At 41.2% G+C, this 457,671-nt stretch overlaps 1 protein-coding gene and 2 long non-coding RNA genes across 10 annotated transcripts; 2 read left to right on the top strand and 1 right to left on the bottom strand.

Annotated features, from left to right (window-relative positions):
- The first annotated feature begins 43,400 nt into the window (after positions 1–43,400).
- On the top strand, positions 43,401–182,458 carry LOC122460483. Its single transcript, XR_006281801.1, has 4 exons — positions 43,401–43,519; positions 148,451–148,557; positions 158,256–158,389; positions 182,238–182,458. It is a non-coding gene; the product is annotated as an uncharacterized LOC122460483 (long non-coding RNA).
- Positions 112,398–387,088, bottom strand: SHISAL1 (shisa like 1). 8 transcript variants are annotated; one of them, XM_043515568.1, is made up of 7 exons: positions 227,095–227,341; positions 221,460–221,464; positions 207,693–207,817; positions 186,827–186,926; positions 179,421–179,634; positions 165,220–165,513; positions 144,255–145,726 (listed from the first exon to the last, which is right to left on the bottom strand). In XM_043515568.1, the coding sequence occupies exons 4-7, from the start codon at positions 186,891–186,893 to the stop codon at positions 145,657–145,659; spliced, it is 645 nt and encodes a 214-aa protein (XP_043371503.1). In that variant the 5' UTR covers positions 186,894–186,926; positions 207,693–207,817; positions 221,460–221,464; positions 227,095–227,341; the 3' UTR covers positions 144,255–145,656. The 8 variants fall into 8 exon arrangements, with proteins under 8 accessions (XP_038243329.1, XP_043371503.1, XP_043371513.1 ...); XM_043515578.1 differs by lacking the exons at positions 207,693–207,817; positions 221,460–221,464; positions 227,095–227,341 and adding exons at positions 271,725–271,875; positions 386,975–387,088; XM_043515557.1 differs by lacking the exons at positions 221,460–221,464; positions 227,095–227,341 and adding an exon at positions 228,312–228,487.
- On the top strand, positions 228,481–355,813 carry LOC119849954. The gene is made up of 3 exons (XR_005290655.2): positions 228,481–228,808; positions 350,613–350,701; positions 352,644–355,813. It is a non-coding gene; the product is annotated as an uncharacterized LOC119849954 (long non-coding RNA).
- Positions 387,089–457,671: the final 70,583 nt, after the last annotated feature.

Raw genomic sequence — 457,671 nt, 5'->3', positions numbered from 1 at the left:
TCTGGCCCATCTCTAATTGAGAACCCATGTAAAACACATATCTTGTACTTTCCACAGAGCAGATGGTGCAACAGGCTTTACTGACTGCAGCCAATAAAATAACAGATTGTCTAGAAATTTTCTTCACTCTTGGCAGACAATTGAATCTAGAGTGCAGCATGTTGCTTAAGCTTATTATACATTTCAGCAAAAGTGGGCAGCCAGTGAAATTTTTGTCATCGGCTTTACTGAAAACTGCTTAAACTAAAAGATAGATGTTGGAAGTCGATTCATGTTAAATGATTTGGCCAACAGTTGGGTGTATGTGTTGTACCCCTTTTGGAGAAGACTTGTGGTACTGTGAATAGAAAAAGACATTTTTGTATGTGTAGGATTAATTTACTTGCCAGACTTTTTTTTTTTTTAAAAGTATAGTGGAAACCTCTTACGCCTAGTGTGTATCATTTCAAAAGTTAGTAAAACCATACTTTGTTTCCAATATTGCATATGAGAAAACTGAGCTTTTAAATGTATTAAAAGTTAGGTCATGTATACAAATTCTCTGTCACAATAGCTATTTTGATTCTTGGAAGGATAGCCAGGTAAGTGCAATTAAGTCTTGAGCCATGTCTATGCTGTGTGGCAAATTGGCACTACTATGATGGGTCACGTGCTTTCTCTTCTTGGGGGGGTTGGGGGGAAGTTCAGAGCACCGTTTCTTGCCCCTGAACTGGGGTATTAACTGCTCCACTAGTGTCCTAGAGGAGGGGAGTGGAGAGGGAGGGACCCGGGCCCGCCCTCTACTCCGGGTCCCAGCCCAGGGGCCCTAGGGATAGCAATAAACCACTAGAACTAGTGGTTCCTTCCCCTGGGCTACTTCCCTCTCCTGCCTTTCAGCTTCTGGGACTTCTTGTGTTCCCTCTGCACAAACCAGGTGTCCCTTTACCTAGGGTCTTGGTCTTCTTAGCCCACTGCAGAACTTCTCCAAACTCTCCTCTGCTTCCCTTCAAACTGCTCTCTGCTCCAACACCAATCCACTCTGCTTCAACTCCTCCAAATTGCTCTCTGCTCCAACACCAATCCACTCTGCTTCAACTCCTCCTCTTGCCTGATTGAAGCTGGGGGTTTCTATCATGTGACTGGCTTCAGGTGCTTTAATTGGCTTCAGGTGCTTTAATTAATTTATAGCAAACTTTCTTCCCTCTACAGGGAATAAGGCTCCCTTCTAACACTCTCCTGCTACCCTCTGGCCATGCTGTATTACAGCTGGCATAATTAGCTTTTTAAGTGCTTTCTGTTAAGAGCTACAATGGCAAGAAGTGAGTTGCTGTACACAACAAGTTTTATTGATCCTACATAACCTAGAAAGTGTGCTAATACTGTTGAGCACCATCTACTGTCACATTATCTGTCAAGTGACTCTTATGGAGACACTGGGGAAAGAGAGCGAGCCTGGTAGTTTGGTTTCCCAAATCCTAGGTGAATGCCCTAAGTTCAAGACCCTGCTTCAGTGGCTATGTATTTATATATAAAAAGTGGAAAAGCTTCAACAGGAGAGACTGAGAAAGCCCCACTCCAGAATACTCCCTAGTCTGGTGGCTAACCAACTCTCTTGCAATGTAGGTGACTGTAGCCAGGCGGGGCACTCACGGCTGCAGCGTCTCCTGCTCGTCAATTGGGAAATTAGCTCATCCAGCTCAGGAGAGCCTTATACCAATAAAATAAAAGCCAGAAGGATCTTATTAAAGGGGAAAAGGCAAAATGCCACATTTATTGTGAATACAGAAAGAATCATAGTAAGCAGTTAGTTATAGCTATAACATTCCATTCAATATCAAATTTATTAACACGCACACACACACACACACACACAGGTTCTGCAAAGTTGTTATCATAGTTACCAGCCTTAGAGTTGCTCATGCCAAGCCACTGGCCAGGTGGCCTGGACATGAGGAGGGAGCAGGGCCTTGTCAGATGCTCATCTGATGCTCCTGGAAGTCGGTTTGCAGAATCAGACCCCAAAGTTCTCACTTTCTAGAGTCCATTTTTATAGGAATTTCTTCCTATGCCAGTCTATGGGAATTGCTTCATCATGCTGTTGCTGAATCAATCAGCAGATGGCACATTCCTGACAGCTCCGTACTGCCAGATGTTATCTTGTTCTTTGGTTCTCCCGTTCTTGAGGCTGTTGGGTGGACTCCAGTCTGCCCTCCGGGGGTCCTCGGATTATTTCCACTTGATGCCTTCTTCAGCCGATGGACACTGGTTTCTTAGGCTGGCACCTCCCTGATCATTCAGTTATTATCCACATCAAGCATCCATCCACATACATCCTCTATTTCTATTTTAATCACAATTGTTAACAAAGCGAGATGTATACAACAAAAGGGCGGGGAGTCTCTGGGTGCTGTTTCTGTTGTTACAGAGTATTGCTTTGAGTCTCTCTCTCTGTGAATAGTTGTTACAAAGAATTGCTTTGAGAACAGACTCTGTCTTAGAATGTACTAACACAATTAGCTGCTTGCAAGTTTCACACATGGAGGGAGAAAGCCAGTACCAAAAATCAAGAGACCTCTTAATTAGTAATACCCTGGAATTTAAACTATGGGGAATCAAACTCATTTGTGATTTTAATACAGAACTTCTTTAATATGATCCAACACCCTCTTCTGGCTGGTTCCTCCCCTGCCCTTACCTGCCCCTCTATCTCCACCACTTCAGGCCTCGCATCCTCCCGGACTACGGTGCCCCTTACCTTGGGGTGTTGCCCCATGGCAGCATCCCCACACTCTGGGTCTCCCCAACTCCCTATACCCACCTTGCCTCAGTGGCTACTACCAGTCGTCATCTACCCCCTTCTCTCAGAGGCAAACTGCAGTCTGAAGTGGCCACCCATCACTGGCAAGGGGGTTGACCTGCTGCCTTTTCTTGCCCCGGCTGCCTCCCTGCAGCCCTAGTACCTTCCCTGGCCTTCACTCAGGTGGAATTGCAAACAGTCAATCAGCCTAGGCTCTGGTTCAGAGCAGGGCAGTAAACAAAGTCACCCAACTCCAACCTGCACTCAGGTGGGGCTGCAAACAAAGTCAGTTAACTCAGGCTTTCCTTCAGCTAGCCTGAGGGAGGGGGAGACTGCCACTCATTGGTTGGGTGGCAGTGGGGACGCAGGCCCTTCCACTCCACTGCATCCCAGCCCTGGCCCCTAAGGGTGGTGGAGTGCTCTGCCACTGCGTCAGCGGGGATCCTGACCTCTGCGGTCTGCGGGCCTGCTGACAACTCCCAGCACGAGTGCTCAGGGGATGCACCTGTCCCCTCCAGTGGCTGGGCCCCTACTGAGCTTCCGGGTCCCACCTTTATACTTCTGGCCCTGCCCCTTGGCTTTCGGGGGGTGAAGCTAGAGGGTAGGGCTTCACCTAGGAGGGGGTGGAGCCACCCTCTTTTTCTGTTTGGGGAGGGCCAGTCCACCTCACTACAGTGACCCATGTTCAAATTCCTTCTCACATAAAGAGCGGGGGGGAGCTGAATACGGGTTTCCTAGGACCATAACCATGGTGCTAAAGATTATAAGGAAGGGCCTCCTCCTCCTCCAATCATTCTTTACTTCTGTCAAAGTGCCTGAAAGTTTAGACTTGACCTGACTTTTTTTGACTTTTCTATTTGCCAAAATAAATTTTTTAAAAATTTAAATTTAAATTTAAAAAATTGTTTTCAGTTCAACTCAAAGTAAAAATAGTTTAAAATTTTTTTGGACTTGCCAGCAAACTGAAAAAGCCATTATCAGCACAGCTCGAGTTGACTCCCTGGTTAAAGTTGTGTCAGAAGTTTTCAGATTAATAGGATCTTTAAACCTTTATTTTGTAAAAATCTCATTGAAATGACAAAAACCAAAACATAGAATACAAACTTTGAGCATGACTCGAATTTTCATTGTGGGCTGATGAAAAATGAATGGATGGAGTGAAAATAATGTGAGTTAAAAATTTTGATGACAAATCTGCCGTGATGCAAACACCATCAGGAAAGAAAACGGAGAGTGATTGACTGACCCACTCCCCCAACTCTATAGCCTAGGGGGGAAGTTACTCGAGCTGGGAAAGAGGGGAGTAGGACTTCACATCTTAACTCTTCTCATTGCTGTTTACATTTCCATGCAATATGCTACCCTTATTTTGGCTGAGGCCATGAACCCCAAACTAGAAGATGCTCAGGAAAGAGCTGCCAAAAACTTCCCTCTACCATCCTCCATTTTTAATGTAAGTTAGCAGAGAGTTTATGCAAGGTCACTTCCATCGTCGAATCCAGTTCTCTAAAATGACAAACTCCAATATTATCCACCACACCCCACTGCCATTTTGAGATACCTGTTGAAAAACAGAAATTAAGGTGCATTCAGAAGGCTTGTTTTTGTGTTAATGATAGCACAAGGTGAAGGGGTTAGGCTAGAGCACATATTGAAATGTAGTTCAAACACTGTTTTGTCCTTTCTGTACCGGGTAAGCAAGCCATATTAGAAACCTTTCTTGATCTGGAAGCATAATGAATTAAAATCTAAACATGGTGCTGTGACAGAGGTCCCTGATCCAGTGTATTATCACTTGTACTGTAGTAGTGCCTAGAAAACCCAGCCAGGGGCCAGGACCCCATTGCACTTTAGGCACTGTATAAACACATGAACAAAAAATGGTCCCTGCCCCACAGAGCCTTAGCTGTCTAGACTATTGAAGCTGGTACAGCTTGTTGCAGGAACAACTAGCCTGAGCATCTGGAGATCCGAATTCTAGTCCCATCGCAGGTTTCTCTGTGTAAACAGATTTGTTTCTAAGCAGGAATGTTTGTTTACGGAGGAGTGTGATTAATCTGTGTTGGGTCTGCTTGTATAGAAAATGTCACACTCATCCCAGCATGTTGTGACATCTTCCTACACCAGAGGAATATGTAAACTGTTTCTCAAAGTTAAAATAAAAGTTTACAAGCTCAGTTGAAACAATCTTTTTTTAAAAATTGGTTCAAAGGACTTTCAAAGAATTTTGCATGTTTACAGCTCATCTGATCTTCCCCACCACCCACCCCAGTGAACACTGAGCTAAGGATGCTCGTTTAGAGCCATACCCTCCCCAACTTAGCACAGGTTTAGTTTCTTGGGCACAATTGCTGGAGTGCGACAAATAGCCTTATTTATAAATAGCTGGTTTCTGCCATATATTTTCTGGGTGCTCAGATAATCTGAGATAATCTGGGCTATATAAAGACTTTAAATAGCTAGAGGTGCTCTCTACAGGGCTCACATGCATATCCTTATACTTGCTGAGAAGCACGTTAAAGTAGGTTAAACTGCTTTAATGCACAGGTCCTGATCTCTTGATATCCCCTACGCTATTCAGTCATACAGTCATAGGACTTTTCACATCATATCTGACCAGTAGTCTCTACAGTCTTATACACTGCCACCAACAGTGGCTTAATACTAGATAATTCAGAAGATGGTGCAAGAAACCCTACAGTAGGCATTTATGGGATAACTGCCCCCAGGGAAAATTCCCTCCTAACCCCCAACAATTACAGGTTGGCTTGTGCCCTGAAGCTTGAGGGTTGCTATGTAGCTTCCAAAACTCTTGTTCATTTTTAATGCATGATTTTAACTATGGATATTTTTGTTATCCATATAAATGTCTATTTTTAAAAATTCTGCTGAGATCGTAGCCTCATTTAGTGGCAGTGAATTCCACAGGTTAATCATGCATTTTGTGGTCTGAGACCAGGCTTCTTTTTAGTCATGTCAGTTTAGAAAGTAGAAGCTATCTAAATGCTTTTTATATCTTAAGTAACTTTGTGTTGTAAGTTCTTTGCCACCACTTCTTCATAGCCTATTATCATCACTCTGTACTATTCAGTCTCCCAATTTCCTAAGGTGGTGTTGAACAAACATTGGATAACTTTTCAAAGTCTTGTAGGAAGTTACACTGATGTATGTTTCTATTGTTTGTCTATTAGAGATGAACTCAAAGAGAGAGCTGCTTGATAAGCACTTTACAAAACTTAGCTGAACTTTGCCTCAGCTCTGTTGGATATGCTAATCCTAATGAGCACTCCCATCACTGGAGTCAATCAAAGAGCATACAAAAATGACCTAAGTGGCCTGTAAACAAGAAATTAGAATGATCCAGCTTCATGTAATAAAGACAAATGGAAAGTTCTGTAGCCTGCTGAGATAAATGTTCTGAACCTTGGTGGATTCGTAAGGTGGAAACATTATGAAGTCTAAACAAACTGATTGATATAGTCAAGATATTATTAGGATTTTTTTTAAAGGTATAGCGAGCACACTTCCCAATTTTGTTCTGTTTTCAAAGATTCCAATGTTTTGAGATATATTCTCTACACTTAAAATGGGGAATACCACTAGAACTGGTATCATCTCTAGAAAAACAGAAGAAATCTTTAAAATGATAGTGACTATAAAACTAAAACTTTTTAAGGATTGCCTAAATATATAAGAAAAATATCAGATATGGGTCTAGCAGCAAATTATTCCGAGTTATTCCTAAGAGAAGTTTCCAGGTTCATTATGTGTCAAATATTATTTTAAATGATTTTAGTACCTTTGTTTAAAAAAAATAATCTGGAGTGCTGTTGAAAAATTACATACCCCCCAAAAATGATGTTGGCAATGCCTTTTTCTTTGCTTTTCTTCATTTTCTGCTCCAAGTTGTGTATCTCTTCTAAATCACAGACAGTAGTTTTGGATTTTACTTGATTTTACCTGAATCTGATCTTTGCCTATTCATCCTGTTCTATCTCAGCTGGTTCCTTCCTCTTGAAGAGAGGAGGAAGCTCTGTCTGGCAACTTGCCCTCACAACCCTTCCAGGCTTGTAATTTGACCTCAGATGGGCCAGGGAGGATCGAGAAGAATGATGGCCTAGTGATTAGGGCACTATGGAGACCTGGAGTCCAGCCCCTGTTCTGCTACAGACTTCCTATATGACCTTGGATAAGTCACTTAGATTCTCTGTGCCTCAGTGTCCCCATTTGTAAAATGTAAATGTGGATAATAGCACTTCCTTAGAGGTGAATTGTGAGGATAAATACACTAAACACTGTGAGGTGCTCAGACACTATAGTAATATGGGGTCATATAAGTGCCTGAGATAGGGACTCTGCTTGCCCAAGGAAAAGGTCACTGGTACATAACTTCACTCTGAAGCTGACAACATTTATCTTGAATATGTCAACAGACAATAGAATGGAGTGCCTCTTCTTTTTCCTCCCCATCCCTTTCTCTTTCTTCTACCAGTGTTTGTTTGAGAAATTGACTTGACAATACAGAAGGCTTTATAAATAACCTAAGAACATTTTAATCATCGCACAGTTAACATTTCAGTCACTTAAGAAAAGGGTTAAAAGAATAGATGGCTTTGTAATTGGCCATTTTTCTCTGAGCACCTAGATAAAGGGCAGAAGGTTAATATTGTGTGTAGTTATGGGGAAATTAAGCCTTAGACTGTGAAATAGAATGCCAAGTCATAGTACTGGCTTTGGGGAGTGAAGTAACATAAAAATAATCCTTAAACCATGACACATATTAAAGAATGTTTAATTAGTTCTTTGTAAGCTAACAGCCCAGCTTGATATATTCAATGAAACGGACAACTGCTATGTTTTACTTTGGTACAAGACTCAATGTAGTAATTCAAAGTTTCCAGTAACGCAGGACACCACAGAGTGCTACAGATGGCGGAGTTTTGGGATAAGAAGTGACCTGCAAAAGGTGAGAAAAGACTATTTGCGGGGGGTGGGGGGGTCTGACGTGAAAATAAAGTTACACTCCTCAACCTACACTACATAAAAGAATGTGATGGTACCATCTGAGTGGTAGTGATATCTGTGCTAAACAAAGTATGCAGTCTCAGGCTCTTAGTGTGGGCCTGAGCCATCCACACCTTTTGGGCTGCTGCTGACCTGTTCCCTTAAAGAGGTACTTTCATAATGTATCATCCAGGATGCGGACATTGTGACTCTCATTCGTCATCATGGATGAATGTAACATTCTTTGTCTAGGGTTATGTCTTAAATTAATCTGGAAATGGAAGTTAGTGCAGAATGGGCCAGCCCACGTGTTAAGCAAAGGGTCTCTTGATAAGCGCAGTGCTCTGTACTGACTGCCTGTGGGCTCCTTGGTAGAATTTAAAATATTGGTATGGACTTATAAAGTCCTAAATGCCCTAGGACCTTCATATATAAGGATATGTCTACACTTCCTGTTGTGACATATTTTGGACCAGTGCGGGAGCAAATTCCCATCAGAAATGCTAGGTATGTACTTGGGAGGCAAGCTCCTCCTGCTGCTCACTCTGCCACAGCTACACTTCTATCTTTAGTGTGCTAGTTCATTCAGAGATAGTGTGAGTATGTCTGCCCATGCTGAAAATTACTCCTTCAGCTTGAAGTGTAGACATACCCTAAAAAGTTCCTCTCATTTGCTTACCACAACCATGGTATTATGGAAGCAGAGGTGCTAGAACTGGAGTCCCATTAGTATAAAAGAGGGGACTACTGGCAGGGTGTTGTCTTACAGGGTCCATCCCCAGCCTTTGGAATTTGCTCCTGTGATGGTCCAAAATAGTCTGTGTTTTCTGACCAAAAGGGAACACCCAGCTCTTCCTCCTTGACTTTGAGGGAGGAGGGAGATTTGTGGGTTTTATAAGCAGGTCTGTTGGAAAGGGTTTAAGTTTCATGTTACTGAGAGGGTCTGTTAACTTAATGGGATTGTTCTCTATTTAAAGATTGTCAGAGGCACCCAGAGCCTGGGCGAAGAGTGCACTCTTTTCAATAGCTCTTTTGAAACAAACAATGAAATGTATATATTTGCCCACATATTTCTTTAAAAATTGGTCTTCCCATGTTAGCTAATTATTGCGAAAGCAATATGGATCTAGGGACTTGAAGTCAATGGGAATCTTTCCATTGATATCAATGGAAGTTAAACTAGGCCCGTAGAGCATACCTTACGAGTACTTCCCAGCCTGTCACTTCTCCTGGCCTCTTCGATCTTTTCAAATAAGTGAGAATGCTCTACGTAAATGTGCAAAAAGAAAAGGAGTACTTGTGGCACCTTAGAGACTAACAAATTTATTTGAGCATAAGCTTTCGTGAGTTACAGCTCACTTCATCGGATGCATCCGATGAAGTAAGCTGTAGCTCACGAAAGCTTATGCTCAAATAAATTTGTTAGTCTCTAAGGTACCACAAGTACTCCTTTTCTTTTTGCGAATACAGACTAACATGGCTGCTACTCTGAAACCTACGTAAATGTGATATCCCAATTCTGTCCAAAAGTGAAGTCTTCTTCAAAAAGGCCTTGTCATCACAGGAATGACATTCACAATATTGACACTCCCCCAAAAATACCAATCAACCAACCCCCCCCCCAAAAAAATTGTAATCTTGAAACTGATCAACCTTAAAAAAAATTAATTCCTGAAAAGGGAGACGTGCCAAAAGATTCCAGGAAGTCCACTAATAGCTTTGCGATTGACTTTACATGAAGGGTTGTCAGGTACTATAGTGATTGGTAGCAGAATAAAAACCCTGAGAGAGAGAGACAGATGAATGGATAAACACATGATTCTGGCTTCACTGCAGGATCAACCATGAGGAAATGCTGAAGACTCTTAGAGAGAGAGAGAGAGAGAGAGAGACTTCAGTACACACACTTCAACAGTGACAAAAAAGAATATGGAAAAATACTGGTTAAGTGTATGGCAAAATGAATATGGAAAGATACTGGCTAAGTATTTGCATAAATGTTCTGTTTTTTTTTTCAAATGTGCTCACTTATGAAAGTTCTCCCCACTCCCCTGTTAAAAGGATTATGTGGTTTTTATACAGTAGATTCCAGAGTGGCTGGCCTCAAGACAATTAATCAGTAGAATTTTTATTATCAAGGTTGTTTATACATTTGTATCTGCAGATGGTCCACATATAGCTTCCTAGTGGAGAATATCTCATAATTGTGCCAAAATATCATTCCTGAGATTGAGTTGAGGTTTCTGAATTATAAAATGAATGCTTTGCTGGAGGTTTGGTATGGAAGTGGACGTATCAGGAAAGAAAAGGAAGTTGCTATGTCAGTTAGTATAACAGTATTTTGAAATACTGGATGTGTAGACCTAAAATGCATCTCTCATTGGCTCTAGTTGGTACTGAAGAACAGTTATGTTTTGAATTAGTGATAAAGGGGATATCCATCTGGTGATTCTGATTGCATGTTAAACAGTTCTTGCAAGTCGTGTTTTCAGTCCACTCTATGTTACTTTTGCCCTCAAATTACATGAAAATGCCAACTAAGTCAGTAATGCTTCTGTTACAAAGACTGAAAGGTTGAAGCATACACCAACTTAGTTGAACATAACAAATTAAACTGTTATCACAAATAAATAAAGTGGCCACAAATCATTACAAAAGTGGAAACAATATTTGTATACAGAGGTGTGTCACAGGGACGTCCTGGCTCTTTAAAGGGCAGCCTGGTGAAAAATACCTATTTTCACTCACTTTCTTATTGTTTTCTAATTTTTTCCAGGTGGAAAATGGTAGAACAGTGTGAAAAGTGTTTCCAAATAACAAAATGTCATTTTAAGTCAAAAAGAAACAAGATTTTTCACTTTTTTAGGGAAAAAACTCTCAGAAACCCCCAAAATTTGGGGGTTAAAAATGTCTAAAGGAGACTTTTATGGGGGAAAATGTGGGATTTCTGATCAGCTTTAACGTGAAGTGAGAGACCTTCAGGGAGCAAGTAGATGTTTTCAGGCCTCTCCTCTGATCAGATCTGAAGGAGGAAGGACTGCTGCTGACTCTAGTAAGGAAGAATAAGAACACCAGTGATTTCTGGTAAGGGCTGTGAAAGGAGTTGGGTGGAGTGAAGATGGGTAGACCTTCTAGAGAAGATTGAAGGAAGAGCTTTGTTTGTATTTGTATTTGTGAACTGACCAGTCCAATCTGGTGGATCACTGCACTGTAGAATGGTACCTCAGAGAATAAGAACTGGAGGATTTGGCTTGTGTGAATTCTTTGTTTGCACTGGACTTTCATTGTCCTGGAGGGAAGGACTTCTGATTGGTTTGGCTGAAAGGGTGAACTATAACTAACTACCCATATAAGGAAACTGGCATGGAGGGGTGTGTGTGTGTAAACTGACATAGTGGTTGTATATGCCACTGAATGAAGTAAGCCCTACCGTTCAAAGAGGATTAAAAAGTATTCATGGTTTGGCATTGGGAAGAACTTGTGGTACTCAGGAATTGAAGGATTCTAGGAAAATAAGTGGCAGGTAAATTGGGTAGACATGGGCTGCATTGTGTCCTCATTTGCCATTGAGGAAACTGGAGCTTGAGCATGGGCAGCATGTGACTCCTGCCTTTGGAGAGGCTGGGCATGAGCTCTGGAAGCTCCCTAGAAGTGTGTGGGGGGGATTGGCATCTGGACTGTGGCCCTGCCCCCTGCTCTGCCTCAGGCCCACCCCTGCTCGCCCTTCTCCCCCTGAGGTCCCGTCCACTCTCCGCTCCCACTCTACCCCAGGCCTGGCCCAGCCTGCCCACTGCTTGTGCCTCTTCGCCCCCTCCTGCGAGACCCCCCTGCCTGATGCTCTTGCCTCTTTGCCCCCTCTCCTGAGGCCCCACCGCCCACAACTCGTGCCTCTTCATCCCCTCCCCACCTGCCGCTCGCACCTCTTCGTCCTGAGTGGCAGGCGGGGGATCCTTGGGGAGAAGAGGTGGAGCGACGGTGGAAGAGGAGCAGCATGGGTGGGGCCATGGGGGACAAGGATGAGCGGGAGTGCGGGCGGGAGTACAGCCTGGATGCCCTTTCGGCAGTGGAGTTGCCAAGGCGGTGGGCTGGCACGCCTCCGAGAAGAAGGTGTGCTGCATCCTGTTTGGGGAGTCTTCGTCTCCTCTGGACTCTTACGCCCGCTGCCCATGAGCTTGAACCTGCTGCAAGTTCTTAGATGATGTCTGTGTGGGCGGTGGGGGGAGGGTGATGCATAGATGAGAGACACGTTTTCTGAACTGTGCACATGTGTTGTGTAAGTGTTCAGGCAGCAACTGCATAGTATAGAGAATCTGCATGGCAGGGTGAGGTATTCCCCTCCTCCACTGGTGCCAGGATCCCCAAAGGGCTGTTTTGAAGATGGAGACTGGGTATGGGTGGGGCATTGGTGCTATACCCTCATCCATGATAAGGAAGCCAAGTACAGCAGCAGCCATTTTCTAGAAGAATCTATACTCCTCATTGACAAAGGGATATAGCTAGTTCTTCAGCTTTACCTGCCCGGGATGGAGGGTAGCTCCACACTCTCTCTCCTACTAATGACTCTCTCACTGCCTGATCCCCAAGTGAGACTGATCTTATCCTGAAACTCAGAGCCACCTCCTGATCTCAGTTGCACCGGTTTTACATTATTGTAACTCTATGGCTATTGGTGGAGTTACTCTTGATTTACACCAGTGTGACAGCTGTATCAAGCCCGCAGTGTCAGAAACATTGGATCTGTGTATATGTAGCAGCCAGGGAAGTGTATGAGATCTGCTTAAGACCTGGTATATTACAAAGTAAATGATCTTTGTCTGGAAATGATCATTCTTACTTGTAATTCTTTTTTTTTTTTTATTAAAGCCGAGCTTTAAGGTGCAGAATATCTTGAGAGAATTTGCTTTTATTAGCAAGGCATACAAGTGAACTATCAGAAAATCATGAACCTTCTAGAAAAATGTTAAAATCAGAGTACTGGCCCACTTGTTGTTTCAAAGCAAGAGACTGATGCAGGGAATGATTAATCAGGGCAGGCCACACAGGACAAAAACGCCATAACAAAAATTGGCAGCAGCTCAACTTAGGCTGAGGATGGTGGTTGACATGGACTAGAGCAGGGATCGGCAACCTTTGGCACGTGGCCCATCAAGTGGAAATCCACTTGTGGGTTGGGACAGTTTGTTTACCTGCAGCGTCTGCAGGTTCAGCCGATCACAGCTCCCACTGGCTGCGGTTCACATCCCTCGGTCTGTGCTGCTTCTCGCAGCGGATTTCCCTGACGGGCTGCGTGCCAAAGGTTGCCGATTCCTGGATGAGAATGATCACTTTATGTAAACAAGATGATAGTGCAGTCCAAGGAAGTGTAGCCTGACTTCTGATATCCCTGTTTATTTGCATTAGCTTCTCCCATGTTTGCCTAGTTTAGTGCCTTAAAGTGCAGCAGAAAATTCAAATTGAAACTGGGTCCTGAACTGATAGTCACACTGCAAATTCACTTGAGAAGGGACCCTGCAAGTGGCTCCTTAATTTGCAGCAAATAAAGAGCAAGGGAGGGTAAGCGATCCCCACCAGAAAATAACATAAGCAGTTCCGCTTATTTTTTTAAAAAAGATGCTGTGGGCAGTGATGAGCTGCCAAAATCTTAATAACGGGTTCCCTCCTCACCCCACGAGGGGTTTGTTGCCCACCCCCACCACCGGGACTCCTGCCCAACCCTCCTGCGTTCCTTGATGCCCCCCAGGAACCCTACCCCATCCACCCCCCTCCCCTGTCCCCTGACTGCCCCCAGAACCAGGCAGGAGGGTCTCGTGGGCCACCATAGTGGGTGCCCACCCCATCCCTAAGAGCTGGAGGCACCTTCCGGGGGGCAAGGGGGGAAGTCCCGGCAGTGCTTACCTGGGATAGCTCCCAGGAAGCATCCAGCAGGTCCGTCTGGCTCCTAGGGGTGGGGGAGCGTAGCTAAGGGGGAGCAGCAGGAGTGGCTGCTCCCCCACTGATCACATCAAAAGTGGTGCCTTAGGCGCCAACTCCCTGGGTGCTCTGGGGCTGAAGCACCCTCGGGGAAAATTTGGTGGGTGCAGAGCACCCACTGGCAGCTCCCCACCGTGCGCCCGGCCCCAGCTCACCTCCGCTCCGCCTCCTCCCCTGAACCCACTGCCCTGCTCTGCTTCTCCGCGCCCCCCTCCACTCCGGCTTCCCGTGAATCAGCTCTTCGGCAGGAAGCCGGGGAGGGCTGAGAAGCAGGCGGCGGCTTCACACTCAGGCCTAGGGTGGTGGAGGTGAGCTGGGGCAGGGAGTGGTTCCCCTGCGCGCCCCATCCCGGGTTACCTGCTGCGGCACGGGCGGCCCTCCTCGCTATCCCCCCCCGCCTTAGCTCACCTCCGCTCTGCCTCCCTGGGCCTGAGCGGGAAACCGCCGCCTGCTTCTCAGCCTGCCCCGGCTTCCCGCGCGAACAGCTGATTCGTGGGAAGCGGGGGGCGGGGCAGAGAAGCAGAGCGGGGCGGCGCGTTCAGGGGAGGAGGCGGAGCGGAGGTGAGCTGGGGCCAGGAGTGGGGTGGGGAGCTGCCGGTGGGAGCTCTGCACCCACCAAATTTTCCCCTTGGGTGCTCCAGGGGTGGAGCACCCATGGAGTCAGCGCTAAGGCGCCACTTTTGGCCGGTTAAATTTAGAAGCCCTTTTAGAACCGGTTGTCCCTTGTGGAACAATCAGTTCTAAAAGGGCTTCTAAATTTAACAACCGGTTCTAGCGAACTGGTGCAAACCAGCTCCAGCTTACCACTGGCTGTGGGCATACTTAACTTCCTGAGGCGCTGCTGGACCGGTGCGGCCCATCCCTATTGGGCCTTCACTCCTCTCCCACCTGGAAAGTGGGGAGGTATCTACCACCTGTAAGGCATCCTATTCCCTCTTTCTGGACCCAGCAGAGAGCTTTCTGCAAGTCCAAGGGTGTTGTACATTATCCTCCCTGCACCCAATGCAGAGTTCCCCATGGAAACTCAATACAGTCTAGGGTGGGACACATAATACTCCCATCAGTCAAGGCAGGCTTAAGGAACTTCTGTGGTCGCAATTAACCCCAACCCACCACATCAGTTTGTTCGGCCTGGGAGTGGGCCCTTAAAAGGGAGGCACTCAGCCCAGGAGCTGTGGCATTCTGAAAGAAGCAGAACTAGAGCCCACTTGATAAACTGCTTGAGAGTACTGCCAGCCTGAGCCCTCTGAGGAAGGAAGTGGGACCGGTTTTGTTTCTTTTGGAGGGGGAGGGATAGCTCAGTGGTTTGAGCATTGGCCTGGTAAACCCAGGGTTGTGAGTTCAATCCTTGAAGGGGCCATTTAGGGATCTGGGGCAGATATTGGGGATTGGTCCTGCTTTGAGCAGGGGGTTGGACTAGATGATCTCCTGAGGTCCCTTCCACCCCTGATATTCTATTCTATGACTAACTCTTGGCCTTCAACCAAGCAGAAGGGTAGGAAGCAAAACTTCCTGCAGAGCCTGAAAGACTGCCTCCCCTGCTTTGTGTGAGGAAGGGGACCTGGGTCTTGGGGCTATTTTCCTTTTGGTTTGAACTCTATTACCTGTGTGTGTGCATGCACACCCTCTGCCCCTGAAAGGCGTGGAGTTACTAAGAAGTACAGCCATAGTGTTATACCTCATAGCCCAAGACCAGATCACAAGACAGAGGTCATCCAGGAATGATGTATGTGGTAAGCAAGGCACCTACCTTCACTCCAAGACATAACCTTCAACACAGCCATAGTATATGTTATCCTTCTGCCACATGATGGAAATTGTCAGCTGCAAAGACCTGTGACATTTTGCTTTAATGAGCTGCTTGTTGGCATATACATTTTCCTCTTCTGTTTCAAGTGTGCTCATTTGCCTCCTTTTTTGATTTTTGTTCTCGGTACCCAGTCTATGAGCAGGGACTATTTGAACACAGAGGATTCCTTAGCATGGCTAATCAGTGCCCAGCTCTATATTTTCATCCATACTTGTTCAGTAGTTCTCAAATACAAATGTTATAAATGACAAAACATGTCCTGTGAGGATCCCAAAGTACTTTACAAACATGAATTAACTGAGCTTCACAATTCCCCTGTGAGGAAGTAAGTAGTATTATATCCATCGCTCATATGAGTAACCTGAGGCACATAGGGAAGTGACTTAAATGCTATATATTTGTTTACCTCTGCTTCTTCCTTCTCAGTGTACTTTCACTCATCTAGCACACTACTTAATTTCACTTAACACTTACACCCATCCTTCATTTTTTGGCCAACTTACACAAATCAGACAGTTTTTTGCACTTGTCACTTCTGACATCAGCCTGTTTAAAAGGCTGACCTGATGATGGAAGAAAGACCCTTTTTTGCACCCTGGCGTTACAAAAATTTTGTGTAGCACCTCGTCCTAAATGTCTCAAGCAGCTGGACATCTGCAGCGTCCCTTGGGAAGGGTATTCTGTTATCAAATACATTTTAAACCTGATATTTAGGGAAATTTTCCTTTGGCTCAATTTCATCCTATTACCCCAAGTTATAGTCCCCTCGGAGAAATACCATAAGCAATTTCTCTCCCTCCTTGATGCTTAGATACTTCTTGTGCACAGCTACCACATTCCCCTCTGGTCATCCTTTTACCAAGATTAACATATTTAGCTCTTTTAAACTTTCCTCATAAATCAGTCCCTCCAGGCCCTTCATCATTTTTTGTTGCTCTTCTCTGAATTCCCTCCAACTTGACTTATTAAACTTGGGTCATTTGGTTGCCTCATTTTCATTCCAACTTAGTTCAGTGAGATTTCGAAGTAACAAGAAGATATCAAATTTGTACCTTGAGAATATCCTGATAATGAAGGATAGATGGAAATTCTAAATTACAGCCCTCAAGAATAGCTAGAATTAGCAGATAGGGAAAGTCATCGGTAGCTTATTGCCATGTAGGTCTGATGGAGCTGTAAGTTACTTTATTGATATTCATGTATAATGCCCACTAATGCTCAGGAGAGTGATGCAGGTGAATAATGAGGAGAGAACAGATCCCTTAGTACACAAGCTGATAGGTAAGTAGGCTCTGCATGCTGAGATGACACTGTGTGAAAAATATCCAGCAGGAAATAAATTAGATTTCCCCCATGTGCGACCACCACCTGCCTACCAGTTGAGAAGTGCTAGTGATGTAAAATAGAGTTTTAGAAAGCTATTGAAGTTACACTGGACAAACATGGGAAAGGGTTAAGAAAATGAAACAGCCTAGGAGTGTTAAAAGGAGAAAAAGTGTTTCACTTTATTGCAATTCTGCGATTGAATATTTAATGATCAAATTAGAGTCTAGTTTTTCTGAAAGCCCGAGTTCAGAGTGAGTTGCTATAAATATTACCCTTTTGAAGCATTGCGTGAGAGGGAGAGAGAGAGAGGGAGAGGGAGAGAGCAGGCCTCAAAATGGCTGAACCCTTTAATCACATATCTCTGGCTTTGTAAATGGATATATGAAAATTCCAATGAATAAATATATTAAGTAGAAAAATCACATTGAGAGAAAAGCAGCAATGCACCTAGAATCACAGTTGCTTATTTGATGCTCCCATTGTATGTTAAACTGGAGATAAATTAAAGTTGAGTTAAGCATAATTCTTAAAATGAAGCTTCTGGTGCAAATGGAAATATCTTCCAAATTTGCTTAAAATTCACTGTTTCCACAAGCATTCCTAGACTAAAGTATTCACAGACAGGGAACATAAAAAGAGCCCAAATACAGACAAAGTCAGTTCATTTAGGAATCTGACCAAATATTCAATTCTCTCTCCCCCCAATATTTGCCCCATTCTGTTATGAAGATGTAATGTAAAACCTGGTCCAAAGCCCACTGAAGTTAATAGGGTCCTTCCATTGACTTCATCAGAAGTTACATCAAACCCAGGTCTGAGTTGTTTCTAGGTCTGTTGCTAAATTGCTGTAAAAGTCTCAGCCCCTCATTTATCTCAGTTTGCCCTTCTGTGAAATGAATGTACGAACACCTTCTTCACACTGGTTTTGGGAGGCTTAATTTACTTAATACTTGTACATTTCTTTGGGGCTCTGGGGGTAACAGGGCAAATTATTTACAATAGGACTGGGCTCTTGCCTCTCGCTGATCTTCCCATCCCATAATTTGTGCATATCCCAACAGCTTTTTTTTCTAATACTTGAGCCAAGATTGAATGGTGTCATAGGTGATCAACAAATACTGAATAAAAATAATAATCTTTAGCATTTTTATTTCTCCTTTTTCTGTATATTTAAATAAGAACATATACAACAAAAGCAAAACTTTGCATATTGAATTTTCAAATAATTTCCATCCGATATTATAAGAACGTTTCCAACTAGTTTGCATTTACTTAATTATAGTCCAGGGAAATCACTTCAGCAGCAAACGGCAAATTTCCAACTTGATACCCTGTATCATGCCTTAATGAGGGCTATCCTTAGAATGTTTTCTGAATATGTTGTCTTGTGAAATAAAGTATTTATAAACTCTCAGTAGTAATAATGCTGAGGCTCAACTCTCGATTCCAAGCTCCATTTTTTTGTACCAATGGCTTGAAAGGAGTAGCCAGTGTAACATTTTCAAAGCTGTGAACAACTATAGATAGATAGAACCTTGATATCTTTAGGCTGAAGGATCCCCTAGAACCACCGACAGGAGCTGGTTTTTAAAGAGCTGCCACGATCCCAGAGCTCTTACTTGGCTTCCGCGAATCAGTTGTGACTGCATCTGGGGGATGGGTTAGTCCCTTTATAAAGGTCCCTTTGACACCAGCAACAACAGTACCATCACTCTCAGGAGCCATGGCCAGGAAACACTCTAGGCAATGTGGTCTAGCGGGTAGAGCACAGGCCTGGGATTCAGGAGACTTGGGTTCTATTGCCAGTTCTACCACGGGTCTGCTGCATTATCCTGGCATGTCATTTCACTGCTCCTGTGCCTCAGTTTCCCCATTTGTAAAATGGAGATGAACCTTACCTGTCTTCATAAAGCGCTTTGAGAACTACAGATGAAACATGCTATATAGGAGCTAAGTAGTAGTATTATGGTGTGGCTTGCCCCTCTCTAGCGTTGTGTACAGTGTGGATTCCACCTATCGTCTCCAATTCCTCTCCTAGCTCCCTTTTCTATAAAGGGGAGACTCTCCTGGGATTGGGGTAAAATTAAGATTTTTCTTACACTTATCTGGGTTGGACTCACCTTTCCAACCAGAGTGGCATAACTCGGTTGGACACCTACCTTATGTATGGGAATGAAAGACTGATACTTGAAGGAAGGGGGTGGGTATTTTGTGGTACATTATTATTCTGTATAATTTGTATTACTGTAGTGCCAAGGAGCCCTAGTTATCGACCAGAACCCCATTGTACTAGATGGGATGTGCTGGAGGTCTCTGGCAAAGCCCTCTGTGTGCACAATCTTTTTACCGTTCATTTTAGTTTTTGTTATATTTTTAGTGGGAGTGGTTAACATGGCTGACAAGGTGGGGCAATGCTATTGCATGCTGGGTAGATGGACACTAGAAGGGGATTTGGCTGTGAGAATTTGAGACTCTCAATTCCTGTAGTATTGAGTAAAACAGGAAAAAGTTTGGTGTAAACTAAAATGAAGTGGTTTAGTATGGTATCCACTGGTTTTGCATTGTTACCTCAAACTTTAAAAAGCTATCAGTGAATAAGGATCCCAGTAATTGGTTCATGCTATGTAATACAAGACTGGTGATTGGCAAATTATCAATGATTGTTATTTAATAAAGCATAAGGGTCCTGACTTTGCATTCCTAACAGTTGGCTGGATGATGCTGCAGGGAGTATTTTTACCTTATTGGTTTTGATAGGGCATTGAATATGGCATGAACCTAAGTGGAATTGTAGAGGAGGAGGAATGTCTGCTATTCATCCAACCTGAAACAGAGGCGGTCAATACTCTGTACAGTGTATCCTTGTATCTGTGTCCTGGGATGGAATTAAGATGGTGTACAGCTCACCCACTTCTCCGCCCAGTGTAAGGGACAGGGGTGTTGATGGTCTGGTCTAGTGGTTACAGCTGGGCTGGTGTCTATACATTGAGGTAGTAGTCAGTGAACAGGGATCAGAGTAATCGCTAGTGCTGTGATCATTAGACAAGAGTCAGGCTGGGGTTGGAGACTGGAGAAAGATGAGGTCTGGAGTCACAGCAAGCCAGAAGTCTGTGTGGTTGCTCAGAGAATTTCCCTCCAGGTTTAAATACTGCACTTGGCCAATCAGAGGGTTGCATGGTGCTGTTGCTTTGAACCCTTCAGGTGGTTCTTCCTGTGGCATCTAATCTCCACAGTGCTGCTTGGATGTGGCTCTGCATGTCCTCCTGGTGGCAAAGTGGGAACATCAGCTGTCCAAGACGCTTGGGTTCTAGTTCCATGGGGCCTTACACACAGACTGCATGGGTTGTTGGGGTTCCTCAGTGTGTGGTGGCCTTGGCAACACCAAGGCAAAGAGTTCTCAATGACTGTAATAACCATGTCTCTGACAGTGTAGTGTCAATGACCATGCTTTTGGGAAGTTCATGGGTACCATGTTACTATCCTACATGGTTCAGCTTGTAAAGCTTGGCTACATTGTTGAGCTAGTTTTTGGGACATTGGACAATAGGAAATTCTACCCATATCATGGATTTATGGGATTTGAAGTTGTGGCACACCTCTCTTGTTCAGCTGGTCCATCCTCAAAAGTTAATTGGAATGGAGTGTTGCTGTGGGGCTCAGAGGGAGAATATTCTTTCTCTTGCACATTGTTCTAACTATGCTTTGATACACATTTATTGGGGTCCTTTGTCCTTTTTATAGTTATCCCTATATGCCCTTTTCCCTGGCTTTATCCTCAAGATCACATTGCCTTCTGGATGACCATCTTCAGTTGAAACAGGAGGAAGGATGGCTAAAAACTGGAATTGGAATTCTGTGCTGAAACAGGCAGAGACAAAGATATGTTGCATTCTTATGCCACAGGAAGCAAAGTATGGTTTCTTTTACCTCCACCGTAGTGTCAACTAAGTCTCAAGACTTCAAGAGGTAAATTTTAACCTATAAACAGAGCTGGACAGGAAAACATTTTCCTGATCCCCAAACATTTTTGAGATTTCAAAATTTTTCCTGTCCTGAATCAGGACCAAAAAAAAAGGTCAAAAATCACAAAAATTTTTGCAAACCAAAAATTTGAAAAAAAATTCAATTCAGTTCAATCAAAACTTTTTGTTTCTATAATTTCAAAATGTTTCATTTTGACTTTGAATTTTATGTTTTTACTATAATTAGCTTGAATTTTTAAACAGAATGGTTTCAACTGGAAAACCAGAATTGTTTGTTTTGAAAATGTCAAAATATTTAATTTTGACTATTTCAAATCTTTATTCTCAATTTTATTTTTAGTTGAGAAATTTATCATAAATAACCCTTCCCTCTAAAAAGTGTTGGTTTCAACAAATCAGCATTTTCTGACCAAAAAAAAAAAGTTATGACAGTTTCTCTAGTTCTACCTAAAAAATCCTAAATTACTTGGGACTGCCCTATTTGAAAAGATACCTCTTTCCCCCTGTAGACCAGACCTGTGGTAGGAAGGCATAAGTGCTTGCTTTGGAGCCCTCTCAATTTAAGAGAGATGTTAGTGCAAGTCCATCTCTTCCCCCAGGCTTTTAGGAGGCAGGAGTACACTGAGAGCGGGTCTTTGTAGATGAGGTTGGTATTTTGTTTTTTTTAATACCAGCTGGTAATTTTCTGGTGGTGTGAAATCTGTTGGATTTCACTCTTGTTGGTATCAGAATGAGCATGATTGTATGTTTAAAGGCCTCTATTGATCTGTATAGGCACTTTTTAATGTATCATATAACCCAGAATTATAGCTGGTTGGGAAATGTTGTTTTGTGTTGAAAAACTTCAACCAAAAACATTTTCATTTTTGTTGACATTTGTTTACTATTTTTGTATTTTTGGTTTTTCTGCAAATTTGCACCTCAGTAAATGAAATTTTTCAGTGTTTCATTTAATCCTACCTCCCCAAAATTTGTTGGCTAAAGACCATTTTCATTGAAAATACATTTCAAAAGAGAAGTTTCTACCAGCTATTCATTAAATAGATTTTTAAAATAAACAATTGACATTAATGACTTTACCTGTCTTACTGAATTTTGCAAATTAGTAAATAAGAGAATAGTCATCATTTAAAACCCCAGAAGGATAATGCAACACTTTATTCTTCTACCTGATCAGTTGAATTTTAATTATTTATAGGACTACTTTTATTGCATACTAGTAAATATTTAGATATTTTGTGAGAACACAGAAGTCTTATTAAAATCTGTCACATGGTAATATATGTGACAGATGTAGGTCACATGGCTTAATGCACTTCTGGAAAATGTGTAGGCCTTGTCTACACTGGCAAGTTTCTGCGCAGTAAAGCAGCTTTCTGAGGTGTAACTCCCGAGGTGTACACACTGCCAAGCCACTTAGTGTGCAGAAACTGCGCAGTTATAGTGCTGTAAAAAAACCACCTCCAGGACAGGTGTAGCTTTCTGCGCTGGGACTACAGTGCCGCAGTGCGAGTGAAGACACCAAGGTCGATTACAGCGCTGCAATTGGGAAGTGTCCCACAATGCCTGTCCCACAGTGTCCTCCAGGAAGTGTCCCACAATGCCTGTTCTCACCTCTCTGGTCATCGGTTTGAACTCTACTGCCCTGCCCTCAGGTGACCAACCATCAGCCCCACCCCTTAAATTCCTTGGGAATTTTGAAAGTCTCCTTCCTATTTGCTCGGTGACATGTGCAGTGGTCTCAGTGCATCTTTCCAGGTGACCATGCCTGCTCCACGCACCAGTGATCCCCAGCTTGGAGCAATGCGGAGCTGCTGGACCTCATCAGCATTTGGGGAGAGGAGGCTGTGCAGTCACAGCTGTGCTCCGGCCATAGGAATTATGATACCTACGGACAGATTTCACGATGCATGACAGAAAGGTGCCATGACCGGGACGCATTGCAGTGCAGAGTCAAAGTGAAGGATCTGCGGAACGCCTGCCACAAGGCGTGGGAGGCAAACCGCTGCGCCGGTGCTGCGCCCACGAGCTGCTGGTTCTACAAAGAGCTGGATGCAATATTCGGTGGCAACCCCACCTCCACTGCGAAAGCCACTGTGGATACTTTGTTGGCTCGCATGCCAGTCGAGAGTGGACTGAGCTAGGAGGAGGAAATCTTAGACAAGGATGTGGAGGGGGACCCAGAGGCAGAGGACGACTCGGAGGTCAGAGATGCATGCAGCCAGGAGCTTTTCTCTGCCCTGGAGGAGGCTAGCTAGTCACAGCTGTTGGAGCTTGGTGAAGCGCAAACAGGAGAGGAGGCCCCTGGTAAATGGCTTTGATTTTCGGAATCGCTAAAGCAAGTTGCTGGGGGCAGGACGGTTGCAGAAAGAAGGCTTGTGTCTGTATGATGTGTGTGCCACCACATGCCTAGGCTGAGCGGTGGAACAGGGTGTTGATTGACTCCCTCACTTCATCGGAATCTGCCTCAGAGATCTCCACAAAACTCTCATGGAGATACTGGGCAATCCACTGCCGCAGGTTCTTAGGCAGAGCTGCTTTGTTTCTTGCCCCATTAATGGTAATTTTCCCATGCTACTCTGCTGTCACTGGAGTCATAAAGGCCAGTGGAAGCCACAGTCTTGGAGAAGACCCTCCCTTGATTCCCTGCTCACCCTCAGCAGCGAGATATCTTCCATAATGAACACAGCCTGTGGAAAATGTGGGGATGGTAATGATTATAAGTCCCCCCTACAGTGATGATTCACCCCAAGAACCATGTGCCCAGTGCACAGTATGGTCCTGGAACACTGATTTCCCCTGCCCCTGCGGCTACTCACCATTTTGTGGGTCTTGTGGCTCATGTGTGCCTGCCTGGGGTCGGACAGTTAGTGACAGGTGTATGAATAGTGTCTGTGTTTTAAATCAGCGGTCTGCCTGTTGCAAACAATACTGCTTCTGTAAAATGTTGCATTTTGGCTTCACAGATGTGACCTTGGGAGCCCAGCCTCTCTCTTTGTTATTGCCAGCTGAACGGCTGCGCAGAATTAGAAAGAGGCCACAAAGAACTAAAGAGGACTTTCTGTGTGATGTCATAATGCACTCCAGGGCCGAAAAACAACAATTGAAGGAGTGGCAGGACAGCGAGAAGAGGGACTGAAAGGAGAACGCAGTGCACCAGAATGAAGCCACAGAGCAGCTCTTAAACATTATGGAGTACTAAGTGGACATGCTCCAGTCGATACTAGCACTGCAAACCAAGCAGCTTCGCGCCCGCCCTCCCCTGCAGCTGCTGTCGCAAAACTCTTTCCCATGAGCCCCCCCAGACGCCTCCAACACACTCTTATCAACCTCCTGGCTCCAGTCTGTACCTGCTACATCCCACTCCTGCCCCATCACAGTTCAGTCCTGCGAACTCCCAGTACCCACTGCACTCAGTACCCATCCCTCTGCAGTTTAGCCCTGCTGAAGTACAATACCTGCTGCACTGTACTCCAAAGGACAAGGTTGCATAGGATACCTGGACATACACAAATCTTTAACCATCCCAGGACCCCACCTCCTCCTGGGAACCCCCTCTCCCCCATAGTGCTGATGTGTTTTTTTGTTTGTGTGTCTCCTCCAGTTGTTGTTTTTTTAATCAAAAAATTCTTTAGTTTTGAAAGCAATCTGTATTCCATTAACTGAAAGCAAACAGAGCCCTGCAAAGCAACAGGCAATTTTCTTAAACCTTCACAGTGCATCATCTGCACCAATCACAATCACCTCCTAGCATTACAAGCACTGCAGTCCTAAGCATAGCAACAAATATTAGTGGCTTTCAGTTTCAAATTGCTGCCTCAAGGCATCCCTGATCCTTATGGCCCCATGCTGTGCCACTCTAATAGTCCTCGTCTCTGGCTGTTCAAACTCAGCTTCCAGGTGCTGAGCCTCAGCGGGTCAAGCCTTGAATGAAAGTTTTATTCTTCTCTTCACAAATATTACGGAGCATACAGCACACGGCTATAAGCATAGGAATATTGTCATCGGCCAGGTTCAGCCTCCCATATAGGTAGTGCCAGTGGGCCTTTAAACGGCCAAAAGCACACTCAACAGTCATTCTACACTTGCTCAGCCTGTTGTTGAACCGCTCCTTGCTGCTGTCAAGATTCCCCATGTATGGTTTCATAAGCCACAGGATTAAGGGGTAGGCAGGGTCTTCCAGGATCAAAATGGGCATTTTGTCTACGGTGATCTTCTGGTCCGGGAAGAAAGTCCCTGCTGCAGCTTCCTGAACAGGTCAGTGTTCTGAAAGATGCGTGCATCATGCACCTTTCGGACCAGCCTACATTAATGTTTATGAAATGCCCATGGTGATCCACAAGCACCTGGAGAACCATAGAGAAATACTCCTTCCGATTAATGAACTTGGTGGCTTGGTGGTCCAGTGCCAGAATTGGAATATACGTGCCATCTATCGCCCCTCCACAGTTAGGGAAGCCCATTTGTGCAAAGTCATCCACAATATCATGCACGTTGCCCAGAGTCATGGTCTTTCAGAGCAGGATGAGATTAATGGCCCTACACACTTCCATCAACACAAGTCCAACGGTCGACTTTCCCACTCCAAACTGGTTAGCTGCTGATCAGTAGCAGTCTGGAGTAGCCAGCTTCCACAGTGCAATCGCCACGTGCTTCTCCAACGGCAGGGCAGCTCTCATTCTCCTGTCCTTGTGCCACAGGGCTGGGGCGAGCTCTTCACACAGTCCTCAACCAAAAGTTCTGCAGCCACCACTCATCATCCCAGCCATGCATGACAATGTGATCCCACCACTCAGTGCTTGTTTCCTGAGCCCAAAAATGGAGTTCCGCTGTGGTCAGCACCTTCTTGAATGCCACAAGCAATCTCGTGTCATAGCTACTATGTGTGGCAAAATCAATGTCGCACTCCTCTTGCCTTTGTAGTTTAAGGAATAACTCCTCTGCCACTTCTGATGAGATAGTGAGAGCGAGCAGCATATTGGTTAGCAGTGCGGGATCCATTCCTGCCGACCAAAGAGGCAGGACGCGCAGTACACAAACTGTTGAACGATGGTGCCAAATACGGATGGAAGCACAGGGAATGCTGGAATGCAAAGTAATGCATCCCAGGGCATTGGGACAGGACCCAGGATGCCCCATGACCCCCACTGCCTTTCCATAGCTCTTAGTGGCAGAAGAGGAGGAGGTGCTCTGTGGGATAGCTGCCCAGAGTGCACCGCTCCGAATACCGATACAAGTGTGAACACGCTATTGTGCAGGCAGCTGACACTGTGAACACACAACAGTGGTTTCCCTTCAGCGCTCTCTGAGTGGCACTGTAACTGCCGGCGATGTAACTCTGCCAGTGTAGACATACCCTTAGGTACTACAGTGTTGAGGACAATATAAGAACCTATATCAATAGAATAGAATTAGTGAAATGAGAACACTCTACCACACTCTGCTATTCAGTCTTTGCTGTGATGTGGGGAGAGACATCTGTTTTTGTTTATTTGAATTATAGGGCGTGAAGATTAGTGATGTGCAAATGAGCAAGGTTCTATTATAAATCATTTTTACTTTCATCTGCTGCTATCATCTTATAATGCCAACATTCACTTAGACCATTTGGACATTATAAATGTATTAAAAATAAGTTAGAAATTGACTCATCTAAATTTATTTGCTAAAATGCATGTCCTACTTGTAATCCTGAGAATGATTTTGCTTCTGAGAGCTCAAATGCCACTTCTTCAGCAGTTTCCATCAGATAATGTTCACCATCGATGGCTTTATTTAAATTAGAGTGATTAATGCATATCCATGCTTTGTTTGGCTTTTCAGTTAGAGCTACAGAACTCTGTAAGTTGTCCCACCTATTCTCAGCTTTAACTTATTATCAGTTTCATCTTTTGCTTCATTGCTTAAGTCAAATGGTATTTTTCTTGGTGAATGGATCATCAATAAGGCTGCAAGTCTGTCATGGAGGTCATGGATTCCGTGACTTCTGCAGTGGCCAGTGCAGCTGGCCCGGGGGCTGCCCGAGCTGCTTGGGCAGTCTCTGGGCCAGCCACACCGGCTGCTTTTGGGGCAGTCTCAGGCCGCCCCCACCCCCGGCAGCAACGGGGGTCCTGGGCCACGTGCCACAGCCTGCCCCCTCCCAGTTCCAGGCCACTCATTGTCACCCCCCCAGAGCACCCAAGATTTAGTCAGGGGTATATAGTACAAGTCATGGACAGGTCACAGGCCGTGAATTCTTTTTAACTGCCCGTGACCTGTCCATGACTTTTACTAAAAATACCCAAGGCTGAAACATAGTCTTAATCATCAGAGTTACTGCTTTGTCCATCAGAATATGTTATTCTTTCAGCAAGCATCTTTGATCTTGGAACACTTCTGATAATTGCCCCCAGTTTTCTCTCTGTATGTATGCTCTCTCCTTCTCCCTCTTGCCATGATCGTGTTATTTATAGCAAACATCTTTTTCACTAATTTCTTTGCTAGGCAGGTTTCTAATCCTAACACAAGTAGTATGTCTGCATTTAGTAACTGGAAAATTATTAAGAGCCAGATTCTACTACCATTAATCAAGTTCAGTAGTACCGTACTCCTTTTGTAGTCCCATTAAAACCAATGATACTATTCATTGGAGTAAAATGCTACTCAATATAAGAGTGGCAACATCTGGCCCTTAATAATTACTGGTTTTTAAACATATAATAAAGTTGGCATTATACTATTTTTTTATACCCAAAATATGAAACAAGTTATATTTTAGCTTTCTGTAACCTTTCCTTAGCTATACTATTTTCTTTGAATGCCAATGCATTGTACTTTGGTAATTAGTTTAAAGGAAACAATTTTAGCACAAACATTTTTTGATATCTTCAATTTGAAATCAGTTTGTTTCTTTAGTCCCTGTACTTCCAAGGAGCTCTGCCTCACTGCTTTGCTGTTCTGTTTGATCCCTCTTTAGGTTAACAACTCTCAGGGGAGGAGGGGCATGATCAGAGTTCACATTGCACTCCCTGTGGGTACTCGGCCCGGGCTAGGAAAGCTAATCATCTGACCAACAGACCAAATGTGATGATGAATCCTGGTCACATGCCACCTTAGGCATGTTGCTCATAGGCTAAGAAGAGATGACTCATGATTTTTATCATGAATGTCACAATATTTTGTGTTTCTCTTTACAGCTGGGCAAATAGTTGATTGTTCAGTTTGGCCAGAAAACTGAAAAATCAGAAAAAAAAATAGCTTTGTTTCTGAAAATGTTTGGAATTTTTTGAGCAAATTGGAAAAGCCTAGTCCATTCCAGAAAACCACGTGTATCCATCCAACCATCCTCTTGCAGCCTTTAGCCCAGTGGTTAAGGTACTTGCCCGGGATGTAGGGGACCCCACTCTGGAGCAGAGACTTGATCTCAGATCTTCTGCCTCTGAGGTGGGTTGCTCTCAATAGCTCTTACTGAAGTTGTGCTACTTCTTTTTATAATTACTTAACTATTCATTGGAGGAGGAGCTAGAACCCAGGTGTCCCCTCTGCCAAGTGAGTGCTCTAACCCCCAGAGCACTACTGCTCTGAGCCTGCATCTCTCCTGAAGCTGTTCCGCTTTTTATAACTATGTAAATATTCATTTGACCAAGGAGAGTGAGAACGATTCGTTAGGCTGGTGATTGAGGCTTTCATGTGGGAGTAGGAGACGTGGATTAAAATTCCTCCTTTGAGTCAGGCAAAGAGAAGATTTCAATCCACATCAATATAGGGTTATGCGCTCTCTCTCTCTGTTTACAACATGGAACAGCTTCAACAGAAGCACCTGAAAGAAGACTAGCCTATAGCCTGGTGGTTAGGTGCCCTACCTAATAAACAGACAATTTGAGTTTAAGTCCTTGCCCCAGAGGGGGGATTCAAACATAAGTTTCCTACATCCCAGCCAAATGCCCTAACCAATAAGCACGGTATATTTGAAGCTGGCCCTGAAAAACTTCTTCCCAGACAAAACTAATGGGATCAAATTTGTGAATACTTTCAGGTTGACTGAAATGGCACTTTCAATGAATAAACTATTCATCCAAAAATTTCTTCCAGCTCTATTTCTCTTATATTCTCAGCTTCTGGAGCCATGTGATTACATGAGAATCTCAGCTCTCATTTTAAAAGTAGTAGAAAGTTCCTAGCCCTCATGCTGGTGAAGAAAAGCATGAAAAAGTAAACTGTAAAGGCTCAGAAACTAGAAAGCCAATAAAAGAACCCAACACTTATTAATTACATAACTCTCTTGTTTTTTGGGGGTCTAACTCATGATTCCCCCCCCCCAACACTTGGGCTTGGCAATAACATGCTTCATAATATCAAGGAATTCTGGAAGAGGGAATGTCAGAATGGAAGCTTTAAGGGAGTGGTTTAAAACGTGCTTCATTTAATGTTTGAGTGATTGGATGTTAGCTTTTAAATGACCCCAACTAAGCTTGAAGGTCACATTTCATTGAAACAAATAGGGAGAAGAAGAGGTGTGTTTCTTGCTACTGCTGTTCGTTAGAGGCAGGCTTTTCTACAAGGCTATTTTAAAAAGGCAGCAGTGTGCTAGCTTACATTTTGAAAGCTGCTATTGCAATAAAAAAAAGCTAGAAACACAATTGTTTTAAACACCATTAAAAAGCTAATTTAGGAATTTCAGATTGTACAAAATATACCTGGGAGAAACGACTCGTGACTGTGTGCTAATGCTCATTTTTCAAAGCCCTGTCTGGTCCAAATTAATCCCTGCTGTTAACTCCGTTGAAGACAATGGGTTGCACTAGGGATAAATTTGTCTCAATTTTAACACTGATATTCTTGGTATAGAGACAGTTCTCTAGCAGGATGTGAGTAAATGTCCTGATGAAAAATTAAACAAATTTGCCAGTCACCACAGGAAATGTTGCGGCCAGGAATTTAACACAATAAACCATGGCATATGCCTTCCTACACCCATGCCCTCTTATGGCAGCTTGGTCAATTTTGTCATTTTAAAAATAAATGACTAGGATCATGTCTGGACTAGGAAGAAAGATCATGTTTTAAATTGTGTTAGCTAACACATTGTAACATGATTCTAAACAGGATTTTGCACCTAGTCTATACAGGCCAAATCACAGCTTAAAATGCATTAGCTAGATGGATCACAACAAGGTAAAACACTTTTAAATATGCCTTGTCTTGTCTACACTAGGAGCAGAGCCCTGTTTGACATCATGTTAGTTTCAGTGTGTTGGTTTACATGTTTTAAAACTAGTCTCTATATCCCCAATCTAGACATGATCTAAATGGCCACAGAATATGCTACTAGTGTTGTTACAACATGATAAATAGGTTTGGGATGATGGCTGAAAATATAGAATTCATTTTACATTCTCATAACTTCTGGAATGAAGGGTGCTACATCTTTAAATTATCGGCAGAAAATGAATTAAAAATAAGAACATGCAAACTCCTTGCAATTCAGTGAAGCGTGTTCTACTTGGACAATTTGCTTCCTTTTGGGTTTCCCCTCCTCTGCACTTGGACAGCTAACCATTAACATATTGCATATTATCTCAAAATAGACAACAGCTGGCTGAAAAGCAAGAGAGACAAAATCAAATTGTTATCCAATTTCGTTTCTGCTGTGTTTTCAAGTTTAAATTGGCATCAGTTGAAAATTTTATTTTATTTTATTTTTTTTAAAAAGTCATATTCTTACTTAACTAATATACATCCGTGGAGTTTTCAGAGCTACGTCTGTTTGTTAGTGGCAAAAATAAATTCTTGCTACTTCTTATTTCTGTGAGCCCTGTAGAGCCAAGCTGGTAAGAGGGAGCGAGTTGTGTGCCAGATTACTTTTAATCTATACATAATTCATATTTGATATAGGGTAGAATTAATTCTAAGAATTATATAGTCTTTAAAAGCAGACTGACCAAACTTTAGGTTGTCACTTCCAGACAAAAGTATTAACAAGCAAAATCATGATTATTGAATAAGAATAAAGAACAGATAGCTTTTGGTTTTGGGGAGGTTTATCTGAATAATAAAATCCATAGGTGGATATTTAAATATGACCTATTTTTCTAGTCCAGGCACGACCATAGTTATTTAGTTTTTAAAATTACAAAATTGATGAGCTGCTGTATGAGGGACATGAGCATAGGCAGGCATATGCCATGATTCATTGTTTTTAATTCCTGGCAGCAACATTTCCTATGGTGACTGGCAGACTTGTTTAATTTTTCATCAGGTCATTTACTAACATCCTGCTAGAGAACTGTGGGTTGTTCAATACAATAACTTTCAACCTTTACAATAACTTTCAAAACTGTGTAGAAATAAAGAGAAACAAAACTGTTTGTTCAAAGCAAGAAATAAATCCAAACTGCACGGTGGAATCGTGCAATTTCCTAAGAAATGGCAATAACTCCACAGACAGGACACTTGTGTAAATTCCTGTGTGGGAGACACATGGTATTGTAAGGGGCAGTCTAACACCTGTCAGATCCAAAGGATCTATAACTGAGAGAACACAAACTGTTTAAGATAGAGGGAGGACACCTGAGAAGCCAAATGGGTCAGAGGGGAGAAAGGTGCATACTTGAGATTTCTTTGCTGTAATTATATGAATTAACTTTTGCTGATTGTGTCTCTGAGCAAGCTCCCATTGAAATCAGTGAGGGGTATTTCTATTAGGCTATGGTGATAGTTGGATCTGGCCCTATAATACACAAAATATATATTATGGAGACTGTTTATTTTGTTTTATTCTGATTTTTCTCTTCATAATCAATATTGTGTTTAATGAGGCCATTTGAGGCTTGACTTGTGTTGAGGTAAAGACACTGCAATAAACCCTTGAATGGGTTGCAACCTTCTGACCCCTTAAGGCAGAGAGGGAGAAAACAGCCTGGAGGAATTAACTGAAGCAACTCCCTAAGTAGTACTACCCCTAGTACCATGCCTAATATTGGCTGCAATGTGTAACGGGCTCTGAGGAACTCAAGTGACCAAAACAAGTGGCAGGAGCTTAGTTTTACCAGCAGTGCAATCCCAATGAAGAAGGTTGTACAGATTTAACTGGGGTTCACAATTTGCAGATTTTGAATGGTGATTGCACAGGTGAACATGAAGATATAATTCAGTCTATAGAACCTCTGTTTTAAGTGGTGATGAACAAGAAGGAAAGAGCTTAGGTTGAATTTCAGGTTCCAAGTTGAATCTGCAGGGATGGCCATTAGAAGAGGACATGTTTCTGTTGGCAAAATGAACACATTTTGATCTGGATGTCGCTGTGAGAGAATAAACATGGAACCTTACAATGCCATTTTCATAGGGTCATTGTTCAGAGTAAAACCACACTTGAAGGATTAACTGCTTCTTTTAAACTCTTGATGCTTAGCAGTAGTGAGCCCTTTGCTTCTATATCAGATGCATTTTTGCATTGACATTTAACACTGGGAAATCTGACTCAAGGTTTCAGACTGAAGGAGCTTGATAATATGTCTCAGGATCAGTGTCCTTGTACAACACATTTACTTACTGCACAGTGACATTGTAATCTGGCTGTATTTTAAAATCACTTACATAAGCAGGCTCCAATTTGCACCATTCCTTTCATGCAAACAGCACTTTCACCTCACACTAATTAGCACTAATTAATGTATCCAAAGTAATGCAGTATACATTCAGCCAATGCACAGGATGAAGCAGCCAAACACGCCTGTCGTAGTTTTAAATCCTTCGTATCAAACCAGTGTCAAAATATTATCCGGAGAAAACTGATTCCTAAATTGTAGCATATGTTTTTCTAAATTATGTCAATGGTGCAGTTGCTTTGCTCTGAGTACTCCCACAATCCTGCAGAAATTCTGTTTCATGAAACTGACTGTCTGAAATGCCCATGTAAATTTAATTGACACACAGCTCAGAAAAGATATATGTCACATGATTCCTTTCCTCCCTGCTTTTAGTGGGTTCAGAAGGTTGCAGACCTGTATGTGGTGTCTTCCTGCTTAGAGAGGTTTCTACATGCACTGTACAGCCAATCAGCACTTGAAGCTGTGGTTCTGCCTACTGGGGAAAGGGAAGAGAGTATATAGTAGTGGTCTCCAGTAACAAATAATAGTTAGCATTTATAGATCACTTTATGAAGCAAACTATAAGGCATTGGTTGGTGAGAAGGCATGGATTTTATTAACTGCATGAACACCCCGCTCAGGCTGATTCAAGTTGAGTTGCACCAGTTTAAGCCTCTGCTGAATTAGACCTCAAAGCACTGTACAAACATTACAGTTCAGGATTAGAAAAAAGTGAAATGTCTCAGATATATGATCAGCCTGCTAGAAGGGCTGCCTCTTGCCCTTATGCACTCATGGCAACTCAGATGGAGGGGTGCTTGGATGTCTGGACCATCCTAAGGTAAAATTATGAGAAGATGGCAGGCAGGACTTACCGTGACTTTGGAATAGACTTGTGGAGTGATTTGCATGAGAGATGAAGGCATTCAGAGCTTTTCAAAGGGGCTTTGATCCGCTCAGGATCAGAGCTCCTATACAATTTAAAACTGAAGACTGCTCCTGAGAGGTGTATACATTGGAGTTAACGGGGTGGGGGAATGAGGTAAAAGACACAGACGAATAATTTCATGAGACTTTAATAATCTGACAATAGAGAGAAAATGAGTGAACCTCTCCTTACACCAACTCTTAAAAACACAGCTACTGAATGTCTCCTTGCGGGGAAAAAGGGGACTGTTTCACAAGCAGGGAGAAAAACACTTTTTCCCCTCCTACCTGGTGCTATCAATAAGCATTCTGAGGAACATGGTTTTATATTTATATCTATCTATCTATATATTTAGTGCTATAGTTACAAACAGCATGTATCAGTTCACGCAGACAGAAATGAATATATGAATCTGATGTCCCATCTCAGTTTTCTGTCTGCATGAACTGATACATGCTGTTTGTAACTATAGCACTAAACCAACCCACATGGTTAAAGTATTGTATAGATGAACCTGCTATCAGAAGGTGGAATCTGTGCCCTGCTCTTTTTTCATGAAAAAAGCCCTCAGTCTCAATTGACATCTAGGAAGAAGCCTTATGATATTTTAGTTTCCTCAGAGTACATAATTTCTTTCAGGGTCATTTGGCAGACCCTTTTAAAACTGAATACCCTTTTATTTATTTCTTGCAGTACAAACACTGCAGCTGTTTGAAGGAGTGGATTATTTCAAAATTGCAAATAAAATCTTCCTTTTTTTTTGCATGCTAGAGATAGTGAAACATCTGTAAACATTGACCATATGTGTCAGTTTGTTTTAAAAATCAATAATACATGGCATATAACTTAAAATAGTACTAGTTATAGTCTGATATATTGCAGTTTGGTACAGAGGGCAGTTAATACTTTTATACAGTATGTGTACAATAAAGACTTTGCTAGGCCTTAAAATTTTAGGACCAGATAAGAGAAGAACCAATATGCAGCTAATAAAATAGGGCTCAATCCCATGAAGTGTGCTGACCCCTCCCCTCTTATTGTCTTCAGAACTGCTGCCTGTCAGCCTCGTGCAGAAACAAGTCCTTAGTTCTCATAAGTGCATTGTACAGAGAGTGTGTGTGTTAGAAGTGCAGAGACTTTTGCTGATGTCCTTAAAAGGGGGTGCAGCTGTAGGATACTATTTTGTGACTAATGCATGTGTGGTGTTCTGTTAAAATGTCTTGTATTAATGCAGTAATACATACTTACCAATGGAATCTGTTTAAGATGTCCTTTTAAAAATCCTACTTTATTTCTTTATGTGTGTATATATATATATATATATATATATATATATATATATATATATATATATAAATTTGGATGTCTTGCTGGTGAGAGATGTTATATTGACAGCTGAGGAAATGGAACTTTTTTCTGTTTCCCCACAGAACAGGGACAGCACAGGTAATAGGAGTAGTGCAAGCTTTCCCTGTTCCCCCTCATTGCCTCACTTCTGTGCTGGTGTTTTACTCAAGTTCATCCTTCTCCCCACCCCTGCCCCCGTTCAATCCGTGACCTCTCTGGTGAGACTTCCAAATTATGGTGATGGCAACTTTTGTGATGTGTATACTTGACTGTTAGGAAGAGGACTGATACCTTCAGCTAACTTCACAAAGACCAATGAACAGGCTGGTGTCACACGTGACCTGGGCACAATTTAAATAAATGAGGCCTAGAAATGAAAAGGTCCTTACATTCTCCCATAGTACTACCATAGTTTTTCGCACAGTCTGTTATTTTTATTCTAAACTATGTAAATTTAAGAGTTGGTAGCTCTGCCTATATTTAAGGTTGCCCATTATAAGATTGTTTTCAGTTGCTTATAACTTTGCCACACTGCAACCATTTGGGCACAAATTTCCAATGCCAGGTATGTGCCTCATAAGGAACTTGGTTTTTAAAGTTTCAGCAAAAATATGTCAAGCATTTCTGAAAATGAGGTTAGGGAAAATAGTGTTTATCCCACATTTAAATTTTTTTTTTACAATTGTTTAGTTGAGAAGATCTAGCATTTACATGTTTTGGAACTGGGACTTGACCTTTGGCTGCGGAATTGCCTTGGTGTGTTTTGCTGTTTCTGTTTAAAACCACCCACATTTGACCAAGTTGTAAGCCTCTTAAAAATTGCAGGTCATACATGCTTGTAAGAGTTTGGCAGCTAAATTCTCAGATTCTTCAGTGAATTCAATTCAGTGAACCTCTCTGCTTCCACCTTAAGATCATAGAATCATAGAATATCAGGGTTGGAAGGGACCCCAGAAGGTCATCTAGTCCAACCCCCTGCTCAAAGCAGGACCAAGTCCCAGTTAAATCATCCCAGCCAGGGCTTTGTCAAGCCTGACCTTAAAAACCTCTAAGGAAGGAGATTCTACCACCTCCCTAGGTAATGCATTCCAGTGTTTCACCACCCTCTTAGTGAAAAAGTTTTTCCTAATATCCAATCTAAACCTCCCCCATTGCAACTTGAGACCATTACTCCTCGTTCTGTCATCTGCTACCATTGAGAACAGTCTAGAGCCATCCTCTTTGAAACCCCTTTCAGGTAGTTGAAAGCAGCTATCAAATCCCCCCTCATTCTTCTCTTCTGCAGACTAAACAATCCCAGCTCCCTCAGCCTCTCCTCATAAGTCATGTGCTCTAGACCCCTAATCATTTTTGTTGCCCTTCGTTGTACTCTTTCCAATTTATCCACATCCTTCCTGTAGTGTGGGGCCCAAAACTGGACACAGTACTCCAGATGAGGCCTCACCAGTGTCGAATAGAGGGGAACGATCACGTCCCTCGATCTGCTCGCTATGCCCCTACTTATACATCCCAAAATGCCATTGGCCTTCTTGGCAACAAGGGCACACTGCTGACTCATATCCAGCTTCTCGTCCACTGTCACCCCTAGGTCCTTTTCCGCAGAACTGCTGCCGAGCCATTCGGTCCCTAGTCTGTAGCGGTGCATTGGATTCTTCCATCCTAAGTGCAGGACCCTGCACTTATCCTTATTGAACCTCATTAGATTTCTTTTGGCCCAATCCTCCAATTTGTCTAGGTCCTTCTGTATCCTATCCCTCCCCTCCAGCGTATCTACCACTCCTCCCAGTTTAGTATCATCCGCAAATTTGCTGAGAGTGCAATCCACACCATCCTCCAGATCATTTATGAAGATATTGAACAAAACGGGCCCCAGGACCGACCCCTGGGGCACTCCACTTGACACCGGCTGCCAACTAGACATGGAGCCATTGATCACTACCCGTTGAGCCCGACAATCTAGCCAGCTTTCTACCCACCTTATAGTGCATTCATCCAGCCCATACTTCCTTAACTTGCTGACAAGAATGCTGTGGGAGACCGTGTCAAAAGCTTTGCTAAAGTCAAGAAACAATACATCCACTGCTTTCCCTTCATCCACAGAACCAGTAATCTCATCATAAAAGGCGATTAGATTAGTCAGGCATGACCTTCCCTTGGTGAATCCATGCTGATGACTGATTGACTTCAATATTGATGTTCCTCAGTGGGACTATTTGTATGAGTTACTGATTGCCATTGTGAATAAGGGGTCCATAATCCAGCCCTTTGAGTTTAGCAATCTCAGCCCAATTAATGCACATCTCCAGAGGGCAAGTCTATGATGTCAGGCTATCTGCATACCATCCCTTGTCTTTCCTGTGCCAGGTTGCAATTTGTCTTTGAGTAGACAAAATGATCTATGATCTATGCAATGATCTATGCATTGTTTACCTCTACCAATTTCTGGGCTATTCATGTTGGCTAGTCCAAAACCTGCTCCATTTTTAAAATAAATTGACAGCCTGGTATCTTTCCCTGAAATATTGAGAACTGAATCCCCTCCAGCCTAGAATTAGTATGTAGCCTCTGGATGGCCTATCGCTATAAAGAGATATTTGCTGTATACAATGCATGAATTCACTAATATTCTTTTAGTGTTAATTTTTAATTTGTTTATAGATATGAGTCTAAACTGAATCTTTGTTATACTTCAGCTCTCATGTATGATGCCTTAGAAGTTAGAGAGGGAATTGAGGTGACCATGGCATTTTGATTGTGGAAGCTGTCTGTATTCTTTTGATGGTAATTTATTATACCATGTAGAGTGTGACTACACATATTTTCAAGCAAAGAAATTTGAAACAAGTGTTTTCTCTATTAAAAAAAAAAAAGAGGACAATGAATGTTGACCTTTTTAATACTACCCTGTCATCATTGCCTCTTTTAGTCATCTATTGTGTCTTTGAAGTGTTAGCTCTTGAAATTGTTACTTCTGCTGGCGAGGACAAGAAAAGTGCAAATAAATAAGATTCTCACAGATTTTGTTTTGAAAGGCACAGTTTGGAAAACTTGAATTATTAAGCTAAATTTTATTTATATATATGAGAGAGAGTGAGGTTTTTTTGAAAATGGTCAAATTCCTGCATGTCACATGCATACTATTCAGTGACACCAGCTCAGACCATGCACAGTTATTGTAGCCCACCACTAGCTAACACTAGATCTGTTCCATCCATGACTGTTTTCATAGTAGCAGCCGTGTTAGTCTGTATTCGCAAAAAGAAAAGGAGTACTTGTGGCACCTTAGAGACTAACAAATTTATTAGAGCATAAGCTTTCGTGAGCTACAGCATCTGATGAAGTGAGCTGTAGCTCACGAAAGCTTATGCTCTAATAAATTTGTTAGTCTCTAAGGTGCCACAAGTACTCCTTTTCTTTATCCATGACTGTGTATCTGATCTAGTTGGAGACAGACAGAAAAGACCTATGAAGTCGTCTTGCCCAAGATCCTCTTTCAGGGAAGGATTGTGTTGTTTTGTTCACTCAATATATCATGAAAATAAGAAACTAACATTGGGATTGAGGGCATCTATATATAAAAATCTAATACAAAATTTGGAAACAAGAAGGCCCGGTACCTATCATTTTCTTTACCTGCAAATTGCATCCCTTTCCACCAACTTCTGTTTGTCCTTTGTACTTTAAAGTCCTGATGCTGTCACTGGGGCTCTGTGAACTCCTCTGCTATTACCTTTCCTTGTAATTATGGGCTATATTGGTAGCTCAGTTGGAGAAGCTAGCCCATGGGCAAGCTCCAATAGTGGCCAGGAAAAAGATCACATCATGCCTAGCGCCATCAGTGGAAGCCCCAGTAGCCCCTCCCATCTTCATTTGCTTCAAATTGGTTCAAAAATCACAAATTGTACAATCATCTCTTTGGAGACCTGCAAGTAAGATTTCTGTGGAATCAAGGAGTGTGTGTGTTAGCTGGCTGGGAAATGGGTGTTGGACAGCAATAAATGGGAGAGGGGTTCCGAGCTTCCTGGAAACAGGAGGTTTAGGGATGAAGAAATCAGGTAAATAGCTAATTGAGATTAACTGTCAGTGTGACTAATTAGCACAAATATCTAGCCCTGCAATTACCACAGTGGGTGGCCAAGCAAACAGCTGATATTAGTGGATATATAGGTGCTATATGATGAATTAATCTGCAGAAGAGAAGAATGAGGGGGGATTTGATAGCAGCCTTCAACTGTCTGAAAGGGGGTTTCAAAGAAGAAGGATCTAGACTGTTCTCAGTGGTAGCAGATGACAGAACGAGGAGTAATGGTCTCAAGTTGCAGTGGGGGAGATTTAAGTTGGATATTAGGACAAACTTTTTCACTAGGAGGGGGTGAAGCACTGGAATGGGTGACCTAGGAGGTGGTGGAATCTCCTTCCTTTGAGGTTTTTAAGGTCAGGCTTGACGAAGCCCTGGCTGGAATGATTTAGTTGGGGATTAGGTCCTCTTTGAGCAGGGGTTTGGACTAGATGACCTCCTGAAGTTCCTTCCCACCCTGATATTCTATGATTCTATGAAGAAATCTCTTGAGAGAGAGGCTAATTATAAGTAAGGATACAATTTAGTCATTGAGATCAGGGAAGAAATGGATTTGCCCTCCCCACCCTACCAGTGGCTGGGGCTGAAGCATTATTCTCCCCTCCCCCACCCAGCAGCTTTGGCTAGGGCAGGTAGCCCATAGCTTTGGCTAGGGTTGGGGTTATGCATTCCTCCTGCCCATAGCTTGGGCTGGGGCTGTGTGACCCGCACCCCCATGGCTATGGTCAGGGTGGGAGCTGTGTGGACCCCACCCCTTCAGCCAGGGCTGGAGCTGGGGCTGTGCGCCCCTATGACTGGGGTTAGAGCCAGGTCTACATGCCCTTCTGGCTGTGGGGGCTGTGCACCCTGCCCCCCTGCTGCTTTGGCCGGGGGTGGGGCTTTGGCTGGAGCTGGAGCCGGAGCTGTGCCCCCTTCCGTGGCAATGAGGCTCTGGCCGTCAGTCCCCCTGACCCTCCCCGGTGGGGCTCCAGCTGTCACCCCCCCCCCACACTCCTCTTTTATTTTTGGTAAAAGTCACAGACAGGTCACAGGCTGCAGTGAATTTCTGTTTATTGCCTGCGACCTGTCTGTGACTTTTACTCAAAATTGACAAAATCTTACCCTTTTATATAAGCAATGAAGTGTGCAAAAGCCTCTGAGTGCTTAGAATACCTGAGAACCTGAGTCTGTTGTAATAGATCTAGCTGAACTCTCTCTGCTGGACGCTCTCCTGACTTCTGTGAGGGCATCGAAATGCTGAATCTCACGTGACCGTAGCTTGCTGGGATGGAGCAGAGTTTAGGCATTGTCCCTGGGTTTGGGACCTCATGTCTGACATCCCTCTTGGCAATGGGGATGTTGTGATCCAATTGCCTAGGTCCTAAACTAGTGCTGTCCCCCTCCAGCTTCCTCAGCAGCTCTTGCACGTTCCCTAGCATCTCACTGAGTTTGTGGGACTTCTGATTTACCATTTACCTCTTCAGGAGTATGCGATAGTGAAGACAAATAGACACCCAGACTTTGCATTGGATTTTAAAATGTAATTTACTATTTATTTAGCATGAGAGATGTACAGATTTAGACAAAATAATAACACAATTCTATGTACTTCCCCTGCCTCAGTTTCCTCTCAACTCTGGACAGTTCTTTGGGCATAGGACAGAGTCCTCTAAGGAGTCCAAGGTCCTTCCTCTGTCCAGGATTCGAATTCTGCCCTCCTACACATGGCTTCTCCATCCAGCAGAACTAGAACCTTTGGATCCACAGAACAAATGGCTGCAACTTGAGCTAAGACAGGAAATTAAAGCAAATGTAGGTTGTCACCCAGCTAGTGAGTGGGCCAGCTGGTATAGGAGGATGAGATGCACACTGCCATAGGGTTTGCAGATATTTGCTGAGAGCAGAGAGATGTTAAGACTCAGGAATCCTGGGTTGTATTCTAGGTAGTAAGGGCAGTGTTCTCTAGTGGTTAGATCCTTGTTCCCCCGGTCCCTTCAGTCTGCCCGTGTCCTGGTCTCCTCCTCCCACAATCTTCTCATCCCCATCCCTGCACCTTGATTACATGTCCAAGACCCCACTGGCTCTTCATCCAAATCCCCATTTTCCCCTCCACCCCCTTCAGCACCATGTCCCATTCTCCTCCCCTCAGTCAGCTCACACACCCCTTGACTCCTCATCCCAGTCTCCCCACCTGCCCTTTAAGTTCTGCATCCCAGTTTTCCCACCCAGTCTTCCCAGTCAGCACCCCTCCAGGCTTGACTATTCACTCCTATTCACTCCAGCCAGGCTGTTGTCTCCTTCCTCCTCCATGCTGCCTAGACCCCCAGCAGCAGAAGCATCAAGAGCACATAAGAGATGGTCTTGCTGCTGTCGGCTCCAGTGACCGTCACCACAGCAGCCCCCAGCTGTCAGAAGCAGCACTTGATGGGAAAGTGTGGCTCACAACCCTGTAGCCCCAGGGTGGCACATGCGATGTGTAGACAGAATCTTTGAAGACTTTAGCAGCCAAACCCTAACAAGTCTTTGCTGAGCATGTACAAACTGAGATTTTCAGAGGCTTATAACTTGGCCAAATTTGGGTAATTTCCCACCAGGATGGCAAAAGGCCTACCCCCATCCCTGCTACCAAGATGAGCCCCCTCCCCACCAATTTTCAAGTCCCTGCTCCAGAGCATGGAGGCTCTAGACCTTCTCAACAACATGATTGTGAGGATTTTTTTAACATGGGCAAAACAACATCCTTTCCCTTTGACACATTCTGAGAAACGGTTGAACTGTTTTGGCTAACATTTTCCAAAAAAACATTTTTCCTGAGGCAAACATGAAGCATGGGTAATTTCAGTCCAGATACTTAAAGTCTGGCAAATTTATAAGCAAATGGGTCTTATGATGGGAAGTGTTGGGCAACCTTAAGTAAAGGTGTCATCACCTGTGCAACCTATAATATGAAGTAAAAGTTTGGTTAAGAATTAATTTAACATCAAAGATGCTGGTTCAGGTAGCTAGCCCCATTAAGAAAATCATTTAAGCATGTGCTTAACTTTAGACACATTTTCAGGTATCAGTGACTTCAATGGGATGTGGGCAAAAGGTTAATCATGCACTTCTAAAAGCTTCGCTGCATAGGGATGGATTTAAGAACATACTTAAATGCTTTGCCGAATTCAGGATCAAAAGATTAAGCTTTCAACAGCTAAATGTATGTAATAATAAATATTATACATTGGTACGAGCCCAAGCAAATTAGTACATTTGAAGAGAGTTGAATTTTATGTAAGCTGCAGGAAAAGAAATAACGTCAGACTTTTTAGAAATCTGATCAGTTATTATTTCTTATGTATTATTTATTTCTCATAACATAGCATCATATGCAGACGTTATTGGAATGTATGGGCCCAACCTTGCAGTGTTTACTTCTGTGAGTAAGAGCAGATAGGGAAAATGATCTTGAAGTTAAGGCAGTAGATGGGCATTTAGGAAACATGGGTTCAATTCCTGTCTCTTCCAGTGACTTTCTGTGTGATATTGGGCTACATCTAGTAGAAAACAGAATCTTCAAAGAAAGATTTTGTTGAAAACATAGAAAGTTTCAACCAGCTGTAGGCCTGGCACTGAACTGGTCAATGCCCTGATTTTTCTCCTGTAAAATAAGAATTCTTCCTCCTACTTTTTAATCTAGTTAGACTGTAAATTCTTCAGGGCAGAGACTATCTTTGTGCCCGTGCAGTGCCAAAGCAAGGCCCAGACCTTGGTTGGGATTTCTGGGTGCTACAGTAATACAATACCTAATAATAATAAATTAATAATGTCCCATGTTGAACAATAATGCATTATGATCACATGTTAAAGGGAGCAATAATATATAATTCTTATGCCGTCAGCATGGAAAGTAAATTGTTTTCTCAGAAAGGAAACTGATTTGTACAACACCTTGAAGGCTGCAACCTAATGCCTTTTTAACAAAGACAGCATGTTGAATGGTGATGTACGATCACTATGAACACAGAGTTTAGTCCATCATTATTAATTCTTCTACACACTGTTACCTAAAATTTGCCTTTCAGTACTCCCTCATTTCAATATTGGAATAGCTTGTTTAATGCAGAGGCTTCCCCTGAAGGATCTAATATCTGTCTATGGTATTAAAACTTATTGCAACTAAAGTAGAAATAGAAAAATAATTAGACTAATCCCCCATCCTCTCTGAATCATAGAGGCCAGATCTAAAATCATAGTAATTAATAAAGACAGAAGAGAGCCAGATATCCATTAATCCCTTGAGTATTAGTTCAGCAGTTATGTATTTTTGCCCTACCCCATGTATTTACCTAACTGCCTTTCAAAACTTACCTAAAGTAGTTGCTTCCAGTGCAGCAAACTGTTCTACACAGTAGGTTAACTGATCTATGTAGAAAGTAATTCTGCTTATATTCCTTTAAGGTCTGACCCTTGTTTCAGTTCATGTCTCCTGCTTCCCTATTTGACACAAGTTCAAATAGCCAATAGACCAGACATGGCTAGCAAACCCTAAGATGTTAATGAAAAGGGCAATCACTCCCTCATCTGTGGCTGAATGGCTGGTTAGCAACAGCTGGGATAAAAAGCTGCAAGGCCAGCAGAGCTGGCTGGCTACTGGAGAAGCTGAGAGCTCCATAGCATTGGACTGAGAAAAGCCTCTCAGAGAGAGACAATTTCTTGGCAGAAGAGTTCAGGGAAGGTTACTGTACAGTAGATGTCTGCAAAGGACACGGGTAGGAAGCAGTCGAGAGGGGGGCAGTAGGAGACTTAACTGCCTATCAGAGGGCACTGGGGCTGGGAACCAGGTGTGTCTGGGTCCCCCTACCAGCACCCATGCCAAAGTGGGGAAGAGACTGCTGAAGCCCAGATTTGGGGTAGTGGTCCTAAAGTTTATCTGACCTTGCACAAAAACATTGGACTTTATTTTTGTCCCTGTTTTGACTTACTTTTTGTTCCTTCCCTGGTGAAGACAGGAGAAAGAGAGTTGGGGCCTATGACTAGCTACTGGAGGCCATCATGGGGCTTGTAGTACCTTGGGGACCCCCTTACTACTCCGAAAGGGGACAGACTCAAATTACTCATCCAAAGGGCTGGAGCTGTAAAGAGATTCCAAGCCCCACAGGCCAGGCTTCTGAACTGGGATAAAAAGTGAAACTGAGGTGAGAGCATTGTTATCAAGGGCTTGGTCACAAGGGGGCATACTGAAGGGTGGGAGGCTTGACCACATGGATCTGTGGGTTTAAACTAGGTCAGAGTGCACCCAAGTGCAGTCGAGCCTCCAATTAAGAAGACCAGTTGCAGAATTGATCCAAAAAAGGGTTTTGTTTTTGTTTCCTTCCCCTCTCCTGGTGAAAAACTTTGAGTTTCTGGCAAAAATAGAAAACAGAAGTAATTCTGCCAAAAACCAAAATACTCTAAATCAGACATGCTGTTGCATTGTCTTATGGGAGATGAAGCTTGGGTGCCTCATGCATCTATTCTCCTCTGTAGGCCCAACTCCACGGTCACACTACCTCTCCCTTAATACAGCACATTCTTCCCTCTTGGTGAGGGGAGGTGGTACGTCATGGCAGTCACATGGCTATGGTGCATAATGGAAGATGAAGCCCAAGTGGGGAGCCTAGCACATAGAGGAGAACGGGTGCCTCATGCTCCCAATCTATAATTCCATGAGGCACTGTGGCAGTATTTCAGAATCCAAAATATTTAAGATGTTGGCTGAAATAATCCAGTTTGCAATCTAAAACTAAAAACGTATTCAGTTATCAGATGTTCAGCTTTTTTCAATTTGAAATATTGAGGGTTTTTGGCAGAAAGCAGGTATTTTTTGGTTAAAATTTTGTTTAGTTGAAAATCCAATTTTCTGATTTAAAAATAGTTTTGACAGAAAATTTTCTATCCCCTCTAATAGGTAGCATTCCACCTGTGTGCACCACAGGGCATGCAGAACTAGCACTGTTATTTTGCTTGTGATGTACACATCACATGCAGCAAATATACTGCCATGATCAAATCAAAAGTGAGTGCCATCTCCATTTGATCATCATTTTACTCTGTTTTTGTGCAGGGTCAGAAAAACGTACTTAGCCTTGGGTTCAATACCTCTCTCTTTATATTCTAATATTTTGTTTGCTTTTTTTTGGTGCTTCTAAGTATTGTTCCAAAAAAGTCTGAATTTTGTCCCCCACTGATCCTCCTCTTGATTTGTTTTAAAGTATCTGATTGATAGACCTATCAATCATTCTTCTGCTTCAAAGCAGGTGCTTCTGCTATTTGAACTAAAGAATAATCTACTGAGTTAAAGTTAGAGGTGGACAAATACTGCAAGCCAGAGCTAGTTTAAAGTTTTCAAAATTTGATGATAATGCAGAATGAAAAATTGGATAAAATGTTTGGGTTTTTCCTCCACCTTTCCCTCTCCCCACCAGCTGCCTCAACTGCAAATAATCTGTTTATAATCACATGATTTATAATTAATTTGTTTTGCCATGTTTGTGTGCATTTTGTGTCCTCCTTTCCTTGAATATCTAGTGAACACGATTACTGGCAGGAATGGTAACAGAAACAGCACATTTTTAACAAATATTGGAAAATATTTGCAGATGGTGAATACTGAATTCCCTACATGTGACCAGTATTTACACTGGAAATATGGTTCTAATGGCCATGCACGTCCAGTTAGGGAAGACAAACGTGTTATCTTTGTGTCCAATCAAAACTAACTAATACACCTAAGAGTTAGAATACTCACTATGAACTGCTCATGCAAAATCTCCTGAACAAGAAGTAATCAGTGAATTAATTTTGAATAACAAATAAATTAAAGCAAACTTATAATGTCTTATAGGGCAGTTCAGAAACAGAAAGGTTTAAACAGATTGTGAGTAAACTACTTGCTCCAAATTATTTTCTTTGCTCTAGTTCTTGCACACACTCAAGCAGGCTGACATTCCATCCAGCAGAGAGTTGTTAATACACACACACATTAGCCTCTACATTACAAAGCCAACATCTGTCAGGGCTCTTAGTCTGCCCATGCTATTCGGAATTTGATTTCCCACTTCTATTATGCAGTGCTGATTGTCTAATATATCTCACTGTCTGTACAAAGAAAAGGAGTACCGGTGTCTGTACAGCACAGAATGTCCTTTGGTAGGATACCAAAGGTACAGCCTTTGTCCCTTATTGCATGTTTTTTCTTCTTGGTCATTGATACATGAACTGAGCTCTCTGTTAAATGTAGTAATGTTTATAGTCCCACTCTTCTTATTAACTTTTTTCGTACAGAAGTGTTTCCCCTAATGCTATTCAGTTTAATCCTCTAGGACATTTAATTGACCACCAAATCCCTATTTCATTCCTGCTGACCTTTTGCATTTTATCATTTTTGCGTGATACTCTATTGCAGTCTTTTTTAACATGGAGGTAAATTATGTCATTATTATTGGTATTACAGTAGTGTCTACCATTCTATTGGGTGTGACACTTCCTGTCCCAAGGAGGTTACCGTCTAAATAGATAAAACAAGCCAAAGGGTGGGAGGGAAGCTGGAGTCTTCAGCAAGGTGAAGTGGCTTGCCTAAGATCACAGAGCAGGCCAGTGGCCAACTGGGAAGAGAACCCAGATTTCCTGGTTCCTAGTCCAGTGCACTACGTATTAAGCTACACGTCTCAAATTCTCTTGGTTACCTCTCTGTATTGTTGCTTCAGAAATTCTGTCAGCTTTGTTCTGACATGATTTTGGTAAATTCATGCAGCACATCTTTATTCAAACTAAGTGTTCCAGTCAGGTATATCTAGTCTCTCTAATCAATATTTTCCCTTCTGATGGAGTCAGCCTTTCTGATCTGTATTTCCTTAATAGTCCCTGGATCCTTCTATCTGTTCTGTATGACTTTACTATATACACAGTGTGATGTTGCACTCTATATGTTTATGGAAATATGCTTATAAGTGTAAATATAACATAACTGGAATATGTTTTATGCTAGATATGTCATGTGATATCTTTGCAAAGGTTATAATCTACTGAATATATTCATCCTATTTGTATGCATGTATCATTTTTATATCTGAAGTTATGAGCGTTGGCTCTGTGCTTGTATTTAAAGTGTTTGCTGTAGGAAACACATAAGGGAGGTTTGGCCAACATATTGTGAAGGGGCTATTCAAGTAATTGGGAGTACTTAACTAACAATGGACTTTGGGAGACACCAATCCACATCTGAGTTTTCCTGGGAATGTTCAAACTAACATGTAAACCATGAAGAAAAGGAGTACTTGTGGCACCTTAGAGACTAACAAATTTATTAGAGCATAAGCTTTTTGTTAGTCTCTAAGGTGCCACAAGTACTCCTTTTCTTTTTGCGAATACAGACTAACACGGCTGCTACTCTGAAACATGTAAACCATGGCGTCAGCCTGCAAAATGCTGAATCGTTCATGGACATGTGACTTGCCCAGGTGGCTATAAATCTCCATCTTGTTGCTGTGATTTTGCACAGATGAACAAAGGGGTTTTTGCCCACAAGAGAGAATATAAAGGTCCTGAAAGCCTCTCCATTTTGTCATCAGCTGGCTCAAGAGATGGCCCCTCCACCCCAAAGAAATGCCTGAAAGAAATTGGAACAAAGGACTGTAACTATGGGGGTGTGAGTGATTGCTGGATCCAGGCTATAAACTACAACATTGGTCTAAAAAGGATTGTACCTGAGATAACATCTAGAGTGAGACATAGTATTTGTAACTAGATCCTTTAGTGTATTAAGTTAGTCTTGAGTATTTTGATTTATTTTACTTAGTAACTTACCTTGTTCTGTCTGTTACTTGAAACCACTTTAAATCCTACTTTTTATACTTGTGTTTATTAATTAACCCAAAGTAAGTGATTAATACCCGGGGAGCAAACAGCTGTGCATCTCTCTCTCTCTGTGTTATAGGGGGCGGACAATTTATGAGTTTACACTGTATAATCTTTAATGGATTTATTTAGGGGTTGGTGCCCATTGGGATCTGGCTGCTGGAGACAGGAGCACTTCTTAAGCTGTTTTCAGTTAAGTCTGCAGCTTTGGGGACATGGTTCAGACCCTGGGTCTGTGTTGCAGCAGGCTTGTGTGTCTGGCTCAACAAGGCAGGGTTCCAGAGTCCCAAACTGGCAGAGAAAACAGGCTCAGAGGTAGTCTCAGCACAACAGGTGACAGTCCCAAGGGGGGGTCTCTGTGACCCACACCATCACATGTAGTATATATTTTGGGTTCTGAGGTTATTCCCCAGATATAAATACCTCCACCCCAGCCTCTACAAATTTGTGCTGAAGTTTGAATAGCCCTGATGTCTTCAGTAATTCTGACTTCTTCGTTACCAGTTCTGGCTTATCCTTTCTTTAAAAAAAACAACTCCTTCTGTTTCATGGCATCAATTCCCCCTCATGGGACCACTGAAGCAAGAAATTCATTTACATTTTCTATTCTCTGCCTCTGTCACTGAATTGCCTGTGTCTCTGAGCCCTTACTGACTCTTTCAGTTGACCTCTTTCATCTTATATACTTGAAATAACATTTTATTATCCCTCATTGTGTGCAGTGCAGTCTTCATTGTGTTCTTTGCTTTAGCTCTATCTGAATTGCATTCACCTTCACTTCTCTGTAAATGTTCCCATTCACCTCCTACAAGGTACCCTGGCATTTTGTTCCTCTCTGAGGGCTTTTTTCCCCACTTAACATTGATTAATTTTTGCATTTCCTTGTTCCTCCGCTTTGGCAGTTTCTACTCCTGACTGTATTCATCACACAGTTAGCAGTAGAAAAGCAGATGGCAGACACAATGCCATGAAATACCTGTTTGAACATTTTGCATTTTCTTATCGCTTTTATCAGATCCTTCCCAGAGGTTCTGTCATTCTTTCTTTCAAAATGAATTCTGTTAAAAATTCAAAGTCCTATCTGAATAAAGGCCTCTTTTGGTATAGAGCAGCTACTCATTACAAACCTAATTAGGCCAGGCTCACTATTTGTTAGATGCTGTCTTCACTTTCACATCTAGTCATGTCAGCTGTATTGCAGAGAAGAACCAAGCTGAATACTTCCTGTTTCCATGCTGTGTAAGGAAGCAACCCCCAGCCAGATCTATACAGTTGTATAGATATACATATATAATAAAAATAACATATAATAAAAATTCTTTCTCATCCAGTTTTAGTATCTGCAAATGTGGCTGTATCGTGCTTGGAGTGCCACTGCTAGATGAGTGATAGTATGTAGTATGCCTGGAATTTTCAAAGACTAAGCACCCAAATCCCATTGACTTTCAATTGCAGTGCCTTAATTGGTGCCTTAATCCTTGTGACCCCTTTGAAAATATGAGCCTATGTGTGTAATTGTTCACAATATATTAGTGCCAGGGAACTTTAAAGCCCTCCTCTATTTGTGGCCCATTCATAGCTATCTTTCTACTAGGAAATATTTCCATCTGAACTGTGGTTAACTTGAAGCATAGTGGGAAAATTAATCCATGGATTACAGACAGTTTATAAAATGCATCAAAGCTGAAGAGCAGGTAGATAATTTTTTACAGAGTCACAAAAGATATAGAAATAGAGATGGAAACTACCTCCACATTTGCAGATGGGTCTAAAATGTAGAGGGGAAAAAAATCAAATATTTAATATTAGATTTAATATCAGGAAAACCTATTCTGACAGTGAGATTTTTTGGGTGTGGAATAGGCTGCCAATGTAAGTGGTGGAAACACCATCACCTGTAAAACTAGTCTAGACAGAAAACTGGTAAATACATAATAGGGAAGAGTCCTATACTGGCATGAAGCTAGGCTAGTTGATCTAAAGGGCCCCTTGTCATCATGGTCATCACCTTCACTTCTTACCTGTCTTTCTATGGAAATAATTCTCCTTTGATTTTATTTATAGTTCTTCTTTCCATCTCTTCCACCTGCCCCTTTTTCAGAGACCCCCCCCCACATTTATCCCTGGTGGAGTGCCATTAATTTCAACCAATGACATTTGGAGACCTTTGGGAAGAAGGGGGTATTTTGCACAACTGCCCTACTTTTAAACCAATGGCTGTTAGTAACTCTTAGAAGCCTTATTCTCTTAAAGCAATACATTTGGAAATTGATTAGCTAACACTTTGACATAATCCCACCTCATCCTTGGTTTACTGCAGGCAGGTTAGAAATTTGGGGGTATTTGAGAATACACTCATTGGTTGGGCTGCTCTCAGCAGCAGTCGTAAACAATAGCATGTAAATACATGTGAGATGGTCTCTTGTGTAATCTACTGTATCTTTCAGATGCACATAAAGAAAGACTATGCCTCGTGGTTTTTTTTAATTCTAGGATGGTAAACCTTTCATCTGAAAATCCCACTGTCCTCAGCTGCTTGTTATAATAATTCTGTTGAAACATAAAAGAAGTTAGATTTTTTTTTTGTCATCATGACTGGGATTTTTGCTGCTTTAAATTACTTGGTGGACTCTAATCTCATCAGAAAATAAAATAGTCTTAAACAGATTGTGGATATTGGCTTTCTATTTTTTAACCAGAGGTGGTTTTTTTGGCAAACATGCATCCAATGAAGTGAGCTGTAGCTCACGAAAGCTTTTGCTCTAATAAATTTGTTAGTCTCTAAGGTGCCACCAGTACTCCTTTTCTTTTTGTGAATACAGACTAACACGGCTGCTACTCTGAAACCTGTGATCTTCTGTTTTATTAATGATTACACAGGGCTTCTGTAGCTCAGCTACATCAAATGGAGGCTTTTGTGGTGGTGTTGAAGCTAAACCTTTCCCTGCTGGCCAGACCCAGGCTCCCCCTTCCAGTTTCTTTAGGGATTTTAGGCTATTACCTTGGCTACTGGGTAAAGCTAGTCTTTTGGGGAGAGATTCATTAAGTGGAAAGAGAACACTTTTCCCCCTCAAGTTCTTTAAGGGCTATTGAAACATCATGATTGAGACCCCCCCCCTTCTCACTGTCCACCCTGATTCTGATTGTGCTGCAGCCTCATCAGCTTGTTCACAGTGGAGTGTGAGGTTTTTTATCAGCAGCTGAACAGCTGCTTTTCTTTGATTTTTATTTATTTATTGGGGGTGGATTTAGTGCTGGTGAAAGATCTCAGACTGAGAGGAAAGACAGTCTTGCAATTAAGGCCCTCGGTAGCTCTGGGTTCAGTTCCCAGCCGTGCTACAGGTTGCCTGGAGGAATTTGGGCAAATCCCCTATCTCTCTGTGCCTTGCTTTTTCCATCTGTAAAATGAGGATGTTGTTACTTCCTTTCTCCCACCATTTTTGCATGTCTGTTTAGACTGCCAGCTGTTCAGACACAGAGTGCTCAGCACAAGGGAGATCTGATCTTAGCTGGTCCCTATATGTCCTCCTGTAATAAAAACTAGACTGTAGACTGGAATCTTACTTTTCAAAACAGCAAGGTTAGCAGGGGTACCGACAATACAAACTTTCTCACAATGTGACATATATTTTCTTTTTGAAGGAGTGAGAATCTGGTTGTTTTCATATCCATTTGTTCTTTGGTGTCCTCCCAGAGGACTGGCAAATTTAAGGGAGGTGGGTCCACCCTCAGCCGTGTCCCACTTAGCTCACCTCCCCAGGTGGAGAAAATGAAGAATATCCCACAGCAGGCAGGTCAAGTGGCTAAAATCAGTCCTTCTAGGGTATAGGTAAAACCGAAGCTGGTGGAGAGTCAAAGGGGAGAGGGCAGACTTCATGTAGGAAGCCCTGGGAGTTGCTGCTTGGTAGAGAGCAAAAAGACTCAAAGGAGCAGGAGAGCTGAATGAGCTGCTCTACACAGGTTTCAGAGTAGCAGCCATGTTAGTCTGTATTCGCAAAAAGAAAAGGAGTACTTGTGGCACCTTAGAGACTAACAAATTTATTAGAGCATAAGCTTTCGTGAGCTACAGCTCACTTCATCGGATGCATCTACACAGGGGGGCTCTCCCTAGTTCCCAGGCAGAGAGCTTGGGGATTGCAAGCCTGCAGGGAGCAGGAGCCAGCTAGGAAGGCTGGAGAGAAGAGAGGAAAGTCTAAGCAGGGATAGGACTAAGAGCCCTGCATGAAAGGTTGAGAGCCAGCTAGGAAGGATGGGTGGGAGTTCTTGTTTCCTTTGGAACTTCGTTAATAAATCCAGACCCCATGGAGGGATGTTACTTATCTTACAAAAGCCTACGTTGAAGCTATTGGGGGGGGGGGGGGCTGAAGAGGAGGAAACTGTGGCAGTGGCTAGCAAAAGCCAGAGAAGGTAGATGGTGCTGGGACAGGCTTCAGTGGTGAGAGTGTCGGCAAAGATGGTGGTTGTGGTGACTTTTATGATATAAACCTCTATCTTCTCTTATGTACTTCCGTGACACCCAATATTGTAGTAGCTGAGCACCTCATCTTTACTGTATTTATCCTCCCAACACACGTGTTTGGTAGGGCAGTGTGGTTATCCCCATTTTACTGAGGCAGAGAGCAACTAAGGGCTTGTCTACATGAACAATTAGTGCATAGCAAGTGGAGGGGTGAATCTGCCAAGGACTAACTGTCCACATGGACAGTGCTGAGGAACATTAGCAGTTTAATTCATTTTGCTCTAGTCCCCCTTTCAAATAGTACTAGATCAAAGTGCAATAATGAACTGCTAATGTGTGTCAGCAGAGTCCACACAACAGTTTGGTCTGCGTCAGGCCAGTATGGAGTAGATTCAAAACCCATTTTACCAAGAACTCACTGTTTGTGTAGACAGGGGCTTTGTGACCTGCCCCCGCTAACACAGGAAGTCTGTGTTGCAGCAGAAAATTGAACTTGGGTCTCCTAAGTACTGGATCAGCACTGTACCACTGGCTTTGTCTGCAATCTCTTCCCCTAGGAACTGAATTGGGACTGACTAACTGCTTTGGAAAGAAAACTAAAAAAGTGGCACTTTGTGAATTAATTAGTGATACCTATCCCAAATATCTATCATCTTAATCCAAAGTGTAAAATGCAGTTTGATGGATTGCAAGCAGAATTTAATCTTTAAGGAGTTTCTTCTCTGTGTTCATGGAGCACAATGAAATGTGATTCTTTTTTTATCATCATGGGTTCAGACAGAATGAAATGTTCAAAAAAAAAGGGGGGGGGAATCATTTGTGGACAGGTAGTTGAAAAGGAAAAATGAGGAATAGTAGAGAGTCTTATCACATTGATTATTTTACATAGAAAAGAATTTAAACAAACAAATCCACCAAAAATGGTAAAGGGAAAAAGCAGTTAGTGAAGAATTAGTTTCAGAGTAGCAGCCGTGTTAGTCTGTATTCGCAAAAAGAAAAGGAGTACTTGTGGCACCTTAGAGACTAACAAATTTATTAGAGCATAAGCTTTCGTGAGCTACAGCGAAGTGAGCTGTAGCTCACGAAAGCTTATGCTCTAATAAATTTGTTAGTCTCTAAGGTGCCACAAGTACTCCTTTTCTTTTTGAAGAATTAGTTTCACTGCATGCATCTCTGCCCACTTTCTTTCTGACCATACAGTTGACTTTTATCTTAACATCTAAAATGCTTGTCATAATTATAAATAATGTTAATAGCTGTAACAATTTATTATTCCAAGAAGTGTGAAGGTGCAAGGAGCTATTGGATTTGGAAATGCATTTTGCTTTGACTAATATTTTCCTCTGCTTTCCCCTAATGACACAGGCAGAGTGATTCATTCTTCTAGATAAGGGTGTTAATGCCTTTCACGAGTCACCTACAGACAAGAGATTTGCTAGAGGCATTTCCAGTCTCTGCTTCTGGGACTGACCAGGCTTCCTGTGCACCACTCTAGTTCCATGCCGTCCTGATAGACAGAGAATGGATCTTGCCACTACAACTAGGCAAATATTACAAAAATGTATTAATGAGTCCTGTTTGTTTACAACCCCCTTATGATTTTGTCTCAGAACTTCCATTCACTTTTTGTGAATATTTGTGCCAGGGGAAATTTTGTTTGTTAGAAGGTTTGCAGAAAGAGTTTGTGGCTCTCACTTGTGCAAAAATATATTCACAGGCAGATATTTGTGCAAATGATTATTTTGAAGGATATTCACACCAGAAGGACTCGCTAAGCCATTTGAAAGCTCTGTGTGGATTTGGGAGCAGAAATAATGCCTAGTGACTTAGGTGAGCAGCCATATAGCATGAATTGTGAATGATGCATGGAGAGAACTCCATACAAGCATCATGGTGACTAGTTCACAAACCAGCCCATAGGCTGAAATGTTTTCCATTTTCAAAATGCTTTTGAATAGCAAATGTATTTGTTTTAGAATAACATGAACAGGAAAAGAGGCTAAATTTATTAAATAACCATTTCACTGCAATTTTCAGCTCTCCTGAGCACCCAAATTATGCAGTTCCTATATAACAGCACGTTGCTGTGCCATTAAAGGCCATGTCACATCAAGGTACTTAAGCACATGTCTAACTTTAAGCATTTAAGTTGTCCCATTGAAGCCAATGGGGCTACTCATGTGCTTAAGAACCTTACTGAATTGGGGACTGTGGGGAAGGGTAAGCACATGCCCTTCCAATTTTGAAGTTCTAATTGAATTAGGATCAGATTTATAAAGGAATTTCAGCAGCTAAAGATGCTGATAGGTGCTTTTGAAAATCATACTAGGCACTAGGTGCCACATTGGATTCGAGTTAGGTGCCTAAATACCTTTACAAATCTGGCTCTGTGGTACTTTTCACAACCAAGCGAGAAACTGTAGCACAATATTTCCTTTTGGGCTCCAAGGACAAAACCCCAAATTCAGAGCTGCTGGAAGCATGTGCAACTCACACTAGATCCAGATATAGCTTATAATGACTCAGGCTCTATCTAAGCTACGCTTGATAGGCTAAAATGCAGTGCTTTGGTGCAGTTGTACGTGGAAAGACTTCTTCATGACTGACAAGAAGATACTGAAAAATTTGTTTGCAACATGTCCAATGATTTATACTGTGAATCCAGCTGAAGAAAAGGAAGGCAAATAGAATTTGGTCCTATCCATAAGGATACCTGCTATAAGTTTGTTCTGTTACTAAAATCCTCAGTGGATCAAAATGGTGCATGTGGGGAGACTAACACACTTTCACTAATAAGTTTAAGAATTAAATTTCCCTTTATCCTTGGCTCTGGGATTCAGGGATCTTGCTGAAATATTTTCTCATGAATTAAACATTACTAGAAGCACTGAATATTCTTTAGAATTTTCTCCCCCTTCCCTTGCTTTCTAGATTACAGTATTGCTAAAAGAGGAAGTAAAAATCAATGTCTATTTCTCTGCCTTTTGCATCTAATGGGTGTAGAATCCTCTTTTTTTCTTTAACAACTAATAGCAATTTGGCTGTTTTGTTGCTGATATGACAAGCAACATGCCAGCGATTTGATTGTTGATGTCAAGTTAAGACCTTTTTACCACTCACACTTGACTGCATCAGGAGATCTGGATTGGAGTCAATCTATCAGTCTGATGCTAAATTGGATGCTAATGAAGAGGGTTGGTGTCGGTGTATAGTTTTCAGTCATTTTCACCTCTTACTAATCTGATATTTTATAGCTAGAGCTGTTTAAGAAAAAATGAAAAGAATGAGGAGCTTAAGGAATGTTGTTGACGTTAAAGGAATACTTCAGAGTGTGTGTGTGTGTGTGTGTGTGTGTGTTAAGAAAAAGAAAATTGATCTTATAGCTAAAGAGTATCCAATTCCCATCTCATCTTTATTAAAGCAGCTGGCATGTAGCAGGTTGTGCAGATGGATCAGCAATGACTATATATAATATGCTGATCCATCAGCATATATATGATGTGTGACTGTTTGGGTGTCAGTTTATCAGATTAATCAGAAGACCAACTGTTTCATTCGTATTTGTTCTGCTTTGCTCCCAGACACCAGGCTTCAGTGTTCTGAGGCCTCAAGGCACTACTGTCCATCCTCAGAACAGCACAGTATGTGTTGAAATAGAGCCCCCAAAGTGTGTGGATCACAGAACTGTCATGCTAGGCAAGTTACATATTAAAAACCAACAACTTGGCACTTAACTATCACTTTCCATCCAAGAACCTTGCCGTGCTCCACAAAGGAGGGTGAGTATCTTCAGCCCCCATTTGGCATGCGGGAAGAAGCGAGGCACAGAAACACTGACTTGCCCAAGGAGGTACAATGAGTCCATGTCAGAGCTGGGAATAGAGTCCAGTTTGCATTGTATGTCACTTATATTTCTAAAAGTGCATTTTCTAGCTGATGTGCTTGGCGTCATCAAAGTGGGCCTGAGGGGCCTCTCTACCTCTCAAAAATGGCTGGTGGTACAAATACAAGCATGCAGAGACATCTTTATAAAGCCTCTGTGTGGGCAGTTTGAGATGTCTGAAACCTATGACTAAAACTGGAATGTTTCTGAACTTGTCTGAGGTATAACAGGAATACTTCTGATCACCCATATTAGCTGTTATGTTGTCTCTAATGGCTTGGAGCAGAAGAAAGAACCCTTATAAATTTCAGGATTCATGTTGTGTACATTTATATTTCAAATGTTCTACAAAGTTCATATTGTTTTCTGGCTAAGATCAGTAATGAAAAACATGCATGGAACCATATGCTACTTGTAACGGCAAAAACGCTGATGAAACAGTAGGCGCTCTCTGCTTGTATGGATTTGCCTGCCATGACTGGGTCCTGAGGATCCCCCTCACTGGTTTGCTGCTGTAAGGGGCCTGGGAGCCTCATTTAAAAACCCTGCACACAGGTCCTATGCAGCACTCATACAATCTAAGACACCTGAGAGGCATCCCCTTCTACATCTTGCCAGTATCACATTAAATTCAGCCTGCAGTGGAAAGAGCCATAGCAGTGTGCAGAACTTTCCTTCCCTTGCTGGCTCAGTCCATTAGAACCATTGTACTTCAAGGCTTATAATGAGATTTAATAATAATTCAGTGTTAGCAGCCTGAGCCAGCCATTGGGTTTCCACTACATATTCATAGATTCTAATAGATGCTTCGAATGAACTGACTTATAAAAATCACTAATAGCTTTGAGATACTTACCACTAGTGATAAGACCATGTAAGTGTTAAAAAAAAAAACAAAAAACAAAAAAAAAACCTCCTACACAATAGACCTGCTGTTAATAAAGTGACAGTGTATATTTAAAAATGCTCTGCATTGCACTACAAAGCAATCCAGCTCCTATTAAGTTGGCACAGAACGAATAACGCTGTGAAGTGTCTGCAGAGCACATGATGAAGACCGATAGGACAGCATTGTAGCGAAGATGCTGCTTTTAAGAACCATCTGCGTTTTTCTTGATTAGAATGAAATTCAAGGAATGAAAATTTTGCTGATAAATGTTGTGAATACGTGGGCAATTGCATGAAGTCATTAGATTTTTTTTATATTTATATTATATATATATATATATATATATATATATATATAGTAACTCATGAGAATAGAGATGGAAAATCCTACAGTAAGCATCTGCCTTATTTTGATTACACAAATATTTTATTTTCACTTTTAAATCCATATGAGGGAAAGCTGCTGAAATGAAGATCTAATTTTTTGCCAATAAAAGGTGACAAATCTGAAGAACTGTCCCATACTGAGGTGTCATTAGAGGAGGTTTTGGAACAAATTGATAAACTAAACAGTAATAAGTCACCAGGAACAGGTGGTATTCACACAAGAGTTCTGAAATTGCAGGACTACTAACTGTGGTCTATAACCTATCATTTAAATCAGCTTCTGTTCCAAATGACTGAAGGATAGCTAATGTAATGCCAATTTTTAAAAAGGTCTCCTGAGGTGATCCCAGCAATTACAGGCTGGTAAGCCTGACTTCAGTATTGGACAAACTGGTTGAAATGATAGTAAAGAACAAAATTGTCAGACACATAGATGAAGAGTTGGGGAAGAGTCAACGTGGATTTTTTGTAAAGGGAAATCATGTCTCACCATCTACTAGAATTCTTTGAGAGGGTTAACAAGTATGTGGACCAAGGGGATCCAGTGGATATAGTGTATTTAAATTTTCAGAAAGCCTTTGACAAGGTCCCTCACCAAAAGGCTCTTAAGCAAAGTAAGCTGGCATGGGATAAAAGGGAAGGTCCTCTTTTGGATTGGTAACTGGTTAAAAAATAAGAAACACAGAGTAGGGATAAATGGTCAGTTTTCAGAATGGGGAGAGGTAAAATCATGACAGGTGTGGAGAAAGTAAATAAGGAAATGTTATTTACTCATCCTCGTAACACCAGAACTAGGGATCACCAGATGAAATTAATAGGCAGCAGATTTAAAACAAACAAAAGGAAGTATTTTTTTCCCCACACAACGTACAGTCAACCTGTGGAACTCCTTGCCAGAGGATGTTATGAAGGCCAAGACTATAACAGGGTTAAAAAAAGAGCTAGATAAATTCGTGAAGGATAGGTCCATCAATGGCTATTAGCCAGGATGGACAAGGATAGTGTTCCTAGCCTCTGTTTGCCAGAAGCTGGGAATGGGTGGCAGGATGGATCACTTGATGATTATCTGTTCTGTTCATTCCCTATGGGGCACCTGGCATTTGGCCACTGTTGGAAAACAGGATACTGGGCTAGATGGACCTTTGGTCTGACCACGTATGGCAGCTCTTATGCAGGAAAGCTGCTGAAATGATCTAACTTTTTGCCAATAAATGCATTGGGGGGGTGTGAATAGGAGGAAAGGAATAGATCCTTACCTGAAGTCAATGGAGCTATGCCAATTTAAACCAGTGTAAGATCTCTCCCAAAAAATACAGTGACTTGAACTTTTTACGTTGCTGCTTAATAGAGCTGGTCAAACTTTTTTCCAACAGAGCGTGCGTGCGTGTGTGTGTGTGTGTGTGTGTGTATGTATGGATTTTTGTCAAAGATTTCAACAGGACATCACTGAAACATTTTGGTTGGTTTTGACCTTTATACACATTTTTTTATGTTCTAATTTCAACTATTTTACCATAGCATACCATAGTTGAATATTCTACATAAAAGTTGAAGCGATAGTCAAAAGAAATATTTTGTTTTGCAAAAATTCTGACGTTCTGATTTTTTTATTCAAATTCGGAACAAAACCAGATTTCCAAATGTTGGAATTTCCCATGGGACAAATTCAATTTTTCAACCAGTTATATTACTTAATATGTTATGCTCTGTTCAGGAACTGTACGCCACTTCTTGGTTTCCCCTTTGGGAGCATCTCAGGGCTTGTGGGTGGTATAAATCAGAAATTGTTTTAGTAAGTGCCATAAATCCCAGGAAAGTGCTGTTTTTACTGATATACCAAGATGTTTAAAAATATCCTATAATTTTTCTCTACTAAGATTATCAATAAATAATATTTTGAACTGTTCTAGCACATCTCACCCAGGAGCTCAAAGCATTTGTATAGTTAATTAAACCTGAGAGCAACCCTATGAAGTTCAACTGTGACCACTTCAGTGGCCACTCTTTTATTTATTTATTTATTTATTTTTGATTAGATGAAATTTATCTAGATGACAGTTCAGGAGTTTTTAGAATCTTTTTGTGAAAGATCAGTCATCTCATGATACTGCTACTTGGTGATCCTGTTAGTTATTGGACCAAATGACAATTTTGAGGAATTGGAATTTATCTTAATGGGAGATCCACACAACCTGAATATCATCATTGGGAGGTGAGGACACATCTGCAGAGTAGAGAAAAAAATCCTGAATGTAATTATAGCCCATTTGAGCTTCATGCTCTGACAGTCTCTCTCTCTTGCTATTAAAAGTCACTGGTAGTAACTATTACTAGTCTGTGCTGATGTAGTCCTCACGGGATACCTTTCTGGAAGAGGGAGAAGGGTAATGGGAGGGGGGGAAATGTAAGTTTTATTTTTTCGTCTTCTTTTATTCTCAGTAATAGGGGGAGTTGATGTGAAAACATATCAATGTTAACATTTTTTTTTGAGTCTGTAATAGGGACTTAACTACCTCATCTCTAAAATCCTGCAGTTCAGGGTAATATTTTTCATAGCCATGGGTAAACACTGTTACCTCAAAGGATTCATAAATTACAAGTCATTTTGTAGTCTTATATTTGCAGCAAGAAAAAAATGTATCATTAAAGATGTACGGTCATTCTTGTTTCAAACTGCGTTTCAAAAGTTTTAAATTGCTGCTTTGCATGCATGTCTGTGCAGAGTCCAAGAGTTACCTTGCTACTGAGTTATAGCCCAGAGCTGGGTGTGGCTGGAACGTGTCTCTGTAGGATATTCCACGCAGAAGGCAGTCAGAAAGGGCAGCTTGGGATTTATCAGCTTCAATTGTATAATATTTTCAGCACACTTATTAGCTGAATTATTCTACAAGAAAAATTAGACTTCTATTGCCGATGGTACGAAGTGCTATTTACAAATTGGATTTATGCATTTATGTCAATTCAGCTTATGTCAATTCAGCTAGTTATGTGGTAGACACCTGTAGAGCTAATTTTTTACACAAAGCTCTCTCAGAACTTGATTTAATTAAAACAGCAAATACACTTCTAGCATCAATTTTCTTACTTTTCTCCCTACTAAGCATTCAACATGGAGGCTGCACACTCACAATTTTTCACTGTATTCTTTAGTCCTCCTTTCCTCCCCACCCCATCTCGATCTGTAACCTAGGCTTTTGTAACCAGTACTCAGAATCCCCATACTTTACTCTACTGTTGAATCCCTGTATTTGGCCCCGGTGCATTGCTGGTGACTGCTTGTCAGTGCTGTCAACATTATCAACTACCACAGAGCTAGGGCTGCTCCAGACCCCATACTGAAAGAGCAGCCCCTGCTACCAGTGTGTGTTAGAGTGTGTACAGATGAATGGCAGGGAGCATGTGCTAACTCGGGCATTGGCAACCTGAGGTATGCGTACCAAAGGCGGCATGTGAGCTGATTTTTAGTGGCACTCTGCTGCCAGCCACTGGCCCTACTCAGCCCGCTGCTGGCCTGGATGGACAGAACCCCGGGCCAGCAGCGGGCTGAGCTGGGCTGGCAGCCGGGCCCCCGGCTGGCAGAGACTGGCGGATGGAACCCCAGACTGAGCGGCTCAACCTGCTGCCGGGGGTTCTGTCAGGGGTGGGGGGGGGGGGGAGCCTGTAAATGTATAATTTATTATGGGCACACACAACCTTAAATTAATGAAGACTTGGCATTTCTCAAAGGTTGCCAACCCTAATGCTAATTAATGAATAGTCAAGGACTTAGGGCCCACTCCTGTGAAGTGCTGTCTCCTGGGGGTGATACAGAGCGCTTTTGCTTTCCATTTACTCTAATGGGAACTGAGGGTGTTCAACATCTCATAGGCAATTAGGGCAGCTGACCAAAATACATTTACCCCAGCTTTAGGTGACCAGTGATAATTCACTACATATCTGTCCAGTTCCTCAGGACGGGTTTTCTAATGGGTTTTGTCTTTGTTCACACAAATAATTGCATCATTGTTGGTGAAGGCCTGAATTTCAGTTAGAAATGTGGTGTACTTGGTAATTCATTATTGTTGTTGGTTTTCACGTTCTAGTAATACTGTTGTAGAATTGTTTTATAGATTGACATAGAAGTTTTATAAAATGGCAAGGAAAGAGCAAATTACCTTTATAGCATTTTTGTCATGCAAATATGAGTCATTAGGATGTAGACTTAATTGGTAAACAATTACCAATAGCTCTTTTATATTTTCATGAAGGGTTAAATTTTCCGCTCATATTACTTGGCAAAGCTCTTCTGAAGTCAATAGCACATGGAAACATTGCACAGTAGAAACTGGCCCAAAGACACTAGATTTAAAGGAAGAAAATGAAGAATAAGAGTGGGAAAATGTAGAACTGTAGTGTGTGAGACCGCAGCAACGTGTAATAGAGTTCTTCGTAAGTTTCTGCAATTTTAGAGATGAATTACCAAGCACAAAACCAATTGTATTTGCTCATTATTGCTTCATTATGATACATATAGAAAGCATTACCTTTTTAAAAAAAGAGCTTGTATGTTTACTCTGGATATAGTGTGAGACAGATCCTCATCTAGTATAAATTGTTATAACATCACTGAAGTCAGTGATAATGGAACTCTGACAATTTATGCCAGCTGATGATCTGCTCCCAAGGCTTTAGGACAAACCCTTGACATTAAGGGCCTTTGAAAATCTCTAAAATTGCACCTGTGAACTTTGCATGTTCTAACAGTTGTGTAGCTAGCAGTCAAATTACACCATTTGTAAAAAATAGCTATTATGGCAGGCACAAATTTAGATGCCCTTTGAAAAATGTCCTTTAATGTCAGAAGAACACCACAAATTGCACTGTTTTCTTAACAGACTGAAACCAAGAGTTTAACTTGCTATGATAATCTTATAGGTTTGGGGTTTTTTTAGTACTTTTCTTCCTTAAGGATCCAAAACATCCTAACAGTTGAACAAACTGTATAAAGATCTTTTCATCCACTATTGAACAGACATGATATGTGGTCATTCTTGAGAAGCACAAACAGCCATGCGACATAAAATTTGGAACAGGGAGTGAAGAGGGGGGTTTGGGTAGGCAGAAGAGATGGGAACTATTCAAATTAGAATTTAGCCAGGATGCTGGACACTGCTACCTTTACAAAAATTCTCCTGGGATCTTTAATGGCCACAAGTGGTCAGGATCTTGGTATTCTGTCTTCTCTAAAAACCACACCTCTAGCACCAGTGCCCTTTAGTACCATAGGAATTATTATTTTCTTTATGATCATTGATCCAAGACCCGTTCTTGGAAATGTTGGCTGTTTCTGAAAGCATGTATACTGGTCCATCAACTCTAAGCAGCTTTGCATCACTCATACATGTACCCACCTGATTTTTTTAGCATTGACTGCTGGAGCTGGAGATTAATCCTGTACACTGAAAGCTGGCATTCCATTTGTTTTCACATGATATAAAGGCATTAATCTAGGTTTAGGAATTCTCAAAACAGTGGCTGCTACAATCATGTCTGATTTGAAAAGCAGGTGAGGAAATCATGGTGATAATTAGAATGACACATTGTTAAGGTCTAATATGTCTCAGTCTGACAGTTATGAAAGAATTCTTTGTACCATTGGGGAAGGTTGGTGGTTCAATTTTGCAGTAAGCCTTTTCTTTCCCCAGTGCTGATGTTTCATCAAATATCAGATCTTAAAACTGTCAATGGTTGCTCAGTCTAATAGTGTTGTTTTTGATGTTGATTTAGGACTGAATATATAATATCCCAGAATTTGGACCAGTCCAAATTTCAGTCCCTTTACCGAGAGACGTTGATTCATTGCTGATTCAGAGGGAAGAATATCACAAATTCATTAACACTAGAATTGGGCAAAAATTTTGTGGTGTGTATTTTATTTGCCAAAAAATGCAATCTTGACAAACTTTCATCTCAAAACTGTTTACAAATTTGTGCTGAATGAATGACTGTGAATAGTCCCTGGGCTAGGGAAAAGAGTGAGAATGACTTTACCTGGTAGGTAGGGCACTCACCTAGGATGTGGGAGACCCAAGTTCAGGTCCCTTTTCTAATGACTATTTAATGATTTATGCAAACTTGAACCGCTTCAGCAGAAGAGATTGAGAGCAACCCATACCATATTCTAATCCATAGCCCATGGCTATCGCACTGGCTTGCTGTGTGTGAGACGCTAGTTCAAATCCCTTTTCCGTATCAGGCTGAGCCGCGAATTGAACCTGCGTCCCTCACCTGCCAGCCTAACCACTGGCCTAAAAGTTTTAAGAGAGTTTCTGCCCTTCCCTCATTCTGTGAATCTAGTCCTCCTTTGCTTTTGTTAAAATGTCTGCAATTGAAACAAAAATTCAAGTCTTGGCAAACAAACGGTGCAGTTAGCTAGCAAAATGATAAAAAAACAAACAAAATGATTCACTTGCCCCATTAAAAAGGTTTTCCAGCTTTTCAATTTACTAAACATTTTGAAAAATTTTCATTTTATTTTCAGTCTGAAATGACTTTAATTGCCAGTGAACTGAAAAGTCCATTGCTTGTGAGGCTGCAAATAACACCCCTATTTTTGTAGCATCTGGGGATTATTTGAAAGTCTCCCATCCAAGGGCCAACCCCTTTTTAGCTTGTGAGATTTAACAAGATCACAGCAAAAGATTATTTTTATTTACTGCACACCAGATTTCTGCTAGTAACTCGGGAATCCAGTGAAAACATTTGTTGAAATATAGGTGTGAGAAAATATATTGCTTTTCTGGGTAAAGTCATCAGCTTTTAAAGTCAGTCCCATTTAATGGATACAGCACTGCACTGAAGAGGAAACTATTCATTACTGAACATTATGGGCCCGATGCTTAGCTGGTGTAGGCTGGACTGCTTCACATAAATTGCCAGCTGAGGATATGGCCCATTATCTAGTTCCACAATAGATCTTCATACTGCGCTTAAAAAGTCTGACTTCTATTCTTAAAATATGCCCTTTTGATTCCAAGGCCTGTTAATGAAAATGACAATTAAAAAAAAATCAGGTAGAGACATTTTTTTTTCTGTCAGCAGTACTGTCCTCCGCTAGCTAACTGCACCATTTGTCTTCCCAATCATAGCCAGCACTTCTTCACGTATGACAACGGCTATTGTCTTGGTGGAGTTCCATCCTTCAGCTTGACAGCATCTACAGTAGCAGCACTTCATTTCTGCAGTCTATTTTTGGTCCCAGGATGCAAAGTCATTTCATCCAAGTGATCTTCTGTCATAACTAGTTCACTAGAAAGTCATGCTCATAAATGTGTTTGCCCCTCCAGAATGACTCTGTCTTTAAGACTTTCATTCAAAGCCAATCCAGTGGTCTTGGCTATTATTGATGTTGTTTTTCCATGTTTCCTGAAAATGTTTACACCTGACCTTAACCAGCAGTGTAGTCACAGCCGTAGACTCAGCTGAACTACCATACGAATGATGATGCATTCATGCATGCTCATGGTGAACCATTTGAGGATATTTTCCCAAATGACCATTAGCAGTATCACACTGCTTCTCCCTCTACAAAAATAGTGTAAGTTACGCTGTTGTGTTCTAAATCACTGAAGTAAAATCTATCCCTGTCTTGTTTCACCTTGACCAAGTCATTGAACTGCTCTGTGCCTCAGTTTCCCCATCTGTAATACAGAGAAAGTCATACTTGCCTCTGTCCCTTCCAGGAGAGTTGTGAAACTTAATTAACATTTGTAAAGCAGTCAGAGTCCCTTGTGTGTGTTGTAGTCGTTCTCTATTCTTGACACATTCGTGCCTAGATGCCCTGCTCAGGACTCCATTGTGCTGTGCGCGCACACATAAGAAGACGGTCCCTGTCTCAAAGAGTTTACAATCTAAGTATGAGAGATGCTATAAAACTGTGTTCTTGTTTTTCATATCCTCCTATCCCATCCACTTCTGCATCTGTAAATGTATTCATTTAAGCCAAATAAGTAAAGGAAAATAATTCTGAAAAATGACCATGTTGCATATATCTGCTTTGATGATGCCAATAATGAAAACTCCAAGTATTCAAAAATCATGAATCAGATTGCCAAAAATCATGAGCTTAAATAAAAATAAAAAATTGAGGTTCTATTTGAGCTGATTTTTTTTTTTAACCTTTAGGGTGCACTTGGGTCATAATCTCAAGCTTTTCTCTGCAACCATGTGGGCTAGAAACATACTTTAAAAAAAAAGTTGAGATTCTCATGTGACTAAGTGCTTGACTTTGTTAAAATAACATTACAATAAAAAACGGAAATCTTAATTACACGTGTAATCCTGCTTTAAAACCAGTCCTTGCTTTTGAATTCACTCACTGTTGTATCTGCTGCAACCAATGCCGTGCTGAAGTGGCACTCTAGTGACTTCTCCTCACAGGGGATAGGACAAAATGATTAGAGGCTGGATCACATGATAAAATGCTCTGAGACTTGACAAGCGAAGTCTGTAATTAAATAGCACTTTCATTGACATTAAAGTCCTAGGTTTTCTGATGTATAGTGAGATTTTTGTTTTCATTTCATTAATATGGTAGAACTGTAGGACTAGGAGATGTAAAAGACCTTGTCAATTCATCCATTCCATCTCCATGCCAATGCGTGACTCTGTTTCCTTCAGTACATTTTACTAGTGCTTTGTCCTCTGCACATCTGCCTGGTACTTGAATATCTGAAGTTATTTTACTGAAATTACCTGTATACATTGCATAAATGTGTGTGATTTTTGTACGTGGCTATGTGATAGAGTGTAGTTCTGTTTCCAGGAGCTAGTTTACTTTCCCCCGACAAGTATCTGGGTCTAGTGCTTAGATCATTAGAATCCAGGAGCTCTTACTCACAGCCTATTCAAATTCCACTGCTGTCATGCTGTGTGAATGTAGGCATGATACTTACAGAACCTTTGAAAAGTGAATGTAATCACAGGACTGTGAGGGTTCCTTATAACTTCTGAGAGACTGAACTACTTTAGAAAGCCCATATTTTCGTTTTAGATACAGCCCAGTACCGAGGATGCAGTGGGTGACCAGCAACAACCAGAAAATAATATGTGCTCAAGTAAAAGGATGTTTCTAATAGTGAGCCTTGCAAACTTCCCCTGAAAACTAAGCTGTTGATGTTATGAATCAGAGCATCAGCAGAGTGTAATACAAATTCATCCTAGACTACATCTTGGCATACACATTAATTAGAAATTCTGCTGTTTTGTAGCACTTGTGTAGTCCTGTTCTAAAATGTCTAGAGATAGGCAGCCTCTAAGCATGCACAACAGATCAGGCCCTGCTTGCAACTTAGGCAGTTGAACATCTATCGTCCCTGTTTTGTGAATCGTGGTGCAGCTTAAGCAGGAGACAAGTGTCCATATGCCTAAATGATGGCAGCATTGCATGTGTTTAGAGGCAGAAATTTAGGCATTAAGGATATGTCTATACTGCAGTTAAACCCCTGTGACTGGCCCATGCAATCTGCCTCAGGCTCATGGGGCTCTGAGTGAAAGGCTGTTTAACAGCAGTGTAGACACTCTGGCTTTAGGACCCGGCACGGTGGAAGGGTCCCAGAGGTCAGGCTGCCTGAATGTCTACAGTCAATGAAACAGCCCCTTAGCCTGAGCTCCATAAGCCCAAGTCAGCTGGCCCCTAAAAGCCCCAGGTGTCTAATTGCTGTGCAGACGTACCCTCCGAGAACTTTTATTCTGAAAACTTAGGGGTCTAAACTCACTTAATGCCTACAGGGTTCAGTGGGAGTTTTGTGGATTGCACTGGAGCCTAAAACTGGGATTTAGGTACTTCTCTGTGGTTTAGGTGCTGAAGACCTTTGTGGATCTGGGTCTTAGCCTCTCCGTGTTTTCAGTTCCCCATTTGTAAAATGGGAGTAATAGTACTTCCCTACCTCACAGGGGTGTTATGAGGATAAACACGCTAAAGAGTGTAAGTACCATAGACAGATGGACTAGCTACCTTGATCTCAAAGTGCTTTACAAACTGTGAGCAATGAAATTCACATTACACTTGTGAGGTATTTTAGAGTTTGTTAAAGAGAGGCACAGAGACATGAAATGACTTAATCGAGGTCAAAGAGTGAGTCACTTGCAAAACTGACTAGGACGTAGGAGTTTTGATTCCTTAGTCCTGTGCCTGAACCACTAAACAATACATCAAGAAGGCGAGGACAACTGATAAACTACTGCTGTTTAACTAGGTATTTATGAACACTCAAATCATGATACTATCTGGATGCTCATAGCATCAAGAAAATAAAAAATTGCTCTTCAAAACATCCATGCTAAGTAGTAGTTGTAGCAGCAGGCAAATCCTAGGAGTGACTCAAACCTTTGGCTGGTTAATATTAATCATATCTTTATTTCTTCTTTTCTGGGGGCATTGATGTAATAGTGGTTAAAGTGCAATTTAAGTTTCCCTTATGGGAAACTTCATTATTATTAATACGACTTCAAAACAACTTTTAGGCTATCAGACCACTTAATTATGGGTTATAACCAAGCCTTTTGCTTTTCTGCCACCTTAGTGCAATTTTTCTGTATAGTCTATATCAATTTTTTTCCAGTGAGGGAATTTGCACATGTATGCCCATGCTCTCTGTCGTAAAGCAGAAATAATTGCTTTCACTGCAGAGGTGGCAGCTTCTGCTGGAACCTTTTTCATATTTAAACAAAGAGGTATTGTCATTTAATGAAGAACTGTTCTCATTAATGTGATTTCACCTATCTCTGGACATCTAATATTTGTGAGTAAACTCTAGTCTTCTCAGTTGCAAATGTTTTTCATTAGGTTATCAGAATCCTCCTTCCTAACATCTGGGCTCTGCATTCTTTGGCATGGTCACTTCAAATTTCTGTAGGATAAAATGAGACAGTAGAATAAATGGGAGTGCAAATTTATAGAGACAATGATATGTGATCCTGTTAACTCTCCGCTACTGAGTTAGTGCTATCTTGTATTTTCAGCCAATAGATTTGGCACTCTTTTCTGGAAGACTGTGGCCGAGTGCATAAGACTTGGGTCTGCTATATTAGAGGCCTGGTTTCTCCAATATGAACCTATTATGCGACTTCTCAGTCAACATATTTGTAAAATGGAAGACTTATCTGTCTGCCTCCCAGGGTTGAGATACAAAGCCTTACTCAATAGTAAAGGGTACAGGTGAAACTAGAACTTCTGATGTATAGACTCCTAGGTCAGTGCAGTTTGCCTAGGCTTTCAGGGTAATTCTTTCCACTTCTGCCTCTCTATGCAGAGCAATGTCCTTACTTGACATTGCAGGAGAACAGGCAGTTGGGGTCGGATGAGTATCTGGCAAAACAGAGACATTTAATCTCTGCTTTCAGAGTAGCAGCCGTGTTAGTCTGTATTCGCAAAAAGAAAAGGAGTACTTGTGGCACCTTAGAGACTAACAAATTTATTAGAGCATAAGCTTTCGTGAGCTACAGCTCACTTGCATCCGATGAAGTGAGCTGTAGCTCACGAAAGCTTAATCTCTGCTGTTGCCATTTGATGCTCTTGAATGAACGGTTTCAGAATAGCAGCCGTGTTAGTCTGTATCCGCAAAAAGAAAAGGAAGACTTGTGGAACCTTAGAGACTAACAAGTGAGCTGTATCTCACGAAAGCTTATGCTCAAATTTGTTTAATCTCTAAGGTGCCACAAGTCCTCCTTTTCTTTTTTCTTGAATGAGTAGCATTTCCTTTCTAGTATCAGATGTCACAAAGATGCTACATGTGATCCAGTTTTCTCTTTAAGGGTATTAGGTACAGAAACAAATGCTAACCATGTTAAGTAAAAGGTCATATATTGATGCTAAGAAACATTCAGCTTGGATTCTCTCATAGAAAAAACATACTGGTATTTTGTTTGCAAAACAGATAATCTGGCTTGGGGTAAAAGTCTGTTCTGATATAAGATGCTCTGCCCATTCTGCTTTTTACATGAATTGTTTTTCTTATGGAAAAGTTACTAATGCTAATGCAGCTTTGTCAATTTTTTTAAATAAACCATATTTATAACTCATTTGCCTTTTAATAATGTTCTTTCCCTCTTTTTATTTGAGATGCTAAGGTTAGAAATCATACATTTTAAAAAAATTGATGTTTCCTACCTCTGTTGCTAATAACACTTTTGATTATTATTGTGACAGATTGTGAATTCCGTTTTTGCTCGGTGACCCCCGTTTTGTTTCAGAGACTCTACTCTGTATTGTAACCTTCATTTTTGACAGGTTTCAGAGTAGCAGCTGTGTTAGTCTGTATTCGCAAAAAGAAAAGGAGTACTTGTGGCACCTTGGATCCGATGAAGTGAGCTGTAGCTCACAGAAGCTTATGCTGAAATAAATTTGTTAGTCTCTGAGGTGCCACGAGTCCTCCTTTTCTTTTTGTGAATACAGACCAACACGGCTGCTACTCAGAAATTTAGCTATGCCTGTATTCCTTGCTTGCCTGCCACATTGTTCCTGAAAAAGTTAATCAAAAGCTAGAACTCCTGTAGCCATGTGGATTCTGGGGAATGTGTCGAAGCAAGAGGTCGGGGGGAGTGGGGGCTTGGGAGGTCTGAGACAGCTGTTCTGAGATCTGGGTGGTTGGACTGTGAGGTCCTGCTGACCAAGAAGGGCATCAAACATAAGGTCTGCACCTGGGAGAGTGCCTGAGAGACCCAGAGCTCTAGAAACAGTGACCAGCCACTACCTGGACTCCGGGAGCTTACAGTTGTCAACTTTCATGTGATAAATAAGCACACCGACTTTCACAAGAAGCCAAAAATCAAGCTAATCCCATTTCAAAACAAGGCCAAAACAAGCCAATCCCTAAGAACCCCAACACTCCCATCTGACTAAATTTCTTCGCCCCGCCCCACCTGCATGCAGTCTGGGACTGTGGTGGGCCCGCTTGCCCCTGCTTGCCAGAAGCCAATAACAAACAAACAAACAAGCCAAACAAGCTACAAGCCAAAAAGTAGCCAGCAAGCAACTCTCAAGCCGAAAACAAACCCAATTTCTGTGTGTGTGTGTGTTTGTTTTTTTTTTCCCACCGGTTTGGCATGTCTGCTTACAGGCACACAGGGCCTAGGATTTGGATCCATGTACTGAAAACTGCCATCTATCCAGATGAAAGGACAGTGCCAATCTATGACAACTGAAAACAAAATCTAACTTTTTTTTTTTTTTTTTTTTTTACCATTTACGCTGCTCATTTACTAATGTTTCACACCTGGGGCAATGAAACGAAATTGTCTCTTGTTTATAGTTGGTGTCTCTCTCTGATTCTCATGCAGAATGCTGCAATGTTTGGGTTCCAAATACAGCAAGGAATAGTGAAATACAAACCAAACCTTGCGTTTGTGTATTTTTTTGTTTAAAATTCATGAAACATTTTTAGTAACTGTTTTCTGCAACCATATATATATTTTTTTTCTTAAGAGGAAACTTAATCCTGGGCCTGAGCTATCTGACAGCATTGCTTTAAATAACACTCTGACAAATGTAAAGTCTCGTTCATCCCAGGTACAGCTGGATGGAAATCGGGGGGTTGGAAATGTTAGCAAAAACTTTCATCAGAATTCCCCCCCTCCTCCCCTTTTTCATTAAAATGCTTAGGCAGAAATTTTCCAACCAGCTCTACACTCAGGATCTCAAATTTCTTTTTAAACATTAATTAAACCTCAAAGGAGCCCCGTGGTTTAGAAACCAAGAGGATACCTATTACATGTGATTTTTCTTGTGTCCCAAAAGCTGGTTCTGATTGGTTAACTGAGGATACCCTGGGCCAAATCCTTAGCTGGTGTAAATTGGTGTACCTCTATTGATTTCAATGAATTGACACCTCTTTATACCAGCTGAGGGCCTGGCCCAGTATTTTGTTCAACTGTGCATTAGAATGTAAAAATATTCAACACTGCACAGATGCATCCTTTCCAAGCTGTCAGTGGAACCATGCCCAGGGTATGCTAGTTTGCTGCTCCTGTTCAGTTTGTCCCAGCAGACACTGTCTTTGCATACAGACATAGTGGAGAAGATGCTTGAGAGAAGAGATCATTGCTTAGACCATGCTGACAGGAGAATTATTGCAGTTAATGAAAGCACAAGCCCTCTGAGTTTTTCCTTGACCACAACTGATGGATAATTAGCAAATCCTCCCGCTAGTTCATCTGTTGACTGTGTTTCTTGTTAGAGTCTTGATCATTTACTTCCAAAACACACCACTTGCAGCATTTTGCACTCCAGCTCTAAAATCAGCAGGAGTGGCAGAGAATATCTCTCTTCTGGGGATGTGAACAGTGCGTGACAATGTGAAATCTCTGTGCATTCCCGTGCCCAGGAACAGACACTGTTTGTAACAAATTGACAAGATCTCTTTCTGGTCTCTAGCATACAGTTGTCACAGGTCTTTGGGCTTCTCCAGTCTGAAGAATCTGTTCCCTGAGGCTTCCTGGAATAAAGTGTGTTTTAAATAATATATTGACTGTCTCTTACCTTCCTAAAGCAGAAACTGGGTGGGGTAGGGGTGGGGCAGCTGCTCACTTTCTGAATCGCTTGTTTTCCTAATTTAACCTTATTCCCTCCCTTTCTCTAGTTACTGTAGCTGTGTTCACAGTCACAGCATGCTCCTTAAAGTTGCTCTCAGTATTCCTTACTATATCTGCTTGGATGCTGAATCACCTCTGTACTTCTGTCCTCAAGACCTTTAGGGTATGCCACATGAAGTTCTTTATGTATGGGGAGTAGACTTGTCAAGGTACTATCAGAAGTTGTCCAGTTAGCTTAATATGGCTGAACTGTTTCTTCCTAGAGTTAAGATTGTGTTCTGTTTGGTACTTAAAGCAGCCTGACTGCTTTATAGCACAAACACACTGTACCTGTCCCATGTTTTCAGCACATAATCACTGAATAGGGCTTGAATTTTCTGAGGAGTTTGAAGAAAAAATTGTTTAACAAGTTCTAATCAATTAAAGATTGGGCCAAAAAAACACCTTATTCACCCAGACCTGAGTAAGCTTGGCTGTCCAGAACAGTGCAAAATGGACTGTAGGGGGAATGTTTGGTCTGCTTATGGATGTGGGGAATTTGGGAAAGAGGGTGCTGAAAAGCTGGCATCCCTATGGGATGGAGTTAAAATAGGGGTGTGTTTTCTGTATACATTGGTTATTACAGAGATAAGGTGGGTGTGCATGTCTGTCTGTCTCTCTCTCTCTCTCTCTCACTGGATGAGTAGAGGGTATGTACCATTAGATGTCTTAACTTTTCACTTCCTTGGTTTTGTGTTTTGGTATGTTATGTTATACATAATTCGTATATTGATAAAGCTGTCAGTGTCTATGCAGTACGTATAACTTGTTCCTTAATCCAAGAACCATATCCTGGAGTTGAAATATATCATGTGTCCCTTTACTGATCTCTGATTCGGGTAAAGGCTCTCAAGTTTAGCTTCACTAAATTGAGAATTTGTATTGGAGAAAGACCAAAACCCTGGATGCAGATGGCCTCAAACTAAGGGAGCTCAGATTTGATCTGAATGCTGCAGATGGCCCTTCTCTGTAATGGCCAAACCAAATCCCTGGCATGGAACGTGCACAGGCTTTGTGAAAATTCACATCTGGATCTGTAGTTTGGGATCTACACTCCTCTCTAATTTTAGATTGTTTATCTTGTAGATTTTAAAATAACTTGAATTCCAGGTAACTGCATATACCTGAAGGTGACTATTTTTTTGAACTGTCTGTAGAATGGATTAGTTCATAAATGGATTTCTTTGTGCTTTATAAAATTGACATAAAAGGACCCCTCTAAAATTACCTCCAGATGTGGTGATGTTCCTTGCTTTAGGATAGTCAGCAAGCTGAGTTCATGCAGGCCAGTATGTAGACTGATGCTGTGAGGTGAGGAGCTACAGGGTGGGGTGTGTGTGTGTGATCTTGAACAAATAATCCCTCTGATGTTTACAACACCTGAGCCCTGCCTCTTCTCTATGGTGAGGGACAGTTGATTTCTAAAAAGAGGGGTATGGCTAGACTGAGTAACAGACTCCAGTGCAGAGAGGGGTTGTGGAAGGGACAAAGCACAGCGTCTGTGGAAGGCCAGCACATCAAGGGCACAGTCTGGACTGTGACAGGATTTTCAAGCTGTTGCTAATATCCAGAACAATAGTAATTAGCTATTCATGACTTCTATATCTAGGGAGTAAAGAGAGGACTGTATTCTACACTCAGAAGAAGAAATTAGCTATGCATCCCATGGGCATCACCATAAAGTTAGCTGAATTTGGAAAGCTAATCCTGTAGTTCTAGTCAAGCTGTGCAAATGCTTTGAGCGTTTTAATAAATGGAAATTAAGTTAATGTTAAATCACTACCGCGTTTCTGGCTGTGAAAAAAGTGCAGTAAATATAAATAATCAAACCGGGGACACAGTAACACTAGAACAATTTAGCTGTAGGATCATGTGTATGAATCCCCCACCCCCAACTCCTCTTGAAATGGGATCATGACAACAGCTCAATTGTTCTTTAAGAAAAAGAAAATTAGTTTAAAAAATGCAAGCATTTAATAAATGTAAAATAGCGACATTATCAGGCTTCTCTTTCTGCTTCATCTCACAACATTCAGGCTCTTAACATTTCTGTAGCTTTACCATAAAAGCTTCATAAATTAGTTTTCTAAAAATAACCCACCAAACTGTACCCTGCATTTTTCTTTGGAAGTACTGGGCAATGTAAATCTAGCCCCAGACTGCTAATGCTGTGAAAAGCAAATATTATTCCTTCCTGGAGTCTATTCATTATTAATAGGGGTTGGGGGTTTTTTTTTAGTGCAGGAATTTCTGATGGGTTCAGCTTTGCAACAAGGGTTTTAATCTCAGACCCCCAAGCTCTTAGTGCATGCACGTAGACCTAAAACTGATGAATTATGACTGTACTCATGCCTCCAAAGCCTGGGAGGACAGAAATGGTGGTAGTATTTAATGACATTTATCTTGAGTCCCTAGAGCCTGGTGTGCTTTCTAGACAGTGTTGATGATCTATGCTCTATCGAAGGCAGAATGCTGTTAGCTTTTTATCAGGGCCTGTCCTTGCTTTCAGGTCTCTTTTACAAAGGTGACACTTATTTCACACTGACATTTTCACAAACTTTTAAGAGGGGAGGACAGAAGATGCATAAAATGATTCTTCTTTCTCTTTAGCGAAATGGCATCCACCCTAATAGGAATGACACTCATTTGCTTTGTTGAATGAGGAGCAAAATTTAAGACCAAACTCGCTAAAGAGAATTTTTCAAAGAAAGTACAGTATTCCTATCTTACGCTTTTGTTAGGGGAGCGAATTTCTGGAGTGTGTAAGTGCTATTGCAGCTCAAGGGCAGCAGTAGTTGAGGCAATGACATTGAAAAACCGCTTCATTGAAGAGATTTATTGTAGGTAGTTCTTGCTCTGAGTTTTAAAGGGGAAAAAAAAATTCTGAAAAGGAAAAAGCCTGGGATGGAAATTGCTTGAGTCACTGCTCAGGATTTTTTTTTAAAAAAGTGCAAAGTGGTAAAAGAATACATCCTGTTAAGTATCTCTCCACATTACTCAAGGGGACAGAGTATTGTCTAGAAATTGGAGAACAGAACTGGATGCTGGTAGTCTTGGTTTGTATTCCTAGCTTTGCTAATGATTTTCATGTATCCTTGAATCCAGTTGTTTATGGCCCAGTTTTACAATTGATAGAAACAGGATTGGGCCCTTGACTTGTGTGTACTTCTGTTTTACTAACTGAAAATTGGGGGTGATACCCCTTCTTTTCCTCTGAGGGATGTTGTTGAGACCTAATTAAAGAATGCTGCCAAAGCACTTTGCAATATTCACAGGGAAGGAGGTCCAGTAGAGAGTTAGACTGACCTAGAGGGCTTCATGGAACTTTTTTCAGGAGACCCCAAGATTTGGCAACTTTGCAGCTGGAAGATAAACCCGAGATTTCACTGAACTGTTGATCTGGGTCCTAGGCTCGCAAGAGGCTAACAAACGCTGGAGAAGACTCTGGTTAGGAGAAAAAGCTGTGGGCTGCCCTTGTTGCTTTTTAAAATTTTTTTTGCTTGCTACCATATTCTACATTACGAGCTGGTATGCACTGGTGTAACCAAATCAGGCCTGTTATTTTTAATGGGACAGGTGAGTTGCTGTTGGCACCCCCCAGCCCTTTTAAATTGAAGTTTGGAAGTTTGGAAAAGTTTATATCCCTTCTTAAAAATAACCCACTAGGCACAATTTGGGAAATCCACATGGAATGCCAAGTCTGCCAAAAGAGTAACTGTCTAGTTAACTTCATGCTCCTTTTGAAAGGAGCTAGAAATATTCCTTTGGGGTTATCTGGGTACCTGTGAAAGTTACAACTCTTTTTAGACCTATCATATGTAAGCGGGGGAATAGTTCCGCTATTGTGGGGAATTTTCCTGGCTTCTGCACTACCCCGGTGAAGTGGGCTAGCGAAAGGATCTGAGTCCTCGCTCCCACTTCCTTTACCCAGTGGCCTCCCTGCCCTTGAGGACTCTCCTTCCACTCTCCTGTCTGGCAGAGTCCTCGTAACCCCAACAAGGCTTGTCCCAGGATTCCTGGAGGGCTCGACCCCCAACCCTGCTGTGGTCACCTAGGACAGGGGCTAGGGTGTCCCCACTCCGGGGTACTCTTTCTGCACTGGGCACTTCTCTGACCCACTGACCATTACATACAAGTTAAAGCAAATGCAAGTTATTTAATCAACAATTAATTTTAAAAAGAATAAGGAAAAATGGGAAAGGTTAAAGGAAACGCATCAACCCGCTCTGTGGCAGGGAACATCACAAACAGTGTCTCTGGAATGTCAAGGCAGTTCACAGTCTGTTCCTTGTAAGTCCCAGGCCCCCTTCTCAGGCCCTGGCTGTGCTGCAGGGATGCTGTGGGTTGGACGCTTGCTCTGGCAGTGGCCACACGCTCTCAGGCTCTAAGTGGTAGGACCTTTCTTCCCAGTGTTGCCCCCGCCCTGTCGGGGTTACGATCCAAGCCTGGCCTGCAGAGCCTCTTGGCTGAGGCGTCTCCCTGTGCAGGGCCCACTGCCCAGGGTCCCCCACTGCTCACCGCACCTAGCTCCAGACTGCTCCAGCCCTAGCTCCACCACTCTCTCTCTGCGCTGCTGCTGCTGCTCTGCTCCAGCTCCCTGGGCTGCTGCTTTGGCCCCTCTGGCTCTGGTTGCTGCAGCTCTGCTCCCAGGACAGGTCTGCTCTGCAGGCTGCTTCTGTGACTCTGCTCCCAGCACAGACCTGCTTCGTGGGCTGCTTTTCTGGCTCCTCTGTCTCTGGTTGCTGCAGCTGTGCTCCCAGGGCAAGTCTGCTCTCTCTGGATCCGGCACAGCTCTGCTCCCCAGCTCAGCTTGGGTCCCTGCTTTCTCCTTAGCTCGGCCCCACTCTGTCTGACCCAGGCAAATCCAGTTCACACGGAGGACGGGACCTCCCGACTCCCTGATTAGCCTGCGCGCCCGGTCATTCAGGCTGACCTGGAGCATTGGCCTCTCCCCATTGTTCCTGGGGGCTGTCAGTCTCTGGGTCCTGATTCCCCATCCACCCTTCCCCCTTTTTAGTACTGGGAGCTAGCAACTAAACCACCCCCACTGAATGTTTGTAAGGGGGCAACAGTCCCCTTGCATCATAGAACCTTTCCGAATCATTTCAATGGACGAGAGACCAAATGCAATTGTGGGCTCTACTGTCTCTTTAAATCTAGCCTCAGGGGCAGCCTAGGAGTGCACATAAACTTCCTATTCCCCTTTTGCTCCTGGTGGGGGAAGTAATCTGCTACAAGTCCTGACCAGGCGTGAGTTCTCCCACACTGGTTCTGTGGTGCTGGTTGGTGCCCTGGGGACAGAGTCAAGTTCCTACCTCCTCCCTTTGCAGGGGAAATATGAACCTTGTTTTCCTCCCCAGGCCTGCAGTGGAGATTAGGGAAAATTTGTGCAGGGGTCTGTGGAACTCTTGGTACCAGATACAAATATTAATGAATCGACTCTAAAAGCAGCAAAGAAAATATATCATGAAATGCACTTTAGTCATTAATTTGGCAAATAGAATTCTATCTTAGTTATTAAAACGCCCAATTTGGCCACTGTTATGTGGAGTAAAGTAATATTGGGTGTTAAGTAAGGAATCTAGGACCGAGTTAGTGCTTTGTAGCACCGTGGTACAAATAATGGTCTGGCGAGTACCTGCTCTTACAATATGTTGTTGTTGTGTGGATACGTGCTATGACACTGCTGTTAAATTGTTCCTGAAAAGTGAGAGAGGCAGCTATGTGAATTAGTGTGCGGTGTGCTAAGTAAATATTTAGTAGTTATAACACTGGGTAGCTACCATGTTAGCACAAAGTGGCCTAGTGAATAGAGCAGTGGAGTGGGACTCAGAAGACCTGGGTTCTATCCCCAATTCTGCTAGTAGCTTGCTTGATGACCTTGGGAAGTAGTCACCTCTCTGTGCCTTCATTTCCTCATCTGATGATGGGGAATAATGACCCTGATCTTCTTTGTAAATCATTTTGAGATTTACTGATGAAATTGCTGTGTAAGACCGAGGAGGAGGAGTTGTTAACACAGAGCAATGATCTCAGATTGAGGCCTGCAGCAGTATTGCAATGGAAATAATTAAAAGGATCCCATTTCCATCAGGCAGTCAGGAGAGAAAACAATGGTGATATCCTCTCAAATGCTGGCTAAGTAGACTTTGCCAGATTTTAGCAATTCTAGATGGGGTGCCGTTGATTTCAGTGGGGCTTCGGATTGGGCCCTATGTGACTAATACATAAACACTATTGGTGTGCTGTGCCAGTTTACGTAACAATGGCTATAAAGGCAAATGAATAAAATCATCGCCTCATTTGACAGTTCTGACCCCTCCGCACTTAGGCACGCAGCCTGAGAAAAGCTGGGATGGGCAAACCCCCATTCACAGACAGCTGCTTTTGTCATAAACTCTTAAAATGCTTCCCAGCTAACTCACTCAAAAACCCTACTGCCAACCAACTGTCAAATCTAAAATAGACCCAATTCAAATCCAACCCCCCCCCTTCTTTTTCCAAACTGCTGTCTTGAGTGATCTTTCAGGATTATGCAAATTCTGCTTTCCTCACTTTCTATTGTCTCTTTGCTGCTACAAATACACATAATTATTCTCCCGTGTAGCAGCATTTGTCTGTTTGTTTCCCCCCTGTACAGTAGCAGTAACATGTCCATTTATCAGGCCAGGCGGCCATTTATTGTTTTGTGTATAACTCCTCAGTTGAACAATGTTTGATATGAAAAGTTTCATAGATTCAATGAAAACTATTTTAAAATAGTCAAGAGTCAATTGACCCAGGTTCTGGGACTCTGTGCCGCAGGTTTTCCTGCGCAGTGTAGACATACCCAAAGGGAATTGCTGATGGTCATGCACCCATACTGCTGGTAGAAAAATTTCTGAGGGCTTGTCTACACTGCAAAGTTGTTGACAAAACTTTTGTCTTTCATGGGAACTTTAAAAAGCTTCCCCCGAGAAAGACAAAAGTTTTGGTGACGCAAGTGGCAGTGTGAACGTGGCTTTGTCTGCAGGAGCACTCGTGGGGCTGGAAGTCTTTTGTTGGCAAAAGTGCCGACAAAGTACCAACAACGAGTGTTTACACACGCTGACTTTTAGCAACAAGGCTGTGTTGACACAGCCTTGTCGCTAAAAACTGCATGCTGTAGACAAGCCCTGACTGAACAGTTTGCCCTGCTAAAACAGGGGCAGGCAAACTTTTTGGTCTGAGGGCCGCATCGGGTTTCTGAAATTGTATGGCAGGCCGGTTAGGGGAGGCTGTGCCTCCCCAAACAGTCAGGCATGGCCCGGCTCCTGGCCCCTCGGGGACCCCTGTCTCATTCACCCCCCGCTCTCTGTCCCCTGACCGCCCCCAGACCCCTCGCCCCTAAATGCCCCCCAACATCCGGTCCAATCCCCCCCCACTCCTTCCTGACTGCCCCCTCCCTGGGACCCCTGCCCCATCCAACCTTCCCTTCTCCCTGACCTCCCCTGGACCTCCCGCCCCTAACTGCCCCTCACCACCCCATCCAACCCCCTTCGCCTTCCTGACTGCCCCCCACCCGGAATCCCTTCCCCATCCACCCCCCCACTCCCTGTCCCCCCAACTGCCCCTGGAACACCTGCCCCTAATTGCCCCCCGCCACCCCATCCAACCCCTCCTCTCCTTCCTGACTGTCCCCCGGGATCCTTGCCCCCATTCAAATACCCTCCTATTCCCCGCCCCGACCCCTATCCATACCCTGGTCCCTGACCAACCCCCTGAACTCCCCTGCCCTCTATCCAACCCCCCCGCCCCCTTACCGTGCAGCCTGGAGCATTGGTGGCTGGCGGCGCGGCTGCACCAGGTCAGGCTGGGCTCTGCAGCTGTGCTGCCCCAGGAGCTCACAGCCCAGAGCATTGCACTGGTGGCGCGGCGAGGTTAGGCTGCGGAGAGGGGGAACAGTGGGGGAGGGGCCGGGGGCGAGCCTCCCAGGCCAGGAGCTCAGGGGCTGGGCAGGACGGTCTCACGGGCTGGATGTGGCCCGTGGGCCATAGTTTGCCCACCTCGGTGCTAAAATGTAGTTGTTTAGGCTAAACTGCAATATTTCACACAAATGCATTGATTTTGACACAACTTTCAAAGTAAATTTACTGAAATGAATTGTTTTGACTATCATTTTTGTTTTATTTTTGACATATTATTATTATAATGTTTTGACATTATCAAAATGAAATGTTTTGATGTTTCCAAATAAAAATGTTTTGGAATTTCTGTTCTGTGAGAATTTTTTGGTTTTGACTTTTGTTCCTAACTGGAACACGCAGAACTTTTGCAGTGTTAGAATTTCCCGTGGGATGGAAATTCTGTTTTCTGACCAGCTCTACATACCAGTTCATTGTTAGACCTAGGAATGAGAACCCATGTCTTTTGCAACCCGACCCACTGCCCTGTCTACTGGATCACACTGTCTTTAAGATTTTAGATTTAAAACCATTGTTTTCTTATTACCTCTGACTTGATGCTATGTCAGTTGCTGTATTTTGGGGGCCAGACTATGATCACAGGTGTTCAAAAGGGGGCACTGCCTTTCAGTCCTCAGTGCAGTGGATCAGCACAATGGAATTCCTTGTGCTTAGGGAGGGCAAAGATTCTGTATGGCTAGTGTGGGATGGTTCTTAATAATAGGCACTTCAGTTGAGATTTTTAAAGTAACTAGCGGATTTAAACACGATTCCCATTTAAATTAATGGGGGTAGTGTGGCTAAACGCTAGCCAGCTTTGAAAATCTCAACCTGTCTACTACACCCTATTTGCCATGGCAGACAAAACTGTATGGAGATTTTCCAGGTTCCAAAGTTCATAGAATTCACTCCATGTGACTGGCAATGTAACTTTGTTCCCCACAGAGCCAACATTGCTATGGCAGAGTGAGCTGCATCATGTATCAGCAACAGTACTAGCAGCTATGTTGTGACTGCAGATTCACTACTGCTGTTGGGGAAAGGGATGAGGCAAGCTTGATTTTTCAGATCCCAGGTTGATTTTTGTACTGCTGACAACTAGAGAACCATCTCTTAGCTTCCACTGCAGTGTTCAAGGCAATGAGGCAGCACTGGTGCCATATGTTCAACGATACACTGGCTGCCTTTTGGCTCTTGGTTGGGGACCATCCCAGCTTACTTCTGAAGTTGTTCATCGGAGGCACTCAAGCTTACTTTGTTTATGTGAGTGGGAGCAGCTGGGAGGGTTCTCTCCTTGAGGGCCCCATGATTTTGGAATTCACTTTTCATCCCAGACTGAAATACTGCTGCAAAGCTCATGGTTTTGGACAGGACCTAGAAAGGGCTGAAGTAGTTGGGGCAGGGCTGGGTTTCTTTCTGGAGGTCTGGAGTTTTGGAACTCTATGCTTGCTGACTGAGTGGTGAGGGAGTTGCTGCTGGGTTGGTTTATTATGAATTACATATTGGGTGGATGGCAAGGGGCCTAGAGTCTGGAATAGGCCTCTTCTATGATGTTTAAACTGAATAAAATAAATATTGAGCCCCCCATGACATTTTTTTCAGCCTTTCTCCTGCCCAAGTATAACCACACTTTAAAGGATTGTGTGACATGAGGGCAAGTTGAAAATTTCCCCTTTCAGAAAAGGAGAAAGTACTTTTTGTCTATTTATATTTTTTTGTACAGATTGGGGCCAGATACATTCCTTTGATCATGAACTGCAGCTTATCTGTTACCAGCACTATTTCATACTTCATCTTTTCTCTGCTAGTTTCTTTTCTTTTTGATCTTTCTCTGTTACTCTTACAACTTGTGCTACGTGAGGAGAATAAGCAAATTTGAGACCTGCATTGGCACTAGAAAGGTAGATCTCTCCAGTTACTAAATTACTTTCGTTGGATGTCTTGGAAGCTTGTCTGCGTCCCAAAGTTTAGTGGTTCTGCTGGATAGTAAAACTAAAAAGTTTGTCTGGCGTGAATCTGACACCATCTGCATAGAATTTCTGTTGCACTTGGCTTGCCATGATTTGATGTTATAGTGCAAGTCAGTCTCACTATCATTCAGATTCTACGTCTTTAGGAGTAAACCTTAGAGATGATTGGAGAATTCAATGATTTTTCAGTCTGATCTCCAGGACTTATAGTTGCTTATAGTCTAAATTTCAGCACAATAGGACTAAATGTTCCCTTCCAATGGAAAAACCCCACAGAAGAGAAAAAATATATATGACAACCTAAATATATCATCTGTGCAGAGAAATCAACTATATTTCTTCTGAAGGCAGAAGAGTTTGCAGCTACCTGGAGGGGGAAGGAATTCTATCCTGAAAATCCCACACAACTTGCTGATCCATAGGGACATTGGGACCCAACATCATGGAACACAAAATACTCGTGTTGTGTCCCTGTCACATCAGATATTTTTTTTTTTCCCCTCCTATTGTCAGCATGGCTTACTCAAGAGTAGAGCTGGTCAGGAATTCTCCAACAAAACCCTGTTTTATTGGAAAATGCAGATATGTCAAACTCAAATGTTTTGTGGAAATATATCTGGTTTGATGAGCTGCAGGCAGAGTTCCAACGGAAACCTGCCTTGTTTGCTCCTAGCTCAGCTGGTGGGCTGCTGGGGACCCCTGGGAGCCCCACGCTGACTAGGGTTCAGCTCTGCTCCACAGCAGGGAGTCTGGAAGCCTTGAGAAGTGGCCCCCACAGTTTTTAGGCTTCCAGCTTCACAATTTTTGGAGCCTGTTAGCAGTCCTGTCCTCTCCTCCACATTCCCCAATCGGGGCATGGCAGGAATGGGCGGGGGATGGACATGTTCAGGTTCAGATTCAATAGGGCCCTATAAGTCTATTTAACTAAATCTAACTCAGCAAACAAACACCCATATATTTTCTCAAGTCTGAGACCCTCGCATACATAGATTAGAGATGCCAACTCTTATAATTTTATCACAAGTCTTGTATTATTTGGAGTTTTTATTGAAGCTCCAGTTCCTGCAATCATGTGATATGAGAATCTCAGCTTTCATTTTTTAAAAAGGAAACTTTCTAGCCCTCATGGTTACAAAGAAAAGCTTGAAAATGTGACCCAAGTTAGTGCCAAAGGCTCAAACTAGAACGTTTATATATAATCTCAATTTTTAAGCCAATCTCCTGACTTGTTGGAGACTGATTTATTTTTGAGAATGAGATTGGCAGTACTGAAATGATGTCTGAGACTGTCTTGACTTGGAAAAAGCATCCCATTAGAAAATGTGTTAACTACCATGTTGTAACTAGCATCATGTGAAATGCAATTTTGTTCTGAGTGTAGATGTGCTAGTTGATTATGGTTAAGCCTAACTGCAACCAGCTGGCATGTTTTTAAGTTCCTCTGTTAGCCCTGGGTGCTAAATTGAGTTTAGCATTGTATGAGTTAGAAAATGTGTCAATTAACACATTTTTGAATATAACCTAGATGAGGCCCTTGATTACAGCAAGATGACTGGATAACTCAGGGACTTAATAATGGGATGCTCTGCTTTTCATCTTTAAGACCCTGCATCAACTTTGACCCCAGGTGAGTAGTGAAGAAAAGTCGTTACAATCTGTCATCTGTTTGCTGGCTTATATTAAACAAAATGGTGGCATTTGGGTGCGATTTTTTTATTTTTGTTTTACTGATTAAAAAATTCTGTGGCTGAGTCAGGAATACCTCTTAGATCTCCCAATTCCGTCTTGCACTTTGGTCACAATTCCCCTTGAATTTTCATCTATATTGTTTATTTCTAGAACTGTTTATAAATCACTCTGAAATTAAGGTGTATGTGGATTTTATATTATTTATATAGTAGCTTCACAATTTTGTACCATCTTAGACTGATTACAAGTTTCTAGGTGGAGGGGATTTCTTACATCTCCATCTCTATCAATGGGGGTCAGGTCATAGTACATGCACCAGCTTCATCTGTCTGAAGCAGCACTAAGATATACCCCTGGCTTGAAGTGGTGTTTGGTTCAATGGCTCTGTGAACCCCCCTATAAAAATTGTTCCAACACCCCTGCCTACTGCCATCTTCTTGGATGCAATCCATCCATTGCATCTTTGCCTTTCCTTGGGGTCTCTCTCCATCCACCCTCTCCTGCCATGCTATTTTCACCAGGTCTCCTTCATTCATCCTCTGCATGTATCCAAACCAGCAAAGCTGTGCTTCCTGGATTTTGTCAGCCACACCATGGACTTTGACTTCCATCCTAATACTCTCATTCTGAAATCTGTCTCTTCATGTAATTCTTATTGCGCGGAGACATCTCATCTCAAACACTTGTAGGGGTTGAACCTGCCATCTCTTTATCACCCATGCTTCTGCCCCACACAGCGTTGTGGGTTGCACCATTGGTCTATACTGTCTCAGTGGCATCCACTTGTCACATGCTACCTCTGAGAGACTGTTCCACACTCTCTTCCAAACACTCCACAAACTGGACTGTATCTCATGTTCAAACTCACCATCTGCCGTGACCCAACAGCCAACATACTTGAACAGGTCCGTCTGGTTTAGTCTCACTCCATTAATCTGTGCAATTTCCTTATAGCACCTCTACCGATCCCCATAATGTCAGCCTTAGTCATGCACATTTTCATCCCATGCCAGCTTAGCTGGTCATACCACCGGTTTACGATTTCCTCTAGGGCTACTTTTGAGGATGCCCTTATTGTTATGTCATCTGCCTATAGCTGCTGCTTACCTTTTCCCATTAGGACCTTCCTGCTGACATGGTACATCAATATAATAAACAACAGTGAATTTAGGGCTCACCCCTCGTGCAGGCCAACTTTCACTTCAAAAGGATTTGTCATTCCCAAACATGTTTAGATGTGTTTAGGTGTGTTTAGGTGACCTGTATAGAGCATTTACCGTAGTTATTAAATCCTCAAATATGCCATATTTCCTCAACACTGATGTGAACATCTTTGTTGTTTTTGTTGTTTGTTGTATTTCTTTTCTAGGTCTATAAATGTCCAGAAGCTATCCTGCTGGTACTCTTAGATCACTGTCAGACTTTATTTTACCACTGATGGGCTCACTGTTGCACAGAATACTTGTCAAGCCATTTGTTTAATGTGGCTGTTAAGAAGATGCGATGCTCCCCGGGAGTACTCAAGGTTGTGTGGCACATCACTACCATCTGCCCTTAGCGTGAAGTAGTCTCAGCTGTGCCTGCAGTGGATCAACCCCCTGAAACCACCAGCCTCTGGCAATACAAGCACTGCCTTCCAGGCCTCTGTAGGCCTCCCTCACTTCGTACAGACAGGGATAGGCCCACATCAGGGAATGCTCCGAGTATTCGGGGGGTTGAAGTGTCCAGCTCCTATCCATGGAACACTCACTAAATTATCAGGCCTGCTGTTCCCAGAGCACTAGATATATCTATAATGAAAGAAGAAAAAGTTAATTATCAAAGAACAAAGATTCAAGTGATTGTAAGAATATTAAAAAACACATGGTTACATACACAACAAAATCATAATATATTTTCTAGAGATTAAACTGGACTAACTGGTTAACCGCCTGTCTAAAGAAATTTTATCTCACCCAGAGTTGTTCTCCAGCATTTTCAGCCAAGCCTGGTTGAGAGCCCACAGTCATGAAGCACACTTGCTGTCCCTTTACTGCTCAGGTGAGGGATGCCTCCCAAATGTAGAAGAGCAACCCTCTGAGGTGCACCTCAATATAAGGGTCTCTCCTTCCACTACTTTTTTCTTGGTTAGTTTCTTTCTGAAGTTCTTATCCTCCATTTACCATTCAATTCATACTGGTGATAGGAGAACCCTTGTGTGAGACGGTACTCAATTGACACGTAAATGGATACGTTTGACCGAAAACTTGTTTTTCACCTTTGCTGGTGACCAACCCCCAGACACAGACTTTCAGAATATATATTTATATATGAGTTATTTAGAACTCTTTACACAACATCAGTACATGTATTGCACAATGATATTGATGGCCAGTGCAACACCGGCTTTCGTTGGAGACCTCCCATGACATTCTTTGGTAAGCTAGAATATACATCCCAGACCCCAGATATTTCTATAACCTCTATGCACAGGGCAATGCTAGCATACTTATTTTTGGGGAAAGATGGGGCGAAGGGGTGGCAAAGACCATTATTGGGGCAGCAAAGATTTTGCTATACATACTTTATAGAACAGAGATAAATAATGTTGGTAACAATTTATTTACCTTCTTGAAACTGTCTACATCTGCTTTTGTCAGCAGCAGCATATCTGTCAACAACTGTCTTCAGATAAAGAGACTCTGACCACTTTTTTCTCCCCCCCCCCCATAGCCATGTGAACCAAGTGTTAGTTTGTCACTTATCATATAGTTTCTCAGGTAATCTTTCACCTATTGAAGGCATGAGAATGTTCTTTCACACTTTTTGACAGCACTTCATGGAGGAATACACACCAATCTCTCTCTCTCTCTCTCTCTCTAACTGAGGCATGTTTGTATTTATCCCCCCTACCCTCCCCCCCAAAAAAAATTGCAGCGGCCCCACAATATCAGTCTTGGACTTCTGCTCTTCTTCATACCATTCAGTTACTTTTGGCAAGTGTTTTACCTGCATCTCCACACTGTCTATATCACATCCATAGTGTTCTGCAAGTGGTTTTAATTTTAGAAAGTCATGAAAGTTCTCAAAGTCATACAAAGGAATTGACACCAACAAGAACAGATTTATTTTCAGAAAATCTTTTTTAAAGTTCTCCAGTTATTTGATCAAGCACTAGCCAAAAGGTATGTTTCCTGAAGTCTCCTTTATCTCAAAGGGGCTGTTTTTCAATTGACACTTCAGTCAAAATGTATTCCTGAAGCTTGTTAGGAAACTTTTGTACACAACTGTGTGTTCAACAGATTTCAGTTGGCTTTAACTCTCTTTGGAAGCTATGGTAATGACTTTACTCCTTATTTTATTGAACGCCTCTTCCAAATCACTCATGTTCAGAAATTCACTGATTTAGCACATTCACAGATAAGCATGCCTGAGACCAATCTTACTCAACTGCTTGCAAGTAGCCAGATATAACTTTAAGCAGTTGAACTTTGTGACTTATTTGCATGTTCAAAGTCTAATACTCGACTAAAATCTCGTGCATCCATTGCCCTATCAACTCTTGACACATCTCAAGATGGAACAGTGAGCATCACAAGAATGGATGAAATTGTCTTTTTCACAGAATTTCAACCAGAAACTTGACATGGCCATTAAATATTAGAGCTGCTTCAATTTCCAGACCTTTTTTGAATGACTATGAATGTAGCGTGTATAGCTGATCCAGACAGAAGTGTACAATTTCTGCAGGATAGTGGAAAAAATTCAGTGCATGCTTCTTTTCTTTTGCATACATCAATGATCACTTATATTTGAGCCTTTGACTGAAATAATGAATGTACAATGCTTGAGGTATCTCCTTCAGTAAAGAGCTTGCACACCATTAAGATTTTCCCTCATCACATTGGCACCATAATAGTTCTGGGCAATACAGTTCTGTGTGTCCATATCACACCTTGACCATGTGTTCTTTACATACTGAAGGAGAGACTTTGCATTAAGTGACTCGGTGGGATGAAAACCAAGCAATCTTTTGTATATAGTGTCATTCAAATATCTCAACACAACTGACACTTGTTCTACCTTGCTAATGTGCTTAGTTTTGTCAACCATTATAGAGAAAATATTAGCCTCTTTCACGTCTTGTCTTGTGCATTCAAGTGTCATTTCTGACTTCATGTGAATGATTTCATTTTGTATTGACAAATGGGTGTATTTTGCATTGCATGGTCCACATTCAGTTTTCTTTTACCATGTTGTTGTATTTGGCTATTAGTCAGGAGCTCCAGGAAGTTGCCCTTGTTGTCACTGCTTTCATTTTCATCTTTTCATCTTTGAGCACTCCCCCAAACTGCAGCAAGTTGCAGGACAACTGTCACAACTTCAATATACATGTGGTTCTCTTGCACTAAAGCAAAATATGCATCAGTAATTTGCCGCTGAACTGAAAGACTGTCACCCTTTGACTGAATATCCTTGAATGACACCCACACTACTTGACACCTCTTGTGTTTCTGTTTTTGTGCTGTCAGAATTCTGCATCCTTTGCTATAGCTTTTCCCCCCGAGTTTGTTGAAGTCATTATCAAATAAACAGATTTTTCTACAGTAATGGTTGTGGAAAAAATCTGCATCGGAAGCTGTAAGCTGCATTCGCTATTTCTCTTTGAACTGTTTACCACACTTCAATACAGAAGTTGTTTTGTGTACGGTTGCCTTCAGGTTTTCCATCCTGCAGGCTACCTTCCCTTTCTCTTATGATTGTGTAACATCAGTGTGGCATTGGTGGCAGCAGAAATTGCCTACCTAGAAAAGTAACATTAGGAAAGTGTTTAATGTATTGGAGCTGCAATTTAAAAGTTATAAATAAGAGAGAGGAACCAGGACCATGTGATCAGTCAACTCTCTCTGGACTGAAAGCAAATGCACAGCAGACCACCCCTTATCCTAAAACCATAGTCTGGGAAACTCTGTGCTATCCAGTTCATTGCAATACTTAGCATTTTAGATTCTATTTTCATCTTCCAAAGGCTAAGAATACATTAAATCATATCTTCCAGATGACTTATTCTAGACTTTCTGTGCCTTTAAGGAAGATGAGTCATAATTTGCCCTTTCTTCTATGTCTTTCCACTTCACAGCTGTCTTATTTTGCTGTAATAACAATTTGCAAAAAAAAAAACCCCACATCTTGCCCTTTAATGATTATTGATATGTAGAATGCCAGGTCTCTGCAGTGTAATAAGGACATGACGAACAGACAGCTCACCAAAAGAGCAGGCGCTCAGGCCTTAACAGGATAGCAAGAACAACACCGGCCATCTGTGAAGATATATTGGATTTCTGAAAATAGTACAGCAGTTGAATTGAGATTGTCTAATGTGAATTTATATTCCTGGAAAAGCCACACAATATTACATTTGCCGGCCGTTCAATTGATTTAACTGAATTTTTGCAAGTGTTATCAGTCTGGGCCTCTGAGAGGAAATCTTTTGTGCAGACTGAACTTTTTCATTTGTGTTTAGAGACAGGCTGATAGACATCACCGGACAGTTTTTTGTTCTGTTTGTACAACCAGGGGGATTAAAGCAAATAAGTGGCTAAGAAAAATCATATGTGGCAGAATTTTACTTCTAGGAAGCAGACTTTTAGCTGGTGGTTCTAAAGTATATTTAAATTGCATTTAACAAAAACAGTAAAGAAACAAAACCCGTGTATGAAGGCCATTCTTTGTCTCCAATTCCTAGTTAAGCTACTATATCATGATCTTGAGTAGAAGTGACACAATATGGGATCACAGAGTTGTAAAGAGAGCCCGATTTGGAAGACCGGGGGTCGGGGGGGGGGGTTTGCACAGGTATAAGTGATGAAAGAATATGAGGATAGTGGATGCACAGGTATCATCCAGGGCCAAATTTTCTTGGCAGGGACATTATGGCTAATGGTAAAGTGTGAAGCAGAAAGAACCCAGCTTTCTTTTCAGTTTGCAGCCAGAATTTCGTGGGTCCGGCAGGCTAAAAACAAACCAAAAAACAAAACAAAACATTTTTCTTGTAAACCTTAGCTCTGAAAATAATTGAGGCAATAAACAGCAAACCTTTTATTGCCATTTTTAATCACTTTTCAGAGCTGAACCACGCTTCCAGGTCCAACAATAAAACAAGGCAAATTATGAAACTCTGAAAGGAGCAGGTCCCTAAGTAATACTTGCCAGGTTGAATCAAAAAGAGACCAACTGCTCTCAGATTTATACCTTTACCTATTTGCAGTTGTGGATATCTTGTCCCTTCACCTGAAACAAACTATAGTATAAGCCTCCCAATGCAATCACCTTCTATTTATTTTCAAAGCTTTCATTTTTTATTCCAGGAGACCAGTTGATTTTATTTGCTTCCTGTTTGTTTTAGATTGTATGTTGGGATTTAATATCCAATATCAAAAAAAGCAATGATTTAAGATAGAGGCAATAAAAGGAATAAGTGAAGAGCTATTTGAGAGGCATGCTGTCCTCGGAATATACCTTGTATTCATACGATGTACATCAAAAATCCTGAAAAATTATTTTTTTTTCTCCTTTCCACATTCTAATGGCATGTAATGAATGCCCCTTGTCTATCATTGAGCTTTAACATTAGAGAGATGTTGGTGGCACTGGGGATAACGCTAGGTAACTCAGCAGGATGGAAGACCACGAGTGTCGATGAAGCCCTCCTTTTGACTTAGGCAAGCCAAAGCTCCTCCATAGTAAACCTTCTGCAACCCTGAGGTTATGCAATGGCAAACAAACTAACATAATTACACAAAAAAAGTGCTAGCCTAAACTGGTATCAGCCGGCTGCAAGAGTATGTGTCCGTAACCAGATACGGAAGGGGATGTTTAGCAATAGCCTCTGTGAGATAGTAACTTGGGTATGACCAAATAAGGTAAGGCTTGAACAATGCTGATGGAAAAGAGAAAAAAAATGTAACTGGCTGCTTTAGATGATTGGCTGCGCTATTATACGGGGCAACAGGTGATTGGGTGCATATGCTTATGTAGCTGAGTGAAAAATAGGTATAAATTGTATGATGTAATCTGCATTTGGCGCACAGGATTTGAGACAGTTCAGTCTCCCTGTGCCATATTTGAAGCTTCAGATAAACTCTCTGCTTCTCCACCCAGTTGTGATAATTGGTGCGATGCACACCGGGCAACGAATCCCACTGTTGCTTGCCTCGGGCACTCTGTGCCGGCAACAGAGCGGTTCATGATGTAGCTGGTATTCATGTTAAGATAATCTATGCATGTACAATAGATGAAGCAGGAACTCCAGATAACACTCCTGTGTTTTCTGATTTATTTGGATGCAAAGTTGTTAGAGTTTAATCCAGTTACAGTGCAAACTGAACTGGGGAAATAAGTCACTGTTGGGTGTATGTAATTAGTGTCTAACGCTAATGGAAAACAAAACCATTCTTTTTAGGTGAGCTTTTAGAAATGGGTGCTTGTACCTGTTTTGTGCACACTCATTACCCTTCTGCAGTGATATTTAAGCAATGTATAATTAGCCTAATGCTTTGATTCCTCTTCAAAATTTTAATTGACTTTTTAAAAAGTTGTGGAATATTGATGGAGTTACAACCTAGTAACTGAGAGAGTCAGAAAATACCTTAAAAGAAAAGGAGTACTTGTGGCTCCTTAGAGACTAACAAATTTATTTGAGCATAAGCTTTCGTGAGCTACAGCTTACTTCATCAGATGCATTCATGAATACATTCAAGAAAGCTTATGCTCAAATAAATTTGTTAGTCTCTAAGGTGCCACAAGTACTCCTTTTCTTTTTGCGGATTCAGACTAACATGGCTGCTACTCTGAAACCAAAAAATACTTTGTTGCACTGGTCTTTTCCTAATACTTCTATCTCAGCTTTATTTTCTTGAATGTTTGAAACCCTGCCTTAAAATCAGCCATGCTGAATATTCCCTGCAGTATGCTTTTTGGCATGTGGGATATAATGTTAAACGTAGAAACCCACTAACCAAACAAGAATGTGATGCAGACTTAAAAGTGAATAACGTAATGTATATTTTTTACTAATATAATCTAATAAAATAAACACATAGGTTTTAAAAGTAAAATAGAATGTCTGCCTGCTAACTAGGACTGGCCAAAAAGAGGAAGATATTTCACAAGAGTATCATTGAAAAATGTCTTCTGTGCATGTGTTGTTTTAGTAGCTTCAACTAGTCTAATGCTAACTTGGGCCCTAATCCTACAGGCTGATCCACACAAGTGGCTCCTTGCCTCTCCCCTTCCCCCCCCCCCAGGGCTCCATCTGCATGGATCAGCAGGACTGGGACCCTTGTATGTAAATATAGTGCATGAAATTATGAAGTTTTCAAAGATGGGTTCATCAACTTGGGCATCTCATGTGGTTTGGCTTTTCATAGGTGCTGAGCACCTCCAGGTCCTATTGACTTCAGTACAAATTGCAGATGCTCACTGCCTGAAAATTGGGTCATTTTATATAGATGCCTACATATGTTTTGAGGTACCTAATTTTAGGCAGCCATGTTAGTAAATTTTGGCAATGGTTGGGATAATATGCCCATATACACACACCCTGGTGAAGGTTTAAGTATACATAACCACGACTTCAAATATTTATAGTTCGTGCCTTTTCTCCAGGAAAAAATGGACTGTCAGGTTGCATTGCAGATTGCTCTTGAGGGCAGAGACTGTTTTCCTTTGTGTTTGTACAGTGGCTACACACTGGAGCCTTGTTCTTGAGTGGGGCTTTATTATTATTTATTTGGGGGTGTTTAGGCGCTAATGCTATACAAACAGGAATCTGTGCTAAATTGGTCTTGCTGCAGTGTATTTATACGTAACGAAAAGATTGTCCTTGCCCCAGAGAGATTCCATCTAAGATCCCAGTCCTGCAAAGATGTATGCATGTGCTTAACATTGCACATGTGAAGAGCTTAATTGAAGTCAACAGGACTGTTCATCTGCATAATGTTTAGGTAGAAGCATACATTTCTGCAGCACTGGGACCTGTGTAAGCTTTTGTGTTCGACCTCAATATAAATAACCTGTATCTCCACCACAGAATAGTAGCTTTCTTTCTGGGGTAGACGGCTGCACAATGATAGCGCAGAGAGTGGAGCATTGTGGCTGGGGCTAAAGATGAGACAGACACACTCCTTGCTGCAAGACTTGATGCTTGGTTAAATCACACAGATTGTCTTTGCATACCATGTAAATTAGGAGTAATTTCATGGAAGTCACGGGAGTTACATGGGAGCAAAACTAATGTGAGAGGAGAGTCAGGCCTATAGTCTTACAGTCGGACACCTTTGGTAGCCAGCTTTGTAGATGAAATGCCAGGCATATTTGTGTTCCAACTACTATCTAGTCATATCTGCTGCCTATTAACAGGTGCAATCAAGAATAGTTTATGGTTGCTTCTAAGCATGTACGGTACTGCTAGTACAGAGAAGCATATTCTGAAGCCCTTTCTTTCCCATGACATTCCTAGAATTTCTAGTTTAAACGCCAGTTCTGTATCTATAGTATAGTCTGAAAGGATGACATGTTTGCAGTTTGTCTGAAGATTTTTGGGGTTATAATTGGGTTTTCTTTTTAAAATTTTAGAAACTGGCATTTTCTAAATGAGGTTTTAATGAAAGAGAGAATAATGTAGTTCTATTACATTAGTGCTGTTGCAGCCTCAAGTATCAAGAAAGCTGCCCTTAAATGACTGATTTTGGTTGACAATTAGTAGGGCCATCAGAAAAGGGGGAAAAGACTATTTGGAGGCAACCTTTCCTTTTACTCATTTCCTTCTCCTGCACCTCCATGGAAGCAACAGACAGGGCTTAAGACTTGGCCTGTAGAGAGGCGGGGAGGGAGAGTAGAAAGGGGAGCAGCAGTGAGACACATACTGAAGGAATCTTCAGGAGATGGATGATTATTAGCCCTTAGCCATGTGGACTAAGCTTGTCACTGCTTCCCCAATAGGAGGTAGGAGGGAACTTGTACTGTGCTAAACTCTATCTGCACAAACCTGGAGACTTCATCCTATTCTATCCCTGAGAGGGGTGGCTGGCACAGAGTGAATGAGGAAGATGAAGAAGCAACAGAAGTTGGTGAGCAAAGAGCAAGGTCAGGGAAGACCATAGAATGAGTGAGGGAAAATAGTATGGTAGCAGGAGAGTTCTATGATTGGGGGAGCGAATGAGTGAATGGGAGGGGGCAGATGCATGGGGAAGGAGGTAGGGGAAGAGAATGTTATTGAGTGAGTGGAATTGAAGGGGATGGAGAAGAGGAGGCTGTGCAGGAGGGAAAAATTAGGGGTTAGGGAATAAACCAGAGGGGTCAGATTGAGAGGAATGAGCGAGATCATGCAGAGGGAGGGAGTGAACACAGGTAAAGAAACTGAAGAAAGGGGGAGAGCAGGAAATATGGAAAGAAAATAGTGAAGGGTAAAATAGAAGAAATGAGAAATTGAAGGAAGACAGAGAGGAAAAGGACAAAGAGTAAAATTTTCAAAATTACCTAAATTCCCTTAGTGACGTAGGGGCATGAGTCCCATTTTCAAAGGTGATTTAGGCACTAGTGTGTTTTATTGAAAGTCAATGGGGTTTAGGCTCCTAAGTGCTTGTGTTACTTTTGAAAATGGGACTTGTTTTCAAAAGCACCTAAGGGCTGGTCTACATTTTGTAGAGCTGTAGTGGCACAGCTGCATCGGTGTGCTGCTCTAGCATTTAGTGAAGACGCTACCTACGCTGACGGGAGACCTTCTCCCGTCAGTATAGGTGGTACTCCTCTGTTTGCCTCTCGGGGAGGTGAAGTTCTGCCATTGACATAGCACTGTCTACACCAGGAGTTAGACTTGTATAACTGCATGGCTTGGGCTGGATTTTCCGGGGCTGAGTGACTTAGGAGTCTTCTATCTCAAGTGCCTTTAAGAGACAGGAGACTAATTTGATCCCAGATTAAAAAGTGGACCTAAACATGGTAACATGTTAGAGAAAAATGAGACATAGCTTGTCTTCGCTATGCCACAGTGTGGACTACAGGGGTGTGAATTGTTGCCTACTAACTGTCCTGTTTGGATGCTGCTGGCATGAACTAAAAGGTACCTAGTTCATGCTAACGTAGTCCTGTTTGAAAGAGACTACAATGTGCACAAAGTACCTTTTAGTTCATGCCAGCAGCATCCATGTGGGCAGTTAGCATGCAGCACTTTGGCCTGCTCTGCAGTTCACAGGACAGCACATTTTAGTAACTATCCCCACTCACTCCCCAAAAAAACCTCACTACCCTCTGTCTATGGGCCTCTCATTCAACCTGGTTATTCTACAAATATAGTAAGCTGACAGTGTGAAAATTTTAGGGGAACACCTATCAATTAATGGGAGCACCGGATTGAACATCAGAGCATACCTACTGGGCTAACTGTTTCATGAACATACAGGAGTGTGAAGTTTATTCGTCAAGATAACAGAGTAAGACAGTGGCAAAGTCTGGATTTTGAACCCAGGCACCCTGACTCCCGTTTCCCTACTTCACAATACTGCTTTTCATAGATCATAGAATGTGGAAAAACAAAGTTGGTGAAATCCTCTACAAGACATCTGGGAAAAGTAGGATTGCTGGGGTGGGACATTTTAGCATAGTCTCTACCATCTTGGTTTAAGGAAGTTTTGTCTCTGAAAGACATGAGACTGTTTAAAATGCTTCATGGGGACACAATCTGTTGTACTGTATAGGAGCTCTGAGAACCGTGTTGGTAATTTGTTAGTCTCTGGAGTCGGGAGTAATATTGTGAGGAAGGTTGAAAAAGTTGAATCTTTAATGCACCAAAGTGCTGGTATAGGGATCTATATGGGCTATTCTTTGGTTTTAATGAAAAGAAGTCAAGGATTTGCCGACATGAAAAGAACAGCTACGTGCTATGGAGATTACTTTCTCTGTGTTGTATCCTCCTCTTCTAAAATGTGCTGCTCTGGCCAAATGAACATTCTTCCCTGCTCCAGATGAGTGTGGCAGAGACTTTTAATGAGCAAAGAAAGCAGAAGGCATAACTGGAATCTGAGATTAATGAATTTAGGGATGATGTGATTATATCACTTGTTCTAACATTTTTCTTTAATTCTCTGCTGTAATCTCATTGTTTACCATTTCTAGCTTTGCTGTCTTGCCCGTTAGTCCAGGCAGCCACTCTTTTTAAATTAATGAGTCTCTCTCTTCTTTTGTAATCTTTAAGGCAAGGGTGTTATCACTTGGTATATTATGGTTAATAACTTGTTTCCAAATGAAGTGTATAAATACACTGACACATGGGAAATACATTTCCTACTGAAGCTTTTTAAAATCATTCCCTCTGCAGACGTTTGCTTGGATGGGGTTAGAAGTACACCCTGACTTTACCGTTTAGGAACACACAATCAAATTACCAAATCTATTTGTTTTTAAAGGTCCTCTGATAATTTTTTTTTTTACATTTGGTGGGGGGAATTAATTCCATAGCTCCTGTGATATTTGAATTTCCCATCCCCTGTCAGCACTTACACCTCTTAAAAATAATTTTTGATCATCCTGAAGACTTTTCTTGGGGATTTTGACATTTAAAATGATACTTTCTATCTTAATCTTCTATATGAATTAATACACACAAACACCATGTTGTGTTTGTCCGTTAAGTCTGGCCTATACACAGACTCACAGAAGCAAGGCAATGAAAATCCTAATGTGACTGCTTCCATCTTGATCAACACACTGGAAATTGAATTGGAAACCTCCAAACCTACAAGCATAAGCTGCTCTAGCTTGAGCTGAAGAGCTAAGACTCTAGCTGGGGCTGCAACACTTATACCATCTCTGGATTGACCAGAGAAGGAGACCTGTCACATCCATTCAACAGTGGGTTACGTTTAACAGTACATACCCTCTACCCAGATGCACACCGCACTACTAGAACAACTACTACACATAAACAATACACCAGTGCTCTGGTAAACCTGCCAGCCTTCCAGTGCTCCCTTTCATAAACTCCCAACTATCAGCACACAGAAAATACTTACCCCCTATTATCATCTCTTCTGGAAAGCTGCACTCACTTGTGTTTGTATTCTCTCCCAAACTGTTGGAAAAAGCTTCCATATTATGCCAGAGAAGAGAAGTAACTGATGTAAACTGTGTTCTCTGCTGGCTAGCCACCGTGCCTAACTATAGGTTATGATGAATAATGCCTTTCAATGGGGGTTTCTTTTTGTTAATTAATAAAATATGCATGGAAAGACCTCACCGCTCTCCCTGAGCAAATATTTTTACTTTTTTGAAAGAGGGGGGTGACATTTACAATTACAAGTTTCTAAATTTAGAATCTTAAAGAAATGTCTGGTTTCAGAGTAGCAGCCGTGTTAGTCTGTATTCGCAAAAAGAAAAGGAGTACCGGTGGCACCTTAGAGACTAACAAATTTATTAGAGCATAAGCTTTCGTGAGCTACAGCTCACTTCATCGGATGCATTTGGTGGAAAAAACAGAGGAGAGATTTATATACACACACACAGAGAACATGAAACAATGGGTTTATCATTTATAAAGAAATGTCTGTCTCTTTTGGTTTCATTTCCCTTTCACTTTGCTTAGCTCAATAATACAAACCATATTAAAAAACTACTGTCATTGGATAACATCTAGCTTTGCTTATAAAGAGCCTAGTTTTGTGCTTACAAATCCAGACAGGTTGTACATAAACAATTATTATAACTGTAATTTTGGGAAAATTATGATCTTTAGCAGAAATGATAAAAATCTCCAAGGAAGTGTTTGGGGAACTTATAGAACAGGTCCGAATATACCCTGTAGATTCTGGTCAGAGTTGTCCTTTATTTTTTTTTCAGCAGTCATCTTAAATTTATTTATTTTTTAATCCCCCCCCCCAATCTGTTTTTCTGTGTATCACCTAGAGTTTACCTACCAAAAGCGAGCTGCTGCTACTCCACCCCTTTATTTATACAGCTTTGTTTTACTTTTTATAAAGTCTTATTTTAATCTGAGTTTAAGGAAACTAAAATACGCTTCCTTCTTTATGGTAGATCGCTCTTGCTTCTGGTCAGTCCGAGCGCAGATCCTGAGTCTTTGTTTTGTTTGTGGCTATCAGTCTGCCAACTGAATTTCCCCCCTCATCTTGCCCTCTCATTGGGATGTGATAGTTTTTTCTGCCACATGTAGCAGATGTGCTTGGTAATGCACAGAACTGTGAGCAAAATGATTTGAGTTCTTCTCCTGACTTTGCCACTGAGTTGCCATGTGAGCTTGGGTAAGTTAGTTCATTTCTCTCCTCTTCCATTTAGTAGGTAAAATATTATTATAGATGTAATGATTTGCAAAGTAGGTTGAGATCCTTGGATAGAAGACAGTATGGAAGTGGAGAATTATTCTTGTTCTCCTTGTTGTTTTTTATTGTTCCACATCAAGAATTTTCAGTTGGAGTTATTGCACCAAGGCTGTAGGATCTGAGCTTCCACTTCATGTTACAAGAAGACTTCCAGTTTGTTAGGAACTTCTCCCACCTCTCAGGAATTGATTGGTTTATATAGAATACCATGGATTTTTGAAGCCATACCTGGCAAGGTGGTAGAGGGGTTTTGGAACTCAACCAATTGTTCTTTTATTTCCATTATCTAATCTAATAGAAAGTGGGCTATATTCAGACCCAGTGTAAGCAGGTTCTGCAACCAGTGATATGCTTACATCAAATGTCAGTTTGGCCTATTACCTCAGTCTTGCATTCCAGGATTTCTGTGGTTGCCTGTATTCTATTTTTTCATCTAAGTGCCTCCAGACTGACAGGTTCCTCCTCCCACCCCCGTCCCTCTCCTGAGACGTACTTTCTCCTCCCCGTGTGTATGATCTCCATTATAGCATGCAGTCTGGGTTTGCCACAGGTCGGGATCAAAAATAAGGCTGTCCTTGTTTCTGCATGTTAGGCATTTTCAGATCATTAGACGCAATCAGGAATCTAGCACAAAGTATATTCTCCAACAGCCTCATTGTTCTTATGAGTGTAGCTGCTTCCCTCTATCACTTTTGATGCCAGAGCAGGGCTTCCTTGACATTATGGTGCTCTGAGTCCTGCCTGGTTCCAATCCCCTGTGCAAAGGGTATGTTGAAGAGCCAGTAGAGTTGTTGGAGGCGGGTGGGGGTGGGGGGAACATAGAGGGGGAAAAATGAGGAGCACTAAGGTCTGTTGGTCTAAAACCAACAGGGAACATTGAACTCTAATTTTGGTTCTACTACAGACTCCTGTGGGCTTGCCAATATGGTGATATAGCGTGTGGCAAGCTGGGATGTAAATATACAGCGTACTAGCCTGCTGTGCACTAAATGACTCTGTAGGCCCTGCTACCATTCACTGAAATTCCTGTAGTGCATGGTAGCAGGTCCATAGAGCCAGTTATGGTAGATTTACACCCCAGCTTGCAGCACAATAAATTGCCATATAGAAAAGCCCAGGGTGTGGCCTTCAGCAGTCAATTTATTTGGCCGCCACGTTGAATCAGTTTCTTTCCTTGTAAAAGGATGGCAATGCCTTATTGCCGATAGCTTACCTTATAGCTGTGAAAACGGAGGCCAGGGCTACACTATAAACTTACATCAGTATAACTGCAGTGCTCAGGGGTGTACCAATCTAACCCTCTGTGTAGATAAAGCTATGTCGATGGGAGGGCTTCTCTTGTGTCTCGCAGAGGTGGATTAACTACACTGATGGGAGAAGCTCTCCGAATGGCGTAGTAGCATCTTCACTGCAGCACTACGGTGGGGCAGATGTGCCGCTGCAGCATTTTAGGTGTACTACCATCAGTAGTTTGTTTGTAAAATACTTTGAAGATCTTAAATGCTCTCCAATATTTGTACTGTATCAATGCCTAGAAGCTCCCCAGATCAGAACCACATTGTGCTAGCTTTTGTACAAATATATAGTAAATGACAATCCCTGCCTCAGAGTTTACAGTTTAAGTGCTAAATATTAAAACCCTATTTTAATAAACCTAATTACATTCCCAATAGAGTAACAAATTTCAGGCATGAAAGCAAAATGTCCAACGGGGTCTTTGCAAAGCTGTAGATAGGGGAAGAGACTTATTCTGTGTAGCTATATCCTACAAAATAGAATAATTTCTAGCTATCTTAATCCTTTCAGAAGGAGGTGGATTTAAAAATGGTGATAAGATGTTCTTTCCAAGTGTCCCATATCCCCGGTTAAACTCAGACTTGCTAAAACAAATCTCCACATCCACAAGGCATCTGAATTGAATGAAGGATGAGCACATTGTGCAATTTTCTGGGCAGCATGTCAGTATAAAGAACATTCTGAAATGAAAAAATGTCTTCAAAATTTCAGTGACCATTCCTTCAACAAAAAGGTTAACACAGATTTATTATTATTATTTTTTTTACTATCCCTTTATGGGAAGGACAGCTAGTAGGGAATGAGGGAAATTGTTTTAGAATTTAGCCGAATGAATAGGATATGGAACAACTTAGCCCTGGAGTATTAGGGGGAAGGGAAGAGAAAAGAAAACAGAGCTGAGTAAATAATTCACTGTATGAGCTAAGCCTCTCTCTCTCTCTCTTCACAAATTGTCTGTGGGAAGCTCATGCTTTTCTTAAACATGTTGTTCTGAAATTAATTTGCCAGTTCTTGGTTTGTAGAATATGTGTAAATTGAGCTGTGGTAGTTCGTTTTAACTGTTGGGCACATAGTATTATCTCCATTCCCTGACTGGACTCGGTGTCGCTCTTAGGATCAGACTTGGCTGCTGAATACTTGCAGGGGCGCTGGAACAATTTTTATAGTGAGTGTGCTGAGATTCATTGAACCAAACTGTAAATCCCGTATATAATGGAAACCACTTCAGACCGGGGGATGCTGCAGCACCCTTAGTTCCAGCACCTATGAGTACTTGCCAATACAAGACCAAAAATTGCCTTCTGCAACTATTTGCTGATGTGGGAGCTCTCTTGGGCAGGGCTTGTCTTCCTGTTGGTTATGGATACAATACTGAGTGCAATGGGGCCCAGATCTGATTGGGATCCTTAAGTGCTACCACATTAGAAATAAGAAAAATAATTTTAACCTAAAATTTGCTCTTTTCATGAACATCCCTGCCATTAAACTTCTTCAGTAGGCTACTCATGGGAAGCCTACATAAAGGAGTGAACATGCCTTTAAAAAATCAGTGTTTTTATTCAAATGAATACATGCAGAAGTGTGCTTTTTTTTTTAATAAGGGTACAGTACTAGTATAAAGGTATAGTATGAGAGCATTTCTGTTAAGTTACCTTTGTGCCCTTCCATCAGACTTCCTTTTGGAGCACTGGAATAGGGAATTATTGTATACATCTTATTGACATATATTCATTGACATATTCATGTTCCTAGGATACTTTCAGCCTTTCTATCCTATGAGCTGTAGTAAAGATTTTGTAGTTTGTGTCCTTGCAGGATTATTTTAGGGGAGCTGAATGGGTTCCAGATTCTACGGGGAGCTAGTAATATGAGGTTAATTTGGCACTTGATGCTTGTGGCACAATAGGTATACTACTAAGCATGGAGTATCTGGATTTTGTTTGCTATAATGGGACATGCCTGCTAAATTCCTGTAGTGCAGAACACGTTCATGGCACCGGGGTTGGCCTGCTGGTTAAGGCACTGAACTGCAATGTGTGAGAACAGAGTCCTGGCTCTGCCACAGATATCCTGTGAGACTTTGGGCAAATCAGTTAATCTCTGTACCTCACTTCTTCATCTGTAGAATGGGGGTAACAATACTTCCTTAGTCTATTTAGACTGTAAAGTCTTTTGTGGAGGGAATGCTTCTTACTATGTGTTTGTACAGCACCTAGCACAATAGGATGTTGATTTTTAGTTGGAGGCATTTAGGTGCTACTGTAATACAAATAATAATTATATTTACCATATCTGCCTCTCCTTCTGTAACTCTAGCAAGTCATTAGACTTGCGGTACTCAATAAAATTCTTGTTTGATAATCTGATAGCTGTGACCTTTCCAAGCTCTCTTTGCTCTCTTTGCTCTCTTTGCCTTTGATCTTTATCCTACCGCATGTATTCCTGCAAGTACTGTAGACTGCCAAAACCAGCTGTATTTTCGTTTTGATTGTTTTCAGCTCCCTTCACATCTAGTGACTTTCGTACTCTGGTTAACTTCCAAAAGATATCATCCAAAAGGTGGCTGTAACTCAGAGCAATTCAATCTGTCTAGGGAAGGCAGTTTTCAAGTGTCCACTCATGACATTGCACACTGTAACAGATAAAATGCAAACTAATTGTGCCATAGTGCTTTAATGATTCATTACCTGTATAGTTTATTTTTGCAGTGATTTTGATGAATGCAAGGCTTGAAAAGTGAATGCAGCAGCACGTCTTCAGGGAGCTCCAAAGTAGAAAGTAAAATGGCAATTGTAGAGGGCATATCATTTACAGAGAAAATGTAATCATTCAACTTTATAAAGTGCTGGGGGAAAATATACATTATTCTAAAATATACATTATTCTGTAAAAGAGGCCTGGACAAAATGCACTCAAATAGATGCCTAAAATGATGGCTATTTGAGGAGGACACTGCTCCTTTCACATGGACTCTATTTGCTTCTATGGCCTCATTATAATTGTGTCTGCATGCCTTAAACATTTCTGAAATTTCCTCAGAACACCTCTCTAAGGTAGGGAAGTATTCTTATCCCCATTTTATAGATGGGAAACTGAGGCACAGAAACACTAAGTGACTTGCCCAAGATCACATAGGAGTCTGAAATACAAAAACAGATCACCGGAATCTCATGCAGCATCTTAACAGCAAAACCATCCTTCCTCAAGGCTGTAGAGGAATTTTGGAAAAATGGCACAGAAGAGGTTTGCATGATTTTGAGATGAATGCTTTATGACCTATTTTACAGGAATACCTGTTAAAAATAATAAATGCTACTGTGCTGTATTTTTACTCTTGCAGTAGTAAATTGTAAAAACAAACAGTAGGTGAAAAATAACCATTTCCCCCTGTCATTTTCTCTATTACATAAAATCAACTCACTGTGTTAAAGGTTTTGATGGAAAAACAGTGCAACTTAATTTTAGTTGAATCTATTGTATTTTTGGTCTTGCTAAATGCTGACAATTATTCCTCACCTTGTGACTGAAGATGCATTTCTCCATCTCCTGTAACAAGATGCTAGGATTATTATTGCTATGGATTGGTGTGTGGGAGAATAAGGGGGAAATGTTCCTTCACTTGACAGATAGCTTATGAAATTCTGGGAGGTCTTAATCATGAAAAACATTTAGTGGTAAGACAGGTTGATGTGACAGATATCTGAACACATGGCTACATTTCATCACCTACAATGAAGCTAGGAGCTAGATTTGCAAGCCAGCACTCTTTGAGAACTTTTCTCCTTATCTTAATAACTCCCACTTGAATGGGGCAACCATGTATCAATGCTACTGCAAGATAAGAGAACCTGTGCAATTAGGCATAAGCTCCCTGACACCAGGCTACTCTCTAATGCTTCATCCTGGCTCCTGTCGCAGAGAACTTTTTGATGTGGCCTCTTCACAATATTTCACAGGCAAACTTCAGTCCCACAATCCTGCTGGGGCCAGATGTCCTTGAGCCCCTTCATTTTAGCTGCACTTTTTGAATTGGAAACAATCAATCAGTAAGCAAAGGCAGTGCAAACTTATTGAATTCTACAGCTGAAAAATGAGATGGTTGCATCAAGTCTTGCCCACTGATTATTTATCATCATAATGAGAAATGATTTGAGCTCCACAGAGATTTTTTTTTTTAAAGACAAGCTCATAATGAAATTTCAGCTTTAATTTCACAGTATGCCTTTATCTCTTCTTTGTGCATTTCAGTTTGGAGGAAAAAATCTTTCCAATATGTGTTATTATTTCCTGAGGTTTATTAATGGGAAGAACATTGTTCATCAATCACCAGAAAGAAAAACAAGTCTTGTTATTAGCGAGTAATTTTGTTGTTGTGTTCTTGCATCTGATATTACTCTCTCTTGTAAGATGCCTTGATGGTTCTAACCAGACAGGTTTTTGTGATATCAGTAATTTGCTATTTTGCTTATTAAAACCAAAGCGCTCATAATTGAGTATGGCTTTGAGAATGAAGTAATGTCCCATTTATTGAGCTCTTATGTTTGGTAATAAAGGAGAACTTTCACAGTGGACACTGAGAATACATTAACAGTAATATTTCATTGGAAGCTCTGCTTTGGGCCTTGACTCTGCAGTTCTGATGCAGGCATAACTTGATTTGAAGTCAATGCAGAAATTCCATATATTAAGATAGCAGAACTGAGGCCTAGGTAGGAATACAGCAGTTAGACCTGAAAGGTCAGGACAGGGGATGTATTGAATATTAATACGATATACTTGCTCTTAATCTCCACCTGTGTACTTCCACCTCCCTGTAATTCATATCTGGAGCAGAGTAAGCCAAGTATTTTTTTAAAAAAATCTGTCATATAAATTGCAGCACCATATTTTGATGTATTGAATCTAATTTTTGCAAACTATATTTTTTTTTTCAAATTTTAGCCATTTTCATTACATTTCTCTGATCTTTAGAGTAGGATTCTTCATTGAAATCTATGAGTTGGGTTTTAAAATCGGTGACCCAGTAGAACACAGAGGTACATTTTGCTGGTGAAAAATCTGGATATTTGCTTGAAATGTAAACTCCTAGAATTGTTCAGGCAGAAAGTTTGCCTTTGTTTTATTTTTTAAAAAATGAAAACAAAAACTCCAAACCCTTTGCAACTCATCAATTTTTGCTATATGTTCAGATGTTTAATATGTATTTGATTTTTCATAACCACTGAACCATTGAATGCTAACCATTTCTAAGGCTCCCTTTTCCACAGCAATTCTAAATATTTGCCATATCACCTACATACATTTTGTCAGAAAACCAGACTTGACTTATATAACTGAGAAATGTAAATTGTTATATAGGCTCATTGAATTAAAGAGTTAATCACCAAGGTCTTGATTCAAAGCTACAGCTACTCTCACTGACCTCAACGAGCTTTGGATCTGCTCCCAAGGTCCCCAGTGCTGATTTCAGTGGTGGCAGAATGGCTCTTCAGAGCTGGAACCTCTTGCAGAATGCCTAAAACTGTGGGGGCCCGGATCTTAGATGAGACATCTGCATGCAAATGTACTACAAATAAGTAGTAGTAGTAGTAGTAGTAACTGTAGTAAGGAGGTTGGGTTTCATGGAAATCCAAAGGTGTCTCTTGGATTTCACAGTCTTGGGCACCCAAGCAATTTGGCCACATTTAAGGAAGGCATTCCTCATTTTCCTCTGCTCTTCTATTCTCTGTAGTTTAGCTGCAATATGAAAAGTATTAAATATTTAAAAAAATATTCACCCATTTCTGTAATAGCATAAAGTCAAAGCGGACCCTCTTGATGCCAATTGAATGTCAAGCAGTGAAGTCAGAGAGCATGTTCTATTGTTTAGCTTTGACAGGGCTGACAGCAGATACTTTCTGTGCTAAGTGTCTGTAATTTTTTTTAATGTTTACCTTGCATTAGTGCCTGGAGGCCTCAACCCGGTCAAGTTCTCATTGTCCTAGGTGCTGTACAAACAAGAAGTCTACAGCACTGCTGAGCCCAAGCATTCAAACACCAGGTTCCAAAAGATCTTTAAAATACATATTTTGGGAGTTTCTTTGAGGATTTTTGTGTCTTCTGGCTTTTGAGCCTTTAGCGATCACATTTCCAATCTTTTCTTCAAAATCATGAGGGATAGAAACTTTTTTTTTTTTAAATAAAATTGAGATTCTCATTGTTTCAGGAGCTGGGCTCAAAGGAAAAAACACCAAATAGCGGGAGACTCATGATTAAATCACAAGAGCTGCAGTAGTGGGTCTATAATCTTCAAATCTGTCTATAGAATCTAACCCTAGGCCTGCATCACAGTAGTGTCTGAGTTACGGGAAAGTTGCTGCATTTGGCTAATGGGGCTATTCTGATCTAATGTCACGAGCCTGGTGAAGCTCATGCATTGGTATCCCCCATTAAGGTACATTCCACGATATTGGTCAGACTTGGGCTCTTTGTTGATCCAGCCACATTGGTACTGGCTTTTGTTTGCCTTTTCTGTACACATCCCTGTAGCCAGGTTTTGTTTACACTAACATTTGGAGTGGGGGTTACTCTTATTCCTGCATGAATGTGTAAATTCCTGTGATATTGAGTGTATTCATACTGGAAGCTTTCACTCACCCAGCCTAAATATTCTGGGTTTGTGTTTTAGGGTGATGGTGTCAGGAAGCAGGAGGCGAATAGGAGTGTGAGGAATTCAGTGACTTTCCAATAAACCAAATAGTACAACAGAAAGATCACTTAGAGTGAGCAGCAATGAAGAGGGGAGGGGGCAATGCTAAATAACCCAAATGTTTCTTGTCTGGGGATATTTAGAAGAAGTTTCAGCCCCACGACATGGGGACAAAAGTGTCTCCAGTGTGACAGATATTGAGGCTGGGTGTTTGGCTGGACTGCCTTATGGAATATCCATTATGCATGGCACATGAACATACAGTCCTGTTAACATATTGGTGCCAACCAGCTGGAGGCTGAGGGCTGCAGAAAGGGGAAGAGGTTCCCAGCCTGGAAGAAGGGGGGACAGCAAGCACAACTGCAAATCCAGGAGGAAGAGGCTTTTGACAGCAGCAAGGTGGCTGTGGGCTGATCACTGAGTATGTTCATGTATTGGACTGGTAGGTGATTAAAGGCAGGGATGTACTTGCCAGGAGGAGGCCACGAATGGGAGAAAGCAGGAACGCGTAGTGGGTGAGCAACTCCTGCAGAGGAGCGGAAAGGTTTTGGCAGTGGATTTTAGATGGCATATAGCTAAACGCCAGCAGCAGGTGGAGGAAAATACAGAGTATCTGTAGGAATAGTGAATAGCAGCTCAAACTCTGCCCCAGAAAACCCAGAGCCCCCTGGCCAGAGCCCTAGAACTCAGGGAATTAAATGAGCCAAATAAAAGCTTGGTCTACATTCCATACCCCCAAGAAACGTAATTATAAGTTAGTAAAGTCCACACCACTAAGCAACACAGTTATACTGACCTGACACCCCCCCCACCCCCCGTGTAGACAGCGCTATGTCAATGGGAGTGCTGCTCTTGTTGACATAGCTGCTGCCTCTTGGGGATATGGAATACTTATGCCGACCAGAGAAGCTCTCCTGTTGGGAGCCCATCCATTTTTAAATCTGGGGGTGTCCACGTGGTTCTCCAAAAGAGGAAAGGAGAAGACTTAATTGTCCTTCATAATAGTCATGCTGTTCCTCTCTGGAGGAACAATTTAAAAGGTTATCCAATGAGGGAAGAGAAACCACACCATGTGACTCGAGTGACAATCAATTACACAACTCGCATAGCAAATTACCAGTACTGAAGATTCAAAGCAGTGCTTGTTACCAAGGTTATGCAATAGGCAATTTGCAAAAAATGGGACATAGTTAGTTTGCCATGAGGAGTTTGACCAGCTGTAATGTTAATCATTAGTGACCACTGTACCCAATTAGTGAGCACCATTGACAACCTCTGAAAGAAGTCTCTTCTAGTTTTCCCCTACCAAAGAAAGGCATTATAATATAGGCTCAAGGCCTTAAGGGACTAGGGGGACAGAATATGATAGGTACTCTCAAGAGGATCAGGCAAAACCCCCAACTGAGAAAGAAATACAGCTTTTGAAGGTATTTGTGCTATTTTTAGATTTTACATGAAAAAAGACACTTTGCTTTATAGTTACTGTTCAAAAGAAATCTACAGTAAAGTATACAAAACAAAAGCTAATCAGAAAGAGAGATGGATGAGAGGCTGCAAATTCAATTGGGTAATAAGCAAGTATTCCTAGAAATTACGCAGACCAGTCTTTTGCAGTTATTTTCAAAATCTGGAGTATAGACCTGAGCAATTCCTGGTGGTTCTCAGAGCTGCTGCTTCTCTCACAAATATAAAGCTTCTATCGGTGTTCAAACATTGTCACTGCCTGCTTGTTGATAGCCCAGTCTGAGCCTCTCCACAGTCCTTGACACAAACTCCTCTCTGCAGACAGTGTGGCTGTTTTGTGTCTGCATTTGTTGTGTGTTTCTTGGAACGGGGAACAAATTTGTGGAGGAATAGCAAACATAAGTATGACAGAATCAAACAGTAACATGATGATTAGAGCAGTGCAGGCTGGAAAACTAAAATTCTAGGTAAAATTCTATGCTTGGAGAATAAGAGAAATAAATTTGTAGTAGGGGGGAGGTAACTAATAAGTCACACCTATCCTATTAAGGCTAGTTTGTCATCTTAACAGAGCCCTCTTACTTTTTTTTATGTAATCAAGCCACAGGGGAAGTATAAAGAAAAGGCCTCACTGGGAAGATGAGTCCCTGAGAAGATCTATGCTTTGAAAAGTGTTCCACCATATGACTATCTCTAATACAATACAGTAATGAATCCTAGTGAGTTTCCAGTATTGCATCCTAGCTTGTTTTGAAAAAGGTTTTAAAAAATTGACTCCATCTGTCTGATGGTAAAAGGTTATGGTAAGGTTCTTGAAAAATAGATTATTTTTCCTCTCTTTAATTTTATTTTTAAATTTTTGCACTTTACTACCAAAACAACATTACATATAAATACTAATGATGAAGAGATTGCACATGATTAATGTTAAACTGAACATTTGTTAAAATAAAGACTGTTTCATATAGCATAAAACTGTTGAATTATCAAAACACAGAGTTAAAGTTTTGGTCCTTAGACTTAAGCATGACTATTTTATTTTCTTGGAAGTGGATCTGAAAGCTGAAATTCCTTTTATCTCTGTCCTGCAGTATTTGTGGCTTAATAAACCAATCAGAATAATCTTTCCTTTCTAGTAGAAATAAAAAGAACTCTCAATTAAAAGGCCCAACTTTCATGCTTTCATTTATTTATGATTTTAGGGATAATGAGTGGGTAGAGGCAGTTAGGTTTTACCAGTATAATTAATTTGTAAATCAGTAGCATTGCACTATTTTCAATAGGACACTTTAAGAAGCATTGTAAGACAATTTACTTCCTCTACATATATAGTACTTATTTAAAATCCCTAATGTTGACCACATCATCTTGAATATTCCTGGATTTTGCACTATCCTGAAAACAGTGGGGTTTGGGAAATATTAAGGCCACAACACACACAATGACTCTGATGAATTATGAGTAGCAGAGTCTCCTCATTGTCCTGGCCACATAGAAAGACAGATAAGTTGCTATGTGCTTGGTTTAATTAGGTCACAAATTTATTAACTTACCTGGGAATACCCAGCAATAAAGCATACGGTGCGGGCCATCCGTCTTTCTTTAATCATTTCCACCGACGTGGGAGGATTGCAGTCAGTCCTGGGCCTTCCCAACTTGGTCCCAGCCAGCCTGTTGCTGGGAACCTGCCACCATCCCCTCATATGGGGAGAGGGAGGCTGGAAGAAGGCGGGGGGGGGGTCCTTCCCCACTATACCAGATGTTAGGGGTGCCAACCAGCTTCCTCAGGAGAGGCCTTCCCTTAAGTAGCTTTCTAGCTCTGCGTTTTCAGGGAACCGGATCCCTTATAGAACAAGTATCTGCGCAGGACACCTGCCACAAAGAAGCACCAGCTCCTAGTCAGTGGTCAAAGAAGAGTCCGTCTGGAGCGTATAAACACAGACATGTGGTGTGCCTGGTATGTCTCTGCTCCCACCTGACAAGGGCTTCTGGCTCCCTCTTGCTCCACTCTGGTTTTGCCCCCTTGTAACCCAGAGCAGTGGGAACCCTTAAAGGGGCAACAACCCCTTTTGTTCTTGCCACCCAGACAAAGACTCACTGCATCCAGTTGTGGTGAGCAAATTCTGTTATTAAATTCTTTAGTGTAATAAATATTTTATCAGTTCCCATTTAAAGCCATTTCACACACTCTGAAATCCATAATGTTGACCACGTACGTTTGAATATAAATATTCTGTCATTTTGCACTATGCTGAAAACACTGGGGTTCAGTTAATAGTAAGGCCACACGCAATAATGACTCTGTTGAATTATCAGTAACAATGCTGCATCATTTGCCTTTTAAATTTTTCAGCTTTCAGAAATGCAAATGCACTTGTACTACAGAACCTGAGGTAAGGGGAATAGGGACTGCTTTGTCTTTCTAACACTTAGCATAATGGGATCTGGATGAAGCATCTAGGTACTACTGAAATACAAATAATAAACTAAGAAGTAAATGTCAAATATTAACAATTAAAATTGATCCTTTTATTTTTGAGATACTGCATACAGGTATGAAAGCGATAGGAAGGATCAGTGTTATGGGAAGAACACACATAATTGCAATAATTCCTCCTGTTCTCTTTAAAAATATAGCTTTCAGCTTTTACTATAGCATGTTGCCTGGTAGGTGTATTGCTGAAACATAGCATATAGGTCACTGTGTGAATATTTATTTTATACTGTATTCTACCTATTCTAAAGCATTTATATAGCATTGTAAACTTCTGATGCTTTATGGAGATAAGGCATACCGCCATACCGCCAGGAGTGTGCAAGCAACGTTAGACAAGAGACACCAGACAGGCCAATGGTGTGGGAGGGAGAGGGGAGAAAAAGGGAAGAGGAACAGCTTCCATTTGGCACATGTGGTGGTGAAAGGCATGAAACCCGCTGTAGATCTCCCCATGTTAGAATCCAGTGTTACAGTCAAGTCTTAGTCAAGCATTTGATAAAGTAGTAAATACATATTAGGAGTGGTCTTTTTGGGGGGAGGGTGTTAGATTTGTTTTGGTGGGACGGTGGGCTTTTTGGGGTGGAGGTTTGTTTTTGAAGAGATTGATCTGTTTCCTGGCCCCAGCTGCATGCTATGGGTCAATTGCAGATGGTTAACATCCCAATTTTATGACAGCTAACGATGTCCACTGACTTTACTAAATATTGTTAAATCTTCCCTCTTTGGGAAGGGAGAGGAAGGGGAAACTTCAAATAAAATCAAACCTATTAACTGAAAATAACAATCATTAACAAATTCAGCCAATTAACAAAACTTGCCCAAAGTGACATCTAGGGTGCAGGGGATGTTGGAAGCTGTCGGTGATAAGTTTCAGAGTAGCACAGAGTGTAAATCTGTATTTGCAAAAAAAGGAGGAGTACTTGTGGCACCTTAGAGACTAACAAATTTATTTGAGCATTAAGCTTTTGTGAGCTACAGCTCACTTCATCGGATGCATTCAGTGGAAAATACAGTGGGAAGATTTATATACATAGAGAACATGAAACAATGGGTATTACCATACACACTGTAACCAGAGTGATCACTTAAAGTGAGCTATTACCAGCAGGAGAGTGGGGGGGGGAACTTTTGTAGTGATAATCAAGGTGGGCCATTTCCAGCACTGGACAAGAACGTCTGAGGAAGAGCGGGGGTGGGGGAGGGGGATAAACATGGGGAAATAGTATTACTTTGTGTAATGACACATCCACTCCCAGTCTCTATTCAAGCCTAAGTTAATTGTATCCAGTTTGCAAATTAATTCCAATTCAGCAGTCTCTTGTTGGAGTCTGTATTTGAAGTTTTTTTGTTGAAGTATTGCCACTTTTAGGTCTGTAATCGAGTGACCAGAGAGATTGAAGTGTTCTCCGACTGGTTTTTGAATGTTATAATTCTTGACGTCATTTATTCTTTTACGTAGAGACTGTCCAGTTTGACCAATGTACATGGCAGAGGGGCATTGCTGGCACATGATGGCGTATATCACATTGGTAGATGTGAAGGTGAACGAGTCTCTGATAGTGTGGCTGATGTGATTAGGCCCTATGATGGTGTCCCCTGAATAGATATGTGGACAGATTTGGCAACGGGCTTTGTTGCAAGGATAGGTTCCTGGGTTAGTGGTTCTGTTGTGTGGTGTGTGGTTGCTGGTGAGTATTTGCTTCAGGTTGGGGAGCTGTCTGTAAGCAAGAACTGGCCTGTCTCTCAAGATCTGTGAGAGTGATGGGTCGTCCTTCAGGATAGGTTATAGATCCTTCATGATGCACTGGAGAGGTTTTAGTTGGGGGCTGAAGGTGATGGCTAGTGGCGTTCTGTTATTTTCTTTGCTGGGTCTGTCCTGTAGTAGGTGACTTCTGGGTACTCTTCTGGCTCTGTCAATCTGTTTCTTCACTTCAGCAGGTGGGTATTGTAGTTGGGAGGTAGGGCAGATGGGTTCAGAGTGTGTGTGGGGAGGCTCTGGGCCAGGGAAGTGGGTTAGGGTGCAGGGGGGGTGAGGGCTCCATCTGGGGGTGTAGGCTGTGGGGTGGGGCTGGGAATGAGGGGATTGGAGTACAGGAGGGGGTTCAGGGATGGGGCAGGGGTTTGGGGTGCAGGCTTACCTCTTGTGGCTCCCAGTCCATGGTGCAGCGCGGGGGCTAAGGCAGTCTTCCTACCTGTCCTGAGTCTGCGCTGCTCCCTGGATGCAGCCAGCACTGCAGGTTCAGATCCTAGGTGGAGGTACAGCAGGTGGCTCTTCGTGCTGTTCTTGCCCATGGGTACAGCCCTCACAGCTACTATTGGCTGTGGTTCTCGGCCAATGGGAGTGTGGAGCTGGTACTCGGGGTGGGGGTAGTGCGTGGAGCCCTGTGGCCCCCTGTGTAGAAGCCAGACCTGCTGGCTCTTCTGGGGTGCAGTGTAGAGCCAGGACAGGTAGGGACTAGCCTGCCTTAGCGCCGCAGAACCGCTGACCGGACTTTTAATGGCCCAGTCAGCAATGCTGACCAGAGCCACCAGGGTCCCTTTCCCACCAGGTATTCTGGTAAAAAAAAAAAAACAAAAAACCAGACATCTGGTCACCCTAGAAGTGCTGAGTGAATCAGGCTCTTAAGGTAAAAGTAAATGCAGAATTTGGTGTAATTTATTTTGTTTTTGCTGTAATCATTTTACACTGGCTAAAAGTAGAGAACTGTTGGAGCACAGCCTTATTTGATGATGGCTGATATATTACAGATATTGTTTATCTAGTCATTGCTTTTCGAAAACTTCAGAATACAAAAGATTGGGACAGTGCGGGAAAATTTACCCGTGATACGTGTGTTTGTTTTAGATTAAGGCTGAACTAATATTCATTTTAGTCAAGATCCAATATTTAAGTACAATATATATAGGCTATAAGCTGTTTTTTTTTTAACTGATGATAGATGAACTATTCTTCCTCTGTTATGAATCATAGAATATCAGGGTTGGAAGGGACCTCAGGAGGTCATCTAGTCCAACCTCTTGCTCAAAGTAGGACCAATCCCCAATTTTTGCCCCAGATCCCTAAATGGCCCCCTCAAGGATTGAACTCACAACTCTGGGTTTAGCAGGCTAATGCTCAAACCACTGAGCTATCCGTCCCCCTTAAGTCCACATGTGTAAATTTGTAGGTAATATGAAAACTTCAGCCAGTGAGTATCTACCTAATATCAATCTGTCTGTACAGAGATTTAAAAAAAAAAGCACATCAATTACAATGTGTACACATACCAGAAATAAAGCATAAAACTGCTCATTAATAACACACAATTCCCAAAGGGAAAAAACCCTTACAAAATACAGTAAGACACACAAACCAGTATCTAATACAAATTCCTTCATGAACATAAGCTTTTTACAAAGATCTCTATGGTGGCAATAACCTCACAATAAAAGTAGGTAGTTCTAAACAATACTTAGGAAGAGTTTGCTTGTCTTGTTTTGAAGGAGACCGTTTGAATGACTATGTACAGGAAACAATTCTGTTGATTGTAAAGTTGCTGAGTTGCAGAAAATATTCATTTATTTTAATGGATAATATTCTTGTGGGCCTGATTCTCACACTGTTGTAAGTCCAGAGTGACTCCATTGAAGTAAATGGAGTTACACTGGTGTAAAATGGTGCTCAAGATCAGAATCTAGCCCAGAGAATCCATTTTATGTTCTGCAAGGTTAAAATCAATCGGCTGAAGTCTGGAAACAGCTATTGGTATCTGACACATTGTTTCAGTATTATTAAAATTGAGACCTGAATGGACAAAACTCGAGACTTCTAAAATTAAAGGGACACCAAAAATCTGAAAACTATTAATTTAAGAAAAGTGAGTTCTAAAGCTCACTCACTCCTGCGTCCCTTTGCCAGCTTTTGTGCTTTTTTTGATCATATTCTTCTGTTCTTTAACAGTCTCACTCTCATTACTGCATGAAAGATCCACACAAATGAAAGGGGAAATTGCCTCTACAGGAGAAACAGAAAAACCGATTACATACAAAGGTCTGATCTACACTTAAAAATTAGGTTGACCTAGCGAAGTGGCTCAGGGGTCTGAAAAATCCATACCCTTGAGCAATCAAGTTAAGCCGACCTAACCCATGATGTAGACAGTGCTAGGTCGACAGAAGAATTCTTCCATCAACCTAGCTACTGCTTCTTGGGCAGATGGATTAACTCTGGCAGACAGGACGTCCCCTCCCGTCGAATTCGGTAGTGTCTACCCTGAAGAACTACAGTGGCACAGCTGCTGTAGTAGTTCAACAAGTTTAGAGAAGCCCAAAGTGCAGTCAAGCCTGTAAAGTAAACAAACTGGAAAAAATAGTGAAATAATTTTCTCTAAAAGAAAAGTAGTACTTGTGGCACCTTAGAGACTAACAAATTTATTTGAGCATAAGCTTTCGTGAGCTACAGCTCACTTTCATTGATAGTAAGCACACATGCTTCTTGTAGTAATATAGTAGTTAAAATATAATGGAGAAGTTTGATTTCTAAGTTGGCTTTAAAGTTTGATATTCCATCCTTAATTCAGCCTGTTGTGCGGAGATAGGCATCACACAGTGAACGATGCATAACAGAGTGTGCTGGTCTAAGAACCCTGCAATTCTCAGAGGATCAGCAGGCCTGATCCTTGGAAGTGCCAAGTGCGCCTCTTACTATTCCTGTTTTATAACAAATCGTTCCCAAACTTCTGTAGACTTGATCCTATGGTACCTTATGTATGTGTGTCAGATCCATAAACAGTGGAAATGCTATGTTACTGCTGTGATGGAGGGAAAGGAATAATAGTAGCAAAAAACTTGTGCAAGGAGACTCTGTGTGTTGTAGGTATAACCTCGGGGGGGGGGGGGGGGGAGGTTGGCCTTTGCAAGCAAAGGCAGATAGGAAAAGAAAAGGAGGCATGTTGGCCCACAGAGGCATGGCCAGTATCAGTGTTACTTCTGGCTACATGATTTTTCCGGCCTTTACTGGCAAGTTGGGAATGAGGCGTCATTTCACAGCTCCACTGTGTGTATTCTCCCTTCCATGCAAGCACAGCCCCTTAGCTCAGGCTAAATACTATTTTTGCAAAAACCCAATGCTGTATTTGTACCAGTATCTGAAAACACTCTATAATGCCCCTTTGATGGAGCTCTTATTGTTCCAGCTTCAACTAAAGTGCTTTGAATGGTATAATGAAATGCTATTTAGAAAACTAAAAGCTCTGTGGTTTAAAGTGAATTGAGAATTTAAAAAATATGGACTCCCTTTACTACATTTGCCACCATGTACAATACCACAGTACAACTTTAAAGGCTCTAGTATGGCTCTACAAACTGAATCACGTACGGGAAAGAAGGGGGGCGTCTGAGTCCCTTCATAAAGGGGATGCTGCAGGCATTCTGCGTGGAGCAGGAGCAAGTCCAATGGCTGCAAGGGTGCTGAGGGGGAGCATGCTTACCTGTGGCACTTGCTACACCTTTTCATTGGGTATAGCATGCCCTTTCCCCAGTGATACTTTGCATTGACATGTTGGCATGCAAGGAGGTAGGACATGGAGATGTCCCTGTCCTACTCAGGCAGGCCTCCTCTCAGAACTGAACTGCTGCAGGCAAGATTGGCTGGCTTCCCCTGCTTCTGCTCTCCAGAACGGACACCTCTCTGTGCCTTTTCCCTATCTAATGCACTTCTGCAAGGTAGCCATAACTTGGCCCAACGTGTCCAGTAATAATGTATCCCTTAGCTGTTCAGTAGAAGAAGAAAAATGCGCTCAATTCAAAGAAATGTTAACAGAAGACTTTGTGTTACTCAGTAGACCTGGAAAGCGTTCCTGCTATTGATGATGCTCTCAAATATATGCAACTAAGTCATAGTCAGATCATTTGGTGTTGGTTGGAATAATATTAGCCATCCTGAATTAGTTTGGCACTAATGTGGCTGTGTTGAGTGCTGTGATTCCAGAGGAATTCCTCTGTTTGTTTGTAGTCACCAGGTGCTCTGTATAAAACGACGTCTTGCTGCATGACTTAATTTCACAGGAATGATTGATATAAAATGGGTGGCCAAACTGTGGTTCGTGAGCCGCATGCGGCTCTTTTACAGCTAAAGTGCAGTTCACGGAGCCCTCCCTCCCCTGTTCTCCACCTACCAGACTGGGAGAGGGGAGCTCAGGGCTTCTGCCCTGTGGCAGGGTGATAGGGCTAGGGTCTTCTGCCTTGTGGAGAGGGGGATCTCTGGGCTCTAGTCTTGCTGGAGGTGTCTGCTGGGGCTCAGGGTTTCAGCCCTGCTCCTGCTGAAGCCCTGAGCTCCAGCAGGTGCTCCCAGCTCTCAAACTGAAGATTATTTTATGTGGCTCGGAGGGCCACTCTGATATAAAATATATTGTATGTCTTCAAATTAAATCCCTACAATAAAATAGAGTCAGGCTATTGCAACACACAGTGACTCAGCATCCCATTGCTGTTCTGGCTTGCAAAGCAATCCTCCCATTCCTGAGGGGGATAAATTATGAGACCAATCAATTGCTGAATAACTATCGCCCTGAGGGGATTGGATTATTGCCTTGTAAAACAGAGGAGTAGTGATGTTATTGCTATTGTAATCTGAGGGATTTTTCTTTTCATTTCCTATCAGGTTGAGGAAGGGGAGAGGTTGTCCTTTTTTAAATTTTTGTACCCTCCTCTGGAGGGCAAGTACAGTTGAGGCCACTTGTTGTGCTCAGGAATTTCATGATGTCATGCCAGTCTCATTGCTTTGAATAAAATGACCAGAATCGGGGACTGAAATGACTACTACCCTGCACTCTGATTGGATGACGGGTCCCTTTGTATTGTGAGGTGTGATGTTGAGGGAACAGTGACTGGGAATGTCAGCATCTACTCTATTGTGACATTCACCAGAGAACTTTGGAATAACTCACATTCATTATTCTGACACAGATTAGGCTCAAATGGCAATTGATGGGGATGGGGAGGCAAACAAAGTTGATCTGCCAAAGGTTTGTCTTGTTGTCCTTGTCCACCTTGGCTTAGATCTTGCAAGAACAACTTGCATTTCACTGTATTGAGCTTTCTATCAAATACGATGTCTCCTTTCAAAATACTAATCTTGACCTAAAATCAAAATATTGCTTACAGATGGTTTTCTGAACTCTTTCAACATTGTTTTTGTAAGTTGATAGGTGGTGATTCTTGTCAGATGTCTTGACCAAACTCCATCTTGCAGTGTCATCTTTGTTTGTTTGTCTGTCTGTCATTCACTTGGATAGTTCGCTCTTGAAAGCTGCTCGCTGCATTCTAAACTCACCTCTCCCATCTTGAGGCACATCATTACAGTTTTCTGAAAAATATAAGAATGTTTGCCTGTAAGTGTCAAGAAAACAGTGTAATGGGAAATAGCTTAACTGTAAACCTATATTGTCTCATTGTTTGTTTTAAAACAATCCCTTCTAAGTAGAGCTGAACAAATAATTGATATTTTTAGTTTGGTGGTTGAACTGAAAAATCTGGGGGTGAGGGAGTTTGTTTTGAACCGAAACTGAAATAAAAAAGTGGAGAAAAAAACAAAACAACCAAGTTGAGGTTGATTTCAAAATGACATTTTCAAAACTAATTGATTAGTTCAGGTGCCCTAGAAATGAACTTTTCAGTAAATTTACTATTTGCCCAATTTTTTTTGTTCAGCTCTTCTTATAAGGACCCTGATCTTGCAAATACTTTAGCACATGCTTAACTTATTCATTTAAGTAGTCCTATTGATGAGTTTGACTAATCAGCTGTGTAAGAGCTTGCTTAGTTGGAGTCTAAAACAGACACTAAAATTCGTTTCCTTCCCAAATTTCTCCTCCTCCATTGTGGATGACAATTGTCAATATTGATTGTCTTGTTGCCCAAGAACATGGCAAGGGGACAGCAGCCTTTTTGTTGTTTGTTGTTAATAAGAGCATGACATATTTGTCTTGAAACACAAAGGAAACAACACATGTAGCGTGAATTACTAGCAAGTTGAATTTTTTAAAAAAATCACTTTTTAAATAAAAAAATTGGATTTTCTTTATATTACATTTCCTTAAAAAAACTCTTTAAAAATTTAAAATTGAAATTGTAGTAAGTTTAGACCTTAACGCATGTCAATCTATGAAATAATTTTAAATTAAATTCCCAAAATAATATTAAGTGAATTTTAAACAATGTCAAATCACAGAATTTGAGGAAGGCAGTGGCTAAGCATCTGGAACCAGAGTTTGACAGCTAAACCAGCTTTTGACAGCAGTATCCTCTTCTGTAGGTGCAGAGAGAATTTCAGTTTATTAAACTAGTTCAGTTCAAAGACTACTTCATTCAAAATTAAGAAACCGGTTGGGAGTTGCAAAAACAGGAAAGCTTGTTCTCCTCTTCCAGTGTATGAATAAAAGCTTAGATGTGAAAGGATGAGATCTAAAATCTTGAAGGCCATAGTGACCACAAAGAATTTACTAACTAAGGATAATACTTCCTTGGTTTAATAAATCAGTTAATTTTTAATGCAAAACACATTGTGATAAATTTTTCTTTTATATCCAGAACACTTAAGGTAGCTTTATTGAATTTTAAAAAAGCAAAATGCTGCTTTTTGCATTTTTAATTGAACTTAAATGTCAATCCAAACACAGCTTGACACAAATCGTAAGTAAAAGATTAGCCATCTAGTAAATAGAAAATGCTGAATGATGCATTTCTCAATATAATAAAAATGTAAAATTAAGACTCTGAATGAATGTAAGTCAAGCTATATAATTGATTAAATAAATGTGTATAGATGCACTGTTTCCTCCTGGTTAGCAAAAAGAAGAACCAAACCTGTGTAAAGGTTATATTTAATTGCAAATCCATGTTTTAATAGTTACTAATCAATGAGGATCAACTTTGTTTAGGAAAATAATTAAGAAGTACAAATGCAAAACATAATTAAAATGGATTATTTAAATAAAAGCTTCCTGCTTACTGATTTTAAATCATGATGAAAATCAGTGATTTAAACCATTTTGATTTAAATCAATCCACCTGGGCTACTACAGTTGATCTAGTAAGTATTAATACTTGTAGAACACTCTCTAAAAATACCAAGTATGTGCACCTGTTTCTCTTGTGAGTTATATCACTTACCTGAACAGTCTCATTGGAGCCACTGGGTCAATTGGCCTGACCAAGTTTTACTCGTGTGAATAAAGGCTTAAAGATAAATCCCTATATAAGTGCTAAATAAATCTTATTCTTACTGATGTTGTTAATACCTTATGCATGGAGCACTGACTAGGAAACTAGTGTCCAATCCAGATACTCACTCTGCCACTGACTTAGTTTGTGGCCTTGAGAAATCACTTCATGTTTCTGAACAGCTATTAGGATATTTATTTACTTTGCTCACATAAGCCTTGAGAGGTTATTCAGTCTGACAATAACAAATGCTATAAATGTGCTAGGTGTCATCAAGTATACAGTCTTTGCAAATGACTATGGGCTTGATCCTGAGAGGTGCTGAGCACTTGCAAGTCATGTTGTTGATTATTTACTACAGACATAAAGTAAGAGGAACTGTCTGCCCCAAAGAGCTAAATGGACAAAGAATACGAAAGGTAGAGGAGAAAGAGGTGAAGTAACTTGATCCAGGTCACACAATACATCAGTAGCAGAGCTTAGAGAAGAACCTGGGCCTCCTGATTCCCAGCCCAGAGCCCTAGCTATTAGTCCATGCTGCCTAGGGGTTGGGAGTAATCAGTTCCTCTCTGGATGTGGCCAATGTCAAATGTTGCTCAGAACAATGACGTAGCATAAATACCTAGTCTAGATCAATACATAGGAAAATAATGTAGATTTCATTTTGGGATAGGCCAAGCTTAAAAATCTTCCAAGGAGCAAAATACACTTTATTATAGTTTGCCATTGCATATGTAGGCTGAGGCACAATATATATTGTTCTAACCCTAATAATACTCATTTACTTAACATAAGAACGGCCATACTGGGTCACACCAATGGTCGATCTAGCCCAGTATCCTGTCTTCTGACACTGGCCAGTGCCAGATGCTTTTGAGGGAATGAACAGAGCAGGGCAATTATCGAATGGTCCCAGCTTCTGGCAGTCAGATGTTTAGGGACACCCAGAGTAAGTGATTGCATCGCTGACCATTCTGGCTAATAGCCATTGATGAACCTATCCTCCGGGGACGTATCTTATACTTTTTATGAACCCAACTATACTTTTTGGCCTTCATACCATCCCCTGGCAATGGGCTCCATAGGTTGACTGTGTGGTGTGAAGACATAATTCCTTATGGTTGTTTTAAACCTGCTGAGTATTAATTTCATGAGGTGATCCCTGGTTATTATAGTGGTCACTTTCTCCACACCATTCAAGATTGTATAGACTTTTATCACAGCCCCTCTGTTGTCGTCTATCTTCTAAAATGAACAGTCCCAGTCTTCTTAATCTCTCCTCAAATAGAAACTGTTCCGTACCCCTAATAATTTTTGTTGCCATTCTCTGTACTTTTTCTAATTCTAATATAGCTTCTTTGAAATGGGGCGACCAGAACTGTGTGCAGTATTGAAGGTGTGGGCGTACCATGGATTTATATAGAGGTGTTGTTATATTTTCGACCTTATTATCTATCCCTTTCCTAATGGTTCTTAATGTTCTGTTCGCTTTTTGGACTGCTGCTGCACTTGGAGCAGATGTTTTCAGAGAACTATCCATGATAACTCGCAGATCTTTTTTGAGTGGTAACAGCTAATTTAAACCCCTCATTTTGTATGTATAGTTGGGAGTATGTTTTCTAATGTGCATCACTTTGCATTTATCAACATTGAATTTCATTGGCCATTTTATTGCCCAGTTTCCCAGTTTTGTGAAATCCCTTTGTAACTCAGACAAATCTGAAACAGACTGCAATATCTTGAGTAATTGGCAGTATCCTCTTTTCCACCTCACTGTTTTCCCCTTTTCCCAGATGATTTATGAATATGTTGAACAGCTCTGGTCCCAGTACAGATATTTGGGGACCCTCATATTTACCTCTCTCCACTGAGAAAACTGATAATTTATTCCTACCCTTTGTTTCCTGTCTTTTAACCAGTCACTGATCCATGAGAAGATCTTTCCTCTTATCCCATGACGGCTTATTTTGTTTGAGCCTTCAGTGAGATACCTTGTCAAAGGCTTTAGGAAAGTCGACAAACACTGTATCCAGAGGATCGCCCTTCTCAACATGTTTGTTGACATGCAACCTCAAAAATTTGAATAGATTGGTGAAGCATGATGTCCTTTTCTAAAATCTGTGTTGATTCTTCTCCAACATATCGTGTTCATCTACATGTCTTATAATTTTGTTCTTTGCTATAGTTTCAACCAATGTGCCTGGTACTGAAGTTATGTTTACCAGCCTGTAGTTGCTGGGGTCGCCTCTAGTGTGTTTTTTAAAAATTGGCATCACATTAGCTATCCTCCAGTCATTTGGTACAGGGTCTGATTTAAGTGATAGGTCACATACCACAGTTAGTAGTGCTGTAATTCCATATTTGAGCTCCATCAGATCTCTTGGGTAAATGCACTCTGATCCGAGTGACTTATTTCTGTTTAATTTATCAATTTGTTACCAAACCTCCTCTATTGACACCTCATCTGGGACAGTTCCTCAGATTTGTCACCTAAAAAGAATGGCTCTGGTGTGGGAATTTCTCTCCCATCCTCTAAAGTGAAGACTGATGTAGAGTTTAACTTCTCCTCAACAATCTTGTATTCTTTGAGTGCGGTAAATAAGCACCCTGACTTTCACAATAAGCCAAAAAACAAGCTAATCCCATTTCAAAACTAGGCCAAAACAAGCCAATCCCTAAGAACCTCAACACTCTATGTGACTAGATCCCCCATGCGTGCAGTCTGGGACTGTGGTGGACCTGCTGTGCACACCTAACTTTCTTCCCCCCTGCCCTTGTCCCTTCCCCCTGCTCTACCCTCCTCCCCTTGCCTCTGCTTGCTGGGAGCCGATCAAAAAACAAACAAACAAAAAAAGCTACAAGCCCAACCAGCTACAAGCCAAAAACTAGCCAACAAGCAACTCACACGCCAATTAAGCCAAAAACAAGCCCAATTTGTGCTTTTTTTTTTTTGGTGTGGGTTTGGCATGTCTGCCAATGGCCCCACAGATTGTTTGGCACACTTCCTGCTTTTAGGAAAAGCAATGCTGTTGGTTTTAGTGTCTTTTGCTAGTTACTCTTTAAATTTTTTTTGGCTTGCCTAATTATACTTTTACATTTGACCTACCAGAGTTTATGCTCCTTTCTATTTTCTTCAGTAGGATTTGACTTCCAATTTTTAAAGGATGTCTTTTTTTACTCTGTCTCTTTTACTCTGTTTAGCCATGGTTGGTCATCTTACAGTTCTGGGGTTTTTTATTGGTTTTGGGGGGTATATGTTTAGTCTGAGCCTCTATTATGGTATTTGTAAATACGTACCATACAGCTTGCAGGCATTTCACTCTTGTTACTAAACCTTTTAATTTCCATTTAACTAGCTTCCTCAGCTTTGTGTAGTTCCCCTTTTTGAAGATGAATGCTACCATGGTGGGATTCTCTGGTATTTCCCCCTTACAAGGAGGTTAAATTTAATTACATTATGGTCACTATTATTGAGTGGCTCAGATATATTCACCTCTTGGACCAGATCCTGTGCGCCCCTTAGGACTAAATCAAGAATTGCTTTTCTCATTATGAGTTCCAGGACTAGCTGCTCCAAGAAGCAGTCATTAGTGGTGTTTAGAAATTTCATCTCTGCATCCCCTCCTGAGGTGACGTGTACCCATCAATATGGGGTTAGTTGAAATCCTCCATTATTATTGGGTTTTCTGTTTTTGTAGCCTTTCTAATCTCCTTGAGCATTCCACAATCACTGTCACCGTCCTGGTGAGGTGATAGGTAGTAAATTCCTACTGCTATATTTCTTCCAACAGAAATTGGTAGTTCTTTACCTTTTGGGTATTCACAGGTCTAGGTGCTACATTATTCAGCTAACATTCCATTAATGCAGTGCAAAGAAATCTATGTTTATAGACGCAAAATATCTGTGGGAATCACTGTTTGCTCCTATCTAGTAGACTGCTACCTGTCAAATCAACTCAGAATATAGGGCTTGATTCACCTTTTGGTTACTCCATTTTTATGCCAGTGGTAATGCTATTGAAATCACAGTGATGAATCAGTCAGGATGTTTCTTTGTTTGCTGTATGATCTGGACCGTCTGCTTTCATGCATAATGAGCAATGGTGTCTTAGAATCTTGTGTAAAGTAATCCTGTGCGATATGCTTCATTTACCACGTGCCCTTTGAAGAGGTAAACTGTGGGTCCAGAACATCCACATGGTCGGAGTTCTGGGAGGGAGTGTAAACACAGCCTATGAGGGAGTCTGCAGTTCAGCACTGGGAACAAGGATGGGGCAGCTGGATGGTAAACTGAGGTTGGGAATGGGGGTGTGCTAGACAGAGGATCAGTGCTCCAAGAGTGTGTCTAAGGACCTCAAGCTAGCGGGCAGTGCCTGGACTCATTTCAGATGCCCAAGGCTTAAAGCATTTGAACCCACTCACAGGAGTCTGGTGAGTGGTCAAGAGGGGGCACTCTCCTAGATCCGTGACACCTCATAGGAACACAAGAATGGCCACACTAGATCAGACCAAAGGTCCATCTAGCCCAGTATCCTGTCTTCAGACAGTGACCAATGCCAGGTGCCCCAGAGGGAATGAACAGAACAGGTAATCAAGTGATCCATCCCCTGTCGCCCATTTCCCAGCTTCTGGCAAACAGAGGCTAGGGACACCATCCCGGCTAATAGCCATTGATGGACCTATCCTCCATGAATTTATCTAGTTCTTTTTTTAACCCTATTACAGTCTTGGCCTTCACAACATCCTCTGTCAAGGAGTTCCACAGGTTGACTGTGTGTTGTGTGAAGAAATATTTCCTTTTGTTTGTTTTAAACCTGCTGCCTATTAATTTCACTCCAGTGTCACTGAGTGCTCAAGATGGACAGTGTTCACTGAATGGGTAGCTTTAAAGATATTTTGTTTTGTCATTCTCCTTATGCATCAGCAATCTGAATTCTAGCATTTCCTACTTTTGAATGCTTAACTTTGCAATCTTAATATTCTTTTAATGTGGCTTTTTGGATGTAATTTCCAAAGTTTTGTAAAACCTTTTAAAAAAGAGAGGGATTAGGAATGTATTCAATTAAGAAACAAACCCAATGCTGCTTAAACAGGTTGTCAGTTGGAGGCACTCTTTGCACTGTGACTCACTTCATCCTGCATGTGGTCAGTACCTTCCCTTTTCTCATCCCTCAGGATGGGATTCTCATGTATAGCAGTTGAATGGGGCAGAGACTCACAGAGTTAAACAGCTAACTAAGCATTATAGGTGGGATTTCAAAAGCTGCTAAATTACTTAGCACTTGTGTACTATGGGGGAGTGATTTCTAAAGTTCACTATCATGTTGGGCATGAATAGGTGCATAGAGACCCAGCTGGTGTGCACTAAAGGTTCCCTATCTCTATGTTAAAGCACACTAGGAAACCTTTAGTGTGCACTAGGAGGGTCTACATGTACCAATTTAATGTGCAACATGTTAATACTTTAGAAATCACTCACCCCCCCCCTGCGTTGTGCACATTACCCCACCATGCAGGCACGCCCTTAGGTGCACAAGTCCCAATGACTTTCAGTAGAACTTCTACCTTAGCTGGCCATCTCACTACATCAAAGCCTGTGCAGGATTCTTCAGGTTTGGTACCCAAATGCAGATTCTGAGGGGTCCAAGTTATGAAAACTATGTATTTTTGGTACTTATATTGGTCTTTTGGGTACTTATATTACCGTAGTGCCTGATCATCTTACAATCTTTAAAGTATTTATCTCACAGCATTCCTGTGAGGTATGGATGTACTATTATGCTCATTTTACATTTTGGGGAAGTAAGGCAAAGAGACACTAAGGGCTTGTCTGTACAGACGTTTAGTTCATGGCAAGCTGGGGGTGTGAGCCCACCCCTCAGTAGTCTTCTGCAGACTTAGGGCAAGTCTGTGCTACAAAATTAAGTCAACCCAAGTTATGTTGATGTGCAGCCAACGTAGTAATTAAATTGCTTTTATATGGCCACATTACTCTCCTTGTATCAGTGGTGTGGGTCCTAACTGCCAGTGCTTGCATCAATACCATGGGTAGGTATCCCACTCTGCAACTAGCCACCATCTAGCACAGGCTGTTTTTTGGGAAGTGTTTGCAATGCCCCCTGGGGGCAAATGAGGCATGCAGGCATAGGCGCCGACTATGGAAAAAAAAATTAGCAGGTGCTTAGCACCCACCGGCAGCCAAGCTCCCCTCCAGTCCCATCCGCCGGCGGTCCCGCCAATCAACTCCTCCCCCTCCCTCCCAGCGCCTCCTGCACACTGCGGATCAGCTGTTTCGTGGCATGCAGGAGGCGCTGGGAGGGAGGGGGAGGAGTAGGGATGGGGCAGAAAGGGGTGGGGTTTGGGGAAGGGGTGGGGCTGGGGCTGGAGTGGGCGTGGAGGCTTGGTGGAAGGTTTGGAGTTTGGGCAGGGCCTGAGTTTGAGCACCCCTAGGAAAAATTAGAAGCTGGCACCTGTGCATGCAGAGGTGACTGGGAACATAATTTCAGTCTCCCATGATGCAATTTTCTCCATCTCGTAATGTTATCTGCACCTCATAACATTTCATGACTCTCTTTTCAGAAGCCCCACAAACCCGCATGTCCACGATCTTTGCGAGAAGCATGGATCCTGCCCAACTTTGTGCTACTGTGATGAGTGCTGCAAGCACAATGTGCCTGATCCTGTAGTATTTGCAGAGCTGCCAGAGGAGCAGTGGGGAATAGTAGCTTTCAGTGGGACATAGAAAGAAACCATTCTTTTCAAGGTGGTTGTTGGCATTCATGGAGCAGCTGCAGATGGTGGAGTGCTGGGCCTGAGAAATGAACACTGACTGGTGGGATCGGTTGTTATGCAGGTATGGGATGATGAACTGTGGCTGCGGAACTCCTGGAAGTGAAAGCTACATTCCTGGAAGCATGTGCAGAGTTCGCCCCAGCCCTCTGGCGCAGCCACATCGAAGTGAGAGCTGCTCTGACAGTGGAGAAGTGATTGGCGATCGCTGTGTGGAAGTTTGCAACGCCAGATTGCTACCGATCAGTCGTGAATCAATTTGGAGTAGGGAAATCCACTGTGGGGGCTGCTGTGATGCAAGTGTGCAGGGCCATTAATTGTGTCCTGCTACAAAGGACTGTGACTCTAGGCAATGTGCAGGGCATACTGGATGGTTTTGTGGCAATGAGGTTCCTGAACTGCGTTGGGGTGATAGCTGGCATGCATATCTCTATTTTGGCACCAGGCCATCTTGCCACACAGGACATCAACAGCAAGGGCTACTTTTCTGTGGTGTTGCGAGCCCTAGTGGATCACCAGCACATTTTACTGACATCAGTGTGGTCTGGTCAGGGAAGGGCATGATGCACACATCTTTAAGAACACAGGCCTGTTCAGAAATCTGCAAGCAGGGACTCTCTTTCCAGATCAGAGGATTACCACTGGGGATGTTGAAATGCCAATAGTGATTCTAGGAGACCCAGCTTACCCCTTACTCCCATGGCTCATGAAACCACACACTAGCCACCTCGATAGCAGCAAGGAGTGCTATGACTGCAGGCTAAGCAGGTGCAAGATGAAAGTTGAATGTGTCTTTGGGTGTTTGAAAGGCTGCTGGCACTATCTATGCAAAGATTAGACCTCAGTGAAAAAAATATTCCAATGGTTATAGCTGCCTGCTGTGTGCTTCATCATATGTGACACAAAGGGGGAAACGTTTCCAGTGGAGTGGAGGGTGGAGGTGGAATAGTTGGCTGCTGATTTGAGCAGCCAGATACAGGGCTAAAGAAGAACTCGGTGGAGAGCTATGTGGCTCAGGAAGGCTTTGAAAGGCTATTTTAATAGTGAGTCACAGTAATGTGTGCGCTGCCTGGCATGATTTTTTGTTTGTTTTTGTTTTTTTGCACCCCAGTATAAACCGTGTAATGTGTGCTGTGTATGTAGTAATGTAATGTTGCAAATGCACCTATTGCTATTAGCTATGAATGTCAACCCCAGCCAGCATATGATGTGAACTAATATGATTAAGTTTTCATAAATAGACTTTTATTCCAAACCACTGCAGACAGACATACAGGTAAGTGAATGAAACTTTATAAATACAGGGAAGAGAAACCTTGGAAGAGGAAAGAACAGTCATTTTTCTTTCATAAACAACACACTGACTTGTAAGAAACACGGTTGGTGTAAGTGTGGCTGTGATTGTCCGTACTCACCCCTGGGGTGAAGTGGTAGGGGTAATGCTGTGGCATCCAGGGCCATGGCATGTGGGGTGTATGTAGGGAGGTCCCAGAATGTAGTTCTCCATGGGCTACAGAGGGAGGTGAGCCATGGGTCAGAGCCTGAAGGTCAGCCGGAGTCTCCAGCATGTCTGTTTGTTGCTTGAGAAGGGCTAGCATCTCCTACTGCTTATGTCTCTCCTTTTCCTGTGCTTTTCTCTTCTCTGCTCTATCCCTGTCCATTCTGCCTGTTCTGTGCTTGGTAGAGGGGAGAGGGGAGGAATGTGTTAAAAGGACATTTGTTTGTTGGACTACCCCTCTTCCCTTCCCCCCCACAAAAAAACATGGGAAACTGAGGCCAAGGACACTGCCCAACACACCGTGGAGTTGGGTTGGCTTGGCTTATGATCACATATGTCTGAATACGGTTGTGATGTTTTTCCAAACTAATGCCTGATTCCCTTTCCTTTTTACTATACACAGACTCAGTGCTTGAGAGTGGGCAAGTATTGCCTCTTAGAGGCAGTTGGGATGCAGTTATATTTTCCCCCATTACAGGGTGGGGGCTCAAGCCAGTTCTGTGTTGTAATGTTAAGAGGAACCCCTAGATATTGAACTCTGCCCTTGTTGCTGCTGACTTCACCTGACAGAAGGGTTATACCATTGTATGTTGAGTCTAACCCTGAGAACCAGTTAAATAATGAGGACCAGGTCCTCAACTGCTGTTTATTGTTGATTTCATTCAGCTATGTGGATTTATACTGTTGAGGATCTGGCCCTCTGTATAGTTTTAATCACTTATGGTTGGCTCCTAATGGGTCTGGTCCAATTGAAGCCTCATGTTTGCTAATCCCTACGGTTAAAAATAGCTTTTGTATGAAGAATATTTTGTATCTGTTTCAGCAGCTTCTGTTTCTTATGAGATCAGTTGTTACTTTGTCACAAGCCCGCTGTAGGGACAGTGCAGCCATAGAATAGGCTAGGAAACAGATTATGACTTGGTCACAACTTGCCTGTAGCTATCTCCTGCTTGGAAAGGGGATGTACCCTGCACCAGCCCTGTAGCTGGCACAGCTTATGTCCCTGGTGCAGCTGCACTGGTTGGCATATTTGGAAGTGCAGGGCAGGTGTATGTAGGTGGGGACTCTGCCCCCAGGAGACTGGGTAGTCTACAGGATGGGTAGCTGGCAGAGGGCCGTAAAGTAACACCCCACATAGGCATGCAGGGAGGTCACTGATCTGGTCCTGTGTGGCTCATAATATTTGGCTCCTAATGTACTGAAATAAATTGAGTTTACTTAAAGCTCTCATGCTAATAGCTTGAGTAACACATTGACTTCTTCATTAGGAGGTAATTAGATTATGTCGGTACTTCCTTATGCTGCATAATTGAATCTATTGAGTCTACTGCAAGTGCTCTTTTAATATGCAGAAGATTCACGGGATCCAAATGAACTGTTTATAGCATTTGTATACAGTAGGTAATACCTTAAAGCTTTAGTCTTCTCTGAACATATTCATATAGATGCATAGATTCTAAGGTCAGAAGGGACTATTCTGATCATCTCCTGCACAGCGCAGGCCACAGAATCTCACCCACCTACTCCTACGAAAAACCTCACCTATGTCTGAGCTATTGAAGTCCTTAAATCATGGTTCAAAGACTTCAAGGAGCAGAGAAGCCTCCCTCAAGTCAACCATGCCCCATGCTACAGAGGAAGGCGAAAAACCTCCAGGGCCTCTCCAATCTGCCCTGGAGGAAAATTCCTTCCCAACCCCAAATATGGCAATCAGCTAAACCCTGAGCATATGGGCAAGATTCACCAGCCAGATACTACAGAAAATTCTTTCCTGGGTAACTCAGGATATATAACGCCCTTTACTATTAATGAAAATTATGGATGCATGTGAAGGGAGCGGATAATTCCCTTCAGTGACCAAAATTTGACTGGGTGACTAGACAGCTTTTTACACTGATATTTCATTATGTGTTTTTAAATGTGGACAGCTGATTCTGCAGTCCTCCATGTGCAAAAAAACTCCTACTGGTAAAAGCATAAGTTGCACAGTATAACTGATACATCTTTAATATAGTAGACCACATTTTGACCTGGCGTTAGCTAAGGATAAGTCAATTGTAAAAGAGAAAATAGGTTATCTCTGTAGTTTTGGAAATGGCTATATCTGCACCAATTAAGTACATCCCAGGGTCCCTCTAGCTGGAAAAAAATGAAACCACACAGAATGCAGTTTTCTATATTTACTTAATGAAGGGGCAGATTTTGCAGCCTTGTCATGCAATTAGTAGCAGTGAGAAGTCCATGGGACTACCAGCATGAATAAGTTACTCATTGTGAGCATGGGTTGCAGAATTGGGTCCTAAATTTTTGAAAGGCAAGTAGCTGTAAATTAATTTTAACTGGTATTCATCTGATAGTCCCTCATCTGGTTTGCAGCTGAGAGTTTTAGAAAGGAAATATATCCAAGTTCAGACTTCCCTTTCAGAACTTCGGAGACTTTAAAGAAATGTGAAATATGCAAACTTTAACAGAGGTGTATTGAACAGGGAAAAAGATGAAGGTGACTTATGGACATGACACATAATGCTAGAGTATTTTGCTGAAAAACCTAAAAATTCTCTGTGTGTGTTTCTTAGCTCACTGAATATATTACTTTTTTAATTATAAGAAATTCTCTTCTCTCCCCCATTAAAGTACATTATCAAGGAAAAAATGTTTAAAAATATTTCAGCTGAGATTTTTAAATCACATTTTTACTTTTGGATGGATCTGTATTGGAAATTTAATAAGAACTGGACACCCAAATCTCTTAGATGGCTTTGACAATCACATTCTTATAGTCCTGCCCAGGCTGCCCAAAGCAAGGCAATTCATTTTGGCTGAAACATTTGTCCTTAATTCATCTAGCTGTGTACGTCAAGAAATCATTGTACATTTTAATGTATAGTGGTCATAAAATAACTAACATGGCCATTTAATTCACAGGGGTCACAAGAAAAACTGGCTTGATCAGGTGTGGACGTTTGAATGTATAGCTCTGACAGCCTTAATTTAATGTGGTTGGTTTGTCAAACCTTGACAGAACTAGTATGCCAAACTGAATAGAGATAATATGTAATGAAGCCAGACCTCTTGCTCAGCTAAAGAAGGTTGTAGTTAATGTTTCATGTCTTCACAAAAAAAGTCAAGATACAAGGGAATTATCAAAGTCAGAATTGAGCTATTTTATTCATATTTCTGAAATGTAGTGAGATGACTCTCTGTAGGGTAGTTGAGTGGATCATTGTAATGTGTATGGAGAGCGTTCCTTCCCCCCACCCTCCCGGTCTTTAGTGTCTGGATCAGACAAGTTGTTCTGGAACTGAGCCTGAGGTGGTCTGGAATTTAAAATGCATAGGGCACCGAAACTACTTACAAACTATCAAAGTGATTAAAATCTACAAGTGCTATAATAAGCGAAGAGATTTTGGTGGAAGAATCCAGGAAAAAAAACTCTTCAGTAATTGAATGCCCTCACCTGCACCTAGCAATAGAAAGAAAAGATTAAGGTAGTTGGATTGCATAGTTTGCATAGATTGCATGTCAGCTTCAAACAGTCAGAGTTACTTGTGCAGTCCCAGAGGGGTATAGCTTTTCTACCAAATTCCTGAAGTTTAGTGGCACTAGAAGATGCCTCTCACAAGTATGAATATGGAGATGCTGTTTCAGAGAACTACTACACCTGAGGCAGTGTGGTCTGTCAGATAGGGCACGAGACTGAGACTTGGACTTGGTTTCCATTCTTGACTACCACTGAATTGCTGTGTAATCTGAGTCAGGCCCCTTCACCTCTAGATTCCCTCCCACTGTTTCTTGGCTATTTAGATTAAGCTCATCGGGCCAGGGATTGTGGCCCAGAGCCTCAAACCTATTTAGGTACCTAACTTCCCACTGGTTTCAAAACACCCTTGAGGATATGTGTCTCTCTTATTATGCGTTTGCACAATGTCTAGCACAATGGTCCCAATCTCATTACATATAATAGAAAATTGCAACAATGATATTTTAGACAGTTCTCCATTAGTGATGAAGACTGGATTTTCTGAATGTCTCCAACTTCAAATCATCCCAAACCCCCAAAAGCCTGTGTCTCAGATTTTGCAAATGTATTTCCACAAAAGGACTTTAAAATATATACAGTATATAAAATATACAGGTGTTCTTCATAATTGCAGAGCTATTTTATACTGGACTCAGAGTGTATATCTAAAAACTAAATTAGAAAGCTGCACACTGAAGAGTAGGGAAGGCTTTAAAAGAGCATGCTGTCCCAAGTAAAATTCAAATATGGGTGGGAGAAAAGGCCCTCTTTCTTACTCTCAGCTTGAATTTAATGGATTCTTATTCACTGAGATGCTACTTTGTTGTTGTCTCAAAGCCAACTTCAAAATTTAGCCAGTAAAATCTATTATGTGATGCAATCTTTCGCTGCCTGCTGTATTGCCAATCCCTGGTTACATACCCTCTCAGCAGTTTGTTCTTTGCAGTGTAGAATTTTTGAAAATGTAGATTTAAAAAAAATCTTCTGTTCAGTAACAGTTGATGCTTGATTCATGAAAAAGGTATTCTACAAAATATAGATACATTAAAAAAATTATAGTTCCTTCCTTTTCTCCGTTCATCCAGCCCTTATTGGCCAACATAGTACCGAAAGTAATTTATCTATTTGTCAATGAAGTGCATAATAATTGAAGTGAGTTCTGCAAATCCACTGATTTGAATATATAATCTATACATTATGTATTGTATTGATGCTGGGGTATCTTCAAGCACTAATTGACTCAGTCATGGTCTCTCCAAATTATAGGTATTATGGACCAAACACAGCCCTCATTCACTTCCTGAGCTGTGTCCTCTGTACACTGAAATCAATAGAGTTGCACAGGGAAAACAGACACACATTCCCCCCCCTGCCCCGCCATTTTTCTCTCTATATATATAATTAGAAACTGTGAGTAAGATCCTCTGTTGGTATGAATCTGTATAGGTCCAGTGAAGTCAATGGAGTATACCAACTTATACTGGCTCAGGATCTGGCCCTTTTGTAAATACAAGCAGATTCTAATTTGCCCCTTGAGTTTGCATCTGTCTCTTCACTGTCACGTTTTGAACATTTTAATGAAAATGGAATCGTCAAATGTCCATTTTTGGATCGCAACCTGAGCTTTTTGAGTTAGGGAGGCGGAAAGAGACTGACTTTTGCACTCTGTATGCTGGTGATTAGGGCACTAGCTTGAAATGTGGAAGACCCAGGTTCAAGTTTGTATTCTGCTGGATTCAGAGTGATCTGGGATGACAAACTCGGCTCTGAATTCTGATCCTAGAGCATTCTGACTCAGGCATAGCAGGGGCTTGAACTTTCTACCATCCAGGCAGTGCCCTAATCATCAGGCTCTAGAGTGAGTCTCTCCAGAAAGCCTTGGACCCAAAAATCACACCAACAAAGTTTTCATCAAAATGAATACATCTCAGGTCCAATGTTCTGGCTTTGGCAACAGTACCCTAACCATTGGGCTAAAAGTTCTGAGGGTGGTCCTCCTCTGCCCTGGCTGCTTTGGGTGAGCTTGCCTACAGGGACCTGCTCTGGGAGGTGAGCTCTTGGCATGCTTACTAGATCAATCCTCAAAGGCGAGTTGGGCAGAGGAATTCCTCTCTTCCCCCAGTTCATGCATTGTGGTCTGTCTGGTGCTTAGGCATCCAAATGCATAGAATCAGGCTGCAGTGTACATGCACAGAGGCATAAATATAAGCACCCAGGGAACTTCGACTGTAGATCTCAAGTGAGTTTAGGTGCCTGCAGGGTTCAGCAGCAGAATGGGGTTTTTGTGAATCCCAGGGTGCCTTTTTGCCTATCTTGGAACAATGTTTTGGGGTTTTTAAATCAAAGAGCCATTATTTTTGTGTTACTCCATTTCCATTTCAGTGTTAAGAGGAACATCATGTTACCCTTTTGCTCCAGAGATTGAGAGAAAATGTTAAGTGTAGTAATTGTTTGGGTGAGAGCTAGCTTTCAGTGTGTGAGATGCAGGATGAAACATTCATTGTTTGTCCTCTGACCATTTTTTAAAAATAAAACTCAATTAAATGTCAGCTTTTAGCAGGAAGAAACCTAAAACTAATCCTTTTAAAATAAATAATTGCATATCTTGTATTTGAGACTGCAAATCAATTTATTTTTCAATGTTGAAATTCACAGGACAACACCTAATAATTTTTTAAGTCAAGACTATTGCTGATGCAGACTTATCTGACCTGTGCACCCATTTCTATATGATCACATATGTTCTGTGTCTACTATAGTTTTGTTTGCATCTGTACTGCATATAGAATCACTTAGTTGTGTTTTGGTTTTGCCTTAAAATGTAGTGAGGGTCGGAAAGCAACTCTCTGTATACCTTTGTCAAGGTTCCTTCCCTACTCTGAACACTAGGATACAGATGTGGGGACCTGCATGAAAACCTCCTAAGCTTACTTTTACCAGCTTAGGTTAAAACTTCCCCAAAGTACAAACTATTTTACCCTTTGCCCTTGGACTTTCGCTGCCACCACCAAACGTCTAACACCGGTATTATTATGATTAGGAAAGAGTTTGTTTGGAAATTTCTTTCCCCCCCAAAATCCTCCCAAATCTTACCTCCTTTTTTCTGGGGAAGGTTTGATAAAAATCCTCACCAATTTGCATAGGTGACAACAGACCCAAACCCTTGAATCTTAAGAACAATGAAAAAAGCATTCAGTTTCTTAATAGAAGAAAAGTAAAAAAGAATCACCTCTGTAAAATCAGGATGGTAAATACCTTACAGGGCAATTAGATTCAAAACATAGAGAATCCCTCTAGGCAAAACCTTAAGTTACAAAAAGACACAAAAACAGAAATATCCATTCCATTCAGCACATCTTATTTTCTCAGCCATTTAAACAAACAGAATCTAACGCATATCTAGCTAGATTACTTACTAAGTTCTAAGACTCCATTCCTGTTCTGTCCCTGGCAAAAGCATCACACAGACAGACCCAGACCCTTTGTTTCTCCCCCCTCCAGCTTTGAAAGTATCTTGTCTCCTCATTGGTCATTGTGGTCAGGTGCCAGAGAAGTTATCCTAGCTTTTTAACCCTTTACAGGTGAAAGGGTTTTTCCTCTGGCCAGAAGGGATTTTAAAGGTGTTTACCCTTCCCTTTATATTTATGACAACCTTATTTCTCAATAGTTTTTATATCAACTTTGTAGTAGAGATGGATTTTAAAAGTGTTGTACAGGGCAATGACCAGAGATTTGGTGACAGCGTTGGTGTGAGGAGAGAGGAAAGAAAGGCTCTCAAAGTTGTGAGCTTGAGTGGCTAGAGGATAGTGGTGTTATGACTGGAGATAGCAGGAAGAAAAGTGGCAATGGAATAAGAGAGAGATGGAAGTTTAGTTTTAGCCCTGTATGGTTTCAGGAAGTGGTACCATACTTTTGGGGAGATACTGGAAAGAGTGTAGGAGAGGTGCACTTGTATACATGGGGGGGGGGGGTAGATGAAATAATATAGGGGTTGAGTGTTAATGCAATCGGAGAAGGAAAACAAGATTTTTCTGAGGTGACCTCAGTTGTAGTTGCTCTTTTTTTACAAAGAGTCCTCTTTGACTCCAGCAATGGAGCTGTGTTTATTTTAAAAACTGTTTCAGGGCCACATCTTAGTATTGATTTGTCCATGTGTAAAACTCCCTTTGGCTGGACTAGGATCTATGCATATGAATCAATGCATGGCATGGCCCCTGGTGAGCAGCTCTTTTTGAGTCACAATAGAAGTAGACACAAAATAAAAACAAGTTTTGTTGCAATATGTCACTCATTCAGCAGCATCTGGTTGAGGTGCTTTACTGAGTCTGGCTTGGTGTGAATGATGGTTTATGAAGTATGGAGATTTTGTTTTGAATGATTATAGCTGCCAGCTGGTGGTGGTTCCATGTTTGTTCTTGTTATTAGCAATTCACTTGTGTATCCGTTTTTCACATCAGGAATATTTATTTGTTGCAACTACACTGGGATGATTGACTGTTTCAGGTGTTGGCTTAATGTATGAGATGAGTTACAGAAAGGAAGTAAAAATTCTGAATGAATTCTGCAACACTCTACAAATATTACACACACGTGAGTGCGCACGCATACCCACACCCACTATATAATGAAGAATCCTGGTGTGCTATGTCTGTTTTTGTGTATTTTTTTAATCTATCTATACATACACACACACACACACACACTTAATGTATGAGAAAGAAACCCCACAAATCCAGATTTTTGTACATGCAGAATATTAGAAATGGGATTTGGCTGGTGGTGCTGAGAGCAGAATTTTCCCCTCTGTTTTCACGTTGATGCATTCTATAATCTGACTATGTAATCACTGCATACTCCCATTGACATCAGTTGCTATTATGCAGCAGCTGCATAACCAGCCACTCTGTGGGATGAGGTGGGGGGACATATGTTTGTCTCCTATGTTAAAAACATATTGTGGGGAACAAAAGAATCAGAAAGATTTTATAAGGTTTTGATGTGCAGCTGCTGATCCACATTCTCTCACATCTCTGCAGACCTGATATTGATGCCATGTGGGCAGGGCCAGAAAAAACTGAAGTGGCTGGGAATCTGCTGGAAACTCTATTCCACAACCCCACAGATCCCTAGCTAAATTAATAGGGATCAATATGATCATCTAGTCTGACCTCCTGCATAAGACAAACCACCATAGAACTCCACCTCGTGATTCTTGCATCAGCCCCACAGCATCTAGTTGAACTGTAGGATATCTGTGTGAGAACATCTTGATTTAAAGTTGAACATGCCAGAGAATCCACCAGGTCCATAAGTAAATTGTTCCAGTGGTTAATTACCCTTATAAAAACAACAACCACCTCATTTCTAATCTGAAATTGTATAGTGTCAGCTTCCAACCACTGGGTCCTGTTATACAGTTGTCTGCTACTTTAAACAGACCTAAAAACATCAAGAAACCTTCATTCCAAGTATACACTTATAGACTGTGATGAAGTCACCGCTTAACCTAAATTCATAACTTTTGTTGCTGTTTTCTGAACCATTTTCAATTTGACAGCATTGTTTGAAGTGTGGATACCAGAACTGGACATAGTAGTATTCCAATAATAATCTCACTAATGTCATAAACAGTGGTAATAACACCTCCCTACAACTACTTGATATTCTCCTCTTTATGCTTCCCAGGATCACATTTGCCCTCTTAGCCAACGTGTTGCAAAGGGCGCTTATGTTGAGTTGAGTAGTGTCTCTTTAAATAGTTTGTGAGCCCTCTAGTGGCCCTCACTCTCTTTTCATGTTCCAGAACCCTGCTGGAGAAGTGTGTATATATGTAGCTAACCCTTGCATATTGTATAGTTAGTGAACATGGTTATAGTACTTGGATCACACTGTACCTCTGTGTCCCTTTGTATTATGTTTGTACATGATTGTTGTGTGCCTTTTGCTCTTTACTCCATGATCATAATTACCCCCTGCATGTGTGCTTAATAGGGTTTGTCTGTTGGCTCCACAGCCCAGACCTTTACCACTTGAACTAAATGAATAACTGTTAGCCAGCAACAGTAGCAGTAGTAAGCTGTTCTCTTTTGTGGACCTTGAGGGTATGCAAAATACTGAATGATGGGTGTGTGTGGGGGGTGTGTGTGTGTGGAAAAGGGGGTGTTCCTAATTCCCACTGTCAAATAGTGATTTTTCCATTGCTTATAATTTAGCAAAATCCGAGTGGCCTTTTACAGGGACAGAAAAAGGCAACCTCTGTGATCCTAGGACCATCAGCCTATCTGATAGAGATGAAAGTTTGCCTAGTGTGTTACTGGGAAATTGGGAGACCTGCTTGCAAGTCTCTGCTCCACCACAGAGTTCCTTTGTGACCTTGGTCACTTAGCCTCTCTGGCCCAGATCCTCAATCGTATTTAGGCCCTAACTCATTGATTTCAGTGGGAATTAGGTGTCTAAATACCTTTGAGGATCTATTCGTCTGTGCTTACATGCTCCATCTGTAAAATGAGAATAAATAGCACTTTCCTACATCATGAGAATGTTGTGAGGTGCTCCAACAACAGTAATGGGGGGTAAAGGAGTACCTAATAGATCGCTTTAAAGTTCCTGCTCCACACTCTGTTGGTGCTAAAGCTGGAATAAAAAAGTAAGGAAAATAATTAACATTTGCAAAATCACCTGTTTCTCACTAACGTTGTTCTATAAAATGGCTGAACAATTTTTGGTCAAACTTTCCCAAAAAATCCAACCTGAAGCAGTGACCAAAGCTTCACAATTTCAGTCTGGGTAAAATTTGCCCAAGTTACATAAAGGCATTTATAATAGAAAGGGGTTGGGAACAGGTGTCACTACTACTCCAGCTATAATATGTCATATAGCACTTTTCACCTACAAAAAACTATGGCTTACATCACCTCTAGGTAAGTGTTTAGTATGATTAATGGACTCAGTCATAAACTGAGCAATACCTTACTCTGGAGTTGTCTCAGTGAACCCAGACTAAGAGCCCACCAGCCTTAGCGTGGTAGCAGAATTTGGGCCTAAGTGATTTTGTTTCAAACATCACCACAATTAGGTTGTATTTTCAGCTGAAGTCTTGTCAGTGATTTTATCTTGGCTCACTTGTTCACCGAAAATAGTAGGGTTCATTTAGTCATAACATAGTACTGCTGCAGAGCTTGAGAGAGATTATTCAGCAGTAACGTATTTTCTTATGCAATTTATTTGAAATGTCGTCTTGAAAATACCGCTAGACAAGCATTGTTCTAGGTGATTTCAGTCTTGTTGATCAGCAGTTTTGTTTATCTAATTCCAACAGATGAAGATAAATTTGAGACATTTTCAGCGACACCAAAGGCAAAGGCCTGACCATTTCAAAACAGGATCCCCTCAAGATGGACTTATTTTCAGTTAAGATTGGGCTGAGATCTACTATTATGATTCAAAGTGCAAAAATGGACCATATTCAACAAGTTTCCTTGTGACTCGCAACATCTTTGTTGCGAGATGAAAAGCTGAAGAAACAATAGAAAAGAACTCGTGTGCTCGGAGTCTGCTCAAAACGATTAAAACTGAAGAGAGAACAGGTGGGTGAAGTAATATCTTTTATGGGACCAGCTTCTGTTGGTGAAAGAGTCAAGCTTTCAAGCTTACACAGAGGTCTTCTTCAGAAGTTGGTCCCATAAAAGATGGTATCTCACCCACCTGGTGTTACTCAGATACTGGGACAAACACCAGCTCTGAGGACATTGCATAAAGCTGATATTGCTAAACCACGCTTACTAGAAATGTTTAGTGATTATTTAATTTGTTTAGTTTTTGATGAATCACAGATTTAATTACTATTTTAAATTGCCCTACATTATAGTAATGAATTTAAACAGCAATAAAACATGACTGTATTTTGGGCTTGTTTCTGCTCTCCCTTGCAGCACCACTCTGTTGACTGTGCAAGACGTCACTCTGTAGTTACTCCAATGCAAGCAAGAATAGAATCTGGCTCAGTAGTGTGCTTGAATGTTCCATTAGTACACATCTTTCAAATTACTTGTGTACAAACTTGTGCATCAACCCCTTGAGATGTGTGTTAAAGAAACATTGTTTCCATATCTGCAGATGGACCAGGGTCCTTTTCAAGAGACTGCTCTGAGGGCTTGATCTTATCGGGTGCTGAGCATAATAGACCAGATCCAGCAAAACCCTTACGCACATGAATAGATGTATTGATTACTTAATTTCACATGCATAAAAGTAAGTGTATGTTTAAGTTACATATGTGCATAAGTGCTTTACTGGATCAAGGACAAATGCACAGCACCTTGCAAGATCAAGCCCTAAAACATGACTGAAAAGGTGTTCTGTCATAATATGGCTCTTTGTTTAAATTTGGTTTCTAATTTTATATTTATTTTCCCAGTTTATGCAATATATCTTTCTATTATGATAAAGATCAAAGAAAGCTACAACAATCTTGTTGATAATTGTTTTGCTCTTTGCCTACTATTTTAAATGAAGGTTGATTATCTTTTGTAAATATATTTAACTCTTTCCCCCTCAGCCTTAGTTGGCCTCAACTTTTTCTGCAATCCCACTGCAAACATTCCATCTGCTCCTTTCAGTCAGCAGCCTTGCTGGTGTGTGTGTTCCCAAATGAGGGCCAATTTCTACTTTTCATTCTCATTTAAAAGATCTCTCGGGTAGGGTGTTTAGATAGAAAGTGTGAAAAATAGGGACAAGGGCATGGGGGGGGGTAATAGGTAATTTTGCCTGTATAAGACAAAATCCTGAATATTGGGACTGTCCCTATAAAATCGGGATATCTGGTGACCCTAATATCAGGAGCTGGGTCACACAATAACACATAGGGTTTAAGCTGTCTAATAGGAAAAGGAAAGTGAAAAGTGCTAGAAAAATTACTACAGAAATGGATGCTGAGCGCGAGCAGTCAGAATTAATTCAATCATCAGCACTGGTGTACCCCCCCCCGAGTAACTTCTCTCTCTTCAATGGAGTTACTCAGGGTTTAACACTTAGGTTAGAAAAATGAGAATCTGCCCACAGGGATATAAGATCAACTAGTTGATCTTTCGTGATTTTTGAGCTGTGACAAGGAGGTGGTTCAATGACAGTTTGGTTGTGCTTCAGTTGGGGATAGCTGATTTTTTTAAAAAACAAACCCACACTGAGCCCCCGCTAACTTCTGAGTCTTTCTGTTACCCTGATCTCTCACTGCATTTGGTAGGGCAGAAGAGCTAAGAGAAACTTCTGTCAAAACTTTTTTTGGAAAAACAAAATGGCTTTTACAAACAGTTTGCGAATGTGTCAATTTTGCTGAATAAAAATAAATCAAAGATTAAACATTTTCAAAATGTGAAACAAGATTTTTTTCAGTTCAAAATGATTTTTGTTTAGACATTTCCTTCATTTTTTATTTTAAAAATAAAATAGAAATGCATTTTGTTCAACTCAAAACAAAGCACTTTGAATTTTTGATTTGCCAAAATTAAAAAAAAAAATTCTTCAATGGTTTGGAATTCTCCGTGAACCAAAGAATCAGTTATTCACAAAGCTCTTTGTCACCCTCACTTGTCTCTGTTTTTAGAGTGCAGTCTCTTTAGGAGAGGGACTATCACTTAAGTCTACATTGCAACTGGGTTTGAACTTCCCAATGCATGAAGACCGCCACATGCTGATTCTGTTCAAGCTAGCACACTAAAAATAAGTGTGGCTGTGCTGGTACTGGTCACAGCTCTGATTAGCTGCCTGAGTATGTACCCAGGGAGTCCTGCGGGATTATAATTGGGCAGCTAGCTTGAGCTGGCACCTGGGTGCTGTGGCCACTGCTATTTATAGCATACGAGCTTGAACAGAGCTAGCAAATATCTACCCATGCTGAGAAGAACCCTTCCAGCTGCAGTATAGACTGTGCGTGTGTGTCACAATCGACCCTTATTTGGTCATCCAAACGCTGTCATAATAGACAAGATGTAAGTAGAGCTGGTCAGGAATATGGGGTTTTTCCTGTGAAATATTTTCACTTTGTTGAAAAAATTAAATACTCAATAACTGTAAATTTTTGCCTGAAAATTTTTAACTGTGAAAACAATTTTACATCAAAAACAGTTTTGATGGAAAAAGTTCAACCAGCTATTGTTAAGATTGCATCTGTGTGTGTGTATGTGTGTGTGCGCGTGCACATTTTTAACAATTTAACATTTTATTTACTGCTTGTGAGAAGCTCAGAACTGACGTTCCTGAGTGTTAGGATATAGATATTCAGGCCTGTCTGTAAAGGCCTATAATTTAGGTGTATTCTTATCACTTAGCTAGTTCTAGAGGTATAAAAGAGAGAATCAAAATCACTGTCTGCCGGTGTAAGAGCCTTCTCTTACTGTGACAGTCTGAGGCCCTGTTCTTAGGCTAAGGACTTTGGCTAAGAAGCCATAAGCTGGGAAGCGAACGGTCACATCTTTACATTCCAAACTAGTCTCATTGCAATAAGGTGCTATTGGGCTGTTAGGCATTATCAGGACAGACTGTATTCCTATCACCTCCAGAGAAAGGGAAGTGCCTAGAAAATGTAAAAGGAAATTTAGTTTGATAGCATCCTGTCTGGCAAGAACTCACTTATCAATAGCTGGGATGTGAAAACCTCATTTATGTGTTGTTCGATCATTATAGTCCCCATTTCCCTATTGTTTGTCTGTATAATCTCTGTCTGGTTAATTAATTTTGCTGGGTGTAAACTAATTAAGGTGGTGGGATAAAATTGGTTAAATAATCATGTTACAATATGTTAGGATTGGTTAGTTAAATTTCAAGAAAATGACTGGTTAAGGTATAGCTAAGCAGAACTCAAGTTTTACTATATAGTCTCAAAAAGAAAAGGAGTACTTATGGCATCTTAGAGACTAAAAAATTTATTTGAGCATAAGCTTTCGTGAGCTACAGCTCACTTCATCAGATGCATTCAGTGGAAAATACAGTGGGGAGATTTATATACATAGAGAACATGAAACAATGGGTGTTACCATACGCACTGTAATGAGAGTGATCACTTAAGGTGAGCTATTACCAGCAGGAGAGCGGGGGGGAAATCCTTTTGTAGTGATAATCAAGGTGGGCCATTTCCAGCAGTTGACAAGAACGTCTGAAGAACAGTGGGGGGTGGGAATAAACATGGGGAAATAGTTTTACTTTGTGTAATGACCCATCCACTCCCAGTCTCTATTCAAGCCTAAATTAATTGTATCCAGTTTGCAAATTAATTCCAATTCAGCAGTCTCTTATTGGAGTCTGTTTTTGAAGTTTTTGTTGTTGAAGAATTGCAACTTTTAGGTCTGTAATCGAGTGACCAAAGAGATTGAAGTGTTCGCCAACTGGTTTTTGAATGTTATAATTCTTGATGTCTGATTTGTGTCCATTTATTCTTTTACATAGAGACTGTCCAGTTGACCAATGTATGTGGCAGAGGGGCATTGCTGGATGCTCAAATAAATTTGTTAGTCTCTAAGGTGCCACAATCTCACTTTAAGTGATCACTCTCGTTACAGTGTGTATGGTAACACCCATTGTTTCATGTTCTCTATGTATATAGATCTCCCCACTGTATTTTCCACTGAATGCATCCAATGAAGTGAGCTGTAGCTCACAAAAGCTTATGCGCAAATAAATTGGTTAGTCTCTAAGGTGCCACAAGTACTCCTTTTCTTTTTGCGAATACAGACTAACGGCTGCTACACTGAAAACTATATAGTCTGCAGTCAATCAGGAAGTAAGGGGGAGAATGAGGGTGGGGAAATTGGAATCATGTTTTGCTAAGGAGGGGGAATGGGAACAGGGACACAGGTAAGGCTCTGTGATGTCAGAGATGGGAAGGGGGACACTAAGGAAGAAAACTAGAATCATGCTTGCTGAAAGTTCACCCCAATAAACATTGAATTGTTTGCACCTTTGGACTTTGGTTATTGTTGTTCTGTTCATGTGAGAAGGATCAGGGAAGTAAGTGTGTGAAGGAATAAGCCCCCTAACACTAGAGACGGAAGTACTCTGTTCGTAAAATGGGCATGCATTGGCAGCATAAGTGCAAAAATCTTCACGCAACTACCCCAGTGTCAGGAGGGGTCCACTTTAGAGGTGAGAAGTTGGTACAGTCTCTGTGTCTCTTCAGTCCTTGGCTTCTTTTGAGAATGTGAGTAAGGGTGTCCCCTGTAACAGCGGACATAGCTAAGGTTGCCCGCTGATTTAGCACTGGCCATCTAATATTATGCTGACAATAAGTTTTTGGTCACTGCTAATTTAGGTTAGATTTGATTCAGCAATTTGAGGCTACACAATCCAATGTAAATTCTGGGAGCAATCCAGTGCCTGAGTATTTCTCTTTGATGCTCTCGATGCACTCCAGCTCAATAGCACTTCAGAGGCAGCTAGTCTGATTTCCAGTTGAGTCTGTATTTACAAAAGCTAAATTGAGAGTGATTGTCAATGCCTGATTTTAGCTTTTTAAATGCAAAATGAACTTGAAATCAGCCAACCAAGACATCTTTGAAGTGCTATTGAGATCAATGGCCAAACTGAATGAGGTATGTGGGTCTTTTCTTTGAAGTTCAGTTGTTGCACTCAGCTGTACTTGAAGTGGCTGGGCTTGATTTCAAGTTTTACTGTGACATTTAAGCAGCAAAATCTGGAGTTTCAAACAGCTTCCAATTTTGTTAGGTCTCTTTGAAGTTCTGTTTCACATAGAATATGTGCCTCTAAAGAGCTGTTTAGTGTCTGGGTCCTAGCAAGATGCAAAAGGGTAGGAAAAGATACTAGCAACCTAACTACACTGACTGTTAGATGCACTGGTTGCTGCCACTCTTGGTATATTTCAAAGACAAATAGCTTATATCTAATGGAGATAGTGAGACATTTGGTGATGAAGTTAGTAATGACACACTCCTCATTCCTGTGTGGGTAATTAAACATGGATATGACATTACCAAAAAGACCCAACCACAATCCAGCTGTAGACTCAATTGGACTTGACTCTGATTTCACATTAATCAAACTCCAATTAATACAATAGCTACTTCTGGTTCATACCAGTGTATCCAAACTCACACTCAGGCCATAAGACACCTGCTGGGAATGCTATATAAAGTGTAAGTGAGGGTGGTGGTCAAATCCAATTTCCACTATATTTATTATCCCCCCCCCCAGTCTGCACAGGCAGGAACAGACTTTAATTGTTCTTTTAAAATATTTTAGTTGCTATTTTCTGACCATATTTCACAAGCAGATGGCTACATTGATATTTAGTTTAATCACAGAAGGCTTTTAATGCAAAGTAACAAATGGACCTGGCTGTGAGTGAAATGCTGCTGAATGCAGCAGTCCCAGTTTGATGGAGAGGCAAAGAGGGGAGTAAAACAAAGTACCATGCAGTTCACAGAACAAACCCCTACAGGCATCACCCATTAGACTTATGCTTCATAAGGCACTCCAGGCACACTGTGTTTTAAATACTTTGTACAGGGAAAATATTGTCCCCAAATACGCTTTATTTATTTAAAATCTTGACTCCTTTGTCGTCATGGTCAGACAACTTTTTTTAAATGTATATAAAGCAAACACTTAAGAAATACTGGCTTTGCTTTCTCTGACATTAGAAACTCTAGTTGCAAGGAAACAAGCTTGTTACATTAAGGGTGGTGAACATTCAGATCTGAATTTGCACTTCTTTTTAAGATACTTGAACTTGTAAAAATGAATCCCACGAGGTTGCAGCTTATTAGGTCTAGTGATTAAATACACAAACCCTCTCCCATTCATTTCTATGCCCATGACAGTTTTATAACTTATTTTTTTTATATATTTCCTCTTTCAAATTTGCAGGTTTCTTTAATATTAAGAGCCTGATTTTTTTTTCACTTACTCTAATTTTATGCCTGTTAATGCCAATGGGATGTTGGTCCCTCCCTCCAATCCCCACCTTACTTGTTTTGAGAAGTACCAGTGAATCTTAACTGTGCTCTGCCCTTGTTGGCCTAGTCAGGTGCAAAGTTCAAGTCTTGTAACCACTTAGGAACACAATTGTTTTTGTGTGCGCACTGGCCTGCCCCAATAGCAACCCTAATGCCCAAGTCTTCCCTCCCTGCTCTAAATTTGTATGGGCATGCTACAGTGCAGTTTCTCAAATAGTGGGCGAGCCTGACCCAAGGGACTCCAATCCCCTGTATGTCAGCTGTCTCAAAAGGCTTACCGGGATAGGACTCCTGGAAGCCATGGGCAGGGTGAATTTGCCTATAATTTATTGTGCTAGGCATATTACTTACAACATTCTCTAGGTACACCAAAATTTCAGAGCAGAACATTGAAAATTTACATTTTTATCAAATTGTACCTGTTTGATCTCATTTTAGGCCAGATTGTATGTGCTCCTTGCTCTACTGCACACCAGCAATCCCTGTGATCTGCTCACTGCCGCTTCCTTGATGGAGGCGGATACCGGGAATGGAATGGAGGCACAGTGTTAGCCTCACGTGTCTGCACCATCCCACTGGTAGGACCAGCATGCTAATCTGGTTCATCCTAATGGATGGATCAGATAATACACAGCACAACTCTGGATAGACCACGTGCCTAGGAGCAAGGCACAGTCTCTCACCTGCTCCTCCGGAGTTGGTAATCTTCAACAGATTTTAATAAATATGCACAAGGACGTGCAAGTACAGTTGGTCAATACTCATACATTTTTGATTCTGCCATTTAAATTACAGATCTCACTGCATTATATGTGTGGCCTGTATGTTGTTGCATAGTAGTAATGGTTTACCTGCTGCTGGTTGAAGTCTGATCTGTGTATTTTCAAAGAGCTTGCTTGCGGGGTAAACCCTGACTTCCACTAAAAGCAATAATAAGCGGCATGGGCAAGGTCTTGCCAATGTACATCAGTGCTGATCTGAAGGAGCCACCTTGAAGAGTGAAAGAGTAGTTTAGTCTCAGTCAGTCATTGACCTCTTTTCTGAGGCTGATGCCACGTGTGATGGTGTTGGTTTGTGTTGTGGATGTACGTCCACCAGGCCCTGTATTCAGACTGCTCAGGCCACTGAACGCCCCTCAGATGGTTTCCATACTAAAGAAAAAATCTCAATTAGTTGGCCTGTACAATCCACTCGCTGTTTGATGCAGTACCGTTATTCTAACTCAGATTTATTGTTTCTGAGATTTATGGTTTTCTTTCCTCTCCCTGCACAAAACTGCAACCCTATTACAGAGCAGGCAGCAGAACATGTAATGGATTCCAGACTCCTCTGGTTATAATAATATTATGACTATACATGGCCCTCTTTGTCTCAAGCAAATACCTAAGTGGTCTGCTATGACAAACAGTTTAAACATTTCTGGCCATCTCTACCCTTTATACAGTTCACCATGGTTTTGAGAAGGAAACTGGACAGACTTGTCCCTTTAAATACTTCAGTTTCTTAGTTGCAGGATCTGAAAACCACTGATCGAAATATTAAGAATAAGATTTACACAGAAGTTGAATTGGGGCAGGAAATAAATAGTTCTGTGCAGAGAAAGTTGTAACTTGCACATCATGCAGATGAATCCCAATCCACTTTACAGACTATGGTTTGGGGCCAATTTCTGAGACTAAGGTCTCTGGGACAGCTGCTGTCTCGAGGCAGAGCGGCTCTCTGAACTCCTGAGTATGCACAGATTTTAGGGCCCAATAGGATCACTTAGTCTGACCTCCTCCATGACACAAGCCATAGAATTTCACCCAGTGTTTGTGATTTCAAGCAAATAACTGCTGGTCGAGCTCTGCCAATCTTCTAAAAAGACATCCAGTCTTGATTTAAAGCATACTTACTGCATTCTGTATGATCAGCCAGCTCAGCTGACTAGAACAAGTGGGGGAAATGGCAACAAAAGGAGCAACATGTCTGTCTCCTCCCCACGAATTCCTGCCCATGCTGGGGTGATGGGTACCTTCGAGGAGTAGGAAACGAGAGACTAAGCTCATTGGGTAGCTGTTTTCTCCTCTCACTTACTCTGGTGTACCCTGGTACCTAGTAAACCATAGGGCCTGCAATTCTTATGTAAGCCACACATGGAGAAGAAGTTGGCTCCTTGCAGCCTCACACTCACATAATGGCCAACCAATAGCTGGCACATAGCCATCACTTTCCCCACAGCCATATTGCAGCCACCTCTGGGAAGGGCAGTCATTTAATTGCACCCTTAACAGTGTAGTACAAGAGCTGAACAATACCATCCAATAGAAGCTACAAGGGAAATCTAGGATGCACAATAACTAAAAGGTAACATTTCAGAGCAACCACAGGGGATGGTTGTCATCACCCGATTTTCCTTTCACATCAGTGTAACTCCCCTGGCTTCAGTAGGGTTACTCTGGATTTACACCAATTAACAATATGAGAGGAGACTCAGAACCCCAATAACATCAGCCAGAGCAGCATGCCCAGATTTTTAAGCAGCATCGGGAAATTTACAACAATAATCTTCTTAGCTAGAGTAGAAAAACATTCCAAGTTCTCTTTTCATATAATGAATATTTCATGAGACATTTCAACAAACAAGGTGTCAACCAAGATAATGGGCTTCATGGAGTAATTATGATATTGAACCTGCACCTCACTTTGTTCATTAATAACATAATAATTAAATTGGAGAAGACTTAATATTGAGATCATTCCCCAAATATGGGCTGTATCAGAGCTAGGGTGACCAGATAGCAAATGTGAAAAATTGGGACAGGGTGTGGGGGGTAATAGGTGCCTGTATAAGAAAAAGTCCCAAATATTGGGACTGTCCTTATAAAATCGGGACATCTGGTCACCCTATTCAAAGATGATTCTTATACTATACTTGATTCGAGCTACTATTATATCATGCAGTGTCTTACCTGCTGAAATAGGAGGGGAAAATTAGGATCAACTAAAGGAAGCACCTACTTATTTCTTCCAACTAAAGACACTAGGAGAAAAGGGAATAGCTTTGTGTGGGGATGAGGAAAACAAAAAGACAGGGAACACTGAGTGGGACTAACCACTGCCCATCTCCTGCAGTCACAGGAAACTGAGCATGTGGGATATGCTCACCTGATCCTAATGTATGATCTTCGTTTAATGCTTCAGGAAAAGGGGGGGGGGAGGTAAATCATTGAAAGTTTCTATAAAAGTTTAACAAGTTAAGACTGGAGTTCTTTTTATTAATAATTTTACAGTAAAACTGCTAACCATGTTACTGAGCCCTATATATTTAAAAAACCGAACAGCTATGCAATCACTGTATTAAGAGCTTTATATTTACATGGTATTATAGTTGGCTAATTACTGTGCAACTGCGGGCCCTAGTCTGTATTGGGACTACTACTGAAGTAAGTGAGAATTCAGTGTGCAGGAAGGCTGCCCAATTTGGAATATGAATCCTTATAAATGTAGTAAAAGGATTTGAGACCAAGATATATTTAAATTAAAAAGAAAGAACAACAGCCCTTCTCTAGACCAAATCAAGACAGCTGGCATTGAGTGTCATTATATTTACTTTATATCCCCAGAGTATTTTCTTTTACTCAATTTATCATGAAATCAAATATGGGAATTCAGTTGCAGAAGTTAACATCTACACTGTGCTGTGATATGATGTTTACTGTTTGTTTTTCATAGGAGAAGGTGTATAATTTAAAAGGCTATGATTTATATATGCCTAGAGAAGCAGACATATCCTGGAACTTTTGTGGAAATCCTCATTAAGAATGGATACAGCAACTGCAGTATGTAAACTATTGCTTTTAAGTTTCAGCTTTCATAACAAAGAAATTGTGGCACTTTAAACATTCTCTTTTACATTGTCCTGGTTGATTTATTATCATCAAAGATTTCTAAACAACATTGGTTTGAGCTGTTTTTCTTTTTTCAAAAGTGTCACTCACTGTATCCCTTCTATTCCCAAAATATGAGGGGGGGGGGGGGGGAAAGCTGCATATGCTGGAAATGCACGGGTGAAATAATTTGATGAAAATTTAATTCATAGATTCATAGATACTAAGGTCAGAAGGGACCATTATGATCATCTAGTCTGACCTCCTGCACAGCGCAGGCCACAGAATCTCACCCACCCACTCCTGTGAAAAACCTCTCACCTATGTCTGAGCTATTGAAGTCCTCAAATCATGGTTTAAAGACTTCAAGGAGCAGAGAATCCTCCAGCAAGTGACCCGTGACCAATGCTACAGAGGAAGGCGAAAAACCTCCAGCCTCTTCCAATCTGCCCTTCCCAAAATTCCTTCCCAACCCAAAATATGGTGATTGGCTAAACCCTGAGCATATGGGCAAGATTCACCAGCCAGATACTACAGAAAATTCTTTCCTGGGTAACTCAGATCCCATCCCATCACAGGCCATTAGGACTATTTACCATGAATATTTAAAGATCAATTAATTACCAAAATCATGTTATCCCATCATACCATCTCCTCCATAAACTTATCGAGTTTAATCTTAAAGCCAGATAGATCTTTTGCCCCCACTGCTTCCCTTGGAAGGCTATTCCAAAACGTCACTTTGATGGTTAGAAACCGTTGTCTAATTTCAAGTCTAAATTTCCCAATGACCAGTTTATATCCATTTGTTCTTGTGTCCACATTGGTACTGAGCTTAAATAATTCCTCTCCCTCTCTGATATATTTATAGAGAGCAATCATATCTCCCCTCAACCTTCTTTTAGTTAGGCTAAACAAGCCAAGCTCCTTGAGTTTCCTTTCATAAGACAAGTTTTCCATTCCTTGGATCATCCTAGTAGCCCTTCTCTGTACCTGCTCCAGTTTGAATTCATCCTTCTTAAACATGGGAGACCAGAACTGCACACAGTATTCCAGGTGAGGTCTCACCAGTGCCTTCTATAACGGTACTAAAACCTCCTTATCTCTACTGGAAATACCTCTCCTGATGCATCCCAAGACCGCATTAGCTTTTTTCATGGCCATATCACATTGGCGGCTCATAGTCATCCTCTGATCAACCAAAACTCCAAGGTCCTTCTCCTCCTCCGTTACTTCTAATTGATGCGTCCCCAGCTTATAACTAAAATTCTTGTTATTAATCCCTGAATGCATAACCTTACGCTTCTCACTATTAAATTTCATCCTATTATTATTACTCCAGTTTACAAGGTCATCCAGCTCCTCCTGTATGATATCCTGGTCCTTCTCTAAATTGGCAATATCTCCCAGCTTTGTATCATCCGCAAACTTTATTAGCGCACTCCCACTTTTTGTGCCAAGGTCAGTAATAAAAAGATTAAATAAGATTGGTCCCAAAACAGATCCTTGAGGAATTCCATTGGTAACCTCCCTCCAGCCTTTTAGTTCACCTTTTAGTAGGACCCGTTGCAGTCTCCCCTTTAACCAATTCCTTATCCACCTTTTGATGTTCATATTGATCCCCATCTTTTTCAATTTAACTAATAATTCCCCATGTGGCACGGTATCAAATGCCTTACTCAAATCTAGGTAAATTAGATCCACTGCGTTTCCTTTGTCTAAAAAATCTGTTACTTTCTCAAAGAAGGAGATTAGGTTGGTTTGGCACGATCTACCTTTTGTAAAACCATGTTGTATTTTGTCCCATTTACCATTGACTTCAATGTCCTTAACTACTTTCTCCTTCAAAATTTTTTCCAAGACCTTGCATACTACAGACGTCAAATTAACAGGCCTGTAGTTACCCGGATCACTTTTTTTCCCTTTCTTAAAAATAAGAACTATGTTAGCAATTCTCCAATCATACGGTACAACCCTGAGTTTACAGATTCGTTAAAAATTCTTGCTAATGGGCTTGCAATTTTGGGTGCATTTATGGAGTTCTTTTCATACTAAAGCACTACAGACAATTCCACAAAAGGTCAATGAAATTGACTGCTAGTTTGCAAAACATTTTCCATCATCAACACTGGTTTTGATATGCTCATAACTTCATGTAGATAAGCGCTTATAAAGATTTCTATAAAATTTCAGGAATTACAAAATTTAAAACTCTCTGAAAAGTTAAACCTTTGGGTCTGATTTTGTTCCATATTTGGTTTTGCCCAAAGGTGGATTTTATTTCATTCTTTGCTTTCGGAATTTTTAAGCAATAGACCTTGACCCATTTCTGAGTTAGGAGAAACTGGAAAAATACAGTGGTCTTGTTGTAACCATACATTAACCAAACTTTTCTGAACTGGGTGTACAGCAAAAATGGAAACTTAATGAGGGGCAGGTAGTTTAATAGGAGGATGGAGAGATGAATTAAAAATGAACAGAAGCTATGATTGGTTGAATGATACTTCCATGCACACTCTGTGGGTAAATACCCTAAAACTTTTTATAAGGTTTAATGAAGCCCTTTCTGACATCACTGCACATTCTCTCTGCCCACCCAACTAGCACAAAGGCTGCTTCTGGGACAATGTGCATGAGAGAGAGTTTGTGTCTTATGAAATACACACAGCAAAATTCTCAAAAATATCCTAACTTCAGGTAAGGAGAAAATCGAAGAAGGAACCCCACCCCCCACCAACCACATCTAATTTTAGGGTATCTGCAATTTTTGCCTCTGTTAGACCTCCTGAACAGAGATCCTGGTGTGAAGCAGGGGTGCTGAAGGACCAAAGCTCCTTCCTAAGGTGGCAGTGAAATCACGTGGCTTGCCCTGGAGGAAGAATGAGCCCCCCCAGGGCAGTGCTGGGCAAATGTTTGCAGTCACCGCCCTCCCCCCTTACCATTCATGGAATTTGTTGCAACCCTCCCTCTTCCATTACTTGTAATCTGAAGTAATCCCTTGCTTCCTCACTGCTGCTGGTGACGGCACTGCCTGCAGAACGGGCTGGCCGTAGAATGGAGGCTGCTGGGCATGGCTTGCATGTTGTTTGCAGCTCAGGAGGACTAATTTTTAATCCCACTCCCATCCTGCCTCACCGTACCCAGTCTATTTTTACCCCGCACCTGCTATTATGGCAGAGGGTCCCATGGGATCCCAATTTCTTTACGCCCCCTCACCCCAGAGAACCTCTTGCACACCCCCCCCCACTTCCCCAACTTTGCGCATTGCTGCCCTAGGAGTTCTGGCCCATGGAAGGGGTCCTCCCAGAGATTGTTCCAAAGCTGATGTCCTAGCACCGGTCCTGTGGATCTGTGACAGCTGCATAGTGAAAACAGGAGTAAAATGGTGTTTAAAAGCCTCTTTTTGCCATAAAGTCAACAAATCCAACACTAGATACATACAGGGCATAGATCTGCTGAGTGAGAAGGTGCCATATTTGTCTGGTTTTAGTTTTGGACAAAAGTTGAAATTTTCTGATCTCTACTGTTGCCAAGATACAATTTCCCCATTATATCTGTGTGCTACAGCCCTATTGACCCAACCTTGTAGAAGAGAGGCTAGGTGCAATGCCAATTCAGAGTAGCTGAGGATCTGATGCTATAGAATTTCTCTAGCCACACAATAGCAGCAGTAAAAGGAATGTATTTATCCCTCTTCACCCCATTCAGAGGAATGAATTTCAAAGTGTAATTGGGACTAACTATAATTATTTATTTCCAGTATCACCTGTAATGTGGTAGGCACTTTCCTAACAAAAGAGAGAGCAGGAATGTAATTATAATCTCATGGGAAACAAAGACAGAAGGAGTATATCATATCAATTGTTAGGGTACCGAGATTTATTTTAACATCTGAACTGAATTTAAAGGTCTATTTATTAAGCACATAATCCACCCCACTTGCTTTGTTTCCTTTAAAAAAAACCCCAGAAAAATACATTTAAAAGACTGGTTTCAGAGTAGCAGCCGTGTTAGTCTGTATACACAAAAAGAAAAGGAGGACTTGTGGCACCTTAGAGACTAACAAATCTATTTGAGCATAAGTTTTCGTGAGCTACAGCTCACTTCATCGGATGCATTCAGTGAAATCAGGGCATCCGATGAAGTGAGCTGTAGCTCACAAAAGCTTATGCTCAAATAAATTTGTTAGTCTCTAGGGTGCCACAAGTACTCCTTTTATTTAAAAGACCGTTAATCACTTTAATTTTTCTTTGTCATTTTAAGATGTTGCATTAAGTTTCCAACAGCAACTTCATTTCAGCCACTTTTCTATTCTATAGGTAACTAATGTATTACTCTTTGTCATAAGCTAGATACTGTAAAACAATCACCAGCACAGGAACCTTAACTTTAACATTTCTCAAGAGGGATTTATACTGTGCAACCTGAACATTGGAGCATTTTGCACAGGCTTACACTGGAATCACTTTTCCCAGCACTGAAATAGAACGAGCAGCTAATTGCACATAACAATTTAAAACAGCAAGCTAAGAATACAATGATATTGAATTGAAACTGCAGGAGAAATATAAAACACTCAACATAGGCGGAATAAAGTCTCATATTAGCTGCTCTTAATTTTATTTTTTCTAGTACTATACAAATGATGAAGAAAATCTGCTTGTTTACAAATATCAGGGTTCTATTCCCCTGATTTTAAACCAAGCCTGCCTTTCTAAAAAGAGAGTGCATCTGACATGAATTTTCAACCATGCTTTCAAAGAAAGCATCACACATCAATGGTTAGGTTTCAGAGTAGCAGCCGTGTTAGTCTGTTTTCGCAAAAAGAAAAGGAGTACTTGTGGCACCTTAGAGACTAACAAATTTATTAGAGCATAAGCTTTCGTGAGCTACAGCTCACTTCATCTGAGCTGTAGCTCACGAAAGCTTATGCTCTAATAAATTTGTTAGTCTCTAAGGTGCCACAAGTACTCCTTTTCTTTTTACATCAATGGTTAGAAACTGTTGAATGCTATGCTAGCCACAGCTTCTTTAGGTTACAGTGATAAAATTGTTAGAAGACAGAGTAGGCCTAAAGGGTTTTGTGGTGGGTTGAAAGGGTCCAACTAATGAAGTTGGACACAAGATTTGGATTTTGGATGCCTAAAACCTCAGGGATGTCTGGCACTGGAGTTTTCATGCAGCGTATTAGGAAGACAGAGACCACTTATCAAATTCAGATGGGAGTTGGTCTGGGGCACACACAGTTCTAGGATTTCAGAATTGGGAGTTTTATTTGGATCCATCTCTAGTGATGGGAGCAAGAAAAGTGAGTTGGCAGGGGTGCATCTGAAACAAGTCATAATGAGATTCAATATTTATAGCCAAGCACAAATAAGCTTCTCTCTCAAGTAGTTGCATAAAGGCTCTTTAACTGAAAGAGTAAGGCCTTGTCTACACTACAAAATTAAGTTGATCTATATTAGGCCGACCTACAGCCACTGCAGTAATTACTGTGGTTTTTTACATCCACACTGCCCTCTTTCTGTTGGTGGTGTGCGTCCTCACCAGGAGTACTGGCACCGACTTAACTGTGTGGGGACTTAGAGCTCAGGCTGTCAGTCTGGTACAGGGTTCACAGCTGGACGCCCTGGGGCTAACAGCCAGAGCTCACACTGAACACCTCCCTCTGATAGAGGTATATAAAATCATGAGTGGTGTGGAGAAAGTGAATAAATTATTCACTTGTTCCCATAATATAAGAATTAGGAGCCACCAAATGAAATTAATTGGCAGCAGGTTTAAAACAAATAAAAGGAAGTTCTTCTTCACACAGCGCACAGTCAACCTGTTGAACTCCTTGCCTGAGGAGGTTGTGAAGGCTAGGACTATAACAGGGTTTAAAAGAGAACTAGATAAATTCATGGAGGTTAAGTCCATTAGTGGCTAAGGAATGGTGTCCCTAACTTCTGTTTGTCAGAGGGTGGAGATGGATGGCAGGAGAAAGATCACTAGATCATTACCTGTTAGGTTCACTCCCTCTGGGGCACCTGGCATTGGCCACTGTCAGCAGACAGGCTACTGGGCTGGATGGACCTTTGGTCTGACCCAGTATGGCTATTCTTATGTTCTTGTTCTTAGGTTCCCCCCCGCGTGGGGCTCCAGCTGTGAGCCCTGCATGTGCCAGCAGGCAATGCAAGTTACACAGTGTCTACACAGACACTGTTGCCCTAACTATATCAACCTAAGCTCAGAAGTGCCTCTCATGGAAGTGATATTAGGTCGGTGTAGTGGGCATCTTACATCGATGGGCGCTACATTGTAGTGTAGATGCTTACAGAGTTAGGTCAACATAAGCTGCCTTATGTCGACCTAACTCTGTAGTGTAGACCAGGCCTAGAATTCATTGAGATACATAAGTAGAATCTGTACTGAATGCATCCAGCTCTGACTACAGTTCCAAGTGTGCTTGCTTCCACTGTTCCTAACTCTGGTTCAGATGTGAAGGTGAATGTGGATTATTAAAAAAAAATTGTGCTCTAGGATTCCTTTTATTAAATAAGTCAGGCAAAAGTAGTAATAATAGGACTACCAGTTTGTTATCTGTATTGCAGTAATACCCAAAGGTCTCACTCTGGGTCAGAGCCCCATTGTGTTAGTTACTGTACAAACACTGTCCTTGTTTGTTTGAAAAAATTAGAAAAAACCTACCACTGTGCCTTGATTTACAACTCAGTCTCCTGTAGCCTCCCTGATCCACTGGGGAGAACCAACTTCCTTTTTTGCCATTTCACCCATGTTGTTCTCCTACTCAGAGCTCTTAATTGGCTTTCTCTTTCTCCATATCAAAATAAACCACACATGCGCACCATCGAGATCCCCTCCCATTGTGCCTCTTAAAGCAGTCTTCAGTTTCTCCTGTTTGTGCCATGCTCTGTGCCTGCTCCTGAGGTCTGTCTCCCACTTGTGTCACTGTGTCCTCTTTGTATTATCTAACCTTAGAACAGCACTCCTCCCACCCCATCTCCCTCAACACTTGTTTCTAGAGCTGGCTAGAAAAAGGAAGTCCCTTTCCCCTGCATTTTTGACTTATCCCAATTTGGGACAGTGTTTTCAAAAACATTAAGTTGTCCCTCATTGGGATGACAAGTCAAAAATGCTCAATTTATTTGGAAAGGGATTTCCAGAAAAATTCTGTTTTGAGAAAACTGAAATGGAATTTTCCAGTTTGCTGGCTTTTACCCCGCACAAACCCAGCCCAGGGACTTCTACATGTTTCCCAAGATACACAAACAAAGGAACCTAGGCCCATCATTTATGGCAACAGCACTACGGAGGGAATATCATAGAGACCATCCTCAATCCATTCAGTACATAACCTACTTCATCCAGAAACTCTGCAACACTAACAACCTGCCTCAAAATACCATCCTTTCCACCAAGGATTTTGTCAGGGTTTCCTTCCTACCCTGGGGTACAGATGTGGGGACCTGCATGAAAGAACCCCCTAAGCTTGCTTCTACTAGCTTAGGTTAAAAACTTCTCCAAGGCACAAATTTCTTTCCTTGTCCTAGGATGGTATTGCTGCCACCACCAAGTAATTTAGACAAAAGTGCATGAAAGGGTCTCTTGTCCCTATTCCCCCAAAATATCCCCCCAAGCCCCTTCACCCCCTTTCCTGGGGAGGCTTAAGAATAATATACTAACCAATTGGTTACAATGTGAGCACAGACCAAACCCTTTGGTTTTTAGGACACTGAAAATCAATCAGGTTCTTAAAAGAAGAACTTTATTATAAAGAAAAAAGTAAAAGAAGCACTTTTGCAAAATCAGAATGGAAGGTAACTTTACAGGGTAATAAAAAAGATTTAAAACACAGAGGACTTCCCTCTGGACTTAGCTTCACAGTTCTAAGAAACAAAAATAAAACTACCTCTTAGCATAGGGAAAATTCACAAGCTAAAACAAAAGATAATTTAATGCATTCCCTTGCCTTACTTAAAATTTTTGTAATCTTAGATGGACAATTTCAGGTATGTTTTCAAGAGATGTTTTACCTGCCTGGTCTCTCTCTCCGTCTGGAGAGGGAACAAACAAAGAGAGCACAAACAAAACCTTCCCCTCCCCCAGATTTGAAAGTATCTTCTTTCCTTATTGGTCCTTCTGGTCAGGTGCCAACCAGGTTATTTGAGCTTCTTAACCGCTTACAGGTAAAGTGTTTCAGTACAGCTGCAAGGAGGGATTTTATGCTACCTTTATCTTTATGTTTATGACAGATGTCATCTCCCTATACACCAACATCTCTCAACATGAAGGCATTGCAGTCTGACAATGACAGCAGTCAGATATTCACCTCAAACACATCCTCACCCATAACAACTTTACATTTAACAACAAACACTTTGTTTAAACCACAGGAACTAGGATGGCTGCCCAATATGCCAATCTCTTCATGGGCCACCTCGAGGAATAATTGCTGGAAAACGACACCACAACAATCAATGAGATACCGGAGATACATTGATGATATTTTCATTCTCTGGACAGATGCCCTAAACTCCTTCATAGATTACCATCACAACTTCAGCAACCACCACTCATTCATCAAACACTCCCATATCAGCATCAACTTCCTGGACATCACAATCAGCTTCAACAATGTAATCCTACAGACTATATGCAAGAAACCAATGGATCACCACTCTTACCTCCACAGATCCCTTAACTACCCCAGACACACCATGAAACCTGTTTATCTACTGCCAGGCACTCAGATATCACAGAATATGCTCTGATGAGAAAGTCCGGGACATACAGTTCAACCCACTTAAATCACCAAACAAGGACACTCCATCAGAGAAGAAGATTGCATCACTGAACGGGCCAAATGCCCCGAGAGAGCATGCTTCAATACAGGAAAAAAAGAAACCCACTAACCACATATCTGTAGAGTCTATCTACACTTGGGAGTGTACATGGTTGCATGTGTGTTGTTGTGTTGCAACCCTTCCCCTGCCCCACCCCATTGTCCACATCTGAAACCCTGAAGCAAGTTCCTGAAAGACAGTCTAATGTGCTAAAGTTCAGCATGCATGAGGATGTGGGTATGTACACATCTCCGCTGTGGCATGGCCCCATACCCATTCTACAGTCCAGTGTGGACAGAGGCAAGGGGCATGTACCAGTTCATGGGGTATCGATAGTCCTCCAGAGCCATTCCCACAATGCACTCATCCCTTTGCTGCCTGCCCCTTACCCAAAATTACACAGGTCCCTGCCCTCCATTGCCAATGGTACTAGCAACCTGCCCTGAGCACATTCAGTTCTCCCATGAATGCTATTGATCAGCAACAGTCACTATGGAGCATTCCATGAGCTGCTATCTGGTCTCTGGAGAACATCTTGGTGCTGATCAATATGTGGTCAGTGTACACCATGCTCCATGACTTTGCCTGTAGCAGCAGGAACATATACATATGTCAGGAGAGTTCATGGAGGTGAGCGTTCACCAGACTTTGTTCCAGTGCCTGGAGTGCATGAAGCACCTCGGGTTCCTGGCACATGCCCCTGCTATGATGAGCTGGACCAGGTGCTCTCCACATCTCTTAGTACTGAGCCTGAAATTCAGTCATGACCCCCTCCTCAACCTTGCCATCCTCATTATACTGCAGGACACTGATGATGAGGGGCAGGATGAGGAGGCAGAAGGGACCTTGGAAGTCCTAGAGAAAAAGCCTGCCTAAGTACCCAGCAGACCCAGTTGAGAGAGCCCACATCAGGAGAACCACAGCAGGAACCGAGGCTGGTAAGGGACTATACACCCCCACATTCCCCAGAAATATTCCTGTTTTCTGCAGTAATAGATGCCTGAAACTGGCCCCCTCACTGCACTCCATCCATAGTCCAACCTGATGTGGTCCCTGTGACAGTCTACACTATTATGATCACCACTTTTACAAAATTATGATAAATCTTGTACAAAGTACGCCTTGTGATGTATCATTGGAAAAGCCATAATTTGCTGAATATCATTGTCCTGTTGAGTCACACATTTTAACGTTGTATATGGAGATATGAGATTTTGTTACATGTTTGTTACTGGAACATGTTGTTTTAACTCTGGCAAATGCCCACGTTCTAGCTCTTCAGAGGCAACAAAGGGGTGGCCAACATCCAGCCAGGTGCAAACAGACTATTGTCTTTTTAACTGGCCATTTACCAGCAGGGGAGTTGTAATCAAGAAATTTACAATTCACCTGAAGGATAGTCGGCAGCTCACATATTCCATGGAACTGCCTGATGCACCAAGAACTTTTTCCAGTAAAAGGATCAGGATATAAAAAGGGGATCAAGGGCCCCTGGCCACCTCTCTCCTCTCCCATCTCTACTGAAACAAGATTGCTTGAAAGACTTTGAACTGGGGAAATTGATCCCAGGCTGGGAAGGGAATTCAGCCTGTGTATTAAGAACTGTGAACTGCCTGCAACATCCAGAGAGGTAAGAAAAGTTGTTTGCTTCAAATCTTACACCTTGTCTGTACTACACAGTTTTGTTGACAAAAGTCATCTTTTGTCGACAAAACAGTGGAGGTGTACACACGGAAATGCTTCTCCCACTGATGTAACTCCCTTGCTATGTCAACATGGTAAAACTACCTTGACGAGTGACATAGGGCTTTTTGCGATGTAGTTAGAGTGAGGCAGCATCAGTGTAGACACAGCACTTGGTTATGTCACTCTCATCCTCCAGGAGGTGTCTCACAATGCCCATCCTGACCGCTCTTCTGAGCAGTTTGAACTCTGCTGCCCTGAAGGTGCACAGGTATGCACTCTTCCCTCTTTTAAAGGTCCAGGGATTTTTGAAATTCCTCTTCCTGTTTGCTCAGTGTGCACAGTTCAGACAGCATATTCCCAGCTGACAATGCTGGCTTTCTGCAATATATGTGCTCCCGCGTGAACACTGGTGCTGTTGGATCTGCTGGGTCTGTGGGAAGAGGAGGCTGTGCAGTTGCAGCTTTGCTCCAGCTGTAGGAACTTTGATACCTCTGGGCTGATTGCCAGTGGCATGCAGGAGAAGGGGCATGAAAGGGACACGCAGCGGTGCCGTGCTAAGATCAAGGAGCTGAGGTAGGTGTACCAGAAGGCAAAGGAAGCCACCCATTGCTCCAGTGCAGCGCTGAAGAGATGCTGCTTCTACAAAGAGCTGCATGCTATCTTTGGTGGCAACCCCACTTCCATTGCCAAGAGCCCACGGATACTTCGGGGGGACTGGAGGCAGCGGCCAGTAGACTCAACCCTGAGGACAAAGTGGTGGATGAAGAAGTGGAGTTGAAGGATGATGTGGCGCACACGGCAGAGTCTTCCGGTGGTGTGGTGAGTCAGGATCTCTTTTCTACTCCGGAGGGTTCTAGCCAGTCCCAGCACTCTAGCTCTGGTGCACGAGATGCAGGAGAGGTGAGCTCCTGTAAGTGTTCATTTTGCTTTGTTACTGCACGGTGAGAGGTGTGCTTTGTTATATGGTAGAGGAAAGAAGGAAGGATAAGAGACAGAAATTAACAACAGAGCCTGTGCATCTACACAGTTGGGTCACAGCAGAAAAGTTTGTTAATGTACACCGGGATGTCCTGGGAATCCTCCATAGAAATCTCTAGGAAACTTTCCTGCAGACACGCTGCAATCCCCTGCCGAAGGTTCCTTGAGAGAGCTGCCGTGTTTCTCCCTCCGCTGTAGTAAACTTTGCCACACCACCCACTAATTACTTCTGCAGGGACCAGAGTGGCACACAGGTAAGCAGCATATGGAGTTGGCCTGTAGCCATACGCATGCAAGAGAAGCACTGTTGCATCCTGGGTTACCCTTAGGAGTGAGAGATTGGGTTCAATTACCATAACCTGTGGAAAAGGGTGCCAATATTCAGAATAGTCTCCCTAGGCACTCGTAGTATCCACATTTGCAAACCACCCAGACCCTATGCTTTGAAAAAAACTGTTGCTGGCCAAGGACCATAATGAGAAAAAGACAATAATTAACAAAGACAGACATTTCCATAAAATTCTTAAGTGAGAATACACACACAAAGGAAACTAAACTTACTAAAGATATCTGACATTGACTGGTGCTCTAACAACTCCACCCTCTATTTTGTCTTGAAGTACAGCCCTGAACACCCTGGTGTCATGGACCTTTCCCATGTGTTTTGCATTCGTGTTCATGAACCGACTGCTTATGGCCTTGGAGAACCGTGAATCCTAAATGTCACAGTTCATTTCTTCACTGGTCCCTTTCAGTAGGCAAAGTATAGGTACATACATTCTGTTGATGTACCCCGCACAGTTTGGAAAACCCATCCTCTTGCTATAGTTTCAGGGAGTTGTGTTTTGACAACTCTCCATAGGTACGTCACAGTACTGATAGCCTGGCAAACCTGTGCAACCACCATTCCCACAGTTGACTTCTCAGCCCCAAACTGGTTGGTAACTGACAGGTGCTGTTAGCTTCCAAAGGGCAATAGCCACCTGCTTCTGCACTGGTATGGGTTTCGGAAAACAAGTGGTCTGGCACTGGTGGATTGGTGCAAGCTGCTTGCACAACTCATTGAAGATCTGCTTCCTCCTCCTTCAGTTCTTCAGCCACCGGTCATCATCCTAGGTTTCACAGATGATGTGGTCCCACCACACTGTGCTGGGTCTCCAGGACCAGAAGTGGCAGTCAACCCATGGGCATGCCATTGCAATCCCAGGATTCAACACATCTACTGCAGGGGACTCAAGTGAATTTTCAGTCCCCCCTCTGTGTCAGCTGTCTTTGTCGTCTGAAATCTCTCTGGACCAGTTCTGTCCAGTATCTGATACTGGATGGTTCTGTTCACATGAACATTTGTCCAGTGAGCAGTATCAGGAGCAGAACCACATCTTCATGGACTTGCTCTATGTATCCAACAAAGTTTGACAGAAGGGAGAGACGGCAGGGAGCTGCAGTCATCAAATGTGTGATGTGACATAGAGTTCCAGCAACATGTAGCAAAGCAATTCCTATGGCATCTCCTGTGATACAGGAGATGCAGTAGGATTGCCACCTTTTCCACAGACCAAAACTGGACATGCCGCGTCAGTTAAAGGATATATTACTCCTGAGGGAATTCTGAGCCACTGCACAATTCAGAATTTTGCCAAAGTTAAAGTTGTGCATGCAGAATTTCCTTTTCTGAACAGAAATGGGCTGCAGTGCAGCTTGCTATCATTAGGGATCACTGGCCCTGATAGATCCCAGCTCGCACATAGAAGACACTGCTGTGGGGAGAGAGGGGGAGCTAGAGGGTTCCTGACAGCTGCAGTTCCCAGCATGCCCTGAGGGAAGGAGACTGCAGTGTGCAGGAAACTCCATGCAAGCCTGGGACTGAGCATCAGGCTGTTTCTCCCTCTGGATCCCTGGGCTGTGGGGGAGAGGGGGCGGGTGTCTGGGCAAGGGGTGGGCCTGTGGCTGGGCTCTGGAAGGGAAGGGGTTGTGGATCCAGTCCTTCTGGCTGGATTGGGGGGAAGCAGAAAAACAGGTACTGGGTTGTCATAGGGATTTCTTTAACTCTCTACTTCTGGGGGAATTTTTGTGTGTGTCTGTATTGTTATGCACATACTTGCTGACAGATATTTTGAAATAAATTACCCAACTAATTGAAACTGGTGTTATTATGTAGTGTTATTTTGACAAATAAATGTTGCAGAATTTTTAATTTTTTGGCACAGAATTTTTATTTTTTGGTGCAGAATGTCCCCAGGAATAATATATATGTCAAAATGAGACAATAGAAAGTGCTAGGCTTAGCTACATGACATTTCAAGTTCAATGAATGAACAGCGCATATTTTCACATTTAACGTAAAATAACACTGAAACATAGAATGTATATTTCAGTACTAAACAACATATTGAAGTATTAAGGTTGTTGGCGTTGCTTATGCGTTTCACTTAAAACTGGACATCAGGACTTGTCAAATGGCACCTGGACAAAGAAGCCAAAAACCCGGATGAGTGGCAATCCTGGGACTCTGGGATACTGTCCTGACATGTTAGCACTAATGACGCACGCTGAAAGGGACAGTGTGGAAAGAAATCTTTCCCCAACCCCCATCTTCTGACAGCCTCCCTACCTTGCGAAGCTTACCATCAGAAGCAAGCTCCCCAAAGACTACCGCACACCAGCTCAAAGCACCTGCCAGAACAACAGATGCAAAGCCTGCAGGCATATCTCCATTGTTACAATAATCAATATCCTCACCCCCACAAATCACCTTTCAAGATATTTCCTATATATCCCAATCACAACATGTGGTATACCTCATCCAGTGCATCAAATGCCCCAACAACAACTTTCAGAGTAGCAGCTGTGTTAGTCTGTATTCGCAAAAACAAAAGGAGTACTTGTGGCACCTTAGAGACTAACAAATTTATTTGAGCATAAGCTTTCGTGAACTCCGATGAAGTGAGCTGTAGCTCACGAAAGCTTATGCTCAAATAAATTTTAGTCTCTAAGGTGCCACAAGTCCTCCTTTTGTTTTTCCAACAACAACTATGTGGGTGAAACCAAATAATCACTATACTCAAGAATGAACCTATGCAGAAAAATGATAAAGGACAAAAATGCCGTCACCCATAGGTGAACACACTTTCACAAAGCAATCACTCCATATCTGATCAGTCCTCATCCTCAAAGGACACTTGCATAATACCTTCAAAAGATGAGTCTGGGAACTTAATTCATAACTCTGATAGACACTAAACATCCTGGCTTCAACAGAGACACTGGGTTTTATGGCTCTTTACAACAATTTATAACCTACTAATTCTCCTTTGTCCTATGACTGTAGTGGTGTTAATTGCCCACTTCATTTCAAGGGGTTTCTTGCAACATGTGTTAACCCCTTATGCTTAACCATCTGTTCCATCTTGTATTCAGCTGTGACTCTCCGGTTACCTTTTCCGAACCTGACTCTGTGAAGCATGAAAGTTGTCTCTTCCACCAATTCTCCTACAATTTTTATCTCACCCACCTTGTCTCTCTCATACTTTGGGATCAACACACTACAAAGAACCTTTGAGGCAGGCTACTGAAGGCTGACTACCCTGACTCCCAGCCTTAAAACTTTTTGATTTTTTTTTTGTGATAATATTTTCCATCAGAAAATTCTCGACCAGCTCTACACATTTCTTTCAGTTAACTGTTCACACCAACCCTATTCCAATGCCTGACCATAAACTCTTCACAGGAAGCAAAACAAACCCAAAAATGATCTTTAATTTTTGCAACTCTTGATTGTTAACTTTTGTAACTCCCCTCCAGTACCACTGTCAGAATGTTGTGTACATTCTCTGTGTTATTCCTTTAGATTATAAACTCTTTGAGTTGGGGTCCTTCCTTCTTATTTTTCTGTAGAGCACCATATCCACCCATGACACCATATAAATAATAGATAATTTAGAAACATTAAGTGCTATAAAACTGTTGGTATTAAAACACATTTTGACATACATGTATACAACATGGCAGGAATAATAATAATAAAAAAACCCTAGGCTGTCACTTTTCCTTTTTAAATCTGTAGAATCATTTTCTCCCCACTGTAACTAACATACAGCTATATTTCTGTGGCTAAGCAAATAAGACATTAAGCTTGTTTTCACATTGTTTCTGTTCTCAGTGGATAGTATGGATTTCCCACATCTCTAATTAAAACTGTTTTCCACTTCTTAGTGTTTACATTGAACACTTGGAGTTAACGTGGTTTATTTAAAAACTGAAAACAGATTAATTGCTATACATGGCAAAACCTTGGGTACATTCAGAATTTTATTTGCACACTAGATTAATCATTAACTCTACAGTGGACACTGTAGAAGCAAAGATTGTAACCTTGTCTATATTTAGTTTGGCAGAATTCATTTTTTTATAATGTTGATGGATAATATCAATGTTTATTTTTAAGCTTTTTTATTTTTATTTATTTAAATTTTAACAGTATGCAGAAGTTATGGGAAGGCCAGACAATGGGGAATATCAGACAATAATTATTTAATGATAGTAGATATTGAGATTCAAAAAGTTAAAGTTTTATCACCATTAAAACACAAATTGTCAACATCATATGTCAAAATATACAAAGTAAATATTCTTAAATCAAACTCTAAGTTCTCAAGTACCATTTTTCTTACTTGGCTGATCTGTATATTTCGATTGTCAATGGAAATATATTTTTGTCGGTTTGTGTGTGTGTGTGTTTGTATACAGTGAAATTGACATTTAATGACATTTACAGATAAAAATCTAATCCTTCCAAACCTATTTATATTCACACAGTACTGTAAATTTACTTACCTCCATTATCTCCAGCACATATTTCTCTAGAGACAATCATATTTTTATCATAATTTTCTATGAAGCTGATGCATTTCTTCTGAGTGGTGATTCTGTAATGCAGTTCATATGGTAAAATTTATATGGTACAGATCCTCAGCTGATAACTTAAATGGAGCTATGCCAATATATACCAGCTGAGAATCTGGCGCATAATTGATAATGATGTTCCAAAAAGACAGATGACTGTTTATACCACAAAAGAATATGGTGCAAAAGTATCTGAACTTACCAGGCAGATGAACTCTGAAAAGACATCAATGGTGGGTTCAAAGCATCTCCTTTTAAAGTATGTACTGCCTGTGACATCTGAGGCTGAGGCTGAGTCTGTACTTGACTTGGATTCTGAGCAGGGTTAATCCATCGGCTCTGTGCCTGTGTCATCCACTTTCCCTGGATTCCCCATCTTGCCAGGTAAAATTTGCAAATATCGTAGTTCATTGATGAGTAATATAAAAGGTCCAGTACCAGCAAGATCACAACAAAAAAGCCATAGATCCACACTCCTAACAATGCACTGTAATTGCTGGGGAGGAGGGGGAAAAAAAGAAAACAACAAAGGAAATGATTTAACAGATCATTCACTGTCATCACTCTATTTATCAGGGTTTTTTGTTTGCTGGTTTGTTTGTTTTAAAAATAATCAGGATTTTCATCTAAAAGGAGCAGGTATTTTTGGTAGAGTAGGGTTAAGAGAGTGGTTACCCAAAATGCTACATTTCACTAGTATTAAGTACATCAAAACTCAACATTACAAAGACCAGTGATTTTATAATACTATTCATTCAATAAGTATAGAGGTGAAAACACATAGTAAGCTTACGTGTAAATGTTGGCATAGCTATAACATATATATGAGTGGTTTCAGAGTAGCAGCCGTGTTAGTCTGTATTTGCAAAAATAAAAGGAGTACTTGTGGCACCTTAGAGACTAACAAATTTGTTTTGAGCATAAGCTTTCATGAGCTATAGCTCACTTCTGTAGCTCACGAAAGCTTATGCTCAAATAAATTTGTTAAGTCTCTAAGGTGCCACAAGTACTCCTTTTATATATATGAGTAAGGATCAGGATGGTTTACCACCCTGTCATTGACTTATAAAAAAAAAAGTGCCTCAAAAAGCTTAATTGAATAAAGACAGAACAGAATGAGTAAAGATATCAAATAAAGTGAGAGAGAATAGTAGGGAGATAAAAGCAAAGGAGAGTGAAAACACTATTGAGACAGCAAGTTTAGCTGTTTTTTAAAAAACTGATTGTTAGGTCTATTGGCATTTGGTATGGGATACTGGGGATTGGGAAAGAATTAGGCTAGAACAAACGTGCAGGTTTTGAGGGAGAATTTAAAGTGGGAGAATGGAGGTTGTTAGGTGTATGAGGTAGGAAGGTTGTTCCAGACAAAAGGGCTGGTGTGATTGAAAAAACGCAGAGCGGAAGTGGGAAAAGAAAAGGAATAAAAAGGGGTATTAGATAGAGATGCAGAGTCTTGAAAACCACATAAAGAATTGCAATATGGCCCCCAAGTAATGCTTTAGGCATACATCATTTACGGGAATTACAAATTATATAAACCTGCCATTCAACCACCAGCACCCTGTTGAAAGCAGGGAAAGCAATGAATGTATTAAGCTACAGCTGGTGAGAGAAACTTCGACAGAACCACATTCCAACAGAATATGCAGTTCTGCTGAAATCTATGTGTTCTGTCAAATTGGGTTGATTTCCCCCAAATTTTGTTACGGAAGAAAAACCAGGAAAAATGCTAACAATGTTGAAATGTCCCATTCTGACAATTTCAGAAGAAACTATTTGGAATTCGTGTTTTGAAATGACTGTTTTGAATGGTTAAATACTTTGTATTAATGACATATAATGCAAAACAAAAAAGTTGAAGTTGAAACAAAATGCTTTGTTTCCAGAATTTTTCCTTCGTTAATAATTTTGAAATGTTTGGTTTTCGATCTGATTTGGGACAAAGCCAATTTCAAAAAAATCTCAAAAATCCTTTGCAAAAATGGTATGCCATCCTCAACCCAGCTCTATATTCAGTGATTTACTTCATTAAGCTATTCTGTGTTGGACGGGCGGAGTCTTTGTAAGCAGTTCAAGGCAGCATCTGACTTCTTTTTATATGTTTGTAAAACCTGGAGGGGGGAGGGGGCATCTATTGCACAATTGGCCTGACTCATCTCCCAATGTAGTCAATGGGGAGTCTTTCAAGGTGAATTTTGCCTATGTTAGGGTTCAGGCTCAGGCTCTTAAATGTAAAAAATATCTAAAGACTAAGCAGTGGTATGATTCAAAGCCCAAAACCACATGCTTGTGAACCAATGTAGTATGTTGTACCTGAGCTTTACTGTGCTAGCCTGAAAACGCAATGCTTTCCTCCTGTATTTCTGTCAACGCTTCCCCATCACATAATGAAACTGCATTATCAATTTTGTACATTTCTATGTTATTCTACACACACACACACACACACACACACACACACACACACACACACTGCTGTCCAGTGTGTCACACACATTATAGCTGGACACCACAATTTGCCTTAAAAGGCAATCAAAAAATGAAAGCATTTTGAAGGCAGATTTTGTTATCCAGGAAATAGGGGACAAAAGATTCAAGAACATGCTCATAAATTTAATTTTGTTTTAAATCTAAATTTCAGGTACGATTCCGAGTTCTTGTCACATCAAGATTTTAAGGGTCTAATTCGCCACTTGTTTATCACGGATTTACACTAATGTAACTTTAGTGACTTCAGGGAAGGTAACACTGGTATAAAGCAGGAGCTAAAGAGAGGAGGAACAGGCCCCTTAATGGATCCTATGAACATGTAGCTTTAAAATTACAAATAAACACTGGGTATTTAAGGCTGGGATTTCCAGTAGTGTTTAGTACTAAATCTTCAGTGGGAATAGAGGTAGACCAATGCTAGCAGATCGAGGGACGTGATCGTTCCCCTCTATTCGACACTGGTGAGGCCTCATCTGGAGTACTGTGTCCAGTTTTGGGCCCCACACTACAGGAAGGATGTGGATAAATTGGAAAGAGTACAACGAAGGGCAACGAAAATGATTAGGGGTCTAGAGCACATGACTTATGAGGAGAGACTGAGGGAGCTGGGATTGTTTAGTCTGCAGAAGAGAAGAATGAGGGGGGATTTGATAGCTGCTTTCAACTACCTGAAGGGGGGTTTCAAAGAGGATGGCTCTAGACTGTTCTCAATGGTAGCAGATGACAGAACGAGGAGTAATGGTCTCAAGTTGCAATGGGGGAGGTTTAGATTGGATATTAGGAAAAACTTTTTCACTAAGAGGGTGGTGAAACACTGGAATGCGTTACCTAGGGAGGTGGTAGAATCTCCTTCCTTGGAGGTTTTTAAGGTCAGGCTTGACAAAGCCCTGGCTGGGATGATTTAACTGGGACTTGGTCCTGCTTTGAGCAGGGGGTTGGACTAGATGACCTTCTGGGGTCCCTTCCAACCCTGATATTCTATGATTCTATGATTCTATGTGCTTAACTTTATGAACTATGAGTAGTCCCTGGTAATTTTTGTAAGTCTTTGCAGGACTGGAGCCTAAAATATAACCTGAGAGGTTTGGGCAAAGATTTTCAGTGGCATTGCTCCTGACTTTTCCGTGGATATACTCTTGTTTACACTGGTAAAACTCTGGAGTCACTCCATTAGAAAATGAAAGAGGAGTCAGGCGTGAAGTACTCAGGATGAGCTCCTCAAGGAGAAATCCTGTTAATTGAAACCATTGAATCTCAGTGAAGTCACCAGGACCACTTCTGGGAACAGAATTTGGCCCACAGTGGGAAGGACAATGTATTTTTGTTTCCCATAAAGTTAGAAATCATGTGATTTATATGCTAGCAAGAACTTGGAGGCAGGAACATTACCTTCTCTTCTAGTTGTTTCATATGGACGTTTTTATGGTTGTGTTTAGGCATTTGTTTTGTTCATTAAAAATCACTTAGTGAAAAATTAGGTCTATTTTGAGCACTGCAGTTTAAAGCACCAATTTATTAATCATGCTGTATGTGGGTTCTCCATCTGTTCCTTGTAAATAACAGCTGTTTCTGACAAGTACAAAAATGAAAGTGCATTATTTTAATTAAGATATAGTGGGACAACAGCATTGTTGAAGAAGCCTTGTGAAAATCATAGGCAATTAATAAATTATATGCGTTGTTCACGGGGAGAAACTCCATACATTAGTATGCTTTGTTAAATATTATGAGGGTGCAAAATATTAACTTTAATACACATAATATTGAAATTAAAGCTTTCACATGCATCAAGAAAAAATAATACTATGAAAAAATGTGAAGCCAGGTAAACAAGCCCTAAGTTTCACATTTCTAGTTAGTTTCACTACTCTCTAGTTCTCCTGTTCTCCACTTTCACATGGATGCATTATCTGGGTTGCAAGGAACTATTTTAATTTACATCAATATTCACATCCAGGTTTACATATGGATTTCAAATCTCAGTAAGATTCAGGGTTATTTTGATTCAGTCCATTACAGAAATTCCCTAGTCAAGCAATTCTGATGAGTGTTATTGTCCAGATTTGAAATCATGTTCTTTACCCTCGTTTCCCTGTGTCTTCCTAAGAAGTGTAAAGGTTTTCATTTTGAAGGTTCCTGTTCAGGCCCATCACTAATTTTAATAATACAGTACCTAAATCTGGACCATAAATTACCTGACAGTGTTCTTTTAACCCACTAACTAGAAGCAGGTTAACTCATTGGCCTATTAGGAAAGCTCAATGACCCAATACTTTGGCTTTCATTCTAATACAGTATAGGCTTGATCCAAAGTCCATTTGAGGTCAATGGAAAGACCTAGGCTATGGCTACACTAGAGACCTTTCAGCAGCACAGCTGCACTGATGCAGCTGTAAGCTCTCTAGTGTAGCCCTTCTAAGCCAGTGGGAGAGAGCTCTCCATCAACTTAATTAATCTGCCTCCAATGAGTGATGGTAGCTATGTCAGCAGGAGAATCTATCCCGCTGACATAGCGCTGTCCATGCTGGTGCTTAGGTCAGTGTAACTTCTGTTGCGCTGGGGAGTGGCTTAGTCACACCCCTGAGTGACATACGCTATATTGACATATAGCCTCAGAGGGTATGTCTACACCACAATTAAACACCCAGGACTGGCCCATGCCAGTTGGCTTGGTCTCGCAGGGCTCGGGCTAAGGGGCTGTTTAACTGTGGTGTAGATGTTCAGGTAGGAGGGTTCCAGAGTGTCTACAACAGAGTTAAACAGCCTATTAGCCTGAGCCCTGTGAGTCCAAGTCAGCTGGCATGGGAGGGGTCTAATTGCAGTGTAGACTTACCCTGTGTAATTTCAGTGGACTTTGAATCAGGACTTGTGAGAATGGGTAATACTTTTCTCCCTCATCTCCACCCCTTCCAATTGTAGAAGCCTACTTAGATTTTTACTTTGGGCCCTAGATGCAAAAGGGGCAGTCACTCTTGTTGTTCCTCCTTCCAAGATAATTTTGCACCAGGTCCCTAGATTCTTTAGTCAACTAGCAAGCACGATTGGACCAGAGCATTTAAAAAAAAATCAGAATCAGTAGCTTCTATTTGGCGTACATGAGCCTATGTGGAAAAATCAGGGAATCCACAATTCTGTCTTTTTTAAAAACACTTGCAAACAGCTCAATGCAGCTGTATAATTTATATGTAGGCAAACAGCCATGGAGAATGTTGTTTTCTGGACAGGGCTGATAATTACAGTAGCAATGCATTTCAAATTCTTTCTCTCAACCATACACAGATGGCTGATGATGGTTAGTCACCTATATAACTGAGGACACAAGTGAATATTTTGACGTGTGTACTTCTTATGTATGACCTTTCCTAATTATATTTATCATATAGGTTACAGAAAGAAAGGTCTCTAGAGCTACCTTTACATTTTCTAGAGAGCCCATCAGTGTGGTATCTAAAGGCTGAATCCATAAAGTGATTTAGGCACCTAACTACCACTGTAGGCTCCTGAGCCCAACATTTAGGCACCACTGAGATCCTCAAAACCGCTGATCTGCTGGTGGGCATGATCAAAACTGCCTAAATCCTAATGGTGCTGAGCTGCTTGGCACCCCAGCTCACACCTAAGCTTTGGCAGGATTTTCACCCTAGGTGTTCCCCCTCCTATCTCACCTATGGGGATAGGCCTGCTCAGAGCCCTGCACAAATGACAGCTGGGGTGACCAGGTCAGGAATTGTGTGTGTGCACGTGCATCCCAGAATACCCAATAGCCTAGTGGTTAGGACACTCACCTGGACTGTGGGAGAGCTGTTCTCAATCCCCACTCTGCCTGATTTGGAGAAGAGTCTTGAAACCCAGGTCTCCCGGATCCTGCTTCAGGAGAGTGCTCTAAGCTCCAGGCTCTAGGGTATTCTGCTGTGGATCTCTCTTGATCTCTTCTGTTGAAGATGTTCTACTTTGAATAAATAATTAAATGACCCGGAGAGTCATACCACCAAAAGTGTCAGTCACTTGGGATATGGGAAACCTCAGTTAAGTCTCTGCTCCAAATTCAGCAGAGTGGAGATTTAGAAACAGGTCTCCCACATCCCAGGTGAGTGTCTAACCACTGGGCTATTGGTTACAAAGGGTAGGTAGCCTCTCTCGCTCTCTGTCTCTCTTGTTCCCTTTCTCATGAAAAACAAGGCCGGGGGGTGGGGACTGACCTGGCTTAGGTGTCTAACTCCAGGAGAGGGTTAAAAGGTGTGAATCCCAAATGGAGATAGATGCCTAACTATCTTTGGGGCAGGGGCTTAAGCCCAGTTTATATGTATACAGTCTCCATTAGCTAGAGATCTTAAGGGACATCTAACAGCTTCACATGACTGTTTCCGAAAATTGGAGATGCTAGCTTAAGGGAAGTGGTTTGCTCAGAGCTTGAAGGCCAAGGACCACAGCAAATAGGAGTCTATAAGACAATCACAGGGGACGTAACTAAAACTTGGTGAACGGTGAGTTTTGGTTAATCGGAGTTGTCTGAAATTACAGGCACAGGCATGCCCATAGGTAAAGATCACTCAAACATTTCCCCTCCAAAGGGCTAGTTTCAGATGTCCGTCGCTTTGTCAGTCTCCCGTACCTTTCCCAAAGAAATTTTGCATTGTGTAGGTTCAGCCCACACACCCTATTTTCTTAAAGAAAAAAGACAGGGTGGGAATAATCTTGTGAAAACTTGACATATGTGATGGATTTCAGAAAACCAAATAACCAAACCAAGTCCATAATTTAATTGTCAAAAGTGTGTCCCTTTTGGCTGCTGCTGACACAGCACTCCAAGTGTATCCCTCTTCCCTTGAGCAGAAACTTTTGGGAAAAAGAAGTCAGCTGGTCTTTTGAAAACCTCACAGAATTCTTGCAGCATATTAAAAGAGAAGTAAAACTTTTTTTCATAAACCTGTGGAGCATAATTAAGTACATTTTCAGCACTACAGGGGCAAACTAATATAGAATCTCTGCATTCTCCCATTGAAGTTAACGAGCGCTTTGCCAGACAGACTTTAGCCTGTGTTCTCGATTATGCTGAGTTAAAATACTATTCATACAGTTTTGTAACAGTTATAACTCTCATATGGGTATGTGGGTTACAGTTGACTACAAGCTAACATCACCTCAAAAGTTCTCTGTATTGAAAGAATCACAGAGCACCAACTGGATATCCTTAGCAAAAGCCTTAACTTTTTTTAAACCGAGAAAAGAGATCCGATGATGTGAGTGATCTAAACTGTAATGTAACCAGGTTAGAGACCAGCATTCATTTGTCTAACAATTCTCAAGTTACTCTTCTGCAGACTAATTAAAACAGATGCAAACTAGAACATTAGTTGTAACAGTGTGTAATCTGTAGTTATCATGCCCTTCTAGTCCACAGGAACAGAACAGACACGTTCAGGTCTTGTGTAAGCACGTGTACAGCTCATTACATCAAGTTTGAATTTAGCTTATGTAGTCTACCTTAAGGGTCATGTACATACATTTTGAAACTAATTCACCATTTAAATAGTTGAGTTAATGAATAATGCAAAGCTGCTCCTTCAAGGACCTGAACCAAAGTTCATTGAAGTCAATAGGAATCTTTCCATTGTCTTCAAGAGGTTTTGGATGAAGCCTCAAGAGAGCAGAGATATTTATTGGAGCCAGATTCTGCCACTTACTCATGTTGGGTAATACCTTACTCCATGAACTGTGCCATATTCAAAATATATTGGATGAGGTACTATGTCCAGTATTGTATCCTCCCAAGCTAATTTTCTCAGGTAGGAGTAGATTAAGTTCAGGATCATTTATATTGATCACAGGGGTTTCCCCCTAAATTTTTGCCCAGTCTGTTTGAGAAAGGAATTCTTGTATTACTTTTTAGGTTATGGTGTAAATTATTACTCAGGATGAATAAGGCTGGTAGAATCTGGCTGCAAGTAATAACCCACAAGCTAGGAAGCATTTAAACAATAGGCTCTGAAGGAGATGCTGGATATATACTTTGTGTGCCCTTTGCATGTGTATATGTGCATGCACCCATTTATATTTTATGATTTTGATCTCTGATCTTACAATGAGACCAGAGGAAATGTATGTATTGAACACAGTACTATACATACCAAGAATGACTAATCTTAGCTCTGATTAATCCCTTGCAATAAAAGTATACTGTACTTAACATCTAATCTTGCAGACCCTATGTAGGCAAAACTTCCATTCAAACTTCTGTTTGCAGAAGGGTTGCAGGATCTTAGGAACAGTTATGGCTGCTTTATCAGGACACTTCCCAGGGAGCTGATTTAGCCTAATGACAGTAGCCTAGATTATCCCCTTGATTACGTAAAGTGGTGGAAACTAAACTGGCGGCAATTCTGTTATAATGTCTCAAAAACTGTCAGAGGAAAGAGAGCTGAGCCAGACTGGCATCATTACCTCTTTCACTGAACCGCTATGCTGCAAAAAAACCACATGCAGTCAGGAGAAGTGAATATAGGAACTGCCCAGTCAGAGGCATGAAGCCAGGGAACAGACATGTTACAAGTACTTAACTCCAACAAACCTGTGGCATTTCATGTTAAATTCCTAGAAGACAAAGGTACAAATTCTCTCCTGGGTATAAACTGGCACAGCACCACTGATTTCATTGGAGCTGTGCCAATTTACACCCCAGCACAGAATTTGGCCCTTAATGTTTTACCATTAGAGCTGGGTGACATTTTTTCAGTGAATAGATTTCTTTTTGCACCAACAATGCATTTTCCGATACTCCGAAACTATTCATGTATTAACTAATAGTTTCAGTTGGGGAAAAAATTTCAAAGTCAAAATGTTTTGAAACAAAATTTTTTCTTTTGACTTTTCATTTTAAAACAGTGTTTCGAATTCAAATTTGGCCAATTTTTTTTAAATGGAAAACACCTGAAAATGGCTGAATTGAAATGAAAAACTGAAAAAATATTTGTTTAGAGTTGACTGAAGTATTTTGGTCAACTTCAAACACGTCAAAAAACCAAAAAATTTCCCTTTGAGTCAACCTGAAATGTTTCTTTTTGATCTTTTGATTTGATGAAAATGTTTGAAAACATTGGTTTTCATTGGTCAAACTAGATTTTTTTTCTGTTCCACCCCTAAACGGAAAAATCCATTATTCACTGAGCTGTGATTAACACTTTGTGACTTTCTGCTCAGAATTGGGGAGAATGTTAATTGGTGACTAGGGAGGAGTATAAAAATATTGCTCGACAATGCAGGGATGTAATCAGGAAGGCCAAAGCACAAATGGAGTTGCAATAGCAAGGGATGTGAAGGATAACAAGAAGGGTTTCTACAGGTATGTTAGCAACAAGAAGGTGGTCAGGGAAAGTGTGGGACCCTTACTGAATGGGGGAGGCAACCTAGTGACAGATGATGTGGAAAAAGCTGAAGTACTCAATGCTTTTTTTGCCTCGGTCTTCACAGACAAGATCAACTCCCAGACTGCTGCACTGGATGCAAGTTTTAAGGTCACAGCTTTACAGAACTCTTACTCTAGTTTTCCCATTCATTCCAATATAATAGAGAGATAAAAGGACTAGATTCAGATCAAAATTAAGTTCAAACCCTCTCAAAGCTCTGAAATAGTAGAATACGAAGTTTAAGGGAACAAGGTGCCCAGTTCTCAATGAAATTCAGACCTCATTCTCTTAGGCTGTTTTGAAAACCACAGCCTAGGCCTACATTCCCAACAAAGCCTACATTGTTTGTACTTTTACTGCATTTTTCTTATTGTCCTCAAGGTACTGTATGCAAAAGCAAGAAAGCAAAACACGATGGGGTGGGAGGAGAAATTAGATCCATCTTCCCCTGTGTTTTTATGGCCACCATCACTGTAGTATCTGAGCACATCACATACATTAATGTTGTTTATACTCACAAAATCTATATGAAGTAGCAAAGTGCTATAATTCTCATATTACAAGTGGAGAAACTGAGGCACAGAGAAACCAGAGGGAGAAACAGAGGCACAGAGAAATGACTTGTCCAAGGAAGTCACAAAGGAAGTTTGCTGAACTGAAACCCACTCTCCTGGGTCCGAGTCTAGTCGCTTAACCATCCACACCACCCCCCTGCTGTACATTAAATAAGTGGAGTCCCAAAACTTTGGACTAAAGCATGTTCCTTTTTAGCTATAGCCCTCTGGCATCATTGTAACTGAACCATTGTCGCTGTTTTTAACCAATAATTAGGGTTTATATGCATACAATATAGCTGAATAAGAGTAATAAAATATATTTAGGTATCATTTTCTCTGGTATCTTGTACTCACAATTACATGGGGCCATTTGCAGTAACATCAATCCAAATCTGACCACATATATAACCCCACTGATGTTAGCATTGAAGTACTCAATGCTTTTTTTGCCTTGGTCTTCACAGACAAGATCACCTCCCAGACTGCTGCACTGGGCAGCACAGCATGGGGAGGAGGTGAGCAGCCCTTGGTGGTGAAAGACCAGGCTAAGGACTATTTAGAAAAGGTGGACATGCACAAGTCCATTGAACTGGATGCAGTGCATCCAAGGGTGCTGAGGGAGCTGGCTGATACGATTGCAGAGCCATTGGCCATTATCTTTGAAAACTCATGGCGATCGGGATGGGCGGGGAGTCCTGGACAATTGGAAAAAAGCAAATATAGTGCCCATCTTTAAAAAATGGAAGATGGAGAATCCGGGGAACTATAGAGCGGTCAGCCTAACCTCAGTCCCCGAAAAATCATGGAGCAAGTCCTTCAGCAATCCATTTTGAAGCACTTGGAGGAGAGGTAGGTAATCAGGAAAGGTTAACATGGATTCACCAAGGGCAAGTCATGTCTGACCAACCTGATTGCCTTCTATGGTGAGATAACTGGCTTTGTAGATATGGGGAAAGCAGTGGACATGATATACGTTGACTTTAGCAAAGCTTTTGATACGGTCTTCCACAGTATTCTTGCCAGCAAATTAAAGAGTATAGATTGGATGAATGGACTATAAGGTGGATAGAAAGCTAGCTAGATCGTCAGGCTAAACAGATAGTGATCAATGGCTCGATGTCTAGTTGGCAGCTGGAATCAAGTGGAGTGTGCCCCAGGGGTTGGTTCTGGGGCCGGTTTTGTTCAACATCTTCATTAATGATCTGGATGATGGAATGGATTGCACCCTCAGCAAGTTCGTGGGCTTTGGGTCAGGCTCTCTATATAGACTGGAGGGCAAAGCTGCACTAAAAAGTACTGAAGTTTCATGTGGATGGAGGAAGCAGCGATGCAGGATTCTCCTTCCCTTTCTACATAGCTGTCATTATTCTTTCCACAAAAAATGTACATGGCTGAAGCAGAAGTGGTGGGGATTGGGAAGAGCTGGAGAATTACAGCTATAAAGCAAGATGTTTCCTTTTTTTCCTATTTGGATTAATACCACATCAAAAAGAAAGGGTAGGGTGGGGTGGGAGGAGATTCATTAATGCAGTTTAACTACCCCTCCATGATCTGACCATGTGGGTGGGAACTGGATGTGTTATTTTTACCTGGGAGAACCGTCTGAGTGCATGACCAGGAAGTCTCAAAATTGTGGCCAGAGTTGCTCATAGATCTCTAGCTTCCACTCCTTTCCTGACCCTGACCCTGACCAATCCCTTCACAGTCCTGATAGTCCAGTAGGTTGCAAAGAGGGGAAGACTGGCTCAGTTGCAGCAATGCTAAAGTCATGGTCCTGGGACTTCTATTTTTTAATTCTCCTATTGTGCATGATTTTACACACATACGGTACAATTCACCCCTGTGCAGATGTGCAGCACAAACCTCATGCACCACTGAATCCCAGACAAACCTGAAAATAGGACTTCAGTGGCACATGGCCCTTTTGCTGGTTCTTGGTACAAGATGAATTTCACCCATAAGGAATATGGAAGTAAAACGTTCCCTGGCAAAGCTGAATGATTTGTTAATTATTATTGTTAGATATATAAACAGTGGTGTTTATCAAAGGCTCTAGGTACCACTCCTATAAGGTATGAAAACAAAATTGGATTGCCAACGGGGACCCCAAATTACCCTCTCTCCCATATGCTACCCATTTCTCTCTTTAGAATACTGTTCATAAATAAATTGCCTAAGTAATCCAAAATAAATTAAACAAATTTGAAGTTGGCGACATGAATAAACAACTCATGAATGAACCCCAAAAATGCTTTGAAAGTTTATCTCTAAAGGTGTAACAAACTTGGTGGTAGTGAACAGTTTTTGGTGTAAAAAGAAAAGGAGTACCCGTGGCACCTTAGAGACTAACAAATTTATTAGAGCATAAGCTTTCGTGAGCTACAGCTCACTTCATCGGATGCATTTGGTGGAAAAAGCAGAGGAGAGATTTATATATATATACACACACACACACACACACACACACACACAGAGAGAACATGAAACAATGGGTTTATCATACACACTGTAAGGAGAGTGATCACTTGAGATAAGCCATCACCAGCAGCAGGGGGGGGAAAGGAGGAAAACCTTTCATGGTGACAAGCAAGGTAGATTTTTGTAAAAATATAAGGCTAGATTCTGTCATGCATCCAAGGCCCAGACTATGGGCAGTTTTTATACTTGTATAGCTGTTTTGGTTAGAGAGGTGATTTTTTTTTTAACTGAGACATCTACTGTGGAGGCTCTTATACCGGTAATAAGGAGCTTTATACTGGCATAGCTTATTCCTCTTCCCATTTGGGAATAAGCTATACTGATATAAAGCATCTTACATACTGATATAACTGAGACCACACTAGAGGTACTGCACTGTTTTAACTAGACAGGCATAGTCAGTGGTACAACTTTTGAGTGTAGACAAAATCCAAGACCCTCTCAGTACAGTAGTGTGAGGGGGCTATTAAGGAGGTATAACTAGGTCTCTGATTGTGCTGGCCCTGGCACCACTGAGTTAAAATAGCCTAATTTATGACAAGAGAATATAATCTCAAAGGGACCTACAGCTTTGCCCCGGATCCCATAGAAGTCAATGGCAAAACTCCCATTGACTTCAATGGTGTGTGTTCAAGACCTAAGAATCATACACTAGCTGAAAATTGGTGCAATGGCACTCCCTACCACTCCTTCTGAAGCTGAAACCTTCCCTCCCCTGACGTTGCCCCTAAGCCAGGATGAGGGGGGCAGTTGTCTTAGGAGCTGGCTCTGCTGGGTTTACCTCAGTTGAGAGCTCCACCCTTCATCAGGGGAATTCAGCCACAGTGAGAATGCTTGAGTAGTGCAAAGGAGCCAGTCTGGACCTGAAAATCTTGTCCCCACAGCATGGGCAGTCCATAATTCAGGATCTACTTACCACCTTGTCAGTTTTTCTGCAAAAGTTCTTATTTTCTATCTTTAACAACAGGCCACAGAGCTGCTTTTAAAAAGAGAATGTGAAAAGAGATCTCAAGCAGCAGACAAGGTGATTGAACAACCAAGTGCATTTTGTTGATCAAGCTCCGTGATTGCAAGTCATTAATATGCAAAACATGCACAAATTCAAAATAGCAATTATCCATGCAAAACATTTGGGATGGTCTGAAAAAGTCAACTTGCCTTTCTCTTGCTATCACTTGTTGGGGTTTTCAGATACACATTTAACATGGTTTTGTCCAATTTTGGGGGGAGAAACAGCCTATTTGCTTATAAAATTTATATACATGCGCTTAGGAATTTATATAATGGGCATTGAAGCAATAGAAGCAAAGGTAAACATCCCCTTCATGAGAAGTAGACTTGTACAGAAGAGCTTCTAGGAACATTTTTGTGTATGTACAATTATTCTAATTGATTCCATCATTAAATATATCTTACATTATGTGATTAGACTAGGAATAATTTGGTAAAGAGTACTTTATAACTCATTTACTTACTTATGCATATATCCATCTGCATTCCCCGTTAGGTTCATCTGCATAACAGTCTGAAATTCTGTCTCATTGCAGCAGTATTTAAATACCGTGTTGTTATGGTGACAGCAGAAGATGTAAGATTTATTGTCAGAAAGACGTGGACAGTGAAAACCAAAGTGGTAGCGGCCTTTGTAGTCTGTATATGGCTCACAGACACGAAAATGTGCAGACAATGCTGTAAAATAAAGATTGATATTGTCTTTGTGAGTCATATGTGTTAGTTGCATGTCACAGACATTTTCATTTTTCAGTTATCTTAAATAATTTTTCCCCTGGCTTCTGAGAAACAGTAATCATGTATTTCAGGAGTTTCAACCTCATAATATTTGATACGACTATTGAAAGCATGAAAAGCATTTTTGTGATATTTTCCATTTTGAGTTACTATGTTTCTGACTTTTTTTAAATTTTAATTCATTTATTTTTTAAACAGAAGAGAAGAAATGCTGTCCATAACTATCACAATTTTGAACGGCAAGGAACACTAAAATATTTAAGTATGTATCTTCAACTATGCAGTTTTAAAACTATGGGATATCAGCAAAGATCTAGAAAAGTTAGTTTAAGATTTTTCTGGGATGATTTTACTTTCAGTAAAGAAAAAACATACGTGCAAACTGAAATAAGAGCCCAAAGGCACATGATTTACAGTGGCTGTTATTAATGTGTCAGAAACATCTGCTCTACTGTAAAGGTCATTATTTTGACAGGCATTGATCTTCAAAAAATAATAATTAAAGGATATGACCATGCTAACAGACCTGAACAACTGTGAATATACAATATCTAGAATAATAGCAATGGAAACACAATTACTGTTCAGATCTTAATTTTTTTTAAATTAAATCCTCATGTACAGCAGGTATTAGGTCTTTTAAATCATTTTGCAGGTTTTTGTTATGCTGGTTTTGCTGGTCAATTCTTTTGAAAGAAATGAATCATCTCTGTATATTTCCCCAGAATTTGGGCTCTAGGCTAATTGTTGTGTGGTGGTTAGTAAGCCTTGTAGGAGTTTAAGGTCTGTTGCTAACCCCAGCTTTCACACATTGGCACTACTTTAATTTATTTAGGGGTTATATTATGGTAGTGCCTTGAAGCCACATCTCAGGTTACACACACAGTCTCTGCCCTTAATGACCTTACAGTCTAAATATAGACACCAGACAAAACGTGGGAGAAATGATGTATTTTTACTCTGATTTTACAGAACTGAGACAGACACACTATGAACTGCTGTACACACAAAAAGAAAAGGAGTACTTGTGGCACCTTAGAGACTAACAAATTTATTTGTTAGTCTCTAAGGTGCCACAAGTACTCCTTTTCTTTTTGCGAATACAGACTAACACGGCTGCTACTCTGAAACCTGTACACACAAAGTTGCACCAATAAATTAAGGTGTTATTTTAAACTGATTTAGTTAACTGGTGCAACTTTGTGCATGTACACTCATATTTTTATATTTGTTTGAAAATTGGGATAATGATTCTGACCTTTTTCATTAAATTGCTTTGAGATCTTCTGTTGAAAAGCTCTATATAAAAGGTAGGTGGTGGTCTTATTATTACTTATTATTATTGTATCAGTTTACCAATATAGAGTGTACACACAAAGGTTTGCACCAGTTTAACTAAACTGGTATATATTTGGCTGTAGACAACGCCTGAGTGAACTAGGTGCCAATGGAAATTAAAGAGAAATGAGTGCATTTCAATTCTGGCGTTACTCCTTTGCTATCATCTACTGAGAGGAAGAATATGCCATCTTTTGATTAAGGCCACAGCCTTGAACTCAGAGGTTCTGAGGAGAGCTGACCGAAAACCAAAATTTCCATCCTGTGGAAAATTTAAATATTTTGACATCTATTTTCATCCTGAATCAGGGTGAATATCTGAAATATCAAAACTTTTCATGGAATTGAAAGTTCATGAAAATTTCAGTTAGAAAAATGTAATTTAGACATGTCTAATCTAAGTGAAATGTTTTGATATTAGCTAACCAAAATGTTTCATTTTGGTTTGTTGAACTGAATTGAAACATTTAATTTCAGTTTACTTCAACATTAATCTGTGTTCAACTGAGCAGCCATGGTGCTTCATAGGAACTGTAGTTTGAGTGTCTCATGCTTCCATTCTATATGGGATGGACTCCCCAGCTGGACTATATGTTCTGTGATGCACCACATTGATTCAATCAGAGAGAAGTTTACAGTGCATCATGGGGAAACTTAGTCCAGCCAGGGAACCTGGCGCACAAGAAGATTGGGGGCACAAGGCACCCAAATTACAACTCCCATAAGACACTACAGCAGCTCAAGCAGACATAGATTAATGACAAACTGAAATGTTTTGATTTGGGTTGACTTGAGATGAAATATTCCACTTAAACCTTCCTGACAGAAAATTGAAAAATGTTTCCCACAGAAAATTTCAATTTGGCAGAAACTGCATCTTCTGTCAAGAAAACATTGATGGAAAATTTCTGAACAACTTTAGTTCTGAGTTCTGTACCCAAATCTGCCATTGACTTCCTTTGTGACCATGGGCTACAGTTTCCAACATCTGTCCCTAAAGTTAGGCTTCTAAATCCATATCTAGGCTCTTCAGTAAGTACCTGATTTGTGGGGCTGCTCCTGCAGACACCCATCCCTCAAAAATGCAGAGATGCATATTAACAAATTTAACATTTATCCAACTGTTTTTAACATTTAGGAACCCAAGAAGTGCCGAACTTAATCAGCTCTGCGATCTATTTAATTCTATATCCTTACTTTGGCAGTATCTAGTTTCAGATGCTCCAAAAATGAAGATGAAAGAAATGCCATCATGGAAAATAATGGCATAACCTCCAGAAAAGTGAAGTTACTTCCTAGCTCCCATCAGTTACTGTTTGGCTTACGTGCTTAAAGCAGAAATTTTTAATATATATATTTTGTCCTATCTAATATATAACGCTGAATGTTATCTTTAACCATATACATATGTCTGATCTTTTTTCTTTCAAACCTACTGAGTCTTATCCTGAATAATATCTTATGACAATGAGTTCCACAAATTAATTTATATGTAATTGTGTATGTGTAAAAAAAATGTTCTCATCAATTTTACATTTGTCGCTTTTCAGTTTTATTGTTCTCCTTGTCCCATAGGAGGACCCAATTTACCTTCTCTTACCTTATTTCCACCTACCTACCCCAGTGGTTTTATTGAAATGTTTAAGTTACCTCTTGCAGAGATGAAAGGTATAACATACTTTTTCTGAAATGGAGTAGCATATGTAAAACTCTACCCCATATTTGAAATTTACTACCGATAATGTGAGGAGGCTATATCCTCCTATCTCTGTGCATGCACATTTCTAGGGCAGAATAGACTATCAGGCTTTGAATGACTGATTTATGCTGGTCTTTCAGGGTTTACTTGCAATATGTTCAGAAAAATAAGCAGTGAATATAACTAAAATGTCTGAATATGCAGTCCACTGTAATGCTGCTTTCATAGATTTTGTTAGCTAGCTCTGGAGAGTATTGCTATAAGTTTAGTACCAAGTTGGTGTAGAAGTCTTTTATTTTATTTGCTTTGAATACTGATGCTTTCAATCAGAGCCAGGTGCTCACTGTAACAGAATATATACCATTCACTTGATATCCTGTGATTGTTTAAACATAGACATGATCCCTTTCAAGTATAAAAGAAAATGATTGTGAAGTGCAAAAAAATCGCAAAGTTTTGTATGTTAATATGAAATTCACTTCCATCCATAACTTCATCAATGAGTTTCAACCCATTATTTTGTAACTAAAGCATCAGTCAGTCGAATTAAATCAAACTATATGCTTAGGAGTTAAAGCAGACAGGGCAGATGTTCTTTGTAGCATGCATGCATGGCTCCCTTTATTGTGAGTTATTTGTACAGCCACATGGAACTAGTGAGTATCAAAAAGTCCTACAATTTTGTCTCTTCTTGCTTTCCATCACATTCTTAGTAGTCCCAGTTCAATCATATTGGTCCAAGGGTTGCCATTAAAGCTGGCCTACACGAATTACATTTTTGTGAAAAATGTCAAGGTTTCTACATTTGTTTTCATTCCACATTAGAATGAAACCAAGACCTTTTAAAATTTTCATAAAAATAACAGAGTCCCTGTCCCCCCTCCGAAGAGCCACTAGCCCAGTGCTTGAGTGTCAGAAACCATGTTGGGGATGGTCAGGCCTAGTGGTCAGAGCTGTGGCAGTTGGGCCTAGTGATCGAAGCCAGGGGGGTCAGAGCTGGAATCAAGAATCAGAGCAGGGTTGGAGCAAGAGCTAGGCTGGAGCAGGTTAAGGCTTATGGAGTCTGTTAGCACTATCAGGCAGGGATGAGTCCCAAGCCATGAAGTGACGCTGAGCAAACCTATCTGCTGTTTCTCCTTTGAGACTTACATACCTGCCCTGAGAGTCACCGGACTGGCTTTGGCCTTGTGGATTGGCTGGAGCCTAGCACAGGAATAATTCGTCATCCTGTGTGGCTTAATCAGGCTCTAGTTCAGGGATGACCCATCACCTCCCATTAGGGCACTCACCTGGGATACGGGAAAACCAGGTTCAAGGCCCTGCTCTGCCTGACTACCGGGCTAACCACTAGGCCAAATCAGGCAGAGCAAAGCCTTCAACCTGGGCCCTTGGAGAGTGCTCTAAGCAGTGGGCTATTGGCTATTCTGGGGGGGTCACTCTCTTCTATTCTGGAGCTGAGAAACCTTTTGTTTCATCAAAACCATTATGTTTCAGCCAAAAGTTTCAATTTTGACAAACTGGCATTTTCTGACAAAAAAAAGTTTGTTAAAAATTTCCTGACCCGTCCTAGTTGCAACGTTCCTACGCTACTACTGCCTTTTCTAACAGAGCTCTAGCCTGTTTGTCCTCACCGTAGGCCCTCCTTTTCGTTTTTATTTCCACCTATTCAGACACCTTTCTGCCTGCTGGCAGGGAGCTGCATCTCCTTTCCGAGGCCAGCCAACACAGCTGAAGCTGCTCAATGCAGGTCTCTACTATTCTGGTTCTTCTACCAACCTCATCATCTTATCTGAGCTATCCAGCTGTTTCTCTACCCCACTGTTGCTGCTTCCATGCCTGCCTGGCTCTCCAAAACAATGTCCCCAAAAGTGCTGCACTGCACATCTGCGACTTATCAGTTCATTGTCATCATTTGTTATCTGTGCCTTGTGGTTGTTATCAGAAACTATGCTCTTAATGATTGTTAGATATGATCTTCAAATATCCTTGTTTTTATACTTTCCAATTCTACTTTTTTCAAGTATGAAATTAATATAATTGCAATAAAAGCAGTATCCTCTAGTTCTTTCATTCAAATTATGTAAAGCCAGTAGTCTCCCTTGACAGAATCTGGGGCATACAGGACATACATTGTACATATATCTGAGTTGATTACATAGATAAACACAAGTTACCGTGTAATTACTATGGTTATCAACAAGGTTACTATGGACCTTTGTTACTGTGATGCTGCTACAAAATTAACATGCCTCCATTGTTTTAGGAAACTTGCTGTTTATGTGAAAGGAGGCCAAGAAAACACTCTCAATTGTGTTAATGCTTTATAAAGGCTGGGGATAGAATTTTCAAAGGTTAGCACTGGTTAACATCATTCCCAACGTAAAACTCTCACTGATTTCAGTAGGCATAGAGTTATGCCAGCACCGAATGCTTTTGACAATCCTACCTGGGGTACATAAATTAAAGCTGCCATTATCATTTTAAACACCTAACCTGCAGCATAGCATCATGCACCCTCTGTGTTAATAAGAAATGTCAAAAAAAAATAAAGGATCTATAACAGGATAAGGTATGCATGCATAAACAAATAAAATAAAATGCTAGAATAGTGCCTGGTATTTATCAATGATTTATATAATATGCAGAAGTCCTATATAAACAGGATCAAAGCAAAGACATTTTTCTTTACAGACAGCATTTCCCCTCCCCCCAGAGAGACAGTGTCAGGGCTGAGAAGCCTAAACATATTAAATTCAGACCTAACAGCTTTGTTTTGGTTTGAGGATAGATGTTTGTATGACACATAAAAATGGCTCAGCTTTGTTTTGGTTTGAGGATAGATATTTATATGAACAGTCAAGGTATAACATTAATGTTGAAAAGTAAAATTCTCAAAAGCCAGTGAATATGAACATTATGGCTGGTGATACAAACTTAACTCTATCCCCTGTGCATATGCATATGAAATAGTCTTTATTAATATGATGACATGCTGTTTCTGAGATAAATGATATATTTTTTCCTACAGTATAGCTGGACACATGTATTTGGGATAAGTTATGATCATGTAATTAAAGGTTATCAGCGTGCCTGAACAATGTGCAGAGTAAAGTAAAGTAAAACCCGATTTTGCCCACATTTCCTGCCTTTAGATTATTTGACTCTGCTGCTATCTGTGTAAACTTGAGTAAGTCATTCAACTTTGTGCTTCAGTTTCTCCATCTCTAAAATAGGGATACTAATGCCTCTCTAACTTCATAAAGCACATTAAGAAACATGAATGAAAATCATTATATAAGAGCTAGTTGTTATTATTCATCCTCAACTAATCCATTCCAAGTTTCAAATGTATCTGCTGTATTCCTCATGACAAAAGTGCAATTACAGTATTTTAAAATGGGATGGATGTCGTTTTATTCCCTCATGGAACTAGGAAAAAAAATTGATGGGATTCTGCTTAAACTTCCCTAGAGTAAATTACCTTCAAACAGAATTACAAACATGAAAAATTTCAGAAAACTGGTGAGCTTCTGAAAGTTATGAGCCTGTGAAAAGTACTACTTCTAATTGGAACTCTTTTGTAAACTTAACTATAGCAGCAGAAGAATATGAACAGGCATAGTGTGAAGATAATATGATCTGTACACATAAACCCACATCCTTTTTTTTCCAATGTAAAAATACACGTGATACAAACTTGCTTCCTAGGTCTGCCGTAGGTGGATCATTTGGCAGAATTGTTTGATTTATATGGTGTGAATCCTTCATTTTAAGGAGCTGATAGCCTATTCAGAATTAAAATAGTAAAGAAAATGATTATGAAAGTTGATTGTCAAATGTTGAGTCTGTTTATCTTGCCTGTGACCTATTACTGTTCCTTTCCTAAATTAAATAGTATTGCTGTTTTAGTATTCTTGTTTTAGCTTCCAGTCACTAAATGCACAACAAAGTTTAAGTTGCACAGTGCTTTTGTTTCAACTCATAGTGTTACCTATGGTACCGTTAGTTTTGTAGGCACTTGGATTTGATGAAGTTTTAACCCGTTCATCCCCTCTCCCAGCTGACATAAAAATAAATTTCTGGAAGAAACATTACCTGCTGACAAGAGCAATAAGAACACAACCATCAGCACATTCAAGGACTGTTGACCACAACTTGTCATCGTTTTGTTTTCATTGATCCATTAGAGAATTACCTGTTTAATAAGATGCAATGTCATAGTTAGGTGTCAAAATCATCTCACCTTTATCTGCTTAAATCTGTACTTGCAAAATGGCTTTGCAACAGAGAAAATGGTTTAGAGCAGTATTCTCCAACCTTTTTATGCCCAAGGTCACTTTTTGAATCTAAGGGCAACCCAGGATCTACCCCGCCCCTTCCAAAAGGCCCCGCCCCTTCCCCAAAGCACTGCCCCATTCACTCCATCTCCCCCCTCCATTGCTTGCTCTCCCCCACCCTCACTCACTTTCACTGGGCAGGGGTAAGGGGTTGGTGTTTGGGAGGGAGTGTGGGCTCTGGGCTGGGGCCGAGGGGTTCACAGTGTGGGAGGGGGCTCTGGGCTGAGCCTGGGGCAGGGAGTTTGGGTGCAGGAGGGGGCTCTGGGCTGGGGAAGAGTATTGGGGTACAGGAGGGGATACATGGTGCTGGTTCTGGGAGGGGGGTCAGGGCTGGGGAAGAATGTTGGGGTGCAGCAGGAAGTATGGGGTGTTGGCTCTGGGAGGGGATGGGGGTTGGGATGCAACCTCGTGCTGGGCAGCACTTACCTCTGGCAGCTCCCAGTCAGCGGCAGGTGCAGTGAGGCTAAGGCAGGCTCCCTGCCTACCCCAGCCCCACACCGCTCCCGGAAGGGACCAATGTGCCCCTGCGGCCCCTGGTTGGGAGGGGGCACAGGAGGCATGTGGTTCTATGCACTGCTCCTCTCTTCAAGCACCGCCCCCACAGCTCTCTTGGCCAATGGGAGCTGCGGGGGTGGTGCTTGCAGGCAGGAGCAGTGCACAGAGGGAGATCCCAGCTCCCCCACCCTCAGGGCCTTGGGGCTGGGCTGGCCACTTCTGGGAGTAATGTGGGGCTGAGGTAAGCAGGGAGTCTGCTTTAGAGGCAGCCACTCTGCACCACTGGATATTGCGATTGACTGGGAGATCCTCTAGGATCAACCAGTCAATCACAGTCAAGCGGTTGGTGATCACTGGTTTAGAGTAATACAATGCGAAAACAAAACTGTATTACTTCCACTGCAGCTGTTGCATGGAAAAATACATTTCACATAAGAAATTTTAAAATATGCTATTCTTTTATTTAGCTATGTGTACATTAAATAGTGTGAGTTATGTATACCCTTTATATTCTACAGCACGAAGTAGAGGTGAGCCAAAGGGAGTGCTTGGTTGGCTATTCAGATCAAACTTTGTAATGTAAGAGGTCATGCCTCAGGCAGTGGAATACTGTCAGAAAACTGGGCTGTTTCAGTATGTCTGGAAGAACTAGGGGAGTTAAAACGATTTAAAATAAATAGGGCTGTTGATCAGTTGCAGTTAACTCATGCAATTAACTCAAAAAATTAATCGTGATTAATTGCACTGTTAAACAATAGAATACCAATTGAAATTTATTAAATATTTGTGGATGTTTTTCTACATTTTTAAATATATTGATTTCTATTACAACACAAAATACAAAGTGTACAGTGCTCACTTTATATTATTTTTTATTACAAATATTTCCACTGTAAAAATGATAAACAAAATAAATAGAATTTTTCAATTCACCTCATACAAGTACTCTAGTGCAATCTCTTTATTGTGAAAGTCTAACTTATAAATGTAGATCTTTTTGTTACATAACTTCATTCAAAAACAAAATAAGGTAAAACTTTACAGTCTACAAGTCCACTCAGACCTATTTCTTGTTCAGCCAATCACTAAGACAGACAAGTTTGTTTACATTTATGGGAGATACTGCTGCCTGCTTCTTATTTACAATGTTACCTGAAAGTGAGAACAGGAGTTCGCATAGCACTTTTGTAGCCGGTGTTGCAAGGTATTTACATGCCAGATATGCTAAACATTTGTATGCCCCTTCATGCTTTGGCCACCATTCCAGAGGGCATGCTTCCATGCTGATGATGCTCGTTAAAAAAATAGTGCGTTAATTAAATTTGTGACTGAACTCTTTGGGGGAGAATTGTATATCTCCTGTTCTGTTTTACTCACATTCTGTCATATATTTCATGTTATAGCAGTCTTGGATGACGACCCAGCACATGTTGTTCATTTTAAGAACACTTTCACAGCAGAACTGACAAAACACAAAGAAGGTACCAATATGAGATTTCTAAAAATAGCTACAGCACTCAACCCAAGGTTTAAGAATCTGAAGTGCCTTCCAAAATCTGATCGGGATGGGGTGTGGAGCATGCTTTTGGAAGTTTTAAAAGAGAAACAATCCAATGAGGAAACTACAGAACCCAAACCACCAAAAAAATGAAAATCAAGCTGCTGGTGGCATCTGACTCAGATGATGAAAATGAACATACGTTGGTCTGCTGTGCTTTAGATTGTTATCGAGTAAAACCCATCATCGGCATGGATGCATGTCCTCTGGAATGGTGATTGAGGCATGAAGGGACATATGAATCTTTAGCGCATATGGTACCTAAATATTTTGTGACGCTGGTTACAACAGTGCCATGCAAACTCCTGTTCTCACTTTCAGGTGGCATTGTAAACAAGAAGCTAGCAACATTATCTCCTGCAAATTGTAACAAAACTTTTTTGCCTGAGCGATTGGCTGAAGTAGGACTGAGTGGACTTGTAGACTCAAAAGTTTTACATTGTTTTATTTTTTGAATGCAGTTCTTTTTGTACATAATTCTACATTTGTAACTTCAACTTTCATGATAAAGAGATTGCACTACAGTACTTGTATTAGATGAATATATTTCTTTTGGTTTTTACTGTGAAAATATGTGTAATCAAAAATAAATGTATAGTGAGCACTGTACACTTTGTATTCCGTGTTGTAGTTGAAATCCATATATTTGAAAATGTAGAAAACATCCAAAAATATTTAAATAAATGGCATGCTATTACTTTTAAGAATATGATTAATCGCATGATTAATCATGATTAATTTTTTAAATTCCTTAACAGCTCTAAAAATAAATCAATCATTTTTACTTTTAAATACTTACAAGCAACACCTAGGTTCATCCCATTAGAACAGTGGTTTTTAACCTTTTTTCATTTGCAGACCCCTAAAAATTTTTGAATGGAGGTACAGACTGTATTGGAAATTTTAGACATAGTCTGCGGACCCGCAGAGAACCACGGAGTACAGGTTGAAAACCAATGCATTAGAAGATGCAGTAGTTCACAAATTGGGTTAGATAACAGAACCAGTCAGAAAAAAATTTACAAAATGTTTTTTTTATCAGAATGTGCTGATTTGTGGAAATTGAAATGTCCATTGACTCTGATGGAAGTCTGCTTGATTTCCTGCAAACTTGTTCACCTACCCAGGTCCTCAGCAGTCCACCTGGCAGCCACCATAAAAAGGGTGCTTTAATTTATGTCCAAGGCTGGTCCAGCCCAGACCAGCCCCAAGATTGGAGGAGTGAAAAGTTGTCTTAAATCCATGTTTGTTCTACCCCATCAGTTATGGTGAGCATTCTTTGACTGTTGTTGAGGATCTGCCCCAAAGTGAATTTTACCATTTATGTCAATGGGAGTAGACCCTATGCCTGATATCTAGAGTGCTGCAGTACACTCTATCCTGTCTTCCATGGCAGTATATCTAAAGTTAGTACTACATTAGCTGCGACACCAAAGGGCATGAAGAGAAGAAATTCTTTTATTGCTTATTCATCAATGTTAGTAGCCTGGATAATAAACAAGAGGAACTGGAGTTGCTCAGTTGAGCATAAATTTTATCTAGCTGGTATTACTGGAATTGGATGGGATGATTGGCATGACTAGAATGTTAAAACTCAATGGGTTAAATCTATTTTGGAAGGATGGAATGGAAAAAAGGAGAGAGGAGAGTTGCACACTATGTCAAAAAATTACTCAGAAGCAAATGTTCTTGAATGTGGATAGATAAATGTTCTAATAGATAAAGCACAAGATGGGGAAGTAGTCGGTGTCTTCTACAGACCACCAAATCTCTCTCTCTCATGCTCACACGTAAAAGGTGACTTCAACTTGAGTGACCTAAGGCTGATCAAGAGTTCTGTGGACTATTAATGTTGATTTTCAGTAAGTCTTGGAACACTGGGAAAGTTCCAGAGGACTGGAAAAAGGCTAAAGTGCCAAGGGTAAGCAGGACGACCTGGATAATTATAAGCCTTTCAGTCTGACATCGATCCCAGGAAAGATAATAGAGTGGCTGATTCTGGACTCTATTAACAAAGAAAAGGAAGATAATAAAATTAAAGCCAATCAACATGGGTTTATGGAACATAAACCCTGTCAAAATAACTTGATTTTTTTAATGAGATTACATATTTGGTTGATAAAGGTAACAGTGTTAATGTGATATACTTACAGTTCTGTAAGGTATTTGACTTGGTAACTCAAGACATTTTGATTAAGAAACTAGAATGATACAAAATCAATTTATGGCACACATTAAATGGCTGGATCTCCAAATGTAACCAAACAAAGCATCATCATTAAGCAGGTGTGTTTTTAGTGTGGTCCAAAGGGGATCTGTTTTTGTTGCTATTCTATTTAACATTTTTATCAATGACCTAGAAGAAAAAAAAATCACAACTGATAAATTTTACAGATGACATAAAGATTGAGGGAGTAGTAAATAATGAAGAGAGCAGATCACTGATACAGAGGGATTTGGATCACTTGGCACTGCACCCCAACCCCTAGCTCTGAGCCCCCTTCTGGAGCCAGCATCCCATACTCCCTGCCCCAGCCCTGCCCCCCTTCCTGGAGCCAGAACCCCAAAGCCCCTCCTGCACCCCAACACTCTGCCCCAGCCCGAAGCCCCCTCCTTCACCCAAACTCCCTCCCAGAGCCTGCACCCTGCACCCTCTCCTGCATCCCAACCCCCTGCCCCAGGCTCAGCCCAGAGCTTCATTCCACACTCCAAAACCTTCGGCCCCAGCCCAGAACCCACACCCCCTCCCCAACCCCTACCCAAACTGGTGAAAGTGAGTGAGGGTGGGGGCCTAGAGTGAGTGGGGTGGGGCAGATCCTGGGTTGCACTTAAATTCAAAAAGTGATCTTATGTATAAAAAGGTTGGAGACCATGGGATTAGATGGAATATATGGGCCAAAGATTTTAACATAACCCAGTCACTGTCTGACATTTAACAGTGTATACCAAACCCCAGACCTTAAGAGACCTCAGCATGCCTAGTACCATGGCACACACCTCATTAAACATTCGTTTTATTAAAGATAAAGAAAAGAAGGAAAACAGTTCCATTTGAAATGTAAAGTATTACATAAGGCTTTTGTTTTAACAACATCCCTTGATCCCTTTCCTTTTAGCTGGAGAGAGTTTTCAATAAGCCCCCAACCCTGCCACCCCTTTTTTTGACAGTTTCTTAGATGGTATCAAAGACAGCAATAACTGTCCTTTTGAGGAAAAGAGAAGAAGTTAGTCATGATGAGCTGGAGCCATTATTGTTAAAGTCTGATCCCATTTCATCTCAGGTGGTGTTTGGTTAGGAGTGGTGATGTCAGCTGGATCCCTGTCTCTGGCCTGCTCTGGTCAGGACATCCCTCAAGATCAGGAGGACTAAGGCTTGGGGTCCCAAGAAATGGTGGGGATGGCAGTGATGATGGTGAAGCTCGCTCCAGTAACCTCCATCCTGTTCTTTTTTCTTTCCCTGCCAAAGTCTCTTTCTTTAAGGACCCACAAAGAGCAAAGTGAGTGGAATAGCCCATCCCCTCATTATTTTGTCCATCAATTAGGCCTAGTTGCGACACACCTATTTTGGTTCACTGATTTCCAGAGCCATATTTCGTGTTTACCAAGCATGATCTTAACACAGTCTTTGAGTTATAGCAGAAGCCTTTGTGTTTAGACTAATTCAGTCTTTTTGTCTCCTTTTTATGTCTTTTCCCATCAACATGTGTTATTATAGTTATTGTCATTTTATGACATTTCACATACTTTTTACAGCTGAGCTCACAATTAAAGTAAATTGATAGGCCCAATTATTAGTCTTCTTATCTTAAGAAAGATCAAGAAAGATAAGGTTAAAGGGTGCCTTGATCAAAGTAGATACAAAGGAAACAGAAATTTGAGAATAGAGGGCTTTTCAGACTAGCCGAGAGAGGTAGAACAAGACCTAGTGACTTGAAGTTGAAATTAAACCAATTCAGACTAGAAACATTTTTAACAGTGAGGGTAATTCATCACTGGAATAATTTACCAAAGGTTTTGTTGGATTCTCAGTCACTGGCAATTTTTAAATCAAAATTGTATGTTTTTTCCCTTAAAGAGATGGTCTAGTTCAATTCAGGGAAGTCTTATCGCCTGTGTTATACAAGTCAGGCTAGATGATTACAACGATCTCTTCTGGATTTATAATCTATCAATCTATGAATCAATATTGCCAACTCTTGCAATTGTATCATTGTGACACTCTATACCTCAAAGTAGCACCCTGGAACCCCATATTCACCCCTGTCATATAAATTATGATACGTTTTGTACAAAGTGTACCTTGTGAGGTATCATTTTAAAAGTCTTGATCAGTTGAACATTAATATCTTGTTGGATTGTATGTGATAACATTATATGTTAAGTTATGAAGTATTGCTATATGTGTTACTGAAATATGTTGTGAGTTTGGCAAACACCCACAGCTAGCCTTTCAGTTGCAACAAAGGACAGCCAGACAGGCATTGATGGCCCATCAAAAAGATTCCACTCTCCCAGAAAGTGCAGGTCAGTAATGGAGACTGCCTGGCTCCCAGGTCACAGCGGAGATCTTTCTAGCAGCTGGAAGAAAGTATAAAAAGAGAGACAGTGTCATAATCACATGATCTCTCCTCCCCCCTCCCTCCATCTCAACACCTGGAGGATCATCTGGACTACAAAGACTTGGAAGGAGAGAGATCCCAGGCTAGAAGGGTGTTCAGTCTGAGCACTGAAAACTGTAAGCTAGCTGTAACATCCAGTGGGGTGAGAGACTATTTGATTCAAATCTTGCTTAGTTTGTTAAAGTTAGAATTTAGACTGCAAATTTATTTTGGTTTCTTAGGTAACCAACTTTAATCTCTGCTACTTCATAATCACCTACATCTAGCTTTCTGAAGTTAATACATTTGTTTTATATTTTACCTAAAACAGTGTGGTTTTGGTTGAAATGCTTGTGGAAATCTCAGCTCAGATCACATCTAACAAGGGCACATCTACTACCCTATTGTCAGAATGGTGATTTATTAATGAGCTTACACTGTCCAAGGGAACCTTGAGCAGTGTGAAATGGTGTATTTCTGGGGTGCAAGGCTGGGGATTGGGGTATTGGTGCCTCTCTGTATGATTCATGAGTGGCTAAGGGAGCAGTCATGTAATACAGCTGGTGTGGGGCTCCACATGTTGATGGCTGAGTGATCACAGTTGCTGGTGGGGTGTTGCTGCTTGTCACTAGCATAGCTTTGTGAGAGACAGCCCAGGCAAGAGAGTTAAGGATGCACAGTGGTCCCACAGTTCCAGATTGTACCTGGGGATCCCCATCACAATCAAAAGTCTTAATTTTTTCCTTAAGCTCCTGCTCCTGGAATCAAAAACCAGAAGACAAGTAAAAAGAAAACCAAATGTATCACTTTTTAAAAAATTCATAATTTTTAGGCCAATCACATGATTTTTTTAGGCTTGACTCATGATTTTTGAACACTTGGGGCTGGCAGTACTGCATTAGTACTAGATTCTGGTGTCTGGATGCCACAGTGATAGGTGTGTGGAAAATGCCAAAGATAGATAAACAGATGCTAGTAGTATAGACTAGTACTATACATTGAAGGCCAAACATATGAAGGAATCAGGGTTTTTTTGCTTAAAAAAACAGGGAACTGCATCTATTATATAACCCCTGATTGCAAAATAAAGGGAACATTTCTGACCTCTTGCTTCTCCCTTTGTGCCTGCTGTTCTCTATTGCTCGGTGAAACAGTCAGATTCAGTGCTGTGTAGCTCAGGATGCTCCCTAAGCTATTTGGACAGAGCAGCAGGTAGAATAAATGAATCAAGACGAGGTGAAATATTTCCTAAGATTTGGCCACAAAAGTGAAGTTGGAGATAGGAATGTTATAATTTGCAAGGCAGTAGCTGGAGAATATTATTATTGTTAATAGTTAGACTAGACAGTTGGGGGATTTAAAATGAGTTTGAAGTATTAAGCTTGGAGGAATGAGGAAAGCATTGTTTTATTACTGTAAGCAGCTTGTGGCAAGTCCAGTGGGTGGGGCATAGGACTGGGTGGGAGCCAAGAGACTGAAGGATTCTTTTCCAAGCCCAGCCAATCAATGACCTTCTGCATAGCCTTGGGCATGATGTTTCTCCCCTCTATGGTTCAGGTTACGGAAATAATGGTACTCGCTCATCTTTGTAAAGTGGTTGAGATCCTTTGATGAAAAAGTATTATATTAGGATTTTCATTTGTGAAAATGCAACTCAGAGAGATTGGGGAAAAAAGAGAATTCCAGAGGAGGGTCCTGTGATGTTGTTGCAGAGCAGATGTATAAGTGAGAAATAATGGGAAGGCACTGGCTGAGAGCTTCTGGTTGCACTGTAATCTGAACTCATTGGCCTATAGCCTCACTCTTCTCATGGATGCCATAGTGTTTGATATTGTAAGCTCAATGTTCTGTGTTTTATTGTTTAATTGATGGAATATGTCAGCAGGCTTTAGTCACATGAGTTGGTGCATTTTGGCTCTCCCTGAACTATTGTGTACACAGCTTTGGTTGCCTATGCACCCTGTCTGCCTGCTTATCTAGGAGTCGTGTGAGTCATTGGAAAGAAAGAGATTGCCAAAAGAAAGAACTGCTTCATGTGACAAGCAGTCTTGATGTAAAAACACATAAGCATCTCAGAATACAGGAAGGAAAGATACTGCATCTTTAAACATAGTTAGATAAATATAAGTTATATTTTTCACTTTAAAAAAAATTATAAGAGCAAGACAACCATGAGGATTCAGTAGAAGAATTTACAAAATATAACGACAGTATCAAACAAGTTCACGTCACCATCACGTCTGGATACTTTACTCATCTTAAAAGCATATTATATGACAGTATATGGATAGCACCTTAACATTGATTTGCACAAAAAGAAAAGGAGTACTTGTGGCACCTTAGAGACTAACAAATTTATTAGAGCATAAGCTTTCGTGAGCTTTATTATTGTTGTTGTTTGTTATTTATTTTTTATTAATTATTAATGTATTTATTTTATTTTACTATTACCTCTAATCCGACTACCACATGAGCAGGCCAGGCCTATCACAATAAGACCCTCATCCCTAATATGGCCTCTGGATAATAACAGTAGAAATAATAGCGAATAGTAACGTGCAAATCAATGGTTTCAGAGTAGCAGCCGTGTTAGTCTGTTTCCATAAAAAGAAAAGGAGTACTTGTGGCACCTTAGAGACTAACAAATTTATTAGAGCATACGCTTTCGTGAGCTGTACCTGTAAAGAATATAAAAAGCTGATTTTAAGAAACTCCACCTGCTGATCAGCTGGAGTCCTAGAGCCTGCTTCCCTGCAGCCATACCAGCTTATAGGTTTTTAAATGGAAAAGCTAAATTTGGAGCACAGTGAACTCTCTCAACATCAGCTCCTTATTAAAAATTAAGAGTTACAACTCTGCATGGCCGAGCGAAGCGCTACTGAAACCTTTGTCCACCAGTCTTGAGCTGAAAACCTGAGGGGGAGGGAGGGAGAAAGGAGTTAGAGGAGTCTGAGAACAGCAGGTGTGGAGGATGCAGAACAACAGGACATGAGGGAAGGAGATCAGCTTAGCTCCACTCTATATGTCTCTGTTTTAGGAAATAAAGGACTACATAAAACAAAGCTATGCTGCTGATGGCATCACAGGCCTTAGGCTTTGTCCCTGAGCCTTTCAATTAACAGTCATTTATACACAAAAGAAGTGATTCTATAACTCAGAGTTCTTGAAAAATACCACATAGACCAGCAGGTAAATGAGATTGTATCTATTTAATAAGACTAGTAATTCCTAGCACAACATTTTGAAGAGATGCTGGTCCCAGTCTTGCAATTGGCTGTGCACAGGCAGATTCCTGCACCCTGGTGGAGCCCTATTATCTTCAAAGGGTCCCTGTGCAGGTGCAAGGAGTCTGGTAAAAAAGATAGTTGCAGGACTGAGACCCCTATCAGTTTAAAAATTATATCCTTTATTTAGTGTGCTTGTATATGCATGTTCATACATAGGCACACACTATATATGCTATTATTTATTATTATTTATACTACAGTAGGGGCAATCATGTAGTCATGGATCAGGACCCCTGATGTACTAGATACTTTACAAAAACATAACAAAATAGTGGTCCCTATCCAAAAAAATTAATTACATATGATCATTATATGCATACAAAAAGAAAAGGAGTACTTGTGGCACCTTAGAGACTAACAAATTTATTTGAGCATAAGCTTTTGTGAGCTACAGCTCACTTCATAGTGAACAGTAGCTCATGAAAGCTTATGCTCAAATAAATTTGTTAGTCTCTAAGGTGCCACAAGTACTCCTTTTATTTTTGCGAATACAGACTAACATGGCTGCTACTCTGAAACCTGTCTATATGCATACACACTATCAATAATCTATATCTATATATTGCAACATTATGCTAGTGCATGAAAGGTGATATAGATTAGTTTATTTTTTTAAAAATATTGCCCAACCTGAATTAAGTACAAAACCCACTATATAAATAATGAAAAGTGAATCAAGTCCAGACCCTGCAAAGACCTATTCACATGCTCAGAGTTCATCAGTAGTCCCACTGCATTCAGTTTTCATGTGTAACCCAGGTACTGAGGTGCCCACAGTTTAAAGCCAGTCTTCCTATGTTAACACACCCTGTGTTACAGTATGGTAGAAAGTAAACAAGAATCGTAATCCATCCTAAAACTCAAAGTGATGACCAGAAAGCAACTGACTGATGATTTGCAAATGTGAGTGTCCTTGAACTGACCATAGTGTTTTATGCTGGGAAAGAAAATATTTTAAAAACACTGATGTGCTTTTCTCCAAGCCAATATTTTGTTTCTAGTAAAAATCGACATCCTCCTAAACCCGAATTCACATTAGTATGCACTGACTGTAAGCACCTTATGGCTTGCAGATGGAAAGTTCACTATGAGTCATGCATAAAATAAACATGACCTAACCATGTATTTTATTCAGCTCATATGATTTATGCTATATAAGTTTCCTCTCATGGAGAAGTGCACCAATTTCCATATATTTTATAAAGGAGCTTAAATTCTGTGTTTTGATTATCACCTTAGATGATAAATAATAAAGTTGCAGGGTGAAATCCTGGCTTTTTGAAGTCAATGGGAATTTTGCCATTATAGTCAATGGGGACAGGATTTTACACTAAGTGTTCATATCTGTAGTAATAAACCGCAACTACTCTTCTTCGGCTTGCTATAGGTAATATATCCATTGATACAACCTTTCAAAAGTGACACTCTTAAAATCACCACATTTACATCCTCCTGTTATAATATTTAGCACATACGTAGCACTTGAGATCTTCAAGTAATTGTACTAACACAAATTCATAGCATGTGAAGTAGATGAGTAGTGTACCCATTATATAAGTGGGGAAACAGAAATATTACTAATTTGTATTGCAGTAGTGCCTAGAGCTCCCAAGTGAGATCAGATCCTCATTGTGCTATGCACTGTGCATACATATATATATAGAGAGAGAGAGAAACAGTCTCTGCTCTGAGCAATTTACAATCTAAATAGACACGGCAAACAAAGGGTAGCAAAGAGGAATTATTATGCACATTTTACAGATTGGGAATGGAGGTCCAGAGAGATTAAGACGGTTGTCCAAGATTACACAGGAAGTCTGTGACAGACCTGGGAGTTGGACCAAGATCTCTCAGGCCAAGTCCAGAGTCTTAAGTACAACACTGTCCTTCTGTTTAAAAGAAACATTCTACTCTGAAAAGTGACTATATAAAAATTAACAACAGACCTGCTTCCTATGTGTATACAGTTATATAGACTTAAGTTAGTACCTAAAATAATATTTTTATTATATATCTGCAGAACCAACACACGAGAGAGAGAGCACATCTAGGTAACTTAGGATATGTCTATACTGCAATAAGACATCCATCTGGCCCAGGCCAGCTTACTTGGGCTCATGGGGCTCAGGCTCAGGAACTTGCAATGTAAACGTCCGGGCTTGAGCTGTAGGACCTACCACCTTGCAGGGTCCTATAGCACAGGCTCCATCCCGAGCCTGGCTGACTACATTGAAGTTAAACAGCCCCTTAGCCTGACCCGTGTGAGCCTGAGTCAGCTGGCATGGGTCAGCCGCAGGGGTTTTTATTGCAGTGTAGACTACACATAGTGGTGGACAGTACCCTGTCTGCACTATATGTAAAATCTCAAATTAAAGGTGACTTTCCATTTATCATAATGGGATCATATAGTGCTTTCTAAGCAAGTAAAATGTCAAAGAGGGAGATTTACAGAGGGTGCCTAATGTCCATTAAGTTTTGGTGGGAGTTAGGTAACTGATTGCCATTTTTCAGAGTAGCTGCCGTGTTAGTCTGTATTCACAAAAAGAAAAGGAGAACTTGTGGCACCTTAGAGACTAACACATTTATTAGAGCATAAGCTTTCGTGAGCTACAGCTCACTTCATCGGATGCATATGGTGGAAAAAACTTTTCCACCAAATTTTTTCCACCAAATGCATCCGATGAAGTGAGCTGTAACTCACGAAAGCTTATGCTCTAATAAATTTGTTAGTCTCTAAGGTGCCACAAGTACTCCTTTTCTGATTGCCATTTGCGTCTTTGAAAATATACACCAAGGTCCCTGCCCCAAAGAACTTAAATGTAAATGGGGAAAAATAGCCTAGGCTGGGTCTAGATCAATACATCTGTTTCTCGCTTTATTACAAAGTCATGATGCGTGATGCTAGCCACACTTTAACACAGAAGCACAGATATTCCCATTTACAAATAGATATTTCTCACAGGATCCTCATTTGGCTTTGAAACACAAAGACAACAACGAGCAAGGACATCACTCAGATATGTTAAAGACATTAATCAAGGCTAACAATGCTTTAAATAATACTTTGATTTCAAAAAATAATGCTTTGTTTTTTAAAACTTTAATTGAGTAAGAATACTTCCTAATCTTTGTTGTTAAGACTACACAGTATATATTACCTAACCAAGGGCCTCTTACTGAACCTCTTACTCTCAGTGGTTAAGTTACTCTCAACATGCCCCGAACTATCCAAGTTTTATTTTTTAAACAGATCTAACTTATTTTATTTTTATGTCAATTTTATGATTACATAGAAGAAAAAATAAACAAAAGAGAAAGCTAAAATTAACTGGTGAAGACAGAGAATGAATAAACAGTAAATCTAACAAATGACAGCTTTTTTTCACTAAGCCTGTCACTATCACCCCTTGCCTCAAGGGGCCACATGTGTGTGTGCAGATTATAGGTTTTCACTACAAGCTTATTTCAACCCTAATATCTCAGTGAATTTTCAAGCTCGTTACAATCTACAGTATCTGCTGTCAAGAAATTCTTTGACTTTATATCAAACAAAAATGTAATCCTTTTGACAGCTATCACAGATGCCCATTCTCTGATGATTTTCTTTTAATTAACCATAAGGTTTCTCATGCCCACTATATAATAGATCAATAAGTAGCTGCAGAGTCACATACTCCAGACACTAAACAATGTCTTAATGAAGTAAATTACACATTGTACTGAATTATGAGTTCAAAGATGGTTGGACTGGATCTAGTGATGTATGTGACTTTTTGAATCAAGACTAGATCAAAGAGCATTAATGAAATGTTAGTGCAGATCAGCAGGGTCCCCACAGACAGTTAGTCCAAACAGGCTGGCTAGTGTGGGGTAAATTCACACCCCAGCTTGTTACAAACTAAATGCTCATATAGACAAGACCTTAGTCTCCCAAATCTAACCCTTGACCCGCATGTGCCTCTTCAATTACTCTCCTTTTCCCATTCATCTCTAAGTTCACTGATTGTGTTGTCTAGTGTTCCTCTCCTCCAATTCTGTTCAAGACCTTCTCCAATTCAGTTTATACCTCTTGCGTTCCATGAAAGGGTTCTCACCAAAATGACCTCTTCTAGCCAAAGCTCAGAACCAGTACTTCATCCTCACTGACCAATCAGCTACCACTGACACAGCCGACCAAGTTTTTCTTGTTCTTGTTGATGTCTTGTCCTTCCTTGGTTTCTGTGACTCAGTCCTGTCCTGCTTCTCCTCCCTCTCTCATTGCTCCTTACTTGTTTCTTAGGGTGACCAGCTAGCAAGTGTGAAAAATCGGGACAGGGGGTGATAGGTGAATGGTGCCCTATATAAGACAAAGCCCTGAATATCAAGACTGTCCCTATAAAATTGGGACATCTGGCCACCCTAGTTTGCATGCTCTTTTCTGTGTTTTGCACAGCTCTGCCATTGGATATTTCACATGCTTTAATATGTGTTTTTGCAGTTACAATGATGGTAGAGGTAGTGGAGTGTACGGTGTAGCATGCGCATATTTATACAATGTCGCATCATTGTGAAAAAATATCTCATAATGATGAAACATCACAAGGTAGAGCAGGGAAAGTAAGCTCTGCAGACTTTCTGTGTATTAGCAGTCGAGAGCTTTTAGAACAGCTGAAAATTTTTATTATTGAAGCCCTGATCATTCTGATGATCTTTAGCTTATTTTTCATAATGAGATCACTTATGTTTGAGGTCTCTGTCTGGTAAGATTGTACAGTTAGTTGTCTGAAAGGATGGGGAAGAGAACGCCAAGTGTAGGCTGCAGAGCATTTTCATTATGAATTAGGTATAATGAGTGCAGCACAGTGAGATCTGTTCCTTTTCCATTTTTGTACTCATAGTTTTCTGCTAGCAATTTAGCTCCAAGGGTTATATCCTTCTCAGCCTGCCTAATGGGGTTTCAGAAGTCAATACATCCTTAGTATTGTTGCCACTACAGATTTAATTTATGCTGTAGCTGAAATACAAGGTTTTAACATGATGTCAAAGAACCTTTGTAACTACAAAAATATGTTGTTAGTTTAAACTCAAAGCAAAACACAATGGTTTTAGAGTCCGTCACGGGGCCAGGTTTTCAGCTAGTGTAGATCAACATAGCTCCATGGACATTAATAGAACAACACCAATTTACATCAGCTGATGATCTGGCCCAAGAAATCCTATGGCTTATACCACCACAGGTATAAAGTAATGTGTTCTTGATTAATAATCTTATCTAGTTTTGATTTAAATCCATGAAAAAGCTTCCAGTGATTTTAATGGAAATTTGATCAGTCCCTATGCATATTTATAGGCCAACTATCCCGGGATCCCTATATAAATTCTGAATTTTCAGACTTTTCTACACTGGGTCACTGTGACCAAGAGTGTTATACTTCCCTCAAACCCCAAGATATGGAAAAGACTTTTCTGTTTGTTTTCTGGCAGTTTCTTATTCTTGATTATTTACATTCTTTTCATTTCCACATAAATCAATCATGCCATATAGATTTTACTCTAATTTTCAGAAAAAAATTTCTCTTCCAGACTGAGACCAAGGGACAAATCTAATCTTGTTCACATTGTTCACCAGGAGTAATTCTGCTCAAGTAAATGAGGTAACACAGATGTAAAACCAGTGTGAATGAGATCAGAATGAGACTCCAGAATGGAAATTGTCACTAAAAATGATGAATTTTAAGAAAGTTTTGAATAATGTGTTCTGATTAATTGGGAACAGAAAGTAACAATGCAATTCGGGACAGGAACTGTTATACATCAGATCCATGTAGTTCAGTGTACAGAATCAGCTGCTTTAGAAGAAGATGCAAGAAACCCTAAAGTGAACATCCATGGAATAAACTTTTGGTAGGAGAAATTCTTTCCTAGTCCTGTCAGGTAGAGGATCGCTTATACCCAAAACAGGAAGATTTTTATTCCTTACAAGCTTTTCAGTTATTGTAACTGTGAATGTTCTCATTATCCATGTAAATGACGGATCCTTTTTTGAATCCTACTAAATCCTTGTCCTCATTGGTAGACTGTGGAATTCACTGCCACAATTTAATCATGCATAGCATAAGAAGTATTTCCTTTTATTAGTTTTAAATTTGCTGCCTTTCAGTTTGATTGAATGTTCCCTTGCAGTTGTATTATGAGAGAGGGAAAACAGAAGTGCCTGATCTACCTTCTTCAGACCATTCATTATTTGTATGCCACTATCACGTCCCCTCTTATCTGTCTCGTCTGTAAACTAACAGTCAGTCTTTTCAATGTTTTTTCTTTTGGAAATTTTCTTATGTTTACTCATTTTTGTCACCTGTCTCTGAATCTCTTCTATTTCTGACATGATCTTAACTATAGGCAGCTGCAATGATCAGTTTTGCAAATATTTATTTCAAGGGACTATCTGTGTGAAAGATGACAGCTTAGAGAAACAAACATTTGAAGAGGAAATAAATGTTCTGAAAACTGTTTTGAAGAGACTGATATTTTTAACTCGTTAAAAAAATTGCACTCTCCCTTCAAAAACATAAGTTCACAAAGTAACAGAAAGTTTAGAAGCATCCCAATGAAAAGACAGAATCTGATACTAAAGCCCCCTGGATAACCACAAGGAAATTAAAAAGAGTTGTTGTTCTTAATATTATGTATTTTATGAAAAGTCTCAGACTGGCAGCTATTTGCTCTTCTAGATATTTTTCGCTTTCTGCCTTTTTTGCCACTGCTGGTCCATATATCAACTATGTAATGAAAATGTTAAGATAAATAACAAAGGTTAGTTTTGCAATTTTATCCTGTGTGTTAATTCAAATACACTATGAAAGGATAATATTTTCTAGAGGTATTTTTAAATAGTTGTATTTTCAAAGCAAGTGATGCAATTCCTAATACCCCTTCCACTAGGAGGTAGTTAATAACAATCGTGAATGGCTTTCTAATTTATGCAACACCACAAATCTCTTTCCCATTCCAAAAGAAAAGGCCACCTTAAATGCAGATCTGGTTAAGACAGAGCTTATTTTAAGCATATCATTCGGAGGAAAGCATTTCTCAGTTCAATCAGGGACTACAGCTTGAAATTGCAATACTGCGAGCCCCAGGTTCCACTTAATCCTTCACAGAAAGGTTAGTAATCAAGTTTGGCATCTGCACTAACATTGCCTTCCAATCTCATAAACCTTGTCACAAAGGACCTATTCAAATGAAAACTATTATGAATTGTGCTCAGACAAACTAATAATCTCTTTTACAAGGAAAGTAAGAGTTAATCAGAACTTAAACTCAAACCTGGGACACAGGAGGGCATGGGGGGTCACATGTCCTGTCAGATTTCTGCCAGGTTGTTGGGTGGTTTTTTTTTTTTTTTGGGCGGGAAGAGGGTTCAAAATACATGCCCCCAACTATCAGTTATGCGTCACCTCTGAACGTGTGCAATGCGTGTTTTCAGAGGGCATATCTGCTTGATAATTACAAATGCAAAAGCAAAAGATAAAAGTTGCAAAAAGTATGAAGGTAAGAATTACTGCTGCATGATAAAGAACTATCCTACTCAGAATGGGTCATATGGAAAGTCAGAAGGCATTGCTCATGCAAGCAACGCAAAGATATAGGCTGAAAGAGACTGGCTAGGAATGAAGAAAGATGTAGCCATTCATATTCATAAACCAAGTGATGATCAGAAAAATACAAAAGAAGAACTGATGCAAAGTGGCAATCTCTTCTGACTCTTCTTTAACGGGCTGCTAAATATCTGCTCTTCAAAACTAGTAAGAGTGCTTAACAAGAGACCTGTGGGAATGTCAGCTCAGTGATCTGCAACAAAGTATTTAATAAGACAGTGTTTGTGGGCTGGTCTACACTAGAAAAGTCCATGAAGCTAGCTACCGCCTCACAGGTAGGTGAATTACCTACACCCTGGGGAGAACCCCTCTTGTCAGCATAGTTAGGTATGTACACACTACAGCGTAGGTCAGCGTAACTTATGTCACTCAAGGGTGTGAAGAAACCATCCTCCTGAGCAACATAAAAGTTTCACCAACATAAGCGCCAGTGTGGACAGCACTACTGACCTAGTTACCAGCTCTCAGGGAGATGGATTAATTAAACTGATGGGAGAGCTTTCTTCTATCGGCATAGAGCGTCTTCATCAGCTGTGCCACTGCCAGCTCTAGGATTTTTGCCGCCCCAAGCAAAAACATTTTTGGCTGCTCCCCCGCCCTGCCCCTGGCTCCACCCCAAATCCACCCTTTCCAACCCCTTCCCCAAATCCCCGGCCCCACCTCCTCCTCCTCTGTGCCATTGTAGTGTTTCAAGTATAGACAAGCCCTATACTGCAGCACTACAATAGGACTGGAACTGACCTCAACAGGTCATCTAGTCCACTCCCCTGCACTCATGGCAGGACTGTATTATCTAAACCATCCCTGACAGGTGTTTGTCTAACCTGCTATTAAAAATATTCAATGATGGTGATTCTGCAACCTCCCTAGGCAATTTGTTCCAGTGCTTAATCACCCTGACAGAAAGTTTTCCCTAATCTCCAACCTAAACCTCCCTTGCTGCAATTTAAGCCCATTGCTTCATGTCCTATCCTCAGAGGTTAAGGAGAAGAATTTTTCTCCCTCCTCATTGTAACAACCTTTCATGTACTTGAAAACTGTTATCATGTCCCATCTCAATCTTCTCTTCTCCAGACTAAACAAACCCAATTTTTTCAATCTTCCCTCATAGGTCATGTTTTCTAGACCTTTAATCATTTTTGTTGCTCTTCTCTGGACTTTCTCCAATTTATCCACATCTTTCCTGAAATGTGGCGCACAGAACTGGACACAATACTCCACTTGAGGCCTAATTAGCGTGGAGTAAAGCAGAAGAATTACTTCTCGTGTTTTACTTACAAGACTCCTGCTAATACATCCCAGAAGGATGTTTGCTTTTTTTGGAACAGTGTCTCACTGATGTTGACTCATATTTAGCTTGTGGTCCATTATGACCCCCAGATTCCTTTCTGCAGTACTCCTTCCTAGGCAGTCATTTCCCATTTTGTATGTGTGCAAAAGATTGTTCCTTCCTAAATGGAGTACTTTGCATTTGTCCTTATTGAATTTCATCCTATTTACTTCAAACCATTTCTCCAGTTTGTCCAAATCATTTTGAATTATAATCCTATCCTCCAAAGCACTTGCAACCCTTCCCAACTTGGTATCATCTGCAAACTTTATAAGTGTTCTCTCTATGCCATTATCTAAATCATGGATGAAGATATGGAACAGAACTGGATCCAGAACTGATCCCTGTGGAACCCCACTCATTATGCCCTTCCAGCATGACTTGAACCACTGATAACTACTCTCTGGGAATGGTTTTCCACCCAGTTATGCACCCACCATATAGTAGTTCCATCTAGGCTGTATTTCCCTAGTTTGTTTGAGAAGGTCATGTGAGACAGTATCAAAAGTTTTACTAAAGTCAAGATATATCACAACTACCACTTCCCCCTATCCACAAGGCTTGTTACTTGTCAAAGAAAGCTATCAGGTTGATTTGACATGATTTGTTCTTGACAAATCCATGCTGACTGTTACGTATCACCTTATTATCTTCTAGATGATTGCAAATTGATTGCTTAATTATTTGCTCCATTATCTTTCCAGGTACAGAAGTTAATCTGACTGGTTTGTAATTTTCCGGGTTGTCCTTATTTCCCTTTTTATAGATGGGCACTATATTTGCCCTTTTCCAGTCATTTGGAATCTCTCCCGTCTTCCATGACTTTTCAAAGATAATTGCTAATGGTTCAGATATCACCTCAGTCAGCTCCTCAAGTATTCTAGGATGCATTTCATCAGGCCCTAGTGACTTGAAGACATCTAACTTGTCTAAGTAATTTTTAACTTGTTCTTTTCCTATTTTAGCCTCTGATCTTACCGCATTTTCACTGACATTCACTATGTTAGGCGTCCAATCACTGCCAACCTTCTTGGTAAAAACCAAAACAAAGAAGCACTTCTGCCATTTCCATGTTTCTGTTATTATTCCCTGCCCCCCCATTGAGTAACAGCCTACCCTGTCCTTGGTCTTCCTCTTGCTTCTAATGTATTTGTAGAATGTTTTCTTGTTACTCTCTATGTTTCTAGCTAGTTTGATCTTGTTTTGTGCCTTGGCCTTTCTAATTTTGTCCCTACATACTTTGTGTTATTAGTTTATATTCGTCCTTTGTAATTTGACCTAGTTTCAACTTTTTGTAGGACTCTTTTTTGATTTTTAGATAATTGAAGATCTTAAATTCAGTTGTATTCAATATGTTAACATATGAGTGCGTATCAGAGTGACAGGCAGAGATGAGCACCACCAGGGGTGGGGGTACTATGAGAAGATAAGCATGATAGAACATCCCCTACAAGGTCTGGGACAACAACAGTTGGTCTGGCTTAGGGAGGAAACTCGCCCAGTTTACTGTGAGTTGGAATGAATTCTCAGAACCTCCACTTCGGCATTCTCCATTCAGCCTGCTGAACTACTAGATATCCAGGAAGTGCCTGGCAGTCTAGTCATGAGGAAGAAGCAGGAAAACAATGACTAGATGAACCAAAAAGAACAGGGGGATGAGGAGCTGGACTGAGACATGCAGCTGTGTTCCCACGTAATCCCCATAACATGGAATCTCACCTCCATCCCTTTGACTACGTGGGCGGCTGTTCCTGTTTTGCGAGGAAGTGGCTGGTTCAGCAACAATAGATGCCCAGACCCAAAATGGTGCACAAGTGGAGATTTTGTTTGTTTTCGTTTTTGCACTGAAAATGAAATATCAAATTTCTAAAGACAGAGTTTTATTACAAGAAATTACACAATTATGTCAAAAAGCATTTCCATTACATTGTATCTATCAGCCTGTCAACACCAGATCACAGCACATAATTAGCATGCTGCTTTTATCTACTGTAAGTCACATTTCAGGCTGCCTTTCTATTCAGAGCATGAAAAACATTCCTAGGCAGGTTCATTGTATCTCACTGAGAAACACTCAGTGCAATTTAAAAGAAAATATTTATATTGTTCCTCATCTTGTATATATGTTATATCTTTTTATTATTCAAAGCTGACAAGTTTGTTCGTGTGCAACGAAGTTTAATTCTTGTAAATAAAGGCTCTGGTATTTTGAACATCAACCATGCTGTTATATAGCAATAACAGGTCAGTTCACTCTTCACTCACCCATACAAAGATAAAGCCATTGTAAAACCATCCAGACTAAAAAGCACAATAATTAACTCTTCGTAAACTTCCTCACTATACAAAAGATAATTGGATAATTAATTAAGGTTGTTTTCATAACACCCTTCCTCCCTGCCCCCAACAGCATTACAAAAAATTGACTTCTGCTACAAACACATTATTATTTACTCTACTGCTCCACCCCGGGTTCCTTCCTCCGTTTGAAAGTGAGAGTTCGAAAGCATGTGCACAGAGCAGTTCTGAATTGTTAAGCATGCCCTCTTGGAGAAGGTGTTAACAGCCTCAGGCACAGCTGCTTGCATGTCTGGCTATGCATAGGTTGATATTAGCCCAGTTGCTTCAACATTCCACTGTTAATCAAAAACGTCTCCTTTGTTTTTCAAGCATGATCTACTAAATACAACCGGGAAATATGATAATCATGACTTTAGTGATGAAAGTCATTGTGGGTAAACAGATGTCTTCATTTTGCTTTCAGTTTCCCGAAATCACAGTCCTTTCACCAGCCTTCACTGGCTGAGTGTACAGCTAAATCTGCATCTTGCAGGGTCAGTAGAATAATGAAGAGTGAGAGTGGATTTTCTAAAGGAAATGAGTCAATAAGGAGCACAAGTCTCATTTTAAAGTCAATATTATGTCTTGCATGTAGGCCCCTTTGAAAATCCCACTGTTTATGCCAAGTATGAAAAAAATAGGGGATTTTACAGATGTAGTAATCAAACAACTAATCAGATTTTGCTGAAAGGAGGCCTGAAAATGATTTTTTTTTAAATGGGCCTGCCTTTTTTTTTTTTAAATAGAAGTATCAGGAGTGGCAAGTCCTGGCTTTCCTGGAGGAGCACTGGCATATTTCATAGCAAGTGTATTTTCAGCACTCACTTTCCAGGCCCTTCATAGACAATCCCCATTCCTCCTATCTTTCATTCACTACCAAACTGTTGGTGCTCATCTCCAGTTGTCCATGATGCCGGCCAGCATTGCCCATTCATTAAATTTTCAAGCAACCACCTTTATGCTTTCTCCTATGGTGCCCCAGAGGCCTGGGAGATAATCCTGTAAATACTTCATGATCCACCTTCAGATCCCTCCTCAAAACTCTCCTTTGCAGGGATGCCTACGAAAACTTGACAACAGGTAGGTTACTGGTATGCAGAGTCCACTGTCTATCATGCTGACCAGTATTGTCTCATTATTTCCCTGTACTTCCCCATCTGCCTGTGTCAATTTGTTCTCTCTTGTCTGTTAATTAGATTGCAAGCTCTTTTTGTGCTGTGTTTGTATGGTGCCTAGGAGAGTGGCATCCTGGTCCATAATTAGGGCTCCTTAGGCACTATGATAATACAACAAATAATAATTGATTGAATAGCAATGGTCTTGATTCATTAAAAAACCTTGTTGTCCAAAGCATTCATTAGACATTACATTAAGAAGGTGTTAACAAAAAGCAAACAAAAAGACAAAACAAAATTTATAGTCTGACTTAAAATCCCTTCTCCTGTCCTTTGTTCAGCTTTCACTCTCTGGACTGTTGCAATATTGCTGCTTCACTAGTTCTTTATCATCTGGGAATATTTTAAGATAGACAAGACCTGAATTTGTAATGTAAACAAGCAGAAAACAAGAACAACTTATTTTTTAAAAAAAGGGGGCCCAAGATCAACTTTAAGTTAAAAAAATGCTTCTAAGCTAAGGCTAAGAGGGGAAAACATCCTCCCAAAGAAATGTGTGTGTCAAAATGATTAGCCACATAAAAAGAGAGTTTGTAATGGAAATTGCATTTTAGGTTTAAATATAGAGGTTAATACCACTCCCTCTAGTCCCATTGACTTCAGTGGGCTTTGAATTTGGCCCTATACTATATGATCAAGCATAAAAATATGTCAATACAGCTATGTTTTTACATCTGTAAAATACCAAATGAACACTTTAATGATGTGATACTTCAAATGTTACAAAACACTATCCAAAATTAATATTTGTAGGCCAGATTTTCAAACTAAGCGTCTAAAGATAGGCACTTAAATACATATTTAGGAATTTTAATAATTGTTTTCAATAACCTGGATGAAAATTATTCTAAATAATTCAGATTTGTCACAGCTTATATTCTCTGCATATTTCTGATTTGGGGCTGAAGACTGGAAGAGGGGTTAAAGCATGAAATATCAGGTTAGTAAGACAGTGGAGCGCTCCACAGGAGTAACCTTTCTTTCAATCAGGATTCCTCAGGCATTATATATGAGAGATGCACTATGCATCCTTAGCAAAATAAGAGTCATTCAGAACTTTGGGGAACCTTGGCTGGCCAGAGGGCAATGATTTATAATTAGGGTCCAACCAAATTCATGGTCCATTCTGATCAATTTCACTGTTATAGAATTTTAAAAATGGTAAATTTCATGATTTATTTAAATCTGAAATTTCATGGAGTTGTAATTTCAGGGGTTCTGACCCATAAATGAGTTTGGGGGGGTCACATGGTTATTATAGGGGGGCTGCGGTACTGCTATCCTTACTTCCGCACTGCTGCTGGCAGTGACGCTGCCTTCAGAGCTCGGTAACTAGAGAATTGTGGCTGCTGGCTCGGAGCCCAGCTCTGAAGGCAGAGTCGCCACCAGCAGTAGTGCAGGAGTAAGGGTGGCTTGGTATGGTGTTGCCACCCTTACTTCTGCACTGCAGCTGGTGGGATGCTGCCTTCAGAGCTAGGTGCCTGGCTAACAGTTGCCGATTTCCAGCTGACCAGAACTGAAAGCAGCTCAGAAGTAAGGGTGGCAATACTGCAACCCCCCCTGCAACTCCCTTTTGGGTAAGGACCCCCAATTTGAGAAACGCTGGTCTCCCCTGTGAAATCTGTATAGTATAGGGTAAAAGCACACAGAAGACCAGATTTCACGGTCCATGATGCATTTTTCATGGCCGTGAATTTGGTAGGGTCCTATTTATAATATTATACATATTACTGCAATGCAATACAATTTAAAATATTATGTGAGTTTGTGTAGAAATTCCACAAATTCTGATGTCTGAATTAAACTAGAAGGTATGCCACATTGTCTCAAGCTATTATATGTTAGAAACTAGCTTTAAGCTCCTTTAGAAGGTTCGACAATCCACGTAAAAAAAATCTTGCAGTAGTCTTTCATTAGCATCACCTATGGTGTATGTTTAAGCAGAGTAACACAATATAAATGGAAAAAATAAATAGCACAAATCGTCATGAGAGAGGTTATTCAGAAAAATGACACAGAGAGGGAAACATTCAGCCCAACTGCTGAGCAATCCTTTCAGCAATAAAATGCAGAAGTGAAAAAGATGTTGAATACAAGAAACAAGTGTATGTAAAATATACTTAGGTTAGAATCCAACTGAAAGAACCACTATTTTAGCGTAATGAAAGCACTTTTAGATTTATTATGTAGGAAAATATGTATAGTTGATAAAATTTATCATCTGTCAGAGCTCATTCATTACTGATGAATTAATAGCAAGGTTAGTGAAAACTATAGTCAATGGGTTGATCATCTGTGAACAGAAAACCGAGCTTACTACCTCGTTTGAACAATCATTATTTTTTTTCTTTTTTTTTAAATAAGAGCCAGTATACAGAATGAAAATTTAGGGCCTGATCTAACTCCTGTTGAAGTCAATGGATCTGGACATAAATAAATAAAGATTAGTAGTATCATACATTGGCATGGCACTTTTCATCTTAAAACATCCCTCAGCAATAATGTATTTTATAAACTTTGTCTGCTATACAAACTACACCAAGGGATCAATTCATTCACCACTGAAACATGGCAGCAACTTACCAGTACGCAGCAACACTACACAAAAGTTTAGGACAGTAGCTGAAAGACAACAACCAGTTCAAGCTTAAAGGGGAATTTACACGGGCATAATGTAATTAATTGATTTAAAATTTGGGCACAACACTGGGATTAGAACCAGATTTTTACAAACATGCCCTGAGATCTTTAGTGACTTCAAGTGATCAAGATTTTCGTTTTACATCTCATCTGAAAGACAGCACTGTAACTTGAAGTTAGATGCTAGGACATTGCATAGAAAGAAAGAGTACTTCTGGTGTAAAGGTCTAGAACCTTGCTTCGAGATTTAGAACTGCTCTGTGAGTCACACAGGCTGGTCCTATTTGTTCCAGCTGAGGAGCACAAAAGGGTCTCAGTGTCTGTCTGGGGTAGAAGGAATAAGGGGCGGGGACAGAGATATCCTGCAAAGAAAATCCCTAGGCATGGACATCCCAAGATCAGGCAAAAGTTTAGTCTGAGTTATTAGGTTTTGTTTGCTGTTACTTAAGTTAACGCAAAAGGAGAACTCCACGACAGGGGGCATGTTTGGACCAGATTCTATGCTCTTATATTGTGTTAGGAGCAAGATGGAAATGCTGCCTGTTATCCAGAAACCTCCATCAGCACAAGTAACACAGCAACCCTCAAACTGAAGAACTGGTTCACTATTGCTAAAAGGAAAAAAAATGTAAAATGAATCACCATCATTTTCTGCAGCACAAAGGTGATGCTTACATGTATATGCAACAAACTGGCACAGAAATCTGTACGGTCACCAGTGTGTTGCGAGTGGACCCAAATTGCTGGGTACTATATGCTTCCAATCCAAGTGGGTCTGGGTAGATTCACACAGACATACTTTCCCCTAGTCTGAGCTCTTCTTCTGTGGGTTTATGGTTTGTCAGTGTTTCAGGCTGGGCAGAGTCCCTCCTGCCCTCTTGTTCCCACAAGCCCTTCTTATGTATGGCAATGGTTGGCCCCCTGCACACAGCAGGATCCTACTATAAAATAGGGTCTTGCATCCATGCCATGTGCTCACAGTCCCAGCACAAAGGGTAATGCTTCTCCCCTCCCCCTTCCTGTGTGTGTCCCTTTGCAGACACACTGCTGTTCCCTGGAGATGGGCCATGAGTTCAGAATCATTGAAAGATGGGGGTCCTAGGTTGCAGTCTTGATGGCTCTGGGTGATGGTTTTTCAGTGAGGCGTTAAATGCCTTTCCCCAACAGACTGCCCCATGGCAAGTCCAAACTAGCACAGCCTCAAAGACAATATTTCAACACCAGACCAAAACAGATTTCACAGTTTTTAAATCACTTCCCATTCTGTCGCAGAGAACGGAAATAGTTCTGGAATGTTTAGAAAACAAAAAACAGGTCTGAATTTTTTACTTTCCTTTGTCTCTGCATTTCTTTCACTGTGCTTAACCAGGTTGTGTCCAGGGAGCTTCTGTGGTTTGAAGCAGCCCTCTCACAATATACTGATGTTCAGTTTGGAAAAGTAACATTTTATGTCCTTGAAATTCCACAAGGATGTTTTCTGTGCTCCCGCACTGGGTTATGTGAGACAATCACCCTCTGTGCCTTGTCCTGTTCCAGGTCCCTCAGCTTCTACTGGCTGCAGCTCTTCCCCAGCTCACCCACACGGCAGCAGAAGCCTGGGCCAATGTTCCTTCACAGGCCATTCCAAGGGGAAGTGTCACCATGACAACCTTATGGTTGAAGTTCTAGAGAGGGCCAACAACCAGGTCCAATACCGAAGACAAACGAATTACAGCTAGAGGAAAGGCATGGCGAGAGGCAAGAGGAGAGCCTCAAGCTGGCTACACAGCTTAAGGACAGGGTTTCACCATGGGAACAGGAATGGCAGCTAAGGGGGGGGGAAGGACAGAGCTTAGCAGAAAGAACTGCTTGAAATAGCTGATATCATTAATGGCTGCAAGAATACCTGGTCCTGCTGCATTACCTGGACCATGGCATGAGTCCCTTCCGCAGTACCCTGTGATGCAGCCCAGAAGCAGTTTGGAAGACTCCTGGCCCATGCAACTATGTCCCGTGCCGTCCTCCATATTGACCCCTTCCCTCGTGGATTCCTCCATTCTCCTCCCCCAAGGGTCAAGTGCGCAGCAAATGGGGAAGGAAGGTAAAGGACAATGGGGGATCAGGAAACATGCAATACTAGAGCGTTTCTGTCTTGGACACGGTTTCACTGTTTGCATTTGTTCATGCACTTTGTTTGTCGTTGTTACTGGTGTGTAGGTGTTGTAATGGCAGCTGGCCTGCCTGGCAATGGGTGAATGTTATACTTTTCTAATAGATATTTACACATAAAGCTTTTCATTTCATCAAGAAAGTTTATTACTATCACTGCATCGTATCATACAATGCGTATTGCAGATAATAAAGGTAAATACATGCGCAGGGACAATTAGGAATTAGTATGCAAACACCATTCCTCAATACAGTTCTCTACATCAATCCATACTTCAATCGTTCCCTTACATCAATCCATACTGTGACTCACTTCATAAGTGGCCATGTCATTCATAAGTATGTTGCATAGCAACCAACTTCCCACTCCTCCCCAAGCACTGAAACTCCCACAATAAATGAGCCACACCCTCACTGGCACATTCATAAAGGCACTATGCTCCCCTCCCGCACCTTCCATTGGACCATGCAAGTCCATAGCATGAGAACACAAAGCATGCCTGACTTTTGTTGCCAAGGTGCATCCAGCTCCAGCAGTAGTAGGTGCACTTTCTGGCTGAGTGTACTGGTTCACTGGCCCTTCGCTGACATTCCGGGGAAAATGGCTCACCTCTGGCTTCACAAAGATTGCGAATAGCACAGCAAGCCACATAATGCGTATAATATTGATGGCACTGGGATCCAAATGGGTCTGTAGATCCAAATGAGCCTGTCCATGAATGTAGATTCCCAAACAGCAAAAAATGCTGGCATCATGAACTTTTCCAGTGCAGTGCATGCTGACATTCATAAATTGACCTCTGTTGTCGATGAGGGCCCGCATAACAATGGGGTAGTGCCCTTTGGGGTTTGTGTACTTATGTGCTCCTTGAGGAGGGAAAACTATGGGCACGAGTCCCAATTTGGAAACCACATTCCCTCTAAGACAACAATTACCTCAGGAGTATCTTTTATGCTGGCCACCTTGGGGTAAAGCACATGCCTGATTGCCTCAGAAATCTCTGCCACCACTTTACCCACAGTTGATTTTCCAACTCCAAGTTGATTGGCAACGGACTTATAGCAGTCTGGAGTGGCCAGCTTCCAGATGGTTAAAGCAACCTGCTTCTGGACTGGCAAGGTTGCCCCATGTGTGTGTCTTTATACTGGAGGGTCGGGGCAAGCTGCCTACCAAGCTCCTGAAATGTAGCTTTCTTCAGGTGAAAGAGTTGGACCCATTGATAGTTGTTCAAGGCCAGCATGTCAACATGGTCCCACCAGTCTGTGCTCCAGAAGCACTGGTCTATGTCGGGGGCATCAGCAGCTGTACCGAGTGTCATGAGCAGCATCGGCCAGTTCAACTGTGCCATGTCTGTGTCCTTTTCCTCCTCAGTCATTAGCTCTGTCAGGTGCCTTTGGTGGGTCAGAAAATGCTAATTAATGTCCACCAGCATCTCATGGAAGCTCTGCCCATTTCTTGGCATAGAAGTGAAAGTACAAGCAAGGGGAGTTCTTCAAATGGTGCCTCTTCCATGTTGCTGGCTCAGGTTTCTGGGAGCACACAGACCAAAATGACTATTTGGCAGGCTGTTCAAACTTTCTGCAACATGCAGGGTGAACAGTCAAGTGCACCACAGAGCACTATGGCCAAAGAGCTAGAGCCACCATATTTCAGGAGGGTGCTAGGGAGTCTTGGATATGGTTGGTTTGACTCAGATCTGAGTGCTGCAGTGTGGGCCCCACAGCCCCAGGTTCGAGCCCAGGTTAGAAAATTCTTAATGTAGGGTAGACAATCAGTATAGATGCTCAAGCCCTGGGTTCTCTAACCCAGGGTCAGCTGACTCAAATCCCACTAATCCTGGGCTTACATTGCAGTGTAGACATACTCTGTTTCTGAAAATCAGGCCCTGGTTTTGCTAGAGTATTCTTTGGATGGCTCAAATGTGGATTATGAATACACACTATTTTCATTTAATGTAATCATGGAATGTATTTCGTTGTATTTAGGATTTAAATTTACAGAAAAAAATACTGCATAGATACACAAAGGAAAGAAATAAAACCATAATCCATTAGGTGAGGTGGTCCTGCAGAAAGACACTGATGACTAGAAGTTAAGAAAACCAGTCTATTCCAATCTCGTGTCAGTGACTAGTTATCTAGTGACTAAAGCAATATATTATGTTTGCCCTATGGACTATTCTAAATTGATTAGGTTTTGTGTACTTGTGTTACTTGCAATCTTCCACTGCATCCTACAGAGATATGATTTAGGGAGAGGATGATTATAGCTGTCATAAAACCCAAACAAATTTCTTCTTTGATTAGATAGAGAGGCCAGTGTCACATATGAAAAGTTTTGGATCAAAAATTTTCAGACTAAGATAAACAGGTGGGTTTTTGATGTTATCACCGAAAGGCACTTATAAAACTATAAAATGAGCACACCTTGTTATCTTAGCTGCAAATTGCTTTTGATTTTCAAAGATATACCTAAGTGTTTTCAAAAGGTAACATTTATGGCCTAATCTTGCAAGGTGCTAGGCACTTTGAGCTCACTGCCATGGGAGTTGATAGCAGTCAGGGAATTACAGGTAGAGAAGGGGTGAACTGAGATGTGTGTGTGTTTCTGTTATGTATAATAGATTTAGAAAACAAAAAACTGGAAGCAGGCTATGGTCTCTGTGGCTTCTGGGTTTATAGTGACTAATGGTAGATGGAAATTTCCTTCCTGTGAATATGTTACGATGAGAAAGAAAAGAGCAAGATAGACAGTACAACAAAGACAATGAATGGACTAAGGAGCATTCTGCTAAGAATGATCCAGAAGTGTGGGAAGCCAATGATAAAGACTGAAGAAGCAGGTGAAGAGTTATTACTGCCAATCCTCTTCCTCAGACATTTCTCATTGTTATATTTAGATGACTGGGCAACAGAAAAGCTTCCTGACTCCTGCCCAATTTTTATGCAGGGAAGACCCAAGAAGGGATTTCTCCAACAGCAGCTCTTTTCTTTCAGAGAGTAGGGGCCCAATCCTGCTTCCATTCAAATCAATGGGAATTGTTCCACTGACTTCAAAGAAGCAGGATCCAGTTCTCAGATGGTACTTGTCTACAAAAGTTTCCCAGACACACGATTCAGTGGCATCTCTTAATCCACCCACTTCTACTCAGAATTAAAACTGCATTTATTTCTTTGCCATATAGTGGATTTTTTTAATACAGCTCACTATGTGATGCTCATGCAATGTAAATGTTAATAAAATATAGTAGGGGACTGATTTTCCCGTCTCTTACACTTATGTTACTCCATTGACTCCAATGCAAGGTGAGAATCAAACCTCACATATATGCAAAAAGGGGAAGGCGATGGTGAGTGAGTTAGACCATGAGGCTTAGATTCTTGGCTGCTGGTAAGGTGCTCACAGCACAAATTATTCTTGGATGACTGTGTGCCAGGCTGCTATGCTAGCGTTAGAGCAGCCTGAAGGCTGTTCTAAATTGCACCAGTTGTTAATAGTACCAATGGACTGTAATAACATCAGGAGAGCCCTGGGATATAGGGAAGATTCAACCATGGTGCCTGTCCTCCAGCCACACCTACTATACAAGGTTAAGGGAGGAATGGGCAACATAGGAACCTCTGCACTGACATTACACTACAAGGGAATGTACCTACACTGTACTGATCTTTCCACAGTTGGCTACGCTGGCTTTTGGACCACGTTGTACCAGCAGCGTAACACAAATCAGCCCAACACAGTGGAGAATCTGGGACATGAAGTCATAACGTTACAGTTTCTGACTTTTGTGCATGTAAAATGTCCCCACATAGTTGGTTACAAAGTTATTATCTTCTGGCTGGAATCCAAACTTCTAAAGTGCTGCCCGCTAACAACATTTTTAAATATGAAAAATCACTAGTGGCTTAATCAAGGAAATGCTGAAGTGTAGCCATGCTTTAAAGGAGGATCACAATGAATTATTCTTGAGCTCCACATAATCACAGTGGCTAATGACTATGGTTATACTGAACTTATCCAATACATATGACTCTATCCTTGGAATCAACTGCAGATTTTCTCTCATGTCTATTCAATTCTAGACAAGTCTGCCAATGAGCTGAACCTTCTGAGAGGCTATATTGTCCTGTCAATTACACCACTGGAGTCCTGCTGACCAGTGCTGCACCAGCCTGACTGAGAAGGGAATTTTGCTCAAGATGTTGGTGACAATCTTACATTATATTTAATGGGGAAGGTTTTACTATTTTCATAAGTTTGGATTACCACTGAAGATGGCTCAGTATGGCACAATACAGATACTATAGTCCCAGTTCTACTCTCAGATGCACGAGTTGTCCATGAATTTGGAGAATGCAGTTTACCCATCTCTCTAAAATTCTGATGTTGTACCCATAAGCAGCGCAAATAGTATGATGGGGTCTTTCATTTTTATTAGTGTGCTGGATAGCTACATCTGGTTATCTCATGAATTCTTTTTTAATAATTTCTGAAAATAACTTTTAATTGTTAGTCTTGGGGGCAAACCCATTCACAATGTTTTCCCTGGCTGACAAGCCCAGATTTCTCTTCTGAGGCTGGTATTTAAAACAACTATTCATACAAGGTTGGAAGTAAATATTTAAAGATATTGGGCCTGAATGTCAGAGGTGCAGACTGTGCTAAATTTCAGTCAAAGTCAATGTTTGCTGTGGGTATTTGGCACCATCTATAGCTGTTACAAGACTGAGATGAAGGAAGAATTGTCTGACTCTGAAAGATGACATAATGGCTACAGATCATTTGGCTACAAGAAGGAATGACAAAGTAACTGGTTTTACTATAAAGTGTAAAGATCCACTGTGTACTGAACCATTTTGTTGAGACAGTGCCCACAGACACTTCCTGGGGCTTGAGACATCCATTCTGATCTGAGGGAGCCTGTGACAAACTGCCTGATGGAGATACAAAGAACTTCCCAATATGCAAACTGTTCAACTTGGTTAACCCGTGTGTGTAGCTAAACTTTGCCATCTGCTTAGTGCTATTTCTTGTAATAACATGCTGAGTTAGTATTATTCCAACTACCCTTTCAAAATGACAATTTGAGCCTCATTCTAATGCCTGCGGAAGTTCAATAGAAAGCCTCCCTGTGACAGTCTGTACCCTTATGTTCATCCCCTATACAAGACCAAGATAAATTTTGTACTCTCTACTAGCAGCATCCACAACACTTGAACAAAAAAAGGAAACATAATTGGGCTGGGGAGGGATCCCGGCAGAAAGGAATTCAGCCAGTAAGACTGCTAGAACATGAGAGAGACCTTTGCTTTTAATTCACTCTAGCTTGTTAAGTTAGGTATTAGTTGCTTTTTACCTTTTATTTACTTGTAACTAATTATGACTTTTATGCTTCATTACTTGTAATCACTTAAAATCTATCTTTCTGTAGTTAAATAAACTTGTTTTATTGTTTTATCTCAGCCAATGTGCTTAGATTTAAATGTTTGGAAAAATCCATTTGCGCTAAGGTTTGTGCATAACATTTTCTATTAATAAAACAGACTTTATATGAGCTTGTATTGTTCAGGAGAAGGCTAGGCAGTACAAGACACATGTTTCTGGGAGAGCCTGGGACTGGGAATTTGCTGGTGTTACTCTTCAGTGTAATTCAAAGATAGCTGACTGTAGCACTTTTGCAAAATAGCTGGAAGTAATTTACATGCTGAAGGCTGTGTGTGAGCAGGCCAGGAGTGGTTGCTCTCACAGTGAACGAGTGTAAAAGGCACCCCAGGTTGGAGAACTCAGGGCCACAGCTGTTCAAAAGTCCAGATTGTACCCTAGGGAATGTCACACTCCCATCGTCTTAAACAGATTGTTGGAGACTGGCCTTGTTCCATGCTGAATAGGCACCAGTCCATTGCAAAGAGCAGTGTGTCTTGGAGACTGGTAACTAGACTCTTCCAAACCCAGAGGTCTTAGAAGCACCATTAGCTTGCAATGCCAGACACCCTAGCCCACAGCAGCGAAAGCAGGTCACTGTGGGCAGGTCTGCTAAGTTTCGTCAGTCTGAGAAGGTCAGCATACAAACTAAGAGAATCACTGTACAGGCAGTCTGAGCTGCAACCTGTGCAGTTAAGGATGGTGATGATGGGCCTCTCCCTTTCTTCTTAATCAAGGAAATATTGATGCAGTTTTGAGTACAATAACTCAAAACATTGGCTGCTATTCGATAAAGGGAAAAAGAAGTGTATGCTGAGCAGTTTGTATCTACTGCCTACTGTAGCTAAAAAAGCATAGGAATCAGTGTGACCATCAGAGCTGACAATGAGGGAGAAGATAGGACAGTTAGAAGAGAGGGAAAAAAGACATAGGGTATTACTTCTTTCGCTGTTTTGGCTCTTTATGGGTATTTCCAAAGAACTGAGAGAACAGACGTTAGCTCAATCATCTCTTCACAAAAACCTTGCCTTAGAATTTGGTATTTGCTGGATAAAATAAGTGATTCTTGAGGTGTCTTTGGTGGCTTTGCATGACTTCTTGACACATCTGTCTCTCCGACAACTCCTAATCTCTTCTAGAATTATACATGTAATAATTCAAGAGAAGATTCTACTATGCTACTTATAGATATTGGGCAGCTTAGATACTACATTAGCAGAGAATGGCATAAATCTGTCTTCTGAACTCATCTGAACTGGCCAAAGGCTTTTTCCACAGGCATATGTGTATTGTTCAAGAAAGATTGTGCTTTTTACACTGGATTATTGCATATTAGTTTGTGTTAACATTTGTCCTTTTCTTCTTGTTTGTAGTTAAGAACATTGGCTCTTTAGGGAAGGTAATGTGCCGTGCTATCTTAATGCTAGTTAATACTAATAGTTTGCTTATATTTATTTTGGACATTATAAGTAAACAAATCCAACCTTTTCCCCTAATTTTTTTCTGCCACTTTGAACCATATTAATCTTCTTGTGTGTTGCCTTTTTCCTTTCTGTTTTTCATTAAATTTTAAAGGAACTCCTGAGAATAGTCACTTCTGAAGTCTGAAGGGTATTTTCCAGATGCTGAAGTAAAGGCTAAAGAGTAAGACTAACTGCTTGCAACATTTCTGAATTTCTGTCTCTGTCTGACAGATCAGTTTACTTGCTAGAATCACAGCTACTTGTTTTGTTTAATTATGTAACTGTCACATATCCACACCTCAGCTGGGATGTGCCCCTCCAACCAGGAGCAAATTAATTCTGTACAACTGTTGAGACCATGCAGGGCATAGCAATCTTGATGACTTCATTCTGCCAAGTCTGCAAAGGCCAAATATGTAGTCCTGACTTTGTTTTCAGGGTTATTGAAGATGTGATCCTTTTGTTCAGTGTCTCTGAAGCAGTGAGATATTCTGATTTGTTCTCTCTCGGATCCGATCCATTTCAATATATATGATTTGGCTTTTGTTTTTTCAGGTTTCTAGAGATCTGTTGACATTACCTGGCTCATCCATTTCTATATAACTTTTCTTTTTTAATTCCTGTTTTCTATGTGTGCTATTTATATTTTTGTCTCTATTTTTTAAAAAAATGTCTTGCCATAAATGTATGTCATTTATTTAGGGCGAAACTGATCACCTTAGTCATGCAAGCAGTCCTGTTCAGTGCAATGGGACCACTCTTGTGAGTAAGGCAATCACAATTGGTGTTTAATAAATATTCATTTTGCTTTTGGTAAGTCTCAATGATTTCCTTCTATATTTTGCTTTGCTTTTCACTGAGCCCCGCAACCACTGAACTACCCCTTCAGTTTTTGGCTTGAACAATAACAATGTTCTGAAGAGATATATTTAAGCAGAGTTTCTTTTTTATAATTCTGCTAATTTTATAATAAAACCATCAAGTTTCTCAGTGTGATGAGTGGGTTTGGAGGGTATACAACTTGAGACATTTTAAAGAGCTCTGATTTTCAGAGTGCATTATCCAGAAATCAGGTGCACAGACATGTGGGGAAGGGCGGTGTCTCAAGTTTGGTATCCACAATCAGATATTTGGGAAATCTTGTACTTAGTTCCTTAAAGAAAAAAGAATATAGCATTAGGGAGAACTGATATCTTATCAGTCAAGATCTCCATACACAAAAGTTCAGGCTTTTAGGAGGAATGAAATGAAAGAGCCAGGAGCAGAGCTTTGTTTTACTTTGCCTTGTACCAATATGTGAAAGTATGTTATTTGTTTTACATTACCTTATTTTGGCAGCTGCACAGTGATGAAAGGCAGAAATAAAACTTGCAACAGAGGAGAGATCATTTTCAAAGTCATTTTTTCAGCAGTAAACCTTTCATAGGAAACAACCCTGTTTCAAGCTAAAAGACTTAACAATGTACCAGAGGGCATTTGTACCCTGTACAGTGGTTCTGTTGTATATGAAAGCCAAAAGAACATACCTGGACTTATCACCAAATAGCTCACCTTTTGAAGTATAAATGTAATTCTAGAGGGGGGTCTATCAAGAGCTTAATTCAGCTCTGAAATGCCGTAATTTATAAAGTACAGACATTACTTCCCTAGTTTCTTATTGACATTTCTCACTGTTACAAAATCAAACACGATGTGTTGCGGGCAGGGAAAAGAGATGCACTTAGAAATGCTGCTTCCCCATCTCACCCCCCCAATCCAAAACCACAGAAAATTAAGATTCTGCTGTGGAAGGGTGGTCTGTGCTGACTTATGTCCTTACTGAACACTTTGCCATTAATATGCATATTATAAGATCATAACTATTGTATTTTGACATTCAGAGAGCATATAATACAGACATATGCTAGCCGCAATGGGAATTTTGATTGTGCAGAAAATGCAGGATTGGGTCCATAATATAAACTCATGCAATTAGACCTCTGGAGAGCAAGCATATGAATTTTTATGGGTGTTATTTTATCCTTTGAGAATGTCTGTGTTGTTGTGTAAAAGAGAAAGTTCAGTAGATGTTAGTGCTCAAAAAAGGGGTATTTTTGTGCGTGTCTTTACAAAAAAACCTCTTCCATTGTACCTCAGCCCCAAACTGCAACAAGCCTGGCATGTCGTGAGGGAGGATTCTCTGCTCCTTGAAGTCTTTAAACCACGATTTGAGGACTTCAATAGCTCAGACATAGGTGAGGTTTTTCGTAGGAGTGGGTGGGTGAGATTCTGTGGCCTGCATTGTGCAGGAGGTCAGACTAGATGATCAGAATGGTCCCTTCTGACCTTAGTATCTATGAATCTATGTCTCAAACAGTGACTAGCAATCATGCCAAATCATTGTGGTTTTGGGGATACAGAAAAACCTTGACTGTTATTCTTTATTATTAGTATTACAGCATTGTCTAGATGCTCTAGCAGAGATTGGGGCCAGATTCTGCTATGTGCTGTCTTGACACCCTGAAGAGATTTATATTCTAAACTGATAAGAGAAAAAATGGGTGAACAGGGAAAAAGAGACACAGGGTGGTAAAGTGACTTGCCAAAGGTCACACAGCAGGTCAGTAATTGAGCCGTGAATAAAACCCAGGTCTACTAAATCCCAATCCGGTGTCCTAATCACTGGACCACACTACTTCTCCAGCACAGAGAAACAAGTTGAAACTAGCAGACTTATTTTTCACTTGTGACCGAGATTCAAGGAGTACTTAGCTAGTGTATAAACACACAGCCTTCTAATGGAAGTTTGTATTTCAGTGTTCAGGAAAAAGCAGTACATCATACCTAACGTACTTGGGTATAATGGATACTTTTAAAACAATATAAAAATTATAATGCAGATATTTATATACCTGAAATCCAACACCTTCAACAATAATTAATATTTTAAAGTGATTATGTACTGAAAAATAACTGTAAAATAATATAGGTTTTATGTATATTCTCTCACAGACTTCTTAAGCAAAGGTGATTCTTTTACAAGTCAAAAAAAATATTTTGGTGCAAACTCTACCAGGGTTGTGAAAATTAAGATGATATTTAGTTCCTCAGTACTAAAAAAGATTATGTAGCTAGAATTTAACTATGTTTTGCTGAGCATGTGCAATACTCAATAGAATCCAGCTCATTTTTCTCTACTTGTATTAGCTCTGCAGCGCTAAATAGTAAGAACTTGGGTGAAAGGGGGTAAATATAAATAGTTAAGTAAAGAGCTATGACTCAGTAATAGGGAGCAGATATGCTGAGCAAGAAGGTGCCATGTGTATTATTTTCTCTCTCTTTTTCTACAAAATGATTCAGGGCATTGCTATAAAGTATTTTCACTAGGGCCACTAATGCTGATATGGTCATAACTTCTCAAGAAACTATCTAAGTCAGGTGCCTTATTGCTAAATTGTTGGAGATAATGAAATTCAAAATCAAGGTAATGGGCCTTGATTCAGCAAAACACTTAAAGCACATGCTTAACTTTAAGCATAAGAGTCCCGTAGAAATCAATAGACTACTCTCATCCTTAAAGTTAAGCATGTGCTTAAGTACTTCCATAAATCAATGCCAGAGTCCAGCATTCCAGGGTATCTTCAGCATTTGAAAGGCAGGAGGAGTTTATTTGATTCCTGATGTAGGTTACTGACTTGAAAGGAAAAGTGTCAGCAAAAAAGAAAAGAAAAGAAAAGAAAAGAAAAGAAAAGAAAAGAAAAGAATCATACTTCTGACTGAACATTGGTTTCTTATTGTTACCAGTAGACTAACTGAAATAGATTAGAGACAAAACGATATTTTGTTGTTTGTCTCCGTCCCCGTCCTCCCCCCACCCGCACTGTGTTAACTGGGCATTCTACAATACTTTCTATGTTCAGTTCCACTGTTTCCCCTGTAGAATCAGTTAGTTTCCCTTCTTGATCCTGCTAGTTCTTTCACAAAAAAAAACAAGGAGGGGGAAAAAACCCTTTAAAAATAATAGAAAGTGATTGTTGGGGGGAAAACCCCACACAAAAATTGGCAGGAGGCGTGTGCCAATATACTACCTGAAACTACTTGTAACACACTTTCTGTATAACACAGGCCATTGAATTTCCCCAAAATAATTCCTAGAGCATATATTTTAGAAAAAGATCTTGATTTAAAAATTTAATCTAATCTTGATTTAAAAATTGCCAGTGATGAAGAATCTACCATGCCCCTTGTTCCAATGGTAAATTACCGTTACTGTTAAACAGTTACTTTTATTTCCAGTCTGAATTTGTCTACTAGCTATTGGACAGGTTTTTTTATCTTTCTTTGCTAGATTGAAGAACCCGCTATCAAATATTTATTCCCCATGCACGTACTTATAGACTGTAATCAAGTCACCACTTAACCTTCTCTTTGTGAAGATAAACATGGTGTCCCTTTAATTTTTTTCAAGTAACATGCCTGAGTCTTTCCTAGATTATTCATGACAGTACAGCAGACAATCCAAAGTATTGTTCTAGTTTATAACATTGTGTCTGTCTTACCGTTGTGTTTTTGGCCAATTGCATATTATTTCTTATACTCTATAATATAAAAAATGTTCCTATAAACAAAAGAACAACTACTGAAGAATCTACATTTTTAATTTAATTTGATTTAACTGAAAACCGACCATCAGTAATTAGAGACACAGTGTAATAGTTTAAAAGTTTAAAATGTATTGAGCTAGAGCTCAGCTGATGTACATCATCACAGTTCTGTTAACTTCCTTGACCAGACACCAGTTTAACTAGTTGACATCTGGTGCAATTGTGATTTATTTTTAAAAAAATAGACGAAGGTTAGAAAGGGATTAGATTAGATGATGTCTATCTGTGCTCATTTTCTGTGATGATATATGCTATGTTTACCAATTGTACAAAAGAGATGTAATGTACTGAAGTTTTCTAAAATAAATAATAATTAATATTTTACATTTCAACCGTCTTTTGACCAATTATATCAAATCACTTTACAAAGATTAGCATCATTGTCCTTCATTTTATAGGTGGGGATACTGAGGTACAAAGAGGTTCAGAGACTGGTCCGAGGTCATACAATGAGTCAATAGCAAGGTCCCACAATGAGTGGTGCCTAGTTCCCAGCTTTGTGCTCTAACAACTGAAATACAGGGTTTATAAGACGAAAACACTGAAAGGACAGGTCACTGGATCATAGCACTCCTAAATACATGGCAAAACAAAATGACAAACTTATGAAGTATGAACAGTTCTCAAAAGTATTTTGAACAAGTAACTCAAAACATATTTTAACTTGAACCAATATATTTTTTTTAAATATCAGGACCTGCAATAGGTATGCTTCTTACACATCTCTCTGCCCTCCCAAAATATACCGTTCACGGATGAAGCAGAGGGGAAGGGGACAGCTGAGTGGGGAAGGCAAGGAAGGGGGACTTTTTGTTTGTTTCGAACTGGGATAACAATTGGATCCGTTTCTCTTCGTAACCCAAATTGGACAGAAAGCTAGCCTGAAGAATCGTCCTGTCATGGAAACCAGGCACCATTAGGGAACTTTCGAAGGGATTAACACGTGAATGCTGTACATAGTTATTGGCTGGGACTCCAACCCTACACACGGCAACCGCCGTGCCAGAAGACTGCGCAATGAGCCAACAAGGCTGGGTAATGAGCGAACTGCACCAAGTTGCCTCGCGGTTTCTTCTTCCCATCCCAGCGCTGCGCTTACACGCAACGGGGGGCTTCCTTTCACATCAGGAGCCACAGAGAGTTTCCTAACTCGGAGCTGACGAACGGCTCTGGGGAAAGAGAGCTTCCCACAGCCCTGCTGAATTGCTCCTCTCCCCGCGCCCCATCTACCTTAGTCCACTCACCAGGTACACTTCCCAGGAGTCCAGATGACACTCGCACCTCCCTCACAGGGCTGTGGTGAGGCTGCCCTGAATCAGGACGGGGAGCTTGCTTCTTGTTAGCAAGGAGTTAGAAGACATTCAAAGGACTCCCCCCCCCCCCATAGATCTCACCTAAGCCTAACGCCAGAGCCACTTTTTGCAAGTGTTGTTTGCTGAACCAAAGAAGAAAACACGCCAGTGGCTGCCAGAAAGCCCAAGCCTGTCCCGGCGCGAGAGCGGCTCCGTGCCACGGGCACTGCCAAGGGAAAACTCGCGCTGGAGGAGGCAGCCCGAGGTGCTGCGGGGAGATGCCTGGCACCCTCCGGGGGGGGGGGGGGGACGGTACCTTTCCGTGAGAGAGACACGCCGCTGCGCAGGAGCTGTCGCCAGCAAACTCGATCGCCTTCCCGGGCTCTCCTCTGCCCTCTTCGACGCCCCCAGGCATTATAATGGGATTAAAATACTTCTGCCCTCGCTGTCTCGTCTCCCCCCGATTTCTTCGCCTCCCCTACTGGTTTCCTCTTCATTCCCCCCTCCTCTAACGCCTGCTTCCCTCTGCCCTCCCCCGCGTCCCTTTGCACGCCCCCACTGACTCTTCCCCTTCTCCACCCAGGGCAGATTTCGGGCGCGGCCACCTCGCCCTGGCTCCCCGGGTCCCGAGCGCCCAGGCCCCGCCTGCAAACTTCCCTTGCGCTAGCGCGGGCTCCCAACGCATCCCTGCAAACCCCAAGGTGCAGCCTCGCCTCCTGCTGCGCCTCCTGGCTCGAGCCATCGCGGTCCCCGGCTCCTCGAACCCTGGCCCCTTCCCAGGTGTCTAACCTGGGCTTTGCGGCGCCCAGCCGGAGCCACGGGAGGGTTTGCGCCGGCTGGAGGACAGGCCTGCCTCTGGGGGGAGTTTTTCCGCCGGGCGGGAGTGTTTAAACCACCCTGCTGAGTTTTAGGGAGCAGCCCGCACAGGGAGGGGCTTTGTGGCGGAGGGCCCGGGGCATACTGCACGGGATTGCTCTGAGGAGTCGGTGCACGGATGGGGATGGGGGGGGGGGGGCTGAGCGAATGGAGTTAGTTTTGGGGGCCCTGCGGGGGTGGGGCAGAGGGGAGAACCGCACGCAGGGACGGGGCACACGGGGCACCGGGCATTGCCCAGCTGGGGCGAGGTTTGGAGCCCAGGGCCCGGCCGTGCTTGGGGGTGGGAGCCCTGCCCGGCTGGGGCGAGCCCTGGCGCGCTGCACCGACACGGGCACTCACCTAAGGAGAGCCGGGCAGAGCCAGCCAGCAGCGCGGGGATCCTCTCGAGCCCGGCGGCGGCTCCCCGAAGCCCGCTGGAAACGGGGGCTCCAGCCTGGCGGCTCACCGAGCGGATCCCATCTCCCCCTCGTCCTGCCTCGGGACCCACCAGCAGGCGGGGAAAGGCGGCTCCGGCGGCCGCGGGCGGGGAGGCAGGAAGGGGGCGGGGGGCGGGGGAGCGCCGCCGAGCCGGGCTGCCTCTCCCCTCGGCCACGGCCTCGCTGCCTGCCCAGGCGCGCCGCAGACTTCACTGGCCCCTCCGGGCAAGTCAGCCGCCGCCAATGGCTCCCGGCGCAGGGGGGGGGGGGGGGGGCCGGGGGAGCCGCCGGTCAGGAGCAGGAGCCTGCAACCGGCCAGGTTTCCCCTGCGCTTCCCCCGGGTTTCTCAAGGCAGCCGTGCTCCCCCCAGGCTGGGGCGGGAGCCACCGGGACCCGCAGCCACGAGCCCAGAAGCCCCAGGTAACTAACTGCTGCCCGGGCACACGAAGGGCCCCTCCACATTTACCGCTCTTACCCCTGACGCTTCCCCCCTCCATGCTCTTCCTCGGGGCAACTGCATCTGCGGCTTTCCAGAAAAGAAATGTCCCTAAGAGCCTGATACTTACTTCAAACACTTCCTACGCGGTGGGGTGAATCCCTTGTGATTCTTCCTCAGAAAGGCTCTGTGTTAAAGGCTGTGTCAGAAAAGCTAATTACGTGGAGGGGGGGGGGGGGAATCAATATGAAACCTGCCAAAACAAAAGGGGGGGGGGCGAAGGGAGAGGAGTTCAGCGTCTATGATGTAAAGTTTTGATCCGGATTGAACAAAGTAATATACTCCGCTTTTAGTCTAATAACTAGTATCCAACTAATGATCAGCTGACAATGCGGAATAATCTTGTCGGGGTAGCTCAGTAGTTTGAGCATTGGCCTGCTAAACCGCAGGTTGTGAGCTCAATCCTTGAGGGGGCCATTTAGGGATCTGGGGCAAAAACTGGGGATTGGTCCTGCTTTGAGCAGGGGGCTGGACTAGCTACCTCCTGAGGTCCCTTCCACCCCTGATATTCTATGAATACAACATCGCTTTGAACGCGTGTCATCTCCCCCCCTTCTATAGTCGCGCTCCTGTTCGTTACGAGGGGTTTTCAGTGCACTCCCAGTTTAAGAGTCTTATTTGATAAATGGTATTTTGGGGGTTGTACACACCCCGGAGCATTTAGTAACCCTGTAAGAAGCAATCCTCTTTTGAGGATGTTTTAAGACTTGCTAAATCTCCAGGATAAGCCTCCTAGAGAAGGCTTTACATTTTTGAACATCGTTACTGATTTAAGGACTTTCATCACATACATTTTTATTTTCAAGATTAAGGTTTTAAGGTTTAACACATCTATTGGCATCAGCAAGGAATTTATTTACTTCAGATTTTTTTTTAAAAAAAAAAATCTCGCTGACAGCTCTAAGGAAAATATTTCTTTATCAAGACAAAGCCACAAATGATCCGGTATAGTTTTAATGAATTGTACACTGAGCTAGATCCTAGCGAGTTGCTCATCAATAAAGCGATTCAGTTAAAAAATATATACTATATGCGAGAGTTGTGCTCTATCTATCTTCATGCATATATCAAGAGAGATACGCCTTAGTTGGAACTAAATTAATCGCTCATGAAGACATGGTTACTATAATAAGCTGTGTTTGTGTATGGTACAATCAAGCCTCAATTAGTGTTGAAACTGAACACAGCAAGTGCAAATACTATTTGCTATGAGGATGTGTCAAAACACTTGAATAGCATCTCCTAGGAACAGTGACGCAAGTAGTAATGTCTGGTACCACTGCTGGCAATCAGTAGCTTTTGCTTAGTAACAATACAATAGTTTGATTCCTGAATCTTACTACAAATTAAAATAGCTAAGGTCTAAAGTACTCTTACTTCAATTCCCAGAGTTTAAATAGGCTCTGGGGCAAAAAAGCATCCTGCAAGAGGTAAAAGTCTGATTTTTAATGATGTGAATCCACAGACACATATACACACAAAGCCACTGAAGATTTCATAATTCCTAATTTAAAGGTGTATTTAAGCAGACCTACATAGGTAATGTCAGTATCTAATCTGAAATAGGATACTCCTATTTTCTCTGAAAGAGAAAAGCAAATGCTTTGTAAAAGCAACATTATCATGGGATGATTCTCTCTCTCTCTCAGGCACAAAAGAATAGGGCAGTATTAATAGGGAAGAAGCCGTGCAGTGACTTATGAGCTGTTTTCTGAATTGCTTATGCTCCCTTCTTCAAGCACTCCCACCCCAATCACACTGTGATCTGAAAAGCATTCAGAAGAGACTGACCTCAGTGCAAGGCAGCCTTAAATCTATCAAAGGTCTCTGCATGTAATTTAAATTCTTAATAATACCTCTATCTCTTCTACCTTTTACTATGTAAACTGTGCTCCTGCAAAACAGGCAGCTCTGTAGACACTGTTGCAAAAGTGATGACTCATGGTAGCCAGATGTATATTATTTATTGTTTGGGAATGGAGCTACATTTAAATTAGGCTGCTTAATAATACACTTTCATATGTTTAAAACTCCTTCAATTCAATTATAATACAGAGGAAATTAAGTACCATTTCTTAATCCCAATTTCTCTCTTTGCAATATCTTACCTAATTCTAGTGTGTGATTAGTTAGTCTCTAAAGTGCCACAAGTACTCCTTTTCTTTTTGTGAATACAGACTAACACGACTGCTACTCTGAAATATGGCTTCTTAGCTATCAACTCCATTATTTGAATATAGCACATTCCAGCTGGTGAGATACACTTCATTTATAACATGCACAGGCATTGGACATGGAAAGGAGCAATTACAAATGTATTTAGCAAGTCAGATAAAAATACAAACAGTGAGTTCTATATTTTAGATCAGCGTCTATTCAGAAATTTAAAAGCTACAGCAGACAGTTTGAATTACTAATTTTTTAGGATTTTAAAAAGAGATCAAGGTGCTGTGTCATCCTGCCCCTATTCTACATAACAGGGTCTTTCATTACATGATCACTTACAAAGAGGCAATACTGTACTCTTGGGGACATGAATTAAAACTGCAGGATGGTGGGTGGGTAAGTGTTAATATTCCATACGCTAATTGTAGCAGATTTCAGATTATACACAAAAATTGGCATATTAATCTATCAATTTAGTATTACATAATGATTCTGTACTTTCACTGATTCCCCAAACTTCTATACCCAAAGGACAAAATACTGACAAAAAAAACTAATAGCTGAAGGGAAAGCAGCAATGAACTATTCCATTCCGTATTTTTGTGAAGAGTGAAGCTCATTTACACACTGAGCATCCTATCATGGTTTCAGGATGCTCTCTCTTTCCATGCCGTGCCCATGCAAATCAGACTGGAGCACCCCCTCGTACTCACCCACCCCACCCAGTTGCCATTCAGAAGAAGGGAGAGACAGAAGGGTAACCATTTGTATTATTCCTTTGTAGGAAAGAGTAGGCTTGGCTATAACATGTAACATTTACAACCTATACAAATTTGTCATATAAATATGATATCATAGGCTCCTTATCACTTAGTGACAAAATAAAATCAATACTAAACCACCCAGGCCAAATATAACTCCCTGGCCTTTCAGACACCTACTCCCCAGATGCCTGGTAGAAAAGATGGGCCCTTGTGTTGTGTGGGTAAAGTTAATCTATCTGGGCTGTGGTGGACCCAGGTGAGGGAAGAGAGTCTGAGAGTCAAGTGGCATGTCACAGGTCTCAATACCATGACAGCTGAAATGGAGCTGCCACAAAGAGCCAACTAAAATCTCTGTTTGGGCTACATTAGGAGTAAAGATACCCTGAATGGCTCCCCATGACAGTCTGTCAAACACCCGGGGAAAACCCAGCCTTTGGAACCACATACTCTGTGTCTCCTCAGCCCCTCCCCCCAGCACAAGAGAGGGCCCCCACTCCTACATGGGGAGAAGTCACAGACCCTCATGGCCTCATCAATACCAAGTAATCTAGCCCGAGAAGAGGTTGGCTCTACAAAATCCAGGCAAACCTGTGTGGCCATAGACCCTAGCCAGATCACACAGCTGTGACAGGCTCTGTGTCAGAGATGTAGCAAGAGCCAAAATTTGGCCCTACATGTGAAATGCTTAACAACAAAAATATAATTAAAATGTGATGCAGAAGATATTGCATGTGTAAGGAATGGGAGAAAGACTTTAATGTGAGGCAAGAAAAGGTGAGCAAATACAGTGAAGGTCCAATACACTGAAAAATTCAATAGAGTATCATCTGTATGTCCAGTCTAAATTAAAATGTACGTAATTAGACAATGAGGTCACTAAAAATTTACCCTGTAATTTCAGTTAGCTAAGGTATTCTTCACTTTCTGTCCTAAACTGTTGTGAGGAGTCCTTCTGTATTGTTAAACAGTTGCTACAGTTCACTTCAGAGGTGGCTGTACTTCAGTGATAGGTCAAATCATTACAGATGATGTATCTTGTAAAATGTACAAGGGTTTCAGACCCTTATGAATGAAGAGAGCTAGATACAGGTAAAATTACTGTATTTTACTGGGAAATAATAAACTGGAATGGGGAGGATACCTAATTGGAACTGTTTTCTTGTGGTTAGACCGTGAATCTAGAAATTAGTTCTTTTTCCAGATCTTCCCTCCACATGACATTGGGAAATTTGCTTAACTTGTATGTTTCAGTTCACCCATCTGTAATATGGGTGTAATAATAGTTCTCCCAGATGTGCTGTGAGACATATTATTTGAAAGGCATTTTGAGATCTCCACATGCAAGGTACTATAGAAATGCAAAGTATTTTAATTACATTATTGTATCTTGTATATTACAGGCCAGATCCTGGCTCACACTACATTCCCATTGTGCTGCTCTAGGGGTGCAAAGTGAACAGAAAGTTGCCGTAATGAGGCATCAAGGGTTTCCCTAGAATAGGGATTCCTGACTGCTGTATATGTCTTCCTCAGGGAGGGGGTAGAGGGTACGTCAGGGGTTCATCTAGAAGTGGGAAGGGCCATGGGTGGATGAAGTGCACTCTGGTGATTCCCAGCTGGTGCAATGACCCCTAGCAGGTCATTACAAGCCAGTGGAACTGAAAGAATCCCTGCTTGGTGCTGACCCTTACAACCGGGCTTGAACTCCCCTATCCCATTCAGAGCTCTACCACAGCTGAGGATCTAGCACAATATTCTCAGGGGGAGAATATGGTCTTTTCTTAGTAAGTAAAGGTTTTATTTTGATGGATGCTCTAAATGAGATTTTCCTTAATCTACTGTGCAATTCATTCAAATAATCTCTTTGAAGGCATATCACATTAATCCCCGCTACTGTGTGCGAGGGGGAAGGGGAGATGGGGGAGAGAGAGCGAGAGAGAGAGAGAGAAAACCGAAAAACCAAAAAACCAAGAGTGTCAAATACATTGAGCCATGGAAAAGGCTAAGAGGTTGGATCTACTAACTCTTTCTGCAATAATAAATATTTATGTTGTTTAATTCTTAATATTTCATTGGAAATTCCCTGCAGTTGATTTAAATGAGAAACATGCAGCATAACAAACTGGAGTACTGTGTCAGCTAAGGGATTTCTCTGATGTATGGTAATAAACTGCAAAAGCTAGGTCGAGGGATTTTTAAATGTCGGCTGAACCCATAGATTGAAGCATATTCTGTAGTCACTTGTGTTTTCCTTTATATTCAGTCTCCATGGAATCTGTCAGCCCAGAGCAGATACACAAAATATATTATAAAATCATGTAAATAGTTTTTTTCCATAATATTCTAGGGTTTTCTTCTCCCATCCTTGTGCTAAGGATCTGCATGCAATAACTAACTCCCACTACTATTAGTGAGAGTACTTGTATAAATCCCCTGTACCTTAATGAGAGTTTACACCCAGAGCAATGTGCCATCCTCTTGATTAATGTTTTTACTGGTGAACTGGAGGAGACCTTTGGGAACTTGCTAAAGTTCTACACCAGATAGAAAGGGAAATCACGGATGGGAATTAATGAGAGGAAAGTGGTTTAATTGTAGGTATGGAAAGAAAACCCAATGAGGAGGTAACTGGGGGTGACAGCTTAGTTGTTTAAGCATGTTTGAAGTACGTGGTCTTTCTGGATCCATAGGTTCAAAGTCAACCACTTCTTTTCTTTGGGCTAGGCAGTTCTGTACGTTTTGCTATATGAGTGTGTTATGGATGAGATCTTTATAAATTGAGATCCCTGTCTGTTCAACTTGGACATAGTAAGATCTCATGGTGCCCTTTGCTAGAAGAGTGGTTGCATTTCGTTGATGCTTAAATAGGGGAGGGTTCCTTTGGGATGAAAGGTATTAAAATAATATGAGATTTAATAATTAATATTATTTAAATTTCTCCCTCTTCACCATGAAAATAGAGAGCCAATCTGCATGCTGTTTTATTGAGAAGATCTAGATCTGAATGCTGCATGCTGTTTCCTTCATGGAGTAAGATCTCCACATTATCCTTGAATTAACAATGAATGTAATATTGACTATATAATGTAAGATTGTCTAACACAGCAAGGGCTGACCATATCCAATATTTCTCCAATAAAGACCATCCCCACCTCACTGTGGTACTGGGGTTTTCCCAGAGGAAATCTCTGGCTAACCGGGCTCTGAGAACCACATGCTGCTGCCACCTTTACTGCCACATATTTGAATGCAATGGGCATCCGCAACCATATTGTGGAAGTTGGAAAAGTTCTTTATAAGCAAAATATTCATATTGCTGCTATACACCAAAGTTTTCTGACAAAGTTTATCTATTACAGGTATTGATTTCTTGAGAAAGGAATGCAGGGGAAGAGCTGGTAGTGGTCTGATGTTTATTGTCAGGGCGACACTCAGATATGAAAAAGATAAGGAAATGTAAAAGACAAACAAGCATACTGAATTAGACTGTATCACTGTCAAGTTCAGGGGTGAGTTAAGAGCTGTCAATGTCTATCATCCTGATGAGAGCCCAACTCATAAAGAGAATCTTGTGATAGCATTAGGAAACTGCAGCCAAATCTATGGAGATTTTAATGCTTAAAGTTAAGTTTGATGGAACAGAACAATCAATGTGAATGAAACATTGCTAGGGACCGGCCCTGACAATGATTTAGTTGTCCTGAATGCTGGCACTATGATTTATACATGAAGATCATATAGCACACAGTTGACATTAGATGCAACTTTGGTGAGCAAGTAGCATGTCCATGAGCTGCACATGGAATGTACTGGAGGTGTTGGAAATGATCTTTGACCTGTACTTACCTGCTGAATAGGAAGATAATGAGCTCTCAGCTGATAAACAGGAGGTGGAACTTTCATAAGGTTGACTGGTTCTATTGCACAGACACATTTGAGAATATTTCTCAAATATCTATGAAACATAACATAGACGACTATCTCAAGGTTTTTGAATGTGCTGTGCAGAAATCGGAAAATAATAATAAAAAAAAAGCATCCCAAAGGCAGGAGGAAGAAATGGGTTGCACTTTGGAAGGATACTGGCATAAAAAGTCTTACTAAGAAACGGAATCAAGTTTGATTGGAGGCTGAACAGAACTCTGGAGATGAACAGGCCAGCCAACAACACAACATTCTCAAAGGAGGTCACTGTGGAAGATAACAATGTAGATGAAGTTATTGGGAAGAGAATTATGAAAGGCTAGATCCTCAGAGAGGAAAAGATTTATGGATAATACTAAAGTGAATTGAAAATAAACTAAGACTTACATTTTTAATGAAATATATCAATCTCCTGAAAAGTGGACATGTAGAGGCATTAGATGACAAAAAATCTGTGAATATTCTGATTGAACTTTATGCCAAGACTAGCAGGCTCACGTATAATGATGAGGATAAAGCCGTTGCAAAATGCAAAGGATGGAGTATTAAGGAGGAAAGACAAAGAGAATTTAAAAATCTGCACACAGATCTAAATGAGTACTTTGGCTTTATGCAGTGTTTTTGTAGTCATGTTGGTTCCAGGATATCAGAGAGACAAAGAAATACTGAAATATGTGTTAACTACTTATGCTAAACAACCTGTTCCACCGTGTATTTAGCTATTACCCTCTCAGTAAGTTTCCCAGACCTGAAAAAGACCTCTGTGTAAGCTTGAAAGATTGTCTCTTTCACTAACAGAAGTTGGCCCAATAAAAGATATCACCTCATCCACTGTGTCTCCCTACTTTGGGTCTGGAAAGATCTTTGTCATACATGAATTAGAAGATGCAATAGAGAAGCTCAAACCAAGCAGATCCCCTAGGCTGAACCTCATCTCTGGCTGTATGATAAAGCACTTTGGGAAGAAGGCTAAAGCCAGATTACTGGACATCATAAACAAATTGTGGATAAAAGGGAAGGTACTTAATAGGTGGAAGTTAGAAGTTATTGTTCCTCTTCTTAAGACTGGCAAAAACCTCTCTTCTCTGGGTAGCTATCAGCCTGCCAGTTACCTTTGCACAAAAATGCTAAGAATGGTACAAGCAAGGCGTCTACAGTAGCTTTTAAAAGAAGTGAAAATAGAACCTACCCAAAATGGCACACAAGTCCTCGCACTCTATTATGGACCTGTTGGTGTCCTTCTGTCAGCCCATTCTCCACAGATTCCAACAAAAGCTACCACAGTCATCAGTAAGAATCTTTTTTGGATCAAAGTGTGGCATTTGATTGAGGTTGGCATGATAAGCTCTTAGTGAAACTCAGTGAGGTGGGAATCTGTGTAAAATGTATCTTTAGATAAAAGACTCCATATGGTACAGGACAATAACACTAAGACTAAATGGTACTTTTTCCAAATACAATGCCACTTAGAGTGTGAGTTCCTGGGGCTTCAATTTTAAGTTCTCTTATTTTCCTGCTGTACTTTTCTGGACTGTCAGGTGGCTTTAAATCATCAGTATACATGTATGCAAATGATATTGCACTTCACACCACAGGTTCTGAAATAGCTTCATTGGTGAATGGATTGAATGAATATTTGGAAATTGTAACTACATGGGCAAATGAACAAATTCCAGCTGAATCCAGCAAAAATAAAGTCCATCTATTTTACCATAAAGGCATTTCAACGACAGTTTGAAATTGACATTGGATTGAGAAGTTATTGCTGTTGAGAGGAACTCAGTTTATTCTGGAATGACATTGGGAACAGAACTAAGATTTGGACCATAAGTCTGAAAGTTGGCAGCCAACATAAAGAAGAAATTGAATCTTCTATGATGTTTTGCCAGTACCAAAGGGGGTTCACATGTTAGGACACTGAAAACAACATACCGCTGGATAGCTTGTCCAATATTTGAATATGCTTTACCTGTCCAGTCACATACTCTTCTTCCTTGCCACTTCCCAGGGTTGGCGCCTTTTATAACCTTCTTCCAAAACTAAAGACTGTACACCTGGCTATTATGTAAATTGGTCTCTCTAATCTCCATTGATATCCAGTCCATATACTGAGTCTTTGGCCTCCTCCTAGGTTGTTTTCCATCCATGATCATTGCAAGGGCCATCCTACCAATATAACTCTTGGGCAGGGCCAGATTAACCTTTTGTGGGCCCTGGTGCCAAACGCATTTGTGGGCCCCCATGTAGTCATTGTGGGCTCCGAGTGTGCGCCCGATGTGACAGTGCCATTGGTACCATAATATACCCAGTACTGAATCTCAGAAACCTTTTTCATTTTGATCACACAAGTCTGGATGACTATATGCATTGACATACACAGTTCCCTCAGCCCCCAGTTTTTCTCATTGAGCTGTACACCCATGTGGGTTTACCAGTGTCCACAGTGAGCAGAACTTTCATAGTGATCAGTGGAAACTCTCCAGAGATTTATCTCCTTCCTCATTCAGACCTTCTATAGCCATGTCTCCAGTACCACCCTATGTCACCAGTCACTGTATGTGGTTGTGGTCTCAGCTCCACAGCCAGCAGATACCTGATCAATTGTGACAAATGCCTTCCTCATCCTGCCATTTGAGCAAGCCACTTGCAAACACCATTTCCCCAAAATGAGGACTTAGCCCTTGGGAACCTGAAGTCACCGGCCTTTCTCCCTCTGCTCCCATCTACATGCTAGTCTATTACCTGGTCATCACCACCTCTCCCTATGCCTGTTTACCTTCTACTGTAGACACTATTCTGCCTTGCAAGCCTGACCTGCTTCCTCTTTCCCTGCTTCCATTGACATTCCTTTCCTATGGGTGACCTCTGTTCCTTGAGGTTAACTCCAGTTTCTTTATCTGCTCTTAGCTTAATGGCCCCCAGTAGTCACAGAGCCACCTGTAGCTTCTCTGGCTACAGCCATGGGGCCAATTGCCAGAGGCCAGCCTTAGATAGCTGTAGCTACTAGTCTAAAGAGGGGTGGCAATTCCCAAGGCATGGTTGAACCTTGCAATGGCGGCACTAGGGACTCTAAATCCTCAGGGCTGGCTCTAGGCAGCTGCAGACTCTGCAGTTAGGCACCTCCCTCCTCTAGGCCATGGCTTTGTACCTGAGATGCCCATCACCTGCAGCAGAAGCCACCAATTCCCACGCACCCCTCAGCTAGCACATAGGTGAGCAGAAAGTGCAGCCTGAATGATTTTGGAGGCTGGAGTTCCAGGGGGCTCCCATCCCTGCAACAAGCTCACACGTCCCCCCTCTGCTTTGGACCAGGACCCTATGAAGACAGAGTTACCCTGTGTATAGCCAGTTCTGTCCAAAGCCTGTTGAAGTGAATGGGATTCTTTTCATTGTCTTTAATGGGCTGTATATAGAAGCAAAGGACCCCATTCTAGACTCTCGGAGCAAAGTGCATTCTATGCTGCACTGGTTTACTATTGTAACAGGAAGGTCTCACATTACCTAGTGAATAAGCAACTCCTCTTACAGCACCTAACTTTTTCTGAGAGGTTTCCCACACAGTTACTAAATGTAAACCTGCTTAGCTTACAAGGGCTGAAAATATTAGGTAGTATGGTTACAAAATTAAGGCACTTTTGAATTCAGTAGGAATTTTGGATGTGCACAGAACACAGACAGGACTGGTTCCCGCGGTTACAAAACTGCAGTAAAGTGGAACAATTTTCAGCTTGTGAGATTGGAGGATATCTGGATCCATATTATAAGACTATCCCACATAAATGAGGAAAAGTTGAGGTGTCTGTTATTCTTTTGTTCCACTCTTCGTTTGTGTGGGGAATTTGCAAATGCAATACTACTGTCTTCTTTTTAAACAAACAAAACTAAAAAAAAATGGTAATGGCTGTTGAAAATAGCAATTCCAGCCCTAGTTAGCACTGGGAAGATGCCAGCATTTGTTGCTTAATTTTATCCTATGTTTTCTACAACAAATTACAGTGGATCAGTATATTTGATTTGGGAGAAATGAAGTAATAGCAGCCTAAATTGAGCTTGAGCACTCCTGAATTTTGAGGGTGTTCAGCTCTGGAAGGCAGGTGCTAGATTTCTTTTAGATAAATCTGGAAAGGAAAAGCCAATTTCTGCTTCTTTGGCTCAGAAGTGGAAATCCTCTTGTACTGTATCTAAAGCTGCCCAGGTTCTCTAGTACAGCCTCCCCTTCCTTACTTTTCATTTTAACTTCTGGTGGGATCCACATACCTCCCATGCTAGGCTTCAGACAGAGAGGTGCACTGTCCATTTAGTCCACTCAATTCCTTCTTTGGGGGCTGCCAGGCTACCAGCATCCCTAATCCAGTCTGGGGAAGTCTTCTGAGGGTGATATTTGGGCCAAAGCCTTCTTCTACTCCTTGGGCATACTTGTTCCCCATTCACAGTGCCACCCCCTTCTAGCAGCCAGCTCTCCATTCACAGCAAGCTGCAGTGCATGGGGTCTCACCGCTTCCCCACTCTCTCCCCCTCCCTTTCCCGTTGATAGCTGCCAAGGGAATGGTGGGAAATGCATAGTTCCTTCCCTGCTCCAGGGCTGGCGCTATAGGCAGGGAGCTGGCCAAGGAATTACAGCTCCCAGGGCCCTGTGGGTTGTCAGTTCCCATGCTGGATTCCTGCTGCTCCGAGGCTTGCTCTCAGAGCCTCCACTTCTGCAGTGCTGCAAGAGAGGAGGACTGTTATGGGCCCCCCTTCTGAGCTTGGGCCCAGTGCTATGGAGCCATTGGCGCCATGGTACATCCGGTACTGCTCTTGGGTCTCTGCTAGCCTAGCTTCCCTCAACTTTTTTTCAATTGGGTAACCTTTCTTAGGTCCCTCGCAACCTCACTTTGTTTCCTATCATGGATTGTCGAACCATTTGATCATCTCAACATCTTCATTTCCATAGTGGAGAACATACTGTTTTCTTTTCTTGTGGTTGACCAAGTCTCTTTTCCATACATTAGGATGGATTACAGTTTTAGACTCTCTGCCTTTTAACTTTATTGGCATCTTTTTATCACAGAGAATTGGGGTCAGCTCCTGCCATGTGCACCAAGGAGCTTTTGGACGATGCTAGGCATCACTCAGCAGGGCACCATTGTCAGCAACCATTGATCCTAGATATTTAAATTCTTTCACTCATATAAGCTTTCTGCCTGTAATATCCTTTATGGTGAGTCCTCCCCTCCCTCAGTTATCTAAACTTTAATCTTACCAACATTCACTTTAACTCCTCCACTGTTCAAAGCTGATTTGCAGAGTCTCACAATCTTCTGCACATATCACAAAGTCATCATTAAACAGCAAACTCCAAGGTGGCTCCTTTTATATAACCTCAATCATCACATCCATGACAATCACAAACCAAAAAGGGCTCAGTGCTGACCCTTGATGCAGACCAACATTTATTGGAAATTCTCTGCTGTAGCCCCAACTGGTTTTAATTATGGTAGTGTTTCTATCACACATATCCTAGATAAAACAGACATAATCACACCTCTTTGTCACAAACCCCACCAAACTAAATCTCTTGGTACATGATTGTAAGCCTTTTCCAAGTCCATAAAGACCATACTGAGTTGCCATCCCTTTTCTCCATGAGGATTCCTAGGACAAATATGGCATCAGTTGTGCTCGTTCCCAGCATAAATCCATACTGACCTGTCCAAATTTCAAATGTTCCACACAGATGCTTTTCAAGAATCTTCTCCCATATTTTCAAAGCATGTGAAGTCAACTTAATTGAGCAATAATTAGCACATGGTGTAATATTTCCTTTAGGTTTAAAAATGGGCACTACAAAGCTTTTACTCCATTCATCCTGCATTCTGTCTTTCTTAATAATATCATTGAACAGTACTCAAATGCTTAGAGTACCCTCCCTTCTCAATTTACTTCAGCACATCCATTGGGATTTCATCAGGCCCAGGTGCTTTCTTCCTCTTCATTTTCCTAAGTGCCTCTGCAACTCTTCCTCCTGTATGAAATCTATCACACCCCAGTTCAGCTTCCATGTTATTAGTTCCTCCTTTGGGTTCTCTGCATTCATCATGCCTTCAAAAAGATCACTCCAGACTGTTGGTTTATTTACCATTCATTTGCATTATACCGTGTTCATTTCTAATATAAGCAAACTTGTTCATACCCCTTGACTTAGTGAGTCTGCAGATGGTCTTTTCTCCCTCATATTCGCCTAGTTGGTTATATAGCTCACAACAGGCAATGTTTCTGGCAATGTTAACTATAGTTTGTACCAGTTATCCTCCACTCATCCCTGTGTGTAGTCAGGAAGTCTATGAATTACATGGTGTTTAAAAATCTTTCCATTCACATCTTTCCATTTCCATCACGTAGATGTTTCCAGTGCCCAGGGGTTCAGATGTCTGAAGTCTCTGCATTTCTGAAGTCCATAAGAAATAGTCTGGGTTGGCTCACAATGCACTTGCCATGCATTACCTACAACTGATTATTTGTAACCTATTGCTTCATATTATTAACAAGAAATCAATTTTGGACTTGTGTTCTTCACTGGCATAACTTATGAGGTGGCTTTCCCTCTTCTGAAAGTGTGTGTTTGCAAGCACTACATTCAGTGCCAAACAGGTCTGTAGGATCGTATTCCATCAGAGTTTCTGATTCCAATACTGTGCCTTCCATGGACTGTTTTATAGTCAGTCTTTGCAATTCCAATGTGTGCATTTAAATCTTCTCTGATAATTATTTTCTTATTAACATAAGAATGGTCAGACCAATGGTCCATCTAGTCTAGTATCCTGTCTTCTGACAGTGGCCAGTGCCAGATGCTTCAGAGGGAATGAACAGAATAGAACAAGTATTGAGTGATCATATCCCATTAAGCAGTATGTTTCCAATAAGGCACAGCAATTAACTGAAAAATTCCTCTTTTACCTTTCAACCCACTCCTTACTGTGTCTGGTCACATAGTGCTCCTAGTAATCTTGCTAGGATCATCATTGTGCAGTCATCTGCAGTTCACCTGATAACTGGAGATATAAGATCCACTCCAATAGCAATTTGTGAACACAAGTCTGATGTTCAATCTCTTGAGAATCATAGAAAAGAACAGCTAATTCATTGTGGAAATTGTCTTTGTTCCCTACATGAATGTCATCACTGCTCAGTAATTGGAAAACAAAATTAAGGCTGAAATGATCATCTTGTGTTGGAAGGTGTGTAAAGGCTACTAAAGAAACTCAAGAACTTGATGATGTTAGGAGGTAGTGTGTCTCAAGAAGTTTGTATGTCCAGTAGTTCATCCACATTAACCTATTTGTGTTAGTGTCTCCCCTTTTTGCAATTTTGCTCAAAGTAATGCATAGACTTGGCCACAGTAAGGAAATTTGTGGAAAAAAAATCCAACACAATAGTATTAGTCACAAGACAAATATATTCTTGTGTACACTGATGATGCATCAGACAAATCCTTCAAGAATGGTGATTGTGGTGTAGTATCTCCGTTAGGCCACTGGATGACGACAAGAAAGGGCACTAGTTCAGGAGATATCAACTCAAACTTTATGGCCAAACTGAAAGCTATTCTCAATACACTGCAAAAAATAAACAGAGCAGGAACAGAAGCAGACTCACAGGTGGCGATCCTCAATTCCTTTTGAAAAAAACAGAACACTATCAACAATTCATAAGGAGGCGCAAAGGATTGGAAAAAGAGGCAATAAATTGACTTTTCAATGGATTCCATCAAATTATGTATACAGGACTGAGGTAGCTGATGACCTGGCCAAAATTGGAAGATTGGAACTCAGGTTGGCATAACAACAGTTGAAGATACTGATGCCTTATCAGGGGAAATATTAGCTGAATAGTCAATAGATGACAGATCCTCTGATTGACGTTAAAGCATCTTGAAAAAAATATCCACTATTATGAGATTGCACATGGGGCACACTGCAGGAATGAAAATCAACAGAGACGGGACCAAGCTATATTCACTTTGCGAGATGTATTGGGTTTTAACACCTGCCTATGCTTTTGAATGTAATATTGTAAGGAAAGTGAAGCTTTTCAGATTGGATGCCTTGGATCAAGCTCTTATAAAGAACCCTATGTAAGTTTCCACATTCCTTCTTTAATTTCATGACCTGATATGATTATCTCAGGACAAGACAACAACCACACACCCCATTGTCCATTCTAAGAACACATCAGATTTTTCTGAAAAGTGGATCAGATGAAGAGATATCAGAATTGGAAATGGGGAAGGAGACAGAAGTAGTATTGACCAGAATCAGTAGGTATGCAGGCTTTAGGGTTGGCGCAGAATAGAAGAAAGAAAGAAAGAAAGAAAGAAAGAAAGAAAGAAAGAAAGAAAGAAAGAAAGAAAGAAAGGTTTCAGAACCTCGGAAAGAGTAGTGCGAGAAGGAAAAAAGGGAATTTGCAGAGGTATAGGGAAAATAAAGGAGTGAGGAAGAAAAAATTATGTCTGGGGTGCTGCGCAGGAAAAATGTCAGGACCAAAATTGCAAGAGGAGAGGAGAAATTTAAAGCTGGGGACTGAAGGAATCTGCACAAGGAATGGAAAGATTTAGGGATTTACTGGAAACAGAATCACAGAGGGAGACTGAACAATTTGGGAGAAAGGGCTGTCCTTTAAAAAAAAAAAACTACACGTTCATACAGCATGTAGCACAGTGAGGTCCTGATCACTGCTTCGTGTCCCCAGGTGCCACTCGACCACAAATAAAGAATAAATCACAGAAACAGAAAAATGTCGGGGATGGATTTTCAGGGGGAGAGAGTGAAATTGAGACTGGAATTGGCCAGGGAGAGAGGTAATAGCAGATTCAGGGAGATATTTGGACTCGAGCTGGGGGAACAATTTATTCAATATAACCTTTTTTTCTACTGGTGAATTAGCCATAATGAGATTTGGATTATTCAAAATTATTAAAGGTTTATTAATAAAGGGTTTATTTATTACTCACTGGCCACTAATGGTGATTATTGATATCACTACTTGCTATTTATGCAGCCTGGAGATTTCTGATAAACTGCTCATGGTGACCATTACTAGGAGTATGTGTTATTCATGCAGTAATTTTGGCCACTCAAGTCACATGATCATGTTTTTGTCCCTGATGCCACAGACCTTTCAAGATGGCCATGCAAACACGTACTCAGTGCTCATGCAAACACAAATTCATGACACTCTCTTGATGTAAATGTAAATAAATAGGAGTCACAAATACTGTCAGAACCAATTCATATTTTAAAGACAAATGATCACAAATACTCCCCACTCCTCCATCCAAAATACTTGTCCAACTTTAGTAAGGACCAGAATCGAGTAGGGAAGACATTGCAGAGCATTAAACAAGATCATATACTATCCTTTCAATTTCTCATCCCCAGTTTTAAACAAATCCAATTTTGCAGCCTCTTTACAAAGATATTTTCGGACTACTACTGTAGATATTCACAAGAATAATGTTTAATCAGTTATTGTTACTGCTTTAATTATAATAGCATTATTCTCCTAAATAAGTTGTGTATATCAGGCACTATCTATCTCTCTTTCATAAGATTTCCACCTCCTGTTTATTTGCAATACTTTTAAGAATCTCATAAACACAATTTCTACTGATTCTGTCCTCCTCTGCTAAGGAAACATTTTGCTGTATTTCTACTGCATCCAAAGCCAGCATGACCTCCTTCAGCATTTATTTGCCTGTTCACCAGCCCAGTCAGAGAAGCGAGCAGGAACATGCACTGCTCTGGGAATAATTTTTATGTGTTAACTTCGGTGGCAGAACAGTAGGAGATTTCCAACATTATTTCATGGTCATTTTGTGTTGCTGAAACTTGCCCAGAGGATGAGCAGATTTGGTGGAGCTGCTGTAGCCTATCATAATTTGTGTCAGCAAATGGGGATTGAGGAAGATTTTTAATGAGTACATTCAAATAGTGAGCTAGATGTGCTATATGGGTACCAACACTCTTTACAGTGTTGCCTCAGTTATCAGAAACCATATCCAGCTGTTATAGTCCTTGGAGCATGTGCATTTACTTACAGCCTTATTTAGGCAAAAGTCCCACTAAAGTCAATGGGAATTTGCCTGAGTTCAAACTTTATGATCAAGCCCTTAGATGTGGAGACAGATCCTGTTGAAAACCCTTGCTCATGTGCGTATCCCATTGAAATTAATGAAGTGGATTGTTCAAGGTCACACAGGAAGTCCGGGGCAGAGCCAGGACATTAACTCAAACCACAGAGTCATAGTCCAATGCCGTAACTAAAGACCATTCCCTTCCACCTCCTTGTTACAACGTTCAGAAATTCTTAGAAAACACCACTATGCTGAGAGGTAGTGAGAAAATGATATCCATTGGAAAAATAACCCCCAGGGAATCTGTTGTGCAGGAATTTGTCCATACACTACTACTGAGATGTAAAGCTCTGCTTTTGGACAATAATGCTTACCTGTCTCATTATGAGGTATTATTAAAGGGAGACACTCAGATTAAAAATAAATAAAATAAAATAAATGATTTAGATTGTCAAGAGTGCAGAATCTCTGCTTACTGCACCTCAGAGTGGTGAGAAATAAAGGTGGTGTTGCATTACCTTTTCACCTCCCCTGATACATAGTTTAGAGCAGCCTAGGGACTGCTCTAAACTATATGCAGCTGCCTAGTTCTAACAATGTCCCAAGGTGCTCTCTATCAGCCAGAGATCCCGTAGTGTACTATGCTCTGGCCATGCCCAAGTCCCCTTTTCACCTACAGTACATCCCCTAATTTGGAGGTAGCCAGGGACAGGTGATGCTGCTTTGCAAGAGGAATCCAGGTAGCCGTTTAAGCCAGTTTTCCACATGTTTTTATGTTGCCAGACTAGCACAAGGGAAAATGGGGAAAGGGTCAGGACCTGGCCCCATGTATTTATAAAACAAATGAGTTTCCTTACCCATGTAGCAAACACCATATCAGTTCATTAAACCAGAACACATTTTAGAAATCTAATTTACTTTTCCCTGTGTATGTTCTTTGATTATCTTGTGTACTTCTCTCCATTTGGAATGAAAATAGAATACTTAGTTTCTAGTCACTTTCAATTTCAGGTTCTCCTGCGCTTGCATACCTATGCAATGCTTGACTTGCAAATACCGCAGGGAAATGTTTGTTAAAATAACTGTTTCCATTGGATTTTTTTTTAAATCAGAAATATTTCTGTTGGTTTTAGATAATGTGAAAGCTTATTTTTACAAAACCTTAATGTGGGGCTAGATTTGATGGGACATTGTTCCTTAATATTTGTAAAGTGCTTTGAGATCCTCAGATGAAAGGCACTATGTAACTACAGAGGATTGTTATTAATTTAGAATATTCCTCACTTTATTTTTAAGACCATATATTTTTGATATAGTTAGACTGGGAAAATGTCTGTAATGGAATGCAATAACATTATTTCTAACACTTATGCATGCTATGAAAGCCTTATTTTTCTTCAGTGAAAAATATTGTCTTTCAATTCTGCTAATAGGCTCATTTTCCAGCTTTCCTAATAAGCTGCTTTAGCTATGTGTGTGTGTGCGCGCGCGTGCGTGTGCATGTGCACGCACACATGTGGCATAGGAATGGATACAGTAAATTTACTTTCTCTGTAAAGTGCCTTCTTAAAGATTGAGTCCTTTGCTAACAGAGGTTGACAGTTTGATTTCTTTACACTAATAAAGAATATAAATGACACTTCTATAGTGATTTTCATCCAAAGACTTCCAAGTATTTACATCCATTACATGCTACCCTACCCTTCTGAGGTAGTTAACTATTCATTGTTCAGTTTTACAGATGGACAGTATTGGTTTTATCACCATAGTATGGATGGCAGGAGGTGGAAACCCTAGTCAAGATCAGGGACCCAGAGTGCTACACACAGTGTAAACAAAAGACAATCCCACCCCAAAGAACTAACAAAGTAATTTAAGACAATGAGCAGGTGTAGTAAACATTCAGAGGAATGGGGAAGGAAACAATAATAAAAACGTAAATATACAAAAAGTTAATATGTGATTATCTGGGACAGTGCTGGGACATCCCCATTAGCTGGGACAGTGCTAACTTTTTTGAAAATGAGTAAAGGCCAGATTCTGTTCTCATTACTCCTGTGTAGCCCCACTGAAGTTGCTGAAGTCTATGGGTTTACTGAGGTGTGAATGAGGGCAGAATGCAGGGCTGTGATCATAATGGCACATGAAAATTACAGAAGTCGTCCCACCAGGATCAGCTTTCCACTCAATGCTGTGAACAGTACCTCAACACAGCCAAGAAGGTGTCTATCACAGGATAGGAGTGGAACTCATTTAGATGTACCCAAGCAGGTTATAATCTAGCTAGGGTCCCAGAGCACTGAAGCCATGGCAGTGCAGGCTTCAGCAAGGGCTCCTGGAACTGTGGGGTTATTACTCCAGTGGCTGGCTTGTGCTGAAGCCCATGTCACCATGGCTTCACTGCTCCAGGACCTGAGCTAGCTAGATTAAAGCTAGCTTGAGTGTGTCTACACACACTCCTATCACACCCCGTGATTGCAGTATAGGAATACCCCTGGATTCACGCCTCAGTGTAACTATTTCTTCTGGAGTCTGAATATGCTACGGAGCACATTGTAGGGAAACACATCTTGAGGTGTCACAAGAGGTTAGTGATGCACTTCAGTCATTAGGGACTGACGTTGATCTCATGCTGGTTAAGGCACTGGAGTTACACCTGGTGTAAGCAAGATTTAAATTTCGCTCTTAGTCACTCTGCTGAGATTACTAATTGTAGTGGTAGTTTCTGAGACAGACCCACTGTAAAATGGACTTAAACCACCAACTCATTTCATATTGACTGCCAAACTAGAGACGCACCAGCACCTCAGAAGTGGAAGTATGCAAAGACCTTTCCTAGCTCTCCTGAGCAGGGTGCTGGAACAATTTTTATAGTGGGGGTTGCGGAAACTATGTATTTGGGTTGTTATTACTACTCTCACCACCCCTAGTTCCAGTACCACTGCTCCTGAGCCATCCAGTCCCCATAGCTGCAGGAGCTGGTTTTCCTCTCACTTATACCAGTGTAACCCCACTGCTTTCAATGGATTAATTGTGATTTACACTGGTGTAACTGAGATCAAAAATTAGGCCCACTGTCTTGACTTCTGTCACCACATGATGGTTCTATTCTTTTGGCAACTGAATTTTCTCCTATCTTATAAATGACTATGCAAATTATACCTGTAGTATAATTGATATAAAATCCCATCAAATCAGGGTACTAGTGTTTTACATCTGCTCCACACACTACAAGGTGAAAGGGAGTGGAGAATCTAAACTTAAGTATTTTTGCATTATGTCCTAGGGCCAACTCCTAGGTAGTGTAAATCAGTGTTGTTCTGTTGACTTCAGAGAAGCTAAACTGATTTACACCACCTGAGGCCCCAGCTTTTTGTCTTTGGGGAAATACTATATACCTCGAATCCTTGCTTAAAAAGTTGCCACCTGCTTCCACTGAAGTCAATGAGAAAATTGCCATTGATGTCAAAGGGAGCAGGACAGGGCCCTAGGGATCTGAATTTCAGAGGTTCTGAGTGAAGGATGCTTTGAAAATTAGGTCACTATTGTCTTGCACCTTGTATAATCATTTGCTCCCATTCAAAGTGGATCTACAAAGCAGAATGGTAGCATTTCACACCCACTTTGAAAAAAGTGAAAAAGCTACACACAGTGCAGGGCAAGGGTGAATCAGTCCCTAAGAGTTTTAAGAGCAATATTAACAGACGCTTAATACTGCTGTCAGCTGAGCTCACGCATGGCTCTTTTAAAGAACACAGCATTGTAGAATGTTTGCATGATAAGCTGTTTCATTAATTAGACAGCATTGTATTGCGGTTGAAAACAGCAAAATACTAAATGGCTGAGTTATGTTAGCTGTTCTTTGACAATAGCTCACACTCAGTAAGCAAGATAAGGAATAAGGCTTTAGAGATAATGTGAAAAGACTACGCTGCTCGCCACAAATTCAAAATACTGAATGTGTTGTGATGAATGATGATTAAATCTGCTTGGACATATTTAAACCATATGCTGTGACAGTACATAGATCATGAAGTAAAAGGAAATTCCAAGCCTTCTATTTCCTGAGAATTGTTATTTTCCCAGCAGGGTACACCATCCTCCTCCTATCTTACTGCATTTGTAAATTAGAACCAATATTTTAAAAGCTCTTTTCATACTAAATAATGATGGATGCTTTAATTTTGGGAAAAGTTGCTATAGTATATTATATAATGACATTACTAGTATTTTTTCTCTCTCCTAAACTATGTCCCCCTTTCTTCCTCAAGGTGGGTCTGCTGATTGCATTTCTTCAGCTACCAGTCCACCATAAGCTTTTACTATTTATTAGAAAATACATTCTTAAAGTTTGTATTACTCCAATTTTAATGGCTAGACACACAAATGGAAAGTTATTATGGAGCAATATCAGCTGAAACATTATTTTATGTTGCAAACATGCTTACTATTTTTGCTCTGTAACCATCATGGAAACCTATGAGATGAACATGAAAAATACTGCTCTAGAACAGACTAATAGTCCATCTAGTCTGATGTCTTCTCTCTGACAATAGTTCACCTGAGATGCTTCAAATATAGGCAGTCCAAGTTCCTGATCTTAGTCTTTTGCTAAGTAGCTGGAATTGGGATCACATTGGAGATGAACCTCTGAACTACAGGAGCTACCATGGTCTATCTATATATCTAAGGAATATATATGGTGCTAATCACCATAGGATCTAATTGCTCTGGTAGCAGCTAATGACTGATTTATGTGGAAATAAAACTGCCAAGGTATCTGATTCCTTCCTTCCTTCCAATGAAAAAATGTCTCTGACAAAACTGATTTTGCCAGTATGATCTCCCAGGATGCTCTGAAAGGAGGATAAATGTTGTGTGTACTGGCAAGGAGAAACAATTTCAGTGACAGAGAAAGGATAATATGGGGTTTTGTCCTCAATTTACACAAGGGTCAAAGTCTTGGATTTCAGAAACTCTAGATTCTCATCCCTGGCAGGGTTCTTGTATGGAATGTGAGCTAGAGGTATAAAATCAGGGTATGTCTACACTGCAATTAGACAACTGAGGCTGGCCAGTGCCAGCTAACTCAGACTCCTGGGGATCAGGCTAAGGGACTGCTTAACTGAGGTGTAGATGTCTGGGCTTGGGTTTCAGACCATGCTCTGGGACCCTCCCACCTCGCAGTTAAACTGCCCCTTAACCCGAGCCCGAGTCAGCTGGCACTGGCCAGCCTCAGATGTCTAATTGGAGTGTAAACAGACTCTCAGAGACTTGTGCTGAGCAGGTGAGGCCTCACATTGGATGAACTGTGCGCTCCCTTCTAATCAAGAGAGATAAAGCAACACAAATGGCTGGATTTACCCTGGCTGGTGTGGGGGGTGTATATACGTTTCACCCGCCTGCTCTCAAAGAAGACTACTGCATGCGGCGCGAGTGCTTGTAGTGTTTGTACTAGTGCCATTCCTGGGGTCTGGTTGGAGGAGGGCAACTTTAAAGAAACAGCCAATGGAGCCCCACTGGTGGGAGCTGCCACGGGGATATGTTGAATTTATGCATCCCTCAGGCATACTGGCCGTGCCACCTTTCTGATCAATATGCATTGTTGTGGCCCGTTATTCTGGATGGACGTCCCCAAAGCTTTTGTTGGCTTATGTTCTATAACTTCATCTCCCTGTAAGATCACTGGGCCTAATATAAGTAGAAATGTTTTGGAGTGGAAGATGTTTGTTAGTTGGTTAGTTGTTAATCATTTGCTTCATTTGTGAGTGAAGGGCAGGTACTGATAGATGCACTAGGAACTGTCAGACAGAAAGACATAGTGAGTCAAACACAGAATTCTAATATTCTGGAACTGAACACTGACAATTTACCAGTGTTTTTACCAGCTTACATTTATTATAGAACATAATACTGCATTAAAACTCCTAACATTAAGTGAGATTCCAGTTCACCCCTGAAATTATCTCAACATTTTCATTCTATATAACAGATCTATTGAATACTGAAAAAGAGTATAGGATTATAAATTTTGACAATACTGCGACTCTTTATATGTTTTGACAGACTTTTCTATTTATTTGGAAATGTAGGATCAGATTGTTGATTCTATTGTTGACATTTTCTTTTCTACCAGTGTCAATAAAGCTCTGAAAATATATAAAGGCAATGGATAATAAAAATAATATGCCTGGTAGCATTATTTTTAAAAAAACCCAAACAAGACACTCAGCTAGACAGCCCTACCAGACAAGCTCTCCAAAATACAGTACATCATTCCCACTGCCACTTTGCTGGAGTAAATCAGACCAGCTGGCGATTTGACCCATTAACTCTAATTGCATAAATGAAGTAACATTATACAAAACCACTTTCTAGAATCATTTAAAGGGTACACATATGCCTCATTTTGTCCTAAGGATATCTCCATGGGATGCTGAGTGCATATTTTATCCAGAATTATACCATTATAATTATGCAATTGTGAGTCCCTTCCATAGGTTTGCATTCCCTCACATTTTACTGCATAGTCAGTCAGTAGTATAACCATACACATTTTAGGACTTTTTCAAATAAATATGTTACTATTTGAATTACAGTAGCTCAGGGGTTCTCAACCAGGGGTTCGTGTATTCCTGGGGGTATGCAGAGGTCTTCCAGGGGGTACATCAATTCATTTAGATATTTGCCTAGCTTTACAACAGGCTACATAAAAAGCACTAGCGAAGTCTGTACAAACTAAAATTTCATACAGACAATAACTTGTTTATACTGCTCTGTATATTATACACTGAAATGTAAATATAAAATAAATCAATTGGAATATATTGCAAGTATGTGGTAAAAATGAGAAAGTAAGCAATTTTTCAGTAACATTGTGATGTCACACTTTTGTATTTTTATGTCTGATTTTGTAAGCAAGAAGTTTTTAAGTGAAGTGAAACCTGGGGGCACGCAAGACCAATCAGATTTCTGAAAGGGGTACAGTAGCCTGGAAAGGTTGAGAGCCTCTGCAGTAGCTTCTAAAGGCCCCACTGGGTTAAGCTGTATACATGTACATTTTAAGGGCTAGTCTACACTACTGGGGTTACAGCAGTATAGCAATGGTGCCACAGCTATGTTGCGGTAACCCTGTAGCGTAGTTCCAGAGTATAGCAATGGCAGAGATTTTTCCCCTCACTGTAGGAACTCCACCTCACCACGCAGCAGGAGCTAGGTTGACAGAAACCTTATTACACTGACATAGCTGTGTCTACACCAGAGGTTAGACTGGCATAGTGACAGTGCTCAAAGGTGTGGATTTTGCATGCTCCTAAGCGATATAGCTATGTCAATCTAAAGGTTTACCATAGATCAGGCCTAATACACTATCCCTGTCCTAAAGCACTTACAGGGCATGTAGACCAGGCAGGCAAAAATAGTGTTTTCATCTTCATTTTACAGATGGGGCCCCAGTCACACAGGAAATCCATAGCAGAGCTGGGAACTAAACCTACGTCTCCTGAATCCCAACCTAGTGCATGAACCACAAGGCCAACCTCTCTGATTAAGCAGCGATACTCTCATTGTTCTCCCAGCTCTAGTCATGGCAAAGTTACTAAGCCAAAGAAGGCTCTTCTCCTGAGCCCATCAGTACAATACTCTCTGCTTGGCCATTACTGCAGAACAGAGTGAGAGTCTCCATTCCCATAGGAGCAAAGTGAGCTACTTCATTACTATTTATTATCTGTATGATGGTAGCACCTAGGAGCCCCAGTCCTGGCTAAGGACCCCATCGTGCTAGGTGCTGAACAAACATAGAACAACAAGACAGTCCATGCCCCAAAGAGCTCACAGTCTAAGCTTCACTGGCATTGCCAGTAGCTGAAGGGCTCCCCATTGTTAACAAAATCAGAAGTGTTCAGCTGTGATTAGTGTAAGACTTTGGGCACACACTATCTGTATATATTTATGGTCTTTCAGACATAGTAAACTACCTACAAGGAGCTTTCCTGTGTGAATAGACTGATGAAACCACTTCTGTGTTCCTGTGCTCAGAAAATAAAATGTCTTGGTTTGGAAGAGATTTATCACGCTGGAAAGACAGCTTTTATTGTTTAGGAATCCTGTGCTCTCTGGGAGATTTTGAATGTTTCTTTGCAATTAAATTTCCTTTGAGACTGAAGGAAAAGAAAAGATGATTATTTTGGGAGGAATAAAGAGTATTGTTGAGATGATTTCCATCCCTCAGATAAACAGGTATTCAAGTAAGATACAATATATTTGACATTTTGGCTGCGGATTTACTAAAACTTACTAATAATAACCCACCTGTGTTATGGACAAAGGAAAAAAAATTGAAGGATCAAAACAACTGACAACCAGTTTAATTATTTGTATTGTAATTTTGACAGAAACCGTACGAGGTTATGGTCTTACACCTTTCAGCTCTTTCAGGTATCTTGAAGAACAGAGGCAGGGTGAGGGAAAAGATTCTGAATCAAGAGCAGATTTACTGGAATATTTACATTCCACTTTAATTAAAAAATGATCTGGCTATAGGTCATCCCACTGGGATTCTAAATCCAAGGAGCCAACGAGATAAAACCCAGACATTTTGCTGTGCACAGGGATTTTGTGTAAATAATATTGTCTGATCCTTTTTTAAGTAGTACCTTCTCCCCTAAAATACTCCTATTAAAATCAATGGTCCAGATTCTGCCATCCTTACTCATGTTAAGTAGCATCTTCCTCTGTAAGTAATCTTGCTTACTTCAATGGAGTAAAGGTGGCGGAATCCGGCCTTGAGGCATGAGGCAGGATAGTTGTTACGACAAAGCAAATCTGAGTTATTGCAATAGGGGAGACAGTTCAGTACAGCAAGACTCATTCTGATGCTCCGTTGGGAAGAGGAGGAGATTTGTCTCTTTTAAATGATTAATAAGCAAGTGACACACATCAGTTTTATTGAAAATGACAACACACTCTAGGAAGTCTGTTACCCACAGAGAGTTAAAAGCTTGTAGACTTAAAGGCTAGAAGGGATCACCAGATCATCTAGTTTGACCTCCTATACTTCACAGGCCACCTACGCCACACACACACTATACCACCTAACAGAAATGAGACCAAAGTAAATGATACTAGTCTAGACTATTATGTGCCACAGGTAGAGAATAGGAGGGACCGAGGTGCATCATTGCCTGAGTGCCCCCCTCCACACACACACAATGGCAGGGAAATGATTGAGATGCACCCAGATAATCCTGTCAGGTGCCCCATCCCACACACTGCAGGGGAAGCTGAAACTCCCCCAAGGTCACTGCCAGTCAGACCTGGGAGAAAATTCCTTCCTGACCCCACATATGGTAATCAGTTAGACCCTGAGCATGTCAGCAAGAACCAGACAGCCAACCACCTGAGAGAGAGAATGCTTGATGCTACTTCAAAGCCCTGACCCGACCCACCCCACCCCATGTCCCATCTCCAAGTGTGACTATCCCTGATGCTTCAGAGGAAGGAGACCAAAAAACCCTCCCAGAATTCAATGGTCAACATCATCTAAAGCAGTGGAACCAGAAAAACCTTTGCAGGTCCCAGCTATAGCCAGGACTGGCCATTCAGCATTACTCCCTTAGAATTCTGAAGAGCTAAGCATGCTGAAGAACAGAGAAAAGAGAGTGGGCCAGCTAGTCACCTCCAAATAGCAATGAGGTGAGAACTGGTTGTTCTCTGACAACACAGAAGGGGATGTATAAGGCTGTGAGACCTCTGGGATTATTGGAGGGAATTGTATTTTTCTTATGTAGCCTGTTTTTTGGTGAAACTTGTAACTTCTGTTAAAATCTCATAATTTGCTCACTTCAGAATATAAAGTTATTTGGCAATCTTATAGCACATTTCAATCTGTTGTTTTAGATGAATATGGCCCTGTCTATACAGAGCAGTTATAACTGACACAGTGCAATAGAAAACCCAGAGGTCCACTAAACTTGGCTCACACCATTGCTCAATGAAATGGGGGCTGAACTTATGTTAGCAATGGCAAGAGATTTTTAGAAGATTTCAATAATGTAGGTAGGGCTTTACAGACAGGCTGGGTGCTTAAGTCTTACCCTTTTTTTAATGAATGTTCTTTCTGGGAGCTGAACAAGAATATTCTCCTCTTGATGTGCATGCGTAATTCCAATAAATGCTAAAAGAGATTAGCTAGCAGCCATGTTACCTCAGACTGAGCTGTCCTTGTAAGCAAACCAGGGTCAGACCTAGTCAGTGCTTGGATGGGAGACCTGCAGGCAATACCCAACTACTGTGGAAAATGTGTTAATGATTCAGCAGGTGACAGTTTTCCCTTTGAATCAGTTTTAAACAATGACTCAGAGGGCTATTAAGGGACACTTGGCAACAAGAAGTGCTGTCTTTTGCATGAAATAGAAAATCAAGACCCTAGTCACCTGTGGTCACCATTAAGAATATCCCGGCACTTTTTTTTTTTTTGCAGCCTAATTAATTTCAGTGTCCTCACCAAATTTCATGTCCACCTAAGCTCCCTTTGTGCTTTAACTGAATAACTGTCCCCTCAGCCTGTTATGATCTGTTGTCCAGTACATGGGTTCTCAACCCCAAGGTGGTCATGAATAGCTCCAGGGGGATCATGGCTACCCTCCCCTTTTAAGGCTAGATGGGAGAGGGGTCCTGAATTTATTTCTGTTGTAAGGTGAGGTCACATTACAGAGAAGGTTGAAATCCATTGGTCTTGTGCTGTTAAACGGTTGCTTCACTCCATTTCTAGTGGTAAGTGAGTTAATTCCTACATAGAATCACTTGCAATGTGCTATAGGATCCTTTAGGATGAAAATCACAAATGTATGTTAAAATTGGTTACTTAAGTCTTTTTTTCTTAAATTACTTTTGGACAAACCATCTATGACAGTGGAAGTTTCAATATATATGAACCATGCCCTCAAAAATAATTAAGTAAAATTTTGAGCAATGACACTTAACCCTCTTACTATTTGTATGGACATAGCACAGTGAGTCCTAAAAACCTGCTCTTTACTCATCCAGTGGTACTCCTGAGTTCAAATTAAAAATTCAGAATAATAATCAATCCAAGAGTTTTCTTGCTTGAAATAGAATAATGTTCCAAATCTTTATACACTTGCCAAAAGAAGAATAGAGAAACTGTGTGTCTGCATGTGCATGACAAGTAAAGGCTGTTAATGGTTATTCATTTTAAGAACTTCATTCCCAAAGACTCCATTAAATCCCTCATATAAAACCTCATTATGCATCTGCTTCCTCTCTTTTAGGCAAGTGCAAAATTCTATCAATCATTGTGATCCCATTTTATTGTATACAAAATGAACATGATTATTAACTTATACAGGAAATCTAACAGAATTAGAGAATATAACAACATAAGAGTAAATAAGTTTCTCATGGTTCGGTTTGCTTCTCTCCAAAGGAACAAAAAATTATTAGCCACTTATTGTAGTGTTCCTATTTTGCTGAGGGTGTCTTGTAAATATTAGTATCTCATTTGGTATTAAGAAAAGGAGTACTTGTGGCACCTTAGAGACTAACAAATTTATTTGAGCATAAGCTTTCGTGAGCTACAGCTCACTTCATCGGATGCATTTGGTGGAAAAAACAGAGGAGAGATTTATATACACACACACAGAGAACATGAAACAATGGGTTTATCATACACACTGTAAGGAGAGTGATCACTTAAGATAAGCCATCACCAACAGCAGGGGGGGGAAGGAGGAAAACCTTTCATGGTGACAAGCAGGTAGGCTAATTCCAGCAGTTAACAAGAATATCAGAGGAACAGTGGGGGGTGGGGTGGGGGGGAGAAATACCATGGGGAAATAGTTTTACTTTGTGTAATGACTCATCCATTCCCAGTCTCTATTCAAGCCTAAGTTAATTGTATCCAGTTTGCAAATTAATTCCAATTCAGCAGTCTCTCGTTGGAGTCTGTTTTTGAAGCTTTTTTGTTGAAGTATAGCCACTCTTAGGTCTGTGATCGAGTGACCAGAGAGATTGAAGTGTTCTCCAACTGGTTTTTGAATGTTATAATTCTTGACGTCTGATTTGTGTCCATTCATTCTTTTACGTAGAGACTGTCCAGTTTGGCCAATGTACATGGCAGAGGGGCATTGCTGGCACATGATGGCATATATCACATTGGTAGATGCGCAGGTGAACGAGCCTCTGATAGTGTGGCTGATGTGATTAGGCCCTATGATGGTATCCCCTGAATAGATATGTGGACAGAGTTGGCAACGGGCTTTGTTGCAAGGATAGGTTCCTGGGTTAGTGGTTCTGTTGTGTGGTGTGTGGTTGCTGGTGAGTATTTGCTTCAGATTGGGGGGCTGTCTGTAAGCAAGGACTGGTCTGTCTCCCAAGATCTGAGAGAGCGATGGCTCGTCCTTCAGGATAGGTTGTAGATCCTTGATGATGCGTTGGAGGGGTTTTAGTTGGGGGCTGAAGGTGATGGCTAGTGGCGTTCTGTTGTTTTCTTTGTTGGGCCTGTCCTGTAGTAGGTGACTTCTGGGTACTCTTCTGGCTCTGTCAATCTGTTTCTTCACTTCAGCAGGTGGGTACTGTAGTTGTAGGAATGCATGATAGAGATCTTGTAGGTGTTTGTCTCTGTCTGAGGGGTTGGAGCAAATGCGGTTATATCGTAGCGCTTGGCTGTAGACAATGGATCGAGTGGTATGATCTGGATGAAAGCTAGAGGCATGTAGGTAGGAATAGCGGTCAGTAGGTTTCCGATATAGGGTGGTGTTTATGTGACCATCGCTTATTAGCACCGTAGTGTCCAGGAAGTGGATCTCTTGTGTGGACTGGTCCAGGCTGAGGTTGATGGTGGGATGGAAATTGTTGAAATCATGGTGGAATTCCTCAAGAGCTTCTTTTCCATGGGTCCAGATGATGAAGATGTCATCAATGTAGCGCAAGTAGAGTAGGGGCATTAGGGAACGAGAGCTGAGGAAGCGTTGTTCTAAGTCAGCCATAAAAATGTTGGCATACTGTGGGGCCATGCGGGTACCCATCGCAGTGCCGCTGATTTGAAGGTATACATTGTCACCAAATGTGAAATAGTTATGGCTGAGGACAAAGTCACAAAGTTCAGCCACCAGGTTAGCCGTGACAGTATCGGGGATACTGTTCCTGACGGCTTGTAGTCCATCTTTGTGTGGAATGTTGGTGTAGAGGGCTTCTACATCCATAGTGGCTAGGATGGTGTTTTTAGGAAGATCACCAATGGACTGTAGTTTCCTCAGGAAATCGGTGGTGTCTCGAAGATAGCTGGGAGTGCTGGTAACGAAGGGCCTGAGGAGGGAGTCTACATAGCCAGACAATCCTGCTGTCAGGGTGCCAATGCCTGAGATGATGGGGCGTCCAGGATTTCCAGGTTTATGGATCTTGGGTAGCAGATAGAATACCCCAGGTCCTGGCTCCAGGGGTGTGTCTGTGCGGATTTGTTCTTGTGCTTTTTCAGGGAGTTTCTTGAGCAAATGCTGTAGTTTCTTTTGGTAACTCTCAGTGGGATCAGAGGGTAATGGCTTGTAGAAAGTGGTGTTGGAGAGCTGCCTAGTAGCCTCTTGTTCATACTCTGACCTATTCATGATGACGACAGCACCTCCTTTGTCAGCCTTTTTGATTATGATGTCAGAGTTGTTTCTGAGGCTGTGGATGGCACTGTGTTCTGCATGGCTGAGGTTATGGGGTAAGCGATGCTGCTTTTCCACAATTTCAGCTCGTGCACGTCGGCGGAAGCAGTCTATGTAGAAATCCAGGCTGCTGTTTCGACCTTCAGGAGGAGTCCACCTAGAATCCTTCTTTTTGTAGTGTTGGCAGGAAGGTCTCTGTGGGTTAATATGTTGGTCAGAGGTGTGTTGGAAATATTCCTTGAGTCTGAGACGTCGAAAATAGGATTCTAGGTCACCACAGAACTGTATCATGTTCGTGGGGGTGGAGGGGCAAAAGGAGAGGCCCCGAGATACTACTACAGGACAGGCCCAACAAAGAAAACAACAGAACGCCACTAGCCATCACCTTCAGCCCCCAACTAAAACCCCTCCAACGCATCATCAAGGATCTACAACCTATCCTGAAGGACGAGCCATCGCTCTCTCAGATCTTGGGAGACAGACCAGTCCTTGCTTACAGACAGCCCCCCAATCTGAAGCAAATACTCACCAGCAACCACACACCACACAACAGAACCACTAACCCAGGAACCTATCCTTGCAACAAAGCCCGTTGCCAACTCTGTCCACATATCTATTCAGGGGATACCATCATAGGGCCTAATCACATCAGCCACACTATCAGAGGCTCGTTCACCTGCGCATCTACCAATGTGATATATGCCATCATTTGCCAGCAATGCCCCTCTGCCATGTACATTGGCCAAACTGGACAGTCTCTACGTAAAAGAATGAATGGACACAAATCAGACGTCAAGAATTATAACATTCAAAAACCAGTTGGAGAACACTTCAATCTCTCTGGTCACTCGATCACAGACCTAAGAGTGGCTATACTTCAACAAAAAAGCTTCAAAAACAGACTCCAACGAGAGACTGCTGAATTGGAATTAATTTGCAAACTGGATACAATTAACTTAGGCTTGAATAGAGACTGGGAATGGATGAGTCATTACACAAAGTAAAACTATTTCCCCATGGTATTTCTCCCCCCCACCCCACCCCCCACTGTTCCTCTGATATTCTTGTTAACTGCTGGAATTAGCCTACCTGCTTGTCACCATGAAAGGTTTTCCTCCTTCCCCCCCCTGCTGTTGGTGATGGCTTATCTTAAGTGATCACTCTCCTTACAGTGTGTATGATAAACCCATTGTTTCATGTTCTCTGTGTGTGTGTATAGAATCATAGAATCATAGAATCATAGAATATCAGGGTTGGAAGGGACCCCAGAAGGTCATCTAGTCCAACCCCCTGCTCAAAGCAGGACCAAGTCCCAGTTAAATCATCCCAGCTAGGGCTTTGTCAAGCCTGACCTTAAAAACCTCTAAGGAAGGAGATTCTACCACCTCCCTAGGTAACGCATTCCAGTGTTTCACCACCCTCTTAGTGAAAAAGTTTTTCCTAATATCCAATCTAAACCTCCCCCATTGCAACTTGAGACCATTACTCCTCGTTCTGTCATCTGCTACCATTGAGAACAGTCTAGAGCCATCCTCTTTGAAACCCCCTTTCAGGTAGTTGAAAGCAGCTATCAAATCCCCCCTCATTCTTCTCTTCTGCAGACTAAACAATCCCAGCTCCCTCAGCCTCTCCTCATAAGTCATGTGCTCTAGACCCCTAATCATTTTCGTTGCCCTTCGTTGTACTCTTTCCAATTTATCCACATCCTTCCTGTAGTGTGGGGCCCAAAACTGGACACAGTACTCCAGATGAGGCCTCACCAGTGTCGAATAGAGGGGAACGATCACGTCCCTCGATCTGCTCGCTATGCCCCTACTTATACAACCCAAAATGCCATTGGCCTTCTTGGCAACAAGGGCACACTGCTGACTCATATCCAGCTTCTCGTCCACTGTCACCCCTAGGTCCTTTTCCGCAGAACTGCTGCCGAGCCATTCGGTCCCTAGTCTGTAGCGGTGCATTGGATTCTTCCATCCTAAGTGCAGGACCCTGCATTTATCCTTATTGAACCTCATTAGATTTCTTTTGGCCCAATCCTCCAATTTGTCTAGGTCCTTCTGTATCCTATCCCTCCCCTCCAGCGTATCTACCACTCCTCCCAGTTTAGTATCATCCGCAAATTTGCTGAGAGTGCAATCCACACCATCCTCCAGATCATTTATGAAGATATTGAACAAAACGGGCCCCAGGACCGACCCCTGGGGCACTCCACTTGACACCGGCTGCCAACTAGACATGGAGCCATTGATCACTACCCGTTGAGCCCGACAATCTAGCCAGCTTTCTACCCACCTTATAGTGCATTCATCCAGCCCATACTTCCTTAACTTGCTGACAAGAATGCTGTGGGAGACCGTGTCAAAAGCTTTGCTAAAGTCAAGAAACAATACATCCACTGCTTTCCCTTCATCCACAGAACCAGTAATCTCATCATAAAAGGCGATTAGATTAGTCAGGCATGACCTTCCCTTGGTGAATCCATGCTGACTGTTCCTGATCACTTTCCTCTCCTCTAAGTGCTTCAGGATTGATTCTTTGAGGACCTGCTCCATGATTTTTCCAGGGACTGAGGTGAGGCTGACCGGCCTGTAGTTCCCAGGATCCTCCTTCTTCCCTTTTTTAAAGATGGGCACTACATTAGCCTTTTTCCAGTCATCCGGGACTTCCCCCGTTCGCCACGAGTTTTCAAAGATAATGGCCAAGGGCTCTGCAATCACAGCCGCCAATTCCTTCAGCACTCTCGGATGCAATTCGTCCGGCCCCATGGACTTGTGCACGTCCAGCTTTTCTAAATAGTCCCTAACCACCTCTATCTCTACAGAGGGCTGGCCATCTCTTCCCCATTTTGTGTTGCCCAGCACAGCAGTCTGGGAGCTGACCTTGTTAGTGAAAACAGAGGCAAAAAAAGCATTGAGTACATTAGCTTTTTCCACATCCTCTGTCACTAGCTTGCCTCCCTCATTCAGTAAGGGGCCCACACTTTCCTTGGCTTTCTTCTTGTTGCCAACATACCTGAAGAAACCCTTCTTGTTACTCTTGACATCTCTTGCTAGCTGCAGCTCCAGGTGCGATTTGGCCCTCCTGATATCTTTCCTACATGCCCGAGCAATATTTTTATACTCTTCCCTGGTCATATGTCCAAGCTTCCACTTCTTGTAAGCTTCTTTTTTATGTTTAAGATCCGCTAGGATTTCACCATTAAGCCATAAATCTCTCCTCTGTTTTTTCCACCAAATGCATCCGATGAAGTGAGCTGTAGCTCACGAAAGCTTATGCTCAAATAAATTTGTTAGTCTCTAAGGTGCCACAAGTACTCCTTTTCTTTTTGCGAATACAGACTAACACGGCTGCTACTCTGAAACCTGTCATTTGGTATTAGTTACATTATACCAATCCTATAAAATTTGTTTGGTATTACTGTGTGATTGCCTTTTCCGTCTTTGTGAAAATTCTATGTGAGTGAAGGGTTCCAAAGATCTGTTCCGAATTAGTTTTTCTTTAATGTACATTTTACTTTTACATTCCTGCAGTGACAACTGAGACACAATTTCCTATGGATTAAATGACTGTCTGAAAGAACCAATCATTCTTCATTACACTTGCATACAGTAAGTCTCTTTAAACATGCAGGTACCACAATGATAAATGCTGCATAGAAAGAGATTAGATTAGATACAAGAAGAGATGGGAGAACATGTGGAAATGAAAAAACCCAAACTGATTTTTGTTTTTGAAATTTACGTCACAGAACGAAACCTTAAATAAAAGAAAAATCTCTCATCCACCCCCCCCCCACCACACACCAAAATATAAGCTCAATCAAAATGTTTTGGGACTCATGTTCTCCAAGATAACGTGAAGAACCTTATATGCCATCACAAAGCATCATCTTACTTTTTTTATTCATGAGCTCAGCAGTGTTGTATAGTGAGAGCAGCAGCAATAAGCAACATGGAAAATGTAAAAAGAAAAGGAGTACTTGTGGCACCTTAGAGACTAACAAATTTATTAGAGCATAAACTTTCGTGAGCTACAGCTCACTTCATCGGATGCATTTGGTGGAAAAAACAGAGGAGAGATTTATATACACACACACAGAGAACATGAAACAATGGGTTTATCATACACACTGTAAGGAGAGTGATCACTTAAGATAAGCCATCACCAACAGCAGGGGGGGGAAGGAGGAAAACCTTTCATGGTGACAAGCAGGTAGGCTAATTCCAGCAGTTAACAAGAATATCAGAGGTTTCAGAGTAGCAGCCATGTTAGTCTGTATTCAGAATATCAGAGGAACAGTGGGGGGTGGGGTGGGAGGGAGAAATACCATGGGGAAATAGTTTTACTTTGTGTAATGACTCATCCATTCCCAGTCTCTATTCAAGCCTAAGTTAATTGTATCCAGTTTGCAAATTAATTCCAATTCAGCAGTCTCTCGTTGGAGATCATAATCAAAAAGGCTGACAAAGGAGGTGCTGTCGTCATCATGAATAGGTCGGAGTATGAACAAGAGGCTACTAGGCAGCTCTCCAACACCACTTTCTACAAGCCATTACCCTCTGATCCCACTGAGAGTTACCAAAAGAAACTACAGCATTTGCTCAAGAAACTCCCTGAAAAAGCACAAGAACAAATCCGCACAGACACACCCCTGGAGCCACGACCTGGGGTATTCTATCTGCTACCCAAGATCCATAAACCTGGAAATCCTGGACGCCCCATCATCTCAGGCATTGGCACCCTGACAGCAGGATTGTCTGGCTATGTAGACTCCCTCCTCAGGCCCTTCGTTACCAGCACTCCCAGCTATCTTCGAGACACCACCGATTTCCTGAGGAAACTACAGTCCATTGGTGATCTTCCTAAAAACACCATCCTAGCCACTATGGATGTAGAAGCCCTCTACACCAACATTCCACACAAAGATGGACTACAAGCCGTCAGGAACAGTATCCCCGATACTGTCACGGCTAACCTGGTGGCAGAACTTTGTGACTTTGTCCTGACACATAACTATTTCACATTTGGTGACAATGTATACCTTCAAATCAGCGGCACTGCGATGGGTACCCGCATGGCCCCACAGTATGCCAACATTTTTATGGCTGACTTAGAACAACGCTTCCTCAGCTCTCGTTCCCTAATGCCCCTACTCTACTTGCGCTACATTGATGACATCTTCATCATCTGGACCCATGGAAAAGAAGCTCTTGAGGAATTCCACCATGATTTCAACAATTTCCATCCCACCATCAACCTTAGCCTGGACCAGTCCACACAAGAGATCCACTTCCTGGACACTACGGTGCTAATAAGCGATGGTCACATAAACACCACCCTATATCGGAAACCTACTGACTGCTATTCCTACCTACATGCCTCTAGCTTTCATCCAGATCACACCACACGCTCCATTGTCTACAGCCAAGCTCTACGATATAACCGCATTTGCTCCAACCCCTCAGACAGAGACAAACACCTACAAGATCTCTATCATGCATTCCTACAACTACAGTACCCACCTGCTGAAGTGAAGAAACAGATTGACAGAGCCAGAAGAGTACCCAGAAGTCACCTACTACAGGACAGGCCCAACAAAGAAAACAACAGAACGCCACTAGCCATCACCTTCAGCCCCCAACTAAAACCCCTCCAACGCATCATCAAGGATCTACAACCTATCCTGAAGGACGAGCCATCGCTCTCTCAGATCTTGGGAGACAGACCAGTCCTTGCTTACAGACAGCCCCCCAATCTGAAGCAAATACTCACCAGCAACCACACACCACACAACAGAACCACTAACCCAGGAACCTATCCTTGCAACAAAGCCCGTTGCCAACTCTGTCCACATATCTATTCAGGGGATACCATCATAGGGCCTAATCACATCAGCCACACTATCAGAGGCTCGTTCACCTGCGCATCTACCAATGTGATATATGCCATCATGTGCCAGCAATGCCCCTCTGCCATGTACATTGGCCAAACTGGACAGTCTCTACGTAAAAGAATGAATGGACACAAATCAGACGTCAAGAATTATAACATTCAAAAACCAGTTGGAGAACACTTCAATCTCTCTGGTCACTCGATCACAGACCTAAGAGTGGCTATACTTCAACAAAAAAGCTTCAAAAACAGACTCCAACGAGAGACTGCTGAATTGGAATTAATTTGCAAACTGGATACAATTAACTTAGGCTTGAATAGAGACTGGGAATGGATGAGTCATTACACAAAGTAAAACTATTTCCCCATGGTATTTCTCCCTCCCACCCCACCCCCCACTGTTCCTCTGATATTCTTGTTAACTGCTGGAATTAGCCTACCTGCTTGTCACCATGAAAGGTTTTCCTCCTTCCCCCCCCGCTGTTGGTGATGGCTTATCTTAAGTGATCACTCTCCTTACAGTGTGTATGATAAACCCATTGTTTCATGTTCTCTGTGTGTGTGTATATAAATCTCTCCTCTGTTTTTCCACCAAATGCATCCGATGAAGTGAGCTGTAGCTCACGAAAGCTTATGCTCTAATAAATTTGTTAGTCTCTAAGGTGCCACAAGTACTCCTTTTCTTTTTGCGAATACAGACTAACACGGCTGCTACTCTGAAACCTATGGAAAATGTAGTAATGAACAAAGGGCAGGACTGAAACTGCAGGAGAAGTGTTAGGGGCTCAAAGAAGGGCTGGAGTGAGGAAGAAAATGAGGAGAGAGAAAAGATGTTAAAAAGCAAAAGAAAAGGGCAAAGAGTACATGTGTGTGCCCGGAAGCAACGGATATGTGCCAGATAGAGGCTTGATTGTAAAGAAAATGGCTTTGGAGTGAGAAGCAATTGAGGAGAGAAAGAACTGGAAGCTGAATGAATGAAAACAAAATTGCAGGGGGACAGGCTTTTCTGAAACAGAGAGACCATTCTGGAAGGCAATGATGTGTGTATGTGTGAGAGAGAGACAGACAGACAGACAGATAGACACCCACTGGCAAAGTGTCCCCTGTTCTTTACAAACTATTGTCACCTCACTCCTGACAAACTGACTACACCAAACACAGGGTCTTACAGGATATTTATCCATAAAGAACAGCCATACTGGGTCAGACCAAAGGTCCATCTAGCCCAGTATCCTGTCTTGAGACAGTGGCCAATGCCAGGTGCCCCAGAGGGAATGAACAGAGCAGGTAATCATCAAGTGATCCATCCTGGGATGCCCATTCCCAGCTTCTGGCAAACATAGGCTAGGGACACCATCTCTGCCCATCCTGGCTAATAGCCATTGATGGACCTATCTTCCATGAATTTATTTAGTTCTTTTTTGAACCCTGTTATAGACTTGGCCTTCACAACATCCTCTGGCAAGGAGTTCCACAGGTTGACTGTGCGTTGTGTGAAAAAAAATACTTCCTTTTGTTTGTTTTAAACCTGCTACCTATTAATTTCATTTGGTGACCCTTAGTTCTTGTGTTATGAGAAAGAGTAAATAACACTTCCTTATTTACTTTCTCCACACTGGTCATGATTTTATAGACCTCTATCATTTCTCCCCTTAGCCATATCTTTTCAAAGCTGAAAAGTCCCAGTCTTATTAATCTCTCCTCATACAGAAGCCATTCCATACCCCTAATCATTTTTGTTGTCCTTTTCTGAACCTTTTCCAGTTCCAGTATATCTTTTTTGAGATGGGGCAACCACATTTGCATGCAGTATTCAAGATGTGGGCGTACTATGGATTTATATAGAGGCAATATGATATTTTCTGTCTTATTATCTATCCCTTTCTTAATGATTCCCAGCATTCTTTTCACTTTTTTGACTGCTGCTGCACATTGAGTGGATGAGGAGATCTATCCATAATAACTCCAAGATCTTTCTTGAGTGATAACAGCTAATTTAGACCCCATCATTTTATATGTAGAATTGGGATTATGTTTTTCAATGTGCAATACTTTGCATTCATTGACATTGAATTTCACGTGCCATTTTGTTACCCAGTCACCCAGTTTTGAGAGATCCTTCTGTAGCTCTTTGCAGTCTGCCTGGGACTTAACTATCTTGAGTAGTTTTGTATCATCTGCAAATTTTGCCACCTCACTGTTTACCCCTTTTTCCAGATAGTTCTGAACAGACTGAATATGTTGAATAGACATTTATGAATATGTTGAATAGGACTGGGCCCAGTACAGACCCGTGGGGGACACCACTATTTACCTCTTTCCGTTCTGAAAACTGACCATTTATTCCTACCTTTTGTTTCCTATCTTTTAACCAGTTACCACTCCAGGAGAGGACATTCCCTCTTATCCTGTGGCTGCTTACTTTGCTTAAGAGCCTTTGGTGAAGGACCTTGTCAAAGGCTTTCTAAAAATATAAATACACTATATCCACTGGATCCCCTTTGTCCACATGCTTGCTGACCCCCTCAAAGAATTCTAGTAGATTGGTGTGGTATGATTTCCCTTTACAAAAAGCATGTTGACTCTTCCCCAACAAATTATGTTCATCTGTGTATCTGACAATTTTGTCCTTTACTATAGTTTCAACGAGTTTGTCTAGTGCTGAAATCAGGCTCACTGGTCTGTAATTGTTGGGGTCACCTCTGGAGCCCTTTTTAAAAATTGGCATCACATTAGCTATCCTCCAGTCATTTGGTACAGAAGCTGATTTAAATGATAGGTTACATACCACAGTTAGTAGTCCTGCAATTTCACATTTGAGTTCCTTCAGAACTCTTGGGTGAATACCATCTGGTCCTGGTGACTTATTACTGTTTAGTTTATCAATTTGTTCCAAAACCTCCTCTAATGCCACCTCAATCTGGGACAGTTCCTCAGATTTGACACCTAAAAAGAATGGCTCAGGTTTGGGAATCTCCCTCTCATCCTCAACCGTGAAGACAAAGAATTCATTTATTGTCCGAAGACCATTGAGTGCTCCTTTAGGATCTCGATCGTCCAGTGGCCCCACTGGTTGTTTAGCAGGCTTCCTGCTTCTGATGTTCTTACTTTATTTATTTATTTATTTATTTGCTATTACTTTTTGAGTCTTTGGCTAGCTGTTCTTCAAAATTCTTTTTTGGTCTTCCTAATTATACAGGAACCTAGAGAAAGCTTGTAACTTGTCAAGACTCAATCATTATGAGATGTATGTGTGGATAATATTTAAGGAATAATGTCTTTATATTGAAAGTCTGCTTTATGGACTTGGATTTTAACTGTGAAGCTGTAACAAGACTCTCTTGAGCGTGTGTGTAAAGAAATCAGTCACCGGGAGGGTAAGATGTCTCAGTGATGATCTACTCAAGCAAGAGGGACTTGACACACACCCCTCCCATGTCAGCTGGAAAGGTAATGCAAGATTCCACTGTCTCTACTCTTGCCACATCCCAGAACAGTTAATGGAAAACCATCAAGGACAATTGCAAATGATTGTAACCACTTGGAGGTGAAAAGGAGCATTATAGCAGGCAGGAGACCCTTCTGGCTATGAATCAGGACAAAAGACTGTCTCAGTGTAACAGAGTGTAGAGAGAGGCACTCTGTAGCCATTTGCTGAGGAAATCACTTAAGGAGAGGGGGTGGGCTTTCATGAACATTTGGATCCTAATCTTTGTGTCATCTGCAAACTTGCTCAGCAATCACTTTATGTTTCCTTCTTGGTCATCAATAAAAATGATTAACAGCGTAGGGCTGAGAACTAATCCCGGATGGATCCCATTCTCTTGATGATTCCCCAACTACAGTTACGTATTTATATCCGTCAGCCAGGCAGTATTTAATTCATTTCATGTTAATTTTGTATTAGTCCAGTTTTTTAATTAAAATGTCATGCAGCACCAAATCAAATGCTTTACAGAAGTCTAAGTATATTACATCAACATTGTTACGTTTGCCAACCAAATTTATAATCTCGTCCAAAAAAAAAAAAAAAAAAGATATCAAGCTAATTTGACAGGATCTATTTTCCATAAATCCATGTTGATTGGATTTTATTACCCTCCTGTAATTCTTTTATTGAGTCCCATATCAGCCACTTCATTATTTTACCCAGGAACAATATCAGTTCTATCCCCATACCAGTGAAGTTCTGAGTGGCCATAGTATGCAGCAAAAATACCAATGAGGAATTTATAGGTAGCTACAGGTTTAAACCCCTCATATTTCTGACGGCTGAAATTTTCAGACATGCCTGGGAGAGATAGTTAACCAAATTCCAGTGAAATCCATTGGAATTTGGGTACCTAACTCTCTTAGGCCCTTTGACAATCCCAGCCAAAATGAATATGACCCTTAAAAAAATTGTATACATACTGAATTCCTGGCAAGAAAACAAACTCAACTCACTGAAGTACAAACATATGCCACAGAATTAATCTTTGGGATTAGGATTTCCAAGAGGACAAACATTTGGCCTACAATCTTAGAACTAGTCTTATTATTTAATCAGGACAGACTCCAGACAGCTTAAACCATACATTCCTAGAGGGACAAATATTCTATATATGATGGAGTTCCTAACGGAATTGCCTGGCTATACAGTACATGGCCATTTGTCCTGATGGAATTCAATATTTCTCGTTAGTGTGTCCATAAATCATGTACTATACAGCCAGACACATCCGTTAGGAATATAATTACTGATGAGAGGAACCCATACAATTTTTTTCAGGACAAAATTTAGGGGGATACCCTGTTTGGAATAAATTAATAAAATTAATTTCTAAACAAACCCTGGATGACAAATATGTGGGTTAAATCCCATTGCAAGGAAAACACACAGACCATTCCAGAAAAATTTTCCAGCCAGTCAAATTCATAACAAGACCAAAAATTCACGCTGATGCTTAACATTGCAGTTGTACAATTATGCTGGCCATTAAGCAGATTATGCCATAAGAGCTCCAGATCAAAATAAATCAATATAATATAGATCTTGTCTGCACACACAAGGTTTCACAATTTTTTTTTTTACATGGACTTTGGGTACATCTACATTGCAGGTGAGGGGGTGAATGGCAGCTTTTGTAGACGTTACCCATGATAGCTGTACTCTAGGTAGCTTGCTAAAAACAGAAGTGGGCAGTGGATGAAACTTCCCCTGCGGGAAGCTAACTCTTTGTCCCACCTCTTCTGCCCAGAGCCCCGCCCAAACTTCACTCCTGTTCTTCCCCAGACCCCACTCCTGCCCACCACTGACTCGCCACTCATCTCTTCACCCCCCACTGTGAGTTTCCCCCCTCTGCTCACCTCCTCCCCACCTGGCTGCCGCTCACTCACCTGCTGCTCACCTCCCCCACCAGACCTCCTCACCCGCCACAACCCTATTACAGCCACCCCATGCCTATTATACCCACCACCCTATCCGACACTTGCAAACCACCACAACGTGGGCTTCAGCACCTCTGCACAAGCAATCACAGAATCAGGGGGGTCAGACTGGCTTGTACAGCCAGTGCTGAAGCCCATACCTCAGTGTCTTTACTTTTATTTTTAGCTAGCTACTTACAGTACAGCTAGCAGGACATGTCTACACAAGCTGCAGTGCAGATGAACCCTTAGTTCAACTGAGGTAAATCCCTGTGTTAACATATTTGAATAGGTTTACAGCTGGTTTATACTGAGTTAGCTTAATTTGAAATCTTGATCAATATGTCTCTATTATAAGTCAATTTAAGTACGTACATGCAGCTGTTTGTAATAGCTTAACTAACTATATTTAAACACTGATTTTAGTAAAACCGGTGCAACCTGCGTGTGTAGATGATAACTTAAAAAGGAAACATACATATAGGAGATAGGTGAGAGCTACTTCTTGGAAGGCACAGTTCAGTTTCATGTGTCAGATCTGAATTTGTCTTATTGAGCAAATCTTTGAAGGCATGAATGACAGACGTATTGGAGTCTCTCTCTTATTAACCTAGTAGCGATCATTCATCCTTTGTCTTATTTTATCCAACTGGTTCTTCTTTTTCTCTGTCTTACTGATTTATAGTACAAGTGTATTGTATTCACTGGTTCCTACAATGAGCCTTTTTCTTACACCCCTATAGAAAAGTAGTATTCCAGTATACCACCTTGTGTGAATCATCATAACCTATCCGACACTTGCAAACCACCAGTTTTTATTGTCAGAATGTTTCCTTTAGAAATCCTAATGCATTAAAGAGAAAAAAAGGTAATAAAAATAAGAGAGTTTTGTAGTATGCTTGAATACCTTATCTGCATGTGCAAGTCATGCTCAGGGAGTGAGTTTTGTTGTCCAATTCCCAGCTGAAGATTTAGGCCATGAAATGGGAAATAGGTTGCTGATTCTGATCTGCTTTTAATTCTGCACCCGAGCTGCTAGTCTTCATTTTCTTTCACATCTGAACAGATAGAGAGGAAAAGTTGAATCCTACAGCTCTAATACTGGAGAGAGGTGGTTCTAAGTATATACTTCCATGTATTAGGAATGATATATTTTATAAAATTGTATATTTTATTTTGGTCCAATGCTTGAGTCCAGATGCAAAAAAAAAAAAAAAGAACCAGCACAAAAGATGTTCAAAATACAGAACTTTTATCTGGGTTAAATATTCATTTGTGTGAGTGCATTTCAATGAGTTGCAATAACTAGTCATTGGAATGAATGGGAAATCAATGGGAGCTGCTGAATGCTCAGCACCTCTGGAAATTAAGCCACTTATTCAGGTGCCTATTTATGGGCTTAGGGACCTAACTTTAAGCATTGCTTTCTTAAAGTCTAAGGGCATGTTTACACTTGCCATTTAAAGTGGAAAAAGTCCCTTTTTTGCGCAAAAACCGTGGGAGCGTCTACACTTGTCAATGACTTTTTTGTGGTGAAATTCAGAAGTTTCATCACAAAAAGAAAACCACCTCCATGAAAGGCGTACAGCTTTTACTGGTGATACTTTTGTGGTGATGTGCAAGTGAAGACATGTTCTTCCTGTTTACACAGCTTTTAGCCTCCGGAGGATATCCCACAGTGCCTAGGTGACCACTCTAGCCAGCCGCTCTGCTGCTTTGATGCTAGGTAAACAGACATTGACCCCTCCCCCTATAGAGCCCCTGAAACTCCCCTTCCTGCTCACTTATCATCCAGCCAGGTGACAATGCCTGCTCCACGGAGCAAACAATCCCCTGCTTGGAGCAATGCTGAGCTAAGGGAGCTGATCAGTGTTTGGGGAGAGGAGGCTGTGCAGGGACCTACGATGCCCTGTGATCATGCCCAACCCCTTCCCACAAGACCTGTCAAGGTTCCTTCCCCACTCTGAACTCTAGGGTACAGATGTGGGGACCTGCAGGAAAACCTCCTAAGCTTACTTTTACCAGCCTAGGTTAAAATTTCCCCAAGGTACACACTATTTTACCCTTTGCCCTTGGACTTCCACTGCCACTACCAAACGTCTGGGTTTATTTTTTAAGAAAGAGTTGTTTGGAAATGTCTTTCCCCCCAAAATCCTCACCAAAACCTTGCACCCTCCTGCCTGGGGAAGGCTTGATAAAAATCCTCACCAATTTGCATAGGTGATCACAGACCCAAACCCTTGGATCTTAAGAATAATGAAAAAAGCATTCAATTTCTTACAAGAAGAATTTTAATATAAGAAAAGGTAAAAAGAATCACCTCTGTAAAATCAGGATGGTAAATACCTTACAGGGTAATTAGATTCAAAACATAGAGAATCCCTCTAGGCAAAACCTCAAGTTACAAGAAAGACACAAAGACAAGAATATTCATTCTATTCAGCACAGTCTAATTTCTCAGCCATTTAAAGAAATCATAATCTAACACATATCTAGCTAGATTACTTACTAAATTCTAAGACTCCATTCCTGTTCTGTCCCTGGCAAAAGCATCACACAGACAGACCCTTTGTTTCTCCCTCCCTCCAGCTTTGAAAGTATCTTACAGGTGAAAGGATTTTCCTCTGGCCAGGAGGAATTTTAAAGGTATTTACCCTTCCCTTTATATTTATGACAAGACCTATCATCAAAATGGAGAGAGCTGCACTGTGGGATAGCAGCCCTAGAACTCTCATCGGCAATGGAAATGCTGCAAATGTAAACACTCTCTGACACCTGTGAAAGTGAGTACACAAACCAGCGCTTTTCTTTCACCGATTCATTATCACCAGTGAAACTGACCGAGCAAAAACTCTGCAAGTGTAGACATAACCTTAGCTGCTAGACTGTAACTACGGATGAAATACTAAATGCTGGCCCCACTGAAATCAATGGAAGTTTTGCTGTCAATTTCACCTTCTGTCGCCTCTATGTTTTCACAGTGCTTGGCATGCCATCAGCAAATCAATCAGTAATCACACATCTATATATGAGGGATTATTCACTTGCTGAGAGCAGGGGTAGAGGATGAGGTAATCTGTTTATTTATTTCCCATTTTAAAAGAAATGCTATGTCATCACTGTAACGTGACCAACGAAGGAAACACCATCAGCTTGCAAATGCATTGATGTTAAGTGTCCTTTGTTAGAAATATTTAGTGCTTAAAAATACCCTAACTATATTGATGGTGCACCACACCATCCAATTTGCATCATTAGAAATGGAGCAGGAGATTGTGTCTAGGGACCTTCGGATGTATATTCCTCTAGAAAATTTTCCACTGGGTTCCTTCCCTTGGGATTTCTTTATCATCAAATTACCTGACATTTTGCACAATCTAGTGTATTTCACAGGCAAAACATTTGCTTTTCAGAAATATTTTTATGAGCCCAGAGATAAATCATCCTTTGGAAGAATGCTTAAATAATCTCCAGAAAATGGGTTGCTCTCCATTCAAGACACAGAAATCTCCCCTATCCCCCAACCACACCTCCCTTCAAATTACAGTGGAATTTTAACAAGCTACTCTCAGGAGCCTCTTCCAGCATATCACTGCAAACGGCATCTCATTACCAGTCCCCTGTGCTAACAAGTTCTACGCCAAAGGGCGATGTTCTAATAAAAGGTGATTAAAATGACGTTTAGCTGCAAGCCAAGGCACAGTGCTCTATTGCTGCATGTTAATGGATCCACACGGGGTGACCTAAAGGCACTAGTCAAGGATTTATATTTCAACAGGGTGGGAACAATTTAATTATTGTACATGTGTTACAAAAACTGTAATTTTCATGTGCACAATAACAGAGCACATTGAGTTTGTCTTTAAAACTAAATAATGAGATAAAGGCCAGTCTCTGGTGGAAAAAATTAGTAGTCACTTTCAAAACACTCAGAGAAAGCAACACAGACCGAACAGCAGTACCAAAAAGAAGAGAGGGGAGGATGGGGAATTTATATGAACATTCTACAAGGACTAGCAGCGGAAATAGAAGAGAAAATGATTTGGAGAGACAGAAATCCTAACCCCATTGAAGTCAATGGCAAAACTCCAATTGATTTTGATGGGGCCAGAATTTCACGTAGAGATGTTAGCAGCAATCCAATGCCTTGTCACCATATGCTGTACCAGGCAGTTTTGTTCTCTACCTTAATCATCATAAAAATATGCTTAATCCTGGAATTCTATTTCTCTTGTCCTTCCCACCTTCTGGCATTTTGAAGGGACTTTGCTGAAAGGGTTACCCTGCACACGAAGTTCTACTCAGTAGCTGTAACATACATGTACTATCGGATACTAACTGGAGATGAGTGAACATCTACAGATATACAACCAAATTTTCAGAAGTGTTCTAAGGCCCCAGTCTAACAGAGTAATTTAAAATTACATTAAACCCAATGGAGCTACCCAAGTGCTTAAAGTTAAGCACATAATTAAATACTTTGCTAGGTTGAAGACTAAATTTGGAGGCCCAAATTGACACCCTTGGGTCTGATTTCCAGAGATTCTGAGGACCTGCTTCTCCAAAACACATGTCTGCTTATCCCAGCCAGATGCAGGATGTGCAGAGTTGTATGAAAATGTGTGAAATGTTAAAAACGAAACAAATATGGTATCAAAATATTTTGAACTTAGACATAAGATCAGGTTTTATTTGAGGGTACTTAGTCTTCAAAATATGGCTGAATGTACATATAATATAGCAAAATAAACCTAATGGGACATTCAATATCTCTGCTTTTAAATGGGGAGGCCAATAGTCTTAGGGCTAACTGTGGTTAATGACTTTTACAAACTCAAACTGTTATAAAACAACCGTACTTATCTAATCAAAGAGCGTGAGCAATATGGCATATTTATGGAAGTTAGCAAGAAAAGACTAAGCTAGAAAAGAAGGGGACTATTTTATAGGTTTAAATTTGAACCTGATTCTGCAGTCTATGGAGCATGTACCTCTCATTGAAATAAGTGGGAGTGCTGCATGCAGCAAGATTGCAGGAATGGGTTTTGTGATGCTCATTGAAGCTTTTTCAGAGAATATAAGAATTAGTCATTATGGGCATGGCGACACTTGTAGATGTAGAACGCTTTGAGTTAAACCTGCCTTCGGAGAGTGCAGTAGGGAAAGCACTGCAGTCTGTCCACACTGTCAACTGCAAGCGCAGTGGCGTGGCCACATTTGCGGCACTTGCAACAGCATTGGGAGCAATGCATTATGGGCAGTTATCCCACAGAGCACCTCTTCCCATTCTGGCGCTGTGGCTTGTGGGAAGAGGGCAGGGGGTGCGGGGCATTCTGGGTCCTGTCCCAATGCCCCATGATGCATCGCTTTGCATCCCAGCAATCTCTGTGCTTCCATCCACAATTGGTGTCATCTTTCAATGTTTTTTGTATTGCATGCTCTGTCTTCCCTTTTGGTCTGTGGGAATGGAGTCCGAACTGCTGAGGAGTATGCTGACAAGTCTTGTGAGCACGTCACGTTTGGCAGTCGAATTACCCCTTATGATCCAAAGTGACAGTGAGGGCTCCGATAATGATATCGACACGAGTAATGCATATGACACGAGTTTGCTTGTGGCATTCATGGACATGCTCACCACCGTGAAATGCCACTTTTGGGCTCAGGAAACAAGCACTGAGTGGTGGAATCACATTGTCATGCAAGTCTGGGATGAGGAGCAGTGGCTGCAGAACTTTCGGATGAGAAAAGCCACTTTCATGGGACTGTATGAGGAGCTCACCCCCACCCCAAGGCGCAAGGACACGAGATTAAGAGCTGCCCTGACGGTGGAGAAGCGGGTGGCTGTTGCAATCTGGATGCTGGCAACTCCAGACAGCTACTGATAGGTTGCTAGCCAGTTTGGAGTGGGAAAGTCAACCATTGGAATCATGTTGATAAAAGTTTGCAGGGCCATTAATCACATCCTTCTCAGAAGAACCGTGACTCTGGGTAAAGTGCATGACATTGTGGATGGCTTTGCACAAATGGGTTTCCCTAACTGCGGAGGGGCGATAGATGGCACACACATTCCAATTCTGGCACCAGCCCACCTAGCCTCCAAGTACATTAATTGGAAGGGGTATTTCTCTATGGTTCTCCAGGCGCTTGTGGATTACCGTGGGTGTTTCATTGACATTAATGCAGGCTGGCCCAGAAAGGTGCATGTCGCACTCATCTTTCGGAACACTGGCCTGTTCAGGAAGCTGCAAGCCGGGACTTTTTCCCCAGACCAGAAGATCACCATAGGGAAAGTCAAAATGCCCACTGTGATCCTTGGAAACCCTGCTTACCCATTAATGCCGTGGCTCATGAAACCCTACACAGGGAGCCTTGACAGCAGCAAGGAGCAGTTCAACAGGCTGAGCCGGTACAGAATGACTGTGGAGTGTGCTTTTAGCTGTTTAAAGGGCCACTGGTGCTCTCTGTATGGGAAGCTGGACCTGGCCAATGACAGCATCCCTGCATATATCTGCATGCTGTACCCTCCATAACATTTGTGAAGGGAAGGGTGAATGATTCACTCAGGCATGGAACTCGGAGGTTCAACTCCTGGAGGCTGAATCTGAACAGACGGAGAACAGGGCTATTAGAGGGGCCCAGCGCGGCGCTGCAAGGATTAGGGATGCCTTGAGGGAGCATATTGGTGGCTTTCAGCCTCAAATATATCTGGTGCCTTGCACAGGAGTGAAGTGCAGTGGTTCCAATGTTAGTAGGAATCTGTCTGCGCTATGCTGACTTGCAGTTCCTGTTGCTTTCCTGGGCTAGGGTATCTTTTACTTTATGCAATAATAAATGTTTTCAAAGCCAAAAACTCCATTTATTGAAAAGAAACACAACTGCTTGGGAAACAGAAAGGGCAAGGGGGTGGGGTGGGGAACAGTACAATCACAGATTTGCATATGTCCTGTTATCATACTCAGCCTTCCTGTCTGGAGTGCTGTGCAATAAGTCCTGCACTTCCAGATGGCTATACTGCATGGTGATGGGGGTTGTGTGCAGTGGGTAAGGTTTGTAGTTTTCAGGGCTGGGTGGTGAAGCTACTGGTATTGGAGGCAGTTGGTGGCGGTAAGAACCCGGATGTTGGGGAAAGTGGGTTGGAGGTGACATGGGAGCACAAGGGAAAGAGTTTTGGGACAAGGGCTGCAGGGGGGGTCGGACACAGTAGTGCTCTGCCTGCATGGCTATAAGTGCCTGGATAGAGTCCGCTTGGTGCTCCATTATGCTTAGCAGCTGATCCGTGCTTTGCTGCTGGAGCTCCTCAGTCTGCTGGCGGATCCTCCTTTCACTGTCCTGCCACTCCTGCGCTTTTTGATTTTCATTACTTGAATGTTGCATTACTTCATGCAACATGTCTTTCTTGTTTCTACGTGGTCTCTTTCTGATTCTTTGGAATCTTTGGCCGGTGATAACACGGATGGCTGAGATCTCAAGGTTGCATCTGTAAAGGCAAAATGCAACCCTTAACAGAGGCAGCATTGTTCACACTAGTCAGAGCAATGATTCCCCCTAACTTAAGGGCAAGCGCAGTCTACACAATAGCATAATTTGCCCGTCCCCTAGCAAGCACACATAACCCACGGGAGCCCCAAAATGGTGAGTAAGCACAGGGTCAAGCGTGACTGATTGTTTCACGGCTGTACTGTCCTCTGGGTTTCTGTGCCTTGGGGAGAGCCAACGGCGGCAGGGGCCCCTATACTGAACACTGTCCCCACATTTTCCACAGGAGTTCATCCTGGAAGATCTCTCGCTGCTGAGGGTGACCAGGGAAGCAAGGGAGGGTCTTCTACTGCAATGCGGCTTCTGCCCCAGCCCATATGCAGCTTGCCTGTGTGCAGCAATGTGGGCCCCGCCCCCCACGGCACAGTGGAGTGGACAAGTTAGCCTTACTGGGACAAGGACCACAGTGGCTCCCCTGAGAAACCTGCGCAAGCGCATTGCCCAAGTTCTGGCTGACACCTTTGAAGAGATCACTAAGGCAGATTACCATGATGTGAGAGAGCACATCAATGCCCTATTCCGCATCTAGGCAAGCATGCAGCCCTAACCCTCCTCGCCCCAAGAGCCTGCACCGAATAACTTCCTTCCCAAAATAAAAGCCGCTTACCGGGAACATCCTCTGGTGTTTGTCCTTCCCCAAACACCGGCTGCCATGACTGGCTACCTTCCTCCTGGCTTGAGAGCAGCTCCTGGCTGCATGCATCTCAGGATTCTGGGGTGTCTTCCTCCACCTCAGCACCCTCGCTCCCCTTTGCTGCTGCTCCTCTTCCTGCCTTTGCCTTGTTGAACTGGGCTCTGAAGTGTCCGTGGTGGTACTTGGAGTGGAGGTGGGGTTGCCCCCAAGTATCGAGTCCAGCTCCTTGTAGAAATGGCAGGTCACAGGGGCAGCACTGGAGCAGCTGTTTGCCTCGCAGGCTTTGCAGTAGGCATTCTGCAGCTGCTTCACTTTAATCCTGCAGTGCAGTGCGTCCCGGGCATGGCCCCTTTCCATCATGTCCCTTGATATCTGCCCAAAGGTATTGAACACAGCTGGGACTGGACAGCTTCCTCCCCCCCAAACACTGATGAGGTCCAGCACCTTGCCATTGCTCCATACTGGGGATCGCCTAGCGCATGGAGGCATGGGCACCTGGAGAGATTCGCTGAGAGCTCTCCACGCCTGGCTGAGCAAACAAAAAAGGGGATTTTCAAAATTCTCAGAGAATTTAAAGGGTGGATCTGATGGTTGGTCACCTGAGAACAGGTCAGTAGAGTTCAAAGTCATGACCAGAGTGGCTAGAACAGGCATTGTGGGACACTTTTGGATGCCGATCAGAGCGCACTAACAGACCAGGGTGTCCACACTGGCGTTGCGGCACTCCAGCCGGGGCGCACCAAACGTTATTATACATTATTACAACGTTATTGCCAAGGTGGAGTATCAGGAGCGCTCTAGCCACTGAGTCAGAGCGCTCTACGTGCCTTGCCGGTGTGGACAGGTAGTGAGCTAGTGCGTCCAGGGTTTCCTTTAATGTGCTCTAACTCACAAGTGTAGCCAAGCCCTAAGGGTGAAATCCTTGCCCCATTGAAGTCAAGAGGGTTTAGGATTTTACCCTACAATTCTTTTCTGCTATACGAAAGGCAAGACCTTCAGCAGGGCTGCTCCTAGACCAAATGGTGCCCCAGGCAAAGAGTGTCGTGAGCCCCTCCCCTCTCCATTTGTTAAACTTTTGAATACTTTATTTTTTATTGCATTTATAGCCCATATCACAACTTTGATGCATGATTTGCATGCATGATTTATCCCCGTCAGATAAGACAATAAATTTGCACACTAGGATCTGTAAATCTGTATTTATTCATGCCATATATAAGCAAATAAAAATGGTTTCCTTTAGACTTATAGAAACTTTTTAATTTTAAGAATAACTGAAATGTCACTAACAACAAAAACAGCACCCCAAGCCTGGCACCCCAGAGTCACCTGCCCCTAAATCCAGCCCTGACCTTCAGCTGGCATAAGATGGTGTAACGCCTGACTACAGCAAAGAGTCTGGCCCAGATTTTGTAATCTTGAACCTAATTCAACAGACATTAAGTGAAAATATACAATCTCATTTTTAATGAAATCATTATTACATGATTAACTACATTATTTGATTGAGGGAATCAGGTAAGCATCCAAATTATACCTATGTGAATCAGTGTATTCTATATAACTAAATTCTAAATTCATTAGAACTAGTAAATTATTTAAAAATTTTGGGCCTAATCTTGCAAACCTTACTCATAAGACTAAATTACTGGACTGCTTATCTTCCCCATTCCTCCACTCCCTTCAATTCCAGAAAGTACGCTGTGTGCAACAGCAGTGTACATTTATTATAATTAACCCTTTAAGATAATAAAAACTAATCAGTTCATCAAGAGTTATGGATCCAAAAAATCAGAAAAAAGAACTAATTTTGATTGACTCTTGCTAGTTAGTGTCTGTTATATTTGGAATAATTGTTATTAAGGGACTGGATCATAATTAGAAAAACAATTACTTTTATTAGGAGGGATTAATTAAAACTACAGGAGCAGAAGAAACCAGTTCAGATAAGTTTTCACAGAACTCCACCCACACAGTTCTCTAGAAAGAATATTAACTTATATACATTACATCAGCAGAACAAATCACCATCGGTTGATCATTGATCCTGAGGGCAGAATATTGTTGCTTAGCAACTTCTCAGAGCTGACTTTTACAATTAACCCTTTTGGGAATATCACATACAGCAACATCTGATTAAAAAAAAAAAGATAGGTAACAAAAACAAAAGTACACAACCCTTCCCCTCCTTGCCCTCACCTCAGAAAATAGGAGGATACAATTATATTCCTAGCTATCATCCACACAGAGAGAAATTAACTGGAGTAGCAATTCTGCGATAGCTCCCCAAGTGGATGCTCGATTTTGTCTGATTTACCTTAATCTGTTTTGGAAGTAGATTAAACCAAACTGAAAAAAATTCTCTCTGATTTCAGAATGAAGTGTCCACATGCGGACCTATTCCAAAATAGTTATTGTGCTTTAAAGTCATGCCTTCCCTTAATCCAAATTAATTTTCAAATGTAGACAAGCCCCTCGTTCATCTGGGTTCCTGTGCAGTACACCTGTCCAAGACAGCATGAGTGATCTTTCTCAAGCACTTTAAATTGGGCTAATTTCTGCAGTACTTGGAGGTGTGGGTGTACAAGGATTGTGGGGTCAGGGTGAAAATGGGTTAAAGTTCACAGAGAAAGGTTATATTGTGAATGTAGAACCCACTCTTACAGGTGGTATGAAGCTGCATGGCCACAAGAGCAGCCCAGAGAGTTACAGTCCCTTCCCTGGTTCCTGTCCTCTTGCTTCACAGGGGAAGTAATCTGCTTCTGGGCTATACCAGCAGCAGATTAATTCTTCTCTTCTATGCGAGCTCAGCTTTGCTGGGGCCAAAGCCAATGCTCCACTATTTGTGCACCTTCCCATTTGTCTGTGACTCACAATGTGGGTAGTCCTTCCAGGGGAACAAGGGGTGCAAGGCAACCCTTGACTCACCTGGGTGTTTTAATGCAGGTCACAATCCTGCCGTAATTTTGAGTTATGTACAATTTTCCAATCCCTAAATTCTTATATAAAAATACAGGTTCAAGCTGTTCTTCTCCTTGAGCAGCACCTGCAGATTTTGACCAAAAGGTTCTTTCTGCATAAAGTGTGTAGGTGGGAGCAATCTTGGAAATGTTTGGATACATTTGGAGTTTTGATTCACTTCTCTTAAAGTTTTGCATTAACATGAACTGAATTATTCATCAGTTTCCACCCTTCCCCCTTTCAAATACAAAAAAAAAAAAAAGTGAAAGCAAAAACCAGACGGCTGCTCTTTTATAATAAAAAGAAATAACTTCCTCTTAGTGTATTTGCAATATGGCCAATTAAGAACTATAAAAACAAATGTTCACATAAAATAAAGTAAAACTTACATATTGAGATGTTAGTATGCTGTACTCTGCATATGGATTCTGAAACAAAACTGGAATGACATCTCTAAAGAACAGCTTGCTTGTTTTTTGAGCAATCAAGAAAAACTACACTGTTCTTTGCCATTCAAAATTCAGTGACACAAGGTTGGTGAGGTAATATCTTTATTAGACCAACTTTTGTTGATGGAAGGGACAAGCTTTCAGACTTAAACAAAGCTCTTCCAAGATTTGTTGATAAAGATAATTGTTTTGGTGTAATTTATGTAGACTTCTGTAAGGCGTTTAATTATAGCATCCTGCAGCAGCAAGTCAAAGAGCTAGAATGATATTAAACTAACATGGGACACATTAAATGGATCCAAAACTGGTTAACTGATAGGTCTCAAAATGTAACTGTCAAGGGAATTGTCATTGAGTGGTTCTGTTTCCTGTGGGGTCCCACAGGGATTGGTTCTTGACCCTTTATCATCTTTATCAATGACCTGTAAGAAAACATTAAATTACAACTGATAAAGTTTGCAGATGACACAAAAACTGACCGAGTAGTAAATAATGAAGAGGACAGGTCACTGATTAAGAGGGATCTAAATCGCTTGGTAAACTGGGCACCAGCAAACAATATGCATTTTTATATGGCTCAGTGTAAATGTAGACCTCTGGAAACAAAGAATCTAGGCCATACTATTCAGACAGAGGACTCTGGAGTCAAGCAGTGATTCTGAAAAAGATTTGGGGGTTGTGATGGATAATCAGCTGAACATGAGATCATAGTGTGATACTCTGGCCAAATAAGCTCATGAGATCCTGGGATGCATAAAAAGGTATTTTTTTATTTAATTTAATTTTAATTTAAAACAAAATGATCACAATTATGGCATTGAGGCTATTAACACTATACTAAACTTGTCTTTTAATTAACATAAAGCCATTCTGTGGTTACATTTCAGTCTTAAAGTATGTAGAATATAGTTAATTCAAAATAGCCTACTTCTTACCTTAGAACAGCTGTTATATTAGTTTCTTTCTCGGAGGGAGTTGGGGGCAAGAAGGGGCTCCAGGCTGGGGCAGAGTGTTGGGGAGCAGGAGAGGGTGAGGGGTTTGGTGCAGGACGGGGTTCTGGCCTGGGGCAGGGGATGGCCGTGCAGGAGAGGGTGGCCAATGGGAGCTGTGGGGATAGTGCCAGAGGCAGGGACAGTGCACAGAGCTGCCCCCCACCACCAGGGGCCACAGAGATGTGCCAGCAGTTGGCTGCTTCTGGGAACCTGCCTGAGCTCTGCTGTGCTGCCAGCTGAGAACCGCCTGTGGTAAGCGCCTCCTGGCTGGAGCCTGCACCTCGCACCCCCTCCTGCACCCCAATCCTGTGCCCCAGGTCAGAATCTCTGTCATATCCTGGGACCAACATGACACCAACAAAATTGAAGCATTCTACAAGACTTGAGTGCCTAAAGGCTGGGTATTCAAGTTTGATCAATACATTCTATGTTGCATTTGCGGAAAAGCTATTAGTGTCAATTCAACATTCCCTACAGCTGCTCTTAGGCAAGGAGGGTGGGACAAATTCACTCATGGTGTAACTCCTTTGGCTTCACAAATTTTGTTCATTGTGCTTGTTTGATTATGATAACTCTGCAAATGTCCTAGTGGATAAAATTACCATAAATATAATGAAAAATAATTTTGAAAATAGTTTCCATAAAGGAATGATAGAAATGGAAGTATTTCAATATACTTGACAAACATCAACTTACAACACTCGTGTAACTTGGCTCCCAGGGGAAACAAACTATGTAATGTAAGAATGCCATAAGGATAGTGTGCATTTATATATTGGATTTATATTTCATTTAGTACATGAATTTACATGACAGTGGCTGCTTTCATATACTACAGTAGTTCACACAAAATATGTTAAATATTTAAAAATACAGCAAATCCGAATGTTCTTAGAGATCATTATACAAACACCCCCTGCCACACGTTAGCTTGTTAAGGTTACATAGTGCTCATTGCACAACGATGGAAATGCAGCAGCTGTTTAACAACACACTGCAACACTACCCAACAATTTAGGGCATCAACTGAATAAGATATCCATTCAAAACTGTCTGGAGAATGTAAGTGAGAGGAATTCCACATTGGGATGGGGCCAGAACATTAGGAATACTGCTCCCTACTCTTATAAAAAAGACATGGGCTCTCAAATGACTCGGACAGTCTTGGTTTTACATGTTAGCAGAAAAAAAGGAAATTCACAATATAGATCAACTGCACGTAATGAGTAGGATATAGACTAGAAGTGGGATGCCAGCCTTGCATTGACCCCTAATGATGCTAAGGGGAACATCAACAATCTTAAATTCCTCACTTATGTACTTTATATGTCCTCAGTAAATCTATTTGGGTTTTTCAGGCACCTTCCATGGTGAGATTTTATTATCAATCAAAAATAAATTGACCAGGAATGTGCAATTTCTATGTGTGGGAGTTAGAGTTATTTCTATCTTCCATTGCCCCTCAGTGCAAAAATGAGTGGGTGGAAGATGTGGGAATCTCAGGCAGTAGAGTGTGCTGCATTATATATTCAGAATACTTGCTTTTAGTTTCTAGTCAGTGTAGTGAAGACAGGAATCCCCAAAAGGTTTTGGGTGACAAATGCTAGCCTCAAACTATGTTGAAAGAAATGAATCTATGTTTAATTTTTCAACTATTATTAGTTTTGCTGTCTTCCATGGATCGAAAAAGGAAACAATGTTTGTATTAATGACTCCTGGATTCTGCACTGCTCAATGTACATGTACTAATAATTTAAGATTTGAATATGCCTACAACAAACAACATCAGGTTTTTGCAACAATGACCATTAAAATTGTGGAAGATTTTGTCAGATTTAAAGTAGGTTCCTAGGTGTGAGGAATCTGCTGAATCCCAGTCTTCGAATAGGATGTACTGTGTTCTGAATGATCTGGAGAGAAGCATAATTGATGAAGTATGGGAGCCATAAGCCCTGTACTGCTTAGAGATCCTCCTTTAAACTCAAGTGACAGGGACCTCTGCTTTCATAAGGAGGAGAACCCAAATTCGGTACCTGCTGTCACCATGATTTTATTGACAAGTGGGACATTGCTACATGTCCACAAATTCGTTATATCAAAGCTCATGAGGCATGTTGAGATATGTCTTGGGCCACCCTGGCCTTGATTCTTGGTAGAATACTGATGGAATTACAAGTACAGAACAAAGGCAGTATATGGCTGTACAGTACATCTATTTCCTGAAAATCTGACAGCTCTTTGCCTATAAGGAAGATTTGGTATTTGTGAAGTATGACTTTTTTGAAGAAACATTTGTGCAGTAAGGCACAAAAATTTGAAGTGTGTATTTGCTACTGAACTTTCTTTAAGTTAACTGGAGTGATGGATTGCTGACAGGTATCTATTCATATGATGGAAGCTACCTCATTGTTTGCCAGCACAGGAAGCATGTGTTGTATCTTTAAGCATCACTTGTAGTTTTCTACTACACAGTGGCTTGCAATCTCATCCAATTGATTTTAATCAAAAATACTCAAAACTTCTCTAAAGGAGTTCTCTTCACCCAGGCTAATCAGATTAGGCAGCGTGTAATTAACTATCAACTCCTACTAAACCAGAGGATTGAAAGGCATCTCTCAAGCATTAAGACTTTGGAGCCGAGGAATTATTTGTTTACATTTTTAGTGAGTTGGAGGCAAAGAGAAGTAGATTCAGGGAGATGTAATATCCTACTGAGTAGAAAAATGAAAACCAAAACACATACTGTTAAAATTCAAACTAAGGGGGCTGGACTGCTCAGGGAAGTGGCTTGTGGACTGAGAGCCTTTCATCTCTAGGCTGCTTAAACTAATTGGCTTTCTTTTCCTTCATTCTGAACAGAGACATCAAGGCTTTAATTTTCCATGGAGATCAAAGTACCCTTCCCACTAGAGATGGTCCTTTGGGGTCAGATTTGAAGTATGTTTGCAGGGCAGCATGGGAGAAGCTCATACTGCTAGTACCTGTGCTTTATGTAACTATTTTATGAATGACAGGCTTCAATCAGCAGGGCTGTCAATTTGTCACCTTTCTTAAGCAGTATTGTCCTGATCCAGTGTCCACTGAAATCAATGAGAGTCTTTCCATTGATATCAATGGTTGTTAGGATAGGCCCAGTCCATGCAAATTAAAGAAGCCAGGAATGAGTAGAATCCAGGAAATGTAGAGATTAGGCTTGCCCCTCTGTCCTTCACTTGCTCTGTTATTCATCACCTGAGCTGCAATCCTGAAGCACAAGAGGACAAGTAAAAAATGGACTGAGAGCCTTAATGCATTTCTTCGCTCTTAGCAGTTTGTGCTTTAATGCAGTGTTTAAAATTTATTTATTTTTAAATCAGTAAGAGAAAAATCAAGTGATGTATTATTAATAATATCATACAGTGATATAGTACCTTTCAACCCAAAGGATCCCAAAACACCTTCCAACATAAATCTCAGATCCCCCTATTCATTGCATGCAGGGGAATTTAGGTTGTTGTAAGCTCCATGCTTAGTGCTATAGATTCCTGCATTTCAGCTACAGGAAATGGGGACGGATAGACAGAGGTTCTACCACCAAGATAACCCTTTCAAGGTTGAAGAACAGAGGCCTTACCAAGTGGCTCAACAAGAAGCTGGAGCTTGCTTAGAAGATAGCAAAGGGGGACCCAGAAATGGTTCCTGAAGGACGTATGCATTTTGAGTGGATGTGGTAAGTGGAGTCTATACAGGGAAATTTACCAGCATTACTATACTGCTATATTTAGGTCACTGTTGACATTCTTACAGTGGCCTTTTTTGGGGGTGTGGGGAGCTTAGATTATACTGATAGTAATACTGGTAAATTTCCCTGTGTAGACAAGACGTAGGATCCAAAGACAAATCACAGACTTCTTTAAAGCTGATGTGTGTGCCAAACAGTTTCCTTTGGGCTCAACAGAAGAAAAAACAAATCAAGCCCCTTTATGTAGTAAACATAGCTGAAGAAAATGGTAAGGACTTCCCAGGTGACGTGAGCAGAGGGGTTTCCCATGTTGCAAATGCAGGGATTAGAATGTTGGTTTGCAGCCTATGGGCATGAGAAGTGGAAAAGCCAGCAGAAAGAGTTGTAAACATAACCCTGGAGGAAGCAAAGAGACAGAACTTTTGGGGCACAGAGCTCACTGGAGTGGCAGACTTGGGGATTTCTGTGCAAGGAAACTGGCTGATGCTGTTTGTTTCTATTGTGTTCAGGGAAACAGGACCCTGTATACATTCTTTGTAAATAAACAAGTTCATATTGATCATGTACCTGATTCATATCATCAGTTCTTCGCCCTAAAGAAAACAACCCTGCAAGGCAACGAATATTGACTAACTGCTTGGCCCAAGAGGGGCAAAACAAGCCATTCTCCTAGGAGATACCAAGGTCAGAGAAAATCTCATATCCTCTTAGGGGGAACTGAAAGGCTCTTGATAGGTAGAATGTGAGACTTTTACAGGGGGTAACCTGAAACTTCAATATATGTATGAACTCAAAACTCTAAGGAGACCTGAACAATAAGCCACTGTGAACAAAATCTGCTCTTCATATAGTCAAAATCCACAAGTATTGAAAATGGTAGACCTCTCACAGATCTAGTCAATAATATTATATCCAATCCAATCCTACAATATATCGACATGCTGGAGTGACCAGGGCTCTGGACTGGGACTCAAGGGACTGGTTCTATTCCCAGATCTCTGACTGACGTGCTGTGTCACTGTGATCGGGTCATTGCACTTGTGCCTCTGCTTCCCATCCCATCCCCCATCTGCCTTGTGTATTTAGGGTTTGATTTTCATTTTACAAAAAGGTCCTTTAACTCCATCCTGTAAAGGTGCCCTAAAAATGGGTGTCAACTACTTTTGCACTCACTTTAGGACCTTGTCTACTGACAAATGTTGCACTGCTTTAACAATACCAATACAGTTAACGCAGTGCAACTCTTTAATTGCTGATGCAGTTATACCAATAGAAAGTTGCTTTATACCAGTAAAGCAGTTCCCATACAGGAAAGGGATTGATCTCTACCAGAACAAAGACACCTTTTTACAGGTATAACTAAGTAAGTGTTGTACCACTATAACAATTTCAATTAAAAGAAAATCACATTCCTATCTGAAACAGATATATCAGTCCCCAAGCTATGTGCTGACTAGCCCTAAGGCACTTTATATTGCCAGAATGGTGTGCCGGGGCCTCGGTGTAAATAAGAATAAAGCCTCATCCCCTTCGTAAGCTCTCTGAGACAGGAACTCTGTCTTACCAACCTAAATTACCCCTGCATGGGTTTCTTCTTTGTTTCTGATCCTAAACTGTTAGGTAGTGTTGCTTTTCTATTATGCCATGCCATATGCCTGGGGTGGCCAAACTTACTGGCCCTCCGAGCTGCATACGACAATCTTCAGAAGTTTGAGAGCCAAGGCACACCTACTAGGGTCCAAGGCTTCAGTCCCACAGGAGGTGCCTGATGGGGCTTGGGGCTTCAGCCCCGCTCCTGCTGAAGCCAGGAGCCCTGGCAGGTACGTCCAGCAGGACTGATGCCCCGAGACCCCTTCCTCATTGGGCAGAAGCCCCACCACCCTGCTGCATGGCAGAGGTCCTGAGCTCCACCCCACCCCAGTCTGGTAGGTGGAGAATGGAGGGAGCATCACAAGCCACACTTTAATGGCATAGACAGTACACTGATAAAGTTTGCAGACAATACCAAGCTGGGAGGGGTTGCAAGTGCTTTGGAGGATAGGATTAAAATTCAAAATGATCTGGATAAACTGGAGAAATGGTCTGAAGTAAATAGAATGAAATTCAATAAAGACAAATGCAAAGTACTCCACTTAGGAAGGAACAATCAGTTGCACACATATAAAATGGGAAATGACTGCCTAGGAAGGAGTACTGCGGAAAGGGATCTGGGGGTCATACTGGATCATAAGCTAAATATGAGTCAACAGTGTAATGCTGTTGCAAAAAAACCAAACATCATTCTGAGATGTAATAGCCGGAGTATTGTAAGCAAGACACGAGAAGTAATTCTTCTGCTCTACTCAGCACTGATTAGCCTCAACTGGAGTATTGTGTCCAGTTCTGGGTGCCACATTTCAGGAAAGATGTGGACAAATTGGAGAAAGTCCAGAGAAGAGCAACAAAAATGATTAAAGGTCAAGAAAACATGACCTATGAGGGAAGATTGAAAAAATTGGGTTTGTTTAGTCTGGAGAAGAGACGACTGAGAGGGGACATAACAGTTTTCAAGTACATGAAAAGTTGTTACAAGGAGGAGGAAGAAAACTTGTTCTTCTTAACCTCTGAGGATAGGTCAAGAAGCAATGGGCTTGAATTGCAGCAAGGGAGATTTAGGTTGGACATTAGGAAAAACTTCCTAACTGTCAGAGTGGTTAAGCAACGGAATAAATTACCTAGGGAGGATGTGGAATCTCCATCATTGGGGATTTTTAAGAACAGGTTGGACAAACACCTGTCAGGGATGGTCTCGATAATACTTAGTCCTGCCTTGAGTGCAGGGGACTGGACTAGATGACTTCTCGAGGTCCCTTCCAGTTCTCTGATTCTATGAAACAACAGCCTTGTCATCAAAATTAGTTGTCACTGGATCAGTGGCCATTGGAGTATTTCAGATCAGATTATTTGTAAAGATAATAACTAATAAAATCTAGACTGTATGCAGCATTTCACATGTTCAAAGCACAGAGACACTGATCCATACCACACTCCTGGTAGGTAGATGGTTCTGTATTATTACCATTTTACAGATGAGAAAACTGACACAGAAAGATTAAATTACTTGCCCCAAACCATCAAATCAGTGGCAGAGCCAGGACCAGAATTTTGGACTGCTGAATTCCTTTATCATCTGCCAAAAGTATATATAAACTGAAGCATATAATACCTCTGATTAAGCATATGAATTCAGAACAAGCTAGCAGATGGCTTTTCCGTGACTTATGTGAAATTGATTGGGCAGGAATTCAGAGGAGGGGCAGAAGTCAGGGAAAAATAAGAGTGGGAATGAGAGGGGATAGGGACAGGAGATGGCAAGAAGGCATTGAGGCAGAAGGGGAGCAGGAGAGGCTGAGGTGAGGGGAAGCAAGAAGAGGCTGTAACCACTAGGAACACCGCCTTACAGAATCTGGAACTGAGTCTCAACATTCCTTTGCCATCTTACAAATAGCTGTGAAGTCCACTGGCAAAGTGTGTGTTTCCATCCCCATCAGATGACTGGTTCACGTAAAAGATAACAGCTTTCTGCTGCTCCCAGTAACCATGTTAGTTCAAGTGGTATAGGACTCTGCTGTTCATCTAAAGATCCAAACCCTACTGATGACCCATCTGGGTGTCAATATGAGGAAATACATGAGAGTCCCTTCCTGCCCCCCAATTTTTAAGTTTTAAAAAAAATAAATTACATAAAACAGCCACATTAAAAGAACATAAAAGTGTAGCGTCAGCACTTTTATTCTCAAAGAGAAAGAGAGGACTTGTGGCACATAGAGACTAACAAATTTATCTGAGCATAAGCTTTCGTGAGCTACAGGTCACTTCATTGGATGCTTATGCTCAAATAAATTTGTTAGTTTCTAAGGTCCTTTTCTTTTTGCGGATACAGACTAACATGGCTGCTACTCTGAAACCACTTTTATTCGCGCATTCCCTAACTTAAAGTTGCCTGTTGTCTCTAGGTCACCTGACAGAACGAGGAGTAATAGTCTCAAGTTGCAGTGGGGGCGGATTAGGTTGGATATTAGGAAAAACTATTTCACTAGGAGGGTGGTGAAGCCCTGGAATGCGTTACCTAGGGAGGTGGTGGAATCTCCTTCCTTAGAGGTTTTTAAGGTCAGGCTTGACAAAGCCCTGGCTGGGATGATTTAGTTGGAGATTGGTCCTGCTTTGAGCATGGGTTGGACTAGATGACCTCCTGAGGTCCCTTCCAACCCTGAGATTTTATGATTCATTGTGGAAGATGAATGGAGTATGGTGAATGAGGCAGAAAAGAAAGGAGGTCTTGTGATTAAGGCTATTGAATACCACCCTGGAGAATTGGATTCAATCCCTGCCTCTGCCACAGAATTGCTAAGTGATGCTGGGCAAGTCACTTAAACCAAACCTTTCACAGATGGCCACTGTGTAATCCTCATTTTCTGGGTACCCAACTTGAGCCACGTGATGTGTGTTTGCAGAAGTGCTGAGCACTCACAGCTGCAACTGCAAAAGCCCAGGAGGAAATTAATTTTGTATTAGAGCTGGGTTTGGATGATGTGCAGTCAATAATGCTGATAGCCATACATTGAATGTAGAGGATAAAAAAAAAAACCCTGAATACCTATACACTCAATGAGCACTGCCCATCCTGTGCACTGAATGAGGTAGGGATCCTGTGGAAAAATACTGTATGATCATGTGATTAAAGATTGTATCGTAATATATACACACTAAAGGGGCAAATTAAGGTGACCCATGCAACCTTAATTATTGTTTTTACTAACTTCAAGTACTTGACTTTCCAACTGTAATGTTCTTTTAATATAATATATAACATTAATAATGTAATATATAATACACACACACACACACACACACACACAGAGCTGATCAGTAGTTTTCATCATATGAATTACAACCCAAAAGTGAAACACAAGTGGGTAGATTTTGGGTCACAATTACCTAGTTGAGAAATTAACAAAAATCCCATGAAAACCCCTTGGTACAACTCTTTCCTGCTATCTCCCCCATCTCCCCATCTCTATGCTATACTTTGCTCTGGGAAAAGACGCAATTTCAAGAAGCTGTGAAGCTGGATGCCTTTGACTCTGTTGTGTGCTCAGTTAAAGCAATATCTTCCCTTGGGCAGAAAGCAATGTGAGGCATGTGTTGTGAGAGGAGAGAGAAACATCTAGGTTTCCCCAGCAGCTCATATGCAACATCCTCAGACACAGGTTTGGAAGGGCCCTTGAGAGGTCATTGTGACATTACCTAGGATACAACCTGGATTGCTGAATTGCTGTGTCCCCTTAGCTCTCCAGCCTGAGATACCCTTTACTCTGCTTTGCCTAACGAACCTCTCCAGATTCTGATCACTCACAGCCACCAGCATACAAAGTCACTCTCAGCTGAATGCATGAATGCTATGCCCAGCCATTCTTGAATAGACACAGGGTGACACCCACATATTCCCTCAGTCCCAGTCTTGCTCCCCAGAAATGTGCATCTTGTAATGTTCAGTAGCCCACTGGACAGTACAAGCTGATGATTTTAGTCCGTCATTCCAACAAAGGGTAATGAATATGCACCAGCCCTGTTGATCTGAATAGAGATTTCCCAAACACCTCAATCAAACATACTCATACTGTTTTATCTAAAATAGTAAAACACATTTATTAACTAGGGAAAGATAGATTTTAAGAGGTTTACAAGTGATAAGGCATAAAAGTCAGAGTTGGTTACAAAAGAAGTAAAAAGATAAACACACAAGCTAATTCCTAAACTTTTCCAAGGCTAATAAGTTTAAAAGCAAAAAGGGTTTTCTCTCTTAACACTTTTCAGCAGTTTGCACTGGCTGGAAAACCTCCAGATCAGGGCCCCTGCCCCACAGTTCAATGATGCACCTTTGTCTTTTGATACCATGAGTAGAGATGTGGGAGGAGAGGTGATAAGGAGGTCACGGTCTCTCCTTTTTATATTCTCCTCTAAGGATTACCTCCCAGGGTGTAGACAAAACAGTCCCCTCTGTACAAGAGATTCAAAATGTCTTTCAGATTAATTGTAAATTTATTTATATACAGTTTTCCCTGCTGGTGAATGATTGCTTCAGCAGTTAGTAGTTTTGTAACACTGGTGGTCAGTTCTTTGTTGTCTCTGAGGAGCTAGTCTGTTGGCGTTCCCCAGAAATGCAACCTGTTTCAGTAACAAACATATAGGAAAATCTCATAGCTCCATATATGTTGTGACAAACTTCCTCCTCTGCCTTGGTGGGTCCTGTGCTTATTGGCGGATTTGCTCACCTCAGAGATTCACAGCAGCCCTCAGTTTGGCCACTTTTGCTAGTGGCTCAAACCTGCCATTCACTCAGCTAACCTCATCACTGGCCAGCATGGGGAAAGGGAGGAGAACAATCCCTGCAGTCTCTGCTGACCCACCTAGTGGGTCGGGGGACAGGCCAGAGACCTTCCCCTCTGGTGGGACCCACTGTCCAGGTCAGTTCCTCTTGTATCAAATAGGGAGTTGGAGGGGACCCAGGCCCACACTCTACTCCAGGGTCCAGCTCAGGGACCTGTGGATCGCAGCTGTCTACAGTGTTTCCTGTAACAGCTGTGTGACAGCTACAACTCCCTGGGTTACTTCCCCATGGCCTCCTCCAACACCTTCTTTATCCTCACCACAGGACCTTCCTCCTGATGCCTGATAACGCTTATACTCCTCAGTCCTTCAGCAGTACGCCTTCTCACTCTCAGCTCCTTGCACGCCTCTTGCTCCCAGCTCCTCGCACGCACCTCATTAACTGAAGTGAGGTCCTTTTTAAACCAGGTGCCCTGATTAGCCTGCCTGTCCTAATTGATTCTAGTAGCTTCTTAATTGGCTCCAGGTGTCCTAATTAGCCTGCCTGCCATAACTGGTTCCAGCAACTTCCTGATTGTTCTGGAACAGCCCATCTTACTCAGGGAAAAGGGACCTGCTTAATCTGGGGCTAATGTCTCTACCTTCTATCACTCTCCTATAACCATCTGGCCTGACCTGTCACAATTGATACACATATTTTAATAAGACAATGATGTTCAGTAGATTATGTGAGGTATCATTTGAAAACTCAAGACATACATTGTACAAAATATATCATAGCCATATAAAAGTGGTAAACATGGGATACAGGGTGTCATATGTGGTACAGGGTGTCACAGTGATCTACGTCCAGACCCCAGCACTGAGGCCTTGACCACCCCTGACAGGTGTTTGTCTAACCTGTTCTTAGAAACCTCCAATGATGGAGATTCTATAACCTCCCTTGGAAGCCTAATCCAGTGCTTAACTGTTCTTAGAGTTAGAAAGATTTTCCTACTATCTAACCTAAATTTCCCTTGCTGCAGATTAAACCAATTACTTCTTATCCTACCATTAGTGGACCTGGAGAACAGTTGATCACTGCCCTCTTTATAACAGCCCGTAACATATTTGAAGGATGTCATCAAATTCCCCATCAGTTTTCTTTTCTTAAAACTAAACATGCCCATTTTTTCTGACATTTCCTCATATGTCAGTTTTCCCAAACCTTTTAACATTTTTGTTGCTTTCCTCTGGACTCTCCCCTTTGTTCACATCTTTTCTGAACAGTGTCACCCCAAACTGGACACACTACTCCAGCTGAGACCTCAGTGGTGAGAAGATGTTTTCTGACCTTAATCCCAATTTTACAATCCTTTGAGGTTGTTAAGGATTATGGGATTGAGGTCTGCAGCTGGTCATTAAATCAGAGTGTAAAAATGATTTAGTAGGTAGTGATTGAGAACCACAGAAAGGGCCAAATTCTGCCTTCCCTTATACATATGTTTCCAATGGTGGCAAAACCAAAATCAGTCTTAAAGTGTTTATTTTAATATTAAATGACTATATAATGTAGAAAATATAACTATAACAAAAATTTAAAAAGGTTGGGTACACACCGTAAGCTGCCCCAAAAGCAGCCTTGAATGAGTTATTTACTTCTTTTACAAGCATCCAGTATTCAGCTGAATTTCCTTTACTATGCACTATAAAACTCCCAAACCAAGCTAATTTCTAGAAAGCATATTTTTGCTGTGGATTTTTATTGCTTTTTTTCACCATACATTTTAAACTCATATCCTGTGTCTCAAAATGCTACATGTTAAACTACAGTAATGCAAATAATAAATAAAATAATACTGATAAATACACACATACACTCTCAAAGCCAGAGTTTGAAAGGCTACTGTAGACATGTTTTGACTACATGCACATTCTTCAAAACACAAGGCTATCCAATCAACAATGACTAGGTCTACTGACCTAATAGATGACACCATCTTCCATTGCTTCACTTTATGCTTATTTCTGGATGACTGTAGTTCTTTCAACCCTATGACATTTGCTGCTCATTGCTTAGCCAAAACCAACTGTTTTCCAAAGTTCATCTTCCCCTTCTCTTCTTTTAACTTGCTTGTGCAACACCCTACATTTTGAGCAATGATTATATTATAAGCATTTATACAGCCCCATTCACTTGTAGGCTGTGAGGCACTCATCCAAAGCCTACAGAAAATAATAGGAAGAGTCCCTTTGACAACAAGGAAATTTGGATCAAGTCCCATCTTACAGGAGACACCAGTAGAGCAGTTCAAGTGCACGGAGAATGATATTAAATTCTCTTTTGTAAAGAGAAAAACTAAATTGTGAGGGGGGGAAATCATTTCCATGATTCAGCCTTCGGTGGCGGTATAGAAACATAGTCCGGGGAGCCATGTTGTTTTATTGACTAAGTAAATCAATAAGAATACCTGCACTGGTTAAGAACTCTGACCTTTGGCTGCAGTTGCTAATGCCGCAATAGGGATATGGGAAATAGAAGGGCATTGACAAGCATCTGCTGAGGCTGAGAGTAAAATACCACAGGCAGTTTTAAATAATGCTAGATTTGCACTTTGGTAAATATTCTGTTCCAACCTGGTGTGCATCTATCACGTTCTGAGAACTAATTTGGCAGTATGAAACAAACAAAAATTGTCACGGGGAAAAGTATTTTGTATTGATTTCAAAGCTTGCTTATAGGAGGACAGGCACTTATGGAAAAAGTCATATGACTTTAAAATCCCCGTGCTAACTAGTGGTAGATAATACAATCCATTTTTAATTAATTCTAGAGAACATATGCAAAGCTGTTTGTAGTGCTAGTGTCTATATTAAAATCCTGTTACCTGTTTATAGGGTTTGGTGTGTGTGTGCGTGTGTATATATCAATGTGTCTCCTAAGATTAGAATATGGTGTGGACACTTAGGGGGAGATGATGTGAATAGTGTGGACACTCCCTGGGGAATGGAGGCCTAGCTAGCACTACTCTGCATCACTACCTTCCATCACATGGGGCAGGAAGCAACAGGGAGGAAGAGTCACCAAAGTGCAGTCCCTCACTGACTACACTCACTGGCTGGCAGTCCCTTGGGGACCATTGCCACCTAGCAGAGGTTAAAACATCCTTGAGGCTGCTGTAAGCCACAGCAGGGATGAGGGGCTGGGCATGAGAAACAGGAAATTGAAACTAGCTCATTTATAGCTAGCTCCCAGACAGCCCCCACTCTCTGGTTTCTTCAGCATAAGCTTCGGGAAGCACAGAATCTGGCTCCAGTTGTCTGAAACTGTATCCATTGGGTCTTTTGGGGATGTCAGAGATGCATAGCAGCTCCCACTGGGACTCTACTGGGACCTCATCACCAAAAAGAAAAATCCCTATACTGATTGTGCCAAATTAATTCCAGGTGGAGCTTCATTGAAGTCGATAGACCTGAAACAAGAATAAATATTGCCCATATCCTGGTGCCCTACTAAGTCTGCTTTGCACTGCGCTGGAAGCACAAAACAGACAGATGCCCTAAATGGCCAGCTGAGGATATGTAGATGAATCCTCCAGTGGCACAGAGCTGGCTATGCCTAAATTTAGTCACTCAAGTCCATATTTAGGCACTTAACTAAGTGACCTGATTTTTCAAGGGTGCTGACCATTTGCAGATCCGAGTAACTGCAAAATATTAAGGCAGTTCAGTGGTAGGAGCAAGAATAGAGATCGGAAGTGTTAGGCTCTTTTTAGGCTGATACTACTGACTACAACTCCTTCCATTTATGGGATTTAGGAAATCTGCAACCCGCAGTTATTACCTTAGGTACTCATTTTTACCATATGTGCCTTTGGAACTTTGCTGCATGCAGCTGCTCTAAAGCGTAGCTTAAGGAAGCATACAGCAGAGTTGCTGGTACCATGTGAAATTCCTAGATCTGTATAGATCAAGATGCTCACTTACATAAGATGCTACCTTCCTAAGTTCTTTAAAAGCCTGCTCAGGGTTTGAAATTCCCTGATGCTATAAAGTGCCCATTAACACGGTTTATAAGTAAAAATTCCATCATTAAACTCCATAAAACTAGTCCAAATTAATACTCCAAGTTAATAGTCTTCAAAAAGATAAATACGATAAACACAAATATGGACATTCTAAACTATTCAAATTATGAGTCAAATAAAAGTTAAAATATTCAAGAGGTGAGCAAATATCATTTTATGAGCTCTAATATCTCCCAAATCCTTTGAGTAATGTGCCTCATGCTTTCCAGAAGAAAAAAATGTGTCCTGGCATAAGATCACATATGAAATTTCATGTTTATTAGTTAAAGTTTTGGACAGATAGGCTTCTATTATAAGCCTAATTTTGAACATATTTGCAAACACACGCACACTCCTCTTCTGTGTGGAAAGATGTGTATTGCCCATTCTAAACTCGTGATTGAAAAAGTTTTCACCATTTCAAATATCAGAATCCTTTAATCAAGGTAAATTAGCTATTTTAGTGACTGTTGACAACAATTCTTTAAAAAGGCTTTTTCCAGCTCTGAGAAAAGCATTTGAGAGGAAAAGACCTCTATAGCTCTAAGAGCAAAAAACTAAAATGTCTTCTAAGTGTGGGAAGGCAAAAAGTGCACAATTCCATTGTCTATGCAAGGAAAATTGGTTTCAGGTGAAAGTAAATGGATTGTCTTATGGTAAAAGGTTTCCAATATAGCATGCAAACTTGTCCATGGTGTGATTTATTAGAATTCCACCTTTTTATTTTATTGATAGCATGAAGGTTGAATAATTAATCAACATGTTAGAACGTATTAGAAATCATTTCCACACTTCATATGCAACCCAAATAATTTGATCTAGGATGAAACCATGAAGACTCTAATATTGGGATTCTGTATTTCACCCATTCTAGAGCTGGGACAACATTGCTCCAACACATTCTTCTTTGTAACTACACAATTGCTGCCTGGGATTCAAAGATTAAGATACATGACGTTTTCATGGCATGATCCTCGAGCCAGCAGGTTTTTAAATCACTAACTATCCAAACTGTTCTCTTTGTACTCACATGCATCCCGTGTAAAGTAAGATCAGCCAGGGAAAAAACTGCCTCCAGATGTGAAACAAGAATAGTGCAACTCCAGCTAGGCCTAGAGATTTATTCACTAGGTATGTAAATGAAATGACATAGGAGCAGGATGTATCACATCCTACAGCACTTATGCTGCCAGGGCCTATGCAACCATGATAAAATGTGTTAGGCCCATGAAATAAGACTTGGCTCTTAGAAGGCACACAGCCTGTACCATTTAGAAAGCCTACAGCAAGCACCTCCCTATAGTGCAAGAATGAGTACCAGGCAAACTAGTCTCAACACTGCAAAAAAGAAAAAAAAAAGCGTAAAAAAAGCAAAGCTGGTAAAATTTAAAAAAAAAGTCCAAGTTCCATTTGTGCTTATTTAAAAAGTCCAAACCTATGGCAGTCCCCACTAAGATCAGTGGTTCTCAGTTCCCTCATAATGCTCATTCCTGTATTAGGCCCAATAACAGACTTTTACTCATTCAATCCCCAGTGCCACCTATTGTAAAAGACTTTTGCTTTTGTCTCTCTGGAGATAAAATAGAGACTATAAAAGGTGTATGATAGCTCAGGGGAGGGGATGAGCAAAAAAAAAAAAAAAGAAGAAAAAAAATTGGGTAGCTAGAACTTGTTAGGGACAATTTTTCATGCTGATTCCTTTTCCTAGGCTTTGGATAGGAAGTTGCTTGTACAGACTTCTCAGGTCTGTATTTCAAGACAAGTCTGTATTTCATGCAAAATGAATTATAAAATATACAGTTGATTCAGGGAAGAAACTAATTTCTAACTGGCTTCTCAGAACAAGAAAACAGCTTTTTCTGGTACACCAGGGATCAAAAAGGGACCAACTTCTCCTCAGTTATTTGCATTTGGAGAAGCCAGAATCATTAGTCTGGAAAAGAGAAGACTAAGAGGGGACATGATAATAGTTTTCAAGTACATAAAAGGTTGTTACAAGGAGGAGGGAGAAAAATTGTTCTTCTTAACCTTTGAGGATAGGACAAGAAGCAGTGGGCTTAAATTGAAGCAAGGGAGGTTTAGGTTGGACATTAGGAAAACTACCTATCTGTCAGGAGGTTAAGCACTGGAATAAATTGCCTAGGGAGGAATCTCCATCACTGAAGATTTTTAAGAGCAGGTTAGACAAACACCTATCAGGGATGGTCTAGATCAGAGGTTCTCAAACTGTGGTCCCTGGACCACCAGTGGTCCACGAACTCCATTCAAGTGGTCCATGGAGTTCCCTCTAAGGTGTGCACCTGGGTGTATGCACACAAGAGAATGAAGGGCTGCACATGAAAGAATGAAAAGCCACCCACCTTATTAGTGGAGCTGCACAGGCGTGGGCTCCACTAATTAGGACCCTGGAGAAGATGCACATATAAGGTGAGGTGGTGGCCTTGGGGGGAAATAGGATGTAGGGGAACAGTGAGGTGAGAAGAGGGGGTGGGGGAAATTTGGGACATGCAGGGCTGCAGTGGCCAGAGAAAGAGATGACTTTCCCTAGCTCCAGGGCTGAGGTTGCTGGGGAGAGACCCCTCCCTCCTTCCCAGAGCCAGCTTGGGGGCTGCCATGGCAGGGAAGAGAGAGCACAACCATCACATTAGAAAGGTCAGACTACGAGTTGTGCGCTTCTATTTGTAGGACAAAAAACGTTTATTATTATTAAGGATTTTTTATATAGCGCTTTTATCTATAGCACTATCTATTTTATATAGCAGTTTACAATAGTTAGCTAACGGTACAAACAACATTTGGAAAGATCATTAAGTGGTCTGCTGAGACCCTACTAATCTATATCATACTTATTCCTGCCATGAGTGCAGGGGACTAGATAACCTCTCGAGGTCCCTTCGAGTCCTATGATTCTATGCTTTGATGCCTTCCATCTGTTTTTGATCCCTGACTTTTGAGTGTCTTGAAGATTTTAAATAGAAATTGCTGTGAAATAATGTTTATCACTATTGTGATGCTGTGATGTGAATATACCCTTATATTCACAGCTTCCATACTATTCTATTAATCTTTTGTACAAAGTGTGCCTTACAAGATATCATTTGAAAATTTAGTTTGCTAGTCAGTATTGTCCTGGTAAAATGTGTAAGATAATGTTATATGTGAAGTTATCAGAGTCCCCTGTGTGATGTTATTAGCACATATTCCAAACCCCACAGTCCTGCCCAAACAGAAGTTGGCAAATAGGTCGGTCCTAAACAAAGGAATGTGTGATCTGCTTAATTTGCATTTAATCAGTAAAACTAGTCATCAAGCAGGAAGGGAAGACAAGGGAAGTTCAAACAGATGAAAAAAACAGCAGGGGATATTCTTCCACATAGACGTTCTGGCTCCTGGCTTCCAGCTAGAAATGTTTTTCAAGAGGGGGACTGAAACCATAAAAAGGAGGGACAAATACCCCAAGGGACTCCCTTCTTTCTCCCCCTGACAATTGCATTCACTGCACCCGAAGAGAAGAAGGAAACAGTCATTGGGACTCTAGGGAAGGGGTCGTGACCTGGGAGTTTGGTCTGCAATTTGCTGGAGCTTGTGGTGAGAAACTTTGTTTGAACCTAATATAGTTTGTTAAGTTAGGCATTACTAAGCACTTTATTTTTTTTGTAACCATTGCTGACTTTTATGCCTCATTACTTGTACTCACTTAAAAATCTCTCTTTGCAGTTAGTACATTTGTTTTATTGTTTTATCTATTCCAGTGTGTTCAAACTCAAGTGTCTGGGTAACTCCATTTGGGGCAATAAGTTGTATGCATATTATTCCTTTAAAGGAATAATGAACTCAATATATTTGTACAGTCCTGGAGATGGGTGGGCAGTATAGGACATGTGTTTTTGGTGCAAAATCTGAGATTGGGAGTGCGTTGGGATCCCCTGTGGTAATTTTTAATGCTGGTGAGAGCTAAGATGTGGCTGGCTGGCTGAAGTTTGCACACAGACATAACTGGGAGTGATTTACATGCTGGAGACTATTTGTGAGCAGCAAGACATTGTAAAGGGCACCCCAGGTTACAGGGCAAGGGTGACAGCTACTTATTAGTCTGGATTGTACCCTGTATGTCACAAATGCCATGTTATGATTACACTGAGGAGCATTGATGGGAGATTTCTACTATTTCCAAAACATTAGATTGTCTAGTTATGATATAGGTTCTGAAATGACCTAAGAAACTCTGGAAAATAAGGTTTCAGAGTAGCAGCCATGTATCCACAAAAAGAACAGGAGTACTTATGGCACCTTAAAGACTAACAAATTTATTAGAGCATAAGCTTTCGTGGGCTACAGCCCACTTCATCGGATGCATAGAATGGAACATATAGTAAGATATATATAGATATGGATATAGATATATATATACACATATACACACACATACAGATAAGTTGGAAGATACCATACAAACAGTGAGAGGCTAATTAATTAATTAAGATGAGCTATTATCAGCAAGAGAAAAAAAACTTTTGTAGTGATAATCAAGATGGCCCATTTAGAGAGTTGACAAGAAGATGTGAGAATACTTAATTTAAGGAAATAGATTCAATATGTGTAATGACCCAGCCACTCCCAGTCTCTAGTCAAATCCAAATTAAAGGTATCTAGTTTGCATATTAATTCGAGCTCAGCAGTTTCTCCTTGGAGTCTGTTTTTGAAGCTTTTCTGTCGCAAAATTGCCACCCTTAAATCTTTTAACGAGTGGCCAGAGAGGTTGAAGTGTTCTCCTAACCGTTATTGAATGTTATGATTCCTGATGTCAGATTTGTGTCCATTTATTCTTTTGGCCAATGTACATGGCAGAGGGGCATTGCTGGTACATGATGGCATATATCACATTGGTAGATGTGCAGGTGAACGAGCCCCTGATGGCGTGGCTAATGTGATTAGGTCCTATGATGGTGTCACTTGAATAAATATGTGGACAGAGTTGGCATCGGGCTTTGTTGAAAGGATAGGTTCCTGGGTTAGTGTTTTTGTTGTGTAGTGTATGGTTGCTGGTGAGTATTTGCTTCAGGTTGGGGGGCTGTCTGTAAGCAAGGACTGGCCTGTCTCCCAAGATGTGTGAGAGTGATGGGTCGTCTTTCAGGATAGGTTGTAGATCCTTGATGATGCACTGGAGAGGTTTTAGTTGGGGGCTGAAAGTGATGGCTAGTGGCGTTCTGTTATTTTCTTTGTTGGACCTGTCCTGTAGTAGGTGACTTCTGGGTACTCTTCTAGCTCTCTCAATCTGTTTTTTCACTTCAGCAGGTGAGTATTGTCGTTTTAAGAATGCTTGATAGAGATCTTGTAGGTGTTTGTCTCTGTCTGAGGGATTGGAGCAAATGCGGTTATATCTTAGAGCTTGGCTGTAGACAACGGATCGTGTGGTATGTCCTGGATGGAAGCTGGAGGCATGTAGGTATATAGCGGTCAATAGGTTTCCGGTATAGGGTGGTGTTTATGTGACCATCGCTTATTAGCACAGTAGTGTCCAGGAAATAGACCGCTTGTGTGGATTGGTCTAGGCTGAGGTTGATGGTGGGATGGAAATCGTTGAAATCATGGTGGAATTCCTCAAGGGCTTCTTTTCCATGGAGCCTTCTTGTCAACTGTCTAAATGGGCCATCTTGGTTATCACTACAAAAGTTGGGTTTTTTTTCTCTAGCTGATAATAGCTCATCTTAACTAATTAGCCTCTCACAGTTTGTATGGTAACTTTCAACTTATCTGTATATATGTGTGTGTGTATATATATATATATATATATATATATATATATATATATATATATATATCTTACTATATGTTCCATTCTATGCATCTGATGAAGTGGGCTGTATCCCATGAAAGCTTATGCTCTAATAAATCTGTTAGTCTCTAAGGTGCCACAAGTACTCCTGTTCTTTTTTCTGGAAAATAAGTTTTTTGTCCACTCTCTTTGCTTTTGGAGTTAGCTGGTTACTTTTGCTATTGATCACATAATCTGTTGCATGGAAATTAAAGTTGACCAAATATGGCTGTGTTAGGGCTCTTGCTTAAAATGGGATTTAGATGCCTTTGAATATGGGATTTAGGCACATTGGCAAATTTTACACCTTGTCCTTAAGAGTGAAATCCTTGCATCATTAAAATTAATGGAAGTTTTGCCATTGACTTCAATGGGGTCAAGATTTCCCACAGTCATCTAGGCTCAGAGATATCAGTTGCATTTGAATGATCTGAAGTGTTCTAAAACACTTTGATATTCAAATTTCCGATGACTTATTTTGGTACAATTCCCTTGGCCAGATTTTGTAGTGCTGATTACATGTTGGGGTAATTCTCAATTTAGTAATCCACCCAGAACAGGACAAACCTTAGTATGGAGGGAATATCTGGAATACAGTACTGACAGAATTACAAATTCTCCTGTTTCCTTCAATATAATATTGAAATCAGTCAGATAAAGGTTGACTATCAAACATTATTTACCCACTCAGAAGTCTGCATGTATGTTATTAAATACATAGGGCCAGGTCTTCAGCTGATGTAAACCGGAATAGCCCAACTGAAGTGCTGATTTACATCAGATGAGGATCTATCCCATACTACTTATCTGGAAAAATACTGCAGTTATATTCAAACACTAAGAACATTACTTGGCAATTTTTTTCTTCCTTCCAATACTGTAACTGTACAATCAACAGAACACATGGAATCTGGGAATCATAGTTTTCTTTTTCTTTTTATGTCCTATAACAGTGGTTTTCAACCTTTTTTCATTTGCGGGTCCCTAAACATTTTTGATGGGAGATGCAGCCCACTTTGGAAATCTTAGACATATTTTGGGAATCCCCAAGGGTCTGCGGATCACAGATTGAAAACCACTGTCCTATAAAAAAAATGGGTATGAAAGAAACACAGAGTCACCCACCCCACAATAGTCAACTGCCCAGGTGTTAGGGGTACTCAACTGATTCAGAACAGGGACTTGAAGCCAAGTCTGCCATGCCACTGGTGAGCCCCCTAATCATGGGCTATTGGCTATCCTGGGATGTGTGAGGGCATGACAATTTTTGAAAGGTCTCCATTTTGTGTCAATACCAAACAAAAATATGTCAAAACCTCCGAAAATTTGGAGAAATGGATTTCTTGTTTTCTGGCCACCATAATAAAAATGGCTATACTTCAACAAAAAAGCTTCAAAAACAGACTCCAACGAGAGACTGCTGAATTGGAATTAATTTGCAAACTGGATACAATTAACTTAGGCTTGAATAGAGAGTGGGAATGGATGAGTCATTACACAAAGTAAAACTATTTCCCCATGTTATTTCTACCCCCACCCCACCCCCCACTGTTCCTCTGATATTCTTGTTAACTGCTGGAATTAGCCTACCTTGCTTGTCACCATGAAAGGTTTTCCTCCTTTCCCCTCCCCTGCTGCTGGTGATGGCTTATCTTAAGTGATCACTCTCCTTACAGTGTGTATGATAAACCCATTGTTTCATGTTCTCTGTGTGTGTGTGTGTGTATATAAATCTCTCCTCTGTTTTTTCCACCAAATGCATCCGATGAAGTGAGCTGTAGCTCACGAAAGCTTATGCTCTAATAAATTTGTTAGTCTCTAAGGTGCCACAAGTACTCCTTTTCTTTTTGCGAATACAGACTAACACGGCTGCTACTCTGAAACCTGTCATAATAAAAATGTATCTTCGTCACTGGGGGTTGGTCGACACACATTTGATGTGCTGCTTTAACTATACCAGTTTAGAAATGTGGACAAAAAGTTACATTGTATAATGGCGCCTCTCTGGTAAAACTTACTTCAGATCTAAGCTATACAAAGAAAAGTACCATTATACTCTCTGAAGAGGAAAACAGAAGGGCCAAACCCCCAAAATAAGCAGTTAATCTAACTGATTGCATACTATGGTATTTTACTATAAGAGAATATTGACCAAGATCTTTTATGAAAGCTTGTAATGCACTGATCTTAATACTAATTTATATATTTGTGTATATAGAAATCTGTGCTCAGAATCCATGGGACCATGTCAGGTCCACCTCTCAACAAGCCAGTGAGGTAGTCAAGCAGTGGGGACACTTCCCAAACTCGTTTACACAAAACCAGCTTCAAGGACCCAATGTCCGGTTCAGTAAAAGACAATGATGTACCATTAGAGTTAATTAAAAGAATATCCCAGCTATCAAGTCAAGAGAGAATTTCCCCAATCTGAATAACCACAAGTCACTATTGATGGGTGGGAGGAGGAAGGAGAAAAGGAGAGAGAAAAAAAAAGCCGTGGAAAAGCAGGTTTAGATCTGAAGTTTTTAATCCATAACTTGAGGGACAAACTTGAGGCAGGGGGAGGTCTGTGAAAGCTGGATCCCTCCTGTAGTGAGGGTGTACACTGCAAAACTATTTTAAGGCAATAGGTAACTGCTATTAGAAAAGGGATTTTATTTAATTTGAAAGTGTAGAAGTCTGAGGTTGCATCTTTATGTTTATTTTCTGTTTAACTTTTATAGGTTTGTTTCCCTTACTATTTCATCTTTGAATCTGTGTTTTTTTCCTCTTATACAAATCTTGTGTTTATTTTCAGATGAAGTAGGTCTCTGGTGTGCAAACTGTATGGAGCATGTGTGCCAAAATGAGCCGATAACAGGAGGGCTGGTTTCACACCTTCAGCCCTCAGTCGGAGTGTTTGGTGATTAAAAACTTGGGGAGTGAGACTTGGGATTGAAAGGACTGTTGGCATCACCCTGCAAAGATTAACTGGGCTGGTGAGACCTATTGATTGTGCACTGGCTACTGGTGTCAGGGATCTGAACCAGAAGTACACAGCACAAGGCCCCCAGGGCTACAGGGGAGGTAGTGACAGAACCCTTAGTAGTCTGAGTAGACCCCAAAATGTCACAACTGGTATACCTGTACCCAAATTAGGGGGTGCATTTCTTTAATTATATCAGTTTCTAAACCAATATAATTACAACAGCACAAAAATGTCTGTGTAGACCAGCCCTAAAACAAAATAGGAGTTGCAATATATATGGGTAGCAGATCTGTTCAGTAAGATGGGGCCAGTTTCAGTGTCACTTTTCAGACTAAAATTGTAATAAGTACTGCTCAGCCTGCTTCTATTTTCAGATATAAAATTCTCTCATTTTCCCATATTGCATAGCACTTCTATGGTTTCTAGTTTACATCTCTCTTTGACAGGCTGAACTTAAATCAAAAGGACTGAATACTTTTTTACTTCCAATAGGAAGCTCAATAGTGAAGTATGTTTGCTTTTAAAGTTATGTCTGTCACTGACCATTATTGAAAAACAACTGCTGAAAAACAAACCAAGAAAATGTTACTTGGCCCAGTTATTTTTCAAAACAAGTGTCTCCAACCAAGCAGTAATTTACTATATCAACTGAAATGTTAATGGGTAAAAAGAAGGCATAAGTAGCTAGCAGAAAGACTGTTCATGGAGATATCTTATTGTTTACCAAAACAGTATGCTAAGCAGCCCTGCATAGTGTTAACACATTTTCCATTTCCCTGTTTATAAATCGGAGATATTTTCACTTAATACCGTTTTTAATGGCTACCTATTTCTTTGCCTTCATATTTGCATATTAGTAATCATGCTATCTGTAGCATATAATAGAGACCATGATTTATGCTACCTAACTATACTTCCCAATGAAAAACTAGAGATTTCACTAGGATGAATGTACTATGTCTATCTGCTTTCCTTTATTATATACACTAGTTATTCAACCAGTTACATACAAAGCAGAAATATATCTACCAGGAGAAGAAAACACTTATAACACCTAATCATGAGCACAAACATATCACAGATACCTCACCTGGGAAAGCTTTTCCACTGAAATACTGTGTAAGAAAGTGACAAACAAAGTAACAAACTAATGGTGAGCAGAACAACTGTATTTCCTTTTCGATCCATTTCTCCTTTCCCCATAGGGAAGGCACTCTTCACTTTATTTGACCCTTAAGATTCGTAACATGCTGGAATTCCCTTTTATGATTTTCTAGAATCCACATGATCCTAGGAGTTTGGGCTTAGGAGATGATGTAAATACAATGTAAAAACTACTACCCAATACTTCTCATTCATGTCAGGGCACTAATGATATTGTAAGGTATGACCCTGAGCAGATCAGAAGTGACTGCAGGACTCTGGGAGTAAGGATGAAGGAGTTGGGGGCACAGGTGATGGTCTCGTCAATCCTTTTGGTCATGTATAGGGGCCCAGACAGACACAGATGCATCCTGGAGGGAATGCCTGGGTACAAGGATGATGTTGCCAGGAGGGCTTTGGCTTCCTTGACCATGGGATGCTGTTCCAGGAAGGAGGACTGCTAAGCAGAGATGGTGGCAACCTATCGAGGAAGGGGACGAGCATATCTGGATAAAAGACTGGCTAACCTAGTGAGGAGGGCTTTAAACTCAGTTCGATGGGGCAAGTGACAAAAGCCCACAGGTAAGTCAAAAACATGGAGACCTGGGAGAAGGGTCGGAATCTGCGGGAAGCATGGGGTGTTCTAGCAGGGATAAGGGAAAGACAAGAGAGAACATAGAGTGGAAATCAAATCAGTATCTTAGATGTCTGTATACTAATGTGAGAAGTATAGGGAATAAGCAGGAAGAACTTGAAATTATAGTTAATAAAACACAACTATGGCAGTTGGCGTCACAGATTTGGTGGAATATGCATGACTGGAATATTGGTATAGAAGGGTACAGTTTGCTCAGGAAGGACAGGCAGGGAAAAAAGGGAGGAGGTGTTGCCTTATATATTAAAAATACATATACTTGGACTGAGATTGAGCTGGAAATAGGAGACAGACTTGTTGAAAGTCTCTGGGTAAGGATAAACAGGGTAAAAAACAAGGGTGACATCATGGTAGGGGTCTACTACAGACCACCTAACCAGGAAGAAGAGGTGGATGAGGCTTTTTTTAAACAACTAACAAAATCATCCAAAGCACAGGACTTAGGGGTGATGAAGGACTTCAACTACCCAGATATCTGTTGGAAAAACACCACAGCAGGGCATAGATTATCCAACAAGTTCTTGGAATGCACTGGAGATAATTTATTATTTCAGAAGGTGGAGAAAGCTACTAGGGGAGAGGCTGTTCTAGATTTGATTTTAGCAAACAGGGAGGAACTGGTTGATATTTAAAAGTGGAAGGCAGCTTGGATGAAAGTGTTCATAGAGTTCATGATTTTAAGGAATGGAGGGAAAACAGCACAATAAAGATAATGGATTTCAAGAAAGCAGATGTTAGCAAACTCAGGGAGTTGGTAGGTAAAATCCCATGGGAAACAAATCTAAAAGGAAAAACAGCTCAAGAAAGTTGGCAGTTTTTCAAAGAGACATTATTAAGGGCACAAAAGCAAACTATCCCATTGTGTAGGAAAGATAGGAAGTATGGCAAGTGATCCACTCTGGCTAAGTCAGGAGATCTTCAATGATCTGAAACTTAAAAAAAGAGAGTCCTAAAAAAATGGAAACTCATTCAAATTACAAAGAATGAATATAAACAAATAACACAAGTATGTAGGGACAAAATTAGAAAGGCCAAGGCACAAAAGAAGATTAAACTAGCTAGAGAGATAAAGGGTAACAAAAGAAAACATTCTACAAGAGGAAGACCAAGGCCAGGATAGGTCTGTTACTCAATGAGGGGGGAAAACAACAGAAAATGTGAAAATGGCAGAAATGCTAAATGACAGTTTCGGTTTTCACCAAAAACGTTAGTAGCAATTGACCATCTACCATAGTTAATGCCAGTGAAAATGGCAAGTAGGATCAGAGGCTAAAATAGGGAATAAACAAGTTAAAAATTACTTAGACAAGTTAGATGTCTTCAAGTCATCAGGGCCTGATGAAATACATCCTACTATATTCAAGGAGCTGATTGAGGAGATATCTGAGCCATTAATAATTATCTTTGAAAAGTCATGGAAGACAGGAGAGATTCCAGAGGACTGGAAAAAGGACAAATATAGTGCCCATCTATTTAAAAAAAAAGGGAAATAAAGACAACCCAGGGAATTACAGACCAGTCCGTTTAACTTCAGTACCTGGAAAGATAATGGAGCAAATAATTAAACAATCAATTTGCAAACACCTAGAAGATAAGGTGATAAGTAGCAGTCACCAAGGATTTGTCAAGAGCAAATCATGTCCAATCAACCTATTAGCCTTCTTTGGCAGGATAACAAGCCTTGTGGATGGTTGGGAAGCAGTAAATGTGGTATATCTTGACTTTAGTAAAGCTTTTGATCCGGTCTCCCATGACCTTTTCATAAACAAACTAGGGAAATACAACCTAGATGGAACTACTATAAGGTGGGTGCATAACTGGTTGGAAAATCATTTCTAGAGTGGATATCAGTGGTTCACAGTCAAGCTGGAAGGGCATTTTGAGTGGGGTCCTGAAAGGATCAGTTCTGGGTCCGATTCTGTTCAATATCTTCATCCATGATTTAGATAATGGCAGAGAGAGTGCATTTATAGAGTTTGCAGATGATTCCAAGCTGGGAGAGGTTGCAACTACTTCACCGATAGCATTAAAATTAAAAATGATTTGGATAAATGGTCTGAAGTAAATAGGATGAAGTTCAATAAGAACAAATGCAAAATACTCCATTTAGGAAGGAACAATTAGCTGCACACATACAAAATGGGAAATGACTGCCTAGAGAGGAGTACTGCAGAAAGGGTCATAGTGGATCACAAGCTAAATATGAGTCAACAGCGTAACATTGTTGCAAAAAAAGCAAACATCATATCTGGAGGTATTAGTAGGAGTGTTGTAAGCAAGACACAAGTAGTAATTCTTCCGCTCTACTCTGTGCTAATTAGGCCTCAACTGGAGTACTGTGTCCAGTTCTTGGTGCCACATTTCAGGAAAGATGTGGACAAAATTGGAGAAAGTTCGGAGAAGAGGAACAAAAATTATTAAAATGTGGAAAATGTGACCTTATGAGAGGGAAAATGAAAAAATTGGGTTTGTTTATTCTATGATATTGCACAAATGTAAAATCTGTGGTAATATGAAATTTGTAATTAAAATAGAAACTTTAGTTTCAGTAACACTTTGCACTAGATTCATATTGCTCCTGATCTGCAGTCAGCAATGAACGCTGGTAACAAGGTGATCTACAAGTAGTTTTTTATTGAGAGGAGGAGATCTAAAATATTAAGCCTCCTCTGTAAGTGGACTCAGTTGAGTGGATGTGGAATGTCTCCCAATGAGGAGCCCATTTCAGTGAATGGAACAGAGACTGTGTCACAGGATGTGAGTGGAACCAAGTGAGGATTGTGGAATGGAGCCAGCTGGCCTGGATGCAAGAAATGCCCTGCACATGAGTAGAGTTGGGGTAGAACTGGTAGAAAAAACAGTAAAGAGTTTTCATGAAAAATTTCAAAATCATTTCTGTTCTGCCAGTTTTGAAAAGGAACAATTTATCACTGATTAAACATATCCCCCCCAAAAAGTTTTTAAAAAATGTGTTTCCCTTTTTTCATCCTCCTTTCTGTGTCCCTGAAAAAGGGGGAAAAGAAAAGAAAAACTGAAAACCAAAACCAGAAAAATTTTCATTTTCAGGAATTATAGAAAATTTGGGGATTTTTTAAAATTTCTGTTTTTTTTTAAAGGATGAAAAAATTGAATGAGAAAGTTTTATTTAAAATATTATAACCAGCTCTAGTTAATATATTCAGAATGCATGATCAGAAGACTAGGATGATTCAATGATGAAAGGTGTTCATTATATGGAATAATGGATACATCTGAGAACTTTGTGATCTGTGCACTGCCAATGAACAGAGAAAGGTTGCATTCAGATAAATTACATGTTTAAATTTATGTGCTTTGTTATATCACTGGTGACACACTCTCACTCTTGCGCACTGATTCCAAGCATCCTATCTTTAAGCATCCCCTGGTGATGAAACATACATTCTGCCGAGTTATAAGAACAAAAACATGCATACGTGTAATCTGGTGACAGTACAGTTAATGCTTTTAATGATCACAATTAATGGGTATGACACAGCATGCAAAGAATGGCACACTACATTATACTAGCTAGAGAATGCAATGCAAGCTACCACTGTGCTATAGTCATATTGATGATTTATCTGGTTCATTAACTAGCCTATTTTGCTGACTCCGTGCCTCTCATGTACACTTTGGTTCCTAGTGGAAAGAGAGGTTTATTAATAATCTAGGCAATGAAATATAGCTATTTGTGACACTTGTTGACACCAGGTCAGGAATTATTTATCCTAGTTCTGATTAGCACCACCAGGCAAATACTGAATTAAGATGCATGGTATTTTGCAGCTCTAGATCAAACAACTTTTCATCACGTTCTGGTATAGTTTTAGTAGGTCACCTGCCTTTTCTTATTTTCTTTACAACTCACTGATATAGACTGGCATAAATGAGAAGCTGACCTGTCAAAAACAAACTCCTAAATATTAGTCTTGCTGATGGCCATTTATTATTTATTGAGCACCAAAGATTTGTGCAACCCCGCAAAATACAGAGACAGGCATGTCTCCTGCTATCCCATGGGGGTTACAGTCTAAGACAGACAATCCAGTACCAATAAAAGACACCAGCTGGCTCTATGAAGGTCTAAGCTGAAAGATGGTGAATGATTTAAAAATATATTTTAGATGTATACTGACATATTAGCTATGTGGTCTATTGTAAGTAGGCGTCAAAGGAAAGGGAGGAGTTGGATAAGAAGGAAGCAAAAATAACCCTATCAACAAAAGAAAGCTACTGTGGTTGAAATTTTGAAGTATTCTGAGGGAGGAAGAGAGAAAGAAGGGTTTGACCATAGTGAATTTGATTAGTAATATCCATGATGACATTAAACTATATTTACAGTGCACAATGTTAATTGAGTTACACTGATTGTTAGATAAAGCCTTGTTAGACTTGCTCTAATAATAAATCTTTCATCAGGAGATTTCAAAGCCCTTTACAAAGGTGGTAAGTATCATCATCCCCATTTTAGATGGGGATTTTGAGGAACAGTGAGAAGTGACTTGTCCAAGGTCACCCAGCAGGCCAGTGACAAAACCAGGAATTGAAGCAGATCTTCTGAGTCCCAATCCAATGCCCTATCCACTAGGCAACACTGCCTTCTCATAGGTACATGTCTCTTCATAAAATGCCCATTGTGCAAGGAAAGACCTATTGGGACAAGAGAATGAACTTAAGGAGAATACTATTAAGAAGTGAACGGAATAAATAATTTAATATATTTGACTTCCAGCAGGTTTGAGAGCCATGTCTTTTTCTTGATGCACTGAATGCTGATGGAATTCATTAAACATATGCATGGAATGACTGATCCAAAGTCCATTGGAGTCAATGGGAATTGTCCCATTAATTTCAATCAGCTTTGGATCAGGCTCAGAGAGAAGAGGGGCCAAATTCTCCTTTTAGTTACATTGGTTCACTGAAGTACCCAAGAAGAAAATCTGGCTTAACAGATCCCTAAAAATGTTACTCATTTTACTGGTATGAAATGAACCATCATCAGAAAACAGGAGTAGTAGTAAGGACAGTCGGAGCTCTTACTGGAAATCTGGTCAGAGACAGTGAAGCTGCTTGTTGATAAATGTGTACTCTTCCTAGACAGGAATCTTAAAAACACCCGAATGGGGAAATAACAAATATGCTTAATGATAAATCATACTACAAAGTTTCAGTTCCTGAGCTGGTAACTATGCATAGGGATTTTACAATACCCATATCACACAGTTGTTTCACTTAAAAACTAGTTAAACCATGTCACGTTGTGTGATGCATCATGCTGCAAGGTACATGATTCACAACAAAAGCATTTTGAAAAAAGTCCTTCTCAGCATGGAGTAAATCACGTCTTGGGCTATTCACAGCTCTTCACCGGGTCAAGCAAAGCCAAGAGCAAAGGAAAACTTAAAATATATCAGCCTCAACACTTGAAATGACTATTCATAAATAAGCACTGTATTATAATATAATGAATTGTGAAAATTGAGTTTTCTTTTGAGGGCTAATGACTATAGCTCATACGATAAATCTGGCTACCATTCCATCTGTCCAAAATGACATAAGCAATAATTATATTTGTATTAAAAGTGCTGAAGCTGTAAAAGGAATTTTAGTTAGTTAAGGAATGGTGGGGGACACGGACACAGCTTGCTGCAAGGTAGATAGGTGACAAATTGTTTCCAATGCTAACCTATATGCTACAGTAGGCTAGATGATATTTAACATCCTATCTCTGTCATATTCAATACTAAATATTTGCATTGATACAACTATTTTTACCTGTAACACTGACCAGCCCTTTCCCTCCTTTAAATAACAGTTTAGCACCCTCATGCCAAGCTATGTAAAAATTATCTTGCAGCTGTGGCATTTGGCTCCAAAACAGATTTCACTGACAGCTGTGTTTATGGTATTAAACCCATATCTTGGTCTGTCACTTTGTTAGGTTGCTGATGGATTCTAGCTATCGGTGTCTCACGATCTTTCAATGATATACCTTTGCTTGGGAGAAACGAGTGTGTCATTTGAGGAATAAATTCTTATGACATACTTACCCTGTCTTATGCTATAAAATATTACTCTGTACTTGTTCAGAGAGAGCGAGAGAGCACACACACATGCTAACACCGTGGGGGCAGTGAATTGTTGAAAAGGGAGGGTGATTTCAGCTTTTGATTTGCCGGTTTCAATTATATTGAATGATTCTGCTTCATTTTGTAATTATTATTATTCCAACATAACTAAAATGCATAGTTTTAAATTATATCAAGCTAGAGCACATAGCTAGTTGCTTTTTTAGTCTGGCCAAGATTTTTCAAAAGCAAATAGTGATTTTGGGTGCCCAGCTGTAGAAAACACGGAGACCTGGTTTTCAAAGGTTCTAGGTTCTGCTCAACCTTTGAAAAATAAGACCCCTTCAAGGTATCCCAAGTTTGGCACTCAAAATCCCAAGTTTTTTTTTTTAAATCTTGGCTTGTGCATATAAATCCAAATAAATGAACATGCTACCAAATTAGTGCACTGTGAATTAACTCCTCCCATTCTTGGCTGAATAAATTTAAAACATAAAAAATAACAACAACACTATAGTAAAATTCTAACTGCTAAATAGGATCATAATGAATTTTTGTGAAGGTATGCATGTAAGTAAAACATGGTCTTTGATAATTCAGTGACTGCCCTGTTTTTAATCATTATCCCATTCACGATATTTTTTGGTGATTGTTTCCTCCCTTCTGGATTTGAATCTTAACATTTATAGTGTCCTGAAACACAGTTGTTGCATGAAAAGCGGTTAAAGTGTGAATGAGTGTGCAATTAATTATGTTACATCAATACGTCTGCTAACCAAGAACAAGGCTAGTGATACGAAAGGTGTACTAAATCTTCTGAAAAATCCATGCAGAGCATGTTGTATCATTATAGCAACAAATTAGACTCCTTTCTTGTGTGTCTGCTGTGTTCCCTTGGATTTTCAGATGAAGTAAGAGAGAAGATGGACTTTATTATGATTAAACTGAATTTTTACGAGAGACAAGTCAGCTTTCCCATGCACTTATGCTGAGGGTGCAATTAGATGTTCTTTATTTGAGAAAGGATAATGAAATCACACAATCTGGAAGACCAGAAAATGTAGATGGATGAGTAGATTTTTCACAATTCGTGCTCTCCTAAATTCATATTTTATTACACAGAGAGGTTTGGATCCTCCAGTGAGATGTCTATGGGTCCATCCATTCAACTACACAGACTTCACTGTAGAATTGGTACTTAAATCTGTAGTTATTAATACAGCCCAGATGCTTGATCAAAAGTGGTCCAAGCTGCTTGCTGTTTTCTGTTAGATGAATTTATCGTGTCAGATAGGGCTATAGTCCATAGCTCGATATATGTCCATATCTCACAATCACTAACATCACCAGCTAACATCCTTGTTGGCAGCCATAGCAGAAGCACTACGATGGACAAAGCTAGTCTCCACTCACCACAACATACCATTTTTTCCTGGACAGGAGTGAGAAAAATTGGGGGAAAGTGCAGAGAAGTTTGCATGCCATGGCCTGCACTGTTATGTGGATATTAATATACATAACTTATACACAATGTGTCAATTGAGAATGGTCTATACAGAACGTGTCTCACAAAACCCAGAAGCAAAGGAATAAAATGTTATGACATCTAGCAGTACAGACCCATGTCTCACCAACAGAACCCAACACTGCTATATATAGGGATGCCGGCCCTTAATCACTCCTGTCCTCTAATTCAATGGTGCACAAACTTTTCCAGTTGCAACTCCCTCACCCTTACCATTAACAGAATCAGTCCATCCCTGCCCCCACTCCATTACTGCACAACCAAGGCTTCCTCAGCAGCAGGCTGCTTTTGCCTTGCAGCCAGGCTACACAGCTAGGGCAGGGCCAATACCCACCCCTCTGCCCTTTCCTCCTTGGGTTTTCAGGGTGGGAAAAGGCACATGCAATGGTCTCTGGGGGCGGAGCAGAAATCAGCACTGACCCACAGGCTGGGTGGCCCGCTAAGGTGAGTGAGGGGGATGGAGGTGGCACTCCCTCCCCCATCCCTGCCACTGGGGCTGGCCCAAGCTGCCTAGCTTTGCCACTCCCCCCTCCGCGAACGTTTCTCCCTGCCCCTCTAGGGGCGTGCACCCCAAAGTCTGTACACCATTGCTCTAGTTCACCACCACCACAAACAGCTCAGACTTCCTCTCCCATCTTTTCTGCACATTCTGAGGTGAGGGGGTGAAATCACTCCCTCCTTTGTAAGAAAGCCAATGCTGGAAGACCGATTATAACTCAAGTCAATTAGCAGATTTACATGAAAATCATCTGAAAATTCAAGCTTTCCTCAGAAATTGTGCTGAAATTTTGAGGCAAATAAACAGGGGTTTTCATTCAAAATATAGAGGTTGAATTTCTGCTTTAAGTGCAAATAGAGCCTAACAGTAATGATGGTGTCACAAACGATAGCTGGTCTGGAATTTTCTGCCAACATTCTTTTCCAATGGAAAATGTCATTCTCGCAAAAATCAAAATTTTCCCTGGGAATATTGTGATTTTGCTACAAAAGTTTCAATTTTTCAGTAGAAAAAAATCAAAATAATGACTCTCTGGGTGCTTGTCTGCAAAACTCATCAATGGCCCTTTCTGCTTAAGAGTTTTCCAGGAAGGCTGGCAGCAAGCCAAAAAATTCTGTTTGGATTCTCTCAGTGAAATTTTTCAAGAAATCCTTCCAACAGAAATTTTCACTTTTTACCTTTTCTCCTGATTTTGGGGGAGGTGTCTACCCCCCCCCCAAAAAAAAACCCATGATATTTTTTCTGGCAATGGATTTCTGTAGTTGCAACAGCTCTGCCATAGTAGAGTGCTGTTTATCATCATAAAAATTCATACTTAAGACTACAAATAAAAATAGAAACTCAATTATATTCCATAAATCAAAAATATAGGGATGTCTTGATGAATAATAATATGTTACCTTCTACCATAATCTACCTCAAACTTCATGTTACTGTTCAAACATGCTTGTAACAATTATACTGTCTTCTTGTTCCTCCTTTGTGATCACATATTTAAAACCTATTATACTTCATCATCACATTGAGACCTTTTATTATTGTTAACGTTGCTATTGTCTCATGTAACATCTCCACCACCAATATGTTGAACCTACAGTGTATGATTAGTTTTTTCATACTTTGTTATACAATGAACCTAATAAATCTATTCTGCTTATTTAAATAGCAGAAATCACAGGCTGCAAAAGAAACGGTCCCATTCATTTCCTAAATATTTATAAGACGAGTACATCCAGATAGTTTAAGTATAAGACTCCAGAATAATCATTAAGATAGATATTGAATACATTTGGTGGACACTGGAATTTTGTAGTTTGATCCCCCTCTGTCTAAATTTCTATAGTATTGGAGATTATTCTATGCATTAATAAAGAATGGAATTCTTCTGCACAAGCCTTTGGCAACAGGTATATATATATAGCATAGCTGGCTATAGAGATTAGTGCCATGTTTGCAGTTTATCAGATCTGGGCCTTGTGAAATTCCAGGACCTCTTGGTTTTCTCTAGCTCCATTTTCCTTCAGCCACCATCTTACTGGTCAGTGTGCATGCAGTGGCAAGGGGAGGGTCACACGGTTATGGATGCTAAGGGACAATTTAGGTTTCCATATCCTTCTGCTTCAGCAGAGTAGAAGGAGGAGTACTATTTTACCAGTGGAAACCAGCCTCCGTGAATGCCCATCTAGAAAGGTTTACAAAAGAGAAAATCTGTATGTGGGGGAGAGAGAGTACGCCAAAATGGTCTCATTCCTGTCTAGGGTGACTAGAAGCATTCACAACAGACATAGGAACAGGAAAGAGGGAATGCGTTCAAGTCCTCAGAAACATAATTGGAGAAAGAACAGGAGTACTTGTGGCACATTAGAGACTAACAAATTTATTTGAGAATAAGCTTCCATGGGCTACAGCCCACTTCATCGGAGAGGCTGCCTTCTTGCTGTATGGTAAGGTATCTCAGAGATAAGCAACTGCATTTCAGAAGTTAGAAGACCTTTTTATCCACACTATTAGCATAAGAAAGAATATAGGCTGCTGAGGGTGAAATACTTGTTCAGTCAATGTGATACATAGTGGATATGCTAAATTGAGAGGCCAAAAATTCAGACCAGGCATAACATCTTTTTGGAGAATACAATTTTAATCAGCACATCTTGACTGGTGAGATTTGGTTCTATTAGGCAAATATTTACAATTATGGAAGCTATTTGAAGAGTCAACATTAATTTAGTGTGCATTTCAGTATTAATGCACCATGTCACATAAAATAGGACTAAACAGGCAGTAAAAATGAATAATATGGATATCAATCATCAGAATGTATCATATGCTTTATTGCTATTGTTTTGTGAGACTTGTTTTTTAAAAAAAAACATTTTGTCTTTAAATAAAAAGAGTGAGAAGGTTATTTGTTTTCATCTTTAGGGGGGCCACACCACTTTTTAAATAACTGTGAACACTTTTTTAAACACTTAGTATGATTAATATTAAGAGCTCTGCATCAGCATCCTCAGTCTGTTTATCCAATACTTCAGCTAGGATGTTCTCAAACTTACTCCCCATGGGACCCTCAAACCCAGTCAGTCCCATAATCCTTTGGAGTTGCAATAGACAACAAACTTGTGAAGTGTGCACATGCATGTGCGCGCGTGAGAGAGATGTATAAAGGTGGATTCTCCTAGGTGGGATGGGGTGTAGCTTACTACTTACTGGGGGGTCAGAGAGATGGAGAATACTTCCTCCTTTGACTGCTCTTCCTCCTTCCCATGCTGTGCTTTGCCAACAGAGGTGATGCTAAAGCATGGTGAGGGGCTGGCCAAGCACTGTGAGTAGCAGGGGTCTTGGGATCAAGGGTAGATGGCTCTTCATACCTGTAACCATCACTTCCTTGGATCAGAGTATTGTACAAGCAGCAGAAAGGGAGAGAGAGAAGACACAACATAGATGGAGCAGAGGCAAAGCTGCATCTGTAGAAGAGAGCACAGTGTTTCCCTTCTCTCCTTTTAGCTTGCTAGTGGTCACCAGATTTTGGAGACTGCATCATGTCCCCTCCCACCAACCATGCTGCAACCTGTCTAAACGTCCCAATACCTCAAATGCAGACAAAAGTATTTGTTTCCTTAAAGAAAAGATAGAATGTTGGCTTAGCTTTATTTTTTTCCATCCTCTTCAATTTTCTCTTTAGGATTCATCATATCCAGAGGGGAAGAATCCTTTTATAAGAAATAGTGATCAAAATTATGTTGAAGGTGCATATCTAAGTGAAAAAGCTTGCCTCTATAGCTGAGATGGTGGATATTTTCAGTCAAATATAACTGTCTTGATATTGTGCCAGGTCCTCAGTGCAAGTATGGCTGTATTACATGACTCCAGCAGTGCAAAGCAACCACGGCATCAATTTAACTAGCCAGCAGAGAAAACCCATAATATTGGGGAATCCCTGGGTGGTTGTAAAGACACTATTGCAACTCCTGTGCCGTCTCTCTCTTAGCCCATCTCCTAGACCTGATGTTCCAAGGGTGGCCTGGGCACCTCAATGTCTCAATTATGCCTGGCTGTTGGAATGGTATGTTGGGTTAGACATAAATTAGAACACTCCTCAGGTTGCCCAAAATTATGCTAGGGGCTATCTTGGTGCCCAACTCACCACAGAGTGGAAGGTGTATATGCAGCGAAAAGCCCAGGATTGAGTCATTATCTTTTGGGTTGAAATGTCTCCGGCAGGAAATGAAATTTGATCCTTTTTATAAAAATCCATTCAGCCATTTTTTTAAATGATCAGAATGAATGAGACTACATTCCAGGGCAAGGTGGGGCGGGAGAATAAGTTTTGACAATTAAGTAGTTTGCATCAACCACACAGTGACCATGTTGCAGCTAAAGAGAATGTAATCAAATGACCAGATGGGACACCCCCCCACACACACACACACGCACCCCTATTAGCTCCACATTAACATTTGCAATGTCGTTTCTTATGACTCATCCATAGTTTAGTTTTTCTCTTCACTCTTTCTCCTTTTCTTGTTGCCCCAAACAATAATTTTTAACAGACTCAGGAAGGATCTTGATATGGTTCTTTTGCTCATTGCATTATTTTGTACTTTAAATTACTTCCTTTGCATGACATAAGCATGGCAACTCTTCAAGACAATGAGTTTTGAGAAGGTCAGCCAGGGATGATATTTAATTTTTTTCAGATATGGTATAACCGTAAGAATTATTTTGCTTTTATCTGATCTTGCCTGACCTCAAGCTCATATTGCTGGGCCAGATCCCCAGCTGGCATATCTCCATTGAGGCCAACCTGATTTACACCAGATTAAGATCTGGCCCTATATTTACTAATCACTACATACATCAGCCAGGTTGTGAAGTTTAGTTGTTTTCTGATGAGGCAGCTCTGCTGTTTCTGGCCTGCAGCAACAGATATGTGGTATTTGTGAAGTACTGTAGCAGCTAAAAAACAAACATATCTCAGTCCATTTGCTAATGAAATACAGAGATATGGGTCACTTTTTCCTTTACTTAATACAGCAATATACAGGAAAGTGAATTATTAAAATGAAGTGCAGAATCCCTTAATAGAATGTTGATTGAAATGCGTGTACTGCCTTGTCACTCTTGAAATGTTAAAGCAACTAATAAAAGACTAACCATAGAAAGGGTTACATCTGGCTGATATGAGGCTCCTATTTTGATGTAAACTTAGATAGTGGAAGAGTTTGCTCAATGGGACCATTCTGACCCAGTTATTGGACATTAATTCAGGAAAGATCATATAAGTTTATGGAAGGAAACCATATTACAACGTACACTAGGGAGCAAGTTTACACTTCAACTACTTCATCATCATTACAGTAATGCCAAGAGGCTCCAGCAGAGTTCAGGGCCCCATTGGGTGGGCACTGTGCAAAATACATAGGATGAGGCACTCCCTGTCCCCCAATAGCTTATAACCTGTATAGGCCAGTCAGAGAGTGGGGAAGAAATAAAGCATTATCCACTTTTTAAGGGTGGAGGACTGAGATACCAAGAGATTAAATGACTTGTCCAAGATCACACAGAAAGTCTGTTGCTGAGCCAGGTATTGAACCCAGATCCCACAGTCCTAGTCGAGTGCCCTAACCTCAGGACCATCCTTCCTTAGCCCTTCATTATGTATTTTATTGGTGGTCTTTAGCATGAATACATTTCTTCCTCCTGTATTTTTTTCCTCTTTCAGATATTTATACTGAGTTACATCCCCTTCACATTTTTTTTTGTTTAAGTTAAACAAGTTTAGTTCCTAAAAACATCTCAAAATCATTCTCTCAGGGAACATAACTTTAGTTGGATCTTTGCAGTACAAAGTAATGATGTAACCTCTCATGCAAAGACAGAGATTCCTCTCTGCGATATTTGCCTGTGAGAAAGGAACAATGAACTTTTTCCTACCTGTACAGTGTCATTGCTCTCAAAACTTCTATTCAGTTTCTTATCAGTACTCACTCAGAGCCACTTTCTTCACATCTAATGTCTAAATAGAGTCTCATAATTAATATCTGTCCTGTGTATTATTCTTCTCTGGTACAAATCAAAGTCAAGGCCATCATCATCACAATTCCAGACATGAGGAAATCTTTATAAAGCCTACAGACATGCTACTTATGCTATGATCCTGTCAGCTATCCAGGCTTGGGCAACAAAGTACTTTAACATGGGACACTTACAAAAGACAGGTAGGCACTGCATGAGGTTGTGTTGCCCTAGAATCAAGCGAGAATAGGGACAGTATAACTTGCACATAGAATAAAGGATTCAGGGGTCTAGCCTGGTGATGAACTACAGATGGTTTCACCCTATGTTTTATGTCAACCCTGTAGCTTAACGACCCAGTTTAGATTCTATACATAGCAAATTTGGCTAAGATGGGAAAACTTCTCTCACCAAAACTTCTCTCACTACTTAATAGCCCCATTAGGCCCAATTTAATTAAGCATATAAGCATATATGTAACATTAAGCACATGCTTAAGTCCATTCTACTTAGATAATCACTTAAACATGTACTTGACTTTAATCAGCTTCCAGTTACATGCATGCTTAAATGCTATGCTGAAGTGGGGGCCTTATGAACAAGTAAATTAGTGTAGAGATGTAGAGAGAAAAACTTGGAAGACAAACCCTAATTATATATTGCAAGCCAGAAAAAACTTCCTTGTTTGATTCCCAGCTATTCATCCCAACTGGAATGGTTATCCCTGGAGCCCCTTTGGGTACAAACACCACCTATGTTCTTTGGAAAAAACAGTCTGTTCACAAACATTACTCTCCTACAGCAGAAATCCCTAGTGCAATATGGACCCATAAGTATTCCCTTCCATTCAATTTTCTCCCCTCCAACATTAGTTTTCATCATGTAGGTCAGTATTAGAGGCCCAGTCTTCTCTAGTCACACACTCCCTTGCCATTTTATTAGGTGCAGCTCTATCCTCAGCAACTAAAGATCCTCTTTCAATACTTCTGTCCCTGATCCTGGAATTCAGTGGCATCCATCCTTACAAAAGGCCAGTTACTAAAAGTTACTAATCCTAGTGATCTGAAAGAGCTCTGTGAAGATCAAATGTTTGTCCCTTCCACTAACACAAGTTTGAAAGGCATTATCTCACCTACTGTCTCTCTCTCGTATCCTGGGACCAACACGGCTACACTGCAAAAAACTAATCCTCCTAAGGTAGTTGCAGGTTTTGTGCACCTCTCAGGATTTGACCCAAATCTTACAAGACACAATACTCTTCCATCAACAGAATGTAATGGTCCTGATTCTTATTTACAATACAGTCCTTTTATAGTGTAAAGGGGACTTCAGCAGACCTTCAAGGTCCCTTTATATTTTCAGAATGGGATAAATGGACCTTATCGTAAATCAGAATCGGGCCCACCACTTCAAAATAAAACAGATTCTTTAGTAATTATAAATAATAACTTCCCATATTAAGAAAAGCATTTAAGTGCATGCTTAATTTTAAGCATATTGACTTCAGTGGGACTTACGGATATTTAAAGTTATGCACATGTTTAAATGCCCTTCCTGAACAGAGATGATTTCCTGAATCAGGGTCAAGTTCTTTTGTTAACTGCTGACAAGACCATTTAAAATTATTTAAACAAAACCCTATATCCTCACTCTCTTATTAATTTACAGTTTGTTGTCAGCTGCATTGTTTCGTGCCTCTGTTAAGATAATTGTTTAAGCATCCAGACATATGCAAAATTCTCACTGACATTGATGGGAAATATTTGCAAAGAATTGACCACCATTTCAGTGCATTATTCCAGTACATTATTTGTGATCTGGATGATATACTGGCATAATTAACAGAAATGGTGGTTTCTTACTCTTAGTCTTTGCAAAAAGTTCCCATTGATAGCAATGAGAATTTTGTATACAAGGCTTGGGTTCAATATGGGTCTAAGAACTACTTAATCATAATATTTGCCTCCAGTAAAATAGACATTTATAATGCTTTTAGAGAGTGCATTTACTGTAGATGCTATTTACACAAACAGTGGGTAGATAAAAATCATGCAGTACCGTACGCTTCTTGTTAAGAACTTCTAACAATAAACGATGAACCAGACTGAAAAATGGTCAAGTAAACAGTTATAATAGCAGTACCTAAAACATGCTGCATTAGACATTAAAACCAGATGTTTCCCTCATATTTTAAACTGCTACTTTATTGTGTGTTGTTGCCTTGTAATATTTTAGAAACAATTTGCTTTGGGTTTTATATATAACACATTGCAGATGTGCTAACACTAAGAGTGCAGAGTAGAAATTGTGAATAAATCCTAGTCATCTGTCAGCTTTCATTATGTAGTTCTACAGCATTTGTCATCTTCTAACGAAACGAGGCTACATTTGAGTAATTTCAAATACTTTACATTTTAAATGTAGTATTTTTAAGGAACATCAACAACTTTCTGAGGTTCAGATTTTCAAAATAAAGACAACTGATGAATGATGTTGTTAGTGGAGATGAGCAATCTGGGACCAGCTGAGGGATTATCAAACAATCTATTTGGGGGAATAGATTCGGACCCACCACAAATTCTCTGCTCTGTGTTCGTTGTCACATACAGTTGGGATGTTCCCCTGCATAATTTTTTTTCATAAAATGGGGGGGGGGATCCCCTCTCCTCCCCAACATTTTTCTTTTAATTTTTTTTTGTTTTAAGTTGAAAAGCTGTAACCCTCCTTCAAGCCGCCCACTGAAAAAAATGCTGGAAAAAATTGTGGTTATTGTGTTTTTGGTTATATCCAAAGGTTTTTGTTGTGGTTGAGAATGGACTTTTCCACAGAAATTTGTTTGGTCATAAGAACATGAGAATGGCCGCTATCAGAGGAGATGGCCAAGGCGAGGTACTTCAAAAGGAATACATAGAACAATGCAATTATCAAGTGATCCATCCCCTGTCACCCAGATCTGGAATCTGGCAGTCAGAGACTTACGGACACTCAGAGCATGAGGTTGCATTCCTGACCATCTTCACTAATAGTAATTGATTGACTTATTTTCCATGAAATTATGCAATGCTTTTTTGAACCCAGTTATACTTTTGGCCTTCATAACATCTCCTGACAATGAATTCCACTCCTGTGCGTTGTGTGAAGGAGTACTTCCTTTCGTTTGTTTTATACCTACTGCCCATTCATTTCTTCGGGTGACCTTTGGCTCCTTGTGTTAACGGAGAGGATAAATAACACTCCCTTATTCACTTTCTCCACACCAGTCGTGATTTTATAGACCTCTATCAGATCCCCCCATAGTTGTCTCTTTTCCATGCTGAACAGTACCATTCTTTTTTAATCTCTCCTCATATGGAAACTGTTCCATATCCTTAATCATTTTTGTTGCCCCTCTCTGTACCTTTTCCATTTCTAATGTATCTTTTTTGAGATGGGAAGACAAAAACTCCATGCAATATTCAAAGAGTCAGCATACCATGGATTTATTTATAATTAGTAAATATCATAATGCCATGAAATATATATGACTATTATTCCTTTCCGAAAGGTTCCTAACATTCTGTTAGCTTTTCTGACTGCCATTGCACATTGAGCGGATGTTTTCAGAAAACTGTCCACAAGGACTCCAAGGTCTCTTTCTTGCGTGGTAACAGCTAATTTAGACTCCATCTTTTTGTATGTACAGTTGGAATTATGTTTTCCAATATGTATTACTTTGCATTTATCAACATTGAAATTCATCTGCTATTTTATTGCCAGTCAACCAGTTTTGTGAGATCCCTTTGCACCTCTTCACAGTCTGTTATGGACTTAATTTTGTATTGTTGCAAATTTTGCCACCTTTGTTTTCCCCATTTTCTCAATTATTTATTAATATATTGTACAGCAATGGTCCCAGTACAGATCCCTGGGGGACACCACTATTTACCTCTCTCCATTCTGTAAACTGACCACTTTTTCCTATCGTTTGTTTCCTGTCTTTTAACCAGTTACTCATCCATGAGAGGACCTTTCTCTTATCCCATGGGCCCCCGGAAGGGGCGGGGCCTCCAGTGGAAGGGGCGGGGCCTCAAGTGGAAGGGGTGGGGCTGGGGGGTCAGCTTCCCCCAGCCAGCCCATCCGCGCTGCCTGGCGTGCGCCGCCTGGGGCTCCGGTGGCGATTTAAAGGGCCCGGAGTTCCGGCTGCTGCCACAGTAGTGCCAGCTGGGAGCTCCGGCACCTTTTAAATTGCCAGCCCCGGGGCAGCTGCCCCTTTTGCCCTCCGGTCAGTGGCCCAGGGGGGAGGGAGGAAGGGGCAAGGGGCAATGATGTTAAAGCACTGCCCACAGCAGCGCTTTAAGGAAGGTCCTTTGCTGCAGCAGTGCTTTAACATCGCTGTCTCTTTTTCTCCCCCCCCGTCAGTGGCCCTGCAAGGGGGGGGCAAAAGGGGCAGCAATGTTAAAGTGCTGCTGCAGTATCGCTTTAACGTTGGCTGCATACGGGCCAGTACCGGTGGCCACTTCTTACCAGTACGCTGTACCGGCCTGTTCCAGCCTACTTTTACCCCTGTGTACAGACGTGCGGTAAAAAGACAATCCTTGCCCCAAAGAGCTTACAACCTTGCAACAAGCTTGTATAAACCTTACTCATGGCAGCAATCACTTACTTCCATGAGCAACTGACATGAGTAAGTGCTCACCAACGTGAGTAGGTTACACAGTCTAGCTCTTGGTTAGTAACACAATGAAATGGGTAGCTTATATTGATAAATGTAGGGAGTGAGTTGAAGAGAGGATAAGTTAAAATATGACAATGTTTTGGCAAAAAAAAATTAGCCTTGTGCACAATTTAGCATGCCACCTACCTAGCTATTAATTTAATATCATCGTCATCATCATCATGAGATGAGTCATTTTACTCTGTTATGTCTGCATTTTATTTTAATATGTTGTGAAACCTAGTAAACCACTTCAATGTGAAAATAGTATAGCGTGGCAAAAGAGAAATTCATATTCAATATCATCTACTATACTACCACACTGTTTTATATGTAGTAAAATTCAACCCATTCAAATTATGAGGCTGCAAATATCAATGCTTCAAAAGAATAATGTTACATAGAAATGCTGAATTTCATGCATGTCTGATATGTCTTCATTAGAAATTGATTACTTTCTTGGTACTAGCAACACCGGACTGATATCATTTGGTCCCTGATCCAAAATCCACTGTAATCTATAAGAATTGACCTCAATATGATTGCATTGGGTCTGACCTTTAAATTTAATCCATCCATGCTAGTGAATCATTTTAGAAACATATGTCTGAATTCTAAAACTTTCATTTACACCAAGTTTACAAACACTTTGTGGATATTAATGTATTGGAATGATCAGTAATTACAACTCTGAAGAATAAAACTTCAGGGTGAAATTTCCAAAAGTGCCTAAATGACTTAGGAGCCTGAATGCTTTTTCAAAAGTGACTTCGTCATTTAGGCATCTAAGTTGAATTTAAAGTTACTAAATCATTTTTGAAGATGGGACTCAGTCACTTAGGAACTTTGGAAATGTTACCTTTTAGTTTTGCAATTCAGAATATATATCCATTGCCTTTGGGAAGGCTGGGTAATTTTTCAAAGAGCTATTAAATATTTTAAAAATTTACAAGCACAAGAAATTTTCAAGTAGTCTATAATGTGTTCATTTCATGTAGAGAAACTGTAGTAATATCATCAGAACCAAAACAAATATGTTCTCTGACATGAAGTGGCTTTAAAGTATGCACTTTTCTCCAGTTACGGATAGACTATCACATAGCCACTCCCACTTTATTATGTCTTTATATTAACCACATAAAGGCTGCATTCTGCTCTCAGGTGTATTTATGCAACCCCATTGATCTTAGTGAAGTCACACAGAGCAGAATTCGGCCCTATCCAACTGTATTTTAAAACTAATCCTGTTACATATTTTTAAAATGTCTAATGTGGATTATATCTTGGGATACACAAATTTAATCAGTTAAAACAGACTTCCTGCATTTTTTTTCCAAACTACAAATAGTATGTGTATCAGACTCTTTGAGGTTTACCTTTTGATTTAGTTTATTTCTTTCTGATGCACTTTTGTATTTCTTGATGATGGCCAGGATTGCAGGTGGGCACAAGAAACTATGAAGAAGCAGCGGAGGCCGCTGTGCAACACACATTTTCTACCTCTTCCACATTAAATCCAAAGGCAGAACAAGGGGGACTGCTATTCAGATTCACCAACCCCCAGCATCCCTTCATCCATCCATCACACAGTGAGCCATCAAGCACTTTCAGCCTAAATTACCTCAAGTAGTTGAAAGAAAAAATGTTTGTCTCCATACACCAGAAGAGACCTTTTCCTAATCACCAAAACAGACCTATTGGATGTTATTAGAATGTAAAATCTTCCTTTCTTTCTTGTCAGGTCACTCCACCAACTTTTATAAGTACAAAAAGTTCCCAGCTCATATAACAAATCATGGAGGCTCACCAACATAAGCATTTCAGAGAAACAAAAACAAAAAAGACTTTCTACAAATAAATGATGATAAAGAGGGGATACCAATAAACCTCTGGGAAACACTCCTAAGAGGCAAAATAATTGCTCTCTCGAGACAGAAGGAAGCAATAGAGAGAAAAGGTAACTGTCTGGAAAAGAACATTGCACTATTAGAGATACAACATGAGGAAAATCAATCAGATAGAGTCCTATAATTTCTAGAACCCATCAGACTGGAATTAAAAAGCCTGCTAAATGAAAAATTAGATCATCAATATAGATAAGCAAAAACAATTCAGTTACAAACACTGGAAATGGAGGAACGTAAATGTCATTAAATCTCTTAAAGAAAACATTTCTGAACAGATCTGGAGGCAGACTTCAATAAAACCTACAAGAACAAATTCAAAACCACTACAGGGAAAACCTGCATAAAATGCTAGACATAGATTAGCTTCCCTTAACCTGATGAACCACCACCACCACAGTTCTTCCAATGGAAAAAAGGTTTAGTCCAATGTGCCTCATATAGGACCATCCCCCCACATATCTATCTCTATAACTCCTCAGAAAAGTAACTGTTCCTTATCTAATACAGCCTATCATCTATTTCCCACACTCATGCCAGGCCTCACGCAGAAAAGACAAGACTCAGAAACCTTAAAAAGGACTTTTTAAAAAAGATTTAATAGTATTTTCTGAATTTGAATAGCTAAAATGAAGGTTTACTCACAAATTTAAGATTTTGTAGATAATCCCCTCGTCATAGCATTGGATGTAGAGAAAGCTGTTGAAAGAGTGAAATGGATATATGGGTTTCAGGTATTACTGCATGTGGGGTATTGAGATGCATTTACATCCTGGTTTAAAGGTCTATGTTCAGCTCGTTCCTCAGAAATTTAGGTGAAAGACTTCACAACAGCCCAGAGTTGGGTTGGTACATAGAAGAGCCTTTACTGAGTTGGAAACTTGGTTAACGTTTCTACAGCTACACATCTTCACTAGCCAAAACCCATCACATTGTGTGGGACTTGTAATGATGGTTGCACTAGTGCTCCCTAGGCCTTTGAGGGGAGGTTCCATTTCATTGATTCCTGTTGAAATCCCATCTACAAAGCCTGTTTTGCTCAACTTAACGGTGGGACCATGTTTTAACACACAATATTTCCAATTTAGCCAAAAGTTGACATTACAGGAAATTTCTTGAGACCCTTCTTCTTACAAGATCTTCCAGCCAATGTATAGAGTAGAGAGGTTTGGATGATTTTGGACAAGCATTTATCCAAAGCAAAATTCTGAGTGCAACATTAAACCAATCCATTAAACTATCTTCTATACCACATATGGCCAAACTGCGGCTTGTGAGCCACAGGCAGCTCTCTAAGAGTTAGTGTCACTTGCGGAGCCCCCTACATGCCCCCGCCTTTCTCCTCCTAACAAACTGGGCAGGGGGGAGCTCAGGGCGTATGCCCTGTGGCAGGGTGATGAGACTAAGGGCTTCTGCCTTGCTGGGAGTGGGGGGTCTAAGAGCTTTAGCCCTACACCCCAGCAGGCGCCGCCACATGGGGCAGGTTGTGCATGTCTTGTGACTCTCAGATCTCTGAAGATTATCATATGCAGCTCAGCGGGTCAGTAAGTTTGGCCACCACCCATTCTATACTATAACAGATACTGAATGTAGTTGCACTCCCTAGCTTGTACATTAGACCTCTGGGTTCCAGCTCCTGCCTGCCCCGGGCACTAAATCATGAGGCTCTTCCTTACTCGATAACCTCCTTTTCACAAAGAATCAGCCCTAATCTAAAGATTGCAAGGGACAACTGGAGGAGTAGTGATGGGGAGATGGTAGTGGGGACAGAATGTCAGGAATATGGAGTTTGGGGACTAAATCACAGGTGGATAAGGAGGTGGATAGGACTTTATATGTCACTTAGGGTATGTCTACACCCTCAGGTCCCAGAGTCCAGGCTCCAACCTGAGCCCAAATATTTACACTGCAATTTTATAGCCCCACAGCCCAAGCCCCATCAGCCTGAGTCAGCTGACAGGGGCTAGCCACAGGTGTTTAATGCAGTGTAGACATATTCTTAGGGCCCAAGAAAACGTAGCGCTAGTATTGAATTCACCAAACTGTGTGAAAATTGATTGAAGCATTTTTGGAGGTGATCATTTTCAAAAGGAAATAGCTATTTGAATGGTGGTCTCAGCCAAAATTCTTAATCGATATTTTGAGTGTAATTATTTAAATATTGCACCTCATTACCATTCAAAACATATTATAGCGGTGACCTTTTAAAAAAAAATCTTTCCATGTATTTAATAAAATGATGTAGCATTTGCAGTATTCCCTAGATATAACCTCTACTAAATATAAGGAATGCAAAAACTACCTAGGTGACATTATTCATTTATCAAAAGTGAAACTGGAACACATGTAAAGGTAACCATTGTATATGTATGTTTCAAGAATGCAGACCTGAATAAGAAAGTACTTTAATGAGAAAAATAAAGTGGATTGGCCTTAAATCACGCATTTCAGAAGTCTCATTAGTTCAGTGGAAGATTGCTGGAGACTATAATTTGGTTCACTGCAAAACAAACATATAAGGTTACCTTATATCCATAGGTTTCAGAGTAGCAGCCGTGATAGTCTGTATTCGCAAAAAGAAAAGGAGTACCAAATGCATCCGATGAAGTGAGCTGTAGCTCACGAAAGCTTATGCTCTAATAAATTTGTTAATCTCTAAGGTGCCACAAGTACTCCTTTTCTTATATCCATAGTATTTCCTTGTATTACTTATACTCGGTCCTATACTTACCATTAGAAAGGCCTCGTATGCTGCAAATACAGAAGCTAGCTAATTTCAAATCTTTATTTCTCAAGATAAGGGACACGTTTTTAAACTAATTTAAAGTTACTCTTGCAATACTGGAATGCAGACTTAAAAAAAACAACCCACCAACAATCGCATTTGCTAAAAATGTACAGTGTTTCTTTTCTTCAGATTTTTTTAAGAAAAGCAATTTGTGAAAGCAGAATACTAGAAAATTGCATTAACCTATTTATTTAAGAAGGTCTGAGGTGCTACTATTGTATTATATTGGCTTTACTGTGGAGGACAGGAAAATTTGGAAATTAAATCAGAGGGGGAAAAGAGAGAGAACTGAGAGGTTGGAACAAGTGCTTTTGTAGGCCAGACCTCACCCAAAGGAGAAGAACTCCACATGGAACTGAGCAGTTCTCCTCACTCAATGAAGTAGCACAGGTATAACCGAGTGCAGAATTTCACTTAGAAGTGTGTGCTCCCCTTGATGCAAATGCAGAGGTACATTTGGACTATACTTGGGTAAATTAAACTGAAATATATAAAAAGTTTGCCTCTCCTTAAGAAGTTGTTCCTCCCAGAAAACCAACAATGTGAACCATGTATGCTTGCCAAACTGGAGTCACAAAAGTAGAGCTGGTCAAAAATTCTCAGTGGAATTGTTTTAGCCTAAAACCGAATTTTCAAATCAAAAACATTTTCATGGGAAATGTCTGCTTTCCTTGAAAACTTTCAATTTTTCACCATAAAACCCCAAAATTCAGCTGCCCAAAACTTTCAGTTTGATGAAAAGCTGAAATTTTGTATAGGGGAGAAAAAAAGCTGTATTCCAACCAGCACTGCATATGACACTGTCTGCCACTTCTCCTTTTAGGTCAGTTCATAGCATGCTCTGGGAGTTTGCAGGGCACCTCAGACCCAGTCTACATCTCTTTTCTGAATTTTGCACCAGAAACAATTAGGTGTGTGCTAAAATTCTCATTGCTCTTTGACTTGCAGTTGGATTGGGGATCCTTCCAAAATCCATGACCAGATTGCAAGTTTTTTGCTTTCTCCCCAGAAAATATGATTAATGTTAATGAGAAATAAGGACACATAATGGGGAAGATTATACATAACCCCCGCATGTTGACTTTTCTTGGAAAGAATTTGGAGATCATAAATTTTGGAACACTATACCTATAGTAAGTGTCAGATCTATTTCAAGATCTCCTGCAGCGTTAGCCAAAATAATCTATGCTAAACTGAAAGAAGGGGCCCTACTCCAATTCTATTTCAATCCAGATAACATTTCTAAGTATGCCTTTTAACCACACACTATAGACCAATACCATACATGCTATCCTCCATGTATAGCACTCCCTTAGTGTCAACCAGTAAATGCCATCTGTAATTTATTAAAATGACCAAATCCCTCAAAAAGCTGCATTTTCCAGTTTTAAAAAAATGGTGATTAACCTTTTCTAAATTACTAATTTATGAGTTTGTGTGTCTTGAAGGCACACCCCTTTCCCCCTCTCCTTCAAAAGACCTCCTTTCGAAAATAGTATAATAATTATGCTAACACACCCACAGAACCCTAGCCTGCAAAGCCTATAAACTAGATTCTCATAAAAGCAGATCTATATTTGTTAAACACTAAAATGCACTGTCTTTTTATTTTTCAGTTAGCCTGGTCTTTTGAGGAAACAAGAAAGATAGTATTGCTGTTTTGGTATTTTGCTTATGGGAGTTTTCTGTTTTAACACTTCCAAAGATACATAGAGAATTCTGCTGTTGGACTCTTCAGTATATTAAACCCCATTGTGTTTTTCCCACATCACATTAAACCACCCTGTATAACAATCATATTGATGAAAGTGAGGAGAGACAAAAATCAGAAATTAAGTGAATTGATGCTTTGGGAGTAGGCTCAAGAGGGTGACGAATGGACTGCAGGAATTCTGGAGTTGTCAGCTGCAGAACCACTCCTGTTGCTTCATCCATATCCAGTGATATAGAAAAACCCAGACAAATAGAAAGAGTGCTGCATCAGTCACTTTCTGTGATATTCAGGGAATACATCCAACATTTAAGACTGAGTTCTTCAGCCTTTAGGCTGGGATTTTCAAAAGCATTGGCATTGGCCTACCTGCTCCCATTGAAATCAATGGGAGTTCTGTCACCGACTTCAATAGGGGCAGAATAAGGCCAACATTGAGCAGCTCTGAACAGCCCAAGCTTTTTGTATTTTCCTTTCATTATAACATCTCTATATAACCCTAATATTCTAAACATTGGGCAGTATAATTTTTTTCAGGTTGGGACTGGTGCTAAGAGTATGTGGAAATTGTATAAACAAAGCTCTACCAGAACCCTTAATTAAACAATGGAGAAATGTGCTATTTGTAGACTTTAAACATTAGATATTAAAATATAGCTTCACATGGTGGCTTGTTGGGGAGGAAAAACATTCATGTTTATTTTCTTATGGTTACAAGCACAGAGATTAATTGACAAAATGCCTACACATTAATTTCTGTGAAAGATCTTGCATAAATGAGAATATTGACATTGTTTATTTGTAATAGAACTTTGGGCCTAGACAATGTATCTTTATGCAGATACAGCATCTGTTTCCTGATCTCAATTATTATTTACATACTGCATTTCAGATTTATCAAGTGGAAAAAAAGCTATTAAAACTCTTAAAGTAGAAATTACTGTAATTATCTCTGTCTTATTGTATCCTTGATAAAAGACATCATGCTGGTTATGTTTTAGTCTTTTGTCCCAATAATTCTTAACTTAGATCTAGCACAGTGACACGACTAAAGTGCAGAGCACATTCAGATAATACCCATGATGAAATCATGACTCCACTGAGGTCAATGGGAGTTTTGCCTTTTACTTTAAGTGGGTCGGGATTTCACTCCTAAAGTTTAATTGAAAATTGTGTTCGAAGACTCAGATGTTTCGCTTGTGTCTATTAATGTCAATTTATACAAAATCACTCCTCTTCTCATATCAGGAAATAGCACTAAATTTAACTGGAACTACAAATTTGTCACACTGAATTTGCTTTTTATTTATATACAAATTATTTATTTTTTCTCCATCACATACACCTACAGTGTATCGATATCTACAGTATCCCTCATACCAAAATTTACTACATTTGGGCTCATGCTGGGCACCATCAAATATCACTAGTGATGGTTTTGCCTTGTATACTATGCTCCCATCATGACAGAAGCAAATTTCATTTTTATTATAAGTGGATCTGGTTGGGGATTTTCCACCAAAACCTTCCCCCCCCCCCACATTAGAATATGTAAGTTTGTCAATACAGAGACTATTCACGGGAAAAGGTTGGTTCTGACAAGTTTCCCAATTTAAAAAAAAATGTAGGATACAATTTTATAATTGTTGAACCCAGACATTTCAACATTTTCTAAGTGAAAAGGTTTTTTTTGTTTGTTGATTGGTTTTCAATTCTAGTTTACACACACACACACACACACACACTAAAAAAAGGTAAAAATAAAAAAGGTCAAAATCAAAATAAAACATTTAGAAATTATTGAAGCAAAGCATTTTGATTGACCCAATCTGAATTGGTTTTCAAATGATCAGTTTATGAACATTTTTTGAGACTTTGACTTTGTGTCCCATTTTGGGATGGAAAACATTTTTGAACTTTCCAGCTCCCAGGACAGGAAAGCCATTTCCGGCCAGCTGCAATTATAAGATCTTGTGGGAAGCATGTTGCCCATAATCATACACAGTACTTTGACTTGTGAGATCTCTCACCCAGTGCATACATTTAGGAAAGGGTATCTATATTTCTTATCACTGCTAGTTTTAAAAGGAGGGAAAGGGCTGAAGGGGGGGAGGAAATCAGCCCCCTTTCCTCAAGCCGAGTACCAAAATTACATCATTCTTGCAAAAGGAATGTCTGAGGGCAGAAGGTTCAGCTAAGAAGGAATAAGAGAGAAAATAGCATTTACAGCCTATTTTACAAGCTTTGGAGTTCAGTGCACTATCACTATGAATCCCTGATGGGATGCACATAATATGCCACATTTACAGAGCACATTTCATCCCAGAGGATCTCAAGGCTTTTAACCTACTATGTGTATATGACACCGCTGAATTGCAACTACATCTGGAGTGGAGAGCAACAACCAGTGGGCACACAATACACTGCACAGTGTGGAAAGGCTAGCTCCACCCCAATGCAGGACCCTGGCTACATATTCTATGCTGCCACAGTTTCACTGCAATGGTTACTACCAATTGCCGTGTAGATGTATCCTTAGCTACTCCATTTTCCACTAATATTGTTAACCAAGGAGTATTAGAACATGGAATTACACAATATTAGCAACTTTTCTCAAAAGAATAATTACAAAATGGTATTTGATCATCATTCACAACCTTTAGAGGTGTCTGAGAATCTCACCTGAAAGGAACAGGGCTGCTTCAGGAGGATTGTATGGTAAACTACATGGATAATTTAGGTTGTCATCTGCTATTTAATGGACATTGATTAGTAAACTATACCCCTTTGTCATCTGCAACACTGTGATCTAGCAGTTATCAGGCATTTCCAACCTTCTGAGTAGTTTGTGCTGGTACTGGAAATGTGCTAATCAGAAACAAAAAGTGACTGGCTTTTTATGCATTGTGATTGTTAGATGGACCTGATGTTGAATGTCCTAATTTTTAAGATCTCAAAGTTCAGCATAAAATTTTTTCCCCCAATGTAAACAATTGCTTAAATACCCAATATCCCCTAGGTTGCGAGCTATTCAAAAACAGATATCTTTTGGTGTTTAACAGACAGTTATTTCATGCCCTCCTGGAGTTTAATTTTGTATAGTCTCTCTCCAGGTCAACAAAAACCAAGTATTTTTGTGTGTGTGTGTATCAAAGATAGCTTTTATTCCATTAAGTAATCTGTTTGTTGTGGGATATACTGGAGTGAGAGTGGCTGAGTAACTCTGTACTGGGATAATATATGTCAATTATACAGGGCTATTGTTAGATAACAATATATATATATAATATAACAATATAAGCAACTGCTTGAAATGTGAATTGAGACTATGGCTGTCTTTCTGATTAACATTGCAATGGACTTGTGATTGAGACAGCTCATCACTGCACCTTGGAAGCGAGCAGGTGCCAACAAATACAATACCCATATGGACTGCCCCCCACCTCCAACCACCTGCCATTCTAAACTTTGAACTTCAAGAACACTGAGGGTCACCCTATTTTGCTGGTATTTGTGGGAGTTTGTACAAACTCTGTACTACACTGTTGGATGGCAGCAAAACATGGGTGATGAGGAAGGCTGAAGAGCACCAGATTGACATTTTCATCAGCTGCTCTACATCAAGTGGGAGAACAAGATCCAAAATGAGGATATTTGAAGCCAAACCTGACAACTGCCTCCATCCGCACTGGTTCAATTTCAGTGGCTTTCTTGGTATGGCTGACCATCCTAATATGCCAGTAATGGACAATCTGTGTGGCACTGAATCTGCAAGGAGGCTATGTCCCTTTGGGATTTGATGATGATGATGATGATGAAGTTTATACCTCCAGGATATAACATTACAACAGTATCCCCGATAATGTCACGGCTAACCTGGTGGCTGAACTTTGTGACTTTGTCCTCACCCATAACTATTTCACATTTGGGGACAATGTATACCTTCAAGTCAGCGGCACTGCGATGAGTACCCGCATGGCCCCACAGTATGCCAACATTTTTATGGCTGACTTAGAACAACGCTTCCTCAGTTCTCGTCTCCTAATGCTCCTACTCTACTTACGCTACATTGATGACATCTTCATCATCTGGACCCATGGAAAAGAAGCCCTTGAGGAATTCCACCAGGATTTCAACAATTTCCATCCCACCATCAACCTCAGCCTGGACCAGTCCACACAAGAGACCCACTTCCTGGACACTACGGTGCTAATAAGCGATGGTCACATAAACACCACCCTATATCGGAAATCTACTGACCGCTATTCCTACCTACATGCCTCTAGCTTTCATCCAGATCATACCACACGATCCATTGTCTACAGCCAAGCTCTACGATATACAACCGCATTTGCTCCAACCCCTCAGACAGAGACAAACACCTACAAGATCTCTATCATGCATTCCTACAACTACAATACCCACCTGCTGAAGTGAAGAAACAGATTGACAGAGCCAGAAGAGTACCCAGAAATCACCTACTACAGGACAGGCCCAACAAAGAAAATAACAGAACGCCACTAGCCATCACCTTCAGCCCCCAACTAAAACCTCTCCAACGCATCATCAAGGATCTACAACCTATCCTGAAGGACGACCCATCACTCTCACAGATCTTGGGAGACAGACCAGTCCTTGCTTACAGACAGCCCCCCAGTCTGAAGCAAATACTCACCAGCAACCACACAACAGAACCACCAACCCAGGAACCTATCCTTGCAACAAAGCCCGTTGTCAACTCTGTCCACATATCTATTCAGGGGACACCATCATAGGGCCTAATCACATCAGCCACACTCGTTCAGAGGCTCGTTCACCTGCGCATCTACCAATGTGATATATGCCATCATGTGCCAGCAATGCCCCTCTACCATGTACATTGGTCAAACTGGACAGTCTCTACGTAAAAGAATGAATGGACACAAATCAGACGTCAAGAATTATAACATTCAAAAACCAGTTGGAGAACACTTCAATCTCTCTGGTCACTCGATTACAGACCTAAGAGTGGCTATCCTTCAACAAAAAAGCTTCAAAAACAGACTCCAATGAGAGACTGCTGAATTGGAATTAATTTGCAAACTGGATACAATTAACTTAGGCTTGAATAGAGACTGGGAATGGATGAGTCATTACACAAAGTAAAACTATTTCCCCATGGTATTTCTCCCTCCCACCCCACCCCCCACTGTTCCTCTGATATTCTTGTTAACTGCTGGAAATAGCCTACTTTGCTTGTCACCATGAAAGGTTTTCCTCCTTTCCCACCCCTGCTGCTGGTGATGGCTTATCTTAAGTGATCACTCTCCTTACAGTGTGTATGATAAACCCATTGTTTCATGTTCTCTCTGTGTGTATATCAATCTCCCCTCTGTTTTTTCCACCAAATGCATCCGATGAAGTGAGCTGTAGCTCACGAAAGCTTATGCTCTAATAAATTTGTTAGTCTCTAAGGTGCCACAAGTACTCCTTTTCTTTTTGCGAATACAGACTAACACGGCTGCTACTCTGAAACCTATCTCTATTTAAAAATGTGATGTCCTTTCTTAAAGCACCATTTATGCAGATATTGGTTTGGGACATGACACCAAAAATAAACTCCTGGAAAAGCTCTGTACAACATATATATTCCCTTTTATTGTGTGGGTAACGGAAAAAGTAGTGAGCGGTAAAACACAGACACTCGCAATTTTAACTACCCTTAAAAGTTTATGTGGTTAATCTAATATAGGGCCAAGGCAGGAACTGAGGCAAAGATATCCTCTGTGGGTTGGGTTACTTTCCACCCTACACTAACCACAGTTAACTTTTCTTTTCAGAGGAGAACTCTGCCCTGCCTTCTAGACAGGAACCACCACCAACGGAAGGACTGGAGGTCAGGGGAGGGATAGCTCAATGGTTTGAGCATTGGCCTCCTAAACCCAGGGTTGTGAGCTCAATCCTTGAGGGGGCCATTTAGGGATCTGGGACAAAAATTGGGGAATGGTCCTACTTTGAGCAGGGGGTTGGACTAGATGACCTCCTGAGGTCCCTTCCAGCTTTGATATTTTATGATTCTATGACTACAGTATTACAGAATCCTTCCATAGGAGGCAGAAGCAGAGAGACAGAATAAGAGGCAACATCAACATTCGGCACCCATCTATTGATCTGACTTCAATTCTTTGAAGTATTTGTGTAGTAACATTCTTTGAAGTCTTTGTGTAGTCTGTCTCTGCAACCAAGCCCACGTGTGCTAACTGTTGGTGTCAGGACGGAACTTTGAGAAAGGACCCAGCAAGCAGCAGGAGTAGAGCTGGTTTGAAAGAAACAAAACAAAAAAACAAGGAAACTGTTTTCGTTAACACTTTTTCCTGGTTATCATTACAAACATTTTTCAATAAAAATGTCCCAAATAGCTTCAGAGCTAGCTGGAAGAAAGAAAAATAATATTAATAAAACAATCCCAATTTACAATAAAACAATCCCATTTTTGACCAGTTCTACCCATAATATTACTAATCCACTCATCATGGGACACACTGTGACAAAGCATGCATGCTGCCAAGTCCTTGAAGCTTCCATCTGGAGAAGGAATAATGAGACTTTACTGTGTTAATATGTCTTTAAAAGGTAGCCAGCAGGTTTATTTTACTGTTTCTGCACTGATAAGATTTCAGGTTCCACTGCAGTTCTAACACCAGGCTTCCCACAATGTGGGTTTATAACATGACCATTTAACCAAAGATAACACATTCCTTCTAACTGCTTTTGCTAATCCCTAGTTACCCTACTTTACTGAAAAGCAATTCTGAAAAGAAAGGCATTTATCTGGACCTTTCATACTGGCCCATTCTCAGAGTTTTACGTCGGGGGGGGGGGGGTGATGCAATAGCCAAAACAGCTATAAACCAAAATTATTAAAACAACTGGATCCTTACAGGAGCCATCATATAGGACTGTAATAGAATGCCAGTGTTTCCTGAAACTTGGCACCTTATTAGCAGGGGTTAATCCTTTAAAATTAGTTTTGGTGGTCTCTACTGACTTGCTGAAGCAGGTGACTCTTTATTCCACCTAGATACAAGGGAGGAAGGAGTGGCTCTGTAGACAGGATCTAAATTGTGGGTTGAGCAATCCTGAAGGAGGAACCCCTCAAACTGCCAAACTGGGTTGGGGGGGAGAAAGTTTTGAATTGATCTTTGTTATCCTATTGTTTTGTTATTAAAGCCAAACTCCCAGGAAAGGGGGTGAGAGTGGACTTTACATACTGCATGGACTGTGCTTTCCCAACAGAGGTGGTTGGGAAAAACATTTGCACATACATGGTGTCAGGAGTCATATTCCTCTGCAATATGGGAATTAAAAGAGGGCAAACTAGACACAGCCAAAAAAGGAACAGCAGAGTCTGTTTCCGAAGCAGATGTCCTAAAGGCTTGTTAACATGGTGAGAGCAGACACAGCCATGGCTGTCATGGCTGAATTCCAGGCTCTTTGTCCCAGGTGGGATTGGGTGATGACCACATAGCCTGCTTGGTCACCTTCAAGTAGGAAGTTAGTACTGCTCAGTGGGGGAAGAAATCCTGGGCATTTTTTTTTTTTTACAGGAGAGGTACCAGCTGCATATGGGGCCCTGCATGAGCTGGTTGCCACTAGTCGAACCTGCCATCCTGGGTTGCTTAGGATCTTAGAGGAAATTCCAGGCATTAATACCAGGGTGAGCCCCCATGGGTTATTGCCAAGCAGTGTGAGCATCTCTAAGCCCTGACAGATCAACTAGGCTTTATAGTTTGAAAATGTTGGCCTGTGTGACTTAAGGGCATCAGAATTGCAGCTGGGATTAATCCCTTATCAATGTCTCTGGCTTAGTCCACAAGTCTACAGTACCCTGCCTCTCATGCTCTTGAGCTGCACCTCCTTGTGGTGAGAAGCAGCGCCAACTGCTCCGAAGAGGAGCCAGCTCATCTGCAGCAGAGAGCTTGTGGCATCCTAACACCATCAGCATTACTGTAGATGGCTCTTCTCCCTGAAGTTTTGAACTGATCTTCCCGAATAGCAAGGTGGATAGCACTTCCCCACCCCCCGAACCTAAGAGGTAAGCTTTGTGTCTCTGAGGGGAATGTTAAAAACTGTGATCATGAGATTAAAAAACATGGAAAAAGCTATCAGCTCCCTTGAGATCACTTTGCATTAGGTTACATTTTCAAGGCTTTTTTTTGCAAGGAAAAAGGCATTGAAGTTTCCTTTTAAAAATATTAAAGCTTGAGCTCCCCTTCTAGGTCTCCCAGATTAGGAGGGGACAGAATCATGGGTGTTGCAAATTTGCATGAAGGCCAGCTTTCATCCCAGGACTCACAGCTACACTATCAAGCATAAAGAAAAGGAGTACTTGTGGCACTTTAGAGACTAACAAATTTATTAGAGCATAAGCTTTCGTGAGCTACAGCTCACTTCATGCATCCGATGAAGTGAGCTGTAGCTCACGAAAGCTTATGCTCTAATAAATTTGTTAGTCTCTAAGGTGCCACAAGTACTCCTTTTTTTTTTTGCAAATACAGACTAACATGGCTGCTACTCTGAAAACTATCAAGCATGTCTCTCTCATGCATTTATTTCCCTTGGGAGAGAAAGCTCAGACACATTAATCTTCAACAGCCCTTAACTATATTAGCATTATGCTTGAGGGACTATTGGCAGTATATTGACTGAAAAAAATACTGCTTGTCTGTACTCTTAAGTGTACGTATTAGGCTAGGTCAGATAATTTGTTTAGTTTTTAAAGCAATTCAGTTTAAAACGAACAGGATGATTCTCTTCTGCACTGTAATAACAAACCCCAGTATAATTCACTGTGGGTTCCATTGTATTTCAGAAATCTGCTAAATATTAACTGTATTAACTATAGCAAAATACTCAAGAAGCCAAGTCTGATACATGAAGATTAAAATAGACAAGAACAGCTAAACCCTACCAGAATCTAAGATGAGCCTTGATAAGCTATTAGTGTCATCATCTGCCCATTACTGCAAATTCTACACTCAATCCCCAGTAACAAATATTGAAAATCCGCAAAAAGTAAAACTAAGCAAAAATAATATTCAAAGCCAGGCACTTTTTCTTGATTTTTTAAGCAAAGGATTTATTAATTTCCTTGGTATTTAACTGACATATTTGTGTTGTTAAAAATGTATATTTAAAGTGTTTTATAAAATTATTGTGCTAAAACACAAACAAAACAAAAAACACAACTCTGAACCACTGCACTATGGAACAACTTAAACCTTTACCTGAACCCAACAGATAAAACAGAGCAATTACCTGCGCTTCGCTTTCACACTGAAATTTTGGGTGACTTAATATAATTTTAGCAATTTTGGTCAGATAATTTCAGAAATCTGAACCAATTCTCAGAATTCCCTAGAATTCTGCATAAATATTATATTATTAATTATTATTAGTTGGCTGACATTTGCTTTTTTGTTAAGAAAGATACATCTAAAAGTGGTATCATCTGGTTACCATCCATAAGCTATCTAAAGATCAGATTATAAAAGCTTTTTTCCAAGAGTTAAAAGTGGGCGGAGGGGAAAAAAAATCTGAATAAGATTATGACTTTCTGTAGCCCTTTTCTTTCTCTAGCAAAATTGTAATGACTCACTGTCCTGTTTATCTGCAAAAGTAAACATTTGGTTTGGCCAAAGACATTAGACAGAAGAACATTCACAGAAGGCTGAAATGTTAAAATAAGACACACTAATTGGTAAATGTTTTCTCTATCTGAAAAGACACCATGGTAGAGGACTTTTCACTTTCTGCTAGTGACATATCTATATTTTCCTGTATGTGGGCATAACTCAACCTCTCATTTTTTGCTCCTGTGTAGAGAGATTGTTGTTTGACTGCCTTTTCAGAAAATTTCAGTTTAGTCTGACTTTCAAAAAGGTGAACTGCAAACATATTTTTTTAAAATTAAATTAAAACCCTGTATCATTAACAGAACGTAGGCACACACTACACATTATGGGTCAGATTTTCAAAAGGCAACTGTGTGGGAGCAGAGTTAGGCCAATGCTTAGTGTTTTAGAAAGCCCTGACAATGAATACACTGACTCTATTGAGAGAGGTTTAGAGGGAGTTGCTGAGGCCAGTGACTCTCCATTCATTTTCCTATCTATCCTATACAAAGGCCTCACATTAGTCCAAAACATCCTTTTTGCCTAAGAAGGGCTGGACATACTCTCTTCTGAGTTATGGCATTCCTGGATTGGATGGAGGAAAGTGTTACACACCTTCACTATATCCCAAGTGCTAAGCATTCTGCCCCTAAGCTACTGCAAGGCTCTGTCAGCTCTTATGAAGCTCAGCGCTCAAACTGATCTTCCATGTTACTGGCTTATGTTTATATTTTAAGACAGGTTATTTTAAGTGAATGCAGTCCTTGTGGAAGATGCCTGCTGCGTACCGAGGAGAACTAAGTCTCCTCTTTATCCACAGACCAGGTACAGCATGAGCCGCAGAAATTTGAGCTCTCCAACCCCATGCCCATCAATGTGTTTCAACGATGATCTCGAAGGATCACTTGTTGGGGGAATAAGGCAATTCACACTGCAAGTTGTTAAGATCTTTGGCTTCTCTAATTATTCTACCATTGAGCGTGTTATTGTTTGGGAGAGATATGGACATCTCATCTGTCCGCTGGGAAATAGATTGAGACAACCAGTGTATTTCACTTGTTATGAGACAATAGCCTCTTTTGGATAGTACTTCAAAACAAAACTGAAGATGAAGCATTTCCATCATTATGAATCATCTAGAGGAGGAAAGGCAGGAGGGAGGAAATAGTCTTTTAAAATAATTCACTGCTATAGTTGCTGTCCCCGTCCGCCAATAGTTGCAGCTCACTTTTTAATAAAAGACAAAAACAATTCTACGATCGATTTCTTTTTCCTGCACTTCCTATGCTTTTTAAGGCATTCCTGGTGCCTCAAACTTTTGTGGAAAGACAGTGAATTCTAAACTCAGCCTTACTGGATAAATGGAAGATAATTGCTTTTAAACTATTTAGTTTTAACTGGTATTTATGTATACTTTTAGTACTCTACATACGTACTGCTAGAGTTTCACGATTTAAAATGGTGGGCCAGATTCATTGGTACACTTTAGCTATTTCTGTGGTGCTTTGGTGACAGAAAGCAGCTGTAAACCATACCTACACAAAGCAACCAGTAAATCTGATCCCAACAGTTTATCTTATAGACTTAATAAATGGAGGATGGAGATAAAAGTTCTGAGACTGAAACAAAGAACATAACAGATTCTAACCATATTTTGCCTCAAAAGTCTAGTCTAATATCTTGGTAAGTGATATAGACACTAAACTAAAGAGCTGTTTTACACACACACACACACACACACACACACACACACACACACACACACACACACACACACACTTCTTAAAAGTGTTGTATAAACTCCTTAAAGACTGGTCCTGGGTTTGTGACTCACATAGAAGCAGCTTTCCAAAAAAGCCTAAAGATGTCACATAAACAAGAGTACTTTGCAGGTATATAGGCTGTCAGCTTTGTTTCAAGAATATCAAGCCCTTTACAAACATTTTCCCACAATTTTCATGAATGTCTCCTTTATTTATATATCTGGCCAAAAAAAGTCAAAGTAAGAGAAGAGATTCTTGAGCAGTCTGACCCTACCCAAGAAATTCACAGTTGTGTCCATGGCCAAAGAGGAATACACTGGTGTCCTAGCAATCCAGAATTGCAGATGTAGACTCTCCCTTTACTTTTGCACTGAATAGGCTGAAGTTGTTAAAGAGAGATTCCAGATCAAATTACAATCCTGTTAGTGGGAAAAGATGCTGTTGTTTGGTATTCAATGCATCCTTCAACAACTTTTGGAACTATTTTATTTCAGAATCAGGAAGAGAACCGTATGAGGTTTTGTGCCTGCCTTTACAACATCATAGCAGAAAACTGGGGCTAGGATGATTATATATGTTCAGAATGTGTGCAGCAAATGAGAAGCATGGGGTTTTGCTATATAGAGTGGGAACATTTGATATTATAGTTGTCTCTAAAGTCAGATGTTATTCACCGAGTATCTCTGCTCTGCTTGGTAGGTAAGTCAGTGAGACACATTCTACCCCTCACACACACTACTTTGGCTAAACCCCATTAATATCAAGGGAGGCTATGCCTGATTTACACTGGTGTGAGAGAAGAATCAGGCCAAAGTATGATTATTTTCTACCTGCGGACACATGGTAAAAATCTGTCATGTGCCATTTGATAACGGTGTGGTCCTGACTTAATTAATGAGATGGGAAAGGATGTTGTTTTCAGTGACCTACCCAACCATTTTCCTTCAAAGTTACCATTGCTAATTTGATTGAGTTTAAGATTGCTAATAATGGTTAATGTACTGTGGCTCTTTAAAATTCCCTGAACTCTTCAAATATTTTATGTGTGGGAAATAAAATACACTTGATTGCTTATGCTAGAGTTATATAATAAAAGACGACTGACAGAAGTGCATTGGATGCCCTGTTCTAGAGCACTTGGTCCTCTGGGCACTTGATGCTGTAAATGCTTAGTACTTTCTCTGACTTTTTATTTAATGTATTTATTTATTTAAACTGTATACGGTGTCTTGGTTGACTTCACTCCTTACCTAATATGTCCCCCCTCCCCGCAAAGCTTCCTGAAGTTTTGGAAAATGGGGATTAGGGAGCTGAAGTAGCAAATATGAGCGTACAAGAAATGGCATTTGATCTAGAACCAAGTTTGTAGGATTAGGCAAATGGGTGAAAGATTTACCTGGAAGAGGGAATTTAGCTTGTTCATTTTAATTGGTAAAATAGATAATAAACAACATAGATTTGTGAAAAGTTAATCCTGAAACAATTGGCTTCTATGTAAAAAAAGGCCTTGAGCTGGGCTTTAGGGATACTTTAATACACAACTTTAAATGTTAACTCTTAGTGTTCCATCTACTACTACTTTCCCCATTGCAATAATGTATTACCTGCTTTAACAGAATGAATATCATGAAGACTTGATACTAATCCAGGACTTATTGGAATTCTCTCTCTCAAATCATGTTATTCCATGAAGAGTTTAAACCTCAAGGTCTAATAGCCACTTACAAATACAAGGGGTCAGAGCCTCAGGTCCGGCGGATGATCATCTAACTCCACAGATGACAAGAGGATGTAAAATTGCTCTTTGTGCTCCCCTGATCTTTAGACACTCTGTGTCAACTATCATAGACTCCCAACGGGTGATTTCAGTAGCTGGGGATTGTCAGTACATAGGAGATCTCAGGCCATACTCCTTCAACCCCAGCTATGCCTGCTAGACAGGACAAGCTTTATATAGAAGCTGCTTTAAGCCAGATGAGGAATCCTCCTCCTAGTTTTGGATCATCTGGTTTAGGGTTTTTTTTGCTTTAATAGATGCTGCAGTGCCACACAGGATTTCCAGTATAGTCCCCACATTTATTTTTAAGACCATTTCTAGATTGATCTTTCGGACATTTGAGACAATGCTCAGTGAACCTTGACTGAAGCTTCTCAGCTGATCAGACACAGACCACCTTTCTGCATCCAGATTGCTTATGTTTGGCAGCATGTTGAAAGGATATACAACTGGTTGTAGGAATAAGTCTGCAGCACAATCACTTTGTTGCTCCAGAATCCAAGCATTTGCAAGTAATTTTTATCCTAGTTGAATTTAACAGACACTGTGAAGCTTATTCCAAGTTTCAGATGCTATTGAATTGTTACTTTTCTAACTCGCACAATACATTCAAGATTCAGTAAGTGCCAGTCTCTCATGTTCCTTTTCAGATGTTCCATGTGCAGCCAGGTTTTTAAGACTTCATCCATCTGCATAGTCCTGCAAATATGTGCTAGATCAAAAGCTATGTGGTCTAGATAGCATGTTGGTAATTTTAACTTCTCAATTTTTCAGATTTGCAAAAAGCTTGGAGGTTTTTATCCTAGGCCTTTTTATTAATCCAGAAGGAAAATGGAGCTTGATGTCGTTAATTGTTTGAAATACAGCATGTAGGTTGGGATACATTGGCATGTTGCCTTCCTGCATAACTTTGTGGAGAGGTACATAAAGCTGCCCTCTTCACTCTCTCTTGAGTCCTTAATCACCACTATTCAGGGTAAAACAAATATTCCAAGTACAAGGACTGGAATCAAATGCCATACATTTTTAACATGAAGGTGGATTGGCTGCTGTTTGTAAGAAATTCTACCACAATGAGACCTAAAATCCTGGCTACCAAAGCTCTCCAAAGCAGATGTCCTTCACATTTCCAGAGGACATGCATCTACCATGCACCAGGTCCCAGAGCAGCATCAGAGCCGTTCTACAGCTGCTGATGCATTGCAATTGCCAATTGCTCTGACACTCTACACCCTTGCCTTGTCCTCTGGAGAGCTGGTGGATTGAAATTCAGTAGCTGTGGTGCTTTGATGAGCCAAGCCTTCCCGTCAATCCTGACCTAAAGCTGACTGCCTGAGGACTTGGGGGCAAACTGAGCTCAGACGCCTGGCACTAATTCCACAATTTTTAAGAACTGAATCAGAGAGCATCTTGTCCTGCATCCTGCCTCCAACAGCAGCCAACACTAGATGCTTCAGAAGAAGATGCAAAGCACCCTACATAGGCCAGTTAGGCCAAAAGGTTCCCTGGTGGAGTTTCATCCTTCCTCCAAGCCTTCTTAGTTGTATCCTGAAGCACGAGTGTTTGTATCCATTACAAAGTTTTATACCAGCTCATGTAGCTGCAGAGATTCTTATTTTTCATAAGAATGTTTAATTTCTTGCTCTCACCTCCCAAGTGGTGGCACCAGTTGACCTGTCTGGGGCCCTTTGCAGCTGTAGTAGAGGGGGCATAATTTGGACTATGTATGTTAGGCTTACATGTCTTTCTTCCTGCATTTCTATTTAACTGGTGCCTCTCCAACATCAAGGCTTCCTCAAAATAATTAACAGTTTAGCTATTTAATTCCTGTTCTGAATACCAATATTACTAAGGGCCTCATTCAAAGCCCACTGAAGTCAACGTGACTTACAACTCTTTCACAGCCTATTCCATGTTTTATTAGGTGTATATAGGCAATAAATTAAACCACTGGAATTACAGATAAACTGGAAGTTTTCAAATAAACTGGTGCTTCTGAAATAGCAATGTTTAATATGCACTGATAATGTTTCAGCTATTTAATCCCTAATTTCATGCATCATCAACAAATGTAATTCCTGTCCACCTTTGTTTATCTTTATTTTCATCAACTACTTGTTTACCACTCAGCAACATCAATATCGCTAGGATTCTGAACCTGAAATCCATTCCTTGTGGGTAGACTCCAGCCCACATGTGGAGCCGCATTGGTTCCTTATTTTTCCCTTTCAATGGACTTACACTGAGGAAGTTTGATATGCAAGGAAAATGTTTTTTTTCTAGCTGCCAGACCTCCAGTCCCACACCGGAAATGAAGCATTGCTCTTTTTGACCCATGCACTCTTCACAAAAAACATCTGCATGTTATTTGACTGTTATGTTGCAGATAAGCAAGCCCAAAGTGAATCCAGCTCACTTTGGTACTGCTCCCCTGGTATTGTAATGCCAACAAGGGGGGGGGGGGAACAAAAACAGTGAAAATTAATTCCGTCAAGAACATAAACACTGCAGGTATTACTTGGAAGACATACAGGGAGCAGGTCTATTGAGTAAGCAGGTGTTTCTATAAAGTTACTTTTCTGAACATATGCAGGCTTTAAGGGCTAGACTCTGGCTGCTTGGCACCACTCCTAGTTTAACTGTTTGGTTTATGTCTGATTATGTCACTGGGATGGTGCAGAGTGTCCAGATCATACTGATGAGTCTGGCCCTAAGTCTCAATAGACAAACTATTCATCATGAAGTTTAACATTTTTGCAGGCTGTAGAACTGGCTTGTATAGAGGGCAAAACATGCCAAAAACAATCTGTGAGCAAGTAAGATTTATGAAAAACTATTCAAGATGCAATGATTTGTGTAATCAATGTATTTTGATTATCTGATTACCACTTTTCAATTGCCAGTGGCAGAAATAATCTCTCTCTATAAAATTATAAGCTCATTGAAATTAAAGTGGGAGCAGATGGAAAGCTGTTTCAGTTGTTGACATTTTTAGTTTCTGAACACCCTTCAAAGCATATAGTACTGTTACACTATAACATGTTTAGGATAAAGCAACAACATCAACACCTTTCCTCATTCCAGAAACATGAAGGTTATAAGCCAATTGGTCAACTTGATGTACACAGCACAAAGCTGAAAAAACTGACAACAAATAACTTCTATTAAAAAATTCACCTTTATCCTATGCATGACTTATTCTCAGTGTGCATAATTTAGAATACATACAGCTCTATTCAGTAAATAATACTTGGTTTGCAGATCATTTACTAAGCATTCACTGTGAATGGACCACACTCAATTCGTGTAAACTAGCATAGCTCCATTGCCTTCAATGGATCTATACCAATTTACCAGACTGAGGATCTATCCCAAAATCTGTAATTCACAATTCATGCTTGTTGATAGTAGTCATGTAGGATTGTAAATGAGTGTAGAATTTGGCCTCCGGACTGATTTTAAAGGTGCAACACAATACAGCACAAGTGTGTAAGTCAACTATGATGTTCTTAGATGTTTAATTGTTTAAATCTAGCATGCTGTGCTAGTTTTCTTGGAATAGGAACTGTAAGATCAAACACACTGAATTTGGAATTTGAATGTAAATGCATTATTCATTGAAGTAGCTTGCTCTCAATGGAAATAATGATAAAACATTCTGTTATGGGAGATATATGGCAAGTCAATATATTCATGAAACAACTGATTATTTTAAGCATCCCATTCTCTCAGTAACAAGGAAATAATTAATTTATCTTACAGTATCCTCCATGACAATCTACGATGAACACACAACAAAACCTTTCCTGCACATTATTGCAGCTACATCTGAGCAAAATTTTTGTAAGGAAACCAGAAATCTGGTTTCAGAGTAGCAGCCATGTTAGTCTGTATTCGCAAAAAGAAAAGGAGTACTTGTGAGACCTTAGAGACTAACAAATTTATTTGAGCATAAGCTTTCGTGAGCTACATTTCACTTCATCGGATGCATTCAGTGGACATCTGATGAAGTGAGCTGTAGCTCACGAAAGCTTAGGCTCAGAAATCTGGTGAAACTCAACCAGAACTCCCAGACTTGGGTCAGTTTCATGTACCTTTTAGCCAGCTTGGGCTGAATTTCAAGTGTACTTATGCATGTGCATGGATTTGGATGGAAACTCATATGTATTAACTGGCTCCTATTTGAAGCCATGCATAACTATAGCTCTTGACAAAATTTTGCTTCCAGTCCTGGGGGATCTTTTGAAATTGAAACAAAGTGAAATTGACTTATGCAGAAACTGGAAAGAAAGTTGCCAGTTCATATAAACCTAAACCCCGCGGGTTTTACATGGGATATGTAAAAACACCAACCGTGATGGTTTCAGAAATTTGTGCCTTGTGCTCAAAAATATGCACATGTGCCAAATTGCAGTAATTAGCCATGAGATTATGTACATGTTTTTGTATCCCCACCCCAATTTTTGGATTTTTGGAGACTCCTGCAATAGCTAGGCACAAGAGGGCAAGTGGAAGAGTTGCCATTAATTCATAATTTCTTTAAAGCTTGTAGATTTTAAAAAGTAATGCTCTATGTGTTGTTTGTTATAGATCCCTGATAAGAAAAGAGGCCAAGTTCAGCACTAGCACCATTGACTTCACTGGACACATGGATTGAATATGGCCCATTATTTTTAGTGGTATGTTAAGGTATTATTGTTAATGTTTTACTGCATTCATTGATTTTGGTGTATTTGTATAAGAATATGTATTCTTAAGTATTATTTATTTGTACTGCACAATACCCAGGCAGATAAAAATATGTAACAACTGCTATTTTAAATCTTACCTCTTCAGTTTTAAAGTTTTTCCAGCAGAATTTGACAACACAACTTACACATCCCCTTCAAAACTTTCTTTAGTTCACCTTATTACTTTGCACAATGCCACTTTAAAATTCATACAAATATAAACGGCTTCTAAATCTGTCAAATTCTATTTTTATTGCTTTTCCAAAAGGTTTGTTGTGAACATTTCGGTTTAAAAAACTGCTTCTGAGTTCATATCATATTTAGCCTTAAGCAAAATTTTTTAATAGCCAAGATATAACCAAAGCTCAAATAGTAAATATTTAATCATGGAAATGCTTCTTCCCATCTGCTCTCATTGTATAGTTTAAACTAATTGGTTTAATGTATTTAATGTATTTAATTTAATGTATTTAAACAAGGATAACAACCAGAGTTTTGGTTTTAAATAACCCACTGAAAATATTTTAGGGCCTTTGTATAGAAAATATACAATATTAACCAAATATAATGGTACCATTATCTCCCACTATTCTCCCAGAGGTAACTGGGATTAGAAACTACTGTTGTCCTGAACAGCACAATATAATACAAATCAAATATGGAAATTACAAGGTCATCTGGTTGTAGTGTTCTAGCAAGCTTTACAGGACTGGGTGATATATTTGGGTTTATGACTGCTATGCCTTTGTTTTTATGTACTGCATCTTTAAATTTTTAAAGACCCTGCTGTCTGCTGAGACAGGAAATTGTACATTCAATTCAGTGTAGACTGGGTGAGAATATACATAGTGTTCTCCCTCTTACCAACTTTAGATTAAGAGAACCATAAAACAAGGGGAACAAAGTTAAAGTAACTGCATGTGGAGAAACAAAACAGTTTCCCACAGTATAAAGTGAATCTGTTTTAAGTGACAACTAAAAACAATGACAAGAAATGTGGGCAGAATTATTCTCAATATCTTTGGGGGCACTTCAGGGAAGTCTATTAAAACATAAGATTGCCCAGTAAAGACTGTCTCTTGTATAGGTTTCACTGTATTTTCCAGTGCTTTACCAAAGTATTTCATAAATAAAATTCACAAGCCAGAGTAGCAGCCGTATTAGTCTCTATTTGCAAAAAGAAAAGGAGTATTTGTGGCACCTTAGAGACTAACAAATTTATTTGAGCATAAGCTTTCGTGAGCTACAGCTCACCTCACATTGACTCAGTTGCCGAGAGAAGTTCTCCCACTGATCTTATTACAGTATATTATGTACAGAAAGCTGAATGTGATTTGACATTTATTTTACACACACACAAACTTACTGAACTCTTTAATAAGCTAAAACCTGCATTCTGAAGATCTAAATAACCTTTCAATCCCTAACATCTGATCTCTATTAAAGTAGACTTTCCCAGCTAGGACAGTGAATATCAAAGTGACTCTAAAGCAGACATCTCACAGTTGACCTAGCAGACAGGGCTAAAGAATCATTTAATTGGAGAGACTCTAAATATTTATGGTTAAGAGCAATTTTGTAGTAAAGTCTATACTGTATATCTCAATTAAAGGCACAGTTAGAAAAGTGGTTTAATTTCCGATTACCACTTGTTCCCTTTTCTGTTACTAATTGAGGGGTATTAAAATCCCATACTCTAAGGTCTAGAATGTGGCTTAAGTCTCATTCACACCATGCCAGCAGTTGCACAAGAGAGATTGTGCCTCAGGGGCTGCTTCTTGTGCAGGGTGGGAGATTGCATCTCTCTCTCCATACTGCTCTATAGACCAGAGCAGGAAACAGGTTGGGGTGAGGTGCTAAACTAAAGTCCTGTCCCCTCCTTTTCCAACAGTTTTCCCCCCAGTGGTGAGTAGAGACAAGGAACACAAGAGATGGAGACTTCTTGCTTGCTCCTCCACTTCCAAGTGGCCATGCAAGGATGTTTTATGATCTGTGTGTAAGAGAAGTATTTGTACATGGAAGAACAGGCAAAACTCACCAGGGTTTGGACCCCCATGTTTCATGTTGCGTTTCCAATTCAAGAGAAATTCAGCTGAATTCCACTTAAAGCATAAATTCCTCCTCTGCACTGATGGGGTTGAAAGCGGTTGCTGAAAACATGGCCCAGGTTTGCTTGAAAGGTTCATAACTAAGTCGAAGACATGGTGTGTTACACTTTATGTTGGTTTCACATTTGTACTTGAGAGGAAGAAGGGGCTAATAATCTGGAATCTTCCAACAAATGTACTTGAAAGATCATATATTGGGAGATGTCCGTGAAGTATTGTTAGTACAAAACATGCCTGCTCATCTTATTAGCACACTCAGTCATGAGTGCAAAAGCATAAGATGCAAAATGGAAAGTTTCTGCAAATAAGACGAGAACTCACTTGCAGTAGATTGTCATGTTAGCGCTTTCTAGTTACTGAAAGGAACCACTGTGATACAAGTCGTACTAGTGAAGAATCTCTGTGCCAACACTGTAATAGGAGCCCTTTTATGAGTAAGCAGAATTTTTAGATGCAAACTATTATGGGTCAAGCAAGGGACGTAAACAGACAAAAGGAATGAAAACAGCTGTAGCTCTACTGAGAACACTAACTGTGAAACCGTTGGAACATTACATTAGTAAGTACTTGTATGGGAGATTTTTCCCACACAAGTCAATTACCTATTTTCAGCCATTGTACCTTTGGTACAATGTAGATAAAGTGCAATAGGTACATGTTTGCCAATCTCATTCTCACAGGGTGAAATCCTGGCTGCAGTGAAGTCAATGGCAAAGCTCTCATTATCTTCCATAGGGCCAGGATTTCACCCACAGTTTTAAAGGAACATACAAATTGGCTTCAGCTAAACCAGTGAGTCTTCCACTACCATCACAAGCTGCGTTAGCCGGAATATCATGGCCATCTCCACATTGGGCCCATTTCTCAAGTTATTGATCAAAAACATATATCAGAAGTCAATGGGCAAAATTCTGTTCCTACCTTTGATAGCTACAGTAGATGCATATATGTATAGGCATGTAGAACCTGTTATTTACTGATTTGTATTGGAGTAGCACCGAGAGACTACTTTCATGGTTCCCCTCATGCTAGCTACTATAAACACACAAATAACGAAGAGACAGATTATAAACCCTTCAGGGGAGAGGCTAGCGATTTGTTCTTCTTTTGATTTTTACCTTTTACCCCATCTCTGTGAGATGTGGAAGCTCCCTTAGTAATGTAAGATATCGTGTGGGCAAGTGGTGGGACGCAAAGCAGAGGGTGCCTTCCCAACTTAGAGACTTGATTACAAGCCAGGTGCCCGAGCACAAGGACTGTACTCTCTTAGCACCCTGAAGGGCCAGCCCAATGGAGGTGGGGATGAGACAAAGGCTGGCCTTCCTTCCATTAGCTGCACTGCCCAGACACAGAGAAGGGAGTACGCTGGGAACACACATCACCCTCTTAAAGGAAGTGGGCATAACCTCTCTGTGCACCTGGGATCTGTGGCCCCAATTCAGCACATGCTTAGTTTTATTCACATATCTAAGTCCCATTTGTGACACCCTGACACCCCAAAATTCACCACTGTCATGTAATTAGGATATGTCTTATACAAAGTATGCCTTGGAAGGTGTCATTCTAAAAGTCTTAATCTGCTAGACAGTAATGTCTTGGTGGATCATATGTGCTATTGTTGTATGTGAAGTTATGAAGTTTGGCTATGTATGTGTTACTCAAACCTGTCCTGAGGTTGAAAACACACACAAGCAGCCTTTCAGATAAGGCAATAAAAAGGCCAAACAATATTAATGGCTTATTGAGGAAATGAACACAAGCACAAGGATTACCCCAGGAACTGTGTACAATAGAACCCTCTCAGAGATAGCACTACACCAGGGGTGAGCATACTACAGCCTGTGGGCTGGATCAGGCCCTCCAGCTGTTTTAAGCCAGCCCTTGAGCTCCCACTGGGGAGAGGGGACTGGGGCTTGCCTTGCTTCATCACTCCAGGCTGGGAGCAGGGTTGGGGGCTGATACACGCAGCTCCTGGAAGCAGCAGCATGGCCGCTCTCTGGCTCCTACGTGTAGGGGCAGCCAGGGGGCTCTGCTCTGCATGCCTCCCCTGGCCCCAAGTGCTGCCCCCACAGCTCCCATTGGCCAGGAACCAGGGGCAGTGCTTGCAGATGGGGCAGCTTGCAGAGTCGCCTGGCTGTGCCTCCTCATAGGAGCCGGAGAAGGGACATACCACTGCTTCTGGGAGCCGCTTGAGGTAAGTGCCACCCAGAGCCTGCACCCTTGAGCCCCAACCCTCTGCCCCAACTCTGATCCCCTCCTGCTCTCCAAATCCCTTGATCCTAGCCCAGAGCACCCCAGTACCTCAAACCCCTCATCCCCAGCGCCACCCCAGAGCCCACACCCCACTTCCCGGTCCCAACTTGGAGCCTCCTCCCACACCCTGAACTCCTCATTTCTGGCCTCATCCCAGAGCCTGCACCCCCAACCAGAGCCCTCGCTCCCTCCCACACCCCAACCTCAATTTCATGGGCATTCATGGCCCACCATATAATTTCTCTTCCCAGATGTGGCCCTCAGGCCAAAAAGTTTGCCTACCCCTGCACTACACAATGGGAACTGTTTGATCCAGGTCTCAGCAAAAGAACTTTCCAGGAAGTGGGGCAAAGATATAAAGTGGGGAAAATGACATCATGGGGGAGTCCTCACTCTCCCTACAACAACACACCTGGAAACACCTGAGGAACAAAGACTGAACTGTGGGAAGTGATGGTCCCAGGCTTGAAGGATTTTTAGCCTGTGTATGAAAACCTGGGAAAGCCCAGGCAACTTGTGCCTTAAGAATCTGCCAGCCTGTTTAACACACAGGGTGAGAAGTTGCTAATTTGTATCCTATCTATCTAGCAAGTTAAGATCAGTTTGCATTTTTTCTTTCTTTACTAAGGTAATCTGCTTTGATCTGTTTGTTATCACTTAAAATATATCTTTTGTAGTTAATAAACTTGTTTTGTTTTGTCTCTAAAACCAGTGTGGAATTCATGCTTGGAGCAGAAAGCTGTTGCTCGCTCTCTCCACATTGAGGGAGAGGGAAAATTTGATGAGCTTACACTGTACAGTTCTTTGTGCAGCACAATAGATACAATTTTGGGTTTACACTCCAGAGGGAATGTGCACTCGGGTGCTGGGCAATTCCTTAGCTGAGCTCTCCCAGAGCTGATCTCAGCATCTGTGTGAATGCTGCAGCTGGGTGTCTCTCTACCTGTGTGTGTGCTGGAAGGGGGCTTGATAGCTTGTCACAGCAGCACAGAGTAAGGGGAACCCAGGCTGGTGGAACAGGTGGGCTCAGTGGTATCCCAGTTCCAAGTGGCACCCCGGGGGGAACCCATTACACCCATTGACTTAACGTTAAGCATGTGATTGAAGTGCTTTGCTGAACCAGGGCCTGAGGGAGGAATTGTAGTACCATCACACAAATTCACAATTTACACTGAGGATGAGGCCAGATATACAGTCTCAAGAAATATGGGCCGGAACCAAAACTCTGAAGTCAGTAGGAGTCTTTCCACCATTATTCATTGTACTTTGGATTAGTCCCCAAATACATTAATTAGGGTGTTTAAAAATATTTTATTCAACATCATTTACCTCTTCCTTTTACAAAAGCACTCTGATAATAAGTCATGATGTCCTAATAGCAGAAACAGGAACATTTCCCCCCATTAATGTGCACTAGTAGCATTCACTAATGTGATTCAACTGAGTAGCTGCACATTTAGTTTTAGACTAAGTAATCTGAAATGTTCTGCATGTCAGGGAATTTGTTACTCATCTGTTTTCTACAAACACTAGAATAGCATCAGGAATAGAGGTGACTTCTTTAAACTGGATGAATTACTGTTTTCTGATTTTCAGTTTCTAATCCAGTCTGCTTTTTTGCAAAGCCATTCTAACTGACTAACTTAATGTGTTAATTTATACATTCAAACAAGTTATTAATGATAGCAATGTAATTTCTAATTTTGTCACACCAGGTGAGTGCCTAATCCACCGTTATGAGTAATTCAGATGTTGGGATGATTTATGAATATAAAGACAATACGTTTTCTTTTCACTCAACTAGTGTTAATCTCAGTTTCCTCCCAATACATTACCATTAAAATGACAAAAAACAGTAGTTAAATTTTATCCACACATAACATAGAACTTGGGAGTCAAATGAAAATTGCATTTTAAAGCACTTAGGCTCACTACAGTTAAAAGTACTAAATAAATTCCTGTAAAGACATATGGATGGTTAAAACTGAATAGTTGTTGCTTACAGTGATGATTCCTGTTTATAAATTCAAAATTTATTTTACGTAAAACTAATCAACATAAATTTATGGTGGAATTAGCTTAACAGAATGGAAATCATAGTTCTTGCTACAAGGGCACTAGAGATCTTTTGTGAATCTAGGCATTTTTCATTGCATTCTTCTCTTCCAATTGTTTTTACATGCAAATAGCCTTAAGATAGAAGAAATGAGTAAATATGCCCTAGTGTCAAAGATGTTAATTTTGCAGAAAATAAACCAACCACCCAATGAACTCATATATCTATTTGAGCATGAAGGACCATATTATCCTATCAGTTACATCAGTGTATAAGTAGTAACTCCTGATTTACACCAGTGTAACTGAGCACAATCTGCCCCACAGCATTAAGGGTTAATTGAGAAGCTGGTTTACTAAGATCTCCAAGTCCCGGGTTCTTCTAGATTTCCCAAAAGACATGATGGTTTCACTTCACTCACACCAGAGACTATACAGAGAACAAACAATTTCAAAAGCCTTAATATGGCCTCATCACTTACAATCAGAGGTCAGACTGGGAAGGATGGGGGGGAAGGGGGAGGGAAGGAATGCTGCCGGTACTCTTTCAAGCTCCACCTACAGAAATATACTCCATCTCTGTGAGTTATCGAGATGAGATGCTGCTCATAGGAGATTGTGAAGATGTTCAAAACATGACAAGAATGTTCTCTAAGCTCCTTCAGCTTGGGCCTCCCTTGGTGGGACTTAAATATACCCTGGTCTCTGCTACACACCTTGGGGGTAGCTCCGTCTGGCTTGGGTGTCCTCCCCAATACCACCCAATCGTGGCACCAAAGTGAGATGTCACTCATGGTAAGTTGTGTAGAGTTATGATCCTCCCACTCCATTCTTAGGCCTTTTTGAAGGAATTTTTTTTAAACCAGTCATACTGATAGAACCTCTGTTGTGGACACTGTTATGCGGATATAAGAATGCCTGGTTTCATTTCAACTTATCATAGAGTATCAGGGTGGGAAGGGACCTCAGGAGGTCATATAGTCCAACCCCCTGCTCAAAGCAGGGCCAATCCCCAACTAAATCATCCCAGCCAGGGCTTTGTCAAGCCTGACCTTAAAAACCTCAAAAGAAGAAGATTCCACCACCTCCCCAGGTAACGCATTCCAGTGCTTCACCACCCTCCTAGTGAAAAAGTTTTTCCTAATATCCAACCTAAACCTTCCCCACTGTAACTTGAGACCATTACTCCTTGTTCTGTTATCTTCTACAGTCTAGAACCATCCTTTTTGGAATCCCTGTTCAGGTAGTTGAAAGCAGCTATCAAATTCCCCTTCATTCTTCTCTTCTGCAGACTAAACAATCCCAGTTCCCTCAGCCTCTCCTCATAAGTCATGTATTCCAGTCCCCTAATCATTTTTGTTGCCCTCCACTGGACACTTTCCAATTTTTTCACATCCTTCTTGTAGTGTGGGGCCCAAAACTGGACACAGTACTCCAGATGAGGCCTTATGGCATTTGTAAAAGGGTTTAAGCTAAACAAACAAAAAAAACCCACCGCTATTGAAATAAGTGCATCCACACAGTGGGTTATACCAGTATAGTACTATATTGGGTTGAATTGATATGATACCCGAGATCATAATGGAAAAAAAGCTTTCCCATTGTCCAGGTGGACAGGGCCCTTTAAGAGGGAACTGCTCTAGCCCACATGTGCCTTGTTCACTGCTGATAGGGGGCTTGATAGGGATCAGAGTGTTTCCTTATAAAAAGCCAGAGGGAAAGAGGAAGCTGAAGGAACAACAGAGTGAGAAGGGCTCCTGAAGGGAAGATTGTGATACATGGGAGTTTGAAAAGTCAGAGCCAGAAGGCTGAGCTCCACCCTGATAAAGCCTGGGAGAGGTGGTTGAATCACAGGAAGGAAGACAGAGCCCTTGGGAAGAAGGAGCTGGGCCAGGCCCAATTTGAAACAGGTGTAAAGACTGTGTTTGCTTTGGACCACCAGGGAAGATACACCACTGAGTTCTGTTTATTGCAGACTTTGTTGCCAACCTGAGCAGAATTGGTGAAAGGTGATTCAAAGGGTCCAGAGAGAAGAAGAGTCCAAGCCCCAGAAGAAGGGCCGTGGGTTCCTTTAGTCAAGAGGGAAGGGTTTGGGGCCAAGAAGACCACTGGAGACTGTGGGCAAAATTAAATAAACTAGACCCCACCCAGAAGGGATAATTTTGTCTGAAATACTGTGGACTGTACTTCTGAAGGAGCCCTGAAGAAGGAGAAAATAGAGGTAGGGCACTGAAGAATGATTTTGGCCATGAGAGGGTGCTAAGGAGGCAGCCAACCCTGTTACACCTATAGAGACAAAGTCTGGAATAGTTCATGTTCACATTTAAATTTTCATCACTGGCAACCAAGTTAACACCTCACTAAGATGAATAAGGCAGTTGACACCTCTCAGAGCTAATGTCCCAGGTTCTCTGCAGACTTATCTAGGCACCTCTGTATCAATTACACTAAGTTCACACGTTTGAGGTTCTTTGCTACCATAACAACTAGAGACTTATTGGAACAAAAAAGTGTAGGAGTTGAGATTCTGAAGAACAAAATAGGTTCAGAGAAATGCCAATATGGCATCTGAGCACAGAGTTTACAAGCCCTGCTTACACGAGAAACCCACCACTCTGAATTTGGCATAAAAGCTTCTTGTTAGCTATTTCACTTTAAAGTTAATTATAATGCCAGTGCCTTAAAACTGGGAACATCTTCCTCTTTGACTTTGTACAGATCTGAACAACAGTAGTAATGCTCTAAGCAATAATTAATTCAATGCTAAAAACAACCAGCCCAGATGGCAATGCAACATTAAGGTTGCCTAATTAAACACTTGTAAGTCAGAATTGTGAACATTAGGGATGAATGCACAACATATATAGAAATCAGTAGAAATACACAATGTACTTGTTTTATGTATTAGCATTTTTAAAATAGTCTTCTACTATTAAGGCTTCCTACATTTGAGGTATTTTAGGGTTTAAAATATATTCTCCAAAGGGAAATACTTTTTAAAAGTTCTGTTTCCCATTCCTTTACTGGCAGGAGAAGAATTGATATTAGGCCCCAAAACAGAGTAATGTTAAATAATGTTGTAAATAAATAAGTAATGTTGCTAAAGAAGCAACTTCATAGCCTATCCACTAGATCGAACTGATATGACACTTCAGCAGGCAGAATTTATCTTCACCCTCTCTCTCTGGCCACTATCAGAAACAGGACACTGGTCTAGCTGGACCACTAGTCTGGATCCAGTATGGCATTCCTACATTCCTTCTCACTCCTCACTAGATAGAGGATAGTCAGTCAGAAGTTATGGTCACAGCATACACACAGAGAAGTTAGATAAACATATAAAAAAAACTCTTGCTGGAAGGTTTCAGCGTAACACCATTTTATTCCTTAGAATTTAGAAGGATAAACACATAAGAACCCAAGAAGAGAGAGAGAAAGAAAACAGGTGGCTTCTTAAGACAAGCAACTGTGAGGCACAATTCCCCCAATCTTGCAGTAAGCGGTGTTTTTTCCCCCGAACTGGCTGTCTGTTGATTGACTCAAATCACATGGCTTTAGCCTGGAAGCAGGTCCAGGAAACCCCTCACATTTAAAGAGATAGCTTGTCATTTTTAACCAGTTTCCAACACACCACAATCCTAAAAATACATACACATGGAGAGCCACAACAGCTAACAAACAGTGTGATGGCATAGAGTTGTGAAATGAGATCATTATGGCTCAGCATGAACATGTCCTGTTGACAACCTTGTATTTGTTGTCTTCACTAGAAGACTTAACAAGCAAGATTTGAATAAATTGTTTTTTAAAATGTTAGCCTTTCAAATGTCACAAGAGTGTGGGGCCACAAGTGCTGCTGAAATATAGCTCTGCAGGAGGCTAAAATGATTCAGGAAAAATGTTTGCTTGCCATGGAAACCTATATCTAGATCTAAGAGGATGAATTCCTATCATCACCCCAATTGTGCATCTCCGATCTTGCCACTGAACATGCAGTATTCACCTAATGGCCACTTGCCTGTATGTTCAGCCTAGAGTTGGTTAAAAATTTTCAAAGATTTTCAACCAAAAAAAAAATAGAAAAGAAAAAAGGACAATTTTTTTCATAAAAATTTCCATCATATTTTCACCAGCTCTAACTCACCCTTCATCTTTCATATTATGATAAATGAGGTAGCCATATACAGTGATTAGGACACATCCACAGCTCCACCAAGTGCCACATTAATTCACGGCACTCCTGCTACCCAAACCAATCCTGTGTCCTAGCTTATACTTGTGTCCCAAATCCTGTATCTGAACTTGCGCTGTCAACACTACCCCCATTGAAACCTCACCTGCCCAATCATTGTGAGTGAGGAAGTGACTGTTTAGCATTTCCAAGTGCCATTGGGAACTGAAAATATTGATTTCCACCCACTCATCTACCTGGGCATGAAGGGAGTAGCATTCTGTGGAGACTGCTCTCTCTGCCCTCTCCACAGTATGACCCACAATGCACTGCATCATAAGGGCAGGACACAGTCCTACATAATATCTTTTTAACAAGGAAATTTACTATTTAATAAGTGCGGTGTGTATGTGTTCACCCCATACTTATAACTAACACTAGAATTCTGTAGAAAAAAAAGAAGATCTAGTCTTTTTGAAGTAGGACTTTCCTTTTCATACTACTTTGGAAAAAGCTTGTGTAAGGTCAATGACAAGAGATTGAGGGAGACATTTCATATATTTCTTTTTCAATTAAATGTCCTCCTATCTTATTAACATTTTAAAAGATGGCAATTCTTATAAAAGAACAATAATTGCAATGCAACACATTGAAATTCATCCTGCAGTAGGTGAAATTGTTCTACTATGAAATATGGTTCTTTACTGAACTTTCTGTTTTGTACTCGATCAGACGCAAGTAGCAGAGGTCTCAGCCATGAACTCATTATATTAGCAGCCCTTTAAACTTCTATTCAGGTCACCTGTGTTGAATTATTCAGCAGCTTCACAAATTAAGTACTGAACCACTCTCCTTTAGTACAACAAGGTTCCTTGTTGTGGAGCTGCTACTGGACCTGCAAGTACTACAGCTAGGTGGAATAATTACAAGGTATCCCCTCTCTTTTTTTTTTAAGGTAGGTAGACAGACTGAATTCAACAGTCCCTTTTGATACAAAAAATTTAGCATAGCTATATTCAGAAACATGATTTTCAGTGGTGCTCATTTTCTCTACAGAGAATTACATTGTTAGTCATTTTCAATGAATTTTTAACCAGTAAAGAAGTGGGGGGAATGTCCTTGATATGTCATCCCTCAGCTGATTTAATTCCACATGGTTAGATAAGACTGTATTTAATAAAAGGTAAAGGATAGAATTTCAGAATCACCACATTTCCAGTTTTAAAGAGAGAGGTCAGGGAAGAAGTGCGGTCATAAAGCAGCTGAAAGTTTAAAGCTGTGATCCTGAAAATGGGAGGGGGGGGGAAATCAGACATACTAAAAGGAGAGGGTATATTTACACTTAAATTATACTTCTGAAAAATAATGTTGAAAACCCTCTAAGAGGTTGCTTTTGGCAACAATTATGGAGCCTAATCTGAAATCCACTGTCATCGATGTGAGTCTTTCCATTAACTTCAATGGGCTTTGGATCAAGGCCATAGTGACCTTTTGTGGAAATTAAAATGGCCAAGACCCAATAACCCATTTTTAGGCCCCTAGATTACTGGCTTACTTCAGAGGTGCTGAGCACCCATAGTTGTCATGGTGCTGTTGGTCTTTGCCTAACTGAAAATTAGCCTATGAGGGCTCAGTGCTGTAAAGTGCCCAGCTTTGTTGCCCCAGTCCAGCAAGGCACTTAAGGACATGCTTAACTTTTCACTAACACTATGCAGATGCTTAAAGTTAAGCACCTGATAAAATGCTTTTCTGGACAAGGATCATAGAGTCCAACACTTTGCAAAAGTGAATCCTTACTTCAGTACATAAATATGGATTCAAGTAAGGACTCGATCCTGCATGGCGCTGATGTTAAATACTTTGGTAGATTGTAGCTCAGTGCTCTGCACAATCAAATCCTTACTTAGCAGCCAAAATATGGATATAAGTGCCTAACTTTAGCCGCCCAAGATTGCACATTTTGGCCTCTTTAAAAGCACATTTGTGTACCTGAATCTTTTAAAGTTAATCCAATAGAACTGTATTAACTACAAATTGTCATTATACATTAACATCTTGGTAAAAAATATGAAGGTCAGAAAGGTTGACTTTTAGGCCTAAATGTTGAATAGCAACAGGCTAATGCTGATGTCAAACTATTCAAATGCCCAAGCAAAAGTAGCCAATTGAGTGGGCTCTTTGAAGATTCCCCTCCATGAAGCTTCATGGCTTGTCTACGCTTAAAAAGCTACAGTGGCAGAGTGTATCACATCAGTATAGACACTACCTATTCTTCCGTTGGCACAGATAATCTACCTCCCCGAAAGGTGATAGCTAGGTTGATGGAAGGGTTCTTACATCAACCTAGTGCTGTCTATGTGGGGACTTAGGTCAGCTTAACTACATCGTTCAGGGATGTGGATTTTTCATACCGCTGGCTGATGTAATTAAGACAACCTAATTTGCTAGCATAGATGAGGCCTTAGTTTCCAATCACAAAGGAAAAAGAGGGGCATACAAACATGTAGGTATTTCAATAATTGTCTGTACATGCAATTATACTAAGTTTGTTATTTAATAACAGAAAAACAAGTTTAGAGTTGAGATAGCCTGAGGCATTCCTCCTTGTTAGGCAGCCCTCAGTTTTAAAAAGAAGACCGAAGTGACTGGTCAGGAAGTCTGTTAAATGGGAAGAATAATGCAGAATTTCTCCAGTATAAAGAAACAAGGAAATATCTAAATAAGAATGACAGCCTTAATTAATCAAAGTTTCTCTCTCACTTAAAACGCAAATTAGGTACTAACTCAGTGTTGAAAGGTGGAGTTTAATTCCAGAAGTTTACTGGTATTTACCATTTCCTTTTTCTTTTTTGGTAAAAGTTAATTATGTGTTTTTACAAATATCCATTAGATAAAACTTGCAAAAAATAGTTGCTATTTTTTAATGAGTTTTCTTATTACAAGATGTCATGCTGAAAGCCCTGGATTCTGAATTCCTCTATATACTCATAAAATAGGTCAACAAAGGCTTCTCCACATAGTCCTGTCAATGTGCTTCAGCACTGAATTAGAGAGACTAATTGAAGGAGGGAAAGAATATTTCATTTTCCTTGGGCAATTCAATCTTTGGTCTCAGCCAAGAATGTCAAGAATGGTGTCAAGTTGTGCTGATGGTTTGTGTGATTTGGATCCTTGTCTACTAGAAACTGGACTGACGACAACAAGACAAAAAGAGGTCACCCAGCAGCCATCAGACATTAACAATTTTTCAGTCACTATTAACCTTTAGTGGATTTCAACTGTGTTCTCTATATATTTCCAGAGAGCTACCTCTGATTAACAACCAACCAACTTCCTACTTATTGTAAATCATTCCAACTGTTAAGAGTAAAATACACACTGTAGGACCAAAGTGAAGGGCAAACCTCAAAATGTTCTGCTTGGCTAAGTACCCCAAAGCTCAGATATTTATTTAGATGTAAACTGAATTTCTCCAAATAATTTTAGTTTAAAAATATGAGACTAAGTCTCAAGTACAAATTTTCATCAGAAATCTTTTTGTCTCAATCTTCTCAGAAATATCCCAGTAGCCTTTCTTGCTGCTTTTTCTACCTGTCTTAAAGTTTTATACTGTTGCTCATCCTCATAGCATATGAGCACCTCCCACATTTATCAGATCGGCAATAGTAAAATTCCTAGTGGAGTTCAGAGTTTGTCTCTTCTCTTTTTTTCAGATTTTGCTTGGGATATGGAATTTTTCCGAGATACAGGTTTGTTGTATCATTCTGTTTATGTTGGGAAAGCTTTCTGAAAGAGGAAGCTCTTCCAATGTGATCTAGAGATAATCAGATAATCTCTTCTGGATTCCTCATCTGAATACGCTTATACCGAGCAGTCACATGCATCACTCTATGCTTTGTGATCTGCATTGTTCTAGAGAAATACAACTGTCTAGTTGGTTCACAGATAGCAATGTGGTCTCCAATCTAAATGGGATTTGATCTATTCCTTTTTCATGCTCCTTTGGCCCTAGTCAGAGCCAGGAATTGTGTGTGAAACAGAAAAATACCACATTGAAAATGCAAAGTTAACAAAACTTTTTCAAACCTCAAGGGTTTGGGATTCAGTTCCAATTCTAGATTAAAATAAGACCTGAGCCAAAAGTTATCTGAAACAGTTCAGCTTCTTTATAAAACTGATTTCAAACATCTGAATATCAAATAGACAGTATTCCAACATCTCATAAGGATTTAGTTTATTAACTGCTTCTCAAAGTATGAGACAGCCACAGTGGCCTTTATTATTGAAAATTGTTCAGAGTAAGATACATAAAAATATTAATGGAAGATTAGTCGATCCATTTGCACAAAGTATTCCGCTTACCATCAAGATCCCTCTCTGGTTGTTCTAAATGTACTTTCAGATTAATATCAATCCTACCCATGGCATTTCTTAGCTATGTGCAAAAGTTACCAGGAAGTCACCAGGAAGCATCAAGTTAAGTTCTACAGCTAAATTGGTCCTTCTCAGCTTCAACATCTTTCCAATTCTATCAGCAGTACGCTTTGCCACCACCATCTTTCTATTACATTAATTTTGGAATTTCATATTTTCTTCTCTTTTGTCTCTGATCCTGCAAACCCCCACGTATAACCTTAAGCACATAATTAGTTCCAATAAAGTCATTAGAAGTTTTGCTTAGTAAGTATTTACCAGGCCCGCCAATGGGGCGGGGGTGGGCGGTGGCGGCAAAGGGGACAATTGCCCAGAGGCCCACGCAATTTAAAAGGGCCCAAGGGGCCCCAGCCGCTACCACTGCTGTGGTAGTGGCTGGAAGCCCCGTGTAGGGTTGCCAGGCAGCCAGTTTTTGACAAGAACGAGCAGTCGAAAATGGACCCTGGTGGCCCCGGTTGACACCACTGACCAGCCATTAAAAGTCCGGTCAGCAGCAGGGGGGATGAGGAGGCGGGCCTGCAGCAACTTTTTCTCTGTGGAGCTCAGGGGCGGTGTGAGCCCTGGCAGGCCAGGGGTGGATCCCAGCAGAGGGACTGGGAAAGGCATTTGGCTGCAGGCTGAGGTCGGCAGGGTTAACCCCAGGCAGCAGCCTCCACGGCGACCAGGGGCCCTGTGGAGCGGGAATTGTGGCCTTCAGGTAGTGCCTTCAGCCCCCTCCCTACCCAGCCCACTGCTCCCCGGACGACAGGAGCAAAGAGAGAAGCCGTCCCGGCTCCCCAGGGGCTGCTTGCAGCCGGCAGCAGGGGAGGGGCCAGGCAAGCTACTGCCACCTGCCCCAGGCCCCATAGCCTACTCCCCGGGAGCTGCTGCATCGGGCTCGTCTTGTGACCATGTGGCCAGCAGGTAAGGGACTGTGGGCTAGTCAGTTTCCTCCCGGAGATGAATGGGTTGTGTGGAAGCATGGGGCTAAAGTTGGGCTGCTCTCCCCGGGAATGGGTCTGGGCAGAGCTGGGCCGCATCTGGGTGTGGAGGCCCCAGCCAGCAGCCGGGCGGCGGAGGGGGGAGGTGCATGAAGGAGAGTGGCTGGGAGTCACTGAAAACGGCAAGGAGAGGAGGAGGGAGCCTACAGCAGCCCTCTCTCTAGAGCTGCTGTGATTTGGGCTATGCTGGGAGAGCAGTGAGCTGGGGCAGCAGTGGGGTGTGTGGGTCACTTGTGGGGAATTTTCTCCCCCTCCCTCCCCACCCTCATTCCAGAGAACAGGAAAAAATTGCGTTCTCATTGTGCTGGCCGAGCCATGCGTCCAGGATTCATGGCAGATAGAGCAGCCTCTGAGTCCCGGGAAATGCCAGGGCAGCGCTGGTGCGGCTGCTATTTAAGGGGCCGCCTGACATCAGCGCCTCCCAGAGCCCCTGCAAACTGCACCAGCCAGAGCTGCCCAGAGCCTACGCCCCAACCCCTGCCCCAGCTCAGAGCCCCTCACACAGTCAAACTCCCTCTCAGAGCCTGCACCTGCACCCCCTTCTGCAGTCTGCACCCCCATACACACTGCAAACCTCTTGGCCCCCTCATGCAACCCCAAGCCCCTCATCCCCAGCCCCACACCAGAGCGCACACCCCCAGTCAGAGCCCTCACCCCGTCCCATTTCATTGTATTGATACAGCAATCTGACATCTTAGCTATATAATCAAGGAACATTAAAACTTCTCTAATTAATATAGCTGTGTGGAAGATGGAAGTTTTATTTCAATGAAGCATTTAGAGATTTCAGAATTTGTTTTTGTACTGAATCAGAACCAACCCTGAATATGAAGCATGGAACAAAGGGATTTTTGTAGCAGGTCACATTAATGATCCATGTAGCCCAGTATCCTGTCAACAAAAGTGGTCAGTACCAGAACCTTCCTCTGAAGCATCAAGGAATCTCTCAGTGAGATTTTGTAATGGCCATCCTATAAGGAAAGTGACTTCCTTACCTCTTCAGATAGAATGGGTTTATGCCCTGAAGCATGAAGATTGTGTGTGAACATTTTAAATCCTTAATCTTGTGATTGTGGATGTTCTCATTATCCATATAAATGTCCAATCCTTATTTGAACAGGGTAAATGACAGTGTCCCAGCTTCACACATTGAGTCACTGACATTATAAAACAGATTTATATTAGAAAGACAAACAAGTTTTGTTCTAAATGTATTGCTAATATTTTACATTCATATAAATAGAATTAATTCACTGAATATATGAAACAATTGTCAAATAGCAATGAGATTATTCACACTTCAGTGTTTGTAGAATTGGGGCATATACAGTCATACCTCTTCAGATAAATAGTTTGGATTAGAATTTTTAATTGTTTCAATCCTAAAGTTCAAATCAAAGTACTTAAACCGCTTTCCAAAATTATTTGTGTATAATTCGAGGATTAGAAATCATCTCCATTTAAGATGTTTGATATATGATTACATTGGGGGGGGAGTTTGTAATAAAGGTAACTATAAATAATGCATACTTAACAATAACTGATATAGTTTCAATAACTGATGTAGTTTAAATTCCCTAAATCCAAGGGCTGTTGGGGATTTTTTTGGGGGGGCAGGGCAGGGGAAGGGGAAGGTGAGAGATTATAGATGTATTGAAATTCCATGACCCAAACTCAGCACACCTTGACTAATATAAACTTTGATCTTTATTTTTGAATTTCCTTTGTTTTGTAGGGTTTATATTAGAGTTGGGGGAATAAGGTAAAAAAAGTTATGAATAGTTCATCCAAAACTCAAAAAGTAAAAAAATGTGTCAAATGTATTATGCAGTGAATACTGAAAAAAGTGTTGTCAAGGGTGGGGGAAAAAACCCTGTCAAATAATTTAAGGGACAAAAATGCCACTGCTGGTTCTATAAAATGCTTGGAGAATATTTGACCAGGTCTAGTTTACATGCTGGAATTTGAGAGGAATATTAAAAAATATTGTCCAAGGACCTAATCTTGCAAACCTTCTGAATCCAAGCAACTTTACTCATTTGAACAATCTTATTGAAGTCAACAAGACTACTTGTGCAATTCAAGTTGCAATATATTACATATAAGTAAAATCAGAACCAAAAGTTATTTTATTAGATTACCAGCAAAGGCACCTGAAAAGGTGTGCACAAATCTTATTTGCTTTACTCAATACCCCACTAAATCAGAAAGGTCCAGAAAGGATGCACATGTGCCTCCCATTAAATATTAATAGAAGTACCACACTTTCACTTGCAGGAAAAATTGGACCCCTAATATGAAACAACAATCAACACATGCATATAAGCAAATTCCAAATGTGTTTGTGATGCTTAAACATGTTTCTAGCTTGTCTGCCGTCTGATATAGCATGCAGATTACAAAATGAAAAGATTTCATTTATTTTGGATGATAATAGGATTGTGCCCATATACTGAAAATACAACAATTGAAGCATATCATTTCACTGTTTTTGGTAGTATTGTATACATTGAACATTTCATGACAAAAGATAAAGATCGCCTATGCACACCAAGAGAGTAACATACATTAAAGGTTCATACTTCAAGTAGTGTAGTTATATACAAAATGCCTCTATGTTCAGGTTTCCACTCGTAAGATTTTTGTCTGAAACTTCATTTTGATTCCTCCCTTCTCCCTCCCACCCCTCGCCAAAAAGGATATATGGCTCCTTTATAATCAATAATCTCAAAGCTGCTGAGAAAATATGGTTTAGGGGTTTTGTACAGTATTGTGCAGGATTAAGTAGAGGAGAGGATTAAGTAGAATCAAGCAGACATTGATAGGGTATTACTGCAAAGTATGCTATACACATAAGAAGAATTTGTCCCCACTCTGAAGAATTTACAAGGGTAGTGGGAAGGATAGATCACAGATGGCATATCTTGCTAGTTTGTCTTTCTCTTTATAGATTTATATTTTTATTTTATTTATACCATAAAATAGTTTTAGTGTTTTGCTGGTGAGGGCACTCATTGGGGCTGATGTGGAGGGAGGGGAAGAAGGGACTGAGGAAATAAAACTGGAGAATGGGTGAAAAGAGGAGAGAAGAGAGGTGAGCAAGAACCAGTCTGATTCAAGGAGAGAGGGGTTTGGTAGCTGAAATGTTGCAATGGTAGGCGAGATGATAGGTGAAAATGAAATAGCATCTAACACCAACAGAACGAAAAAGAAAAAGATATCCAGGGTAAAATCCTGACCACATTAAAGTCAATGACAAAATTCCTATTAACTCCAATGGGCTAAGATTTTACCTGTAGAGTCCATATTCAGAGTTGAGTGAATAGCACATTGGCTTTCTGTGAAGGTCCATCTGGGCCCAGTGGCAGAGGTGGGTACCTTTGAGTTTAGGAGAGTGGGAACACTGTTGACCGGGGCAGGTCCCCCTAACTCTGAGAGCTTTCAATTAAAAGTTGATATGGTTTTATTTTAAAGGGTACTATACTTAGGCAGAGAGCTAACCAAATATTAAATTGGCCATTCTAGAGCTAGTAAAGATCTGAACTAGCTAACATGAGGAGGAAAGTGCTTGTTTTCAAAGGCTATGATTGTTGTCAAACTGCTGACTCTTATAGCTTGGAAAATCTTCACAACTCTAAATAATATGTTTTGCAGTCAGTCAGTTACAAATGTTTACTTCAAAAGGTACTATTTTAAGGACAACTAAGCCACACTAGCATTTCCCATAGCACCATTTTACAGAACTGAAGTAGGGAATAGAACAAGTCAAGAAAAGTATACAGAACACGGCACTAACGGTGTGAAATAGCTACCTTATTGGATTATGGCAGTAGATATCGTTAGCTACACAATAGCATTCTTTAATGCTAAGAGCACAGAACTGGGAGTCAAGAACTTCTGATGCCTGATCATAGGATTGCTGAAGAGGCCTGATCCAATGCCATTTGGATTTAATGGAAGGAATCTCAACAGACTTCAAAGATTGGCTCAGGCCCTTTACGTTCTATTCCCATGGACTTCAGTGCAATGCCAATAGAGGGTGCATGTATACAGTGGGCCCCTTAATTCTGATATGGTTTAACAGCAAGCAATGCAAAAAAGGGAGAAATACTCAGAAAGTCTCAAGCCTACTGATCACATCCAAGAGGCAAGGAACCCAGAATTGAAATACACAGCAATTTAGAATTTGGTATACATTTAGGTACCATCACATTGGTGCTCATATAGTTATTCCCGGGTTTTGGAGAATGAAAGCTACAAATGTATGGATATTCATTCTTTTGGGAAGTTAGAGTTTTGACGTTAAATTGATTGTATTTATGTGTAGATGAACATTTGATCCTCCTTTCAATAGTAAAAAAGATATAGTTGGATTATCACCACACCAAGAACTATTTTATCAGCAGCTTGCCGATAGCCCATCTTAGTGCCTACATGTCTGAACTCGCTTGTTTCTATTTCAGGAATGGCACATGCAACAGACAAGACTTATTTATTACTAGTTGGCTGGGTTTATCCAGATAAAACAAACTTAAAATGGATGGTGAAAATGAACTAGAAGTACAATTTAACCCTAAAGTGTGGGAAGATGCTATGAATTAAGGGACTAGTCCAGATCTTCAGCCTAACTCACCACAGGGAAATCTGTGTGAAGTTGAAAATCCCAGGTTCCAAATCATATGCAGTACTACTTCATAGAAACCACTTTGACCAAATGCACGTCCTCAGGCAGCCTCCTTTCCGAGGAGTGGGAACAGGACACCACTCATAAATAGCAAATCCTCCAGCCCCAACATTGATCTCTTCTCCAGCCCAGACTATGGCTGGCCTGCCTTTTATATGCACCCATTCAGGGGTTCTACACCACTTAGGGAGCACGTACAACATGCATGACTCACCTCATCCAGACCCCCCCCTTCACACTGCGCAGTGCAGCGGAACCATTCTGGAGCAAAAAAGGTCTTTTTGCAGGAGGGGTTGCATTAGCCAACACCATAATAAAACTAACAGAAAAGGAAGCTAAAGCTCAATCATTATAAAAAGATATTTCACAGCATATGATGGACTCAGGAGACATTGGGAAGACTAAGATCACATGACATGCACACATCATCAATATAGGGGGGAATTTAAACTCATTTTATCAAGCCCCAAAACTGGTGTAGACTGTATTATACCTCATTTATTTGATGCACAATTTTGATTTGCTCAGAAATGTCCAATTCATCCTCCTGTATGACCATTATTTAATATCAGCCACTACACAGAGATTCTAAAAGTGGTTGTCCAAAATTTTTCTTCTACCAAGAGATATTTGTTGCACAAATGGAACTTTAATTGTACACCAGAAATTCAGGATTCAGGATACAATGACTGAGCTGAAGTGGCAGTTTGGTGATGATATTCATTGGATCACATTAAATGTAACTTGAATGTGCCCAATTTATTGTATTATATCATTGAAAACGTGCATCTTAACTATATGCCAAACATTCTTTATAAAGTTGTATTACTCTCATTTATTCAAATATTTATGAATAACTTTTATTTATTTTTAATAAATTGTGACCAACTGCATGTTATCTCCTCTTGCATGTAGCTTTAATTTTATACTTTGTGTATGTTGCTGTTTGTTGTGTGTTCCAGGTACACTTACGTGCATCAAAAATAAATATAAAAAGATTTAAGAAAACAGTAGATTCACTACTATTTTCCAACAGGACTTTGGCACCCATCATTTGTGCCTTTGAAAATCACCCTGTAAGCCTGATTCTCATTTACACTAAGGCCCATTTACACTATTCTGGCAGTGTAGAGTCTATCTGGTTGTATGTACATTTACTTTAAGTCTACTCTTCACTGCCACAACAGTGTAAATTGGTCTTGAGTAAATGAGAATCCAGCCCACTAAGTCTTAAGTATAGCAACACCTAGGATGTTTCTAAAACAGACATAGTATTAAAAGGCCTGATATTCCATTTTTGTAAACATTGGCCAGTCTTCTCATAACGCTGTCTTAACTATTCTGATATTTTTCTATTCAATAAATCCAATCATTTGATATTACACTAACGAAATAAACTTTTAAAAAGGTAAGATTATTTCCTTTTGGGTACTGTGAGATCTCCAGAGGTCACCATCTTTATTTTTTAATGGTCCTTAGAGTATGTACTGTAATTCATACCAGGCTTTCTTGAGGTTCTGAATTTAAAAGGGGACAGTATGGTTACATTTCAAGTAGCTAGGTCATGTCAGCTTTAAAGTACCAAGTCATTAATATGGAAGTTAAATGAGCATTAATTGTCTTATAGCCATTATTTATAAACAGCAGGTTGTTTGCTGCCGTTCCCTCCAGAATAACTGCCATTATAATGAGTCTGTGATCCTTAAGGGAATAATAATTTCTCATTTACTAACTGAACAAAAAAAAATCGCCCCCCCCTCCAAAAAAAACCCTCCTCACCATTTGAAGGTTGTTTTTAAAAGAAAGTTTCAGCTTAAAGCAATGAGATAGGAGTTGTACACTGAAATCCAAAGGGTTTTTGAATGAATTTGATTGGATTTTAATCATTATTTATACAGGTCTAGTCCTCATGAAATTGTACATACACAACATTTTTAAAGTCTGGGAGCATATGTTGCAATAGTTACCCTTGCTGGAATTCTTAAAAGCTCTTCCCATTAGTTCTTCATCTCACATTAATGTTCTAATAACACAGCTATGTCACAATCCCATGTTACATTCCTTTAGGTCTGTTCTGCTTTACCAGTTTGCAACTCCCCCACAACAAAGTTGCTAGGCTGTAGTGTAAGATCCCATATCAGCTAAAGAAATTGGTTTTGAGAGAGTTAGCCTGTGAACATACAGAAATTATATTCTCACTAACAATTTACCAGAGCCCCAGAGTGGAGTGAATGTAAATGAATTGAGCGGTGCTGGTTTATTCCAATTCATTCAAAAAGACTTTTTATTATCCCAGTTATCAGAAATGTCTAATATGATTTATCACTGACTGATGCAAAACAAGATATCTTTGTTGCCAAGTTTGTTCAACTCATCTACATAAATGTTTTGGCAAGACTTAGCAGGTCTATAAATGTTTCTGTGTCTTCAAAACACTTTACAAATCAATATTTCTACAACTCTTCAAGATGGAAAGTATTTAACAGAGAGAGAAGCTGAGGCACAGAGTCGGTGACCTACCAGTTAGTGGTTCAGCTACCACTGTCCTGGTAAAAGAGCCTAGATAGAACAGAGAGTTCAAGATGAGACACAGACAAATAATGGCTTTTTCAGTTCACTGGCAATTGTGAAAAAAAATCAAAAATGTATTGTGTGTCAAATGAAACATTTCATTTCGATTTAGAGCAATTTTTTAAAGTAAAATTAAAGGGAACTTCAAATTGAAACTCACATAGAATCAAAACATTTTGTAAGTGTCAAAACAAAATGTTTTGATTTTTCAGAAAAAAGAAAAGGAGTACTTGTGGCACCTGAGAGACTAACAAATTTATTTGAGCATAACTTTTCGTGCGCTACACCACATAATCCATTGTCTACAGCCAAGCTCTACAATTCAACCACATTTGCTCCAGCCCCTCAAACAGAGACAAACACCTACAAAATCTCTATCAAGCATTCTTACAACTACAATACCCAGCTGCTGAAGTGAAGAAACAGATTGACAGAGCCAGAAAAGTACCCAGAAGTCAACTACTACAGGACAGGCCCAACAAAGAAAATAACAGAACGCCACTAGCCATCACCTTCAGCCCCCAACTAAAACCTCTCCAACGCATCATCAAAGATCTACAGCCTATCCTGAAGGACGACCCATCACTCTCACAGATCTTGGGAGACAGGCCAGTCCTTGCTTACAGACAGCTCCCCAACCTAAGCAAATACTCACCAGCAACTACATACCACACAACAGAACCATTAACCCAGGAACCTATCCTTGCAACAAAGCCCGTTGCCAACTGTGTCCACATATCTATTCAAGGGACACCATCATGGGGCCTAATCACATCAGCCACACTATCAGAGGCTCGTTCACCTGTGCATCTACCAATGTGATATATGCCATCATGTGCCAGCAATGCCCTTCTGCCAAGTACATTGGTCAAACTGGACAGTCTCTACATAAAAGAATAAATGGACACAAATCAGATGTTAAGAATTATAACATTCAAAAACCAGTCGGAGAACACTTCAATCTCTCTGGTCCCTCGATTACAGACCTAAGAGTGGCTATCCTTCAACAAAAAAGCTTCAAAAACAGACTCCAGCGAGAGACTGCTGAATTGGAATTAATTTGCAAACTGGATACAATTAACTTAGGCTTGAATAGAGACTGGGAATGGATGAGTCATTACACAACGTAAAACTATTTCCCCATGTTATTCCCCTCCCCCTCCCACTGTTCCTCAGACATTCTTGTCAACTGCTGGAAATGGCCCACCTTGATTATCACTACTAAAGGTTTTCTTCCTCCCCGCGCCTCTTGCTGGTAGTAGCTCATCTTAAGTAGGCTTAAGACTCTCCTTAGAGTGTGTATGATAACACCCATTGTTTCATGTTCTCTTTCTATATAAATCTCCGCACTGTATTTTCCACTGAATGTATCCAATGAAGTGAGCTGTAGCTCACGAAAGCTTATGCTCTAATAAATTTGTTAGTCTCAAAGGTGCCACAAGTACTCCTTTTCTTTTTGCAAATACAGACTAACACGGCTGCTACTCTGAAACTTGATTTTTCAGGATTTCTTTTTGGCCAAAACAATTTGGTGAAATCAGCACGACCATGCAAAATATTCTGATGTCAGTGAACCTGCATTTTTTGCCAAAAAACTGTTTCAGTCAAAATTTCACCCAGCTCTATTCACCCACCACACTGTGACACACTATATGATTTTATAAAAATATGCTAATGAGTGTGAATATAATGTGGAAAATGTTTCATGCAAAAGGTTTCATGTAAGGTATCATTACAAAGTTTATAATCTACTGAGTGTGGTCATCCTATTTGTATAAATGCATCACTCTTGTATCTGAAACTAGAAATATAAAATATAACTGAGGGCCTATTGTAATTATGTAAAATATGGACCATTAATGGTGGTTTGGAATCTTGATGGCTCCCATTAACCAGGACAATTGTCTGTAGATGGCTCTGTTTCACACTTGGAAGTCTTCCTGTATACCTGTGTGCTGGCAAGTGGGTAATGAAGTCTCACAGTGACATGCGATCATGTCACCTGAACTGGAATCCATCTTTAACCTGGTGCTTTCCATTGAGAAGGAGGGGTGGGAACCCAGATAGGGACAAAGGATTCCCGTCTCATGCAAAAGATATATAAGTGGGTGGAACAGAACAAAGAGAAGCAGCCACCATGAGAAATCCCCTAGAACAAGGGCTGTACTAGGGGAAAGGATTGTGCCCAGACTAGAAAGGTGTCCGGTCTGTGAAAGAAACTTATTGAAACATCTCCAAGGGTGAGATTTTATCTGTATTCAGTTTTATTACTGTATTAGACTTAGACTTTTCTTTTATTTTGCTTGGTAATTCACTTTGTTCTGTCTGTTACTACTTGGAACCACTTAAATCCCACTTTCTGTATTTAATAAAATCACATTTTACTTATTAATTAACCCAGAGTATGTATTAATCCCTGGGGGGATGGGGGGGCAAACAACTGTGCATATCTCTGCCAGTGTTATAGAGGGCAAACAATTTAGGAGTTTATCCTGTAAAGCTTTATATAGGGTAAAACAGATTTATTTAGGGTTTGGACCCCATTGGGAGTTGGGCATCTGAGTGTAGGAGACAGGAACACTTCTGTAAGCTGCTTTCAGTTAAGCCTACAGCTTTTAGGGGACGTGGTTCAGACCTGGGTCTGGATTTGCAGCAGGCTAGCGGGTCTCGCTCAAACGAGGAAGGGGACTGAAGTCCTAAACTGACAAGCAGGAAAGCAGGAGCAGAAGTAGTCTTGGCACATCAGGCGGCAACCTCCAGGGGGTTTCTGAGATCCAACCCGTCACACACACAACAAGTCATTGGGAGATCTGTGACTATAATTTACAGTAGGTTGATCACATGGTCTCCTTTTGATTTGTATTTAATCCCTCTCACATGTCTCTCTAGTTCATTTCCCCAGACGTTCCCTGCACATGCTACTCTGCCATTCACTCTCCTCCCCTGCCAAGAACGATTCCCCACTCTGGCACTTCAAGTGCAGAAGGTAGGGGCCTGAAAGGATTCTAAAAATTAATACTGGTGACTCCAGGCTTATATTAAACTTCCAAGGTTACAGCTTTTTTCTGACTTTGGATGGGTAGATGCTGCCACCACCCAAGGGAAAGAAACCCCTTTTGGAACCCAGGAAGATGCACTTGGGAATTCCTTCCTGTAGGATACCCTCAAGCCCTTTCACAAACCCCCACCCCCGGGAAGAGCTGAGAAAGAGGACAAAGGAATTAGCTGTTGCCACCAGCTAATTAAACAACATGTGCACAAACCTCTTAGGAACACAAAAATCCAATTCCGTTCTTTAAAAAGGTAAATTTTATTAAAAAACAAAAAAAGAAAATACATCTGGAACTTAGGCTTTTTTCTAGGTTTTAAAAAAACAATTAAAAAGGATTAAGCATCAAGATAGCTTCTTGAGGTCCAGCTTAAAGGTTACAAGCAAAACAAAAGCACCTGGGGTTAGCACAAAGGAGTCCACAAGACATAAAGAAACAAAGAGATAAACCTAATAGTCTCTTCCTAGACATTTCCTAATCTATTTACTTATCTGGGGTTTCAAAAGAGTAGTTTCTAGGTATGATATGATGATTTTCCATACCTGGGCCAAAGGTTTTTACAGCATAGTTCCAGACCTGTCTCTGCTCTGTCCCATCTCTCCAGAGAACAACAGGCAGACAAACAAAGGGGAAGTTTTTTTCCCAATTTTAAAAAGTTCTAGCCTTCCCATTGGCTCTTTTGATCAGGTGCCCATTCACTTCCTTTTACATATGGACTTTTTAACCCTTTACAGATAAAGCAAGTAGCAAACAGCTACTAACTGGCTTTATAGCGAACTGGCTGGCTGGGTGTCCATAAAAGGGAGCTCCCCCCACCTTCATTTATCACATCCCCTGCAACTATTTCCCTGACATCTCTTCCTCCCTTCCACATACTGCCTGGTTCCCCTTTCCCTCTTGATATTTGTTTCCTACTGGTGGCTCCTGCAGTTCGCAAGCAGATCTCACACAGGTCATGCTTCCTCATCTTCCTCTTCTGTGGCAGTGACCTCTAGGGGAGGCAGATGACTAGTTCCACCTCACTTCCAGTTGCTTTTACAGGTGGAAGAGCTAGTAAAGTTGCTGTGTGCTGCAAATGGCTTCCTGAGTGTACTTCTTTACAAGGAGCTCTTATTAGAGGCATCAATGTTCCTCTTCTTAATTAAAGCTATGTAAACACTCAGAAAAACAGAGCAGAGTGTTACAGCCTATATCCTGCCACTTCCCTGCAGGCCACACTTAAAGATCTACTCTTCTTTAACTATTAAAAATTCCCTTTTGTGGTGGGCTCCTTCAAACCCCAAGAAAATTCACTGTTTTCAAAATACTCCTGGCCAAGTTTCTTGCTTATTCTAAATTCACACGCCAAACTTTCCAAACCTCAAGAAATTAGACTCCAAAAATCTATATTTAGACACCTGAAAGGCAGGTCTCTCTTTCGAGGCACTGAGCAACCTCAAGTCCTATCAAAATCAACAGGAGCCACAGATGCTTCAAAGGCATCGGTCTATATCTACTTAGTTGTCCAAGTATGAATTTTGGAACCTAACTTCAGCCACCTGGAGAGGTAGAGCTGGGGGTGTTGTCAGCCTGAGGGTCAGATACTGATTCCTTTACTCACACTGACTTGTACCTTACTGCACAAAATTGTTCTTGGTAACTTTGAATACCACCTACTTCAGGGGAGTCCCACTGCACCCATCTAAACTGGAACAGAACAGATCAGCCTTATAAAAGGGGCTGTCTCCTTGTGCTTTTTATCATGATTTTAGACTCTTTTATTCAGAATAGACATCCTGGGTTTTGATGTTCTAATTTTAAATGAGGTCTGCATTATACATATTTAATTATCTAGAACTTTGGTGTTGCCTTCTACAGACACTGGCAAAATGTATTTTTGATTAAGGACTATCAAGCACATTGACAGCCTTAGAAGAAGAAAGGTGATATGCAAGAGCAAATTAATATTAGAAAGTGCAGCAGTTCCTATTTCTTAAGCTCTCCCATTTCCAATTCTGGAAAGTACTGTATGACCAATAAAGTCATTTAAAATTGCAGTGATAACATTCAGGACTCATCCTGCTGGATACCAAGTTTTTTCAAAGCTCAAGGTTACTTTGTTTCTTCTTGGGGATAGTCTGACCCTTGTATTTGTTGCACAAGAAGTTACTTTAAGTACTTATGAAATGTTAAGGACAGGAGACCGTGATCTAGCCCATCATGTCTTCCACCTTTTAAAATCCTATATATCTTCAGAAGAAATTCTAGGTGAATCCTAGGGCTTGTCTACCAGGTGTCTTAGCCTGCATGAGATACAGTTCTAATGTGCACAAGCATATCACATACTAACTGGCATGTATGGACCCTGGTGCACTCAAAGTTCCCCAGTGCTCATTCACATAATCCTGTTTCATGCAATACTATGTTGTCATGCACGAGTGCACTTTTAGTGAATGCCAGCCAGTTAGTGCAGGACACAGGAGTACACAGTAGAGCTTACTCCCCTGCTTGTGTGGACTAAGATACCAGGTTGACAAGCCCTGACACCCACCCTTTTGTTACATGTAATAATTTACCAGGGAAGGCGGGTATGTGTTACCCGTTCCTTCAGGTAGTCCTGTCTTAGCTCCCTATTTACTACTCATGTGTTATTTTGGATTTTTTTTTAAATGTAAAACTGTGCGTGATTAAAGTTATCAGAGATATGTTTTGAAAGTGGAGAACACTGAATTACTGGATGAGATGTATGTCAATAGTATCTTTTGTCCTGTTTTCTCTGTTCTGCACCTTTAAATGGGGAGCATGCTGCTGCCGAAGCAGCTATAAAAGTGTGTGTTGTGCACTACAGGGGACACGTATGTACACAAACAGCGTATACACACTCTCTCTCATGGAGACAGATTAAGGGAACAACAAATGTCAAGGCCACTCTGAATCAAGTAATTTTGTTGATCCATGTGTATGGAGAAATGGCATTAAGAGGTCGGTGGCCTACACGTTGTGAGCCGAGACTGGACCCTATTGCATCATCTCTCCCTCCCTCTCTCTCTGTGTCACACACACACACACACACACATACACAGAGTTTATAAAGAAACACTGTCAAGCACTTGGGCAATCACAGAGAACTCAGAGATTTAGATTAAAATATCTTCTATGACATAGTGGAGATAGAAAAAGCACAGGAAGCAGCAGTTGTCAGAATTGCCCCTCAGTTTTTAATATACTCTGGAAACAGAACAATAACAAAAGAAGAGCTATTCAAACACTGTTCTCCGACCTGGAGAACCTGATTATGTCTTACATCTAGATCCCTTGCTCACAAAAAAAGGACACACAAACTCTCTTTTAAAACACCTTTCTTTATAGCTGCTGACAACCACTACCACAATTCCTCAGTCGCCTGACTTTTCCCAGCATGCTTTTCTGACAGCTGACCCTTCAGTTATGGCAGATACAAAAAGCTGCAGCCCCAAAGTGGCCTTTTGGCAGCTGGCCTCTGTTTACTGCATCTCTTGTCCCTGTGAGCTAGCCACATAGAATATTAGGGTTGGAAGAAACCTCAGGAGGTCATCTAGTCCAACCCCTTGCTCAAAGCAGGACCAACACCAACTAAATCATCCCAGCCAAGGCTTTGTCAAGCCATGCCTTAAAAACCTCTCAGGTGGTAGTGGAATCTCCATCCCTAGGTTATCCATTCCAGTTCTTCACCACCCTCCTAGTGTAACAGTGTTTCCCAATATCCAACCTAGACATCCCCCACTGCAACTTGAGACCATTGCTTCTTGTTCTGTCATCTGCCACCACTGAGAATAGCCTAGCTCCATCCTCTTTGGAATCCCCCTTCAGGTAACTGAAGGCTGCTATCAAATCCCCCCTCACTCTTCTCTTTTGCAGACTAAATAACCCCTCAGCCTCTCCTCATAAGTCATGTGCCCCAGCCCCTAATCATTTTTGCTGCCCTCTGCTGGACTCTCTCCAATTTGTCCACATCCCTTCTGTAGAGGGGGGAGGGCAAAACTGGACACAATATTCCAGGTGTGGCCTTACCAATGCCGAATAGAGGGGAATAATCACTTCCTTCAATCTGCTGGCAATGCTCCTACTAATACAGCCCAATATGCCATTGGCCTTCTTGGCAACAAGGGCACACTACTGACTCGTATCCCGCTTCTCATCCACTATAATCCCTAGGTCCTTTTCTGCAGAACTGCTGCTTAGCCAGTCAGTCCCCAGCCTGTAGAGGTGCATGGGATTCTTCCTTCCTAAGTGCAGGTCTCTGCACTTGTCTTTGTTGAACCTCATCAGATTTCTTTTGGCCCAGTCCTCCAATTTGTCTAGGTCACTCTGGACCCTATCCCTACCCTCCAGATTATTTACCTCTCCCCCCAGTTTAGTGTCATCAATTGCTGAGGGTGCAATTCATCCCATCATCCAGATAATTAATAAAGATGTTGAACAAAACCAGCCCCAGGACTGACCCCTAGGGCACGGCGCTTGATACCAGCTGCCAACTAGACATCAAGTTCTTGATCACTACCTGTTGAGCCCGACAATCTAGCCAGCTTTCTATCCACCTTATAGTCCACTAATCCAATCCATACTTCTTTAACTTTCTGGCAAGAATACTGTGGGAGACTGTACCAAAAGCTTTGCTAAAGTCAAGATATATCACATCCACCACTTTCCCCATAGCCACAGAGCCAGTTATCTCATCATAGAAGGCAATCAGGTTGGTCAGGCATGACTTGCCCCTGGTGAATCCATGTTGACTGTTCCTGATCACCTTCCTCTCCTCCAAGTGCTTCAAAATGGATTCCTGGAGGACCTGCTCCATGATTTTGCTGGGGACTGAAGTGAGACTGACTGGTCTGTAGCTCCCCAGGTTCTTTCTCCCCTTTTTAAAATATGGGCACTATATTTGCCTTTTTCCAATCATACGGGACCTCCGCCGATCATCACGAATTTTGAAGATAATGGTCAATGGCTCTGCAATCACATCAGCCAACTCCTCACACCCTCCCTCTGCGATGTCTCCAGTTGGTCAGTGTTGAGGCATGCTAGTAGGGGGAAGACTGGGAACTGTGCTTAGCCACAACATGAGTACAACACAGGCTATGGCTATGAAGAGGGCTTCACCTTCCAGTGGTTTTGTGACACTGCACCCCCCATTCTTCACAATCATATAATATCACTGTGATATAATCAGCATGTATTTTATACAAGTCATGTGAGATATCATTGGAAAGGTTATGATTTGCTGAGTATGATTATCCTATTTATACGCATGTATCATTTTTGTATCTGAAGTTATTAATATTGATTGTGTATCTGTATTTCAAATGTAGTTACTCCTGGGTAACGCTCACTAGATAAGATGTTTTCATTCTAGATAGTGAGTGGGGAAGGGCCATTAGGGAAAAACAATAGGCCCTAGGAAAAGCTTATCTCTCACCTGGTGAGCCTTCCTGTGAATGCTCCAAACAGCCTGTGAGTGATGGCTGCTATAAGACTACAACATGTGATGAGACCACGTCTCTAGACTCCATTTTGGGATGTCAGTGTTTTTCTACAGACCTCTCTGGGAACCCAGCTTTTAGAACAAAGGGTTCCCACCATATGCAAAAGCTATGTAAGGCAGGGAGTGACATCATCTGGGATTCTTTGCTCCCAATGCAAGATGACTCCTGGAAACACCTGAGGAACAAAGACTGAACTGGGGGAAGTGCTCAACCCAGACTAAAGGGATTTTTAGCCTGTGAATGAACATCTGGGTATTCCAAGTTGTAAATAAAGTGCAGCTTGCCCTTAAAGAATCTGCAGCCTGCTTGTATTATCTCTTTGGATATGAATAGCAGATTATCACCCTATCTATTTAATATATTAAGTTTAGTTTGAGGGGTTTTTTTTGTTTATTTGCTAGATAATCTGCTTTGATCTGTTTGCTATCACTAAAAATCACTTAAAATCTATCTTTTGTAGTTAATAAACTTGTTTTTGCTGTATCTAAACCAGTGTATGGGAATCGTAACTCAGGGGCAAAAGACTGTTGCATATTCCTCTCCACATTGAGGAAGGGGGCAAATTTTATGAATTTACGCTGTACAGTTCCCTAGTCTCTATATTAGAGATAACTGGAAAGCAGACATTTCTCATGATAATTTTACATCTAATTATTCCCCCAGCTATCTCTACTCTATGCCTATTTATTTTGGGTTTATACTTCAGAAGGGGTGCATGCCTGAGGAGCTGGGAGCAGCTTCCCATGCAGGGACTGGTCAGAGAGCTTGCTTGTAACTGCAGATGGGTGTGTCCCTACCTGTATGTATGCAGGCTGGAAAGCTTTGTAGCTTGTTACAGCAGTACAGTGTTAGAGGGAGCACAGGCTGATAGGTCAGGAGACTCAGTGGTACCCCAGTTCCAGGTGGCACCCTGTGGGGAACCTGTCACAGTCTGCTTAGCCACTACATGGAGTACAACACAGGCTGTGGTTATGAAGCCTTCGCCTTCCAGTGGTGTCAAACACTGACATACTAAATTGACATTTAAAATAAATCCAACCTTTTCTTTATGAGCTATACCTGTAGACCATCCCAAATCCAGAGTCTGCTAAAAAGACTTAATAAATGTATATCTAAGGCTTTGATCCAGCAAAGCACTTCAGCAAGTGCTTAACTTTAAGCACAAAAGTAATCCTACTGAAGTTAAATATGTGCAGGATTGGGGCACAGGCAGACTTTCAATGATAGCAAGTAAGACAAGAAGCAGCATGGTATTTAGAATTATCTGACAAACGAGGAAGGCTGCACATTGCATAGCCAGGTGTATTTCACATTGTTAAGACTTTGTTTCAAGGGCTCATGGGCTTCTTGCTAAAGTTACTGAATTTATCAGCTATCCTATTAGATGCTGCTACCATTGTATTTTTAGGGCAATTATAAATGAATACCAAATACACGGATAATGACAGAATCTGAAAATGTCACCATAGTATTGAATCAGTATTTCCAATTTTAAAATACTACCCTTTAGCTTGATGTTTAATTAAAACAGCAAAACCCTTACTGCAGTAATTTCTAGAGACAATTCAAGATACCCCATAAAGACTTAGGAAGGTAGAGCTATGTCGAGTAGATACAGTTCATGGAAATAAATAAAAATGTTGTTGTCAGGCCTCACACTAGATGGACCACAAAGTGCTTGACTGCGAGGCCTGGCTCCATATTAGAGATAACTGGAAAGCAGACATTTCTCATGATAGCTGGGGGAATATTTAGATGTAAAATAGGGGGGAAACTCTCTCTACTCTATGCCTATTTATTTCTTTTTTTTTAAAACTAAAACGTCCAATAACCACCACAAGGGAATCTTGCCCAATACCCGTGACAAAAATCACGTACCTAATAAAGCTATAACAATGCCCGGTGCAGAGCTTAGTATTGTAAATAAATTACCCCAGCTAGATACACCAAGCTACTCCCATCCCATGGTTTGGAAAGGGGAAAATGCCTACGAAACCTCAACATGACATTCTGTAAGTTTCTGGTAGTAAAACATGGACCTGACTTATCATGCTAGATAACATAGCCCATCAACTAGCAGGTTCCCATGACCTGAAACTTTGTGTCTTGGTCCCACTCACATAATCTGGGTCAGAGCTCTAAAGGCAACATACACTTGTCACCTGACAAGGGCCAATATTTGTTACTGTTAGAGACACAACTCCAAACACCAGGCAGAAGACAAAGAGTGGAAAGAAGAAGCAATTCTTTGCTGGTTGGCAGGGCTGGCCTTCCCTTTCTGACATTTCCAGACGAAGTGATGGCAAGCCACTCCCAAGAACTGGCAAGGGCATTTCCTACTGGCCACAGAAGAGAGCCAGGGAGACAGCAATTTGCATTTGCTTTTGCACAGAGACCATTTTAACTAAAAAAACATGCTTCAATTGTTTTTTTGAATTGCTTTAGTAAATTATATACAGAGGGGGAAAAGTACTAGATTGGCAGACATGGAAACTGAAGCCCTAGCAAGAGGAAGGATGATCCTGTGGTTAAAGCACTACCTGAAATTCTGGGTTCAAGTCAATAGAGCTGAATCTGATTCAATATCCTGCTCTACCACAGATGCCCCGAGTCATCATGGGCAAGTCACAATGTTGCCACGCCTCTGCTCCCCATCCGTACTTCCTTTCTCCTGCCACTTGTCTATCTTGCCAATATAGATTGTAAGCTTTGGGGGGCAGGGACAGCACCTAGCACAAACAGAGCTCAATGCTGGCTGAGACAGCTAGGCACTACCACAATACAACTATCAGAGGGGGCAAGTTAGTCCCTCATTTCCATATCCAGTTGTGTTCCTTATAGTCTCAGCAAGGAGGACAAGTGACAATTGTACTGCCCATTTAGATATGACTATATGCCTATAGTCCAAGAACGTATATCTACAAATCAGAATGCACCTCATCTTTACTTACAAGAGTCTTATAAATTCTGTATATTGAATGGTCTTTCTAATGTAGCCTGTTAGAATAATGATTGTTTATGTATTAAATTCACAAACAAAATAGCTTATATCAGAGTTGGAAGAATCCACCTGCACTTCAAGGGGTCTCTTGCCATCAATCAACAGAAGGTTCAGTAGGGGGGAGGGAACATTCAGCATTCACATTACAAGAACAGAAATAATCCTGGATTTCCAAAATGCTTTAATAAAATGATCTCCTCTTTCACAGGGAAATGTGGATCAAAATTAATCCTCTTGCCTTAAAAAAAATCCTTTTTAAAGATTAGGTAAAGAATCCTTTTAGACAGTAATTAATATTTGGAAATGTTCATGTATCACAGGATAAGCAAGCTCCAGAGCATTAGAGAATTGTGACTTTTTTCAGTCCAACAAAACCAAACCTTTCCTATTAGAATAGCCATGTTAATCTATAGTTCATGCAGAATTTAATTTTGCCCTTTGCAAAAAGCGGTCCATTAAAAAAAGTGCAAAAGCTTAAAACTCAATGCTCTGCTATGGTTTAAGTGAGAGTGTTTGAGATAAATATTTCCTCTTTGCTTTTTTGCACATTAATGGAGATTAGGAAGTTATGTTCCTGCTCAATACAATAAAAATAACCCTTTGGAGACTATGGATGTATATCTCTCTCTGGCTCAACATTCATTTCCTGGAAGGGTAGAATATAGTAGTGTTTCAAGAGGTAAGCCTCTTCAGCAATTAATTTATGATAAATAGATCTGTCTTCTTTGGTAAACCCTAACATTTCAGCAACCAAGAACTACATGTAGGAGTTATTGCTTCTTTCACAGGCTGCTGGTTTCTCAATTCCCAAACTGTAATTCTGGTGGCTTTCCAAAAAGTGCTTCCTGGAAACAAATTAACTGTAGTGACTTAAATAAATACATGTGGTGTTATCACTATGTTTAGTTTAATTTTTTTTATTATGGTAAAAGAACAAGGGCAGAGACAGTTGCTGTTTTTCAGGGACACATTATCCTGTGGGGAAAGACAGATGGTTTCCTGACAGAGCAATCCAAATTCATTACTGAACTGGTTTAAAAAATAGTAATAAAAAAATCTAGGTGTCTTGATTTAATACTAGGACCTTGCAGGCATGTTTCTAAAACATATGAGAGAGTATATTAAAACATATGAGAGCTTTTAAAATGTACAAATTAATAATTCCTGAAGTATAACCATTTGAGTCCTATTTAGTCTTAATGTGGATCTCAAAATTCTGTCAATAGGATTTTCTCTGGCATTCAACATTAACTAGATCATTACATTTTAAAGTGCTATTAACACATTGAAAGGCAAAATGAGTAGCCCACTGTTTAAAGGTGAGGAATGTCTGTGCCTTTAAACCAAAATGAATTCCTTTCCAAAGTGATATTTCATTGTACAGATGAGGTAAAAGTAGTATAAATAACATTACCTGTTAGCAAGTCAGTTGTCACCATAGATGGAGCTGAGGAGAAACAACAATAGATTTCAAACTGACAGCCTATTGATCAACTTAATCCATGCTCAGTGTACATTCAGATCAGCTGCAGCTCTATAGGAGGAGAGAATCTCTTCACTTGAGAGCAGATTCCCCTGAATGCCAATTTTGTAACACATTCCAAATGAAATAAAGAGGGCTATTTCTCCCCTCCCTGCCAACAGTGGAAGATGAAATGTTATCTAAAGCCACCTACCTCAATTCAAAGCAGTTTGAGTGTTAAAAACAATGACTGTTTAATTTATGATACAGAGCACTTTGTAATCTGCCATCAGAGTATCAGATCACAGCTTTTTCTAATCACAAGCTCCCTGACTGTTTCTCTTCTTGGGTTGCCTGGAAAGGTTTATATTTAGCACATGACCCTTTACAACACAGGAATTAAAGGAGAGATTTCTGAAGATTTTAGCATTCAGAATTTCAGCCTATCTTTTTTCTTCACACATCTCTGAGCCCAGTTGTGACTTTTCTAGTGATATTTGGGGGAAAGGGTATAAGCATGGGGAGTTTCATGCTCCTTTTGCTTCTCTCGCTTTCTGTCTCTTATGAGAAGGGGTGGGTGAAAATGCCAATTTTACAACAGCAGAATGGGTGGAAAAGGCAATTATACCCATGAAATATAGAAAGCAGAGTGATGTCTCTTCAGGTGCAAACAACCTGTAGTTCATTTCACAGCTATTGGAGGATTCTATATTACATGCAATTTTTTAAGCCACTGTTGATGGCAACAGAGTTGCTTGTTTGCTTTTTGACTAGGACATGGGTCAAAGCTCACTGTTCAGGAACATTTTTATGACTTCTCCAACTGAGAATTCTGAAAACAGAACAGCTTTCTCTCAAGTGAGCATTTGAGGCATAAACTCTAAACATGCTTAATGAAAGGCTTGATTTGCTGAACACTCACATTTAAGATACATAGCACACTTCAAAGAAATATGAGATGGGAGTGTCTGTATTCCCCACAAACCTCTCAGTGGTTGGTCTGGATTCATATACGCTGATGCACACAAGATATGAGGCCAGATACCCAATTCTCCTCCCACACTGGGAGTTACTCAATTGATTTAAGAAAATAAGTATCATTAATCATGATCTAAGTACCTCTATGGGAAGATTTCGGATACTAGACCACTCTAACATAGCAAACAAAGACCTAGTGGCAGGAATTTGAAGCTAGACAAATTCAGATTAGAAATATGAAGGATTTTTTTTTAAAAGAACAGTGAGTAAAATTAACCATCGGAATAACTTTACTTAAAGCGCTAGTGGATTTGCCATCAATTTGAAGTCTTTAAATCAAGACTGAATGTCTTTCTAAAATATATGCTACATCTTAAGTAGACGTTTTGGACTAGATGTGGGAATTAATTACATTCATTCTACGATCTGTGTTATGTAGCTTGTCGGATGACCGTAATGGCCTCTTTTGGCCTTATTTAAAAAGAAACTGTTACACCTGTATAAAGCCAAGATCAGTGAGAGGTGAATCACCAGCCAGAGCTGTTGTGCAGTAGGAAGAAGAGGAATACTCCATTCTTTGAGGTATGCAGGGCTTCCACCACCACCCTCCCTCAGAGGTGCTGCCAGAGGAAGGCAGTTTTAATCAGATCCACAGGAACCTTGCTGGAAGCTGTGGTGGTAGAGTGTTTCCCAACTCAATAGTTCCTCTTGGTGGCTGCCGTTCACAGCAATCTTCAGGCCACTGGATGAAGGGCTGGTTGCTGCCACTTACCTCCTGTGTGCAACTGTAACCACGGAGATTCTGTGCCAGGGTAAACCTTGGATCAATCTTGGACTATCATTAAGTCATTCATTTTCATCACCTTTTACCTTAGGGCCCTTGCTACCATGCACTGCATTGCCCATGCTGCTGCTCAAAAAATGCCTATAAAACTTTCCCTTCCATAAAACAGCTCTTACTCGTTACGGGAACAGTCTGATTTTTGAAGGGGAGACTTGGAAGATTGTGTATTTCCTTCCCCTTTAGAGGCAATACAGCAGCTTGCCTCAATACCTCTTAGATGTATGAGTGCGGAACAATTTCCAATCATGTTTCCAACCCTGAAGTTGTTCAATACTTAACAGAAAAATTAAATCCAGCAGCAACATTTGCCTCCATTCCTGCTCACCTCCATCCTCCGTCTGCTTACTCTGTTCCTCCAGTTCTTCCCCCCGTTTCTCTCCCCCCAACTCCATAGCCAGGGTATGCCTGCTCAAACTCTCACTCTGTCCATTCTACTTTCATTTTCAGCAGTAGAAACTTTATTCCCTCTCTTCTCAAGCCATCAAACCACTTTCTCACTTTAAATACTGCCTTAAAATCTGCTTGCAATTCCAAGCCTAAATGAATACATGAAGCCTTTTTGTGATACTGTATATATTAAGGATGCTCCAGTTGAGCTGCTGGTGTGTGTGGGAAATATTTCTGAATCTGTCTGCTACTGAATGAGGCAGCAAGCAGACTCTGAAACGCAAATCTTAATGGAGGGTCCATATCAAATGAACACACCCATGCTGTTCATACAAAACCCATCCAGGCTGAAAAATGGAGGTTATCAAGACAGCCTCATTGGTGGTAATTCACTAATTTCATTGGACATCCCACTTACAGCAACAGCACAGAATCTGTCGCTCTTTTTGTGCCTAAACTGTTAGAGCTGTTAAAGACCCAGATTGTGGGGGGTGGTGGAGCTAACAAAAACTAAAGAATGTGCAGTGGGCGGTACTGCAGATACCTGTCTAATTCCAGCCCAAACAGTCTGCCACTCATTTATAGGATAGGTTAGCATGCTGATTAGTGACTGAAGCTGAAAAGGAGGAAATGAAGAATAGTTGCTCTGGCTTAAACCACTAAACTATATCAGAAGGCAAATGCTTAATACCAGCAGACAATCGGCTCTTTCCTGAGAAAGAAGGGAGCAGATGTATATCAAATTACATAGGTACATTAAAATCTAGTGACTGACACCGTTTGCCACCCAGTGTGTATAATAATATCTCCATCAGCACCAAGCTCTTCTCTTCCCTCCATATGATGTTTATAGTGTTTTGTTTGTTTTTATTTAAAATATCAAGGGCCTGATTCATCATTATGTTACTCGAGTTTCTTTTAGTAGATGTAACTAAAAGTTTCAATAAAATTAAAAGGGGATAACATTGGAATAATGCAGTAGTGAATTTGATCCTTAAGGGTGGGTACAGAACATTGATCCAAAACAGGGAGATACATAAAGGCCCTGTGTAATATGCCTGTAGTTATATGTAACTCATGTTATGATGGGGGGGGGGTCTTTGTCTCCAGGTTTATCAGCCTGCCACTGCTTGCAGCGAAGAGATTCTATGCTTCAGTTTGAGCCGTAGAGACTAATGCTTTTTGTGTTAAAGATCCTGGATTCGGACCCGTCCATTGGCCCAAACAGAACAAGTGATACTTGTCACAATGCTCACATTGGCTGGTCAATTTATTGCTTGAAGAAAAGGGATGACAAATTTAAAAATCTCTCTCACTATGTTTCTATCACATGCAGATGCAAGTCACTGGAAAGATGTTCTCCCGAACAGAGTGATGGATCACATCACAGAGAACTCCGATTTGTACATCTCCCTAATTTAATTAGGGAACCATTTTAATTTTCCCCTTTTAGTTTCAGTAGGTTCTCTCCTTTACCTTTTGGGAAGAACACTCAAATCTGATAAGTTCATACCAATGGCTCACCTTTGCCATGAAGCCTAAAAATTGCTGCCAGTGACCATGGCTAGATAGGTGGCAAACTGACACTCTCTTCCTTTCTTCCTTTTCCAAAATCCATTGCTTCTGCCATAACTCCTCACTCTACTGCTACCCTCTCCACAATTAAAAAGCACCAGCAAAACAACTATCAAAACTGTGTCAATCGTGACCATGTTCATGTATATTAAAGCTCTATTCCCCTCCCCACTTTGGCTGTAAATTTTCCAGGGAGGAGTTGCTTCTCCATGTGATTTGGAGAATGCCAGGCATAATGGTGGCCTGCTCCTTATTAGATCCTTTTGATAACTAGTCACTGGGACTAGAGGATGTAGTGAGTTTTCCATCACCTGGAATCTTTAAATTGATACTGGGATTCTTTCTAAAAGATATTCTGTAGTTCAGCCACAAGTCCTTGATCTTGATGGCTTGATTCAGGAATTATCAGGTCAAATTCTATGGTTTGTGTTACACAGGAGGTCAAATTAAATAATTGTCCCTTCTGGTCTTAAAAAAAAAAAGAAGTAATGGATCTGTTTAGACTGACTACAACTTACTCCAACAGTTTTTTTTTTCATACAGCAAACATGGCTTGCACCTGAAGTGCAAGCTAGGCTGAGTCTCTAGATGTATTGTTCATTTCAGTCTCTGCCTATCCATAACAGAAGAGTTCATTGTTTTTGCTGGCTTGTTTTTTAAAAACACTGCTCCACGTCTTGGCCCATACCCAGAAAAGGAAGCAAGAGTCAAAGGAGGCAGTTTGATTATGCTGGGTTGCATTAGATAGATGATTGTAAAAAGTGGATCTTTCCTATTAAAGGGAATACTCATGCTGACTAATGTGCTGTCAAGTGCAACCTGTCATCATCCAACTAAAAAGGCATTATTCATAGTTATTATTGAAGAAAAGATATCAACTATCTTTCTGCAAAATGTTTTGACCTCCAATGCCGCAATTTATTACAAAGGGATGTTTACAGCTTGATTAGATACCATCTCTGTGGGTTCCCAATGAACATTATATGCTAGAGTAATTCTTTTCCTCAGAGGTCAGAGAGAGTTCAGTTTTATGGCAGGTGGGTGGGAAGGAGTCTCACTTTTTATGGATGGCACGAGCAGCTGAACATTATATATTGTCCTAAAGAAAAGGTCTTGGAAGTAGTTTCAGAGAAAAATGGATTTACAGCTTTTCCACAGTTATTACTCCTGACAGTGTAGGATCCAGCAGGCTCTGTTCAAACTGGAAAGTAGCTGTGTGCTATTCACTTTCAACACAGGAGTGAAACAAAAGCACCTACCTCAGGATTTCCCCTCAATTTATCTTCCATGTTTTGTTTCTAAGAATGTGTGCATCATCTTAGAAAGCATTGCCATTTCTAGACAAACCAAATTTCAGAACCACACCCCTTCTTCCAATTTCCTCTCTGCAGATTATTAAAGCATTGACCCATATTTACTCCTGAGATTTTGCACGTCACTGTGTATCAGCCAGGAGTAATGCATGGTATAATTTTCACTGGAAACAATGGTAACTAGAAGTGACAAACCACACTCCCCTGGTGAGAACATACATTTAGTTCTGAAGATAGCAGATTACCACGTTATTATTAAATGTTACAACATCTGAATTCTTAAAGGTCTGTTCTCCTGTCATTCGAAGAATGGTCTTATGATTAAGGCACTGGGTTGGATCTCAGGAGATCTGGGTTCATTTTCTAGATCATTTACAGATTTCCTGTGAGCCCTTCTGGAAGGCACTTCCTTTTTCTGTGTCCCAGTTTCCCTTCCGTAAAAATGCGATTCTACCCCCTTTCTCCACAGGGATATTATCTGCTCTGTCCTATCAGTCTTTACTATTTGGAGTGTGAGCTTCTCAGAGCAGGATGTCTCCCACCATCTGTTTATATGGTGTCTGACACAAGGGGGCCTTTGATTTCAGTTGGGCATCTAAGGTCTGAATTTGGCTCTATGTTTAACAAAAAGGTAGAAAGGTTTCCACGTGCGTCAAAGAATAGGGTATTTCCTCTGCAGTGGTTCTGGAGTGAGTGTAAATTCAGGGACAATATGAATTTTTAAATGCATTTCATTCCGAGCAGCCTCCTTTGAGCACATAAAGGAAACTTTAAAATGTGAAAAATTGCCTTGATGCCATATATGACTGAGATGCTTTCTTTAGCAGAACTATAAGACAAAATACCTCCTTTTCTGCAAATAGAAAAAATATGTCTTTCCTTTAAGCATAATTTTCTGTCAAATTACATAGATTAATGGAGTATTAATTTGTTTTAATAGGTTACTTCTATATGTTTAATCACCTACATTTCAAGCAGGTGTGTCCTTTGAACGCTGTCCCATGAGGCCATTAGCTGATCTTTTTGCCGAGAATCCTCATGTGATGGAATTGTCAATGCATGGCGCTCTCTCCCTCTGCCCTGTGCCCCCATGCCCCATACCCTGGCATTAGTTATTTCTGTCACTATTTTTCTCTTTCCGTTTCCCCCTGTTCTTTTCTCTCCAATATTTTTTTCGTTTACTGTTCTCTTTCTTTGAAGATTATTTCTGGTTCGTTTTGGGCTGGCAGCACCTTTCCAATTGTTTCCCTCCTCCACATCCCCCACTTTACCAAAAGGCCACATGAAGTTCTGAGAATGTCCACTGCTCACTTTTTTGAGTTAGGATGTATGCGCTTTCGCAGCTGAACTGACTGTTGCAGGAATAGGGAAAAGAAGCTGCAGCCTTACAGCTATATGTATAACCTGTTTCCATGGCTGGCTGCATTAGGGGCCTCCATGGCAGCAACAAAGATGGCTCATGCCTTACTTGCAGCTACATAAGCACAGGTAGCAGGGTAGATGCTGCTTTCTTCATCTCCCTCCTCTCATACGCATGTTCCCAGAATTTGGAAACACTGGACGAAGGAAGATCCACTTAATTGGCCTAATTCGCCTTCTAATTATACCAGTGTAAATATGGAGCAGCTCCCTTAGCATTGACAGAGCTAGTCCAGATTCATACTAGGACAAATAAGAGCAGAATTTGGTCCAAAGAATTTTCCATTTTTCCTTTCACAGGCCCAAATTTCCAAAGAGGCACACACTAAAGTTTGTTGCATTTCTGTGTGCACCTCATTTCAACTGTGCAAATCCATCAATATGTAGGTATAAGAGGGCAAGTTGTTTATGCCCAATTTTCAGTAACACATGATATTTATGAAAGGGGACAGAAGCTAATATTTTGCATTCATACAGTGTCTTTTGAGATAGGAAAATGCCTTACAACCGCTAATGAATTAAGCCTCACAACCCTCTTGTGAGATAAACATGGTAATTATTATTTCCATATCTCAAAGATGGGGATAAAGGAGTCACAGACACATAAGTGACCCGCGCAAGGTGATACCACAAGTTTGTGACAGGCAAGAACAGAACTCCAGGTCTCCCCATTCCCATCCTGTGCCTTAAGCACAAAATTATACTCCCTCCCACCTACCACCCTGTTCATATTTTCAGTATAGGCTGGATACATGTTATATTGGGACATATTTGGTTAATTATCAGACACTCATGTCCTTCATATTTTGCTATACTCAACGTACATGCTGAATATCTAACAAGGCCTTACTGCTTTAACTATAATGTGTCTGACACTTCCCTTATCTGGAACACATATTAGCAACTTCTATCACAAAATACAGGCCGTTAATATGGCTAATTTGGATGACATGATGACATTAAGATTCAATGGGAAGGTGACAACAGCGTAAAATCCAAGAATGGCATTAGTATGGCAGCATTTCCAATTCAAGTGTGCGAGAGCTCAATACATGTAAAAAAAAAGAAAAGATTCTAAACATTTTGAAATGTTCCTAGGCTTTTCCTTCAATTTGACATGTTAGGATTTTATATAATGCTATTGCAACAGGGACGCAGTGCATCACTTGACACATTCATTTTTATGACACCATTAAGCAGCAGTACAGCAGCTCATGTTAAAACTCTGTCATACAGAGTTACATAGAATACGATCCTTGGAAAGCAATCATTTTCAATGTAAATCAGATTAGCTGGCAAACATTTGACCTAGAAGGCCATGGAAACATTCACTGCGTATGATTAGAGCAATACACAATCTAGCAGTGATTTCACAAAGCTTGTGGAATGCCCATTATGTCTGACAGCTGGAGGCCAGACACTAGAAAAAGATAGCCAATTAGAAGTAGGGCCTGCCATCCCACTGGAGACCTTACTTGTATGGCTCCTGCACATTTCTAAAGGCAAGACCTGAACTGGGAGCCTGTTGGCCTGAAGGCGTCAGTCCAAGTCAAGTGTCCCAGAAGGAAGCCTACCCTCTAGTCAAGCCAGTAGGAGCTGTGCTAAGCTTGACTGAACTAGAAGCTGTTCTTTGCAACAAAGATTGCAGAGAAGTTAAATGAAGTTCAATGTCTCTTCATTTTAGCTGTAGAGCTCAGTTCCCTCCTATACTGTAATGCCCATAACACATCCTCTGTGCCTGCTCCTAATTTATGTTCACCAGCTGCCCAATTAACAACCTGTGAAAGCTACATAGCTGCAGTGCCCTTGTCCTTAGGCCACTGCAGTGTATTCATTAACCTTTTATGTTACAATAGCTGGAAGTTCCCGCTATAGTATACATACCAATATTCTAGCATGAAAATGTTTCCCCATACTATCAGTGTTTTCCTGTTCTCTGAAACAGCCTATTATTCCAACACCCTTTCAAGATAATTAAATTGAATCCTGCTTTATTTAAAATGTGTGGTTTGCCACAAATACAGATGATCATCCTGAATGCTCAGTGTCAGAGCTATCAACCTGGCAACGCCTGAATCTGTGATTCTGGCCATTAAAAATGTGTGACAGAGACCCAGGATAAAGGACAATAGTAGAAAAGGGAGCCTACATTTACATGTGACTAATTTTCTTATAATGTTTTAAATTTGACATCACCTATGTTCCAAGATTTTGCAATTGTGAGGTAAATAATTTGGAAAAACAAAAAACCAACTGTGAAATAATCTGTATGTGAGACAAATGTGGCTTTTGTGATAGGGTACGATTCTTTGAGGGTTATGGCTGTTAAGAGCCCCCTAATCCTAATAGAGCATTAATCAACTGATTGCCCCTTACCAACATTAAACTACATTTGTCTGGGATTTCTCCAACGATATATTTCTATAGCTAAGAACCAATAAAGATGTAATAACTTGCCTACAGGACTATATGTAATGCCGACAGACCACGGTTGTCAGCGGGCGGGATCGAATCAGGGACCTCTGGAACTTAGTGCATGAGCCTCTACAGCATGAGCTAAAAGCCAATCTCCCCCTCTCTCTTTCTAAGTGGTCTCGGTGCCATTAGATGCAGGGCCGGCTCCAGTGAACCAAGCAGGCGCCTGGGGCGGCAAATGAAAAGGGGCGGCAGGAATTCGGTGGTTGCTCCGTCACAGCGCGTTTCGCGCTCGGCGGCAATTCGGCGGCGGGGACGCAACTCTTCTTCGGTCGCTGGCTGCAATTCGGTGGCCACACCATCACTCTGCCTCCATGTTTGGTGGGTTTTTTGTTTTGTTTTTTTTGCCGCTTGGGGCGGCAAAAACGCAGGAGCTGGCCCTGACTAGATGGGACAGAACACCACACCCAGGAAGTGTGTGGGATACATACACTATACTTCTGTCCAATGGGGGCTAGCTTGGCTCACAAATATTCTATTTTCTAGGTTTTAGACAGACACATTTCATTCACAGTTGTGTTCTTGCCTGCATCATTGCCAATGGTAGCTGTAGTAACAATTTGCCATGTAAAGTAGAACTTTATCAAAGGATTTTGGAAAACCTGGATTAAGTGTGTTGTGTTCACTGCTATTGTCAGTTTCATCTGTCAAACTGTCAAGATGATTAGTTGGAAAGGGATGTTCTTTTTTTCTAATCTCTAAGCATCTAGTCAGGACTCTGACTTTAAGTCAATTTTCTTTATTCTCTGTATTCATACGTACACTGCTGAGCGTTTTAGCCAGGTATACAGGTACCACAGTTCTGAATTATTTAATGATATATTTGTTAAGCTGATGTTAACTTTAAGATGTATTACACCATTTACACAAGTTGCACTTGACCTGAGCCATTTAACAGGTTGCAAAGAAAAACATAAACATACAAATCTCACTGGTTTGAAAAGGCCTAGGTTTGTTAACTTTCCAGGTATGATACTGCAGGACCCATTTGTTTTGCCTGGCCTTTGAGGAGAGGTAAGGGAAATTGAAAAATTGGCCAGATGTTTGTGATGTATTATTTGTATTTAGAGCTACTGCTGAATAGAAGGGTTAAGCCAATTTAAAACTACAAAAACAAATACTAATTTCAATAACTGGTAGGGCATTCAGAGCTTATGTCTGGACATTTTTAGTGTTCTAAACTGAAAGGAAACAGTGTGTAATATATTTTTCTGATAATTTAAAATGCTGAAAAGCACCCCCATGCAAGTTCCGATATAGACAGCATGTACACACTCATGTGTGCCCAAGGAAATTTCCAGAAGATCTAGGAGTAGAGGGGGTCAATGTTTTCTGAAATTTGATTTTTCAAAGTATTTTTAATCAAAATGGTGATTGGACTAAAAATGACACTTTCTGCAAAAATACCATTTTTAAAGCTAGTTGCACTAGGTTAAGAATTATTATTTGTATTACCAGAGCACATAGGAGCCCTAGTCATAGACTTCCATTGTGCTAGACACTGGACAAACATAAAATAAAATAACAGTCCCTGCTGCAATGGGCTTACAGTCTAGTTTATCCCTGAATTTTGGCAGAGGGGAAAAACTAGCTCAGATAAAAGAAACATCCCTCTCAACCGTCACCTGAAATTTTAACACACTTTTCAATTGTCCCACTTCTTCATATGTAAAGAAAATTAGCCTGCTCACACTTTTGGTTGGGAAACAGATAATGAGAAGTTTATTCTTTTTTAAAAAGGTGATTCAGGGTGTTGCCTTGTTTGGGTGCCCTATTTTATGCAAGCACTAAGTATAACATTAAAGTATTATATTTGTATTAAGAGTTCAGATTAGCAGCATATATATATATATATTTAAATGTTAAACAGTAGATTTATACAAGCTATTAATGTATACAACTTATTTAGGGCAAAAAATCTGTATAGGGAAATCCAAATTTTAAGCATTTCAAGGCTCCTGGTTATATATTCCAAATTTACATTGACTTTGCAATAAGTCACTTCCTTCAGTTTCTTCTTTTTGCCATTAGGGCACTAGCGGAATTTCAACTAATTCCTGCTAATGCAAAGTTTGGTGCATGAAAATGAAATATAGAGCACTTTCAGCATGGACACTCATCTGAAATAATGTTCAGTAGAGTCTTTTTTGTTCCATAGAGGATTCTTCTAACAAGGCATTTATTATTGGTATCAGTGTGTTCCTTTCATTTTTTGTACTTATCTAATTGTTCCTCAAACACATATAGTGATTGTACTATCATTTTGCTCAGTGACTTTTTCTCCTCTCTAGTTGTACTTTTAATGAGAAAGCTTGTATCTTGTATCAAAAGTACTATTTAAGCTGCGAATTACTTCTTGTTTGACCACTAACGTCTACTGTAAATAAACAGGTTTCAGAGTAGCAGCCGTGTTAGTCTGTATTCGCAAAAAGAAAAGGAGTACTTGTGGCACCTTAGAGACTAACAAATAATAAAAAAATAATAAAATAAATAATAAAATAAAATAATAAAAAAAATTTGTTAGTCTCTAAGGTGCCACAAGTACTCCTTTTCTTTTTGTAAATAAACATGTCTCCTTACTTTACACTATTGCTTTTTATTGTAGTGTTATTTGACTGTATTTCGTAACCAATAAGATCAATAAAATAAAAATCACAAAACCCCACTTTTTTGACTATACAAATTAAGCTCACAAGTTCTTTCCTCCTAAGGCATCCTCTAGTCTCTATCATCTGACCTACTTTTTTTCCTTTAAACCAGTACACATTTTACTCTGGCTTAGCTGAAACAAACGTAAGTGGGAAAACACTCTGGCTAAGCTTAAATCCAAATAAGATGCTGACTGGAGGGGTGAAGCAACCAGTGGAACTGAAGGAGATTGATAGAGCATATCCACACTTTCCAAAAGAGATCAATGCTTTAGGCTTGGCTTTCCCTCTCACAATCTAGAAGTATACTGATTTTTCCTGACCAACTGTTTGGCTCTCCCAGATAATAGCAATGGTTCATGTTACTTGTTTTCATCTGTAGTTAAGATATTGTGCCCTGTCATTGACCTAGCCACATCAATGAAGCTTATGATACTTTTGTCAGCCCCAATTGGGCTAATGCAAATAACTCTTCTTTGGACAACACTTGGAAGCTTCATCTGGGCCCCGAGACAAAGCTCACTGCAGTTAATCTGACTTTACAATGACTCAAACGAGACTTGGTTCAGGACCTTAGTGCAAAATGAAACAGCATGCCAGCTTAGAGGAGAAACACATTATGATTATACCATCCTTCAATCTGTCTGGTGTTGGTTTCAGTTCATAAAGTTCTTGGTGGTTTGGAATTGCACTTCTTTAGACCACTTCTCTTTCTCTCGTATATGCAAACATATAGGCACAAATAAAATGCTTACCTAGTAACTAAGGACTGTGGTTATAGGCACTTTTTCTCACAGTCCTTAGATACACACTAATGACTGGAGGGTGAAGTTTTCTGTCAGAGTATGACTGTGTTAGCCTTCGGAGCACGGAGAAAGGCTTATCTCATTGGGCAAGGTTTTGCTGAATAAAAGAAAACAGATGGGGAAAGAATGACAGTGCCTGTAATTTCCTCCTCATCTTTCTGATTTACAAACAGATATATTTTTAATCCGTTACGTTCCCAGATGTCTTAGCAATGGATACACTATAAGTCACCTAATAAATCAGTCAAATAAATACACCACACATTTCCCTGTACTGAATTCTCATTATTCCTGCTGACAGAGAGAGAGAGACAGGGTCTGTGACTGCCTGCAGTGTTTGCTGGCTGTCCTGGCTTGAAAGCCATTCTGAATAAATAGAGAGTCCCAAGTTTACTTACTGTTATGAATGAAAACTTTTCCAAGCACACTGAACTGTTCCACTGGGTTAATTCTCTATACAATAGGTATGTATATTTTAGAACATCTCTACCTAGCTACGTTAAAGTTAGCCTCGCACTGGGAGAAAGTATGATTTAAATTATCTATCTTTATCTATTATAAAAAACAAAGAACTACACTAAAAATGCCCATGAAACACTCAAAAGTCAGGAAATGCAAAGGCTGATGTTACCCTGGCAACCATCATCACTCTGCACCTTCCCCCCACCCCTCCATGTCTATGCATTTCAGTACAGTTTTTACTTACAGGATTATAAACTATTTCTCAAATAATACCATACTTTCTTCTCTACCAATCTCAGATGTGCGTAGTGTCTTGATTCCCCTTCCCAATGCTGCAGTATGCCGACAATATGTGAAATACCCCACTCAGTTAGCAGGCTTTGATCCTTCTGGGAAAGTGTTGTGGTTTCTGTTGACTCACTGGGTATGTCTGCACTGTGATAAAAGACCCCCAGCATGGCAGCCGCTGGCCTGGCTCACCTGACTGGGGCTTGTAGGGCTTGGTATGGGGGGAGCTATAAAACTGAAGTGTAGACATGTGGCCTTGGGCTGTAGACATGTGGCTTTGGGCTGTAGCCCAGGCTCTGAGACCTGAGGGGAGGGGAGCCCTGCTCCATCCCAAACCCTAACGTCTGAAATGTAATTTTTAGCCCCACAGCTGAGGTTCTGAGACTTGGTGCCACAGATTTTTTTAATCACAGTGCAGATGTTCCCACTGAGGCAAGTGGCCTGTTCCTCATTTTCATGGGGACAGGATAAAGCTTCTCCTGGTAGCGAGAGTGTGTGCAAGGTCGATAAAGAATTGAAATCTCTTTTTGGGCCACCATTTTAAAGTTGGTGCAACAGGCCGAATCTTGGTCTGAAGATTTTTCATTCGGCACCCAGGGCCCGGTCCTGTGCACACTGAAGTCAATGGCAAAGCTCCCATTGACTTTGATGGGGCTTGACCTTGCACCTGCAAACATAGGACTACATAATTTGAGCTAAAGAGCCTGTGCTTTTGGTGCTGAATGATCCTGGTTCTATTGCTGCTCACAATCTCTTATTGGGGGTGGGGCGTCATGTACATTGGTCAAATACAATATCGACCCAGTGGTAATAAATCAAAGAGAACAAAATTTCCAAAAAGAGAAATGCAGTTTTATAGAGCTAGGTTATAGAATCATAGACATTATAAATGGAAGTGCTCTATCTACCAAGTCATCTACAATCCATCCTCAATATTGTTCCCTACTGCACATTTTCTAAGCTATTTGTAAATATCACACCTAGCTAATATTCCCATATGGAAATGGATCCTATGCATCCATTACTAAATTAGGTATACAGTTTTACTATTTCATTAAAGGTTCAGTTGGATCAAATATTTTGACTAATCTTTCATTATTATTTTTTTAAAACCAGTATCTACAGGGTATATCTGGATACAGCCAGACTACACCCATTTACTGCTAGCAGTAATTACAGATTAATCAACATTATTGCCAGTTAATATTCTCAGACTGATGAGTGTCCTGGAAGTAGGAACCCCATTCTTTCTCCACCTTTAGAACCCTGATAGAGGTTCTCCTTTATTTCTGCTCTCATAATCTCGGGCGGGGTGGGGGGAAATGGGTGTGTGTAAACATGGTGTAGGCTAAGAGAACTGGAACTTACCTGTCATTCCTTTTCTTTCTTCTTCTAATTGCTGCAGCATTCCAGCTTTTTGCTCTTGAACTCAGAACAGAGATCAAACCTCTTCCCCCTTTTGTTTTCTTTTCCATTTGTACTCTTTAGCCTATTAGACAACCTTAGGAAACAACAGAGGCTTCAGACTGATTAGAAGTCTTTTCCAGAGAAAGTCACTCAACATATCCAAGTGAAAAGAGAACATTAAGCTATGTACTTTGGCATTTTCTCTCTAAAACCAGAGCTTGTTTGTCTGAGAGAAAAAAGCAGCAACTTCTTTCCTTTCAGCATAACACAGAGACTAAATTTACAAAGCAAACGGTCACTTGGTGAGGGCAGAGGTAAATGCAGCTGGCACTAACTGAAAGGTACACAGGTAGATAATCAGGAAGCTGAAGCCACAAGATTCATTTGTCTAACACTGTCTGGAGACAGGATAGGAAGGGCTCTGGCACAGCATCTGTGATAGAAATAGTTATTTGAAGGACAAGGACTAAAGCTTACTTTGGAGACCAAAGTTCTTCATACAAACTCACCAGAGTAATTGCTAGCTGCTTGGTATGGTTACACTTTTTCTTTAGAAGCAAGAAGGGAACAATTTGAAGTGAAACTCTAGGCTGGCAGAGTTCCTTGTTTGTTTGTCACTTGGGGGAAGGGCTAATTGCTGTCCTGCAGAGTGATCACTTTGCACAATAACGCTGTAGCATGGTGTAATTAGATAACAAAGATTATGAGGTCATGCACTGGAAGAAGATGTATATGGGTAGGAGCTGAAAAAAAAACAAAAAAAACAAAACAGATCAGTTGGTGGATAAATAGTTTCTGTGACACAAAACTGTAACCACATGTAACAAAATGCATGCAACTTATATGCAAATACTATGGGACATTGGAGATCCCATGTTGATATATAAGAACAAAGCAGAAATGGCACCTCTTAGCTATAGCCATTTACACTCATTTTTATATAAAGGCAACACATAAAAATGCCCTTTACAAATGGGTAAATTAAATACAAAGCAGCAAGAAGCATCTCTTATCTTCAGCTACAATCTTGCAAACACTTACGCACTTGCCTAATGTTACTACTGTGAGTATCCCCAATGAGTGGGTGGGTGTGTATTATGATGTAGGTACTGGACTCTAGGACAATATTTGTTCTTAACAACTGATCTTCATGTTTGCTTTTAAGGATTCCAGACAAATATAAAGTGACTGTACATCATAATCAACAGTCACAGGATACATTCATATGGAGAGAAGGAATCATTTCTTTACCAATTTTCTTTTAAACAAACATGGCTGCTGTTTTAAAGCAGTTCAGCAGTCTAAAATGTTAGAACTAAAGTTGATAGAAACTGTAAGAGAAGTGGCCAAAGGTGCAGGATAAATTACATTCATAATATTAACAAAAAGAAAAGGAGTACTTGTGGCACCTTAAAGACTAACAAATTTATTTGAGCATAAGCTTTCGTGAGCGACAGCTCACTTCATCCTATGGAGCATAAGCTTTCATGAGCTACAGCTCACTTCATCCTTCATCCTGTAGCTCACGAAAGCTTATGCTCAAATAAATTTGCTAGTCTCTAAGGTGCCACAAGTACTCCTTTTCATTTTGCGAATACTGACTAACACGGCTGCTACTCTGAAACCATTCATAATATTATTTTGCAACATGTTACATGATTATCACCTCCATGTAGCAGATTAATATGCATATAAATATTAACTAAAAAGTTTTGCATTGTATACATTGCATTTGATGTCAAGCCAATTCTAACTGATGACAGGTTTACATTTCCTCAGAGGAAACAAAAAAGGAAGTTAATCCATGATACAATTTTTAAAGAGAGATAAGAAATGTGACAAAGTATTGTCACCTAAAATTTTTTTCAGAGTAGCAGCCGTATTAGTCTGTATTCGCAAAAAGAAAAGGAGTACTTGTGGCACCTTAGAGACTAAGGTGCCACAAGTACTCCTTTTCTTTTTGTAAAATTTTTTTAGAAGTGACTTTGCAGAATGTAGTTGCATAGAAAGAAACTCCCATGTGACAGATGATAATCATTGTCATCTAATGCGCTCCAGGAAGGTACTCAGCTGGGAATGGTATAAAAGTATAAATAGAATGGGAGATAAATTCATATAAGACTCAAGAGAAACTACTAATAGAGGCAGACCTAAAATTGGTAATGCTGCGAATGTAGCTGTTAGCCAGAAGACTACAGAGAAACAGGGATTTCATTTAAAATAAATTCAAGGCCTCCATTCATACAGAAAAGGGAAAAGCAGCTAGCGTGTTCTCACTGTGGTAAAGAATACCACATACCTGATGTATGCTATTATAAAAAAGCAAAATGGTAAAAATGGCAGGAAACTGGGCAGCTTAGCTGGATATGAAGGAAAGAAGAGCAGAAGAAATAATGCTTCAGAAAAGTACCGACAAATTAATAAAGTAACTTAATGGAAAACATCCAATATGTTTCATATGAAAACATTATCTTGAAAAGGTACTTTTGGGAAAAGCTGCTTGCATATTTGTTGCAGATAATATTCATTGTGATTTAGTTCTTTTTATTTTCATAAACTTTATTTTGATTTAGGCAAATGCATCATTAATTGGTAAACATTTGCCATATACAGCTGATGGGATGAGCAATTTTCAACCTATGGATTTTCTGTGAATTGTTCCCACTGACTATTCATGTTTTGCCCAATTTGGGGTCTCATTGCAAAAGAAGAAACAAAGAATCTACACACCGTGTCAAAGAGTATTTAGAAATAATGTGGCATGATGTGTCCTACCAACTAGAACAAATGGACTTAACCATTAAAATCAGTTTCTATCTAGCTAAGAATCAAATAATGTGTGTTGCTGCTAGCAGGCTGGCTTACAGGACAACTGAAACAGTTGCTGGTAAAAAGCACTTTATTTCCCTTCCCACAGCCATATATATACACAACACTTGTTTATTCCTTTTCTGTTGTTTATCACCCAATGTTCTCATCATTCTTATCTTTGGGTTCCATTATCTTGTGGTGGTAAAGACTCTCAGGTGCTGCTTATATCATTAGTCCTTAGTTCAGCCAAAGTTTAGTCCTCAGTCCAGCCAAAATCTTCTGGCCTTGTCCTTCAACTTGTTACCCGCAGCCCCGCCTCTTGTACTGTTCTTTTCCATTACTTGGTACACATTTCTAAAACATCTGATACTCAGCATTTCCCACATCTCCTCCTTTTTGTTTAAAAGCAGCTTGAATCATCCGTGACATTCCCCAACGCATACATTGAACTATATATGGACCACACAAACACATTATACCAATACAGATACCAATTAATAAAAGAGTGTGCTATAATGATGTTATTCATATTTTGTTCTAATTTTGCAAGTAACTCATGAACAGAGTGAGAATGATCTGACAAATTAACACAACACATACCCTCAAAATCTTCACATCCGTGTCCATGTGCTAATAACAAAAATTCAATTGCAGCACAATTTTGTAAAACTGCATGGCAAATGCTATTTACATCGGTTAATAGCGCAATTAATATTTCAAAAATTAGATTACACTGTTTAATATTCCAACACACTAATTTCTCTAAATTAAAAGCATTTTCCATAATAGCAACACCAGAGATGCTTAAGCAATAGAAAATCAATCGCAGCTCGATTATCTAAAATGGCATCTCTTAATTCCTGTTGTTCCATACTTAAAAGAGCAATTGCCTGTGATGTAGCATTAAGCATTTAACAGCAAAACAAGCTAATGCATTCAAAGTTTGCACCGTGTAATAAGTTGCAAAGCCAGGAATGCCTGCAACGGCATTCATCAAAGCCAAATATTCTGAGTGACTATATAAGGTAAGATCGGCGGAACACGTATTTTGCAGGGCCGTGCTTCGCCGACTTTGCTGCTCATTCTTTCCAGGCAACAAAAGGGTCATTTGGCTAAGACAGCACAAGGTATTATGACTTAGATTAGCAGGAATATAACTAAAGGTTCGTGCGCCGCAGGTAAAAAACCAACCAGACGGCAAAACAATATGTCCATAATTAAAAGAAACATTAACCGCATTCGTACAATTCAAAAGGGGGGCACTTACGGTTTGGCAGCCCATGGGTACTTTTGCGCGTGTGCAATTAACCACTCGCGCACACGTTACATTATCTGCCCCGGCTGGGTACGGGGTATGTAAAGATAGGGCGCCAGGGGGCAAGGAGTAACTGGCAGGGCCCCAATTTGCCATATTCGAATACTGTGAAGACAAATTGGCATAAGCTGCAAGCATGGTGTGACTGCCAATTTCTTCGGGATGATGACATATGGGCACAAGACAAGTGCCCAGTAGTTCCCCGGCTGCCACAGAATCAGACAAACAAAAGTGTGTGACATTGGCTATCAATGCTAGACGTTCCCATAGATTATATGTCATTTGCACGCGTAGGGGTACAAGGAGTCCCCCCTGTAACCCAAGCAATAACACTATAACAATATCGATAACCCACATCCTTATTCTGGAAATAAACAGGATATGGCCACAAGCACAACCTCCTCTGATGCTTCCCCTCCAAGCGCGGGATCTTGTTCTCCAGGCGCCGGGTTCAAGGGCGAGCGAGGTTGCTGTAGCCACGGCCGCACCCACTTAGCAGGTATCCACCGAGGACCTTCATCAAGGGAGACACAAGCATAACCCCGTCCCCAGGTTAGCGATTGTGCTGGCCCCTTCCATTGTTGAGAGGCAAAATCAAACCATTTCACCTTAGGTTTCTTCTGCTCATGTTCTATCCTAATACTTCCTAGATGTCTTTGCATTGGAACATGATTATTATCAGCACTACTAGGTTGCAACCAATTAAGGACATATACCGCTTTAGCTAATTGCCCAGCTGGTGTCTGAACTACTGCATCCTGTCCAGTTTGTGCCTGCTTATCCAACATTCCCTTCAAAGTACCATGAGATCGTTCAATAATGGCCTGGCCTGTTGAATTGCCTGGCACTCCTGTTTTGTGTATTATCCCCCACATTTGCAAAAAGGTTGCGGTGCGCCTGGCCACATACCCAGCTCCATTACCTGTTTTTATCGATCGGGGCACCCCTAATGCAGCAAAACATGCCTGCCAATGTTTTATCACTTCCTTACTGCCCGTGGACACGTGGGGTGTAGCCCAGATAACTCCAGAGAAGGTGTCTACTGACACATGGATGTATTTCTGCTTTCCGAATTGGTTATATTGGGTGACATCTGACTGCCATAATGTTAAAGCCTCTAGACCTCGGGGATTAACCCCGGCGGGAAAGGTGGGTGTCAACCTATTACATTCTGAGCAAGAGGCTACAATACTTCGGGTTTGGGATATAGGTAGAGAGAATTGTCGCGCTAGGGCTTTCGCTGATTGATGGAAAAATCCATGAGACAGGCAAGCTTGCTCAAACTGATTGGGTACTACCACGGATCCCACCAGTGCATCCGCCTGATCGTTGCCCGTGCTTAAGTATCCAGGCAGGCCAGTATGGATCCTTATATGGCCTACAAAGTATGGATACTTTCTTTCATTGAGTCGATGCCAAAGGCGCAAGAGTATCTGTTGCAATGCTGGATTATGAACCTTTCCCAGCATAGCTCTCTCCAATCTGTTTACTAACCCCACGGCATATTTAGAATCGCTCATCACGTTGAGCGATTCTTGGTTCCAGTGATCAAATGCCAAAAGTATAGCTAGGAGTTCTAATATCTGTACCGACCCCTCACTAATAATCTTCTTATGGGCCCAAATATGTCCATCCCACCAGACTACCCCTGCTCTCCCTGTTCGCCCCGCCGCATCGGTAAATACTGTTATTCCTGTCACTGGATTCTCCTGTCTCATAAGGTGTTTTTCCAGCTGCAACGGGGAAGAAAACAGGCGGTGGGGAGGGTAATGACAACTCAATTGTCCCTGATAATTTGCTAGGGCAACAGCAAACACAGTGTCATACATCAACAGATGTGTAATCATCGTTTTTGAAAATGGCAACAAAATCTGATGCGGATCAATTCCTGTCATTACAGTTACTCTTTTCCGCGCTTGCACTATTAGCATGGCTATTGCTTCAATTCTGGAAGTTACCGTACGCACATTTTTACACGGTGGAAATATCTATTCCAAACCGACTAGGGGGTCTTTATCCCTTGTATCCCATTGAAATAATAGCGCTTCCAATACTGCATCTAGGCTAAAGATCGCTACCACGAGGGGTAAGTTTTCCCGATATCTCCCGGAATAACTCTCCCCCACCTTCTGTCCTATTCGTTGTAATGCTTGCTTCTGTAGTACCAACAGTTGTCGTTTATCTCCAGGGGCTCTCCCCCCTTCTAATAAGGGAAGAAGAGGAGTTGTATCCTGATTTGTGATGCCACAAAGGGGGCGAAGCCATTGCAGTTCACCTAGCAGTTTCTGTGCATCATACAGTGTGCGCACATGAGGAGAGATTTTCAACTGCTGGGGGCGTACGGTGCAGTCAGTGATCCGAAGTCCCAAATACAAAAAAGGGGCTTTAGTTTGAACCTTTTCTGGGGCCACAAACAGACCAGCTTCTGCTAACGTGGAGGTGATCTGTGTTATAATCATGGGTTCAAAAGCTACTGGTGCCGCAAATAAAAGATCATCCATGTAATGATATATTTTCCATTGGGGATATTTCACTCGGATTGGGCATATTGCCCATGCAACGAAGAGCTGGCAGATGGTAGGGGAATTTTTCATTCCTTGGGGCAAAACCTTCCACTGATACCGTATGGAAGGTGCTTCACGATTTACCATCGGAATAGAGAAAGCAAAGCGCTCTCTGTCTCTCGGGTGTAATGGAATAGTAAAATAACAATCCTTCAGGTCAATGATTAGTAATGGCCACCCCGATGGGAGCATGGATGGGGCAGGTAAACCGGGCTGTAAAGCACTCATGTCGACCATAATAGCATTAATGGCACGCAAATCTTGGAGCAAGCGCCATTTTCCTGATTTCTTTAGGATAGTAAATACAGGTGTATTCCATGGACTAACTGAGGGTTCTAGAAGGTCAAGACGTACTTGCTCCTCTACTAGTTTTGTTAATGCGGCAAGTTTTTCTGTTGGCAGCGGCCACTGAGCAACCCAAATCGGCTCATCGGATTTCCATTCCAATGCCAGGGTTGGCCGCTCCTCAGTGGCCGCTACTAGAAAGGGGGGGAGCTGATCACCACCCCCCATTGACTCAAGCAATCCCTCCCCAACAGCCAAATAGTTGTATCGACAAGGTAAGGGCGGACTGACCCCTTCAATGCTTTATCGGCAGCATCAATAATGTCAATAAAAAATTCACTTAGCATGGGCTCACGCTGTCCGCCAATGCCCTGAAGAGGTGTGGTTACCGGTCGAAGTGGCCATGTCACCAGCCAACCTTGCAGGGGCAACATCATCACATCTGCCCCAGTATCGATAAGGACCTGATGCTCGAAAGAATCACCATCTGGGCCCTTAAATTGAATTAATCTAGTGGGACGATCTTGTCCCACTGACAAAACAAATGCTGTTGTTAGTGGTGTGGGGTCTACCTGACTGGACGACCCAAAGCCCCCAGTTCCTCTTATCTGGGGTGACTTCACAGGAACATTCGCATGAAAGGGTATTAATTGTGCAATTTTGATTCCGGCCATTATTGTAATAGGCGGGCATATAGCTCGTACCATAACCCCAATGTTCCCTCTATAATCAGCATCAATTAGCCCTGGAAGCACAAAAAGCCCCTGTAAGGAGGCGGATGATCTACCTATTAACAATGCGCTTAACCCATACCCCAGCGGTCCAGATGCCACCGATGGAACGAGCGTCACCCTATCATTCTCTAGGGAGACGTCGGCGGCGGTGGCCAAATCAACTCCGGCACTGACGGCGGTTGCCCCGCGGAGGCCATCCAAGCAGCTGGCGTATTGTTTGTCCTCATGCCCTGCCGGTTGGCACTCCGCGAGGCGTTTCCCAACCCCGACAAAGGGGGTCCCATCTTTTTTAAACCGGGAGTGACACTCAGTAGCTTTATGACCGAATTTTTCACATCGATTACACGTCCCGGGAAACGGGGAGGGAAGTGCATTGTTTTGTGGCTGTCCTCTTTTCTTGGGGCAATCCCGTTTTAAATGACCCATCTTTCCACACTGATAACACGCCCCCCCCCCTTTCCTCTACGCCAATTCGACTTGGAGGTATTCAAGGCTACCGCCAAGGCGCGTGCATGAATCTTTGCCTTATCCTCCTCCTCCACCAAAGGAGCACGAGTGCAGGCTTCAATCATGTCGACTAGGGAGGCCGATTTTGGTAAAGTCACCAAAATCTTCTTACACGTGGGGTTAGCATTTTGAAGGGCTAAATCTACCCCCAATGCCGATCTGGCGTCTGGTGTTAAATTAGGGGCCCTATCCAATGCCGTCCTTAGGCGGTCCAAAAAGAGGGCAAAAGATTCGCCCGCTCCCTGTGTGACCTTTAAATAAGGAGGTGACGGGGCGCCCAAATCAGGGAGCTCTTTGAATGCCTCCAATGCTAGAAGCTGAGACTGTTGTAATATTTGGGGTACCAATCGCGCCTGTAGCTGAGGCTCTTCAAATCGCCCCTGTCCCAACAACATGTCTATATTTGCTACATGGAGAGGGTCGTCCTGGGGTCTATCTAAATTAAGCACTGCCACGTGCTCAGCCTTTTTTCTCCATGAATCCTTCCATAATAATCTCTGCTTGGGTGTTAACAACATATCTGCAAATTTCTGGGCGTCAAAGGGACACATCGCTTGCCCCGAGAATATTTGTTCTAATAACGCTTGTACATATGGATTTTTCAAGCCACACGCCACAATAGCTTTCTGAGCCTCCCTCATCAATTTCCAGTCTAACGGCACCCAAGATTTAACCCCCTCCCTTGATACCGATACCGGGAAAGTAGCCGGCATGGCATCCAAAAATTCCCCTTCAATTATAGCATCCTTTATCAATCCATGCCAGCGCTTAATTGGGTCAGGAGATCCCGCTCCTTCCCCCCCATCCCTCCAAATCACCCCCGTCCCCCGTTCTTCTCGCCCTTGTCCAATTGAAGAACACGTAGGTGGCGGAGGTTTCACTTTTGGTCGAACCGGTTGCGTAGCGGGGGCATAAATTTTGCAATATTCTTCCTCTGCTGTCGGTCGCAACTCTCCCTCGGGAGTGAGGTGCTCCATACAACCATAATACCCACACAACCTACAAATATGGGGCAAATGTGAGGGGTCAGGTATGCTGTGCTCTTGAAGCTGTTGCAGCAAATGCGATCGTGACGATCCTTGCGGTCTGTTTTCCTTTCTATCCAGCTCATCCATCATCTGTTGAGCTGCAATACCTTCCTTATATAACCACCGAATTATCTGGTCCTGCGTCAAGTTATCAAACTCTCCAGTTTTAGGCAAGTCAATAATCCGAACGTGTCGGGGAGGGGCTGGTGCCACAACCGCGGGCGGCAACCCTGACCCCCCTTGTAACAGGTTCTCTGGATTGCCCGATGACAATTCCCCCGACACCGGCTGATCCATGGCCATCGGTTCGCCCTGATCTGAGTCGTCATCCTCCAAGGGCAACGGTACCTCACTGGGGTCCAGCGGCGCCAAAGGAATCATAGGCGTTGTTTTACCAAAAAAGTCTTTCACTCCTACCGTGAAGGCCCCTTTCGCTGATGATTCTAATGCCTCGCGTAATGCAATACGCGCCCCTGCCTGAGCTGCTGCGGTGGTAACGGCTCGATGAACAGTCAGCCAGATAGGGCTCAAGGCAGTAGCTTCTTTATTTCCGACCCCCACAGAGTCCCACAGGTCTTCCCCCAATGTTTTCCACACCGAGGAGTCAAACACATTCTTTGCATTAACCAGGAAACCCCGTCGCTTTCCCCACCGAAGCAATTTTTGCAGAGCTTCTGGGGAAAATTTTTCTCCCTGGTTATTAAGCAGATTGCTTAAGACCTTAAACACGGCCTGCTCATCTGCCGATGCTGCCGCTCCCATTATGAGAGATATTCCCCACTGCTCACCTTTCAGTGGGAGCTCCCCCCGCCTCAGTTGGGCGTCCCGGTTCCTCACCCGAACGGAGGACAGCGGCAGCGGCGGTCCCTGCTATTTCTTCCTCTGTCCGTGGTACCAAATTCACAGAATTCTATCACGTCGGGGTCACCATTTGTTGCTGCTAGCAGGCTGGCTTACAGGACAACTGAAACAGTTGCTGGTAAAAAGCACTTTATTTCCCTTCCCACAGCCATATATATACAGCACTTGTTTATTCCTTTTCTGTTGTTTATCACCCAATGTTCTCATCATTCTTATCTTTGGGTTCCATTATCTTGTGGTGGTAAAGACTCTCAGGTGCTGCTTATATCATTAGTCCGTAGTTCAGCCAAAGTTTAGTCCTCAGTCCAGCCAAAATCTTCTGGCCTTGTCCTTCAACTTGTTACCCGCAGCCCCGCCTCTTGTACTGTTCTTTTCCATTACTTGGTACACATTTCTAAAACATCTGATACTCAGCATTTCCCACAAATGTGTTCTTTGTATTTTGGATTGGTTTGTGCTTCCAAAAAAGCAGGTCCTTTATGAATTAAAATCAATAGGATTTTGTCCAGGAGAACCAGTATGAGCTCTGTAAAGAAATGAGAAACTTTTTGGAAAGTGGAAGACACTAAACACAGAAAAGATAAGATAGTCACAAATCCTTGGGTATAGACAATGTGTTGCCAATGTTGTTTGTAGGGCCCAATCAAATAGGCTGTGTTCTGAGGCAGCTTGGCAGCACCAGCCTTTAGACAGCTTTGTGCATGCCCACTGGGAGAACTTGGGGACTTTAAGCACCTACAGGGTTAGGCAGCAACTGAGCAAAGGTTTAGAAGATCAAGATTTTGTATTTAGGTGCTGAAAGCAGCATTTCAGTGCCTAAATCTCTTTGTGGATCTAGCCCTCAGGCTCTAATGAGATAAAGACTAATGCATGTGCTTAAGCTTACACACAGTACATAAAAAGAAAAGGAGTACTTGTGGCACCTTAGAGACTAACAAATTTATTAGAGCATAAGCTTTTGTGAGCTACAGCTCACTGCATCCGATGAAGTAAGCTGTAGCTCACGAAAGCTTATGCTCTAATAAATTTGTTAGTCTCTAAGGTGCCACAAGTACTCCTTTTCTTTTTGCGAATACAGACTAACACGGCTGCTACTCTGAAACCTGATACAGTACATAGTCTCATGGACTTCATATAAAGTTAAGCATGAATGTAAATCTTTACAGTATCCAGGATCTCAGTTTCTATCACTCAAAGCTGTGTGTTAGAGATAGCTGATCAGACACTACACAGCCAATAACCAACTCACTTCTATGTAAAGTACTCCAGAATACCATGTGTAAGCAAGATGCTACATAAAACCAAAGGTTTACTCTGTACTATAACATACTAACAATGACAAAATTACCATATGGGGCTGGATACAGAATAAAAATCTCAAGGCAGCTGATCCAAATGATTTTCACTATGTTTGCTTGTATTGAAAAAAGCTGAATACAGTTGAAAACAACTTTAAGATGCTTGATCTACTGTTCAAGTGTATACTGCTGCTGCAATAAAGGACACAGAATATAATTGGGGAGAAAGTAAGTGGAAGATAGGAAAAAAATTGTTCTTAAGACTTCCCCACTTCATGTTTATTTACACTATGTTAGAACCTGACCAGACTCCTACAACTGACATTTTATTGACTCAAAGGGTTCTGCTTGTGTAATTATAATATCTATTATGTCAGCTGTAAAATCCACTACAACAACCAAAACTATTTTCCTAGATGTAGCTAAGTCTCACCAGGCTGCTTACAATGTTTAATAAGACTCTGGATTTATGCAAAAAGGAGAAAAAAATCAGAATAGCTGTTACCTGTGGGCAACACTGATTTATCTGACCTGCCAATTGTCTAAATGAACTCAGACTGAGTATTCTTGTAACGCAATGTCATTGGGCCACATTCTCAGCCCCTGTTCTGGTGGCTTTGCAAGCTCAGCCTGCATGAAGCAGTCAGATGGCTGACTTAAAGGTGCAGGCGGAGACTCTCCTGCCATAGAAGGATCCATTGTAACCTGCTTCTCTGCATCTATGCCGCAGACATGTTGGAAGCAGGATGGTAGCACATAGCACTCTGGCCAATCCTCAGCCAGTGGAGCAATCCATATGGGATCACTGCTACCAATGTAATTTAGAGCAACCCCAAGATCAGAGGTGTGTGGAAAGATGGCTTAGAATGTTTGCCTCCCACTTGGCTGCAGTGAGTTCAGTGCAGCTAAAAGTTTGGCTTGGTATTTTAGAGATGGATGGTATTATGCAAGTTCAGCAATGTTTCTCATCAGCTTTCAGACCCACTGGTGCATGGTGAAGAGGAATAAGGAAAGGATAGGATAAAACTGCTTCTTAAATATAGAGATGGGTATAAGCAGCATTCATATCTGAATTCTAAATACTCACCCCCACACAGAGAGGTTATTCAAAACCTGGGACTTTCATTCTGACCCATCTCCATTTAAATGTGGTGAGACTACTTCTTTTTTTAAATGGCCATTTTTTCTTCTTTCCCAACCTATTCTAAATTACACGCAGAGTTGATTCTGCACTAGAAGCAGTGAGAGGCTTGAGCACACTCAGTGAGGATGGAATCTTCAGAGATATGGCTGCTAAAATCAAAATAGTCTCTACTGAGCATGTGCAAAGACTTAAGTCTTAAGACTTGGCATATTTGGGCAAATTTTGACAGAGATGGCAAAAGACACACCCCTGACATAAAGGCCATCCTCCTTCAAAATTTCATGCCCTGGCTCCAAATAATGGGAGTCCTAAAGCTTCTCAAAGAAAAAGTTGCCAGAAATATTTAAGATGGGCGAAACAAATGAATTTTCCCTCACCTTGCTCTTGGAAACAGCGGCACTATTTTGGCTGAAATTTCCCCCAAAAAATTTAACCTGAGGCAGACACCAGGCTCATCACAGCATAAATGGTTGAAGTTTTGTGAAGTTATAAGCAATTGAAAATAGGTTCTTATAATGGGAAGTGTCTGCAGTGCTACCAACCCTACCTTTAATAAAGCAATTGACATATTTTACAATAACTAGATCAGCACTAGACAACACAGTTTTGATTTTTTCCCCTTTACGCATAACACACAAGTATTTGATTTTGTATTAGAGAAAGAGAGCTATTTACCTAGCATTCCCTTTTCCCTGCACTTTTCATTTTCTACCCTTTCTGCAATACACATGCACAATATTATTCTGTCAGGGATTAGATGAGCTCTTGGTTAATGAATGCAGTGCTCTTTGGCTCTGCTGAAAGTGATTTAATTCCCAGTCTCTGCATACAAGCTGCTATGTTTAACTATGTATTTTTTAAACATAAAAAGACCTCTTTGTGGGCCACTCTCTTTTAATATCCCTGGTTCTCTCTTAATCAGACAACTAACACAGAGACCATCGACCTAGTCTCTAGCAAGGTGTTGCTTAGGGAACATAATCCAGCAGTTATCTATCCACAAATCAGCAATTTTCTATAAATCACTTCAAGACACTAATATTAAAAGTGTGATATGGGGACAAACCACTGAATTTTCAGGGAGAGGAGAGATATTTTCAATACCTGTTATGGTTTTTATGTTAGCTCTCCCTTGTTTTAGCCCTCTAAAATTCACCTATGGAATTCTAGCACAGAGGACTCTGCCAAGGTTCTTTTTAATAATTTTGAAATATTTTCATTGCTTTTATAAATTAACAATGCCTTGGAAGCATAAAACTGTTAAAAACAGAAGCGCAGCCCCAGGACATTGTCTACAGGGATTTTAATAGACTGCTGAAGAAGAACATTAGAGATTACAAAGGAAACAAAGATGATAAACCTAAAAAAGTCTATGGGAAACTTACTGAATTACTGTACCTCTCTTATTCCCTTGGTGTTTCATACAAAATTGTGATAAACAGCTTGAAATATGAAGCCAGTCTTCCTTTAAAAGTCATTTTTGTGACAGTTCTCTCCAGAAGAGATTTTAGGGAAGTCTGCCAAATTTCCAAGAGTCCTGTAGAACCTGCCTGCTAGGCTCTTAAGAAAGTAAACTGAGAAGAGGATTTTGTTCTTCCCACAAAACATAAAGAAAAAACAAATGCACACTCACAATGTTGTCCTAGTCTAGGACTGGGACTCCTAAGCACTATTGCAATAGAAATAAATAATTAATGACCACCCATAAACTATTTTCATTAATATATTTATTAAGCCTGGATAGTCCAACTCTCTATATTTTAATTTCCTTGTGAATATAAATATGAGGAGAAAAACAAAAATATGAGTTGAAAACAATCTTGCAATCACAACTAGAGCAGCTCTTGTTAAGAGGGTGAAAGAATTTTAATTTTATTCAGGAGAGTCAGTAAATAGCTTGCAGACCTAAATTACAGTTAATGACCCATATGCTTCTCTAGCATTAGGCTAAAATCCAATATTTATATTTTCATAAACTTACAACATTGATCTAGATGAAATCAAAGCAGCTGGAAACAGTCTGGAATGTAAACAGCTGATGCTTCTGGGAAATTACATCAGCATTTGTAGCCACCCTTAGAGAAATGCCAATTAAAATCACCTTATTTTTAGCCAGGAGTGGGAGGGAAGAGACTGTTTTCCTAATTTTCTCCTAATGTACTGCAATAGTTTACACTGTCAATGTCCATTTCTTTCCTTTCCTAAGGACACTGTCATCCCACACTAAATCAATAAACAACTGTAAACTGGTGGAGTCAGGAGACTGCTGGCCATGCTGATCTTCCATGGATCCAAATTTGTTACCAGGCTACACAGGCTTTGCAGAAGGAATTTTGTTCAATTACTCTTAGCAGAGGTGCAAGAGGAGAAAACCCCACTGAATCCATTTCCCACTTTCTTCTTACCTTCAGTTATTTATATGTGATCTTTTGTAGCAAACCTGGCTGAGGATAATAGTAATACCTAACACTTACTTGGCACCTTCTCCCTTATATTTCAAAACACTTTACAAAGGAGGCAAGTATCATTATCCGTTTTACACAGAGGCTACTTCTACACTGTACATCACTGGTAGCAGAGTGTAGGGTATATGTAGTTACATGCCACAGTGAGAAGCAGACTGCCCACACTCCGGTATGTAGCTACAGATATCAGTGAAAGGCTCTGGCGGGGGGAGGCAGCGGGGAAAGACTCCAATAGCTCCATGCTGCTGGAGCCTTTCCCAACTGCTGGAGTCTTTCCCTGTAGCAGGGCACTACACTGCTAAAAATAGCAGTGTAGACAGGGAGGCACTGCTTGGATGTGTAGGCTAATATCCATAGTACTCAGCATGTTTTTACTCTATGCACCAAAACCATGCCTTACAGTCTACAGTGCTATTTATATCCATGCTAGGAGGGCATGTCATGTATGTACCATAAGGGGTGTGCAGTGTAGATGTAACCAGAGAGGTCCCAGAGCAGGCCAGTGTTAGGAACAGAACCCAGGTCTCTTAAGCCCAGTCCAGTGTATTATGCACTTCTGTGACGTTCTGTGCCTCAGGGGAACACCCGGCACCCCCATGTTCATCCTTATAATATGATTGTGTGGTATCTAATGCAAAGTTTGTCATATTGGGTGTCTTCAGAAGGCTCATAATGTACTGAGCATTGTTGTTATGGTAATGTTACAGTAATCGTTACAGTAATGTTATAATAATGATATAGGTAATAATTTCATGTATATAGTTATGAGGCTGAAAATGTGTCCTCATCGCTTAAAGCAAGCCCAGGCAAAAACTCTCCAGAAGCAGAGAGACAGTTCACACCTCATCAGGGCATGTATGGGACAAACCCAGCCCAGTCTCACAGGAACAAAGGACATTGGCCTGGGCAACAACAAAGGATCTGTTGGACTCTCGAGTCCTTCCTTTGGTCAGTTTGGGACTACGATGAGGTAATGCTCACCTGACTCTGAAGGAGGGCAGGGGTGCAACACCAATAGGGAAGAAAGGGCATGATAAATGGGAGGGATGTTTGCCACACTCTTCCTCTCTCTTCCACCTACATCTACAGATACCACACCAAGTGACTGAAGCGCTGATCAAAGGAGGGAGCCTAGCTGAAGGGCAACCAGCCAGCCTGTGGTGAGAAGCATCTAAGTTTATAAGGGCACTAAAAGTGTTAAGATCAGCTAAGAATGTGTTTTGATTTTATTTCATTTGACCAAATCGGTCTCGTTATGCTTTGACTTATAATCACTTAAAATCTATCTTTCATAGTTTATAAATTTGTTTGTTTATTCTACCTGAAGCAGTGCATTTGGTTTGAAGTGTGTCAGAGACTCCCCTTGGGATAACAAGCCTGGTACATATAAATTTCTTTGATAAATGACAAACTCATATAAGCTTGCAGCATCCAGCAGGCATACCTGGACAGTGCAAGATGGAGGTTCCTAGGGTTGTGTCTGGGACCGTAGATATTGGCTAGTGTCATTTAGTTGCAAGGAACTGCGAGCAGCTTACATGCCACAGCAGCATGAACAGCCCAGGAGTGCGGGTTCTCACAGCAGAGCAGGGTAAGGCTGGCTCCCAGAGTCAAGGATTGGAGTGACCTAGTAGATCACCGATCCAGATAACACCAGAGGAGAACATCACAACTTCATATCTGAGATGGCAGGAGACCTATGAAAAAGGAAGTAACCACCACTGTGGATCTACATCCTCAGTATTGAGTTAACTTAATTACATATTTTTGTGGGAATTTAGATAATTGTTTCCTGTCTCCTTCTGAGATTCAGAGTTTGCAGCACCCATTAGCCTCCTCTACAGTAGGCTATTTTTCTTGAAAATTGCCCACTATTGTTAATAATGGTGCAGCTCCAATGATGGTAGCAATGGTGGGAGCATGAGTCTATTCAAGGCACCAGTGGACACTGGAATCTTAATCACCATATCATGTTGTCCTGCTCTGAGCAGGTTTAGCTGACATGGTATTTAAGAACACTAGGGGCTACCTAGATCCATGTATATGTACACCAGTGCTCCTACCATTGTTACCAGCAGCACAACTGCACCTCACATTGGTAAGAAAATGGAGTATTTTTCCTCTTTGAGTGACAGCCTAGACTCTTGCTCCAAATCAGGGATTCACTATGCTTAGGAAATTAAAGCACAGCACCCTGCAGCTGACTGAAGGAACAGTGTGTCTGAGAACTTGAACAGTGCTAGAGTCCTATGATACATAGCTGAGTTAAGTTGCTTTTTTTTTCTATTCTTTTTTTTGCCAGGAGCCCTCTTGGAGTATGTGTATATTGGTAAATAAGTTTGTATGGCTACTGTAACATACAACTATCTCATGTGTCTCCCAACATGGAAATCAATGAAATCTAAACGTTCCCAGTAGCTCAGAAGTTATGAAACTTTAAAACAGCATTTCCTGCATATATCAATTTTTTTAAAAACAAAAATTTCCTTATCAATATTACTAAGAAAAATCTGAACATATAAAATCTAATTTGCTTTCATTTAGTGTCATTTAATTTATACAAGATTGTTGGTTTGGATATTGAAAATAATGTAGTCAGTTACTCTTTTGTGTTTTCAGGCATAAGTACAATGCTGCAGAGTTTAGGTTGCAAAGAAAGTAGCAGAATGTAGGTGTCACAGTGCAGGGCAACTGCCATTGTGTTCCCCCCTTACGGTTCACCAGTGGCACCCACTTAAACATTCCTGGCTTCAAGCTGTCACCTCTCTTGAACAGAGAGCCATGTCTGTCTCCCTCCTGACTGGGAGTTTTCAAGTCTGCACATTTCCCTGCCTTACATTGTGATATTCCCACAAGACAGCCTACCTTAACAGGCAGCACTTGTGTTTTGCTTTCTCTCCAGAGGCTATGAATAGCATAATGTCCTGCAGATACAAGTTACCAGAAAGTACTTGCTAAGCAAGCACATTTATTCTTAAGGTGAAAGCATTACAGAAAAAACATATTGAAGGCCATAAAAGGACCTACATGACAGGTCAACCCAACTCCAACCTCAGGTTCTGGTAGGTGTCAGTCCTTCAAAACCCACAGTTGACTTTCTCCAATGGCCACAAGTTCATAATTGTCTCATATTCAGAACCAGAACCACCAGAAATAGTTCAGTCTTTTCTTGATATAACTTGGGCCTTTGACCTTGGCCTAACATAAGTGATCAGCAGATAATAGCCCACTCCTCAGAGCACAGCTCCAAAAGGCTGGGTTTTTGCCTCACCAGAGGTGGGGAATTTGTATTCACCTCCCCCCAGAGATTCCCCAGGAAAACTACTTAACACTTTTTGTTCTAAAATTCTGTTGTTGTTTGGCACATTGTTCACTATAGACCTTTGAACCTCAGCTCTCACATCCGTCACATCTGCTAACTTGAAAGGTTATATACAATCCCAGCCCACAAAAAAACATAAACCATTCATTTAATAATATGGACCCTTTCATTCAATAAGGTCTCCCAAGGATATTGCAGGAAATTGCCATATCTGTCACCATAGGATTCCTTTTGCTGGTATCTTTTTGTCATTTGTTTTCATTTTAAACTTTCAGTGGATTTTACAAAAATCATGGAAATATTTTCATTTGCTTTAGGTTTTGTAAAAGCTACAAAAACCTAATTTGATATCAGGGATGAAATTTTGGCCCCATTGAAGTCAATGAGAGTTTTGACTAACAACGAGAACCTCAAATATTTTGAGTGCTACCATAAATGACATAATATAAAATAAATAATAGGAGCAAAAAAAAATAATGGAGCCAATAATCAAACAAAGAATTTGTAAGCATGGTCCAGTGGATAGGGAATTGGACTGGGACTTATCAGACCTGGGATCTGTTTATGATTCTGCTACTGAATGCTGTATTATTCAGTCTGGGCAAGTCGCTTCTTTGTTTCTTCTCCCACCCTTTGTGTGCCTTATTTAGACTGAGCTCTTCAGGGCAGGGATTGTCTCTTGCCATGTGTTTGTCCAATGCCCAGCACACTGGATTAGGGCACTCTAGGTGATACCACACTAATACCAAATAAATAATAATGAATTTTCCTACATGGCTTTTGTCATGATGGCCTTTGTCATGTAAGCCCTCTCCCTGCATCTAATGGCAATTTTTTAACAATATGTTCTATGGAACTTTATCAGAAATAAACTTTGTGAATTTTGTTTGTTAATTCATGGCATTTTGGTTCAGCTAAACAGCTTTCCATCAAACACTGCACCAGATGAACACACAGCACTGCAACTGTCAGATAGTGGCTGCTCAGGCACTTGGGAATTGTAGCTGGTGTTAATTCCCAACAGTAACACTTTCATATTTCATTTTTGCACCCACAAAAGTTGAATGATTTATTGTGTCAGATTCTTGCAATGCTATTCACAGCTTTAGTCCCACTGTAATTTCTTCTTACAATGGATTGCTTTTTCTTAAGCTTGCTTATTTCTGCAAAATGCCACTGTTGCCAATGACTAACTACTGTGAGTGGAAAGAACTACACTTGCAGGGCCTTCTGCTTGTGCATTGCTGAATCTCACACCTCTGACATGAGTAATCTTGGGAAGTGCTTTAGGATGTGTGACACAGAGGCATAGAAGAGGCATTCAATCAATGCACTTAAGACATGCACCATTTCTAATTAATCTAACTGAATCCTTTCAAGGGTTCTAAATTAAGGATGGATACATATAAACAGGGGCAACTGAACCTTTCATTCCACTGACAATTGATTTTTCCATTAGGATGATATCTTGACATGGCTTTCAAGGACTAGTAAAAGAGAACACTTTAGTAAATGTAAAGGGAGGATTGCACTTCTAGCATATATATAAATAATAGTAAGCAAGTCTGCCCCATATAAACTGTAGACAGGCTGTATCTTAAATAGGAGGTTTAGGGGAATATTAGTTTTACCTTCATTCTAATGCTATGTTTAATATAACCAGAGCAATGCAATGCTTTCAGATAATATTTCACTGGGTCAAGCAAATGAGCTAGTGCAAGAGAGGAGTCACTAGGGCTGATCCTCCTCTTGCTAATGCTGGTGTAAAGCAGGAGTGACTTACATTAGTAAAATACTATTCAATTTTGTGGAATTACTCCTGATTTATACCTGCACAATCAAGAGGATAATTGGGCACCAATGATGGTAGTGGGTCCTGGTCCCTTGCTGTTCTAGGAGTGGGTTTAGCCAGGGCATTTTTCTACACTGATGATCCTGCTGCCAGAACAGCCTGTTTGGATTGTGAACAGCTGGGTGTGAGTTAGCCCTGAGGCTGATTTAATTTATATCCAGTATCACTACAGTCCTTGGACAGAATTGCAGGAGAGAAAGAAAAAAAGTGTTTTACAGCCAACTTTGCAACCCCCTACCTCTCCAGTTCTGAGCTGAGAATAGCTTTATTCAACTTTTTCAGATAAAGATGGAGACTGAAGGGGGGTGGGGAAAATATGGCATTATGGGAGACTGAAGAGAAGGCAGCAACCCCAAAGGCAGCCAAAAATCTATTCAGGAAAACAGCTGTGTGGTGTCAGTCAGAAAAACCCCAAGGATAATAGAAGCAGGAGATTTTCAGTAGCTGAGGGTGAAGATATCAAGGGATAATTAAATGTTTATTTCTAGTTCTGTTGACTAGTTGCTTATGTAAGTGATCTTATAACAAACAAGAAAACACTTAAGTAAAATGCCACTTTAAAAAGATGACAAAGATGGAAGAACAATAGCATGCTAAACTATGACTACTCTTTTCATCTCCGTTAATTGGTATGTCATAAGGAGGAAGAGTTAATTTGGGCTGTTGTATTGCTGAAAGTCATTGTTTAACAATTATTGATTTTCAGATGAAAAACCTCCTAGCATTGTTTGTCTTGTCTTTCTTTTTGCAAACAAAACAAAAGAAATATATAAACCAGACAAGCACTTGGACCAAAGTCTGGCCCAAAGCTTCTCCAAAGTTGTCGGGATTTAGGGAGCCAGAGATAGGTTTGGGACCTCTTACTAATTTAAGTCACTATACGTGAGATTTAGAATATTAGAAGCATGGGGGTGGAAGGGACCTCTAGTCCATCCCCCTATGCTGAGGCAGAATTAAGTATACCTAATCATCTCTGACAGGTGTTTGTCCAACCTGTTCTTAAAAGTCTCCTATGATGGGATTGCACAATCTCCCTAAGTCACCTGTTCTATTACTTAGCTATCGTTATTGTTAGAAAGTTTTTCCTAATATCAACCTAAATCTCCCTTGCTGCAAACTAACCCGATTACTTCTTGTTCTACCCTCAGTGGACATGGAGAACCCATGATCACCATCCTCTTTATAACAAGCTTTTAGATATCTGAAGATTTTATGTCCGCCCTCAGCCTTCTTTTCTCTAGATTAAACATGCTCAATTCTTTTATCATAGTCCTGTTTTCTAAACCTCTTATTTTTGTCACTCCCCACTGGATTCTCCAATTTTTTCACGACTTAAAATGTGGTACACAAAACTGGACACAGCACTTTAGGTGAGGCCTCACCAGAGCAGAACAATGACCTCTCCTTTGTTTTATGTTGTTTGTAGACTTGGTCAAAAAACCACACTGATAAAGTGTAATAAAAATATACTATATTCTCAATTTCAATGGAAAATTTACACTTTCCAACCAATTATAACTAGGCCCAATATTCTGAAAATCTGTCCACTTGTAATTATGATGTGTATTTTGTAATCCAGGCAGATCAGATTGGGAGTGTTGGAACCTGTGGAACAAAGGAAGAAAATATCTGTTTAAATCACCCATCTAGAAAATGACCCTCAACATATTTTATGAATGTAGTGTTACTTTGTAAAAAAGTACTGCATTTCTCCCCCCTTTACAATTGTATGCATTGCCCCTCATATTTTAAAATGTTAACGTTTATTCATTTCAGTTCTAATGTCAGCTATATGCAAACATTTGGATTTTAGAGGAGAGATAGCCTAATGATTTGAACCCAGGATTTTGAACCCAGTTCTAAACACAGCTATAACACAGGCTATTATTGTGGCTTTGGCCAAATCGCTTAAGAAAACAGCAGCATAGAGAAGTTATCTTTAAACTGAGGATAATACCTGTCTCTAAGACAGTGGTTCCCAAACTTGTTCCGCCGCTTGTGCAGGGAAAACCCCTGGCGGGCCAGGCAGGTTTGTTTACCTGCCGCGTCCGCAGGTTTGGTGGATGGCGGCTCCCAGTGGTTGCAGTTCGCTGCTCCAGGCCAATGGGAGCTGCTGGAAGTGGCACGGGCCGAGAGACGTACTGGCTGCCGCTTCCAGCAGCTCCCATTGGCCTGGAGCAGCGAACCGCGGCCAATGGGAGCTGCCATCGGCCAAACCTGAAGACGCGACAGGTAAACAAACCGGCCCGGCCTGCCAGGGGCTTTCCCTGCACAAGCGGCGGAACAAGTTTGGGATCCACTGCTCTAAGGGATGCTGTGAGTATTAGTTAAGAGTTTGTAGCATACTTTGAAGATAAGGTTCTATATAAAGTGTTGGTGATTATTTTAAAAGCATGCAGGTGGGAGATTATTTATGACACAGTTGATTTAAAACATATATAATGGATGGCAATGCTTGATCAATGATTGTTTTTAAATTTTCTCTAATCTCAGTAAGAGATCACATAGTTTTCTGACCATGTTTGCTTTTGCAATACTGAATGTCTCCAAACAGAGGGGGGAACCTAGAAAAGGGTATGCAGAAGAACTAAGATACCACCAGAGATGAGGCTGGGGAGAATGGACCTATCAGGATATCAGAAAATATTCTGCTTTATCATTTATTTGGCTTTTATAGAATTCTGAGTCAAATTCACAAAAGGAACAGTTTAAACTCTTCAGAGTTAGATATTCCTTGTGATTATTGAATATATTTCCTTCCTCACACAGGTCGTCTCTTTCCTCCTAGGTAAAATTATTATTATTGTTATTTAAGTGCTGATGACATACTTAGCATTACACAAACCACGCTGTCCCAGGTAGCTGGACTCTAAATAGCCAGACAACACAAATCATGTACAAAATGCAACAAGACATCTGCCCCATTGGGAAACCAAAAGAAACAGGTAAAATGACCTTGGCTGTTCGCCACAGTGGGAATCCATGTTAATGTCAGATTTAAATGTAGGGCAGTGCAAAAAGTCTCATATTGAAATTACAAATATTTTAAATGTGTGCTTGTAGCAGGGTTATCAGTTCAGTCAGCAGCCCTAGAGGTCAGGGCCTACTGCCGCAGTCTCTCTTTTCATCCAATGTGTTCAGGACCCCTGAACAGGATTCAGCTGGGTCAGCTTCTTTGTAGGTAAACCCCTGATCTGCCCATTCAGAGGTAGGCATAGGGGAATCTGGAATGGATAGGTCCCCCTACTCTACCAGGTCCCAGCCCAGGGCCCTGAAAAAGTGTGACAGCTCAGGCTGGCCTACGTTTGGCTCATCTCTTGTTCACCTTCCCCTGGGCCACTTCCTACCCCACCCAATGCCTCGGTTTGGGGCGGGGCTGTTGTTTGATTATAGAGCTTTGCTACAAGCCCCCAGAGTCTCGGGCTGATACAGGCAATCCTCTGGTGCCCATTCATGTGGTTCTCTCTATGTCTATAGTGATATCTCAAAAGAGGAGGGGAAAAGACTCAGAGCTGGACCTCCTTAGTAAGAGCTTCTCCTCCCGTCCGAGGGCAGTGCTCCTCCTGGAAATGGCTTCTTTCCTCCCCATGCCTCAGCTACTGGAGTTCTTTTTGTACTGCTCCTTTACCCTGGAGCATGTTCGGCAGTGGTTGAGGGACAGAGCTTTCCTGGTCCAGTATTGCTCCATCCTTTCCCCTGCCTCTGCCTCAGGGAGGGGTTTGTAAACCCTATAGCAGAACTGTTTAGCAATTTTCTGTAATGAAATCTGTAATGCTATGGGAGAGCCACCAGATCAGCAACTACAATCCAGAGAGTATTAAGCCAAAAGAGACCATTGTGACCATCTAGTCTAACCTCCTGCATAACACAGATCATAGAATTTCACCCAATGATTCCTGCATCAAGCCCATAATGTCTGGATGAATTTCTAGTATGACACATTTTATTTAACTGAAGGCATAGATCAGCAGAACTATGAGAAATCCTGCAGTTACTGTAGTTGTGAAACAGTGTTTTGCAGAAGTTGGGCTGTACCATTGTAAAGCTGATTCCTCATCAGATTCTGAGCAAATCTTTTTCTTAGCTAAGAGTTGCTGCCAACATGATGTACCATGCAAGCAAAGAAAAAAAAAGTTACTTAACCAAAAATTGCCTTATACTTCAGTAAAAGATTATCAATGTTTTCACTTGAAAATGAACCATTTTTCAAGCTGAACAGGATGAAATGACACCCATTTCTGCAAAAGATGTCAAACTAAATTAGGCTAATTTCTGAGCTGATGTGGATTTCCAGTGATAACATGTAGAAGTTTGCATTTGTGCATAGGCCTGGTGTGAAAACCCCGTTCGATGACATTTCCATCAAAAGCTAGATTTTGCCAGTGTAGAATTTTGAAAGATTTCACAAACATTTTCTATTATATGAAACAGACTTAACCAGAACTCTGGAGTTCCTGGCTTCTATTGCCGTGCTAAAACCACACCTTTTTTATGCCTCTGATTTATGTAAACCTTACGGTAAGAGCCTTTTAGTTTTCATTTCATCTTCAATGTTGCTCACAAATCTTCAGGAATGTGCAAAGTCTTACCACATGTCCTATCTCTAAGTGAGCACATTCATTTTGAATTAGATATAATTTATATAAAAACCACCTCTCAAACTTTGGTCCGAAGTAATCAGAGGAAGGAAAGCTAGCCAACAAAATGGAAACTTCACTATGTTCCATAAAATGAATAGCGGGGGAACAGATGTCATGATGAAAGTGACAGGTTAACCTGAGATATATAAACTAAAAGACACCAGTAGGGAGTCCAATCAAGTCTCAATCAATGCTCGGATCTTGCACAGCCTGACAAATCTTTCTTGCTATTTCTGGCTGCAGTCAGTATCATCTCTCTGGGATTGCAGGTGGCAATTATGGGCGAGCCTGTCAGGCATTTTTCACTTTTTGTCACTGTCCAGCTTATCAAACTGTCTGTGATTTACCATTGAGGGGCGAATAGAGTTTGTTACCTAAGCTTTATACATTTTGGAACCCTGGTTGTGCAGTTATTGTCACATTGGTTTTTATGTGCGTGTGTGTGTGTTCATATTGATTTCTGCTGAAGACAGGAGGGGTGTGTTCATTAGGGACACATTAACTAATGGGCACTGGCAAGTTTTTTTTGTCACTTAAATGAACTCTTTGTTCCAAATTCCAATTTTCACAAGACACCCGATCAGAAAATAAAGCTATTTTTCCCTCTGTCTCTCTCTCTCTCTCAGCATGGGGGAAAGCTATAGCTTTATTATGGGGTAAAAATAGGAAAAATGAACTTGCCTTCAGATTTTGAACTATTTCTAAAACAGAACCTAAAACCTGAACATGGTCATAATGACACAGAGTTTAGAACAGGAAAAAAAACCTATTGGATCAAGTCCATCTCACTACCAATGCAGGATAGTACAAGGCCCCTTCTGAGGTTGTAAATCAAATAGGCAGATCCCCATGCAAAGGAAAAATTTTGCCCTATAACTTGATTAATTCCAAAGCAACTTTGTGGTACCAATGTAAAGTTCTACCTCTGGATTAAAACATAATTCCCATGTACACCAAGCCTGGGAACAAATCGTAATCCTCCAGGTTCCATAACAGGATTCTGAACTGAAGAATCATTCTCAAGACTTATTTTCTCGTCCCAGAAGGTGCACAAACAAGCTTTCCAAGATCATCTTCACACAGCCACAAGGAAAAATGCCATCTGACATTTGTTATGATTTAGTGCCAAAGAATGCCAGCTGTTTTGCAAACATAAATGAAGACATTGCTTGCTATTCTGGGTAGAGGCTATGTATTGTGACAAAGTTATGTCCTTGCCTCCGTGGGTCCTGCATTTCCTGGCGGATTTCACTAGCCTCAGAGGCTCACTGTGACCCTCCACGTAACCCTTCTCTCTCTAGAGACAAGGGTCACAGTCTACTGAGCCATTTTCATCATAAGCCAGAGAGGGAGGTGAGGAGAAGTTATCCTTCCTTGCACAGTCTCTGTGGTCTCTCAGTCTCAGTGATTAAACAGGGGGCAAAGATGGGGGGGGGAGCCCGGGCCCACCCTCTACTCCGGGCCCCAGCCCAGGGACCCTAATAGTATCAGCTATGGTAGCTGACCTTTTAGAAACATGACATGTACAATTCCCTGGGCTACTTCCCCCACAGCAGCCCTCACTTCCTCAAGCTCCACTTCACCCTTACCTCAGGGCCTCCTTCCTTGTGCCTGATATGGTGTGTACTACTCAGTCTCTCCAACAGCGCAACTTCTTCCCACAGCTCCTGACATGTACACCCATGTGACTGACTGGGAGGCTTTTAACTAGTTTCAGCCAGCCCCTGATTGGTTTCAGGTGTCCCAATCAACATAGCATTCTCCTTGCCTTCTGGAAAGGTCTTAATTGGCCCCAGATGTCTTAATTGATCTGGAGCAGCTGCCATTTCACTTAACCTGGTACCAGGGATTTGTTTAGCCTGGAGCTAATATATCTATCTCCCACTACTTTTCTATATCCCTCTGGCCTTGCCCCATCACAGTATATAATCTTCATATACAACGATGAGTATCTTTATGACAGTGAGCAGATTTTCAGAATAATTCTCATACTGGGTCAAGGGTGTCATTTCAACATTTCGTTCAGAAAAGTTTTATGGAGGTGAAAAATAAAAAGATTTCATCCTGGAATGTCTAATAAGTCTATATTTAGCCCATGTGAAACATCAATCAGCCTTTTGCACAGAAACTCACCCTTTTTAATTGGTAAAAACTAACTTTCCTACTAGAGAACAAAAGTCAAGAGTTTTAAGACTAAACAGTAAGATGTTTTATTTATTAAACATTTTCAGGAAGCAGAATATTTTCCCCCAACTTTTGCACATCTGTCCATCCTGACTATTATAAATATGTACAGGCCTCTAAAACCTCCTGCAGGGGAGTGAGAGAGGTGAAAAGCCAGTCACAAATCTGACAGATAGTCAAGAAGTATTACTTAAGCAAGTCAGACATATACATGTCACCACCCCTTAATCTTATGTTTGTAACTGCTCAAGGCATAGTGAATTCTGATTCATCTGATGTAACTGTTGAAACATAACATAACTGAAGGGCAGGCATCTTCCCCTTTCAATTTCCTTTAACTAGAGGTACAACAAGATTATGAGGTTACCATTATGCACAACATTTATTTATATACCGCAACATCAAAGTCAAGAGAGGTTGAATAATACATACAGAAAAGGAAAGACTTCTAGTGTACACACACACACACATCCCAAAAAGAAGCCAATGGAGTATACAGATATATACATATGTGCACACATTTTGGGGGTACCAAATTCTAAAGCTAACTCCCTAATTGTAGGAAAGAAAGATTCCCTCTTCATGCTTATGCAAAAGAACTGCTCAGACCACATTGCTCATCACTCCACTGGATTTGTCTTGAATTCCACATCAAATTCAAGCTTCTCTTCCTTTATTTCAAACCTTTAGACAACTCCTTTGCAACCTACACTTGTTTTAGCTTCTGATCGTATCCTCCATTCCCTTCTTTTTTCTGCTAGCGAACTTACACCATTACTCCCTTGGTTTCCTTCTTTTTTATTCATGCCTTCTTCTGTACTGCTCCCTACAAATACATGGAACTTCCTCTTTATCCTAATGCACCAGGCATTCTCCTTTGCCAGATTTGTCTCTCTTCTGAAAACTCCTCTTCTGCACCAGTACCAGCCCACCTTGGTAAAAAATTGCCATGCCAAACTTACTCTCCCTCCACAACTATCTCTAAATAAAGACCATTCTCTAATTCTCCAAGTGCGATCTTCTGTTGTCTACACAGACTGTAAAACTCCTTTGGCAGAGTCTGTGTGTTGTCCTTTTCTTGTACAGTACTGTAGTCATTTCATAAATAAAAAATAATACAGAGATGCCTCATGTACCATGATCCCTACACTGGGTTTTATGCTTCCTCGATTTTCCTTTGAGTGGTCACTGGTAAATATCCCCATTTTGTGGTTTTCAGGAGTTTCCTAATTGCTATGTTTCCACTTCTCCTTTCCCTATACCACTTACATTACTGTAGACCAGATGTGCCCCATCCCAAGTGATTTAGTCTTGAGCTGAGCTTAAACAGTTTCCTTTAGCTGACAGTTAACCCCAACTGCCTGAAGCTGGTAGCTCATATCTCCTTCCAGAGTACAACCCCAAGGATACCCAAAGCAGTATCCCTTACCATTTCTTCAGAAATCCCTTTTATGTCTTAATTTGAAGTCCCAAGTTTTTCTTTAATTTTGTCACACCGCCTCTTTCATAGAGTTGCGCCTCATGTGTGCTACAGATCCTCATGCAAATAGAGTCAACTGAATCTATTTGACTATGAATACTACCCTCATTTTACCTTCTGAACAAAAAGTATGCTGCCTCAATATGAAGACTGCCTAACCTAGTCTACAGCCCTTCTCCAAATTTTTAGTTAAAAACAAGACAAAAATCAAATTAGAACTGGAAACAACTCAAAGGAGAGCTGTACACCTCCTTGTGGCTAGCTCTGGGGATTAGCTCTCACCTCCTCTGGTGCCCCCTTCCATCAATTGCTTGCACTGTGCCCTCTTCTCTGGGACTCGGGTACTTCCTCTTTGTTACTTAGCCCTCTGACCACATCATGATGTAGTCTTGCCCTTCCAAGGTAACAAACTCCCAGCAGACAAGCAGTCCGTACACCATCTCAGGAAGTCTTCTGTTCCAACTCCAGGTCCTGTGCCACTTTGCTGGTTGCTGATAGGAGAACATGGGCCTGCCTGCTACACAGGGTTCCATCCCAGGAACCCTTTGACTAGCAATCCAGGTCTACTCAGTTTTAGTCCCTACTGCTGTTTCCCAGGACTCCTTCCCACCACACCTCTCAATCTGGGTATACCCCAGGAGTTTCCTTCTCTCCCTGTGGCTACATCATCCCTCTCAGCCTCTTGCCACATTCCCTAGTCTAGGACAGGGCCTGGGGTTTACTCTCCCCCGGATTTCCTTGTTGACTTTGGCCAACTCCCTTTCTCTAGGAAGTGACTGCAGATTTTTCATCCCTGCCCTTTGTTCCTGGCTTTATATTCTCTCTCTGGATTTCCTTCTCCCATGTGGACTTCATCTTCCATTAGGCCCTATCAATCCCTGGTTCCTCTCCAGGTGTCGCATCTAACATTAGTTGGCCCACATTAACCCACTCAGGGCTTGTGTGGGGTGGACAGCCCATCAGGAGCTATTATATCCCTCAGCTTGAATGATCAAGTTAACCCTACCATGTTGCTGGATGGTGATTGAGCAAGAAAGCCATTTGCACTTTGAGGTGAGCAATGGAGAAGTGTCAGGAAGAAAGCTGCCTAGAACATGCAAATACCTTCCCACAGGAAAACAAACAAACTGTGATGGGTTTAATCACAGAGACCCCTTCAGACTGCCACCTGATGTGCTGAGACTACCTCTGAGCCCATTTTCCCTGCCAGCCAGGGACTTCAGAACCCTGTCTTGTTGAGCCAGACATGCTAGTCTGCTGCAAACACAGACCCAGGTCTGAACCACATCCCCCAAAAGCTGCAGACTTAACTGAAAATGGCTTAGCAAGTGCTCCTGTCTCTTGCACCCAGACACCCAGCTCCCAATGGGAACTACACCCCAAATTAATCCGTTTTACTCTGTATAAAGCTTATACAGGGTAAACTCATAAGTTGTCCGCCCTCTATAACACTGATAAAGAGATATGCACAGCTGTTTGCTCCCCCCAGTATTAATTAATTACTCTGGGTTAATTGATAAGCAAAAAGTGATTTTATTAAGTATAAAAAGTAGGATTCAAGTGGTTCCAAGTAATAACAGACAGAACAAAGTAAGTTACCAAGCAAAATAAAACAAAACATGCAGTCTAAGCCTAATACAGTAGGAAACTGAATACAGGTAAATCTCACCCTCAGAGATGTCCCAATAAGCTTCTTTCACAGACTAGACTCCTTCCTAGTTTGGGCCCAGTTCTTTTCAGACCAACATATGGTTTATGGTCTGGGTCCAGCAATCACTCACACCCCCATAGTTACAGTCGTTTGTTTCCGTTTCTTTCAGGCATCTCTTTGGGGTTGAGAGGCCATCTCTTGAGCTAGCTGAAGACAAAATGGAGAGGCTACCAGGGCATTTGATATTCTCGCTCTTCTGAGTAGAAACCCCTTTGTTCTTCTGTGCAAAGTCACAGCAACAAGATGGAGTTTGTAGCCACCTGGGCAAGTCACATGTCCATGATTTTTGCAGGCCAATGCCATTGTTTACATGTTAGTTTGAATGTTCCCAGGAAAGCTCAGATGTGGATTGGTGTCTCCCAAAGTCCATTGTCAGATAAGTTTTTCTTGATTGGGCACTTACTGATAATAGTCCTTTCTAAAAAAGATGACCAAATGCTTCACTGAATCAAACACATTGAGGTACAAGTACATAGCTAATATTCATAATTTCAAATGATACACACATAGAGACAGCATAATCATAACCAGCAAATTACAACCTTTCTATAGACACCTTGTTCTCCTTTGTACAAGATTTGGTGCAACTATAGGACCTTGGTTGCAACAATGATCTATACGGTTTCAGTTTATGTTAATAATGTCACACAAACAAACAGGGGTTTTTTTGGGAAAAAAATTGTCTTGAACTGGAACAAAACGTCAAAAATGTTAATTCTTTTGTGGGAGGGTTTTCAAGAGAAACATCATTGTGGGAGAAACACAATGGATTTTTTTAGCTTCCTGGAAATCATCCTGGATGGTTCTTATCAATTTCATTCTCTGGGCAGGAGAAGCAGAGAGCTTGAGTACTCAGCCTCCCCACAGTGCCTCTCCCCCACCTCCAGGTCCAGAGAGGCAGAGTCTGGGCTCTCAGTCTTCCCGCCTTCCCCAAATTGTGACAGAAGCTAAGCACCCTGGCTCATTGTCTCTCTGGCCCCAGAGCTGTGGGGAGGGCGACAGAGAATCAGGGAAGTCAGCCTCAGCAACCCTTCAAGAAAGCTTGTGTAAATTTCCCTTGAAGAAAAAGAAAAATACAGGAGCCTTGCAGGTGGGCAGTGGGAGAGCCATCATTTCAATTTTTCCCACAGGAAAATTTAAATTTTTCAATAAAACTGAAGTTTTTCATGGGAAAATTTCAGGTTTGAAAAAAAAAAAACTCTGGTGTGTGAGAATGATTTTCTGATTAAACATTTTTGACCAGCTTTAGTCAGGAATCAGGTCAGGGGAATTTAGGGGACAGAGATGGGCTCAGAGAAAACAAAAGTGATTTGGTTGGACTGAGGAGGAAGTGGGTAAGGATGGAATGCAGAGGATACTTGTGCAGTGTGAGGCAAACTTCAGAGAGGCATTTAAAACAAGTTTGTCCTTATTGAAAATTAACTAAACTTCCAAAACCCACTGAATGTAATCTAATCATGAAAGACATCAGTTCCTGCGTAATGGCAAGTAACAAGTGGAGAAAATGTGCCTTTTAAAGTAATAGCTTTTGTAAATCACTATTTTATTAAAGGCAAAAAGAGAGGGGGAGGTAGTGACTCTCCAAAAAGGGGCACTGCTGTAGGTGGTATTTAAACATCATACGCCATTTGGCTGAGTAATACATATATTCAGGAACTGGATCCAAATACAATACAAAAGCTATTTCACACTTCTGTGACCTTTTTGCTTAGAGAGCTCCTATTTAATTTCTCATTAATAAGATTCATTCACCTCATGGAAAATTCAGATTGAATTGTGAGAGTCACAACAGCCCTAATGCAAGGGGGGTTTACTAAAAGAATTAGCCTTGCATTTTGTAAGTGAAGGATCAATATTAAATTAGTTCTTGCACTGAAGGAATGGCGCTGCTTCTTTGCACCAGGCTATTACATCATGTCATACTAATCAATATCTAACTATCTAGAAAGCCCGTGATAACCAAAAAAGCTACTTGTAAAGAAAAAACAATTATTGGTCCTTTTACCTTTCCATCAGACAATTGAAAGAAGGGGATACTATATCCAAGAAAGATATGACATTCAGCTGGGATTACTGACTTCATTATTGGCTCTGTAATTTCAATCCAAGTGCACACCAGTACAATTGTTAGAAGTTATTAAATGAGTATGGTGGTTCTCAGAGGCGCTTATATCACTACTAATGCCAGTATGTACTAATTGGAGCCCTCTCTGGCTTCAACAGCAGAAAGCACTATGGAATGATTTGGAGGATAGACTGCTTCTATGCCCATTTTAAGGGTGGTCTCTCTAGATCAGAGTTGAGGCAAATAGCCTAAACTATGTGGAGAAATTTGTACTACTAATACCCATACCTACCACCCATTACATATACGCTATCTCATTTTCATGTGTTCTCAATTGTGCATTTGTCTTTTAAACATAGTGAAATATGTATTCTCAATAATACCTTTTACTGAACTGTCTTCCAACAGTCTTTGCTCTAGGCACTTAATCTACCCTGTGCCTCAATTCTCTTTCTGTAAAATAGGGATAATATTTCACTACCACACCCAGGTGGTATGAGGATAAAATCCATCAGTGGTAGGGTTGCCAGGTGTCCGGTTTTCATGGTTTTCAACCAGAACATCCGGTCGAAAAGGGACTCTGGTGGCTCCGGTCAGCAATACCGACTGGGCCACTAAAAGTCTGGTCAGCAGTGCTGTAGGTCTAAGGCAGGTTAATCCCTACCTGTCCTGGCATTGTGCCATGCCCCAGAAGTGGCCAGTAGCAGGTTCAGCTCTTTGGCAGGGCCCACAGGGGGCGGGGCCCCAAGTACTGGCTCTGCGCTCCCATTGGCAAGGAACCACAACCAATGGGAGCTGGGAGGATAGGGTGACTGCATGCGAGAGCAGAGCACAGAACCTCCTCTTTCCCCCGCCCAGGAGCCAAACCTCCTGGCTTTTCTGGGGCACAGCAGGGAGCCAGGACACGCAGGGAGCCTGCCTTAGGGCCTTATTCTGATTTTACCAACTCTAGCAGCCCGCATTCAAGTGTGAGACACTCAAATAATATGTTTGCTTCCACTGTCGCTCTACTCTAAGCAGTTAACGACAACATGATACTACCCACATTTTTATTAAGCAGAACTTCCAATTATGTTACATTCCAGGTTTTTATGCTACTCCTTAGGAACCGGTGTAATCCAATGGTGAGTGTGTTACAGGTTCCTCTCTGTGCCAATCCCCAGAAGATAGGAGTGGTTAAAACTCCCAACTAGAGAGTTTTAGCTTAACCTGCAGTAGCTTATGCTTTTAGCTCTGGAGAACCCTGGTTCAATCCCAGATGTGTCAGTCAAGAGGGAGGCCATCACACCAGCACCTTGCCAAGAGCAGGTGCCTTCTGTAGTACTGTGCTGGGTGTCACTGTCCAGCATTGTCCAACTCTCAAACCACAGACACCACAGGTCTTAAAAGAGACTATGATACAGCACAAAAACAACACTAAGAATATGGGCAGCAGGTGCTCTTGGTAGAAGAGTGGCACTGACAGCAGTCCAGTCCTGCAAATATTTCACAGATCATAGTCTGTTCCAAGTTGGATGTGGAACAGAGCAAACTTTAAATAAAAGAGCAGAGTATATCCATTAAGCCAGGCAAAGAGAGTGAGTGCACAGTTCAAATCACTACACCAGCCAGATGGGATCAAGTAACATTGAAATACACTTACATCAATTACACAGAGCCACACAAAGCACTCAGTTGTCACATGAAAAGCATTACAAAGTCCTTTGCAAGCTATCCCTCCTTGGACTGCCCTAAGTATTTCCTGACCTGAGATAAAAAGACTTTTTACCTGCCAAAATAGAGTTCAATTCCTATGTTTCTCTGTAACACATCGAACACCTAAAACAGCAGGAATCTGCACACCTTGGACTGCTGTAGGTGTTTGCAAAGTCAGCAGGAGATATTAGTGATGAGCGTAGGAGAAGGGTTTTGGATATGGATCCAGATTAGGGTTAAAATGAGATTTGGGTTAGAGGCCTAATCAGAGCTAAGGTTTGGCATGTGCTTAATTCTTATGAAATTCCACCATCTTGGGCTACAATAGTGCGGGAATGGATTGTGCTTGTGAGACTTCAGCTATATGAAATATTGGGACCTGAACTCAGATCAAACCCACTGGGCTGGCTTTTGAATTAGGACCTGAATCCCAAACCCCAAATTCAAAGATGTATGGATTGGGGATCAGATTCTGAGTGGGTCTAAAGTGACTTCACTAGAGATATGCTGACGATGAGGCCTTCTAGTTTTTGGCACCTCTCTGGCAGAAAGAGAATCCTTAGCTCTGGTCTTGGCAGGTAAAAGAAGGAAATTTTAAAACAATTTAGCTGTATTTATTTGGTTTTAGTCCATGCACATTCTGTTGCTGATTAGTGATCTTATACAGGATTTAGTGTTTATTTTAAAAATATTTCAGTTCACCACTATTATTATTTTTTTAAAAAACCTCCATTTGTTGAGGAGCAAAGAGATCAAATCAGTGGATGTCACAAATAATAAAAGTTACCATCTACAAAGTTTTGGTTAGCAAAAACAATTGGCCCTAATTAGCAAGCTTTATTCGTTTGCCATTTGTTCAGCTTTGAAATTTTCCTGGCACCTGACTGATTAGCTTCAAAAAACATTTCCCCTTCAAAGGTTTTCCTTCAAAGCTAACACCTAACTGTTCTCAGAAGGGTAATAGGATCTGAAAATTCACAGTGTGTCTTAGGTTACTTATTCTCTGAACTTCTTTCAAGTACAGGGCTTGGTAGCAATTGCATGTGAAACACAGGTTGGTTCTTCACTGACACTGGTATAACATCATTGTCTTTTATGGAGTGACTCCTGATTTACAATGGTGTAAAATAAGAATCAGGCCCACTGGATTCAGCAAAAGACACAAACAGACAGTCTTATATAGCTTTATCAGCCATTCGAATGGCAGGCATTAAATGTTACAGAATTACTTCCAAGAAGGTTTTGCTATCATTTTGCTTTATATTTAACATTTTACTAACTCAACAGAAATTGGAAGTCAAGCAGCCACACCCCATTCTACTCCTTAATTAGGGATATAGGTAGCAATTTGTCTGCATGGACAAAGCCATTGCTCCCAAAGCCAACTTGCAGTATCCCCTATATGCCTCAGACAGAAATGCCTCTAATATTTTTCTTGATCCTGAAAGACTCTGTAAAAAATGTTCTGTTTCCATAAATACCCCAAAACCGCTTCCCTTGGTTCAGCTCAATGCAATCCAGTGAAACACTATTCTAATTCAGAGGATTTCATCACAAACTGCATTTTTTACTCATGTCTCCATGCTGCAACCCTTATACATGCAAAACTTCTGTTAACATGAGACAAAATCATGTTACTTATAAGAAGCACAATGTGTGTGATCGTTGTTGCTATCCCATGAGCAGCCTCATCTAATGTCGCCTATAGAGATGAGCATGTGACCAGATGGCCTTCATTTAAATGAGCCTTGAACTCTTCCTTTGCATCATCTGGCATCTTGTCTGTAAATTTAGACATTGAGACCCAGAGAGGATAACTATAGAGGGCCATTCATAAATTGTAAATCTGCGGACAAATATACCTTCTTCCAAGTAAGTCTGGTTTCTTTGAGTCTTTATTTTTAGTAGTAGATTTAAAGTTCCCTTGCCTTGCCTTCTCATTCAGAACCATCCCCAAAGAACCTGAAGGGAGGGTGCTGCAAGTAAAAATATTCATGCCCCTGAAAAGGTACATAGTACCTCTTCTCTGTTCTTTTGGCAGTAGGTGTCAAAGAAGCAGGAGTCTGGCAAATGGATTTTTGCAAGCTCTAGAATAGCCTAATTAAGAGGCAAGCCTCTCTAGCAGGTCCTGCAGAATGTAAAATGTCTACCAATTTGTGCAGATTATTTTTGAGCAGTTCAATCTGCTATTTCCTAGGGAAATAGTAACTCTCTTAATCCGTTCCTGATAGGTTTGGTAATCATCTATGATTGGATCTGATGATTCCAACACCGTAGCCTCATCAGGAGATGAGGAACAGAGGCAGTAGCACTTTCAGCTGCTCAGGTGGCAGTTGAATTGCTACAGCAGGAGGGTAAGAAGCTGAAGGGATAGCCTCCATCTTTATTATGTGCCAGTATCAGTATTGGGAATGGTATTGGGTGGAGAATGGTGCCCCAGTGGCAATCTTGTAGCGCAGTGTCACAAAGAAGCTGCCCTGGAATCTAGATGATCTCCCCACAGATTCCAAAAGGGCCACTATTTCAAAGGGTACAGGACTGGAGACCATCTCATGGCAGTGTCTCTCTGGATCTGCTGCTGTAAGGGTCATGGTTCTGGTACTTGATGCACACACTGAGCAGCAAAGAGCTACGATGAATCAGCATTGGAATGCCAAGGCAATGCAGTAACAGATGGAGAAGACAGTTAGCAGGATCAGAACCAGCAAACAGAAGACAGTACCAGCAAAAGTATCTGGGGTTTTCTGGCAGAAGATAGTATGTGGTTTGATCTGGGGCCCCAAAGAACCAGAACAGAATGGTACCAATACTAAGTCAGTGGTTGATGGTGCTGTGAATGTGGGTACTGAGGCAGATTCCAGCCTATACAATGGAAATAGTGGGACCCACAGACTCTTTTTGCATCAATGATGAGACTGGTACCAACAGACACAGAAGGTCTTTAGTGGCTGCATAAAGCCACATTTCAGTGTAGGAGAAGTTGATGTTATCACAAGTCCAGACAACAGATATCGGTCATGACGGTACTACATGAAGTGCCAGAGTCAACAATTTAACAATGCTGGAATGCAGTAACAGGGAGCCTCACTGTGGTTGCTCTACCCTCCGTATATTTTTCCTCCTGTGAGAGTCTGATGGTGACTTAGCCCTCTAAAAGCAGGACTCCTTCTGGCCAGAAGAAGTCAAGGTACTAGACTTTCTGGCACTTATAGGGTACCCAGGACAGAGAATTGTGTCTTCTCTCTGATTTCTGTCATGGCAGGGAAGCTGCTAAGTCTAGTGGTTTGCTCCAGGAAGCAGTCAAGTCTGAATCCCTGTGTGCTAAATGGCTGGGTAATGAATGGGGATGGTATGCTGCATCAGTCAGAATGGGGAGGAAGACAAACCTCTCAGCTTCTTTGTTTGCATTTTAAACCCTCTACAAATGGGGCCTTTTCCTAATGTGCCCTTCTCCTAAACACTGTAAGCAGCTGGAGTGGGGATCACTTACTGGTATTGATTTATTAGAGCTAGAACAGTGCTTGAAGCCCAGGGACTTTGGCATGCCCCAGTACCAAGCCACAGCTCAAAGAAAAAGTAAGACTGAGTATAAAAGACATCCTAAAAACAAGTACCACTAACTAACTATTGTGGCTACGCTAACTAACTAGTTACAAGAAGATAATCTAAAGGGAAAAAGGAAGAGTGTAACAAGCACATATGATCTCTGACTACTGACCACAGGTGGTTAGAAGGAACTGAGGGGAAGTCGGGTTGCTTCTGCCCTTGGGGTTGGTCAGATATAGACGTAGGGTAAACTACATGTTTGAACAGGCGATCAATGGGAGAACCCCTTTGAACTGTACAGAGATGAAAATTAAGACTACGAAAGGGATTATTTTTAGATCTGAGAGAATAGAAAAAAATTGGCAAATAGGCATTTGAATTTAAAAACAAAACTGAATTTGAAAACAAATATGACAGTGTTCACAACCCTTTCATATTCACGCTTCAAATTATTTGAATGTTTAGCTTTATTAGCGTGAATATTCACAAAAAGCAGATTTTAAGATCAAATGTGCAACTGATTGCCAGAAATATATTTCACATTATATAGTCATTTCAGTTCTAACAATCAAAATTCACACTGTTTTGTCTGACTGTGTAAATAAACTAAATTAGGAAACACAAACAATGCCATGTGACTTATATAACTCACCAACACATTATCAGTTTCAAAGTTCAGCTATTCAGAATGAATTACACATTTTGATGGCATTCATAAATCATTTCAGACACCAAACCTGAGAATTCCATGAGCTGCTCATTAACGGAAGCAGGCAAAATTAGACTAATTATTCATTATAAATTATTCACTCAGCTCTACTTGGTAATCTAATGTCAATTGATGTTTATGTGAAAATAGAAGGAAATGACTTTTGTACTGACGAGCTTCAGACAAAAGGGTTATAATCATATGCGGTTTGTTGTTACTTATGACAAGTTCACATCAACAACTGACTGAAGGTGACTGAGCACATTCTTATATTCTCTGAAGGTTGGAGGGGATATACTTTTGATAGACTGTTGGAGATCCAAGATTCCAGCCATAATATGGCCAAGTAAAAGCTGTAATACTGTGTAATTTAAGGGTAAGGTCAACTTGAAGGGACATTCTATCCTCTCCATATCCTAGGGTCAATAGTTACATCTTTATTTTCTGTAAGGTATTGTTTACTCTGAACTGAACTGAGATTGGTCCATTACATCTGGGAAGAGCTGCTATCAGCTGTTCTTGAAGGGGCAAAGCTCTCCTCTGACTATTGTGACAAAGCTCAATCCTTGTCTCCGTGGGTCCAGCGTTTCCTGGCGGATTTCGCTAACCTCACTGTTACCCTCCACGTAACCCTTCTTTCTCTAGAGACAAGGGTCACAATCTACTGAGCCATTTTCATCATAAGCCAGCGAGGGAGGTGAGGAGAAGTTATCCTTCCTTGCACAGTCTCTGTTGTCTCCCAGTCTCAGTGATTAAACAGGGGCCAAAGGTGGTGGTGGGGGAAGAGGGGAGCCCGTGCCCACCCTCTACTCCAGGCCCCAGCCCAGGGACCCTAATAGTATCAGCTATGGTAGCTGACCTTTTAGAAACATGACATGTACAATTCCCTGGGCTACTTCCTCCACAGCAGCCCTCACTTTCTCAAGCTTCACTCTTACCTCAGGGCCTCCTTCCTTGTGCCTGATATGGTGTGTACTACTCAGCCTCTCCAACAGGGCAACTCCTTCCCACAGCTCCTGACATGCACACCCACCTGACTAACTGAGAGGCTTTTAACTAGTTTCAGCCAGCCCCTGATTGGCTTCAGGTGTCCCAATCAACATAGCATTCTCCCTGCCTTCTGGAAAGTTCTTAATTAGCCCCAGGTGTCTTAACTGACCTGGAGCAGCTTCCATTTCACTTAACCTGGTACCAGGGATTTGTTTAGCCTGTAGCTAATATATCTATCTCCCACTACTTTTCTATAGATCAGCAGCTCCTTTATCTCCAACCGAGAGGTCTTCTGCGAGACCTCTCTGGGCTGCCGGTCTTCTACCAGGACCTCCTCCGGACCTGGAAACTCTTTACAATGACCAGGTCCGTGGCGGCCACCGAGGGGGCAGATCTCCTTGCGGAGCCCCTGCTACACAACCCCCAGCTCCGTCTGCAGGTGGCAGAGTCCCGCTCGGTGCGCCAGAGTTTGGTCCTGGCAGAGGTCACAAGAGTCGGAGACCTCCTGGACTATGACCGGGGAGACTGGCTGGATCCCCTAACCTTCGCTCAGCGCATGGGGCTTTCCAGACCTTGTACTCCCCGGTGCATACTTCAGGAGGTGAAGGCCGCTTTGCCGCCCGCTGCTCGGGTTTATCTCGACCGGGTCCTGCACGAGGGCACGCCCCACCCACCCGCTACCCCAGGCCCGCCGGACCTTTTAATTGGACCCCTGCCCCGTGGACCCAACCGATCCCTTCATCCCTTCACTAGAAGCCGGCTGCACGAGATGCAGCCGGTCTGTTTTCAAACCGCGCCAAGAAAACATCTCTACTCGCTCGTGCTCCACGCCCTTCACGCCCGCACCCTCGTGTCCCACCCCGATACAAAATGGCGGGACCTCCTGCCACCTTTGGAGGGTGAGGAGCCCCTGTGGGCCAGCCTATATTCCACCTTAGTCACAAGGCCCGCCGGGGATGTCAGTTGGCGGCTCCTTCACGGAGCTGTGAGCACGGGCGTGTACTTGGCGCGGTTCACTTCAATCCCAGACACCTGCCCCTTTTGCGACGTGAGGGATACCCTGGCACATGTATACCTGGAGTGTGCCAGGCTGCAGCCCCTATTCTGGCTCCTCACCAATATTTTATTACGTTTTTGGTTGCACTTCTCCCCTCACCTTCTCATTTATGCACTCCCTATCCGTGGCCCCACAAAGTCACGGGATCTCCTGGTCAACCTCCTCCTGGCCCTAGCTAAAATGGCCATCTACAAAACCAGAGTGAGGAGGTTGTCCGATGGAGTCTCCTGTGACTGTGGGGCCTATTTCCGATCCTCGGTCCGTTCACGTATCCGGGCAGAGTTCCTCTGGGCAGCGTCCTCTGACTACCTTGATGCCTTTGAGGAGCAGTGGGCGCTGTCCGGGGTTCTCTGCTCGGTGTCCCCGTCCGGTTCCCTTTGTTTGACCCTTTGACCGCACTCCTATCCCTGTTATTTTATTAGTTGTTTCCTGGAATTTTTTGGACATCTAGGTCCTGTGGATCCCCCTTTTAGGCTGGGGAGGATCCTTTAGCAGTGTACGGGCTTCGCCCGCCCACTTCCCAGATTCCAATAAGACTACTTTTCTATAGCCCCGGTGGGCCAGCCTATATTCCACCTTAGTCCCAAGGCCCGCCGGAGATGTCAGTTGGCGGCTCCTTCACGGAGCTGTGAGCACGGGCGTGTACTTGGCGCGGTTCACTTCAATCCCAGACATCTGCTCCTTTTGCGGCGTGAGGGATACCCTGGCACATGTATACCTGGAGTGTGCCAGGCTGCAGCCCCTATTCCAGCTCCTCACCAATATTTTATTACGTTTTTTGGTTGCACTTCTCCCCTCACCTTCTCATTTATGCACTCCCTATCCGTGGCCCCACAAAGTCACGGGATCTCCTGGTCAGCCTCCTCCTGGCCCTAACTAAAATGGCCATCTACAAAACCAGAGCGAGGAGGTTGGCCGAAGGAGTCTCCTGTGACTGTGGGGCCTATTTCCGATCCTCGGTCCGTTCACGTATCCGGGCAGAGTTCCTCTGGGCAGCATCCTCTGACTCCCTTGACGCCTTTGAGGAGCAGTGGGCGCTGTCCGGGGTTCTCTGCTCGGTGTCCCCGTCCAGTTCCCTTCGTTTGACCCTTTGACCGCACTCCTGTCCCTGTTATTTTATTAGTTGTCCCCCGGAATTTTTTGGGTATCTAGGTCCTGTGGATCCCCCTTTTAGGCTGGGGGGGATCCTTTAGTGGTGGACGGGCTTTGCCCGCCCACTTCCCGGATCCCAATGAGACTACTTTTCTATAGCCCTCTGGCCTTACCCCATCACATATCCCACCCCTCTGCTCAACACCATAGAGTTGGGCAACTTGGGACGCCAGGCAGTATGCTCGTGACAGACCATCAGCGTTGCCATGGTGGCATCCAGCTCTGTGCCGTATGCGGAACTGGAATGGTTGGAGGGATAAGAACCACCTGGTGACCCTTTCATTCTTTTCCTTATTCCACTGCATCCACTGGAGGGGTGCATGGTCTGTCACAAGCATAAACTGCTGGCCTAACAGGTAATAACGCAGTGTCTCCATAGCCCATTTGACAGCAAGGCATTCTCTCTCGACTACTGCATATTTCTGGTCTCTTGAAAGAACTTTCTGCTTAGGTAGAGGATCGGGTGTTCCTCTTCTCCTACCATTTGCAACATAACTGTTCCCAACCCCACCTCAGAAGTGTCTGTTTGTAAAACAAATTCCCTGTTAAAGTCGGGGGCTATGAGTACGGGGTCATTACAGAGGGCCATCCGAAGGTCTGTAAATGCCCCCTCTGCTGCGTCGGTCCATTTTACCATGTCTGGACCTCGGGCCTTCACCAGGTCTGTTAGGGGACTTGCCCTAGTGGCGAAGTGGGGAATAAACCATAGGTAGTAGCCTACCATGCCTAGGAACGCACAGACCTGCTTCGGGTCGTCCGGGGCCAGTTTTGAATTGCCTCTAGCTTATTTGTTTGGGGCTTCACTATGCCCCTTCCCACAATATATCCCAGGTACTTAGCCTCTGCTATTCCTATTGTGCATTTAGTGGGATTAGCAGTGAGGCCAGCCCGCCTTAAGGTGCGCAGTACTGCCTCAACTTTCTCCAAGTGGGTTCCCCAGTCTGGCATACGGATGATGACATCATCTAGGTATGCAGCTGCATAATTAGTATGGGCGCGCAGCAGCTTATCCATGAGGCGCTGGAATGTGGCTGGGGCCCATTGTAGCCCAAAAGGGAGGACGGTGTACTGGAATAGCCCATCCGGGGTGGAGAATGCTGTCTTCTTTAGCTTCTTTGGTCAGAGGAATCTGCCAGTACCCTTTTGTCAGATCCAGTGTAGTCAAGAATCGGGCACTACCCAGTTGGTCAATGCGTGGTATGGGGTATGCATCAAATTGGGATATTTCATTCAGTCGGCGAAAGTCATTACAGAATCTCATGGTAAAGTCAGGTTTAGGCACTAGAAAAATTGGACTGGACTACTGACTGTAAGATTCTTCAATAACTCCTAATTCTAACATTTTCTTTACTTAGGCCTTGATTTCCCCTCTTTTGGTTGCTGGGATTCGGTAGAGTCTCAATGTTACTTTGGCTCCGGGGATCGTGTGGATATGGTAATATGTCTCAGTTGTCCACCCTGGTTTTGTAGAGAACACATCTCTGTTGCGATTAATCATGTCGGCTGCCTCGATCTTTTGGATCGGCATCAAGTCGGATGATATCCTCACTTGCTCGTGTAAGTTTATCCTCCTGGGGAAGGTTCTCCTGCATGACTAAGCATGTCTCTCGATCGTGCCAAGGTTTTAGAAGATTGATGTGGTAAATTTGCTCCGATTTCCGGCGGCCTGGCTGACGCACCTTATAGTTCACCTCTCCCATAGCTTTGATTATTTCGTAGGGTCCCTGTCACTGGGCCAACAGTTTACTTTCTGCTGTGGGCATCACTACCATCACCCGATTCCCTGGTTGGAACCGTCGAAGCTTCCCTTGGTGGTTATAATGGGTTCGTTGGGTCTCCTGTGCTCTCTCCAAGTGTTCCCGTACAATGGGTGTAACTCGGGCTATCCGATCTCTCATCTGCAGTAAATGCTCAACTATGTTCCTTCCGGGATTTGGTTCCTCTTCCCAGGCTTCTCTGGCTATATCCAATATGCCCCAAGGGTTGTGCCCAATAGTAGTTCAAATGGAGAGAAACCCATGGAGGCTTGCGGAACCTTCCAGATGGCGAACATGAGGTAAGGCAATAGGGTATCCCAATCTTTCCCATCCCAGCTCACCACTTTCCTGATCATGGCCTTGAGGGTCCTATTGAACCTTTCCACAAGGCCATCTGTTTGCGGGTGGTATACAGAGGTCTGTAGGGCTTGTACATGGAGCAATGAACAGAGATCTTTCATCAACTTGGACATGAAAGGTGTCCCTTGATCAGTCAATATCTCCTTGGGTAGCCCAACCCAAACAAAGATCTGTACTAGCTCCTTAGCTATTGTCTTGGAAGTTGTGTTGCACAGGGGAACAGCTTCCGGGTACCGGGTTGCATAGTCCAGTACAACAAGCACATGTTGGAGGCTCCGAGCTGTCTTCTCTAGGGGCCCTACCAGATCCATGGCTATCCGTTCAAAAGGAACCTCTATTATTGGAAGAGGTATCAAAGGAGCCCGCAAGTGCGGGCGAGGGCTATGTAACTGACACTCCGGACAAGAGGTGCAGTATCGCCGGACATCTTCATGTACTCCTAGTCAGAAGAACCTCCATAGGATCCATGCCTGGGTTTTCTCTACCTCTAGGTGTCCTCCAAACAGGTGACTGTGGGCGGGACTCAATATGGCTTTTTGATGTTTTGCACCACGCGGTACAGGAAATCTTTCTTCACTATAAAGTAAGGTCCAGGACCCCGGACCTTCCCATCCACGAGTATCCCATCGATCTCGGCCACGTCTTTCCTGGCATTATCATATCTGGGATCCTCCGCCTGGTCCCGCCCAAAGTCTCTCTCCCGGGACTAACCTGCCCAAGCTCCCAGGGGCCGGCTTCTGCTTCTTCCAATGGCTCGCCGCCGTCATGGCTGGGGGCAGCTTCTGGCTCACCTTCTGTGGTGGAAGTTTCTGTGTTGGCTGCTCGCGTCCATCTGCCTACTAGAGAGGTCTTCTGGCCCTGGGTCAGGATCTGGGTTCCCAACGCCTTCATGGCCTTCTTCTCCTTTTTTGTCTTCCGGGTCTTTCGGGGGGCTGAGAACAGATCCTGAGAAATCTCAGCGAACATCGGGGGTTGACATTCCCCCGGTGACGAGTCGCTGTCTTCAGAGTCCCCACCTTCCTCCAGCCTCTCCGGGGGGAGTAAATTGTCAAACCATGGATAGTCCCTTCCAATGACTACAGGATATGGAAGTTTAGGAACTATGCCCACGGTCACCTCAATGGGGTTTCCCTGAACCTCTATCTCCACTGGGATGGTGGGGTAATGGCTCACAGCCCCATGCATGCCCATCACTGCTATGCATTTGGCTTGTAGCAGCTGACTATTTTTTACCATCTTACCCGATATGAGGGTGATAGCACTCCCAGAGTCCACAAGCGCTGTAGTCTCTGCTCCATTTATCCTCACTGACCTGGTGTAATTAAGCAGGGCTAATGCGACCCCCACAAGGTGGATAAGGGAGCCTGGGACCTCCCAATCCCCCAATGACATTGCATAGGCTCCTCGGTGCAGGGACATTGTGCTGCTATGTGTCCCCACTCCCCACATGCATAACATCTATAATTGCTTTTAATCACTCCCCTATCCCAGGGGCTAGGGGGTTTAGTCCCGGCATTCCCCCCACTCAGGCCAGTCCCTTCCTTCTGGGGTCCCCGCTGGTTTTCGGCCCCCCCTTCTTCCACCTAGGAATCCCCGTGGGTTTGGCTGCCCAACCTTCCAGGGTTGGGGTCGGGTGCTTGCTTCGAAAGGGGCCTTCCTTGGGTAGTTGGGTCAGTTCCATGGCTGTCATCCGTCTTTCTACCAGTGTGATCATCTCGTCGTATGTGGACGGATCGTTCTGGCCTACCCATTTGTGGAGAACTGGCGGCAGTCCCCGCATGTAATAGTCTATGACCAGGGTCTTCAAAATCTCCTCCGGCTTGCACACCTCGTGCTGTAACCACTTCAGTGCGAGGTATATGAGGTCAAATACCTGGGACCTCGGGGGTTTGTTCTCCTGGTATTTCCACTCATAGAACCTCTGGGCCCTTACCGCTGCCATTACCCCTGATTGTGCTAGGATCTCTGCCTTCAGATGGGTATAGTCAGTGGCATCCATGGCAGGCAAGTCAAAGTAGGCCTTCTGGGCCTCTCCACACAAAAAAGGGGCAAGAATGCTGGCCCACTGCTCCTGGGGCCACGCCTCACGCTGAGCAGTCCTTTCGAATGAGAGGAGATATGACTCTACGTCATCTCCTGACGTCATCTTTGGCAGACAAACAGTGGCCCTCAGCGTTCGCGTCCCGTCAGACCCCCGGGCCTGGGTGGTGAGGATCTTCAGCTGGTCCACCACCTCTCACAAGAGGGCACTATCTTGGGTCGCCTGGCTCATCAACAATTGATTGGTTTCCTGCTGTAGCCGCATAGACTCCTGTTGTGCCATTGCCTGAACCCGGGTGGCCTCCTGCTGGGCTGCCATGGCTTGTACCAGAGCTCTTACCACCTCCTCCATTGTGGTATAAAGCAAACAAACAAAAAACAAAACAAAAAAAATCCAAAACCCCAGTGCCTCCGTGGGTCCCGCGTTTTCTGGCGGATTTCGCTAGCCTCAGAGGCTCACTGTGACCCTCCACATAACCCTTCTTTCTCTAGAGACAAGGGTCACAGACTACTGAGCCATTTTCATCATAAGCCAGCGAGGGAGGTGAGGAAAAGTTATCCTTCCTTGCACAGTCTCTGTTGTCTCCCAGTCTCAGTGATTAAACAGGGGCCAAAGGTGGGGGGGAGCCCAGGCCCACCTTCTACTCCGGGCTCCAGCCCAGGGACCCTAATATTATCAGCTATGGAAGCTGACCTTTTAGAAACATGACATGTACAATTCCCTGGACTACTTCCTCCACAGCAGCCCTCACTTTCTCAAGCTTCACTCTTACCTCAGGGCCTCCTTCCTTGTGCCTGATATGGTGTGTACTACTCAGCCTCTCCAACAGTGCAACTTCTTCCCACAGCTCCTGACATGCACACCCACCTGACGAACTGGGAGGCTTTTAACTAGTTTCAGCCAGCCCCTGATTGGCTCAAGGTGTCCCAATCAACATAGCCTTCTCCCTGCCTTCTGGAAAGTTCTTAATTGGCTCCAGATGTCTTAATTGACCTGGAGCAGCTTCCATTTCACTTAACCTGGTACCAGGGATTTGTTTAGCCTGGAGCTAGTATATCTATCTCCCACTACTTTTCTATAGCCCTCTGGCCTTGCCCCGTCACACTATGTACAGGCAGTTTTGTGCTTTGAAGCAGTACCGAGAGGAGAAGAAACTAACACAGAAGTACAGTAGGTAAATAGATTGCTTAATAGTCCATCCCCTGAAGCTACTTAAGCCCATCTTTCACAAGTATCTTTGCATAAAGTAATAATGGAGAAAGAAAGCATAAAGGATTACATTAATGGTGATGGGTTCTTCTAACCCATTTCTAATTACTATTTTTTCCCTAAAGTTTTTTTTCCCTAAAGTTTTCCCTAAAGCAAATGACAACCTAATATAAAAGAACAAACCATGTTGTATGGAATACACAAGCCTGCTTAATACATCTCATGTCACCTGTAGGAACAAAAGGAAGTGGTGGGCATCAGCAGATGAGGGAAACATCTTCCAAGGTCAAAATGCATGGCCTCTACTCTGGTTAGAGTGACTGGAAGAAGAGAATTTAAAGTATATTAACAGTAGACTGATTTTTACACTTAATGACTATTTTGCAGCCTGTAGAATCAGCCAGCTTCACTTCTTGCACAGAGGCTAAACAACAGACACACGCTGTGGTTGGCTGTATTTTTAAAAGGCTTTATACATTTTTTTTCTCTATTTGTTTTCTCTCCTCTACAGACATGAAGGGAACCTGGAGGTATTTATAAAAAAGACTGTGCTACACAAATGAATGGGAAGGTGCCTTGCCCCACCGCCAAAACATGTTACTCTGAGTATGCATCTAAGCTCTTTCTGCAGAAGCCACTTTAAGAGGGGAGGAAATGCTGGAGTGACATTTTGGGGGGAAATAGAGAAACAATTTGAAAGGACATGTGTTGAATACAAACTGTATTGTCCCAAGTAAAAGGACAGTGTGCATCACCACTGTCCCCATTGTCAGCATAAATCTCATCTCTAAAAAAAAAAAATCCATGTATTAATCTTCTGCTGGCAAGTTTACATTAAACTCAGAAGACTCTTCTTTTCCAATGGTGGAGCCATATATCCAGTGGTATGAGAATGAGACATCTGTGTAGTAAAGTCCATCCCTATTATGCATAAAGCATGTGCATTATGGAATTTGCCAGATTTACATCCATAGCCTGTGACCACAACACATGATTTCTTTCTTCCCATATATCAAATGTCTTGGAACAGAATCATAGAATCAAGTGAACTGGAAGGGACCTTGAGAGGTCATCTAGTCCAGTCCCCTGCCCTCATGGCAGGACTAAGTATTACCTAGACCATTCCTGACAGGTGTTTAACCTGCTCTTAAAAATCTCCAATGATGGAGAGTCCACAACCTTCTTGGGCAATTTATTCCAGTGCTTAACCACTCTGACAGTTAGGAAGTTTTTCCTCAACCTCCCATGCTGCAATTTAAGCCCATTGTTTCTTGTCCTATCCTCAGAGGTTAAGAAAAACAATGTTTCTCCCTCCTCCTTGTAACAACCTTTTACAAACTTGAAAATTGTTATCATGTCCCCTCTCAGTCTTCTCTTTTCCAGATTAAACAAATCAATTTTTTTCAATCTTCCCTCATAGGTCATGACCTTCCAGACCTTTAATCATTTTTGTTGCTCTTCTCAGGACTCTCTCCAATTTGTCCACATCTTTCCTGAAATGTGGTGCCCAGAACTGGACACAATACTCCAGCTGAGGCCTAATCAGCACGGAGTAGAGCGGAAGAATTACTTCTTGTGTCTTGCTTACAACACTCCTGCTAATACATCCCAGATGTTTGCTTTTTTTGCATCAGGGTTACACGGTTGACTCATATTTAACTTATGGTCCACTATGATTCTAAGATCCCTTTCTACAGTACTCCTTCCCAGGCAGTCATTTCCCATTGAAGATACAGATCAGGGCCAGATTCTGCCCTCAGCCACCCAACCTCACTGTGTTCAGAGCAGCAGACATATCTGATACAATCTTTAGGACTGATTAAAAAATTTCAAAACAACCACCACAACCAAACATGCAGCGGAATAGTAAACTCTTGCTGTGTTTTCTCTCACATTTGTTTTCAACGCATTCGGAAGTGTTGTACAGACCAGACCAGATCCTATGCTGTTGTAAATCAGTATAGCTCCACAGATTTACACCAGTTGAGGACCTGGCTCATATTCTTTTAATATTTGTCAAGAACTCTCAGATGAATGCACATTTCGTAGCTTCAATAAGATCTCTGTGCGTTTAACCTTCCAGCAGATAGCAGGGTAGATTTTCAAAGGCACAAGAATTTAACTCTTTTTGCCTTTTAAAATCAACCCCAATACTTCTGTAGAATAAAGATTCATGCATATAGAGGTTTTAGATTCCTTTTTTCTCTATATGCAGTTATTTTGTTTACTGTAGTCATTTCTATGGTACTCAGCACTGTAATATCTATTCTGAGTTACTCAAATTTCATGGGCACTTTGAATTCCATTTCTGATATTAGCACATACCCAAACTATGGCCCTGCTCCTACTGTGGAAGTCAATGGAAAAATTTCTGTTTACTTAAGTGGGGACATACTGGTCCCTATATCTGTTTTTTAATGTCCAAAGGAAACAATGTCTTGGTCCTATGGGATGTTCTGTGCAATACATGTGGAACTTAAATTACTATAAATAATAGGGCTATCTACAGGAGTATGAGTCCACAAGTGCAAAGCAACTTGAAGAACTAGGACATAAGTAATAAGATGCATCTTCTTTACTATTACAGTAACTGAAGGAATGCAAAGCTATGTGATTAACCTCTGAACAGGTATTCCTTTCTGATTGTATAGCATAGGGTAGTTAAAATTACATACTTACCCAACCATGCAAGTTGCCTATTACTTGCGTTGTTCATGAAATTCCTCGCTGTAGTATCTTTCTTCAGCATGTCTGCTGAGCATAATCTGTGTCCTTAAATTTACTTCAGTTCCACTATGTTACTTTCATGACTGAACACTTTTACCCACTCTTGTAGTTGGTTGTGAGCAGGAAAATATTATCCATGAACCTGAAGTGGTTCAGTTATGCTCTTTTCTTTTCCCTTTTCCTTCCCTTCCCTTCACCCCACCTCCCCAGTGCAATGCATGCACTTCAGGTTCAGCTCCAACAGGGAATAATCTATAGTAGTCAGGCTTGGATTGTCCAATTATTGCAGAAAAATAAATTTTTCTGCAATAATTGGACAATCCAAGCCTGACTCTGGCCTGATATTTTCTTAACTAGTAAGTTGCTTATTTTATGTACAGTAAAAAACCAGTAACTCTTAGATGCTAAAGAAGAAATGAACACCACAGAGAGGCGAGCACTATCTAAGGTAATTATATGCATGCCCCTGCCCCCTCCCCCCATTACTGTAGCATCCAAACACCTCACGCTCTTTAATCTATTTATTCTAGCAATACTCCTGTGTGATAGAGAACTAACATCCCCATTTTGGTGGGAAAAAAACACTGGACCATCCTTCTGCTCTAAGCAATTCTATGTAATTGAGATATGAGTAGAGTCAATTGGCCACAAATATATCATGCATGCTTTACTAAAAGAAAAAGCTGAAGTACATGCAGCTATCAACTGCATCTCATCCTGCTTCAGCTCTGCTCTTGTCTTATTAAGATATTGTTAGGTCCATTTTAGTTGACTCTTTGTTCATTTTAATGCAGACTACAATACCTTGGGCTCAATCTTGAGGAGCTGAGTGCCATTGTCTCCCACAGAGGATGATGTGAAGGTGACTTAGCAATAGACAAAGCCAGGTTCTTAATCATCTGTCATCAAGGAACAGGAGAACTAGCACACATGGTGGGCCTTCCAAAGCAAGATCTGCCATTGGCATTAGAGGTCATCCAACAGACCTAGAGCAATCCTAACTGGAATTAGGCTTAAATTCATGAGGCTTTTAGACTGAAGAGACTTTTGCAAAACAAAATGTCTCTTCTTCTTAAAGTCCTTTGATTCCTTATTATACTCACATTTATGTTTCCTACAGAATGATGCAGATTCCTGGTCTTTACACTCTGATTAATAACACCTCTTTACACTTTGGCAATGCAGGGGAAGTCAGTAGACAGATAGTGGACTGTGATCCAGCAATGACAAAACAAATAATTAAGAGCCCTGAGCACAAAGATGCAAATACACACTTGTGAGCATATGAAGATTGTTGTAGAGTGATCATTCAATAGTCAACAACTTTCAGGCTGTTTCTTCACAATCATCCTATTATTTTATTAAAACATTTCAAAATGATCAATTCACATATCTAGTTAAAAAATCTGCCTATCCCTGTGCTACAAATGGTTTTGAATAGATATTTGTGCAGAGCTCACTACAGAGGGAGAACCAAGAGAAAAGCTTTTAATCTCAGTGGCAACTTTACTTTTTCAGTTATTTCATTACCAAACAGGAAATTAATTTTCAGAGCATGGATAATTTTATCAGTTACTTGCAAGAAGATTTTTTTAATTACAAATTAATACATCCCTCTCTGAAGAACCTCATAGACAGAAATGTAGGTTTCTTTTTACAGCGGGAAATCTGCCAAGAAACTTTCATATTAGAACAGAATAAGCACTCTGACTTGGGCCAACTGAAAATCCCTATAGGTGTGGGTTTTAAGTGAAAGCATGAGAAGGTAGGGTTTAGGGTGAGCAACATAAGAAATTGAAAGCATCTCAGACCCATCCAGCAGGGAATGAACTCAGGCCATCTGGACTGATAAACATGACCTTCTATAGCTTGAGTTAAAGGAGCCAATCAATTATCTCAGAGGCATTAGCACACTCAAACATTTACCTGGTCCAGTCACTGAATGGTACAAAGTCACACTTCGCCAATGTATTACATAAATATGAAACAATATTTACTCTTTTTATAACAGCAAATGGTGACACCGCACCTTGCAGGAATATTCTATTAATCCTTTTGTACAGTCTCAATTTTTTTCCAGCACCATCTCCATTCCTGGAAAAAGGATTCATCCTCAAGATATTCTGGGAGTGAATAATGAAGTCAGTTGCACTACTTGTGGAGTAAAGTGTTACTTTCCATTGTGCTACATTTGTGATATAGCAGAGCTGTGAAACATAGGCCTGTTTCAGTTCCAAAATGCAATAGAGATCTCAGTCAGACCCAAAAGCTGCCCATGTTCTCAACAGAACCTGATTCACTCATAACTAAGCCCAAATTCAGTTGAAAAGTCCAAAAGGCTATGCCCCAGTGCTGATTCATCACATCTGGCTGAATTTTCCTTATTTAATAGATCTAGAAACTTTGGGCTATCTTGTACTTTTAGGCACTACCCTGTGTAGGAGCCCAGAGAAAGATTCCTTCCCTGCTCCCCCCTTGTTCCAACAGGGAATAATCTGTTACTGGCCCTGACCAGGAGAGCAGATTACTACCCCCATAACATGCCAGCTCAGTGTAACCCACACACCTTCTGGGTATGGTGTTGTGTTCCATCTAGTGGCACTGAGACCACTGAGAAAGAGTTAAATGAGTCTGCTCTACACCCTTAGCTAAGAGCCAGTTGGCTTTTAGTTCATGCAGTAGAGGCTCATGCACTAAGCTCCAGAGGCCCAGGTTCAATCCCGCCAGCCCGTGACCGGGATTCGTCGGTGTTACAAGTGGGGGCACTAAGTGTGTTTGTTACTGTTTCAACTGGCCAACTTTCTGGTTGCTGCTCACTAAGAAACACAAATGAAACCTGGCAGTAAACCGTCTTTTGAATAAACCAAATGCAATTTCAAATCAACCAGGCTTTGTCCTTGTTGTCTGGCTGCACAAGAGAAGACTGACAGCAAATACCTGAGCTAAGTCTCTCTCTTTGTTTTTGCCAATCAAATTAAATGAAACCTATGATTTTGAAAGCCGGGTAGAGAACTTATTAATGGAGCTGGAGAAATAAATTGCATTGTGGGAAATCTATGAACTTCTAGACCTTGGCTGTGCTGAAAATGGGCTCATTATTATATAAAATTAGCTATAAATATCAATTAGCTGACATTTAGAGGGAAGTCAGTCCCAAGGCCGGGGATCCAGACTTCTGTGATATCTGCCCAGCAGTCAGCACCGCTACTTAATTATTTCTACATCCAACGCACTATGCAGAATGGACAGGGCATTCGTCATAGCTTCTTTCAGTAGTTAGTAGAAGTGAATGAGAGGAATATGTTCAGTGAGACTTTTTGCCATAACAGGTGTGAACTCAGTATTTTCTATATGGGGAATGTTCTGGGGCATTTATTAGCATATTTTCAATATTTATCACCCATAGTTCAGTCCCAGACTATCACACAATCACTTTATCTCAGCAAAAGCATCATTGGTGGGAACCACAAAGGTATTTAGGTGCCTAAATCTCAAGTTTAGGTGCCTAAGTCCCAGTTTTGGCTCCACTGCAATTCACAAAACTCCTGACACATTCTGTTGGTGCCTAAACTCACTCAGTGCTTAAGTTTTTCTGAGTAAGAATTCCCTTGACGCCTATGTTTTGAGGGTAAAGTTCCCTCAGCATCTATGTTCCTGCCTCTGGGGGTGTGCACGGCTACCTCCTTCTAGGCACTTGGATGCCAATCTCACATCTAAACCCCACAGTAATTCATTTACCAAGGAGAAGATAGGCATTTGGCCACCTACGTTGCATGCAGGAACCAATCGCGTAGGCATGCTCAGAGGCTACCTATGGGATCAGGTCCCATTCAAAATCTGACTGAAGGAGGTGGTGGTGCCTGCCTTGTAACTTTAGCCCAATCATTAGAGCACTCATCTGGGAGGTGGAAGAACCAGATTTAGTTCTCCCCTCTCTGCCAGTGGCGGAGAAGGATTTGTACAGGGGTCTCCCACCTCTCAGGAGAGTTCTTTAGCTACTGGGTTAACACTTACAAGGTGGCCACCACCACCTCCTCCTCCAGTCATTGTGCATGGAATGAAGCAGGCAATAACTCATTCCTTCCAGGAGCAGCTTAGGTGCCTAAGCTGTCTGACTCAAGCCACCTGGTCCTGTTCAAGGATTGCTAAGCAGAGCCACATACCTCCCTATCGCCAAGAGAGGAATGGGGCTTGGCACACACCCCTCTGGTTGGCATCTCCACTGCCTAGCTTAGGCAGCTCCCCACCTCATGTGCTGCCTTTGTGAATCACATTCTTCAGCATCTATCTCCCCCTATTCATTGTACATGGAGCCTACGCACCTAACTTGGCTTTGTGAATCACAGTGTTGTTCCTTTGATTTTCTAGTGCTTAAAGTTGGACACCGTGACATTCTGTATTGCAATGCTGAAATCCTTTGGTGGATCCCACCCCACCTAACCAAAATGGCTGCTAGGTTGAATGATGTCCCCATGTTCTAATGGAATGTGAGCTCACATGAGCTACAGCAGAGTGTGTCATTGATTAACAGGAAAGCAATCATGTATATTTTCTACAAAAGGAAGTGTTGCACAAATCCCTGAAAAGTTCTCATGATGCCTCACATGTAAGGCATTCAAGATGCCTGGAGACAGGCTCATGATTGTTTGAACTTGAGAAGTTGGTCACTTGGTAGTTATAGCTGGTGCATAATATGGGGTTAACAATAGTGGCATTTAAACTGAGCACACTGGAGGCCTAATGCAGTTCCCATGGACTTCAATAGTTACCTCTTCAGTGACTTCCATAGCTGTTGGATCAAACTATTAGCAAGTTGGTTTACTTCAGGAGTGCAGTTGTTTTTCCATCTTTCTGATGATCTCCTTTCTTGTTAGGGTTTTAATAACTAGTTTGTATTTAGATAAAAATTTAATTCTGCTTAAACAGTAATTCCATAAGAGACACAAATAGGAAAATTCAGAAGAATTGGATTGTGGGATATAGCAAGTAAGCCAAGAGTTATGATAAAAGCTGTATTAGTGAGCAGGTTCTCATTTTTTGTCCATGTTTCCTTCAGTAGTTCATTTATTTCTATATATCTTAAGTATTTATATGATTTCAATGGGAGTTAGGCATCTGAAGACTATTGAGGGTTTGGGCCTAAGTATCTCACCCAAGGATATAAAGTAAGGCTGTGGGAGAGGAAAGAGGCAGGTCTCTCAAGTCTTAGGCTATCATAACCACTGGACTATCCTTCCTCTTCTTAACCTAATACAGGCAATATGTCTTTTGATTTCTTTTATTCTCATGTTCCAATTTTATGTGAATTTAGTCCTGATGAAGTTTGCTGAGTTGGCAGCTCTGGAGGTCAAAGTGTCCTAGTTATTATCTATCAAACATTACAGGTACAGGCATAGGAATGGGGACTAAGCTTCCAACCTTCTACACAACACTGTGCCAAAATGGCTCATTGCTGACTCAAAAGGAACACCCATTCAGTCGCTGGTCTCCTTTAGACTTTCAACAAATGTGCCAGTTAGTGAGAAGTGTTTGATAATGGACCCTTAGAGGCCTAAATACTGTTGAGGATTTGGGCCTAAATCCCACTGAAATCAATGGGTTATCTGCCTAAATACTTTTGAGGATCTGGGCCTTAAAATCATATTATAGGTTAGAGTAAAACATTTCACAAAGGGCTTTGAACAAGTCATCTGACTGACTGCTTTTGGTCACTATTTTTCTGTCTCAGATCAGTGGCCCCATGGGGGTAGGGCTCTATAGGCATATCATAGGAGACATGCCCTCAAACTGATACAATCCAACTAGATGAGACAAACTGTGGGGAAAAGGAAGTACTGTTATCCGATTTACAGATGAGAAACTGAGGCAAGATTAAGTGATTTGTCCAAAGTCAGCCAGGACATGTATAGAAGAGCCAAGAATTAAACCCAGGTCTCCATATTCCAACCAGGTGTTTTAACCACACAAGCATCCTTCCTTCCCAAAACTCTAAAGTACAAAACTCACAAAAGCTTATGCTCAAATAAATTTGTTAGTCTCTAAGGTGCCACAAGTACTCGTTTTCTTTTCACTTATTAAGAATCCTTTGAGCCATCCAGTCCTTCCCCCTCCCTTTGTTTTTTTGTAAGTAAATAGTGATGATTAACACAACAAAAACACAAGCGCATTCAGAGCCCTCCCTCCCACAAAATATACTCAGATGAATGAATTTTGCCACCTCAAGTCACAATTTCTACTAGAATGGCCATATTTTACCTTGGTCAAAAATTTCTCAGCTGTGCTGCATTTTCTTATGCTATAATTACTCAGATTACTCATGTCACAGCTACAGTGGTGTGTGGCTCTTCAGTTAACATCCATTTCCTCAGCAGCATAACATTTTCTCTCCTGATCTCTCATCCCCAAAGCATGCATTGTTTTTCAACCAGATAGCATTGAAAGCGCTTCCCGTAAATGGGCTTTCTTCAGTATTCATTTTTGAAAGCAGCTTGCAACAAAAGTCTGCCAAGAAGTATTCAGGGAGCCATGCAGGAGATCA

This window comes from Dermochelys coriacea, chromosome 1 (genome assembly GCF_009764565.3).
Source record: "Dermochelys coriacea isolate rDerCor1 chromosome 1, rDerCor1.pri.v4, whole genome shotgun sequence".
Classification (NCBI taxonomy): domain Eukaryota; kingdom Metazoa; phylum Chordata; order Testudines; family Dermochelyidae; genus Dermochelys; species Dermochelys coriacea.
The sequence above is the reverse complement of the archived record's forward strand: the minus strand, read 5'-3'. Positions and strand labels throughout refer to the sequence as shown.

Coding starts and splice junctions, on each gene's coding strand:
- SHISAL1 (XM_043515578.1), bottom strand. CDS start 186,893: ATGACAAGTTGTGGTCAACAGTCCTTGAATGTGCTGATGGTTGTGTTC. Junction 165,514..179,420: donor GCAGATGGATATATGCATAA/GTAAGTAAATGA, acceptor CCTCCTCCCCAG/CAATTACAGTGCATTGTTAG. Junction 145,727..165,219: donor TTTCAGAGTTCATCTGCCTG/GTAAGTTCAGAT, acceptor TCACTCTTCAAG/GTGGCTCCTTCAGATCAGCA.